The sequence below is a fragment of the Lethenteron reissneri genome, chromosome 27, assembly GCF_015708825.2.
Source record: "Lethenteron reissneri isolate LAM-NWPU_2019-01 chromosome 27, ASM1570882v1, whole genome shotgun sequence".
In the NCBI taxonomy this organism is placed as follows: domain Eukaryota; kingdom Metazoa; phylum Chordata; class Hyperoartia; order Petromyzontiformes; family Petromyzontidae; genus Lethenteron; species Lethenteron reissneri.
In genome coordinates this window covers 1541151-2117866 of record NC_083805.1, presented here as the reverse complement: position 1 = coordinate 2117866, position 576716 = coordinate 1541151, and the positions used below count along the sequence as shown (strand labels likewise).

Genomic DNA, 576716 nt, shown 5'->3' with positions numbered 1-576716 from the left:
GAACTCACGAACCTCCTGCATTCCACACGAGGGAGTTACCACGACGCACGCGCTCCAGATGACTCAATGAGGACCCGAGAGGACGTCCACTGTGGCCCATCTCGCCACGTCTCTGAAGCTAAGCAGGTTCGAGCCTGTGCATTCCTTGCATGGGTGACAGCCACGTGCGAACGAAAGTGATCACGCAAAAACAAAAAACACGCACTCACGCAGGTGCAGCACATCTAGAAACCTATCCCCGAACCGGCACTGACCGTGGCGCGATGAAGTATAGTCAAGCGACTTCTACGAATCCGCGCGGTGTGGGGGTGGCCCTCATCCAGCAGTGGATTGACTACGACGAGTTTTGTTCACCCCGGGTCTGCCTTGCGCGCGTCCGCCGTCCTTGGAATTCCACGTGGGTTAAAAAACCAGAGCGATGTTGGACAGGGCGGTGGTAATGCGGTGGAGGGGGGGGGAGATGGTGATTGTGATGAGCGACGCTCACAACAACGAGCGGAGCTCCGGGTGGATAAAATACAGCAAGTTGGCATCTACCGGTCTTCTCAGTCAGCCGAACCATGGCACCTGCTGGGTCTGTCCCGAGATCTCCTCCTGTCAGCAGCGAGCCTTCGACACTTCACGTGGCCTCAAAGTGCACCTGGCCTGGCACAGGCACCGTGGTGACACCACCGTCACTTCGTGGCGACTGGCGACTGTGTTGGTATTGGTATTGGCGATCGTCAGCGTTCGATTCCCGCCCACGGACCAACACCAGTGACGATTATCTGAACCGGTCCTGAGCCTCCCTACGAGGTCGACTTGGCCAGTACCTGGTGCGGTGTGTAAACATCGCCGCTGGGGGAGACAAAGGCGGACGGGCGTGCGTGCTGGTCACCCATCCCCCTCGGGTGCAGTTGCCGGCCTTCAGAGGTGGGACTCGCTAATAGCACTTGCCCCAACAGTCTGTTCAGGCTATTTGGGGGATCTTTGTCTTTGTTTTTTGGTGGTGGTGGTGGTGGTGGTGGTGGTGATGGTGGTCGGGGTGGGCGTGTGGGGGGCTATCGGCGAGGCCAGGGGAGGCCAGAGAGAGAGGGAGGGAGTCGGGGGCGGGGAGGAGATGGAGCAGAGATAGACCTTGGAGGTGGGGGCGGTGGGGCGCAGGGCTGGGGGAGGAGGGGGATGTGGAAGAGCGAGACACAGACATGGGGGGAGGGGGAGACGACGGGAGAGATAAGAAGAAGATAAGCAGGAGGTTGAGGAAGGGGAGATGGAGTATCAGGCAGAACACGCTCACCACATCAGTATGCACCATTCACCGTCAGTAACCTGTCGTGGTTGCCGTCCGTTCCCCGTACCCTCCGACGGCTGCGTACGGTGCGAAGGAAGTTCAACATACAGGCAGACACACATACGTGACGAGCGTGGATTCGATTCTCGGCCAGAGATAAAGTGAGCGGGGGAGTCACATCTGAATCGATCCTGTGCACACCCCCCCCCCCCAACAACCCCCCCCCTCACTCCTCCACCAGCAACCATCGTGGGGAAGTATGGTCAAATAATACCCCGTAATCGACACGCCAAGTGAGAGAGGGCTTCGTCCAGCAGTGAGTTGATAAAAGGGCTGTAAATCATGATTAGTATTTTATTTTTATCCACCACTATCGATCTCACTTTCTTGTGCGTAACAAGATACGAGTAACCGATAGCGTAATCGCATTAAGAGGTCATCGCACGAAGCTAATTCACTTGTCCCGGCCGTCTCGAGTTCCACCACGCAAAGCGATCCACGTGCGCTTTGTATCAACACACACACAGGTCCAGTTCAGTTTAATTTATTAGGTATAGCCCTGTGAGCCATTCGGCTCTTGAATCGGGTGCAACCGCAACAAACAAAAACATGAACAAGACAACATCTTAAAGCCACTACGCAGTTGCCGCTGTGTGAGGGTCTCACCACGCCGATGCAGGTCGTAGGGGAGCAGTGGGAAGTGAGGGGGTGGGGGTAATTGACCATACTTCACCACGCTGATGGAGCCCGGGTTGGTGAAGGTGTGGAGTTGTCACGCTCTGTGGAGCTCAAGGGCAGACATCACGCGTGCGGGACAAGTGAGAAAGCGATTCAATTGTCTTAGCAAGTCCAGGGTGATTTAAAGCTTTCGTGACTGCAGGAATTCATATTCTTGGATCTTTCGGTAAAGTCACGTAGAAGGGAAATAATAAAATAATAAAAATATTAAACAATAAAATTCTCACGACGTTTCGACTGCAACACAAGCTGCAACACAAGCAATCATCACCAGGTGTGAAATCCACAGCATGAAAATTTCACATCTGATGATGATTGCTTGTGTTGCAGTCGAAACGTCGTGAGAATTTTTATTCTTTTATATTTTTATTATTTTAATATTATTTCCCTTCTAATATGGGACTAACGTTTTCAATAGGAAAAGAACGAATAAATCCACTGTAACATGATAACAAATGTAATGTTAATCGCTTCAAAAAGTCAAAGGGTCTCCACTTGTTCGCCATCATTGTCAACGCGTGCCTGGAATCTTTTCCAGGTGGTCTCCAGAGCCCAGAGGCAAATTTCTTGTGGCATTGTTGCAAATTCTCGGAAGTGTTCACGTGTTTTTGAAACACTCTGTATAGCGGCCCGCAGGACCACTTGGACGTGACCGCCCTTCACTCCCTCCAGCGAGCCAGCCAGGAAGCCAGCCAGCCAGCAAAACTTGTTCTTAGTATAGTACCACTAGCCCGCACGTCCTTTGGAAGTAACCTCCCTCCCTCACCTCCCTCATCTCCCTCACCGCCCTCCCTCCCTCACCTCCCTCCCTCACCTCCCTCTCTCCCTCACCTCCCTCACCTCCCTCCCTCACCTCCCTCCCTCCCCCCTCCCTCACCTCCCTCGCCTCCCTCCCTCACTTACCTTCCTCACCTCCCTCCTTCCCTCACTTCCCTCACCTCCCTCCCTCACCTCCCTCCCTCTCTCACCTCCCTCCCTCTAACCAGCCAGACAGCCAGCGACACTTTTTGTTCTCACATGGTATGATATCAGGGAATGATTGCACTGACAAGTGCAATCTCACCACGCATGTCATTAACACTGCCTTACAACAGAATTGCACGGACACAAGGCCGACGTTTCGGGCGATGAGCCTTCTTTTGAGCATAGAGAGGGCGAGACGCAGGGAAGTGGATGACTGCCTTTTGTAGTGGATGGGGAGGAGCTTCGCCATGAACCCGGCCACCCGGGTTCGATTCGCGGCCACGTGGCAATGCGGAACGTGTTCACCATCCACCATCCGGGAACAATCAATACCCTTCGTGCGGCGGCCTGCATGGATTAGCAGAAGGGCTGAAGATCAGTTGCGAGTGACGAGTTCGAGATGACACTTTACATTTCACAGCGGTGTTCTTGTGACCTTTAGTGCGGCCCCTGACGTGGCAGCCCCCGACAATATAGAAAGAGTGAGATTCACCCCCCCATCATCATCATCGTCATCGCGCTGCTGTCAAATCCCCAATGATGTTTCAAATGTGTGGCGGCCCTCACACCGACGATGTCTTATCGGTCAAAGTGGCCCCCCTCCCCCCCCCGCACCCCTCCCTCTTTAGAATGAGTGAAAGCCGCTGATTTACGCTGCGAAGTTCCGTTCCGATTGGAGGAAGTTGACAAATCAACTCACAGACGCATCGAACTGCTGAGTGGAAAGCGGACGAAATACCGGGGGCAGAGAATTGGGAAGTCGGAACGAAACCCGCTTGGATAACGAAACTTCTTACTTCATCCTACGCATGCGTGCTTGCACTCTGCATTCACAGACGCGTGTGCGTGTGTGCGTGTGTGTGTGCGTGTGTTTATGTGTAAACATGGTGGGGAGCGGTTGTGGAGCGGTTAGCGCGCTGCGCTACGAACCTGGCGACCCGGGTTCGATTCCTGCTCACGGTCAACACTGGCGACGATTATTTGAAACGGTCCTGGGCCTCCCCTAGCTCGACTCAGTCTCAAATGAGTACCTGGTGCGGTGTGTAAACATCGCTACTGGGGAGACAAAGGCGGTCGGGCGTGGTGCTGACCACCCACCCTCTCGTGTACCTTTCCGGCCTTCATAGGTGCTCGCTAACAGCACTTGCCCCTACAGTCTGTTAAGGCTACACGGGGGATCTTTGTTTTTTTTGTGTAAACATGCACAGAGGCAAAGATCACCCGTATAGACGTACAAACTGTTGGGCCAAGTGCCGGGTGGTGTGACAGGAACCACGCCCGACCGCCTTTGTCTCCCCAGTGCTCTTGTTTACACATCGCACCAGACAAGAACTTATTCCCTCGAGGCTGCGTAGACCCAGGGGAGGGCCATGGCTCGTTCATTTTTATCGTCAAACATATTGGCCGTGAACCATCGCTCCAAGCCAACCTGGGGTCACCAAGTTCACAGCGCAGTGTGCTAACCACTGCGCCACCGCTCCAAGCCGACCCGGGGTCACCAAGTTCACAGCGCAGTGCGCTAACCACTGCGCCACCGCTCCAAACCGAATTGGGGTCGCCAAGTCCACAGCGCAGTGCGCTAACCACTGCGCCACCGCTCCAACCCAACCTCGGGTCACAAAGTTCACAGCGCAGTGCGCTAACCACTGCGCCACCGCTCCAACCCAACCTCGGGTCGCAAAGTTCACAGCGCAGTGCGCTAACCACTGCGCCACCGTTCCCCCCTGCACGCACATAGTGGCTGTCGTGTACTGCTCCCCATACAGAGTACTGTATAGATATACACATACACACAATGGCTGTTCTATGGAAGAGGAAATTCCTTCCCCCCCCCCACCATAGGAATGTGGAATTTCCACCACTGGCTCAGCGACACTGACGGACGTGACAGCCGTCCCATGCCGGTTTGAGCGGGAGGGGCGCTTCACGCCTGGTGACCCCCCACCGAGTGGGTGAGTGCGTGAGAGGGTGAATAGGGGAGTGGGTGGGTGGGTGAGTGAGTGGGCGAGTGTGTGAGTGGGTGAATAGGGGAGTGGGTGAATAGGTGGGTGAGTGAGTGAGTGGGAGAGTGTGTGAGTGGGTGAGTGAATAGGTGGGAGAGTGAGTGGGTAGGGAAGTGATTGTTTGTGGAGGTGAGTGAATAGGTGAGTGAGCGGGTGAGCGAATGAGCGGGTAAGCGGGTGAGCGAGTGGGCGGGTGAGCGAGTGGGTGGGTGAGTGAGTGAGTGAGTGTGTGAGTGGGCGAGTGAATAGGTAGGTGAGTGAGTGTGTAGGGAAGTGATTGTTTGTGGAGTTGAGTGAATAGGTGAGTGAGCGGGTGAGCGGGTGAGCGAGTGGGCGGGTGAGCGAGTGGGCGGGTGAGCGAGTGGGCGAGTGAGCGTGTGGGCGAGTGTGCGAGTGGGCGAGTGAGTGTGTGGGCGAGTGTGTGAGTGGGTGAGTGAATAGGTGGGTGAGTGAGTGAGTGGGTAGGGAAGTGATTGTTTGTGGAGGTGAGTGAATAGGTGAGTGAGCGGGTGAGCGAATGAGCGGGTGAGCGGGTGAGCGAGTGGGCGGGTGAGCGAGTGGGTGGGTGAGTGAGTGGGCGAGTGTGTGAGTGGGCGAGTGAATAGGTGGGTGAGTGAGTGGGTAGGGAAGTGATTGTTTGTGGAGGTGAGTGAATAGGTGAGTGAGCGGGTGAGCGAGTGGGCGGGTGAGCGAGTGGGCGGGTGAGCGAGTGGGCGGGTGAGCGAGTGGGCGGGTGAGCGAGTGAGCGAGTGAGCGGGCGAGCGTGTGAGTGGGCGAGTGAGTGTGTGGGCGAGTGTGTGAGTGGGTGAGTGAATAGGTGGGTGAGTGAGTGGGTAGGTAGTGCTTGTTTGTGTAGGTGAGTGAATAGGTGAGTGAGCGGGTGAGTGAGTGGGTGAGTTAGTGGGTGAGTAAATGAGTGAATAAATGAGCGGGTGAGCGAGTGGGTGAGTGAGTGAGTGGGTGAGTAAGTGTATTGTTGTGACCTGCAGTGCGGTGTTGCTGCTGGAGATCTTGGAGGTGGTTTGAACACGTCGCGATACGATCTGCTTGTGTCTGTTATGCATTTGTATTACTTTGAAGAAAACCACCACACTCAGAGATGACCCCCCTCCACCACCCCAACCGCCAAGCTACGAGGGTAGGGGGTGAGAGGGGATAGAAAGCAAGGGTCCAGGTAGGTGGGATCCCCTCCCCCTCGATCGACCCTTATCCCGAATCGACCCCCGTGCTTTGACATGCGCCGTTTGAGAGGAACACCGCGTTCCTGCCCTCATGTCTCGGCTACTTTTGTTTAACGTTTGTGATATTTTATTATTTTTATTCCACATTTTTGTAGCCCCCCCGCCGCCGCTGCCGACCGCCTACCCCCCCCCCCACGAGGCTCACCCGCGCGTACAGTGTCGTGCTAAGGCGAGACTCCTCAGGTGAGGCTCAGGTGAGGCTCAGGTGAGGCTCAGGTGAGGCTTGGTCTCAGGTGAGAAAGACTCGGGTTCAGCACGGGTGGAACTGAGAAGATTGAGATTCAGAGAAAACTCAGGTAGGACTCAGACTCAGGTAAGTTTCAGGTGAGACTGAGATTCAAATAAGAACTCATGTAAGACTCAGGTGTGGCTATGGTGTAACTAAGGCAGGGAATTGTCTATAAAGGTAATTTTGCATTCCAAAAACTTGAAACAGTATTTTAAAAAAAAGATTGACCCGGTGATTACAAACAACAACAATTCGAGAATTGGTGACTTGTCTCACTGTTGAGTGATGGCGATTTGGGGAAATATGTGGCCAAACATCTGATAAGAGGCAAAATTCGCCAAACAACACGCGACTCGAGCACACGGTGGTCACGTGCTCAGCCCACCTCTTTGACACATCGCGACGTCCCTAGGTCAAGGATGAGCCGACCTAGGGGACGGAGGCCCATTACAATTTTGATGAACAGGGTCCCGGAACACATGAACAACGGCCGTACCAGGTTAGGTGCACAAAAGACAAAGATCCCCAGTGCCGTGTCCATAGCCTTACTCGTAAATGTTTGTCAACTTTACCACAGTTGAGGTCCACGACACTCCCAGATGTTGACTACCTCGCCTGGTACACAGGAGGTCGTGGGTTCCACCCCAACCCTGACGACGCCTGCTGTATATTTGGAGTTGGCGTGTCCGCCGTGGTCGCGTCGATTTATTTCCGGGTCCTCCGGCTTTTCCCTGAATCAACATCACGCGTTCAGAGTATTTGGGGCTGCTGTACATTTCCACACGGTCATAAGCCACTTCGTTGAGGTATAATGTGTGACAGCCAGGTCGTTTCCGAAAAATAAAATTATATAGCTCTTAAATAAGAAATAGTTCAGTGTAGCTTTTTAAGAAATAGTTTAGTTTTATATTATTGGTTCTTTCGGTAAAGTTACGTAGAAGGGAAATAATAAAATAATAAAAATATTAAACAATAAAATTCTCACGACGTTTCGACTGCAACACAAGCAATCATCATCAGGTGTGAAATCCACAGCAGGAAATGTATTTTATTTTATTTTTAAAAATTTTCTTGCTGTGGATTTCACACCTGATGATGATTGCGTGTGTTGCAGTCGAAACGTCGTGGGAATTTGATTGCTTAATATTTTTATTATTTTATTATTTCCCTTCTACGTGACTTTACCGAAATAACCAAGAATATGAATCCCTGCAGTAACGAAAGCTTTAAATCAAAAGTTTAGTTTTAGTTGAGTTCATTCTCACAAAATCCCCCCCGACGCGGACCGCACGGGGTCACTTCGTGCTGACAGCCAGCGCCCGCTGTGGCCGGAAGGACGCGAGTATGGAAGCGTTCGTGGTCAGAACCAACCGCCCGCACCGCGACCGCCTTCGTCTCCCCAGTGTCGATGTTCACAGAGCGCTGCACCGTACTCATTCAAGGTTGCAGGAGTGAGGGTGGACGGGGTACGAGCGCAGGAGAGGCACAGCAAATATCACCGCCTGCAGCCTGTGGCCTGGTAACGTCATCATCAGCTCAGGGCGGGTGGCTGCGGCCGTGGGTCAGGTTGGGGCCCCCGATATTTTGATTTCGTCTCGCACGGTGGCCAAACGTTACCGCTCTCGTTACATTAAAACAACGAACGCGGAACCGTGAATTAAAGATTTTTTTTTCATGAATATAAATTGAATCGCGTTGAAAATAAATTAACTTTTTTGACACTCGTTGAAAACGTTTCTCGTGGTGGTTGTTAAGGGGGGCCAAACTCGTAGCTTTGGCCACCAGGGGTGGGCGGTGGGGGGCGGGGGCAAGGCACCCCCCCCCCTCGCTAGTTACGTGACTGACCAGGAGGTAAGGATCCCAGACGCGTCGCAGCAAAACAAGCGGCGCTAAAAGTTTCGACTCGGGGTGGTCAGCGGCGTGGACTCGTGGCTGCTGCGATGGGGCCTACCGGGGTGCTGCTCGGCTCTGTTTGGCGGGCACCGGTTAAGTCTGACGGCGCGGAGCCACTAAACAAACACGGCTGGGAAAGACGTGGTCGCCTTTGTTTAAATTCGATGTTGGTATCAGATAGGGACAGCCACCCCATGCCTCCCCCAGTTCCCAACTCACCCACCACCCGAGATTATGAGCCGAGTCAAAACATAAACTCAAACCTCCTGCTCCACGCCCTCCCTCGAAAAAAAGCATTAACATCGTGAGCAAACATAAATACGCGCTGGACACCCGTAAAGTCGAATTTAGTAGATGCCACAGCAGTCATAAAGGTGTAACGTTGAACCTCTTTCGCACCGTACGTAGCCAACCGTGCTAATATGAGGTGTGTAACGTTGGGTAAACGTTGGCAAATGATCGGGAAAATCAATATGCATGGGAAGTGTGCAATGGCATTTGGATGTAGTTACTCAATTCGATGTGCAGTGCAGATTTTCAAAGTAAAAAGGTTGCATTCTCAACCTTTGTTGTACTGTAATGGGTTAAATAGAGTTGTTTAAATACCATATATAAAAAATATATCATTGCACGCAGGGCCAATGCTTACTGGAAAGTGCCATGCCACTGACGACCGTGGCCAGAAACATAAATCTACACCTCCAAGAAAAATAATAAAAGAGAAAATTCAGATTTCTAGACAGCAGTAGTCGCAATTGTGACCCCAAGATCGGTCATGCTACCATGCCCTGCACATCACGTGACACCACCTTACCCTGTGCCAGTACTAAACTATAAACTTTATTTTTTATTAGTTTATGTAGCTCTTTTTCAGAAGTGACCTGGCCACAAACGATAGCTCAACCAAGATGGCTTATTATCATGTGCAACTTTATCGCAGCCAAATATTCTAAACGCACGTTGATTCTAAACGTGGAAGGAAACCCCGGAGGTTCCGGAGAAAAAAATCCACGCGACCACGGGGAGAGAGAAACACGCAGACGCCAAATATACAGCAGCAGGCGTCAGGGTCGGGAATGAACCCACTACCTCCTGTATACCAGGCGAGGTAGTTAACGTCTCCTAGCCACTATTTCCCACAGCAGTAGCAGCAGGAGACAATGAAACAGCCGTACCGTGTACCAGTTTCACCCATGTTAGTAATCACTAGCTACATTGTAGCCATGCTCATTGTAGACACAAGAGATGCCGCGGCGGCTAGGAGATGTTAACTACCTCGCCTGGTACACAGGAGATCGTGAGTGCGATCCCTACCCTGACGCCGGCTGCTGTATATTTGGCGTTTATGTGTCTCTCTCTCCCTGTGGTCGCGTGGATTTTTCTCCGGGTCCTCCGGTTTTCCACCTCCACATTTAGGATCGTGCGTTTCAAGTATTTGGCTGCTATAAATTTCCACGTGATAAGCCACTTCGTTGAGCTATCATTTGTGATAGCCAGGTTGCTTCTGAAACCGAGCTACGTAGCTCAGTGGGGGTCTTAGACCTGGTCAAATAAAATAAAAAATACTGCATGTCATTGCCTCCTCCTGCCGTGTGCCTTGGAGGATTCCCGTGGTTAATGCCTCTCTCCTAATTGCAGGCACATCAGCTGCAATTCAACAATAACAACAACGATAATTGGCGGACCTTAGCCACTACTTGGCGGTGATCCCACCGAGGCATTTGTGCCAGGCTAGGTGCACACATGCACAAACACAATCGCTTCCTCATACACATAACATACAAAGCCAAAGCTCCCCTGTATAGCATGTAACTGTCGGGGGCAAGGGCTGTTGGCGAGCGCCTATGAAGGCCGGCACGGCGCACAGCAACAGCAGCAGCAGGTACTGTTTCGAGGCCGAGTCGATCTAAAGGAGGCACCAGAACCGGTACAAGCGTACAGTGCGTGCCAGAGCGGTTGTGCGAGTCCAGGTGCGTGCAGGTGAAGCGAGACGGAGGCACGGGCGGACGACAGAGAGAGAGAGAGGGGGAGAGACCGAGTCGGTCTATAGATCCAATCGTAACCTGGGTTGTCGTGACATTCCTGGGCCGGTTAAATCCGGTTGGTCCCGGGCGCGAAGGGAAAAAAAGAGACGAGGTGAGAGAGGGCCGACGGGGATAGGGTGGGAGGGTGATGATGGGGGTCTTGGGTTTAAAAAGGCGATGCAGCTGGATCTTCGCCCACACACACGCACAGGTGTGCCCACAGACACAGGTGTGTGTGTGTCCACGGCCGTGGTTCCGCTCGTGATGCGAAGACTCCACGTCGTTTCGGTATTTCACAGCAATCTGCAACTCGCGCAACCACTCACCCCACTCACCACCCACACCAACCACACTCGATAGCCCTGCAAAGGCTGTTTGGAGCCCGCTTTTTAGTTAGCGAGCACCTGTTGAGGCTCAATTGTGTGGCCAACACCACCACGCCCGACCACGCCGCGTGCCACATGGACGAGTTTCAGGATGAATCCACCCAGGAGCGCGGCTCGTGTACCACTCCCGCGCCACTGATGTTGGCCGTGGCCGGGAATTGAACTTGGGCCGCAGGGTTGCAACACACAGACCACACATAACCATACAGGTACACACACACAGACTACACACGCACGCACATTTAATATGTGTGTGTGTTTGAATGATTGTTTTACGAAGGAACCAGTCCGGGTGGTCACGTGGTGGGAGCGTCCAACTTACATTCTCGATGGTGACGAGTCCACGTGTGTCGGTGTGGGTGGGGCGGCGGTGAGGGTTTGGAGGGGGGGGGGGGTAGAAACGGGTCGATAAAACGAGAGTACCACTTTGTCGGAAGTCCAGAGCGGTTGTCCGATGGTGATGTTCGCCCCCGCCATGAGAATGTGGAATTTTTAACCACTGGCTCAAGGCCGACCTTGACTCCGGGGTCAAGGTCGGCGCCAGGCCCTGCAGGCGAAGTTCACCTCTTGTGCAGGGGACGGAGGCGAATATCGCGTGGTGCGGCGTGGGGGCTCTGCGGTGGGCGCGCTGCGCCACGAAACCGGTAACCTGAGTTAGATCGCAGGTCACGGCGAACGGTCTCGCGTTCTTACCCGGTGCCCCGAGTGGACATCTGTGGGAAAGAGCTTTACAGCTCATCGGATTCCTGCTCCAGTATCAATACAGATTCCGATTCTGAATCGTTCCTGGGCACTCCCCTTCACCAGCATTGACCAGCGTGGTGAAGTATGGTCTCGAGGGATATACAGGTTTGGAGTGGGGGGGGGGCGGTCTGTTCATTTGTGTGTCAGCGCAGAATGGAATATTCTTAGGGCTCCCCTGACCGGCTTGGGTTTCGGGGGGGGGGGGATATTTTCCGGAGCTCAGCCCCCGGAAGAAGACGAGTCCGTGTGTAGAGCACCGGACTGTAGCGGAGTACAGCTCCTGTGAGCAGCACGCCACGTGCGTCCGTCACGCCGATCGATGCACGTGGGACGAGTTCGTTAGAACCGGGCTGTGTAACCGGGCATCTCGATAATCGATTATTATTATTATTGATTGTTAACGCTCACGTCAAATGCATCGTGAGCAGCTCGCGTGACAAGCAACGCTGTTTCATTGGATGAAATTATACGCAAATTTATGCAAATTAGCCGTCGACGTGTGCACGTGAGACGAGAGAACAATAGCAAGGAGGCGGTGACCTTTGCTCCCTAAGGGGCTCACGGTGGGAGGCCGTTGGTCAATCCACTGCTGGATGAGGGCCTCCATCATCCGTTGGGATGATTTTGACCATACTTCACCACGCCGGTCAGCGCGGGTTTCTGAAGGTACCGGGAGGTGATGAAGGGGGAGAGGGGGGAGGGGGCTCACGCCGCCTTTTATGCCGGTCGATCCAAGCTCGTGTCAGGGCCTCGATCACCGCCTGGCGTTCCCGTCGATTCGGTAACGGGGTGGCAACGGCGACGCGAGGCGGCGTCACGGGGCACGGCAAATGGATCGATGGATCGATTGTTCGATTTGCGGCGAACATTCGTCGAATCGCCGTGCGTTTGAACGGTCGCGCGATCGATTGGAGAGTCCGACGTTTCACGATCGGAACATTTCTCAGACTGCAGGAGGAATCTGATGAGCTATGAAGCTCTGTTTTTCACAGATGCCCAGTAAAAAAGAGGGGGGGGAGGGGTCGTGGGTTAAAAAAATAGAATAATTAGATGTTACCCTACAATAAACAATAATACGAGGAACGTGCTAAATCGGTGGCATCGGTGGTGAAATTTCGATTAAATTAACGTTCATTTTAAAGGCGCGTGCGTCTGACTTTAATCACACTTCGGCAGCACATTGTTTGACCGCGATGTTGTTTTGACCATACTTCACCGCTCTGATCAGTGCGGCTTACAGGTTTTAGGTGGCCCGGGACGGGACCAGTTAGGATATTGGGATTTCAGGCCGGAGGTCCGCCCGGTTCATAGCGCAGTGCGCTAACCGCTGCGCCACCACTCCTCCCACTCACGCACCCACCCACCCACGCTCTCACCCTCGAGGCTATATAAGAGAACTCTAAACGTGTGCCAATGTCTTGTGCGTGTGACCCACACAGGAGTGGAGTCGGGCGGAAACAGAACGACGGTCCGGTCGCGGATGATGATGATGAAGACGACTACGATACATCTGCTGATGATCATCATGCTGCTGATGATGATCGTCATCGTCACGATCGGCATCATGACCTGATGACAAATGATAATGATGAATACGATGATCAATACTGATAATGTGCTTCGAGTTGACTATAGAGTGGAGTTTGTGTCAGTGTGTCGTGCGCGTTAGCTTATCAGACTGGTGTTTGCTGTGGCACGCGCCATCCCTGAGCAACAACAGTCGATAAGCTGGCACGCGCGGGGCCCCATCGGACACGTGGCCACGCTCCGGAGCTCAGCCCCGGGCAGCTCCGGCTGAAATAGCGGTTGGCATTTATTGAATGAATTAAAAACACAAATCGAAGCCCCTCGTTGAAAAATGACGGTGTTAGTTGCAGACGTCTGAGATTGTAATTCGTAAACTATGACCCCCATCTCAAGATGATTGTACACACATTGAAACAATACGTTAAGGTAGTGTGAAGTGGGCCCTCATCCAGCAGTGCATTGACAAAAGGGCTGTACGTGTACAGCGTTGCTTTATTACTGTGGATATTACTTACACACACGCACACACGCACCCGCACGCGCGCGCATTATCTCGTCCCTCTGTCTATGCGACCCGTTCAGCAAGCCGTCCCATGCCCTCTGCCCTCCTCCGTCTTCGCATTGTTACCACCACCAACAACAACTAAGTGGCGGCGACGTCACCACGGCGCTTGTGCCAGGCTAGGTACACCTTTTGTAACTACGGTGAACGCAAGCGCATCTCGGTTACGTGTACGCAGATAATGTTGTGATTAAATACATCGCACGCGTCAAGAGTAGCCGAGTAGCGAGTTTGCCTTTCTTGGTCGTGCGTGCTGTTCCATGGAGATTTAACGTCGCTCGGCAACGATGTCCGACGTTTCGGAACCGCGCGCCGGGAGCTGCTACATGAATTGATTACGATGAATTGTCACGATTCGATTCGGAATCGATTATTATTATTGTGGGTTTGTGTTTCGTTCTCTCCGTCTCGTTTCCGCGAATACAGGTCGATGCTTTCAATGGACTCGCCATCACCCATTCTCTATCCACTGCGAGATCAAATGTCCCCGTACCTTTAGCCCCACGTCTTATCTCCGTGCCAGTCGTCCACACGGCAGCTCCATCAACCCCTTCCCGCTAGCGGTGGCTCACGTGTGCGTGTGTCTGCCGCGTGACGGCGCCTCGCGGTGAGCGCGCTGCGCTGCTGAACCCGACCACCCGGGCTCGATTCCCCGCTCGTGGTCAACATCGGCGACGAATATCTGAACCCCCTCCTTGGCCTTGTCCCTCTAGGTTGACTCGGCCTTAAATACGTATGCACGTTGAACTTCCTCCGCATCGTACGCAGCCAACCCGTGTTCATCGGCGGTGCGGGGAAGGACAACAAACTAAACACGAAACGCAGTTCTAAAGACATTAGTTTTAATCTAGATGATGATTTAAAAGTGCATAGCTCCAGTGGCTTCCTAATATCGGAAGGAAGAGCCTTCCAGACGGCCGCAGAGTACATGGAGCGGTGTGTGTACATGAACACTGGAGAGACAAAGGCTGCCGGGCGCGGCACTCGCCACCTACCCACGCCCATAGTGTGCCGTTCCGGCCTTAACAGGTGCTCGCGAACAGCTCTTGCCCCTACAGCCTGTGAAGGCTATGCCTGCGGAGCTTCGTCTAAAGTAGAAACATTAAAGTAGAAACATTACAGCCTTGATAAGGTTTGGTGGACAGGACGAGGGGGGGGGGGGGGCACTGGGCCTTCGTCAAAGGCGAGATTACATTGGGAACTAAGCAGCTCGTCGTACAGCGAACAGCGAACAGGAACGGAACAGCGCGAGTGACACACGTGGACTGCACGGACGTCGCTGACAGTTGGCGACTACAACCCCCCCACACACCCCCCCCCCTGCGAGCCCCCCCCCCCCCAGGATTTTGACACGGGAAAGCCCCCCCACCCTGCCCTCTACACCCCCCCCGCCCCCACTTCCCCCAGTGTAGAGTAGAGCCGCCCGTTCTATACGACTGCCACGTATGCATGTTGCACTTTTTTTCGCACCGTACGTAGCAAAACCGCGCTAATGCGAGGCAACGTCGGGTTTGTGGATGTGGCTGGGAATGTAATCGCGGGATGGGGGTAGACAATTTGGAGGTTTGGAGTAGAACGTGGCGGGAAGAGGAGGAGGACGCGATGGGTGGGACGCGTGGTCGTGATGGGTGGAGGGCGGGGTAATGTAACTCGTAGGCTGTGAATAGAGCGTGGCCACAGAGCGTTGTAGACATCAGGATGAGGGAGTTACCATGGGAGGAAGAGACACGTGGTGTGCAGGGTGGAGGAGGAGGAGGAGGAAGGCGGGTCACCGTGACTGGCACTCAGAGGTCGGCCATCAATGGGAAGCACTCAAGCCAGACACTGGTGATGGTGATGGCGATGATGGTGATGAAGGTGATGATGATGAGGCCATAAGAGCTGACACCGTTGGCCCGGTGTCACCTTCGCCACGAATTCGAGATCTGGTAGAAGGAGGCTGATGTGGGGTGACATTGACGGCACCGGTCGTGTTGACCTATTGACCTTTGACGGCGTTTCAATTCTCTGCTCTTTAACCGCAATCGCTCGGCGAATCGCAAAACCCGAGCGCCCAATTCGCCCGGTCCACGACTCGGCACCCTGCGGCCATCTCCTCTCGTACGGATGAAGAACCGGTCCGGTCCGGAGGCCGGCCCGGAGGCCGGTGCGGCCCTCCTCACAGCATTGAGTCGTCCGTGGAGAACCCGTTGGAGAGCGCGTCCGCTTTTCCGCCAGCGAGCTCCCGCGACGGCAGCGACGAGAGTTCGGCCCTGGGCGCCGTGCCCTCGTTCACCTGCGTGGCGCACGTGCGCCGGCACAAAGCGACGTTAGCTCGACGAGGTGGCCTTAAACCTCGCCGTATTTAATCCTGGAGGTATGCCCCCCCCCCCTTCCTCCTCCTCCCTCGAGCCCGCTGTAATTCACTTCCGCCCCTCCCCCCCTCTCGGCACGCGCGGCGAAACGTCGGACGTCGTGCCCGGCACCTTGCGGCACGACCCGGAAAAAGGCGAACCGGGGGAGAGCCGCCGTGGGGCAGCGCGACCGCCTCGAGGTTCAAGTTCATTTATTAGGTATAGCCCTGTGAGCCATTCGGCTCTTGAATCGGGTGCAACCGCAACAAACAAAAAACAAAAACATGAACAAAAAACATCTTAAAGTGAATATGTGACTGAGTGCAAACAGAAAATCCAAGAAAAGACAGTAAAATATTGCAGAAAAAGCACTGTACACAAAAATGTGCAAAAATCCCAGTGGAATGCAAGTCAAACAACGACGACCCCCCCCCGAGGGACGCATGCGGAGCGCCGCTCACCTCCTCGAACTTGCTCATGCGGTAGATGTTGCGTCTCCTCATGGTGTTCAGCAGCAGCCAATCACAAATCACCGAGGCCTGCACGCGCACGCGGATAGTCCAAACCGCCGTCGTAGTCATCATCAGCGCCACGGTGGCTAGGAGATGTTGGCTACCTCGCCCGGTATACAGGAGGTCGTGGGTCCGATCCCGACCCTGACGCCTGCTGCTGTATATTTGGAGTTTGCGTGTTCTGGATTTTTCTCCGGGTCGTCCGGTTTTTTCTCCTCCACATTTAGAATCAACATCACGTGTTTAGAGTGTTTGGCCGCGAAACATTTCCACGTGATAAGCCGCTTCGTTGAGATGTCGTTTGTGGCCAGGACACTTCTGAAAAAAGCGTTATATGGCTCAGTCGGCCTTACCTGGTAAAATCTAAAAAGTTTCGTTTATAGTTTACTATCACCACTACCACCACCACCACCATCATCTTTCATTATCGATTCTGGAACCATCATGCAATATCGATTCGTCACCATTCAATGCCGATTCGTAATTTTCCGTGATGATCATGAGGTATGGCCTTGGCACAGGAAGGCCGTCATCCAGCTGTGGATAGTCCGGGCTGGTGATATCACTGGGCACGTTTCTTAACCCCCCCCCCCCCCACCTTGCTATGTCCACAGAGCAGTCTAAATGGGTACCACCAGTCGATCGGCAGAGTCACGCGTGACGGTGGTGGGGTAAAGTGTGGCTACTCCCACCGCTTCCCAAGACGTCCTGGCCATCGTAGATATGATGATGAGGCCAAAAATACCATTCTCGGGTGGACTCCATTCCACCCTTCCACCTGCACTTGCAGGGCTGCGCCTTAACCGCAGCGCGGCGGTGCTGTCAGAACTCACCACCCCGACAGAGGTCAGAGCAGCGGCGAGGTTGATGATGGTGGGGATGATGTAGAATTTGCGCGCCTGGGGGGGGGGGCATGGAGGGGGGTACAGGGGGGCGAGAGAGGAACACATTTAGGGCGCCGTGCTGGTGAGATGTTATCTCCCTCGCCAGGTGTGCACGAGGTCGTGGGTTCCATGCCGGCTCTGACGGCCTCTCTATATGTGGAGTTCGTGTCTCTCTCTCTCTCCCCGTGGTCACGTCGATTTTTCTCCGGGTCCTCCGGTTTTTCCCCCTCCACATTTAGAATCAACATCACGCGTTTAGAATATTTGGCTGATATAAACTTCAACATGGTAAGCCACTTCGTTGAGCTATCATTTGCGATTTCCAGGTCGCTTCTGAAAAAAGAGCTGCATAGCTCAGTTTGGCCTTAACTGGTAAAATAAAATATATATATAGTTTAAAAAAAAAGTAAATTAGGGGCAGGGTTATGATGAAGATTATATTCCATGTTGCGAGGTACAGGCCGGGACACAGAGCCACGGGCGTGGAGCTACATGATGAGAGATGACGGCCTCTTACAGCCGAACGTACGACGGCATCGCCACCTGCGGCCCGAGCTGCGGAAATGGTGATTTTTTTTTTTTCAGAAAGTTTGGCACAAGACAAGGGAATATGGGGAAATTTTTTTACGAAATGTGCAGTGTGCACCTACGGGCTATCTGCCCATGGGTCGTGATGATGATGAAGATGTCGATGATTCGTGGGCGGGAGACAGAGCGTGGGCGAATGCGCGTGGGTTGGAGCCGGCAAGGGAGACGTGAGTGCGAGAGAGTAGGTAGGGTAACGCGTGATGCAAGATGGGGGAGAAATATGACGGGGTGGGAGACGTTGGTAGAGGGAGAGAGACGGGGGGGGGGAGGTATGACTGCCGCGGTGGGAGAACGCATGGATTGGAACGATGGGATCAGGGAGAGAGAGAGAGACGGGGTGTGGGAGATGGTGGGGTGGGAGCAGGGCGAGTGGGAGCCGCGCACACCTCGCCGGAGACGACGATGTCCACGCGGATGCCGTACGCCTTGACGAGCGTGCGCGCCTCAACGCCGCCGGGGAGCACGTGGTAGCGCGCGTACCTGCACCACGCGGCACCGGCGTCCCCGCACCCACAGATGTTGCACAAGATTTGCATGTAATTTGCATGTAATTTTCATGTCGTCATCATCGTCGTCTATTCAATCTGCAATTTCAAGTTAAATCTAAAAACGTACCTTTTTAAACTTGTATCGTGTTATTACGCTGTGGTTAATGTAAACATGATTCCTTGTTAAAAGGTTTCAGTTTTGTGGCCAGAAAAAAGGGGGAAAAAAACTATTATTATATTTTGGTACTGGCAAAGGAGGCCTCATGATGTTAAAGGATGTGGTTGTGTTTCGAAAGGAGGGGGGAACGGAGGAAGGGAGGGGATCGGAGAGGGGGATGGGATGGGATGAGATGGGAGGGGAGGGAGGGCACCTGAAGTTGTAGCCCGCCCCGTTGTCGAGGCGTCTGAATGAGTACATGGGGTTGCAGGAGTCCGCGCCGCGATCCAGGTCGCACGTCCAGCTGATTAGAACTCCCAGCACCCCGCCCTGCAGAAGCACCGCGCCCAGAACACACCACACACACAACACACACACACCACACACACACACACCACACACACACACCACATACACCACACACACACACACCACACACACACACCACACACACATACAACACATACACCACACACAGACCACACATACAACACACACACCACACACACACAACACACACAACACACACACAGGTTAGACGTTCGGGTCAAAAAGGTCACCGCGGTCAATGCCACACGAGTCGAGTGTGAACTGCGCACCTCCGATTAGCACGGTTGGCTAAGTACGGTGCTAAAGAAGTTCAACATACATACATACATACGCACATACGAACTCGAGTTTGCCGTGCCGGCAGCGCGTGGTCTACCCACGGTGTTTTCTCGACTCAGAATCAGAATCTTGATTCCGGCAGCAGGAGGAGAAATCCGATGAGCTATGAAGCTTTTTTTTTCAGAGATGTCCCAGGTCAGCACGTGGGCCGTGAGCCCGTGGCTATGCGGCTCGAATTCTCTGGAGCCGATTTCACTTCGTGGGGCTGGCCGGCTGGCCTGGGTTCCGCAGCTCGGAAGTCAGGCGGAGTGGAAATATCATCATCATCAGACTCTTTATTTATCCTGGAGAAATCCGATGAGCTATTAAGCTCTTTTTTCACAGGTGTCCCAGCAGGGGCGGGTAAATGAGTTACGACGGCAAACAAAACAACAACAACAACAACAACCGATATGAGTACATAATAGAGAAACGGTAGGCAAGTCACTCAAAATAAATACAAAAAACATAGGTAACGTATATATAAGTACCAAAATGCATTAGTGCGTACACTCCTGACGAGTGTTCAACGCTAAATACAAGCTTTGGCAAAGCAGCAAAAACACCAAGATCAGTGCCAAGGCCACGCGAAAACAACGACGCAGTTCCTCAATAAAATCGCGCATTACAATTGTTTACGCGGGTAATTAACAGAATTCCGTCAACAGCCACCAGATGTCGTGGGGCTATTTCAGTCTTTCTCAGGAGATCTGTCGCTGGTGTTGACACCACGCGGACGAAATCCTCACAGCCGTGGAGAGGCGCGGGCTCTGGTTTCGGGTGGACTCGAGTCAATGGCCAGGGATGGGGCACTGCGTTGAGAAACAAATGCATTGTGTGTGCGTGCGTGTGCGTGCGTGTGCGTTGAACTTCTTCCGCGCCGTACGTAGCCAACGGCGCTAACCGAAGGCGCGGGCGAGGGACAACAAGCCAACACGCGCGAAAGAAAGCAGTTCTCAAGAAATGAGTTGTCAGCCGAGATGATTTCCACGTGCGGGCTTTCCTAATATCGGAAGGAAGAATCAGAATCAGAAAATGCGTTGAGACTGGCTTTGAAGCTCTGTTCCACAGATCTCCATTCCAGACAGCCGCCGATGCGCATCTGAAAGCGCTGCGATGGCATTGCCATGAAACCACAAAAAATGTTCTACCGGTTCAAGATATTTTTTAAATGTGGTGCAAGGCAATGAATTATAACGAGGGTCACCCCCTTTGTTTGTGTACCGCTGTGTGCGTAAACAGCGATGTTGTTTCGAACGCTCTGGCAGTCGGCGATGGAATGAACGCGGCCTCTCGTGACCGATTGAGCAGCTGGACACATTTACGGCGCCGCCAAACGATTCGGGCAATTTCCCTTCCCAGCTTCTGATGTGGTTCAGTGGCCCGAAGCTTTTATTGGGAACAAAAAATCGTCACGAACGCGCTCGCATTTGGCAAGTTAACACTAACACGGCGCGCGAGATACACGCATGTGTGACTGTGTGTGTCTGTGTGTGGGGAGCGGTAGTGTAGTGGTTAGCGCGCTGCGCTACGAACCCGGCGACCCGAGTCTGATTCCAACTCACGATCAATAATAACGGTGAACATATGAATCGGACCTGAGCCTCCCTTAGGTCGACTCAGCCTTAAATTGGTGCCTGGTGCCGGTGCGTAAACATCAGCACTGGGGAAACAAAGGCGGCCGGGATTGGTGTTGGCCACCCCATCCCACCCCCGTGTGCTGAACCGGCTAACAGCACTTACCCCAACCGTCTGAAGGCTATCCTTTGTCCTTCGCATGTTCACATGTTTGTCTCTGCACGTGCGTTTGTGTGTGTGTGCGATTGTGTAAGTTGGAGCGGAGACTCAGCGGGTCGTGCACCGCACTACGAAGCCTACGGAACCTGAGTTCGATTCCAAGCCAAAGACTACCATCAGTGACAAGTCGTATCAGCACCGGGCCTAGTAAATGAGTACTCTGTACGTGTGCGTCCCCGCGTGTGCGTGTGTGTGTATGTGGGCGCGCGCTGGGGACTGTACCTTTTTAGAGAACTTCTGGTAGGTGAGGCCAGCCCTCTTCAACATGTCACCCAGGCGGAAGATGGGGCAGTAGTTGTTGTGCCGGGCGTCGTGCTTGCACGACTGGAGGTAGGTCTTGGGCATGTTATCTCGCAGGTTGCCCCTGCACCCCAGCCGACAGCGCGGGGATCAGGGAGGGTGGGAGCACCCACACTCTACAACACCACATGCAACCTGCCCCCCCCCCCCCCCGATGTAACCATTGTGCACGAGTTCTCATCTCAACGTTGTTCTGTGACCTCAGTCCGGACCAAGCGTCGTGGTGTTTTGGTCGCTGGGGTTGGTGACGTTTCTGGCGACTGGAACGCGGAAGATCCTCCACCCCCTCCTCGCTAACAGCACTTGCTCCGACCGTCTGTGAAGGCCATACATGGGGCCTGCGTCTTTGTCTTGTGTGTACGCATGGGTTTGACCACGATGGGACCTTGGCCTGGTTGTGAACTCATTGCCCCTCAAGGTCAATAGGTCAGGGGGTTTTATTGATCGAACAACAGCAGCAGCAGCAGCTGATGCCGTAAATGCATCGTGCATGCAAATGCGTCGCGTACGGTAAGGGCATTGCTCGCGCGATGAAGTTCGGAAAAGGGACGCGAGTGAGCCACATGTGGAGAGTTGGGTTGGAGTCAAGCACTCGGATTAGAGGCCGCGTCGGAGAATGCGGGGGGTGTTGTCGTTCTCGAGGCTATGGGGTGGCCATTCTACGGATAACGCGAACGCCTGCGTCAGATTTCGCTCGCCTCCTCGCATAGCCCGACGGGTACCCTCCGGGTCGCTCCGCTTCGCCTCCCACACGCAGCCCAACACTCATTTATCCATCCCAGTCAGGACTTTATTTTGGATCCCGACCGCATGTATGTAAGTTGAACTTCTTTCGCACCGTACGCAGCCAACCGTGCTAATCGGAAGTGCAGGGGAAGGACAACCAACTGAACACGAAGAGGCAGATCAGCACTGGACAGCTCCGACGGGAACTCACTTGGAGAAGTTGAACTTGGGGAAGCGAATGTTGTTCTTGATGAAGATGGTGAAGTTCTCGGCCTCAGCCAAGAGGGTGTACCTGTGTGCAGGTGGTAGTGGGGGGGAAGAAGGGAGAGGGCGAGGGGAGAGATAATTAAATCGTTGGGGGGGGGGGGTCACGTGATCTGGCTCATTGAATGAAGCCGCAAATCAAAAAGGAAAGCGCCTCAATGCTTGTAGCCACACAATGAGACCAACAATATTTACACATTCAGGGTGCTTCAAAAAGGTGTTAACACGTCTATGGGACTATCGTTGTTAATGGAAAGAGAACGGTTAATACATTGTAACGTGATAACAAATGTGATGTTAACAGCTTTAAAAAGTCAAAGAGCCTTCACTTGTTCGCCATCATTGTCAACGCGTGCCTGGAATCTTCTCCAGGTGGTCTTCAGAGCCCGGAGACGGCACATTTATTGTGGTATTGTTGCAAATTCTCAGAAGTGTTAAAAACAATTTGAAGCACCCTGTATATGAATCGTTACATTTCCATTAGATACACATCTAGAAAAAAATATATTTACTTTAATGTTGTGTGCATCGATACAGTAATCGTGTATGTGTATACATTAATACATGTCATTTTGTAACGACTTCGCGTGCGCGCAATGGGCTCCTAGGCTTCCGCGGATTTCTGGGGATTCCGCGGATTTCTGGGGATTCCGCGGATTTCTGGGGATTCCGCGGATTTCTCTGCGCGCCCATACTTGGCGTTGCGTCCCTCGGACTCCACGGGGCACCAGGCGAACACCTCACACGTGCCCTGCCCCCTGTTGCCCGAGCAGCGGCCCGTCTTCACTCCTGGGGCAGGGGGGGGGGCAGGGGGGGGGCAAGGCAGGGCAGGGGGGGGCAGGGCAGGGGGGAGCAGGGCAGGTGGTTATCCATAACAGAGTTTTTTGGGGGTTATATCGCGTAAATATATTAAAATGTGTCATTAAAGCCCGCCACATACCGACACAGCCAACTTGTAAGGGTTTTCACGTAAACAGAACATGCCAATTCGTCACTAGTATAGCACTAATCGGTGTGTTGGAGAGCCAAGCCACAACATTTACAATCTGAGTACGACGTTTCACCAGTAATTACAACTAGCTTCATCAGGCGACAGACATATTTGTGGAGTACACCTGTGTCGTTCCTTACATAGAGGCGTAGATGTGGTAACCACACTTCTGCGCTCTTGCGCAAAGTGGTTATGTGGGCAGTTGAGTGGATGGGTAGATGGCTGGGTAAGTGAGTCAACAAGGGAGTGGGTTGGTGGCTGGGTGGATCAGTGGGTCGGTGTGGGTGAGTGGGTTCGTTAGTTGAATTAATGGTTAGGTGGATGGGTGGGTGCGTGTGTGAGCAGGTGGGTGACTGGTTTAAAATTCGGTGGGTCGGCGTGAAATGTGAATGTGGGTTGTAAGTCGGTATGTGGATGGGTATGCGTGTGGATGGGACGTTCAGTGGGCATGGGTGTGGGCGGGTAGATATTAGGTGGCTGGATGTGGATGGGTGTATTGTGTTGGTGGCTGGTATGGTAGGTTGCAGGGCAGAGAGGTGGGTAAATATTAACATAGGTAGGTCGACATTGAAGTGTATGTATTGGTATACTGTACTGTATATATGTATAGATAGCTGGATGGTGTGGTGGTATCGGTGTGGACAATAGTGAGAGGTTTACGTTCATCTATACTTTTTGTAAATAAGCAGGATGAGTCGTATTTGCGACGAGGACGCTTAGTTGGCAATGCCCCGAGCCATGCCTGCCTGGCCATGCCCCTGCCATGCCCCGAGCCATGCCTGCCTGGCCATGCCCCTGCCATGCCCCGAGCCATGCCTGCCTGGCCATGCCCCTGCCATGCCCCGAGCCATGCCCCCAGCCATGCCCCGAGCCATGCCTGCCTGGCCATGCCTCTAGCCATGCCCCCAGCCATACCCCCCTTGCCATGCCCCGAGCCATGCCTGCCTGGCCATGCCCCTGCCATGCCCCGAGCCATGCCTGCCTGGCCATGCCTCTAGCCATGCCCCCAGCCATACCCCCCTTGCCATGCCCCGAGCCATGCCTGCCTGGCCATGCCCCTGCCATGCCCCGAGCCATGCCCCCAGCCATGCCCCGAGCCATGCCTGCCTGGCCATGCCTCTAGCCATGCCCCCAGCCATACCCCCCTTGCCATGCCCCGAGCCATGCCCCCAGCCATACCCCGAGCCATGCCCCGAGCCATGCCCCCAGCCATACCCCGAGCCATGCCCCCAGCCATGCCCCTAACCATGCCCCTAACCATGCCCCCAGCCATGCCCCCAGCCATACCATTGTAGAGTTGGTCTCGTTCCCCTGGTCGGCAGCTGGTGTCGTTGGAACATGGCGCCGTGGGAGTGTCGGGGTCCTGTCCACAAACAACACACAAAGACAAAGACCCCCCGTATAGCCTTAACACACGTTTTGGGGCAAGTTCGGTTAGCGTGCACCTCTGAACAGCGGGCACATCACACGTGGGGGTTGGTGGCCACCACGCATGTCCGGTCGTCTTTGTATCCCCAGTGCTAATGTGTACACGCCACACCAGGTACTCATTTAGGGTTGAGTCGACCTAGCGCGGTGGGGGGGAGGGGGTGGTGGGCAGCTACACGCCCGATCGCCTTTCTCTTCCTAAGTGCTGCTGTTTCCACGTCTCACCAGGGACTCGTTTAAGGCCGAGTCTACCTAGGGGATTGTAGATATCGCCCGGGGTGTTTTTTAATGTAGAAAGCTACTCCACGGAGTGTGGAGGTGGGTGGGGGGCGTGCGGGGGGGGGAAGGGGTGTGGTTCGTCGTACGCTGCGCTCTAAAGCCGGGACCGCCTCGGTTGGATTCGGGGCCACGGCTCACACAGTGGGTCCAGGGCGGGCACAAGACCAACGAGCCGAAACGAAGCCGTCAGCTCTGCCAGAGAGTCAAGTGTATATTACAGGGTGATTTAAAAAAAAAAAGGTTCACACTTATATGGGACTATCGTTTTTAATGGGAAAAGAACGGATAATACTACACTGTAACATGATAACACATGTAATGTTAATAAGCTTCAAAAAGTCTCCGCGTGTTCGCCATCGTTGTCAACGCGTGGCCTGGAATCTTCTCCAGGTGGTCTGCAAAGCCCGGAGGCAGCACGTTTCTCGTGGCATCGTTACAAATTCTCAGAAGTCTCAACATGTTTGTGAAGTTCCCCGCATGTATAAAAGTGTGCAACTATATTGACAGATGTCGGAACAGCACGGGAGACGTTCATACTGGTAGGAACCACCTGGTTCCACCAGCCCACAGGGGATTATTGTGTCCGTCGTGCATCCAAAAATGGGAGGGGTGGTGCTGGGTGGAGAGGGGAGGGTGGGGAGGGGCTGGGTGGGGAGGGTGGGGAGGGGTTAGGTGGGGAGGGTGGGGAGGGGCTGGGTGGGGAGGGTGTGGCTGGGTGGGGGGTGGGAGGGGTGGGGCTGGGCTGGGCTGGGTGGGGAGGGGCTGGTCACCCCGTTGTGCCCTTATAAAACTCAACGTTTAACCTACTCACGCCGGCTTGTGCCCGCCCTCACAGTCGGGCATATTTGCGGAATACACCACGCCGCCGTTGACCCTGGCCATTGACCGAGCAACCCAACGTTCCTACCAGCTCCCTCCGCAGGAATGTGTTTATTCTTTGCAGCCACTGTGATAGTAGCGCGTGCTACGTTATGCCCCGTCGATAGTGCCGCGTGTGATAAATGAAAAGAGACACTTGGGAGTCAAGCGTACGTCTGATGCGGGAGCCTCGAGCCGAGATTGTGAGGAGGGTCCTGCAACGGAGATCGCCTGGCCAACGCCATTTACCTCCGACCGAAGCAATCTCGCCAAATTCTCGGAAGCTAACCCGGATCTGAACCCGGTTATGACTCGGATGACGCACTCGTGTTTGCCCGGCGCGGGCTGCGGGGTCGACACTTCGCTGGCGATACGGCGATGGATTGTTGAATCCATCTGTGCGGAGCGTTACGTGCTGCTCCGTCGCATGCGCGGTGGAGGTTTTCTCTCGACCCGAAGCCAATTCTCCATCGATTTTGCCCGAGTAAATAAAATATTTATAAATATTCTAATGAATAATAAACAGTCACAGAGAGTTTTAAGAAAAAAAAATGTCACAGGACTCCCGTTGCATTTGGGATGTTTGGCCAATTTAGGGTGGCATGGTGGATAGGTGAGAGGAGAGGTGGGTGGATAGGTGAGAGGAGAGGTGGGTGGGTATGAATGTGGCGGACAGATTTTTAAGTCGCTTAAAGGCACTCCGACCACCGTATCAGCATCCAGCCACCCTCCTTAGCCAGCCAGCCAGCTACCCATACGCATACCAACTCAGCCACTTAAATATACGTGATTACAAAGAAAAAGACCCCCCCGTATAGGCTTGACAGACTTTTGGGGCAAGTGCTGTTAGCGAGTAGCACCTATGATGGCCGGCACAGTACAAAAACGACTCATTCTGGTCTCTAGATTTATAACCTGGTTATTTAAAAAATATATATAAACATAAACCTCTCACTATTACCCACACCCCTACCACCAAACCATCCAGCTATCTATACATATATACAGGACAGTATACCAAAACATCCACTTAAATGTCGGCATACTTACGTTAATATTCACCAACCTCTCTGCCCTGCAACCTACCTAGCCAGCCACCATGATTACCTCCGCCACGTTCACACCCACCCCACCTGGCCTCCCACCTTAACACCCAACCACCAACCCACCCACCAACGCACCCACCATACCACCCACAAACAGTGCACCAAACATCCCACCCAACCAAAGCAACAGGACGTCTGCGCAAACAAAAAAACCCCCAACAGTCTCGAGACCGAGTGAGAAGTCTTTGGGTCTTTCGGTAGCGCCACGTGGACAGAAAAAAAATAACCAAAAATATCGACGTTTCGATCGCAACACAAGCGGTCGTCTTCAGGAAAAGGGGGTATTTTTTTACGTCTACGTGGCTTTACCGAAAGATCAAAAGAATATGAATTCCTACATTCACGAAAGCTTTAAGTCAAGATTTAACCGAGTGAGTGTTTTGTATAATACTATTATTATGATCACGATGATGAATTATATTTTACTCTACTCGCGCACAACAGACGAGCATTAATGAATTCCCCCTGGTGCGATTGAGTGGCTGCAGGGAAGTCACGCGGCGTCGGATATGCGATCCGCCTCGCGTCGTAAGTTTGCACACACGGACTAACAGCAACACCAACACAGGGCGGGGGTAGGGTGGTGGTGGGGGGGGGGTCGTTCAGGTGCCCCCCCTCTACCCCAACTTCCTCGCTGGGGGGGTATCGGGTGCAGGTAAACAGACCCCGCAAATTGGCCCGTAACGAATAGCGTCCCCCCCGTATCAGCCCGGCAGACGCCACGCGCGCGCGATATCGGAGGCATTGGAATTCACGAACGCGATTGATTGCTCAGTGAGAGGTTTTAAACGGCGTTAGCATCGACAGTTCCATCATTGTAACCCCCGCCCCCCTCCACCACGCCCTGTTCCCCATCCCACTGATCCCCCTAATCCCTGGACAGCCCCCCCCCATCCCATCATCATCACATCTTTCTCCCCAGGACGACTTCCTCGCGTAATTGCCACCCTCCACCCTAATCCTCCTCCTTCGCTCTGAATCCTCTCTCCCGAACCATCTCGACCGCTCACGCACGCCACCCCCCCTCCCCCCAGGGCGCTTCCCCTCGCTAATTGCCTTCCCTAAGCCGAGCCCTGTTCCTTGCAGTCGTTACGGACGGGAGCCAGAGGCGTGCTGGGTCACAATCGGTGCTCGCGGGAGCGATGTAAACAGCGCAGTCGTCGCTTAAGTCAGCGTCGTTAACCGTGACGTCAACGACACCACCATCATCATCATCGCAACAACCACCACCATCATCATCACAACCACCACCATCATCACTATCATCACAACCACCATCATCATCATCACAACCACCATCATCATCACAAGCACCATCATCACAACCACCACCATCATCATCATCATCACCGCTACCGTCACCTCTAAAAGACAAAGATTCCCCGTCTGGACTTTAACTGACTTTTTATGGCACCTAAGTGGGTGGGGTGGCTAGCACCACGCCCGGCCGCCTTTGTCTCCCTCGCGGCGATGATTACACACAGCACCATGTACTCATTGAGGCTGAGTCGACACAGGGGAGGCCCAAGACCGGTTCAGATAATCGTGACTGGAGTTGGCCATCAGCGGTAATCGAACTCGGGTCGCTGGGTTCGTAGCGCAGCGTAGCGCTAACCGCTACACTGCTCCTCCCCACCGTCACCTCCACCATCATCATCATCACCCATACTACCACGACCATCACCTCGACCACCATCATCACCCACACCAACGCGACCCGTCACCTGCACCACCATCATCACCCATACGACCACTACTACCACCACCATCACACCATCGCCGCACCCCCATTCCCATCACCACCATCACATATACCACCACTGCCACCATCGTCACCCCCAACACACCGCGCCCACTCGCCCCACCATTCCAGAGGCCGCTGGTGTAAACACAATGCGCTGCTAGATCGAGTGTTAGATAGTGCGCAAGGAATGCGCACTCGCACGCACCGCAGCTTCGCGGAAGGGTCCTCGCTCTCGACTCCTGCGTCACCGTCGCATCTGTTATCCATCGCGCCGACCGTCAAACGATTTTGACGGCGGGCGGTGGCCGTGCTGCGCGTGGCTGACTCGAGTCCAGCGCTGCGGAGGCAGCTGCGAGGGGGTGGTGCATCACGCTGCGGCTGTTCCGTGACTCCCTTTGCTATCAGTCGGCGAGCGACCAGGAAGAGCCATAACGCTGGCTCGCCGGGCGTGACAGTGTGCATGTGCAGTTGAACTTCTTTCGCACCGTACGTGGCCAACAGGTGCTAATCGGAGGTGCAGTCCGGGACAGCAAATGCGGACTCCATCCGTTACATCTTCGCACGCGTGGGTGTTGTTCTTTTTCCCCTTCTTCTGGGTCCTCTCGTTTAATCCCGCGTGTGAACGCTCATTCATTTGGCCGTTAACACTTTAATGCGTAGAGGACCGCAGAGCTCGCAGGGGAAGTTGGCACCAGCTAAACCACGTGGCTGTTGCTGTTGCTCCCTTTCCCCCGCTCCTCTGTGGTTAGGAGATGTTAACTACCTCGCCTGGTAAACACGAGGTCGTGCGTTCGATCCCGACCATGACACCTGCTGCTGTATATTTGGAGTTTGCATGCCTCTCTCTCTCTCCGTGGTCACGTGGATTTTTCTCCGGGTCCTCTGGTTGTTCCCTCCACATTTAGAATGAACATCACGCGTTTAGAGTATTCGGCTGCTATAAAGTCCCACACGATGATAAGCCACTTCGTTGAGCTATCATTTGTGACGGCCAGGTCGCTTCGGGAAAAAAGAGCTGCAATAGCTCAGTGTGGGCCTTACCTGGTGACATCAAAACAAACTCAGGTCGCCTATAGGTCACAGCACGATGCGTGAACCACTGCACCACCGCTCCCACCTCCCATTCTATTCCCCAACGTATTTCCCGTTAAATATTGCACGTACGAATAGCTGAACGTAAATCATCCGTCTACGAGAGCGAGCGAACGCTGTGCGGCGGCGGCGGCGTGTAACAATGAGACATCGTGATTACGGGCGGATTCCGTCGATGATTTTGTTGGAACTCGACGGCGGTGGTTTTGATATTCGCGGATGTCCGTACGGTGCGGAGCTGTCGCGAAAGCGTCATGCCCCACAGGCAGGTATAGTCAATCTTCCAGTAGGGGTGGAGAGTGGCAATGATGTGGTCATTGTGTTTTATTTGATCTAATTTGCGAGTAATAACGGTCAGATTTGGCACAATGTGCAACGAGACACTGGCAAGTCTATGGATCTCTATGCGAGTCTATGGATCTCTATGCGAGTCTATGGATCTCTCTCACCTCGGAGCACACTCCTCACTCGAACGGGGGCACACTCCTCACTCACCACTCCTCACTCACCACTCCTCACTCACCACTCCTCACTCACCTCGGGACACACTCCGAGCGACTGCATGGGCGTCTCGAGCACGTTGGTGATGATCACGAAGCTGTCCGTGCCCTGCGCAGCGGGGGGGGGGGGCGGGGGGCATTGGAGAGATATTGGGGAGCATGAGGGGGGGGGCGTGGGGGGTAATGCGGGGGACATGGGGGGGGACATGGGGGGGAGAGATTGGGGAACAAAGGCGGACATGGGGGGTAGGGCATGGGGGGACATGGGTGGCCACAGGGGACATTGTGAGACACGGGGGATACGGGGGGATTCAGTAAAACTGCGCGATTGGTTGTATACTGTGAATCTTAAACATATATTTTTAAGTTTGTATTGTTGAAATTTGGATTTTGTTACATCTCATCTCATCTAATTTCATATTTATAGAACACCTTCACTGACACGTCACCTGTCCACTGACGTCAACTGTCCACACACCCCCTCCACCTGTCCACTCACCTGTAAACTCACCTCACCATCTCTGCCACCTCCTCACAACCACCTCTCACCTGCCCACACACTCCCTTCCATCTGTCCACTCACCTGTAACCCTCACCTCACCCGTTTCACTCACCCCACCTTCTCTGCCACCCTATCACAACCACCTCCCACCTGCCCACACACCCCCTCCACCTTGTCCACACACCTGTAACCCTCACCTCACCTTCTCTGCCACCCCATCACAACCACCTCTCACCTGCCCACACACACCCTCCACCTTGTCCACACACCTGTAACCCTCACCTCACCTTCTCTGCCACCCCATCACAACCACCTCCCACCTGCCCACACACCTGTAACCCTCACCTCACCTTCTCTGCCACCCCATCACAACCACCTCTCACCTGCCCACACACCCCCTCCACCTTGTCCACACACCTGTAACCCTCACCTCACCTTCTCTGCCACCCCATCACAACCACCTCCACCTTGTCCACACACCTGTAAACTCACCTCACCTTCTCTGCCACCCCATCACAACCACCTCCACCTTGTCCACACACCTGTAACCCTCACCTCACCTTCTCTGCCACCCCATCACAACCACCTCCACCTTGTCCACACACCTGTAACCCTCACCTTCTCTGCCACCCCATCACAACCACCTCCACCTTGTCCACACACCTGTAACCCTCACCTCACCTGCGTGTGCACCGCCACCGCTCACCTGTGGGGGCATCACGTACTCGGCCACGTCCCACACGCGCGCCCTCAAGTCGCTACCGTTGGTCGCAGTGACCCCCTTGACCTTTGAGATGACGGAAACCTCCTTCACCCCCTCGGCCGTCTGGTAGGCCTTCTCGGTCAGAAACACCCAGCTGGAGTGGCGGGGAGACACAACGGGGGCGTCACACATGGGGCTGCTTGAGCTACTTGGTATATCGTGTGCAGCATAACAGACCACACCGGGTCTCATAAAACAAAACTGTTTAAAATTAAAATTTTATCAGCAATATATGTTTATGGAGGTTTTAAGTGACTCTCCGTCGCCAAGTCTGACGCGATTCGAGGGTTTACGCAGTCTACTGAGACTTGCTAAAAAAGGTCAATATTGAACGTTGATTTGCGTTCCGTCGAATCGAGGAGCCGTTCGACCAAGTCTCGCGCACGAGGAGTCAAATGTTGCCTTTGTGAACACGGAGCCAGCCAGTGGTCGTCAGGCAGACTGCGAAGCTTCTTCGTGTTCAGCCGCTCGTAACAACAACGTTCCTCCAACCCGACTGCTTCGACATCACGAGAACTGATGTCGACTCGCACCAACACCACCCCGCAGGATTTTCTGACTGGGATTACGATTCGCGGGATAATAAATAAATCAACATTGCGAACATTTACGTTTTTTTTCTTTTGCCGCACACCACCGGTATACAGCCAAGACGTTCTCATGCAAAGGTGGGAGGGGAAAAGTGGTCCATGGTTTTCACGCGCTGAGCTAGGCGCAGCCCCGCAACAACTTGCTCACGTCGCTGCTGGCGGAAGGGGGCCTCGACACGAGGAGGTTCTAGAGGGGGGTTTGTGTTGTTTATCAGGTCAGGCCCGCTGAGCTACACAGATATCTTTCCGAAGCGACCTGTCAATAACAAATGATAGCTCTACGAAGTGGCTCATCATCATCATCACGTGGAAAATGCACAACAACCAAATACTAGAAACGCGCGAAGATCATTCTTAAATGTGGAGGGGGGAAAAAAACGGAGGCACCCGAAGAAGAATAAAAAAAACGCGACCACGGGTAGAGACAGAGACGCGCAGACTCCAAATGTACAACAGGCGTTAGGGTCGGGATCGAACTCACGACCTCCTGTATAACAGGCGAGGAAGTGAACATCTCCTAGCCACCGTGGCGTCCACGGTGGGGTATGGGATGGGGGGTGCAGAAAGGGGATGAGGAGATGGGGCATATGAGAACGAGTGGACGTAGTCGAGGTGCGTAGACTGGGGGGGGGGGGGGGGGGCGGGGGGCACAGACTGGTTCACGTACACGGGTTTTCGTGTGTATGGAGTTACCTGCCCTCGCTCCCTGCCCCAACCACTGCCCCCCCTCTCCCTGCCCCTCTCCCTACCCATACCGCTGCCCTCTGTCAGACCATACTCCGACCCTCTCCTTCTCTCTGTCCTCTCTCTGCGACCTCTCCCTGCCCCACTGCTGCCCTCCCTCGATCCCCACATCCCTGCCCAATACCCCAACCCCATACCCTAGCCCGACACCCTAACCCCATACCCCTGCCCCATACCCCTGCCCCATACCCCCTAACCCCATACCCTACTCCATACCCTTGCCCCATACCCCAGTCCCATACCCCTGGCCCCATACCCCTGCCCCATACCCCCTAACCCCATACCCCAGCCCCATACCCCTGCCCCATACCCCAGCCCCATACCCCTACCTCATACCCCTGCCCCATACCCCCTAATCCCATACCCCCTAACCCCATACCCCAGCCCCATACCCCAGCCCCATAGCCCCTAACCCCATACCCCTGCCCCATAGCCCAGCCCCATAGCCCCTAACCCCATAGCCCCTAACCCCATAGCCCAGTCCGTGGCCACGCTCACCCGACGAAGTAGGTGAGGATGAGAGCCTGCGCCCCGCGGTAGACGACCCCCAGCTTGCGGCTCTTCACCACCATGGTCTTGGGCGTCTCGTAGTCAAAGAACCCGGACCACATCTCGCGGCAGAAGCCCGCGGTTCCCGCGCGAGAGCCCATGGTCCCGAGGCTGCTGAGATGATTTCACTGCCGCTGCCGCTGCTGCCACCAGCGCCGCCGCCGATCTCGGGCGAGCTGAGTCCGCTGAGTCAGCTGAGTGAGAGGAGTGAGCTGAGTGAGGGGGGTGAGAGGAAGCTTTCTATGCTGGCATGGTCGGAGCGAGCGCTTTCATTCTATCAAGGTCTGACCACCCCACCCCCACACCACTAATGTCCCCCCCCACCCACGCGTCAACTCATCCCCCCACTGGACTCATCCCTCTGCTCCCAGACTCATCACTCCTCCAGCCACCCTGCCCCTCCCAACCCTAGACTCATCGATCCTCAACGAATAATTCGCCGATTAATATATTCATCACCCACCTACCTCTCCATCACCCACCGACCTCCCCATCACCCACCTACCTCTCCATCACTGACCTACCTCTCCATCATCTGACCACCTCACCACCTGTACTTGATCGGCGGGTAGGGCAGATTTACCGAAATACGCTTAACTCGACTGAACGCCACATATTAACCCGTACAAAAAAAAAACTAAGTTAAATCGTAAACCCGGTAAAATGTTTACGTTCTGTACATTTGTTTGCTTGTTGTTGTTATTGAATACATTCCACGGGCCGCAATGAGACGAGGGAGTCTCGGATTTGCGGTGCTGCCGATGCAGGGTCGGGGCCAGCCCCGCTGTGATTCACCAACGGGGTCCGAGTCGGAGCCCCCCCCAAACAGCAGCAACGCAACGCTGCAGTGAAGCTCCGTAATGTTGGATAATCTCTATGAGAGATATCACGATCATGTCACCACCCCCACCTCCGTCTCCTCCTCCCCCCGCCTCTTCGCTCGCCGCAGACAGACAGAGCTAATGCGCCAACGCTTCCGACCTCATTCAGACAGCGCTAACTCCATTACCTAAACCCTACAGCGCCGGATAGGGGAGACAGCGTGGAGCATTAGCGGCAAGAGGCCATAATGAAGCGATGAACACCTGGTGGGAAAGACTTTTGACTTTTAAACAATTTTTTTTATTGCCGCCAGCAGCAACAGCACTGGAGGCGATTTCGATATGAAACACACAAAGTCACCAGCAAACAAATGAAAATAAACGCTACAAATCCACGCGCTGTGGCGCAAAAAGTACGACGCACAACACGAAATAAAAACCACGTGGTGGTGGTGGTGGTCATCGCGCACGACACGGTGACGAACGAGCGCTTCAGAAGGTGAACACGAGGGTGCCGTCCACGCTGGTACAGAGAGGGGCTTTTCCGGCTCCCCAGCGTTCGAAGAAGACGTGCTGCACATCACCGACATGTGTGTGGTACGCGTGCTCCAGCCGGAGCCGTGCCTTGAGCAGGCCTCTGAACACTGGAAGCACAGAGCAGCCATCAATGTCACCTTCCAGCAACTTTTTCCTCGTTCTGTACACCGCCAACTTCGCCTGAGCACAGGCGAAGTTGGCGAGGTCATGGCGCTTGTTAACCGCCGTTCTTCACTTGTGGCTGACAATTCACTCACGGGGTGAGTGGTGAGCGCGACGCGGTGCGCTCTACGAAGCCACCCGTTTATCTGCACGCAGCCTAAGTTCGATTCCCGGCCACGGATGGCATCAAGCAGTGGCGAGAAATCTCTGAACTTCAGCGCCCCTTGTGCCCCGAGACCAGAACCCCTAACCCCGAACTCCGCACCCCAGCGGCCACCTGCAAGGCCCCCTTCGCCAACCCGCACTGACCGGCGCGGTGAAGTATGGTCAAACGACCAGCGATGAGCGACACAGCGATTGGTTGACCGAGAGCTCCGTGTGGTTGATTTTGCGAGCCGCGCCCGTTCACTACTCCACGCATTTTAAGATATTCATTAAAAACAACACTGCGGTCTTAATTTTTTTTTATATATAATAAGCGACGTTTCGGGCAATGTCCCTTATTCACATCACATAGAGACGCCAGAGGTAGAATCCACTCTCGAGAGTCATCTCTACCTCTCTGGCCTCTCTATGTCGTGCCAAGGAGGGCCGTTTCCCGAAACGTCGCCTATTATGTTTACTTTCTTTTGAAGACCACACGGTGTTGTTGCTGTTGACACGGAACGTGCAGAGTTGTTGTTGTTGTTGGTTGTGGTTGTGTACCACTGCCAACGCAGCAGCAGCAGCACCGCTAATATAATAATAACGACGTGCTTCACGCAGAACCTCCCCTTCTCTGTAATTCTCTCGCGACGCTGTTCTGCGCACTTTGCAACCGTGTTCGACATTCCCTCCGCGGGCGCCTGCGCCTCTGATCCGCAATTGATCCAGCAACTGGAGAGAAAAAAGAAGGACTTGCACATCGTTAATTAATTATGCATAAACACTCGGTGGATTCATCCATATCATTGGGTGATGGTGATAGTGTCACTAAGCGCGCGCCTTCGTCATCATCACAACCAGGGTGGAACAAACGACACCACCCTATCCAAGCAAAGGGAACGATTCCCACCTATAGCCTTGGCAGACTGTTGGGGCAAGTGCTGCTAGCGAGCACCTATGAAGGCCGGCACGATACACGAAGAGATGGGTGGCCAGTAACGCGACCGGCCGCCTTTGTCTCCCCAGTGGCGATGCTTACACACCGCACCAGGTACTTATTTGATTCTGAGTCGACCCAGGGAAGGCCCAAGACTTCAGATAATTGTCACTGGCGTTGGTGGCCGTGAGCGGGAATCGAACTCGGATGACCGGGTTCGTAGCGTAGCGCGTTAACTGCCGAACCACCGCTCCACCCCACACATAGGGCTTACAGTACAACGGGGCCTGTCCGTGTCAACGGAAAGACACTCGGTGAGGCTTTAAGTGCCACAGTGGCTATGAGATGTTAACTCCCTCGCCTGGTATACAGGAGGTCGGTGGGTTCGATCCCGACCATGGCGCCTGCTGTATATGTGAAGTTTGCGGTGTCTCTCTCACCATCATCATCACGGTGGCTAGATGTTAACACCCTCGCCTTGGTCCTGGGTTCGATCCCGACCCTGACGCCTGCTGTATATCTGGTGTTTGCATGTCTCTCTCTCTTTCCGTAGTCGCGTGGTTGTTTTTCTCCGAGTCCTCCGGTTTCCCCTCCACTTATAGAATCAACATCACGCGTTAAGACTATTTGGCTGCTCTCAATTTCCACATGATTAAGCCACTGCGCTGAGCTATCATTTGTGGCCAGGTCGCTTCTGAAAAAAAAACGATATAACTCAGTGGGCCTTACCTGATAAATAAAATAAAAATTGTTCATTTAAGGTGTTTTATTATTAATATACCCGGTACACCACGTCAAGTATACCATCGCTGTGGGCTGTGACGACTAGTCACGTGCCGCCTACTGCAGTCTACCAGCGACCCGTAAACGGTTCAATGTTGTGACCCCAAGCTACCGCATGTTTACTGCGTTAAACCCATGCACAGGCAGGTCAAGGCGTGAAATCAAATCAAAGGGTTTATTTAAAAACGCGAGGCAAACCAGACCCGCCGCCTCGGCTGATGTCGCATCGCGGGGCAAGTCTCTTATCGCTGTCAAACCCTACGCGATTCATTTCTCGCACACATCTGGGAGTTTATCCACAATTGCCCGTATCTCTTGTGTAAGCGAGACCCATAATACAATTCCCTCGGTAGTGGTGGGGAGGGGGGGTCGTGGGGGAGGGGGGCTGTGGTGGGATGGAGGCTGGGGTGGATAGACCGGGGGGGGGGGGGGGTACTCACTCCATTACGAGGCATTACCATCCGCTCTCTGCGGTCACCCAACACCCCGCTGGCATGCTGCTCCGCTCTTGCTGCCTCGCTCGTGATGAAGGAGAGTCAGGCGGCACTTAAAACTCACCGGGACACATTGATGAGAACGGAGTTCCCTCGAGGCGATGGGAGATGGGCGATGGGAGGGGGGGCTTTGAGTAACGCGCGCGTGCATCTCGGGTGCGCTCTTCCGCAAGCAGGCGCACGCGTGCACTGCGACCTGTACGTGACCACGCCTGCAGCCCTGCGGTGAACGCAGATGCACATTTGTTCTGCTCACCCGTCTGCCTCTCTGCCCGTCTGATTGTCTCGCCCTCTCTGTCTGAGCCAGTTGTACAATGGACTTAAAAAGGTGTTGCGCCTTTTGGCGTTCTCTGGTCTGACACTGGTGAGACGAAGCCATAAAGAGGCTGTCTCTGCTGTAGGCCAATCAGCCTCAAAGACAACGACTATATATGATTATCAGTACACGTTTGTTTGCATGTTCACCGCAAGTAATGTGTGTGGTTAATGCAGTACTTGGTTGCTTGCAAAAGGTTTCTATTTGGTGTTTGACATCTTTTATTGCCAGAAAGGGTCAAACCAAATGTAATGTTCATACTTACCACCTGTCTGCCTGAATGTCAATCTGCCTCTTATCAAATCTATTGGAATTCGTCCAATCTCATCAGATTCCGGGAAGCCAAGCAAGCGTGGAGTCTGGATGGTGATGTAATACCACCATTCACAACAGGGTGCTGTAGGCTGTGTGATTCCGTGGTGGGCAGCAGAGGGCAGCAGCAGCAGCGGCAGCAAACATCAATCGTCGAACTCCCGTGCTCCCAAGTAATTGCTCACAGAATTCAGCAACCCAGCGTGGTGATGTATGTTCCTAATCCAGCAGTGGATAGACAACAATGACTGTACTTGTCCATGTACCTGCCTGTCTGCGTGTCTAACTAGGAGGACAATTGAAAGGCAATGTTCTCGTGTGTGAGTCAATTCGCGACCGAGGCTACAAAGCACGCTCCGACACGCGTGGTGCGTAGCTGCGCATTGTTTTGGGAGGAGCAGCGGCGCATTTGTTAACGCGTCGCGCTACGAAAACGCCAACCCTGAGTTCGATTCCTGGCCACGGTCTTACCACAGTGATACCCGAACCGGTCCTGGAAACTACCTCCTCCACCGGACCCCCTTCACCAACCGGGACTAACCGGCGTGGTCCAGTATGGTCAACCCACCACGAATGTTGAGACTCCATAACCGAGCGCAACGTTGACGCGTCCACACAGATGTGGTCCATTCTTACTGCAGAGCCTTTCGATTGAATCCTCCTTTGGTGGGACATCAACGAGTGGTGTTCGCCTTGTATGCGTGGTGGGTTATCTCAGATCTTGCCGTATGAAATGATTGAATACTCTCCTCTTAAGACAAAACGGCATTATCATTATCATTGTCGTCATCATCGAACTCAGTTGTCCAAAAGTATTCCTCCAACTTGCTCTTGGTCGCTTCTTTGGTTCATTATTTTGATCCCAAAGCCGCGGTGGCTAGGAGATGTTAACTACCTCGCCTGGTATACAGGAGGTCGTGGGTTCGATCCCGATCCTGACGCCTGCTGTATATTTGGAGTTTGCGTGACTCTCTCCCCGTGATTGTGTGGATTTTTCTCCGGGTCCTCTGGTTTTTTCCCTCCACATTTAGATGCATGCATTTAGAGTATTTGGCTGCTATTATTTCCCACAAGATGATAAGCCACTTCGTTGAGCTATCATATTATGATTGCCGGGTCGCTTCTGAAAAATAACTATATAGCTCCGTGGGCCTTACCTGGTAAAATACAAAAAAGTGTATAGTTTTGCACTCAATCGTTGCTTTAGCGATACCATATATATGAGACCCCAGGCTTTATTTGCCCAGCTGCTAAGGCCCCGTTAAGCTAAGAGGCTCCGTTCCATGGACCCCCAAAGTCTGCAGTGGCAGCAGCAGCTACAGAGACATTGCCGGCAGGGAATGTGCACACCGACAAGAGCGAAGGCCAACTTTATTTACACGAAAACCCGTGCCCGAACTCACTGCAAACGGGATAAACAGTGAGTTAGTGCCTAAAAAGAGCCTATAAACCCCCTGTGAACAGACACGTGTAAACAACCGGTGTACATCGCCCCTACTCAGATGGGCCTCAATAGAACACATATGCCCGTGTTTTCCCACCGTGTCGCTCCGGCAGCTCCTATATTTTGATCGACAAACGCGATGTGTGCGACTCTAGCTTCGCTCATATATTTATCGTGAACCTCACTTTGCGTCTTATCCTGATCACATCATGACCCCCCCCCCCATCGCATCCGCCGCTGCATCACGTGACGTATGGGATGGGGCCCACACGATGAGCCATTGACCTCTGATCCACAGACACGGGGCTCAAGTCAGCCCGCTGCCCTACTAGGCGCAGCTGGGAGCCCTGGTTTGTGCTTTTTTTTGAGGAGCAGTTGGACCTTTCATGCTCCCTGAGTATTTACGTTTCCTCTCCGTCCGTAATTTTAAGTTTTCAATTATTGTGACGCAAATCTCCGCGCAGCGCCACGCTCTGACATTCTGTTTACGCGTGTGAGCGAGCGGGTGGGATGTGTGGTGGGTGGGTGGGTTGGTGGGTGGGTTACTGTCGTGTGGGTGCGTTGTATTGGAGTGCTGTCACGGGAGTTAGCGTGCTGAGTCTTTTTTTGGTTGCGTCAAAGTGTACGGGCGGCTGAGTGGGTGTGCACGCGAGTGGGTAAAACGAGCGAGTGATTTGGCCGGGAATTGGGTAGATGTGTGAAAGTGAGTGGGGGAGTATATCTGAATGAGTGTGTTGGTTGAGTTCTGTTCGTGAGTGAATGGTTGGCTGTGTGGGTGAGGTACTGAGTCGGTGGGTGGGCTGGTTCGATGCATGTTGAACTTCGTGCGCACCGTACGTAGCCAACTGTGCTAATCGGAGTGCGGTTGGTGAATGGGCCGGGGGAGTGAATGAGCTGGCAAGTTGGAAGGAAGGTGGGTTACAAGTGGTCGAGTTTGAGGTTTCGTCAAACGTTGTAAAAAATACCCTGACCCTCTGGACTTAAAATTCGCCTCCACTTCACTGGCATTGCAAACTGAAAAGAGAACAAAATTGGTCAGGAGAAGTGGTGAGGCACCAGATGTGGTTAGGGTCAGTGGGAGGCGAATTCTAGTGGATGGTGGGATAAATCTTGACTTAAAGCTTTCGTGACTGCAGGGATTCATATTCTTTGGGTCTTTCCGTAAAGCCACGTAGATATAAAAAAAAATAGATAATAATAATCTCAATATCACATGGTTGGATATTGGTAGGATAGTTGGTTTGGAAGCGAGTTTTAGTGGCTTATCGATATTTCCCATGACCAGCACCGCCCGTCGAATTCCAGACGCCATTGCAGTCAACCCGACTTCGCTGAGAGAATCAACGCGAACATTCGCCTTTGCGGCTCACACAGCTTAAATATTGATTTCCCCCACACACATATTTACACTTAATCGCCTTTCCACATTTCCACTGTGAGCGTGAACTAATTTATGCCGGCCAAAGTGTGATATACGACTTTTGAAAGTGGTGCGACTTGGACGCTTCATCGTTGATGCGTATCACCTTCCTCCCACTGTGACTGGACCATCGAGCGGAGTGGCTTTAATACTGTTTGTTCGCTACTCTCCCTGTGTCTGCAACGTTAGAATGTATCTGCTTGGAACTTGTCATTTTCTTTTGGTTTCACCAAGTTCCTCCGTGGGTCACGCTTGAAAATCCGTCCACGGCGGAATGTTTCCTAGCCGCGTAAATACATTCTAGATTTGAAGCTTTCGTGACTGCAGGAATTACTCTTTGGTTCTTTCGGGATAGTCACGTAGAAAGAAAATAAATTAAATAATAAATTATTTCTACGTGACTTTTACCGAAAGACCCAAAGAATATTTGTAATTACCAGCGAAACGTCATACTCGAAATGTAAATGTAGTGGGTTTGCTCTCCAGCACACCTGTGTGCTGAACTAGTAACGAATTGGTATGTTCTGTTTGCGTGACAAACCTTACTAATTGGCTGTGTCGGGTGGTGGTGGGTTTAACGACACATTTATATATTTACGCGATCTAACCCAAAACATCCTCTATTATGTATCATAAGCCTATGATGATGTTTTATATGAACCAGGAACCAAGGTCTGTGGCCCAACGCGACGTATCTGCTGCCATCTGCTGGAGGGCCCAACATTCTGTGTTAAATAAATTATCTCGTGATGCCGCTGCTGCTGCGTTGTCAGTTGTGTGCGCAGGCACACGTAACAATAAACTCAACACACTCATCAATAACGACACCACGTGACCTTAAAAGAAAAACATATTGTACTAGGTGACGTTTCGCGCAATGGCCCTCCTTCATGGCACACCTACATTTATCTCGGGGAGGCTTTAAGTGCCACGGTGGCTCGGAGATGTTAACTACCTCGCCTGGTATACAGAAAATCATGGGTTCGATCCCGATCCAGACGCGTATATATTTGAAGTTTGCGGTCTCTCTCTCTCCGCGTGGTTACGTAGATTTTTCTCCGCGACCTCCGGTTTTTCCCTCCACATTTCGAATCAAATTCATGCGTTCATAAAAGTATTTGCTATAAATTTCCATGCGATTACCTACTTCGTCGAACTATAATTTGTGGCCAGGTCGCTTCTGCAAAAGAGCTATACAGCTCAGTGGACCCTTACCTAGGTAAAGTAACAAGATACATAGTTTAAATAGTAGTTTACATCTTCGCCTGCCCCACCAAAGAGGCGTTTATCATTTTTCGCGTCCTCCATCGTCTTCCCACAAACGGCGTACTTCAGAGCTCGTCCTTGGCACGGACGCCATGAGCTGTCGTATTGACCACCCCACTGATTCGCTTGCACACGTTCGAAAGCATCGACTCCTCTCGTGGCCCCGCCGTCGTAACGCCGTCCGATTTGTATGATTATCAGGATCAGAAAGGGTGGTGCATCAGTGGATTGACCCATGTTGACAGAAGCCTAAAAAAGCTTCGGTTGTATCTTGTTGAGGTTTGCAGAGGATCATTCACGGCTTCCCGTCACTGTCCATTATGAATGTTTTCTTGTCTGCGGTCACAATGAATTCATGGCCCAGCCTCTGCCTAACCACATCCCGGACAGCCCAGTTGTAACGAATGGCTCATAACCCAGCTTCACACAGTCCAATCCCAACCGTAGTCTCTTCTATTTTGTGTTTAATCCCAGTTGCATTCCACTGGAATTACTTGGATCCCACTGGGATTTTTGCACAGCGTTGGTGTACGGTGCTTTTTTTCTGGAAGACTTTGCAGTTTTTTCCTGGATTTTTATGTTTGCGCATAGTCACTTAAAGATGTTTTTCTTGTTCATGTTTTTGTTTTTTGTTTGTTGCGGTTGCACCCGATTCAAGAGCCGAATGGCTCACAGGGCTATACCAAATAAATGAAACTGAAATGAAATGAAAACTGAAAATGAAAAAAATGAAAGTTTATCACAACCCCATCTCAGAATTGCATGTCATCCCTGTCACATCGCAGATTTCCATACTAGTCCCATGGGAATCATTTTCCAGATTCCCAGCTCATTCTAGTTAGGTATCAAAAAACCTGGCTCTGCTCCAAAAGTCTGATCCCAAAATACCACCTTCACCTGAATCACATTCCAATCCCATCGCTTTTCACACTCCCAATAGCAATCTCATTCGACAATCCCATCCAATATCCCAGAATCAGAATCTCTATTTATCCTGGAGAAATCCGCTAAGCTGTGAAGCTCTTTTGCAGATGTCCAGCGCAATCCCATCCCAACATTGTCAGCCCAACCTGTCACGAGCCCCATCAACAGATGACCCCTTCAGCAGCACAGCTCGTCCTTGCGATGTCCCCAGGTCCCCTCCGTACACAATCCCCCCACTCCATCCCCTGCTTGTGTGTGCGCATCGTAATGTTGAACTTCTTTCGCACCGTACGTAGCCGACCGCGCTAATCGGAGGTGTGCAACAGAGCATCGGAGTTGGACGGGAATCAGAAATCTGATGAGATTGTGCCCGGCGTCTGTGTCGTATTGGTTGATCTGTGCCGTACATTTGTGATTTAGTGGGGGCTGGATCTGCTTCTGCCGCAGTGCGTGTGTGGAGGTGGGAGAAGGGGAGCGGTGGCGCAGCGGTTAGCGCGCTGCGCTACAAACCCGGTGATCCCGAGTTCGACTCCCGCTCACGGCCAACATCGGTGACGATTATCCGAACCAATCCTGAGTCTTCCCTACGCCGACTTAGCCGCAAATGAGTTACCTGGTCAGAGCCGAATGGCTCACAGGGCTATACCTAATAAATGAACTTGAATGTGTAAACATCGCCACCGGAGAGACAAAGGCGGCCGGGCGTGGTCCTGGTCACCCACTCGTGTGCCGTGCCGGCCTTCATAGGTGCTCGCTAACAGCACTTGCCCCTACAGTCTGCGAAGGCTACACGTGTGTTTGGGGCGTCTTTGTCTTTATCTTACGTGTGCTAGAAGCAGCCTAAATAAACTTGAAGAGTGTGGAACTTGAATGACTAGACAGCCTTTGCGACTCATGGTTCTGCGCTCGGCAGATGTGACCCGCGGTCTCAGGGTGAGCGTCAGAGCGAGTTGTTGAGCCTGCAGTTAGTAAGAACTAAAACAAACAAACAAACAAACGCCGTGCTCGCGTTTCTAGCCGCAGATTGTGGGCAACTTCCACGATCGAGGGGGGGGGGGGCGACGTGAAGGACAAATGAATGACTGGGGAACGACGCGTCGTTCAACATCGAAGGAAGGAGCGAAGATCGCTCGCCGAAGCGAACGAAATGAGCCGCGAAGCCCTCGGAGCCGGGCCCCCCCTAGCAACGACGTCGCCAGTAGCAACCGAGCGGAAGTGACGTGGCGCCGGCAGATGCGGTGGGGGGGGCCGCGGGTGTGGCGAAGAGGAGAGGCGCCCCGGACGTGACGTTGGTTGGTGCAGCGGAAGCGAGCGGCGCGAACCACTCACGCGCCGTGATGTGGCAGGTCGAGGCCTCATCACCGCTTGCGGAAGAAGCGGACGGTTCCGCTGCCGCCGCCTTTACGCCGCCAAAAAAAAATAAACACGCAAATATTACAACGCCGGGAAATTCAGAGATAACTGTTGAACCTTGCCCACGACGTTGCAGATAAACGCTGAAACTACGAAGCTAAAATTCCTTAAGGGTGTCGAAACATAAAACGTGCGATCGATGCAGATCGAAAGAAGAAAATAAATAAAAAGTTTGTGATTTTTTGGGATGTAGTAGATAAATATTTAAATAACGCCGGCCGGGGCATCGAGCTGTAACGATTCGCCCTTCCGTGAATCGATGTGCTGTGACGACTCAATTCAACTCGATTCGATTCAAGAATCGATGCCCCACCACTAATTTTGCAAGCTTAAGCGAAATAAATCGGCGGGCAGGCGTCTTCCTGCACAACATCCACGTCTCCGCATGACGAATGAAACGACCCTTCTTTGCACAAGCCTACGACAAACACGACCTTGTGGGAGGGCATCGTTTAGGCAGCATGGAGTGAGCACGAAGCAACCCCTTTTGGAGCCGGTTTCGATGTTCAGTGTCATCATCAATTGGGCAAGGCTTGCTTGAACCCAGTGCCAACATTCCATACAATGTTTATTGGCAACGGACTCTTCGCGGTGTGGGACCTCGAATTCAATGCAAAAAAATTGATCATGCACAACACAAAATCATGTTGCGGATAATTGAGGATGCACTCAATACGTTTCTTAAATACATTACCGAAAATCAAACGCATAAAGATAAACTAATTGTCATGACGTATCCTTCATATGTCCAACTACTCTATTAATCGTGTTGTGTATTATATATATTTTGGTCAGTCTGTAGGTTCCTATATGTGTGGGTCTCTGGGTTTACTTTCTATGAATATCTTGGACAGTCTTATATGTTGGTATCGTAGGTGTGGGTCTCTGTGAGTCTACGGGCCTCTGTATAAATGTACGGATCTTGCTATAAATATGTGGATCTGTCAAAATCTAACATGAGAGACACGCAGTCTCAATTTGCCTGGCATACTATATAGTCCATGAGCACACTTTGGAGATTTAAATTCCTCTATGGAGCCAACAGTGAATACTGTTATAACTACTTGAAATTAGCGAGTTCTCCAACAATCCACTGTTATTAGTCATGAAACAGCGAATATAAAGCGGTGTTACTCAAGTTGTGCTTATCTTAGGTGGTACTAATTTATCTCCTGGTTCATCGTGGACTAATATCAACTTGAAACTCAACACACTCGTCTGTGACACTGTGTGGGGCCTTAAAAGGAGAAAAAAATGCATAAACAGCGACGTTTCGGGCAATGGTCCTTCTTAATAGCACATATGTGGGGCAATTTAAGGACGTTATGTGTTGGGTTTTTTGTTGTTGCTTCTGCATCACTGCCAACGCAGCTGCAGCAGCATCACTCGATCATTAGTCGAATTCCTTACTCGGATGATTACACGTCTCCCGAACAAATATTACATATCTAAATTTATGTTTGGATTTACTTGCTTAACTTTTCTCTATCTTACTCTTGTATAATGTCTCGTGTTGTTTTTGTTTGTTGATGTAACTTTCTGATCCCTAACCCCTATACTGGACATGTATGACAAATTGCTTTATAACTCATCAGATTCATTCTCCCGGAGAAGTACAAATTCTGATTTATAATTCTGAATGCAGTCCCCGACTTACAAACGCCCGACTTACGAACATCCGCATTTACGAACGACTTTCCACAAGATATTTATTTTTAACCAATCCAACTTGCAAACGTGAATTCGCAATTGCGAACCGAACAGGAAACTATTTGGTTCGGCAAATGTACAACATCCCTTCTAATTTATGAGTTTAACTATGCGTTCCTTGGTTTTTTAACCGTAACACATTATTATAACACTGACCGTATTGTGCATTTAAATACGGTACCATTATTGTGTCCAGACTTACGAACTGTTCGATTTACGAACGAGCGGCGTTCGTAAGTCCGGGGACTGCCCGTCCTGTATTATTTGTGATCCGACGACTTCTGAAAAAGAGCTACATATCTCAGTGAGCCTCACCTGGTCAAATAAAGAAAAAAATACGTTTTTATAAAGATTTAACATTGTTAAGTTTTGATTTAAAGCTTTCGTGACTGCAGGGATTCATATCATTGGTTCTTTCGGTAAAATCACGTAGAAGGGAGAAAATAAAATAATAAAAATCAAAAACAATAAAAATTCTCACGACGTTTCGACTGCACAACACAAGCAATCATCATCAGGTGTGAAATCCACAGCATAGTTTACTATGACCAAAACTTCTAGAGTCGATTCGGCGCATCGAATTGCGAATTCTTTGCCGCGGAATCGCTCCGCGTGGATCGCTCCGCGTGGAGGTGGGAGGGCTGTGGAGGAGGGGGGTGGGGTGGGGGGGTTTTGCGCAGGGACTACTTGACGCGGTCGCCATCTCCGGGACGCGGAGCCGCAGAGCCGCGACCCCGGGCCTCGTCTCATCCCGATCTTTCCTTCTCCTCCTCCTCTCGCCATGGCGCAGATCCTGCCCATACGCTTCCAGGAGCACATCCAGGTGAGCCCGTGCTTGCTGATGAGTGACGGTGGTGGTGGTGATTGTAATGAAGACGTGGTTGAGAGTGAGTGACGGCCAAGGTAATGGCGCTTGCTGCCGGGCGCGGTCAGGACTACATTAGCGAACGCCTCGACGCTGGTTTGGGGCATCGTTGTTGCGATGTTATCTGTTGGCGATGGTTATTGCGGTTGTAATAGTGGTTGGTTGGTGGTGGTGGTGATGGTGGTGTTGCTACGTTGTTTGAAGTGTTTGGCGTCCGGGTTGTTGAAAGGTTTGTCCGGGGCGGCCTTGCCAGGGCGGGCGGGGTCCGGCCCTCGATCTCTTGAAATGAAATGTTTTAATTAACGATTGTAACGATGAATAACTGATTTATGTTTGTAACGACGATGCTGTGTGTGTGTTATTTTGTTTTAATGTTGTGCTGCTCGACGCCACGTACATGCGAGCGGCTGTGTTCGCTTGAAGGCGAGAGGCTTGCGAGAGATGAGTGGAGTCCATACAAATCCCGTTTTGTTTCTCCTCAATAGAACATTAAGTCCATGATGTTTCTTCATGACAACTAAACTAATGTCGCAGTGTTGCCACGTTTAATGTTTCGTTGTGGGTGGTGGTGAGGTGAGTGCGAGGCGAGGATTGGGAGATTTGATGTGATGGCTCCGAACAGGAAATGAAGGCCCCGGGGCCCAGCTCATTCAGACTTTGACGGGGAAATTATTAATAAAAAATGTTAATCTTTGATTCTTGCCTCCTGCTGATCCTTCTAAGGTGACAACGCCTTATAGTGTCTTGACTCGTACGCCAGCCGGTGTCTTGTGAAAGACTTCGCGGGCTTGTCATTGCCCATACGAGTCTGTCATTGAATGTTTTTTCTTTCATTTCGCATTTTATTCCTTTAAGCGTCAGTACCTTATCCTGTTTAGTACTTTGACCATCCTCTTTCTCTCTTTTTCTGGAACTGAGTTACCACTTTACGGACAGGTAAGCAGAGCTCTGTAATGTGCGGGTTTGCCTCGCCCTTGCCATGACTGGAATTTCCACCAACTGGCTGGCGCTTTTGACGGTGCGTTTGCCATTTCCTTCCAACACTCCGTAGGAGAGATGGGGCCCAACATCGCAATGCAGCACTGTGGGCAACGTCCTTTACGTCGTCTTTGCACTGTGTCACGTTTGATGGATGTGTAAGGGCAGGTGCGTGTCACCTTGCCACATCTAAGGGTGTGTGTCTTGTAGATGTGTAGACTACCTACGTGACTTTACCGAAAGAATCAGAGTATGGATTCCTGCAGTCACGAAAGCTTCAAATCAAGACGAAAAAGAACACTTTTTATTTGTTAGCAGGTAAGGCCCACCGAGCTACGTATCTCTTATTCGGAAGTGACCTGGCCACGAATGAGATGGCTCAACGAAGTGGCTTATCATTTGGATATGTTTTGCGGCCAAATACGCGTATTTCTAAACGTGGAGGGGACATCCGAAAGAAACCTGGAGAAAAATCTACGCGACCACCGGGAGAGAGACATGCATACTCCACATATATAGCAGGTGTCAGGGTCTAGGTCAAACCCACGACCCCCTGTATACCAGGCGAAGTAGTTAACATCTCGCCACCATGGCACCCGTACGTCTCAGGTTCAATAATTGTTCATTTTGCTGTGGTTTTTTCCCGGAGACAATTTCTATTTCATCAGGTTAGTCTGCGATTGTGTGTATTGTGGTTATTCGTGTACCTCATGTGATTGTGTTATGGTTGTTGTGAGTGAGTGTGTGTGTTTCAGATGCTGTGTTTTGTGTACTAGTTTTCCAGATGAGTTGTGGTTGGTGAGAATTTCTGTCTTCTCACCTGCAAGACGCATTCATTCTCAGCTGGGCAAGGCTCCTCCAACTCGCCCCCGACGCACCTGCTGGGCGCGTCGGGTGTCATCATTTAATATTGCCCTTAAGCCGCGATGGCCCCCATTGAAACTGTCGGGAGACCTGACCTAAATACAACAATTTAAGACTCTAAATGAATGGAACAGGTGCCCATTCATAAACTGCCCTAATGGGCAGTGTATATTGTGTACGTTCGAGGCTGTATAATATGGTAACTTAACCCTATTTGACATGGTGAGTCAGCTTGTGTCTGTTTGATGGGAGGTCGTGATACACTCGGGCTACGGAAGCTTGTGTGCGTGTATACTGTATGTGTTATATTGTACACTTTCAATGCTATATTATCCTGTTCATACTGATATGCACACGTATTATACTCGTTTGTATTGAATGTGGTCAACATCTTATCATCCCTTGAGGACTGCTAAAGTGAGTACCTTTGGTCAGGGCCTGTATGAGTCATGTATGCAATACACGGTATTCTGTGTGTCGTTGGGGGAGATTTGGAAGAGATTAGGAAAACATTCACTCGATTGCACTCATTTTCAGGACAGTAGCATGAATTGTTATTAATATTTTATGATCACAGTAGTTGGTGCATGGAGATAAGGTTTCAAAGCGCAACAGTACTGGGGGGTACGTTTCTGCAACTTTGTGTGATGACTTTGACAGCCATTGATATATAAACTGCCGAACTGCATTACGTACAATATTTGTTTTACACCAGCGCGTGGACAAATTGTGCAGAACATTGATTGAGAGCCTATGGGCCAATAGACCCAAATACCTTTAGCTTTTGAAACTGACTCTAATCTGTAAAAAAAAATGTTATGACTATAATAACGCCTACCCAGTATTCTTTGATGGTTATGGTTGCTCCTGTGGAATTTACAGGTTTTGTGCCGCAGTCCCACACCTACCACTGCACGCTGGGTAGAAAGTCATTAGTCAGGCCGGATTTACCAGTAGAGTGGCTTGCGTGGCTTGTTCTGTCCCAGGGCACGTGTGCAGCCCTCGTAGTTTGACCGGTCAAGGTACACGCTGTTGAATAATCCACGTGCACCCAAGCTGTAGCCCTGGCTTGACAGACGTGACACAGTAATCTGCTTAACGCTGACGGCGTTAATGTTTCTTAGTTTCCTCGGTGCTGATGGTAAAGGTGGAGGGGGGGGTTAGTTCAAGTCAATAAAAAAAAACAGGTATTGCACGTTTTGTTGAAAAACTATATTCGGAATGAATTTGTGTGGAAAGAATACCGTATATTTGGTGTGGCGGCAGAGAATGTAAATCAACCCAATGAAAAAACATTTTAACGTTTCACTCGCATATGTGTACACACGAAAAAAAATCTACTCGTATTTTGTCTGGGTTAGTTTGAGCACGCACGTATGGTGATTTCAGGTCGAAGGCTCACTGTTTCCTATGAAAACCAGAGATTAAAGAACAAGGACAGCCATAATAAAATGTTATTCAATAATCCAGGTGCGTCATCTGACTTGGTGATGGTTTACCAAGTGCATCGGCAGGCCGTAGCTCCCCTCATACTCCCGTGCGAGTGTCTGTGTGTGTCTGTGCAGTGGGGAGCGGTAGTGTAGTGGTTAGCGCACTACGCCATGAACCCGGCGACCCGAGTCTGATTCCCACTCGCGGCCACCAACACAAGTGACGATTATCTGAATCCATCCTGGGCCTCTGCTAGGTCGACTCAGTCTCAAATTCTTACCTGGTGTGGTGTGTAAAAACAACGCCAGTGGGGGGGGACAATGGCAGCCGGGTGTGTGCTGCCACCCCCCCGTATGCTGTGCTGGCCTTAATAGGTGCTACTAGCTAAAGGCACTTGCCCCAACAGTCTGTTAAGCCGATACTGGGGATCTTTGTCTTTTGTACAAACTGTGTGGCAGGGGCAGTTGTGGTTACTGGTCAGTACGCCCCGCACGCTCTTTAATAACGCCTGTCATCCACGCCACGGTTGTTAACCTTTGACTTGATGCATGACACTGGGGAGGAGACCCCTGGGAACAAGTTGCTCATTGAAACATTAGTCCTGTAAATGATGGAACACGTTGGCCATTCTCTATCTGCTGCTTAGTGTAGACCTTGGTTACATAATAATCATTTATTTTATTAATGGGTACATTGGTGACCTTCATAACCAGGTAAGAGCCAGCGTTATTTTAGGGAGATCATATAATAACATAGTATGAGAGTATTGACCATTATAGCATAGAAAGGAATAGAATTACAAGTTTTAGATGTTAGAAATCAAACAAACGTTATTTTATTTGTGGATATAATGGCTTAAGAATGGTGACAATGTAACTATGTGCACACAAACATAAACAAAATCGCTGCCTTTTAACGAAACATTTCTTGATTCGCCATTTTAGAGGTTTCACTGATTTATTGATTAGGTATATCGTGACGCGCCAGTGCAATGACTATAAATAGTCGTCCACGGTTTCTGTGATCGGGGCAACCTTTTCTTCCATGGGCACTCTTAATTGCCTGTTGAGATGTTTTACGTGTGTGTGTGTGTTCTCTGAAGGTTATGTACAATTTTGGCAGTAACCAAAACAAGTGATAGATTATACATAAAAAAAATGTTTTCCTGCATGCCTCCCCTGCTTTCCAATTTGTTTGTTCTAGCAATTCGGACCCGTGCCAGTTCTCCGATTGTTCTCCGATTAAAATTGAAATGAGGCAGATGGGGCGTAGGTGGTGTTGGGAGGAAAGGCCTGGGCAGTGTGCTGGGTCCCCTGGGGGTGCTTGCTATGCAGTGCAAGCAAGGCTTCATAACCAGCAGCAGCCTCTGGCTCTGCAACCAGTAACATTTGGTGATGCGGATCGTGCTGGGATGTGCTGAGATTACCAGCGAGTGGCTGAGCCCGACCAGAGGGTGGATTTTCACGAGTGGACGGTGTCCGCCATTAATCAGTCGAGGAAAGAGTCTCCATAGAGTGCAGCCTTTACCGATGACCTTAATCAAGAACGCGTTGGGATATTATGTGCTGTCATCTTTGTGCCTGACCGTGCTTGCGTGACGCAAGAGCTGGGCGGATATGTCTTTTATTCTTTTTTTATTTCATTCCCTCTTTACGCATTTTTTTAAACGTTTGTTTATGACGTTATGTGGTTATTTTTTCTTTGAATGTTTTTTTTTGCTTAGGGATTTTGGCAGGCACAGCTGAACAACTCAATCTTTTTTGCATTAATCTTTGAATCATGATTTATTTTCTTCTCTCTGCATGCCTAGCGGACGAAATATTATAATTAGGGATATTAATTGGGTTGTTTCACTGGGTCTAGGTGGCTTGTGGGGAAACACTGATATTACACTGACACATTTTAATTGAAGCCATCGGTGTGTGTGTATTTCTGGATGTTCATAATTTAACGTGTTAAACGGCCAAGCACGCCTCATCTCGGATGGGGTAATTTTTGTGCAGCTTTAGCTGAGAGGGGTGGGTAGGGCTGCAATGACATGTCCGTTTGTGACGTGGATTTCGCAAAGGAGTGGCACTGCCCTCCAGCATTTTTAAATGTCTGCTGGTGCTGAGAGCCTTTGTATCAAGATGGCAATATAAATATCCCTAAAATAGCCACGTCATTTGTCAATTAAGATTGCTGTGTGTTATCGATTTACTCTTGGTTTAGGATATGGGTGATTGTCAACCGCTGGTTGGTATATCCTTTTAAGGCTGGATGAGTCATGGCGACACCGATCACGTGTCTGGGAAATTAACAGCCAGCACCCACGCAGGGAGGGGAATCGGGTAGCTTTGCCGTTCACCATTTATCGTCGTCTTCGGTGCGTTGCATTCCTGCCGCTCTGCGGAGCTCGCCGCTTTCCCTCCGCCCATTCTATTTGCTCCACTCTCTCTCCCCCTGTAGCCGCAAGGCTCTGGGTAAAGAGAACACGAAGTGACCTTGGTGATGCTTGATGCTGGGATGTGTGTGTGTTTGTGCACACGCCGAGCGCAAACGCAAACAAGACGTTGACGATTAATGATGGCGGAATGTTCTGGCCAGGGTAGGGAGTGGGTTTGAGTGCTTATATAATTTGCAAATACCACAATTTTATTAAGAAACATGAATGAGTGAATGCAGTGGAGGCATTTCCATTTGTTTAAGCCACCGGTGATCTGACCTGGCTTTAATATACAGTGTTGCGTCTGAGTGAAATGTGTGATGCCAAATTCAGGTACATTGGTTACCGCTTACCAGTTGGGATTTACTTGCTGCGGTTTGATGTTGGAGATCTATCAAATTATAAATGTGACCATGTATGAAGTAAATTACCTAAATTTCCTCTTAAATGTTAGACCTAACCAAGCTTAATCGCTTGGATCAAGTTGGATCGATAAATTTTTTCTGCATACATTTAATTATTTTTTTACTGGGAGAAATAAAGTAACAAAGACATTATAACATTCCTGTAGTTGTTGGGCATGGGTGACCCAGAGTTTTGGTTCCAGCTATCTTGTGTAATTGACAGGCAGTGGCCTCAATTGGATGCCAGTGTCGTGAATTGAACACAATGTGAAACGGATTGCGTTTGCGTCCGTTTTCACCGCTGCGTCCCCTTAATTGGGCCGCATCGCACTGCACGAAGGCCTCACTTTTGAGACCTGTTAATTCCAGTGAACAAAAATCCACATTGTGCTTTCTAAATAGTACACGGCGATTTTCCAGTCGGTGACTCGTGTTTCATGTAAGTGTACATAACAGATAGCTGGCTGGCAGAAATCCACAGCAGTGCATGGTTGATGTCTTTTTTTCTCGGTGGCAGTAATTTTTCGAAAGCTGGAAATGAGGCAGGAAGCTAGCGTCAGACATTTTCTCTCTTCAGCAGAATTGAAAACCTGCCCTGCGTGCCTTTTTTATTTGTTGCGCTTCCGAAATGTAAAAAAAAACCCAACATTCTCATTCTACAAGCTGGCTTTCTACTGATGTTTTCGTTGGCCGAGCGATAAAGCCCTCTCCGGTGCCATGGAGAGGAAAGTACTCGAGGTGCTGAGGTGGCACGGCGCCGGCACTGCCATGCGGCAGCCAGGGGCCGACTTAAGTGTGTCATGTGAGCGTGCTGCCCTTTCAGCACCGGGGCATTTTTTTACCCTCTGGGTTTCGGAACAAACAACATCGTGCTAAGCCTCGTCCGTCGCCCCTTTCCTACTCCTTCTCCTGCGTCCCTTCGCCTAAATGAATACTCTTGCCATCAATAATACATGGGGGCCCCAGTAAGCCACCGTCGGCGGTTTTACTTAACGTCGCTTGGTTTAGAAAGCTGAAACGTCACATCGTAACCCGTTTTTTTCTTTGCGTACCTCCATAAACTTGGAATGCAGCAGAAGGAGGTGGTGGTGGCACACTGCTGCTTACTGTCGCAATCTCATCCATCCCTGGCAAACGTGTAGTTTGTTCCTCCGTACAGTGGGCCCGACTTTGCTTTGGATAAGCAGCCGAGCTCAAACGAGAGCCTCATTACCGGCTGCCCTCCTGCGGGGGACTCAGTTGGCTGCGAGGGATTATACAGTGGGTGCAGATTGCTCGTGTGTCTGCACACCCACACCACCCCGGTAAATTATTAATGGTGCTGCACGATACCCGTTGCCAAACAATCGGTTTAATGAACCTCTCATTCAGACTGTGCCCATCATCCTTAAGAATGCAACATTTGCAGCGAATATAAATTGGAAATGAAGGCCATGTGACCTTTATCGGAGGGTGAGGTTCTGTAGATGAAAAGGAATTTCATTTAGAATGTATGGAGTAATACCCAATACAATCTCAGGTTTTATAAGTGGAAGTTGCAGGTTTATCTGTTAATTTAACCGGGACCCCCCTCCCCCACCAGCCAAAAGACACCTCAACCACATTACCATCTTGGCACAGAAAACCAATGCAATGCTACGATGTGCATTGTTGTGGAGCATATAGGTTAAAGGTGTTATGTGGGTGACATGATGATGGTTGTGTTCTAATGCAAAACCAGTGAACCATTGTTGATAAGTACCTAAGCTGTCTCCCAGGCTGTCCGATAAGAGGTTTGAAGTTTATTTCATGAAAATACAGCCTTTAAAATCATGGTCAGGTGTGCGCTAATAACTGCCTGTGCTCTTTAAGATATCTGCATTGGCAATACTAGAACTTTAAATTATTGTTGGACAGACAGCACACAGCCTGGATGCAGATGTATCCATTTGAACCTTATGGCGGGACCCCGGGGTCCCATAAGCCCACCCGGCTTTCGCATAAACTGCGTTGTGACGTAATATTATGTCTAAAGGCGAACGATACGGCAATCTATTCCACTCGACGAGCTCTACACGATGCGCTAATCAAAGTTTTGTTAATGATTACAGCAATTTTGGCAACGACGGGTGCTTGTTGAAGAACGAGAGGATTGATTTCTGGTGGGTCACGGCTTTTATGTACGCGGTGGATGGAGTCGCCAAAAGTAAAGTAATTAATTACGATTTAGACTTATGTTTATTCGGGACCCCAGGGTCCCGCCATGAGGTTAATTTCTTTTTTTTTAGATTGCGTCTTGAGCAGAAAACGGTTGTTACGTTTGTTTTAATAGAAGGTCTGTCTGTCTGCTTGTGTGCGCGTGTGCCGACAGCTCCAAAATGTGGGCATCAACCCGGCGAACATCGGGTTCAGCACCCTCACGATGGAGTCCGACAAGTTCATCTGCGTGCGCGAGAAGGTGGCGGAGCAGGCGCAGGTGGTCATCATCGACATGAACGACACCGCCAACCCCATCCGAAGGCCCATCTCCGCCGACTCGGCCATTATGAACCCCGCCAGCAAGGTCATCGCGCTCAAAGGTGGGCGCCCCGTGTCCGTTCCCGCGTGCGCTCGCCCAGCCGGTCGTTAATGCAGACCCCCCCCATCCCCCGTGTTTTATTTGAAGCCGGGAAATGTAGGAGCAGTTGACTAGTCTTGTTTTGCGAACACCCAGTTTGTTAACTAGTGGAGTAGTTTTTTTTAGTTCAGATAAACCACAGCAGTTTTTGTTTGGTTGCTGTCGCTGCTTTGCCTTGCCTCTCGCTTCAAAAACCGAGCATTCTGTTGAGTGAGTGTGCAGTCGATGGTTCTGCAAGTTTATGCTGCTGCTGCCACTGCTACTGCTCATGCGTGCTCATCCCCTCCCCACCTCCCTCCCACACCATGAGTGTGCCTGCACGCGTTCTCTCTGCTGTGTGCATGCTGTCGCTTGTGTATGCGAGCGTGGCCGCTTTGTGTGCTGCGATGCTCTCTTGTGTGCATTTGTGTCGTCTTGGGGCCCCGTGTGCGTGTCGCCATCGTCCGCTGCACTGCCGAGTACGCTCAGGTGCAGGCAAACTTAGAGAGGAGAGATGTTGCACTGCACCTTCGTACGCTACGCTCCTTTAAAAAATGAGTTGAGTCTCATTGCATAGTTGTAGTGGGAGCGCAAGCTGCTTCGGAGGGCATGACAAGCAAAGGGTGCATTGCCAAGTTGCCCGCATATGCATTGCATGGCCCTTGAAAGGTAAGCCCCACTGACAAACCTCTGTTTGCTGTACAGGTAGCACACTTTTTCCAATGAGCTGTATTTAGGGTTTTGTTAACCTTCCTGCTTCCACCAGATTGCGATCTGCATCAACGTTCCTCCCTCGGCATGTACAGCCATTGTTGTGCACTTTTTTGCTTTGGAACTTGTTTGGCGTGAAGCCAAAATGTCAGCGCTAGGTTTATCTTATAAACGATGCAGCAGTCTCCTTGATCCGCTGCTGTTATGCTGTAAACAGTTGTCAATGTGCCTGGAAAAATTGGCCTCCCAAAACTTGCTTTTTTTGTTTTGTGATGTTCATAATTGTCTCTCTCTCTCTCCTCTATATATAACATGACAGCCTGGTAGGAATAAACTGAGAAAGTTAGCAGCCTGTCTGTGCATGCTTGCTCTCCATGTGCGTTGCATCTCTTGTGCCGTATACCCAGGGCCAGTAGAACTTGGCAGGGTCTCTAACTAACTAACCCCCCGTTCAAAAAGTTCCTTTTTTGAGCAGGAACAAAGTCTCGGAGCAGGTAAATAGAGCGCTGTGGTGTTTTTTTTCCTCCCTTCCACAATTTTACCCAAATACACAGCAACGTGATTTTAATTGATGTTGGCTCTTGGCCAGTTTTTGCTGTTGGCTCTGCGTATATTCTGACCGCAGCCAAAGGTGCTGGTGTGACGTTTTAAGTTTTTTGCCGCTGCCTCCTGTGTGTCACTGACTGTACACTTTCTTTCTTGCTCTCTTTTTGTTTAATTGTATCAGAGGGTGAGTCCTTTATTAAAACATATTCTTCGGTGCTGTGTGTCCTAGCCGGCCTTGCTTTCACACGTGGGTTATAGTATTGATAAAAAAACAGAATATGATAATGAATAACGATGTAATTCGTTATTATTCGTCTTGAGAGCCCACTTTTAAAGCATGGCTAGAGGCCCGTTGTGAGCATGTGTGTTGTACGGTGTACCCCCCTTGTCAAGTTTTGTTTTTTGCGCGCAGCTTCACAGTCATTGTAGCTGTTTTTCATAGAAATAAAGATAAGGCTTTTCACTTTTGCTTATCTTTAATTCTATATTAAATGTGTTGGATGGCTTCATGAAATATAATGTGTAGCGTAACATTCTAAGCTCCGACCGAAACGTGAATTTTGTTGCATTTTGGGAAATGCGTAAAGATATTCTGACATCGGCATAATCTGATGCATTACTTAGTTCATTCACTGAAAGCCGTGTTGCTTTAGTGTGAGCGGGGTCAAAAGTAAAATCTAAAAAATATTTCACAGGGCTCCATTCACGAGGGCATCGCTTTCATTGCGCGGCGTCGCTTCATCGCAAGCGTTGCGTCGCGACCACCAGCGCTGCTGTCCCGCTCTCTTCAACCGGTTTCTCTTCCGCCCCGCTTCCCTCCCCCCGTCGACGACAGCCGGCAAGACTTTGCAGATTTTCAACATCGAGATGAAGAGCAAGATGAAGGCGCACAACATGACGGACGACGTCCTTTTCTGGAAGTGGATCTCCCTCAACACCATCGCCCTAGTCACCGAGACGGCTGTCTACCACTGGAGCATGGAGGGCGACTCGCAGCCCGCCAAGGCCTTTGACCGCCACCCCAGCCTCGCCGGCTGCCAGATCATCAACTACCGCACCGACGTCAAGCAGAAGTGGCTGCTGCTCGTTGGGATTTCTGCGCAGGTTTGTAATTTTTTTCCCCGTAGCATGTATGTATTTTGAACTTCTTTCGCACTGTACGTAGCCAACCGTGCTATAATTGGAGGTGCTGCCTCCTTGCGGCACTGCAGTCGCCAAAGTACCCGCTTGACTTGGAAACGTAAAGTTTCTATCACGGGTTTGGGGATGACCTTTCTTCACAAAGGCCAAACTAGGATGTTCAAACTCCTTTTGCTGACCACGCATTAACTCATGCCTCCTGTTGCTTATGGCACGGCTAAAGGCCACCGAAGTGACGGAGCGTTGCTAAAATGACTCGTAGTGTTGCCTGGTCACAAAAACAGTCACTTCTGCTAACCCTTTTTAGTGTGGCTAAGATGCTTGCATTTACTGATAAATATTTGTTCACAGGCTGTTTTGATGTGGAAGGCCTCATGTCGTTGTAGGCCGTACGAAATCTAATTCGCGGACCGTATTTCACTGGTCGGCCATTTAGGGTCCCCCTCCCCTGCTCAAAACGAATCATGGCAACCAAAAATACTCTTTGTGATGCTAATTGTGGCCTGAATTCATTTGTGCTCATTCGGTTAGCACTTATAATTGTGGCTACTGTGAGTCATTGCCTGCCCTACTCGGATTACAATGATTAATTTGTTAGAAATCGATTCTTAGCCTAACGACACTTGCATTTAATCACTCACGCCTTGTGCAAAAGTCGGGTTTTTCCCCTTCGTACGTTCATTGTGTTTCGTTTGTGGAAACTGCAGCGAAAGGGGGTGAGGCCAGTGTGCTTGTCAAAGCATACAGCACAGTAGTGGAAGTGATATAACAATTCGGCGGTTTAAAATATTCTTCACGCTTGCAATGTACGCATCGAATTGTCATCTAATCTGATCCGTGTACTTTTCTTACACATACCTCGGTGAATAAATAGATGAATCGTCATGATGCCGCATCGTGATGATTCATCCCAACGTTACATCCCTACACCGTGCCGCTCCACATCCTCCCTTCTAAGCGGCCTCCTGCTGCAGTCTAGCATCAGACGTTAGCTCTATAATTGATGCCTAGTGCGCCCCACTGTGCTCACAGTAGTCAAGCCCAATGTATGTTTCCTCTCATTGTTTCATGTTGCCTTTTATGTCAGCTTTTTTATTCTCCTCCTGAAGCATGGTAATATAATATGCAAATGTTAATTTCGACGTTTGTGTTGCAGCAGTGATAAGATTGTATAAAAAAAAAATAGCAGTGATTTATAAATTAACTTCTCACCTTTGGCTCCCAGTGTGTGACCAATCTAGGACTGTCGTCCTTAGATTTACGTTGTGGAGTATTGCATTTGGCGGTCACGTGACATGATGCCGATGGCACAATTTGCATTGGTACAATTGGGAAAGAGTGATCAAAGCTGGAGCTTTAAAAATGAAAGATGAGTTCTAGCCCATGAACCAAAACTGCATTGTTAATAATTAACACTTATCAAACTGATGTTCAAAGCGTTCACGCATTAACTCTCCGTCTACGACTGGTACGTCTGAAGTGGGGTGCATCTACGGTACGTATGTTTAAATTTTTCACACCCTACCTAGCCAATCGTGTTAATCGGGGGTGGAAAGCAACACAGATTCTGTGCGTATGTATGATTTTTCTTCCTCGTTTTTTTGTTTTTGCCGGGTGCAGCAAAACCGTGTCGTGGGCGCGATGCAGCTCTACTCGGTCGAGCGCAAAGTCTCGCAGCCCATCGAAGGGCACGCTGCCGCCTTCAGCGAGTTCAAGATGGAGGGCAACGCTGAGTCCTCCACCCTCTTCACCTTCGCCGTCCGCAGCCAGGCCGGGGGAAAGGTACTTGCCCTCTCACTGCCCGGCGCTCTCATCATTAGCCTTCCTCGTTTGCCTCAACTCTAGCGCTGAAAATCTTTCCTTTTCCATCTCTGCAAATGCTTCTCTTTTCTTGTTTACTCCGATGTCCGATGGCAGCTTCTTGGGTCAAAAAGCCCTCCATCCTGCCCAATCTTGAGTTTTGTTCTTAATTTCACTGTACGGCCGCCCCTTCCTTGAAGTATTCAAAGAGCAGCGTCTTTCCTTTTCGGCTGCTTCGCCGACATCCTTCTAGAACTTCCTTCGTCAAGCTTTCACCTCTGAATGAGTGCCCCCAATCCACCTCCTCTCGCCTCTTCTGAATCGTCCGGTCATTTCGTGGTTGGCTCGCGAGTCGACCGCCCGCTGTTGCGGTATTTTTGGGAACACAAAATCTGAAGTTGTTGTTTCCGTATCGGTCTCCCGCAGCTGCACATCATCGAGGTTGGGCAGCCACCTGCGGGGAACCAGGCGTTCACCAAGAAGGCGGTGGACGTGTTTTTCCCTCCCGAGGCTCAGAACGACTTCCCGGTGGCCATGCAGGTTCGTGTCTCAGCGCACACGTCATGCCCCATCGCTGCCTCCCCCCCCCCGCCCTCTCTCTCTCACCACATGCATTGAGCATTTACTAACAGCTAGATTCGATTAGAACTTCTCACCGACAAGGTCAATGCTCGATGGAAAGCAGTTTTAAATGGTTAAGTATGAGAGGTTAATTTTCAAACAGTTGCACTTTGATTTTTAGTGACTTTCCAGGGAATTAACGCGCTGTGAGGTATTAAATTACAAGGCACAATGATGTATTAATTTGAAACTCTTAAGTCGATCTATTTGCCCTTTTTCTACTCTGAAGAAGGGCTATTGTCTAAAACATTAATCTTTAAAAATGTTTTAATCCAGTGTTACAAATGAGCTTAGGTGAATTGTATTTCATACTTGCACACTGCTGCCAACACACTTTTGTTTTGAACCTCTCCTCCTGCTGCTTGTAAAAAATGATCCGTAAACTGCAAACAAAACTCCTTGTTTTAGCGACTTGACATCATAGTTGACTTGCGAGGCGTCGATCATTATTCCGAGTATGAAACTACTTTTGTTGGCGTGATGTGTATTGTGTTTTAATAATCATTGTAAATGAACCGCTGCTCCAGGTGAGCCAGAAGCACGGCGTGATCTACCTGATCACCAAGTACGGCTACATCCACCTGTACGACCTGGAGAGCGGCGTGTGCATCTACATGAACCGCATCAGTGGCGAGACCATCTTCGTCACGGCCGCTCACGAGGCCACCTGCGGCATCATCGGCGTCAACCGCAAGGGGCAGGTGCGTGGCCAAAGCTGTAGGGTTAGGGTTTGCACCGTGGGTGGCGGCGCTTGCCTTACGGTTGCTTAAAAGTGTTTTTTTTAATCTTTTGGCTTCTGTGAAGGTTTAGACTCATGTCGGATAGCCTGCGAGAAACGCAGTCCTAGGTGTGTACATGCTTACAGCCCTTTTGTCAGTCGACTACGGGATGAGGTTGCTATTTAGAGTCGTGTGGGTTATTTGGCCATGTTTTACCGTGCTGCATTGATGAAAGCGGAGCATAGATGTGGAAGTATGGAATACAATACAACAGTGGATATTGCTGCAGTCTCCTCTGCTACCAACCACAGAGCACCATGGCCTAGAACGTTCTAATGAGTGGTGGTCGCACATCCAACCACTATCCAGGCTTAACCCTTCTCAGCAGAATTGGTGGTTGACTTATGACCATGGGCCAATGTCTATGCTAGATTTGTCTTGGATTTCATCGACTATTGGGCAAGGCCTCCCACCTCTATGAACAAATGAGTTAACGAAGCTGCAACTGGTGCGCCAGCAGACGTATCAAATGTATCAACACAAGTATCATTACTTGCGTTGGCCTTTGTGTGGTGAGGCCCCAAAGCAAGAACATTAAATAACATCCGTATATATATTCGTGCGTGGGGCAGAAGCCAATTGAATGAATCTTCGGGGGTTGCTCTGCGACATCTACTTCCGCAGACCGTTCTTTTAACATGAACGACCGCGTTACTCTGCGCGTGCACCAAGTGAAGGGGAGCAGGCAAAACGGGGGGGCTATTTATTTTTATTGGGGGGACGGGGATGTCGTGAGGGAGAAGAGAGCGATGAGTGTGATAGAGGTACAACGACATGTAAATGCAGGAATTTATGTACTTATGCAATTTGTACTTGATTTATTTTTACATTTATTTCTAGTGACTTGCTTACCTTTCCGTAGTTTTTTTTTGCATTGTTGGACATCTACGGTCGGAAGAGCTTTATAGCTCATTGGATTCCTCTAAATAAAGGTTTTGATTCTGTTTCCCTGCACGCGCGTGTGTCTCCATTCGCAGGTGCTGTCGGTGTGCGTGGAGGAGGAGAATCTCATCCCGTACATCACCAACGTGCTGCAGAACCCCGACCTGGCGCTGCGCCTCGCCGTGCGCAACAACATGGCCGGCGCCGAGGAGTTGTTTGCGCGCAAGTTCAACACGCTCTTTGCGCAGGCCAACTTCTCCGAGGCCGCCAAGGTGGCTGCCAGCGCGCCCAAGGTACGTGCCCGCATACTGCCCGAGTGTATGCGCTCGCGTGGATGTGCATAAGTAACAATTAATCAAATCGCTATGTGTGAATTGTTATAGGCATACAACATGGAAGGGTTAGCTCGCAGTGAATTAATGCGTTTGTGTTAGTATTGCACGTACCGCAATTTCAACTTTTTGTACCTCCACAATACAATGCAACCACGTATCAACATGTTGTACAGATGCGGGGGGGGGCAGGGAAGCGCAAAGAGGCGACTTGGAATATAGGAGGGGTGGGAGAGGTATTTATTATTTAAAGGGAAGAGACTAATGCAGTGTACAGGACAGAAGAAGATGGTATGCTAATGTATAAATGAAGATGCTTCATGGGGAAGAGGCAACTGGTCATACAATCTAACCACATATCTTTTAAGCCAGAGCTATAAAAGTAAAAAAAAAGTCGTCTTCCACCCTTTCAACTTGTAGGCCTCGACTAATTTAACCCTGCGCAAATAAACGAAATTCCATCTCGACTCTGCTTTTTCCTGAGTAATAACAAACCGCTTCCCCCCCCCACTGCCTCAACCCCTCCCCGAACCAAAACACCACCCCCTCCCCCTGCCTGCCGCCCCCTTCGTCAACTCACCCAGGGGATCCTGCGCACGCCTGACACGATCCGCAAGTTCCAGTCGGTGCCAGCCCAGCAGGGCCAGACGTCTCCACTGCTGCAGTACTTTGGCATCCTGCTGGACCAGGGTCAGCTCAATAAGTACGAGTCCCTGGAGTTGTGCCGCCCTGTCCTGCAGCAGGGTCGCAAGCAGCTCCTCGAGAAGTGGCTCAAGGAGGACAAGGTAGGTGTGGCAGTGGGGGTGCTGTCCGCAATTGGCACTGTTGGCTACGTACGGTGGGAAAGAAGTTAAATGTACGTACAAATTAACTCTTGGTGGGGGGGAATGTTGTAGAAGGAACGGTGTACTCCGGGGGGGGGGGGGGGGGGGGAATAAGGACGTTCTATTTAATAAAGGTGAATAAAAAGTTGTTACTTGAATTGATGTGTTGAGAACATTTCGTAGTGGAAGATTGAGTCTGTCGTATTTTACAGGCGATTGGCATAGGCAGGTTTATGGGTGCAAGTGACAAATTACGAATGTTGAAAATCCAGAGAATATCGGCGCATCCATTTTAGATTCTACGAAAACCTCTTTTCACCAGACATGGCTCCCAGTTACTTCCACGTTTCTGTCGTTTCAGAGAAAACAAATTCCTGGTAATATTTGAGTTGCGTGTCCTGTGAAATCGGGGTTGAGGAACAAATTAAACAGGTCTTTTAGGCCATTTAATATTAAGGTCCTGAGGCTACCACTGGACAATTTGCATTGCATGTGTAGGATACTGTATGCAATTAGTTTCATGGTTAGTGTACGTTCTTTGTCATACCGTAGACTTTATAATGACCCCCTCGCAAGCAGAGCGTCATCCATTTCCAAAACGAGAGGTGTGTTTCGCTGTCACTGAAGCGGAGGTTTTTCCTTTTTTTGTTCGTGATCAGCTGGAGTGCTCTGAGGAGCTGGGAGACCTGGTGCGCACGGCCGACCCCACCTTGGCGCTCAGCGTGTACCTCCGCGCCAACGTGCCCAACAAGGTCATCCAGTGCTTTGCCGAGACCGGGCAGTTCCAGAAAATCGTCCTCTACGCCAAGAAGGTGAGCAAGCGATCACCCATTGTCGTAATCAATCCTCTTGAGATAATGGAACGCATTCACCCTCTGTCAAGTGAATTCTAGCTTTTCGAGAGATTTCTGACAACATCTGCCGCTGCGGTAACGCCTGCGTTTTTAAGATACATGTTCGTTTAGACCTATTCACAAATGGGTCTTCCCCAGCCAAGGCTTAGTGTCTCTAAGGTTTTTGAGGTGGCTGGTAGATTGGCGTAGGCACGTGACGTGTTGCCACAGCCCCAGCGAGAGGCATACTTGATGTGGTGTGCCAGGTGTCGATACATTTTCTGGATCGTAGACCCGGCTGAAATTAAGCCCCTATTTGGTTAGCTCGCTGAAATTTACTGAGGTTGAAATTCCTTACAGGGAGTCCACTTGTTACTCAAAGTTACTGTTTTAACTGTTCATGGGTTTTCCTGCAGCAGCGCACATACTCATTTTAATGCTGGTATTAGTATTTTCGGCGGTTTCCTAAATTTTTTGTGAGCTTGCCATGGTGCATACTGAGAATGAAATTTGAAACAAGGCCAAGAGCAACTCTGTGTCTGGAAACACGACTCATTTGCATCAGTCGCAGTCTTTATTCAGTTGGTAAAATAATCAGATCAGAATTGTTTCGATATGAATGGACCTCGCAATACTGGTTTAACGCGAGTGGCGTCACCAATCTACCCAGGAGATGACATCAGAGAAAGTGGGTTCATAAAGCTGTCTGCAGACGTGTAAATATTATTCCCTCGTGTGGTGGGGTTTCTACAGGTGCTGCAGTTTCCTCCCATGCAAGAAGTGCTCTTAATAAAAAATAATCTTTGCCTTCAAATTTAGAAACATGCGTTTATAGTTTTTGGCTGCTATACATTTCCACATGGTAAGCCACTTCGTTGAGCTATCATTTGTGGCCAGGTCGCTTCTGAAAAAGAGCTCTAAAGCTCATTGGGCCTTTCCTGGTGAAATAAAAATGGTTTGGTTAGTTTAAGACTTTACGACGGATCTTTGTCTTTGCGCGCAGGTGGGCTACACCCCGGACTGGGTGTTCCTGCTGCGTAACGTGATGCGCGTCAACCCCGAGCAGGGCACCCAGTTTGCCCAGATGCTTGTGCAGGACGAGGAGCCTCTTGCCGACATCAACCAGGTTGGACTCCCACCACTCCCTTCTACCTCCACCCCAGCTTCCTTCCTCCCATATTCCCCGCCACACCTTTGCCCAAGCATTCGTTGTTACAGCTCTCCCCCTCTTGGCAACGTGGAAACGTGTTGTGCTCTCTTGTTGTTGCAGATTGTGGACGTGTTCATGGAGGGCAACCTCATCCAACAGTGCACCTCCTTCCTGCTCGATGCCCTCAAGAACAACCGCCCGTCCGAGGGCCACCTGCAGACTCGGCTGCTGGAGATGAACCTGATGCACGCCCCACAGGTGCCTGCCACAACTGCCTGCTGGCGGTCAGACTTTTAAACCGAGCCGTACTCGTCCTAATGATTCTTCTTGAGTCCTTTGCCCAAAGGCAGGGTCGCAGACTCAAGCTCCCTCCATCCTATCAGACCCCACCCCCCCCCTTCACCATGAATGACCATACACCAAAGTTTCCTTAATCCTCCCAACAAGCTCCCGATTGAAATAATTAATTATATTCGTTTTTTTTTACATTTTCTCTTAAGCCTCTCTTGCTTCTCCCCCTCAATCAGCTGTGACCACCCTGCTGCCTCCTGACCCATGCATCCACCATGCTTCCACCTCCTTGCACCTTCTCACCGTTTCCTCCAGTCGTCTCTCCTTGGCCCGGTCTGCCCCTGGATCTCGTTGGCGCTAGGTCCTGGCGCCCCTGGGACTCGTTGGCGCCGGCCTCCATTGGCACCGATTCCTCTTGGACTCCCCAGGGACTCGTTTGCACCGTGCGTTGTGCTGCTACATTGTCTCCCCCCCCCCCCCTTCTCTCTCCCTCTGTTCCCCTGCGCCCCCACGCTCACTCCATCCCCTGGGTCACCTTAAAATTCCCCGTAATTTCCACTTTTCAGTGTTCACTCTCCACCACTCTGTACGGAATCTTGAGGCGCACTTGCGCATGGCTGGATGTCTACATCCAACATCATTGTCGTCGTTATCATTTTTATGATACTGCCTCCAGGTGGCGGACGCTATCCTAGGCAACCAGATGTTCTCGCACTACGACCGTGCCCACGTGGCGCAGCTGTGCGAGAAGGCGGGGCTCCTGCAGCGTGCCCTGGAGCACTACACGGACCTGTACGACATCAAGCGCGCCGTCGTGCACACGCACCTGCTCAACCCGGAGGTGAGCGAGTGCCCCCGCTCCGCCCACTGCTCAAACTCGGCAAACGAAATGATGATGGGTGCGTCGTTGGAATGAGACTTTTATTAAGTGAATCGGAATATGTATTTATACTGGAGGAATCCAATGAGCTATTATAAAGCTCTTCTTCACAGAAGTTCAGTAGAAGGTCAGAACATTACAACAAAAAATACAAAAACTGATAGGAGTGCAAAGTATAGGTAAGGTAAACAAATTACTTTTAAAAAAATCTATACAAAAATGTTTATTGTACCAGGTAAAGCCCACTGAGCTATTAGATTATCTTTCATAAGCGACCTGGCCACATGAGCACTAGGGTACAGGACTACAAATGTAAAGGAGGAAGAATGCACGATAACAAAAGTGGAAGACTTTTTTTTCAGCCATCCATTTTTCAGCCGTTTGCGTTGCTAAAGAAAGTCAATCACAAACGATTGTTTTTATTACGTAAATATTTGCAGAGGCTCTGTGTCCTGGGCTGACCGACACAAGTTTGAAGCTTCCTTAATGAAAATTAATGTTTTGTAATTTTAAACCCGGGCGGATGCACGTATCGTGAACGGTGTTACTTTGCCATTTAGTAACGTGCCCCCGTGTCCCCTCCACCCGTGCTCGCCGTGTGCAGTGGCTCGTGAACTACTTTGGCTCGCTGTCGGTGGAGGACTCGTTGGAGTGCCTGCGAGCCATGCTGTCGGCCAACATCCGCCAGAACCTGCAGATCTGCGTACAGGTGGCCTCCAAGTACCACGAGCAACTGGGCACCCAGGCCCTCATCGACCTCTTTGAGTCTTTCAAGAGCTTCGAAGGTGAGGTCACAGGAAGCTTGCAAGATTGAGGAGGGAGGGGGAGGAAGGGGAGGGAAGGAGGAAGGTGGCAGGGAAGCTGCTCTACCACGTCGACTTCCATTTGAAGGCTTTTGGGCCTAACCTGTGTGCCGCCCACTTTACCGGGGCGACTCTGCAGGAATATCTCAAGATGCGTGGTTGCGTGACACCGGGTATTCCGTGCTCCCCCACCCCCCACCGCAGGTCTCTTCTACTTCTTGGGCTCCATTGTGAACTTCAGCCAGGATCCTGACGTGCACTTCAAGTACATCCAGGCGGCCTGCAAGACCGGCCAGATCAAGGAGGTGGAGCGGATCTGCCGCGAGAGCAATTGCTACGACCCTGAGCGCGTCAAAAACTTCCTCAAGGTGCGTGCATCGTGTCTCTCTTGGCGGGGTGGGGAGTGGGGTTTTTTCCAGAGATGGGAGCTGTCAAGGTTCTTCTGTTAGTTTCGTGGAATGGGCATGGAATAGTGCGGTCTTTTTTTTTTACAGCCATGAGCTGGCGGTATAAATTCTTTGTTCTAATGGCAGGGGGTGGGTCGATCGCATAAGAAAACAAAAGGTAAATGTCAAAATATACAAAAAAAATTGCGCAATAAAAAAAACCTTGCCGTATTTTGTCGTTAAAACCGTCTTGAAACAGAAAATATATTCAATAGGCTGATTTCACAAATGTTGCTCTTCTCTAATGGCGGGAGGGATGGATACCACAGTCGGTGTGTATGAAGACAATGAGTTGTATCGTTACGTTTTGTCCAACCACCCTGTAATGTCTCCTAAAAATAACCAAAGCTTAACAACCGCTCTGAAGTGGAGATGAAACAAATCGCACCGCCATCACACGTCCGAGTGTGCTCCATTTTGAAAATTGTAATGCCTAAAATCTCCACTCTGAAAATTACTCTGAACCTAATTGCCTCCGTCTACGGTTATGGACATTTCATTTGCGTAATGGCTCTTAATATTTAATCCAGGCAAGGGAAGGACATTGATTTTTTTATACACATATATACAACCACACTCTGAAGCACACCGCAGCACCCACCCTGTGTGTTATGTAGCCGAGTTCTGTTTGGCCAGTCCTCACTGCTGTGCTTTGCCTCGCTTCTCCGACAATCAGGACCTACACAAGGTAAACAGAAACTCCACTGCGATAGCCTCTTAGAAACCTGCTCCCTCTGTCTTCCCTGCGTCGAGACGTAGGTGACTATATCCCCCGCGGCGTCTTGCTGGATGGGATATAATGCACGTGTCGATTTTGTCCCGTCTGCGAGAGTTTTGCTGATTTAGTAACCGCAGTTTCCTCCAATTCTGCCCGTCGTTTGAAAAAAATATCTCCCAGCGTGTCGAGTACCTTGCATAGCTCACCGGCAACGTGTGCTCACTTCTTACAGCGCACGCTTGATTTAAAAACGGGACGGGTGGCGGGGCGTCGTTCACCGTGGTTGGGGGTGCCGTGCGCGCGTGGTTGTGTTGTCCCGCCAGGAGGCGAAGCTGACGGATCAGCTGCCGCTCATCATCGTGTGCGACCGCTTCGACTTCGTCCATGACTTGGTCCTCTACCTGTACCGCAACAACCTGCAGAAGTACATTGAGATCTACGTGCAGAAGGTGCGCCCTTTGCTGCACATGTCGGCGTGTTACGCGCGCGTTCGTGTTTTTGTGTTCCTGTAACGACAGTATTAAAATAACGGCGACTTGTGTAACGCACACCAAATTTCGCGCGAGTGGGCGAACATACGGACACGACTCGGGAGGTGCGTTTTGCGTTACACCCTCAGGCTTTTGTGTGAATTAACTGTTTTCTTAAATATATCGTTGCATGCTGAACATCCAAATTTAATTAATATTAACACAGGTATATATAGATATTCATCTTGTGTTTTGGAGAAATATTCTATTAGGGTACCTATGAGATGGTTCATTATTGGGTGATTTGAGACCATTAACGGATCACTTTTGAAAACTCAGGATCTCGGTGTTCCAGCTAAATGCTAGGGCATGGTATTTCGCCACCTGAGCTCCCTTGGAAGAAGAGGTTTCTTTTTTATTGGTCATTTGACAATAACTGACTTTCTTTGCAGATCATTTCAAAATTGTGTCCCATGTGGATGAATTAGGCCACTTTTTTAATGTGACTTTCCAAGCGGTTGTGACGTTAACTTTCGGACGCTATTCCAGCACAATGCGGGTGTGCATTGTTCAGCTGTAGCAGTTTCCAAATGCAAACGTCTTCATGCATCACATGACGTTAATAAAAAAGCGTCGGAAGGAGGAAGCAAATGCGGAATAACTAAAACAACTGCACCTGACCGTGACTTTTGAGATTGCGCGAAGATGCACTTTACGGTAATCCTGTGTGTGTGTGCGTGTGTGGCCCAAGTTAGTTTTCCGCTCACGGCCAACAATCGGTGACGATTATTTGAACTGATGCTGGGCCTCGCCTAGTTCGACTCTGCCTCAAATGAGTGCCGTTACTTCATAGGTGCTCCCAAACAGCACTTGCCTGTAATAGTCTGATAAAAGCTTCTACGGTGGGGGGGGATCTTTGTCATTGGTTCAGGTGAACCCGAGCCGTCTCCCCGTGGTGATCGGAGGGCTGCTGGATGTGGACTGCTCCGAGGACATCATCAAGAACCTCATCATGGTGGTGCGGGGCCAGTTCTCCACGGACGAGCTCGTGGCCGAGGTGGAGAAGAGAAACAGGTGTGCCGTTTCGCTCGCGGACGACTCGTTTCTCACCCTCCCCAGGGTCGTTTATAGTTTATTGTTTTCCTGGCTTTGAATTAAGCTTTTGCTGTTTTCCACTCTTTATAATGTTAGAGACCTGTAAGTGCCTTGTAATATGCTTGCATGTATATGCGAACTTGTAAAGTTATATAAAGCGGTCGTTGCATTCCTCAAGAATACCGCGCTATGAAGACATCTCGTTATAATGAATAATATAGGGTAAAGCATCGTCTGCCATAACACGTGAGATGCGTATGCAGGCTGAACAAAGACTGAGGCGCGTGGGTAGCATCTAGAAGCGATGCTTTGCCGAGACAGCAACCGCTTATTCCTACTCACGTGACGTAGTTCTGCTCACTCAATCACTTTATATATATTCACTTTATGAAAACACATTATAGAGGAGAATGGACTGTAATTGAGATCTCAAATGAATGCTATAAATCGGTGAGCAGAGTTTAATTCCCAGTCGTGGTTAATGTCGGTTCGAGTGATATGCTGTTATAACTTGCTGAACCACCCATCCTGGGCATCTGTGAAAAGAGCTTCTTAGCTGATCGGATTCCTCCAGGCTAAATAAAGATTCTGATTTCTGAACCGATCCTAGGTGCCTCTTTCACCAACCAGCGTGGTGAAGTATGGTCAAACAGAATCAATGATCGATAGCGTGGGGATTTTTTTTTATATTCTTGGATTGGAAGCTGTAACAAATTCATGTTTAAGGAGAATCGCCCCCTCCACTCAATACGCACCTGCAGTGGGAGCCACCGTTTGACCTCTGTTGTGACGCCACGTTGTGTTGCAGGCTGAAGCTACTGCTGCCCTGGCTGGAGTCGCGCATCCACGAGGGCTGCGACGAGCCGGCGACGCACAACGCCCTCGCCAAGATCTACATCGACAGCAACAACAACCCCGAGCGCTTCCTGCGCGAGAACCCCTTCTACGACAGCCGCGTGGTCGGCAAGTACTGCGAGAAGCGCGACCCGCACCTCGCCTGCGTCGCCTACGAGCGCGGCACCTGCGACCGGGAGCTCATCAACGTACGTGGTTTGCGCGTGTTACGTATGTGTGTGTGTGCGCGTTGCCACCGACACCAGTGACGATCATCTGAACTGGTCTTGGGGCTTCCCCAAGGTCGACACGGCCTCGAATGAGTCCCTGGTGCGCTATGTAAACATCACCACTGGGGAGAGAAAAGCGAACGGGCGTGGTGCCAGCCCGGTTTCTCTAGGTGCCCGCTAACAGCACTATCCCCAAAAGTCTGTTAAACCTAAATGGGGGATATTTGTCTTCATTGTGAAGTAGGTTGTGGGCATAAAACGACAGATCGATTTTAAAACCGATTCTTAGGCTCACAATACATGTGCTGAATATTCCATGTGAGGATTATGATTTATGCAAATGTTATGCTGTTGCTGCCATGTTGGAATGGTTAGCACACTGGCCTTGGGAATCCCGGAGCGGCATCTGAATCGATGGGTTATTTTCTTAACTCCCCCCCCCCCCCCCCCCCCCAATCGCCTCTGTCCATCCAGCAGTATAAATGAGTACACAGTCGATCGCCAGGTCGCACGTGGTGGGATAAGTGCGAGTTCTCCTACCTTGCAAGATGTCTAGCCAGCGTGGAAGAGTAGGCCAAGTACCAGCTTAAAGGGGCTGCATCTTTACATTTAGGCTAATTGAACGTAACGGTACAAATGAGATGAATTACGACAATACCCACGAGATGCTAAAATTGAAACGATGTTGCTTACCTTGAATGGTGACCCTGAAATACTTTAATGGGGTCCTGGTGGATCTTTGTGTCCCAGTACTTTGTGTGGTGATGTATGTCATGATGATGTCGGGTGTTGACGTACAAATGTGAATGACGGATTGCCAGATTTAATCCGAGCGTGGCTCATGAGCTGGCGTGCGGGTTGCATGCACCTCGGAGACCGTTTGTGGGACTGCGTGTTTGGATGAAGGAGGTTAAGGCTATGATTACCTCTAATCCTAACGCCAGTGCTGAAAAGTCGCCTTAATCCCGTTTTACAATTTGACCTCTTATTCACCTCACAGGGTTGCCTAACCTCGTCTTTAATGTGTGGAAGCCAACTTCGGCCTTGCCTTAGGAACATCGCTACGTTGTGGATTTTATTCCCAACTTTTTGTTTTTAACGGCTCATTGGTGTAATTCAGCTCAAAATAACAAAAACTATAATGCAACCCTACTGCTAAATAAAGGCCTTTCCATACCGTATGCTAGGTCATGGGGTTTATTTGATCGTAGTTCTGGCATGCTTGCCAAAGCAGCGAGCGTGCGAAGGGAGTGCCCACGGCACGGCTGGTTGAGAATATCGCTCGCCGCTGACGCTACCCGTCGGGGCTGGGAATCGATCTCCGGCCTCCGGCTTCGTTAGCGCAAGCGTGAAAACCAACGCGCGCCGCTGCTCTTCGTACTCGACCACGAAACCGACCTGTCGATCAGACCACAAGTTTCTAGCCGTCGCCTTTTGACCATAGTCGTCCCGCCCGTACCCTGACGGTTCGGTGCCATTCGGTGCTGCCTCCTGCTGATGTTTGACAGGTGTGCAACGAGAACTCGCTGTTCAAGAGCGAGGCGCGCTACCTGGTTCGGCGTAAAGACCCGGACCTGTGGGCCGAGGTGCTCCAGGAGTCCAATCCCTTCCGGCGGCAGCTCATTGATCAGGTTTGCCCCGCGCCGCCACGCCACACACCACCACCACCCACCCCTATTGCTCCGTGCTCTCACTGGCGAATGGTAGCACACACCAACTCTGCTCTACAAACGCTGGATAGACCGCCCCCCCCCCCCCACACTGACAATGGCTCAAACCTCCCCCACCGCACACACGCACCCAATGTGCTTAGTGTGTGATGCGCTAAATGTGATCGCCGTTCATTGTCGCCCCCCATTGAGTTGCGTCTGTGTGATCACAGCAACAACAACAACCGCCGTTCGCCACTAAGTGGTGGTGACATTACCAGGGTGCTTGTGCCATGCTGGACGCACACGCATGGTGTCCCTCGCTTGGATTCATTTGTGTGTGCTCACAATGCCGATGGGGCCACCCCCATGGCTCCGCTACTGTGCTCCGATCAGGTGGTGCAGACCGCCCTGTCTGAAACGCAAGATCCGGAGGAGGTGTCCGTCACTGTCAAGTCTTTCATGACGGCCGACCTGCCCAACGAGCTGATCGAGCTCCTGGAGAAGATTGTGCTCGACAACTCCGTGTTCAGCGAGCACCGGTTCGTGCCGACCTTGTCCAAGGAAGGCGGGGTGGGGGTGGCAGGGAGGGGTTGGTGCGAAAGCTTCGAGTCGAGAGTCGTGTGCTCATGGTGACGTGTGATGCACAAGAGGAGCAGTTCGTGGTGATCGTTGCCAGCAATCGTCACGGACAAATGGTTGTTTTACTGGTTTCTGTTGGGTATCTGTTGAGTAAAAAAAGTAAGTTTCCCATGAGTGGACAAATCTGATCGCTGCTGCCCCCTAGTGGGCAACTGGTATGGCAACTTCTAATCTGGTCATTGAGAGATCACGTGACGACGCAAGGTTGCATGCCACAAGCCAGTCGGTGTTCATGAAACGCAAGTAATGTGTGTTTATAATGCATAACTTTACAGATGCGTTTCTAAAATAATTTTTCTTCAAATCTTGAGGCTGATGCTGTAAAGTCACATCGGCTAATGCTGCTCGCTAAAGGGCAGGATGAGAGTTAGTGGCACATATTCCTCTGCATTGAAAACGGACTTGAAATTCGGTGTCCTCTGGTCGTACGTAAACAAGCAACGCTTTGTTGTTATTTGCAACACTTTCAGAAACCTGCAGAACCTCCTGATCCTGACGGCCATCAAGGCTGACCGCTCGCGCGTCATGGAGTACATCAACCGCCTGGACAACTATGACGCTCCCGACATCGCCAACATCGCCATCAGCAGCGAGCTCTACGAGGAGGCCTTTGCCATCTTCCGCAAGTTCGACGTCAACACCTCCGCCGTGCAGGTGCGGCGGTGTCGACGTCTCTTGTGTGTGTGCTTGTGTACATGTGGGGAGCGGTAGTGCAGCGGTGCACTACGAACCCGGGGACCCGAGTTCAATTCCTGCTCACGGCCAACATGAGTGACGAATATCTGAACTGGTCCTGGGCCTCCCCTAGGTAAATTCAGCCTAGTACCTTGTGCGGTGTGTAAATCTAGCCACTGGGGAAACAAAGGCAGTTGGGTGTGGTGCTGGCCACCCCATCCCCTCGTGTAGAGTGCCGGCCATCATAGGTGCTCACTAACAGCACTTGCCCCAACAGTCTGTAAAGGCTAGATGGGAGATCTTTATTTTTGTACATGTGGCACAGTGGAGAGAGCACAGGTGGTGAAGTTGCAGGTCACCTCATTCGGTTTACCCTCAACACCTGAGTCTCTCCTTTGACCTCCTTCGACACGTCACGTGGCCTCAGTGCATTTAGCATGGCACGCATTAACTTGTAATAGAGCATGGTGGCAGTCGTTGCAATTGTGCATTTGCACATATATTTATATCTTTATTCATATTTCATTTATAATTTTTTGTAACTGCAAAGTGCCATTTTTAATGTAAGCAGAATTATTTATAACTGGATAAATGTGGATTTTCGTGATGTCCCTTAACGTACATTGTTACTACTGCAGCAATTGTTGCAGTAGTTTGAGTCCTTGGGCCAGAGTGGAAACTGATGGCACCAGTGGTGACAGAGCTTTAATGATACCAATCTTTTCTATATACAGGGTACTTTAAAAAAATGTTGACACTTCTGAGAATTTGCAACAATACCACAAGAAATGTGCCTCCGGCCTCTGGAGACCACCTGGAGAAGATTCCAGACACGTGTTGACAATGATGGCGAACAAGTGGAGATTCTTTGACTTTTTGAAGCTATTAACATTACATTTGTTATCATGTTACAGTCTATTATCTGTTCTTTGTACATAAAAAACGATTGTGCCATCTAAATGTTACAAAAATGTTGAAGCACCCTGTATATAGGGTGGCAACATGGCCTCGTGGTAGCGCCTTCGCCGCCCTTTGCAGGAAGTTAAATACCCCGTTTAAAGCTTTCATGACTGCAGGGATTAATCTTCTTGGTTCTTTCGGTAAAGTCACGTAGAAGGGAAATAATAATAAAAATAAAACATAATAAAATAAAATAATCTTATTTCCCTTCTACGTGACTTTACCGAAAGAACCAAGAAGATGAGCCCCGTCTAAACTTTGTGATAACCAGAGGTACTTGCCCGCTCGCTCAGGTGCTGATTGACCACATCGGTAACTTGGACCGCGCCTACGAGTTTGCGGAGCGCTGCAACGAGCCGGCGGTCTGGTCCCAGCTGGCGCGCGCACAGCTGCAGAAGGGCCTCATCAAGGAGGCCGTGGACTCGTACATCAAGGCCGATGACCCCTCGGCTTACATGGACGTCGTGCAGGCGGCCAACCAGAGCGGTCCGTCTGCCAACCCGCACATTGCCGACCCCCCCCACCCTACCCCACCCCCCGTGACTCTTAGTTATGTTGGGTGCCACAGTGGCGAGATGTTGACGACCTTGCATGGTACGCAGGAGGTCGTGGGTTCGAACCTGACCCTGACATCTGTATATTTTGAGTTTTCATGTTCTCCCCATTGTTGCATGGATGTTTTTCCCCGGGTTCTCCGATTTTTCCCCTCCACATTTAGAATCGCCGTGCATTCCGTATTTGCTGCTATATATTTCCGCATGATAAGCCGCTGTTGGGCTATCATTTGTGGTCAGGTCGCTTCTGAAAGAGAGCTATGTAGCTCAAGGGGCCTTGTCTGGTAAAAAAAAAAAGTTCGTATATAATCTCTAATTTTGAACTTCTTTCGCACCGTACGTAGCCAACCATGTTAATTGGAGGTGCAGAGGAGAGACGACTAGCTAAACATAAAGCAGTCCTAAAGAAATTCGTTTTCAATTTGCTACATTAATAACTGCATACCTCCAGTGGCTTCCTGATATTGGAATGATGAGCGTTCCAGATGGCCGCAGAAGCGCACCTGAAAGCTCGCGATGAAATGGCCGTCTTTGTTCGATGGCTTGGTCCATAAGCCCAAGGTCAGATATTTAATTGGTCGGGACCATCGGAGGTGCCATAACTTTACTGATTCCAATTTCTTTGTGGCCAATAACAGTGAATAATGTGCTCACCATTGGAAATGAGTGGGTTCTAAAATAATTTGCTCTTATTGGCCATATAGTTTGTCGTAATGTTCTGACCTGCCCCTCCTGGACATCTATGAAAACGAGCTGTTTAGCTTATCGTATGCCTCCAGCATAGATACATATTTAGATTCTTATTCATAAATCTGTATGACTGGGATTTTTGCTACCTGTAGCAGGTTCCAGTTTTTGCTTTGACTGGCCCATGTAAAAAGTGTTTTCCGCTGTCTTTAAAAACACCTTGGAACAATCTGTTATTCATACTCGTTCCTTTCCCCCTCTCATCTCCCTCTGCTCCCTACCACTTACACCGTGCGTGCTTGCACGTGCGAAGATGACTGGGAAGACCTGGTGAAGTACCTGCAGATGGCGCGCAAGAAGGCGCGCGAGTCGTACGTGGAGACGGAGCTCATTTTCGCACTCGCCAAGACCAACCGTCTGGCCGAGCTGGAGGAGTTCATCAGCGGGCCCAACAACGCACACATCCAACAGGTGCGAGCAACGCTCCCAAATACCATTCTTTAATTGCAAGACAACAACAACAACCACCATTCGCCACTAACTGGCTGTGCCGTCACCACGACGCTTGTGCCAGGCTAAGTGCACGTTGAGGCCACGAAGTGTCGAACGCCCGCTGGCATGAGTTCACGGGGCAGACCCAGATGCCACAGGTCGACTGACTGAGACGACTGGCTGATGCACCACCTGTGCCCCCTACTGTGCCAGAAGACGGAACCCACAACACAAACAACCCTCATCTTGATCCATATGGATCATTGTCTCCGCTACGAAAACATAAACTTTAAGTTGACGCTTGTCTTGTAGATAGCTCAGCTGCCTGACGCCCTGTGTTGTCCGACACGACTTTGAAGATCCCTTGGTGAGAACAAAGATCTTGCGTCTTACAGCCAAGTGCTGCATCTTGGCACTGCAGTGACGCTACTCCGATACAAATGCTTGTGTGTTGACCGCGATAAATATCTTAATTTTTGGAGCTTAATTTTTTCCTGGGTTGCTCTCGCTATGTATCTTGGTGATATCTGTCTGCTTACATGTCTGTCTATAGTTTTCTGGTTAGATTCTATGTCGCTATTTCATTATACCTGATGATGATTGCTTGTGTCGCGATAAATATGTTTTATTGTTGACGAAGCCCCAAGCTTATATTGGACAGCCCAGGACGCAGCCTATATGCATGTACACAAGGTAAGAGAATTGTTTTTGGATGTGTATATTCCTTTAAATGAAGACCACAGGACAGCCCATGGCTCAATAGAAATGGGACCACCTGAGGTGGGAAAATATACGCTGAATCGAAGCGAATTATACGGTGTAGTCCATTATTTGAAACTATCATTTCAAATTAATTTCCCTTTAATTGAAATTGTGGAACGAAATCTGTAGCGCTACATTTTTCCAACAGGTGGAACAAACAAGCAAAATGTCCTGGACTTGTATAACACTGCCAATTTGTTCATTTAAGCCTCCTTCTCCCTGTTCGGAAATGGTGAAGGATGGGGGGAATAACAACCTCAAAATAAAAAAACCTACAAGCCCAGCTGCAACAAATGTGTGCTTCCACTTGAGGAGCGACGGAGATGGAAGGGAACGTTGCAGTGCTCACGATGACCGTTAGACGAGCAGTCGTTACTCCACCGCTGCTACTACAGAGCCTCTCTGTGTTTGCGACCACAGGTGGGAGACCGATGCTACGACGAGAAAATGTACGACGCGGCCAAGCTCCTCTACAACAACGTGTCCAACTTCGGGCGGCTGGCCTCCACGCTGGTGCTGCTCGGGGAGTACCAGGCGGCCGTGGACAGTGCACGCAAGGCCAACTCCACGCGCACTTGGAAGGAGGTAGGGTGGTGGTGCTCTGGCCTGCCTCTGCATTGCGATTGTTGTCGCCTGTCGAGAAACGAGGAGGAGAAGAAAGCGGACCCTGCCCGTCGATGCCTTCTGTGATGCACCCAGCCCGTTTTGAAGCAGACTTAAAATTCAAAGCTTGGCATAGTTTCGAAATAAAAATTCCTTCAGAGTTTTCCTTAAGATGAACGTAAAAATTTCGATTTAAAGCTTTCGTGACTGCAGGGATTCATCTTCTTGGTTCTTTCGGTAAAGTCACGTAGAAGGGAAGTAATAAAATAATAAAAATAAAATTAAAACATAATACAACAATTATGTTTTATTTTTATTATTTTATTACTTCCCTTCTACGTGACTTTACCGAAAGAACCAAGGAGATGAACGTAAAAGCTGAGGTTTATTTGGTTATCCAACCTGTTTGTTATTTACATCTGGTTTAAAATAGGTTAAACATTTCTAAGGACAAAAGCAGGTAACCATTTGGCGTAGCGGTGCACGCCTGTAATCCAGAGCTTTAAAGGCAAAGGTTTGATGAAAACATAGATTGGTAAAACCAGCTGGACTACAAGATGGCCAGGAGATGGCAGTGCAGCAAGTGGGTTCTTGAACCCATCTGTTTACCTTAGTGTTGTCGCCTCATATGCCTGGTGAAAATTTCCAGGTATTCTAATTTCCTTCCATGCGTAAAACAGTAATTAAATAGGAATAGGTCACCAATCCCAATCCAGATCCCTAATGCAGGTATTGTGCCTTTGAGCATTTCCTGGATTACGTTATAATTATAATAATTTATGATAAATAAATTGTCCCAACATTACAACGGTATGAGACCGAATTCCTTTTTCCATTGATAACTTGTCCTTCCACACCTTGCTATGTCTTCCGTGCATTGCCATCGTTCTGATGCGCATATGTGTGTGCCTGTGTGTGTGCCTGTGTGTGCGTGCGCCGACACTTGTCCCCCCCAGGTGTGCTTCAGCTGCGTGGATGGGCGCGAGTTCCGCCTCGCGCAGATGTGCGGCCTGCACATTGTAGTACACGCCGACGAGCTGGAGGAGCTGATCAACTACTACCAGGCAAGGATTCCCATCCGCGCACTCGGCGGTGTCAATCTCGGCGTCGGTCACGAGAAAAATCCCCGTTCGCACAGGGGGAAGGGTCACTGGAAAGCCTTCCCCCGAAACAAACGGACGGAGGCTGGACAGCCTTGCACGTGGCAAATGTGGTGGTCACCCGTAACTTGCACACGCAAGGCTTTAATGGGAGCTATCACGCCTTGATGTGTGTTATCATTATTATATCTAGCAGATAAGGGCAGGTACCTGTTTTACTGTCCTCAGAAACTTGTGGAAATTTCACATACCAATGGCGAGCATTAGTTAAACCTCTAGAACAACTACTGCTAACATCCCACAAACTGGTAGTTATTTTTCCGTCCCCTTCCCCCCTAAAAGGCGTGGGTAATCACTGGGAATTGAAAAGTGCTCTATGTAGCGCACCACTCTGCTGAAGTGATACACATCATACAACATATTTATTATTACGTGTATATAATTGCACCTACTTCAATTTCTCTCCTCCTACACTCTCAAGTTCATCGTTTGCTTAAGGCGAGCACAAACTTCTTGCCGCTTGGACGCCGGACGCTTTGCATTGTAACGTATAAAAATGTTCTGCTCCGTGCACATTCGCACACACACATGTACACGCAGGACCGCGGCTACTTCGAGGAGTTGATCTCCTTGCTGGAGGCCGCGCTGGGCCTGGAGCGCGCTCACATGGGCATGTTCACAGAGCTCGCCATCCTCTACTCCAAGTTCAAGCCGCAGAAGATGCGCGAGCATCTCGAGCTGTTCTGGTCCCGCGTCAACATTCCCAAGGTTCGTGCGTATGAATGTATGTTTGTGTGTGCGTTGAACTTCTTTAGCACCGTTCGTAGCCAACCACGCTAATCGGAGGTGCGGGGGAAGGACAATAAACTGAATGCAACAAAAACGGTGCTTGCTCAGCCGACGGTTCGGGGGAGAACGTGCGACGTTTTCCCAATGTGACGTGAAATTGGGCCGCATTTACAATTTGTACTTTATTCTAACTTGCTTAACTTTTTTCTCTGCTTTGCACTCTCGTTTTTTTTGTGGTGTTGTTGTAACTCTCTAACCCACCCTGACTGGGACATCTGTGTAAAGGAGCGTCATAGCTCATCGGATTCCTCCTGGATAAATACATGTTCTCATTCTGATCGACATTGTGGTGCAGCGTTTGGAAGTGCACTGAGTTCATAGTTTGAGCCCCGATTTGCCATAGATTATCCCAAAACAAATCAATGTAAATTTAGTTTTTCACTGAATTCGACTCATTCCAGCACCGGGAATAACTCAAATTTTAATGACATGCGATGAACGCTGCTTACAGGGCTTAAAAAGATGTTCCTCTCTTCTGGATAGTGATACCAATTTTCGATGTAGCCACTGGAATTCATTAACTTACCAGATTGTTCACTTCGCCTTGCTACAGACATCTCCTTGAATCTTGTTTCTCTCTTTTTGGCTGTGTTGAATTATTGCGTGTGTGTGCGCCCGCCCTCGTGTGTACGTCTGCGATTGCTCCCCACCGCGTTTGCCCGCCTGCAGGTGCTGCGAGCCGCAGAACAGGCGCACCTGTGGGGCGAGCTGGTGTTCTTGTACGACAAGTACGAGGAGTTTGACAATGCCATCCTCACCATGATGAACCACCCCACCGACGCATGGAAGGAGAGCCAGTTCAAGGACATCATCACCAAGGTGGGGAAGGGCGCCAGCGGACCAGTCCGCCAAATCCACCGCGATTTGAACCGCACTGCCGAATCTCAACGAACCGGTCAAACTGCAAGCCCCGTCTAGTGTTGAACCACGTCTCGTGGGGTCGCTGAATGCTAGGATGGAAAGATCTAACGACCAGAGCGTTTGGTTTTAAGGCCCGTTTATCAGTTGATTGAATGAAATGAGCTAGACCTTTTGGGTTACTTTAAATCACCTTAAACATCTTTTGTGTCTAGATCTTTTTCCCCAATAAGATTGAACGTTTTACTTATTTGCAACTATATATTTTTTTCAACTTAATTACGTAGTGTCTTTATGCTATATCTTATTTTAGTTGTTCGTAGCAAGTTTTTAGAGTGACCAATTTGCACAAGTCCACCGCTAAAGGTACACGATATAATAACACCCGGAACATTAAGACAAACGTGCTTTAAAAGTGCTGACGTTTCTACTCTGGCCGTTTCCCACGTCGACGTTGGCCATCTTCCCCACATCACGCGGTTCTAACACCGCCGCTCGGTCAACGCGGGGGAACCGATGCTGAGTGTGGCACTTGTCACCATGGCGTCGCGTGCCGGTACCGTCGCCGCGTCCTGACTCGTTGGTTTGCACGTCCGGCGGCAGGTGGCCAACGTGGAGCTCTACTACAAAGCGACGCACTTCTACCTGGAGTATAGGCCGCTGCTGCTCAATGACCTGCTCTTGGTGCTGTCGCCACGTCTTGACCACACGCGCTCCGTCGCCTACTTCAGCAAGGTGCGTGTGCGGCTGCTTGGCCACCTGGGGGTGGTGGGTGAGTTGTGGGGGGCAGCGGCGCTAGTAAATGTCTACGGCTGTACATCCGAGTCTGTCCTGCGCGTTGATGTGGCATTCGCGTCGTTTTAAAAGTGGAAAGAAATGTGTATTTTTAGGGGTTTTAGAGCCTCCATAAGATTTAATTGTTTCAACAAAAAAATCGCCCTTTAGACTTTGCTCGTAACGTACAGTTTTTACGTGAGATTACTGTTCAAAATATTGAATTATCTACAGTGTAGCGTCACTTCAGGATCCTGCACCCAGGTTTTAGAGCGCGTTGTGTATTTCCGCAACACAAAACGGAAGTGAACGTGAGGGTTCATCCTGCTCGCTCCGGGTCACGTGTATAGACTGTCGGTTGTCTTGTCTCTCGCTCAACGATGGCTCGCTGCCATCGTCCCGCAGGTGAACCAGTTGCCGCTGGTCAAGCCATACTTGCGCTCGGTGCAAAACCACAACAACAAGGCTGTGAACGAGGCCCTCAACAACCTGCTCATAGAGGAGGAGGACTACCAGGTAAGGCAGCCACATTCACGCACTTGGGCCCGTTCACCTGTATGCCCCATGTCTCTCTCCGTACCCCGTGAAAATTAATCATTTGTAATATGTAAGTTTAACTATTTGCATTGTACAAGTCGGAGGTGCGGGAGTGAAGGACAACAGACTAAACACAAAGTAGTTCTAAAGCAATGAGTTTTCAATCTAGATTTGTGACTTGCCTCTCCCAGGGCCTGCGTGCTTCGATCGACGCGTACGACAACTTCGACAACATCAGCCTGGCTCAGCGCCTGGAGAAGCACGAACTCATCGAGTTCCGTCGCATCGCCGCCTACCTCTACAAGGGCAACAACCGCTGGAAGCAGAGCGTCGACCTGTGCAAGAAGGACCGCCTCTACAAGGTGCTGCTGCGCGTGCCTTCCGCGATTCCCGCAGGATCGTGGGGTGTTGAGGGTGTGCGCAAGGCTTTAGATGGGCGGTTGCCGCTAGTGCCTGAGAAGAGCACGTACGACGTTACTGGATCTGTGTGTGTGTGTGGGGAGCACTGGTGTAGCGGTTGGCGCGCTGCACTACGAACCCAGCAGACCCGAGTTTCGTGCGCCCGTGCCGCCGCCCATAGATTCTCGATAACAGCACTTGCCCCAATAGCCTGTGTGGTCATACGGGGGATATTTATCTTTTTAGGTGTCTGTGTGTGGAGGAGTGTTAAAGTGCGCGTGTTGATTAGAATCTGGGGAGTGGGCGTGCAGTGGTTTGCGCGCTGCGCTACGATTTCGGCGACTCGAGGGTTGAAGCCTGCTCATGGCCAACACTTGTGACGATTATCTCAACTGATCCTGGGTCTCCCCTAGGTCGACTCGGCATCAAATGAGTACCTGGTGCGATGCGTCAAAATCTCCACTCGGGAGACAAAGGTGGCCGGGCATAGTGCTGGCCACCCACCCCCTCGTGTGCCGTGCCGGCCTTCGTAGGTGCTCACGAACAGCACTTGCCTTCAACAGTCTGTTAAGGCTACACGGGGGGAGTCCTTATCATTTGTGCACCTCACCAGAGTACACGCAACATCACTAGTGGGGAGATAACGACAGGCGTGCCTCTCGTGTACAGCTGTAACGATTCAAACAAACACCTCCGCCACTACCGTTTCCCTTTCCCCGGCCCCGCGTGCGTGCAATCAGGACGCCATGCAGTACGCGGCCGAGTCGAAGGACACGGAGCTGGCGGAGGACCTGCTCGCGTGGTTCCTGGGCGAGGGCAAGCACGAGTGCTTCGCCGGGTGCCTCTTCTCCTGCTACGACCTGCTGCGGCCGGATGTCATTCTGGAGCAGGCGTGGAGGCACAACATCATGGACTTCGCCATGCCCTACTTCATCCAGGTCGTGAGGGAGTACCTGTCAAAGGTGAGCGGGCGTGCGGGCAAGCGAGCGCTCGCGCGTGCATGTATTTGTCTGCCCGCATAGTCGCCGGGCAGGCGCCTTAACCAGATAGCCGCACGTGCCGATGATGTCTCCACTGAATGGACGTTGCCTCCGAAGAAAGGGGAATCGTGTGAAGTACTGCTACCCTGAAATGAGTCAATCGATAGCCGCCATAATAACCCTCCAGTCCTGTGTTTGTCTCATCACGTATGGGCCAGCCCCCAAGGCCAGTCGACACTCCCAATTGCTCGCCCTACTGGGCGCGTTCACAAACCTTCACGATTTGTTGCCTGCAATGATTTCGATTCAGAGTGGCAGTATTTTACATCACAAAGCAGCAACAAGTTCGATTGAATTAGGCCTTTTTCACTGTTAGATTCCTCATGGTCAACCGATTGGACCAATCAGTTGTGAAGTCTTGGAGTCTGAAGCCAACATTCGGTGTTTCGGCATGCGTTACTTTTCACTTGCAATCGACACATTAATGTGTACATTACTTTAGTGTGTTGAATAAACTAGAAAAAGGGGTGATATAATCCTGTGATTGATCATTCTAGTCTCCACCACACTGACAAAAGCTTTGTTAAAATAACGATCACTTCAGCAACGGATCTAACGAGCATTAACACAGCTTGGAGAGGGCGTCGTCAAATGCTGTTTCCTGAAATAATACCGCCGTGGCAACCCCTAATTCTCACTCGCTCTTTTTCGCTCAATGATTTTGATTGTCATTCACGGGAACTTAAAAATACTTTTTCGCTTGGGTTTTGTTTCTCGGCTTAAATCAGTTTTTACTCTCGGATTGCTTATCCCCCCCCCCCCCCACCTGTACGATGAGAAATCTAGTACACACTTGCTTGTCTTCTACCTGTTTTGCTTTGCACCGTGAAGTCGGGCCCTGCGTTCGATCCTTGAGCATTTCCTCTGGCCTCTCCTTGCAGGTGGATGAGATGAAGGCAAAGGTGAACGGTTTATCTCCCTTTGCTCTGTGTTCTGCCCCCGGCACTGTCCACAACACTCTGCCAAGTTGACCCTTCGCGGCATCTGCCACAAGCGTGAATACACCGCGCCCCCCTGTTCCCTCCTCCTATTATCCAGTGCTGCAAACGAAAAAAAAAACTGAAAATTGACACGTCGAATGGCAACTTAAGTTTGCGTTTGCATTGCTGAGATCCGTGGCCTCGTGGCTGCTTCAGTGGAATGGCTTTTCCCAGCACCCACAAGGCAGGAAGCCATTTTGGCCACGCAACCAAATTTATTTTCCACATTCGCAATAGCATAAGTCACATTCTGTCCACGAGTGATTTAGCTTGAATTTGAGTGGGTTAGAGTAGGTGAACGATGCCGCTGATCATTGGTATTCTGGAAGCTTGTATTGTTGTCACCCTTTGGTGGCACTGCCCAAGCAAGGCACATCACATTGTATAGGACATAACACGGGGTAACAATTGTAGTAGTAATGCAATGGAAGGCTGCAGTGGTAGCGATGTGTATGATGGTGTCACAGTGCTGGGCAGAGTGTTTGGAAACTTGTGCCGGTGGCTACCGTAGCGCCCCTGCATTTTGCCTGGCTGCTTGCCCTTCCCTTGTAGAGGCGGACTAACCCATTAACTCCCCAGGAAGGAGTGATGATGTTGATGACGACGACGATGATGACGACAATTAACCCGGGCATTCTTGCCGCTAACTCCTCCTTTGTGTAGTCTCCTCCCAGATGTAACTTGTTCCGTCTCTACCAGACTGGATCACTGCGCCCTCCTCGCTTTAGATTTTCATACCATTTAGACGTCCAGTAGGTGGATGGCTTCCCATTCAGTCGCAGTTTTTCCAGTAAAAAATGTCCTGAATGGGTTATGCTTAGTGGTGACGGACGTTCTCCCACTGACATTATTAGCCGCACATTTCATCCCAAACAGCAACACTGAATGAGCACATGTGTTGAAAAGATAAAAAAAAAAATGCTGTTTCAATTAAGGTCCCTAAATGTTTATTTAATATATATATAAACATTGATAATGCCAGTTATTCAACTGAAACTTCTTGCGTTTACAAAGGTGGATTGTGGCCTGTCGGCAATATGCCAGATTTTATCCGTAAAATTTAGAAACAACCGTGAAGCCATCCTTGGATAGTTTGGCGACGGGGTTTTGAGCGCGGTAATCTGAGAGCGGTCTTTGAGCCGCGCCCCGCAGGCATCCTTGGCCACGGGGTGGCAGTGCTCGCATCGCGGCACCACCGATACCGGGGTCCGCCTTCCTGTCGTCGGCAATCGCAAGCCAGCCGGGAGAGGCTTTAGCAGAAATCGCGCGGTACTGTCGTGTTCTCTCTCCCACAGAAGCAGACGGCAAGGAAGCCACTAGTCTGCATCCCTCCCCCCAGATTCACTAGAATCCCTGTCCATTTTTCATATTTGTGGAGGAAAAAAAATAAAATAAAATCATACGGGGGGGAGGGCGGCGAAAAGAATTTGGCGGCCTAAGAATCGCGATCTTTAAAAGAGAAAAAAACCTTCCCAGTTAAATAACTTGTTTTTAAAACGTTCATCAAAGTGTTAATTTTAAATGGGGGGACCCTTTTTGTTGTTCTACAGCAGCTCTCCTTGTTCTGACTGGATGGTGTGCGGCCACCAATAGGGGCGTTACACATTCAGGAAGAGGAGCATGTTTGGTCTGGGAGGGCTGAGGTTCATCGCACAGAGAATGGCTGTTGGCTGCAAAAGCTGCGCTTTCCCGTTTTTCTCCACGGAGCCCCCCCACCAAGGGTTTTCGTCCACGTGACGGGATGTGTGTGTGCGTACGTGCGCGTGCGTGCCTGACCGAAAAGGTGGACAAGCTGGACGCGTCGGAGAGCGTGCGCAAGGAGGAGGAGCAGGCCGCTGAGGCTACTCCCATCGTATACGGTGAGCACTAACCGCCTGTGTCAGATGCTCATCCTTGATTTGAAGCTTTCGTGACTGCAAGTATTCATTTTCTTAGGTTTTTTCGGTAAAGTCACGTAGGTAAAAAATGTAAATTTATAAAAGTAAAATAAAAAATAAAATAAAAATCACGACGTGATTCCGTTCCTGGCCCATCCCCCCCCCCCCCAACCAGTATATATACGGGGTAGTATCTCTTGGAATCTCTCATTTACTTGATACAGCAAGCGTGCTGTGACGGTTCCACCTGAAGACGGAAGCTTGTGTTGCCTCCGAAACGTCGTGATTTTTTATTTTATTTTTTATTTTACTTTTATTAATTTTAATTTTTTACCTACGTGATTTTACCGAAAAAACCTTAAAATATGCTCATCCTCCCCTCCACGGTGTGCTTCTGCAGTCTATTCATACGCCCTATTTATCCCCTTCCATCTGCGTGGACTCGCGACCGATGGGCGTGCAACGATGACGCTGATTTATTCAGTTCCGATCGACTCGAGCTTGAAGGCACCGAGTTGCGTGTGGAAAGAAAAAAAGTCCGCGCGTCATTGCAAAAGTTAATTGCAATCGTGTAACTCCAAAAGAACAAAGGCTTGTCATGATTCGTCAATCAAAATGTATTCGTATGCTGATGATGCGTGCATTGGGGTCACGTTTCTCACAATCGGTTCTATATTAATTTTGCTAAAATTATTAAAAATTGTATCTGAACGTTAGCTGTATGCGAACAACAGTCATGATACATTAGAAACTAAAGAAATATGAACAAATGTATCCTTAAATTGAACCATTACCCTCCGTCAATTTATTCGGCGGAGATGAGAGGTTGGCGCAGAATCGTTCAATGCTTGACCCTTTCCCGTTCCAAGACATCTCCGAGTTGCAGGATGGGTCCCGTTCGCTGCTGAATCTCAGAACGTTCAAGCGCTTCAGCGTCAATTTTATTTAGAGGCATATCGCCATTGTTTTTAAAAGACATTTTTACTCGCCGCAGATTACTGTCGCGACACAACCCCGCGCTCTATGATAGCTGGCAGCAAACTGTGCCACAAGACCCGTATGGCCTTGTGGGAGCCTTCAGGTCGGAAGACATACCGATGAAGTACATGTCCGCCATCCGTATGGGAAAGGGTTAAAATGAACTTGATAATCTTCTCCTCGCCAACAACCCCAGACGGGGGGTTCCCGTTCACCACGCGTTAACCCCCCCCCCCCCCGGCGTTATAACTCCCGGCCCTCTCTTCCTTTGTCCCTTCCCCTCCCCACAGGTCAGCAGCAGCTGATGATCACCGCCGGCCCCGCCACAGTGGTGCCGCCCCCTCCGCAGGCCGGATTCGGTTATGCCGCGTACCCGCCTGGCGCCCCTGGCGCCTACGGCCAACCGCCGTACGGATACGGCATGTGAAGAGGCCCTCCGATCCAGTGCTGCCCCGTCCTATCCCGTCTTGCCCTGCCCAGCCCTGCCCAGCTCGGCCCGGCCCAGCCCTCGACCCCGGGGCCCCCCTTCCCCCCCACCGCCCGCGAGTCTCCTACGACACTACACGAGAGAATTCCCGCGAGGCGGCAGCGGTGGCGTCGTTCGTTCTTGCCCTGGCGACCTCCCCCTCCTCTCCCGCCCCCAAGTGTCTCCGTAGCTCCTCCTGTCCACTGGTGGCGACAGCACGGGGGACCACGACCAACCGCCCCAACCCCCACGACCCTCTGCTGGAGCGCGAAATAAACGTGGCCGCGTCGGAGGGGTTCCGCGTTTTTCGTTTGTTTTATTCATTAAGTGCGACGACGGCGGCTCGGGGGATATGTATGCCACACTCCGTTATAAGCTTTCTTTAGTGGGTGGTGTTTTGGGGGAGGGGCAGGTATCGGGGGAGGGGGGGGGTGGAGAAACGTGTCTCGTGTGAGGGCAAATCGGCTGGAGGTTGTGATTCGTGCTTGTTTGGGTTGGGTTGGGGGGCTGGTGGGGGGCAGGGGGGGCGAGGACTATACTGCGGCAGATCCGCCGGTGGGCGACGAGTTACTGCTACACCAGCGCCGCGTGTTTTGTGAAATTTACATTTTCACGTCGCAGACGCGTGGGATGCTTGCTCGGCCACGATCTTTCCTACCGTTTTGAGAATGTAATGTTGTAATCTCCCTTTCCTTTTTTTTCCAGTTTCTCAAACCCCTCCCGCCCTAAACCGAAGCAAAGTGTGTGATTGTGTTGATTTTATTTGTTGGCATACATGGTTTTTTTTTGTTTGCTTTATTTTTATTGATATTATTATTAGTGGCCTGCTGTGGAAAAAATCTGCATTTCAGGCATGCGGAGGGCTTTCACTAAAGTATAACGAGCTGTAATGGGACTCCTCCAGCGGCCCCGTGCTGGCTCCTTCGGCAGACATATCGCCGGCTTGACGACTCGTCGCCCCTCGCCCTCCGGGGGTGACAAACCGCGAGCAGTCCTACAGACGTGACACCGCCGTCGTCCGGGCGTTCACACGCAGGATGGAGAGTGACAACGAAATGCCAACGGGGGGGGTGGGGTAGGAGGTGGGGGTTCTGTTGTGAACGCGCGTCGTCAGCCACGCTTGGCGTTGTCGCGAACCTCGTGCGTGCTGCCGCGGTGCACCTTGGCTCATTATTCTTTGCCACCCGTTTTTGTTTTGTTTAAGTCGGCTGCTTGCGCCAGTAAAAGAAGAGGGCCCCCGGCCGTGCCACACGTCCTACTGGTTCACAAAACAACGGTACAGCGGGCAGGCGAGCGAGTGTGGGGGGGGCAGGCCCCCCATTGCGAGCACGAACTCCCAACTTGATCAATTTGACTTCCTGGCCACGGTGCGCTGCTACCGCCGTCTCGCTCGGTTCACCCTGCCCACCTCCCCCCCCCCCCCAATGCTATTTTATATTTTCTGACTCCATACTCGAATGTGTAACCCGCGTAAGCTGCAGCAGCAGAGCAACGTGTCTGATCCAGCATTATCTGCGATCGCGTCCGGTTTCTGGCGCGTCTGTTAACGGCGCGCTTATACGAGTTTCGCTCTCGATTTTGCTCACGGGAAGAATTTTGCCACCGCAAGCGTCGTTGATTTAAGCCTGGAGTGCGGCACAAGCCATGTCCCATTACCAAAAAAATGATCTAAATAATACAAATTTACAGCAGAAAAATGAATAAAATTTAGCAAATTATATATGTACTTAGTACGCTCGGTGTAAGATTTGAGGATTGTTCACAAAATACGGTATAGCTAGTGTAACTGTCTTTGCGCGTTTAATTTGTGCGGACTAGATAATTAATAATAATACTCTCTCGTCGCTGGTGATTTTTTTATTTCTCTTTTCCTCTCCGTTGCGTGTGTAGTCGATCGCTGTAATCGCCGCCCCCCCTGTTTTATTGCGTGTAGCTGCCGAGGAATTTTTGGGTGGTCGTGGGGCCTGGCGATAGATCAGTATTGCCATGTCCCGTCCCCCCCCCTTGGGCTCTGATTTGGGACCAGGTGTGTGGTGCGGTGGGTGTTGGGTGGGGGGGGGGAGGGCCCCCCCGGTCATGTGTCGGAGCGCAAAGCGGTGTAGCGCCGCGTGGTTGACGGGCAGCCATGGTAAACGTGGAGTCGGCTTTGAGTTCCTTCAGGTGCCCTCTTGTTTTGGATAACAAACACTGAAGCTAATTCATTCCCCCCCCCCTCCCAGCCCTCTTTTGCCACATTTCTTATTACGATTCCCACCTTGATCATAAACCTAACCACAAACCTAGCCAATGCTAGAATTGTTGTTTGGCCAAAGAACGCCGTATTGTAGTGAACACCGCAATACCATATTGTGGTTTATTCCACGAACTCTAACCCAGTCTCAGCCTTAACCCCCCCCCCCCCCCCAGCCCTATTCACAGTTGCAGCCCAATTCCACATGCCTCGCCTTGAGAACATATAACCACCACTCTGGCCCTGTAGCCAGAATGGTCCTAACCATATCCTAGTTTTAAAATCACTCATCGTCCCGCCCCCCAAACGCCCTACATGATTTCATGTATGTAAATTTTTACTACGAGCAGTTGGAAATTTCAGTTTTACTGGACGTTTACCATGATGGCGGATGACGAGCGATGGTACATTCACCACCACGCGTTGCTGTGGTAGAAAGCGTTCAGCTATGCGGCACACACAATTGCTGAGCCCCCCCCCTGCCCCCGCTGCTTCCTCTAGCCGTCGCCTCCATTCCCCGCGTGCTGTACATTGAGTCAGTCGTGGCACCAGTGCTGTTTGCTTCTTCACGTGAAAAGAAACGCATATTGGAAGTAAAAAAAAAATAAAGCAAAAAATTATAAAGGACAAAAAAACCCCCAAAACGGCGCCGGCCCCCCCCCCCCCACCCCTTGTCGCTTGCCCCCGCGTATCTGTGACGCTTTGGTCTCAGTTTGGCCACGGCAGTAAAAGGGATCTAAATTCCCTCCCCTCTCATCCTAAACACCGCCGACATTTTTGCAACACTTTGGAAGCGCGGCCCACGCGCTTCCACGCTCGACAAACCCCAAAATCTAGTTCGGCCCCTTGCTGTCCGCTCTGGCTACTTTACGCTCCTCTGTCCAGGTCGATTGCAGTCGACGCAGAACATATTCGGCGACAAACTTAAGCCCCGCGTATGAACTGCACGTGCAGTCCTCGGCCTCGCCATTGCCAGGGCACGGAAAGGCTGCACATTTTAGACGTTTGGCCATTTCCGGTTTAAACGGCAAGTGGGAGGAAACTGAATGGATCTGGAGGAAAAACTTGCCCTCAGGAGCGGATAACATTTACAGGTCCACACACACGTGGGTTCATTAAACCACTTGCTGCAATCTGCTGGTTGGCCCGCAGCCACCAGTTTCATATCTGGGTAATTCCTCTCGGCCCTTGTACCTCTGAATTGCCGGGTCACGAGGCGTGTGCTCACCGCACCTGAGAACGCTTAGTCGGGACCGGTCGCCATTCCACGTGTCCAGGCCCGAGTCCTTTTTGTGGCGTCCACCCGAGATGACTCCACAAAAGTCCATAAACATCGGCGATCGTCACTGGCCGTCCTGGCCCCCACTATTTTACGATCGTAAAGAGGCGGGGGGGGGAGTGTCAGTTTGGACCAATGTCAGTTTAACACGTACTAGGCTTTCGCGACCCAATATCAATAATACAGGTTGATTTGGGTTGGGTCGCGTAAATGTGTCGTTAAACCCGCCACACCACCTGACCGCCAATTAGTAAGGTTTGTCGCGTGAACATAACGTGCCAATCTGTGACGAGTGTAGTGTGTTCAACTGAGTCGCAGATGTAGACTTTGGAGGCAGCGCATTTATTTAGTTCCAACACACGGGGTAACGTTCCCTTAACAGAAAAAACAACCTCGGGTGGTTTCCACCCGGCTAGCTACACGAGTTACCGCGTGACTGTTACGGCGGACCTGGGACCAACAGCATCTGCCCGGGTCCACGTGCTGTAAGACTCATAGATCGGAGAGAAGGGTTCTGTTCCCAGGATAAACAACCCCGGTCCCTCTCGGGACTCCACCTTCCAGAACCATCGGGAAGGACCTGGGTCCCAATCACGTGACCCCAGCCCCCTCTCGGGGGCCCCTCTGTCATCTTAACCGGTCACGTGTCCTCCCGGGTCAACCAGAGTGACATGGCTCACGACCTTCCCCTTTGGTCGGCACCCACACAACGCGACCTGTAGGGCCGGCACGGCACTTACAGCCTGGTGCCATCCAGCGATGTCGAGACACGAGTACAGCACACCGGTGTGTTGGAGAGCAAAGCCACAACATTTACAAGTACTAGGATTGTAAATGTTGTGGCTTTGCTCTTCACACTGGTGTGCTATCCTAATAACGAATTGGCATGTTCTGTTTACGTGACAAGCCTTACTAATTGGCTGTGGCGGGTTTAGCGACGTTTATTTATGCGATCTAATCCCAAAAACACCGGCATTTTGGACAAATGTGATCTCTGCACCCCCCTACCCCATGAATGTGCAATTGCAACTTTACAATCCTCGCAGGCAAAGGTCGCTCGCACGCATGCAAAATCGAGATTGTGCTGTGCTTTGAGCGGCTGGACAGACCTCTGGGTCACGATGCCCAGCGTGTGCCAAACCCCTTTCTCTCCCGGGGCGTTCCCAGCACGGGTCCGTAGAGACGGACACCGCTAATGTTTTACTTTTAAGTGGAATTCAAATTGGCACGGAAATAAATAAATAAACTTGCGCGGAAGCAGGAGCGGCCCTTGCCCCCCCCCCCCCCGGCAGCAGAGCCAGACACGAGTACGGCCCCCTTCGTGCTTCTGCAGATTTCTAAATGGAAAACTCCACAGCGAACCGGCGGCCGCGTGACCGCCCCAAGTGACCCGGCTGAAGCCCGTGCGACCGACTCTGCCCTACCGAATATAATCACCCAGGAATGTCTGTGCTTAACGCGCGTGACGTCACTCCACATTGACAGCCCCCCCTCATTAATATTCATTAGCTGGTGACGTCCTCCAAATGGACACCCCCCCCCCCCGATCCCTCAATAATCATGAGCGGGTGACGTCGCTCAATATGGAGTACTCCCCCCCCCCCCCTCACTAATAATCATGCGCAAGTGTCACTCCACATCGAACAGCCCCCCTCATTGATAACCATGAGCAGGTGACGTCCTCCCCCCATTATTAGCTACTATAATGAGCTAAGGATGTCTGTGTGCAACGCTCGTGACGTCACTCCTCGTCGACCATCCTCCCCTCATTAATAATCATTAACATGTGACGTCACTCCACATGGAGCACCCTCCCCCCTCATTAATAATCATGAGGTGACGTCACTCCACATGGGGGGCGAGGCGCCCCCTCCTCAGCGTCAACTCACAACCCTCACGACAAAGGCAGAACCCTCACGTCACGCGATCTCTCTAACGCTGTTGAGACATCAAAGTAAAAAGGACGTCATGATGAACAAGGGATTATAACCTTGAAATGAAATAGGTCTGTGTCACCGCAGCCTTTACAAATTGCACACGAATGGATGCGATGAATATTACGTCACGCTCTGCTTTTCGCTTGCAAGTTTCAGATTTACTGCAATACACCCGTCCTTGGACGGGCAAAAGGCGAGTGTGTTAATATTTGGGGTCGCAGCTTTTTCGGTCAGAAAGTTTAGCCGGGGACACTGGCCGTAATTGATCTCGGTAAAAGTGTGTGTGTTTTTGCCGGTCGCAGCTGACAGCAACACTTGAATTTGTGGCATTAATGCCGGTTGCAGCTTTTGCAACGGCCCGAGACAAAGTTTTCGTAAGGGCCATGTGGGGTCGGCCCACGCAAATATAAAGTCAACATTTTTTGCTGAGAAAAAATAACTCTGAAGTCCCCGTCCAGCTTATGTCCTCTGCACTAACGAGCGTAGGGTGGCTCTCACTTACGGTTCACATCCCCGACTCAACGGCGTCAACTCCACATTCTTATGGCAGGAGGAAATTAGTCCACAGTACAGCGAATGACCCGCGAGCCACTGAACGCGTGACGCGGTCATGACGCCCGCGTGTGTGGATTCCACCTCAACCACTACCACCACCACAAAAACCACCACCGCCACCAACAACAATACGACTTAATTCGCCACCAATTGGCGGTGACGTCACCGCGGCGCTTGTGCCGGTCTCGATGCACATTGACGTCACGTGGAGCGTGGACGGCTCTCGGTCACGGAGGTCACGGGACGGTTAACCCAAAGCACATGTGTGTGCTGGGCTCGCATGACGGGCTACTGCTGGTCGAACCACTGCCACCCTCGCCCCCACCCCTTATATCCCTTTCCGACTGTTGGGGCAAGTATTGTAAGTGAGCACCTATTAAAGCCGATATGGCGTACGAAGGGGTGAATGGCCAGCACCACTCACGGCCGCCTTTGTCCCCCCATTGCTCACGTTTTAGACTCCAAGGAGGTTCGCGTCCCGGTTTCAGGGTCATCGTCACCACCCGCGTTGGTTTGACGTGAGCGCGAATCAAACTCGGGGTCGCCGGGTTCGTAGCGCGGCGCGCTAAACGCTGCACTACCGCCACCCCCCCCCCCTCAACTTCCAACAACCACTACCAACCACCCCCTTCACTACAACCCGGCCCCCATACTGCTGCTGGAATGGAGGCGGGGTCCAGGGATGGTGGTGTGGGTGGTGGGGGGAGGCTGATCCGGCCACGCACGCAAAGTCTCGACGGCTTCATCGGCGGCACCGGGCCAGAGAGGGAAGCGCGCGAGACCGGAGGAGCGCGCCGCATGTCTCGGGAGGCGAGCGGCGCTGTTGGAAGGAGTTTGGAGGCGACGGGGCCCCGGCAGGGAGCGAGGGCTGTCGCGGTCATGGGGGAGGAGGGTGCCCGGCACCGGGACCCCTTCGCGAGGCCGCGGTGTCTGGCGGCGGCGGCTCCCGCTGGGAAAGCGAAGCTCACGCACCCGGGGAAAGCGATTCTTGCAGGTGTGTGTGTGTGTCTGCAGGTGTGTGTGTGTGTCTGCAGGTGTGTGTATCTGCAGGGGCGTGTGTGTGTGTGTCTGCAGGTGTGTGTGTATCTGCAGGTGTGTGTGTGTGCAGGTGCGTGAGTGTCTACAAGTGTATGAGTTTCTGCAGATGTGTGTGTATCTGAAGGTGTGTGCAGGTGTTCGTGTATATGAAGGTGAGTGTGGGTGTCACTGCAGGTGCGCGTGTCTTTGCAGGTGTGTGTGTGTGTCTCTACAGGCGCGTATGTAGGGGAGCGGTAGTGTAGTTGTTAGCGCGCTGCGCTATGAACCTGGCGACCCGGGTTCGATTCCTGCTCACGGCCAACGCCGGTGACGATTATCTGAACCGGTCCTGGGGCTCCCCTAGGTCGACTCAGCCTCAAATGAGTATCTGGTGCGGTGTGTAAACATCGCCACTGGGGAGACAAAGGCGGTCGGGCGTGGTGCTGGCCACAGCACTTGCCCCTACAGTCTGTTAAGGCTATACGGGGGATCTTTTTTTTGTATGTGTGTCTCTACAGGTGCGTGTGTGAGTGTCTTGCAGGTGTGTGTGTATCTGAAGGTCTATACGTACTTGTCTGTGCATGTCTCTGTGTGTACCTATCTCTGTCTCCATGTGTGTCTCTGCGCCCACGTGTCTGTGTCTATCTTTGTGTGTGTCCAAGTATCTGTCCAATGTATGTTCGTGCTTGTGTACGATCAGTCTGAATGTGTCTTTGTATATGTGTGCGTGTCTATAAGTCGAGTGCATGTGCCAGCCATCTCCAGCATTTAACCCATACCACCTGGGCCTGCCCCGTGACGGCCTCAGCGTGCACCTAGCCTGGCACTAGCGCCGCGGTGACGGGACTGCCACACTTAGTGGTTACTTCTTCTTGGTTCTTTCGGTAAAGTCACGTAGAAGGGAAGTAATAAAATAATAAAAATAAAACATAATTATTGTTTTATTTTTATTATTTTATTACTTCCCTTCTACGTGACTTTACCGAAAGAACCAAGAAGATGAATCCCTGCAGTCACGAAAGCTTTAAATCGAAATTTAGTGGTTACTGTTGTGCTGTTTGTGAGGAGCGGTGGCGCAACGGTTAGCGCACTGCGCTACAAACCCGGCGACGCGAGTACCTGTTGCGATGTGTAAGCATCGCCACAAGGGAGACAAAGACGGCCGTGCGTGGTGTTGGGTACCCCCCATCGTGTGCTTTTCCGGACTTCATAGGTGCTGCTCGTTCACAGCACTTGCCTGTTAAGTCTAGACGGGGGTCTTTGTCGTCGGCACAGCAGGTAAACTGCTCGCGTTCATAGTGAAAGTGTCAGAACAGGTGACGTGACGCACAGGGCCACGTCACGTGGGGCGCTAACCTGTGCCGGTATTTGCATTGATGGGGGTGGAGGGGCGAGGGTTGGAGGGGCGGGGTGAAATCTCAGTCGGGGTCGCGTGAGCGTCGCCCGATCGCGGTCAAAGGTCATCAGCGAGAACAAAAACCGCGGACCACATGGGGTGTGCGCGCGAGACGCGACAACCACCAGACCGCCACGCACTCGCGACACCCCAACACGACAACACGCAGGGGCGGTGACGTCACCACAGCGCTTGTGCCAGGCTAGGTGTGCGCTTTTGAGTGCCAAGTGTCGAAGGTGACGGGGACAGACATAGACACACTCATGTACAAACACACCGCTACACACACAAACACACAACAAAACATAGACAAAGACCCCTCCCCCGTATAGCCTTAAGAGACTGCTGGGGCAAGTGCTGTTCGCGAGCACCGGCACGACACACGGGGTGGGGGGGGGGGTTGGTGGGCAGCACCCGCGTCCCTCCACACACACAGAACCCACACACCCCACAACGCACACCCCCTGCAGAATCAGACCCACCTCGCCACAGCATACCGAATCACGCAGCCGCTGCTGATTCGACGACGCAGAACCGTCTGCACCCCCCTGATGGCAGCCGCGAAACCACGGCCACAATCCCCCGAAGCACGGAATGTGACCCGCAGAACTTGTCCCGACGGCAGGGGCTAGGCACCGAGTCTGACGCAGCGAATTTAACCCCCAAATCCGCAACCCTTTCCCCACCGCTCCCTGTCCTGCCGCGTTTCGGGGGAACTCGCCCGGGGCTCAACGAGCTGAGCTGGCGACACGCGGAGGCGAGGGAGGCAGGGGAGGGAGGGGGGGGGGAAGGAGGGGGAGGGAACGAGTGAGTTAGGGAGATGTGGAGGCCGCGGGGAGGGAGGGAGGACAGGAAGAGGGGGGGTGGTGAAGGAGGGGAGTAGAAGATGGGGACATGTGAAGGGAGGTTGGGGAGAAAGTGGGCGAGGGAAGATGGAGAGATGGAGGGAGAGATAGGGAAGACGGGAAGGTGATAGGGATAGATGGGAGGCAAGGGAGGGAGTGAGAGAGAGAGAGCGAGAGAGAGAGCGACATGGAGTAGGAAGAGAGGGGGTAGAGAGGGGGAGGGGGTAGAGAGAGGGGGTAGAGCGAGTGGGAATGGGTAAGGAGAGCATAGCGAGAAATCTTTTGTTAAATCTTTCATTTAAAAGTGGGGGGGGGGGGGGGTTACATAAAGCAAAGCATTAAAAAAACGAAATGATGAACGAAGCAAAGTGCCGACTACACCGAGCATCTTCTTGTTTCCTCTGACCGTAAAAAAAAGAGAGAGAGAGAGGGCCGAGGGAGGGGAGGGGTCATCCCAGGGCAGCTGCCACACGTAGCCGGAGCCTCCCGGTCTCCGGAGCCGGCGGCCACGGGCGCGAACCGGGACCCCGGCTCCGGTCTCTTCCTCACTCCGGGGCCCAACCGAAGCTGAACTCCCTGCTAGCAGCCCTGAGCTGCGCCACGCCGAGTGAACGAGTTGTGTGCCCGGGCCGACCCACGCAACGGTGGATGATTGACGGGCCAGAAATTGGTTTATTAATCGCATTAGTAAACATTAAATGCACACGCGTGTAAGCCTACAGTTTTACGTTGTGCGCGCGTGTGTGAACTTCCACGGCCAACGCCGATCCTGGGCGCCCCCTAGATCGACTCAGCCTCAAATGAGTACCTGCAGCGGTGTGTAAACATCGTCCCTCGGGAGACAAAGGCGGCCGGGCGTGGTGCTTGCCGCCCACACACTCGTGTACTGTGCCGGCCTTCATAGGCGCGCACTAACAGCACTTGCCTCATCAGTCTGTTCAGGTTATACGTATGATATTTGTCTTTAACATATATCGGGAGCGGTGGCGCAGTGGTTAATGCTCTGCGTTACCAAACCTGCTACCTGAGTTGGATTCCCAGTCACGGCTAGGTTCAGTGGCGAGTGGGCCCTGGATCAGCCTAAAATGAGTACATGGTGTAATGCATAGCCACTGGGGAGACAAAGGCGGCCGGGCGTCGTTCTGGCACTTGCCCCCCCCGCCCCTCCCACTTCGTACCCCCCCCCCCCAACAGTTCGAGGCTGTGCGAGGAATATTTGAGGTGCGCTCAAAGTGCAGATGAGAATGTCTTCTTCGCTGACTTCAGTTGTAGTTCTACGGTGTCATCTTCCGGGGAGGCTGCCTGACACGACGCTGGGCGCTGCTCGCTCGCCGGGCGCGAGGGCCCCACGTGGAGAATCTCTCCGTCTCGCGAGCAACTCGACGCCGAACAGGAAACTTGGAATTCGCACGTGGGAAAGTAGAGAGAGAAAAAATAAAAAAATCCATAATTTCGTTCGTATCAGAGGGTCACCGTCACTCCCCCTTTACAGGCAATTCATTTGGTGGCGTGTTCACTCTGCCTTGCTGCATTGCCACACTCGAGGTCTACGGGACCTTTTTGCTGGTATCAAAGTATCTGGTCCCACACCGGCGAGACAAGGCCAAGAAGAAGGCTGTCTCTGGTGTATGCCAATCAGTTTCAAAGACAATGGATATACATTATTGTAATCAGAGCATGTTTGTTTGCTGACTTGATTCCTTGAAAAAGCTTCCTATTTGGTGTCTGAACATCTTCTAACGCCTCCTGTTGTATTGCCAGAAAGGATAAAACCTCTTCTTATTTTTCATAATTGAATGATTGAAGTCACGTGGCTGACAAGGGTGATGTGGGTTAATCGAGGTCACGTTGTCCCCCCTCCTCCCCTGCCCCGCCACTCCGCTGGCATCGCAGGTGGCCTCGCGGGGGGCATCGAGATCTGCATCACGTTCCCCACGGAGTACGTGAAGACGCAGCTCCAGCTGGACGAGAAGGCGAACCCCCCGCGGTACCGGGGCATCGGTGGGGCCCCACACGCCTTCGCTTAGCGCGCACACTATTAGCACCGATTGTGCACACCTTGCACTCAACATCACGCTGAACGTGCACCGAGAACCCTGGACGGAATCGCACTCGGCGAGTGTGATGCGCTGACGCTTGACGCTGAACGCACTAACACGTGCGATTAAGCACCGAGCACGCGTTTTGCACGCGGTCCATTTGCGCTTGGCGCGCGCGTGCATTTGACGCGCGCGCGCGTGCGCGAGCACTCACCGCGAGCGTTGCGCCTTGGCACTTAACGCGCGCGTGCTTTAAAAACAACAAAAACGCGCACGCACACTTCACAAGCAACACCGTGACGCACACGTGCGCTGCCCTCAACACGAGGAGTGTGCGCCGTTGAGTGCACGTGTGTGCCCTTACGCTGAACACACACGTGCACGTGTCGCACACAGGTGCGGCTACAGGTGAACTCACTTTTACAAGTGCATGAACATACTCCCCCTACCCTGACCCCCAACCCCTCCCCTCCCCTCCATCCCCCCCCCCCTCCGTCATACATGCTATGCCGCAGGCGACTGCGTGGGTCAGACGGTTCGGGGTCATGGGGTCAAAGGTCTCTACCGGGGGCTCAGCTCCCTCCTCTACGGCTCCATCCCCAAGGCGGCGGTCAGGTGAGTGTCCACGGGGGACCCCTTCCCGCACACCCCCGCGACCCCGAGACCCCCTGAGATCAGGCGCTGTGAAACATTTCCCTGAGGGCCGATCCGCACATTGACGCACACCTGCGGTCTCCGCAAGAAGCCCTGCGAGGGAGGCCTTCGTCCAGCAGTGGACAGACCACGGCTAATTGATGATGATGGTAATGATAATGAATCAATATGTTTTATGATGAGATGATGAATCAATATCAGAAGATGGTGATGGTAACGATGAGTCGATATGCATGATGAATCATCACTTGATAACGATGAATCCATATTTAGATCACGGCCGACGATTATGATGACGACGATGATTAAAAGTTTGTGATAATCGATCATCGATAGGGGAGGTTCACGATGATGACCTCCATGACTGCCACGAACCCTCTCCCTGCATCCCCCCCCCCCTCTCCGCCACCCCCCCCCCCCCCTCCCGCTCCACCACCGGCCCCCAGGTTCGGGATGTTCGAGTTCCTGAGCAACCACATGCGGGATGAGAACGGGACCCTGAACAGCACGCGGAGCCTCCTGTGTGGACTCGGGGCCGGCGTGGCCGAGGCCGTGGTGGTCGTGTGCCCCATGGAGACCGTCAAGGTGAGGGCGGGCTCGGTGGCCGCGACGTGGCCAAGGCGCTCGGTGCCAGGCTGGGTGCACCTTCCTTGAGACGCGCGTGTAAGCCGTGGCCAGGGCCCCGCCGCTCTCGCAGAGCCAGACGGTGAAGCGTGCCGGGTGGGGCGTGCCGGGTGAAGCGTGCCGGATGGGGCGTGCCGGGTGGGGCGACGCTAAAGATGACAGTTCGCAGATTGTTGGGGTGAATTTACGTAAGGAAGCAGTTCGTTTTTGGGGGGTGGGCGGAGAGGGGGGCAGTAGAGGACTGGCCAGCACCACCGGGCCGCTTTTGTCTCCCCAGCGCTGCTGACGTTTTACCACACCGTGACATGTGTTCATTAGAGGCTGAGCCGACCTAGGGGGAAGGAGGCGTGGGGCTGGTCGTGACTAGGTCAGATACCACTCGCCACTTCGCCCCAGTGCGGTAGGCCCCCTGCGCCACAGCCGCCCTCCAATTTCGCTGAGCCGCCCTTAAGAGGTGCTCGCTAACAGGGCTTGACCCAACAGTTCGTGGTGGCTACACGGGGCCGTCTTTGTCTTTGTGTCCCCCCCCCCCCCCGTGCTAGCGAAAGCATGGGGCCCGCCACAGTCCAGCGTCCACGCCTCTGGAATGTCGCCCCCGTGCCAACACTCGGATGAAATTTGACCCCGGCCCTCATCGCATCGCTGATCATTAACGAGTGGCATAAGGACGAGCTCAGTCGTATCTGTTGTGGTTAAAGAACTGATAATAGAACATAAACTTTTACCCATGGCCACGGCAGCTGAGAAGGGGAGTATTATGTCAAGGATGTAATGTTTGGGGAAAAGAGAAAGGAGCGGGAAAGGGAAGGGATGGCCTAGACGGAAGTCCCCGAGACGGACAAAGATGAGGGCACGGCTCTGGATGAGGAGAGAGGAGGGAGGGAGGGATGACCAGGCCAAGATGTCGAAGGGGATGATGAGAGGGGAGGGAAGAAACGAGGATAAACAGGAAGGAGCGAACAGCAGAGAGCAGCACGGAGGAGCAGCGGCGTCTGTTTTCAGAGTGGGCGTGGCTTGAGCTGTTTTACATATAGATCTATATAGGGGCATATCCAACCGGAGATTAGACGATGTGCTACATTTTCTTGGTTCTTTCGGTAAAGTCACGTCGAAGGGAAGTAATAAAATAATAAAAATAAAACATATTACTTCCCTTCTACGTGACTTTACCGAAAGAACCAAGAAGATGAATCCCTGCAGTCACGAAAGCTTTAAATCGAAAAAGATGTGCTACATTGCTTATGATTCGGGCTCGTGGCTGGCTAATTGTTTAGGGCTGGCGTCTGGCTGGCTGGTCGCGTGGCTGGCACCACTCACATGCCGTGGCTTTATTTCATGACCACGTTGGCGTGGCCGCTGTTGACGGTGCCCGGGTCTCACTTTCTGTCCGAGTGACCTCCACGCGCGCTGTGTGGCTCTGATTATCGGGCGGGGGAGGCGGCGGTGGCTTTGTGGGTTGCGCAAGAAGCGGCGGAGCAAAAACTCCAGAGAGTTGGAGAGAAAGGGGCCGGGGGGGGGGGCTGAGGGGGTGGGGGGATACGTACATTAGCCACCCCCCCCCCACGTGGCGTGGCCACTGTTGTGACGTAGGGAGCCGCGCACCACTCCCTGCCGACTTGGGCGATGAGGTCACCCTCGGGGTCGTCGGTTCAGTTCGTACCGCGCGCCGTGCCGGCAATGATGGAACTTCCCGGATGAGCTCCCCCGAGCACGACGAGGAGCGAAACGTCGGACATCGTGCCCAACTCCAAATACACAGCAGGCGTCAGGGTCGGGATGGAACCTACGACCTCCTGCATATCAAGCGATGTAGTTAACATCTCCTAGCCACTGTGGTGATGATGATGAGAGAGAGACACGCAAACTCCAAATATACAGCAGGCGTCAGGGTCGGTATCGAACCCACGACCTCCTGTACACCAGGCGACGTAGTTAACATCTCGACGGCGCGGTGATGACCCGACAAACAAACAACATCGGCGCGGATCCCTTGGTCGTTGTTTGTGGGGTTAAATACAATAAATAAATATGTAAAGCTGCATCCGGGCGAGGTGGACTGTGATCCAGGCAAGGAGTTGCCGGATCACGCCGAGATTCGCGAGCGTATCAAACCTCGCCGGGCGATGGTCTTCGCAGCGAGTGGGTCTGTGAACCCATCTGTGTGGAACTTGGAGCGCTGTTTCCCGGGATGTTTTTCCGGCTCCTGCCCCTTTTGATAAAAGAGAGAAATCGACCAAACATCCCGAATGTTAAGCACCGAGCCTCCTCTGAACCAGACTCGAGACTCGGGAGCGGGGCCTTCCCGCTGCTACTGCTGCTGCTGCCGCTGCGGCTGATAGATGAACGCCTCCCCGATGCCACACCGGTCACAGGAGGTTGTGTGGCTATACTTCACCACGCCCGTCGTTGCGGATTGGTGAAGCTGTTGTGGTGGGGAGTGGACGCGTTCAGGACCCGTTCAGATTTCGCTTGAGTGCCCCTGGTTTTAGCTGGGGCCGGAAATCAAACTCGGGTCGCCCGGTTCACAACGCGGCGCGCTAATCTCTGTAAACCACCAAAAGACAAAGATCCCCCGTGTAGCCTTAACCAACTGTTGGGGCAAGTGCTGTTAGCGAGCACCTATGAAGGCCGGCACTGCACACGAGGAGGTGGCTGGACACCACCACGCCCGGCCGCCTTTATCTCCCTAGTGGCGATGTTTACACACCGCACCAGGTACTCAATTGAGGCCGAGTCGACCTAGGGGAGGCCCAGGACCGGTTCAGATAATCGCCACCGGTGTTGGCCGTAAACGAGAATCAAACTCCAGTCATAGCCGGGTTCGTAGCGCTAACCGCTACGCCACCGCCCCCCACCGCATCATCAACCACTCACTCGCTCGCTCCTCGGTGGCATAACGATCAGGGCATTGAGGTGGTGCTTAGGGGTGCGACAAGAGCTGAGGTAGAGGTTGAGGGGTCACGGTGCGGTGGTGTTGATAGCTGCGGGACTTTGGATCCTGTGGCGGTGTGAAGCGGTGGAGGCTCTTTGGACCTGGCCACAGTAGGTTCGGTTCTTCATCGCGGGTGTTCTTTTATTTAAAACAATGTTTTAAAAGTCATACTGGTAGGAACCTCTGGTTATTACACCAGCCCACAGGGGATTATTGTGTCCGCCCGTCCGTCGTGCAGGGAGGAGCTGGGTCTGGAGGGAGGGGCTGGGTGGGGAGGGGAGGGAGGGGTGGGGAGGGGCTGGGTGGGGAGGGTGGGGAGGGGCTGGGTGGGGAGGGGAGGGAGGGGTGGGGAGGGGCTGGGTGGGGAGGGTGGGGAGGGGCTGGGTGGGGAGGGTGGGGCTGGGGTGGAGAAGCCCCCCCCCCCGCTCGGAGCTCGCGAGGGCCGCCACTCGTCCCGTAGAGCGAGCGCCCTCCTCCTCCTGCGCCCTCCCCCCCTCCTCCTGCGCCCTCCATCCCTCCTCCTGCGCCCTCCCTCCCCCCCTCCTCCCTCCCTCCTCCTCCTCCTGCGCCCTCCGCTGCTGATTGACCTTGCTGCTGTTTTAGCTGACACAGGCCCCCTCCTCCCCCCATCCCTCCTACTCTCCCTGCCCCCCCCCCCCATCACCTCCAAATCCTCACTCTCCACACTCCTCCTGTGTCTCCGTATCGCTCCTCATCATCATCGTCCTCCTCGTTCCTCTTCCTCACACTTGACACAAATCTTCTCCAATGCCGTTCCTCCTCCTCGCTCCACCTCCTCCGCTTGTACCGCTCGCCATCCCAGTTCCCGCCACCCACCCCGCTCGCACCCCCCCCAATCGCTTTCGCTTGACTCCATTCATTCCGTCCGTCCGTTCGTTCGTTCGTTCGTCCGTCCGTCCGTCCGTCCGTCCGTCCGTCCGTCCGTTCGTTCCCCCGCGACTTCTCGCCGCCGTCACCGCGCAGTCGACGGCCTCGCGTCGTTGGGGTCTCCCCGCACAGCTCGAGACGAGGCCGCACATTTGTGCATTCAGAGGCGCGGCAATCTACAGACGAGCGCCAACGCAGCCAGAACGCGCGCTACCAACGAGTGCCCAAGCTCTGTGCTCCTACATATACATTGTGCTGTTTGCTGCTGATGATGATGACGATGACTAAGATGCTGCAGCTGATGACGATGATGCTGCTGTTAGTGGTGATTGCTCGTAAATCTGTGTGTACACATGCGCGTGCGTCTCTGTTGTATACGTGTGTACACGTGTGTGTACACGTGTGTACACGTGCGCGGGTCCTTGTACACGTGTGTGTACACGTGTGTGTACTTTCCGCCCCGCAGGTCAAATTTATCCACGACCAGTGCTCACCCAACCCCAAGTACAGGGGCTTTTTCCACGGCGTGCGGGAGATCGTGCGCCAAGAGGGTGAGAATATGCTCACCACTGACCCCCCTCGAGCACACTTGTACACTCACCTGTACGCTTACCTGTACACTCACCTGTGCACTCACCCGTACTCTCACCCGCAGCCCCACCCGTTGGCTACTCTGAGTCTATCTTCTCACCTGTGCACTCACCTGTACACTCACCTGTGCACTCACCTGTACACTCACCTGTACAATCACCTGTACACTCACCTGTGCACTCACCCGTACTCTCACCCGCAGCCCCACCCGTTGGCTACTCTGAGTCTATCTTCTCACCTGTGCACTCACCTGTATATTCGTCTGTATACTCACCCGTGCGCTCACCTGTACCCCCCCCCCCCCGCACCTGTGTGCTCACCAGGTGTGCGGGGCACCTATCAGGGCCTCACCGCCACGGTGCTCAAGCAGGGCAGCAACCAGGCGATCCGCTTCTACGTCATGACGTCACTACGCAACTGGTACCGAGGTGGGCGGAGCGCGGTGGGGGCGGGGGGCCGGGGAGGCGGGGGGGTCACTCACGCAGAGACCCGACGACTCTTAAGCCTAACCCCAACATCAACCCCAACACTGATATTGACCCGAATACTGACCCCAAGTCTAACTATCGCCACAATTCTAATCCCTCATCCTAACCCGAACCCCAACGATACTTCCAATCCCAAGCAGAACTTTAACCTCAACTCTAGCCATAGGCCGAACTCTATCCCGAACCCCAACGCCACGTGCAGTTGTTGTTGTTTCTTTGTATCGCTTTCATCATTTTGGATGGCCCAGGTCACTCGTTCAAAACCGACGACCGCTCCCTCCTCGACGCTTGAGTCCTCACCTCGTTCAACAAAACTCGAACTCCCCCCCCCTATCTCCCTCCCTCTCCTCCCCCCACCCCACCCCGCCTCCGAACCCCGTCCAGGCGATGACCCCAATCGCCCCATGAACCCCCTGGTGACGGGGGTCTTCGGGGCTACAGCGGGAGCTGCGAGCGTGTTCGGCAACACCCCCCTCGACGTCGTCAAAACCAGGATGCAGGTGAGACCCTCCACGCACTCCACCGGGCTCCCCTAGGGGGGCTCCCCCCGTTACCCCAGACTCCCCCAACACCCCCACTTCCCCAGGGTCCATTAGAACTAGCCGTGAATAAAGACTTGCTGCTGCTGATGGTGATGGTGATGCCTATCATGATGATGGCGCTGCCTATCATGATGATGGTGCTGCTGATGGTGCTGCTGCGGATGAGGATGATGCTGATGATGTGGATGGTACCGATGGTGCTTGTAAAGACGCCCAAACTGATGATGGTCACTTCTAGATTTGAAGCTTTCGTGACTGCAAGGATTCATATTCTTGGGTTTTTTCGGTAAAGTCGCGTAGGTAAAAAAATTAAATTAATTGTATTTTATTCTACTTTGATTAATTAAATTTTTTTACCTACGTGACTTTACCGAAAAACCCCAAGATTATGATGGTCACGTTGATGATGATGATAACGATGGTTCTGATGCTGCTGATTATGATAACGGTGATTATAATGGTGCTGTCGATTGCTGCTGCTGATGACAATGATGCAAATGATGGTGCTTATAATGATAATGCTGCTGCTCCTGCTGATGATGATCGTTGACTTCGCGGTGTCGCGGTTACTCCTTTGGCCGCCAGGGGGCCCCGTTGCGCTGCGAGGTGAACCGCGTGGTTGGGGTCGGTTAAGTTTAGGGGTTCAAGATTCAAGGTCAGAGTTGGATGTCGCCTTTAGGCGTTAGGGTTAGCGAGTAGGGTTATGGTTTAGAGTTTCGAGGTTAGGGTTAAGCGTTATGTGTACCGTCAGGGCTCGTGGTTAAGGTTAGAGACAGATTAATTATTTAGGGTCAAGGTTAAGAAGTGGGGTTAGGATTTTAGGTTAGAGTTTAGGGTTTTAGACAAGGGTTAGAGGTTATGGCTTCGGGTTAGAATTAGGATTTAGGTTTGGGGTCAGAGTTCACAGTTCAGGGTTATTGGTTTAGGTTTAGAGCTAGGGTCAGAGTTTGGAGTGCAGCGGCGAGACCAAGCCCTTCGCGGCCAGGCGTACATCGCTCGACCGCTGCTGTGGGATCCGGCAGGAGGAAGGAAGCGATGGCCCCGGGGCGTGGTGGTGGAGTGCATCGGTGACATCGGGCGCCGCGGTAGCTCGGAGATGTTAACTACCTCGCCTGGTTTACAGGAGGGCGTGGGTTCTATCCCGGCCCTGACGCCTGCTGCTGTATATTTGGAATCTGCGCGTGTCTCCACGTGGTCGCGTGGATTTTTCTCGGGGTCCCCCAGTTTTTCCCTCTACATTTAAAATCAACGTCACGCGTTCATAGTATTTGCCGGCTCTACATTCCCGCACGATAAGCCACTTCGTTAATTTGCGGCCAGGTCGCTTCTGAAAAAAAGCCGTGCAGCTCAATGTGCCCTTACTTGGTAAAATTTTTAAAAACATTGTCCGCGGTGACCTGTTGGTAACCTGTTTTTGACCTGTTGGTGACCGTGACCCCTTGGCAGGGCCTGGATGCGCACAAGTACAAGAGCACGTGGGACTGCGCTTACCAGATCGCCACCAAGGAGGGAGCCAAAGCGTGGGTTTACGCATCGCACCCAGGGAGAGTCGTCGACGGGAACCGACCAATCGATTACGAATTGATCTTCTTGCGCTCACGGTTTACCCGTCGAGTGTTTGAGACTCGTCGCACGAAAATGTCACGTGTCGCGTTCCCACGGGATTCATGAATGGGACGGAGCGTGGTTGGCTGACGCTGATGGAGACAGAGCAAGCGAAACGAAAGTTAATCGACGATTCGATTAAGCTTAAACGAAAACACGGTCTCCCTAGCCTCGTCACCCCTCCCTTCCATATAGCTGCCAACCCCTTATCAGTATGTACCTTATTACAGACCAAATCAGACCTTATTGGTCACCCCGTGCCCTTACAAATCTCAACGTTCATCCTACAAAGTCCCATCACAAGGGAGAAACGCAAACAATTAGACAACAAAATGTTTGTTGCCCGTATTGAAACGGCTGTACGCCGTATGGACCTGTAAACTCAGTTTCCCTGCGTACAAGAATACGGCGCTAAACCGTACGGGTTGACACGGTGTGCACAGGTGGTGGTGCATCTGCCAATCATCTCAGTCAGTCAACCCATGGCACCTGGGTCTGTCCCGTGACCTCCTGCCATCTGGACGTGCGACACTTCACGTGGCCTTACAGTGCACATGGCCTGGCACAAGCACCGTGGTTACGTCACCGCCACTTAGTGGCGAATGGCACTTGTTGTTGTTGTGAGATGGTGATAATGATAGCTTAGGGCAGGGGTCGGAAAAACCAAGATAACAAGGACAGCCGTTTTTTCGAATTCGGGAAAAAAAAACTATATTTCAAGTGCCGCAATGCGCACTGTGTGGTGAACACGAGACGCGTCACTGAGCGGTCCTTAAAGAGGCACCGCACGCGGCCCCGCAGTTTGCCAACCCCTGGCTTAGGGATTAGCGCTACGAACGCTCCCCGGTCCGCCGGAGAGCGGACTCAGAATTAGAACGATGCACAGACTCCGATTGGCACGGTTGGCTACGTACGGTGCAGAAGAAGTTGAACAGAATACAAACTGCGTAGTTCATTTTGCGGTTGGGTTGGCCGTAGTTACTGCCTTGTGGGGGGGGGGTGGCGGGGGGGTGTGGTGGTGGTGGGGGTCATCTTTAGTGTCCCGCTTTTGGAAGAGATCTGTGCAGCGGCGAGCGGTCACCGCCCCGGAGCGGTTGACGAAGCGGCCACCGCCACGGCCTCCATGGCAGGACAGAGACACGTGACCCGCGTGCCCTCCCGGTGAAAGGCGCGGTGGAAGTGTCTAGCCAGAGGTTAGAGGTTATGACTTGAGCTCCTTCCGCCAGCAGTCACACGATCGGGCAATTGCAGGGCTGCGCCTTTAACCACCCCCCTGTCGCGTCCTGCTCTGCCCCCCACCCCAGGTTCTACAAGGGCACGGTGCCGCGCCTGGGCCGCGTGTGCTTGGATGTAGCCATTGTCTTCATCATCTACGACGAGGTGGTCAAGGTCCTCAACCGCGTCTGGAAAACCGACTGAGTCCCCGGCACTGGAACGTTCCGTTTCCTCCCTCCCTCTTCCCCACCTACCCCTCCCACCACAACCCCCCCCCCCCCCTCCACCGCTCCGGCCCCCCACATGCGAGCCCCACGTCTTCACAGGGGTCGCACTTGGATCCTCAGCCTCGCACCCTCCCCACCACCACCACCAGGGGGATGTTGGACCCAGCGCGGTGCGCCCGTCCTCGTCCACGGGGCTTCTATGACACGAGACGAAGAGGGGGGGGGGGCAACCATTTCGTATGGGGGGCAAGACCCACAGACCCACACACACACATACCTACACACATACCTACACACACCCACACACACACACCCCCACACACACATACCTATACAGACCCACACACACACACATACCTACACACACCCACACACACACACACCCCCACACACACACAGACCCACACACACACACTCCGTGAGTCGGGGACGAGATTGTAAGAGCAGATCTTGGAGGTCGCGAGGTGTCCCTTGCGCATTCACTGCTGCAGGATCTGGCAGAAGGAAGGGAGCGATAGCGGGGTGTGTGATGGTGGTGGTGGTAACAGTGGCATTAGCTGGGTTGACCTCTTGACCTTTAACGTGAGTGCCCCCCCCCCCCGAATCACCCGGCAAAGCTGCTTCCGACAGGGGGCAGAGTTCGTGTGTGGAGGCAGAGGGGGGTATTTTAAAACCACCGTTGCCGAGCAAAGGCAACAAAACGCCAAACGGACAGCAACAAACAGCGCGATTGTTAATTCGCCCCCCCCCCCCCACCACGCCAAGTCTCATATAAACTCGCCACTGCTGTGTAGCACACCTTGACAGATCCCACAGGTCCAAGCCAGGTCCCCTCGATCCCCCTTCTTGTCCCCCCCAGCCCACCCCCTGGCCCCCCTCTCGAGGGAGGATGTCCTCGTGTGATCGATTCGCGAGTCGAGCAGGAGAATGGGGGAGAGGGATTGATGCGGTTCGGCGTGGTGAATGTTTAACCGCACGTGGTGTGGTTTTGGTGCTGGGATTAAACGGACTGCGACCGTAGGTTAGGAAGAGGCGTGACAGGGTGGGTATTTTCAGGGGTGCAAAGGTAACGGGTACGGGTAACGAGGTGCAAGTAACGGGTAACGAGGTATAAGTAACGGGGTAACGGGTGGATGATTTATTTGCATGGTGGGAAATTGAACCAATGCGATTACGCGTGTGCAATGCATAAGTCGAAGACTTTTTTAAATGTTCATCGATTGACACTGAATTTTAATAATTATGCGAATAGAAAATTATGTTGGAGATGATGATGATGGTAATGCTAGTGGTTGTAATTACGTTAATTAATTTGCTTGAAACAGTGGAACATTCGCGTGTTGTACACTATTAAAAAACACACGTGGATTTAAAAATCCGCGGAAGTGACCCACCTGCGTGTGCGATGCTGCGTGCTTCCTCCACTTAGGCCACCGATGCATCCGCACATCTCTCATTTCCCAAACACCTCAAGTGATTATCACCACCCCGCCCCTCACATTGATGGGTGGCGCGCTGCTCTTACCACTTCATCGAGCCGAGTTCCATTCCCGACCACGGCTAACGTCAGCGGCGAGTGATATATCTGTACGGGCTCTGCCCAACCTCCGTCTTCCTCATGAACCCGCGAAAACCAGCGTGGTGAAGTATGGTCACACAACCCCCCCCCCCCCCGCCCCATGACCGACACCAGCGTGCGCGGGGAGGCCTTCATCCAGCAGTGGAATCGCTCGGGCCTGAACGTTACTCTAGAATCCATGACCCCCCCCCACTCCTCTCCACTCTCTCATCCACCGTCCCCATTCACAACAATGATTGACGCTGAGCTTCACCTCCAAGTGGAGCGAGCGGCCCTGCGGGGGGTTAAGTCCGGCGAGGGGCACCCGGGTCAGAGACCCCCACGCGTCCACGTGGTTGACTTTTCACTCTGCGTCCCCTCCACCCCCTGTACACGAGCTGACCCACCCCCCCCTCCTCGCCCTCCTCGCCCTCCTACCGCTGTCCGTAGCCGTCACCTCCCTGGCCACCCACCCACGCGGGATCGCAGTTTTTTGTTGTTTTGTGTTTTTTGTATTTTTGCGCAAAAAAGTCAAACCGCGCCGCCTCCCTCCACTTGCTCCCCCCCCCCCCAGCCTTCTTGCCTCCTCCCACCCACCCACCCTGCCTCCCCCTCGCACTCACTTCTTACATCAATCTCGTGAAAGTCCACACGCAGGAGCGACCCCGCTTGTCCCGGGGTCCCGCGATCCGCCGCGGGTAAATCTCAGAGCAGCGCAGTGCGCCCAGTCAACATCCACGGGACAATTCTTCAAGATCTTTCTTCCGTCTTCCATCCCTGAAGAGTGACAGCGCCCACCCCCCGCAAGGACCCCGTTTCTCTCCGGGATCTGTGATCGCCGCTCCTCCCTTCGATCTCCTCTCCTTCTCCTGTCCGACTCCGCGCCACACCTCTGCGCCACCGCTCATCTCGAATTGTCGCCTCCATCCGCTCGGCTCGCTCACCTCTCCGGCGTCGCCACGATGCCTGCCAATGTGCTTCGTCCCTTTTCATCCTCCTCTTCATCCTCCTCTACATTCCCATCCTCCTCCTCTGCATCATCATCATCATCCCGTCCGCCGACGAGGATGCTGCTGCTGCTGCTTCTGCTGCTGCTGTTGAGCGGTGCGCGTTTCGCCACCGCCGCGGGTTCATGCCGAGCCCGAGACGCCGCCGCTGCCGCAGCAGCCGCTCTAGACGCCGGGCCGGACGCCGTCGGCCCGCGCTGCTGCCCGGGCCGCGACAACTCGTGCCGCGGCCTCGACGACGACGCGGTGGGGGGTCCGGTCCCGCGAGCCCGCGAGGCGCTCTGCTACTGCGACGCGCACTGCGAGAGGACGGGCGACTGCTGCCCCGACCACGCGCGCGTCTGCCGGGAAAGCGGTGAGCCCCCACCCCACCTCTCCCTCACCTGACCCCCCCCCATCTCCCCTACCTGTGAACCCCCCCCTGACACCCCCCCCCCCCCACCTTACCATGTCCACGATGCCCCCCATCCTGTGGTGGTGCGTGGGGCTCAGGAAGGGCGCGCGCGTGGGGAGTCAACTCCGGGCCAAGTTGTTTCGGTAGAATGTGGGACCTCACCTCTCCCACGTAGGCGTGGAAAGATAGTGGGGGGGGGGGGGGGGGGGCAGGGCTGACAGTTGCCCCCACCATCAATCCGTGGACAAAGAAGAAGGGGGGCAGGCTTTATGTTTTCAGGAGCCCCCCCCCCTCAACATCGCTAGTTACCCAGCTCTCGCCACCCCCCCCCCAAAAAAAATCGAATTTCCCAGGGTTCTACTCAACAGTGTCTAAACTGTAGTCTACAAATCGAGTCTCTAACAACCGTGTTGAGGTACATAGATCGATAGATAGATGATGGCAACGTGAAAGTTATTGATAATGGCCATGTCAGAGCAGCCACCCAGCTGACACGGCCACGCTGTGTGTCCACGCGAACCGGGGGGGGAGGGCGAGGGGGGGGGCGCAATTCATCAGTGAGCAGCATCGCCTTGCTAAGGCGGGCGGATTCAGCCGACTCCCGCGCCCGGGTGTGTGTGAGATGTTGACTACCTCGCCAGGTTACAGGGGGGCGTGGATTCGATCCCGACCCTGACGCCTGCGGTATATTTGGAGTTTGCCCCTTTCATCATCATCACGGTGGCTATGAGATGTTCACTACCTCGCCAGGTATACAGGAGGTCGTGGGTTCGACCCCGACGGGAGTTTTTGTGTCTCTCTCCCCGCGGCCGCGAGGATTTTTCTCCGGGTCATCCGGTTTTTCCCCTGCACATTTAGAATCGGCGTGCGTTTAGAGCATTTGGCTGCGATACATTTCCACACGATGGTGGTAATAATAATAATCAGTTTAATAGTTGTAGTTGTTTTCGTTCCGATAGATTATAATTCCGAGATTTACAGATTCCTTGCGCTTGGAACGAACGCCTCGATATCGGAGCGAGGTGCAGGGCCACTACCTCGAGTGGTGGTGCAGAGGCCACTGAAGGGGTCGTCAGCAGTCGCGTAACTAGCTTAACTAGCGTAACTAGCTTAACTAGCTTAACTAGATTAACTAGCGTAACTAGCTTAACTAGATTAACTAGCGTATCTAGTGTCACTAGTTTAACTATATTAACTCGCTTAACTAGCGTATCTAGCTTAACTCGCTTAACTAGCTTAACTCGCGTAACTAGCGTAACTAGCGTATCTATCTTAACTAGATTAACTAGCGTATCTAGCATATCTAGCTTAACTAGCGTATCTAGATTAACTCGCTTAACTAGCTTAACTCGCTTAACTAGCGTAACTAGCTTAACTACACAAGAAGCAACACGCTCACTGTTTCCAAATTAATTGGCCAAACAACTCCAATGTAGCAGGACTCTCCTGAAAACGAGCCTTGGGACTCAGTGAGATTGGACTGTGGTTCGTCCCCCTGTGAGTCTGTCCTCCCCCTTCAGCAACCGTCGCCACCATCGCTGCATCCTCCCCGCCCCGTTCCAGCTATCCCATCCACCCATGCCATGTCACCCATCCCATCCATCCATCACGTGCACCCATCCCATGTCACCCATCTCATCCACCCATGCCATCCATCCCATCCATCCATACCATCCACCCTTTCCCATCACGTGCCCCCATCCCATCCACTCATCCCATCCCATCCACCCACGACCATCCCCCCTCCCCCTCGCCTCTCTCCCCCCAGGGTCTTGGTGTGTGTGGTCGAAATTTGGTGTTTGGGAGTTCAGTGTTTGTGGACACGGGGACCACAGAGGTCAGGTTTGGGTCTCGCTGACCTCTCCGTGGACCCGGGCTTGAGCGGCGTGTTCCATTGTTGGTGGTGGCGGTGGCTACGCTGCTGCCCGTGACTGCCCGTGACTGCACGTGACTGCCCGTAGGCCCGCGCCGTGGAGGCAGCAGCGAGGGTTGGTGGATCACCGCACGGATGTTGTGAAACTCCCAGGGCGTCGAGGAGGTTGCCACATACCCTGGGCTCGCCAGGGGAAGGCGGTGCAGCAAGTGGACTGATCGCCACCTGTTTCCATCTGTACGGGGATAGAGTGTTGTTTTCGCCTCGTGCAAGCCGTGGGTTTTCTCCGGGTGCTCCGGTTTCCTCGTTCCACGTGGTACAATAATAATAATGCGAGTGTGATAATAAACACAACTCATCATTCATTGGGGGCCGAAAACTTCTTAAAATAAACTACAATGTGGCGGCAGCAGGACCCTCCTCAACAGGAGTCATCCTCAGTGTGTACAATTGTGATTACTAGTATTACATTGTCAGCCCGTGGACCCCGCTTCTTAGCTGGAAGTCGTCGAGTCTTGAGGTTCGAGGTTGGAGTTCTCTTTGCGATGTTAAGAGCAGTGCGCGCTCTGAGCGATGTTGAGCAGGGGCGTCTCGCACTACTGAAACCCTCTCCGTGTCCCTCTCTCTGTCCGCGTGTCTCTGTGTCCGCCTGTCTCTCTGTCCTCGTCTCTCTCTCCACGTGTCTCTCTGTTCGTGTGTGTGTCTCTCTCTCTCTATCCGGGTGTCTCTCTCCACGTGTCTCTCTCCACGTGTCTCTCTGTTCGTGTGTGTCTCTCTCTCTCTCTCAACGTGTCTCTCTGTCTGCGTGTCTCTCTCTCTGTCTCCACGTGTCTCTCTGTCCGCGTCTCTCTCTCCACATGTCTCTCTGTTCGTGTGTGTCTCTCTCTCAACGTGTCTCTCTGTCTGCGTGTCTCTCTCTCTCCTCGCATGTCTCTTGTCCGCGTGTCCCGGCGTCTCCCCCCCCCCCCCCCCCACAGCGGTGGACTGCGCCGTGGGGCCGTGGGGCGCCTGGTCTCCGTGCGACTCCGCGTGCGCCCAGGGCAAGCAGAGCCGCGCCCGTGACGTCCTCGTGCCCCCGAGGAACGGGGGCCGGGGCTGCCGGGACCTGAGGCAGCGGCGCGGCTGCTACAGCCCCCAGGGCAACGCTTGCCGCGGCGCGGAGGGTAACTAAAGTGCGCCCGTAATCGAGGGTTTTTGGGTTAGATCGCGTTATTTATAAATGTGTCGCAACCCTCCACCAGCCGACACGGCCAATAAGTAAAAAATGTGTCACGTTAACAAAACGCCAATTAGTTACTTCTTCAGCCTTAAATGAGTACGTGGTGCGGTGCGTGGACAGCGTCAACACTGATGGGAGGGGGGGGGGTGCCTGGGCGTGGTGCTGACCCCCTAATTCGCCGTGCCGACCTTAATAGGTGCTCGCTAACCGTCTGATAGAGGCGCCACGTATATCCCGTAGAGTATTTGGCCACTGCTATCATTAATTGTCCACACGATGATAAGCCACTTCGTTGAGCTATCATTTGTGACCAGGTCGCTTCTGAAAAAAAAATAGCTACATAGCTCAGTGGGCCTTACCTGGTAAAATAAAATGTATTTTCTTTTAAAATCGTGGTACGCTCTGTCTGTCTGCCCTCTAGAGATGGCCAGCTTGCTGCCCGAGTTCTACCGGCAGGAGCAGAAGGACCCCTGGAGGAGACCCCACGTGGTGCTCATGGAGGAGGGACCCAGGTGAGTGTGGTCTTGGCGATGGTGGTGATGGTGGAGGCGCGGGGTGATGGTGATGATGATGGTGGTGCTCGTGGGCTATGCGTGGCGGTCGCCCCATCCAAACGCCGTCCAATCTCAACGCCGCGTTGAGCCTCCGATGTTGAGACGGGGCCCATTCCGCGTGATTCGCGCTCGGCTGTCTCCGCTTTACAGGAGACACACAACGCAGACGCAAGCTTCACCTGTTGGTGTGACAACCAAATGGGGAACACCATGCCGACAATACAACCACCCACCCATCCACCCACCACCAACCCCACCCACCCATCCACCGACCCATCCACTCACCACCAACCCCACCCACCCATCCACCCACCACCAACCCCACCCACCCATCCACCCACCACCAACCCCACCCATCCACCCACCACCAACCCCACCCACCCATCCACCAACCCCACCCACCCATCCACCTACCCCACCCACCCACCACCAACCCCACCCACCCACCACCAACCCCACCCACCCATCCACCCACCACCAACCCCACTCACCCATTCATCCACCCCACCCACCCATCCACCAACCCCACCCACCCATCCACCTACCCCACCCACCACCAACCCCACCCATCCATCCACCACCAACCCCACCCACCCACCACCAACCCCACCCACCACCAAACCCACCCACTCACCACCAACCCCACCCACCCACCACCAACCCCACCCACCCACTCACCACCAACCCCACTCACCCATTCATCCACCCCACCCACCCATCCACCAACCCCACTCACCCATCCACCCATCCCTCAACCCCACCCATCCACCAACCTCACTCACCCATCCACCCATTCCACCAACCCCACTCACACATTCATCCACCTCGCTTCTGGCTAACCATCACACAAAGGCGGTGGTCACCGCGTCGCGCGCTTTCAGACGCGCTTCTGTGGCCGTCTGGAACGCTCTTCCTTCCGATATCAGGAAGCCACTTTAGCCGTGCACTTTGAAATCATCATCTAGATTGACAAACGCATTTCTTTAGAACTGCTTCTTGTGTTTAGTTTGTTGTCCTTCCCCCGCACCTCCGATTAGCGCTGTTGGCTACGTGCGGTGCTAAAGAAGTTCGGCCTACACACAGCGGCAGCCACGGTAGAGCAAATTCCGCCCGCTACCCCGAGCCTCACGCCGCCACTCGCCAATCTCATGGCACGCGCCGCAACGGTGACATTCTCTCCTCTCGTTTTTTTACCATCAGAGGAAACAAGAAGAAGATGCTCGGTGTAGTCGACACTTTGCTTCGTTGATCATTTCGTTTTTTTAATGCTTTGCTTTATGTAAACCACCCCCACCCCCCTTTTTAAATGAAAAATTTCACAATCGATTTCACGCTCTGCTCTCCTCCCTCCTCCCTCCCTCCTCCTCCTCCCTCCTCCTCCAATGCCGCCGTCGTTCTCAGCCACTGCGTCTACTTTCGCGTGGACCACGTGAGCAGCGGCTGTCAACTCCCGGGTCCGGTGTCGAACCGGGCCCTCTCCTACCCGCCGCCGGGGCAGGCGGCTGCGCTCTGGGCCAATCGCCTGCGCCGCGGGCACCGCGTGTGCGCCGAGTGCAGGGGAGGGGCGGCGAGGGGCGGGGCTCGCGGGGGGTGTCCGGGGGAGGGGGTGCATGCGATCACGTGAGGAGCCCCCCCCCACTTCCCCCCACACTCAATGCTTACACTCATCACGTGTGTGTGATGGTTGATGTTGAGGAGTGTGTGGGTTATTGTCACCCATGATAGAGGTTTTTGTTGGGGTAGATCGCGTAGATATATAAGATGTGGTGTCGTTAAACCCGCCACCACCCGACACGGCCAATTCGTAAGGGGTTGTCACGTCAACAGAACGTGACGATTCGTTACCAGTACAGCGCGCCTGTTGTGTGTTGGTGAGTAAACCCACAACATTGACAATTCGAGTACGACGTTTCGCCAGTAAGTACAACTAGCTTCATCAGGCGACAGCCAGGTTTGTGGAGAAATCCTCCGTGTTAAACGGAGGATTGTCATGTTGAGAAGATGATTGTGGGATGTTCAGTTCATAGTCATCATTAACGTCAGGATCATCAGCAGCAGCAGCGGCGGCGGCGGCTTCATCATCAGCTGTATCGTTATCAGTGTCATCATCGTATTCATCGAGACCATGATGATGATCATGAACACCAGATCACAATCATCATGTCGTCATCATCACAGACAACCGACACATCATCATCATAACATACTCATCACAAGCGTGAGATCATCATCATCATCACGAATACCAACCACAGCACGCTACATAATGACAATTTATATCTTTATTTTTTATCCAGTAGGGGCACGGGGTAAGAACGTTACAACAACACACACAATACAACAACACACACAATACAACACACACAATACAACACACATACAATACAACACACAATACAACACACACAATACAACAACACACACAATACAACAACACACACAATACAAAAAGTACCCTAACACCGTAAACCATTGACAGGACACAGTGGGGGGGGGGGGGGGTAGTTGGCGGCCGGGTGGCTTCTCCGTCAACGGGACTCATCAGCAAGGTGCTTGCGCTGCTGCCATTGTCTCCGTGCGCCCAGGACGTTCTGGGAGGCTGCCTGGGTGCCCGGCTGCCGGGGCTCGTGGGTGCGGGAGGAGCGGCGGGAGCGGTGTCGGTGCCGCGGCGAGAGCCACGCGGCTCTGCTCGTGTGACCCCCCCCCGGCCCCCCACCACACACCGGGGGGGCTTGGGAGGGGTGAGGGGGGTCAAGCAACGCGCTCCGGCCTCACCGCGCTGGTCACTCGCCGACGTCTACGTGAGACCCACGTGGCCACGCGCGCGCGCGTGCGTGGCCACGTGAACGCTCGCTGTTGTGTCGCACCGGGAAGAGATGTACTCTTTGATTTTTATTCGGTAAAGTCACGTAGGTAAATTTTTAAAAAATAAATTAAATAACGACGTTTCGGGCGCAACACAAGCGTCCTTCTTCAGGTGGGGAAAACTTAGCGAAAGCACACCGCTTAGACACACACACTTAGACACACACACTTAGACACACACACTTAGACACACACACTTAGACACACTTAAGCGGTTGTGCTTTCACTAAGTTGTCCCCACCTGAAGGAGGACGCTTGTGTTGTGCCCGAAACGTCGTGATTAAATTTATTTTTAAAAAATGTACCTACGTGACTTTACCGTAAAAATCAAAGAGTATGAATCATTGCAGTCACGAAAACTTCAAATCTAGAAGGGAAGAGATGTAAAGGCAGCCTCGGCGGGGGGGGGGGCGTGTTGTTACGCAAGCTCTCGCTCAGCCCTGTCCACACCGCCAGCTCAGAGGAACTGGATGCGTCTGCCAGGAGGTTGTCCACCAAGACCGAGTCGAAAAGTTTATTTCGAAAAAAATGTGTCCATCGCAATATTGTCTCGCCTGTCAGGTCTGGTGCTTCTAAACGACATTCTGGCCACACGTGCAGTTCGTTTGAGCTGGTGGTCTGGATAAGGCTGCGCGCTCTTGGTGTGTTGTTAAATCTGTTTCAGGACGGCTTTAAAGTTGTTGGGGTCGTTGTTTTTTGTTGGGTTTTCAGTTACAGATTTGAATTATTGAACCAGGTGTGGGCTGAGCGAGGAAATTGAGGTCACTGTCCATTCATTCTCTCATCTTGACCCGCAATGCCCTCTGTGGGACCACGTGTCGCGTGCCTGGGCACACGACCGGCATCGCTCTTCGTGTCAATTGTGTTTGGTTTGAATCGAACCACGCGTGAGACGAGTTGGCTCAGCGAGATCGTTACTCATCTCATCATCACCACCACCACCACCCACTCACCTTTCACCACCACCCTCCTCCTCACCGCGACCCCGTGCCACATTCCTCACCACGACGCGAGCGGCGGGTGGCGACTGCGTGGGATCGAAACAGCGCGTGGTGGGGACGTGGAGTGAGTACAGTGAGGGGACAGGGAGACAGGGAGACACGGGGGGGGGCTAGGGAGACACGGGGGGGTAGGGAGACACGGGAGGGGGGGTAGGGAGACACGGGGGGGGGGGTAGGGAGACACGGGGGGGGGGGTGGTTGGGTGGGGGGTCCCTGTACGCCGCTGGGAGCCACGCGCGTCAATTAGCGCCCCCCCACCCCGTGAGCCCCCGCGGGAGCATCCCGGATTATCCCGGGGAGACGACGATGATGGAGGTGGCGGTAATGGAGACAGCTCTGCGTGTGGCGTCAGGCGACGTGGGCTGTTCAACCGCGGGGGTGATGATGATGGTGATGATGATGATAATGGTGATGATGATAATGGTGATGGTGATGATGATGGATAGGACGGTAGTAGATATGAGATGATGTTGTTGCTGTTGATGATCATGATGGATGTGATGGTAATGATTTGCGTATTTTTTGCTGCTGTTGATGTGTGTGGCGGGGTGATGCTGATGGAATGTGCCGATGATGATGATGATGCTGGTGACATGTTATGCGAATGAATGGAGATTTGCGTTCACGGATGTCGATGTTGTTTGGGGTGATGAGGATGATAAAGCTGAGGGTGATGATTAGGGTGGTGAGGGTAGTGGTGGTGGTAATGGTGGTGGTGGTGATGGTGGTGATGGTGGTGGTGATGGTGGTGATGGTGGTGATGATGATGGTGGTGATGGTGGTGATGATGATGGTGGTGGTGATGATGATGGTGGTTGTCTCCTGGGCACTCACTTCGACCTACCTCGACCAGTGGAAGTTTATAAAAAGCAGGTATATATATTTATTGTTATATCCATTACCAACATTGTACCTTTATACCGTGTACCCTTGTGGTGTGATGCTTTGTAAAATCCTTTGTGTGTTTTTATTTCGTGTTTGTAACTTTGTCAGTCCACTGCGGGATGAGGTGGGGGTGTGGGGGTGTGTTTGACCATACTTCACCGCCCTGGTCAATGCGAGTTGGTGAAGGGGTGGGAGCGAGGTGGGCAGACAGCGTTCAGATATCGCTCGCCCAAGGCTCGCCCGGGAATCGAACTCCGCTGGCGGGGGTCAGTAGGTCAGTGTGCTAATCGATGCGCCACCGCTGCCCGTGTGAAACCATGAGACTTGAATGGTAAGGGCTGAATATTTGACAGTGTAGGCAAAGACAAAGACCCCCCGTGTTGCCTTTGAACAGGATGTTGGGGAAAGTGCTCTGAGCGAGCACCTATTGTTAAGACCGGCACGGCACACGAGGGAGGATCTGTGTGGCCAAACTATGCCCGACCGCCTTTGTCCCCTGGCGATGTCTACACACCGCACCAGGTACTCATTTGAGGCCGAGTCGACCTAGGGGAGGCCCAGAATGGGTTCAGATCATTATCGTCACTGGTGTTATTGTCCGTGGCCGGGTTTGTAGTGCAGCGCGCAAAACGCTACACTACCGCTCCCCTACACAGGCGCACACAAACCTGCATGTCCACCCGAACCTCCAACCATTCTACCCACACCTGCCCCTCTACCTTCACCCGCACCTGCCCACCCCCCGCCTCCACCTGCATCTTCACCCACCTCTGCATCTCCACCCGCACCACCAACCACTCCTCCACCCACACATGCCCTTCCACCTCCACCCGCATCTTCACTCACACCTCCACCCACAACTGCCCCGCCTCCACCTGCCCCTCCACCCACCCCTCCAGCTCCACCTGCCACCCCACACCTGCCCCTCCACCCACACCTGAACAAAAGGCCCCGCCCTCTGAACCCCCCCCCCCCCCCCACGTGTCTCGTGCCACCCCGCCCGGCTCTTCACACGCTCGCGTCTGCGTCGAGAACGTCCGCAGGGAATCGACTCCACCGCCAGTGGGGAGGTACGTGGGGAGGGCCGTGGGGAGGGCCGTGGGGAGGTACGTGGGGAGGTACGTGGGGAGGTACGTGCCGGGGCCGTGTATATGAATTCACGCGCACAGGGATGGGGGTGCTGGCCTCGGCTCCTCGCTAACAGCACTTGCCCCCAAAAGTCTGCTAAGGCTCTACGGGGGACCTTGGTCTTGGTGAGCTCGTGACACACACTCATTATCACGTGGATAGACGAATATGTGAGACATTCATTCTGTGCTTCTCCAGTTTGATGATTATATTCCATTATTACGTTGTTAAATGGGTAACCGCATGAAAATCGATAAAACCGGTTCGCCACCCATAGAATAGCCTGCCATTGAAGGTACCGTGACATTGGTTGCAGCTTTTTAACTTGAGCAACGAAGGCAGCTGCCACAGCGGTGCCAACGTCTCGCGAACTGGGCTCGCAATCCGGAGGTGGCCGGGTTCAAACCCCGTTCACCGGCGGCGCGGTCACTGACTGAAAAGGGTTATCGGTTCACAACGACATTCACTCCGCATTTCTCTAGAGCAGTGTGTCGCCCGGATGTCAACGCAGCCCCACCGATACTGTGCACGACATCACGTGGTACTTCATACTCACACCGTGCACAACACACATGCACGCCACACACACATACACGCGCCTTCGTTTAAAGATACATTAATGTAATCGATTATAATTCACACCAGAAAAACTTTACACGTCACCCCAAAAGATGAATATCCACAACACGCACAATCCATACGCATCACACGCATGCCTTGTACAGCGCGTATGCCGGCCATACTTTAAACACGCATACCAGAGACAGAGATCGCCCGCATAGCCTCAACCGACTGTTGGGGCAAGTGCCGTTAGCGAGCACCTATGAAAGCCGGTACGGCGCACGAGGTGGATGGCCAACACTACGCCCGACCGCCTTTGTCTCCCTAGTGGCGATGTTAACACATCGCACCGGATACCCATTTGAGGCTGAGTCGACCTAGGTAATACTCAGAACCGATTCAGATAATCGTCACTGGTGTTGACCGTGAGCGCGAATCGAGCTCGGGTCGCCGGGTTCGGAGCGCAGCGTAGCGCTGACCGTTGCACCACCGCTCCACACCAGCCGTACATACTCCACGCTCGCGTGCGCCAGGAAGCCCTTCTCACTGGAACACCCTCGAGGCTCCTCCACTCACCCCACGCTACACACCTGCCCAGGTATCGGGACGGGGGGGGGGCTCACACGAGCACCTGGTGCGTGGAAGGCGACCCAGCGTCGCCCGCTTTTGTGCCGAGACGGAGAGAGCGGGGGAGATGCAAGGACGGACATTCTTTCTTGTACGAGCGTGGAGCTTTGCCGACGAGAGGATTTTAAGCTCCGACAGATCGCAACACATCGCGTGGGAAAGACGAGGCGACTGCATTCGTCAAGATTTTGTCTCTCGGTCTCTTTATTTACATAAATCACAGCTCGTCACTGGAAATCACAAACAAAAAAATAACGTTCACGGCGCGTGAGGTTACTCCGAGTTCGGGTGGTTCGAACGATGAGTGAAAAGCAAGGCTTAGACTGGAGGTGGTGACACGTGACTCGTTAGGCACAGCCATAGCGAGCGGTATACATGACGTGGTGTGCCGGGTACAGACATATTTCCCGGGTCGTCCAGCAGGGACAGCAACCTGTTGTAATTAAGCCTCGGTAAAATCTACCGTGGTTTAAGCAACATTGTCCATTGAGATCGACTTGAGATATTAACTCGTCCTTCTCCCGTGCGGCTTTATTTTCTCGGTGCCATCCGCTCTCCCGTCTCAGTTTTTTGGGAAGAATATGGTGGCGTGTGACGCGTCTTGGATCGATCGTTTAGGGAAGGAGACGTGGCGAGGGTGGGGGAGATTATCAATGTTGAGCTGAATTAACCAGCGTTGTTTATTAAACACGCCAATACGTTTAGTAATTCTCAAGCGTCGATTCGTGCCTTTTAGAGATTCAAGTTCATTTACCGAATTGGAAAGGCACTACTGCTACACTAACAACGTGAACAGAAATTAGCACATGGTGGGAAATTATAACCATAATAGATTTGTCTTTCTTGGAATAGCCAATTACAAGGAAAATGGAACAAAAGCTGAAGGCGCACAAAAATATAATGTAGCAGTACATGCTTCATGTAGCGGTATACCTCCGATTAGCGTGGTTGGCTACATACGGTGCGAAAGTGAAACGTGAAAACAAAACTTGGTCTGCTTGTCGAGTCCAAGGTGGGGGGGGGGGGGGGCTAGCGTTAGAGGTTGGGGGATAGCTTGAACTGAGTGGGCTAATGCCAGAGGCTGATTGACTGTCTAGTCCGTGTTAGCGGTCAACACTAAAGTGAGAATCCAAACTCCTTAACGGAGGCACTGACTGAAATGGGAGTGGGGCACACACCAGCCAAACAGTCTATCCCTACCCCTAACCACACGAAGCCAACTAGCTTCCCGTATGTGCAACATCCATCAAGTATTTCCATTGAATATCACAAACATGTCTAATAGTTACAACAACATTATTCTGGCGTTTTTATGCCATTGGCAATGGACCACAACCCTCTACCGGCACCTCCACCAACGCCGTTTCACTCCCAGAATCCCCCTTTTCACTTTTCGTCCACTTTTGGGGCGCCCACAGCACCATTCGGTGCAGCGCTGTGCGGCTCCCTCTTCAAAGGCATCGCTGAGGCCGCCGTCTCCCGGCCACTCGTCAAAGTTCCACACAAAGGGCATCCTTGTGAATGCAAATGTGAAACGACAACTGGAGAGATTTCGCCCCCACCCCTTGTGGCTCTTCGCAAGCATTCACCTGCTCCATCCAAATCTCACTCCCAACAAAGGGCCACAGTGTGTGGCCGGGTGAATGCCGTGGCCGCACGCTGCCCGCTTCCCCCCCCCCCTCGCCTCGCAAGCCGCTGCCGCGATGGTCCAGAAAACCCAGGGCCTCCTCCCTCCCTTGCTGCAAAAAGAGACCCCCTTTCTCATCAATGGATGAGGTCGCTCACCTGCATTGAAAAATGCACGTGAATAAAGTCGAAGCTGGTTATACACAGGCGCAGTTAAGATGTAAGCAACGTGTCATTAGTTTAAGCTGGCCTTGTGATACAGGTGTGCACGTTGGATAGAAGCACGGTGGGACTTGACACCAAGCGATGTGCTTGTATCCAGCCTGGCGAGCCACGGGGACAAGCCGATGCTCGCGCGCAACGGAAAGGGCGCGCAACCGCTCACATTAACACTGTCTTGTGAAATTATAAATTACGCTACGGTTTTGGAGAAGTTGCTCAACTTCAGAAGAGAAAGAGAGAATCCAGAATATTTTAATATAGTTAGGAAATGTTTGTATGGGCCGTGCTTTGAATAAAACACTGTGATATCGTTTTTTTACGTCGATACGTTTCGTAGAGTTGATCAACAGTTTTCTCCGTCGTCAGTTTTAGCGCAACATTCGTGTTTTCGAGAACGCTCGAATCGGTCCGATTTTTTGGCAAAATCTCGCCGACGACCCCATCGCCAACAGCGGGCGAAGCATTCACCCCCCACCCCCCCACCCCCAGCGAGTTTCGCCAAGCACGGTGCGTCTGGCCCAAACGTGCAGAGAGACTTCAAAACGGCAGAATGAACAATATTTGCAGGCCCTTACTTTAAACACAGCCGCCAAACAATCCCACGGAACACGCACTCGCTCCGGCCCATACCGTTCCCAAGACAGCGAGCGTGCATGCGGGCTGCCTGGCCGCTATTCCACAATGGGGCCCAGCTGTCAGGCAGGGATAACCCCCCCTCCCCCCCACCCCGAGGGGCACGCGATGACAACCGGCTGTCATCGGCCTCTCAGCTCGCCGCCGAGGGTCTGTGGTCACCGAGGGCCCATTACGGAGATAGACGGACGCCCCCCCCCCCCCATCATGGCTCCGCAAGCGAGGGTCCCGTCAGCGATCGCTTGCATGCCCCCCACCCCGGCATGGTGCAGGTATGCGTCCCTTTATTTCGACGAGGTGTAGACTCTTGATGAGAAACGGTTTGAATTCAGTTTATTTTCAGCGTGAACGAACAAAACTATCGTTGAACAGGGATGTTTTTTGCTATACGTCATTTTACGCAATATAGATTAAGCTGCTACATTTTCGTGATATTTGGTTACTCTTGCAAACTATGGCAGAGGGCCTCCTAAAATCGAATCTATAGAAGAGACTAATTCCCAATAACAATTAAATGGAATTAGCGGGAATCCAACAATAAAATCTGTGCCAAGCAGAAGTCAGTCGTAGGCGCATGACGCATTTACAATAAATCGAGTCGCACCCCGGTAACAACACCTCGACCAGCACGGCCGTTTCCACCGCGTGAGTTTCCTTCTCGCAAAGCCGAGCCGCGCGCGCCGAGCGACGGTGGAATGCTGCGGGTTCGGGTGAAAGGAGAAAGCGGCACGAGAGTGAAAGGCGGCACGGGCGGTTACAGCAGCGTGGTCTCAGGTTGGTTGTGCTGGTGGGGTGGGGGTCCCGTGGGGGGTGGGGGTCGTGGGCTCAAGCCCCCAAATTCCTCGCATTCCCACGAGCAATAGTTTGCACAGGGACCAAAGGCATGGAGAAGCGAGCGTGAGAGCCCATACATTAAGGTTTCCATAGTGACAAATGACACGGGAGTGCGCCACGGCACGGCCAGAAATAGGTGTTAACGCGCAAATGAGGCGTTTCATTAGTGGAAGGAAAGCGATGGCGGGCTGTGTGATTTAAGGCGGTGAAGGTGTCGAGGTCTTTGTGCGTGCGTGCCATCTTGGTGAGCGGTGGTGTCACGGTTAGCGTGCTGCACTAGGTCTACTCGGCCTCAAATCAGTACCCGGTGTGCTGTGTAAACAGGACACACTCAGGGATACAAAGGCGACCGGACACGGTGCTCGCCACTCGCCCCGTCATCTGCCGTGCCGACCTTCATAGGTCCTCGCTAACAGCACTTGCCCCAACAGTCTAATAACGCCTATATGCGATGGGGGGGGGGGGGTCCTTGTGTGCCGTCTTGGTGTGCACGTTTGCACATTGCGTGCTTACGCTGCCTCGCTCCCCGTTTGCCCTGCGTTCCATGTGTGGGGGAGCACGCACGCGCGCGCGATGGCAAGCGTATTCGCATGCCTGCGTGCGTCCGTGCCAAGAGCCGATTTCAGGGAAATAAGAAACGCATGGCGGGAGTAGCGGCAGCCCCAGCAGTGCGCGAGTGCGGCACGCGGGCCGCAGGCCGTCACGCGTGTGCTACGCGTGTGCTGCGCGTGCGCGAGCCCCCTTGCGTGCATGCGTGCTTACTTTATATGGCGAGCGTTATTGTTTGACCAGTCAACACACAGGTTGTGTAAACAAAACAAAAACACAAAAATACAATAATTTTGCCGGGAAGAGAAACAAGCCGACAAAAAAGTTGAAACGATCCCAGCTCTTGTGGTCGTTCGTCAATACAAGGACACCAGGCATGGAACGATCCGCCATCTCCAATCGATTAATCGTCGAGATGGATAATTTTTTTTTGTTGCCACATGGGTGAAATTAGCGTTTAAGGGGTCATGCGACCCCATGCCGTACAACACACGATTCGAAAATAACAAACCCTCTCCAGCCGTGATTCGACGCAAGTATCGGGGGCGTATCGTTACATGCCTCGCACACAGCAACCACAACAACAACAATAGCCGACATTCGCCACTAAGCTGACGGTGACCTCGCCACATTACTTGCGCCAAGCAAGGCGCATGCTTTGAGGTCACGTGACGTGTCGGAGGCTCGCTGGCAAGACGTTACGAAAGAGACCCAGGCGTTAACCTGGGTTAACTGACCGAGGTAAATCGCACATTTCGCACGACTTCATCCACACGAAGGCCCTCGCGAGTGTCGTTTGCGAGTTGCCGTCCCAGCCGCCACCACCGCCGTCGTCGTCGTCGTCTTCATCGCTAGCGAGCACGGTGCTCGGCGCTGGCTAGAGCTTGCGGACCTGCTGGTTGGTGCTCCTGACCCGGTTGTCCACCTTGTCGACCCGCGACGCCAAACGGTCGATGACCTCGTCCTGCTCGCCGATCTCCGTCTGCAGTCCCAGCGCCAGGCCCTTGAGGCGTCCGAGGCCCATCCCGATGTCCTCTGTCGGGGTACGGCACAGGCGCACGCGACGCGGCTATGAGCAGGGGTCGCCGTGACATTACGGCACTTTTAATTGATCGTTAACTGCTTTTGGTGTTCGCTGTATTCTTATAGCGCAAGGCTATTGGTAAGGAAGGGGGCTACGTTTCACGGACAATTGTAGTCGGCAGCATTTTCACAGAAAGGGCGCAATTTGCGATGTGGCTTTAACCAATTGGGTAATTTGCGAGTAAATTTATAATCAAGTTTTTATCGTGATGCTGGCACACGTGACTCGGAGACTTGTGGCAGGCTGAGGTTGAGTGATCTGGAGCTTAAAGTAATCTCCGTTCGCAATGGAAGTACAACAAAGCACAGAAACAAAACAATTCAAGTATAAAAGGTACAGGGAAACTGATATCGTGATAATCATCACATCGCGAAAATCGTATCGAAGAGCAAGTCCGCCCTCCTGCACGTCCCGTAAACACGCACTGCTGCGATCAGGAGACAAACACAGGACTCCCACGCGTGTGTGGCGTCACGGTGTGAAAGTAAATTAATTATCTCAAACATTTTTATGGATGCGAGCAAACTTTCCCAAGTCTAATACGGTGGAGTGAGGCCCTCCCCACGCCACGCGGGGTCGAGAGGGTTGCGTGATCGTACCTCACCACGCAGCTCAGCGCGGCCTGGTGAGGGCGAGGAGCGTAGATGTGGGAGCGTAGCGGAGTACAACAAAGGATTTAGCAGTAAGGCTCTTTTGCTGCCCCACAACGTAGCCCTACAGCAGCCTACAACACCTGCTGAATGCACGGTGGCAACTCATCCAAGCACTGTCTAGCTCAAACCTCCGTTTACTTTCTGAGATCGGGCACATTTGTGGGAGATTTGATCATCAAGTACAAGTTGAAAATCCCTGAATTTCCAGATTTAAATGTATCATTATTCTGCTATATGCGGTGCGTCGTACAGATGCTACGCGCGAAACGCTCCACCATTTAGCCGAGCTCGCGTTCAACGAAGCAAGAAAACATTGTGGGGATGCGGCCGGTCTGACCTGCAGGCCAGAAGATTACCGGCCAGAAACATTTGTGTCGCAAGGTGGAAAAGGGGATTTAAAAAAATATATATTAATTATAGCATTTCCTAGCCGGAGCTGTCACTGGATGGGCGGCAGACGCCTCGACGCCCATCAGCTGTGTAAACACGCTGGGCGATTCGGTGAATCGCACCACATAGTTACTCTCTCGCGACGACAACGCAGATACACTCTGCCTCGGGCCCCACCGTGGGTGTGTGCTGCGCTACACTCGAGCCAGCCTCTCGCCACACGCGTCAGGTGGGCTTTTCAAAATGCTTTTCACTTTAAAACCACGAAAAATAAAAATAAAATTGATTGTACGTTTGTAGTCCAAAAGAATTCCGATGACGCGTTCTGCGCCGAGGAATGTCCACCAAAGTAAGTCTGGGCTGCCCTCCACTGTTTAAGGCGGTGTGTGTTCAGGAACGTGCCCCCCACCCCCCCCCCCCCTGAGAAGGATTGTTTAAAGATGCTTTATAATTTAAATTGTTATTATTTTAACATCGCAGGATCGTGAGAAGTGGCGGTGGCTTGGGGGGTGGCCTTCATCCAGCAGCGGATTGTCCACGTCTGATGTTGATCAAAAGTTATGAGAATTTACTTTTCACGGTTATTTTTTATTTTTTTCTTCTTGTTTTTCTTCTTCCCCATCCCGTGAAGGTTTTTTTTATCCACGCAGCAGCGCAGGTATTTACGTTGATCAATGAGCCTTTCCCAGGGATAACTCGTAGCACGTGCGATTCTATGCACGCCATAAATTTAATCCACACGCGATGACACGTGCGGGGGGCGGGGGTAGGGGGGGGGCGGTGTGGGGGGCAGCGGCCCTTAGTGCATTCCCGGGCAGACACACCAAGTAAATCTCGATGCTCGTCGCACACCCCTAACTCCCCGCGTGCATTCCATCGCAAATCCCCTGCCATCGGATCCCCCGCGGATCCCCTGCGGATCCCCCGTGCACATACATAAGGGGGTGGGGGGGCAATTGCTACCCCATAAAGAAAAAAATGTAAATAAACGACTTGACCTGAAATCCACGCTTGTAAACTCCACTTAAAGGAAATAAAAACACGCAAGGCCGGACCCTGCAAGCGCTCGAACGAAAATATGCGTGACGACAAACGGAACGCGTCTTGTCTTGACAGCGGACGGGAAGGGGGGGGGGACCGCCAAAGGTGCACGGTTTCACAAATGCCGCGACAGGTATGGAGATACAATATGCGTCTCCTGGACCTGCTGGCTAGCGGTAAATAACAGAATCTTTTGAGCTTCGTCCATAGGGTTTCTCCCGCAGAGGGATACTTACATACTTGGTGGGATCACCTCTATTAATTATCTGTATCCCGATTTTCCCCCATCAACATTATGTACAAATGCAAGGTTTATAGCGGTCAGAATCTCGTGACCTCGAGCTGCGACGTGGAAACTCAGTCTCAAAATCCCTTATTTAGAACGGCAGAATGAGAATGCTAAAAGCAGTGCACAAGTTTCACACTACATTGAAATATATTCTGTCATTTCAACGAGTGTGTTTTGCATGTGGTAGAGATCCTAAATCCATTGGTGCACTTCGGGTACAAATGGACATCACTCATCAGTTGATAAGTTGCACGTGTGTGAATATTTGCAACGAACGCACACGCACACACCGAGAAAACTGTGGCTCTTGTGGCGAATTCCTGGTATAGCCCACGTTGTCCGTCGGCAAGCACAAGCTGGGTGTCACAAACTTCAGTCCTGACGAGCCACCAGGGTACACACGCCCTTACCCACGCCGACCAATTTGCCTCCATTCAAATCGAACCCGAGTGGCCACAAACTGCACACGCCCGATGACGTCAAAACACGTTCCGCTTGACGTAGATTGCGGTCCTGTGTGTGTGTGCGTGCCTGCGTGTACATGGCACCTGGGTCTGTCCCGTGACTTCCTATCAGCGAGCCTTCGATACTTCATGTGGCCTCAAAGTGCACCTGGCCTGGCACAGGCGCCGTGCCGATGTCACCGCCACTTAGTGGCGAATGGTAGGTGTTGTCATTGTTGTTGTACGTGCTTGCACGTGTTTTGCGCAAAGAGTTCGTTCAAATTAAATTAAGACGGGGACCTTGTGATTGATTGCGCGTTCCAGGCGATGTGTTGCATGCCGATTAAGAAACGCTCATGCAGCGCATAACCACTCATTGTATATTATAATTCACTTATATTTGAATGGCGGAGACCGATAGGACTGGAGTTTGGGAAACTACCAATGAGAGCCTTGTACAGCTGCTGCAGTGCCCCCTAGTGCCTCGGTCTTGTGATAGTCAAAGATCCCCCCGTATAGCCTTTAACAGACTGTTGAGGCAAGTGCTGTTCACGAGTAGCACCTATGAAGGCTGACACGGCACACGAGGGGGTGGGTAACCAGCACCACGACTGGCCGACTTTGTATCCCCAGTGGCGATGTTTACACACCGCACCAGCTACTCATTTGCGGCCGAGTCAACCTAGGAAAGGCCCAGGACCAGTTCAGATAATCATCACCGGTGTTGGCCTTGAGCGAGAACCAAACTCGGGTCGCCGGGCTCGTAGGGCAATGTGCTAACCACTACACTACCGCTCCCCACTGTGTTGGCGTCACACATACGCACGCACGCAACACGCGTGTCTCACCCAGGTCGTTGTCCATTTTCTGGTGGTACGCCTGCAGCACCGGGTTTTTCTTGGAACCGTCAACCTTGGCAGCACCACCCGGCACCGTCTCCGATCCGATGTCGTCATAAAAACCTGCGCATGCCATCACGGCACAGGCGTGGGTCACAACACATGCGCGAATAATGCCAACCGAGTCACTACCCTCCGTGTGTTCTTTGTCAATCGCTAACATGTTTACCGAGCGTAAACTGAATCGCTTTAAACCCCCTGTGTTTTATTACACAGTGGAGTGTATGAGGGGGGCATAAAAAATATATATGAACAAAAACAAAGAACCCTTTATAGTCATGAAGACTGTTGGGGCCAGTGTTGTTCGTGAGTGCCTATTAAGGCCGGCACGGTGCAAGAGGCGGTTCGGTAGCCAGGGCCATGCCCAACCACTTCATCTCGCCAGTGCTGATGTTTATACACCAGCTACTCATTTAATGCTGAAGAGACCTGGCGAGGCCCAGGACTGGTTCAGATACCACCTGCCGGGAATTGAACTCAGGAAACTGCGTTCAGTTGCGCAGTGTACGCTAACTACTACTAAAGGATCTTTAACAGTTTGGCCGTCCCCGGATCGGCGAATAAGAGACGCAGGTTTGCGTGGATCAGACTAATGAACAGGGCGACTGGTCCTTACCAGCCATCTCTTGTTTCCTAAGCACGGGGTGGCGGTCCTCATACTGACTCTGAGTCTCTTTACTTTTGTCTAGCGCCTCCTGCAGCCTGAACAGAGCACGCACAGCAGGGACGTCAACACTCGGCACATAGCGCAAAACAATTTATACAAACACTGCAGCAGTTTTTTGCATGTTCAGTTTGGTGTCCTTCCCCTGCACCTCCGACTAGCACGGTTGGCTACTTACGGTGCCAAATATGTTCAACATACATACATCTAGTTTCTAAACGCGAGCACAGTTAGAATGCTGCATTGACCCAATTGATTCAAATAATTTATTACGCTCGCGATAAAATCGTGCGTGAAAAATCTATTGTTGTAGGCAGTCGTTACATTTAGTTAGGGTAACGGAGTGAACCGAGCTGCTAGACAACATGAGCGTGAGAAACTATGTAAAATATAATAGAAACAAGGCAAAAAGAATAGATTCTTGAGTCAAATAATGGCCCTGAATCATGACAATTCATCACATCGATATGGAAGTGACTGTTACACGCAAACTAAAAACACACACACACATTAAACACACTGGCACACTGCAGTCAGCAGCCAGTGGCGTGTATTCATTCCAAAAGTTCTGTGCCCCCCATCTAATGTACTAAAATGTCAATACTCTCTGCAACAAGAAAATCTTTATAGAGCTACACATGTCCGTCGCGGTCATTTACATCCAATCCAAGGCACCGTGCTGCGGTCTGCATCAAATTTTTATTTACTCGGGTTTGTAGGGCACTGCCCTACACTCACCAGTGAACAAGTCACATGCCCGTGCTCATGTGACGGGAGGAAACGGATTGAGTGATTGATTGCACAATGCGCAGTGTGCAGTAGCCATCCTCCTATGAAAGCCTCTAGAGTTAGCGGCTAAATGGTGTCCTTATGTTGCAGTTGTGAGCTGCCCATAACGACTTCGTATGTATGTTTGTTGAATTTATTTCGCGCCGTACATAGCCAACCATGCTAATCAGAGGTGCGGGGGAAAGACAACAAACTCAACACAAAAAGAAGTTCTAAAGAAATGAGTATTAATACTAGATTTAAGAGTGGATAGCTCCAGTGGCTTCCTAATATCGGAAGAACGTTCCATATGGCCGCAGAAGCGCATCTGAAAGCGTGCGATGAGGTAACCGTCTTTGTTTGATGGTTAGCCAAAAGACGCTGCGAGGCTGACCGGAGTTCGCGTGATGGTTTATGCTCCTTGACAAGCTCAACAAGGTATCGTGGTTCATTTGTGGCAAGCACTTTGTGTGTAATAAGTGCGACCTTATAATATATTCGTTCGGCAACAGGAACGACTTGCATTGTCAGCCAAACTTGTAACAAGAATAAACCATATTACATCTTAGTAGGTCCACCACACCCCCACTACTAATTATATAATTGTGTTCACAGTGTTATCGTCAGGATATATACATTTCTATTTGGAACGTTTTTAGAAATTGGTATCACGTCACACCATGTGAGCGAATGGGTCTCTGGAAGAGGGCATAACAGAGCTACTTCTGAGGTCGTTCCAAATGCCTCTTATCCACACCAGGCAGTGCAGCATCTCACGTGCCCTGCCCTAGAAATATTCGTGGCATGTAAATGAAACAGAAAATGTTTCATGTTTAGCCTTCAGAGTTGGTATATGCCAAAGTGAACACCCTATTTTTGCAATTACTGGTGACCAGGCTGAGGCCAACAACTCACTACAATTGAGAACCCAGTTTCACCACAAGAAAGCCAAAACCCCCATTTCAAACCCAGGATCTGAGCAGTGCTGGCGGGAAACTACAACCCGATACTAGTGCCCTTTTTAATTTTCTTTCTTTCGTACGGCCGATTTAGATGCAGAGCAACAACTACAATTTGACATTCAGGTGCTACTCCTCGTGCTCTGTGACAATTTTATTCCACAAACAGCTTGGTCACAGTCACGGGGGGTGGTTTTCGAGACAGAAATTCCGTACAGAGCTCCGACTCGGTGGGGTTGGTATCCCCCCCCCCCCCCTCTGTTACATACCTGGCGTTCCCACGGGCGATGTCTTCTACGGGGGGCTCTGCTTTGGGGGGCTCTGGTTTGGAGCGGAAGTAATTGGCCAGGCCCCCGAACACGCTCTTGATGCTACTGATGTGCCTCTGGCTGATGGAGAGGTCGCCGTCCATTTTGTCCAGGGTCTTTTCGGTGCGCCGCAGAGCCTCGCCCTGGCGAATCAGCTCCTGCGTTTGGTCAGGGAGAAGTGGGCACCATGGTGGCGAGATGTTAACAACTTCGCCTGGTATACAGGAGGTCGTGGGTTCGATCCCGACCCCGACACCTCCTGTATATTTGGAGTTTGTATGTCTCTCTCTCATCATCATGGTGGCTAGGAGATGTTAACTACCGCGCCTGGTTTACAGGAGGTCGTGGGTTCGATCCTGACCCTGACGCCTGCTGTATATTTGGAGTTTGTATGTCTCTCTCCCCGTGGTCGTGTGGATTTTACTCCAGGTCCTCCGGTATGTCCCTCCACATTTGGAATCAACATCACGCTGCTCTAAATTTGCACAATGATTAAGCCACTCCACTGAGCCATCATTTGTGGCCAGGTCGCTTCTGAAAAAGAGCTATGAAGCTCAGTGGCCTTTATCAATCTAAGGAGCATGGTGCCTTAAGATTGGATGTAAAATTTAAAATAGTTTGTCATTTATTATAAAGAGCTTATAGAGGCAAAACACAAAGTATTTTTAACACAACAATGTCTTCATCTGCCTGCCTTTTTCCCACTTTGTCAGCCCAGCCTCCTCCAACCCTCAGGTTCTTCCTCAGCCACGCATCCAGTGTTGCCAAACTTAGCGAATTCGTCGGTAGATCTTGGAATTTTTGGGGTTTTCAAAGTGGCTAACATTTCGTCAAGCGGCATAGGATGAGTGGCTTTCTGGGACCAGGATATGAAGCGTAATCCTGGAGTGAATCGACGTCTGCGGTAAGGATCCTGTGTCCTTTTCACAATATTTAGCCACTTCATAAATTGCCAAGCCGAAAGCGGCACAATATGAGTGAGACATACGTGAGATGTTGTTACGCAGCTCCCCTCTGCTACGAAGGAGACAGAAGAAGTCTCCAGGCCCCCTACTCCCCTAGCCTTCCTGTCCATCTGTCCCACAGCTTCTCTGTGACCGTGTATCTCCCCCTCCCTGTCTCCCCATGTCCCTGTGTGTCTCCCCATGTCCCTGTGTGTCTCCCCATGTCCCCGTCTCCCCATGTCCCCGTCTCCCCATGTCCCTGTGTGTCTCCCCATGTCCGTCTCTCCATGTCCCTGTGTGTCTCCCCATGTCCCTGTGTGTCTCCCCATGTCCCTGTGTCTCCCCATGTCCCTGTGTGTCTCCCCTGTCCCTGTGTGTCTCCCCATGTCCCTGTGTGTCTCCCCTGTCCCTGTGTGTCTCCCCTGTCCCTGTGTGTCTCCCATGTCCCTATGTCTCCCCATGTCCCTGTGTGTCTCCCCTGTCCCTGTGTGTCCCTGTGTGTCTCCCCATGTCCCTGTGTGTCTCCCCATGTCCCTGTGTGTCTCCCCTTGTCCCTGTCTCCCCATGTCCCTGTGTGTCTCCCCATGTCCCTGTGTGTCTCCCCATGTCCCTGTGTCTCTCCCCCTCCCTGTATCTACCCCCCCCCCAACTCACCACGACCCCAAGGTCTCCCTCCATATATATTCCTCTTTACAGCCCATCCTTGTCTCCATGGGTTCCCCATATCCGATTGTCACACCGTGTCAACCCGTACGGTTTAGCGCCGTATTCTTGTACAAGGGAAATTTAGTTTTCAGGTCAAAAAAATGTTTGTCTAATTGTTTACGTTTCTCCCTTGCGATGGGACTTTGTAGGAGGAACGTCGAGACGTATAAGGGCCACGGGGTGACCAATAAAGGTCAGGATTGCTCTCTAATAAGCTAGGGCACTAGACAAGCGGCTTACGGCGATGACTTTGTCAGTATCCCAACAAATAAAAGTTCCCGATGCAGTCCACCCCGTGTCTCTCAGTCCACCCGTCCCCAGCCACTTCACGCCGCTCGTATCTCGCCGTCGTCCCCCCGATGCTCCCCGTAACCCGCCGGGGTCTCCACGACGGGGTTCTACCCCCCGCGTACCTGAGCCGTCTCCACTCCGACTTTCTCCGAGTCGGCGATGAGGCCCTGCGGAGCGGCCCGTGCTTTGCGCCATCGCGCGCTGCCGCCTCAGCACCTCCTGCCTCAGCTCTTCTTGCCGGGTTCGCGGCGCCCCGAACTCCTCCTCATCATCATCCTCATCATCCTTGTCTGCCCTCATCCTCCTCATCGCCGCATCGTCGTCGTCGTCGAAGGGGTTGATGCTGCCTGCTCGCGCCGTCATCGCGGAGAAATAAGACGGACGGCGAGAGACGGAGGTGGTTTTGTAATGGCGGAGCGAGGGGGGGTTGTGGATTTGATTTCGTAGTCGGGATAAGCGGCACTGGGCGGGGGCGGGGGGGGCTAGGCCGGGGCGGGGCCGCCCGAGCCACTAGGCCCGGCCTCCAACAGACGCGGCGCGGATTTTGTCTGTTCGTCAACGGCGACCGACTGCGAGGTCACGAACTCGAGATTTGAAGCTTTCGTGACTGCAAGGATTCATACTCTTAGGTTCTTTTTTCGGTAAAGTCACGTAGGTAAAAATAAATAATAGAAATAAAATAATAAATCTAATAATAATAGAAATAACATAATAAATCACGTCGTGATTTCTTGTTTTATTTCTATTTTTTTTAATTTATTTTTACCTACGTGACTTTACCGAAAAAAACCTAAGAGTAGGTCACTAACTACTGCTGTATTCGCATGCAAATTTACAAACTTGTCATCATGAAAACTTTTAGTGCGGTCTCCAGCTCGTATTGGATATCGGTAAAAACTATTTATTGGAATTCAGGACGTCTGTGGGAAAGAGCTTTATGGTTTTTCGGATTTTCTTCGTATAAATAAATATTCTGATTATTATTGCCTGGCCTCTCGTGTTGTGAATGTTGAGGGCTTTCGTTAGAAACGTGGCCTATGACGGTGCAATTTGATATTTTTTTCATTTTAAAGGCCACAGCGTTATTGACGAACACGTTGAGTTGTTTTTTTTGCACACATTGTCGGTTGCATGCAACTGAATTGCTTACGTGTGGACGTCTCTGCAACCAGTTGCACGACCAATTTGTTACACGAGAGGGATAAAACCCCGACTGATGTATGAAGGAGACGTATTATTGTCTGCGAATTTGTTTCTACTTTGAAGTGATGTATTGTATCGTCGTGCGAACTTATTAGGGCTTGGTCGTTACGATCCTGAGGAATGGCAGGATTGAAGAGTGATCTCGACCGCCCTTAAGTCTCCTCTTAACTTAATATTTTTAATTCACATGGGATGACGTTTCTCAGGAGTTATCTCGCCTCCTCGGCGCTCACGACTTTAGTTGCAAAGCGTTAAAAACTGGGAACGGAGCAAACGAGACGGTGAACAAAACGGGGCGAAGAATCGGAGTTTTTGAGTCGAAAATATCTGCCCGAATTGAGTAACGCGGCTCGTGGATACTAAATATGTGGTCAGAGTAGGTGATACAAACTCAGTCGCTCAAGCACACTCGGCAATATTTTTATTATTCAAAACACCAAACTGCAATAACTCAAATCAACAAACCACTCAAGCCTTAAAAATGCCATTGATGTTTACTGTATTTGTCCAGGAAAGGCCAGTCTCACTGATTGTTTATTAGGGCCGTCTAATGGGAGGTGTTGCCAATCCCGAAATAACGAGTGTTTTGCTTCGTGTGGAAAGAAAGCAGAGTAATTGGAAGAAAACCCACTGCACACAGGAGGGGAGAATGCTCAAAAAGGTCCACGCGAATGGCTTCACAAGCCCACTTGCTGCACTGTCCACCTCTCAGCACGTCGGAGCCCAATGAGTTTGGCAGTCTCAAAAATCTCTTTGTGATCCACTAACCCCGTCCTCCAAAGCGCTGGGGACCGCAGGTGTGTACCACCACACCTTTAGTATGCTGGCGTGTGACATTTTTGCCTTAAAATCAACACAAAACGATACACGGTGAAACCCAATATTTCCCACTTCGTGTCACGTGGCCGCTCACATTTCGAACGCGTGATCTCAACATTGCCAGCTCAGCGCTCTGACCTCTGAGCCACCCAGGCACCCCACACTCGCCAAAATTAAATCGCCACCAGCTGATTGGAATTGGGGTTTAATACGATTAATCAATTAATATATTCAAATCGGTCACTAAGTCCAGGTAGCCTGAATCAGATACCGGTGACTTAACGGGTTCTCAAGTGTGATGAGTTGATGGTCTTAACCCAGTCACCAATCACTGCACAAAAGAACCATCATATAAAATCTTGTTTCTGGAATTTATTTGGATAAATGTTATTCCTGAAAATGAAAAAAAAAATGCCAATCCGGAGTGATCTCTACCCACAACGGCCGGGCCAGACCAGCTGTTGCCTGGGTGGTGAAGGTCCCGCATTGCCACCCATCGTCACGCCGTGGTCTGCGTCATGCGACGGATGTCGGCGATGAGTTTGGAGGCGAAGGTGCGGTAGGTCGAGAGGTCGCGTGTCCATCATCACGGCCTTGAGGCGCATCTCATCCTACGAGCGTGTGCACGCGAGGGCAAAGGGGTAGGGGCAGGAGAAAATCAGAGCTACCACATGTGTCAATTCGATACAATACAGTGCAATTTGAAGATAGAAACACACATAGCGTTTAAATGCGAGCACATGTCAATACGCTGCGTAGAAAACTGGGCGTGTTAATGTCACAGAGGAAGTCGATATAGAGATACGGATGAGAGGGAGAGGCCGTCGCGATGGTGATGATCTCACGTTGTAGTGCTCAGCCTTGACTCGCAGGCGGAACATGTACGAGCGGAACGTGGCCTCGTGAAAGATGCGGTCGATGGCTTCGTCATCCTGCAAATTTGCGCAGCACACGGGGAACGCTCTCAGTGCCTGGTGTCGGGGGCGCTCCGGATCGCGCAGAGCGGCGGCAACCCCCACGCTTCTCTGCTCGCCGAGATCCCTTAAAGCGACCACTGGGTCGTAGGGCAGGGGGCAGCACTTTGCCACCTGAGCCTGCTACGCAGAGTAACGGTCGCGTGACAATGAAATACCTCCGATGACAAAATGCATGTTGGAGAACTTTACAGAATCGACGCGCATGCGTGACCTTTCCTTCCTGGTTTAAATGCAACCAGCCGCTGGTGTTGTTTTGTACAGCCCTCATCCGTTTTCGGACTGTGCCAGACATTCCACCGCACGCCGCGCGATGGCCAGTGTTGGGCCAACGCCGCGCGGCGCCCCCCCCCCCCCCGACCGTGGCCAACGTTGGCCCAACAGTGGCACGTGATGCGGCACAATGGCAGCTTGCGGGCGCTTTGCGTGCGGCTCGCACCCCTTGCGCCTTGAGAGCGCCCAGCCGCTCGGCCGTGTCTCCCAGCAGCACCTCGGACGTCTCGTGGAAGCACGTGACCCACTGGTTGTCTGAGAAGTCTGCCAGGTTGGCCTGCAGGTGGGCATAGGTGGGGACAGGTGGACACAGGTGGGCATAAGTAATGTGCGTACAGCATGTGCAATGCCCCCCTCTACCCCCCCCCACCCCACTGCAACAATTATTTCTGCATGTGCAGCCCTTTTTGTCATTCTCCTGCTGGATTGCTTCCCCATCCCATGCGGGTCATAAGCCCGCCTCCCTGGGCTGTCTGAGTGTCTCTCTGTGCGGGTTTCTATGTGTCTCTGTGGCACTTGTGTCTGTGTCCTTCGAGACAGCTCGGGGTAAGCCAGGGGTGGGGAAGCTATAGTGAGCAGGCCGTATCTGACCCACGACTTCATTTCATACGGCCCACGGCCACAGGAAGGTCTACTTTTTCGAAACGGCCCGCAATACCGAAATGTATCCCTCACTGCAGGCATCTTAGTCGCACTAATCGGCCACTGGAGGGGAATGATTTTGAAACCCCGGGTGTACTTTTTGCATGCTCCGTCAATTCCGTTACTGATATAGCCTCTTGCAGTGGTGTATTTGTTCATGTTTGGCCTGCTAGAGATATTTGAAAGTCGTCTTGGGCACTAAGTGAGGAAAGGGTCTCCCCGAGCCTGAGGCAGGTGAAGCGCGTGCTGCACCTGCAGGAAGAGGCGGAATTTGAAGTTCGTGGTTTCCCGGTCGCAGCGCTCGCACCGGAACTTTCCGCTGCTCATCGTCACCACCTTTTTGCTGCAGTCAGCGGAGGGACACGCCTGGTACAGGTAGTTCTCCTTCTTCACGAAGAGCACGGTGCCCTTCACCGTGAAGTAGTCCGGCTGCCAGATATCAAAGGACAAGGACAACCAAACACAGCGGACCCGACTCGTGGACTGTAGTCAGCTGTGGCTTCTCGTCCGATTTAATTTTTATTTGTTGTTGAAATTTCGGTTGTTGTATTCGTCGCTCACAATGAGGCAAATCGCCACGGTGAGTTGTTATTTCAGCTGTTTTGTAAATCTGGATGAGGAAGAGCTGGGTAGATATTGGATGATGCTTGCATACCACACTCGCTCAATAGCAGAAATGTACACACCAGTGCACTCTCCACCGTGCAGTCCCACGTCTTCACCCGCTCACCTTAACTCAGATCCTCACCTGCTCACCTTAACTCAGATCCTCACCTGCTCACCCTGGCCAGGCCCTCACCTGCTCGCCTTGTCCCAGGTTCTCGTCCTTGCTCTCAGCGAAGGTCTTCCAGGTTGGTGTGGCGCTGCTCCACCCGGACATGGAGCTCCTCCTGTCGGAGATGGACTCGCCCTGCGTGTGCGCGCCCACGCGATCGTACCTGCGACACACACGGGTGGCAACGATTGAAAAAATAGTGGCTTCTCGGGGGGGAGGAGTGGGGAGGGCGGGGAGTGGAGGTTGAAGTATGGGTGGTGGCGAGATGTGAACTACCTCGCCTGGTATACAGGAGGTCGTGGGGTTCGATCCCGACCCTGACACCTGCTGTATATTTGGAGTTTGCATGTCTCTCTTCCTGTGGTTGCGTAGATTTTTCTCCGGGTCCTCCGATTCTTCCCTCCACATTTAGAAACGTGATTTTAGAGTATTTGACTGCTAGAAATATCCACACGATAAGCCACTTCGTTGAGCAATCATTTGTGGCCAGACCGCTTTTGAAAAGAGCTACATAGCTCACTGGGCATTCCCAGTTCAAATAAAAACATTGTTTAGTTGACCATTTCTGTTTGACATTAACTGGAGAGAATGATCCGGAAAGTAAGCACAACGGGGAGATGGAGCGATGAAATAATCGTGTGTGCAAGTGCCGGGTGGATTGTGACATCGCAAGATTATAGAGGATGGTGGACAGGTTAGGGACGCCTTCATCCAGCAGTGGATAGATCATGGCCGATGATGAGGATTTAACTTGCGTCACATCCGACTCGGGTCGGTTATGTGAACATCTTTAAAATATCAGGTGCATCGTGCACAAACACCACACTGGACATGGGCGGTATATTGTCCAGGGCACATTACGTGACATTGTACTGTCATTCATATCTTCTCTTCACGCATTAAACAGCCAGCACGCAGCCTATCCGGAGCACTGCCCATGGCACCACGTGGGGCCGAAGGGTTGAAGGACCATCAGGTGGTGGTGCTAATGACTTAGATGACTGAGTCAGTCAACCCATGGCACTTGCGTCTGTTCCGTGACCTGCCAGAGGGCCTTCAACACTTCACGTGGCCTCAAAGTGCACCTTGCATGGCACAAGCCCTGCGGTGACGTCATCGCCACTTTGTGGTCAATGGAAGTTGTTGTTGGTGGTGGTGATGGGAGCGGTGGTGGAGCGGTAAGTGCGCTGCGCCACGAACCCCACGAGCCCGAGTTCGATTCCCACTCACGGCCAACATCGGGGGCAAATATGTGAACCGGGCCTGGGCCTCCCCTAGGTCTACTCGGCATGAAAATGAGTACCTGGTGCAGTGTGTAAACATCGCCACTAGGGATACAAAGACGGCCGGGCGTGGTGTTGGCCATCCACCCCCCTCGTGTGCCGCCGTTCCGGCCTTCACAGGTGCTCGCTAAGAAAACACTTGCCCCGACAGTCTATTAAAGGGCTCCACGGGGGATCTTTGTCTCATTTTGGTGGTGATAGTGACGGTGGGTGGAGGAGGCAGACTCCGAACCAGGAGCGCAGCTGGAAGGCGGGCGGCATGTCCGGGTTGAGCTGGACGCTGCTGGACGTGAGCACGGAGAGCGAGCAGCCCCCGAAATCCGACACGCGCGCACCCCGGATCGCCACCACGGGCTGCCTGTCTCCAACAAACTTCAGTGCCTAGGGGGGGGGGTAAGGGGCCGTCTATAAATGACGTCACGCGATTTTGGACGATTTCTGACCCCCCCCCCCTTCGTCACACGTCGTCACAAAGTCATACCCCCCCTCAAATATGACGTCACAAAGCTCTGCCCCCCCCCCAAAAAAATAAAACATGCTTCAAATCGCTTTAAACTATTGTTATTGTAGTGCGTATTTAATGTGGCGCTGCGCTCTGATGTAGGAGAAAACATTCATTAAAAAGTATATTTAATGAAGTAGAACTTGTTTTCTATATTTATTTAAAGTTGCGCATTTTGATGTGACGTCACATTTCTCAAACCCCCCCCTCGTCACACATCGTCACAAATGTCTGAACCCCCCCCCCTCCCCCCTAGGTGCGTGACGTCATTTATGGACGGCCCCTAAAGGGGACAAATGTCACGATCAATCGGAGGACGAGGGGCGCGGTGGATGGTGGGATGAGTGGACGGGAACGGCGATGGTGCGGCCAATCTATGTACGTTGGACTTCTTTCGCACCGTACGTAGCCACCCGTGCTAATCGGAGGTGCAAAATGTTACACCGGCGTGGCCGGACTGGCTAATGTGGCTGGGTTGACGGGTCTGACTGGCGTGGCCGATGCAGCTCAGTCCGCTTGTTTGATTCCTGAGTGCGTGGCAACGGTGTACCGGATGCGGTGCGCCGGGAGTTTGGCGTCTGTGCGAGGGTCCACCAACCTCCTGGCCCCACAGGGTGACCGTCACCACCTTCCCCGACGCGTCCACCAGGCGAATGTTGCGCCGAGCCAACTCGCGACTCGAGTTGCGCAGCTGCACCATGGAGACCTCGTCAAGGCTCTGACACACGCCGATCACGTCTGCGCAACACAAAGACAAAGATCCCCCCTGTAGCCTTGACAAGGCTGTTGGGGCAAGTGCTGTAAGCGAGCACCTATGAAGGCCGGCACGGCACACGAGGGGGTCGGTGGCCAGCACCACGCCCGGCCGCCTTTGTCTTCCCGGTGGCGATGTTTACACACCGCACCAGCCATTTATTTGAACCAGCGGCAGCACACGGAAACACGCACGCGCATTCCTAATACAGAACCCGAGCACGTTAACATTTTGCGTGTGTTTTTAGTATGTGTTGCTGCGGCTACGGTTGCTGCTACTGATGTAGCTACTGCTGCAGCTGTGGCTGCTGCTACTGCTGCAGATGTAGCTGCGGCTGTGGCTGCTACTCCTGCTGCAGATGTGGCTACTGTTGCTCCGCACCCACGAGCGCGTTCTTGGCGAGGCTGGGCAGCTCGGCGATGGAGGTGTAGGTGGGGATGGTGACGGGGATCTCCACAGCCTCGTCACACGCCCTGATCACCGTGTGCGTCGCGATGGACACCTCGTAGTCGTGGCGCACCGTGCTGAACTGCTTGTTGGCGGCCTTGAGCACTCCCCTGCTCAGGTAGTACACCTGGGCAAGGGCGGATACGCAACATCATCATTCTTCGTTCATCCCTTAAGGCTCATCTTCTTTCAATAGCGTATCCATCCACTACTCCCTGTCCGCATCCGTAAAACCTTGACCATTCTCCCCCTTCTCCCTCTCGCCGCCCTTCCTTGCCAACCCTTCCCCTCCCCAACAATCAAACCCCATCCCTTTTCCCCATCGGCCAATAACTAAGGTACCATTTATCATTCTGGTAAAGCGCTTCGACAAACGCGCTGTATAAAATCCTCGATAAGATAAAGATAAAATCGTCGCTTATCTGATATCGTCCGGGAGCGTAAACCGGGACACGGAGTCCGGTGATCATCGCTAACAGCAGCAGCAGCAGCTCCTGGCTGGCCATCGAACAAAGGCGGTGGTCACCGCATCATCGCGTGTTTTTCAGATGCGCTTCTGCGGCCGTCTGGAACGCTCTTCCCTCCGATATTAGGAAGCCACTGGAGCTCTGCACCCATATATCTAGATTTGAAACTCATTTATTTACAACGGTTGACTCCGTACGGTGCGAAAGATGTTCAACACCCGTACATCATCATTGTTCTGGTAATTATCGGTGGTGCGGGAAACCGCCTCCGACTGCCCAGCAGCGTCCTTCACGAGCCTCCTCCATCACACCCCCACTCGGAGACCCGCACACGCCCGCCTGTCTATGCACCCGCATATCATGACGACTGCTGCCCTCTCTGTGACCCGAACCACCGCCAAATCTGTGCCCCGCCATTGCAGCCTGGCTGGCCCTCGGCATCTCCCGAGTGCTGAGCGCAGCCTGGAACAAGGTTCAGTGGACGAGGTTCGATGCCGGGATGGGCTCCCACCTGGTTGACCTGGAGCTGCTCGTAGTATTTGTCACATTCCTCGTTGAACGCGATGGCCCGGATCTCCCCCTGTTCGCCGCGCCAGATGATAGTTACACACGACAAGCGTCACGAGAGGGGGGTGGGGGGCTATGGGTGGGGGATGAGCTGAATCCGCGTTCCACGTTTCTCATGGTCAAATTCGAAAAATGTTGCTACAATATTTAGCAGCCGTGTCCACCTTCCCTTTTTGTGTTTTGTTTGTTGTCCTTTCCCCGCACCTTCGATTAGCACCGTTGGTCACGTACGGTGCGAAATAAGTTCAACAAACACACATACGCAGGTCGTGAGAGCAGAACTAGAGCAGAATGCACGATCGACCAATGCAGATTGTATCATCATTACCATTTCTGTGTAGCGTTCAACACGTGTTTTACAGTTTGGTAGGCATCATCAGCCCTAACGATGTTTGGAAAGCCGACTGGAGTCCACAAGAAGTCACAAACACCTCCCGCGAAAGACCATGAGTTTATGCGAAGGAGGGATCATCATTACAGCGATGATGATGATGATGCACCACCACCCCACTACTCCTGACGCAATTATCTGGCTCGTGAACCACCTCGATGTCAAATTACAGCTGTTGCTCTACGGCAACATTAGCCACGCGACTAATTTGTTTAGCATTGAATGATGGGTTGTGATCCCCCTCCCCCCACCACCCTTCTGGAGAGTGAGAGAAGGGAGATAGGGGGGGACCATATACGCGAGGAGAGTGAGGCTCACACACACTTGATTATTCAGAAGTTTAGAAGTATGTCCCGAGTAAAGCCCTTCGAGCTAATAATTCCTTGTTCAAGAGGCGACTCAGCCGGCAAACATAAAATCATTCGACAATTACAGATAAAAAAAAACCCATAATAGCAATTGTGTTGTAAAGTCACATTCACACTTAAACTTTAGTGGGTTTTAATAGAGTCCGTTTAAACGAGGACAGAGATGGCAGAATGGAAGATGCCAAGAGGCGAAACTTCTTAGGTGGTTTCTTAACGTTGGGGTCGGAAAAACATCGTATGGTTCTGATCGCAAAATTACGTGCGAAATCTGGGGAAATGTTCACAAACAATCCAGATGTTTTTGATTGTCTAGTAATGTTATGATTATTTAATTGGCATATCGATTAAACTTGAGTTCTGCGTTTTGTGATTATTGTTGATGTTGTTGCTATCGATTCGTTGAGCCGTCTCTCACGCTCTCATCCTGGAGGTCGATGCTGAAGAATCGACCCTCCCCGCGGGAGTTGCTCCATCGACGAATGTCCGACTTGGAGGTGATGCGGGCACGGATCGTCCACCTTCAGTGGGGGGGGGGGGGTCAGACAGCGGGGGGGTGGGGGGGGTTAGGGGGCGGGTGGGGGGGAGGTCGCGGGGGAGGAGTTTGTCACGTGTAGGCGAGAGAAAGATCGCGGGGTCAGCTCTTGCTCGCCGAGTGAGGTTCACGTTAACATTTTAAGGAAAACGCGACCCAGCAACAAACGCAAGCGAATCATTAACATCCTTGCGGAGAACGCAAACAACACAATAGATGTGCAGTCAATGCCTCGCCCTCGTATCTGTCCCTCGTGCTAGAACGTGAAGAATGTTGTACACAGCCCTTTGACCCCACGGCCTTCTGGGGGTGCATCATTTCGGCGGCATTGATTCGGTACAAACAACAACTCTGTGCCACTTTCAGCGCGCAGCGTCTCATCAGCAGAGTCGAGCTTCGCTTGAATGAGTGCCGATGACCTGCCACATGTAACAGCCGAGGACTCTCTCGCTCTCTCTCTCTTAGAGATGTGGCTTCCAGAAATATATTTAACGTCACAAAACAATCACGAGGGTGGTTGTGGAGAACATCAATAGCAACGGATAAGCACGACAATGTGTCCCTCATATCCGCGTGCAATATATAACATTTATTTTGACACAACCCAACAGCCCCACGGCCTTCTGGGAGTGCATCTATATGTAAATATCGACCCACTCCGCATGTAGTGAACAAAACACAGGAAGACAATGATCCCCCGTCAAGCCTGTAGCAGACTTGGGACAAGCGCTGTGAGCGAGCACGCGTGAAGATCGAGGGTGTTGTGGCCAGCACCACGCCGGCCCGCCTGTGGTCTCTGTACTGGCAATGTTTACAAATCGCACCAGGTACTCGTTTGATGCTGAGTCGACCTCGGGGAAACCCAGGACCGGTACAGATAGTTGCCACCGATGTTGTACGAATGTATGTTGAACTTCTTTCGCACCCTACGTAGCCAACCGTGCCAATCGGAGGTGCTGTGAGTGAGCCGGTTCGTAGCGCAGCGCGCTCACTACTGCGCCACCGCTCCCCCCCCCCAGACACACGTCGAGACGTACCTGTTCTGGTACGGGTTGAGGTTGGATATGGGGAACGTGCGAGCCGGGGACCCCGTTAAGGGGGTCCCGGGGGTTCCCGTGGGCCCCCGGCCCGCGAACGTCGGACTCCCGATGGCCTCCCTGACCGGGGGACGCGGCTGGGGGGTCGAGGGAGGTGCCGAAGGGGCAGCCAACCCCTCTGCGCTGGGTCCGGGCTGACACTCTGCGGAGACACCGCGCGTCAATCTCCTGCGACGTGAGTGGCGACTGCTGTATCCCTGCGGATGTGTGTCCAATCCCAGACCTCCCTTGCGAGGTATTCGCCTATTCGATGAGTTGTGAAGGGGATGGTTCTTTTTTGGAGTGGTGTTTTTTGTGTGTAGGACCAGGGGTTTGGGTTCAGGATAGGGGTTAGGGTAACCGGGTTAGAACTCAGAGCAGGGGGGAATTTACTGAGGGCCGAATGGAACTTTCAGTACCTTTTGACGGGCAGGTCACACATTCACACGCATCTTAGCGATGTCAAAGAATGCAAACCCAATGTGCGTGTCAGCAAGAGTACAGATGTGACAGAGGGCGTCTAGAATGATAAACCCCGTGTGGCCAGCTGACAGGACGGATGGATAGGCAGATGGAGAGACAGGCGAACGGAAAGATAACCCCACAGTCAGGTAGCTGGATAGACATGTGAATGGGCGTACAGGTGCATGGGCAGGCTGGTGGGTGGACAGATGGACAGAGATGGACGGACAGGCAGATGGACCGAGAGGCCCCGGGCCTTCGTAGCGGCGGCCTCACCCTGGGTCCCAAAGGGCTCCCCTCCGCCCCCATCCCCCGGGCGCAGAACCTCCAGGGCCAGCAGCAGCACGAGTCGCCTGTGGAGGGACAGGGCGCGTGAGCCTCGCAAGCTCCGGCTGGGGAGCGAAGCGATGAAGTTGGGAGCGGGCGGGTGGGTGGGAAGGGTGGGGGGTGAGTACTCGGGCTGAACGAGTAATCGATTTCAAATTAAAATCGCAATTGGAAACAATGCGATTAGCACATCGCAAAGGCTGCGATTTTTCGCGATTTGAAAAGTCCTATTATTTTCCAATTTGAATTGTTTTATTTTTTATTTAGTTTTAAAAAAGTTATAATAATGCTGCTCGCTAATAGCACGGTCTGTGAAGGCCACGTGGTGGATTGTTGTCTTGTTTGCGTGGGTGAGGATAGGTGAGTGGTGTGTGAGGATGGGTGAGTGGTGGGTGAGTGGTGGGTGAGGATGGGTGGGGTGGTGGGTGAGGATAGGTGAGTGGTGGGTGGGTTGGTGGGTGAGTGGTGGGTGTGGTGGTGGGTGAGTGGTGGGTGAGGATGGGTGAGTGGTGGGTGAGTGGTGGGTGAGGATGGGTGAATGGTGGGTGAGGATGGGTGAGTGGTGGGTGAGTGGTGGGTGAGGATGGGTGAGTGGTGGGTGAGTGGTGGGTGAGTGGTGGGTGGGGTGGTGGGTGAGTGGTGGGTGAGGATGGGTGAGTGGTGGGTGAGTGGTGGGTGAGTGGTGAGTGAGGATGGATGAGTGGTGGGTGAGTGGTGGGTGAGTGGTGGGTGAGTGGTGGGTGTGGTGGTGGGTGAGTGGTGGGTGAGGATGGGTGAGTGGTGAGTGAGGATGGATGTGTGGTGGGTGAGTGGTGAGTGAGTGGTGAGTGAGGATGGATGTGTGGTGGGTGAGTGGTGAGTGAGTGGTGAGTGAGGATGGATGTGGGGTGGGTGAGTGGTGAGTGAGTGGTGAGTGAGGATGGATGTGTGGTGGGTGAGTGGTGGGTGAGTGGTGGGTGAGTGATGGGTGAGTGGTGGGTGAGTGGTGAGTGAGTGGTGGGTGAGGATGGATGAGTGGTGGGTGAGTGATGGGTGAGTGGGGTGAGTGGTGGACCTGCCGTCCCGCAGCTCCGTGCTGCTGTACGAGTCGACCCGCACCACGCAGCCGGCGCTCACGCGGCCATCGCTCACCAGGGAGTTCAGCTGCGTGGCCAGCATCACAGCTGTGACACACGACACGTGACACACGACATGTGACACACGACATGTGACACACGACATGTGACACACGACATGCGACACACGACGCCCCCGACACACGACACGTGACACACGACATGAATATGCGTGATGTCAACCTTCGCCCCCCTCGTCGTTTTAATTCGGCCCTGGACATCGGGCGCGATACTCGATGCTTCACCCCTGGAACCCCTGTAGGGACCCCTGTAGGGACCCCTGTAGGGACCCCTGTAGGGACCCTTACACGAGCTCTTGGTGACCCCGTCCGTCAGCATGAGCCGGTATCTCTCACTGCCGCTCTGCGCCTGGAGCAGCCGGTAGCCCTGCGGCACAGGGACAGGCAGAGACACAGGCAGGGAGACAGAGACACAGGCAGAGAGAGACAAAGTTAGAGATGTACACAGGCAGAGAGATAGACAGGCGGGGAAACAGGCAAACTGGCGGACAGGCAATTAGACAGACGGGCAGACGGGTAACGTCGAGGGAAAGTTGTCGAACCAGGCGAGAGCTGGACTGAGCCACGATGGAGTCTCAGCACCGAGCCAAATTGGACATCGGTGCCGAAACGACGGTGCCTCACGAGACATCGAATATCGTGCACGCGCGGACAACGACGTGAAACAACATATCTGTTGTCGCGTTAGTCGGCTCGGACAGAGACATGTTTAGACTGATCATAGCGCAACTACAAACTCAATTTACAGAAACAATACACGGATATCGGGTGACTTGTGCTGATATGTGAACTGAGAAGTACATGTGAGTCAAATGCAAGTGAAGTTATCACAGACAGATGGGCAGCCTCACACCACGTGTTTCCTACTCCCATCGCCACGCAAGCTGGAGTGGAGAGTGTGTGTAGGGGTCATGGGGAGCGAGTGTAGGGGTCACGGGGAGTGTGTGTAGGGGTCACGGGGAGTGAGTGTAGGGGTCACGGGGAGCGAGTGTAGGGGTGGTAATGGAGTGGAGAGAGTTGTGGGTGAGAGGCGAGCAGGGCGTCTCACCTGCACTTGCAGCACGGGTGCAGAGGGCTTCTCTCCCCGCGCGCAGATCGCCTGCAGGGACATTTCACATCGCACAGACGTAAGACGCACAACACACAGGGACGCAGAGCGGTGGGGCAATGGTTAGCGCACTCCACTATCAATTCGGCGATCTGTAATTTCGATTTCCGGCCGTGACCGTAGCGTGAGCTGGCGAGTGACATCTGAACTGGTCCGGGTAATTGGGGGAGGAATGAGCCAGACGATGCTCCCGCTTCTGCAATGCTCGGTTAGGGATTTGCTGATGCTGACGATGATGATGGATGATGATGTTGTAGGACACTTGAGTGGCACGCGTGGGTGACCTCCCATCGCGGTGTAAAGTTGTGCCGTGACCCCACGTGGTCGGGCGCGTGGGTCCTGTTTGTGTCGTGGTTTGGGGAGCATGGGGGAGCACCCACTCCCCTCTGCCCCCCCTTCCCCCTCTCAACCCCCCTCCCTCCACCCGCACGCCTCGCTTATCTCTCGTTATCTAGGGTATCAGGAGAGGGCGCAGAGGGCGCGAGTCGCGGTTTGCGGCGGCTGCGATCTCCCGCCATCTCCCACCACCAACCCCCCCCCCCCCCATGGGGAAGGGACAAGGCCAGGCAGCTGGAGGGTTAATGGAACCGGGAAGGGGTTAGGGTTGGGGTTGGAGTTCGGGGGGGGGGGGGTAGGAATAGAGTGCGGACAAGGTGGGGGGTGTGGTGTGATGATGGAAAGAGGGCGGTTAGTGGCTACGGTGTCTTTACTGGAATTATAACCGAGAGGTGTTTGACACACACACACAGGTGTTTGACACACACACACACAGTAATTATTTGAGTCTTTCGGTAAAGTCACGTAGATAGGTTCAAAGAAAATAACAAAAAACTACGACGTTTCGATCGCAACACAAGTGGTCGTCATCAGGAAAAGGGGGTTAGCTTCTAAAGGCAAACTGTTTATAAAGGTTTAAAATGGGCGTAGCAGCATGGGTGGGGCAGCCAATGTTAGTGTAAGTGGTGGGCAGCGACCGCGATTGGCGGTGGGTTTCCACCAAAAAAAGGGCTGCCAGGTAAATATTAGCATGTCAATGTTAGATCGGTGAGCGGCCTCCACGGCGAGCGCGCTGAGGTGGCTATGTTAATGTGAGAGATTAGCATGTTAATGTGAGAGATTAGCGTGTTAATGTGAGAGATAGCATGTTAATGTGAGAGATTGGCGTGTTAATGTGAGAGATTAGCATGTTAATTTGAGAGATTATCATGCTAATGGGAGATCGCAGAGCCAACGCTACGTCGAGATACGGCGCGCAAAGGTGGCTGTGTTGGTGTGAGAAATTTAACCTGCATTACTAGGTTTGTTTTCTCATTCATTCTTACCTGATGATGATTGCTTGTGTTGCAATCGAAACGTCGTATTCTATTATTTAATTAATTTTTCTTTCTACGTGACTTTACCGAAAGAACCAACGAGTAATTCCTGCAGTCACGAAAGCTCCAAATCAAATTTAACCTGCTAATGTAAAATCGGAGAGCCGAAAATAACAACTAACATTGTCAGGTGTCATGATGGGAACATCACAGCCAGTTATGACTTAAACTGGTTGATAACGTCCTTCCAATGATTGCTAAATTTGTACCCATCTTCTCGGTGAAAATTGTGTCTGTATATATGGATGGCTTCATGAACAAATCTTTGTTGATAGTCCCTTCGTCTTCGAGAAATCAATATCGTGTGAGCCCACCGCATTAAAACAATGATCAGCCACGGCCGAGGTATTGGTCCTACCGTGTTTCAGATCTGCCTTGTGTTCACAAACACGGTCTGAGACATGTCACTTAGTTTCCCCAATCTAACTACTGCCGCAGACACAGCTTAGTTTGTAGACGCCGGGGTATTGCATGTCAGGGATCACATCGTCTTCTTCCCCGAGTTGACGTTTTTTTATATATATCGGCTTGGAGGGGTGGCGCAGCGGTTAGCACGCTTCGACCGCCCGGTTCCGTTCCCCGGCAAACGCTGACAACGGCGGCGAGTGATATCCGAACGCGGTCCCTGTCTAATTCGCTTCACCAATCCTCACTTACCAGCGCGGTGAAGTATGGTCAAAATTAACCCCCATAACCGACATGGCATGCGGAGGCCTTCATCCAGCAGTGGATTTATCAAGGGGCTGTGCATACAATTATGATTACTGTATATACGGGGGTGGGGTCGACTTAGTTTTTCATCCCTACCGGGGGTCGATAAAAACGAGTACCACTTTGTGGAAAATTCGGCACTGAGTGTCCCACGGAAAGACTCGCCCTCGTCGTGAGAACGTGGAATTTCCACCACTGGTTTAAGGCTGCCAACAGTGAAAGTTACGGCCACGCGCTCCATTAGCCTGCGCCGGTGATATGCGGTGCCGCTCATTTTCTCGATTGAAAATGCATTTCTTTAAGAGCTGCTGTTTATATGTTTGTTTTCTGTCCTTGCGCCGCACCTCCGTTGGCTATGTACGGTGCGCAAGAAGTTCAACATTCATACATTACTCGTGCCGAGTGACTCAAACGGAGCGAGCGCGATGATGGGGGCGCACATGGCCCTAACTTGATGGACCGTAACTTTAAAGTCTTTATAGACTCTAGATATAGAATCCTTATTTAAGCAGCAGTTACGTGTTGACAACGTTGGTCACTCTCGTTAACCCCCCTCCCCCCCCCACAGCGCCGATAATCCACTCACACCACCACCACGACGCTCACGCAGTAGCAATAGAGGCCAGATTTTATTTTGTGCATTTTAAATTAGGCGCATCGCAAACGCTTTGAAATTTCATCGCGAGACGCTACGGGGTCATCGTTTAAACTTTCCGAGCACTTGACCTCGTTTGGGTTCAGCTTTTCTTCTGTTATCACTAACGCTTTTGTTGTTTTAATTACACACTATACTTAACGTTCAAAGGCTGGCCCTTTACCAGGACATTGGCCCTGTAGAAGGGGCATTGTTCGACACGTCAGCCTGCCCTATATAAGTGTCGTGGATTTTTCCTCCGGGTCCTCCGGTTTATTTCCCCTCCACACTTAGAGACACGCGTTTAGAGCATTTTAGCTGCGATAAATGTCCACGCGATAAGCCTCTTCATTGAGCGATCGTTTGTGGCCAGGTCGCGTCTGTGAAATATATATCTGCAGAGCTCACTTGGGCTTCTTTAGCTGCTAAAATAAAACAATAACATAGTTCAGTTTATCGTCCCGTTGTAAGGCAGTGCTAATGACGATGGTGATGGTGGCCGCGTGACGTCTGCAGTCGGGCAACACTCACAACGCGATCCCCCCGTAAGTTTGTTTGTGTTTAAACAGTGGAACTCGGCACCTGCTTGGGGTTGAGCGGGCGATGTTCACCTACCCGCGTTAATCTGCACTGTGTGTGCACGGCGCGGACATTAGCGATACATTAATCTGCACTGTGTGTGCACGGCGCGGACTGTCGCGATACGCGCGCGGCTGCGAGAATAGCGACAGAGAATAAGAGAGAGAGAGCGAGCGAGCGAGCGAGACGTCGTTCTCACCTCCAGGGTGCCCTCGGATAGACCCAGGTCCATGTCAGTCTCTGTTCGCTGCTGAGTGCGACTGAGTTATTGGACTGAGCTATGGGACTGAGTTATGGGACTGAGCCACATCAGCGCTCTACCCAGACCTCAAGAGCCCAAAACCGCATCGGCTTCCTTGCAGCTGCGCTCCCCTCCCCGTACACGTGCCCATGTCTGCGTCAACAATTGCAATGGTGATTATTTTCATAATTGCAATGTCCTTACTTATTCAGGAGGGCAACGCTGAGTCGCTGTGCTCTCTGTGAGGAAGGTCCAGCCACCTTGACTGTTTATGCTAAGATGTTTCCAGCCCCGAATTAATGATGAGTTGTGTTTATTGAACAAGCGAGATAAAAAAAGAAAAACGGAGCGCCCGGAGAAAACCACCCGCGCGCGAGGGGGCAACACTCGATCCCCCGTACAGATGTCAACAGATGGAGATTAGTCCACACTTTGCTGTGCTCCCTTCTCCTGGCGAGCCTGGGTATGGCACCTCCTCAGGTTTCAAAACATCCGTGCGTGATCCACCAACCCTCTTTGCTGCCTGCACGGTGCTGGGTTACAGGCGGCCACGCGGAGCAGCAGAGCCACCACGACCCGGCTAACACTCATGACTGGCTACACATACGGACATAGTAGACTCCCTTTTCACCTATGACTGTGCAAAGACAAAGATCGTCCATGTAGTCTTTGACAGACTGCTGGGGCAAGTGCTGTTAGCGGCACCTAATGAAGGCCGGCACGGCGCACGAGGGGGTGGGTGACCAGCACCAAGCATCCAGCAGTGGAATGATCACGGCTGCTGATGATGATGATGATTGCCAGATAATTTTGGGCCAATATAATGTTTTTCTCAGTGGCCACCGTGGTGCTGGCCCAGCGATGGCATTGATTCAGAAACGATGACCGACTTTCACAACTGACGAGATAAATTTAGAGAAGAAGTGATCCGCCCCCCTCCCCCCAATCCCCATATCTCTCGCACAAAGATAAAGATCCCTCGTTTATAAAGCCTTGGAGACTGCTGGGGCAAGTGCCGGCAGCGTGCACCTATTATTAGGACAAGGGCACGTCACGCAAAGGGCGTTGGGTGGTGTGTGGCCGCCGACACGCGCACAGCCGCCTTCATCTCCCCACTGCTGACGTTCACAACAACAACAATAACAACAACGCACCAAGTATTCTACTCATTTAAAACCGAGAGTCATCAGCCTCGGGGAGGAGCCGGGGGCAGGCTGAGACCGCCGCACCGCTCGCCACTTGCGACGCTCCCCGCCCCTGGGAATTGAGCCCCGGGTCGGGGAACATTGTCCGTGAACACGCTCATGTGATCGCCATGTGGGCAAGAAGCATTTGAGGGCGGAGGGGGAGAGAAGGACTGCTGCTCACAGGGAAGGGCATTGTCTTGGGGAACGGGAATGCAATGTTTAGCGCTCCGCTGCGCTACGAACACGGCGGAGAGATCCGAGTTCGATTCCCGCTCAAGGCCAACACCGGTGACGACGATCTTAAACCGGGTCCAGGGCATCCTTCCCTCGGTCGACCTAGTCTCCAATTAGTACCGTGTGAGATGCGTACACATCGCTAGTGGGGAGACAAAGGGGGCCGGGAGTGGCGTGTGCCACCAACCCCCTCGTGTGGTGCTCCGACCTTCATAGGTGCTACTCGCTAACAGCACTTGCCCCAACAGTCCGGTACAGGCTACACGGGGGATCTGTGTCTTTATTGTCTTGCGCTCCCCCCCCACATCGCCAGTTACAAGAGGCCACGTGACGTCCCCCACTAACGGCAGCTGCTGCCCACCCCCCTTCTCGACGCCTAACCGACGTTTAAGACGAGCGACCAACATCAGTGATACATGCGCTTCGCGGACAAAAGTGTTGACGGCTCACGTGGCAGCGTGTGCGAGTGGGGGAGGGGCCGCCAGTAGCCCGCGGGCCGAGCAACGGTGTTGAGAATTGTGAACCCCCCCCCCTAGCCCCCAGCCCTCAGTAAAACCTCGCTGCTGCGTTGCGAGGTGGCCAGGAGATGGGAGCACAGCCAGTGGTTCGTCAATTCCTCGGACCCTCGGAGTGTTATTCGGCGTGGGGGGGCGGGGGAGTCGTGAAGTCGGCACGCACGAGTCGGCCCAACGCTGTGACGTCACCGTCGTCCCACGTGCCAGAGCCAGCCAGGCAGCCATGGGACGCGAGCCAGGCAGCCAGCAAAACTTTACATTGTTTTACACGGTGTAAGTGATATAGCACTGTGTGATGTGGGTGGTTGGGTTGCTATCTGGACACCACCGAGCGACAAAACGTGGAAACCCAAATCCAGAATCTGTGTTTATATCGGAGGAATCCGACGAGCTATGAAGCTATTCTTGCACAGATGTACAGTCGGAACGGGACACATAATCAGAGATCGAAGGTTGTTGAGTGGGCGTGGCGACTCAATGTTCGAGATTTATTGACAGCACCGTAGGTCAGCATTTGTAAATGGTGACATATTACAGTGAATGGCATCGTGAGGAAAGCAGAATCAGCATAGGAGGTGTGAGTGGACATGTAATCATCACCAGCACCACCATCATTATCACGAGCGTCATCATCACGATCACAATCATCACCATCGTTATCATCACCAGCACCAACAATTTAACCGCCATCACTACAATCATCACGACCATTATCATCATCACCAACACCACCATCATTATCACTAGCGTCATCATCACGACCACAATCATCACCATCGTTATCATCACCCTCACCAACAATATAACCACCATCATTACCATCAGCAACAGCATTATTATCACCACCATCATGATCACCACCATCATCACCACAATTATCTCTATCACCAACATCACCACCACCATTATTATCATCATCATCACCAGAATCGTCACCACCACGACAAAAATCATTAACAGCTATTATCGCTTCGTTTAAGATTGAGAATTTTCTTTTCTTACTTATCAACCCAATGCACATACACGATTATAAGAGTCAATCAGTGTTGGCAGGGAACCGTGAGCGGCATTCCTTAATGACAAACGCGCACACACATTGTGTCACAAAGACAGACTGTTAGGGCAAGTGCTGTTGGCGAGTAGCACCCTATGAAGGCCCGCACGGCACACGAAGGGGGGTTTGGGTGGCCAGCACCACGCACGGCCGCCTTTGTCTCCCCACTAACCATGTTTGCACATCGCACCCAGGTACTCATTTAAGGCTGAGTCGTCACTGCTTATCGCGCGTGAGCGGGAAAATCGAACTCGAGTCGCCGCGCGGATTCGGAGCGCGACGCGCCCTAACCGCTGCGCCACCGCTCCCCCCGTCAATAAGGCACAGTCCTGATGTTGCGACATCGCTCAGGTACAAACATCCACGCCGGGTGGGCCGTTGCTGGCTCTTTACGGGCAGACGTCACTTCACTGCAGAGCACTCACGGTTGGCAGGGTGAACGCTATCGGGGCTCAGCTAATCTCGAGGCTGAAGATGAGTCGCCCCTAGGGGTACGGCGAATCGGGGCGACCGCCCCGGGCCCCGCCCTTTGGGGAGGGGGGGGGGTGTGAGGGGGGCGCGCTTTCGTCGTCGCGCTGTCAGATGTAACACTTTCCGTTTTAGTTTGAAGTCGTCGGAGACCCCACACAGGAGGAGGGGGGGGGGGTTGCCCCGGGCCCCGCACCCCCCACCCTGTTGACGAACCTGCTCATGCGCTCATGATCTGTCTATCCACGGGTGTCACGGGGCTTCCTTGGGCGCAGATCCATCTCGCTCCGAGCACAATTTGGCATTCCAATGCTGGATGAGGCGCCACGGTGGCTATGAGATGTTAACTACCTCGCCTGGTATACAGGAGGTCGTGGGCTCGATCCCGACCCTGACGCCTGCTGTATATTGGGAGTTTGCGTGTCTCTCTCCCCGTGGTCGCGTGGATTTTTCTCCGGGTCCTCCGGGGTTTCTTACTCCATATTTAGCAACAACATCGCCACACGTTCAGAGTATTCGGCTGCTGTACATGTCCACGTGATGATGATGATGATGACGACGACGAGCGACTTCGTCGAGCGATCACTTGTGATGGCGAGGTCGCTTCTGAAAAAACAGCTACTTAGCTCAGCGGGGCCTTGCACCTGGTAGCACAATAAGTAGCTTAATGGTTTTAAAGTGAGATGATGACCTCACAGCTCCATCACTGTCCGCCCGTGGTCACCTTCACGGGGCGGTTCCTTCCATCATTTGGCTGCCATTCCGTCACCAATCGTCCATGGGCCCGTGCACCGAAGGGGATGTGTATCATTAACCGATGCTTATCAATGCACGCACGGACAAATATTCGCGTGTAAATTAATTACATCCCATCTTAATTTTATATTTATGTAGAGCGCCGTAGCTCAAGGCGCCCTATAACAACAGAGTTTAAAAGCGTTGACAAAAAAAACAGACAGATTTAGATGGTCAAGGGTTGGTGCAAGGGCCGAGAAATGAGTGACCGTAACAAGGGGGGGGGGGCACGTGGGGTCACGTTGAGAGCAGGGGGGGGGGGGCACGTGGGGTCACGTGGATAGCACGGAGTAGAAGGGGGCACGGAGTAGAAGGGCGAGGGGAGGGAAGAGAGTGGAGAGAGATGACGGCGACAAGAGGAACACGTGCGTGGGAGAACAATACTCATCAAGGTTAAAATGCGATTGGGATCTGTTGAGAAAGGTAAGAGATGGGGGGTGGGGGGGTGGCCTTTGGCCGAGACGTCGGCCCCCGCAATGGCCAAGGGTCGTGGCGGAGCGGAACCCACCCGACGAGACGACGGGCCGAGGAATAACATCCCCTCGATTGCAGGCGACACGTGGGTTGTTGCATCACAGAGCCGTGTTGGCGGGCGGGGAGGGGGGGGCGTTCATCCAGCAGTGGATTGACGAGGGCCGATGATGAGGAGGAAGGGGATGATGTAATGTGCGTCCAACAGCCGCTGCTGTAAAAAAAAACCATAAACCTGAGTCACCTCGAACAGGTTGGGCTCCCAGCCCGGGCGCTCTGCCTGGTCGGCGGTGGTCATTTAAACGGCACCCCCACAACCCCCGCTTTACATGACCCCCACCGCCGGGGGAACTTACACAATCGCCCCAAAGCTCCATCCCTCTACACCGCCCCCCAGCCTGGTTGGAGGCCACGCAGATAAAAGCGTGGGGGGGTGGTGGTGCTGCTGGTGGTGGTTGGGGTTGTGTTCGAGAGGAGCAGAGAGAGAGAGAGTTGGCGCTGCGGCGCTCTGGTCCAGCTGCCGGTAACGGCACCGAGGGTGCGTGGAGGTGAGAGCGCGCGCGCGTGTGTGTTCGTGCGTGAGACAGTGTGTTCTGGGCCTCCCCTAGGTCGACTCAGCCTCAAATCAGTACCCGGCGCGGCGTGTAAACATCGCCACTGGGGAGACAAAGGCGGCCGGGCGTGTTACTAGTCACCCCCTCTCGTGTGCCGTGCCGGCCTTCATCGATGTTCGCTAGCAGCACTTGCCCCAACAGTGTGTTAAGGTTATACGGGGGATCCTTGTCTCTAACTGTGTCTATATCTGTGTCTTTGAGTGAGGAGCGGTAGGTCAGTGTTTCGAGCGCTGCGCTACGAAGCCGGCGACCCGAGTTCGATTCCCGGCCACAGAAAACATTCGGAGCGAGTGGCATCTCTCTACCTGCCTCGGACCTCTCTCTTAGCACTGGGGAGACAAAGGCGGCCGGGCGTGTTGCTGGTCACACCACCCTAAGTCGCGCCTCAATGAGTGTTCGCGAACAGCACGTGATCCCATCGTGTCTGCGTGCCACACAGAGGAACTTTGTTTCTCCCTGTGGTTTCCCCAAACTGTATTTGGCCTCTTCTAGGTCTACTCGGCCTAAAATGAGTACAGTACCTAGTACTGTGTGTAAACATCAGCACTGCCGCACTTGCCCCAACAGTCGATACAATGAAAATGGGGGCGGTATCTTTGTCTTTGTGTAGGGCATCCGCTGTGAAGATAAACGGAGACACGCATAGAGAGAGACACACACACACAAGGAGACAAGAGACACGGAGATACAGGGAGATAGTGACACGCAGAGACACAAAGACACACATTGAGACACACATGGTCTGACACAGAGACACACATTGAGACACACATGGTCTGACACAGAGACACACATTGAGACACGCGGGGTCTGACACAGAGACACACATTGAGACACGCGTGGTCTGACACAGAGAAACACATTGAGACACGGGAGGGTTTGCTGCTGCTGCTGCCCATGGCTCGCCCCTGCGGGAATCTGTGCGGCGGGGAGAGATGCAGGGCGCTCTCCCGGTTCATTCCCGTCAACTGGAAGAGCGAACTCCGGGAGGTGGTCATGCTCGCCGTGCCAGTGGTAAGAGCAATCATCATCAGCACCATCATCACTACCACCACCACTGAAATCACAATCATCATCATCACCAACACCAACACTCCCACTGTAATCACCATCAGCGTTATCATCTTGCGCATTGCTTACAGAGATCTAAGCTCTGTCGGGAGTTCCATCGAGATTTAGATTTCTTTGTTTTAAAATAATTCTCGCGGAATCACGCGGAGAGTCCTTTGGAAGGGATGGACGGGCAGAGAATTCCTCCCCCCCCCCCCCCCCGGAATGAGGAACGAGAGCCGCTCGCGACGCATCGCCCCTGCACGGCCCACGAGATGTCTCGCAGGGGCTGCTGTTGATGAGTGCAAAGTCGGGGCCCGATTTCGTGAGTTTCGTTGCCACCTTGTTCCTCCTCTCTTCCCCCACGTCCGTACGTGAAATGCCACCGCAGGAAAGGCTTCAATAGAAGTCTAGGGAGGGGGCCCTCCTGGTAACCCAACCCCCCCACCGCCACCCCAAGACAACCCCCTTCGTATCCCCGTGTCCCGACAGCACCACTCAATGTGATGCAGCCACGAGGTTATCAGGCTCACAGGGGTTGGAAGGGGTCAACCGAGCGGGAGGCGAGCACGGTGCCACTGTGCCCAAAAGTGCCTTTCAACAAAGATACCACGATGGACCCCTAGGCCAGCGGGGAGACAAAGGCGGCCGGGCGTGGCGCTGCCGGCATGCATCGGTGCTGCTCGATAACAGCTGTTTCCCCAACAGCCTGTTAAAGGGGACACGGGGAGGGGATCTTTGTTGCACGCACTTTGGGCATAGTGGCTGCGCGCTCGCTCTCCCCTCGGTTGACCCCTTCCAGCCCCTGTGAGCCCGATAACCTCGTGGCTGGAGGAGGCCGCGGGAGCAGCGAAAGCCTCGTGGCTGCATCACATTGCGTGGTGCTGTTGAGACGTGGGGATACGAAGGGGGTTCTCTTGGCGGGGGAGGGGGGTGGGGCCGGGAGGGAGCCCTAGGAAGGCGGCTCGCTGGGGGGGGGGGGGGGGGTCGGCGTAGTTGCTGGGCGCCCCCACGCCGCGTGCCCCCTGACACTTGACCCCGTCGCCAGGACTGGGGCTCGATCCTCAGCGGCGTTGCGGTCAGTTCGGGTCGCCCCGAAGCAACAAAGAGTTCGAATTTGGTTCAAAAGTACCATGGACTTCTTTCGCACTCACCGCGCGTGGCCGACCTCGCTCATCGGAGGCGCGGGCGACGGACAAACAAACTGAACATACTCTTTGTTTCTTTCGGTGAAGTCACGTAGGTAGAAAAAAAAAATTTCACGTAGGTAGAAAAATAAAATAACAAATATTATTTTATTTTTCTACCTACGTGACTTTACCGAAAGAACCAAAGAGTATGGATTCCTGCAGTCACAAAAGCTTCAAATCAAAACTAAACACAAAAAAGCAGTTCTCAAGAAAGCATTCGGCGTTGCGGGGTCCTCAACTGCCCAACTTCTGAGCCAGTGGTGGGATGTGTCCACATTGCTATGGGGGTAGAGGGGGGGGGCCTTGTACGTTCCACAATACGTCCGCGTGAGCGAGCCGTGGCGCGGATGGCCGGGTTGATGCCACGTGTTGCCCCCCCCCCCCCCCGTGTGTTCTCCTCGCCCCTCGGAGACCGTGTCCAGCTTCCTCATCTTCTGCATCAGCATGGTGAGCACAATCTTCTGCGGCCACCTGGGGAAGATCGAGTTGGACTCCGTGATGCTGGCGTCGGCGGTGAGACAATTCACATTTTGTATTATTGTTGTTGTTGTTGTTATTATTGTTGTTGTTATTGTTGTTGTTGTTGTTATTATTGTTGTTGTTGTTATTGTTGTTGTTGTTATTGTTGTTGTTGTTACCGTCGTCGTCATCGGCAGCCTTAGTCTACCCAATGCTGGATAAAGACCGCAATCGGAATATTTTGCCCACCCCGTATAAGCGCCTGTGAATTTCTATATAGATTTACGCGTGTGTGTGTGTATACCACCGTGTGTGTGGCCTGAAAATGAAAAAGAGATGACGCTTCGGGCAATGACCCATCTCCATGGCAGACATGATCTGTGTGTGCAATGAAAAAGGGTTCATATTACGAAGCGTGATTTGCACACCAGCGCCAACGCAACAGCGTTTACCAATGGGGACCTCATTTGCCAGTAAAAATATGATAATTGGTTCTTTACCCTTCTATCTGGCAACAAAACTGACACCTTTTTGCAAGGAGTCATGTTTGCATAGACCGCAATACCTGCAGTCATAAATACAAACAAAAGACATAACTCTGATAATGTGCACTGTCCTTGAAGTTGATTGGTCCACACCCGAGACAGCTTTCCTTCGAGCCTAGTCTCATATGGGTTGGACCAGATGACGCCAAAAGGCGCACAACTCAAGGACAATGCACCATCAGAGTATGAGAGCTCGGGGCAAGCATCTACACTATGGGGACCTCATTTGCCAGTAAAAATATGATAATTGGTTCTTTACCCTTCTATCTGGCAACAAAACTGACACCTTTTTGCAAGGAGTCATGTTTGCATAGACCGCAATACCTGCAGTCATAAATACAAACAAAAGACATAACTCTGATGGTGCATTGTCCTTGAGTTGTGCGCCTTTTGGCGTCATCTGGTCCAACCCATATGAAACTAGGCTCGAAGGAAAGCTGTCTCGGGTGTGGACCAATCAACTTCAAGGACAGTGCACATTATCAGAGTTATGTCTTTTGTTTGTATTTATGACTGCAGGTATTGCGGTCTATGCAAACATGACTCCTTGCAAAAAGGTGTCAGTTTTGTTGCCAGATAGAAGGGTAAAGAACCAATTATCATATTTTTACTGGCAAATGAGGTCCCCATAGTGTAGATGCTTGCCCCGAGCTCTCATACTCTGATGGTGCATTGTCCTTGAGTTGTGCGCCTTTTGGCGTCATCTGGTCCAACCCATATGAGACTAGGCTCGAAGGAAAGCTGTCTCGGGTGTGGACCAATCAACTTCAAGGACAGTGCACATTATCAGAGTTATGTCTTTTGTTTGTATTTATGACTGCAGGTATTGCGGTCTATGCAAACATGACTCCTTGCAAAAAGGTGTCAGTTTTGTTGCCAAATAGAAGGGTAAAGAACCAATTATCAGCGTTTACCAAATCATGTGATGAGTGATACAGACGTAGAGTACATGGCTTCTGAAACGCCCTCGCCAATTGCAGCTTCAAGCAAGGCGATTAAACGAGACAAAAATAATTACAATCTATTTTTGAGATTAAAATGAGGCCCTCAATTGTAAAAGTTCAACAAATCGCCAGGATGGGAGGTTGCACACGTTGTGCAGCACAGAGCATTCCCTTGTTGTGCCGTGTTGATGTGCTCTCCGCCTTCAGCTCCCGCTGACCAGCTCGGTGCAGTACGGTCAGTTGGCCTCTATGACCCGCACGGCGTGGGCAGGCCCTCATCCAGCAGTGGATCGACAGAGCGGCTGCTTCTATAGATTCACCAATGAGCAACAGGTTTCCACATTCAGAGCCGGCTGCCTCTGCTGCGCCAGGCGCTCAAGGTCAAGTTCAAGAGGTCGTCACGGACTGCGCCGCCAATGCCACACGCGCACACACGCACGTCGCCATCGCTTCCTTCCCCCTGCCCGTCGCGTTGACCCTCGCTGCGTCCGTTCCGCTCGCAGGTTCTCAACATAACGGCGATCGCCGTGGGCGTTGGGATGTCCCTGGCGTGCGACACGCTCATGTCACAGGTAGGAGGGGGTCACGGGGGTCGCGTCAGCGCTCTGGAGGACGGAAAGCGTGATTTTAGTGTTTTTGAACACACGGCCCTTTGTCTGTCCACTCTGGATGTTAACTACCTCGCCTGGTATACAGGAGGTCGTGGGTTCGAACCCGACTCTGACGCCTGTTGTATATTTGGAGTTTGCGTGTCTCTCTCCCCGTGGTCACGTGGATTAATTTGCACTGACCCAGATCATCCCTGTGACTGACACTTAATCCATAACGGCTCCTCACCTCGGGCGAGATAGAACGAACGAATCAAATGGAGACCACGGGCGTCAGCGATCCACTTCTCATTACCCAGCGGCGAGCTCGCGAGGTTAACCAGTAACCCTCGCCTCGAGGCCGCAACGCGAGCATGGCGCTTTGAACCCCCGTCCGTGGACGATGGTCGAGGGGGGGCGGTGACTCCGCTCGTGAATTGTCCGCGTGTGGTTAACGGGAGCGAGGGGGGTGGCGGGAGTGGTGTGGGCACGGAGGCGGTGGTCACCGCATCGCGCGGCGCTTTCGGACGCGCTTTTGTGCCGTCTGGAACGCTCTTCCTTCCGATATTAGGTAGCCATTGGGAGCACTACACTTTTAAATCATCATCGTCTAGATTGACAAACTCATTTCTTTAAAACTCCTTTTCGTGTTTAGTTTGTCATCCTTCCCTCGCACCTCCGATTAGCAGGCTTGGCTACTGGCGATGCGAAAGAAGTTCAAAACATACGGTACATACATACCGCGGGTTCACTCCCGGTCAACTCGACGTTGTGGGGAACCCGCTGTGGAGGAGCCCGTTACATCACCACACCGTGTCGACCCGTACGGTTCACGCCGGATTCTTGTAGAGGGAAACTGTATTTTCAGGTCCTTACAGCATACAGCCGTTTCAATACGGGCAACAAACATTTATTTTATCTATTTGTTTTTGTTTCTTCCTTGTGATGGGACTTTGTAGGATGAACGTTGAGATTGATGAGGGGCACGGGGTGACCAATAAGGTCTGAGTTGGTCTGTAATAAGGTAGGGGCACTGACAAGGGGTTGACGGGTATGCATTACCATGGGACACGTTAGCGCTGGGTGCCCCCTGCACTTGTGGCAGTCGTTGCCAGGAGCGGCGCCGCACGTGCGTGGCGTGGGTCAGAGCGCGCGTGTCGCATGACCAGCAGCTGAAGTTGGAGCGCGAGCGGCCTGACACAGTCGACTCGCACGCCACACACACAAAGAACCCCCTTGTCGCCTACACGGACTGTCGGGGCAAGTGCTGATGGCGAGTAGCACCTACGAAGGCTGTAAAGGCGCACAAGGGTGTAAGCCAGCACCACGCCCGGCCACCTTTGCAGCAGGTACTCATTTGAGGCTGAGTCGACCTAGGGGAGGCCCAGGACCGGTTCAGATAATCGTCACTGGTGTTGCCCGTGAACGGGTATCGAACCCGGGTCGCCAGGTTCATAGCGCAGCGCGCTAACCGCTACACCACCGCTCCCCACACTCCAACAGACACACACACAGACACACACTCAGCGGCGGTCACACGTCTCCTCGTCGCTCTTCTATTGCTGCTTCCACGGTCACTGTTCCCGTGAACTTCGTCGATTCCTCAACCAGAGGGGGACACACAAACCACCACCACCACCACCACCACGCCGCCACCCGCTGCGCGTTCTCCAGAGGTGTGGACTCGAGTCATGTGACTTGGACTCGAGTCAGACTCGAGTCATGAATTTGATGACTTCAGACTCGACTTGGACTTGCATAACAATGACTTTGTCCCACCTCTGAGGTGTGGACTCGAGTCATGTGACTTGGACTCGAGTCAGACTCGAGTCATGAATTTGATGACTTCAGACTCGACTTGGACTTGCATAACAATGACTTTGTCCCACCTCTGAGGTGTGGACTCGAGTCATGTGACTTGGACTCGAGTCAGACTCGAGTCATGAATTTGATGACTTCAGACTCGACTTGGACTTGCATAACAATGACTTTGTCCCACCTCTGGCGTTCTCTCTCCAGGCGTACGGAGCCAAGAACCTGCACGAGGTGGGCGTGATCCTGCAGAGAGGCATCATCATCCTCATGCTCTCCTGCTGCCCCTGCTGGGCCCTCTTCCTCAACATCCGCCCCTTCCTGCTCATCATCGGCCAAGACCCCGAGGTGGCAAGGTGCGTGCCTGCTCCTCGCGCCACGCAGGTGCCGCTTGGCACCGTGGGGGGCACGGCCGTCTCGGGCACAGCTGCAACCCGACGGGCGGCGTCGGCGCGTTTCCACTCCCGGCTCAACCAGTTTCCGTCTTGAGTTGGAGGTCGTTCGAAAAAAATTCGTGGACGCGGCCCGCGAGGCGACCTCCGTTTAACCCGCCGCTCGTTTGCTTGACTCGTTGTGTCGCGCTCCCCACCCGCAGGCTCGCGAGCCTCTACGTGCTGATCTGCATCCCGGCTCTGCCCGTGAGTGCAGCACCCCCTCCCTCCCCATCACGCTCCCACGTGCATCGATTTCGCTTGAACGTCGACGATGTCAAAAGCGTTTGGCAACACCGCCGTTGGCAGCGGCGCACAATCAACAGAAACGCAAATTCATCAATGATACTAAATTCATCAATTACGCTGAATTCATCAATTACACTAAATGCATCAATTACACTAAATTAATCAATCACACTGAATTCATCAATGACATTGCCCTACAAGGAAAACATTCACACTCAATCACGCGCGCATATATAATGGTAAATATTTTGGCCAATGGGACAGGCCTTCTTTGTAGCCGAGAACCGGAGCGGCCAGAGAGACAGAGCAAACAGTGACAGCTTGAGGATGCAGCCTGGGGCCCTGATAGAAATCATATCCTACAAGTTTCTCGGGTCCTGTGGTGCATGGCGCAGTCTCCGACTGTTACGAAGAGGGCCCATTGCCCTGAGACGTCACCCACCTGTCAGACGTTTTGTTTTCTCTTTCCCTCATAGGGCCACAGTGGTTCCTGACCAATGTGTATCGGTCGCTGCTGTTCAGTGTTAACGGTGTTGCATGTCATGTGGTAGTTTCTATTGTACACAGCTTTTGTTTGCTGCTGATTCGAGAGGTTGTTGTGTTGTGTAACAATGTGTGTTTTTGTGTGTGTGTGTGTGTGGTGCTGTTTTGATTTCACACAGGCCATATTTTTGCACCAACTGGAGAGCAAGTATCTTCAGAACCAGGTCAGCGCGTTGGTGGCGATTAGGTACACGCACACAAGTGTAACAAAGATGCCCCGTCTTGACTTGGAAGCCTGTGGTGGAAAGTGATGTTGGCAGGTATCTATTAAGGGTCACGCATACATACATCTGTGCTTGATCATAACGATCACAATGCACCATCTACCAATCTCGTTTTTACTCTTAAAATCAAGGTATTGTACGTGTGTAAGCCAACCGTGCTAACCAGAGGTGCGGGGGAAGGACAGAAAACTAAACACAAAAAGGAGTTCTAAAGAAATTAGATTGTCAATTTAGATGCTTTAAAAGTGCAGAGCTCCCCGTGGCTTTCCAATTTCGGAAGGAAGAGCGTTCCAGACGGCCGCAGAAGCGCAGATAAAGGCGCGCGATGTGGTGACCAGAGTTTGCGAGATGGTTTATGCTCCTTGACGAGATGAGCAAGGTACTGTTGTTGTTCAATTTGTGGCAAGTGCTGTGTGCGTCATGAGTGCGACCATGTGACATATATTCGTTCCGTTTAACTCCTCGAATCGGACAACGTGGTCTCCATTGCTGTTCAAATCATCCTGAGTAAATTTTACTCGATTCTGCGAGGTTGAGTTCCGCTTGAGAACTCCGATCCCATGCCGAGGCTCGTGGGGCCATCAACTGCGGCACGGCACGTGTGTGCTGCCTGTGTGTGGAGTGCAGAGCATCACGATGCCACAGGTGTACACGGGCCTGCTGATGAATGGCTTCAACGCACTCTTCAACTACATCTTCATCTACGTTATGGAAATGGGTGTACCGTGAGTCACGCGCTCAATTAAAACTATAGCAGCCAAATACTCTTGACTGCAAATTGATTCTAAATACGGAGTGAGGACCCGGATAAAAATCGAGTATGCATTACCAGGATCGAGCCCACAGCCTCCTGCATACCAGGCGAGGTAGTGAACATCTCCTAGCCACCGTGGCACACGCGGAAACAGCGAGCCGCCCCCATATAGCCCGCGCAGGCTGTTGAGGCAAGCGCTGTCGGCGAGGACCTGTACGAAGGCCGCCACGTCACACGAGGGTGGTGTGGCCGAAAATGCACCCGGCCGTCTTTGTCTCCCCAATGCCGACGTTTGCACACTGCACTAGGTCCTAATTTAAGGCTGAGTCGACCTAGCTGAGGCCCAGGACCGGTACGGATATACGCCACCGATGTTGGCAGTAGGCAAGAATCGAACTCAGGCCGCCGGGTTCATAGTGCAGTGTGCTAACCACGATGCTCCCGCACACACACACAGGTACGCATGCACACAAGCACACTTGCCGTCTAGCACGCCTTGCCAATCCACAGGCACTCAACCCATTCATCATGCCAGACTTGGATAGGTCAGAGGTCGGGGTGGTCAGAGTGGTCACTCAGGATGTAGAGCTGCAATGGGGGTACCTACAGTTCACAGCACGGCATGTTTTTACGTCTCTCTTTCTGTATGTACGTACGTTGAACTTCCTTCGCACCATACACAGCCAACCGCTCTAATGGAATGTGTGTGCGATCGGGTACGTTCTCGTGCGTGCGTGCGTGCGACAGGGGCTCGGCGGTGGCGTACGTGATCTCCACCTACAGCCAAACCATCTTGCTCTTCATCTACATCCGAGTGAAAGGCCTGCACCGCAACACCTGGGCAGGTGATGGACACACACGTGCACACGCACACACGCGTGCACGAGAAGAATAGCAGTGGGGGCCCATCAATCTAAAGAGATACTTTTCAAGGATGTTTGTATGCATGTTGAATTTCTTTTGCACCGTACATAGCTAGCCGTGCTAATCGGAGGTGCGGGGAAAACTCTGGAGGTGAGGGGAGGTAATGAGGGGAGGGGAGGGGAGGGAGGGGTAAAAGGATGCTACTGAAAATTTAAAATATTGATCATCGAAAATATAACAGCCAAACGATTTGAAGAGGAAACTCTACCACGGCAGCAGTGTAAATCGTAGAGCTGTTTAGACGAGTGCTCTATTGGGCAGTGAATTAAAAACCACAACTTGGAGGACCTTATAACTTTACACAGTCGACTGTGTAAGCTACATGGGGGATCTTTGCCTTATGTGTGTGTGTGTAGGTTGGTCCTGGGACTGCCTGCAGAACTGGGGGGTGTTCATGCGTCTGGCTCTGCCCAGCCTCGTCATGGTGTGCATGGAGTGGTGGGCCTACGAGGTCGGCATCTTCCTGACCGGTCAGCCTCCCACCCACCCCTCCCCCTCCCGGCTCCAACCGCCCACCATAAAACGAATATGTCACGGCGACCAAAGCCGTTGGTGCCAGTGCAACCTCATTACCACCTCCGAGATGTCCCCTCACAGTCTCCAAGCCATTGGCTCCGAGGTCTTCCCCCGTGATCACCGCGCTCGTGGAGACCCACCCCAATGCCGTGGGAGCGAGATGTTAATTCCCTCACCTGCTGTGCAGGAGTCTGCGTGTCTCTCTCTCTCTCCCCGTGGTTTTGTGGATTTTTCTCCGGGTCCTCCGGTTTTTCCCTGCACATTTAGAACCAGTCACGTGTTTAGAGTCTTTGGCTGCTGGAAATCCCCACATGACCTAGCCACAAATGACAACTCAACGAAGATGGCTTATCATGTGGAAATGTACAGCAGCCCAATACTCTAAACGCGTGATGTTGATTCTTAATGCGGAGGGAAAAACCGGAGGACCCAGAGAAAAATCCGTGCCACCATGGAGAGAGAGAGACATGCAATCTCCAAATATACAGGCGTCAGGGTCAGGATCGAACCCATGACCTCCTGCATACCAAGCAAGGAAGTTAACATCTCGCCACTGCGAGATGTTTCTGAAATGTCTCCCGACCAACATACAACACAAACAGATGAACTGCTTCACGGTAGATTAACGATCAGCTCCGCTCGTTACACATCGCAAGCATCCTGCCGATTGGTTAACAATTGAAATCTAAGCGAGGGTCAAAACATGTCTTACGTGACGCGTTTGTTGTGTTGTAACAACCTCACCGGGCTGTCAATCAGCACGGGCGTGCACATTCGATATCGCAAACTCTTGAGTGGGAACGATGCGTCGATCCGTCGATCATCGTAGATTATTGTGGGCACGATGCAAGTGTAAAGGAGAGCCGACACAAGGTTGCAGGGGTTCGTCTTTTAATCCTTTTCTCCCATCCACACCTGTCCCCAGCCGTCCCAATCTCGTTCCCGCCAAAAGGCCCCTTCTTCCCGCCCGTTCTCCCCTTATATCTCCTCGATTACCCCTCCCACTAACCCTCCTATTGGTGGGAATCCTTCCCTTGACACCCCTACACAAGCACATGGAACCGCGTGCGAAAAAATCGCTGTTTTTTTTGGCTTTGCACGTGCGTCAGTGTGCAATGGGTTTGCGTCACCCCGGCAGCCACTAGAGGCGCTACTATTAACGCCACTGTGAATCCGGTCCAAACCAAACGTAAACATATGTCTCCATGTGACCGGGTTATCTTGGTTGGAATCCAAGTCCAGACACAGGACTGCCCATCGGTATCAGAACTTGCCCTGGGTCTCGCCTAGCTTGGCCTTAAATGAGTAGTGCCGGGTGCGGTGTGTCAGCATCAGCACTGGAGATACAAAGGGGGCCGGGCGTGACTATATTGTCCACTTCACCTGTCATGAGCCATTCCAGCTTTAATAGGTGCTCGCTAACAGCACCTGGCAGCACGTTGTATAAGGCTGAGAGGTTGCTTGTGTACATGTTATACATGGGGAGCAGTGGTGTTGCACTATGAATGTGGTGACCCGAGGTCGATTCCTGCTCACGGCCAACACCAGTGACAATTATCTGAAATGATGCTGGGCCTTCCCTAGGTCGTCTCAGCCTCAAATGAGTACCTGGTGCGTTGTGTGAACATCGCTACTGGGGAGACAAAGGCGGTCGGGCGTGGTGCTGACCACCCACCGCCTTGTGTCCCGTGGCGTCCTTCATAGGTGCTCGCTCAGCAGCACTTGCCCCAACAGTTGGTGAAAGGCTATACGGGGGATCTTTGTCTTTTTGTGTGCTACGCACGTGCGTGCAGGTGTCCTCGGAGTGCTTGAGCAGGCGTCCCAGGCTGTCACCTATCAGCTGATCACCATCACGTACATGGTAAAGCCACGCCCACATGTGCCCACGTTGTCGTTCAACTTTGCCACGTGTGTCGTTTATTCCCGGCAAATTAGTCAACTTGGAGACACGGCGAATTGCCCCCTCCTGAAAAAGAGTATTGAGGCTCAGTCAGGCTGTCCTGGGTAAACGAATACAAATAAAAACCTCAGCGATGTCCCAGCGATCCGATCACCCTGCAAAAGAAGCTCAACGTGCATACGTACTTACAATGGGACAGCTCTCTTCTGCAATGACAGCGCAGAGCCAGACCCAAGGCTACTTCAGGATTGCCCAAGGCTAACAGAGGCAGGCGAAGGCACTTTAAGGACTATTTAGGGTAAAATGTAATATCCTGAAACTCGGAAAGCCAAAACCAAGTTTGACACAGCTGTCGGACACCACCAAGAATCTGTCCACATCAAAGACACAATAACGGTTTAGTCGATGAGCCTTTTGGCCTCCTGGAGCAGTGTTGGCCAGCAGTGTCTCCTTCGATCAGGAACGTTCAATTGAGCCGATAATTGTGTTGCCAGTGTACGAACGATTAATGCCAAAACTGTACCGCAGATCTGATGGTACCATCCCTCTTTGTGTGTTTTTTGGGAGTAATTTATTTTTTAGGCCCGCGAATCAAATCATCGTGGCTATTCCAGTTTCCTGCCACATGAAGCCAGACGTGACATTGCCAAACGTTTGAATGCGGGACCCTCCAGACCAAGAGGTTCGAGACTCGCTGATGCTTGCAGTGAAAATAGAGGCCTTATTATTGCTCTTGTTGGTATTTTCTCGTATCTTCTCTGCGCCGCCGTAGATTCCCCTGGGGCTCTCTGTGGCGGTGAACGTTCGCGTTGGAAATGCTCTTGGCGCTGGGCGGCCGGAACAAGCCAAAAACTCTGCCAAAGTGGTCATGATCTGCATCGGTCAGTGCTTCTGGGATCGCTTCATAACATCTGCGATATAAACACACACGCACTAGCAAACCCTCGGCCCTGTACAATGTGCTGCCAGGTGCTGCCAGCATTGTGAAGCCACTACACCTCCCGATTTCCTTCCCCCGCACCTCCGATTAGCACGGTTGGCTACGTACGGTGCGAAATAAGTTCATCGTACGTACATACGTACTGGAGATTCTCTGCGGGCCCCTAGCGCGGCTGGGCAAGACCTGCTGGGGTGCAGGGGGTGTGAAATATGTCATGCTTACTAAGGATCAACAGTGCCACCCCCCTCGCTCCCAGTGAGGGGCAGCTCCTCGGCATGACTGGGGAGGTCAGGAGGTCATCACCCACAATTCAGTTAGCTGCCACCCACCGTGGTCTATTGACTAAGTGGATTACTACGGCATGTTAGTCTTTGTGTAATATTTATCATTTGTGCATCTATTGTAAAAGCCCGTCAGTCCCGTTTGTCCGTCAACTAAATTATGAGAGCCCTTTCCGAAGACCTGAATCTAAAAGTTACAGAAAGTGACTCCCCCCCCCCTCCCAGATGTAGGGGGTAAAGAGTTGATCCAACAGGTTTCCAAAAATTGTAGACCAAATAATTTCACTCCCCACCCCCGGCCCCACAAACGAATCCCTACAAAGCCTACATACAACAGGCAGTGGCATCTGCACACCATAACACTGTGTGGCCTAAAAAGACTAATCATATACGACAAGCGTCTACGATCGCGGAGGCTGAGTTGAATCGATTCCACGGCAAGATCGTCGGGGGAGGAGAGTGCCACTTAGTGAGCACCGCAGTGTACACGCTCGTGCACGCGCGCTGTTCTCTCCGCAGGCTTCATGGAGTTGCTGAACGCCGTCATCCTGGTGGCGGGCCGTCACGTCGTGTCCTACGTGTTCACCACTGCGCAGTAAGCACGTCGCCACCATGACAACCCCAGTAAGCACGTCGCCCCGTGACGTCACCAGTAAACACCTCGCCCCGTGACGTCACCAGTAAGCACCTCGCCCCGTGACATCACCAGTAAGCACGTCACCCCGTGACGTCACCATCAGTAAGTACGCCGCCCTGTGACGTCACCATCAGTAAGCACGCCGCCCCGTAACGTCACCAGTAAGCACGTCACCCCGTGACGTCACCATCAGTAAGCACGCCGCCCCGTAACACCACCACCAGTAAGCACGTCGCCCCGTGACGTCACCAGTAAGCACGTCACCCCGTGACGTCACCATCAGTAAGCACGCCGCCCCGTAACACCACCACCAGTAAGCACGTCGCCCCGTGACGTCACCAGTAAGCACCTCGCCACCATGACACCACCACCAGTAAGCACGCCACCCCGTGACACCGCCAGTGAGCAGGTCGCCCCGTGACGTCACCAGTAAGCACGTCACCCCGTGACACCACCACCAGTAAGCACGCCGCCCCGTGACGTCACCAGTAAGCACGTCACCCCGTGACGTCACCATCAGTAAGCACGCCGCCCCGTAACACCACCACCAGTAAGCACGTCGCCCCGTGACGTCACCAGTAAGCACGTCGCCCCGTGACGTCACCAGTAAGCACGCCGCCCCGTAACACCACCACCAGTAAGCACGTCGCCCCGTGACGTCACCAGTAAGCACGTCACCCCGTGACACCACCACCAGTAAGCACGCCGCCCCGTGACGTCACCAGTAAGCACGTCACCCCGTGACGTCACCATCAGTAAGCACGCCGCCCCGTAACACCACCACCAGTAAGCACGTCGCCCCGTGACGTCACCAGTAAGCACGTCGCCCCGTGACGTCACCAGTAAGCACGCCGCCCCGTAACACCACCACCAGTAAGCACGTCGCCCCGTGACGTCACCAGTAAGCACGTCGCCCCGTGACGTCACCACCAGTAAGCACGTCGTCCCGTGACGTCACCAGTAAGCACGTCGCCCCGTGACGTCACCAGTAAGCACGTCGCCCCGTGACGTCACCAGTAAGCACGTCGCCCCGTGAGGCCACCGTCGCTGCCTCCGCCAGGCGGATTAAACCACAGCACTTGAAACTTGCCGACCAGGGGTGGAGAACCGTGTTCTCACAGAAGGGCCTTCAAACAACTTTGGGGGGCCACTCGTTATGCAATAATCACGGGAAAATAATAACTCGGCTCGCTTACCTTGCCGCACTCAAGCGGCTGCTTTCCTCTCCTCGGGGCACGATGGGCACTCGTGCGAGCCAGGTGCATACACGCTAAGCAGTCTTGCCAGGCCGGAACTATTCCCCTCCAATACCCGATTAGTGCAGCTAAGACGCTTTCAGTGACGGATAATCATTGTTTGCCAGCCGTTTTTAAGTGGTAGGCCTCATGGTGCCATGCCTGGCGTGCAGCCCATAGGCTCATCCACCCAGTCGTGCCGTACACTGCTGCAGGCAAGCAATGAGCGGCAACGTACCTCTGCCCAGAGTGTGATCTGCGCCGGGTGCTAACGATGCCTCCCCCCTTCCGTGCCCCACTGCCCGCTCCCACTCCCGTCCCTTTCCCGGTCGCCGTTGACGTTTGACCGCGTGCAGCGACGTCATCGACATGGTGGCGGCCATCATTCCGGTGTGCGCCGCCTATCAGCTCTTCGAGGGGATTGTGGTGAGTGCCGCGTGGAGCCGACGGGAGAGGGGGGAATGGATTCATGAGAGTACCCCCCCCCCCCCCCGTCGCCAGCGAGGGTTTTCTCCGTATGCTTTAGTGTTTTTTTGGGGTCAATGGACATGTACTCAAAGAGGAATTGATGAAAGCGTCTGAGACTCAATATTTAGCAGACAAAATTTTAAGAATTAAAATGGCTACAGGAATAATAATCGTTTCCCATCGTGTCTGCCTCCCAACAGGTGAATCGTGATTCCAAAGGAAAGAAAATGATCTTTAACAATATCATAGTCATAACTTACAGCATTTTATCAATCCACTGCTGGATGAGGGCCACCCTAAGCCATGTTGGTCAACGGGGTTGTTTTGATGATACTTGACCACGTTGTTGGTTGTGGCTTGGTTAAGGGTTGGAGGGGGGCCAGAGTCAATTCAGATATCAATAATAATGTTATTTTATTCTTGTATTCTTGTGCTGTGTTGCCCATACTCAACAAGGGATGTTAGCCACTTAATGTGTGCGTCGTGGATACTCTCCTCGCCCACAGGCTGAGACCAGGCAAGGGCCCCATCCTGTTTACTGCACCTCCATCACACAAAGCTCCCTCCTTCATACACCGCTCTCTCCTCTCGCCACACCTCCAACGCCCCCTGTTATCCTCACGGTCCCCTCTCCCGTCACGTCTCGCCTCATCTCATCGCTGTCACCTCATCCCCAACGACCAATCCGGAATCGTCACCTCGTCTACCGCCACCAGTCACAGATCGTCACAATGCGGAGGTTACGCCAGGCCAACTCACTGCAAGGATTGACGTCATGTTGTAAGGGGGTAGGCAATGCTGATGTTGTGGGGACCGTTACATGTGGTGGCATTGAAATGTGAAATGAATCAAAATTATATGTCCATCTGTCATTCCATATCCCTCCATTTCTCCCCCTCCCTTTAGGTTGTGAGTGGTGGGATCCTGCGTGGTGGAGGGAAGCAGAAGGTCGGTGCCGTCGCCAACTTCATGGGTTACAACGTATTCTCTCTTCCCATCGGCATCAGCCTCATGTTCTGCACCTCGCTACGCGTCATCGGTGAGGCAGGCCTAATTTGTGCCGAAGTTTGTTTTTATGAGTTTTTTTGGGCACATCTCGGCAGCGCAACTCCTGATTTACCACAAACCTCGCCAATCGCAACATGGTGGTAACTGACTCCGAGCGGTGAAGTACCAGGGCTCAAACCTTCCACGGAAGACTTGGACATACCCTCGACCGCTTGAAGACAGGGGCAGGGAAGATGCGGGCCACTTGCTCCACGAGTGGAGCGTGAGGAGCAGAACAAATGATGATTGGAGCCACCATCCAAGTCAGACGATCGCCCACGCACTGAAGCCGTTGAATGGAGCACTAACCTCGACATGAAACTACAACGGCTTCCCCAGCCATACGGAGATGTACAGTTGTTTAACACGGTAGTAGTAATAGATGCATTCCTGAAAAGTGCTGCGTTAAGCAAAAACACGTTAAGCGAGGAATTACTAAACATACATACATACAGGGCATGAATAAATAAGTAAACAATGCTATTTTTAATCACATTTTGCACCTCCGATTAGCACGGTTGGCTACATATGGTGCGAAAGAAGTTCAACATACATACGTGCATACAAACCTATCCCAAACCACCCTGCAAGGCAAGAAGGCCTGGGGGGTCCAGCACATCGCAGACTGGATGGGCTTAATCCACGAGCTGCGGATCCGTGAGGGGTGAGCACCGATAAAGGTGGAGGGAGTGCCAGGACGGTGGCCCAAGAGCCTCAGTGACTAGGCCGGTCATGGGGAGATGGAATATATTTCGTGACAGAATCGTTGGTGGATTTTAACGTCCAATGCTGCGGCCTACGGTAAAGGAGACTGCCCAATGGCGTATTCACGAGCCGGAGATGTGGTGGTGTGTGCTAGGTCTCTGGATCGGCATGCTGGTCGGCCTCATGATGCTGTGCATCTTCATGATTTTCTACGTGTGCCGGTTGGACTGGAAGGCCATGGCCAATGAGGTAAGGCTCAAATAATCCATTCTCAGTTCCCTGAACACTTCATTGCTGCACCGATGCATTGATCGTTGCTCTTGCTCATGACTAATGCGTACTTGGTTATATTAGCTCGTGGCCCAGGCCTAAGTCTGCCTGCTCCTTAATTACCTTCTCGCCCTTACTGCGTCACCTCAGTGACTTCACCATCGAGCGTGTAAGGAGCACAGCTGCACAGGGGCCCACGGGCCGTAAGGGGGTCCCAAGTGCGGGGCTACGATGGGCATTGGGACGTTGGGGTAGGTGGAGGCCCCATTTCATTCCTAGGACCATGGCCCATGCCAACCGCGCTACCTCCACCGCCTCACCTCCCACCAATCCCTTTTCGACATCGCTCTGGTTGAATTCTGCTGGCACACCTGAATAATTATGCCTGCTGCAGGCCCAAGAGAGATCCGGCATTGGGGTGAAACCACCGAATGTGGAGGAGCAACAGGATGCCGACAAGGATATCATCGGACTCTCCGGGCTACCTGCAGAACACGGTAAGGGTGACTTGACATTGGTGAAAATTGTTAAGTCTCATCCTGCCATCTGCATCGTTTCAGTGATAAATGCCGCTATGGGTAGCCAATATCTCTTCTGTGGTACTGACGAGGGCTCTTGCATATTCCGTAGACAACAATAAAAAACAATAAAAGCATGTTGTCTCACAAGAGACCGAAGAGAGACAGTATACAAAAATATAAATAAGAGAACACGAATCTTTATTTTCCACACATAGCTAGTGGTGTGACGGGGAAAAACAAGATCAACTATTGCTCTTCGGTGAAATGGAAGGAAGAATGAACAGAACTAGACAGAGGCTAATATGGATAGTTTTGTAAATATAACCAGGATAATAGTTTATTAACGTGTTAGCAAAAGGTCAACATAATAGAGAGTGGAATAGCTTCATCACTGAGTAGAAATACAAAGATAGAAGGAAGATAATTTATCATCCTTCCCTGGATGTCTTAGAATGCACTGGCCCTGATTCTACTTCATCTCATTGTCTTCTGTTCTATCTGCCCCCCCTCCTCCTCCACACCCGCCGATCGCTCCTGACCGTGCTGCTACTCAGACTCCAGCGAAATGTCACCCGAAGTCATTGTGCTGCCTTTAAACGGCACCGACTCGAACGCGGATATGGAGGGACTCGAGGAGCTGAACGCACCCGGACATCCGTTGTCGACCCTCACCCTGTGCCAGCTGCTGCTGCGCCGTTCCCTGGCCGCGCTGCTGTCGCTGGCGGTCCTGGCGGCCGGCATCACTGTGAGGATGATGACGCAGGTGGAGGACTCGCCGGCGCGGCCGACGCCGACGCTGTTCAACAGCACCGTCACGGAGGGCTCGCGGTTATTACCGGTGTAGCGAACGGGCCAATCGGTCGACCGTTTTGGCCTGGCACGCAACAGTGTGGTCTCATTGGCAGTGCTTGGAGCTGCTGGTGGTGATGACGATGATGCATATGTACCCATGATGAAGTGGGGCTCCCTAAGAGTGGAGTGGCTCAGACAGCACGACGATGCAGTGCAGTGGGAGGGCTCGCCAGTGCAGGTGACCGACAGTCCCATACAGAGGATGTTCCTGGCCATTTTTGGCCCAAAAATAAGAACTCTTGGATTTCAAGCCAGGTTGAACCTTGCTTTCGTTTGTTTTTTATTCTCTCACTTCAATGACCATTTAGTACCCTGTGAGAGACCCATGCCCGTCCGTGAGTCAGAGTACTAACGGGACTCGAGAAATCTGAGCCCATGACCGAAGTTCAATGGGACCCAGAGGCAGTAAGGTGTAATTTATTTTTCATGAAGGGCACGTTAATGTACGTTTTTTTTATTGATTTTTTTGGACCAAATATATTATCTTGACTTGTTATTCCACTTGAATCTCGAGCCGTGTTCCGGTGTTGAATTATTAAAACGTGCAAAGACGCCTCGTAATGAATAGACGTACGGCGTGCATGAGCATGGGCATGGGCACCACTGGGTGATGGAGCGTGCATGAACAAAGCTGTGGTAAGAGAGAGTTCAGTGAGACGCATAGTACAGGACATGGGGAGTTGCTGGTTGTCAGCAAAATCACAATGATTTCCATCGGTGCTATGCACAGCGTGCATCTTCTGCCGAGTTATCTTGACATTGCACTATGGTGATGTTTTAGACGTATATACTGTAAAGTCACGTGTGGGAGTGGTGGTGCAGTGGTTAGCATACTTTGTTATAAACCCGGTGACCAAAGTTCGATTCCCGTCCGTGGCATATGTGGCGAACGATGTATGTACCGGTCCTAGGCTGGCCCCCTTCACAACCCAGCACTGACTACTACGGTGAAGTATGGTCAAACAACCCCCACAAACTGACGGTGTGGGGAAGCCTTCATTCAGCAGTGGATTGACAAAGGGCGATTAATATACTAATCTGATACATACTGTACTGTATATGAATGTGCACCACTGTCGAGGTTTAATTTTACTGTGCTTTAACGTAATTATATACTGTATATGCTGTCTGCAAGACGAGGCATACAACCTCTGAAGGCTTACAAATAATACAGGTAGGAACAACAGGTTCCACACTGCCCACCAGGGATTATTTGTCTGTCGTGCATATTTGTCTGTCGTGCACGAATGCGCTGTCCAACCAAGTTCCTACCTGCCCACTCCGAAGGAACGTGTTATATTGCACCTGTGGTGAGCCCACGCATTATGGTCGAGGCAGGCCTCACGTGAGAGTGGCAACATCTTGTCTTCATAGGGCAAAGAGAAAGCTGCAGCCCTGCAATGTCTTGCTGATGCCCGCTACTGCTGGCTGTAAACGCTGCCCACGTCCTGCAATGAATTGGGGGCAGCTGAATGAACGGGGGCAGCGGTCACCATACCTGCCCACCGTTGTATATGTCGGGTCTTGAAAAATTAATAAAATTAATAAAAATGTAATGAAAATGGGAAAATCTGTAATTATCCGAAAGCATGCTAATTTATGTAAGTATGAACATAATGTATGCTAATTAGGGAGGTGTACTTGTGCTAAGTTATGCAAGTGTATGTAATTATGCTAATATATAATTATGATAATTTGTCTCTTCGTCGTTGTCTCGGGTCGTATTATCAATCGGGATAATACAATGAATGGTATGAAGCTATGCAAGTTATGCAGTGTGATGTAAGTATACAACACCACCAATCGGCAGTATTTTTAATCTCACCAGTTTTTATATGACAATTTTAAACGGGTAGTTTCATTATATATCAAATATATTACTCTACACTGAGAGGAGAATTCGCAGCAGTGCAAGCCTCTGTCAACGGTCCTGTTCAACTCCAGGGAGCAAGACACGTTGTTATTCATCTGCCTTTGGCTGCCTCTCTCTATTAAATAAATACACCCAACACGTAGGCTTTCGCGACCAATATTCATAATAAAGGTTTTTGGGTTAGATCGCGTTATTTATAAATGTGTCGTAACCCTCCACCACCCGACACGGCCAAACAATAAAAAATGTGTCACGTTTACAAAAGACCAATAGTTCACTACTTTAGACCACCGGTGTGTTGAAGAGTGAATCAACATGATTTTAAATTTGAGTACGACGTTTCGCTGGAAATTACATCCAGCTTCATCGGGCAATTTGTCAGAATGGTGAGGCTCTCCACATTTATAAATAACTCGAACTAACCCAAAAACCTTTATTATAAATACACCCAGTCACTGCTTTTGCACAGCATCTTAAGGCGCCCTATAAATCCACGTCGCGCCGTAATTTGTGCATGTGTCGCGGCGAATTCCGCTTGACGTGAATCTCCGCATTCGTGTTGGGCCATCGGTGGCCACCTTCGTGAAAGTACCTTCGTTGAAAATTGTTTTTCGTTGATATTTATTTAGATAGAAAACGCAGGGAAATTGTCCACACGGGTTTAACGTGAACGTCGCCGGTCGCCACGTGTGTCACGTGTGCGTACGAGTGCACGTACCCAGTAAGTACGGAACGTTGTTCCAACGTGGAGCCAAGTTCGCTGATCAGTTTCAACCACATGCCGACGTTCGCCCAACGTTACATGTTTCCAGGGGGGTCTGTGCATCTGTGCACGTATGTGCTGCACCGAACAACACGGCTACATGCACTGCTCCGTAATTGTGTTGATAAAATTCTATTCAGCCTGGAATAAAGCACCGTAATGCTGAACAATGATATCGTAATGTGTGCAATATCTGGATATATATCGTGGCCAGTAGATGGCAGTCCAGCAAGCCGGTTGTTGAAGCAGGAGCTCTTTGGAAGGGAGTTTAGACCTCGCCAATTTCTTTTTAAATGTTATCTCCTCCAATTAGTGGGGTTTCTCCCGATAATCTGGTTTTATTCAAGTATGCAACATCAAGAAATTGGCTAAATATCACAGGTCCTGGCTGTGTGACCAATTAGTTCGGTATATGAGCCCCAAAACTCGATGTTTCACTTGTTTGAACCACCAGAGGGGGCATATACTTTGAGGGATTCTAGTTTGTGAATGGCAGGGAGTAACAACTCCAGCCACTAGAGGCCGCTAAATTCGGATTTTTATAAATCGATTTTTTTGTAATGAAATCGCGACGCCGAGACGTCAAAAGGCACTGCATATCGAGACGGGGGTATAATCGTCACACGTATAAAATGTAAACCATAATTGTTTCAGCATAAGCCTAAGATACATGGAATGGGATTTTTGTTTAGGGGCCGTCCATAAATGACGTCACGCGGTTTTGACGATTTTTGACCCCCCCCCCCTTCGTCACACGGCGTCACAAAAAGTCAGACCCCCCCTCAAATATGACGTCACAAAGCTCTGCCCCCCCCCCCCCCCCAAAAAAAAACATGCTTCAAATCGCTTTAAACTATTAAATAAATACCAGTCGGTGAGACTTCACCGGACAAATAAAGTACTTTTGAGTTATTGGCGTTGTTGTATTGATCGTTATATAATCCTGTATTTTTTTACATATATAACTTATCATTAATTGTATAACGCCCCTTAGTTGTCAATCTCGGTTCAGGGTGCGTTTCCAAAAACCAAAAAAACCCCAAAACGCTTCGCGGGCAGCCAATGAAGCTCGATCATCATCACGATCCATCTAGCAGGTGTCCACTGCACATCTCGTAAATTGTTTTCCACTTTCTCTGTATTTCGGTGCCACATCTTTCTGCCAGGTCCATGCGGAGTACAGCCGTTTCAATACGGGCGGCACAAACAAAGTCTGTGTCTCACCATGCGATGGGACTTTGTGGGATGAACGTTGAGATTTGTAAGGTGCACGGGGTGATGATCAATAAGGTCTGAATTGGTCTGTAATCAGATAGGCAGCACTGATAAGGAGTTGACAGATATGTAGAAGACAATCCTGACGATGGCACGCAGTGATGAGAAGGACACGTGGCACTATTTGGACACATCTTTTAGGTTGTACAATAGGAGCATTTAAAGTGCTGTTCTGGATAATGGAAGGAACTGGAAAGAGAGGAAGACTCTGATCATAAGAAGACTTAGGTGGCAGAAAGATGTGGCCACTCGAGCGCATATTGGCACCACAATACAGAGAGAGGAAAGTGGAAAACAATTTACGAGATGCGCAGTGGACATCTGCAAGATGGATCGTGGTGGTGATGATGATGAGTGGGCTCCATTGGCTGGCCGTCCGCTCCCCTTACAAAGATGCCCGCGGAGCTTTTTGGGGGTTTTTGTAAACGCACCCCGAGCCGAGATTGTTAACTGAGGAGCCTTATACAATTAATGATAAGTTGTATATATATTTTAAAAATACGGCATTATATAACGATGTACGAACCGGCCCTAGACTGCTCCCCTTCACAAAACAGCACGCCTTTCATTCAGCAGTGTATTGACAAAGGGCTATTCATATACCCCATCTCACATAAACATATAGTACTGTAAATATTAATGTACACCGCTGTAGAGGTAACATTTAATCACGGGACCTCCCGTGTCAGTATAAAAAAACACAAGAATAGGGTTGACCCTTTTTGGCAATAAAACTGTTGTGTTAAGATGTTAACACACCAAACTGAATTTTTTTAAAGGAATCATGTCTGCGTTAACCACAAAACTTGTGGTCAGAATGCAAACAAAAAAAACATGCTCTGGGAGTATATGATGCATTCTCTTTGAAACTGATTGGTCCACACCAGAGACAACTTTTCTTTAGAGCCGAGTCTCTGCTCACCACGAACTCTCAATGTCCTGCTAGTGGAATTGTTTTTGGGCTGTTCGCACTTTGGCGTTGCCCTCTGGTCCAACGCCGTTTGAGACGAGGCTCTAAAGAAAGCTGTCTGATCAGTTTCAAAGACAATGCAGCAGCATCATCATATACTACCAGAGCATGTTTTTTTTGTTAGCATGTTCACCACAAGTATATGTGGTTAATGCAGACATGACTCCTCGCAAACATATTTCAGTTTGGTGTTTTAACATCTTAACGTGACCGTTTTATCGCCAGAAAGGGTCAAACCCTATTCTTATGGGTTTAATGTCACTCTACTTTTCGATTTAAAGCTTTCGTGACTGCAGGGATTCATATTCTTGGTTCTTTTGGTAAATTCACGTAGAAGAGAAATAATAAAATAATACAAGTAAAACAATAAAATTATCACGACGTTTCGATTGCAACACAAGCAATCATCATCAGGTGTGAAAACCACAGCAAGACAATTTCTCTCTTATTACCGAAAGAATCAAGAATATTCATATATTTTATTTCTATTATTACTTCTAATAATGTTTTTATTTTTTACCTACGTGACTTTACCGAAAAAACCTAAGAGTATGAATGCTTGCAGTCACGAATGCTTCAAATCTAGAAAGAATGTCACTCTACTTATTAAATACGCCCAGGTAAGATGGCCGCTGTCAGGCCGTAGGTCGTCGATGGGGGGGGAGGGGCGAGGGGGAGGGGCGAGGGGGAGGGGCGGGGGGGAGGGGCGAGGGGGAGGGGCGAGGGGGAGGGGCGGGGGCGAGGGGGAGGGGCGAGGGGGAGGGGCGAGGGGAGGGCGAGGGGGAGGGGCGGGGGCGAGGGGGAGGGGCGCTCCTCCCCCCCGCCCCCTCCCCCCGCTCGCCATCTTGTATCGCGGTGCCCCACGATGTTGGGCTACTCTACTCGAGTTTGAGCCTCCGTGGCGTCGGAGAGAAGGGAAAGTCCGCCTCTCAACCCCCGGTGAGCGTCTCTGCGAAGCGGCGGCTCCTGCAGGGCTCCCGGTGCGTCCACTCGCCACCAGCAGCGGCTCGGACGCACCCGTCCCGGGGTTGCAAGTGGCCAGGCCTCGGGCCCTCATGGCCCTGGCCCGGGCACGTCGCCCGAGACGTCGGGCCTCGCCCGCTCCGTCTTCATCGGAGCTGCGTGGCAAAGCCGCGGCTTCAAAAGAGACTTAGCGAATGCGTCTGCGGGAGTCGTCCACATTCTTCGTTTGGTTTGGGCATCGTTTAATACGCGCCGATTACGCAGGCGAAGCGGAGTTTTATTTTTATTTTTTGTTCAATTGGCGTTTGTGAAGTTGCGCCTGGCCTCCTCCCGCGCGATTCCTCTCGACACGCAGAGCTGATCAATGTGCATGGCTCGAAACGTCGCCTATTACAGTATATAACGTGTTTTATACATTGGAAGCAGCGTTATTGACCATTGTTTTTTGTCATTTGCGCTCGTGCACGACTGCTAAAGTCGTGTTAATCGCACGGTATTTAATTTAGCGAGGAGAACGCCAGTTTCTCTATGTGATGTTCTGTTGTTCAGTTTACAAATGTATTGTTGACGTGTTGTTTTATGTTTCTGTGCTAGAGCGGAGGTGACCATGGCGGGTTTCGGTTTCGCCGGAGTGCGAGGCCAAATCCCTGGGCCAGGCAACGCCACAGAGTTCATGAGCGAAGAGCAGCTGCAGGAGAAGGGTGAGCCACTGGTTCTCCATTTACAGCCCCGAACCACTGGTGGAAATTCCACGTTCCTATGGCGGGGAGCGGGTGGGAGGGCGAGTCTCTAATATGGGACAATCACTGTTGACTAAGCAAACTAGTTATTAATGTATAGACCCCCATGGGGGGAGGGGGATTATGTGCTGAGTAACCCCCCCCCCAAACAGGATTTGAATTTGCAACCTTGCGATCGAGAGCCGGCTCAGTCTGCCGCTGATTTGATGTAGTTGTAGTTTCAGTCTGAGTTAAAGCAGCAGCAGCAGCAGCAGCCTCCGCCACAGTAATCGTAGTAGCGGCAACAGCAGTAGAAGCTGTAAGCACGGCAGGCTGCAGCAGTAGCAGCAGAAAGTAGTAGGAGTAGAAGTTTCCGCAGCAGCAGCGCTTGCAACAACAGTTTTGGATGCAACATTTTATAACTGCCCCAATGCAACAAAAAAACGGGTTTCGGGGTTAGGGTTAGCTCCAACGCTGAACTATCTGGTATGATGATCCTGAACACTTTATTAAAACTGAGCTAGGTTAGGGTTCTCCTTAACTTGGACATCGGTGCAGTTGGGTTGTGTCATCCAAAAACACGTTTGTCTCGTTTGGTTAAAAAATGTAAGGAGGCCTCTGCTTTAGACATGTATAATAAACCATACTCAGCCCCTTGAGCATGTTTGTTTCCCTTGAGCAGTGGGTGCAACGACATTGCAGTGTTTTAAACACCCTGCACGTGTCTTTTTCTCCCCCTCGCTTTGTATCAGCCCGAAAATGGCAGCAGCTGCAGACGAAGCGCTACTCGGAGAAGCGAAAGTTCGGCTTCGTTGACATGCAGAAGGAGGACATGCCTCCGGAGCACGTGCGGAAGATCATCCGTGATCACGGCGACATGACCAACCGCAAGTTCCGCCACGACAAGCGCGTGTACCTTGGGTGAGTCCCGAGTGATGACTGGCAAGGCATTGTTGGCCTGCGACGTACACTCAAGGTTGGCCTTATCATGGGACCTTTATAATTTTATAAGTCAAAAGCGCAGTCATCCAATGAATGGAGTCCTGTATAAGCAGATGAATGCCCATTGAGATAAAAACGTATCTCTACCAAGATGTTATTAAATAACAAACTACTAAAGAGTAAGGGAAAAATATGAACTGAATTTACAAGTTAATTTAAGCACGAATTGAGAAACACAAAATTCTAGCAGACACATAACAATCCACTTCTGCATGAAGACCTCCTGATATTTTCAGTCAAGGAGGTTTGAACACTTGATTTTGATCGCTGAGGGTTGATAAAAGGTGGGGATCCCAGACCGGTTGAAATATCACTTGGCACCGATGTTGGCCGTGGCAGGGAATTGTCAAAGGTTTGTCAATTTGTGGAGGGAAATTTTTTTTTATGGAGATTGGTTAACGTGGTTGGATGTAAGGGTTGGGATTTTGGAAACCCTACAGTGGTGTGGTGGCGTGTCCTGTTGCAGCGCCCTCAAGTACATGCCGCACGCGGTGCTGAAGCTGCTGGAGAACATGCCCATGCCGTGGGAGCAGCTACGTGACGTGTCGGTGCTCTACCACATCACGGGCGCCATCTCCTTCATCAACGAAATCCCCTGGATCATCGAGCCCGTCTACATCTCACAGTGGGGGTAAGTGAACACACGCCTGCTGATGACCACTGCTCTGAGCACGGCTGAATGAGTCGGCCTCGTGTCGTTAGCAGGACTGCCAAAAATCGTGTTAATTGGGCACATGACGAGTCATTGAAATTGATGTGCTCATGATGTATGCATTGAATCGTGCATCAAACAGAATCGATCTCGTTATGATAATTATAGGCAAGTTTTAACTTTAGCGTAAAGCGTTCACGTACCATGCATTACCTTTACCTGATAAATATGAACGCCAAAAATCTGAATCATCCGCACTTCAAGTTCCTTTTCCAGAATGGCCAGCAGCGGGCCCCATAATCTCTAGCGACAGCATATCCACACCGTTCAGACATTCTAATTTGCTCGCAGTCGGTTCGGATCGTGGTCTTTTGAACTGCACGTGCGCTGACGTGTTTGCGTGCTCACCGTGCAGCACGATGTGGATCATGATGCGGCGTGAGAAGCGCGATCGACGGCACTTCAAGCGCATGCGCTTCCCGCCGTTCGACGACGAGGAGCCGCCGCTGGACTACGCTGACAACGTGATGGACGTGGAGCCGCTGGAGGCCGTGCAGATGGAGCTGGACATGGAGGAGGACTCTGCCGTGAGGGAATGGTTCTACGACCATCAGCCACTAAGGGACAGCCGCAAGTATGTCCCGCCGTGCGAGAATGGCACATTAACAGATGACAAAACACTCAGCCATTATTTTGTAGGTGCGTAGCTAGGCTGTGTCCCATACTATATCGCACAAGTTGTAAGCCCCGTTTGGAAAAATGGAGACTTTAAAACTAATGGTAAGCATGTGTTAACGTCGCACTAGTAGAGACACTGATTTCACTTGCATATCGTCATGCAGGGATGTCACAAGAAGCCTCTTACACAGTGCATGAGCACGATTTTAAAGGATAAGGAGGCTTCAAACTGCTAAGGAAAGCACAAACACTGCGCTTGATTACAAGATCAGGGCTGTTTTTTTCGTTCCATAGTTTCCTTTGACTGCTCATAGTTGTAGCTGATGTGGAGAAACGTTTGTGTTGTGAATACTTACGTGGCTAAACACTTTCTGTGGTGCTGTGTGTCGTCGTCGTCCCCATCAGGTTTGTGAATGGCACCACGTACCGGCGGTGGCAGTTCACACTCCCCATCATGTCGACGCTGTACCGGCTCGCCAACCAGCTTCTCACCGATCTGGTGGACGGAAACTATTTCTACCTGTTCGACTTGAAGGCATTCTTCACCTCCAAGGCCCTGAACCTGGCCATCCCTGGAGGGCCCAAGTTTGAGCCACTTGTGCGTGACGTCAACCTGCAGTGAGTTGCGGGCTCCTTATTAAACTAGTGTTATGGCAATTAATATGACTTCAAGTTGATTTAAAAATAAAGTTGGATTTTTTTGTAAACATCCATGTTAACGTGGAGTGAATGAGGAAAGGTCTGGGTGAAGGGTTAACACATAGCAGAAAAAGATGTCTCAACAAATTAAGAGTCGTTTCCTGATAAAATGAGCATGGAGCAGTTTTTATCTCGTGTTTATAGCTCTGAGCCAGTGGTGTAAATGCCACGTACCTATGATGGGAGCCAATCTGACCACTGGACCGCCACTGTTGGCCTCACACAAAGTTGTACTCTTCATCCCAAATAGAATTTGAATTCTTAACCACCTGCTCGCAGGCCACATGGTGTGGTGAAACCGTGGCGAAGGTTGCGTCCGTGTCGTTTGATCTGTACGGTTGATGTAAGCTCCGACAATTTTTTCTGATCCCCATTTTTTGTAACAGGGACGAGGATTGGAACGAGTTTAATGACATCAACAAGATCATAATCCGGCAACAGGTCCGCACCGAGTACAAGATCGCGTTCCCCTACCTCTACAACAACCTGCCGCACCACGTGCACCTCACCTGGTACGCTCGGAGATGGAGGCTGCAAACAACTATCTTGTGCCAGTGTCTCATAATTATATGCACGTTCAATTATGTATGAGGTGTGCAATGATGTACGAGTTGTAAATTATTCATCTCTCTCGCGATATATGCATGGGAGAGTAGTTTTTTTTTGTATGTATGTGGGGTTTTCTAAACCCCGTAGGATCTAGAATATATTATTTTACCATAAGAATTTTTTTTTTTTTCGAACAGTAACCCTGAGTTATCACAATTGAATCACGGTTGGCTGTGTACTGTACGAAAGACGTTGAACATACATATTTGGACAAATTGCCACATGCCTTTGTGTGCATAATACTTTTGATACATTATAGTGAATCAACACAAAATAAATATGGACGAACACTCTGAGCGTCTGTGCTTTGAAAATGGTGGACAGCATATGGAAACGGTGATATATGTTATAAGTTATATTAAAGAGGGGTGTTTCACATTTGCCTTCTAAAGGTATTGTAGAAATCGCAAAGCTAAAACTTTAGTAATACTTGGAAGGTGGCCAGGTGTGTGTTTCTGGCTGATGGAAAATTTTTGATAACAGATTGCAGCCCTGCAATGCTTTTAGATTGTGCCTGCAGCTCTGTATTCCATTTCCGTTCAGGTACCACACACCTAATGTGGTGTTCATCAAGACGGAAGACCCGGACTTGCCCGCCTTCTACTTTGATCCTCTGATCAACCCGATCTCGCACAGGCATGCTACCAAGGTACCCTGACCGTTCTTCACTCTGTCTCGCGTTCCGCCAGCAGCCCTATTGGTTGACCATCACCAACGTTTACCCCCGGTGGCAATCACACAACCGTTGTCTTGTCCCGGCCGCAGAACCTAGACCCCGTGCTGGACGACGAAGAGGACTTTGAGTTGCCGGATTATGTGGAGCCGCTGCTGAAGGAGACGCCGCTGTACTCTGACAACACGGCCAACGGCATTGCGCTGCTGTGGGCCCCGCGCCCCTTCAACCTGCGCTCGGGGCGTATGCGCCGCGCCGTGGATGTCCCTCTCGTCAAAACTTGGCACGTTCCCAACCCCCACGTATTGCTTCGTGTCGTTCCTGCTCGTTATAGCGCGTCGTCCTACGGTACTGTTTGCGTGCAGAGTAATCGTTAAGAATAGTCTACACGGCGATTTGAAATAGATTTTTACAGCCGCATTACAAATATGGAATTGTGTGCGCGTGTGTGTAAAAATATTTTTTTATTTGTACGTGTTTGTAATTGGTTAACAAACACTATAGTCTAAGAATAGTTTTTTACGCATTTTTCTGGCAACAAAACTGAAACCTTTTTGCAAGGAATCATGTTTGCATTAACCACAATACTTGTGGTCAGAATGCAAACTAAAAACATGCTCTGATAATATATGCGTTGTCCTATGCATTGTTTCAAGGACAATGCATATATTATCAGAGTATGTGGATTGGGTAAATAAGTATGTGCCTAAAGGTTGTGCCGACGTGACTTCTGCTTGGCAAGATTGCATTTTGATTTTCCTTTGGTGGATGGAAAACCAAAGTATGCTAATAATACGCGTTTTGCACGTACCTTTTTATCTCTGCGTGGGTTTTGCCGTGGCCGTTCATGATGACCAATGTCTAAGTGCTATTCGAATGCACACCATGTGACAAATATGAAATGCCTGAACGATGGCCACGTCGTATTGTGTAGAAGGCCAGTTCGCTGATACGTCGCCGTTAACCATTTCACGTCTGGTGGCCCGCAGGTACCGAGAGCACTGCCCCGCTGGGCAGCCCGTGAAGGTGAGGGTTTCCTACCAGAAGCTTCTCAAGTACTACGTGCTCAACGCACTCAAGCACAAGCCACCCAAAGCTCAGAAGAAGAGGTAAGCAAGTGCGCAATCTGCAAAGTCTAGGGAGTTATTAATTAGTTTTTTGCCGCCACATTCAGAGTAGCAGGTTGTTGTGCTTTTTTTTTCTCAACATGGGACTTCATAGTGAAAAAGCAACATGCCAAGGTGCCGAGATAAGAGATTGTTTACTCGCTGTTTACGTGATCTGCTTTGAGATGGGGATTATTGACAAAGAAAACAAGTGGTCTGTAAAGAAACGTGGAGAAGTGCGTGCTTAGAATTACTGATAGAGATAAAGGGGAACACGTGGATCGTAGAACATGCACAAGATAGAGACATTGTTGAGATATGTGGACTTGGGCAGGATACGTCGCTCGAAGAGAGATTATGGCTTTTGGCCGAGACTAATAACAGTGGCAGCCAAAGGTTGGAACATGTCTGAAAGTATGTCCACCACGGTGATGGGCGGCGATGAAGCCTGCTTGTTTGCAGGTGCTGGATCAGGGGTCGGCAACTAAAATAACAAGAGCCATTTTTTTCGAATTCGGTACAAAACTCAATATTTCAAGAGCCGCAATGCACTGGGAATACATGCATAACGTCACGAAGCAGTCCGTACAGAGCCGCAGGTTGCCAACCCCTGGGCTAGATGGATTGTTACATTGCCAGACCGTGACAAGAAGGCGACGGCTTGAAAGGGAGGCCGTCACCTAGTGATGGATTGATCTTGACCGACGTCGATTCAGGGTATCAGCGGGTTTTTTTAAATCCTTTATATTAAGTTCGCTTGCGTGTTTGCTTGCTTACGACCGTGCAAACCTTTCGGTCGTTTTTTAACCCACTTCCCGTGATCCAATCGAGCTGACATTTTGGACACAGACTCGTTGTGCGAGACAATTAATGTTCGTGAAAATTTTTTTCCAAAATGTTACACTGTTTAGGGAAAACAAATTAAATATTTAATTACCAATTGTTTAATACTGCAGACAATCATCTGACCCATAGGTGGCAGCCATCTCAAGCCAGAGGACGAGAGGACTCTAGCCGCCACGCATATAAAGGATTTAGAGTGAAAAACTTTGTTTTTACGGGTTATACTTATTTTTACTCGCCTTGCTGTTTCAGGTACCTCTTCCGCTCGTTCAAGGCGACCAAGTTTTTCCAGTCGACCAAGCTGGACTGGGTGGAGGTGGGTCTGCAGGTGTGCAGGCAGGGCTACAACATGCTCAACCTGCTCATCCACCGCAAGAATCTCAATTACCTGCATCTGGACTACAACTTCAACCTCAAGCCCGTCAAGACGCTCACCACCAAGGTGCGCACCGGGTTCCCTAATCGTCCCACTTCATTATTGCATTCTTCGTTCAGAAAAAAATTACATCCCAAGTAGCTGTTTGTTTAAACGATTGCACTCGTGTGTTAAGCTTTCACAATCTGCTCGCGGTCAAGTTTTGGCGTTGGTGATTTTGCCTCATGCTCCTGTTGTGTGTTTTACAGGAGAGAAAGAAGTCTCGTTTTGGCAATGCGTTCCATCTGTGCCGTGAGGTCCTGCGTCTCACCAAGCTGATCGTGGACAGCCACGTGCAGTACCGCCTCGGCAACGTGGACGCCTTCCAGGTTCGTTCCTCCTCGCCTAGAGACGCCGCTCCTTACCATTTTGAGTGCGCGTGCAAGTAAGCCGTGTGCATGCCCGTGTGCAGCCTGGTTTGTCAATCTACTGCAACAACGTGTGGGCCGTGAGAGTTATTTGACATTACTTCACGCTGATGGGTGCGGATTGGTGACTGGGGGCAGTACAGAACAACAGTGGATGCTGTTGCACTGCCATTTACTCTCCACAATGCCTCCTGCACCCTATTTATGTCTACGGTTGTCACCTGTTCAAACACTATCCAGGCTCCAGCCTGCTCATCTTCCGAGGACTCGCAGAATCTGGCATGCTTCAGGTGATAAGGGCATAGGCCCACGTATGCCAAAACGTGCCAAATGAACTTTTTCCAACGTGTACTATAAAGAGACGATTGCGTTCCTGTTTAACCCAGAGCCACCACTCCCTTCTCACTCAGCTGGCGGACGGCCTGCAGTACATCTTCGCCCACGTGGGCCAGCTGACCGGCATGTACCGCTACAAGTACAAGCTGATGCGGCAGATCCGCATGTGCAAGGACCTCAAGCACCTCATCTACTACCGCTTCAACACGGTGAGCGCGGGGATGCCTTGTGTGTCCACATGGGCAGGGGATGAGCCGCCCTCTGTGAATGGTGTCAATCTACTGCTGGATGAGTGATGTCCTTCCCCCCCGCACCTCCGTTTAGCACGGTTGGCTTCGTACGGAGTGAAAGAAGTTCTACATACAATGGTGGCAATTCATTGTATGTATGGATGTGGCCTTCTGCAAGGCACCAGTGGTGCATTGGTTTTTGTTTCCCTTGGAATTATTTATAAATATGACATTAAAATATCAATAACTATATAGTCTGGACAAAACAATAACCAGTCCTGAGCCGTCACTGAATATTTTCTAGGTAGCTGTTAGACTGGAGTAGATGGCATGTGACTAGTAACTACAGCCATAGCCGGACGGACCCGGCTGAAATTAATTGTGCCTTGCACGTAATCGTACATTTTCTTTGATATATCAATGGAAACCAATATCCGTTGTGAACTTTGCCTTGCATATTTGTGATAGGTGGTATCCGTAATGGTGTGTGTGTGTATATCCCTGCATGTGTCTCTGTGTATGTGTGTTCAGGGTCCAGTGGGAAAGGGCCCTGGGTGCGGCTTCTGGGCACCAGGGTGGCGCGTGTGGTTGTTCTTCATGCGCGGCATCACCCCGCTGCTGGAGAGGTGGCTGGGAAACCTGCTCGCCCGACAGTTTGAGGGTAAATATCCTAAAAGTGTCGTCTGTTCGTTCTGCAAAACCAATTATCGCATATATTCCACCATCGGCGCAAAATGTTCAACGCCATCTCGTATGGAATAGTCGTGATTACTACTTTTGTACTTGCACTAGCCGGGCGTTAAATTTGCTCGCCGCTTGTTCTCTGCCGGTTGCTCGCAGGGCGACACTCCAAGGGCGTTGCCAAGACGGTGACGAAACAGCGCGTGGAGTCGCACTTCGACCTGGAGCTGCGTGCCGCGGTCATGCACGACATCCTGGACATGATGCCTGAGGGCATCAAACAGAACAAGGCGCGCACCATCCTGCAGCACCTGGGCGAGGCCTGGCGCTGCTGGAAGGCCAACATCCCGTGGAAGGTAACACTTGCCGTGCGGTATGTGCCGCGCTGTGAGAACGGGCACCGTCTGCTTCTTGTCTTTCTTCGACCGCTCGATCGCCACGTGATTACGTTCAATCGGCCTCTTCATTCCACCTTGCCGCTTGCTATAAGATGCTCCCGAGACCGATGACCGTTTGTTGGGCGACTGCACATATGTCAGGGTTTGGCACACATGAAAATGCAATGCGAGCATACCAAATTGACTATCGTCACACAGCAGTCTTTAGTCTGATCCAAGACAACTTTCCTGGCTGCGGTCTATGTACCGTGAAGGGTACTGTAATGATGTATTGATTCTTCTATGAAAATCGATTGTTAGACTCAGGATATACAGGATATATATATATACATTGAATCGTGTGTGAGAATCAATTTGAAATGTATGCAAATTAACTCCCAAGCAGTAGGCTGATGGAATAAACAAAGCTACAAATGAGGGATAGAAAAAAAAACATAATTTGAAGGAGATAATCAAAACAATCTATTCTTTTAATCGGGACTCCAAATTGTAACGATTCCTGCAATCACTGTAGCGGGAGGCATGGAATTATTGCATGCCATCCCGTCTCTCGTTCCTCTAGTAGCCAAATAACTTTATCACCCTGTCCCTAATATCTGACCCATCTTTCCTGCCGCCTCCAGGTGCCTGGCCTGCCAGCGCCCATCGAGAGCATGATCCTGCGCTACGTGAAGGCCAAGGCGGACTGGTGGACCAACGCGGCGCACTACAACCGCGAGCGCATCCGTCGCGGCGCCACCGTCGACAAGACCGTCTGCAAGAAGAACCTGGGCCGTCTCACTCGCCTCTACCTCAAGGCCGAGCAGGAGCGTCAGCACAACTACCTCAAGGTGCCTAAAGGGGGATTGGCTTTGGCTACTGTGCCTACATGTGTATGTATGTACAGCCCTTTGGCAATCCTTTTTTGCAGTCTCCTTCAATGCAAGGCCCGTGGGCCAATGGCGTTCCCTAGATGGCCTTTAAGGCAGCCCCTGATTTCAGTTCAGTTTCATTTATTTGGTATAGCCTTGTGAGCCATTCGGCTCTTTAATAGGGTGCAACCGCAACAAACAAAAAGCATTAACAAGAAAACATCTTAAAGTGACTATGCGCGAAGTCTTCCAGAAAAAGCGCCGTACACCAACACTGATGTGCGGCCCCCGACAATAGACAAATCTGAAAACGACACAGTATGACTTTGTCAGAGGCATTAGCTACAGTAGTTGTATACAGAAACAGTTAAATATAGAATATTGGTTGTTAGAGCGTGATGTTGTCAACATGAACGAAACGCTGCCCCTGGAGATCGCTAACTTGCACCGCTAACTCTGCTCGCACTTCGTGTGCGTGGTTAGGATGGACCGTACATCACGGCGGAGGAGGCAGTGGCCATCTATACCACGACGGTGCACTGGCTGGAGAGCCGGCGCTTTTCGCCCATCCCCTTCCCTCCGCTGTCGTACAAGCACGACACCAAGTTGCTCATCCTGGCGCTGGAGCGGCTCAAGGAGGCCTACAGGTAATGTCAGCTGTCCAGCGGTGCGCACGGTGGAGACGTAAATTCCGCCCGGGGCGCTTAGGAACTTCGGAAGACTTAAAACTGGGGGGCTCCACGTTGGCAATACGTTGACCACCTCGCCTGGTATACAGGAGGTTGCGGGCTCGATCCCAACACTGTCGCCTGCGTGTTCTCCCCGTGGTCTCATGGAATTTTCTCTGGATCCTCCGGCTTTTCCCTCCACATTTAGAAACAAGGGTATAGAGTATTTGGCTGATAATTTCCACGTGATAAGACAACTTCGTTGAACGTTCATTTGTGGCCAGGTCACTTCCGAACAATCTGTATAGTTCAGTGGGCCTTACCTGGTAAGAAAAATAGTTTTAGTTTAATGTTTTTATATTGAAAGTGGGCATAGAGTAATTTCTGGATGTTTTTGTTGTCGTTGCATTCCTCCCACTACCCCTGCTCAGCGTGAAGTCGCGTCTGAACCAGTCTCAGCGCGAGGAGTTGGGTCTGATCGAGCAGGCTTACGACAACCCTCACGAGGCTCTGTCTCGCATCAAGCGTCACCTGCTCACACAGCGAGCCTTCAAGGAGGTGAGAATGTGAATTGTTTACGTCGTCTTGGCCGCTCGCCCGTCCTCCCTCGTAACTTTGTACTCGCACCTCCTGCAGGTACCTGCGCTTGTCTCCTCTCTACCAGTTCTCTTTGGAGACGTCGAGCAGTTTGTGCAGCCTGCGCGTTTAATCTGTTGCGGCGCAGGTGGGCATCGAGTTCATGGACCTCTACTCCCACCTGGTACCCGTGTACGACGTGGAGCCGCTGGAGAAGATCACTGACGCCTACCTGGACCAGTACCTTTGGTACGAGGCCGACAAGCGCCGCCTCTTCCCACCCTGGATCAAGCCGTCCGACTCGGAGCCACCCCCTCTGCTCGTCTACAAGTGGTGCCAGGGTGAGTAGGGGGGGGGGGGGTCCTTGCCTCTGTACCTGGGTGACTTTTTTATAATTGTATTTGTGTAATTGTTTATGAATTGTCTTCACAACGTAATTGTAATTTTCATAATCCAAGGTGTGATAAATTGAGTTGGCTGGGTGGTACGTGTACATGTGCACCCCTACTTTTGTCAGTCCACTGCTGGATGAGGGCCGCCCCATGCGGCTTGGGTAATTAGCATTATTTCACCATACTTCACCGCGCTGGTCAACAGTTTAGGTTGGTGAAGGAATGGGCGTGGAGGAGGGTGTGCCCAGAACCGGTTCAGATATAATTCGCCACTGAAGGTAGCCCTGGCTGGGAACATAACTTGGGCTATCGGATTAAAAGTACATGATGCTAACCGCTGCGAAACCGTTCAGCCCACGATTATACTACAATCAGGGTTAAGGACAAAGCAATCGGCCTGGTAGTTAACTTGCATAGCATTATAAAAAAAATTCCTTGCGAGCGTAAAAACTTTCACTCGTTGCTGTCGCCCTTCGCAGGCATCAACAACCTGCAGGATGTGTGGGACACGGCAGAAGGAGAGTGCAACGTGATGCTGGAGTCTCGCTTCGAGAAGATGTACGAGAAGATCGACCTGACGCTGCTCAACAGGCTGCTGCGCCTTATCGTGGACCACAACATCGCCGATTACATGACGGCCAAGAACAACGTCGTCATCAACTACAAGGTGCCCTCGCTTTGGTCATCATGAGTGACCCAGGTCGCACTTGAAATACGAGACTCTCCTAATCTCTAGAATTCTCTCCTGGCTAATCGAAATAAACGTGAAACCTGAACCAGCCATGACGGGCCAACCTTCTTCATTCACCCACTAAGAGCTGACTGTCGGTACTTTCGGGGATTGTAGCGGTGTGCGCATGAATGTCTATTGACGTCCCTTTGTGACTTGACTTCCTGCTGTTAACGCAGCTTTCTGGCTGCACAAATAAATTTGTCAACTCTACATTTGTCATTGGGTTTCCAATTAATAAATAGGAGAAATGCACTGGTGCCTTTGTGAATCCATGCCAGGTTCTGGAAGGGAGTGGAGGCAGGATCGCTATGATGTCGCTCACCATTGTTAGCTGTGGCCAGGAATCTTTAAACTCGGGTCGTCATCCCGCACATCCGATTAGCACGGTTGGCTACATACGGTGCGAAATATGTTCTATATACATAGTGCAGTGGGCTATTATAATTACTGTGCAACTGCTCCAGTCTCGGAGAAATGACACTATTTGAATTTATTCAAAAAATATTCTAGTTGGGCTATTATAAATATACAAACAAGAAACAAGACAGGGAAATAGGAGATCAGACACCTTTGCAAAAATAATAAAAAAAATTTAGTTAAATCCTGACTCCAAATTGTGTGCTGAAATCGCTGGCAGAGGTTAAACTGTTACATGCCGGGTTGTGTTAATCCGTGGTTCTTTCTTTTCCGACTTTTATTCCCACCAGGACATGAACCACACGAACTCGTACGGCATCATCCGCGGGCTCCAGTTCGCCTCCTTCGTGGTGCAGTACTACGGGCTGGTGCTGGACCTGCTGGTGCTGGGCCTGCACCGCGCCAGCGAGATGACGGGGCCGCCACAGATGCCCAACGACTTCCTGTCGTTCCAGGACGTGGTCACCGAGTGCGCCCACCCCATCCGCCTCTTCTGCCGATACATCGAGAAGATCCACATATTCTTCCGGTCAGTGCGAGACGTGCGAGCCACGCGCATCTCGCTCGCCTCTTACCCGTGCTGCGTTATAGGATTCAGCGCGAGAGGGTTCTGAAATTAGAGATATATTTTTTATCTATGTGCCATTCATTATCCATTCCACACCTCCGATGAGCAGGGTTGGCTACGTACTGTGCGAAAGAAGTTCGGCATGAATCAGAATATTTATACTGGAGGCATCCGATGGGCTATGAAGCCCTTTTTCACAGATGTCCAGTAGGGGGGTGCCTAAGAACGTTACAACAACAAACAATATAAAAACACGATATCAATACAAATGGAGTGCAACTGTGGTATGGCTAAAGTAGCAAGGAAGCACTGCAAAATCTAGTCTACAGGATGACTTTGTTTTGTGCTTTGCGAGTTTCTTTGGAGCGTGCGGTGACGATGCGTGCGCGTGTGCTTTTGCCATCGACTCGCTGCAGGTTCACAGCGGAAGAGGCGCGCGACCTGATCCAGCGCTACCTCACGGAGCACCCCGACCCCAACAACGAGAACATCGTCGGCTACAACAACAAGAAGTGCTGGCCACGCGACGCCAGGATGCGTCTCATGAAGCACGACGTCAACCTGTGAGTGTCTGGCCATCTCGGCGCGTGCGATTTTGAGCGCGGTGCATTGGACCAGGGGACCAGGTTTTTGGTGGCAGGGCTGTTCAGAATGGGTCAAGCCCATGTCCCCCCAACCCTTGGGTTTGTCTTCTTCCAGTTCTTTGGTGACAAAAGTTTTGCTTCACTCATTAAAGTGGTATAAAATAAAATGTACGTACAGCAGGAATGGAGAAATGTGTAAGGCTTAATTCAAATATAAAACATAACCGTTGGCAGTGATTCACCTGCACCGATATAAAATACTTGCCACTCTTCGATTACCACTACCTTGGAACAGAATAATCTGTAATATACAATATTAAATTCAGACCTTTTCGTTCCTAATTGTAAGAAATTCTTCATGACAATTGCCGTAAGTTTATTTTAGTGATGACATTTGTCTCCAATGGTTTTTGTGCCCCAGTTCACTCCGTCGCGCTTTGCTGTATTTCTCTACGCCGCTGAGTTTCCCTCCCTCCCTCTGCACCGCGTCAGGGGCCGGGCTGTGTTCTGGGACATCAAGAACCGTCTGCCACGCTCCGTCACCACGGTGCTGTGGGAGAACAGCTTCGTGTCGGTGTACAGCAAGGACAACCCCAACCTGCTGTTCAACATGTGCGGCTTCGAGTGCCGCATCCTGCCCAAGTGCCGCACCTCCTACGAGGAGTTTACGCACCGCGACGGCGTCTGGAACCTGCAGAATGAGGTTCCCCGCCTCCCCCCCCCCCCCCATGTGATCCACACGTCCCACTGGGTTATGACGTCGCATATACAACACGACAAATTAACCGCCCTCCGCCCAGTGCGGTGTTTGTGCTCTGTATGCGAGTGGCGTTTTCTACAGATGTTAATATATTTGACCAATCCACAGATCCGTCTAAACCTCAGTCCCCGGCGATCTGAATAACCTCTCCTTCTGTGACGTATCGTGTTGTTACCCATTCCTTTTTTTGGATTGTCGCAAGTGGTGTGATGAGTCATTGCCTTCCGCGACGAGTCACTCGCACCCTTCGGTAAACTAACCACATGTCTGCTGCGCGCGTTGCGTGTGTGCTGTGCACAGATCACAAAGGAACGCACGGCACAATGCTTCCTGCGCGTCGACGACGAGTCGATGCAACGGTTCCACAACCGCGTACGCCAGATCCTCATGGCTTCGGGCTCCACCACCTTCACCAAGGTGCCTGACAGCAACCATTGAGTTTCGCGTGCCGCTCTTCTGCCGAGCCCCACTTTTCTCACTTCCTCTTGTTAGCGGAACTTGCGTCAACCTGAGCGCATGTTTCAATCGGACGTTTTTCTCTCTCTCAGATCGTGAACAAGTGGAACACAGCCCTGATCGGGCTGATGACATACTTCCGCGAGGCGGTGGTCAACACGCAGGAGCTGCTCGACCTGCTAGTCAAGTGCGAGAACAAGATCCAGACGCGCATCAAGATCGGCCTCAACTCCAAGATGCCTAGTCGCTTCCCGCCTGTCGTCTTCTACACGCCCAAGGAGCTGGGAGGCCTGGGCATGCTCTCCATGGGTCACGTGCTCATCCCGCAGTCTGATTTGAGGTGCGTAACGTTGGAACGCCCTGGGTTTTGCCGTGGTTCGCGTGGGGCGTGGGACGTGGGTCGGTGTAGCGCTTGGACGTGGCAGAATTGGTTGCTCTGCGTGGGGGGATGTGGGGTAGTGTTTTATGTTTCTTTTTGTTAGTGGATTGGATGATGTTAGGGGCTGTTTGGTACAGCCTGAAAACGTACAAATTAGACGGTAGGGATGAACACAGACAATACAGATGGTACAAACAAAACTAAACATGCATTCATAAATTGAACCATGAACCCCTTAATTGTGACACTTCATTAAATTGCACAGTGGCAAGGGTGAATTGTTACTTGCCTAGCACCGAATGGTTACAAGCCCTGCTTCAGCTTCGGCTCAAACGAAGAGCTTTTGTTGGCCAGCACTCAAAAACAGGTGTGGAGCAGATCTCTTGGTTCGTGTGTGTGTGTATCGGGAGATAGAACGACCGTGGATCGTGTGACTCTGTAGAATTGTGCGGCGATCACGTAACGACGTGCTGGCGGCGTTCTTTGTCCGTGGCAGGTGGTCGAAGCAGACGGACGTGGGCATCACCCATTTCCGCTCGGGCATGAGTCACGAGGAGGACCAACTGATCCCCAACTTGTACCGCTACATCCAGCCGTGGGAAAGCGAGTTCATCGACTCGCAGCGCGTGTGGGCCGAGTACGCCCTCAAGCGACAGGAGGCCATGGCGCAGAACAGGTGCGTTGTTTGTGTCAGTGGAGCGGTAGTGGAGCAGTTAGCGCATTGCGCTACAAACACGGCGACCCGAGATCGATTCCCGCTCACGGCCACTACCAGTGACCATTATTTTAACTGGTCCTGGGCCTATGCTAGGTCGACTCGGCCTCAAATAAGTACCTGGTGCAGTGTGTAAACATCATCACTAGGGAGACAAAGGCGACCGGGCTTTATACAGGCCACCCACCCCCTTGTGTGCCATTCAGGTCTTCATAGGTGCTCACTAACAGCACTTGCCCCTACAGTCTGTTCAGGCTATACGGGGGATCATTGTCTTTATTTTTGTCGGTGGGTAGAGTTGCGTGTATTTTGACCGCATCGTAGATTTAGCTGTATACTTGCGAGTTTGCGCGAGTGCGTTTTAATATACCCAGAAATGTTCATGCGAGGGATGTCGTGGTGGCGATGGTGGTGTTCCCATGCACAGGCGTCTGACGCTGGAAGATCTGGAGGACTCGTGGGACCGCGGCATCCCGCGCATCAACACACTCTTCCAGAAGGACCGGCACACGCTCGCCTATGACAAGGGCTGGAGGGTGCGCACAGACTTCAAGCAGTACCAGGTAATGATCGTGTGCAGCGCCTGCGGATGCCCGTTGATTGCTAGTTATGGAACTCGATGGTTCTGTCGACGAGTGTAAGAATGTATTTTGAGTCTGAACCGGTGAACACCTTCTGTATGGGATGCAAAGTGTTGGTTCGTATGCAAAGTTATTTTGCTCTGTTTTTTATTATTCGTGTTGAGTGATCTAACCGTACGCTGTTCCACCACTCTGCTCCGCCCGGTGATGGCTAATTCAGGTGCTGAAGCAGAACCCCTTCTGGTGGACGCACCAGCGGCACGACGGCAAGCTGTGGAACCTCAACAACTACCGCACGGACATGATCCAAGCCTTGGGCGGTGTGGAGGGCATCCTGGAGCACACGCTCTTCAAGGGGACATACTTCCCCACCTGGGAGGGTCTCTTCTGGTAAACGCTCGCATTGCCTCTGCGCATCCCGCCGCAGCTACACCACACACCTGTGCTGCTGTGCTTTTATTCTTTGTGTGTGCGCGTGTGCACCGTTGCGCTCGCCAAGTCGGTGTTAACTTGAGTCGTTTTCGCTGCCGTCCAGGGAGAAGGCGAGCGGCTTTGAGGAGTCGATGAAGTACAAGAAGCTGACCAACGCCCAGCGCTCTGGTCTCAACCAGATCCCCAACCGACGCTTCACTCTCTGGTGGTCACCCACCATCAACCGAGCCAACGTACGTCCATCGGCAGCCAGTGCACGTTTCGCGTGAGGTTGGATCGTCGCCGTTTGGTGGGATTTGGTTTTGGCGGTAACTTGATCGCACTGCTGGTGTGTGCCCTCCATCCCGTCCCGCGCCCCCCAGGTGTACGTGGGCTTCCAGGTGCAGCTTGACCTGACCGGCATCTTCATGCACGGCAAGATTCCCACCCTCAAGATCTCGCTCATCCAGATTTTCCGTGCCCATTTGTGGCAGAAGATCCACGAGAGCGTGGTGATGGACCTCTGTCAGGTAACGTGACAACGCGCGTGTTGCAGATGCGTCGTGTTTGCAACGTTTGTCCGCGTGTCTTGTGACCCTTTTTGAGAACTGTCGTGGCTTTTGTGCTTGGATTTTTACGTGAGCGGCGCCTACACAAATTATACATTCGCATACATGAAATCTGACCAGTTGAAACCCCAATGAGTAACCCTTTTGCTAAATATAGCTCTACATTACGTGTTGTAGCACATGCCCCCCAGGCCACATTCCACGTGCACGCAGTATTGTGTTAAAGAGTTAGATATCCGCTTTTAGTTATTTTCTTTCCGACAACACGGCACCGTCGGCCTCGCGGCTAGTTCATCGCCGTGCCATGCGTGCGTGCTCCGGTGGAAACAGGTGTTCGACCAGGAGCTGGATGCGCTGGAGATAGAGACGGTGCAGAAGGAGACGATCCACCCGCGCAAGTCCTACAAGATGAACTCGTCGTGCGCCGACATCCTGCTGTTCGCCGCCTACAAGTGGAACGTGTCCCGGCCCTCGCTGCTCGCCGACTCCAAGTGAGGACTGCCGCGCTTCTCAACGATAACGAGAAACACGCTCATCATAGCCGTCGAATTATAGAACAGACATGACTTGTTCTGGCATAAATACGGCAGGTGTTAAGATGCTCAAACACCAGTTAGTAGACACCTATTACAAGTCGTGAAGTCTGTATCAACCACTTTTGGTTAAACATGCAAACAAATATGCTTTGATGTATGCACTGTCCTGGAGACTGATTAGCCTACACCAGAGATGGCTTTCTTTTTGGCAGCCTTGAGTCTGGCACTGGTGAGACAAAGCCATCGATACCATTGCTGCTGGGCCTTGCTGAATAATGGGTAAAAATGTTACAATCTATGCGTGAGACTCATTTGAAGAGTTATCAGAAGCCACTGAGATGATGCTGTTGTGACTTTGTCCGTGCCCACCTTGAATAAAAACCCTCTTTGTGTGTACCTCGCAGGGACGTGATGGACAGCTCGACCACGCAGAAGTACTGGCTGGACATCCAGCTGCGCTGGGGCGACTACGACTCTCACGACATTGAGCGCTACGCACGCGCCAAGTTCCTGGACTACACCACGGACAACATGAGTATCTACCCGTCCCCCACCGGCCTGCTCATTGCCATCGACCTGGCCTACAACCTGCACAGGTGTGTGGCCGACGCGGCTCGCGCTGGATGCTCCAAACGTCCCCAGTTGAAAAAACCTGCACCCGTCTCCCAACTTCCCACCGATATGTGAGCAGCTCGTGTGCCGGTATGTGTGTCAAGTTGTTCTGCTCTTTGGGAATTGCCCAAGAGAAAACTAGCCGAATTGATCAGGAGGTTACCAAAACCTGGCAATAAAGAAACCGGCCAAGGCGACGATGTAATTACACGGCCCTCTGCGACGTAATGTACACGCGACTTCACCTTGCGACGTCACGTGCCGTGCACGCACCTCTCGTCCCTGACTGCATGGTGAGTGCCGACGATGTCTCGCGAGTAACTCGCACGTTCGGGGGCAGCGTTACGGGCGTGACTTGTTCCTGCTCGTGTTTTTACGTTTACGTTGTGTGCTGTCGTTACAAAGATCCGCTGCTGCCTGTTCCCCCCCCCCCCCACTCAATTCCGCAGTGGCTACGGCAACTGGTTCCCGGGCAGCAAGCCGCTCATCCAGCAGGCGATGGCCAAGATCATGAAGGCGAACCCGGCCCTGTACGTGCTGCGCGAGCGCATCCGCAAGGGCCTGCAGCTGTACTCGTCCGAGCCCACTGAGCCGTACCTCTCCTCGCAGAACTACGGGGAGCTCTTCTCCAACCAGATCATCTGGTTCGTGGATGACACCAACGTCTACAGAGTCACCATCCACAAGGTAATCGATCGCTCATAACAAATTTTTTTGTAAAAGGGGGGAAAGTTTTGTGTCTAGGTGTAGGTGCCGTGCGGGATAGATGGGTGACAGTAGTGAAACCAGATATCACTTTCAAGAAAAACCTGGATGAGAGGCCTAGAGTTCATATTCGCATCTCCATTTAGCATGGTTGGCTACATATGGTGCGAAAAAAGTTCAACATACTGATGTTCATTTTATCTTTTGAGATGCTAGCTTCGATGCTCCATCGCAATCGGTTAATGCTGGCAGGGCAGCGTTATGATCCATTCGCACTAAATGACGCTGCTTCACTTTGTATTCTGCGTGTATTGCTGTTGTATTGACGGCTCACACTTGAACCCCCACAGACATTCGAGGGTAATTTGACCACGAAGCCCATCAACGGAGCCATCTTCATCTTCAATCCGAGAACCGGACAGCTCTTCCTCAAGATCATCCACACGTCTGTGTGGGCCGGACAGAAGCGTCTCGGTCAGGTGAGTGAATCGCATCTAAACATCTCGCAATGTCCATCATGCCCACACTACCTTTTTATAGCCAAAAATTCCAGCGTTCAGATTGCTACCATGCTCATCCAAACCTTTGTAAACACCCGACCTCACCATGGGAAAGTGCTTCCCGCCACCCCACCCACCCCCCCTCCCCCTAATGTGTGGACCATAGGTCACGTTGAAAGTGATCTCGGAGGTAGCTCCCTGATATCCACTTCTGTAGGCTGTCCTCTACCATGAAGGGTTGCTCTGCTCCTCCTGGAGAGATCCGAAAAAATTTGTGGCAGAAATTTTTTCTCAAATAAAACCTAACCATCATTCCCGGTCACTCGTCACTCCCCATGCAGCTGGCCAAGTGGAAGACGGCCGAGGAGGTGGCTGCGTTGATTCGTTCACTGCCCGTGGAGGAGCAGCCGAAGCAGATCATCGTGACGCGCAAGGGCATGCTGGACCCGCTCGAGGTGCATCTCCTCGACTTCCCCAACATCGTCATCAAGGGCTCCGAGCTGCAGCTGCCCTTCCAGGCCTGCCTCAAGGTAGGGCCTCCTGCGCTGGAGTTGCGCTTCGCCATCACGAGCAGTACATTGGCACCCCCGATCGGCGCGGTTGGCTTCCGTACGATGCCAAAGACGTTCAACGTACATGCGTACTTTAGCGTTGCTATTGCAACGCTCACATATTGCGATAAGTTTGATCTCATTATGTTTAGCAAATAAAAAAGCCTATCCCGCTTGCGACCAGAATAAAAATGCATTGAAATAAATGTGTGTAGGATGCAACAGATAAGACGTATTGATGCTATACACGTGAACAATTAGATCCAATTGCAGGCGGCTATAATGAAGTGAGTATTTAATTTCTTAAGTGAAAACGTAATTTCTTCTTTGAAAACTTGCTCCGTGTGTGCAAATGAAAAGAGAGCAAACGGTATTTTTATTCTCGTTCTCCCGCTTTTGAATTTAAGTGCAGTGGTTTAGAACGTGGGGAGACCTCAAGGGCCTGTCCTTGTGTTTACCATGAGGTGGCGCCTTCTGTGGCAGTGAGCAAATGTTTGTTCGCCTTAAGTGGCGATATCGCCAAGCTGTCTGAAAAGCACTATATTTACTCTAACACGGGCATGAAACATTTAAGATATTACTGCAGCAGGTACTTTTAAGAGGCTAATGAATGTGTGTGTGTGCGTATAGCACATAGAACAATCAGTGCATGAATTATTAATGTGTGTGTGTCAGTGGCAGCATCGGTAAAACGCCACTGTATGCGTGCCACGCCATTCTGAGCTGCGCTGTCAAACTCCTTGCTCTGTAGGTGGAGAAGTTTGGTGACCTCATCCTGAAGGCCACCGAGCCTCAGATGGTTCTGTTCAACCTCTACGACGACTGGCTGAAGACCATCTCGTCGTACACGGTGCGTGTCCTTCGCTACAGCGGCCACGTTCGCACGTCAGCGAATTGACAGAAACGCACAAATACGGAAATTTGCCGTTTTGTTGGTGGTGGAGACACGGAAACGTTTTTTTGGCGAGGAAAGTCTACATTGGTCAAGATGCCTGTCTTGTCCTTAAGGTGGCCGGCTGCCTTTCAGAGCCCTCTGCTGACACCATTGAGACTCTGGGTTCGAATCCCTGCAGCTTTTTGTGATTTAAACCAGGTCCTCAAGTGAGGGAGTTGATGGTCTTGGCCCTTTCACTAATAACTACATAAATAACCATCTCGCTATATTTGTTTCGGTACTTAATTTTACCAAATTGCAGCTCTGAGAATTAAAAATACGTGACTCCTCATCCAACAAACATAGGTCACTTTAAGGTATCTCAGAGTTAGCTCCGTGGTATCCGCTTCATCGGGCTGTTCTCTATCACGTATTGTTGGACTCTTGAGAGATCCGAATGGAATACCGTGTCTCGTGACATGGCACTGATAGTAGAGTCCAGATCGAATTGGGGGCAGTTATTTTTTCATAAGATGTGAATCTGTCCCCAGGAGCACGCGGGTATCTGACCGTGCCATCGACGTTCTGTGGTTGCCGGCTAACTAAGGGTGCGCGTGGTCCCCTTGTCGTGCGCAGGCGTTCTCCCGTCTCATCCTGATCCTGCGCGCGCTGCACGTCAACAACGACCGCACCAAGGTGATCCTGAAGCCGGACAAGACTACGGTCACCGAGCCGCACCACATCTGGCCCACGCTCACCGACGAGGAGTGGATCAAGGTGGAGGTGGCCCTCAAGGACCTCATCCTCGCCGACTACGGAAAAAAAAACAAGTGAGTCGGACGTGGGAGTTGTGGGAGGGTAGGGACTAGTAACTAACTATTTAACTTTTTTATTCTACCAGGTGAGGCGCATTGAATTATGTAGCTCCTCGTTTAGAAGCGACCTGGCTATCACAAATGATTGCTCAACGAAGCGGCTTAACATGTGGACATTTATAGCAGCCAAATACTCTAAACGCACGTTTCTAAATGTAGATGGGATAAACCGCAAGATCAGGGAGCGGCTGTCAAAACTGCACTGGGTTCTGCTGGTGTCTCGATTGTCTTGGCTTGGCCACATGTTCTTAGCTCTTTTATTTGGTGGGTTAAATTGAAAGATGACCACACATTTGGTTCTTTTGAGCTGGTGGTCTGGATAAAATATTTTGTGTGTTAAATCTATCTTGTGGTGTGCTGTAGAAATGGGTGGTTTTAGCATGATCCGGTGTGGATAGTAATTTTATTCTTCACTTCCAGTGCCAAACGTACCAATTGTTTTCTCATCTCTGCGACTTTTACCTACTTCTGCAAAAGTCACCATCACGGTGTTATAATGCATTTCATCCACATTTACTAGATGGGTAATATTCCTCGTACGTTTGGCCCAATCCAAACACTCTTGTCGCTAGTTAAAACATTTGGGCTTCAGAAGCGAGCCTAATCTCCCCCCCTCCTCTTAACACAGCATTTGGGGCTTATGTCTATGGAATGTCTGTACCCCCCCCACACCACGTTGCGGTTTGTGCTCTGTACTGGGCTCCTGACATATAAAATCATAAAAAATAATTGAGCTGCTGATCACACTCACGTTTTTACCCTCTCCGTTGTCGCCGCTGCGCAGCGTGAACGTGGCGTCGCTCACACAGTCTGAGATCCGTGACATCATCTTGGGCATGGAGATCTCGGCGCCTTCTCAGCAGCGGCAGCAGATCGCCGAGATCGAGAAGCAGACGAAGGAGCAGTCGCAGCTCACGGCCACGCAGACGCGCACCGTCAACAAGCACGGCGACGAGATCATCACGTCCACCACGAGCAACTACGAGACGCAGACCTTCGCCTCCAAGACCGAGTGGCGTGTCCGGTCAGTGGCTACGCGACGGAGCATGACGACCCAGACACGTCGGCTTCGTTTACTCGGACGCAAGTGCTGCCCTGCCCCCCCATCTTGCCTTAATCGGCATAACCGACTCGTGTTCGTTCTCCTGTCCTCGTTTGTTTCGGCAGCGCCATCTCCGCCACGAACTTGCACCTCCGCACGAACCACATCTACGTGTCGTCGGATGACATCAAGGAGACCGGCTTCACCTACATCCTGCCCAAGAACGTCCTCAAGAAGTTCATCTGCATCTCGGACCTGCGCGCCCAGGTGCAGCGAGTGGCACAGTCCCCTTTGTCTATCCATAACTTAACTTTACGAGTCTTTATATTGGCGTAGCTGGTAACGACTAGGCCTGTAACAATTCATCCATTCAGGTAAATTCTTCATCTTAGAAGAATATATTTACCGTGTATGCATTTTATGAGCTAATGATGCATCTTTAGGGAAATAAAAGCATCGAGGAGGAACTAACAGACGATGCGAGACAAACAAAAATTTGTTATTGAATTCAACTGACAGCCCACATTTGACAGTTCATCGCATTGCTCGCGTGATAAACCCATTACAAGCTCATTGCTTCGGTTGTCTAAAACTGGTCTTGAATCACGAGCAGGAATTTGTTGTCGCCCGTGGCGAGAGACTGACGTGGTCGTGTGTCCGTATGTACGTGTGTGCAGATCGCTGGATACCTGTACGGGACGAGCCCTCCCGACAATCCGCAGGTCAAGGAGATCCGCTGCATCGTCATGGTGCCGCAGTGGGGCACTCATCAGACCGTGCACCTGCCCAACCAGCTCCCACAGCACGAGTACCTCAAGGTGGGCATGTGGCGCCACGTGGTGGCACGTGGTGGTACGCAGTGTGACATACGGTTGCGCGGTGGTACCCAGCAATAGTTTGGGGCTCTGTAGTGGCGAGATGTTAACTGCCTCGCCTGGTATACAGGAGGTCGTAGGGTTCGATCCCGACCCTGACGCCTGCTATGTCTTTGGGGTTTACCTGTCTCTTTCCCGTGGTCGCGTGGATTTTTCTCCGGGTCCTCCGGTTTTTGTCTCCACATTTAGAAATGTGCGTTTAGAGTATTTGGCTGCTAAAGATTTCCACATGATAGGCCACTTCGTTGAGCTATCATTGGTGGCCAGGTCACTTCTGCAAAAGAGATATATAGCTCAGTGGGGGGACTTATAAAATAAAAAATAGTTTTAGTTTGTGTGAACAAGTTAGAATTCGGTGAAGTTTGCTGTATTGACCGCTCCCACCTTTGCCTTTTCTCCTCCATCTTGGTACACCACCCCGCAGGAGATGGAGCCTCTGGGCTGGATCCACACTCAGCCCAACGAGTCGCCACAGCTCTCACCGCAGGACATCACCACGCACGCCAAGATCATGGCCGACAATCCGTCGTGGGACGGCGAGAAGACCATCGTCATCACGTGCAGGTGCCGCCCCTTGTCTCATCTTGAATACCATCAACAATGTTGTGCCTATTGCAAAGGTTATTTTTTCTTGTAGATATCTAACAAGGCTTTGTCCCCAGACTGGTCAACTTGAGTTTAAAGTGTAGTTTGTGAGAAAAAAAATAGCCCTTTTCGGCACTGTGGCATTGTTTATGTATTGAAATGTACCAAAGTAATGTGGTGTTGACGATGCTACATTGCTGCAACACGTGTGCATGCAACAGTTCTCTGGTCAATCTATTGCTGGATAAAGCCCCTTCCTCACGACATGCGGGTCTTGGAGGCGATTTTACCATCCTTTCACCCTGCCGGTCAGTGCAGTTGGTGAAGGTGGAGGCACTTTCCCCTGCTGCCGACAATGTGCATCTATTGTTAAATGTAGATTGAAAACTCAATTTCTTTAGATTGGAAAGTAATAATTTTTTCGTCTTTTAGTTTGTTGGCCTTCTCCCGCATCTCCAATTAGCATGGTCAGCTACGTACGGTGCAAAATAAGTTAAACGTACGTACAAAGCAAAATAAGCACGGGTTTTTTGTTGTTGTACCGACGCTGATCCTTCTGCTCGCTCCGGTTTGCGACGTTGTGCGATGGCAGCTTCACGCCGGGCTCCTGCAGCCTCACTGCGTACAAGCTGACGCCCAGCGGCTACGAGTGGGGCCGCTCCAACACGGACAAGGGGAACAACCCAAAGGGATACCTCCCCTCGCACTACGAACGCGTGCAGATGCTGCTGTCCGACCGCTTTCTCGCATTCTTCATGGTACCGTCGCAGGGCTCCTGGAACTACAACTTCATGGGTGAGTGGCGTCGCGTCGATGCCGGCGGCGTGCCATCGTTGCCCGGGGGGGGGGGGGGGGAGCCCAACCGCATGAATAACACGACGCTCGGCTGTCTGCGCCGCGAGTTGGCTCGCCGTGTCAGAGGAGCCAGGCCTCTGGCAACTTGACTGCCCTTGCCCTTGGTGCCAGTGTTCTCATTGCATGATTCGATTGCCCTTATTTGAGTTCACGGTTTTATTTACCAGTTGATTATTGGTTTTTGCTGTGTTGATTCATGTCGAATTCATACCGGCTGCTTGCTTTGCATGACCCAGTCACAACACGTGTGAAATGGAACCGATGGATTCTTACACACACGCACACGTCGGTTTAATCTTGAGTTGCTACATCGTGGGTTGTGGGGTGGGGGTTGGAGTCTTGCTTTCGTCTATTTAATATCTCGTTTGGTTTTGACGGCGACTGCGTTTCCATTCCAGGCGTGCGTCACGATGCGAACATGAAGTACGACCTGCAGCTGGCGAACCCGCGCGAGTTCTACCACGAAGTGCACCGTCCCTCCCACTTCCTCAACTTCGCCTCCATCCAGGACGGAGAGACATTCAACGCCGACCGCGAGGACGCCTACGCCTAGTTGGGGGTTGTTGGTGGGCCCCTTCTTACCCCAGTTCGCCCAGCCACCTGAAGAGGCGACCGCTCCATGAATTGCTCGGCCAGGTTTTGGCGGTCCGTTTTACCGCATGGGTTGGCCCCGATGCCTGACGGGACGCCACGCGTGATCGTTAAAAATCAGGATGTACATAACCATCAAGTCCACACAGCAATGTGGTGTGGTGCTTTGCTTAGATTAGAGCGTTTTGTTATTTCGTTCCATGGTTTTTGTTCTCTTATCAGCCGTGGCTTTTCCAAGATAGTAGAGCGGAAGTGAATTAAACTCTGCTTTGGCTCGAGTGTAGTAGTGGTTTCATTTTTACCTAAGGTTGGCGTATCGACGTACGTTTTAAGATGTGAGTACTTGCTTATTAAAGCGCAACGTGTATTTTCTTCACACAATGACCAATAAAATTATGATAATGAATGTTTCAAGTCTGTTTAATAAAACGTTTAGCTCGTGCACTGAAGATCTGGAAAAATAGTTGGTGTTGATTGTCATCAAATTAAAATGAAATTTCACGTGATGCTTTTACACAAAAGTGAGTTCCCTCATTGCATTAGGGCTGAGCATGCTGTAAATGAAAGCAAAAGTGGGACACTTTGCTTGACATTACATGTAATATGTTCAGCAAAGATGGCCAGAAAAAATGCACTTTATTTTTCTATTAAAATTGAGTTCCCTCCTCGCATTAGGGCTTACTCTGCTGTAAATGAAAGAAAAAGTGGGAAATTTTACCGAGAATTTTTACACGAAAAATCGACATAACCTATGTCAATTTTGAGAAAAAATGGCCAGAAATTTTTTTTTTTTTAAATAAAAAGTGCGTTCCCTCATCACATTAGGGCTTTGGAAGCTATAAATGAAAGAAAGTGGGAAATTTAACCTATAATTTTTACACGAAAAATCGACATACTAGCCTATGTCGTTTTTGAGAAAGAAGGGTCAAACAAGTATAACCAGTAAAAACAAAGTTTTTCACTATAAATCCTTTATATGCGTGGTGGCTAGAGTCCTCTCGTCCTCTGGCTTGAGATGGCTGCCACCTATGGGTCAGATGTATGCATGCCACCATTAAGCAATTGGTAATTAAATATAATATTTTTGTCCTAATAAGTGTAAAATTTAGGAAAAAAAATTTCACGAACATTAATTGTCACAACGAGTCTGTGTGCAAAATGTCAGCTCGATTGGATCACGGGAAGTGGGGTAAAAAACGACCGAAAGATTTTCACGGTCGACCACGTGCAAGCAAGTGAACTTAATATAAAGGATTTAAAAATATATTCGCCTGTGGAGGACGCGGGGATCGATCCCGCAACCTTTGGCATGGTAAGCAAGGGCGCTACCAACTGCGCTACTCTGCCACGGCCTGTGGAGGTGTCACGCTCTGGGCTCCTACACTGTGACGTTCAGCCAAAGCCATGAGTGAGCTATATTTGAAAAAATGTAAAATAAAAAAATGTTGCCTACAAAGTGTAAAATTTTGGAAAAAAATTTTCACGAACATTAATTGTCACGCACAACGAGTCTGTGGAAAATGTCAGCCCGATTGGATCACGGGAAGTGGGTTAAAAAACGACCGCAAGATTTACACGGTCGTAAGCCAAGCAAGCAAGCGAACTTAATATAAAGGATTTTAAAATGGACTTTATTTTTTTCTAAAAAGTGAGTTCCCTCATCACATTAGGGCTTAGGAAGCTGTAAATGAAAGAAAAAGTGGGAAATTTTTATACGAAAAACCGACATACTAACCTATGTCGATTTTGAGAAAAAATGGCCAGAAAAATATGTATTTTTTAAAATAAGAAGTGAGTTCCCTCATCACATTAGGGCTTAGGAAGCGGTAAATGAAAGACAAAGTGGGAAATTTAACCTATAATTCTTACACGAAAAATCGACATACTAGCCTATGTCGATTTTGAGAAAGAAGGGTCAGAAAAATTTGTCTTAATTTTTTTTATAAAAAGTGAGTTCCCTCATCGAATTAGGGCTTACTCTGCTGTAAATGAAAGAAAAAGTGGGAAATTTTACCGAAAATTTTTACACCAAAAACCAATTTTGAGAAAAAATGGCCAGAAAAAAAATCTATTTTTTAAAAATAAAAAGTGAGTTCCCTCATCACATTATGGCTTAGGAAGCTGTAAATGAAAGAAAAAGTGGGAAATTTCACCTATAATTGTTACGCGAAGAATCGACAGATTTTGAGTAAAAATGGCCAGAAATAACACACTTTGTTTTGCTATAAAAAGGCGAGTTCCCTCATCGCATTAGGGCTTACTCTGCTGTAAATGAAAGAAAAATTGGGAAATTTCACCGAAAAAATTTACACGAAAAACCGACATACTGTATTTTTTTAATTAAAAAGTGAGTTCCCTCATCAGATTAGGGCTTAGGAAGCAGAAAATGAAAGAAAAAGTTGGAAATGTAACCTATAATTTTTACACGAAAAATCGACATACTAGCTTATGTCGATTTTGAGAAAGAAGGGTCAGAAAAAAAGGACTTTTATTTTTTTTGAAAAAAAGTGAGTTCCCTCATCGCATTAGGGCTTACTCTGCTGTAAATGAAAGAAAAAGTGGGAAATTTTACCGAAAATTTTTACACGAAAAACCGACAGATTTTGAGCAAAAATGGCCAGAAATAACACACTTTGTTTTGCTATAAAAAGTGAGTTCCCTCGTCGCATTAGGGCTTAGGAAGCTGTAAATGAAAGAAAAAGTGGGAAATTTTACCGAAAAAATTTACACGAAAAACCGACATACTAACCTATGTCAATTTTGAGAAAAAATGGCCAGAAAAAAATATATTTTTTAAAAATAAAAAGTGAGTTCCCTCATCACATTAGGGCTTAGGAAGCTGTAAATGAAAGAAAAAGTGGGAAATTTAACCTATAATGTTTACGCGAAGAATCGACAGATTTTGAGTAACAAGTAAACCCGTAAAAACAAAGTTTTTCACTATAAATCCTTTATATGCGTGGCGGCTATAGTCCTCTCGTCATCTGGCTTGAGATGGCTGCCACCTATGGGTCAGATGATTGTCTGCCACCATTAAGCAATTGCTAATTAAATATTTAATTTGTTTTCCCTAAACAGTGTCAAATTTTGGAATTTTTTTTCACGAAAATTAATTGTCACACATAACGAGTCTGTGTGGAAAATGTCAGCTCGATTGGATCACGGGAAGTGGGTTAAAAAACGAGCGAAAGATTTGCACGGTCCTAAGCAAGCAAGCGAACTTAATATAAAGGATTTTAAAATATATTCGCCTGTGGAGGACGCGGGGATCGATCCCGCGACCTTTGGCATGGGAAGCGAGGGCGCTACCAACTGCGCTACTCCGCCACGGCCTGTGGAGGGGTTACGCTCTGGGCTCTTACACTGTGACGTTCAGCCAAAGCCATGAATGAGTTCTATTTGAATATATGAAAAATAAAAAAATTTTGCCTATAAAGTGTCAAATTTTGGGAATTTTTTTTCACGAACATTAATTGTCTGGCACAACGAGTCTGTGTGGAAAATGTCAGCTCGATTGGATCACGGGAAGTGGGTTAAAAAACGACCGAAAGATTTGCACGGTCGTAAGCAAGCAAGCACGCAAGCAAGCACGCACGCAAGCAGGCAAGCAAGCGAACTTAATATAAAGGATTTAAAAATGGCCAGAAATAACACACTTTGTTTTGCTATAAAAAGTGAGTTCCCTTGTCGCATTAGGGCTTACTCTGCTGTAAATGAAAAAAAAGTGGGAAATGTCACGTTGCATATGGCATAAAAAATCGACTTCTTAACCTTTGTCGATTGACCAAAAATGTCTGGAAAAATAATCACTATTTTTCTATAGAAAGTAAGTTCCCTCATCGCATTAAGGCATAGTATGCTATAGATGAGAGACAACGTGGGAAATTCGCATTACATTTTTTTGGCCAAATAGAAATCACTTGCTTTTCTCTAACATTATTTCCTTCATAACGCCAGCACACTCACTCCGATGTAGAACCAGGCTACAGTCTACATTGAGTGTTTTTTTCATTTTTACTTTATTTTTATTATTTTTATTCACTTTCTTGTTATATTTTTTCTTCTCTCTACGTGACCTTACCGAAAGAACCAAAGAATAACACTTCAAAGAAGACAAGTGCACGGTGGAGGGGAGTGTACATACAGTCATCTGTATTATAATTAACAAAACAAGAGACACTGCTTCAGGTTTGTTTGAGTACAGCATTGACAAAACGACACGAAGAGGGGAGGGAGAGAGGAGGAGAGAGAGATCGCTGGGAGGAGGAGGAGGAGGAAGAGCGGAACGAGGAGGGGACGTCACGGGAAGAATCCCACAGCTCTCACGCTGGCGAGGGCCGCAATCTCGGCTCGCGTTACACAAACACGACACTGAACGCGCGGAGAATGAGATCGGGGAGAGAGAGAGATAGATATCGCCACGTTCGTCTGCGGCGGCGACGAATTCAACGCGTGACCGAAGCTGATGGAATGAATTACAAATAAAAAAACCAGCACACACTCAACACACACACACTGCTCAAGGTATCCACAAGTACCCACGCTCACACACACACACACGAGCCACGGTATCCACAAGTTACACACGCTCACGGCCACTGCCTGTAACGATGATACCAGTGTATTAAATCACCGCACAAACACCATGGCACCAGGGAGCGTCAATAAGCAGAAGCAGCAGCAGCCGCTGATGGCAGCAGTGGACAGCAGCAGCAGCAGCCCCCACACCTTCAGGGGCTCTGCCACCACCCTGCGCATTGTAACTTCAACGTGAACCCCACGGTATCAGGTAAGCTGGGGCTCGCTAAGGTGTCGGACAGAATCACGGGGGCTGGGAGGGGAGGGTAACACGGCGGCCTCGTGAAGAAGCGAGGATCCAAGCAAGCCCAGGGAGGATTCTCATCGCCGCTCAACACCGGGTGGACGTGTGCCCGCTACCGTCACGGCTAGCAGTGGAGAAGCCTTACACCTGTGCTGCAGCTGGCCTACTGAACGGGGGGGGGGGGTGTAGGGGCAGCGCACGACCCTCTGCCACCTCGGGAAGCGAATCGCGGCTGTCGGGACCCAAGTGACCCCTTTGCGGCGAAGCCGGGCGGCGCGTCATCGCCCCAGTCTCGTCCCCACGGAGCTTTCGTGCAACGGGGGCGGCAGTGGTTTATGTTTTCAACAACGTTCCACTTAAAAAAACATCATCTGCTTTGGATCAAAGTATTCAGTCGAAGGACGACAACGGGTGACTTAATAATAATGACGCGACGATAGGACAGCTTTAAAGGTCGACACAATTTTGATTATAAAGCGGTTGTAATGCCTCGTCAAGGTTTAGAGAATCACAGCAGGACTCACCGCAACCCTCCACATCCACCACGTCGCACGTGGGCCCTTGCGGGGCCACGCCACGGGTCAGGGGTCATGGCAGGGTCAGGGGTCATGCCAGGGTCAGGTCACCCATGGCAGGGCTCGACGCACATCTCCCAGCTCGGCCACAGATCCCGCTCAGAGTCGCTGCTGGTGGCGGCAGCTGGAAGTAGCACGGGACTGCGGATAATTCACAATTAGGCTCGTCATTACTGCAGCTCGGAGAGTCAATATAACCGTAATTAATTAAATTTGCGGCAAAGGTAAACAATTGTTTTTTTTACCAGAAGCAATTTGTCAGAGCAGTTGCAATTTGACCAAAATACAAATAACTATAATTACCAACTTTTATCATTATTCCGAAACATCGGCATTCCTAATTGAGGTCTCTAATTTAATTACGGGACTGCAAATGAGGTTTGCACCAAAACATGTGGGCCGGGTATCGGGACTGGTGAAGGGCGACGCGGTTTTGTTGTTTAAATCCACGCAGCGCTGCGTCTTCACCGCTGCTTTGCAAACGTTTTTTTTTTTCAGCCACCAAACTCCGATCTGAAGCCAACAGCTGACACCAACCGAGCCTCCGGTTTCCATCACGCATCGTTGAATTTTGCACCCACTAATATACCCGACGCACGCAGCGCCACAGCGGCTGTTCCATGGCACGGCGGTCGCCCAATCCAAACACTATCCCGGCTCGATTCCAAGACCATTCCGTGTGAGTTGGGTCACAGACTACGTCGGCGACGGGCAGCGGAGGGCAGCACGGCAACTATCCATTGCTGTACCGTCCGACGACGCGCCAATGTCCGTGCTCCACGCCTTCACCGGACCCACGCGAACCGGCGCGGTGAAGTACGGTCGAATAACCAGCCACGACCCGTGCGGCACGGGGGAGGCCCTCGTTCGGCAATGGACAGATACAAAGATAGGCTTTGCGCGTATTCTCGCAAATACCAAGATTTACCAGCTCCAAAACGGACTCACCGCAGCTCCGCTCCGATCGGCTCCACGCGAATCGGTTACCGGGGTCAGGTGAGGCCGTTCCCCATCTGCCGGCGCCTCGTTTGTGAATATTCGTTTCCTCCGGCGAGCAGAGCCTCCCGACTGCCACCCGACGTCGAGTGCTTGGGGTGCCGACGTGATGGGCCTGTCGGTGGCTGCTGTGATTCGTTATTGGCCGTGGCGTTTTGGCTCGTACGAGCTGTTGTCGCTGGGCGTCACCGCGCGATCACAAACGTAATCACCGGGACTCGAACACCGAGAGCCATCGTAAGCCGAACGAGCCGCAGGTTACAATATGCGTATTGGCTCGGGACATTCAACGACCTTGTCATCAAAGCATCATTTAAAAATCTAAAACTCAAACTCCACTCTTCTAACAATGTACAATAACCTAATAAAGCACTTTGAATTATTTTGAAAAATAAATATGCCATATATATTGTATTATATATAGTATTTATCAACATTTATATAAGTAATTGACAACTGGTTATAATTTACATAAAATACATTCAATCACGGCAAACTCACAGCTTGTTTTTGTGTTTTTTTTGTTCCCCACCGCCCCCCCTCTCTCCACTTTCTTTCATGGGGGTTTGAAAAAAGTGGAATTACAACGAAAATTAATAAATACGTCGGGAAATCTGACCCGAACACTGCAGGGCACAACACACGCACGCACACGCACTCCTCAGCCACACGTACACACACGCACGCACTGCTGAGCCGCACTGCTGAGCCACACGCACGCACACACTACTCAGCCACACGTACACACGCACGTGCACGCACGTGCACGCACGCACACGCAGTCCCATCTCCTGTACCGCCGGGGTGCACAAACTTAGAGCTTTAGGGGGGGGGATGGGGACTGGACGCTCCCCCCCCCGCCCCCCACACCCCACCACTCCCCACAGCTCAGCTCCGCGGGTGCCGCCAGGTCGGGAGGTCACCGGGTCACTTGTTGACGACCAGCGTCTGCACCTGGTTGACGAGTTCGCGCGCGGTCCTGAGCACCACCTGCGCGTCGTGGTGCTCGGCCATTTCTGTTTGTGAAACGAGAGCCAAAAGGGGGGGGGAGCGGGGGGGGAGCACAGACGGCACGCGGAACAGTGGGGGCGGTTACACAGCGGGGGCGGTTGCACAGCGGGGGCGGTTGCACAGCGGGGGCGGTTGCACACCGCCGAGGTGACACACCACGGAGGTGACACACCACTGCGACACGCCGAAGGGTCTGCTACTGCGTGGCTCAACACCGGGTAAGCGTCCGGAAGGGGTCAACCACTGCAGGTTGTATTATTGTTGTTATTGTTGTTATTGTTATTATTGTTAGTGTTGTTATTGTTATGCACGCGGCTGCAGGTGTTGGTAAACAGGCCGTGCGTCTCCAAGACCGAGAATTCACTCTCCTGACAACGTACAGCAACCCAGTAATGCACAGTGGTCGGCAAGCGGACGATCCAAGTGGCCTTGCAACAACTTCGCGTGTCCGGCATGAGCGAGGGGAGCGAGGGCAAGGTGCAGTACCAATCGATGAGTAACCATCATGACCTCTTGACCTTTGAAGAAGGGCCACGATCCAAAACATGAACATTTAGCGTCACAGGGCATCGTTAACAATGCAGACGGTTACCCGCGTACAAATTCGTGCGTGCAGACCACTTCCCTGCGCGACGATCTGCTCAATTATTAATTAGGAGTTTTATTTTTAAGCACGGAGGCCGGGCGAGATGGGTGGTGTGAAGGTGGGGAGGGAGCGATTGGCGGGCGGGGAGCGCACGCGCACCGTTGAAGAACTTGATGATGTCGGTGAAGTCCATGCTGTTGTGCAGGATGATGTCGCGGTACAGCTCCACCATGGCCAGCGCGATGAAGAGCACGAAGTGAGCGGAGGAGACGCGGCGTGCCGCCCAGATCACCTCCCACACGGCGAACACGTCGTCGTACAACAGCTCTGCGCACCGCCACCACCACGGAGAGAGGGAGGGAGGCAGGGTGAGAGGCAGGGAGGAAGCATTAGGTTGCGGGTTACAGAGAAGTGCACGGTTAGCGTTAGCGTGAGCGTTATGCCGAGTGCTTGGGCTATAGGTTAGGGCCTCAGGCTGTAAGTTAGGGTCTAGGTCAGGGGTCAACAGCCTGCGGCTCCGGAGCCGCGTGCGTCTCTTCAAGGACTGATTTCCTGATGTTATTTATTAAGGAACCACCGTCTTGTATTCACCACACAGTGCATTGCGGCTTTTGAAATATTGAGGGTTTCTTTTTTTACCGAATTCGAAAAAAAATGGCTCTTCTTGTTGTTTTGGTTGCCGACCCCTGGGTTAGCGTGAGCATTAGGCCTTGTTCTAGGCCTGTAGGATAGGTCCTCGGACTGTAAATTAGGGTCTAGGGCTAAAGGTTAGAGGTTATAGGTTATGGGTTAGGACTATTGGTTAGGATTTAGGACTAGAGGTTAGGGGTTATGGATATAGGTTATGGGTTACAGCTAAAAATGAGGAGCCTATATGTCAAACTCCTAACCTATCGCCTACAGGTCAGAGGTGAGGGTTAGGCGCTGTGGGTTTGGACGAAGGTTAGGGATTTAAGTCCTGGTTAGGCCTAAATCGGCTCAGGTGCAGAAACGAGGTGGATGGTCAATGAATTGGTGAGAGACAGCGACAGCTTTGGTAGGCCTGGTGATGGCGACAGGGTGAGTGCTCTGAGCGGGGTGAAGCGTGAGGGTGTGAGTGGACCCGCCAGTTGCTCACCGCGTTTGAAGTCGAGCAGGAACCAGCGGTAGCAGAAGTAGAAGTGTGTGTAGTCACCATTCTGCACCATCAGCTCGAACATCTCGGGGTCCAGGATCTGGGAACGATGTCACCACCATCGACCATCACCGCCATCAACATCAACACCACCACAATCAACACATTAACACCACCATCACCACCACTCTCATCATCAACGCCACCTTCACCAAACACTCCCGCCATGAACATCACCGCCACCACGAACATCACCATCACGCCCGCTGCTCCGCACCTGGATGAGGGACCTCATGTTGGCGAAGTGCGTGTCCATGACGCCGCCGTGCGGGAAGTTGAGCGTCATCCTCTTCATCATCTCTGTGAAGCAGCTGTAAGCCAGCGCCTCTGTGTGTGTGCGTGTGTGTACATGGTGTGTGCGTGTGTGTGCATGGTGTGTGCGTGTGTGTGTACATGGTGTGTGCGTGTGTGTGTACATGGTGTGTGCGTGTGTGTGTACATGGTGTGTGCGTGTGTGTACATGGTGTGTGTGTGTGCATGGTGAGTGCATGTGTGTGTACATGGTGTGTGTGTACATGGTGTGTGCGTGTGTGCGCACGCGTCCGTGTGCGCAGAGGGTAGCGGTCGTGCAGTGGTTAGCGTTGCACTGCGCCGAGTTCTATTCCCGCTCACGACCAATAACAGTGGCGAATATATGAACCTGTCCTGAGTCTCCCCTAGGTCGACTCAGCAGTAAATGAACAACTGGTGCGGTGTGTAAAGATCGCCACTGGGGAGACAAAGGTGTCCGGGCGTGGAGCTGGCCAGCAAGCCCTTTGTGTTGCCAAGCCAGCCTTCATAGGCGCTCGCTAATTGCCACTCGGCCCAAACAGTCCGTTACAAGTCAGGGCCGTGGTGCAAACAAGGCGCAATTAAGGCGAAAGGAGATGAGAGAATTGGGCTCAGACCGGTCGTCTTGTTCTTAAGCAACGACAGCAAAGCAGCAAAACTCCAGTATGAGAAATAAGAAGATGTTTTACACCCTTTCTGGCAATAAAACAGGCGTTGTGTTAAGATGTTCAAACACCAAATAGAAACCTTTTGCAAGGAATCAAATACTGCATTAACCGCACAGACAGTACTTGTGGTGACTGCAAACAAACATGCCTCTGGTGGTTCAATCTTAATTTGGAGCTTTCGTGACCGCAGGAATCCATGCTCTTTGGTTCTTTCGGTAAAGTCACATGGGTATAAAATAAAATAAATCACGACGTTTTCTGGGCGCAACACAAGCGTCCGTCATCAGGTGATTGCGCCCAAAACGTCGTAATATATTTTATTTTATACCTACCTGACCAAAGAAGGGGGGCTGGGGGGGGCTCTTCCGATAACCCGGGAGGGGGGGGGGGCGCACAACACAGTCCGTGTCAAAGACACTTGGATCTCAGGATGAGTCACGACACGATCCCCTTCTGCCCTTTGTGCATTCTGCCTCCCGCCCTCGCCCCCACCCTCTGACCCCCCGCCCGTCCCCCAAGGCCCCGGCAGCGGCACAGGGCCGGCGAGCCGCACGTACCGTCGTCCAGGATGACGAGCAGCGGCGCGAGGATGTCGCACATGCCCTGCACGTAGCCCACCTCCAGGTGCTCCCACACGTAGCTGCAGGCGGCACAGCACACGGCAGGGGGGGGGGGAGTGGGGAGCAGTGGGGAGTGGGGGGGGCAGCGGGTCGGTGGGGGGAGCAGGGAGCGGGGTTGGGTTGGGGTCAGCGGCGAGCGGCGTTTCTAACGGCAACAACAAAACACTCGCGGGTGATTTTACTTTTCCCGCCAAGCTGATCCCCCCCAAGCTGATTCCCCCCAGTGACCAAGTCGCCTGACCTCGCCTGACCTCGCCTGACCTCGCCTGACCCTCGGAAGCGAAGCAGGGTCGAGCGTGGACGGCCGAGCGCGTATCTGCGCTACGCGTTGTTGAGCAGAGGGCAGCGCAGCAAAAGCCGCTGTTGTACTGCACTCGTATGCTCCCGGTCCCAGCCCTCACCGCCCCGCAACGAGCAGTGCAGAGGGGTTTGGTGAAAAGACCCCCGTGAGGCCCGCACGGTGTGCAGAGGCCCTCACCCAGCAACGGATCGAGACAAGGGGATGTCCGCGTGCAATCTGTACATTACAATTTGGCCCCGCGGAAGTTGCTATCACTGAACTTCTTCCGAGGTCCATTTAAGTGGCCTCTTGTTATCCGCACGCATACACACGCACGTAACAAAGATCCCCCGTGTAGCCTTAACAGACTGTTGGGACAAGTGCTGTTAGCGAGCACCCATGAAAGCCGGCACGGCGCACGAGGGGGTGTGTGGCCAGCACCCAGTGGCGATGTTTGTACACCGCACCAGGCACTCATTTGACCTATGGGACGCCCAGGACCGGTTCAGACAATGGTCACCGGCGTTGGTGGCCGTGAGCGGGAATCGAACTCGCGTCGCCGGGTTCGCAGCGCAGCGCACCGACCGCTGCGCCGCCGCTCCCCGCCACCGCGAGTGGAAACGTGGGGGGCGCCTGCGGGCCGAGGCGCCCCCCCTCCCCCTGGGGTTGCTGAGCCGGAGGTGGAGGTGCCCCCCCCCTCACCTGCACATGATGTTGCGGAGCTTGTCGAGGTTGGCGGCCGTGAAGTACCAGAAGTTGCGGTCACAGCGCTGCACGTCCTTCTCAATGCGGTGCAGGTTCAGCGCGTACGTGTCCAGCAGCTCCGTCTGCCAGAGGGGTCACGGGGGGTCACGGGGGGTCGACAGATGGATGGACTTTTATAACGAACTCATTCCTTTCGAACTGCTTTTTGTGTTCAGTTTGTTGTCCTTCCTCCGCACCTCCGACTAGCGCGGTTGGCTACGTACAGTGCGAAAGAAGTTCAACATTCCCCGCACATATTGGACGTCTTTGAAAAAGAGCTTCACAGCTCATCGGATTCCTCCAGTCTCGAGAAAGATTCTGATGATGATTCTGACGCACAACTAGCTTAGAGCCCGTTAATAACCAACGCGTTCCGTCGTGTGAACATATCGCAATGCGGACGCGACAACCAAATGGATCGCCGAGCAGTGGGGACGAACGCCACCTTCCATCGCTCGCTCGAGCACAGAGACGCTTAAACGTTTGACTTTTAGTTTTGTTTCTGGTGCCATCCCCCCCGTGACCCAACACCGGGACGAGTCGCCACCGCCACCCGGCGACGCTGCCGTCGATTGGCGCCTCCAGACGCACCGTGCGGGGAGCCTCGGTACGAGCGACGACTGACAAACGACGATGGCGGTGGTGACGATGACGAGCTTGGTCGCGCGGTTCGGCATGGCGACACCGAGGTGGAACCAACCGTGTACGTGGCGCCCGTGGACGACGCCGGTGACACGGCGTCGCACGGCAGCACGCCCGGCGCGTCCAGGTTGTTGGACGTCGAGGCGCCTGTGGCCGGCGCCGGCGCCGCCACGGCCTCTCCTGTCGCCGGCGGCGTCGACGAACCCCCGGCCTCCCCCGCGACCAACTCCACCACGACGACGTCACGGGTGAACGCGTCATCCTGCGGCTCCTCCCGCCCCTCCTCCTCCTCCTCCTCGCCCTGGGACACCTGCCTCTGCAGACGCGGGACCTCGCCGAGGCACCTCGCTCTCTGCTCCTCGCTGCCCGATCCCTCCCGGCCTGCGGCCCGGTTCACGGCGTCGCCGGCCGGGGCCGCGCCCGTCGACGCAAGCTCCTCGGTGTCCTCCGCCGTGGTTTTGTCCGCCGCTGCCGCCAACTCGGAGCCTCCCGCGACGGCCTTTGCCGCCGCGTCGCGCTCCGCCAACGCTTCACCGCTGCCGCCGCCGCTCCCTGCTTCCACCGCACCGACGCCGTCTGCTGCTTCTTCTTCTACCTCTTCGGTCATCGCCTCCATGATGATGTCCTCGATGTCCCTCGACTCGTCCCATCCCTCTACGTTATCGTCGAGGAGCGCGCCGCCGCCGCCGCCGGCGGATTCGCCGCTCGCTCCCCCCGGCGTCTTCGGCGCCGCTTCCTCTCGGTCCGCGCCGGCGCCGTCCCCCGCTCGGAGCGAAGCGTCGCCCCCGTCGGCCGCCTCGGCCTCGCCCGCCGCTTCCACCGCGCTCTCGGCGTCATCGCGAGCAGCCGCCTCCTCCTCCTCCGTCTTCGCTCCTTCGCGCCGCCGTCCGTCCCCGCCGCTCCCCGCGCCGTCGGCACAGTCGGGCGCAGGCTCCTTGTCTTTGTCGGCGGCCGGGTCCCGGCTTCCTCCTCCCCCTCCGCCGCCGCCGCCCTCGGTGCCGTTGTCGTCCAGGCTGAAGCTGCCGGCCGTGGTGCCGCGGGAGGACGACGCGAGCGAGAAGTTGCGCGAGGACGGGAGGCCCGAGTCCGGCGAGTCCGGCACCCGCTTCACGCCCAGCTTCACCGCGCCGCCCGCCTTCGTGCCGGCGGCGGCGGCCGCGGCGGCGGCGGCGTCGCGGCCCGCCGAGCCCTCCACCTCGTCCACCGACTCAAACACCTGCGCGTGCACGTGTGTGTGCGTGCACGTGTGTGTGTGTACGTGTGTGTACGTGTGTGTACGTGTGTGTGTGTGCACGTGTGTGTGTGTGAACATGTGCGTGGGGAGCGGTGGCATAGCAGTTAGCACGCCGCCCTACGAACCCAGCGACCCGAGTTCAATTCCCGTTCTCGGCCAACACTGGGTGACGATTATCTGAACCGGCTCTGAGGCTCCCCTAGGTCGACTCAGCCTCGAACGAGTACCCGGTGCGGCGTGCAAACATCGCCACCGGGGGAGACATAGTGACGGTGGCGCCGGCGGCGTGCACCTCGTTGCTGATGCTCGAGTCGCGGTGGATGAGCTGGCGCACGTGGCTGTCGATGCTGCTGCCGGAGCTGAGCTTGGCCAGGGCGGCGGCGTGCGACTCGCGCTCGCGCTGCCGCACGATCGCCTCGCACGCCAGCCACTCCGCCATCGTGTGCTCGTAGAGCGCGCGCGTCACCTCGTCCGTCTGGGGGGCGGCGGGGGCCGGGGGCGGGGGGTGGGGTCGGGGATTCGAGTTAGAGGGGGAGCAGCGGTGAGAGTAGAAGGGTGAGCAGAGGTGAGAGGGTGGTGGTGAGTGGAGTGATGGATAGTGAGGATACTGGTGAGGATAAGTAGTAAGGGTAACAGTGAGTGTAGTGGTGAGGATGGTGGTGAGGGTAGTGGCGGGGATAGTGGTGATCGTAGCAATGAGTGTAGTGATGAGGGTAGTGGTAAGGATACTGGTGAGGTAGTGATGAGGATAAGTAGTAAGGGTAACAATGCGGGTAGTGGTGGGGGTAGTGGTGGGGGTAGTGGCGGGGATAGTGGTGAGGGTAGCGGTGAGTGTACTGATAAGGGTAATGGTGAGTGTCGTGGTGAGTGTAGTGGTGAGTGTAGTGTTGAGTGTGCTGGTGAGAGTAGCGGTGAGGGCAGCGCCGAACCAAAACCCCTGCGAGCGCCGCCCATCACAGTGGGCACCGCACCTCTCTCCGCTCGCGCTCCGTCATCCCGAACTTGTAGTGGCCGAGCAGGTAGGGCCACACCTGGTGACGCAGGCTGTGGTCCACTCCGCCGTAGTAAACCAGGCGCAGGAGCTCCTCCTCGCTGATGCTCTGTCGAGGGGGTGGTGGTGGTAGCGGGGAAAGAGAGAGGGGGAGGAGAGACGCTGTAGCTGAGTGTGAATGTTTGTTTTCCCATTATTATCCGAACCGGCTTCGTTTTGCCGCGTTCAACCCGGGCAGCCTTGTGCCCCTGACCCCCTCGGCTACAGCTCCCCCACACGGTCAGACCAAAGCCACGGTCGAGCCGGGCTGCCCAGCGCCGCCAACGGCGACGTTCGTGCGCCCCTTGAACCTGCGTGGCGCTCGCGACGCCCGGCACGCCGCTGGCCCGTGCCGGCCGCGACCCTTGGCAGGATCGACGTTAGCGGTACCTTGCTGTCGGACATGTACTGCTGCCATACGAGAGGCGTGAGTCCCTCCCGGGCGCCCGCCGCCGGGATCATGTCGTGGTTGATGAGCGCCGACAGGTGCGTGCGCACCGTGGAAAGGTGGCGGCAGTAGGCCAGCCCTGCGGCACAGGACACGGCAGTCCGGGTCAGCCCGGAGCCGGCGCCGGGGGACGGTGCTCGGTTGCCCGCCGCGCTGATGCAACCGTATTTCACGGCTAGCACGGGTGAGCGCGCGTGAATGACTCTAACGATTGTAATATAATTATAGGAATGATCGCGCAGCATTCGCTCGCAGTGAGCGGGAGGACGACTCAGAGGGGCGCGACGAGGAATCGCAGGGAGGCAGCAGCAGCCGGGCGGTGAGTTGTGGCCCAATTGTTCCCCTCTATGTATTGGCCAACTAATGAGTGTTTACATGTGGGAGGAAACAGGAGCGGCCAGAGAAAACCCACGCGTGTGAGGGGGAAACACTCTATCCCATACAGACGGAACAGGTGGGATCTCATCGAGGGGAGGCAGTTTCAAAACATCTAACAAAGGCGGTGGTCACCGCATCGCGGCGCTTTCAGATGCGCTTTTGCAGCCGTCTGGAATGCTCTTCCTTCCGATATCGGGAAGCCACTGGAGCGATGGAAAACTCATTTCTTTAGAACTGCTTTTTCGTGTTTATTTTGTTGTCCTTCCCCGCACCTCCGAATAGTGCGGTTGGCTACGTACGGTGCGAAAGAAGTTCAACATCCCCGTACATTAATCTGTGCGATGATTCACCAACCCTCGCCTCGACACAGTGCGTGTGTAGCCACTATGTGGCACAGTGTGTAGCCACTATGTGGCACAGTGTGTAGCCACCACGTGGCACAGTGTGTAGCCACCACGTGGCACAGTGTGTAGCCACCACGTGGCACAGTGTGTAGCCACCACGTGGCACAGTGTGTAGCCACCACGTGGCACAGTGTGTAGCCACCACGTGGCACAGTGTGTAGCCACCACGTGGCACAGTGTGTAGCCACCACGTGGCACAGTGTGTAGCCACCACGTGGCACAGTGTGTAGCCACCACGTGGCACAGTGTGTAGCCACCACGTGGCACAGTGTGTAGCCACCACGTGGCACAGTGTGTAGCCACCACGTGGCACAGTGTGTAGCCACCACGTGGCACAGTGTGTAGCCACCACGTGGCACAGTGTGTAGCCACCACGTGGCACAGTGTGTAGCCACCACGTGGCACAGTGTGTAGCCACCACGTGGCACAGTGTGTAGCCACAACGTGGCACAGCGTGTAGCCACTAGTGCCCAGAGATATCTAAGAACTTCCTTGAGGAAGCCAGTTGTGGGGGGGACCGTACGTGCGTGCGTGTGTGAATGCGTGTGTGAATGCGTGTATGTGTGTGCGTGTGCGTGCATGCGTGTGCGTGTGTGCGCGTGCATGCGTGTGTGTGTGCGTGTGTGTGTGTGCGTGCGCGTGCGTGAATGCGTGTCTGTGTGTGTGTGCGTGTGTGTGTGCGTGCTTTCCGGGTGACGACTTGGTCACTTGGTGCCGCCACACTCACATCCGTAGAACGCCCGCGAGAGGATCTGCCTCTTCATGGTCTCGCACAGCAGCTTCAGCGGGGCCCTGCGGGGCGGCACGGGCAGGACGCGCACGTCACGCAGTGGCCGCGACAACAATTTTACTCTACGGGAAATTTGCCTCGATAATCCCACGATCAGCGTCATCCTCCAGAGAATGCTAAACCGAGTTTAGCGCAGAACCAAGTTTAAATGTAATAAATAAATAAATACACACTCCTTGCCCCATCCCCCGCACCTCCGATGAGCAACGGTTGGCCATCGCACGGTGCAAAAGACGTTCAACGTGCATACAGACAGACATGGTGCGTGCGTCAACAATAACCACACGGTCGGTGATGTTTCGCGCAATGGCCCTTCTTTACAGCACATAATATATTAATTATTTTGAGATTCGCATGCTCTGAAAAAGGGCGACCACCCGAAACGTCGCCCATTACACATTCTTCCTTTAAAGGCCACCGCGCCGCGTTATTGACGAGCGTGCCGAGTTTTTGCGTTTGTTAATTTCGTCCGATCGCAGTTGGGCGGCTGAAACCCGGCCTCGGCGGTGCCAGCTCAGCACTCTGACCTTTGACTCCCTCGCGCGGCAGCCCCTCTGCCCACGAGATATGATTGAACGGCAGTAAGCGTTCGTTGGACGGCAGATACATTGGTTCATCCCGGAGTGACCCGCCCCGAGGCACCTGTCGTGAGCGCAGGTGATGAGCGAGGAGGAGCGAGCGTCGGGGGGAGTGGCGGCCGGAGAACACGAACACGACCCCCGCCGAGTCGACCCCTCCAGTTGCCACGACAACACGGCCTGCATGCCGCCCCCCTGCAGCTCCAGGAGGTCAGGGGGCACTGTTGGTGGAGTGGTGGGGGGGGGGGGCGTGATGGGGGTGGATGCGAGAGTAGGGAGTTGGCGGTGGGTGGAAAAGCGTCGTGAAGGCTGGAATTCAATCGGCTGTTGTGTCAGCCACGCGACCGTGGTGTGTGTACGCTTGTGCACATGATTGTGTCTAGCGCAGTGTGTAAACATCAGCGCTGGGGAGACAAAGGCGGCCGGGCGTGGTGCTGGCCACACTACGGCTCCATGCACCATGCCAGCCTTCGTAGGTGCTCGTGAACTGCACTTTCCCAACTGCCTGTGGAAGGCTATTTGGGGGACCTTTCTCTGTGTATGTGTGTGTGCGTGCGTGAGTGCGCGCGTGCCGTTCTCGCTGCGCATGCTCGGGTAGGTGATGCGGAAGACGTAGTCCGTGGCCTCGTCCTCGCCTTCCCCGTCGGGCGGGCGGCCGCGGCACGATCGCCGCTTCAGCTTGGGGAACACCTTGCCCTGCGGGGGGGGGGGGCGGGGGGGGGGGGGGGGCGACGCTCGTTAGCCGCACGAGCAATCGCATCCAAGCAACGACATCCGAGCAGTTCACCTACGGAGCTCCCGACCCGCCGGGCGGCTGCGAGGTGGCCAGCGAACGGCCATACCGCCCATGAGTCTGTGGGCGCAGATCCTAAGGGTGCTGTCATCCCCTCGTACGCCTGCTGGATATTCTCCCGGGTACTTCTGATTTTCCCCCACCCCCCCCCCCCCCCCCCACGTGGAGCAGAATTTCCAACGTTGCCACGATTCGTGCAACCGTTCCCACGTAGCAAACGCCATTCCTAGATTCGTTATCCACTTTATTCACACCCCAGAAAAATACGAGCACATCGCTCTCCCAATGTGCCGGGCCGGTCCCTAACACCGCCACCACCACCACCTTTGACCTTGGCGCGATTCATTCTACCACCTAAGCGGCAACATACCGCGGCCACGCACGAGTACCGGGCTCCTCTAACCCCCTGAGCTCGTTCACCGCACGGGGCGGGGGTGGCGGGGTCACCAGGCAATCGCAGGACATCTCAGCAGAAACGCCCTGGGGAAGGAACGTGGGAGCGCAGCGTGCGGGCACCTTGCCACGCTGCGACCAGAGCGGCGGGTCGAGTTGACCGCGGGGCAGAAGGCCGTTCTCCATGCACGAGAGGAAGGCCAGGAGGTGGCCGCCCTGCGGGAAGTGCAGCGGGGGTCTCTGCACGCCGTCCTGGCTCACCAGCACCACCGTGCCGCCGTTGTCGGCTGCGGTCCGGGCCCCGGCGCACAGGAGATGGGGGGGATGCGGGGGGGGGGGACAGGGGTGTCAGAGAATGTCAACGTGGGGGGGCAGGGGGGGTGAGCGGGTGTCCTGGAAGGCCACTGCTGGGGCTACCCGTGCCCAGGTGATTCAATGAATTGTCAAGATTTGGGGTTTGCGATTAGATTTCAGGAATTGGTCCTCGTCGCAAACGTCTCGTTGGCATGTTCCGTTACCTTCTGTTTCTGTCTTGTTAGGTCCGTTAGCCAGTAGGCAACCTCTGCCAGCGGGTGTTCGACACTTCACGTGGCCTTAAAGTGTACATAGCCTGGCACAAGCGCCATGGTTACGTCACCGCCACTTAGTGGCGAATGGCGGTTGTTGTTGTTGTTGTGGGTGCGTGTGTGCATCCACCTCCAGGTAGTGTCGCGGTTAGCGCTACGCTGCGCTACGAACCTGGCGACCCGGATTTGATTCCCGCTAACGGCCAACACCGGTGATGATTATCTAAACCGGACGTGGGCCTTCTCTAGGTATACTCAGCCTAAAATTAGTACCTCGTGTGATGTGTAAGCATCGCCACTGGGGAGACAAAGGCGCCCGGGCATGGTGCTAGCCACCCACCCCCTCGTGTGCCGTTCCAGCCTTCATAGGTTTTCGCAAACAGCACTTGCCCCTACAGTCTGCTAAAGACTATGCGGGAGATCTTTATCTTGGTGTTTTCTGCACCTTGGTGCTCACGCTCACCAGCTGAGATGAACATTCACAACAGACATCAGCTGCGCTCTCTGGGAGCAAGTCTCAGCGAACGGGGTCAAGAGGAAGCAGAGCGCGAACACGTAGTGACACCTCGTCACACGGCTGCCTCCACAAGCGACGGCCCACACTATTTGCCGTGGGACGGGAGAAGGGTGCCGCTCGTGTGGGTACGTCACCGTGTGTGTAGGTCCCTGTACACTCGCGCGAGTACTCACGCTGCTGGTGGCAGTGCAGATACACGATATCCTCCATGTGAACGGTGATGGCATAGTCCCAGTACACACTGCGCACGCACACAGAGACAAAGATCCCACGTAGAGTCTCAACAGCGAGCAGCTATGAAGGCCGGCACGGCACGCGAGGGGGTCGCCGGCCAGCACCACGCCCGTTCTGCCTTTGTATCCCCAGTGGCGATGTTACACACCGTACCAGGTTCCCACTTGAGGCTGAGTCGACCTCGGGCAGCCCCAGGACCGGTTCAGATAATGGCCACCGGTGTTGGACGGGAGCGGGAATCAAACTCGGGTGGCCGGGTTCGTAGCGCGGCTCGCTAACCGCTGGGCCACCGCTCTCCACACGCAAACGGCCGCAGAGGTCACAGAGTGACCTCCTGCTGCTCAAACGAGCGCTGACGCATCGGTGCTCATCCCCTGCTTAAAGCCCTGCAAAGTCAGTGGTGGAAATTCCACATTACCATGACGGGGTTTAGTCTACCCATACGACAACCACCGTTGACGACGCCACAAAGGGGTGGTTATTTTATCGACCCTGGAGAGAAGAATGATCGGTTGAATCAACCCCTCCAGTCGGGATGTGCGACCGTCCGATTGCGAGCCGCTCACTTCATTCCTCGTGGGGTGGGGGCTGAAACGAATTTTTTTCTATATAATTAAAACAAAAACTTGTAGCGACCAAAGTATTGATTTGCATGTTACAATTTCAATTAACGTCCGAAGACGAGAGAGCTCAAGGTTGTGGCGAGCCGGGAGGTGGCCGGACGCGTCCAAGCGCACGGGCTGCCCGGGTCGCGGCCAGCCACGTCGGCCTTCAGGGGGCTCCGCTGGGTAGGCCGCGCCCGGACGCCACGAGCCCGTCAGTCGCTCTGGCGGGGCCTGTGCCCTCTTAGCCCGAGCCACCTACGACGACGTCGTCGACAACAACAACAACATCGGCGTCGTCGTCGTTAACAACACGGGCACAAGCAAGCGCAAGCAGGAAGCACAATCACACACAACACGTGGGAGACGGCACAACCGGGCAGCTGACATCCGTAATCCAGGCAGACACGAAGTTCATTGTCAGCCAGGAGACAGTTCACCTTGTGACCCGAACGAGACGGAGCAGTCCCACAAACAACACAGTGCGTGGTGGGACTCGGTGAGGCTTTCCTGGATCAATAATTTACGTTGGGATGTTGGGTGCAATTGTCTTTTCAAGGAAATCAGAGTTCCCCAGAGGAACCCGACACACACGCGCACACACACGGGGGTACAACCCTTGGTGGCTAACGGTGGTATGTTAGTAAACCGGCACTCTGTAAAGCCACCTCCTGGCCATCTCGCAGCTCAGCGGAGTCTAGGAGTCTCACAAATCTCTACGTGATCCACCTACCCTCGTCTCGCCACCACCCCCCCCCCCCCTCCTCAAGTACGGTCCTGGAATCAGGCCGCCGCGCGTTCGGCCCGACTCGAAAATCAAAGCCGAGCGAGCGCCGGTGGCCCCGACTCCAGCGCCGACCCCGGCCAGGTCAGCGGCGCGCGGCGGTGAAATCCGAGCCGGCACAGGGCCCGAGCTCCCGTGGGCAGCGGCCACCCCCCCCCTCCCCCTTCGGCCCCAGCGCCGCCGTGTAAAGTAGAAAATTCATCACCGCCGAGCATCGACCCGCACGCGCCAACGCCGACCCTTGAAGGTCACCGCTGACGCAGGCGTCCCCACCGCCACGGGATTGGGGTGCGGGTGAAGAAGGGGGAAATGGCATCAAACGGAATCCCGGCCCCGTGCAAGAGCCGGTCAAATTAACACGAAATTTACTCCGCAGGGGATCGAGCGAACGTCCCGCGAACCAGGGCCGTCCCAGGAAACCCACAGAGACGAGGGGAAGCCCTGGGAGGGGGTGGAGGGGGACGAGAGCGGCCACGGGAACGCGCGATGAGGAGGGGGTCTCACAGGCAGCGTGAGCCCTGGGGGGTCCGTGGAAGCGAAGTCGCCCCCGAGTCCCCGCAAACTCCCCCCCCCGCCTCCCTAACGAGGCCAGTGAACTCGTTAACTCAGGCTGAGGTCATCCCGGCACCCATTAAGGCATCGCTATTCAATTTGTTGACCTTTGTGCTACCGGGTGGAAGTGCGCTGGGAACCAATAATCAGGGCCTCATTGCTCACTGATTTTTTTTTTCGGGCCGTTGGTAGACAGCAGTGGGTATGTGACGAGTAGACACAGCCACAGCGATGGGATATACTCATGGAATTAAGTCCTGCTTACAAACGATGATGATTATGATGGTATCCCTTATTACTCCAAGAAAGCCTCACAAACTCATTCCTTGTTAAGGGAGTCATCATTGTCATGTTTGGCCCAATTACTTTTTCCAAAACGCATTCATGTGACTGTGGGAGAAAAGCGGAGGGACTGGTGGCAAGAACTCGAGGGAGATCCGGTGAATGCGCTCACAAGACGGTCCCACGGCAACAGGGGCACGTATCGCGAGGGCACACTACCTCCTCGCTCGCTCGACCATTTTTGTCGTTAATACGGCCATTTACGGCAGGGGGCTTAATTAAATTCCCACGAGCAGGAATGCGAATGGCCATCAAGGACGCTGACGCCGACGCTCGTCACCACCATCGAGGCAACGTCCTGCCGCCCCCCCCCATCCCGGGTGACAGCATGGGTTGGGGGGGGGGGCACGGGTGCATCGTCATCACCGACAACGCTACGGCCTGGGGTGGCGACGTTAAATTTCGTCGCCACGCAGCCGCAAGTTGCCGCGTGCCGATCAAGAGTTGGGAGGCCCTCGGTAGTGACGGAAGTGGCTGAGCGCCCCTCCAGCATCCGATTAGTATGGCCAAGATGCTTGCGGTCATGGATAAATATGATTTGTAGGCCATTTCGAGGCGGTAGGCTGCACGTGGTACACATCTGCCAATATTACTAATTTAAGTGTTCTTTCATTGCAAGGCCCGTGGGCCACTGCCGGTCCCAGGTGCCCTTTCATGCGGCCCCCGACAATAAACAAAGAGTGAAAACCCAATGGTGTTTCAAATGTGTGGCGGCCCTCACACTGATGATGTCTTATTGGCGAAAGTGGCCGCCCTCTGAAAGATTAGTGAAGAACACTGACTTAAGCGGTCGGCTGACGATGTTGAAATTGTTCGACTGCAAACCCAATTTCAAAGTGAATCGCACCACTTGACGGAATTTGTTGAGAGTACATTATTTTTCTCCCACTCAACAGTTGCGGTGAAGGGTTTGCAAATCGCTGAAATTGGTCAGGTTCGAGATAAGTAACCGAAACACAAAGTTCCGCCGGGTCAAACGCATTCCCCTCTGGAACCCGGTCGGTGCGTCCCACACGCTTGGGCCGCGACGGGCCGCAGTCAGCCGCGGGATCGCACCCAGCCCTGCGGGCCGGGCCGCGGCCTCCCGGGCCCCGTTCCGAGTGAAGAAATCGAACCCTCTGTCCCCCCACCCCCCCCTCCCCGACAACGAAGGAGCGTCAGGGCCAGACTGGCGTACTCACAGTTTCTGGCAAGGGCTCTTGTCCAGCGACACGCTCCCGGGGGGACCCACGGCGGGGCTGCGAGCGAACGAGCGGTGCCGCCGCCGCCGCCGCAGGATGGAAAACACGGCGCGGAACGGAGCGTGCGGCACGCGGCATGCACGCCACGACGCAGCATGCACGACATGAGGGGGCGGGGGGGCGAGAAGAGCGAGAAGGTGAGAGAGGCGACGGGGCAAGGGGACCCCCCGCTCGCGGGGCGCACGCGGACTCGTAGACACGCGCCCGCTTCCACACAAAGGCAAAGATCCCCCGGTCCCCGTGGAGCCTGCAACGGGCTGTGTGGGCAAGTGCTGTTAGCGAGCGCATATTAAAGCTGGCACGGCGCACGACGAGGTGGTGTCGATCGCACCACGCACGGCCGCTTTCGTCTCGACCAGTGCTGATGTTTACATGGTCACAGCAGGTGCTCATTTTAGGCCGAGTCAACCCAGGTGAGGCCCAGGACAGATTTAGATGTTTGTCACTGATGTTAGCCGTAGCCGGTAGCTCCTTGCAGGTCGGCAGGTTCATTGCGCAGTGCGCTCACCGCTACGTCGCCGCCGCCGCTGCTGCGCACGCACACACACACACACCTCTCCTCCACTCTCACGCCCCAGGGACTCCCCCACCCCCCCACCACTTCGTCTCCGTCCCCCACGCCCCTCCCAGCTCTCTCACCCCCCTCCAGCAGCGAGCGGTCGTGCATCACAATGGCAGCCAGCAGACACGGCCACGGAACGACCGCCCGAGGGGCCGGCCGGCCGTCAGCTTCGGAGCGGACCACGGGACGAGCGCACGGGCGAGGCGCTCCTGGAGCCGGGCCACTTCCACGCTCGGCTCAACTTGAAAAAAATCCCCGCTTCGATCGGCCGGCAAGGCCATTCAGGCAGAGTGCGGTGCGCGACACGGCGGCTGATTTCCGGGAACGGTACCGGAGTGTTCTAGATTTGAAGTTTTCGTGACTGCAAGGATTCATACTCTTTGGTTTTTCGGTAAAGTCACGTAGGTTAAATTTATTTAACATTTTTTACCTACGTGACTTTACCGAAAAAACCAAAAAGTAGGTACCGGAGAGACTGCATGAGCCGGGATGAAAGGGACGGAGGGAGGGAGGTAGGGAGGGATGAAAGGGAAGGAGGGAGGGTGGGAGGGATGAAAGGGAGGGAGGGGCGGCCCTCCCCCTCCGTGCCAGCACTTCGCCACGCCAATTCGCGCCACCAGGCGATGGGTAGCCTCGGGCTCCGTTACTCGGCTACAAGAGAGATGGGTGGCGAGAAGTCTCTTGCCGCCAGTCGCCCGCTCGCCCTGTCGACCTCGGGGCGGGGGGAGGGGGCTGTGAATGACTCAGGCAGAGGGAATGACTCAGGCAGAGGGAATTACTCAGGCAGAAGGAATGACTCAGGCAGAGGGAATTACTCAGGCAGAAGGAATGACTCAGGCAGAGGGAATGACTCAGGCAGAGGGAATGACTCAGGCAGACGGAATGACTCAGGCAGAGGGAATGACTCAGGCAGAAGGAATGACTCAGGCAGAAGGAATGTCTCAGGCAGAGGGAATGACTCAGGCAGACGGAATGACTCAGGCAGAAGGAATGACTCAGGCAGAGGGAATGACTCAGGCAGAGGGAATGACTCAGGCAGACGGAATGACTCAGGCAGACGGAATGACTCAGGCAGAAGGAATGACTCAGGCAAAAGGAATGACTCAGGCAGACGGAATGACTCAGGCAGAGGGAATGACTCAGGCAGAAGGAATGACTCAGGCAGACGGAATGACTCAGGCAGACGGAATGACTCAGGCAGAAGGAATGACTCAGGCAGAAGGAATGACTCAGGCAGAAGGAATGACTCAGGCAGACAGAATGACTCAGGCAGAAGGAATGACTCAGGCAGAAGGAATGACTCAGGCAGAAGGAATGACTCAGGCAGAGGGAATGACTCAGGCAGACGGTCTTGCCGTGTTGCCGCCCCCGCCGGCAATGACTGCACATCTTCGATTCCCGCATCGCAGGTCAAAGGGCACGTCCCCCTCGTTGGAGCGAGACCGCAGTTTTTTATTTTATTTTGACCTATTTTTTTTTTTCGGAGCCGAAACCAACGGAGGCTTCATCTGCGAGGACAGCGGCGCGGACGCGCGTGGGAGAACCACACGGGGAGCGGATGACTCGGAGTAAGGCGACGACCGCCCAGAGCCGGGCATTGTGCGTGCAACGGGACGGTGATGGGGCAGTGGGCTGTGGGGGGATAGGAGATTCAGTTCACCACGTCGGCTTTCACGACCAATCCCTTACTCGCTGGCCGTGTCGGGTGGTGGAAGGTTACGACGCATTCATACTTACGCGATCTCACCCAGAAACCTTTATCGTAGGGACAGCACATGTTTGCGAGACGGGAAGGGAAGGGCAGAACTCAGCTCCTCACCTCTTTTCGAGCTCCCCGTCTCCCAGCGAGCCGTTCATCAGCTGGTTGGGCGTCCACTTGAGGGTGAGGTTCTCCGCCGTTTGGTGAAGGGACAGGTAGCCCGGGATCACCTCGGTGTCCTCCTTCTGCACACCGCCACGGCACAGCACCGGCAACATCCACCGCTACCGACGTCTCCACCGTTCGTCACCGGAGCGCTACCGGAGCGCTCGCTCGTCTACACCGACGCCGCCGAAACGTCACCTCTGCTGGCGACGTCGCCGCCATCACGCGTGTCGGCATCGCGAAGACTTCATCGCCGTCACCGCACTCCGGATACGCGGAAGCACGTGCGTGCGTGTGTGGGTGTGTGTGTTTGGGTGCGTGTGTGTATGAGTGCGTGTGTGTGGGTGCGTGTGTGTGGGTGCGTGTGTATGGGAGCGTGTGTGTGTGGGTGCGTGTGTGTGGGTGCGTGTGTGTGTGTATTGGCACACCCAGGCAAGCGTTCCGGCTTCTCGCTAACAGCACTTGCCCCAACAGTCTATTGCAGGCTATATGGGGGAACTTTGCCTTTGCTTTTTGTCCCCCCCCCGCACGTACGGGCTGCACGAGGACGTTGTTCTTGCCGTAGAGGAGGGTCGCGCGCGAGTTCTGGTGGAGCGACTCGACGTAGTCCCGTGCCGACAGCAGCGTGGCGCGCTCGTCCGACACGCTGCCGCTCGAGTGCCGCTTGCGGATTTGCTGCGGGCGGGGGGGGGGGGGCGTGAAACGCGGGGTGGTGGTGGGGGGGGTGCGGTGAATACACACGCAGCGCGCACACACAGCGCCCACTCGCAGCGCCCACACGCAGCGCCCACTCGCAGCGCACACACGCAGCGCACACACGCAGCGCACACACGCAGCACCCACTCGCACCGCACGCACGCAGCGCACGCACGCAGCGCACACGCAGCGCCCACTCGCAGCGTACGCACGCAGCGCACACACACAGCGCACACGCAGCGCCCACACGCAGCGTGCGCGTGTGGATAGCCACCGCGGCGCTGCAGCTGATCTCTTACAGCGCGTCGTGACCTGAGCTCAATCGCCAGAGCCAGGATATTTTACTCATCCTAGAGGAATCCGATGAGCTACGAAGCTCTTTCACGGATGTCCACTCGCGATGCACAACCGCTAAGATTAAACAAAGGCCTCCCTCTTCCCCTCTGCATGCCCCCCCCCCTCCCCCAATAGGGGCAGCACACTGGGGTGGCTAGTAAAGCATGAAAGAGGTCATCATGGCCGCACCAATAGATTCAAGGATCCATTGCTGCACTTCCAATCTCCGTGGTTACCCCTCCCCTCCGCGTCTCCCTCTTCACCGCGACGCCCGGTGCCGGGCCGGCGCGGGCAGGTCGGTGCGGGGGGGGCGGGGGGGGGCGGGGGTGGGCGGTGGGGGGCGGTGGGGGGGCGGTGGCGGCGCCCCTCACCTCGGTGAGGCTGATGTTGAGCGCCGGGCGCTTGGAGGGCGACTCGGCGCGGCTGTGCCCGCTGTGGATGCGGTGCCTCTGCACGAGCTCGTCAGCCGACGGGTCCGTCCAGAAGTGGTCGGCGGTCTTCATCTTGGTGTACTCGAGCGCGCACGGCCCCACTGCGCAGGTGGGGGGGGGGGGGGGGGGAGGGGACGACACGGCGGGTCCAGGCGGTGCCGTCACGTCGCGGAACGACGATCGATCGAGGCTCGAATTTACGCGGCGCCCAAAAAACGCGAGCAGGAGGAGGAGGGTGGGATTTCGTTGGCGGCCGTGCGTGCACGAGCGACGAACTTCTTTCGCACCGTACGTAGCCGGCCGTGCTAATCGGAGGTGCGGGGGGGGGAAGGACAACAAACTGACACGCACAACATATGTGCATTTGTGCACGGGCTTGCACACGCGATAAGCGTACAAACGTGAGGGCCCGTTGCGCGCGTGTGTGCTCTCGTACTTGTGCGTGTGTGCGTGCGTGCGTGCGTGTGTGCATGTGCATGTGTGCGTATGCGTGCGTGCGTGCGTGTCACCGAGCAGCGAGGCGAGGATGGCTCCGTCAACAGGGTCCATGAGCAGCGCCTCCTTCTCGTAGTACTTGCTGTGGGTTCACGCACAGCGGTCACGGCGCAGTCGGGGAGAACGGGGAGAGAGCGCAGGGAGGGGGGGGGGAAAGAGAGGGAGGGTGAGAAAGAGGGGCCAGAGAGAAAGAGAGAGCGAGAGAGAGCGAGCGAAAGTGAGATTGAGAGAGTGAGAGAGCATGGGAGAGCAAGAGAGCGAGGAAAGTGAGATTGAGAGGGTGAGAGATTTAACGCGGTTAGGAAGCGGTTCGGGTGATGGGTCCCGTGAGGACTGGCGATGGGTCACTAGCAGCAGCCGGAGGCTAAAGAGTGAAAATCGATTTCATAATTGCCTTATTATTTCTCCCTCTCCCCCCCCCCCTTAACCAATGAAGTGACACGGCACGGCCGGATAATTAACCGAGCGGCTGACAAATGAGCGGGGTGGGATTTTTGTAATAAAAGGAGCGGAGTCCACGAGCGCGGCGGTCGTTCGCTCCCCCAGAGCCTCGTGACGCAGACGGCGCCACGGGCGGGGGATGCGCAAAGAGATCTCCGTAGAATTGAATCGCGGTCAATTTCAACTAAAACTATAAAATAAAATAAAGTGTTTTATTTTGCCAGGCAGGGCCCACTGAGCTATGATAATAGGGGACTGTGCTATGGTGAGTTGCTGGTACGTGCAGAGCCGGAAGTCCTGTTCAGACATCGCTTTCCACCGAGATTAGCGGTGGCCGAGATTCCAACTCACGTGGGCAGGTTAATAGCGCAGTGGGATCACCACAGCAATTAAACGAAAAGATTGGACGATTTTTTTTCGTGGCCTTTTTTAAGAAGCGACCAGGCTATCACAAGTGATGGCCCAACGAAGTGGATTATCATCATCATCATCACCACGTGGAAATCCTATAGCAGCCAAACACTCAAAACACGTGGATGTTGATTCTAAATGTGGACATCGGTCACACAAAAAACAACCGATCCTCTCATTCAATCTTGATTTGAAGCTTTCGTGACTGCAGGAATCCATACTCTTAGAAAAAAAAAAAGTCTAACTATGCGACTTTACCGAAAGAACCAAAGAGTATGGATCCTCTCATTTGTCAACGACGATGATCTCTCCTCCCCTCCACCCCTCCACCCGAGCGGGTCTCACCACGCGTTGTCCACCAGGTACTGCGCGATCTTGTCCAGCACGCACTCGAACAGCGCCGTGCGCACCCACACGTGCTTCAGCGTCGTCGGGGAGAGGCCCCCCCCGCCGCCCTTGCCGAGCCCCCCTCCCTTCTTCGAGCTGTCCTGGCTCAGGGACTGGTGGCCTCTCCTGCGCACGTTCACGTGGGCACGCAAGCACGCGGGCGGCGCGCGCTTAGACGAGCGGAAGACGAAACGATTGGGGGGGGGGGGGTGCGGGGGGGGGGGGGTCGACGGGCACCCTCCTGGCGTCCCTGACGAGGCTTTGGAGAAGGGGTGGGGAAGCTTTTTTCTGCCAAGGGCCATTTGGATATTTATAACATGATTCGCGGGCCATACAACATTATCAACTTCAAAATTAGCCTGTTATATTTGGTCAAACGTTTAATTAACTCGCCCCTAATTTGATGGCTGGAACCGCTTCTCTTTGGCGAGGCGTGTGATGATGTTAGCTGGTGTTGATGATGTTGCTACTCGCAACTGCTTTTCCAGGCTTGCTCCTAGATGTATTGAATTTCGAGTCCCGCCTGCGGTTGCCTTGGCAGGGCCACACCAAATGATTTTGCGGGCCTCGTGCGGCCCGCAGGCCGGACGTTCCCCACCCCTGCTTTGGAGGAAAGGGTTAGCGGGTCACGCAGAGAAAGGGGTTGGGGGGGGCGACTATTTCCTCATCGTGTGGTGGGGGGCAGCGTCACATTTCAAAGAAGCTCGCTTCATTTCCACAACCGCAAGAAATCCCCCCTCTAGTACCGGCCTAGTGTGGCCCAGAGATGCTTTGCGGTGGTGGGATGCACGTTGCACTTCTTTCGCACCGTACGTAGCCAACCGTGCTCAGCGGAGGTGCGGGGGAAAGGCCCCGAGAGGCCGCAGCTTCCCGGCTCACAAACTCACGGCCCCGCCGGGCTGCGAGGTGGCCAAGCAGCACAGCAAGCGTCACGTGAACCCTCACAGCGAGTGTCACGTGAACCCCCACAGCGTCACGTGAACCCTCACAGCGTCACGTGAACCCCCACAGCAAGCAGCGTCACGTGAACCCTCACAGCGAGTGTCACGTGAACCCCCACAGCAAGCAGCGTCACGTGAACCCTCACAGCAAGCAGCACGTGAACCCTCAAAGCAAGTGTCACGTGAACCCCCCCGCAGCAAGCAGCGTCACGTGAACCCTCACAGCGAGTGTCTTGTGAACCCCCACAGCAAGCAGCGTCACGTGAACCCTCACAGCAAGCAGCACGTGAACCCTCACAGCAAGTGTCACGTGAACCCTCACAGCAAGCAGCGTCACGTGAACCCTCACAGCGAGTGTCACGTGAACCCCCACAGCAAGCAGCGTCACGTGAACCCTCACAGCAAGTGTCATGTGAACCCTCACAGTAAGCAGCGGCACGTGAACCCTCACAGCGAGTGTCACATGAACCCTCACAGCGAGTGTCACGTGAACCCCCACAGCAAGCAGCGTCACGTGAACCCTCACAGCGAGTGTCACGTGAACCCCCACAGCAAGCAGCGTCACGTGAACCCTCACAGCAAGCAGCACGTGAACCCTCACAGCAAGTGTCACGTGAACCCCCACAGCAAGCAGCGTCACGTGAACCCTCACAGCGAGTGTCACGTGAACCCCCACAGCAAGCAGCGTCACGTGAACCCTCACAGCAAGCAGCACGTGAACCCTCACAGCAAGTGTCATGTGAACCCTCACAGCAAGCAGCGGCACGTGAACCCTCACAGCGAGTGTCACATGAACCCTCACAGCAAGTGTCATGTGAACCCCCACAGCAAGCAGCGTCACGTGAACCCTCACAGCGAGTGTCACATGAACCCTCACAGCGAGTGTCACGTGAACCCCCACAGCAAGCAGCGTCACGTGAACCCTCACAGCGAGTGTCACGTGAACCCCCACAGCAAGCAGCGTCACGTGAACCCTCACAGCAAGCAGCACGTGAACCCTCACAGCAAGTGTCACGTGAACCCCCACAGCAAGCAGCGTCACGTGAACCCTCACAGCGAGTGTCACGTGAACCCCCACAGCAAGCAGCGTCACGTGAACCCTCACAGCAAGCAGCACGTGAACCCTCACAGCAAGTGTCACGTGAACCCTCACAGCAAGCAGCGTCACGTGAACCCTCACAGCGAGTGTCACGTGAACCCCCACAGCAAGCAGCGTCACGTGAACCCTCACAGCAAGCAGCACGTGAACCCTCACAGCAAGTGTCATGTGAACCCTCACAGCAAGCAGCGACACGTGAACCCTCACAGCGAGTGTCACATGAACCCTCACAGCAAGTGTCATGTGAACCCCCACAGCAAGCAGTGTCACGTGAACCCTCACAGCGAGTGTCACATGAACCCTCACAGCAAGTGTCATGTGAACCCTCACAGCAAGTGTTACGTGAACCCTCACAGCGAGTGTCACGTGAACCCTCACAACGAGTGTCACGTGAACCCCCACAGCAAGCAGCGTCACGTGAACCCCCAGGGCCTCCTCCTGAAAGAAGGGTGTTGAGACTCAGTGAGGCTTTCCACGGCAAACAAAGTACTTGTACACGATCATTTTCGTTATGGTTGAATCTGGATATGAGCACACCGCTCGAGAGCAGGGCCAGGTGTGATTATATCCCGAGTGTGCTTGTATCAGAAGTTGTCCGTTGCCTTCCCGCCACCACTGTACACTAAGCACGTGTTGCTTAAATCAGAACGGTGCTTCAACAAGATGTGCTTATATCCATTATTCTCGAAGGAGGCCCATCGAGAACGCCGGCTGGCAGAGCCGGAGCGAAGGCAGACGGCAACTCACGCGCCCATCACGACGGCTGGGAGAGGGCGCCCACCTGGTTACCGGTACCCACGGTGACGGCCGCTAGGCCCACGGGGACAGCCGGCATAACCGCGGGACACCTTGCTCGCATAGCCCACCGTGATGGCTGGGAAGGGGTGCCCACCTGGTTACCAGTACCCACAGGACAGCCGGTACCCACGTCGCACCCGTGGCTGCGATGCCGCACCCGCACCTGTCGTTTCGCGACTCCACCTCGTGCACCTTGCGGCACAGTTCGGCCGCCGGCGGAAAGACCTTGCCCAGCTTGGTGAAGAGCGCCGCCGTCTTGTCGCTGCGCAGGAAGCCGGCGGCGCGGCGGCGCAAGCCGTGCAGGAGGCAGCCCTCCACCGCGCCTGGGCGTCGCGAGGAGGGGGGGCACACGGGTTAAGGGGTCAAGGGGCCGGGGGCGGGGCATACGGGGCGTAAACCAAAGGGGGGCGGCCGGTTCGTCGATTTAAAATCGATTGCGGTGATCGCGAGATGCGCACGGATTTGTGCGCGTGAGAATCGCTGACGTTGGATCTGTGCGACGCCGTGCTCGCACCGCGGTCGACGTTCCCACGTCGCGTGCCCGGGACGGGGCCGCCCGCCAAAGTAAAACAACAAACCCGCTGGTGGCGACGCGACCTCGGCCATCCAAAATGTAAGGCCGGGTCCCGCTTCTACGGTGACCGTGCCTCCAAGGGTCACGAGAGATTTAGATCGGTAAAGCGACGTGACACCAGCAGCATCTCCAGATGCTGCACAGGAACGACCGCTCACATCAAATAATCATCATCATAATGCGGAGGAGACGTCAAATAACAGAGAATATCAACAGTGACCGACCACACACAAAGCTTTAAAGCAGCTTTCAAAATGGATGTAATATTCAAACCCAACATCACCATTTGGTGGGATATTTCCTAAAAGGAGGAACCTATTTTCCGCGTTATATTTGTTGTGTCGTGATGGCAACAGCAGCAGCAGTGTGCTCAGGAGCTCGATGCCAACGTCAACATCTGCTGCTGCTGCTCGGCACGACGAGAGAGGGCTCCAGCAGACACAGAGTTGGTGTCGTTCCTGCTCCTCCTCCGCTGAAAGAGCGCAGACTTCCACAGTGGTTCACGATATGGTCCGTGGTTTTTTTTTCACATAAGACATTTTCACATCGACTGTATATGCAGCAAACTCGGCCATGCTTACAGACACGAAGTCACAAAACCACGCGGAGTGGCCTCAAATCAAACGGAGACTCCAGCGGACCAGAGGCAAGGGGGGGGGCGCAGGAGGGGCTCTGGAGTGTGGATTTACACTGGGCGCGCTTGCAGCCACGCGAGCGACACAGGGAAATAGCTGAGCGAGAAAAACGGAGCCCCCAAACTCCGCCTATCTCTATAAGAAGTATATATATACAGTAGAGAGCACGCGCGAGAGTGCACGCGCTCGCTCGCGATGACTCCGCGCGACCGGGGGAGTGGCAGGGTTCGTCCCGCCGCCACCGCCGCCGCCGCCGCCGCGTCGTGAGAAGGGTTTGGAGGCGCAGCACGGTGAATGTGAAATCGGCACGGGGAAGTGAGTGGGTCAGAGTGCGGTGCTGGGGGGGGGGGGGCAGGCAGTGCCGGATCAAGGCGTGGGGGCTTTAGGGGCTGCAGCCCAGGGGCATCCAGAGATGAAGTGAAAAGTTATTTCACTTGTGAATGCTGAATTTTATTAGTTGTTAGCCTTGTAAAAATAAATATATATTTTTTTTTCTTTAACTTTGTTTTCCTTTTGGAAATATTACTGGGGGCCTCACAGTACCTGTAGTACCAGGGGCCTACACAATCTTAATCCGGCCCTGGGGGCAGGACACCGCGGGATCGTGTGTCGCGAGAGACGGACGCGGCGTTTGGTTGGCGGGGATTTGTTTGTTTTTTGGTAGTTTAATTTTAATTTAAAAGCGAACCTCTCCGCAAATTCCGGGGAACGCTCCACGACAAGCCGGCTCGCGTTATTGGATTTAAAGGCCAAAGGGCATCGCGCGCGCGCGTGCCGCTGCACCACAAAGTCGGCGGCGACTCTCAGCTCGGTGTCGACAGCTCAGCTGACGACGCGCGTGGAGGGGCGCGCGTTGTCAAAAAAATGTAAATACATTTCACGGGGAATTCGCTTTGTCGCGTCGCCGAGCGCAACAAATTAAAAACGCGTTCTGCTCAGGATTAGTTTTTATTTCAAGAATTTTTTTTTTAAGAATTGACTCCGTCTAATTTGGACGCTATATATACACGTACATTCGGAGACACCGGTTGTATCGTACTGACAGTGATTAATACAACGACGAGGGACAAAGCGAACGGGAGCACAGTAACCTCTCTACGCCAATGACGCAGGACCAGGGTTGGTGCACGTGGCTGTGAACGCGGCCTCCCCGTGTTGTGCACACACACAGAGACAGACCGCTGACTCCGTGAGCCAGACGAGTATACGTTGGTGCCGCTTGGTGCCACGTGGTTATCGGCCCCGTGGAACCTCGGCTGGGACCGACACGTGTGAGATATTTGGTGTGGGCTGCTCAGGGCAGACAGACAAAGCGAGTTCTATCTGCAGACAAGTCTGTCTAGAATCTAGACGGACAGATACCAATACACATTGCTCTCCCGACGGTAGATCGGGGCTGGGAGTGTTGGTGCAGTGGTCAGCGCACCGCGCTACGAACCCAGCGACCAGAGTTGGATTCCCGGCGACGACTAACGGCAGTGGCGAAAGTGATATCAGAACCGGCCCTGGGCCTCCTCCTCCTCCCCCAATCCGCACTGACCGGGTGAAGTACAACCGACATCGCTTGGGATGACAAAGGGCTGACGGTTATCATCATTATAATTTTAAATTCACTCTGGACCGACAGGTCACGAGACATGACAGGTCAGTCTATCATCCAGGCAGGTCCCCAGGGAGACGAGCCACTCCGGGCAGCGTGTCCGAGCCGCCGGCAGCAGAGAGGATCGCCGTTCCGCGATGGGAAATGCCCTCATTACTGCCGACGTCGGGATGGAGTGGTGTATGTAGGGGGGGGGGTGGCCACGGTTATAAATACCGCGGTGAATCACGGCGTCGCGAATAGATGTCGGTGACGCATCAACCACTGGCTCGCACGCCTCGCCGCCGATTGAGGGGGGGAGTGCCTTGGGGGTCACCGCAGCCACATGGGGGGTATGGGGGGGGGGAAGTTGTTTTGGCATTCACACCACGGACTCATGAGAAATACAGAGACACGAGGGCCACGGGGAGACGTGGGCCACAAGAACACGAACGAAGTCGCTACCTTCATGAGTAAGGAAGTGATTAAGCGCTGTGAGCCCGAGCCAACCAGCACGCACGATGGACGCTGCGAGGTGAAGACGTGGCGATGGGATGGGATGGAGGGAGTTTGAGCCATGGGCCTGCGCAGCAACTTGCGCAGACAACGTTTGTCTCCCTCTTGGGCTGTCCCGGGGCCCTTACCGCACAGCGAGATGATGTGGCTGCTGTCTTCATGCACAAACTTCCGAGTCACCGCCTCCTCCATGATTTGCTTCACCTGACGGGACACGCGGACGCGCGCGATCACACACACACATACACACACATACATACACACACATACACACAAAGACACATACAGACACACACGCACACATACACAACGCACGCATTTGCTAAGAACCCACTCGTGAACTCACAGGAACCCACTCGTGAACTCACAGGAACCCACGCGTGAACTCACAGACTACTGCTGACTGTTAGCGAGCACCTATTAAGGTAGCAAAGAGCGCACGAAGCGGCGCCGACGCCAACGTGACAACGCACCACCGAGCACCACGTACTCGTTTTAGGCCGAGTCGACTTAGGGGAGTCCCAAATCATTTCTAAATATCACCTGCCACTGATGTTAGCCGTGACCGGGAATCGGACTCAGGCCACAAGTTACTGGACAGCTATGAGAAAAGAGCTTAAAAGCTCATCGGATTTCTCCAGGACAAATGTTGGTATGCTACCCAAAGACAAAGATCCCCCGTGTAGCCTTAACAGACTGTAGGGGCAAGTGCTGTTAGCGAGCACCTATGAAAGCCGGCACGGCATACGAGGGAGCAACCGATCCATTAGCACCTCGAATTTGGAAAAGCGGCCATTCAATGATGATCGATCAATCACACGCAACGGGCAGCCTTCTACCCCTGTCAACCGCTACATTGCCATATAATGTTCAAAGAAGTCATTCCTATTCAGGGATATGTTAACACCTATATATATAAATACACCATCAGCTGCCCCTATTCAAATGTTAATTACTAAATGCGTGGACCGTAACAGCAACCGTTAAAACACAAATCACAACGTACCAGGGGGAATAATTTTCTACCGATACATTGCCAAATTTGTAAAACAATGTAACTCCGCTTTAACCTGGAATCCTCCAAACAAAAAAAGCCCGCGCAACCATTCCCCTTCCGCCGATATGATTTGCCGAGCGTTCGATCACAGCCATCCGCATTCACCAACAAACACCACCACCAGCAGAAAACCCAACGCAGAAGATGCCTGGGGTTTGATCTCCACCCTAAACCGCATCCACTGCACAAAGCACGGCGGCAGTGACTGCGGATACCTGACGATGCCACGAATTGAAAATGAAAAACTCTCCCAGTGGTGTCGTGGTGCGACTGTGCTCATCCAGAACAGAGGCCGTACGACGTGGAACGACGCAATGCCCCGATCCACAAATACGAAGGAGACATCGCAGCGATGACGATGATCCACTACGACCACTCCGCTTGCTCCTGACGCGGTGATAGCTGAGCTTGACCACCTCAATGTGACATCGAGTTGTTGATGCTCTGCATCTACATCAGCCGCCCTACTAAAGAAGAAGATGAATGCTGTCGCTTGGCTCTCCAACACACTACCGCTGTGCTGGACTAGTGACGAATTGGCACGTTCTGTTTACGTGACAACCCTTACTAGTTGGCCGTGTCGGGTGGTGGCGGGTTTGACGACACATTTATATATTCACGCGATCTAACCCAACAAAAACCTCGATTATGGAAGATGAAGACCACCACCACCACCAGAGTGGCCATCGGTTTGTGGGGAGGCTGCAGAGCCCCGCGTTTGTGAAGCTGGAGCGGCTTTGGTGGCGACGGTGGCGGCCGCCGACAACGCGGAGACTGCGTTCCGCCCTCTGACCCCGTTCGTTCACGGCCGTGTTCACCATTCGGGGTGTGGAGGGAGGGGCTAGGGGTCTGTGGAGGGAGGGGCTAGGGGTGTGTGGAGGAAGGGGCTAGGGGGGTGTAGAGGGAGGGGCTAGGGGGGTGTGGAGGGAGGGGTTTGGGATGTGGAGGGAGGGGCTAGGGGTGTGTGGAGGGAGGGGCTATGGGGGTGTGGAGGGAGGGGCTAGGGGTGTGTGGAGGGAGGGGTTTGGGATGTGGAGGGAGGGGCTAGGGGTGTGTGGAGGGAGGGGCTAGGGGTGTGTGGAGGGAGGGGCTAGGGGTGTGTGGAGGGAGGGGCTCGGGGTGTAAAGGGAGGGGCTAGGGGTGTGTGGAGGGAGGGGCTAGGGGTGTGTGGAGGGAGGGGCTAGGGGTGTGTAGAGGGAGGGGCTCGGGGTGTGGAGGGAGGGGCTAGGGGTACCCCTGTGGAGGGAGGGGCTAGGGGTGTGTGGAGGAAGGGGCTAGGGGGGTGTAGAGGGAGGGGCTAGGGGGGTGTAGAGGGAGGGGCTAGGGGGGTGTGGAGGGAGGGGTTTGGGATGTGGAGGGAGGGGCTCGGGGTGTGGAGGGAGGGGCTAGGGGTGTGTAGAGGGAGGGGCTAGGGGTGTGTGGAGGGAGGGGCTAGGGGTGTGTGGAGGGAGGGGCTAGGGGTGTGTGGAGGGAGGGGCTAGGGTGTGTGGAGGGAGGGGCTAGGGGTGTGTGGAGGGAGGGGCTAGGGGTGTGTGGACGGAGGGGCTAGGGGTGTGTGGAGGGAGGGGCTAGGGGTGTGGAGGGAGGGGCTAGGGGCGTGTGGAGGGAGGGGCTAGGGGTGTGTGGAGGGAGGGGCTAGGGGTGTGGAGGGAGGGGCTAGGGGTGTGTGGAGGGAGGGGCTAGGGGTGTGTGGAGGGAGGGGCTAGGAGTGTGTGGAGGGAGGGGCTAGGGGTGTGGAGGGAGGGGCTAGGGGTGTGTGGAGGGAGGGGCTAGGGGTGTGTGGAGGGAGGGGCTAGGGGTGTGTGGAGGGAGGGGCTAGGAGTGTGTGGAGGGAGGGGCTAGGGGTGTGTGGAGGGAGGGGCTAGGGGTGTGTGGAGGGAGGGGCTAGGGGTGTGTGGAGGGAGGGGCTAGGGGTGTGTGGAGGGAGGGGCTAGGGGTGTGTGGAGGGAGGGGCTAGGAGTGTGTGGAGGGAGGGGCTAGGGGTGTGTGGAGGGAGGGGCTAGGAGTGTGTGGAGGGAGGGGCTAGGGGTGTGTGGAGGGAGGGGCTAGGGGTGTGTGGAGGGAGGGGCTAGGGGTGTGTGGAGGGAGGGGCTAGGGGTGTGTGGAGGGAGGGGCTAGGGGTGTGAGGACGGAGGGGCTAGGGGTGTGGAGGGAGGGGCTAGGGGTGTGAGGACGGAGGGGCTAGGGGTGTGGAGGGAGGGGCTAGGGGTGTGTGGAGGGAGGGGCTAGGGGTGTGTGGAGGGAGGGGCTAGGGGTGTGTGGAGGGAGGGGCTAGGGGTGTGTGGAGGGAGGGGCTAGGGGTGTGTGGAGGGAGGGGCTAGGGGTGTGGAGGGAGGGGCTAGGGGTGTGTGGACGGAGGGGCTAGGGGTGTGTGGAGGGAGGGGCTAGGGGTGTGTGGAGGGAGGGGCTAGGGGTGTGGAGGGAGGGGCTAGGGGTGTGTGGAGGGAGGGGCTAGGGGTGTGTGGAGGGAGGGGCTAGGGGTGTGTGGAGGGAGGGGCTAGGGGTGTGTGGAGGGAGGGGCTAGGGGTGTGTGGAGGGAGGGGCTAGGGGTGTGGAGGGAGGGGCTAGGGGTGTGTGGAGGGAGGGGCTAGGGGTGTGTGGAGGGAGGGGCTAGAGGTGTGTGGAGGGAGGGGCTAGGGGTGTGTGGAGGGAGGGGCTAGGGGTGTGTGGAGGGAGGGGCTAGGGGTGTGTGGAGGGAGGGGCTAGGGGTGTGTGGAGGGAGGGGCTAGGGGTGTGTGGAGGGAGGGGCTAGGGGTGTGGAGGGAGGGGCTAGGGGTGTGTGGAGGGAGGGGCTAGGGGTGTGTGGACGGAGGGGCTAGGGGTGTGGAGGAAGGGGCTAGGGGTGTGTGGAGGGAGGGGCTAGGGGTGTGTGGAGGGAGGGGCTAGGGGTGTGTGGAGGGAGGGGCTAGGGGTGTGTGGAGGGAGGGGCTAGGGGTGTGTGGAGGGAGGGGCTAGGGGTGTGGAGGGAGGGGCTAGGGGTGTGTGGAGGGAGGGGCTAGGGGTGTGTGGAGGGAGGGGCTAGGGGTGTGTGGAGGGAGGGGCTAGGGGTGTGTGGAGGGAGGGGCTAGGGGTGTGGAGGGAGGGGCTAGGGGTGTGTGGAGGGAGGGGCTAGGGGTGTGGAGGGAGGGGCTAGGGGTGTGTGGAGGGGGGTTCCGGCGTTTTGATTTTTCCATCGGCGAGAAAAAATGGGGGGAGACCGCCCCCCCGTAGGTTCTACGCAGACGCGGGCGTCAAAGCAAAGTCCCTCTTGCGTATCGCGCCATGGACATCGGTCAAATGTCTTAATGGTGGGGGGGGGGAGGGCGGTGATATTTGAACCGGGTATCGTGCTAAATCTCGTTAATTAAATTACGATTTCACGGCGCCGGATTGTGTGGCGTGCAGACACCAGCGGGGTGAGAGAAGAGATGGGCGGCTGGGTTAGTCTCGAGGCTGTGTGTCCATCACACCTCATCACTCCAAACCAACCCATCACGCAACATCTCACATGCGTACCAATTTACCCCCCCCACCACATTTCCGTCCCATTCCCAATCGCTCACACCATACTTTATTTCCATCCCATCTTCGTGCGCATCACATCACGTCCAATCGCATTGTCTCAGCGTCCCATCCACGTGGTGCATCACCATCATCATCATGAGCCACGATCGATCTGGCCGTGAAACGCAACGATCCATTCCGCTCCTGCACGCGAGCCGATTTCATCGCTCCATCTCCACACGACGTGGCCTGACATTTCAACCCCACCACCCGAAATAGCATCCCACCTCCATCGCCATCGCAACCCGCCACCACGGCCACTGCAACCCACCTCACGTGAACTCCCACCGTCTAATTCCATCAAATCCTGATTTCCATCTCCTCCCATCACACCCCCACCCCACACCGCGCCCACCCGCCCACCCGCCCGCACTCCCCCTCTCATCACGTCTTCATCCCCCCCTCTCATCACGTCTCATTGCGCCCCATCTCACCCGAAGGAGCCTCCCCGTAATCCACCGTGAGACTCTCCCTTCACAATAAGGCTCGCGTGGGCGGCCACGTGCAAATTGTGTGTGAGAGAGGGGAGAGAGGGGGGGGGGGGAAGAGAGGAGAGATGGGGTGGAGAGAGATGGGGTGGAGAGAGATGGGGTGGAGAGAGATGGGGTGGAGAGAGAGGGGGTGGAGAGAGATGGGGTGGAGAGAGATGGGGTGGAGAGAGATGGGGTGGAGAGAGATGGGGTGGAGAGAGATGGGGTGGAGAGAGATGGGGTGGAGAGAGATGGGGTGGAGAGAGATGGGGTGGAGAGAGATGGGGTGGAGAGAAAGAGAGAGGGAGCGGGAGGTGAGAGACAGCTGGAGAGAGAGAGACGGAGACGGGAGCGGGTACAGATGTCCCAGGGAGTGCTTGGGGGTTATCGTGACTGCTCACAACAACGCCCGTTTCTCCTCATTGCCTCTGAAACCATCGCTCCCTCATCTCCCATCACTTCATCGTCTCCCATAACTCCCTCACCTCCCATCCCACCCTCATCTCCCATCCCACCCTCATCTCCCATCCCACCCTCATCTCCCATCACTCCATCGTTTCCCATCACTCCCTCACCTCCCATCCCATCCTCATCTCCCATCTCACCCACCCTCACTCCCCCGCCTCGCAAAAAACAACAAAAGACAAAGATCCCCCGTAGAGAGCTTCGGCTGTTGGGGCAAGTGCTGCGATAGCGAACCCCTGACTGAGGCGCACGAGAGCGTGGTTGTGGCCTGAAAACAACCGAGCACGGCTACCTTTGACTCCCCAATGATGAATGTTTACTCACCGCAGCAGCAGCAGCTACCCATTTGAGGCTGAGTCACACAACACACACGACGCGCGTGAAAGAAGATCGCCTTTAGCCAACAGAAGACCTCTGTTGGAGCTAAACGCCACCTGCAGAGCCTCTTATTCAATTACCCCATCGCCGCTACGCACAGAGTCGATTAACTCGTCCTCGTGTCGCCGGCAGAAGCAGAAAACGGGACGACGACGATGCTAATGAAACTCGCATCATCGCTGCGCTTACACAACACTCCATGCGTCGTGACTGAGACGAACACGTTGAACACCCCCCGCGACTCGGTGAGCCGCTCCACCTGCCGCTGGAGACGCGAGTGAGTCGCATCGAACTCGGGCCGGTCCATTGTGGGGGGGGGAAGTGAAGGTCGATTAAATAATTATGGATTTGGTTTTTAAAAGAAAAACACCTTCGGTTGCTGCCCTACCGGTGCGGATTGACCCATTTATATTCATCTCCTGAATGCGCCCACCTTTCAAGTTGAAATAATTCCGAAGAAAGGACGTTATTATATCAGGAAATGTAAAAGCGGGCCAGGGTTAACAGGCAGCTCATACATTAAGTGATTCACTGGGGCGCGAATTAACAGCCGCACATGCCGCTCCAACAAGCGGCGCGGCTGGGGAATGAGTGGGGAAGTGCGGAGCGTCTTCAGCGTCTTCACCGTCGTCTTCAGCGTCTTCACCGTCTTCACCGTCTTCACCGTCTCCAGCGTCTTCACCGTCTTCACCGTCTCCAGCGTCTTCACCGTCTTCAGCGTCTTCAGCGTCTTAACCGTCTTCACCGTCTTCAGCGTCTTCACCGTCTTCACCGTCTCCAGCGTCTTCAGCGTCTTCAGCATCTTCACCGTCTTCAGCGTCTTCAGCGTCTTCACCGTCTTCACCGTCTCCAGCGTCTTCACCGTCTTCAGCGTCTTCACCGTCTTCAGCGTCTTCACCGTCTTCAGCGTCTTCAGCGTCTTCACCGTCGTCTTCACCGTCTTCACCGTCTTCACCGTCTTCAGCGTCTCCAGCGTCTTCACCGTCTTCACCGTCTCCAGCGTCTTCAGCGTCTTCAGCGTCTTCAGCGTCTTCACCGTCGTCTTCACCGTCTTCACCGTCTTCACCGTCTTCACCGTCTCCAGCGTCTTCACCGTCTTCACCGTCTCCAGCGTCTTCAGCGTCTTCAGCGTCTTCACCGTCTTCACCGTCTCCAGCGTCTTCAGCGTCTTCAGCGTCTTCACCGTCTACACCGTCTTCAGCGTCTTCAGCGTCTTCACCGTCTTCACCGTCTCCAGCGTCTTCAGCGTCTTCAGCGTCTTCACCGTCTTCAGCGTCTTCAGCGTCTTCAGCGTCTCCAGCGTCTTCACCGTCTTCAGCGTCTCCAGCGTCTTCAGCGTCTTCAGCGTCTTCACCGTCGTCTTCACCGTCTTCACCGTCTTCACCGTCTCCAGCGTCTTCACCGTCTTCACCATCTCCAGCGTCTTCACCGTCTTCAGCGTCTTCAGCGTCTTCAGCGTCTTCACCGTCGTCTTCACCGTCTTCACCGTCTTCAGCGTCTCCAGCGTCTTCACCGTCTTCAGCGTCTTCAGCGTCTTCACCGTCTTCAGCGTCTTCACCGTCTTCACCGTCTCCAGCGTCTTCACCGTCTTCAGCGTCTTCAGCGTCTTCACCGTCTTCACCGTCTTCAGCGTCTTCAGCGTCTTCACCGTCTTCACCGTCTCCAGCGTCTTCAGCGTCTTCAGCGTCTTCAGCGTCTTCACCGACTCCAGTGTCTTCAGCGTCTTCAGCGTCTTCACCGTCGTCTTCACCGTCTTCACCGTCTTCACCGTCTTCAGCGTCTCCAGCGTCTTCACCGTCTTCACCGTCTCCAGCGTCTTCACCGTCTTCAGCGTCTTCAACGTCTTCAGCGTCTTCACCGTCGTCTTCACCGTCTTCACCGTCTTCATTGTCTTCAGCGTCTCCAGCGTCTTCACCGTCTCCAGCGTCTTCACCGTCTTCAGCGTCTTCACCGTCTTCACCGTCTTCAGCGTCTTCACCGTCTTCACCGTCTCCAGCGTCTTCACCGTCTTCAGCGTCTTCAGCGTCTTCACCGTCTTCACCGTCTTCAGCGTCTTCACCGTCTTCACCGTCTCCAGCGTCTTCACCGTCTTCAGCGTCTTCACCGTCTTCACCGTCTTCAGCGTCTTCAGCGTCTTCACCGTCTTCACCGTCTCCAGCGTCTTCACCGTCTTCAGCGTCTCCAGCGTCTTCAGCGTCTTCACCGTCTTCAGCGTCTTCACCGTCGTCTTCAGCGTCTTCAGCGTCTTCAGCGTCTTCACCGTCGTCTTCACCGTCTTCACCGTCTTCACCGTCTTCAGCGTCTCCAGCGTCGTCACCGTCTTCACCGTCTCCAGCGTCTTCACCGTCTTCAGCGTCTTCAGCGTCTTCACCGTCGTCTTCACCGTCTTCACCGTCTTCAGCGTCTCCAGCGTCTTCACCGTCTTCACCGTCTCCAGCGTCTTCACCGTCTTCAGCGTCTTCAGCGTCTTCACCGTCTTCACCGTCTTCAGCGTCTTCACCGTCTTCACCGTCTCCAGCGTCTTCACCGTCTTCACCGTCTTCAGCGTCTTCACCGTCTTCACCGTCTCCAGCGTCTTCACCGTCTTCACCGTCTTCAGCGTCTTCAGCGTCTTCACCGTCTTCACCGTCTCCAGCGTCTTCACCGTCTCCAGCGTCTTCAGCGTCTTCACCGTCTTCAGCGTCTTCACCGTCTTCACCATCTTCAGCGTCTTCAGCGTCTTCACCGTCTTCAGCGTCTTCACCGTCTTCAGCGTCTTCAGCGTCTTCACCGTCTTCACCGTCTTCAGCGTCTTCAGCGTCTTCACCGTCTCCAGCGTCTTCACCGTCTCCAGCGTCTTCAGCGTCTTCACCGTCTTCACCGTCTTCAGCGTCTTCACCGTCTTCACCGTCTCCAGCGTCTTCACCGTCTTCAGCGTCTCCAGCGTCTTCAGCGTCTTCACCGTCTTCAGCGTCTTCACCGTCTTCACCATCTTCAGCGTCTTCAGCGTCTTCAGCGTCTTCAGCGTCTTCACCGTCTTCAGCGTCTTCAGCGTCTTCACCGTCTTCAGCGTCTCCAGCGTCTTCAGCGTCAAACAACCTCCAGGGTAGCCCAGCGGCAGATGATTGCCGAGGGAGGGAGATCGAGGAGAAGGGGAGGGGATGGAGGGAGGGAAGAGGGAGGTGGTGGTGGAGGTGGTGGAGGTAGTGGTGGTGGAGGTGGTGGTGGTGGTGGTGGAGGTGGTGAAGGTGGAGGTGGTGGAGGTGGAGGAGGTGGTGGTGGAGGTGGTGGTGGAGGTGGTGGGGGTGGTGGTGAAGGTGGTGGAGGAGGTGGTGGTGGTGGTGGAGGTGGTGGTGAAGGTGGTGGTGGTGGTGAAGGTGGTGGTGGTGATGGTGATGGTGAAGGTGGTGGAGGAGGTGGTGGAGGTGGTGGTGGTAAAGGTGGTGGTGAAGGTGGTGGTGGTGGTAGAGGTGGTAGATGGGGTGAAAGGATGAAGGGAAGAGGGAGGTGGAGGTGGTGGAGGTGGTGGGGGTGGAGGTGGTGGAGGTGGTGGTGGAGGTGGTGGTGGTAGACGGGGTGGGGGATGGAGGAGGAGGGAGGGATGGGAATGTGTGCGGGAGAATTGAGGAGTGAGTGATGGGGATGGGGTGTGGAATTTTAGATGTGCAATGTAAGGGGAGGGAGGGATGACACGGAAGACGGATGGAGGGATTCCATGGGAAAATGGACGGAGGGATGATGATGATGATGATGGATGGAATTGGGAGAGAGCGGAAGGGGGCGAGTGATAACAAAATCAAGTGAGGAATAGACGAAGAGGAGGAACGGTTGAGGTGCGAGGGAGAGAGGGACGAGGTGTAGGGCAGATGAAGATGATGGATGGAAGAGGTGAGGCACATCGGGTGGGATGGGAGGGATGAGAGCGCAGAGGGAGAGGATGTCGGGAAGAGGAGAAACGGAGAGGGGGGGGCGGTGCTGCTGTCACCACGGCAACCAGCTGGGCACGCGGTGTGCTCAGTGCAAGTGGAGGACGGTGGTGGTGGGGGGTCGGAGCAGAAATCTGCGGAAGCCCCAAATGTTGAGACGTGAGCGAGCGGTCGCAGGTGGCGTGGGGAGGACGCGACCGCGGTGCTGAATTAATAAATAAAAATAAAACATCGATTCATCATCGACCTCGTCACGTGCTCATCAACAATTCGGCACTCGATCCGTGATGATCCAAGCGTGAAGATGGGGATTTAAATAAATAAATATTCCAACAAAACCTCCCCCACGCTGGGGCGACCGCTGCACATTCAGAATTGTGAGTGCGTGGTTCAGAGCATCGTAACTAAAAAATAGAAACCTCACTTAAATACGCATTTAATCGTCTATGAATGATCGTGGGCCTGAACTAGTTTTACGTTTTCTTACCAAGACGATTGTTACTCTTTGGTTCTTTCGGTAAAGTCACGTAGGAGGAAAAGTAAATAAATAAATTGAATCACGACGTTTCGATTGCGACACAAGCAATCATCATCATCGTCATCACCATCAGGTGTGACAACCACAGCAAGAACATCTAGAACAGACGATTGTTGTTGTTGTTGTCGTCACGGGTCCCCCCCGCCCCCCCCATTGTATTTTACTTGACGTCACGACCTAACGTCGCCCTAACGTTGGCCCAACCTGCTGAGATGCTAGGTGCTCGCTAACCGCATGTGCAAAACCCTAAACTATTAAACTATAAATACTGTATATATTTTGTTTGTACCAGGTAAGGGCCGCTGAGCGATTGCAGCTCTTTTTCAGAAGCGACCTGGCCGATCACAAACGATATCTCAACGAAGTGACCCATCATCATCATCACGTGGGAATTGTATAGCAGCCGAATTCTCTAAATCCATGTAGATTCTAAATGTGGAGGGGAAGACCCAGAGAAACCGGAGACAAAATCCGCTCGGCCACAATGAGAGAATGAGAGAGAGAGACACGCAAACTCCAAATATACAGCAAGTGTCAGGGTCGGCATCTAACCCACGACCTCCTGTACACCAGGCGAGGGAGTCAACATCTCCTAGCCACCGCGGCTATATGGGGGAAGATGGAGAGAATTTGGGAATTAAAAAAAAAAAATTTGTTGTTGCGACGAAGCTGACCACTTGCGATACATATCACCGCAACACGCGCCGCTTAAATTCCTCTTTTTACGCAGCTTGGAGAATTCGCGTCCATTATGAATGCTTCCCTCGGCCAGTAATCATCCTCCGTGGCTGTCAACGTCTGCGGGAGGAAATGGCCACTTTCTGCCTCGGCTAAATCGAGCTTTAATTGCCAGACGGGGTCGTGACGCCCGCGTGCCGCCTAAAAGCAGGGTCCGGTCTCGCCTCCGGGTCTATAGAGCAGCAGCAGCAGCGGCATGGCAAAATGATGTCAGCGAGCACCTATTAAGGAACGGCGAAGTGCATTGCACGATGAGTGGGGTGGCTGGCAACACGCCCCATCGACCGTCTTTGTCTCCCCCCAGTGCTGTTGCTTACACAACCGCACGGACGGAAAGACCCGGCGCATACATCGAGATACAAATGCAAACACCGCACAAAGATTTACAACAAAAAAACCTCTTATCGCCTTTTAGACTGTGGGGGCGCGAGCACTGTAAGGGCGCGAGCACTGTAAGCGTCGTCTATCAAGGCCTGCGCAAGCCGTATGAACCATCACCACGCCCGGCCGCCTTTGTCTTCCCCAGTGCATACGCACACATGCACACAAAGACCCCCCCCCCCCACCACCCATTATAGCGTGAACAGACTTCTGGGCCAAGTGCTGTTAGCGAGCACTCATGAAGGTCGGCGCGGCAGCACCACGCCCGGCCGCCTTTGTCTCCCCAGTGGCGACGTTCACACGCAGCACCAGGCTGAGTCGATCTAGGGGAGGCCCAGAGTTCAGATAATCGCCACTGATGTTGTCAGTGAGCGGGCAATCGAACTCTGGTCGCCGGGTTCGAAGCGGCAGTGCGCGAAAGACAAAGATCCCCCGTATAGCCTTAACAGACTGTAGGGGCAAGTGCTGTTAGCGAGCACCTAAGAAGGCCAGCACGGCACACGAGGGGGTGGGTGGCCAGCACCACGCCCGGCCGCCTTTGTCGCCCTAGTAGCGATGTTTTTACGCACCGCACCAGGTACTCATTTTAGGCTGAGTCGACCCAGGGGAAGCCCGGGACCGGTTCAGATAATTGTCACTGGTGTTGGCCGTGAGCGGGAATCGAACCCGGGTCGCCAGGTTTCGTAGCGCAGCGCGCTAACCGCTACACCACCGCTCCCCCACTAATAACGAAACACACACAATCACACACACACATGTAATAGACAATAACACACACACACAGTCGCACGCCATTCATTACCCGTCTATTTGTTCTGCCCTGCCTCGTTTGCTTTGGGGCACAGCAGCAACCCGTAGCGCTCATTCAACCCGACAGAGGCGTTCCTCTGGCCACGCGCTCCAAGTGGCGTGCGAATGTATTGGGCATCGCCACGCATCAGCGGCTTTTGTAATGGGCCAGGGGGGTCCCACTGGAGGTCTCTTTCTTTGCAAGAGAGAGACCTGGGACCGAGATAGGAGGGGGGGGGGGGGGGGACACGATACAACATAGGACAACAAATACGCGATTTTTACCGCGGAAAACCAAACAAAAACAACCACCTTCCTCCTGTCCTGTTGTCTTCACGCACGAATCAAGACGTCGACAAGATATTGGCAAAACGCCCCTGATAATCGAGCAGGACGCTCCTGAAAATGAGTCTTGAGACTCAAATGAGGCGTTCCTGGGCAAACAAAGGGCACGTCTTGCTCTGTCAAAGGCGGCATCGGTGTGTCAAGGAACGCGAGCAATCTAATTTGCCCAAGTTAAAACCCGGTCACGGACGGGAAGTCACAGAAACCCCTCGGATGACAGCGAAGGTCAGAGGCAGTGACGGATTAAGCTAGTGCGGGGCCTGTAGCAAATGTTATAAAGGGGCCCTAAATTAAAATAAAACACTTAAATATTAAAAACACGCATTTTTTTTAATTGCATAGTAAAGTAATTGTATGTTTTCATTGCCTATACAGCCAGATAATACGACAAATCACTAACCTTAAACACCCAGTCGTTCATAAAAGTTGAAGGCGGTATAGTACTATAGTAATAGAGCAAGTGCAGAATCACAGAACCGGAATTGATAGCTTGAAAGCATTTAGTGCGGGGCCCTTGAAAGTGCGGGGCCCGTAGCTACACATGCAACTACTTTTGCTACGAGGATAATAAGGCACTGGTCAGAGTTAAAAAAACAATATCACGAAGAGTCAAAGAAGCCTGCCAATCCACTACACGGGAGTACAGCCCCGTTTGTCAATCCACTGCTGGATGAGGCTCCCCCATTGCCATGCGGGTTCTGGGGGTTATTGGACCATGGGGAAAGGAGGGAGAGGTCCAGGACCGGTTCAGACATCACTAGCCACTGATGTTAGCCGTGGGTGGGAATGACATTCACGGTGGCCGGGTTCACAGCGCAGGGCACTCATCAAATGTGCCACCACTTGTGACATATTGGTATTAACTTTGATTTTACGATATGTTGAGTGCATCCTGGGCATGAGGTTGACCTGCATCTGGTGGTGGTGGTGGTGGGGGTCACCCAAGACAACACTGGGAGGGAAAGCCACGGGAAGCCACCTCAGCAACCCGACCCAGTCGTAGACTCGCCGGAACCCCACTATATGGAGCGCGGTGATGCAAGGTGACCAGGGGGGGAGTGGGATCAGCTTTATTCCTGCCCTTGATCTAACCATGACATGCCCCATTCGTATAGTTCGGTGTTCTTCATTGCAAGGCCACTTGGGGCCACGAGCGGCCCCTGGTGGCCTGTCGTACGGTCTCTGACGTGACGGCCCCCGACAACAGACAAACCAGTTTAACACGTAGGCTTTCGCGACCAATGTTATTCATAATCAACGTTTTTGGGTTTAGATCGCGTTATTTATAAATGTGTCGTAACCCTCCACCACCCGACACGGCCAATCAGTAAAAATGTGTCACGTTGACAAAGACAAATAGTTCACTGCTTTAGCCCACCGGTGTGTTGAAGCCACAACATTTACAATTTGAGTACGACGTTTCGCTGGTAATTGCAACCAGCATCATTCGCCAATTGCCCGATGATGCTGGTTGCAATTACCAGCGAAACGTCGTACTCAAATTGTAAATGTTGTGGCTTCAACACACCGGTGGGCTAAAGCAGTGAACTATTTGTCTTTGTCAACGTGACACATTTTTACTGATTGGTCGTGTCGGGTGGTGGAGGGTTACGACACATTTATAAATAACGCGATCTAAACCCAAAAACGTTGATTATGAACAGACAAACCGTGAAAACACCGCCCCCCATCATCACCATCATCATCATCGTCCTGCTGCTGTCAACCCCCCAATGGTTTCAAATGTGTGGCGACCCTCACACTGATGATGTCTTATCGGCGAAAGTGTCCCCCCCACCCACCCCACTCTGAAAATGTGTGAAAACACTGGTACATATTTATTATTTATTTAACCAATGTGACCATGTCTTCATGTCCACTACCCCAGGTCACTCGACCAAATGCGACTCTACGCTGGCTTCTTGGGGAGTTCTCACCACGTTGAAACAAAATGAACGTCAACACTTGAACCGACTCACCGCATCATCTCACCCAATCGTTTGCCCACTCACCCACCATCTCAACCGACCCGCTCACTCATTCACTCGCCCGTTCACTCTCACGAATGACTCTACCCGGGTCTCTTGAGCAGTCCTCGCTTTGGTTCAACAAAATCAGAGTGGCTTTCACCCACCCGATAAAACATTATTGAGATGTGTTGTGGTCGCAACATCCTGAATTGTATCGTTGATAGATCGCTGTGATGCATGCACCCTGCGTGTGCGTGTGCTCTCGCCCAGAGAGATGCATCACGGAATATTTGTCAATTACCTTTACTTAAGCATACAAGGGACATCGGATTTCACGACGAAATTAATGTCCTTTATTTAAGTGGTGAATGCAGAGGTGACCGGTTCAATTATATTTCCCGCACGGCAGTCAGTTACAATCTACTCGGATGACAACACAGATGCCACTTTTGCATTCGAAAGATGTACGTGCACTATACAGTCGGAGTATTATTATCATTCCACGAGTAAAGCTGTGGGCTGCACGTTTGTACACAGGCTGCGTGCATACATCACTCATGTTACGTGCTGTGAGGAAGGGACATTGCCCAAAACGTCGCCTATTATATATAGTGTTACGTTAATGGCACGGAACGTGCTGAGTTTGCATTAATTGTGCTTGTGGACAATTGCCACTGTAGCAGCAGCATCATCATCATCACCCAATAAAGTATTTACCGGCTGTTTTTGTACACAGATGATTTGTCTTGGTGTGTACAAGGCTGTTCCTGATTACGGGCTGTTTGTGTATACGAGCTAACGTTGTGTACTGTGCGTGTTTGTGTGTACACACGCTGTGATTGTGTACATGTTTGTGTGTACACAGGCTGTGATTGTGTACATGTTTGTGTGTACACAGGCTGTGATTGTGTACATGTGTGTGTGTGTACAGGCTGTGATTGTGTACATGTTTGTGTGTACAGGCTGTGATTGTGTACATGTTTGTGTGTACACAGGCTGTGATTGTGTACATGTGTGTGTGTGTACAGGCTGTGATGCTGTACATGTGTGTGTGTGTACACACGCTGTGATGCTGTACATGTTTGTGTGTACACAGGCTGTGATTGTGTACATGTTTGTGTGTGTACACAGGCTGTGATTGTGTACATGTTTGTGTGTACACAGGCTGTGATGCTGTACATGTTTGTGTGTGTACACAGGCTGTGATTGTGTACATGTTTGTGTGTGTACACAGGCTGTGATTGTGTACATGTTTGTGTGTGTACACAGGCTGTGATTGTGTACATGTGTGTGTGTGTACACAGGCTGTGATTGTGTACATGTTTGTGTGTACACAGGCTGTGATGCTGTACATGTTTGTGTGTGTACACAGGCTGTGATTGTGTACATGTTTGTGTGTGTACACAGGCTGTGATTGTGTACATGTTTGTGTGTGTACACAGGCTGTGATTGTGTACATGTTTGTGTGTGTACACAGGCTGTGATGCTGTACATGTTTGTGTGTACACACGCTGTGATGCTGTACATGTGTGTGTGTACACAGGCTGTGATTGTGTACATGTGTGTGTGTACACAGGCTGTGATTGTGTACATGTTTGTGTGTACACAGGCTGTGATGCTGTACATGTGTGTGTGTGTACACAGGCTGTGATGATGTACATGTTTGTGTGTACACAGGCTGTGATTGTGTACATGTGTGTGTGTGTACACAGGCTGTGATTGTGTACATGTGTGTGTGTGTACACAGGCTGTGATTGTGTACATGTGTGTGTGTGTACACAGGCTGTGATGCTGTACATGTTTGTGTGTGTACACACGCTGTGATGCTGTACATGTTTGTGTGTACACAGGCTGTGATTGTGTACATGTTTGTGTGTACACAGGCTGTGATTGTGTACATGTTTGTGTGTGTACACAGGCTGTGATGCTGTACATGTTTGTGTGTGTACACAGGCTGTGATGCTGTACATGTGTGTGTGTGTACACAGGCTGCGATTGTGTTAACAGGACGTTTGTTGACCTCTCTCCAGCACTTGGTTCGTGCCGAGTCGATCTCTGGCCACCCCTCTCCCCGTGTGGTCCCCAGGACGTGAGATTCACGTCCACTGGACGTGAGATTCACGTCCGCTCGGCGTTCGCTCCCCACACCACCACTCACGTCATTCAAATCGTACCTCGAGACGCAACGTATTTTTTTTTAACGGGATTTTTTGTTGTTGTTCTATGCCTTGAATCCGTGATTTGATTTAGGCGTGGGTGTGATTTGATTTGGGTTTGGATGTGATCGCTATCGGCCAGTCCCTTGTGATTTCCGGGGTTAGAGGCGCTTTGGAAGTGTACATTGTGATTATTATTATCATTATACCTTATAATTGTAATTATACAACACTGCATACTGTATCCACGTGTTCTGAGCCATGCCGCCCTCACTGGCTTAAGAGGCGCTCGCAAACAGCAACCAGGAAGACAAAGGCGGTCGGGCATGGTGTTGGCCACCCACCCCCTCGTGTGGCATTCCGGCCTGAATAGGTGCTACTCGCTCGCAGCACTTGTCCCGACAGTCTGTTCAGGCTATACGGGGGATCTTTGTCTTTGTAAACAGCAACCACCACCGCTCACCTCTTTCTTGACGCTTCTCAGCAGCCGCTGACGAGTTTCCTCTTCTAGAGCACACCACACACACACCACACCACACACACCACACACACCATGAACACCACACACACCACACACACCACACCACACACACACACCACGCACACCACACACACACACCATGAACACCACACACACCACACCACACACACCACGCACACCACGCACACCACGCACACCACGCACACCACACACAACACACACACACCACACACACCACACAACATACACCACGCACACCACACACACACCACACACACACCACACACACACACCACGCACACCACACACACACCACACACACACATCACACACACCACACACACCAAACCACACACACCACGCACACCACACAACACGCACACCACATACACCACACACACCACACACCACGCACACCACACACACACACCACACACACACCACGCACACCACACCACACACACCACATACCACACCACACACCCACACCACATACACCACACACACCACACACACACCACACACCCCACATACACCACACAACACACACCACGCACACCACATACACCAAACACACCACATACACCACACACACCACGCACACACCACACCACACACACCACGCACACCACATACACACCACACACACCACACACACACCACACACCCCACATACACCACACACCACACACACACCATACACACCACACACACACCACACAACACACAACACACACCACATACACCACACACAACATACACACCACACACACCACACACACACAACGCACACCACACGCACCCCACATAAACCACACACACACACCACACACACGCACCACACACACCACCACACACACCACACACATACACCACATACACACCACACACACCACACACACACCACACAACACACACCACACACACACAACGCACACCACATACACCACACACAACATACACACCACACACACACAACGCACACCACACGCACCCCACATACACCACACACAAACCACACACACCATACACACCACACACATACACCATACAACACACACCACATACACCACACACCACACACATACACCACACAACACACACCACATACACCACACACAACATACACACCACACACACCACACACACACAACGCACACCACACGCACCCCACATACACCACACCACACACACACCACACACACCACACCCCACACACACACGCACCACACACACCACCACACACACACCACACACAACACACACACACCACATACACCACACACACACCACAGACACACCACATACACACCACGCACATCACATACACCACACACACCACGCACCACACACACACCACACACACCACATACACCACACACACCGCACACCACATACACCACACACACACCACATACACACCACGCACACCACAGACACACCACATACACAACACGCACATGACATACACCACACACACACCACCACACACACCACGCACATACACCACGCACACCACACACACCACACACACCACATACACACACACACACCACATACACCACATACACCACACACACCGCACACCACATACACACCACACACACAACATACACACCACGCAAACCACACACACCACATACACCACACACCACGCACACACACCACGCACACCACACACACCACATACACACACATCACATACACCACACACACACCACACCCCACACACACACGCACACCACACACCCCACGGGACGTGTTAGCAGCTTTAACACGACATTCAGCACTCAGGCAGCACGACACGACGGTACACACACACCGCATCACACGTGTACACACAAACACATCACCTGTGTATGTACACACAAACACACCACCTGTGTGTGTACACACAATACACACCACCTGTGTGTACACACACTACGGCACGTGTACACACACTACGGCTCGTGTACACACAATACATAACCTGTGTGTGTGTACACACACATCACACGCGTACACACAATACACATCACGTGTGTGTGTACACACAATACACCCCACCTGTGTGTGTACACACACATCACACGTGTACACACACATCACACGTGTACACACAATGTACGACACCTCTGTGTGTACACACAGTTCTTCTGCACGTGTGCACGTATCAGTGCGTGAACACGCGGGAACACCGCCGTGCAATCAGTGCATCTGTCGTCGCGGGAACAGAAATCAATCAACAGCCCGTGCCGTAGCGACGGGGGGAGGATGGAGGATGGCCGTGACGATGATGGTGGTGGACGCGGCGATGAACGTGAAGGTGGACGTGACGAAGTCGCGTGATGTCGGGCGTGATGATGGACGTGAGGTCAGCCACTGGCGAAGCGCAATGTTCGACCTTAGCGGGGCGATGTTCCACCTTAGCGGGGCGATGTTCCACCTTAGCGGGGCGATGTTCCACCTTAGCGGGGCGATGTTCCACCTTAGCGGGGTGATTGTCCACCTTAGTGGGGTGATTGTCCACCTTAGCGTGTCTGCGCGTGACGGTGATTCTGGTGCCGATTCTGATGCCCTTGGTGGTGATCGCGTTGAAGCCCATTGATCTCAATCACCCGTGATGCAGAGGGGAGGGCGGGCGAGGGGGGGGCTAAGCCTCGATCGTGCCCGGGCGGCAGAACGCCACGCTCGAGGGGGTTGTCAGAGCCCGGCTCTTCCCGAGCTGCGCGTTGGGCAGCAGAGGGGCAGCGCAGCAGCAACCCCCATCATTGTTGTACCGTACCTCTACGACACTGGCACCGTCGATGGCAGCGTGGCGTGCCTGTGACCAAACCCGTCTTCACGGAGCCATCCAGCAGTGGAGTGGCAACAATAATCGGGCTCTCTAACGTGTACACCATTGTGGTGGTGATGATGATGGATGATTAGACGGCACACGGGACGAGAGTGAACAGATGGACAGAGAGCGTGGGAGGCGTCGTCTCACCTGAAGCGGACCCCATGGCTCCGGGTCTGATGATCGCCACCACCGCCACCACCACCGACTCGCTGCTGCTCCTCCTGCTGCTGCTCCTCCTGCTGCTGCTCCTCCTGCTGCTGCTCCTCCTGCTGCTGCTCCTCCTGCTGCTGCTCCTCCTGCTGCTGCTCCTCCTGCTGCTGCTCCTCCTGCTGCTGCTCCTCCTAGCAGCAGCAGCTACTCTCTGACGTCACCTCCCATCCTCGCCCGTCTCCTAGCAACGCGCTCATCACGCCGTGACGTCAGCAGCCTGGGATGAGGGGTCAATGGATGGAGATGATGGTGGTGGTGGTGCTGATGGTGGTGGTGCTGATGGTGGTGGTGGTGGCGAGGTGACACTGCCCTCTCGCGGTAGCCCGACCAACCGTTCCATGTCACGTCTTGCTCAAACGAGCGGACCTCTGAAAGCCAGCGGAGGGAAATTCCACGTTCGTATGGCGGGGGGCGAGTATATCCACAGGACGTTAAGCAGAACAACCGCCGGTGACTTTCCCATAACGTGGTAAATACTTTATCGACCCCGGAGGGATGATGAGCTGAGTCCAACACCCCCCCAACCGCGATTTCAACCCCTCAGGCACAGATGCTGGGTCTCGAGTTGGTATTTTTTGTCCAATAATTGAGGTTAATTCGAGTAGCGAGGGCATTCGGAAAAACAAACACCATTAAGAGGACACAAATCAAATATGTTCTGAACAAGTACTTTTAATTTAAACTTAAGTCCAGGGCGATTATTTACTGTCGCGAAATCTTATGGAATTATCGGATTCACTCTTCAGGTGTTTTTTTAATCAATGATTTCCCCCCCTTCAAATTAGCCTATGTCCAAATTAGCCTAAAGCGCCGATGCTAATCAGATCTCGAAAGCTGGGAAGGGTTGAGCCTGGACAGTGCCTGGATGGGCGACCACCAAACACAACGAACATTGGCAATTATAATCTGACAGAACACATTCCTGCGGAGGGAGCTGGTAGGAACGTCGGGTTGCTCGGTCAATGGCCTGCAGGGTCAACGGCGGCGTGGTGTATTCCGCAAATATGCCCGACTGTGAGGGCGGGCACAAGCCGGCGTGAGTAGGTTAAACGTTGAGTTTTATAAGGGCACCACGGGGTGACCAGCCCCTCCCCACCCAGCCCCACCCCTCCCACCGCCCATCCAGCCCCTGCCCACCCTCCCCTCCCCACCCAGCCCCTCCCTCCCCACCCAGCCCCTCCCTGCACGACGGACACAATAATCCCATGTGGGCTGGTGTAACCAGGAGGTTCCTACCAGTAAAAATCCTTCGCATGTCCGGCTGTCCGCATAGGACATCTATAAAACCATGATTTTTCCACGCCCCATTGGTTCCACGGCCTTCTGGGAGTGAATAATGTCCCAGTGTGCCTTGCGATTCAGCACAGGCAACGCTGTGCACCACTTATCGATGCACAGCGCCTCATCAGCAGGCAGGGATGATGCCCGTGAACTGTCAGACGTTCTAGGCAAGGACCCTCCCTTTGAGATACGGCTCCTCGTTTGACGCAGAGTTATAGACGGCACTATATGCACCCAGCCAATTTGTGAGGCTTGTCACGTAAACAAAACGGCACACCGCTGCGTTGGAGAGTAAACCCCACAACGTTTACAATTTCAGTACCGATTGTGGGTTTACTCTCCAACACAACCGGTGTGCTGAGGTAGTAAACAATTAGCACGTGTTGCGTCCGTGACAAACATTACTAATGTGTCTGTATCGGGTGGCGGTGGGTTCACGACGCATGCATATTTACGCGATCAAACCCAACAGACCTTCATTATGAATATATAATAACAACATTGGTCACGACAACCTCCGTGTGAAAACGCACGTGGCAGGCTGCCGCGTGGCTGGGCAGCAGAGGGCGACGTGAAGCGAACAGCCGGGCCGACTTGGACTGGACGTCTCTGCTGCTCGAGTCGACGCTCCGGTCACTGACCAGCGTGGTGAAGTATGGCCGAATGACCCCGACGGACCCACGGACACGTGAGAAGCCCCCTCCTCCAGCAGCGGAGGTCGCGGCCTCTCTCGCACGGAGTGGGCTCCCTACTGTGGGATTAATTAGGGGATTCCTGCACGCAGCTTCCCCAATAAATGAACGGATTCATCAGGCAGAGCGGCGGCGCATGTGGCTCGGGCGTTTGCTTAATGAAGCCGCCCACCTGAGTTCAATTCCCGGCCACGGCTGACCAGGGCAGCCGACAGAGACAAGCGGGGATGGCGCCATGTCCCCACGAAGCGTCGTCGCTGACGACGCTTCCATGACTCGTGACATCGCGAGGCGCTGTGCCGCGCCGGATGAAGGTTCTTGTCGGCCCTTAGGCACTTTGTGTGTTCTCGTTACGCCTGGGACACGACATTCTGCACTTAGGCAGCACGGCACGACGGCACACACACACCGCTTCACACTGCATAACACGTGTACACACACACACAGCGCATCACACGTGTACACACACACACACAGCGCATCACGCCTATAGGTAATGAGTTAACTGTACACACACAATACACACCACCTGTGTGAGTACACACACTACGGCACGTGTACACACACAATACACACCACCTGTGTGTCACTACGATAATCATCATCATATCGGATGACGCGGCTTCAAAGGATGCCGTTGATTTTCATCGAAAACAAACGTCTCGAACAGTTAATCTCCGGTGTTCATTTCACTCGCGACTTATGAAAACAAAAAACAACCGACGCGACTCTTCCCTTTTGTCTCTACACTGTTGCCTTTCCTTGCTATGTAAATAAATTTAGTTATTCAAGAAGATATGTTGGTGACATTTTTTATTTTTATCGCCCAAGGGGCCGTCCATAAATGACGTCACGCACCTAGGGGGGAGGGGGGGGTCACACATTTGTGACGATGTGTAACGAGGGGGGGGGCGGGGGTTTGAGAAATGTGACGTCATATCAAAATGCGCAACTTTAAATAAATACAGACAACACGTTCTACTTAATTAAATGGACTTTTTAAATAAATGTTTTCTCCTACAACATCAGAGTGCAGAGCCACATTAAATACGCACTATACAAGGCAATAGTTTAAAGCGATTTGAAGCATGTTTTATTGTGGGGGGGGGCAGAGCTTTGTGACGTCATATTTGAGGGGGGGGGTTGACTTTTGTGACGCCGTGTGACTAGAGGGGGGGGCGTCAATAATCGTCCAAAATCGCGTGACGTCATTTATGGATGGCCCCAAAACAACAAAAGCGCACGGCCAACAGCGGGCGCTGTGCCTCGGGCCTGTGGGAAAGCGACGAAGCATTCGTCCAGCAGTGGATAGACCATGGCCTGCTGCTGCTGCTGCTGCTCATGATGATGATGTGGGGCGGTTGCGTCCGTGGTGCCCAGGGGACGTGGAGCGTGGGGTCAACGTTGGTCCGACGTTCCACGGTACTGGCCAGTCGACTCTGGATTCGGGCTGGGTGGGGAGGGGCTGGGTGGGGAGGGGAGGGTGGGGAGGGGCTGGGTGGGGAGGCGAGGGGATGGGTGGGGAGGGGCTGGGTGGAGAGGGGAGGGTGGGGAGGGGCTGGGTGGGGAGGGGAAGGTGGGGAGGGGCTGTGTGGGGAGGCGAGGGGCTAGGTGGGGAGGGGCTGGGTGGGGAGGGTGGGGCTGGGTGGGAGGGGTGGGGCTGGGTGGGGAGGGGCTGGTCACCCCGTGGTGCCCTTATAAAACTCAACGTTTAACCTACTCACGCCGGCTTGTGCCCGCCCTCACAGTCGGGCATATTTGCGGAATACACCACGCCGCCGTTGACCCTGGCCATTGACCGAGCAACCCAACGTTCCTACCAGCTCCCTCCGCAGGACAATGTGTTTTTGAAAGAAATATCGACGGGTTTGTAGCGCGCGTGCCACGTTCGGGACGATGCCCTATCCCGTGCGTATGAAGGGGAATGATGAACACCCAAAAGCTCCGCACAGGTGGATTCAAGAATCAGTGAGGCGGTCTCTCTCAGCCACGTCGCAGCCGCCAAGGATGCACGTGCTCCCGAATGTATCCTGGTAACGAAACGTCGGATGCCCCCCCCCTCCCCCATTGTTTCGGTTTCAGATTAGATCCGAAAACCCGAGGATGACGTCATCCGCATGACGTCACAGATGCGATTTTTCCATGACGTCACAGAGGCGATTACTTTAACGAGGCAAATCGTTCCGATGGAATCCAATTTCATTTTGTTTTATCCCGATCCCTAAACAAATCTCTCTAAGACCCCCCCCCCCACCCCCTAAACAAAATGAACAGGGCACTAATTGGGGTCAACGACTTAATAATCAGGCGTCGAATGAAGGGGGGGGGGGGAGGTCACGAGCAAGACCGTCACCGCTGCGACGTGAGGTCACCGCGACTACGACAGCGCACGAGGTGAAAGCCGCACGCCGTGTCGGCCCGTACGGTTCAGCGCCCGTGTTCTTGTACGCAGGGAAGTTGAGTTTCCAGGTCTACGCGGCGTACAGCCGTTTCAATAAGGGCAACAAACATTGTTGTTGTCTATTAGTTTGCGTTTCTCACCTTGCGATGGGGACTTTGTAGGATGAACGCTGGGATTTGTAAGTGTCACGGGGTGACCGATACGGTCTGAGTTGCTCTGTGATAAGGTAGGGCACTGATGAAGGGTTGCCCGCTTTGAACCCGGTCGGCTACCTTCGTGATCAATCGCGCGATTAATCGCAACACTTTGTCCACTCAGTGGCGAATTGTTCTGCGTGGTTGACTCTCTGTGCGATTGGCCTTGACGGACAGCTGTATCAACGCTGGCGAGATACCTCGCTAGGTATACAGGAGGTCGTGGGTTCGATACCGACCCTGATGCCTGCTGTATATTTAGTGTGTGTAATGTACACTGTGTGTGTAGTGTACACTGTGTGTGTGTAGTGTACACTGTGTGTAGTGTACACTGTGTGTGGTGTACACTGTGTGTGTGTGGTGTACAGTGTGTGTGTGTACACTGTGTGTAGTGTACACTGTGTGTAGTGTACACTGTGTGTGTGTGTACACTGTGTGTGTAGTGTACACTGTGTGTGTACACTATGTGTAGTGTACACGGTGTGTGTGTACACTGTGTGTGTGTGAGAGTCCCACCGCCAAACATCCACGCCGCCTTGAGCGTGGAGCCAGCCCTGGGAGAGCGAGGAGGCACCGCGGTCTGCTTCGCAGTGGGAGCCAAGATGCCCCTGGCGTCATTCGCAAGAGTTAAGCCACGGGTGTTGTGCCAAGCGTCAGGACTCAGATTTTGCCAATTGCAAAATGACCCGCAAAGGCACCCAAATTGGGAATCCACTCCCACAGCAGCAGCAGATGTCATGGTCGCCCCTACCGGCAGCAGACCGATGTCTCAGGTCCCTCCTGCAAATGTAATGACAGGGGAGTCAACCCGCGGTGTGAGTGGACTAGTGGCCACGGGAGAAAATGACAGGGGAGTCAGCCCGCGGTGTGAGTGGACTAGTGGCCACGGGAGGTAATGACAGGGAAGTCAGCCTGCAGTGTGCAAATGGACTACAGTAGTGGCCACGGGAGGTAATGACAGGGGAGTCAGCTTGCAGTACGAATGGACTAGTGGCCACAGGAGGTAATGACAGGGGAGTCAGCTTGCAGTACAAATGGACTAGTGGCCACGGGAGATAATGACAGGGGAGTCAGCCTGCAGTACGAATGGACTAGTGGCCAATGGATGTAATGACAGGAGAGTCAGCCTGCGGTGTGAGTGGACTAGTGGCCACGGAAGGTAATGCCAGGGGAGTCAGCCTACAGTGTGCAAAAGGACTAGTGGCCACGGGAGGTAATGACAGGGGTGTCAGCTGTGAGTGCACATGGACTGGTGGCTACGGGAATGATCGAGAATAGGAGTGTGGCCAGGTGACGGTAGAGTCTGCTGGTAGAGCGAGCGGTCTAGAGCCAGCGAGAAGGGTCGGGAATGGGTGCGTGGCCTCGGACCGTATACAAGGGAGATGCGCGGGAGACTCAGGGCTGTTGCAGTGGGGTATTTGCAGGTTCGAGTGAACGTGTTTCTTCAATAAAAGAAACCATCTCAAGACAAATATGTCAAGTCGTCATTACACAAATAACAACTCATCCAGGCGCCTTCCCTTCTCACCTTTGTTCAACAAAACCAGCTTTTAGACTTCATATTCACTCGCAATCCAGAGGTCCCCGGTTCGATGTCACCGCCCGGCCAGTTGTATTCAATGGACAGATGTTCTAACCACTCCCGCCGCATCTCTGTCCACCCAGTGGCAGGTGGCCCGTGTTTGGTGGGGTAAACAGTGGCCACTCCCACCTCTTTAAAGACGTCTGATCAGCGTGGAGGAATAGGAAAAATACCCTCCGAGAGATGGCCCTCCAGGAGGCCCATCGAGTGCAGGCTCCCCCTTCCGCCAGCGGTGGCGGGAGCGAGCACTTCCGGGGCTGCGCCTTTACTGTGAGACCAGATGTCCGTACGGCAGTTTTAGTCACGTGAGCTCGGTTTCCTGAGCAAGCGTTCCCTGCTCAGAGCACCAACCGGTATGCAAAAGGTTTTGAGTTTTTCGAGTCTCCACGACCCGATTTAGCGAGACTTGTTATGCTTTGCCGGAAAACATTTGTGCCAAAAGGCCCGAACAGGCGGATGGAATAACGTCGTGCTTTTACCCGACTTGCGTGTGGTTAAACTCTCAAACGGTTTGATATTTGCCAACTAAACAATTTTCTATTTTACCAGGTAAGTCCCACCGAGCTTAATGCCTCTTTTTCAGAAGCGACCTCGCCACACATGACATCTCGACGAAGTGGCTTATCACGTGGAAATATAGAGCAGCCAAATACTATTGAAGCATATTGGTTCAAAATGTGGAGGGGAAAACCGGAGGACCTGGAGAAAAATCCACGAGACTGCTTGGAGAGACACGCAGACTCCAAATATACAGCAAGTGACGGGGTTTGTGATCGAACCCACGACCTCCTGTATACCAGGCGAGGGAGTTAACATCTCGCCACCGTGGCGCCCAATATGTATTGAGTTGTCCATAATGCACGGTGATTTATTTTGTTTGTTATGCAATTAAAAACATTCGAAACATATTTAAATTTAAATAAATACACAATACCGTTTTTAAGATAAACTTTATAGGACCGTCCTGAAAATAATATAGTCACGAGACTCTGTGGGGCTTTCCCAGGTAAACGAATGGAAAACATAACACCGACAACCTGCTGATTCGATACCATCATCACAGTGACTTCAATTCTATTTGATCGCTCAGGTAAAGCCACCACGATCGCCAATCCCGAGGGTGGCGAGGATGTCGAGATGCGATGCTCCACGTGCCTCCTGAGTTGTGGTGCCTTACCTGCGGTTACCTGAACACCTGCTCGCATGGACACGCGATGGCACCGATACTTGCAATAACATGGACGCATGTTATTGCATGTGGCCATGTTGTTGCATTGGATACATGGGTATTAGCTGATCCAATTCACAAAAGAACACCGTATTCGTTAATGTCGCCATAAAATGAAAAATATATTAGAGGCGACGTTTCAGGCAACTTAACTTTCTAATCTTTTTACAGCACATGAAACACACTTTTTTTTCTTTAAGGCCACGGCGTTGTAATTGACGAATGTGTTGAGTTGGTTGTTAGTTGTGCATGTCGCACCACTGCTGCCAAAGGCATCACCCAACATCGTTCGTAAACACCCGTGAACATCGCTTCGCTTCTCGCAGTCACGACGTGGTTCAGACCAACCCACCGCTCAGCACCTCCGGTCTTTGCCGTTCAACTTCACTTTGTCGCGATGGACGAGGTCGTGATTTACACTTTCAGGTATCGATCGCTATTTGCGTTTATTCGTAACTCGTTGCTCCCGCCCGCGCCCACACGCGGCCACCACTCCAGCACACCTGGCTGTGAGCGCGCGCTTAGCGATGGACTCTCAGCTGGGTGACGTCACAGCTGGTGACGTCACAGCTGGTGACGTCACAGCTGGTGACGTCACAGCTGGTGACGTCACAGCTGGTGACGTCACAGCTGGTGACGTCACAGCTGGTGACGTCACAGCTGGTGACGTCACAGCTGGTGACGACACCAAGCCTGGTGATGCCAGTCACAACTTGATACCTGGTGATGTCACGTATGGTCACGACATCACACCTGATGACTCACCGGATTATGACGTCACACCTGGTCATGCCCCCATCCCTCCCCCGTTACAAAGTTGGTGACGGTGCTGCGTGAGTAGCGATGCACAAAGTCAAAACATTTGTCAACAACAAGTGTGTGGCCTTCAAGGGAAAACAATTATAGGTGACGTTTCGGGCACTGGGCCTTTTACACATCTGTGCCCTTGCCCGAAACACTACCAATTGTGTACTTTTCCTTTAAAGGCCACGTGAAAATTGACGAATGTGTCAAGTTTGTGGTTCTAAAGTCTGGTGGGTGGTGGTGGGGGGGATAGGAAATCAGCTGTCCCCACCCTGCGTGCTTCCAGGCCCATAGCTGCAACTCTTCATCAGCACGCGAGCTGGGGGTGGGGGGGGGGGTTAACCTGTCACTCACCTGTCACTCACCTGTCACTTGACAGTGGGCCTCGGGGTAGCGCGCTGACCGGTGGGACGCTCACAACCAGTGGATGCACCGCACACACACGCACCGTCACCACCGCACACGCACGCACCGTCACCACCGCACACACACGCACCGTCACAACCGCACACACACGCACCGTCACCACCGCACACTCACGCACCGTAACCACCGCACACGCACGCACCGTCACCACCGCACACACACGCACCGTCACAACCGCACACACACGCACCATCACCACTGCACACACACACACCGTCACCACCGTACACACGCACACCGTCACCACCGCACACTCACGCACCGTAATCACCGCACACGCACGCACCGTCACAACCGCACACACACGCACCGTCACAACCGCACACGCACGCACCGTCACCACCGCACACGCACGCACCGTCACCACCGCACACACACGCACCGTCACAACCGCACACACACGCACCGTCACCACCGCACACTCACGCACCGTAACCACCGCACACGCACGCACCGTCACCACCGCACACACACGCACCGTCACAACCGCACACACACGCACCATCACCACTGCACACACACACACCATCACCACCGCACACACGCACACCGTCACCACCGCACACACACGCACCGTCTCGCCGCACACTCACGCACCGTCACCACCGCACACGCACGCACCGTCACAACCGCACACACACGCACCGTCACAACCGCACACACACGCACCGTCACCACCGCACACACGCACCGCCACAGCTACGCACATGCGCCTACCAAACCAGAGCAATCGTGCACACACACACCCACACGTGCTTTGCGTTGAACCACCCTGAAATGCATGATTGTGAAATTCGAATGTTTTGATTAACACACTGGTATCGCATTTCAGTTGTCTTGCGATGGGCAGAATGGTGATGCCACCTTGGCTCCCAGGATCCCTACTCACGTGGACACGCGATTACTTGGCGGTGAAGCCTGCCTGGATGCAATATTGCCTGGTTACATGATCATCCAGCCACCTAATCACGTGGCCGCACGTTTACACGGATATACAGCCGCCCCATGTACCTGCCTGCTTATCTCTCTCCGTGTGAACACCTGGCCCCACGTGGAACTAAATAACCCGGGGGGTTGCCTGGCTACCCTGGCTGGGTGTTCGGTCGTCAAAGGGCGCAGCAACAAACACGTGAGTAGGGTGGGACCGGGGGGGGGCGCACCAAACAAAGCATGCACGAGCCAAGCGTCAGTTTCAAAACGTACTTGTATTTATCCTCAGTATTTCTATAAGACAGTGATTCTTTACAGAAACGGTGGGGGGCGGAGGGGGGGCAGAGAGAGAGAGAAGGGACAGACTCTTAGAGGGTGTGGGTGTTAAGGTGGGAGGCGGGTGAGTGGGATTATGGGTAAAGTATATTTACACAGCACATTGGGAGATTTGACGAAGGTCAGATTGCATATAAAATATCAGAGTGTACAGAGTGGGGATGTGGGCATCGGGCACGCAGGCGACACAGAATTCGCCCGCCCACCTCCTGGTATAAATGTTCAACTTTACAGACATCCTTGAAAGACTTTGAGAAATACACATGATGATAAATAATAGCGATTTTAAATACAGGAAATACATTTTTTTTTCGTATTTTTTTGTGTCTCCTCGTTTTTTGTTTATTTAACCCCCCCCCCCGCCACTCGCTCCTCCCTCTCCCCAATTTTTACGCTTCACACTTGGGTAACACTTCTTCTCACCTTAGCGTACAAACGAGAAAAGAAAAGCGCTGCAACAGTTACAGTGAAATTCACAATTAACCCGAGAGCCGGCGTGCGTATAATGAAGCCACGCACTCCGCTTCAAAAAATACTCCCGTGTCGGAGATTGAAGCGGGCGAGGAGAGCCAGGGCTTGCCCGTGTGGGCCACGATCCGCGCACCGTCAATCCACCCGTCCGTCGTGTGCGTTGCTATCCGGTGACTTCCCGCCGTGGCCTCGCTCAAGGAATCTCACACAGATGCAGTAGATTCAAACAATCTGCCCCATGATGCTCCCAGCAGTCACAAAAGCCAGATCCAGACTAGATTCAATCCACCCCCCCACCCCTTTTCCCATCAGACACTGGCCAAACAAGACCCAGGCCAAACCCAGGCCAGATATAAGACCTCCACCACCAGACCAGACCGGACCCAGGCCAGACTCGGATAGACCCATAGCCCGACCCAAGCCCAGACTAGACCCGACAATGCCCCCCCCCCCCCCGACCCCAACTGGAGTAGACAAGGCCGCAACCGACCGACCCTCGGGGCCCCGTGTAGAGTGTGACGCCGCGCCTCGTGTCTCCCTTCCCGCCAAAGCGCGTGATGTTTTGCCATGGGTAATTAATTGATAATTATAGTATCGATAACAATAGCGACAACAAAAAGAAAAAAAAGAAACTAAAGCCACGTGTGTCGACTGCGGCAGACTCCGGCGGGACCACCGCCGCGTTGCAGGGACGAAGCCAGTTCCTGCCGTCGTGACGAAGCGAGAATGGCGCCGCACGGCATCGGAGAAGACAAAACATCCGCTCGTTTCTGAAATCGCTGGTGGGGGGAGGCAGCCGCCGCCACGGTCACGGCCGTCGCGCGCTCCGCTCGTTCCTCCGCGCCCTGGCGACCAGACCCACCCCCGCGGCCCGTGTTCCCGACAGACGGCCGATTATTCACGCCCTCCGCCGCTCGGGTTCACCGCGCGCGTCGCCACGGGGCTCGAGAAGCTTCAGCCCGTCGCCGTTGGGGAGGCCCCGGAGACGCCCCTCGCAGCGACTCGATAATCGCCGCGCAAAACGCATTCAATCTCTCTCCTCGCGCGACGAATTCCCACGCGGGCCGTCGTGGTTTTTGTTTTTTCTTTCTTTCTTCAAAATAAATATACGCTTCCATTTGTTGTAGATTTTTTTTTCGTTTGTTTGTTTTGTTTCTCATGGGGCCGAGAGGGTCTCTCTCTCTCTCCGGAGGCGATCGTCACCACAGCTTTGCGACCGTTCCTCCCCGGACTCCGTCGGACTTGCTCTCGAGTTCACCATCTCGGAATCTTGCCCCGCGGTTGCGTGCCCGTGGGGGTGGGGGGGGGGGATGAGAGGCGTGCGCGGGATGTGTCGTCTCCAATTGGCCATGCGATGTCCGGAAAAAATTCCGCGCGACGGGGGGAGACCGCACCTCTCGGCAGTCCCGAGGGCTCCCCACCCCGCTCCATCGTCGCGTCTCCACATCCGCCGAGACGTGCATGTTATTATTATCCTTATTAAAATGATATTATTCCTAACGGTATTAATTTTATATCATCATCATCACCACCATAATTTTTGCCTGCCGCCAAAGTGCACAAATAATTCCTGTCGGATGTGTAACTTATCAAGAGCTGAGCGTTCCTTAAATTAAAAGTCACGGATCTAGTTCCAACTTTGATGAACCTCACCGGCCTGCATCCGTTGCCGAACGGGGCCCGGCCCGCCCGCCGGCCGGCCGCTCGCACGGCAAAGCCGGCCGGCCGTGCCGGCCCAAGGCGAAGTTGGTGCGACGATCGTTATCCATTACACACGAAACTAAAACCTAACCGGCTCCGCTGGTGGCGGCGGCCGAGCGGCGCTCACCGCGCCTCCACCTCCTTGCGCGAAGGCGAGCGGTCGCTGGGCTCCCCCAGGGGCGTGAGCGCCGCGGGCTGCCGCGGGGACATCGGGTGCGACACCCCCGTGGGGATGAGCGGCGGGGGCCCCCCCATGGCGGCCGCCGACGCCGACGGCGGCTGCGGCTGCGGCGGCATCGGCGGCGCGAGCGAGGCGGGCTTGCCCCCTCCCGGCACGCCGCCGGGTCCGCTCAGGAAGCCGTTGTGCATGGCGTGCGGCAGGCCGGGCCTGGAGCCGGGGTAGTGCAGCGGGCCGAGCGGCGACAGGAAGCCCTGGTGGTGGTGCGGGTGGTAATGCGCGCCGGCGAGAGGGTCCATGCCGGCCGCGGCCACCGCCGCCGCGGCCGCCGCGGACGGGTTGCGCAGCGCGTGCTGGGTGGCGCGCGCCCGCTCCAGGTCGTCGCGGAACGACTGCAGCCTCTCCCGCTCGTCGCGCTCCGCCTCGCCCCGCCGCACCTCCAGCAGGTTGTTGTAGTCGTGCGGCTCGCGGTCCCGGTAGCTCTCGGCGCCGTAGAAGCCGCCGGCGGCCGCCGCCGCGGCCGCCACCGCCGCCGCGTGCGACGGCCCGGGGAAACGGTGCGCGCCCGGCAGGCCCGAGAGGTCGAGGCCCAGCCTGTAGGGGTCGCGGAACGCGCTGGCGTCCACCCAGGGCGGCGGCGGGTTCATCATGGGGTGGTGCTGCTGCTGGTGCTGGGGGGGCTGCTGCGGGTGGTGGTTGTGGTGCTGCGCATGCTGCGGCGGGAACCGCGGGTCGCGGCTCTGGAGGCCCAGGTGGGGCATGCCCAGGTAGTGGCCCTGGCCCACGCCCGTGGCCGCCGACAGCAGGCGCGTGCGGTCGAGCAGCGCCAGGTTGGAGGAGTGCGAGCCGCTCAGCATGCCGGAGCTGGGCGGCAGCGGGTGAGACTGCGGGGGCAGCCCGGCCGCCAGGTGGTGGTAGGGGTCGCCGGGACGGGCGCCCACGAAGGAGGCGACGCCGGGCCCCGCGCCGCCGCTGCTGGTGATGATGGCCGCGGCGCCCAGCGAGTGCTGCGTCTCGCTCTCCTCCTTGCGCTCCTCCTTGACGCGCTGCAGCTCGCCCAGTCCCGACACGAACGGCTGCGCCCGCCTCTCGGCGCCGCCGCTCTGTCGCCCGGACGCCGCCGCGGCCGCCGCGTCTGGCCCGCTCGGCCCGGGCAGCGCGGCCCCGTGGGGACGGCAGAACGGCGAGATGCAGCGGGCGCGGCCGCCGACCGCGGCGCCGCCGCCGTCGTCCCCGTTGCGCTTGTCGCCGTGGCTCTCGCGCGAGGACGGCGCCGCCATCGTCGCCTCCTTGGCCCGCGACTCGGCCGGGCCGACTCTCCCCTCCGTGGGCGATGTCGCCTCCTCCTTGGGCCGCGTCTCAAGGGACGGAGCGGCGGACGCCACGCAGGCGGCGAGGCCGTCTTTCCGGATGTCGGGGGGCGCCTCCCGGTCGCCGCCACCGCGGCCCGAGGGCCTGTCGGGCGGCTCGGGAACGCTGCCCTGGCGCTCGGGCAGGTCGGCGCGCGGTCGCTCGGCCTCCCGCAGTCCGTCGTAGCCGGGGAAGGGAGGCGTCCGCGACGTCGCCATGGGCGACGGCCGGCTCGGGATGCGGCCGCGCTCGCAAGCGTCCCTGCCGGGGTGGGGCGGGGGAAGTGAGAGGGGGGGCAAAGCGGGGGAGAGGAGGGGGGGCAAACGACGCCATGCCATCACTCGCCGTGCATCACATACTCATCACTGCAGTTATATTTATATCAGCGATTTAATTTAGATTCAAATCAATTGAACCACATCACCATTTCTGAAGTAACGGCCATTATTTTTACCTTTCTCTCTCCTTGTCATCCTTGCTGAAGCCAAGGTCACGTTTTTCGACGTCTCCTCTCTCCTGATTGGCCAGCGTGGGCAGGCCGATTCTCTCCCTCTCCGGGAGGGCCATGGGCGGCGGCGCCGACCCACGTTCCCTCTCGTGATTGGCCAGCGAAGGGCGCTCCCTGTCGTGATTGGGCACGGCGGACGACCTTTCCCTGTCGTGATTGGCCGGCTGCGAGCAGCGCTCCTTCTCGTGACCGCGTTCCCTCTCCTGGCCGTGCTCCCTCTCTCCGTGGCCGGGGAACGGCCGCTCCCTCGCCTGCGCGGGGATCATCTGGCCTCTCTCGCGCTCGGCGTTGGCCGAAGAGCTGCGCTCCCTGTCCGGCGCGCCGGCCGGCTGCGCCCTCTCCCTGTCCGCGCCGACGAGGTGGCCTCCCCGATCTCTGTCCGCGCTCGCCGAGTGGCTGCGCTCCCTCTCGTGGCCCGACAGGCCGCCGTTGCGCTCCCTCTCGTGAGCCGTGCTGCTCGCCGCCGCGGCCGCCGCCGCCGCCGCAGCCGCCGCGGCCGCCGCCACGGCCGCCGCGTTGCTGCGCTCGCGGTCCTGGCTCCGCTCCCGCTCCCTCTCGCGCTCCCTCTCGCGCTCCCGCTCCCTCTCGCGCTCCCTGTCCCGCTCGCGCTCGCGCTCCTGGCTCGCCGAAGAGCTGCGCTCGGGCGCGTCGCCCGGCTTGGGCCAGGGCGGCGGCGTGGGGAAGGAGGGCGGCGTGCGGTGCAGCCGGTTCCACGGCTCGTGGGGGTTCGAGAAGCCCGGGAAGGGCGGGCCCTCCTTGGCGCCGAACAGCGCGCTGCTGGAGGCTGCGGGAGGCCACAGAGGAAGGGACGGAGAGACACGCACGTGATGGGGATTTCTCTTAGCGATGAGCAAGTGGTGATGCGTGCTTCATCTATACTCGGATTGAAAGTCGGTGCGCTGGTGCAGGAGTTTGGCGACAGCGTCGAGCATATCGTGTGGTGTGCTGCGGTAGGGTGTGGTGCGGTGTGTGCCGAGGTGTGGTGTGATGCCGTGCGGTGTATTATCACGTGTTGTGCTGTGTCAATGTGTAGTGCGACATTGTGCGGTGTGATCCTCTGCCATGTGTTGCTGTGTACATCGTAATGCTGTGCGATATGTTGCTGTGTACGGTGTGATGCTGAGCGATTGTTGTGTTGTACGTACATTGTGTGTGGTGTGTGACGTGTTAATGTGTGTACGGTGTATTGTGTGTGGTGTGTGACGTGTTAATGTGTGTATGGTGTATTGTGTGTGGTGTGTGTCGTGTTAATGTGTGTACGGTGTATTGTGTGTGGTGCGTGACGTGTTAATGTGTGTACGGTGTATTGTGTGTGGTGTGTGACGTGTTAATGTGTGTATGGTGTATTGTGTGTGGTGTGTGTCGTGTTAATGTGTGTACGGTGTATTGTGTGTGGTGCGTGACGTGTTAATGTGTGTACGGTGTGTTGTATTGTGTGTGGCGTGTGACGTGTTAATGTGTGTACGGTGTATTGTGTGTGGTGTGTGACGTGTTAATGTGTGTACGGTGTATTGTGTGTGGTGTGTGATGTGTTAATGTGTGTACGGTGTATTGTGTGTGGTGTGTGACGTGTTAATGTGTGTACGGTGTATTGTGTGTGGTGTGTGACGTGTTAATGTGTGTACGGTGTGGTGTGTGTGGTGTGTGACGTGTTAATGTGTGTACGGTGTGTTGTGTGTGGTGTGTGACGTGTTAATGTGTGTACGGTGTATTGTGTGTGGTGTGTGACGTGTTAATGTGTGTACGGTGTATTGTGTGTGGTGTGTGACGTGTTAATGTGTGTACGGTGTGGTGTGTGTGGTGTGTGACGTGTTAATGTGTGTACGGTGTGTTGTGTGTGGTGTGTGACGTGTTAATGTGTGTACGGTGTATTGTGTGTGGTGTGTGACGTTTTAATGTGTGTACGGTGTATTGTGTGTGGTGTGTGACGTGTTAATGTGTGTACGGTGTGGTGTGTGTGGTGTGTGACGTGTTAATGTGTGTACGGTGTATTGTGTGTGGTGTGTGACGTGTTAATGTGTGTACGGTGTGGTGTGTGTGGTGTGTGACGTGTTAATGTGTGTACGGTGTATTGTGTGTGGTGTGTGACGTGTTAATGTGTGTATGGTGTATTGTGTGTGGTGTGTGATGTGTTAATGTGTGTACGGTGTGTTGTGTGTGGTGTGTGACGTGTTAATGTGTGTACGGTGTGGTGTGTGTGGTGTGTGATGTGTTAATGTGTGTATGGTGTGGTGTGTGTGGTGTGTGATGTGTTAATGTGTGTATGGTGTGGTGTGTGTGGTGTGTGATGTGTTAATGTGTGTACGGTGTGGTGTGTGTGGTGTGTGACGTGTTAATGTGTGTACGGTGTATTGTGTGTGGTGTGTGACGTGTTAATGTGTGTACGGTGTGTTGTGTGTGGTGTGTGACGTGTTAATGTGTGTATGGTGTATTGTGTGTGGTGTGTGACGTGTTAATGTGTGTACGGTGTATTGTGTGTGGTGTGTGATGTGTGTACGGTGTATTGTGTGTGGTGTGTGATGTGTTAATGTGTGTACGGTGTGGTGTGTGTGGTGTGTGATGTGTTAATGTGTGTACGGTGTATTGTGTGTGGTGTGTGTCATGTTAATGTGTGTACGGTGTATTGTGTGTGGTGTGTGTCGTGTTAATGTGTGTACGGTGTGTTGTGTGTGGTGTGTGACGTGTTAATGTGTGTACGGTGTATTGTGTGTGGTGTGTGACGTGTTAATGTGTGTACGGTGTGTTGTGTGTGGTGTGTGACGTGTTAATGTGTGTACGGTGTATTGTGTGTGGTGTGTGACGTGTTAATGTGTGTACGGTGTATTGTGTGTGGTGTGTGACGTGTTAATGTGTGTACGGTGTGGTGTGTGTGGTGTGTGACGTGTTAATGTGTGTACGGTGTGTTGTGTGTGGTGTGTGACGTGTTAATGTGTGTACGGTGTATTGTGTGTGGTGTGTGACGTTTTAATGTGTGTACGGTGTATTGTGTGTGGTGTGTGACGTGTTAATGTGTGTACGGTGTGGTGTGTGTGGTGTGTGACGTGTTAATGTGTGTACGGTGTATTGTGTGTGGTGTGTGACGTGTTAATGTGTGTACGGTGTGGTGTGTGTGGTGTGTGACGTGTTAATGTGTGTACGGTGTATTGTGTGTGGTGTGTGACGTGTTAATGTGTGTATGGTGTATTGTGTGTGGTGTGTGATGTGTTAATGTGTGTACGGTGTGTTGTGTGTGGTGTGTGGCGTGTTAATGTGTGTACGGTGTGGTGTGTGTGGTGTGTGATGTGTTAATGTGTGTATGGTGTGGTGTGTGTGGTGTGTGATGTGTTAATGTGTGTATGGTGTGGTGTGTGTGGTGTGTGATGTGTTAATGTGTGTACGGTGTGGTGTGTGTGGTGTGTGACGTGTTAATGTGTGTACGGTGTATTGTGTGTGGTGTGTGACGTGTTAATGTGTGTACGGTGTGTTGTGTGTGGTGTGTGACGTGTTAATGTGTGTACGGTGTGGTGTGTGTGGTGTGTGATGTGTTAATGTGTGTACGGTGTGGTGTGTGTGGTGTGTGATGTGTGTACGGTGTATTGTGTGTGGTGTGTGGTGTGTGATGTGTGTACGGTGTATTGTGTGTGGTGTGTGATGTGTTAATGTGTGTACGGTGTATTGTGTGTGGTGTGTGTCATGTTAATGTGTGTACGGTGTATTGTGTGTGGTGTGTGTCGTGTTAATGTGTGTACGGTGTGTTGTGTGTGGTGTGTGACGTGTTAATGTGTGTACGGTGTATTGTGTGTGGTGTGTGACGTGTTAATGTGTGTACGGTGTATTGTGTGTGGTGTGTGACGTGTTAATGTGTGTATGGTGTGTTGTGTGTGGTGTGTGACGTGTTAATGTGTGTACGCAGTGGCGGCTCGTCAATAGAGGGCGCAGGGGCGCCGCCCCCATCAATATTCAAGAAATATACATAAACAAAATTTATATAAAAATACATAAATAAAATTTTTTTTTCATACGATGTGCCGGCTGGTAGTAAGAAAAGCATCAGCATTTAATAAAAACTGGCTTTAATCGGTCAACTATTTTCTATGTTTTTCAATGTGTTTCATGCGGGGCGCCGGACAAATGGATGTCTATGTGAGACTTTAAATTTTCGGACAGCATGTGACCTGAAGCTGGTCTCTAATTGGTTTCTTAAAGATTCTCTTCGGGGCGCAAGTCGTTGCGTCCCTGGCCAATCAGAATTGGATACATGTTATTTTATCCAATCTGATTGGTTCTCGTCACCTGTCATTCAAATTTACGCTCTGGGCCACTACTGCGAGTGCGCAGGCGACACCACTTTGACACTTGCTAGGCTGATCAAATTTTTTGTGTAAACAATGGCAGCAGTTCATCCAAATTCTGTAATTTATTTACAAAAAAACCCTTTCACAAGGCTTTCGCTGGAAGAAATAAAAAAGATAAAGGATCTCGGACCGGACCAACCCGATTTACAAATCCAGCAGCAGGCCAGTGACAAAGGACGAAGCTACACACGAAGCTTCACCCGCGCTTGTTATGAGAAACAGAGGTGGCTGGCTGGATGTGATGTTAGCAATTCTCTTTTTTGTTTTCCCTGTCTTTTATTTCAAAGTGTCGGCACTGAAGTTTTGTGGACAACGACGGGGGTAAGAGACCTCAAACATCTCTCTGACAAATGCAAACGTCATGAAAGTAGCCGCAGCCATATTGATAATAGCATGAAACTAACGTTTTTATGTTCAAGTAGGAAACATGCTTTTTGGTACTTTGGTCTGAAATGTATATAAAAGAGAAACATTTATGTTCAAGTAGGAAACATGCTTTTTGGTACTTTGGTCTGAAATGTATATAAAAGAGAAACATTTATGTTCAAGTAGGAAACATACTTTTTGGTACTTCTTTTGGTCTGAAATGTAAATAAAGATCATCAAAATTTATATTAAAGTAGTCAAAATGGTTTTTGGTACTGCTTTATATTTATTTGCCCCCCTCAATAAAATAAAAAAAATGCGCCCCCCCAAAAATAAATATCACCAGCCGCCACTGTGTGTACGGTGTATTGTGTGTGGTGTGTGACGTGTTAATGTGTGTATGGTGTGGTGTGTGTGGTGCGTGACGTGTTAATGTGTGTACAGTGTATTGTGTGTGGTGTGTGACGTGTTAATGTGTGTACGGTGTATTGTGTGTGGTGTGTGACATGTTAATGTGTGTATGGTGTGGTGTGTGTGGTGCGTGACGTGTTAATGTGTGTACGGTGTATTGTGTGTGGTGTGTGACGTGTTAATGTGTGTACGGTGTATTGTGTGTGGTGTGTGACGTGTTAATGTGTGTATGTTGTGGTGTGTGTGGTGTGTGACGTGTTAATGTGTGTACGGTGTATTGTGTGTGGTGTGTGATGTGTTAATGTGTGTACGGTGTATTGTGTGTGGTGCGTGACGTGTTAATGTGTGTACGGTGTGGTGTATTGTGTTTGGTGTGTTGCTGAGTATAGCATGATGCTGTGTAGTGTATGGTGTGTTTGGTGTGTGGCGTGGTGTGTGCAGTGTGGTGTGTTGGGTGTTGCTGTCTGTATAATGTGCTGCTGCTGAGTGCGGCGTGATGGTGCACCCGTGTGACGCATTGCTGTGTGCGTGGCGTATTGTGTACGGCGTGCTGTGCGCGCGCGCTGTGACGCTGATGCTGCTGTGTTGTCATACGCATGGCATGACGCAGCGTGACGTACTGCCGTGTGCGCGCGTGCGTGGGGTGTGCGTGCGCGCGGTGTGTGGTGCGTTTGCCGCGCGGTGCGTCATTACCGAACGTGTTTTGGAACGGTGTTGCCCTATGTAGTGCAGCTCTGTGCAGCGCGGCACTTTGCAACCACAACGACGGAAAGAAGGCGTTCTCACCCAGCGTGGGGTTCCCCAGGCCCCCGAACGCGCTCGTGCTCAGGTTGCCGAGTCCAGTGAATCCGCTCGGCCGGCCGAAGGGGTCCACCGCTGGTGGTGGGGGTGGGGGGGTGAGGGGGGGGTGGGGGTGGTGAGGGCAGGGACAGGCGCGGGGGCGGCGAATCACACGGACGCGAGCGCGGCTACCGCGGCGACGCGCGAGAGAGTGGGCCACGTGTGCCGGCGTCGCGCTCCAAATTTGCCATCGTTTGAAAAATGACCCCGAGATTCCGCAATTGGGTAAAACCAAAGAGCGACATCGGCTCCTACTGGCCGACTACACCCGCCCGTGAAACACAGCGCCGACGTGGCCTCCCTTCGCGAGAGAATTGCTGCTGTGAGAACGGCACGAACACCAAACGTTTCCGACGGTCGCTGTCCTTGTCGTTGCTGCTACTGCAGTTGTTGTTATTACCAGTGGGCGACACAGGGAGGTGGCGGGCAGCACTCACCGAGGTGACCGGGTGGGCTGAGGAAGCTGTTGTGTTGCGGGGGCGGCACACCAAAGGGGTTCGCCGGAGGCCCGCCGGGCGTGGAGAAGAGAGCGCCGGGCCGTGCCAGGTCGGCAGGGTGCGGGTACCCGGGGAAGAGCCCCGGGATGCCGGGCCGGCCGGCGGGGCCCAGCAGCTCAGGCTTGAGGCCCAGGTCCAGCTTGTGAGGGTCGCTGTGCAGCGCCTGCACGGCGGGTCAAGAGGTCGAAGGTCAGGCAGGACTCGTTTGCTGCAATAGCCCCTTAATACTAAGTGTGAACGTAACGTACGAGCGTAACATAACGTCCGCGTGCGAATAGGTTTTACGGCAAGTGGTGTAACGAGAAGCGTACGTCTCGGAATGGCGCTGGCTCTGCGTGCGTCGCGGCTCCCTCGTTAATAATTCAACTCGCGCGCTTTATTTGGAAGTAAAAGATAGCCCGCGGACGCACAACGTCACCCAGGCAGGGCTTGGCCGTGCGGGGGAAGGGACCGCCGCTATCATTCATCGTCCAGCCGTAACGCCGGCCGGAGGCGCGTCGGTAATTTTCCCCACAGGGATCGCGCGGCACGGCGAGTGTCAAGCGATCTGTTACCTCGTGCCGGTCGGTGCGGCGAGTACACGGAACGCTCCCGGCTACCCACAACCCTGCGTCGTGCGAACACAGCACAACAACGCAGCGCCGCGGATTTCTATGCGGCGTCTAAACATAGCCTGGACTTGAACATGGGCAGGGAGTGCTCGTGGGGAGCGGGGGGGGGTAAGAGCGAGGAGAGGGCATGGGCAGGGGTGTAGAGACTCTGGGGACAGCGGCGTCAAATCTAGACGTCTATTTAAACGGCTGCGCTGACCTTGGCTTTCTGCTGCTGGTGGTAAATGAGCCAGGCGATATGCACGTGGGCAGCGCACCACTTGCCAGGCTTCTGCAGGCGACACGCACGCACGCACACACACACAGCAAGGCGAGCAACGTTAAACCTCAACTCGACAATGGTGGGCGCGTGCACTCCCCCCTCCCCCCACCGCGTGGCGCGACAGTCGCGCGAGCGAGCGGTGCGGTGCACAGCGACGCGAGAGCGGCTCACCTTGAGCGTTTGTCTAAACGGATCCGTCAGCTGTCGGGGGGTGGAGGGGGGTGGGGGAACGTAGGGGAGGGAGGAGAGAAAAGGCGACGGTTAAAGCGCATCAGCCGCTCCGCTTGGCCCGGTGCGGGCGTTGTAATTCGTGAGGCTCGTGCGTGCAAATACGTGGGGGAGAGGTGTTGCAGCGGTTAGCGCGCCGCTCTACGAACCCGGTGACCCGAATCCGATTCCCGCTCACGACCAACAACAGCGACGATCTGAACCGGTCCTGGGCCTCCCCAAGGTCGACTCATCCTTTAAAGGTTATACACTTGGTGCGGTGTGTATGTTGAACTTCTTTCACACCGTACATAGCCAACCGTGCTTATCGTCTCTTGTTGAGACAAAGGCAGCCGGGCACGGTGTTGGCAACCCAACACCCTTGCCCCCTCCTGTGCTGTGCCGGCCTTCACAGGTGCTCGCAAACAGCACTTGCCCCGAGAGTCTGTTAAGGCTTCAGGGGGGATCTTTGTCTGTATTCTGTGCGTGCTGTCACCCCGTGCGGGCTGCGAACTCTTACCCGCGGGTCCTTGGTCAGCAGGCTGTGTGATGGCAGCGACCCCGCCCGGCCCGGGCCTACGTCCATCGGACTTGCCGTCTGCGGAGGGGTCACACACGGGGTCACGCGGTTGGTTCTGGGCTGCGCATCGTCCGTCTCCTCCTGGGTCAGGGCGTGCGTGCGGGAGCCACGAGGCCACAAACGAGAACCCCGCTAACGGCAGCCGCGCACAACCGGGGGCAGCAAACTCGCACCGCCCGACAAATAGCGAGAGGTGGGCAAACAACATTCACATTACTAATTACCGGAGGAAATGTAATTTAGATACGAATGACCAATTACTTTGCGCTGTGTAATTCGGATACCAATTACAAATTACAAACGTAATGAAATTACGTGTAATTGAGATACCGTCCGTCTACGCAACCAATCAGGAAACGGGTAACCCGACCCAAGCAGACAATCGGAGTGCGTTTTGCTCGGCTGCTGCCGACGCAAGGCGCTCCCCGAGTGGCCGACCGAATGATGCGGTCGCAGCAGCGGGGGCGGCCCTACTTCCGTTTGTTTTTTGTATTCATTTAAAACCAAAAAAACGGGTTTCCGTGTTTTTCCGCCGCAGACCCTGGGTCTTGAACGCATTTATTCGAGATGTCGCGCGGCGGCAGCCGGCGGCCGAGGGGGCGGGAGGGGCGGGGGGGTTGGTGATTACGGAAGGGAAGGAAGGAAGGAGATTTCACTCGGTATTGATTTTTCTTAAATTGCGTTGAGCCCGGGGCGCGGCAAATGCAGTGAAGCGCGCAGCTCGCGGCGAGCGGGGCGGTCGTCGTGCGGGATCACGGTTGTCGGGACGGCGATTCGGAAAGCCAAGACGGAACCAAACAAAGGGAAGGGGCGGTAGAGCGGAGGGAGAAGGGGGGGGGGGCGTGACAGGGGGAGGGTGAGAGACCCCGCACCTTGGGCTGGAAGGCACCCTGCAGCGAGCCGAAGTGAGCAGGCGGGAAGAGCGGTGGCATTGCAGGGATGCTTGAGTGGTAGGGCGGGAAAAACTGCGAAACACAGGGAGACGGCGGCAGCAGCGGCGGTTAACCAACCCGGCCGCGCCGGCGCCATGCGCAAAACCACGGACAGACGCGCGGCGGCCACCGCCGCCCACGGCGCCACTGCCGCTTCCACGTGCCGTGCGCCGGCACGCGCGGGGGAAGAGGAAACGTTTTTTGGTCCGAGCGATCGAGTTCAGAGTTCAAACGTTGGCGTCGGCAGGGACGGGAACAAGGCGAACTTACGCTCGACGGTCGGTAAAAGGGGCTGTCCAACTTGGCGGGGTACTTGTCGAACTGCAACGAGACGGAGAGAGGGACAACACACGGGTCAGCGTCCGCCGGCGCGTTGCGTTTAAAGGGAATACGTTCATTACAGATTAACTATATATATAAAAAAACTACAAATAGATGCTTTATTGGAATTGAAACGGCAGTTAATCCTCAAGTATATTTTTCCATGAGCAAAACAAGAGAGCGCACTTGCAGCTAATGAGCAAATTTCAAAAACAGCGGCGGTGACGAGTGCCATGCCGGTCGAACCGTCAGGACGCAACAAGTGACTCGGCGACTCGGACACACACAGACACACGCACTAACACGGACACACGCAGACACACGCACTAACACGGACACACGCACTAACATGGACACACCACACTCACTCACTCGTATAACCACTGACTCACACCCTGCCTTAAACCCAGATGGCAGAGACACACACACTCACTCACTCGTATAACCACTGACTCACACCCTGCCTTAAACCCAGACGGCAGAGACACACACACTCACTCACTCGTATAACCACTGACTCACACCCTGCCTTAAACCCAGACGGCAGAGACACACACACACAAAGATACACAGACACTGACACAAACCCAGACACACACTGACATAAACCCAAAACACACAGACACACACACAAAGGTAGATGCAGACAATGACACAAACCCACACGCGCCCACACACAAACACCAACACCACTAAGCAGTCTCTCTCACAGCATCAGCAGCAGTCACGTGGGCCACACGCGGCCACGCTCACAGTTTCACTCAGGGGCTGCCCCTCGCGCGCCAGCGAGAGGAGGGAACCAGAAGATGGGGGAAATGGGGCGGTTGGGGGGGGGGGGGCAGGTAGGGAATGGGGTTAGGGGGGGCGGAGGGAGCGGAGGGAGCGGAGGGAGCGGAGGGAGGGGTGTTTTACTTATCCAGCCCAGACAGGGGGCACACACCAGCGTCGGGATGGGCGGGGGAGGGGGCATGGGGCCCCCCGGCAGCAAAGCGGCGGCCGTGGCGCCTGGCGCGAGGGCGGGCGGGATGGCGCCCGGGAATGGGGTGAACGTGTGCTGGTGGGTGTGCTGGTGCGTGTGCTGGTGCTGGTGAAACTCGGCGCGGTAGTACGGCGGCGGCGGCGGCGCCGGCAACGCGGAGGCCGGGTGCTGCGACGGCGGAGGGGGGGGCGCTGGCCCCCCCCGGTTGCCCGCCGAGCCGGCGCCGCCGCCGCCGTGCGCCGCCAGAAAGCGGCTGTTGAGCTCCTGGCGGAGGAGCTCTGGGTCTGCAACAACAAGAGGCACACACGGGGCGCCCCGCGCGGGCACACGGGCACCGGCAGCCGTGAGCAGCGGCGACCGCGACGGTAGAGAGTAAAACTAAGAAGGGCATTCACCTTGCACTCCCGATCCGGGCAGCTAAGGCCCAGCTGAGGAGGAGGCAGGTGTGATGCGATTGGTGGAGGTGGAGGAGGAGGAGGAGGAGTCGGGAAATAGCCAATCAGAGTCTCCAACTGGCGCTGGTAGTACACGATTGGCTGGAGGTAGGCTAGTGGCAGGCTGGCGTGATCTGAAGACACAACAAGACGCGCAGCAGCAGCAGCAGGCAGCAGCGGTTACTCCTCCACGCGCGCTCGCTGGCCCACGCCGCCAGCACTCAGCATGCCCGGCGAGCCTGCAATTTCAGCGCCCGCCCGCTCGCTCGTTCCGTCGGTTCCAAATTCTTGGTTTGTCTTAAAACATTTAAGCGTTGTTATTATCAGAGGGCTTCGCGTGGCCACGTTGGCATTGGAAATTTGCCCAAAGGGACGGACCGGCGGGACGGTGGGTGGGGGGCCTTGGTTCGAATAGAGAGATAACAGTCGCACCGCGATATGGTGGCGGCGGCGGCGTCGTGCGCCGTGGTTGCAGGCTCTCCGGCGGTGGTGTGTGTGGTCACTCCGGCACGCGGTATATATATATATGTTGATATGTTCTCATGGTGTCATTACCATCGCTTCTTGATACTTCTTATCAACATTTCAAATGCACGATAAAAACACTGCCCAATCAAAAATCCAAACTCATTCAACGACTTAGGCCGAGATTATTCGGTTGTTCTCTTCCGTAAACGGTGAAGGTTATTATTATTTTTTAAATGTCTCTGTTACATATTTTACGTTTTATGCATGCGGCCTCCTCCTCTCCTCCACCGACACGATTCGAGCCAAAAACGTGAAATACCGAGGTTCAATTAGAGCGGCGCGTGGCTCGTGGCTCGTGTACCGAGTTCACGGCAGTGTCTTTAAACGCTAGGCGACCGCACGGTCCCGCAAGGGAGACACGCTACTCACACACAAGGCATCGTAAAATCACAACCGTGGCATCGCATCCAACAACAGCCCGCTACATCGGTACATTTAATCACATATTGGATAATCGGGCATGCGCTAAAATTGCGCTCTTAAAATGACGGCAATCTCACAAACGACTTCTGCAATAAACTAAACGTAAAGAAATTTTCCTCGCCAAATATCAAGCACCCACCCCTCGGCCTCCCTCCTTCGCCCCCCCCCCCACCCGGAGCCGTCGCTCACACAGCGCGAGCAAAACGCGAGCGTCTCGGCTCGCGGTGCCACTCGACACGAGCACCCGCAGCAGCTTGCGCGCGAGCGCAGCGTCGGCTCGGACAGCTGTGGCACGAAAATACAAATTATCTCGGGGGAACCCCGCGCTCTCTCGCCCAGCATCCCGGCCACGCAGCCGCCCCCTAAACGCGCGTCCGCAACCTCCGACCCGGGCCCCGCTCGGCCCGCTCGGGGAGACTCACCTGGCGAGTAGGTGGCCGGGTTGGAGGGGTGACCGGGCACGGGCAGGGCGGGCGACGGGAGCGGGGCCGTGGGGGGCGGCGCGAACATTGCCGCCGCGGGGTGAGGCGCGTGAGGGTGCCTGAGCGGGGGCGTCGGGCAGCTGTGAGGCGAGAAGTCGGCCAGGTGCGGGTGGCCGTGGGGGTGGCCGTGCGGGTGCTGGTGGGCGTGCTGGCGCGTGGGCGGAGCGGCGTAGCCCTGCGCCAGCCCCGGGGGGTAGCCCGGGTAAGGCAGCGAGAGGGAGGGCGTGGGCGTGTGGCTCGGCGTGGGCGTGCGGTGGTGCGCGTGGGCGTGCGCCGGCGGGGTCAGGTACTTGAGCGGGGTGCTGCTCCGGCTGCTGCGCAGACGCACGGGTGGGGGGAGGGGTGGGGGGGGGGTCAGGCGGCACAAGCGCGGCTCTCACGGACTCGTACGCACCCGCACGCACCCACACGCGCTCATCCACCCACACGCGCTCGGGATACGAGCGAGTGTGCGTGCAGGTACACGCGCACATCGCGCGAGACGTTATTCAAAGCAAAACACCCTCACCACTTTCATCGTCAGCTTCACGGTCATCGTCGTCGTCGCCATCCGCGCAGCCTGGTAACATCACACTGCGTGCTCACGTTTCGACAACCGCCCAGAGCAAAGACGGCGCTGCACGTTCAGTCACGGCGGCGGAGCCCCGAACACAACTGGGATATCTCACCGAGATGTCTCGCGCAAGCCGGTGGCGGCCAATCACGGCGCACTGACGCATCTTCCCAGCAACCTAAGCCGCCCCCCACCACTTAAACATCGTTTTAGTAAAACCGACACCGTGAGAGGACGTCGTTTCGTGGCGCACGGCGGGGGGGGGGGGGGGGGGCTGGGGGCAGGGGTGTTGGGGGGGGGCGGCTGTCGTGCGGCATGATGTTTCCGCTTCTCGGACGGTGAGCCTCTAACGCGGGGTGGGCGGCGAAGCGGGGGGCCGCTGGGGTCTTAGCGGAGACGGCTCGGGAGGGCCCGCCCCCCGCGGGATGAATCCGATTGTCGTCGCTCATTAAAGCTGCACGAGCGCCAACGAGGACACACGTCAGACCACGTCGCACGCAAGCACGCAAGCACGCACGCGCGTGGCGGCGGCACTGACGCTGAGAGGGAAGTGGGAGAACTCTCGCGAGGGCATCTGCCAGGGCTGTTTGAGCAAAAGCGGCTCTCGATTGCGAGAGCGAGCGCGTATCAATCCTGCTCTCCCAAGTCGCCCGCACACCCGCCCGCACGCGCGCTGGCACGCGAGAGAGAGAGAGGCGGCCGCCGTTTTCCCCTCCGCGGTTTGCAGATTTAGTTAGAGGCCGCCTTTTCAAGTGAAGAGCCGACTGCACCGAGAACTGAGAACTCAACGAGGGAGACGTGAAGCAGATTACGACGACGATGCATAAAACGTCTGCGCTGGGCTGGGAGCCGCTAGGCAGGGTGGGGAAGGAGGGCCGATTACCGGTGAGGGGACATCTCGGAGGTGGCCGTGTGTGCAGCAGCAGCAGCCGTAGGATCTGGCGGAGGGTGGAGGGAGTTGGCAGCAAGGGGATGGCGCTAGCAGCGAGAGAGGCGCTGCGCACTGTATGCGTTCTCTTTACTTCTTCCTCTCGCGGAGGGCTATGCCGCCAGCAGCAGTTGCGCAAGCAAGCAACTGCAGGGCTGCCCCTTTACCCTTTTTCTCAATTTTAAACGGCCACGCAAGAAGAGCCTGTAACGTGTACACCTGTGTTCTTCGTTGCAAGGCCCGCGGGGCCACTGGTGGCCCCTGGTGGCCTTCAGCGCGGGCCTTGACGTGGCAGCCCCCAAAACACCCCCCATCGTCGTGCTGCTGTCAAACCCCCAATGGTTTCAAATGTGCGGCAGCCCTCCCACTGATGATGTCTTATTGGCGAAAGTGTCCCCCCACTCCCCACCGCCCCTCCCCCATCTCCGCCCCCCACCGCCCCCACCACCCCCCCACCGAAAATTAGTGAAGAATAATACTGGACTGGTGTACACCCAAAACCATCACCCTCGCCCGCTCGGCTTAAGGGCCGACTGAGCGACGGGCCGCTGACGTCACCGAAGTCAGCGTCGGCGGGGCACAGCCCCGGGGCGCACCTCTTGGAGTTGACGCTGCTGATGCCGCTGCTGTACGCCGGCTGCGGCCTGGACTGCGCCTGCGGCTGGGGGTTGCTGGACGGCCTCGACTGAGGCCGCGGCTGCGGAGGAGTGGCGAGGCGGGCGGGGGTGCTGGCCGCCGACTGGGGCACCGCGCTGGCCGTCTGCGTCTGCGAGAAAGGAGGCGGACGACGGGGGTTGGGGGGGTTGAGGGTGACCGTCAGGAGAGAAGGAAGGAAGGCTCACCGGCTCACCGACTCGCCGGTGAGTGTGTGCAGAAATAAGCGCAGGGCCAAACATAACACGACAGTTTTTTTTTTCTTCGTGCAGTCATTGGCGACCGGGTCGAGACCATCAACTCACCACTCTATTTAATCACAACTCAACAACTCCGCCTACGTGTGACTCTATCGGCGACTATGCGGGCAAACGGGTGCTTACGAACCTACGGGTTTCTGCGCAAGCCCATGGAGAGATTTCTAATATGGGAGCCTGCGGTTGTCAGCGTAAGGTCTGCGAGTCCGTGTGAGACTACGGAATCTCCACTGCTTGGGGTTTACGGGTCTCTGTTGGCCAAAACCATCGACTCAATGGGGGGGGGAGGGGGCGGCTGCTCGATGCCGGGATCTTAACCCGAGCCCTCGGCGGCGGCGACAGTGCCGCCCCCCCCAGGCCGCACGAGGGCCAGGACCAGGGCGACGAGTCGGCGGAGGGCCTCACCGGCGTGAGCGAGGGCTGCCGGAGCTGCGGCGGAGGCAGCTGGGGCTTGGGCTGCGGCGTGCGCCGTTCGGCGCCGGCGTGGCGCGGCGTCGCCGGGGCCCCGGAAGGGGGGACAGCGGCGGCGGCGACGACGGCGGCGGCGCTGGCGGGGGGGGCCGGGGGGCTCGGCAGGCTCTCCTTGCTCTGCTCCTGGCTGCGCGCGAGGCCGGACACGTGGGGCCTCGCGAGCCTCAGCGGCTCCCCGGCTCCACCGGCGGCCCCCGACAGGCCGTTGACGCACCCATCTGCAGACAAAGGTCCCGTACCCCGCCCTGCGGCCTTGAGAGACTGCTCGTGGCGAGTGCCGTCATGGCGCGCGTAGGGGTAGGGTGGCCAGCACCACGCGCGGCCACGTCTCCCTAGCGGCGATGTTTACGCAGCGCGCCGGGTACTCGTCTAAGGTCGAGCCGACCTAGAGGAGGCCCTGGACCGATTGAGATATTTGCCACTATTATTATTGGTCGTGAGCGGGAACCGAATTGGATGGTCAACGCGTGTCAGCAGAGTATTTTGACCTCCGTAGAATGCTATCAATTGTGTTGACCCACCTCCCATTGTTTAACCCACCAGCCCAACTGGAGTGAAAACCGAGACCTTGGCTGTGTGAGCATGGAGGGGGGGGGGGGGGGGTAGGGAGGAGTCGTTATTCCTTGCACGGTAATTGTACCCTGGGGTTCAGAATCAGAATCATTATTTCGACTGGAGGAATCCAATGAGCTTTTTCACAGATGTGCAGTAGGGTCGGGTAAGAACGTTGCAAAAACAAACAGTACAAAAACACGATAGGAGTCCAAGAAAGGTAAACAAATCACCCAAACACACACAAAGATGACACTAAACCATCCCCATCATTCCAGGCAAAGCCCACTGTGGTATTAACTTATTTTTCAGATGCAACCTGGCCACAAATTGATAGCTCAACAACAAAGTGACTTATCAATCGAAATAATCTCAATGCACGTTCCGAAATAATAACAACAATATTAACATCAAAACACCCTCGCCGTACTCCCAAAGCCATCATCCTAACCGCGACTGGTCGTCATGTCCGGTAGTCTAGCTGGCTTCTCCTCATCTCGCAGACACCGGACGGCACACGGGGAGGGAGATCACGAGGTGACGACCTCCTCTACGAGCGGGCGATGACGGAGCCGTCGCCCCTCACGTACGCCGATGCTGCTGCAGCGGGAAGGCACGGACGGTAACGGCTCTCGGAACTCAGCTCACGCCGATGAACTCACGCTCCGCACTAAAGAATAATGCCCCGCGGAGATTATGACGACGAGGTTCGATTTCGCAGAACCTGGCTGGCCCTGCCAGAGACGAGATCGTCGGTGGAGCCTGTGATCGCCACTGAGAATCGGGGGGCCACTAAATCCAAGCAAACCGGCCTGGCGGGGCGCGCTGTGCCCACCGGGCTCCCCGGCGGTGGATCTTTCGTGTTTCGCCCGTCAACCTCCGCCCAATGTCTGCGTCCAAGACACTTACGCTAAAGAGATCCGCCAACAAACAACGCCGCCACCGGCCGGCGGGGGAGAAGTGTAAACACGCGGCAGCCCCACGGCGGCGGCAGCCCCACGCGAGCGTCCATCGCTACCGCAGCGCCTCTCAACTAGGGGCCAAACACGGAGCGAGCAGCTGCCCCCCGGCGAGCGGGCGCACCGGTAGGATGCGCCCGCGTGTGACCGCGCCGCGTCGACATTCCGGCCGGGCACGCTTTCCTTCTTCGCTCGTTTAGCGAACACAGAAACCAAATAATTCTACTGCTCGCCCGCCGCGGCGTGTCGTCTACATTTTTAATACCGAACTAGCCGCCTGGGAAACACGACCCCCCTCGCCGGCGCGAGCACGTCCCGCCGGCGATTCGGGGACGGGGCGAGCCATGGAGACGAGCTCGTGAGCCGCGCCGTTTGCAGACTGACTACCCATAAAAATATTCGCCCGAGCAAAATATCAGGCGGGCGGTAGCGTCCCCCGAAACCCGATTTGCCGCGGCTCTGTCCCCCGACCCCCGCCTCTGGCGAGCGGCCCGAAGCGGGCGCGGAATGCGAACCGGTATTGTCGCCACGAACAAAGGCGACGGGATCCTGGGGCGCAGACAAACGCGGGCACGCGGGGCGACTCGGGGAAGCTTTGATGTCCCCGTAACGAGCGCCGGACTGCGCGCAAACGCGACCGGCGAGGGCCTCTGTGCTGGCGTCTAAGCCCATGCTCCACCCCTCCCCCCCCACCGTGCACGCTCTGTCCTCCCCCTGCTCTTGATTTGCGCTCCTTTTGCCTCGGTGCTGCGAGCAGTCAGGTGGAGAGACGGAGGGAGGCGGCGGGGGCGGACGGCGGGTGCAATCGCGACTTCTGAACTCGGATGAAAGGTGGCAGTTTTTCTTCGATTTTCTCCGCTGTTCCGCATTCGTCAAGGGCGGCCGTCCGTGTTGTCTCAGCGGACAGCACGGCTCATGGAAATCGATCTCGCCAATCCCCGACCCGATCTTTATGTCCGCGAGATTTTTTTTGTTTGTTAATTATACTTTTTGACTTTAACTCTGGAGTGTAACATAAAAAAAAACATTTTCTTTCCGAATTCCGCTCGTCGATCCCTTAATGGCCGTGGACCGTGGGATGTTCACGCTCCTGGGGGCAAGTGAACGAGCAGAAACGACCGTACAAAAACACAGAACCATACCTCAATAAATAAATAACGCCGCCTGCTATTAAAAGCGGCGCTGGGTCTCTTAGGTCCTTGTTTGTTTGCGGGAGAACAGCTAAGCAGCCATGTTTGCTACATCAATTTGTTTGAACAACTGACTCGAGCAGACCTCAATTAGCTTTTAGCAAATATTGATTTTCCCATCAGAAGTGGTGCTCGCCGCACGCACCACACGGACGGGCGAGAAAACGAACGGCCCCAGCGAGCGGTCGCCCTGCCACTCGGCGCTTGCTCGCCCGCCCACTCGCCCGCCCAATGGCCCCACTCGCCCGCCCCGGCTAAGACCCAGGGGAGTCGGGGGAGATTTGAGAGAGACAGGAAGGAGACGGGGTAACTGGAAAGAGACTGGAGAGAAAGATGAGAGGGAGAGCCTCAACCAAGACTGGAGACTGTGGGGGGGACTTGAAGGAGACAGAGCGAAAGAGAGTGGAGCAAGAGAAAACAACAAGAGGGGAGGACCAGAGAGAGATGGGAGGGAGAGACAACGCAGAATGGAGACTTCAAGAAGACTGACGACGTTTTAGGGGAGGAGGCTCAGGGGAAAAGAAACTGGAAAGAGACTGTGGTGAGATTCCAGCGAGACCGGACGGGAATTTCTACAGGAGGCTGGGAGCTGGCCAGAATCCGGGGGGAGCCACGCAACGACGCCCCCCACCCCCCCCCCCAGCTTGTCTCCTGAACAATGCCCAGACTGGGGGGGGGGGGTGGATGTCTGTGAGAAGCCAATTACACGACGTCTGAACGTCGAGCGGGCAGCAGACCCCCGCTCGGTGGCGGTCGGTCGAGAGGATTACACGCGGCTAATCCCGGCGATGAAGCGACCACCGCTGCAAACGCTGAAAAGGCCCTTTCAGAAGAGAACGAGATAAACGGCCTTGGCTAAACACAAGTAATGTCATTACAATGAAGCCTGCAGTTCTTGGAGAGAGAAGAGAGAGAAAGAGAGAGAGCGGGGGGAGGGGGGGGGGGAAGTGGGAGTGGGATCGGCGGACAACGAGGAGGGACACGGAGACAGACAAAACGAGACGGAGGGGGAGTTGCGGAGGAGAGCGAGGGGCTTTAGAGAGCTAGCGGCAGCCACAGTGAATGGCTCCATTGTTGTCCCGGTGAAAGAGAATTCCCCCCTCGCCCGCCTCCCTGAGAAAAAGAAAAGAAAATTAAAAGCAACCAGCCAGCCTTGGCGGCAATCAGGGGGCAGCGCGATCGTTGCGAGCTGCGGTTTTTGCTCGCTTCATCGTGTGCCACTTCCCAAGAGTAAAAATAAAACAAGGGCCAGTGCTAGGCACGGCCGTGACTCCCTGGAGACGGTGGCCTCAGAACAAGGCTGGGTGGCGTCATCGGTGAGGGCCCGATCCTCCGCTCACGCAATCTCCACCTTTCGCCGTCACATCGCTCGTACGAGCCCCTGCCCGCGGCGACCCGTTTAATCGCCGAGCGATGCAGGAGCTCAGCCGAGCCATCTCCATGAGCTCCGAGCCAGCCGGCCACCTCCGCTTATAAGAACTGCAATGGTAACGGCCCTGGCGGTTAATTGCCCATCGCCACCAACCGTGCGATCGTAGCCGACGGACGGGAGTCCCCAGTCCCTGTAGCGTCACGGCGCACGGTCCAGCGCGGTGCGAGCGGTGCACGCGCAACAAGCAAGCGACGTGCGGCGTGGGGTCGGTGGAGTCGGTGGGGTCGAGGGGACCGCGTTTTCACCGGAGGTGGTGTAAACAAAAAAAAACCACGGCACGAGCTGTGGCGTGCGGTCGGTACGTGCGCGGCGAGATGCCACAACGGCGGCTGCTGCCTTCGTCACCGGGCTGGGTCCCCCCCATCTGTTACTAATTGCTTTGTTTCCGTAAATGTGCTCGTTGGCCTAACCCAGAAATGGCATGATAATTAGCCCCGGCCGTGCCTAGAATCCATCCCGTGTCTCCCGCTGATGGTGCCTGCACCGCGCGCCTTTGATCAACACAGGCCGCGCTAATTATTTACAACGCAACCGCCAATTAATTGTTCAAGGCTCATTACGATTAAATTAGAGGAGTAATTAGGCATGCAAGCCTTGTTTTGGGCCGCAGTGCGGTGCTTACCAAAGCCATTACCATCGCCTTTGATGTGGAAATAACGCATGCCACAGGAATTTCAATCAGACCCGCGCCGTGGTGACATCATTACCCAGGGGGAGGAGAGCGAGGCCGGCGGTGGCACCGGCTAGAGTCCCTCCACCCCCAAAACCCGCCGTACGGCACGGCAGCCGCCACCGCGTGGCACCACGGGGCAAGCTGCACAATGACCCCACTGCAAATTCGCTGTGGTACAAACACGCAGCTGGATAAGCAGCGAGTGGCACAGGAAGCGAGTTGCAGCATCACACAACTTACGGTGTCCGCCCCCAAGCGCACGGCCATCCCAACGCACAGTGCCGGAAGAACCCAACTCCGAGCTATGAAACCAACACAGTACCGGATCTAACACACAGCTCTGGACCTAACACACAGCACAGACCCAACACACAGCACCGGACCCAACACGCGGCACCACTTCCCGTAGACCCGGCCCCCACTCCGGCCTCATCGCACGAGGGCGGGCCGCCGTTGGGTACATGCACAGGCATGCTGTCCTGGGGGGGGGGGGTGTTTTCCCTGCCGCAGAGCAGTGCGGCCGCGCGCCCACCGCTCTTCCCTCTAAGAGGTGCGAGCACGAGTAGCAATAACAACAACGGGGCAGTCGATGCGTCACGCCGTTCGTGTTCACGCCGCCATTAATCGTGGCGCGGGGGGCGGGGGGGGGCTTCACACCGCCCCACGATGTGCTGAAAAAGAGTGTTCCGCTAAAGTGACCGTGCCGGAAAATGCAAAATGCAATAAATAAATAAATCCAATGCTCCAATCGACCGGCGGGTATCGACCGGCGCCACATTAAGCTGCTCGGACGTGGAGTGCGCGAGAATCTCGCCATGATGAAGGTGGTAGCGGTCCAGAACGCATCGCGATGTCTGATGATGAATAATAATAATGACGATGATGACGCTGCTGCTGCTGCCCTTTGTTTCCTCACCGCCCCCCCCCACATCCGGCAAAGCCTCTCTTGGAGGGCCTGCCTCGGGATGTTTCGCCAATTCCACGACCGAGTGCCTTGGCTTCGTGAGCAAGGAAACGCGAGAACCCGGAGAAACCCCACACAACGCACGAGGCTGTCACAACGCCGGGAGCTCTGCACGGTCACTTTCAGGATTGCTGTAACCGCTATCTCCTGGGCACCTGGCAACACGCGGCTATCATACAACACGCGGCAAGCCCTGGAGGTCACCCATCCAAGTCCTAATTCCTAACCAGGCTTAAAACCTGCATGCTTTTTGATATCTATGCAACATCGGGCTCATTAGGGGCACCTTGGCCACGTTATCGTTAGAAACCGTTGCAGAAAATGCGCTGCAATGCCCCTTCACCAGCATCCACACGGCATGCACGCATCAGAATATTTATTTACACTGGAAGAATCCGATGAGCAATAAAGCTCTTTTTCGCAGATGTCCAGATCTTCTCATGGACGCAAACTCCATGCCGCCACTGCCGGCAGCAACAGCGGCACCAGGAGGGCACATTCAGGATGAGAACGCCGGCAGACCGAGGACGGCACTACGTTCACGGATCCGTAAACGTGACTCACCCCGCAGGCTACGCGTTTTGGGCCACATTGCCCGGTGGGTGACAAAACAAAAACCAAACCCCACCGCAGGCACGGAACGGAGGGCACGGAACGGAGGGCACGGAACCGAGGGCACGGAATGGAGGGCACGGAACGGAGGACACGGAACGGAGGGCACGGAATGGAGGGCACGGAATGGAGGGCGTGGAACCGAGGGCACGGAACGGAGGGCACGGAACGGAGGGCACGGAACGGAGGGCACGGAATGGAGGGCACGGAATGGAGGGCACGGAATGGAGGGCACGGAACCGAGGGCACGGAACGGAGGGCACGGAACGGAGGGCACGGAATGGAGGGCACGGAACGGAGGGCACGGAACGGAGGGCACGGAACGGAGGGCACGGAACGGAGGGCACGGAACCGAGGGCACGGAATGGAGGGCACGGAACCGAGGGCACGGAACGGAGGGCACGGAACGGAGGGCACGGAATGGAGGGCACGGAACGGAGGGCACGGAATGGAGGGCACGGAACCGAGGGCACGGAACGGAGGGCACGGAACGGAGGGCACGGAACCGAGGGCACGGAATGGAGGGCACGGAATGGAGGGCACGGAACGGAGGGCACGGAACGGAGGGCACGGAACCGAGGGCACGGAACGGAGGGCACGGAACGGAGGGCACGGAACGGAGGGCACGGAATGGAGGGCACGGAACGGAGGGCACGGAATGGAGGGCACGGAACCGAGGGCACGGAACGGAGGGCACGGAACGGAGGGCACGGAACGGAGGGCACGGAACGGAGGGCACGGAACGGAGGGCACGGAACGGAGGGCACGGAACGGAGGGCACGGAACGGAGGGCACGGAACCGAGGGCACGGAACCGAGGGCACGGAACCAAGGGCATGACTCCCACGGGGGGGGACGAGGCGGGCAGATGACGCCCGGTCGCTGGTCGACTTTCGTGATCGCCAAATCTCGCCGCGCCACCCGGGATAAGATAATAATAAAGATACAAACACGTGTGCCCGGTCCGCCTGGCACCGGCTCAGGAATTATGGATTGTCATTAGCGGCAGGGTGGCGGTGGCGGAGAAGGGAGCGTGGTTTATTTGGCACGGTCAAAGACGATGGATGTGCGGCGGCAGCGGCGTTATTACTGTCATTACCCTTGTTCTTGTTGTGCCGATGGTGGCGAGGATTATACATTTTTTTATTCATAGCCCGTAACGAGAGCTGGCCATGGCGTGCGTGCCTCGGTTCTCGCCAAGGCTTGGCCAGGCACGAGCCCCCGTTGCCCAACTCGGGACCTAACCCCTGGCAAAATTTTACTTTTGAAAATACGCCCCCCCCCCCGCCACCCCGTCAGCACCACCCCTCCCCCACCCGAAGATCCCCGAGCCAAATCCCCGTCCCAGGAATGAGTGCAACGCGAGTCGTGCGGGGCGCCACGGGGGCCGGCAGCGGCGTCACGGTGCCGTGCGCTCGCGACGGCGGGGGAGGGGAGTCCTCGGCTTCACACGCACGGCGTCCCCTGCCGCAAACGACGAGCCGTTCAATTACAAATCACGCTTCACAATTAAAGAGCACCATATTTCTGTTCTGCGATAGATAAATGGCGTCGCATTTGAAGCCGTCTTTGTTTCCGTTCGTGTATTACATTGTGTGCGTGTGTTGGCTGTGTGCGTGTGTTGACTGTGTGCGTGTGTTGACTGTGTGCGTGTGTTGACTGTGTGCGTGTGTTGGCTGTGTGCGTATGTTGACTGTGTGCATGTATTAACTGTGTGTTGCCCGTGCGTGATAACTGAAAGGGAAAAAAATCAACTGCCCTAGAAATCTGAAAGTTCGGGGAAAACTTAAAGAGAAATTTGAACAAGGCCCTGACGGCAAGCGCACGGCTCACCAGCACGCGCCCCGGGTGAGGTCCACGAGAGCGCTCACGGCGACTAATCTCTCTCGTGCTCGGAGCGACATTCTAGCGACGCTGAAGCCACGCGAGCTGCGAGCGAGCGTTACGAGGAGTGAGGCAGAGAGTTCCTCCGGGGCGTGCATCGAGAGGGCCCGAGGAGAAAGGCGGCAGCGTCGTGATGCTCCCTCGTTGTGCCTTACTCCGCGAGGACGCAGACTTCTCAATCAGGGACGCGCTCAGTTGTCACCGCGCGAGCTCGCCCAGGGACAGCCTCACCGAGTCTCAAGTGCGCGCCACTGTGGCGAGATGTTAACTACCTCGCCTGGTATACACCAGAGCGTGGGTTCGAACCCCACCCTGGTGTATTTGTAGTTTGCGTGTGTCTCTCGCTCTCTCCCCGTGGTCGGTGTGGATCTTTCTCCAGGTCCTCCGTTTTTTCCCTCCACATTTACAATCAACATCAAGCGTTTAGGGTATTTCACGTTATAATAAGTCACTTCGTTGAGAGATAATTAGTTGTGGTAGCCAAGTCACTACTGAAAAAAGAGCCATATAGCTTAGTGGGCCCTTACTAGCACTATAACAGGAGGGTCCTGCTTCCAATCGTGTGTTTTCAGCGGTTGACGGCGACGCTTGCTGCGTTTTTTTCTCAATTGATCATTTTCCAGGACACCCTTGGGGGGAACGTGACGTTCCATCTCCAGGGATGGTGCAGGGTGGAATATTTCAACGGAGCGACAACAACGACGAAAATAACAACCACGTCTTCGTTGAATTGGCAGCGGGCGGCGAGACAACTCACCTTTCGTGAGCGACGCGGTGTGGAAGAGCTTCTCCGAGCCGGCGTCCGAGGCCTGGCGTAACATCACACGGGAGACACGCACGCACACAGACACGATGGACGGTTAGTCGACGGCAACGCCGAGGCGCACGCAAGCACGCACGCACGCACGCGCAATCGTCACACGCAATCTACGACGGCGGAATTTTCTGCCACGTGCGAAAAAACCGAGACGGCCGAGCGGCGGTCAGCGGGGGGAGGGAATCGTGCGGCACTGCAGCCGCCGTGGGAGGAGGCACGGAGGAGATCAACAGCTGCGGAGGCAAAAAAACCACGCAAACCAAACCAAAGGTCAGCAGGGCAATGGTAGTTCTATAAATAACAGCGCTGGTGGGGATAAAAAAAAATCAAAGAGGCGAGGAGCCGCGTGTTGGGCTGCTGGACCGCGCGTGGCGTTTCTCCGCAAGGGGGCGCTACGACACAGCAGCAGCAGCGGCAGCGGCGACAGCAGCAGCGGCAGACGTCGTCGGCTGTACTCCGGCAACTCCCACCACGCCAACAACACCACGCGGCAGGCACTCTGCGAGCAGCCCCCCCACCCTCCCCCCACCCCCCCTTCTTTGACACGCGAGTTACACCAAATCATCCAACACCCTGACCGCTTTACTGAATTAACACAGACGCGCGTTCGTGTGTTGCCACCCACGCCGCGTGCTACCGCGCCAGCCAGACCGCCGATCGGACAAACGCCCCCCCCCTCCTCGCTACGGCGCGACTCGCCAAAGGCTCTTGAGGGCGATCACTCGCGGCCCTAATTTAGACACACGCACACACAAACACACCGACACACGCACACACAAACACACCGACACACGCACGCACGCAAACAACAATCGTTCCCCACTAAGTGGCGGTGACGCCACCCCGGCGCTTGTGCCGTGCCAGGTGCACTTTGAGGCCGAAGGCTCGCTGCTGACAGGAGGTCAAGGGGCAGACCCAGGTGCCATGGGTTGACCGACTGAGACGACTGGCTGATGCACCACCTGTGCCCCCTACTGCGCCAACTTGCTGTGCTTTAGCTGCACGGCGCTCCGCTCCAAAACACACACGCGCGCACACACACACACAAAACACACGCGCGCACACAAACACACACACGCACGTGCACACAAAACACACGCGCACACGCGTGTCAGGTTTCACACGCGCAGAGCGCGCCGTTGCCGGCGGCGTGGAACATATTTGAGTGAGATGTACTTGGCGTTACAAAGTGTACTTTTTAAGGCATGTGCGACCCGCGCGTGTGCGTATTTTTTTTATTTCTGCGTAGTTGTGTCTTCGCCTCTCAGTGATGAGAGACAGCGGGAGGGGAGTGGAGGGATGGGGGTGGAGGGGGGGCGGCACAGAGCTCATAACCTCCCAATTTCTCCGCTCTCGCCTTGGGATTATCCCTCAATCAGACCGCTGGCACGGCGCTTTGATCCCGGCCAGTTCTTGGCACCGGGGGCTACGTCTTTCTCAGAGGTAAACGCTCTGCACAAAACTCGCTGTAATTCCGTGGGGCTTTGATCGCAGGCGCGTTCGCTCTCTCCCTCCCTCGCGCCTGCGCGCGAGCGCCCGACGACCGCTAAAAACAAAAAATAACCGCGGCACAAGCCTCCGATTCCTCCTCCGACTCCCAACTCCCTCTCCGGGAGGAGGGCCACTGCCTTCGGACTCAGGTTGGCGACACCGGTCGGACCGCGGCGCTCGCACGCAACGGCGGCGACCGTCGATCGTCCGGTGGCAACGGTCGCAGAGGAAAACCCGTCACGTGGTAATGCAGTACAACATTAATCCGAGCGCCATGTCTTCTGACACAGTGACCCGAAGAGAGACGTCTAAGCACGTGCACGCACGTGACTGGAGAGAAAATCATTGCCGAGTAAAAAAAAAACGCGTGAATGAAAATCGCGCGCGAATTCTACCGTTCTGCCATCTGCATCGGGAAATAACAAACTGTGGTCTCAACAAGTTCCCGTCGGATTCAATACAGGGCGTCCACAGCGCTGAGACGGAGCGATGACATCTGGCTCGTGTGCAGCGGCGCGCCTACAGATCGTTGCGTCTCGAGTTTGCCGCGAGAGGCAGACTGGCGGGGGGAGGGGACTTCATGGCTGCTGATGATGATGATGAGATCTGCTGTCAGCCACGGGACTGCTCCGTGTCGCTTGCTGGCGAGTTTTGCCGGGCTTAGGTCTTCGGTGTGCCGTGGACTGGGATTCTGTACGCAAAGTTCATCTTACACAGCGAGCTCATATCCCGGTCGGAGGTCAACTCAGCCCTTCATCCATCCGCGGCCGATGTGGCGAGTTCCACTTTGCGGGAAGGGCACAAGCGAGCGGGCCATCCCCTGGACGATCCGGTGCTCCGTCATGGGAGCGTGGAATTACCACCACCGGCGGAGCAGAGTCAGCGATGGCGATTGAGTATCGTCCCCCATTGCGTCAGAGAAGCTGGGCTCACGCTTCGACTGTGTCAAGCACTTGTCAAGCTGTTGTTTGACACCCTCTCCATCCCGCCTGGCCACCATCTCCGCCTCGGCAAACAATCCGGGCTGTGTCAACAACAGCCTGGGCCAAACTTGATGATCACGTTGCGCGAAACGAAAAGGCACCACGAGCGGCGGTCGTTTTCATCACGCAAGCACCGCAGCCAGACGTCGTCTCGTTGACTATAAACGCACGCGTCTAAGAATAACCACCCGCTATCGTTCGCAATTACAGACTTGAAGTCAAAACAAAAACTGGGTTTGGGGCAGAAGAAGAGGCCATCAATCCGCCGCTGGACGAGAAATGGTGATGGAATGGCAGCCGCGCGGGCGGGGGGGGGGGAGAAACACGCGTTTGGGAGCAGGGACGACTCCAGCGTGGAGATGGAGCGGCGAAATCGGTTCTGGTGCGGCAAACGAGGATGGATTTGCGGGGGTGCCTTTCATCCAGCAGTGGACGATGACACATCACCTATCACAACGGAGATGTTAGCAAACACTGCACAGTGCAATGCGAAACGTGGTGACCAGCACGCAGCCTCAGTGCAAGTTGACACGTGCGCCCTGGTTACGCAACACCCGGGAGGTGGGGGGGAGTGGTGGGGGGCGGGCAGAGGAGGGGGGGCGGGTGCAAGGAGTGGGCATTCTCAGAACGGAGCCAGTCGATTCAGCTGCGCGTCTGGCGCAAGCTCAACAGGGGAGGAGGCATTGGGGGGAGGAGGCATGGAGGGGGGGGTTCATTACCTCCAGCTGTTAATTATCCTCGCAAATTAACACCAAACGCCCGTGGGCTGCCACAAGGCATCCAAGAGAGCGAGCGAGCGTGCAGACAGATGCGCGGATAAACACAGATCGAGCACAGACTCATCACACACACACACGTACACATGTGTGTGTGAATATACACACGTACACATGTGTGTGTGTGAATATACACACACACACCCGAGTCACACTTGTTCACGCATGAACGAGTGTGAAATGAACAAAACCCGATGAACACCCCGGTGAACATCACACGCGCAGGTGAACACGTGGCCGAATCGTGCCTACGAACGCAGCCAAAACAACAACAACACGGCCATCGCACGCTTGCAAACAAAGACAAAGGTTCCCCGTATAGCTTTAACAGACTGTTGGGGCAAGTGCTGTTAGCGAGAAGCACCTATGCAGGCCGGCACAGCGCACGAGGGGGTGGGTGGCCAGCACCACGCCCTGCCGCCTTTGTCTCCCCAGTGGCGATGTTTAAACACCGCACCAGGTACTCATTTGAGGCTGAGTCGACCTAGGGGAGGCCCATTCCCGGTTCAAATAATTTTAACCGGTATTAGCCGTGAGCGGGAATCGAACTTGGATCGCCGGGTTCGGGTCGCAGCGCGCTAACCGCTACGCCGCCGCTCCGCATTGCGTACACACACACACACGTGAACACACACGTGAACACACACGTGAACACACACGTGAACACACACGTGAACACGTGTGTGCATTACAACCGATCAACACTCGTTAATGTGCTTCCGCCACACGTGAGCATGTACGCCACGGATCTTCGTGCGTGTGTGATCGTATGTGTCTTGTAGGTGTTGACTATGGAGGAGGCTCGTGAAGGACGCCGCTGCTACTGGGCAGTTGGAGGCAGTCGCCCTCCAGCACAATGGAGGGCAGAGGAGCGACGCTTACAACAACGAGCGGAGCGGCTAAAACGCAGAAAGTTGGCACAGTAGGGGGTACAGCTGGTGCGCATCTACCGGTCATCTCAACCAACCCATGACACCTGCTGGGTCTGTCACGAGACCTCTCTTGTCAGCAGCGAGCCCTCGACACTTCACGTGGCCTCAGAGTGCACCTGGCCTGGCACAGGCGCTGTGGTGACGTCACCGTCACGTAGTGGCGAATGGTGGATATTGGCATTGGTTGGTGTGCCTGAGCATGCGTATATATATGCCCGTTTGGTTATTTAACTACGATTATATTACTAGCAACTAATTTTAATTCACCAGGTAAAGCCCACTGAGCTATGAGTTATTTTACAGAGGCGACGACCTGGCCCACACGTGATGACAGCTCATCATCGAAGTGGCCGATTTCATCATCATCATCACCACCACCACACACGTGGGAATTCATAGCAGCAGCCAAATCATCTATAACGGCGCGCGTTGATTCTAAATGTGGAGGGGGAAGGCGGAAAAAGCCGGGGAAGGAAGCCGGAGAAAAATAATCCACGCGACCACCACGGGGAGAGAGAGACCCATGCATCATTGCCAGGGGGCCGGGATCGAACCCCTGTGTATGTCTGTAGCTAACAGCACTTGCCCCAACAGTACGGGAAGGCTATACGGGGGATCTTTGGCATTAATGTGATTGTGTGTGTTACGACTTATCCATGCAGGGTGTGCGTCTGTAAACGCGTGTCCTAACAGCCTGTATAGGCTGATTGGGATTTGTGTAGGTGATCGAGAACAGCACTTGCCCCAGCAGTCTGTTAAGGCTATACGGGGGATCTTTGTTGTGTGTGATGAGTAGCTGGTGTAGCGGTGTGTGGTAAACATCGCCACAGGGGAGACAAAGGCGGCGGGACGTGGTGCTGGCCACCCACCCCCTCGTGTGCCGTGGCAGCCTTCATAGGTGCTTCTCGCTAACAGGACTTGCCCCAGCAGTCTGCTAAGGCCATACGGGGGGGGGGGGTCCTTTATCTTTGTTTCGTGTGCGTGTGTCCTGACGGGGGGAGGAGTCCTGCTCACAACCTCCAATCCTCACCCCTCACCCCGACGCGGCGGGCCCCCCAGATTACAGACAACGCGGCCGCTTCAATTGCGACCTGCGTGCACGCACGGGGGGGGGGGGGGGAGCTTCATCCAATGAGACACGCGCCGACAGCTCCTGCCACAAACCCACACGACTGGAACGGATTTTTATCAGCGCTGGGGAGATGGTGGAGGGGAGCGAGGGGCGGGGAGGGGCAGAGCTGGGCTGGGTGATGGCTCGTGATGCGGGGCTGGGTAAGCGGGTGCCGTGCTCAGGGGAGTGCTCTGGGGAGTGCTCTGGGGAGCGCTCTGGGGGAGCGCTCTGGGGAGTGCTCCTAGCTGGGCGCTGGGTGGTGGCCCACGTGTGTGCTGGCCACCTCGCTGGCCCCTGGCAGGAGGAGTAATTTAAACTCGCTCGCGGTCGTTGGGGCCTATAAATACTGGGACAATAACGTGGCCCCCACACAACACACCGAAGAGGCAAATAGATTGCGATGAGAGGGGACAGCGAGCAGTGTGGCGGTGGAGAACGCCAGCCAGGCAATTGCCAATCCTCTACCCCTGGCCAGCAGAACAACTGTTAGCTCTCTCCATCAGTCTCTCGACAACTAGCCACTCGTACCCTAACCATCACCAACTATCCACTAGTAGCAGCCCTTTCCACAGACGCTAACCGTACCACCACCTTCACGACGCCACCCGTGCCCCCCCCTCTTTTCCTTCCATTCACTTGTAAGTTTTTGGGTTGCTCCCAGCCGTCACACACTTCACCTTGCAACGCTGCACCTCCCCAAAAACAAACAGCTCTTTATCTCCGCCGCACGCACACACGCACTGCACGCCCAAATACTACACACACACACACGACTACAGAGGACAGAGGTCACCAGCCACATGCACCATATCCCAGTGCCCCAGATGATGCGACGAAACGTCATTTGCACCTCCGGTCAAGCATGGCCGTCCACGCACAGTGCCAAAGAAGTCGAACACGCGTCAACATCGAGGCAGACGAGGGCACGTGGGCAGCATTACCGGGGTTCAGGGTGAGCGGCCAAGGCTCGCACACGGCCAGGCAGAGGTACATTGAGGGTTCTCATGGCGCAGCGTTCCCAACACTCACCGAGTCCCAACACTCACCGAGTACAAACTAAGGCGTGTTAGGGTGGAGCGCAGAGGTCGCAAACGGGTTTTGATTCCTTACCCGTACCCGGCCGCACCAGGGTCGCAAACGGGTACCCGTACCAGGCCGGGTACAGGTAGCCGGGTATCGGGTAGGGTACGGGTATCGGGTACCCGATTGCGACCTCTGGCGGAGCGGGATATCAGTGCTGAAGGCTCACAGCTCTGGACGAGGAGACGCCTCGGGGCGCAGACTACGGTGGCATGGCCACAGTCGCAACGACTGCGGCTTTGTCCTTCGTTTTCCATTGACGAAGAAGCTGTGCGTGCTGGCCTGCTGCTGATGTTCTGATGCGGTCGATGGTTCCACCGCCGGTGTCTTCGAGGAGGAGGCGAGTTTGTTGTCCTTCCCCCACACCTCCAATTAGCAGGGTTGGCTACGTACGGTGCGAAAGAAGTTCAATGCACGTGCATGCATGATGTTTGGGTTTCGAATGAGTTGTCTTTTATTCTGGACATGCGACTTGTTTCCACTCTGTACTGCACAGCAGCAGCAGCTGCAGCGTTCTTCCGGATCTGGGTGTTGAGATTCCAGGATGGACAAAGCAGCAGCATTGTTCCAGATCTGGGTGTTGAGATTCCAGAATGGACAAAGCAGCAGCAGCATTGTTCCAGATCTGGGTGTTGAAATTCCAGGATGGAGACAGTATCAGCAGCATTGTTCCAGATCTGGGTGTTGAGATTCCAGAATGGACAAAGCAGCAGCAGCATTGTTCCAGATCTGGGTGTTGAGATTCCAGGATGGATAAAGCATCAGCAGCATTGTTCCAGATCTGGGTGTCGAGATTCCAGGATGGACACAGGATCAGCAGCATTGTTCCGGATCTGGGTGTTGAAATTCCAGGATAAAGCAGCAGCAGCATTGTTCTAGATCTGGGTGTTGAGATTCCAGAATGGATAAAGCATCAGCAGCATTGTTCCGAATCTGAGTGTTGAGATTCCAGAATGGATAAAGCAGCAGCAGCAGCAGCGCGATCCCAGAAGGACTCGTCAGTCGGCGGCGGCGAAGTGACATTATTTGAGGTCTCGGGGTTCATGGTTGGCGTTGGCAATAAAACGCGTGGCAATCGGCTCCTGAACTTATTGCCACGCGCAATAAAATATAATCTTTCGTTGACCGTCAACGCCCGAGGAACCGTCAGCTCTTGATTCGACGAACCCCCCTCCCTCACCGCACCCCTGAAAGCCCCCCAGTAGTAAAACCGAAAGGAATTAAGATGTGATTTATGACCACCGGACCTTGGCACCCTGACAGGGCTGTGCCGTACGCCGACGTCCGAGGTGCGTGACTTGACAATCAGCGGCAGCGCGTGGCCGCGTCACGCCAACGATCGGCACGCAACTCGACATGGATACGCGGGCCACGCAGACACCCACGCACGCACGGACACAAAGATCCCCCGTGTAGCCTCAACAAGAAGGTTCGGGGAGGGGTGGGGAAAGTGCTGTTAGCGAGCACCTATTTAGACCGGCGGGTGGCCAGGTATCACACCAGGCCGCCTTTGTCTCCCCAGTGCTGATTTTATACACACCAAAGCAGGTGATCATTGTAATGCCGAGTCGACCTAGTGGAAGCCCAAGGCCGATTCAGATCATCGTCACTGGTGTTGACGGCGAGCGGGAATCGAACTCGGGTCGCCGCGACACCACCACCATTCCCCACGTACACACACACACACACCAGCAGTCACAAGCACGCAGCCTACCGCACACCACCACGTGCAGCGTAGACACACCGCGTGGACACACAAAGACACCACGTAAACATCGCCACTGCACACCGCGTAAACGTCGCAACACACACATAGCCGCACACACACACAGAGCGACACCACACACACACAGCCGCACACACACACAGCCGCACACACACACAGCCGCACACACACACAGCCGCACACACACACACACACAGCCGCACACACGCATACAGAGATGCGCACACCCCAGGCTGGGTTCCTATCGGCCCCATGAAGCGCGCCGCTCGCCCGCCATTTCACGGCTGTAACGACTTCTTGCCTGGAGACGAGAGCCGCGTTTAACGAGACAGCCCCCCCAACGCCCCCACTCCCCCACCAACCCCCACTGACTTCCACCACCCATTCCCCCCCCCCCACCAACCACCCCGCACTCTTCCTCCCCCTGTCCCCCGGTACCAAATTTATCCGCGGCTGCCTCCAATTATCTCCCTCCCACCCCGGATTCTCTTCTCCCTCCCTCCCCCACCTCCTCCTCCTCCAGACATCCCTCCCTCCCCACCTCCTCCAAACCTCCATCCCTACCGACCACCACCTCCTCCCTCCCTCCCCACCTCCTCCAGACCTCCCCCTCTCTCCTCTTCCCGCGACTCCCGTCGACCGCATCTTCCGCGCAACCTCCCGAGATTCAATTCGTGGCCCACGGTAGCGTTTAATTATTATTACTACCACCACCACCATCATCACCATCGTCGTCGTTGTTATAACAACAGTCCTGTTCTTTGTGTTTGACGGCAGCTGCGGGTTGTGCAAATGCCTCGTCAGGGAGGAGACGGACAAGACACCAACGGGAAGCTCGCTCACATCGACTCCTCTACCCGCCTTAACCGACCCGCATACAGAAATAAATACCCAGCCGACTCAACGGTGTCGGCTAGAACCGGCCAATCTACCGATCTGCCAAGGTAGGTGCGGGGGTGGATAGAACGGTAGTGTAGCGGTCAGCGCGCTGCGCTGCGAACCTGGCGACCCGAGTTCGATTCCCGCTCACGGCACAACGCCAGTGACAATTATCTGAACCCGGTCCTGGGCCACCCCTAGGTCAACTCAGCCTCAAATGAGTACCCGGTACGGTGTGGGGAGACAAAGGCGGCCGGGGGTGGTGCTGGCCCACCCACCCCCTCGTGTACCGTTCCGGCCTTCATAGGCGCTACTCGCTAACAGCGCTTGTCCCAACAGTCGGTGAAGGCTACACGGGAGATCTTTGTCTTTGGATGGGTGGGTGGGTAGGTGAGCAGGTGATTATTCTCAAATGGAATGCGATGGCCAGCCACGATGAACGAGGACGCGTCCCTCCAGTAGAGGAGACCCGGGTCGCGGTACCCGTGCGGGAGCCGCCCCCCTACAACCTCCCGTCCCCCCACCCCCCACCCCTCACTCGGCCACTCCACACGCTGGAGGCTCCACCGAGAACCGAGCTTCGTCCCCACGTGTCAACGCCGAGCCCGACACGCGCGCAACACACACGCGCACACAACACGCGCGCACACGCACACACACACACCGCCTCAAAAGGCCACAACACCGCGTGTGCGCTCCCTCTGGCTTTTGTTATTATCTGAATCGAAATGACGCCGCGACATCAGAGACCTTCAAAGAGGAGGCAGCATCTCGTTGTGGACGCGAGCAGAGGCCATCGTGTCAATCAACCCCAAACTGAACGGCAGCATTTTTATTTCACCAGGTAAGGCCCCGCTGTGCTGCGTAGCTCTTTCTCAGAAGTGACCTGGCCACGCAAATGACCGCTCAACGAAGTGGCTCATCACGTGGACATTGACAGCGGCCAAACACTCTAAACGCACGGCGATGTTGATTCTAAATGTGGAGGGGAAAAACCTGAGGGCCTGGAGAAAAATCCATGCGACCACGGGGAGAGAGACACCGCAAACTCCAAATCTACAGCAGGCGTCAAGGTCGGGATCCAACTCACGACCTCCTGTAGACCAGGCGAGGTAGTTAACATACCCGCGCAAGTCACAGGCATTCTTTGACCGTGCTCCACCATGCTGGTTCAGTGGAGGTTGGTGAATGCAGGTAGCATGTACGGGGGAGCACGGAAGTAAGGATAAGCGCAGTCCAACAATGGGGGTTGTTGCACTGCCCCCATCTGCTACCCACAATTTAGCCCGTGGGTCTCATTAGTGAAGGGGAATCCTCGCGTGGGTCAGCCAAATTCCCTCCCCCAAGCTCTGCGGTCCTCTATATATGAAGGTGTTGCCGGGAGAATTAACGGGTGCTGACATACGTGGGAGGAGACCGGAGTGCCCGGCGAAAATCCACGCGTGCGAGGGGGAGACTCTCTATCGTGCAGAGACAGGTGGAGCCCACGTTCGTGTGCCGCCTTCCCCTGGCGAGCCGGAGGCCATGGCTCCTCCGAGTCTCACAACACCATCTGTGTGGTGAGCCACCAACCCTGGGCGCTGTCTCCACGGCACTGGACCGCCGCGGTCGCCCGGCCGAGACTCGCGTGGTAGTAGCGCTCTGGATGACTGCGTTAAGACCTCGGCGCGCGGACCGGCTGGACGGGGGGGGGGGGGGGGGGGGGGGGCGTCGTGGGGGGTGGTTGGGGTAGAAAGGCAGAGAGGTGAACGCTGCCCTGTGCCGGGCCGCCTGGGAGCCGGGGATTGGCAGAGGCGCCCGCACTGACACGACGGGGAGACGCGCCACGGTGATGGTGGTGGTGGGGATGGTGATGATGAGGGCATCCCCCGAGGCGGCGGGCGGCGAGCCATGAACGCACGTGCGCTCCTGCTGAGCCACGAGCAATGACACGGCCCTTGTTTACTGATGATCCGGCTGCTGCTGCTTTCTCAAGTAACACGGCCGCAATGTCGACGCGGTTCAGTTGGTTGGCCTGCAATGAGGCTGTGCGGTGCCGCGTGCCGTGCCGTCCATGACGGGAATGTTGATCCCGTGGCCACAATTGCACCTTTTTCTGTCAAGAATTCACCTTTGGCACGTGCTGTTGCGTGTTATTGCCGTAATGCGTGCGTGTAGGTGTGTGTGTTCGAGTGGTGAATGGCGGCTGTTGTTTGTTGTTGTGTTCAAGTTGTCTGTGAATGTGCTTTTGTGCATATGGGGAGTGGTGGCGGAGTGGTGTGAACCGGGTGACCCGAGTTCGATTCTCGCTCATGACCAATAACAGTGGCGAATATCTGAACCAGTCCTGGGCCTCCCGTAGGTCGATTCAGCCCTTGGTGCGGTGTGTAAACATCAACACTGGGAAGACAAAGGCGGCTGGGCGCGGTGCTGGGCATCCACCCCCTTGTGTGCCTTGCCGACCTTCATAGGTGCTACTCGCAAAGGCTATACGGGGATCTTTGTCTTTGTGTATTTGTGGATGTGTATGTATTAAAATACGTATTTGTATGCAACGTGTGTGTATTTGTGTGTGTGGCAATACAGGGTAAATCCTTTCTCTTTGAATGGGGCTTGTAGGCATGCCCCTCCGTGCGTGTAGTTTTCGTTTAGTTCATAGTTTCAGTTAGCGTGTGTCGCTGTTTGTGAATGTCTCTATAGCCACCGAGGAGCAATTGTGCTAACAAAACTACGTCCCATATAGTAAATCCATAGAGACACATCGACCAACAGAAGCCCATAGATATACTTTAAAGACAAGCCACAGAGGAGTGCGATTGTGGCCATGCAAGCCACACTACGGAGCACACACACTAAACCCACTGTGGTAGTGTGCACTCCTTCAACGGACGAGGAGGAAGAGCAAAACCACACGAACGAACTCTCCCTGCTGAAGCCCTCTCTGACCTTAACATTGATGTTTAGCCCCGGAACATATTACAGCTGCTGCTGCTGCTGCCATCGTACGCAAAGATAGAACGTGTCCTTTAAATCTTTATGTATTTACGTGAGAGTGTGTGTGCCTCTCGACACACACACACTCACAACGCCGCAGCACTCCGAGACCCCCATCTACCAGCACGATACCGGGACCTAACTCTCCCTCTTGGCCGACTTCATCATCCGGCACGGCAGAGGAGGTGTGGGGGAGGGGGTGTTGGAATGTCGAACCAATTTACAGAAAGAAAAAAAACGCCACACAGATGGAAACGGTTACAATCTCAGCAATACACAACAACACATTTTCAGCCAATAGCGCTCCGGCAAAATCGGGCCGCGCGGAAAGATGTGTCCGTGCAACGGAACAGCATCTCATTAACATATAGCAGCTTCTGCCATTTCAATAGCGGAGCGAACCTCAGGGGGCTCCGTTAATTTAAACTCCAATTTCTCTTGATGGTCTCCCGGGGACACAATTAGTTTGCCGGCGGGCGGGAACGGAGGGCGGGCGGGCGGACGAGGAGGACGGGGAGGGTGGGAGCGATGGGGAGGGAGGCGGTGTAGCGGAGAGAGGGGCAGGGAGAGGGAGACAGCGGGAGGGAGGAGGGGAGAGGCGAGGGGGAATGGAAGCGGAGGAGTTGTGGTGAGCGACGGACGTTGGGAGGCAGAGCTGGACGGGCTGGAGAGTTTGGCGGAGGCGAAGGGTGGAAGGGCGCGCCGAGGGTGAACGCGAGAAAGGCGGCGGCGGTGGTGGTGGTGGTGGTAGCACCGCCCGGCGCGCTCGCGCCTAATCACACGCGGTGGGGCGAAGGCACGCAGCGGAGAGCGCAGCACTCGTACTACCACAACCATCACCACCACCACTACCCACCACAACCATCGACACCACCACCACCCATCACCACCACACTGGTTACGACCACACCAATGAAACCCTAAAAGCAAATCGACGCAGGTCGCAGGGGCTCGCACGCCGGCCAACACAGCCCAGGCTAGCCGCCTCTCCCAAGACGACGGGCCCAGCTCCTGGCTCTCAGTCGCTGCGAGCTGCGCACGCAAAGTCCACAAGGAACGAGGAGGAGGAGTCCACAAGGAACTCCCCCTCCGAGCGTGCCGCGTTCTACCCGAGGGCTCCAAAAACATCCGCTGCCCCCCCCCTCCGCCCTGTGCTCCTCGCGCGCGTGCTCCGCTTAAATCCGAAATCTCACGATTGTAAATCGCTTGGTACAAGACAAACACCAATAATCGTAATATCTTCGGCATCTGCGGCTTAACCGGCAACAGCTGCGGCTCTCCGCCCTCCAAAAACACTGGCCCCCAAAACAAAAAAAATGGCCAGCTGCTGCTCGCTGCTGCTGCTGCTCGCTCCATTTTCTTTTTGTAATAAACGACCTCAACTCTGGGAACTCCTGCACCGGGCCCCCCCCCCTTCTCCACCGACCGCGAGCTCCGGGACACTCGGGGTAGAACGATCCTCGCTCAGCCCCTACACCACCATTGACGGCATCGTCGCAGTCCGACGTGTTGATTCGATTAAAAAAAAGACATACACAGCATCTACTATTGGTCTACATTGTGCACGTAGGCAGCCTCGAGTGGCTGCAGCAGGGGGGGGGGGGAAGGGCTCCACCGCGTGGACCGGCACACTGTGCGGTCACCCTTGCAGTGTGCCGGTCGACGCTTCCAACCACATGCCAACGTTGTTCCCCACGTTGGCATTGTTTACTGGGGGGGTGACGGGGAGGGAGTGGGGCCCGGTGATGGCGTTGGGGAATATTTATCGCTTCTCTGCCTGTCCAATGCATCCGTGGCGGCCGACAGGAATCAATCCGCTGTGAAAAGAGCGGCGTCCGTCACGTTTGTGTGCGCGACGGCCACGGTGGTGGTGGTGGTGGCGGCGGCGCAAGTTGTGGGTCGCGCGGAGAGAGAGAGGAGGACTGGGGGGGGGGGGCAGTGAGAGGTGGGTTTGGGGAGGGATGCCGTGTGTGTGGTGTGTCAGTGCGAGCGTGTCGGTGCATGCGTGGGAGAGGGTTGATGCATCGGGGATCTGCTCTCTGCGCTCCGAGCTGCTGCTGCTGCTCATGCCCCCACCACCACACCACCTCCCCCACCACTTCCCCAACCGCCTCCCCAACCGCCTCCTTCAACGGCACAATTCCCCGGGAGTGGTAAGTAGTGCCTCTTGATGGACTGACATTTCGGATAACAAGCACCTCTGGGGCCAGCTCAAACCCAGGGAAAGCTCGCAGCAAGCAATCACTGTCAAGATGAGCACGGATGGCAGCAGCCAGAAACAAAAAAAAGAAGAATAAGAGAGAGGGAGAGAGCCCCCACACACGTGGCAGACAGACGAGGCAGCTGTAGTCACAGTGGAATAGCGGGGATTGTAAGGCGACTTGGAAGCCGCGTTGATAATGATACCTGCGGTGCCTGCCAGCGCACGCTCACGCCGGGTTCAAAAGGTGTTCTCCGGGTCTCCCGAGGGGGGGCACACGGGGGCGGGTGGAGGGGAGAAGGGGGGGGGGGGGCGGCGTCGGCGACGTGGGGAGAGAGAGAGAAGCAAGGATCCGCGCTCGGAGGAATGGTCGTGTGCACGCGTGTCCGTGCGTGTCGGTGCGCGTCCGTGCGGCGCTTGAAACATCGCGTGTAAAAGAGGGCTTCAATGTGTTCTTTTTCTGAATTGAAAACTCATTTCTTTCGAACTGTTCTTTGTGTTTAGTTTGTTGTCCTTCCCCCCCACACCTCCGAGGGAAGGTGCGAAAGAAGTTCAACACACAACGTACGTACGTAGTGTTTCGCGTGAACACAACGTGGGGCCACAATGCCGCAAGTCCACCTGCCAGCAAGTCGTCTGACCACTGCACGTGCAAGTTGCGTATAAGACGATAAGCCAGTGGCATTGGACGCCCATGAAACAGAGCCTCACAGCTTTGGGCGAAAATCCCCAGGCCGGCCCAGGACACGGTGCTGATGGGACTATGCCACTCGGCCGGCCTGGGAACGCCTGGGAATTCTCCAGGAAGGGGCTAGAGTCCGTCGTCAGGGAAAGGGACGTCTGGGCCGCCCAACTCAACACGCTGCTACCGCCGCAATCCTCAGCAGGACAAGCGGAGCGAGAAACGAACGAGCAAGTGAGCGAGCTTTTTGGGCCCTTCCTGCTGAAACGAATCAAATCGAATTCATCTGTTGAGATGCAACCTGAATCGTAATAGAATTTCACCCGGGCTCTTGGGCTACATGGCATTCCAAGTCAAGGTGTGCTCTCATCCGAGCATTGGGCAGTGCCGTGTTTTGACCGTGGTCTATAAATTCCACATTCCTATGGCTGGACCGTACGGTTATAAAAGGATGACTCCAGGCCGTATAGTGGTATCTGGGGACTGAGAGGACTACATTTTTTTTTCCAAACTCAGCATGTTCGTCAATAGCATCGGGTGGGCAATAGCCCTTCTTCACAGCAGATGACGAGGGAGGCAAATTCGTAAATATGCAGGTCAAATTTTCAAGTGTACAATTTGGCAGTATTTATTAACTATGTATACTGTTTACACAATCACACACAAACACGCGCGTTTACACGCACACACGTACGCAAGCATACACGCGCACACACACGCACACACATACAAACGTACACACGCATTAATGTAAATACGCACACAACAATATCACACCGAGGGCGCGCTGCTCGCGTGAACAACAACGAGCCGAATGCGCCAACGAAGTCAGGGCCGGTATGGGGGCTCTGCCCTGACATGGCAACAAAGCCGGCGTTGTCGGGGTCTGCCCGTGGTCAGGGCTGTTATTGTAAAAAACGCGAACCCGTTCCGATCACAAAAACCCATTATCGCGAGCAGGTGCCCCTTTCAAGGCCCCGGTAACGAGAGGTCGCGCCCACGCCGGCGTCGCCAGGCCGTGGGTAATAAAGCATTAGCCGGGGTTTGGGACCTTTGTGCGTTTATTTTTAAAGGGACATTCCGCCCGCCCGCCAACTCGCCCGCTCGCGACGTACGCGCGTACACCGGTGACGCGCGAGCCGGTTGGCGGGCCGCTGGAGGAGACGCGCGTGCACGCTGGGTGCTCGCTGCGCGTGCACGCTGGGTGCTCGTGCACGCTCGCTGCGCGTGCACGCTCGCTGCTCGCTGCAAGCGTGCAGGTGTTCACACCTGCTGTCGCGCCGATTTATGAATTATGCGTGCCACGAACAGACGCGCGCCACTGAATTGTTTGTGGCCGCGTGTTCGTATGCACAAGCGTACAGACGCACGCGCACAGACACACGTGCACAGGCACGCACGGACACACGCACAGAGACACAGACACAGACACAAAGATCCACCCCCCCCCTGTATAGCCTTTAACAGACTGCTGAGGCAAGTGCTGGTAGCGAGCCACACACAAGAATACATACATACACATATCCCAATTTACCTATACAGGTTGTTAGGACAATTGTTTACAGACACACCCACACACTGGTCTCAATAAAACCATACTGGCTGCATGGACAAGTGTTAACACGTACACAATCACATTTATGGCAAAGATCCCACGTACAACCTTTAACAGACTGTTGGGGCAAGTGATGTTCGCGAGCACCGATGCACATCACCATTGCATGGCGTACACACGCACGCCTACACACACACACACACGTAGACGCATGCATGTACACACAGAGACCCTCCGTGCAGCCTTATGCTGCGTTGGGGTAGATGCAGTTAGCCAGCGCTTAGCGGGCAGCGGGGTTGCGTGAGGATTCGTTTGCCCCGTACGGCGCCTGGCAGCCTTCGTCTCCCCGCCGCTTATATTTACGCGCCCCACCGGGTGCTCGTTTAAGGCCATGTCAATCTAGGGGAATCCCGGTGCAGCTTCAAGTATCACTGGCCGTCGTACGTCACCGTAACGCCGTTTGGCACGTCGCAAAAAAAAAAAACCCCTTCGAAGAAATCTTTAAAATAGGTGGAATCCAAAATCCCGCTTCATGTTTTGTGTCGCGCGTAGAGCAGAGGGAGCCAGAGTCGGCGGTGGTCAGGTTGCCTACTCCACTAACCCAACACGGGAGCAGCCTGCTCCACGAACCGCCTGCTCCACGAACCGCCTGCTCCATTAACCCAACACTGGAGCAGCCTGCTCCACGAACCACCTACTCCACGAACCCAACATTGGAGCAACCTGCTCCACGAACCTCCTGCTCCACGAACCCAACACTGGAGCAGCCTGCTCCACGAACCTCCTGCTCCACGAACCCAACACTGGAGCAGCCTGCTCCACGAACCTCCTGCTCCACGAACCCAACACTGGAGCAGCCTGCTCCACGAACCTCCTGCTCCACGAACCCAACACTGGAGCAGCCTGCTCCACGAACCACCTACACCACGAACCCAACACTGGAGCAGCCTGCTCCACGAACCACCTACACCACGAACCCAACACTGGAGCAGCCTGCTCCACGAACCACCTACTCCACGAACCCAACACTGGAGCAGCCTGCTCCGCGAACCACCTACACCACGAACCCAACACTGGAGCAGCCTGCTCCACGAACCACCTACTCCACGAACCCAACACTGGAGCAGCCTGCTCCACGAACCACCTACACCACGAACCCAACGCGGGAGCAGCCTGCTCCACGAACCACCTGCTCCACGAACCCAACACTGGAGCAACCTGCTTCACGAACCACCTACTCCACGAACCCAACGCGGGAGCAGCCTGCTCCACGAACCGCCTGCTCCACGAACCCAACGCGGGAGCAGCCGAGCTCTACGACGGTCGCTCCGACGATTCGATCGACGCAACCACACAGAGCGGTTTCCGGAAGCTCGGTGGCGTATCTCGCTGCCTCCTAAATAAGGGCCACTGCCCAAAACGTTAGCTTGTGATGGATGTTACAGCCGATCGCGGAGTTTCAACGAGGAAGGTGAACGAGTTTTTATTTCATATTTTTTGTGCCCACGATGGGACCAACAAGCGAGTTGAAATTCACAAACCTCGACCCGTCGACGTCGCGCACACACACACACATAGTGTGACGGAAGATGCCAGGCACACACACACACATTACGGCAGACGCCACGCACATACACACACGTGTAACAGAAGACGCAATGCAAGAAAAAACACCCGCAAATAATTATCTTTCACCGCGGAGAGTTTGCATGTCTCTCTCCCCGTGGTCACGTGGATTTTTCTCGGAATCCTCCCGTTTTTCCCTGCTGTTATCAATGTCCACGTGATGATGATGATGATAAGCCACTTTGATGAGCTATCATTTTGTGGCCAGGTCGCTTCTGAAAAATTATTTATAATAAAAATAGTTCATAGCAAAGTCCTCGGAGACTGCTCGGGTCTGCCCGCTCGCGAATCCCGAGCCGTCGCCCACTCAAAAGGTCGCGGCGACACAGACGGCTTCAAGCCTGGGAAACTTTCCGGAGGGGCAGGGGGCGATATTTTTCGTGTCGACTTTTAATTCCTCGTCGACAAAGGCTCGCTCGCGCCCTGGCGCGTTGGACGGGACGGCTCGCTCCGGGACGGCCCGCGCGAGGGCCGCCCCGGGTGCGTCGCCGCCCACGACAGACAAGAGCCGTGCAAGCGTTGACATAGTTTGTTTCATTTGGGTCGCGCGTTATCATTTCCGCGGGAGGGGGACGCGCTCAGTAAAAGGTGGCGGAGGTGGCGGCGGATGGTCGGCGCGTGTGGCGCGGGTCACCTTGGTCCGAGCGCGTTGGAGAGTGCGGCCCGGTCAAAATAAATAATGAGTTTTGGCAGGCGGCGGTGGCGGCGGTGGCGGCGGGGAGGTTTAAATGGAAGTGACACCTCCTTTAGCGAGCCGGCTAAAAATACCGTCCCCCCGGTTAGCGGGGCCATGACAGTAATGTAATGCCGCCACGCGCCTCCGACCGTGTTCATTCCGTCAGCGGTGACACGGCTTAATGATTATTTCAGGAGTTCCCCCACCCACCCACCCTACCCACCAACTCCCCTCACGCACACACATGCACAAAGACACCCCGTATAGCCTTAACAGACTGTTGGGGCAAGTGCTGTTAGCCGAACACCTGTGAAGGTCGGCACGGCACATGGGGGCGGTGGTGTGGCCAGAAGCCCACAGTGCTAACCTTTACACACCGCACCAAGGTAGCTAATTTAAGGCTGAGTCAACCTAGGGTAGGCCCCGTACCGGTTCAAATATTCTGTCCGTTAATGGTCGCGAGCGATTAATCGAATTCGGGTTGCCAGGCTCATACGGGAATGCGTCAACCCCTACGCCACTACTCCCCACACATTCATATATGCACACGCACGCGCGCTCGCTCGCTCACACCCTGGGGCAATGCTGTTATCCAAGCGTGCAGAATAGCCGCAGTAAAAATGGTTCAACCCGCGGCTCGCGTACACACGAACACGGCAGCCGCAGCACGGCACGCCAGCCCCTCCACCGCCTCCCCACCACACACAGCAGCCGGCCGGCTCATTGCGGGCGACCACGGCAAGGACAGGCGGCCCCCCCGCCCTCCCCCAACAGCTCAGAGTGCGGTTGTTAAAACCATGACCGGTTAACCTGGTCGATCCTTTGCTGATTCGGTCGTCGATATACCCACGCTTTACCCCACCGCACGCGGCCTGCCCATCGGCTGACCGCGGCGCACCCATTTATTGCGCCTCTGGGGTGGGCGCACGCGGAGAAACTTTGCCGAGACCGTTTGAACCGCCGCGCCGGGCGGTGCGACGGGTCGAGAAGGGCCGGGAGCGGGGGCGTTCGTTACCAGGACGGTTTTCGACAGCGCCCGGGTCAGGAATCGAACTCGGCGCGAACACCGGGGCAGGTAACGATGGCAACGTTCGTCATTTGCCCAAGAAAAATCCTCGCCGCGTCTCAAGGCCCTCCTGCCCGCTCCGGAGGGCCCTACAGTCGACGGGTCATGGCGGAGGAGAAAAGCCTCCGCGCGCAAAAGAGCGGGCAACGCTCTACTACAACCTCCGCACAGATAGATTCCGCAATCCATTGTTCAGCTGTCATCTCCCGGTCACCTCACAGCTTGGGGGTGGGGTGCTGCATCGTGGTTGCGAGCGCACATATTCGCTGCGTGCCCGTTGTGCGTGCGCGTGCGGTGTTCGTTTTCTAAGAATCGCGAGTTCTTTGTCTCGGCCCGCGCGACGTGCCGACGCTATAGGAACAGCGGCGGCGGGAGGTTGAAGGTGCGAAGCGTAATCTGACTTGTAAACACTCCCCGCGACAGCCATTCATTCATTCGCTCACACGGGGCAGGGTGGGGGTACGGGTGGCGCTACAGCTTGGGTTGGCTGGGGGGGGGGGTGGAGTCGGGGGGGGCGGGGGAGATGGAGGGCGGAGGGGGGGCAATGACACAAGAGCTCCTCATGTCAAGAATGGACCTCCCCTCGCGCCTGCAGCTGCGTATTGTGCGCGCCGAGTGGCGACCGCGCACAATACAAAAACACCCGCACGCACCGTGGGTCTTGTGAGCACGCGTCGCGTTTCAAGCGCCACGGACTCTGGCTGCTCTCCTCCTCCTGCTCCGTGAGATCTGTCTGCCCAACGGCACGACCCTGACTCAACATCCCTCGTCAATCCCCGTCCGATTCACGCACACTCCCCCCCCCACCCGCTACCTCTTCACCACGTATCACCACGTATCGTCACCACCACCACAGCGCTCGCCAACGATCACCGGGGTTTCCCGAGCGAGGAGGATCGCTTCCTTCCTCCTGGCCGTCCTCAACGAGCGACGTGGGGTGCAGGTGCCGCCGCCGCCACCACATCGATCGCTCGCACTCCCCGTTCACACCACGGGCCGGTGGTGGAAATTCCACATTTCCAGAGCAGAGCAGGTGCGAGTTCATGTATAGGGAAATATTTATATACACACATACAGACAAAGATCCCCCGTGGAACCTTCAACAGACCGCAGGGGCAAGTGCTGTGTGCGAGTAGCTACGAAGGACGGCACGGCACACGTTTGGTGCGGGTTGCCGACACCACCACGCCCGGCTGCCTTTGTCTCCCCAGTGCCGATGTTTTACGCACCGCGCCAGGTCGACCGATGCCTACACGCACACAACAAAACCCTCCCGTCCCCAATAACCCACGCTGACCAGCGTGGTAATATACAGCACTGTGACAAAAACACAATTCACTGGTTTGACAAAGAATTGTCACTGCTGTTATTAATAATAATTTAACTGCGTGTGTGTGTGTGTACTGTGGGGAGCAGTAATGTAGTGGTAAGCGCTACGCTGTGCTACGAACCCGGCGACCCGAGTTCGAATCCCGCTCACGGCCAACACCGGTGACGATTATCTGAGCCGGTCCCGGGCCTCCCCTAGGTCGACTCAGCCTCCAATGAGTACCTTGTGAGGTGTGTAAAGATCGCTACTAGGAAGATAACGGCGGCCGGGCGTGGTGCTCACAAACGTCACGTACCCCAACAGTCTAGTACAGGCTACACGGGGGATCTTAGTCTTGTGTCTACTGTTGAACTGCCGATGAATCTTAGACAAGCCGGCCCAGGATTGTCTGTCGAAACGAACGCTACCAAGAAAAACGCCGTGGGGGCCGAGGGAGCTAAACGCGAATTAATTTGGGACGCCTCCCTACATCCCGTTTTAAATAAACATCGGATCGGGTCTCTCCACGGCCGCTGATTTTATTTTCTTATTTATATATCGACTCTACGTCGTCGTCATCGACGTTGCTGCTGCCGCTGTTGTTGTTGTCGTCGTGCAGCTGGATGCACCTGCCCTATGAGTCCGGCACGCGCCGGCATTCCTGCGTCAGGCGACGACGGCGCTCCGTGCATCCGAGGAGCCATTGGTACCCCCCCCGCACCCCCTCCACCACATCACCCACCTCCCCGCACCAGCTCCTCGTACCAGCACCGCACCCCCGACAAGCGGCACGGAACGCCGCAATCACCACGGCCACCACCGGCAGTGGCCGCGGCCTATCCACTGCTGGCCGACGGCCTGCGTAACATCGTCGCTGACCCTTCACGGTGCTGGCGACGCGACGATCCATAGCCGCTCCGGTGCGCGAGCGGGTTTTGCGCGCTCCGTCTCCGCCATGGTTCGCGTCCTGTCGGGCACGTTGTCCCGACCTCTTGGCCGAGACTCCGTCGCCAGTCCCGCGTCTCGCCCCTCGGCTAGCCGTCGTCACTTCTGAGCCAAGACGTGTCCTGCTAAGACGTGTCCTGCCCAAAGCACTTTGTCCGGCAGTCGACGTTCTTTGTTGGGGATTCTTGGTGGAAACGGGCCCGCACTTAGTCGCGACGTACAAAGGTCATCATCCGTCTGTCCGAGTAGCTATCCTGTCGAGTATCCCATTTCTGATTTCCGTTCGTTCACTGACCCCACGGGCTCCTCCTCGCCCCGTCTCCCCGGGCGTCAATCCCAACAAAACAAACGAGCGAGAGGAACGGCGAGCGCATGATCAACAAACACCATCGAAACGGACTCACCAGAAACGATGAGGGACGAGGAGGAGGATGAGCGGGAGGAGCAAGCGGAGGAGACGTAAGTCAGCGACGACGGAGGTTACTCTCGCATCGCCCCGACGGCGGCGGCACAGAGACGGTATCCGTTACTGGCAGCACGTCGTACACACAAAGCTCGCCTTTGTGGTGAAACCACCGCGGCACCGCCACCACCACCACCTCCTCCTCCACCACCGCCGCTACGACGGCAAAGGCAGCAGCGCCGACGATGACAACAAAAACGACGACGGAGGCGTACGCGACCCGTGCCCCGGCAACGACCACGCTCCTTCCCCGTGGGCTGGGCCGTCCCCCTTCAACCTCCGCCGACCGCCATGGGTCCAGTGGATGAGCTCCGGCTCGTTTCGGGAGGCGCGGAAGAAACGGCGCCAACGGGCGCAGGAGGAGAGGCGGCAGGAGGAGGTGCGGGAGCCCCGCGGAACGGGCGGGCGAGCGTGGGCTCCGGCCGGACTCGCACATATGGAGGGGAGCGGCTCGGGAGAGCGGCCGACGCGGAGAGGCGAGCGCGGAGAAGGACGGCGAGCGATGGAGAGGGAGGGGGGAGCGCGGAGGGAGGGCGGCAGGCAGGGAGGGAGGGAGGGCGAGGAGTGGAGAGGAGGGAGGGAGAGAGAGAGAGGGGGGGAGCGGTCGCGACGACGCGTGCGAGTGGGAGGGAGGAGAGCGCACGCCTCTGTGACCACGAAGCTGCGTCTGCGGAACACATCCCCCACCCCACCTCCCCTCTGCTTCGGCTACAGCAGAGCCTCTCCGTGTGACTGACACGCACCCCGCCTCCACGCGCACACAAACACGCACGCTCGCACAAGCCGTGTGCACTTGCCTCGACGCGGTTGCTTCCACACGCAAACCCCTCCAAATAAACACACGCACACATCTCCACGCACACAAGACAAAGATCCCCCGGATAGCCTTAACAGACTGTTGGGGCAAGTGCTGTTAGCGAGCACCTATAAAGACCGGCACGGCACACGAGGGGGTGGGTGGCCAGCACCACGCCCGGCCGCCTTTGTCTCCCCAGTGGCAATGTTTTTACGCACCGCACCGGGTACGCATTTGAGGCCGAGTCGACCTAGGGGACGCCCAGGACCGGTTCAAATAATTTTCACCGGTGTTGGCCGTGAGCGGGAAACGAACCCGGGTCGCTGGGTTCGTAGAGCAGCACGCTGTCCGCTACAGCAACGCTTCCCACACACGTACACACACACACACCTATACACACGTACACACACACACCTATACACACGTACCGCACGAACACACCTATACACACGCACCGCACGAACACACCCCGCTTCCAAACACCGCCTCCAAACACGTGCGCACACACACATACACGTAACACGCGCGTGCACCATTCACATTCTCCAAACACAAGCGCAAAGCGCGCACACGCACACACACGCACGTGCAGCTCAACCGGACCTCCCAGCTACGAGACGCAGCGGCTCAGGCGAACGGCGTGACTCGGCGGGCCGACCCACATCTCCCAGGCACCCGGGAGCTCATCTCCATTTCATCGGAGTGTGTGTGGGGGGGGGGGGGTGTAGGGGAGTGTTCGGTGGTGGTGTCGGGGGGGGTGGCCGTGGTGGGGACACGTACACACGCGTACACACACACGCGTACACACACACGCGCGTGCGCGTGCGTAGAATAACAGCCAAACCTTACAACTCACGTCTTGTTCAAAAAACACAAAACCCCGCAGCACTGTTCAAGTCAACGGCCTTGTCGGATTCCGTCCCTTTCTGACCGCAGACGCAAAAACACAAGAGAAGTCCCCCCCCGTGCCCCCTCTCCCTTCTCACGCCCCCCACCCACGCCACGCATCGCCTCGTGCTCTCGGGGAGTGGGATGGAGGAGAGCGAGAGAGAGAGGGGCGGCCACGAGACTCTGGGTTTGGCAGTGCCAGGAGAGAGAGCGGGACATCACAAGGCGCTTACATCACCGCTTGCTGCCCGTGTCCCCGCACCCCAGTAATTATGAAATCTGGGGAAAGGGGTGGGATTGGAGCGCGGGGGGGGGGGGGGATTGGGTGGTGAACCACCACTTCACAGGCTGCCGCTGCCGCAAGCTTGCACGGCAAACGCAGCAGCTGCGGAGCCGTCGACGCGGCCACTACCCAACCCAGATGCCCTCCCGCGGTGGGCGAACGAAGGCACTCGAGCAGCCAGGGCTTAGCACCCCCTGATGAACAAAGCTGATGAGTGGTGCAGGGAAGATGAGGAGGAGCGGTGGGTGGGGGGTTGTTGGACGAGGAGCGCGGGGAGGAGGAGATGGAGCAGGAGGAGGGGGGTTGGGGGGCGACTGTGGCACTTCAGAGAAGGGGTCAGCACTTAGGGAAGAGGATAAGCGCCACTCGGCCTCGCGGTATGTAAATCAGCGCCGCCGTGCGGGGCTGCGGACGTCAGTCAAGGCTACCGCCTGCTGGGGCGAGAGGAGGAGGAGAGATGGGGGCGGTAGGGGAAGGGGGGGAGTCGTATTAACCGTCTCGGCCCCCCTGGCGATCGAGGGTGGTGGGGGAGGGGAGTGGGGGAGAATGGGGGGGGGGGGTGATGAGAGGCAATACGAAGCGAAACGAACCCGGGGCCAAGAGCTGTCGCATTTCAGCCGCCGCCAGAGACCCGTGCGCGGATTTAACCCGGCCCGGGCGATGAGATCATCATCACCGCCATTCCCTCCAGGGTCAATAAAATTGGCACTACTTAGAGGCGCGTTTGGTCTCGCCCCACTATACGGGGAACAGGCCCAACCCGCACGCGCTCATTAGCACCTCCAATTGGCGTGGTTGGCTACGTGCGGTGCGCGAAAGAAGTTCAACACGCAGAGCACAGAAACAGGCCCAAGGTGGCGGAGCGCGGGTCGAACGAGGCTCCGCGACCGACAACGACGGAGAGTGGGGAGGAGCCCTTCGTCCAGCGGGTGGAACGGCGAACGGTTTGGGGGTCACGGCTACAGATCGGCCTCGCTCGTGGTTGCGACACTTGGCGCAAGCTCACGGTCCACCAAAAACCGCATCCGCTGCACAAACTACGGCAGCAGATGCGGATACCTGATGCACAAATGGAAAACATTTAAACACTCCAGTCGTGTGGTAACTATAGTCATCCAGAGCATACCGCAATAAAAAATACAATGATGTAATGCCAGATCTACAAATAGGAAGGAGACGTGGCTATCTAGCTTGACCACTTGAATGCAAAATTGTAGTTCTTGCTCTGGAACCTACATCAGCAGCCATACAAAAGAAAAAGAAGACGACTTGGCAGAAAGGCCGCCGGTTCCATTGACACACTCCCTCACCGCTGCCCGCCCCCCCCGCCACCCCTCCACTAATTAGCGGCGAGAGGCCACCAGGGCAGGCCAGCCGGGCCTGCGTCGGGCCAGGCAGGGAGCTCACAAGACGGATCGCCGCTCGCAAAAATCCCAATATTGTTTTTTTTTTGCTGCCGCTTAAAAAAAATGAATTGGGTCCGCAGAGAGAGCGAAAGGCAGCCGGGGTTATGTTTCACCGGTGGCCACTCGCGGGCCCGGGCGATGATGGGAGGCTGATTAAATTTCGCCGTTTCATTGGAACTCGGCGGACTAAACTGCAAGTTTCCACTGAAGACGGCGGGATATTCGAGCGAATTTATTCGAATCGAAAGAAGCCCCCCCCCCCCCCTTCTGCTGCTGGTGCAAGTTGAGTAACATCGTGTTTTCCAAAGCGGAATTGTTTTGCCATGGCGGTGGCGATGTTGGGGAGGCGTTCGTCCACCGTGGTTGATGATGGTCGGCCCAGTGGCATCTGTGTGCTATGATTTATGAGTTGTTTTTGCTGTACTGGCCAGATTTTAAGGGTCTGTGATTGCATGGAATTTGTCACACGGTTGCTTATTTATTATTGGTCTCATTCCTCGCGTCCTAAATGCATTTGTGAAACGACAATATATATATTTTATTCTGTTTGTGAGCAGCAAAGGGTTTTTATGTAGTACGGACACATCTTTTTCCGTCCTATCAACGACTTGGCTGAGGGGGTGTTGGCTGCTAGCGGTTAGTTACATTGCACCATGAAACGTGGCAAACCAGAGCTCGATTCCCGCGCACGGTCAACATCGGTGGCGAATATCCGGTGCCGGGAGATCTTCAGCGGTCCTGGGCTCCCCCCCCCCCGTCACCAACCAGCAAAAAATTTGTTTTTGTTGTTTAAACTATATATGTAGGTCGCGAAAAAATGTTTATTGTTTTTAATCATAGGGTCGTGTCAGCCTCAAGTTCTGCATTGCTTCAAGAACCGGCCTCAATAATAAATGTACGGGTCTCCATAATTAGAGAACCAAGTCATTCGCCTCCCGTGGAACGTAATGCCAAAGCCAACACACAATGGGGCGGCGAAGGGGAGGGGGGGGTGTAAGAGCCGGCTATCAGTCACGACCGCAACATACAAACCGGGCTCGGGAAACACGCGTCGTCACACCGCGCGCGCAACACAGATCTCCTGATATTGCTCCCTGCTGCAAGGAGCCGCCGCCGTCGCCGCCGCGTGAAAAAAAGATGTTCAGACGTTTGGGGTTTTTGTTGTTGTTGCTGCTCTCGCGCCAACGAGCAACACGAAGGCACCAATAACAAACAAACGGCGGCGCCTTCCTGCGAGCGATGCAAATTGGAGTGCGTGAGTTAAATCGCCTGGCACGGCCGCAGTCGCGCCGGGAACGAGCTGCCGGAGCTGCGAGCAGGTGCCGCTAGGCGGTGCCGTGAACATCGCGTGCGTCCCGCTCGATCGCCGCGGAAACACGAAAGGATCGACCGGACCCTATCTTGATTCGTCATCGATTTTTGGGTTAGTCAACGTAATGGCCCGGGCCAAATTTATAATTAGCGAAATTTGCCTGTGACAATTTGACGTTCGACTCGCGCACGGCGAGCGAGCTGAAGCAATAATAATTTGCGCGTTGTTGAACGCGTGACAATTTAATTTGTTTGGCTACGTCGGTTGGTAGAGGGTTTCACGACATAAATGTGTGTGTTTGATGGATCGTTAATGGGCCTAACCCAAAAATCTATTATTAATCATATTGGCTGCCAAAATCTACTCCGGGTTAAGATCCTATCTTGAAGATTAGCACTGTGTGGATTCATTAGTGGGTTTGTCAATCGATTTTGCGATCGATTACAGGCTCGGGTTAGAGATTCCAAAAATCGTCGTGTTTTTTTTGTTAATGAAGTTACAATAATAACGAGCGAAGCGATTGGCACACACGCGATGGTTCCAATGTGACTGGCCGCTCCATAGCCAATCACACACGAGATCTTTCCAATAGTAGCCAATCACATGCAAAGCATCTATACATTAAAAATCCTTACAGCCCTTTGCCAACCCCAACTGCTAGATGAAGGCCTCGGCACACTGTCGCGCGACTCGCTTGAACATACCTCACCACCCTTGTCAGTGTGGGTTGACGGTTTGCAAATCGAGAATAAGGTTTTGTTTTATATGCGATTATCGATAACCCTAGCAAACCTAAATTAATTACGCTCTTCACTACTCGGACAATACGAACGTTTATGTACAGTACTTAAGGTTTTCCTTATCTTTACAAGGAGCCAATTTATTTATTCTGAAAATTAAACTGCTATCACACTTCCGGAGTGTATATGTATTCCAGTGTCATTATCTTCTACAAGAAATTTCATCAAGCTTCCAGACCAGCAAGCAGATGGCATATCAGTGGAGACATTGGCAATCAATCAATACCAGCTGTTGGATCAAGATCAGCGTTGTACCAAACGTAGAGGAAATTAAATCCCCCGATTGCCCAACAATGCCCCCCCCCCCCCCCCGTTCAATCCTTCCGTTTTTTCAAAATTGGGAGGCAAAACTGATTTCTGATTTGAAGAACGACGGAGCCGTTCGGCCCCGTATCGAACGCACTGTAAATAAATTGCTCGCCGAGATCACAGATAACCAAATAGCGGGTAATGTAGAGGTGCGTCAACCACGCGGGAAAGATTGCATTCCAAATCGCTCGTCTGCCGTGGAACGCAAACAAACGAACCAACAAGTATCGTTATACCCGGATTTTAAAAAGGGGAATTTTAACTTTCAAATACATATTTCTGAGAAAAGATTATCGTCTTTTTACGCAGATGGAGCGGCCACACTTGACACTGCATGCAGACCTTAAAGAAATACGATTCGGAACAGGAGCCGAACTCGAAGACACGCTCTCGTGAAGACACGCTCTGGTAAAGGCTACCGATGGCTTAACTAGAAAACACGTTTCTGAATAATTTTTGAAGTTACGAACCATCTCAGAATTGCTCGACAACCAGGGTTGAAGTTCAACCGGGTCCATCCGGGTCAGCAACCCGGAGATCATCCCAGCACCCGGCACACGCCATCCAGGACCGCCCTCCCGATGCGACTGCGGCCGCTGCTCGTCACGCGCCACCTTACTCCGGAGAATCTACCCGCGGCCCGGAAAAACACTCAAGAGGGTGAAGACTGAGCCCTGGCGAACGCCGAAGGACACGTGAAGAACTCGAGTGGAGAAATTAGACTTCAAAGGGAAGAGTGAGCAATGGCTCTGCTGTTGACACCTTTGCCGTGTTTGTTTTAGGGTGGCGCGATCCCCCGACGGAGCGTGCGGGGTAAACGTGGGAGTCGGCGAGCGGCGAGAGAAGCCGATAACAAGACGCGCGCGTCGGCCTTGGGGAGCGCGTTTGATTGATTCATTATCACCTCCGACTGCCCCCTTTGATCTTCACACTTCACGGCCATAAACCCCTGGCAAAAGGCGCAGGCGAACGGCATACATCGCAAGCAAGCGCACGCGCGCACGCACTGTACGTACACACAAACCCCCCCCCCCACAGCCTTAACACTCTTGGGAAAAGTGCTGATAGCGAGCAGGACCAATGAAGGCCGGCACACGAGTGGGTGAGTGGCCAGCACCACGCACGGCCGCCTTTGTCTCCCCGTGGCGATGTTTACACAGCGCATCAAGGGGATCCCCAGGACCGGATCCGATAATCGTCACTGGTGGCCGTAAGCAGGATTCGAACTCGGGTTGCCGGGTTCGTAGCGTAGCGCGCTAACCGCCACACACACACAAATCGACACAAACCCAACTACAAATAAAGACGTGAGGATAAACACGCGCACATACATACCATGCACAAACACCCACATACGCACATGTACAAATACCGCACACACCGACAAAAAATATACTCAAACTAAATTTTTTATTTTACCAGGTAAGGCCCACTGAGCTATATCGCTCTTGTTCAGAAGTGACCTGCCCACAAATGATAGCCCAATTAAGTGGCTTATCATGTGGAAATGTATACCAGCCAAGTACTCTAAGCACATGTTTCTAAATGTGGAGGGGAAAAAACGTAGGAGCCGGAGAAAAATCCACACGACCACAGGGAGATGCAAACTGCAAAATGTACAGACGTCAAGGTCGGGAATGAACCCACGACCTGCTGCACACCAGGCGAGGTAGTTAACATCTCGCCACCGTGATGCCCTATGGGCTGTTGGGGCAAGTGCTCTACGTAACCACACGAGCCCACGCTACGATACAGCAACCGCAGCTTGGCTGCTCGCTTTTTTTGTTGTTGTCATTGTTGCGGCAGTAATTTGCGTTTGGAGATAAACGGCGAAAAAAAGGTGTTTATTGCTAATTATAGCGGCCGCCGGAAAACCCAGGAAAGGTGCGAGACAGCCATTATCTCCATTTGTGGAAAGATCCAGGTTACCACCATCATCACTGCCACCACCATCATCATCACCGCCACCTTCATCGCCATCGTCGCAGATGTGAGTATACAGCCCAGCAACGAGGAGGCCTCTGTGAGAATTAAGTGCCTACGAATCTGGCCAATCCTGAGCTCCCTTCACTGGGCCTTCACTGGGCCTCAACCGGCCCTCCACCGGGCCACCACCTGGCCTCCACTGTACGTATGAATGTTGAACTTCTTTCGCACCTGGACCGGGCGGCACTGGAAGGGTTTGACCGCAAAAACAAACGCAGCATCTGTTCGCTCTCACCGCCTCCTCTCCGCCCCCATCACCCCCTCCCCGACTAACCCCCATCACCCCCCACAACCCCCTTTCAAAACTCACACCACAAATGACAACCGGTCCCGCCCCCCCTCTCCTCCTCCTCCCCCCACCTCGACTTCACCGCGCCCCACTCACTCCATCCATCCATCCCACCCCCTAGGGCGCCCTAATCGCGATGACAGACAACTACAATCAAGCACGCGTAGTCAGCTCCCAGAGGGTTGGCGACGGAGGGAGGGAGGTGGGGGGGGCCGTGGTGGTAGTGACGAGTGGGGTAGGGGGAGGGGCGGGGGGGGCGTGAACGCCAGGGCACTAAGTGCCGTCGACTTGGTGCGCAGGCAATGCAGAGGGGGCCTTTTTATCACCGCTCGCACCGCGTCGGCCCAGAGGCAGGGCCGGTGGGACCGGGTGGGAGGGCGGGCGGGCTAGGCCGCAGAGCCTCTCCCCCCCTTCCTTCCACGAGTAATCTAAACACCTTTAGCAGCAGCAGCAACAACAACACGTGACAGACGATGGCCCGTCTCCACTCGGCGTGAGCCATTGTGAAAACGAGTCTCACGGCCACGCGACATGGCTGCAGCCTCTTACTTGCAAGTCCCCACTTTCGTTCAAGTGTTGATTTTGTTTCTAAACCAGGGGTGAAAACTCGAGCGACCCAGGATATAGAGGAGCCTCATGCGCACGAGTGACACCTGGGTCACCGGCAATGACTTTCATTCGATTGCTCGTGGCGAGCCGTCGTGGCGTCGCGGAGCGGCAAAGTAACGCCGGGCTTGGCTCCTAACGTGGCGTCTCGGCGCCGACCGCAACGACGGCCGTGAATCCTCCTCATCTTCTCTCTTCGTCTCCCTCCCCGTCCTCCCCTTGTCAGATTCCCAAGCAGGGCCCGAGTCCGAGAGACGGTTGCGGTACATCGGCGACCTCGCCGTGATTATTAATGACACGCGGCGACTCAATTCTGCGTGCGTGATGTGTTTGATTTATTTTTGCTTTCAGTTGTTATATGCGGAATATATATTTATTTTTATCCCTCCCCCACCCTGCCGCCACCACTTTCTCCTCCCCCCCTTCCCCAGGACCCCCCCCCCAATGCTGGCTTGATCGCCAGCTCACGCTGTAACGATTCCCAAATGGCAAACATTCGAAAAACCACATGCCGTGCGCAACCAAAATGAAAAAAAAACCTCCACCAAAAAATGTGACCCAAGCCAGGGCAGGTCACACAACACTGTTACTCGCGACACGCACGAAAGCGTGCGAGCCCAAAAGTAAAATACTCCACGTTGCTACGGCAACGGGCCGGTCCCGTATACAAAACGTGCAAAATCGTCGCCTCCACGTGCGTACGTGCGTAAGCGCGACCGCATGCGGGACGGAGGAGGGGAAGATGAGTACAAGGCAAAGTGGGAACGTGCTCACTACAGCACACGCGCACACACATGGGCCAACACACTCACACGTACACAGCACGCTGAGTACACCAACTGCACAAGACCCCCATATATCATTAACAGACTTTGACGGCGACTGCTGTTAGCGAGCAGCACTTATGGAAGCCGATACAGCACACGAGGGGGTGGGTGGCCAGCAACCACGCCCGGCCGTCTTTGTCTCCCTGGTGTGATGGTTAGACACCGCACCGGAGTGGCGGCCCAATCGTGTTTCAGACACACGTGACAGGTGTTGGCCGAGAGCGGGAATCGAACTCGGGTCGCTGGGTTCGTAGCGTGGCCTGCTAACCCCCCCTCCACGACCAGTACAAAGACAAAGACGCACACCGCTCGCACCGACACACATCCACGCGCGCGAGCGCACACACACAATGTCACCACGGTACCGTCACCACGGTAGCGGTGGTGGTGGGGGGAGGGGGGTCAGAGCGTGGAGAGCGGCACATCCACAGGGAACGATCCAGATGACAGAGCGAGAAGAGGAGGAGGGGGGTGCGAGCGACGCCCATCATTATCGCATTTCCCAACCCGGCGCAGCGATCGCTGGCGCGCCCGCCTCTGCCTACCGGCTCCCCTCTCCACGTCGCACACTCGGGCGGCCACTAAAAGCCGACAAACCCCGAGATGACCTCGCCGCGCGCTCGCCTGACTTCATCCCAAATTGGCAATTAAAGCGAGACGAGACGCGGCCGGGAGCGGGCGTGGGAGGAGAGGGGGGGGGGGGAGCTCGCGCGTCCGTCCGGGTTACTAGCGGGAGAGGGTTCGTCGTGCCGCGAAGAACGAGGAGGAGGGAGGGGGAAGAAACGCGGCGGCTCCGTAAAGTGCAACGGGAGGCGGTGCGATCCGGGAGACGGAACGAGGCGACGCGGTGACACGTGGAGAGGGCACGGCGAGACGCGTGGAGGGCCTCAGATGAAGGCGTGTGTGCGTGCACGTGCGCGCGTGCGTTCGCCTGCGAACGCAGCTCGTGCATGTGCCGGCCTTCAAAGGTGCTCGCCAACAGCACTTGCTCCAACAGTCTGTTAAAGGCTATACGGGGGACCTTTGCCTTTTGCAAGTGAATGCACTGCGGAGAGCAGCGGCGCAGCAGTTAGCGCACTGTTCTACGAACATGGTAAATTTCTGAATCAGGTTCCGGGCTTGTACTAGGTCGACTCAGCCTAAAATAAGTACCCAGTACTATCAGCATTGGCGGAGACAAAGGCGGCCGGGAGTGGAGTTGGCTAACCCACCCCATCGTGTGCCACGGTGCCGGCCTAAGAAGGTGCTCACAAACAGCACTTTCCCCGGCTGTCTGTTCAAGGCTACACGGAGGACCTTTGTCTTTGTGCGTGTGTATGTGTGTGTCCGTGCCGGCGTGTGCGTGCGTGGGGGCGCGTGGGACCACAAGGGGGGGAGAAGGGGGGGGGGGACACGTGGCGCGGGGGGCCTCGGCTGCAATTTGGATCGATTTCCCGTCACCGTGATGAGAAAATTATCGACCAGATTTTCCTTGGCTCCCGACCCTCTTTAACCTCTTAACCCTCTTTCCATCCCGGGGGAAGAGAGCTCTTTGCGAGAACAGAAAATAGAAAAAAAATATTGAGGGTTGGTGGTGGTGGTGGTGGTGGAGGGGGTGGGGTAGGAAGAGGGAGAAAGACGAAGGGGGAGGGGGAAAAAATAAGATGGGGAAAAATCCAGCCCCTGCCCAGCAACCCACACGGCCGCAGCCTCCAACAACAGCGACTGCCTGGGGAGCTGCAGAGGAAATAGCGTGACCAGTTAAGAGGTCTGTTTGAGATTTGAACAGCTTTCACGGCAATCAAGACGTCGCAAGGGGCAGCGCCGCATCGCATGTTAAAACACCCTGGAGGAACGCGCCGCCGCCGGCCCGCCGTTAGATCAGCGGAGTGCCACGGGGTCACATTACCGACGGGGGGGGGAGGTGGGGGGGTGAGGTAGGGGGGGGGGGTCAGGTGGGGGGGGGGAACGGAACGGGCTGCTGCCGATCGCTCCTCCGCAGCGGACCCCCGCTCCTCGCACCCCACGTCTGTGGGGGGACCCCGTGGGGCTGTGGTGGTGGGTTGGGGGGGGAGTGTGGTGGGGAGGGGGGTCCTGGTGGTGGTAGGGTGGGAGGAGGAGCGCTGGAGATCTCGACGGATCCCGACAGACGCACGGGCGCAACCAAGAGTTTGAGAGGGGGTGAGGCGAGCGTGGGAGAGACGCGTCGCCGGCTGGCGCGGCGAAGGGCGCGCGGCCGGGGCGGGTCGAGCGAAACGCGCCGGTCGGGGGAAGGGAACGCGCCCGAGAGGGGACGTCTGCCCCGTGGAGATGGAGCGCGCGGTGAAGTCGGCCCCTGCTGTGCCGGCGCTGGGTAATGGAACAAAATGAGACGGTGCAGAAGAGGGAGGAGGAGGGGAAAAAAAAAACACTCGTTCTCGAATTGGATTCGCGGTCCTCAATCGTCGTTCGTGGCAACCGCTGGAATCGCGGGAGATGGGAGGTGGGAAAGAAGAGAAGGAGTTGGGGGGGGGGATAAGGGGGGGGGGGCAGTGAAGTCACAATGCCTAAGGCCGAGGTGGTGGAACGGGTGGGGGTGGGGGGCCAGGAAGGAGAAAAGGTTTTTTTTTTTTTTACCAAAACAAGGGATTATTAAATCCATCTCATTAAAAAAAACGGAAAATCCAGCGAGCGATTAGCCTGGCAACATTTGTAGCCAATTCTCAGGAAATTGGATCGGATTTCAGGATCTTAAAAAACATCGCGTAATTAATGCGACGCAGAGCTCACATCTGGGTCCAATCCCAGCTCCCATAATCAACTTCCTCTCCCGCGCCGCCGCCGCCGCTGCTAAAGCCACAGGAAAAAAAATGAAAATAGTAAGCGGATCCGTGCCAAACATGCCCGTACGCTGCGACGTGACGCGCGGCGCACGAAGGCCACGCAAATGATACTTCTAAGCGCGACGCCGACTACCAGTCACAAAGACAGAGATCACCCCCACCTCGTATAGCCCTAACAGACCGTTGGGGCAAGTGCTGTGAGCGTGTCTTGGTTGCCTTTGTCTCTCCCGGGGAGCCGATATATTACATAGGTACTCGTTTAAGGCTGAGTCGACCTAGGGGAGGCCCAGGACCGGTTCAGATAATCGTCACCGGTGTTGGCCGTGAGCGGGAATCGGACCCGGGTCGCCAGGTTCGTGGTGCAGCGTAGCGCTAACCGCTACACCACCGCTCTCCACATACAGGCGCACGCAGACACGCAGACACACATACCACTACTCACATGACTAACGCCACAGGGCTTCTCTCTTAAAACCCTCGCACATCCCATCCCCGGTGTGCCTCTCCAGTTCCACTCACCCCCCCCCCCCTCGAGTTTGACCCCCCAATTACCAGCGACCCTAGTTAGCAGTCACTGACCCCCTAAGTGCTCCTAATGCGGGGGTCTGCCACGGTCAGGCCCGCTGTTGTTGATAGGCAGAGGCATTCGCGGCATAGTTGTCTTCAGACACGCACGTGCACAGACGCACTCAGAGGAGACACGTGGATGCACTAAAACACAGATCCCCCGTGTGGCCTTAACAGACTTTTGAGGCAAGTGCTATGAGTGAACGTCACCTACGAACGCCGGCACGGCACACGAGGGGGGGTCGGGGTGGCGAGCGCCACGCACAGGCCGCCTTTGTCTCCTGAACGGTGATGTTAACCACATCGCACCGGGTTATCGCCAGTGAGCAGGAATTGAACTACTCGGGTCGCCGGATTCGTAGCGCGGTACACTAACCACTGCGCCACCGCTCCCCACACACACACATCGACATTCATGCCACGGGCACCATTACCGCGTGCGTACACGAACGGTAATGGAGGCAGACGCGCGAGTAAAGACACACCACGCGGCACCGACAAAAATAAAACGAAACAATCTCTCCGGAGAGGTCGGCTAATTTTACACGGAGGCTCTCACGACCGATATCACGATTCGTGATCGTTGACTTTTGGCGACAGGCCGTCGCGCGTCCAAAATGCGCGCGTCGTGAAAAGAAAAAAAACGCTCCCCGTGTCGGGCGGAGGAGGGTCCACGACACACATTTGGAGACGACAGAGAACCGACTACGAGCGAAACGTCTCCCTCCCTTTTGGAACGACACGGACGATTTGGTGACGCTGCACTGGCAAGTGGTGCGGCGCAAGCATGATCAAGGGCCATTTCCCGAAACGTCGGCTCTTATTTTTATTCTCCTCCCTAGGCAGATGACGCAATCGTTATTGACGAATGTGTTGAGTTTGTCGTTCAGAATTATAGGCTTTCTGGTGGAGCTCTGTTAAGGGCATAACCTGCTAGATTACATATATTTTTCGACCAAAGTTCTCATCTGAACTTTGCTTACCCTATACTTTCGTGAAATTCCCAGCGTCCTCCGCATTGCATCGCGTTCCTATGCAGGGCCATGCAAGTGTCGCCCCCCCCTCTGGTCGGTTTGTTTAAAGTCTGCCTCTGACACGGGACTCAATCCTCCCTGCCCAGATTCATTTTGATTACAGTTTGCATTTTATTTTTCCCGCTTCTGAAAAATAAGTTAATAGCTCAGTGAGCTTTACCTGGTGAGATAATTGTTTTTTTATATTTTTAAGTGGTTTCTTTACCTTTCCTATACACTTTGCATTCCATTCGTGTTTTGTACTGTTTGTTGTTGCGACTTTCTGACCCCGTGCCCCAACTGGATGTCTGTGGGCAAAAAGCTTCATAGCTCATCGGATTCCTCCAAAATAAATATAAATTCTGATACTGAAACCAGCTGGCTACTCGTCGTGCAACGGTGAAGCAGACATCTCTGCTTGGCTACACGCGAGATGACGACGACGACAACGATGACGACAACAACGACAATGACTACGACGAATACGACTACAACAATGATTACAACAACAATGACGACAACAATGACTACAACAATGACTGCGACGACTTCAACAAAGATTACGACATAAACACGAGGTTCGCCACCTTGTTCTCAAGACTTCTCGACCGCTGCCCCCCCCTGCTCCCCACGCCCCCCCCACTCCCCTCCCCCCCGAGTGTGTAGACTGTACACAGACTGCAGTGCTTGGCCGGGCCCTCAAAACGTTCAAAGGGTAATTTAATTATATGCAGCTTAACCCCCATTTATAATTAAGCCTCATTTATAATTGAGCAAAACGCGAGTAGCTGCACTGGGTACTGATGAAGATAATCTCGTTAAAATAGCAGTCATCTTCCCTCTGCCGTGCGCTTTTAACGAGACGCGACTTGGAGGGGGGCGGTAGAGCTTCTTGCATCGTGTCTTCGTACCGAGGGGTGCGCTACGCACGCGGTGGAGTGCGCTTGCGAAACGGTGAGCACACTGCGCTACGAGCCCAGGGAGCCGGGCGGCCAAAACGCAGCGAGAGTTGGCACAGCGTGGGTGGCACGGGCGGTGTATCGGCCGGTCATCTCAGTCGGGTCAACCTGTGGCATCTGCTGGGTCTGTCCCGTGAACGCCTGCCTGCCTGCCAGCAGCGAGCCTTTGACACGTCTCGTGGCCTCAAGGCGCACCTAGCCTGGCACGCGAGGCGTGGTGACGTCGCTGACGCTCGGTGAATGGCGGTTGTTGTTGTGTTCGAGTGCTTGTGACGATGTCTGCGTGTACCGTGCACGGGACTAGGCAGCGTCGTCGCTGGCGCTCGACACTGTGAACCCGGCGACTCGAGTTCACGCCCAAGAACAGCGACGGATATTTATGAACCCGATCCCGGGACTCGCCTAGGTCGACTCGGCCTAAAATGAGTACCTGGCGTGGTGTGTAAACATCAGCACGGGGGAGACAAAGGCGGCAGGGCGCAGGGTGTTGGCCACCCGCCCCCCCTCCGCCACTTTCCCCAGCAAGCCCACTGCCTCTTCCCCACGGCCGGCGGGGGCAGTGGCGTGGGCAGCGCTGCCACAGCTGCCACAGCGCTGCCCACCCCACGGGTCCCAGAAACTCGCGAAATCGATGCCCACGATCAAGAATTGAGAATCCATTCCTTATTTGCATATCGGCAATTTTTTTTATTTATGCCCCACTGCTCAACTCTCTCACCACCACCCCCACCCCATGCTCCCCACAGTTTATGTCCTTCCTCTGGGCTCCACTGACCGTCCCCCCTCCACCTCCTCCACCCTTCAACCCCAGAGCCCAATCAGCAACTTCCCCTCCGCACTATCTCAGTGAACGCTCCTGGGCGCGGAATGTGCAACAGTGGGATCCCTTTCAGCTAATTATCCAGGCACGCACCTCACCCCCCCTCTTCCTCCTCCTGCCCCCCGCCGTCACACAGCGTTGTAATACGGTGTTTTTTTTCTGGAAGATTTGCTGGTTTATCCAAGATGTTTCTGTTGCGCGTCGTCGCTTTAAGATGTTCTCTGTTCATATTTTGTTTGTTGCGGTTGCACCCGACTCAAGAGCCGCGTGGCTCACAGGGCTAAACCTAATAAATGAAACTTGAAACCCAGCCATGGACACAACACCCACAGACGGCCGTCTCTCCCCTTCCTCTTGCTCCTCCTGCGCACACTCGCCCACCCCTGACCCCAGGGGGGCGGGCGTGCCCACCCGATCCCACAGGCGCGACACCGCCAATCGCCTTGCCCCCCCCCCTAACAACCGCAATAAGCCAGACGATGAGGTGACCCCCCCCCCCCCCCCCAAGCTGACACGACGGTTGTGCGGCCTGTGACCGCGGACTCGAACCAAGATTCTCTGCGGCCAAAGCAGCCGCGGCGGTCACCTGTCACGAGCCGGCGTTAAGGTCACGGCGACAGGGACCAGACGGACAGCGCGGGCGTGAGGATCGGTGCCCCCCCCCCAACCCCGAATCGATGTATCCTCCAGCGCGTGGAGCTGGGGGCTAATGCGGCTTAGCGGGGGGGGGGGGGGTTCGCAGGCGAGCGTCCTCGACGAGAGAGAGCTAAGCTGGAGACAAATCGGATCGCAGCCCTTGAGCCGCCGACCGTCGTCGCATCTGCCACCTGTAACTCACTCCCGGCGCCAGCGGCACCCCGGGTGCAGCGCGAACGACAACGCCGCCGCCGCCTCCGCCACCAACTTTGATTTCCGTTTGATTTCGTACGTGAAGACGCTCGCCTCCTCGCGAGAAGTGAAACGATGGCGGGGGGGGGGGGGGCGTTTGTTTGGTCTCCGCGAGGTCTCGCACGCGGAGTTTCGGGCGTTACGGAATTGTGGATCAACTGCCCCCCCACCGCCCCCCATCCACGATGATCACGTATGGCTCTCGTCTGAAACGTCAGACCAGCCCACGTGGCATCGCTTGGCAGGCTCGACTGTGCCGCCGATGGGACTCTCTGCGGCTGTGGGCGCACGTGGACTGTGCACACGTCACGGCGCATGCGCGCGCGTCACCCAGTGATGTGGGTGCAGAGTGGTCAATGGACTAAAGCGTTCTTTTGTTATGACGTCACGAGATGGGAACCTTGTTTAATTATTCATGAGAAGGAGTGAGAATCTACTTGGTGCTGGTTATCAGAGTGCGTGTGCACACGCACGCAAACAAACGTTTGGTTTGACACACGGGGCATAGGGAATGCACTCCTTGTGTGTGCCTACAGGTGAATATCTGAACCGGTCCCAGGCCTCCCTAAGGGTCAACTCAGTCTTAAAAGAGCACACGGGTGCAGCTTCTAACATCAGCGCAGGCGAGGCAAGCGCAGCCCGACGTGGTGCTGCTCGCCACTCCATCCCCTCGTGTGCCGTGTCCGGTGCTCTTCATATTGAGCTCGCTGACAGCACTCGCACCGACAGCCTCCGTGCGTGTGTGTAAGGAGTGGTGGTGTAGCGGTTAGTGCGCTGCGCTACGAACCCGGCAGACCCGGGTTAGATTTCCGTTCACGGCCAACACCGGCGACGATGAACTGAACCGGTCCTGGGCTTCCCCTTGGTCGACTCAGCCTCAAATGAGTACCCGGTGCAGTGTGTAAACGTCGCCACTGGGGAGACAAAGGCGGTCGGGCATGGTGCTGGCCACCCACCCTCGCGTACCGTTCCGGCCTTCGTAGGTGCTCGCTAACAGCACTTGTCCCTAGAGTATGTTAAGGCTACTCGGGAGATCTTTGTCTTTGTGTGTGGGACAGGGGGGTGGGAGGCATGGTGGAAGGTCCCTCTCTGTGGGCGAGGCGGGGATGGCAGGGGGGGGGAGGCACGGCGAGGTCGCTGCCACGGGCTGTAAGGTGATACGCGCGCTCCCAGGAACGCTCTCGGCGGCTGCAAATTGCCTCCCTTTATTCCCCAAACATCGTGGAGGCAGCGCCACGGTGACCCCCCCCACTCTCGGCCTAATTGCGCTGCCGGCCACTCGCCGCCCACCCGCCCGCCCTCCCCGCTCCCATCCATTACGCCCGGTGGCCGCTAATTTGGAGATTAGCCTTATCACATTACTGGCCGACACAAGGCGGGCAGGCGGGCGGGGGGGTATTATTGGCTCGGGCCGCTAAAGGGAGCGAACAAAAAAAACCCGGGTGGGACACGGGGGTCTCCGGAACAGGAGAGGAACAAAGCTGCCTTCACGTGACGTTATTAATGAAGCCGGTGGATGAATGTCGCTATTTACGGGTGGATAATAACCGGCTGCAGCACTGACAGCGGCTCTAATGAGCGCGGGGGCCCGGCAGCCTGTTGTAATAGGCCCCAGAGGGAGGCGGGCAATTTGTACGCGCCGCCGTTTCAGACATAACACGCGAAAAAACACTGGGAGCGAGCAAGGCGAGAGACGAGAGAGAGACGGGAGAGAGACGGGATAGGGGAGAGAAGCTTGGAACGGAACCACCACCACCCCGCCGCTGTGGGGGAGGAGCGGGGGGGGGGCAGGAGGAGCGGGGGGGGGGCAGGAGGAGCGGGGGGGGGGCAGGAGGAGCGGGGGGGGGGGCAGGAGGAGCGGGGGGGGGGGGCAGGAGGAGCGGGGGGGGGGGCAGGAGGAGCGGGGGGGGGGCAGGAGGAGCGGGGGGGGCAGGAGGAGCGGGGGGGGGGCAGGAGGAGCGGGGGGGGGCAGGAGGAGCGGGGGGGGGGCAGGAGGAGCGGGGGGGGCAGGAGGAGCGGGGGGGGGCAGGAGGAGCGGGGGGGGGCAGGAGGAGCGGGGGGGGGCAGGAGGAGCGGGGGGGGGGGGGCAGGAGGAGCGGGGGGGGGGCAGGAGGAGCGGGGGGGGCAGGAGCGGGGGGGGGGGGCAGGAGGAGCGGGGGGGGGCAGGAGGAGCGGGGGGGTGGAGGCGAGCGGCGTGGGCAGGGGCACAACCCACGAGCCCCCGTCAGGTGCTCGCTGTGTCTCGAACACGAGCCACACAGACGCTGGGCCCGTTCCTAAGCACGCAGATACTGGCCCGACCGAACGAGAGCCAACCAAACCCTAACCCCATCATTAGCGCGAGCCAACGAAAACACGAGTCCCCGCACAGCCTGGCACGAGTCGCTGTCCCACACTCGCACACTCGCCACTGGCCCCCATAGCTCACGCGAGCCACACTTACACTGTCACACAACAGCGGCACGAGCACTCAACCCCAGATAAATGTTGGTGATGTAAATTTCCACGTGATACGCCACTTTGTTGAGCTATCATTTGTGTCCACGTCGCTTCTGAAGACCATAAGTTAATCGCTCAGTGGGATTTAGCTGATAAGATAAAAAAAAAAACTGAGTGATGTGTTTTGTTTTCCTAGACTCGGCTCCCCGAACTTGTTTTTTGTATCGTTTGTCGTTGTAACGTTCTGACCCCATGCCCCCTACTGGACATCTGTGATAAAGAGCTTTATGGCTCATCGGATTCCTCCTCCAGTAATAAATACATCTTCTGATTTCTAACCGCAGGAAACCTATCCCCACCTCGAACTCGGAGAGAGCCAGCAGCAGCATCTCCCACCGCAAGACCCCCACCACGAACCCCCCCAAAACACTGCGCCCCACATCCACTCTCAGCGTTCACGAGGAGCTCCCCCAGTCCTCTTCTCTCGTTGACCCGGGGTTGTTTTTAGCCGGAGTTCTTATCGTGATTGGGCTGGGTGGGGTGGAAGCTGCCGTGATGCTTATAGGGGAAGCGTGGGAGGGATGTCTGGGTACGTGACACGGGGGGTGGCGGGGGGCACGTGGAGGCTTTGACGGTGAAGGAGATCGGCAAACAAGAGGAAGGAGATGGAGCAGAGAGATGGAGCAGCAAGCGATCGCGAGGGATCGTCCGTCGCAAACGACGCCGTTACTAGTTGTCCATGGCGAGGGTGATGCAGCGAATGTTTACTAATACTGCTGCTGTTGAAGTAGCTACTGTACTGATAATGCTGCTGCAGATTGTAAGACTCCTAACGATGATGATGCAGTTTCCTGCTGCTGCTGCAGACGATTACGACCATGACAAAGATGACGGCACAGCGGTTTCCGCTGTGGCTAATTACGCTGCCGCTGATTATTTGAACTCGCTTTCTAGCCCAAGGTGTATATATTGCAGTAAATCCGAAATATTCAATAGAAAAAATGTTCAGCTCATGATTATTAATGAGGGGGGTTGCCCCATGTGACGTGACGTGACCCGCAAATGGTTATTGGGGAGGGGTGCGGCATGTGGAGTGACATCACCCGGTCAGGATTATTGTGCGCGAGTGTAAATTCCACGCTGGTATAAATATTAATGAAGAGGGGTGGGGGCTCTTTTTAGTGACGTCACGCAAGGATGTACCGTCACTTTCTGTAAAGAAACGTCGTCATATTTGAAGCGACTTTGCGCACTAAATTATTTAGTTCAGCTCGACCTTCCTCTGCGTTAATGTAAAAGTCCACCAACTCATGAATATTAATGAGGGTGGTCATCATGTGGGGTGACGTCACGCGGGTGGGCCTCATGTAGTGACGTCACGCGGGGGGGCTCATGTGAGGTGACGTCACGCGGGGGGGGTGGGCCTCATCTAGTGACGTCACGCAGGGGCCTCATGTAGTGACGTCCCGCGGGGGGGGCTCATGTGGAGTGATGTCACGCGGGGGTCATCATGAGTGACTTCACGTGGGGTGCCTCATGTGGATACACGTCACGCGGGGGGGGGGGGGGCTCATGAGTGACGTCACGCAGGAGGGCTCATGTGGAGTGACGTCACGCGGGAGGGTCATGTGGAGTGTCGTCACGCAGGGGGGCTCATGTGGAGTGACGTCACGCGTAGGGGGCTCATGTGGAGTGACGTCACGCGGCGGGGTGGGCCTCACGTGGAGTGACGTCACGCGCGTGCCACATTCTTGGCTTCTTATCGTAATGACGACTAACGCCGCCGCCAACGCCCACGTCGCCCGAAGTCATCAAACCCCTAAAGCGCTGCCCAACTTCGACCCTCGGCGGTGGAATTGGCGCGACGGCTGGGTGGCGGCACCGCGGGGGGGGGGGGACGAGGAGGAGGTGGTGGCCGAGGAGGTGGGAGCAGGCCTCGTTCCGTTCACGGTGGTGGCGGGGGAGCGGACGAGGATGCATCGACCGATCGACCCGGTTCGGGCGGGCGGTGTGGAGCGTGCAGGGCCAAACAAACACGGGTTGGGCCGCCGCGACTCCCCGGAGCACGGGGCCCGGCGAAGAGGGGGGGGTGGTGTCAGATGAGGGAAGCGTCGAGAGAGATGAGGGGGGGGGGGGCAGGGCGGGGGATATGGAGTGGGCGGCTGCAGAGACCTCAAGCTGTGCAGGCACCGGCACATTAGGAAGAGCTCCCGGAGGCGGCCTAGCGGTGTGTGCGTGACAGTGTGTGCGAGTCAGTGTCTATGTGAGTGAGTCAGTGTGTGCGTGTGTGGGAGTCAGTGTGTGTGTGCTTGACATTGTGTGCGAGTCAGTGTGTGTGTGCGTTACAGTGTGTGCAAGTCAGTGTGTGTGTGCGTGACTGTGTGCGTCGGTGTGTGCGTGTGAGCGAGTCGGTGTGTGTGTGTGAGTCGGTGTGTGTGAGAGCGAGTCGGCGTGTGCGTGAAATTGAGTAAGCTAACAGTGGGTGCACAAGCGAGTGGGTAAGTGTGCGTGTGTAAGTGAGCGGCGTGCGTGTGTGTGGGGGTAAGCGAGTGTGCGGGCGAGTCTATGAGTGTGTGCGAGAGTGAGTGTGTGTGAGTGGGAGTTTGTGAGTATAAGTGCGTGAGCCCACTCCGCTGCACGGCTGCGCGCGACTGTCAGTCAGGGTAATGAGATCTGAGACCCAGGCCGCACCAGAGCGCAGGCGGCTCCCTCCCCCACCACCTTCCCTCGACCTCTCCTCCATCCCCCCCCCACCAATCCCCACATCACCATCCTCCAGCGCACGATGCTGCCGAGTGATGACTCTGGTGGTGAAGCAGTTGCTTTCGCTGATGAAGATGATGTGTGAAGATGACGATGACACGGGGACAGGCGAGGAGCGTTCCTCGTCAGCTCGGTTGAGGAAGCGACGAACTCCGGCCACGGGTTTATATCCAGCCTCAGGCGCCGTGTGCGGGTGGACTAATTGTAGCGCGCGGGAAGCGAGTGATGGTCGTGACGATGATGATGATGGTGATGATGATGGTCGTGATGCTGATGCTGCACCAGATCGGAACCCAGGGAAGCTGCGTGGGCCGGAATCGCCGTTCTCCAGGAGACAGCGCTGATAATGAAGACAGCTGCCAAGCTCGTTCCAGTTTCTCAGTGGGGCCTCCATATGATGTTGTGGGTCTCTATGCAAGTCTACGGGCCTCTGTGCGCTTATGTAGGTCTCCACATGACTTTGCGGATCTCTGTGCGATTCTATGGGTCTCTACTTAAAGTCTATGGGGAGTGTGAGAGTCTCTTATCCGATGGCGTGACCGTGGCTGTGTGTACGTTAGAGTCCACGCAGACCACGGCTCCGCAGAGTGGTGTAAACGATGCGTCCGTGTTGCGTGTCTCCAACAGATGCTTCCAATTTGCCATCAAACGCACGTGGGCGCCTGTGCGATTCCGAAACCAGTGCGTGTGTGTGTGCGTGCGGAACCGGGCCCATGCGCACACACACGCACGCACGTGTGCACTCACTCATATGTACACACACACGTGCACTCGCATTCACACAAAGACAAAGATTCCCCACGCCACACCCCCATAGCTTTAACGGACTTCCGGGGCAAGTGCTGTTAGCGAGCAGCACCTATGAAGGCCGACACGGCACACGAGAGAGGGGGCAGGGTTGGCCAGCACCACGCACGCTCGTAAGCACTCACCAGGAACACGCGCAGCCCCCCCCCCGTCTTACACACAGGTGCCCACTTACCCACAGGTGCCCAGCACCCACTCCCCGCGGCCCCCAGTTCTCCATCTGCTCTTGCTGCCGCCACTGACGGCTCTGCCAAGCCAGCCGCGGCCAGCGGGGGCAATTACCGCCGGTGCGTACGAATCAAAGGGGCCTTCTCGATGGGGCCAAGCCACGGCGATAGCCGCGGCGCGTTTACCTCCGCTTATGAATCCATAAATGTAGCATGAGAAATGGCTGGGAAGACGAGCGAGCGAGCGAGAGACGGCGCGCGTGGGCGCCTGGCGGGGGGAAATTTGAAATCCGCTCCTCCTGCAGACCGATGAAAGAGCATGTGGTAGGGAGTTCGCTGCTGGTTTATTTAAACGCCGTGCAGGTGGTGTGGGCACGGGCCGCCCCCCTCGCCCCCTCCTCCTATCCGGACCCCCACGCCACCCTCCCTCTGAATTGCCGTGGCCCCGCGCAGCCCCAGCGCGGCCCGGGGAGCGACCCCTCGCTGAGCACATCCCGGCAGCAAATCCGCATAATCTGCCTTTAGAAGCGCGGCGGACACACGCGATAACAATCAGAAATCTTACGCAGATTTCGCCGCCCGACAAACGCTTCCAGACCTCGCCGGGCCCTCTGATCTCCCGCCCGGCGGCTCCACTTCAAAGGTTCGGAAATTCTTGAGCAGTGCCCCCCCTCTCCTCCCCTACCGCAAAATCCCTGCTTACCCCTCCCCGTCCACCCACCCCAACTCTTCCCCTCCCCACCACCCCACCAGACTCCCACCCTCTCGGGATGACGTGTGTCAACAGCTGTAGTAATTGGGGTTCGCGGGCAACGCAGGGATATGGAGGAGGCTGGAGGGGGGCATGGCAGGTTAGCTCGGAGCCAAGGGGTCACAGCTGGGAGCGGAGGGTGGCAGACGGGGAGCGAGGTGGGTGGAGTGTGGGTCGGGGTGAGTGCGGTGGTGGTGGGACTGTGATCAGTGCAGGAGGAGGTTGAGAGTTTATGGGGGGTGTGGGTGGAGGGCCCGGGGGGTGGGGGGGTGTCCGTGCCAATGGACCCCCCCCCCATCACCCGCGAGACGCTGAGTGGAGGCGACACGCAGTCGCGCGGCCCCGGCCAAGGGCAAGTGAGAGAGCGTTCCAACGAGCGGCATTAACATGGCAACATCATCATCGGCAGCAGCAGCATCGTCATTGTTGTTGTCAGTGGCCACAGCAGCATCATCGTCAGTGGTAGCAGCAGAAACGACAGCATCATCAGTAGCTCCAAGATACAATAAATGCTCAGTACTGTCAACAGCAGCAATGATAGCATCAGCAGCTCCATCATCAACCATCACTATTATCATCAGCGGCAGCAGCAGCTGTAGCAGCAATATCATTGCGCCGCCCTCACATCTCCCACCCCGTCACCATCACGCCCCAAGCCAAGTCTATCCGCTGCTGGATGGAGGCCTCCTCCCCCACGCCGTCGCCATCCCTCCCTCCTGCTCCCGCCTCCCATCCAGTGCGAGGATTATCGCCGGCTCTCGCCGTGGTCCACGAGGTTTATGGAATCGCTGAATAAATGCATCAATGCGCCCGTCTTGCCCACCTTTCTCACCGGCCATTTCGCCATCTATATTTACCTGTTTATCCTTAAATGTTTAATTTACCTCCTTAAATATGCATGCGTTCATTTATGTATAATACATGTGTACGCATTCATGTATATTTATCCATTCATTCATCCCGTTATCTTTTATTTAAGCCGCCTGATTTGCTTTGTCCGCACATCTCCGGATTCATTTTGGGATCCTGCAATACTCGCGATGTTGGCCTTTACATGTACCCTGTAAAAACATTCACAATCTGTCCCATTATAAATTACACGCTAAACAAAGACAAAAGATCCCTCTGCCCCCGTATAGCCACGCAGACTGATAGGGCAAGGCCGGCAAGTGGCGGGGGTTGTTGTGAAGACCACGCTCGGCCACCTTTCTATCCCCAGCGCTCAACAAAGTGCTCGCTGAAAGCTAAGAAAGCCGAGGAAATTGATCCAAGATTGGTTCGGACTCCACCTGCCACTCGGGAATCTAACTCAGGTTTGCCATGCTTGCAGCACAGTGTGCTAACCACTGCGTGACCTCTCCCCCCCACACACAGACACACACACGCATTTTATAATTATTTCCTCTGGGATAACTGAAGGTGAAAGGGCAACTGCACTATTAGGGGTGCATTATGGGGGTCACGTCTTCATTATTAAAATCTGAAGGCCTGCAGCCTGCGTGGCCTCGGGTCGGCCTGCGCTTTGTTGCGTCTCTAATTTCCTGGCCTCGGATAACGGCGCCCAGTTTATTGAAGAGTTTGATTACCGGGATCTCCCTCGGGGGTTTAGGGACGGGGCGGGTGGAGGGTTCAATTGTCCCCCCCTAAAGCATCCAGGATCCGTCCGGCCCGGCGATGACAAACTACTCCGTGGCGCCACGGTGGCTAGGAGATGTTAACTACCTCGCCTGGTGTACAGGAGGTCGTGGGTTCGATCCCGACCCCTGACGCCTGCTGCTGCTGTATATTTGGAGTTTGCGTGTCTCTCTCTCTTTCTCTCTCATCATCATCACAGTGGCTAGGAGATGTTAACTACCTCGCCTGGTGTACAGGAGGTCGTGGGTTCGATCCCGACCCCTGACGCCTGCTGCTGCTGTATATTTGGAGTTTGCGTGTCTCTCTCTCTTTCTCTCTCATCATCATCACAGTGGCTAGGAGATGTTAACTACCTCGCCTGGTGTACAGGAGGTCGTGGGTTCGATCCCGACCCCTGACGCCTGCTGCTGTATATTTGGAATTTGCGTGTCTCGCTCTCCCCGTGGTCGCGTGGATTTTTCTCCAGGTCATGCGGTTTTTCCCTCCCTATTTAGAATCGACATCACCACGCGTTTATAGAGTGTTTGGCTGCTGTAAATTTCCACGCGAAAAGCCACTACTACGTTGAGCTATCGCTTGCGATAGGCCAGGCCGCTTCTGAAATAAGAGCTATACACAGCTATACACAGCTCAGTGGGCATTACTTACCTGGTAAAATAATAAATCGTTTTAATAGTTAAACCCTGAGCGCTGGCAGGGAACCAACTCGCTCGCCACCAGACTGCCCCCCCCCGCCTCCACCCCGCTCCGCCACAACCCCCCCCACGCACGCTCGCGGACGACCGCCGCGATCAACGACGACCTCGGCAAATCGATGAATGATCTCCCGCAACCCATCGACGGACACGACCCCCACCCCCCCTAGGCGCGCGGTCGACGACTGCAGCAATGATCATGGGCAGCGTCCCCCAACCGGCGACGGAAGCCCCGCTCGGCAACCCGCTCATCATCGTCAGCCGGCCCCAGACTCGCACCACAGCGATAATATCCCTCTCATTACCGCCGGCGGTCTAATTAATTACGTAACGTAAACCAAAGCAATAAAGAACGCTCGCACGCTGTTCCAGTTGCTTTTCTCTCACCGCCGCGGTGGCTTCTTGTTATCCGTGTGGCGCCCGACACGCGGACGCGCGTATTAATTAGACCTTCAATTAGGGAAAGTCAAATGCGATAACGCCTCGATACCTAAAGGTCTCGCCCAATGGAAAAAGGCGCTTATCAGTCTCCGAGGGCGGCCTCTCAGTCAAAATATTGAAAATCGTTGGCGCGCGAGGTGGGGGGGGAGTCTGCAGCATTTTGTCCTGCGGTGCAGAAAGACACGGACAAAGATCCCCCGTATAGCCTGAACAGACCGTTGGGGCAAGTGCTGTTAAGTGAACAGCAACTATGAAGGCCAGCACGGCACACGAGGTGGGTGGCCAGCACCACGCCCGGCCGCCTTTGTCTCCCCAGTGGCGATGTTTACACACCGTGCCGGGTACTCATTTGAAGACGAGTTGCACAAAGACAAAGATCCCCTGTATCGCCTAAACAAACTGGAAAGTACCGTCAGCGCATGCACACACGAACGCACGCACACACAAACGCTCACGTAGGACAAACACCACACTCACCACTTAATTTGCCAATGGTGAAAATTAACTTTGCGTTCGCGAACAGAGACGGCGGCGATGACGGAGAGCGGCGATGACGGAGAGCGGCCGCTCTCTTCTATCGACCCCGGGGCCGATCTGCCGTTGTCGTTCGCTCCCCCTTCTTTAAACGCAATTCCCGCCTCACCCACGCCGCCAGCACCGCCTTAAGACTCCACAGGGTGGATGGCAACCAACGCTCCCAGTTCCCTATCGCAACGAACGCGTTTTTACGTTTCTGCGCCCTCCGACTCGACGGCCGGGCTCTTTTTTGTTTGTTTTCTTAGTATGAAAAAAAACGGAGGCGCACGACAGGCCCCATTCATCGTTGAGTGTTGGGTCAGATCGCCGCGGAAGTAAAATGTCGTGTCGTGGTTTTTGTCGATAACTCTCGGCCGGAACACGGAACAGGCAGCGGTAAAAACCTTCGCCCGTGTTCTTGTTTCGGCCGCGCGGTCCCTGAAATTTTCACATGGAGGTGAGAAGTCGCAAGGCCGCCGCAGTCTACGTGGCCGCCGGATCTCGGGCTGGGAATTTCGAGCCGCCAGCTCTGGCGACGCCGGCTGTCGGCACCCACTCGCCTGCGCCGGTCGTTAGTTTGAAAATGACGCGGGGTTCAAGGTCAACGCGTCTCCGTGCTCCAACCGAAGCCACCGGTGGAAATTCTACATTGGCATGGCGGAGAAAAGAGCTCTCCACTGCCGATTTCCGCCAAACGGAGACGCAGGATGGGGTTCTGTTTACACATGGCTTCTACCCGCGGTGCATCCACGACAACGCAGGATGGGTCGGTGGCTACGTGCAGCCACACCGCCGAGGTAACGCACGATTAATGGTCAACTCACGCGCGTGCTTAACGGCGCGTTGCGTTTCACGATGACGACGACAACTGCGCACGCCTCCACCGCGCGACAATGATTTATCATCGCCCGTTGTTGTTGCTTGTCGACACAGGCCAGCGCTGCGCAAGACGCCCGAGTCTCAACGGCTTCACACCTGCTAAGCCGGAGACGAACGAACGGGGCCCGATTAAGTGGCAGAAACCACCACGGAACTAAACGTCGCTCGTAGCGCTATCCCTCGACGTCTCTCAACGTTGACGTTCTGCCGGTTATTCACCCCCCCCCAACCCCACACCCCCATCGCACTCCAGGTGTACGACAATCTCGCACGCTGCTGGCGTCGGAAAATCACAAAGCGCACGAGGAGGCAGCGGGCTTGTTTCGAGATGGAACGCTTCTGCGAACGCCGCGGTGAGCAACTTTGGAGCGATGGCTCGACATCACAGCTCAAACGCGTCTGCAAATTCTTTGACGCGGTTCGTACGGCGATGACAGAAAAGTTTCAGAAGCGCGCGAAACGCTCTGAAATAAAACCGCCGAGACAGAGCCGTTTGTTGGCAGGGATGTCAGCCCCGGGGCGGTAGATTACCACCCTCGCTAAACCCAAGCGACTTGATAACGTTTCAAAAACGTGAGGGGCAAAATATGTTCATGGGGGAGTTCGGAGCGGCGTGCCGCGGCACGTCGTGCTCGCGACGTCGGTGCGAAACCGGGAGTTTGAACGCGCGTCGCTCGTCTCTGCGTGCGTGCGTGATATCAACGACGCTGAGAGGGGGTGGGGGGGCAACGGAGCGCCGATGAAAACAAGAGAGCGCGCTGTTCCCGTGCCGCCAGCCGGGTTTGCCTCGTGCCGCGACGTTCCCACGCCAGGACCTCCGGGGTGCCGCTCGTACCCTCGACGCGTGCGGCCCGCTAAAGGGTCGCCCACCTACCGCCCGTACTACGACCTCGGCGAACTGCGCCCTGCGACCCTTGAAAGAGATAAAGTTTTGACCGAGCGATCGATCTGATAGTATGTCACAGATCCGTCGCGGCTCGATTCAACGATCGATCACTTTGCTCCGCCTCCCCCGCGCGTCAATTCGCGATTGTTCCGTCTCGTTCGCGCAGGCCCGTTTGCCCGAGGCTAAATTTAACGTTTTCATATCGTTTGCATGAAATGTGTGCAAATCCGTAAAATAATCCGCTCTCGCGCGCGCAATTTGACGAGCGTGAGAATCAATTTCAATCAATGCATCCATGCATCATTACGTGCCCGGTAGGCAGACTTCCTGCCTAACTGGGGCATGGATTTCACAGCTGGAGCCGAACATTAACCCATTAATGGACGGGTGGCTGCGCGTGACGCGGGGGAGCGGTGGTTGTGGCGGTTGCACCTCGCCGTGCACTGCATAGCAGCAATCGCGGGGAGGAGGGGCGGGGTAGTGGGGGCATGCGGCCGTTCAAAATCGATTTTTGTGCCGTAATCCACCAGCTGCGGCGGGTTCCTTCGCAGGTGGGGCAAGGAACGTACCCCCCCCCCTTTGCCCCCACCCGCCCCCCACCACCGCACCCCCCCCCCCCCACCTGCCCCCCCAATCTGCAAACGAAGAGAGCCCTACCCACGGCGGCGAAACGTGCCGCACGTTACCCAGTTGGGAGAATTTTATTGAAAAAAGAACAAGACCATCGCGGCAGCCGGGCCCATCCGTCCGCAGGAGTCATTTACAGGAGGAGAGTCGAGGCGGAGAAGAATGGCGGCAGTGTGCGGCACAAAAACAACACGGGCCTCTGCAGGAGCGAAAGTCGCGGCTGTGTCTCTGACACGCAGATGCAGGGCCGGCAGCGCGCGCCCTTCTCCGCTGGTGATGCTTCTCGTGTAAACTACTCCGCTCCACCGTACAACTGCACGCGCTCTCTTCCTGCTCTGAAAAAAAGCGCGTGTATTTATCAGTCATCTATCTCGGCGCGTTTGTGCCGACACGCCAGAAGACGCGCACGCGCGGTGGTGGCGGTTCAAATCGTCCCCATTACCCTGAACACGGCGGTGACAGCCGCTGCGTGGTCAAAGCCGTCAGGCGGGCGGACGGACGCAACGAAAATGCGCGCGCTTTGCTCCGTTCGCGCGCGTGTGGGCGTGCGTCACGTAGCCGGGGCCTGTCAATTTATCCGATAATGGCTCTCGCGCGTGGCGCGTGCGGAGAAGGGCGAGAGAGTAAAGTGGGCGAGCGCGGAGCGGCGAGACGAGACGACGCGATGACGCCCGCGCGACACAAAATTAATCCGACGAACGTAATGCGAGCGGGTCCCCCCTCCCCCTCGCCGACACCAACAGCGCACCCCCCCCACCAACCCACACTCCATCGCCTCCACCCCTCCGTCGATCCCCTTCTCCCTCCAGCCGCGTGCTTCCCCCAGCAATCCGAGAGCTCACTCCGCGTGGGTCTGGCCAAAACAGGCGCAGCAGGCAAATTTCTCGCCCGCAGCTGTCCGGCGGGACGAATGTGCCAGCGCCGCGGGCTGGCGGAGGCCGCACGGGGCGCGCGTGCGGGGGAGCAGCTGGTGCCTACCCCCTACGCGTCGCAAAAAAATATCGAGGGCCGTGAAAAATCCGCGCCGAACTGCGCGGTTTTAGCGTCGCGGAGAGAAACCGTGGGGGGCCGGGGGGGGGGGGGGCCGCGGGGTCACGGCGGGGGGCGGCCTTGTCGGGCCCGAGGTCGCCACGTCCCTCTCCGTGACGCTCGAGTGAAGTGCGCGGCGCGCTTCCAATAGCTGCTGCCGAGCAAAAAATTGGACGCCGCGAACCCCGAGACGTCGCTTACGAGCGCAGGGCCAAGAAGTGTGGGCAGCCGTCAAAGCCCACAAGCCAGACACGATCGTTTCCAGCTGCTGTTATGGGTGAAAAATAATGATTTGGTCATAACGACGACAAAAAAAAAAAGTTCCCACCCGCCACCTCGGATTACCGCCGCAAAAACGATGAATTCCAACACGGTCTCTCACACGGTTGCGGCGAGGCGCCGGATTGAATATTTTGAGCCGGAGAGCTATTTAGGGTCATCGCCGCCCACAAACGCGCACACACACGAACGTGCACACGAACGGACGCGCACACAAACGGACGCGTAAATGCGTGCGCTAGCCCGCGCAATAAACAGGACCCCAGGCAGCGTGCTGAGCGCATTGCGAATGTGGACGAACCGCCCGCCCGCCCGCCCACCCGCTCGTGATTGAGTGGCGTGCGCTTCAGAGCGCCCGGTCGTTATCGTGTGCCTACGAATGATCCACGACTCCCATTACTGCCGGAGCCTCTCAGTGATAGCGATACGACCGGCGTGCCCAATAACCCCCTCGCGCTCCGCCCGCCCTCCCCCAACGTGCCGCCGCCTCTCATCCCCCCCCCCTCCTCCCTGCCCACCCCCAGCAACCTCCTCCACCCCGCCACCGCCCCCCCCCCCCGGCACCACCACCACGCAGCCTCCTCCCTCCGCTCTCTCTCGCACGGCGGTCAATGGCCCAGATAATCTTTCCGCTGGACATTAGCCAATAGGGCCTCACGATTTTGTGACCAGCGCGGGCGGGCCGGCCTTTGCATAAATGATTCCCGCGAGGATTGATGGCGGCGGCGGCCGATGCCGAGAGAGAGATATCGCGTGTAATTACCGCCGCGGCCGCGGTGGCGGCGAGCTCGCGCCGCCATCCGCAGCCGCCGTTAAAGGCTGTGAGCGCGTCAATTACGAGTCGTGTTTGAACGCGCCTTTTGTGAAGCAGAACCAGCAAATCCTATTTCGGGAGAAACCCTGGAAACGAGGACGGGAGGGAAAAACAACACACGCACGCGCGCACGCACGCACACCTGCGCTTCTGCTGCCGAAACGTGGGCCCACGCGTCCAAATAACCACCACCTGTCCGTATGTAGCCTTAACAGACTGTTGGGGCAAGTGCTGTGAGCGAGCAGCACCTTTGAAGGGCGGTACTGTGGAGTGCGAGGGAGTGGGGTGGCCAGCACCACGCCCGGCCGCCTTTGTCTCCCCACACGTGTGCTCACACGTGCACTGCTTGCACAGCGGAGCTTTATCCCGACCGACGTCCACGTACATGAACGACGGTGCACGCGCCCACACAGCTCGCGGCACAACGCTGGTGCCGCCACAACGCTAGTGCCGCCACAACGCTCGCTGGCTGTGCGCGACCGCGGGGTGGGCAGGGGAGACACGGATTCTCCCGTGGTTTTCCACGGCCCTGACCTCCGCAAGCCCGTGCTCTACATTAAGGATCTTCGAGTTCAACGGCTGTCTTTAAAAAAATGAAAAAAACGACACACACAAACTTAGAATATTCGTCGTTTCAATGCTGCGCTCTGTAAGAATTGCTCTCAGCTGTTTTGTGGTTTTGAGAATTTTTGCGTGCTCAGGGTGGAGGAGGTCAGGTAACCGAGGATCAATGGCGCAGGTGAAGACCTCGAACCAGACAAAGGAGATGATTGGACTGCGAGAGCGGGGACCTTGGAAGGACGTGCCAACCGTGTAGGCCTAAGCCGGATCGAGTGAACAGTGATAATTGGTTCTTTACCCTTCTATCTGGCAACAAAACTGACACCTTTTTGCAAGGAGTCATGTTTGCATAGACCGCAATACCTGCAGTCATAAATACAAACAAAAGACATAACTCTGATAATGTGCACCGTCCTTGAAGTTGATTGGTCCACACCCGAGACAGCCCATATGAGACTAGGCTCGAAGGAAAGCTGTCTCGGGTGTGGACCAATCAACTTCAAGGACGGTGCACATTATCAGAGTTATGTCTTTTGTTTGTATTTATGACTGCAGGTATTGCGGTCTATGCAAACATGACTCCTTGCAAAAAGGTGTCAGTTTTGTTGCCAGATAGAAGGGTAAAGAACCAATTATCATATTTTTACTGGCAAATGAGGTCCCCATAGCGAGTGAACAGTGTTAAGACTGCGGCCCCCGTGGAGTGAGGCGTTGAACCTGCGGTGACTACGGGAAGTGGTGGCGAGGTTTGGAGGGATCAACGGCACGGGCCGCGGTGACCTCCTGACCTCACTTGACCTCAAGAGACCGTGACGACGGCTTGTCAACAACAAGCCTCGTGCTGCCGATGTCGTCGTCGTCGTCGTGGTCATGGCCGCAAGCGCTGCGAGGAATATCGGCAACCTCAACGCGGCCTCCGTGGTTACGGCAGGACCCCCCCCGACCCCCCCAAACCCCACCCCCACCATTTGTGGTTTAACTTTCCGGCAATCGCACTCTCTCCGATGACACAATATTGTGACGTGCGGGAGACGCTAATAATAATAATGTTGTGGAATATGCAGCGTGGGCACGAGTTTTGTGTGAACATCTTCCCTACAAAGTGCCGCCGTCGCCGCCGCCGCCGCTGCTGCTGCCGCGAGCTCATTATTGTTTTGTTGGCATGTTGAAAATTAAATTGTCACACCACAGAGAGGCTGATTAATTGGAATCTCGGGAGAGAGGGCCGCGGGTTAAAAATAAAGACGAGCGAACTTCCTACCTTATCCTCCACGTCACTGTCGCTGTCACACTGCAACACAAAAACCAAGGGTGGTGGGAGGAGGGGAGAGGGAGAGAGAAAGAAAAACCACACGCACGTGTTAATCAACAGGCACACCGGCGGCGGCAGCAGCAGCAACAGTAGTAACGAGCGTAATAGACAAATTGCTTTTTGCATAAAATAATGATGATAAATCCCCGGGCGCGCTCCCCCCCCCCCCCCCCCCCCCCCGCTGGCTCGGTGCCACATGAGCCTCCCGCGCCGCGCCGAGCACGCGCCAGGCGGCATGTAAACGCCCGCCGAAACCCGGTGCCTCCTCGCCAAAAGTGCCGCCCGGCGGCTAAACTCCCGGCACCGGCCGTCGGCACCCAGCCTGCCTCCCGGCCTCTACGCCGTCACCCCCCACCACCCCCTCCTACTGCTTGCACGTGCGTCACATCACTCAGAGCCAAGCCACAACATTTACAATCTGAGTACGACCTTTCGCCAGTAACTAGCTTCATCAGGTGACAGCCAGTTGAAATTACTAGCGAAACCTCGGTGGTGGTGGCGGGTTTAACGACACATTTATATATTTACACGCTCTAACCCAAAAAAAAGAAAAAAGACATTGAAAGGCGGCTCTTTCTCTCTCTCCCGCTTTCGTGGGCAGCAGTGGCTCGAGCGATCCGAGTCTCGCGTGCCGGGAGGCCGGGTATCACGGCCACATCGAGGGGGGCGCAGCGGTGAGGCCCGGCTGGCCAACCCCTCTGCTGGCACGACGGCGCGGAGCGCGGTGGCGTTAATCTCCCATCGCTCGGAGTGAAGGGTCCACAATCGAAGCACGCGCTCATTTGCACGTTCGTTTAAAATGTTCCTCGACGGCTTAGTCGCGAAAAGAAACACCGCGGGCAAACTACAACGGTGAATTAGGTGCCAGGTTAAGCCGCCACGTGCGACCGCTCAACCCGAGGGAAGCTGCTGCTGCAGCCCGATCACGACGACCCTGGACCATCGGCCCCGCGGATCGCCCCGGCCACACGCGCACGGAGCTGGGTCTCCTCCGTGACGCGCGAGACATTTCATTTCTCTTAGCTCGCGACACGACGCCAGGAGCGAGGTCGCTACGGCGGCATCCCCTTCGCGCCAGGCGCGGTTCACACCGCCCCTTCTCTTCATATTTCTTGATCTGGTTCGAAGGTCCCAGCGGACTGAGAAGGCTACTCGCTCCCTCTCCTCCCTCCCTCTCCTCCCTCCCTCTCCTCTCTCCTCTCCCTCCCACTCACCCCGATCGCTCTCCCCTCCCTACAGAGACTCACGACAGCACGCCGGGCTCGTGCTTTATAGCAGCAAGCTGCGCGCTTTCCTAGGGCAACATCCATCATCAAACCCTGGCCGAATCTTCCACGGGAGAGGGCCCCCACGTTCATTAAACACGAGACCGACTGTGCCGGATATCGCCGCGGACGGGCGGACGGGCGGGCCGGCGGGCGGGCAGACGAACCGAATCGGCACGGTGGGGGGGGGGGGGGGAGACAAAAAAAAACACGGCAAGCGCAAAATAATCAAAAACAAACTTCGGGAAAGGACGGGGGAGGGAGGAAGGGATGTTTTTCAAACGTGCGGAGTTGCCGGCGGGACGCGTGGCGAGTCTCTCGTTCCTGTCGCTCGCTCGCAACCAGCTCCGACCACTCATGACCCCCCGTTACTCCGGTCACCTCCCCCCCACCTCCCACCCCCCACCCGTGCCTCCCTTCCACACGTCCCAGCGCACGGCCTCACGATGTACGGCTGAGACTCCCCCCTCCCCAGATTAACCGCGCGCGGAAGTCACAAGTGCACCCGTTTCAGGGCCATGTACGTTCAACTTCTTTCACGCCGCACGTCGCCAGCCGCGCTATCCGGTCCCAGACAATCCCAGCTAAATACAACAACCCACCGTTATCAACAACCACCACCGACGCGAAGCGCCACCACCACTTAGCCAATCGCAAAAACCTGCAACCAAATAATTAGCGGCCAACGCCAATTAGCAAAGATGTAGCAGTGAAACTCCTCGGTCTGTGTGGGGTTTGCGTTCACGACAACCGCCGCTGCTTCTGCCGCTGCAGCTGTTGCCCCTGCTGCTGCTGCTGCCACTGCCGCCGCTTACTAATAATAACGACGACGATGTCAGCCTGTGGGGGGCAAGTGAGCAACACCGGAGCCGTGCACGGAATACCAACCGGCGGCGGTGGGCGAGAGAGAGAGAGACAGATATGAGTAAGTGGGATGAAATGAGCGTGCCCCGCCGGGCTGTGCGCGTCTAAAGTCTCGTCATTAGGCGCGGCGCCACGCCGCGGACGGGCCCGCGGGAGGCCATCACGCCGCCACTCTCGTCTCCGCGGCCTTCAAACCCAAAAGTAAAAAAAAAACCCTCCCGGCCAGCCCGAGAGACACGGAGAGAGCCGGTGAGAGAGAGGAGAGAGCACGTGCCGGGATACATAAAGAAATAACCGCAATGAACCTCAAAGACGGGAAAGGCCCTGAGTGATGGTAACGACGGAGCAACGGCCGCGTGGGCGAGCGCGGCGCAGCGAGGTGCCGGCTGCTGCGCTGGCGGCAAGAGGACAAGAGCAGTGACGCCCGCGCTAATGAGCACGCGCTGGGTGCGCGCCAGCGCCTTGTACCCAAATTTACAAAGGGCAGGGGTGGTGTTGGTGTGCTCGTGCTGGTGGGTGAGATGGGGGGGGAGAGATGTGAAATCTAATGCGCAGCTTCCTCGTTATATTATTATATTATCACCATCGCTCCGTGGTTCACACGTGCGCGCGTGCATGGTACAATTAATTTTTTGTGGTTGTTTTAGCTCGGTGTTATCGGGGTGTTCTATAAAAATTACCCATCATGCCCAGCACAGCAAGCGCAATTTTGCACTTTTAAATTGAACTCTAACAGCGATTATTGTTTGGGGGATGGAGCGGAGGCGCATTGGTTAGCCGACTAACGCTATAAATCCGGTGACCTGACTTTGATTCCCGGCCCTCAAAACCCGCGGTAACCGGCGTGGTGAAGTACGGTCAAACATCCGACACGGCATTCAGGGAGACCGCACGATGAAAGCGCACGCAGCCAGCGAGTCGCTCTGCCGCAAGGTTATGAGGGACGGACGAGCGGCCACTTCTCTCCATCACGCGGCACGCCACGGGGTCGGGGTCGGCCGCCGGAGCGGTCACGGTGCGATGGGGTCACCGTGCGGCCCCCAGCCCCCCCCATCCCCAGCCCCCCTCTCTCTCTCTCCGTGCGCACGCGGCACCGGCGCCCTAATTCTTTCCGTCAAGTGGGTTTGAGTTTTTTTTATTGTATAAAGGAGCGCGATCGCTTAAATAAATAAGGGCGCCAAAATTGACAGAGCGCACGGGCCGACGACGCGCCGCTCGTTTGCACGGCACGACGCTCGGCACGGCGTTCAATATTAAACGCTCGTGCGCGCCCAGGCTCACGGCTATTGGGGGCTCTGATCCACACTCGAATCCTTAGATGAAGCTTTGCACGGCGTGGCTGGGTGGGGAGCGGGGGACTGGCAGGGGGGGGGGGGGGTGAGGGGGGCGACACGACGCACCGTGTGACCCGACACTTTGGGAACGAGCGTAGATTTGCGCAAAAATTGCCGAACCCGCTGGGCTGCAAGGTGAGCGGTGAAGGCGGTACAGCAAGCGGGTTCGTTGACCCGTCTGTGGGCACCGTTAAGCGTCAGCCCCCCTCGTGCGTGCGTGCGTGTGTGCGTGAGTGTACATGAGCGAATGTACGTCAGCGAGTGCACGTGTGATGGAGCTTACTGCAAGCGAAAGCGAGCACCGGGGGAAGAATCCTTTGTGCAACGGGTTTACCGTTTCCGACGTCCGGCACAGGAAGTACACGTGTGTGTGTATATGTGTGTGTATATATATATATACACACACATACACACACGCGTGCACACACGCACACGCTCATTAGACGAGGGCCGGGCCGTGGCCCTCCGTGCCGAACGCCGTCGGACGGACCGCCGCCTGGGACGCGGCAGCGCGGACGGCGCATCTGTTTGGCGGCACTCCGCACGGCCGGGCGGCGCGGGGAAGACGGCGGCCCGCGTGGAAGTGGGACAAACGGAGCGTTACACAACCGGCTCCCTTCGCTCCGTGCCTCGCTCTTGCTCTCTCTCGCTCTCCTGCGCCTGCCTCTCTCTCTCTCTCTCTCCCGCTTCGCTCGCACGCGCGCTCCCCTCCCACCCTCTCACTCTCTCGCTCTCTCTGGCTCGCTCTCCCAGCCCAGCGGTGCAGTCTCTCTCTGATTAATAGTGTTATCTTGGCTACCTGAATTACTTCCCGGCGCTATCCCCCACAGCCCCACGCGTCAGCTTCCCCCATGCACCCCCGTCCTCCCAAACACTCTCCCGCTCCTTCCCATTGCCCCGAGCAAAGCAAACAGACGACGACGCTCGCAGAGCCAGCTGAGCAGAGGCCTCCCTGCCATCAGCCAAACGCCGCCGCCGCCACTGCCGCCCCACCCCGTAAAATACCCATAATCCTTCACTTGCCCCAAACGGCATTAACCTCGGCACCCGCTTAACTGCAAACTTCGCCGGCTTCGCTTCTTCCCCGGCGCGCGTCGATCATAAACGACGAGGCTACGGTCGGCGTGCTCGCAGGCGACTGCGCAATCCGAGCGGCGTCATTAATCGCCGTGGCAGCAGCGATGGCAGAGTCGGCAGGGCGGCGCGGGAGCCACGCAAATCCGTCCATCGACTCGCCACGTCACGTGGCTATCCGTGGGGATGTGGCGATCCGCGAGTCGTCACGACGCCTCGCTTGACGACTCGGCGGTCGCGGCCGTCGGGGGTCAAAGGGCGATTAATTAATGACCGTACGAGGACTAAAAAAGAACGCGACGCGTCGTTCTGTAGCGGGGCGCCCTCAGCAACGTGTGCGACGTTCACGCAACAACCACTCGGTGATCACGTGACGATCACGTGACGATCACGTGACGATCACGCAGGCTTGCAACCAGGCTCTCGGATTTCGGTCGGGTACGTGATCCGGAAAACATTTACGGACGCACCCGGCACACCACATCCAGGGTCCATCTCGTGTTGGGTAGTGGCTGCCACTTAAGTCACATTCCTATTGCAGAAGTCGACCAGCGAACCCAAAAATATTCGCTGAGAAATAAATCCCTCCATCCGGCTAACGGCCGATTGATTACGATCGGGGATCAGAATTTGATTTAAGTTTACAGGTCTCTATGTGAATCTACGGGTCTCCATGTGACGACTCTGGGTCGCGTCTTCTTTCTCTTTGGAATACGAGCCCCGAGTTTCACCCCCCTCATCTTATTGCAAACGCCGGTAACCCCATCTACGACTCTGCACTTCTCCACTCCTCTCAAACGAAAGGCACCTCCGAGATCCGTCTCGGGCCCAGCGCCGGGCAGAGCAACGCGTGCGTCATTAATAAACAACACCGGCGGCACCGCCGGTGCAACCGCGGCAACTTACGCGCCGGTCGGCATCGACCCTGGGGGAGTGCTCGGCTATGCGGGGCCGGAAAATCCGCGGGGGCACGGTAGAGAAATTTGACGGCGTCGAGCGGCGGCACGCGCGCGCCAGTTCTACGTGACGCCATGAAGCGGGCGGCAAAGCACGGCGACGGTAAGAACCCCGGCAAGGGCGAGGGAGGTCACAAGCCGTGTCGGTGCGCCGCTCGGTGGGCTGGCGAGCCTCAAATCACACGGACAGCCGGCGCACGCGGTGGTGCGCGCGGTGGTGCGTGCCACGCAGCGCGAGGCTCAGGCGGGGCCTCGGTGTGCGTGGGCCGAGCGAGGTACGTGACTGCGTGCGTGTGCATGTGTTGGCGTGCGCGCGTGTGTGCGCGCGTGTGCGTGTCCCCGTGGGCTGTTCTGGAGGCCACTGCCAGCTTGATGGGCCGCGTCTGTTTGCAAGCTGCCTGCACGTTCAACCCCATTAGTCACGGCCAGGGGGGGCGAGGTGGGAGGGGGGCGATGGAACTCTTCTCACCCAGCTCCCTCCACCGCCTTCCTCCGCCCCACTCCCAACTTACCCCCTCTCCTCTTCCTTCCATCAGCACCTCTCAAAAAACTGCAGCCCCAGCTCACCCCCTCTCTCTACCCCACCACCACCACCTCCCACGCCCCCCTCACTTCCACCCCCCTCCCCCGCGGCGCAGTCACTATGCAGAGTCAATTTCCGAGGGCAATGAGCCATCGCCGCCGCCGCACGCCGCAGCCTGCCCCGTGGAGCGCGTGGGGAAAACGGCGACGATGACGCGGCCCCCCCCCTCCCCCCCCCCCATGATCGTGACGGGCAGCCCCGCACGGCACACACAGGGGGGGGAGGGGGGGGTCCACGGGGGCACCGCGACGGAGGCAGCGCTCTCGCCGCTGACGAGCGGTGGGGGGGGGGGGGCAGCAGAAAAATATTCGAGCCCTCGGTTCGAGAAACAATGGAGAGGTCTCCGTGTTGGTCCGAGCTCTCGACGCGAGCGTCGATCTGTTCGCCGGGGCGGCGCCAATCGGTGAGAAACGGCGCCGATTCCACGCCAATTCTTTCGTAGCCGGCTCTCCCCTCCTCCCCCGCGCCGCCGTTCTCTTATTACCGGGATCTCGCGTCGCCCCCCTCCCGTAACGAATGTAAATTTAATTTCACACATCCGATTAAATTTGAACCAATCCAAGCACAAGTGCATTAATCACGGCTGCGGACTACGCACGAAGCATTCCGGTCCAAAGTAACAGATTAAAAGTTAAAATAACGGAGACGTGGGAAACGCGGTTGAATTACGCCGCCCCCCCCCCACCCGACCGATGAATTTACGGACGGACGGAGTCGCGGAAAGGTCGCGGGGAACGACACCGGCGCAGGCGGCGGAGGTTGTGAATCACGGCGTGGGGGAAGCAATTTAAAATAAAACAATTCTTCCCCCCCCCGGATCAGAAATGAGCATTTAATATTTATTGAGCCGAGGGCGGCGGGAACGTGTCACCGTCTCACCGTCTCACCGTGTCACTCCGCCGACGCGGCAGACCCGGTGGGGGGGGGGGCAACGATGCGCCGCGCAAAAGGGGGATGATAAAAAAAGATACCCGTCGCACTTTAATATAACGAATAAAATAATTAACCCGGTGCAGGGTTGCCGGGCGGGTGGTGGTGGTGGTGAGGAGGGTGGGGGGCCTCGAGATTGAAGAGAGGGGGGGGCAGCCGGCTCAGGGTAAGAATCGTTTGATTTCGCAGATGAGTAAAGACGCTGCTACCTGACCGCTTGCCCGGAGCAAAATGCTGCATAAATTATTCACGACCAGCCCCCTTCAGCGGAGGGAGGTGGGGGGGGTTCGGCAGGGCGAGCGGCGCCGCGTGAAGCAGCAGAGGGGACGTGCGATTGTTAGCGAAGCGTGTGATGGTGACAGAGAGCCCGGCTTGCTGGCGCTCGCGTGGGGATTGCGTGGAGATCACGCGACCGCCACAGAGACACGGACCCCGCCGTGACGACGGGGACACGGACCCCGCTGTGACGGAGACACGGACCCCGCCGTGACGACGGGGACACGGACCCCGCTGTGACGGGGACACGGACCCCGCCGTGACGACGAGGCCTCCGAGCCGCCCCCCCCGGCGTGTCCCTGGCGCTTCGCCCGCCAGCCCACCGGACATCGACCAACGCGTGCAAATTAACCACAAAAAAACCCGATCCTGCGGTTTGGTTTTGTTTTCAAATCACCCTTTAAACAAAAGAACATTTACTTCTATCGAAGGGGGTTTGATTAGCTGGGGATGCGTGAAAAGCGCGCACACGGCCGGAGCGCCGACGTTCGGGGCATCGCTGCGCCAACAGGTGACCAGGAAGCACCTGGGTCGAAGAGTCGGTGAGTGACGTCGCCATTTGGAAGTCTCGTCGGGTGCCAGAAAGCTTCCCGCGATTCGCAAACGGCGACCGTCAACAGAACCTCGCGGCAGCCAGTACAGTTAGCGGGGAAGTTGAGCTACCTGCATGGAAATCCCATCCAAGCACTGCGATGCCTCTGGGCTGGTAATAGCAGCGTTGTTACGACCACGCATCTGTGTTGAACAAAGCTAAACTGTGCGTGTGCACGCGAGAGCGAGCGAGCGTGCGTGCGAGCGTGCGTGCACATCCACAGGCGTGGATAACCGCAGCCACACATTGGCGGTTAGCAGCTCTGCTCGACGGCGTTTCCCGGATATCACGGCATAACAAAAGTGAGGCCCTGTGATCACGCTGCCAAGGGTAATGAGCAGGTCTGGCGTGCAATGAAAGGGCGAGCCTGCCCGGGCCGGCAGCACGAGTCCCACTCGGCACCGGCTCTCCCGACGGGCTCGACGGGGCCCGATGGCGGCCAAGCGAGCAGCGCACATGCCGCACATATCGGGTGCTCCGGCACCACCGCAACCGCCGCACAACCACTACCAGCGCAACCGCAACCGCCAGCGGCAATGCCAACGCACCGCTACCACGACCGCCATCGCTAGCAGCAGCAGCACCACCGCCACCAACAAGACAAAGATCCCCCATATAGCCTGCAACAGACTGCTGTTAGCGAGCATCAATGCTGATGTTTACACATTAACAGCGCCACTAACACTACCACCACCACCACACCATGAAAGCCAATGCGGAGCTACATTACCCACCTAATTAGATAACAGCTACAGCAACAACAGCAGCAATAACAGCAGCAACAACAGCTATAGCAGCTACAGCAGCAGCAACAACAGCTACATCAATAACAGCTACAGCAACACCCCCCCCCCCGCCCTGCCCCATCGCTGACACAGATTAACACGACGGGGCCTGTGAACACTGCGGTCAAGCTAATGACAAAGAATTATCACTGTTATGACATCCGTGCAATCAATGAATCAATAGACTCGAGTGGGGATCCGGCCAGAGGCCACGGAGATGCCGAGTCTCCTCTGTGACGGAGACCCGAGATAAATGCCCCGATTGATTTATACGTTTTATTATTACTATCGCATTATTTTTTTAATGTCAGATAGAATTTTTGTCTTCTTTTTTAGACGCGCCGATCGGGCCGTGCGTGTGACGCCGTGGCCCCCGCGAAGCTTCGCTCACCATCGGAAGGTTCAAAACTCAACTCGGCCCATCGTCCCTCCCGGGGAAGGGGGGGGGTGTCGATGAAATGAATGCGCTAGTGCGACAACCCTCACAGCGGTCGTGGGCCACACTCGCCCCCACCGCGAGGACGTGGAAATTGCCGTCTCAGGGACGATCGGTGGACGCGAGGCACCGTCCAAATCGCCTCTTGAGCAGAGAGGCACCTGGGACTTGTATTCTGTCCGCCGCGTGTAATTATTTCGGCAATCACGACGAGCGGCAGAGCTGCCGTTATCAGGTGTGTTGCAGGTGTGTACGGCGAGCGGTGGCGCAGCGGTTAGCGTGCTGCGCTACGAACCCGGCGACCCGAGTTCGATTCCGCGCTCACAGAGAACTCCAGTGACAATTGTCTGAACCGGTCCTGGGCCTCCCCCTAGGTCGACTCGGCCTCAAATGAGTACCTGGTGCGATGTAGAAACATCGCCACTGGGGAGACAAAGACGGCCCCGCGTGGTGCTGGCCACACACCTCATCGCGTACCGTGCCGGCCTTCCATAGGTACGACTTCCTCACTAACAGCACTTGCCCCAACAGTCTGTTAAGGCTATTCGGGGGACCTTTGTCTTTGCAGGCGACAAGCTGCGAGCGGTGGCCACGGAGCTGGCGCTGTTGCGCTGCGACGGCACTCACGATGAATCTCAACCGGAGCGAACCCCGCAGGCCGCCGCGCTTCTGCGAGCTTCGACGCCGCGTGGAATCCTCGTAAAAAAAAATTACAAAAAAAAAGACGACTTTAAAGAACGGGTTCAGAGCTTTCACATTTTTACGGCCGAACGATTAAAACTAATTTAACGGCGCAACGCTCGGCGCGCCCACATTTATTATAAAAAAAAACAGAACAGAGGCCCGCGCCGCTACGCTGGCTTCGACAACTACGAGCGCCATCTAAATAATCTCTCGTTAGTGGCACCGCGCGATAGGGCGGCGGCCGTTTGGAGGTCACGCCGCGGAGCGTTCTCCTGTCCTCCCCCAAGTCGGCGAGGATCATCGATCTTCCGGAAAGCGGAGTGCGGCGCTCGGCCCGGCCGGGCAACTGGCGGAGGAGTAAACATCAATTACGCCTAACGGCTCCCCACGCCTCCATTTACTTTTTTTTTTATTTCCCGTGCCGCCAACGTGGGGCATTTGTCTTGTAAGAGTCACCTTAATGAGAAGATCAATAACCGCATGCAGTCAAAACTGCGCCGGGCAGTAAATACCGCACACACGGCCACCGCCTGAGCCAGCGCAAGCACATGGGGCCACACGGGTGGCGGAGATACCGCCGGTTCCTCCCGTACACAGCGGCAGGGCGCACGGCGACACCGCGCCAGCCCAACGTCAGGCCACCGCCAGGCCGCAACCCACCATGTCAGGTCGCGCCGCACCATCTCAGGCAGTGCCACGCCATGCCAGGCCCTCCCAGGCCACACCACGCCCTGTCAGGCAGTGCCAGGTAACGTTCCCCCGGAGTCCCAGTCCACTGTTGGTGGCACAGAGGCAGTCGATGCATCCTTGGCCACAAAATTAATCCCCAGCGATTCATGCAGTAAAAAGAACAATTTTCGGAAGGTTCCTGTATCGGGATGTTGAACAAATTCCTCACTAAGTACACTATAAGCCTGGGAGGAAAACTCAGAATGCATTGCATGGGGGTAATTATTACGTTTTAATCCGCATGAACAAGTCGGGAGCGGATTATCTGTACCGCTAGCGAGTGGCCACGTCACGGCCCTGTGGGGGTGGCAGACTCGCGTGATGGGAATGAGCTGGGCTCGTGGTTTAGAACAGTGGGATTTTGGGGACACGTCAATGAAAACGGAGTTGGGTAATTTTCAATATATTTAAAAAAAAATATTTTCCCCTCCAAATAAAAAAAAATCATCCCCAGCTAATACACGGTTACTTACTACTTGGTCAAATATTTGCTGCAGATGTTGCCGCTCATAATTCAAATGTTACGTTCGCATTTGCGTCTAACATAACATAATGATGTGTCCAGGACCGCCGCGTGATTGAGGGTTTCTTTTTTTTCCCCCTACCCCGCCCCGCAGCTGGCCCCCAGGATCAAGGGACGCCAACTCTCACCGGGCCCTCTCCCAGCGCAAAGACCGCGGCGATTAAAGCGACCGATCGTCGCGAGTAGAGTTCAACAAGCGCGCGATCCGTCCCAATATCCTGGGCAGCTCGATCAGGTGCCACGCGTCGTTACGTTCATCCTCTTTGGTGCATTTCACGAGAGATGATTTGCGAGAAGAGAAAAAAACATTTCTTCAAAACGGATTATAAAATAAACCCTAAACCTCCCGTAACGGCTCTGGGGCTCAGGCCCTAATGAACACAACCCCTAATTCCTAAAGACAACCAGAAGATGCACTCTGTCTACGGTGCATTGCTCACTGGCAGCCCTAATTAAACGGCCAGATAATTGGCTCGCAGAGGTTGAGATGTTAAACGGGCAATGACAGGCTACAACTTCGTTAGCGGACCGCGCGTGGTGGGGGGGGCGGCGGCCGTGGAGGGGCGTGGGGCGGTGGTGGGGGGCGGGGGGGGGGTGGTGGTGGTGGTGGTGGGGGGCGGGGGGGGGGTGGTGGTGGTGGTGGTGGGGGGGCAGTGGAAAGTGAACCCCAACACTTCCGTGACTCGCGCATGCATAATTTAGGCTCTCGGAAGCTACGACGCGCGGATTTACAGCCCCTTCACGCCTGCTCGGCAAAAATCGTTTACCCGACAATTTGCTTCCCTGCTCCTTAACGAGGTCGGTCTCCCGGCAACAGTCTCCGCGAGGTCGATAAATAATTCAGAGCGTGTTAATAAGAAGCGAACAGCCAATTTCCTGGATGGGGGAGGAAAAACGCTCCCCCGATAGCGGGCCCGCGGGCGACATCAGACGTCCAATTAGGTGCGAGCGCGAGCGCTGCTCTAGCCGCCCAATGCATTATTTATCAAACTCGACGCACGCCGCCCCGGGGCTAAACACGGCGGTGCCCGCCACGGCCTCCCGCGGCCGCAGCCGCCACGGCCCGGCGCGCGACGCGCGGCGGGGACGCTCGCCGCTGGGCGTGAGCCCGCCTGAAGCCCGCCGTTACAGAGGGGGGGGGGGGGGAAGGCGGGGGAGGCAGGGGGGGAGGCAGGGCGCTGCGGTCGTAGCCACGACGCTCGGCTCCCGTTCGGCCGTAATCGGTCAACGATCGTGGGGTCACGCCGGCCCGTTTGGAATATTGTCGTCTCCTCGTCATCCCGTCTCGCCCGCCGCTCTCCGCCGCTTCCGTTACTCACCGAAATGTTCCGTGTAGGCAGCGGCGCACGAGCCGGAATAATAAAATCCCAACGCGTTCGTCAATAAAGCCGTGGCCCTAAAAGAGGAAAAGCGATACGACAGCCCTCGTCTCCGGCTATGGCCCTACCTAGCGGCCCAGAGGAAGGGCCATCGCCCGAATGACGAATATCACCGCGCTGAACGCGATGAGGATCTATTATTGACAACGTTTGGGATTTGTCGGCAAACGGATTTGTTGGTGGCGAGAAGTCCTCAGACATTTGGCAGCGGCGGTGGGGAGGTCAATATTTTTTAACTTTCCGCAATTTGCGAGAATGATTTGCCACGAGCGTGAAACACTTTGCCACGTTCGCTTTTAACCGGCTGACAGAGACCTCCGTCGAGCAGGAGAGAGCTCGGCGGGGATTTTTTGTTATTTTTTAACGAGCGGCGGTTGGTAATTGCGACCCGTTACGAGGCCCACAATTCCACGTCGCTATCGTCTCTGATGTCGTCGTTCCGCTCGGAATTCACGCTCGTGGGCACGTTCTTGCCTCGTTACAGTCGGCTCAAGAAAATTTGCGGCTTGCGATTTGCCCGTTTTTTTCTCTTGCTTTGTTCTCGAAAAAAAAAAATCCTGAAAGCAATTAAAGCAATTTCGCTTGGAATTATTAAAAAGCGCACGCATGATTTAATTTTGTCATTAAATGCAAAATGGCTATTATTGAAAGGTTGAGGTTAAATCTTTAATTGGACCCTGAGAGTCCCCTTAGCTTAACAAACAGAAAGACAGCGACGATCACACAAACACACGCTCCTGCGCCTACGAGAGAGACACAAAGAGACAGCAACCGTCACAAACACACGCTCCTGCACCTACGAGAGAGACACAGACAGAGACGATCACACAAACACACGCTTCCTGAGCCTATAAGAGACTGACACAGACAGAGGTCACACAAACACACGTTCCTGAGTCTACGAGAGAGAAACAGAGAGACAGCAAACGTCACACAAACACACGCTCCTGAGCCTTCGAGACAGACACAGACGGAGACGATCACACAAACACACGCTTCCTGAGTCTACGAGAGAGAAACAGACAGACAGAGGTCACACAAACACACGCTCCTGCGCCTACGAGAGAGACACAGACAGACAGAGGTCACACAAACGCACGCTTCCTGAGCCTATAAGAGACAGACACAGACAGAGGTCACACAAACACACGTTCCTGAGTCTACGAGAGAGACACAGAGAGATAGCAACCGTCACACAAACACACGCTCCTGAGTCTACGAGAGAGACACAGACAGCGACCATCACACAAACACACGCTCCTGCGCCTACGAGAGAGACACAGAGAGACAGAGGTCACACAAACACACGTTCCTGAGTCTACGAGACAGACACAGACAGAGACGATCACACAAACATACGCTTCCTGAGCCTACGAGACAGACACAGACAGAGACGATCACACCAACACACGCTTCCTGAGCCTATAAGAGAGTGACACAGACAGAGGTCACACAAACACACGTTCCTGAGTCTACGAGAGAGACACAGACAGCGACCATCACACAAACACACGCTTCCTGAGCCGAAAAGAGACTGACACAGACAGACAGAGGTCACACAAACACACGCTCCTGAGTCTACGGCAGACACAGACAGACAGAGACGATCACACAAACACACGCTCCGGAGTCTACGGCAGACACAGACAGACAGAGACGATCACACAAACACACGCTCCGGAGTCTACGGCAGACACAGACAGACAGAGACGATCACACAAACACACGCTCCCGAGTCTACGACAGAGACAGACAGACAGAGACGATCACACAACACACACACTCCTGAGTCTACGACAGACACAGAGACAGACAGAGACGGTCACACAAAGAAAACAAAATGGTGATGCCAAGGGCTGCCGGGAGGAATCGACGTGGGGGGTGTGGGGTGGTGGGGGAGCGTTCACACCGTCGGCGCTCCTCCCCGGAGCGCCGAGGCTCGCGGCGCGACGTGTGGGACGTGTCAGACGGCGCAAGCCGTGCAATTTCCCGGGGCCCCGACGCCAGCAATTACCGCGCTGAAACGAGCCGCGTTGTGCCGAGCGCGTTCGGCGCTGCAAAGGATTTCCGTCGGGCACAGTGAGATGTTAATTTCTGTGCCGAGGGGAGGTTGGGGGGGAGGGAGGGAGGGGGGATCGGGTGGTTGGGGGGAGGGCGGTGGTGGGGGGGGGGCTGGCCCGTCACACCGCGCGCGGCGTAACCGCACAGGACAGGCACAAAATGCGCGCAAAGCGAGATTTATTCCGCTGCTGAATGTAAATGACAGATGTCGCCTTGAGGCCTGGCCACGGGGTCGCCATTATGGTCCAGTGGAGCCGCTCCGCTTGGGAGAGGAGTACGTGTGTGTGCGAGTGTGCGCGCGAGTGTGCGCGTGTGCGTGCGCCGTGAATGTGCGTGTCTGGATCCGTGTGTGTGTGTGTGTGTATATGTGTGTGTGTGGTCAGTGTGTGTGTGGTCAGTGTGTGTGTGTGGTCAGTGTGTGTGTGTGGTCAGTGTGTGTGTGTGTTTTCAGTGTGTTCAATTCCCTGCTCACGACCAACACCAGTGAAGATTATCTGAACCGGTCCTGGGCCTCCCCTCAGCCTACAATGAGGACCTGGTCCAGTGTGTAAAAACATCGCCACTGGGGAGACAAAGGCGGCCGAGCGTGGTGCTGGCCACCCACCCCCTCGTGTGCCGTGCCGGCCTTTGTAGGTGCTCGCTAACAGCACTTGCTCCAAGTCTCTGAAGGCTACACGGGAAATCTTCTCTGTGACAATCCAGCGAGCACCCTACGTTTGTGTGTTTGTCTCGTGAGTGTAGACGTGTGTGCGCGTCGTCAATTTGTGAGCGTGTCCGTTCGGCGCGTGAGCGAGTTCCATTCCCGCTCGTGGTCCAACATCAGTGGCAAATATCTGAACCAGTTCTTGGGCCTAAACGAAAATCGACTCGGCCAGAAATGGGTACTGAGAGCAATGTGTAAACTTCGCTACTCGGAAGAAAACGGCGCGGTGCTGGTCACCCACCGCCCTCAAGCACCGTGCCCCCCTTCATAGGGGCAACTCCCTCACAGCACTTGCCCCAGCAAGCCGAGCGGGGGGAGGGGGAAGGCTGTTCCTGGCAAAGACAACGACGACGACGTGAGAATTCTCTGCCGAGGAAAAGATTCATTTCATGCTTGGGGGCCAATTCCGTGGAAAATTAATGACCACGCGCGCGCGGTCGCCACGACGCGCTCTCCATCGCGATTACCATCAGCTGAGAAAACAAGACGGCGGCGGCCGGCCGATCCGCCGCCGTGTTCACTCGGGCGAGCGCGCGGCCCCAGACGCCCGCCGCCTCTCTCGGAGCGCCCTTGAGCGGGACCGGACGTTCGCACCGCCAAGTTTTCTGTCCCCCCCATTCCAAAGCCCCCCACTAACCCTTTCCGCCCACCGTCCGTCCCTACCCCCACCATTCGCGGAATTTTCACCACCACTCTAGCATAGCAGGATTCATCGCCACCATCAGCAGCAACAACAACAACGACGACATGACCAATCCATTGCTGGATGAAGGCCACCGACGATCCTGCGATGCAACGAACCAGCCAGCACCTGCAGCCCGAGTGCGGAGCCACTATTGTTCAAGTACCGTAGTAGTAGCATTCAACAGTGGGGTTCTCTTATGGAAAGATTGGTACCCCTGGCTGGGCCACCACAGTGGCGAGATGTTATATCCCTCGCCTGGTATGCAGGAGGTCGTAGGTTCCATTCCGACCCTGACGCCTGTATATTTGGAGTTCTCTCTAAGTTTGGAAGTGGAGGTCCAATCCAGCAGTGGATCGGCAATGGGGCTCCACTTGCACGCGCACACAAGCAACCGGATCGAAGGGAATGAAACGAACGGCAGAGGGGTGGAGATTACGATAAACGTAGGCCAACGGTTGCATGCACAATTTGGCCACCGTAATTGTGAGCCAGAATCGCAAACGCCACGGAGCCCCGAGAGCGAAGGCTTTCTCCCAAGGCTAATCCCCTTGGCGCAAACGCGAGCGTCCGCTCCTGCCACCAGCCCTTCCATCTCCTGCCTGCTCGCTCCTCAATTAGCGCACTCGTACACTCGTTGCACTCACACACTCACGCACACGCGCACTCACGCTCGCACGCACACACGCATTCACGCTCGCACACAACACTGCAGCCCCGGCGACCTTCACAGAGGTCGAGCGCCGCGCCCTCCGTGACGCAGCCTCTCAATCAATCGGCGCGTCGAGATAAACTGAGGGGGAGCAGCCGACGAGCGCGGGTTAGCCGGGGTCAACGTGTCCGGATCGACCTGCGCGCCGCCTAAGCCTCCTCGCGGCGAGAAGGGGCACGCAGCGCCCGGTCGTCCGGATCGCTGCCGGCTCACCGGCGACTGCCGGCGGTCGCGGTAAAACAAAGAGGCGGGGGGGGGGGGGGGGCGCCGAACGCGACACCGCATCGTAATCCCGGCCTCCGCGAAAACACGCGAGCGGAAAATAAAATTGCGAGCTGCTGTTGCCGTCACGACGACTACGATCCTACGTGGCCCGTCAAGGGAAACACCGTTTGACTTGGCGTTTAATACCGTTTGAATTATTGGCCTCCACAATTGTACTGTCAGACGCGCACACAAAGTGCAGGTTTTTTCTCATCAAGTAAATGCTCCCGGAAGAAAAAGGAACGCCCCTGTCACAGACATCAAAGGTTAAAATGTCCCACGGGACGGCTGCGCTCCGCCGCATCGAGTCACAGAACTGACATTCTACGACGACCGCGGCGCTCGCCTTGCCAGCTATTATTATTATCATCATCATCATCATAAGTCCGCGAGCGCCGTGCTCTTACACAACGGTAGAATTCCTCACGCGCCCCATTTCATAGAAACCTACAATTTCTAGATTGTTTCAGGCGTTCAGTCTGGTCACGGACAAGCCTGCAATGCTGCCCTGGAAAAAATATATATATATATTGCCCCGCAGCCAGCTCAGACAAGCTAAGAGGCGAGCGTTAACGGGGCTTTAAGCAACATCCACTCCGGGTGCTGCGGGCACATTGCCCGGCCGCTCACGTGGCTGGCCAATCGTGCCGATTTGAAGGTAAACAGTGATTGCACGCAGGGCTGTAATTAGGGGACAAAGCCCAGACCCCTCCTACGTTGGGCGAGCTGCGGATTAACGCGTCTTTGCAGCCCCGGGCGCATTATGCATGCAATTCAAAAGCGTCCGCGCGAGAATGAAGCGGAATACGACCATTTCACAAGGAGCCGCGCACAAAAGCGCATCATCCATTTGCGCACAACGCGAGAGTGCACAAAGACACGGCTGCGCATGCACGGGAAAGAGAGAGCGAGAGAGAGAGAGAGAGAGCCGCTCTCCATTTTCCACCGCGCTCACGCGTCCCCTTTTCTCCACACGCAAGGATAGAGCGCGCAAATTCAAAATGGGTTCCTTCTGCCCGCTAGCGCGGCCAGGGCCCCGGCAGGCTGAGTGGCTGGCCGGCGCACGAGGGTGCACGGTGCAGGCTCCGGCGGAGATCGCGCAGCCGCCGTCATCGTTGTCGTAGCCGCCGTGGGGCATCGCCGCCGCCGTGGGGCATCGCCGCCGGCCGTGGGGCATCGCCGCCGCCGTGGGGCATCGCCGCCGCCGTGGGGCATCGCCGCCGCCGTGGGGCATCGCCGCCGGCCGTGGGGCATCGCCGCCGCCGTGGGGCATCGCCGCCGCCGCGGCCCTCTGGGAACCGCCGGGGGAGGTGCCGAGTGCCGCTACCCTCAAGGCTCCTTGATCCCCGGGGTCAGCTTTCACAAAAGCGGAGTCACTGCGAGAGCTCGGCGCTTACTTCTCCGAGTGGTTGTCTCTCCGCGCTCCCCCTCCTTGTTACAAAGGTGCTCTCCAGCCCTAATTAAAGGTTATAATAACAAAGGAGCAAGCGCCGCCGCATGCAGTATTCATCACGCACTCTCCACTCGGGCCCCCTGCCTGGACTTGGAGAGAAGCAAAGAGGAGGGGGGGCAGGGTGGTGGAGGGGGGGCGGGGGGTGGACGATGGGAGTTGGTGGCGGTCGGGATGGAGAAAGAAAATATAAGCGAGTGGATTATTCTCCACTGCAGCAGCTTAAACGTTTAGTGCTTCTCATTAAACGGCACAACAGCCACAAAAACGGAGGAGCGGATCGCCGAGAATGAGGGCACGGCGGAGGAGCGGCATTTGTTGGCTCTCGCTAAGATGAAAGGGGGCTTTGATCCGACGTATTTTGGCTGCCTCTTGGCTCCATAATTGCGGCGCAACAAAAAACTGTGGCCGCGCGGAAAAACGCGGAGACGCGGCCCCCTCGGCGGGAGAAATTTGCGCGATTATCCGAGCGGGAGCGAGCGGCGTTTCCGCAAAGCAGGTGCGCGCGTCAATTAAGGGCCACACGGCCCACGTGGCCCACGTGGCTCACACGGCCCACACACGGCCCACACACGGCCCACACACGGCCCACACACGGCCCACACACGGCCCACACACGGCCCACACACGGCCCACACTGATCATGTCGCCCACACGGCCCACACACGGCCCACACACGGCTCACGCACGGCCCACGTGGCCCACATGGCATACGTGGCCAACGCTCCGGGAAACGTGTGCGGGCGGCGCTTTGCCATGTTTGCGCGACCGGCCCTCCGTGCCAGATTCACATTTTCACCAATTTTTGAATTTTTTTAGCAATAACTGTGCTTGTTGGCTTGAATGCACGTGTGTGTGCTCCCCTAGGTTGACTCAGCCTTAAGTGAGCACCTGGTGTGGTGTGTGAATATCAGCAACGGGGAGACAAAGGTGACAAAGGTGACCAGACACAATGTTGGCAACGACACCCCCCCCCTCGTGTGCCACAGTGCTGGCCTTCATCAGTGCTGCTCGCTAACAGCACTTCCCCAACAATCGGTTAAGGCTATACGGGGGATCTTTGTGATTGTATCAGCAAGTTAACCATCATCGTATGCACAAACACCACAGCCCTACTGCTCTTATGTAACATTGGTGCATATATCACCAAGGCAACTACATGACACTCTCCGCACACAACGCCTAAGCACCCACCATGTCACTAATTTGTCCTGATTACCTAGGAAGCTACACTCTCACAACACCTACCTTGCCATACTCCTTCACCGCACACCTACCTTCCTACCAAGACACCCATCTTATCAGTCTCATGGCTTAACCACACACCGACCGATCAAGCCACCTGCCTTGCCACGCACACACACCTGTCTTGCCACGCACACACACCTGGCTTGCCACGCACACACACACCTGCCTTGCCACACGCACACACCTTGCCACGCACACACACACCCCTTGCCATGCACACACACACGCCTTGCCACGCATACAGACCTGCCTTGCCACACGCACACACACCTGCCTTGCCACGCGCACACACCTGCCTTGCCACGCGCACACACACCTGCCTTGCCACGCGCACACACACCTGCCTTGCCACGCACACACACCTGCCTTGCCACGCACACACACACCTGCCTTGCCACGCACACACACACCTGCCTTGCCACGCACACACACACCTGCCTTGCCACGCACACACACCTGCCTTGCCACGCACACACACCTGCCTTGCCACGCACACACACCTGCCTTGCCACGCACACACACCTGCCTTGCCACGCACACACACCTGCCTTGCCACGCACACACACCTGCCTTGCCACGCACACACACACCTGCCTTGCCACACGTGTTTTTGCTTCCCCCTCTGGTGGCAGCCAGCACCACCACGTGGGCGCGCATTCCACAGAGGCCGGAGGACAGCCAAAGAGGCCGAAGGGCAGCTTTAGACGTCGTCGCGACAGCAGCGGAGGACAAGGGCCCCCCCCCCCCCCCCAAGGGCCCCCCCACCCACCCCCTCTACTTCAGCTGAGAACAGAACCCTCCTACCGACCCGGCCCTGAGCTGTCTGAGAACAAGAGTGCAACTGGGTAAAGCTCATTAAAATGGAAACCGCTCGTTACTTCTCGGCACTGGCGGCAGCGCGAGGTGTCTTTGCGCCACCACAAAGGGGGTCGCTGACCCCAAATTAAAGTGCTCCGCGCAGCGAAAGGCTACGGTGGCGGTAATGGTGGCGGTGGTAACGACAGCAGCTGTTTGGCAAGGTGCGGACAGGCACTGGAGGAGTTCTGCCTTCCTCCCCCTCTCACCCCACCTCCTCCGCTCCCCTCCCGCCCCCATCGCGCCAATGCTCACGGCACGAAGCTCAGGGCCAAATTTCGAAGACCATGCAAGCGCTGGGCAATTGGCCCCCAAATGACTCCGCTTGACAATCGTAAGATCTCGTGTTCGGATCGACTCAGAAAATCACCATCTTCACCATCGTGATGGAATAAAAATAAGTGCCACTTTGCGCAAAAATCAATGATGGTTGTCTCGTAGCAAGGCTGGCCCCTGCCACAGTAACGTGGAATTTCCACCACCGGCTCAGGATGTTTTGACAAGAGGGCGATTGCTGCCCAACCTTCGCCCTGAGCGTGCCGATACTTTGACCTTTGACTTTCGGTTCCCAGGAGCCGCGCTGTGTCGGCAGCTGCTCGCAATCTGGATGACCTTTAGCAGTCACGTCGTGGGCGTGCGTGTGCGTGCGAGCGAGATAGAGACCTAAGACCCAAGTCCTAACACCATCTGCCCCCCCCCCCTCTCTGGGTGAATACACATGCAGCGCTCTCTCGGGAGCACGGCGGGAGGGCGGGTGGCGAGGTTTCGGTACCCACAGGTGGTATCCATCTCAGGGGCGCCGCTACATAACCGCGGCAGCGCCGCACACACCGGGTTGTAAAAATACCCTCCCTCCGAACCCCCCGCACCCACTTCACCACGCCCGCCCGCCAGCTTCCACCCCAATTCATTTTAACTGAACATAAAAGCAAAAATCCAACTCAAACGGGCTCGCACGCCAATACCTGCGCACGCCGCGAATGACGCTTACAGAGGAATTGAAGGCAATCGCTTGTCCAACACTCGCACTGCCGCTGCCGCTGGGGGCGAGGCAACAGACAACATCACAGCAGGAACCTCGGAGGTGCGGCGGTACCCCCCGTGGGAGGCAACAATCCTTTCAGCTACCTCTCCTCTGATGAGCGAGCGCTCCTTTTTATTGCCGCATTGCCTAAAGAGTTCCCAGCCCCCACCTCCCGCCGCCTCCCCCCCCCCGCCCCCCGCCGCTATTCCACCTCCGGTGGCGCTTGCACGTGCGGCGTTTTGGCGAGGCGCCGGCTCTCGCTCTTCTGCTCATTGAATACAAAAAAAAAACTAAAGTTTTTGTTTGTCTTCTTCTTATTCGGTTCTCGTAATTAAACGGCCGCTCGCTGGCGACGCGTCGCGAGCGGGGGCCACGTGAACCCGCGTGCGGGAGGAGAAGGAGGTCCGCGGAGTCACGGAGAGGCCCCCCCCCGATCACAAAGAAAAGCTCCAGGTGTCGGCGGTATTGAACGCGCGCTCTTTGTGACATTACATAAACGGATCAGCACAAAACAGTTGACTTAGCTTTGGGGTTCCCAAAGCCCCTCGATTGTTTTTGGTGGCTCAGAAGGCAGCGCGTGTCCAATCGCATTTTTTCGGGGGGGGGGGGGGGTTTCTCCTCCTCCTCCTCCGCTCGTGGCGGCAGCGGCGGTCCTTGGGTTTGTTATTTTTTTTGGGGTTTTCCAAGCATGGGTGGCGAGGTCTGCCAGGGTGGCCCGCTCCGCAGCCCGGAGTGGCTTCAAAGCGGCTCCACCGAGGGAGTCCGTGGCGACCGCGACCAATGGGATTGGCGCTCCGTACACCGCCGCCCTGCATCTAATCCGGCTATAGAGCTTAACGACAGCCGCGGCCAATTGGTTAGCACGCCCGGCTCGCTGCGAACGGCTCCCCCCCCCGCTCCCCCGCTTAGCCCCAGCCTCCCCCAACCGCCGCTTCCCCACGCAGCCCCCACCACCACCCCCCCTATCGTGCTGTGCAAAGCAGGGCAGGGTTTTACGGGATTCGGCTAAATCTCCCACCTAATCTCATGCTTAATCTGGGCCCGCCGTCTGATCTGCCTGGTTAGAAACTGTAAATGGTGAGGTGAGCCGCGGGAGTTGAGGCGAGGCTGCGCTCGCTCTCTCTCGCTCTCTCTCACGGGCTGTCTCTTTCTCTCACTCCGGCAAAAAGAAAAAACATCGCTGCCCACGACCGTCGCGGCGGCTCCCGCGGGCTGGGGCGCCCGCGGCCACCGGCGCTATCTGCCAACGCAGAGGCGGCCCCCGTTGGCCGCCCCCAGTAAGCGGCTACGCTTTGCCCTTTGAAGCCAAACCCCGTCGTTCCTGCCCTGCTCGCTCGATTGCTCGCTTGCTTGCTTATTTTGGGAGGGGCGCTGGGGTGGGGTGGAGGAGGTGCATTTATTTTCAGCCAATTTTCAGCTTTTCCCGCGGCAGCCCGGTTCACTCTCCGTCGACGAGCTTCCCTGCAACCGCTCCGGGGTCGCCCGGGCGAGAGGCACCGCGCGTCCGTAAACCAATCGTTGTCGTTATTGCCGCAGCGACGTCATCATCTAATCGCCGCTAATCACCGCTCGGAAATAACAGATATGCACGCGCGAGCGAAAGGCGCCGATCCGTCTGGCGAGAAGGCGAGTGAAACGCGAGCGGCCAAAATATAGAGACACGCGCACTCTCTTGCTCTCACGCTGCTCTCTCTTGCACCTGGGCCCTGTCTTGGACGTGGCTTCCGTGAGCAAGCTAGCCAACAACCTCCCCCCACGCCCGCCGCACAAGGGGTCAAGGGTTGCGGTGCTTTGAAGTGCATCGCAGTTTCAAGATGTCAGCTCTGGGGATGGTGCGGCACGTTTCCGATCCCACTTCCTGTGGGAGAGCATCGCGAGCGGAGCGGAGCGGCGAGGACCGCGAGGGGAGTATTTGGATTGCCTCGCCTAATTTCCTCTGTTGATGAACAACCTTAAGAGGCCTCCGGATGAGAAGTTTGTAACAACCGCTAAGAATAGCGGCGCACAGCCTCCTCCAGAGACGGGGAGAGGGATTCGGCTGGCGCAGCGGCCGGCACACACACACGCGCACACACGCACACGCGCGCACACACACATACACACGCACACACGCACGCACACACGCACACGCACACGCGCGCACACACACGCGCGCACACACACCGTGCGCACCCTGAAGACAAAGATCCCCCCATATAGCCTTAACAGACTGTTGGGGCAAGTGCTGTTAGCGAGTAGCGCCTATGAAGGCCGGCACGGCACACGAGGGGGTGGGTGGCCAGCACCACGTCCGACCACCTTTGTCTCCCCGGTGACGATGCTTATACACCGCACCAGGCACTCATTTGAGGCTGAATCGCCCAAGGGGAGGCCCAGGACCGATTCAGATAATCGCCACCGGTGTTGGTGGCCGTGAGCCGGGAATGGAACTCGCGTCGCCGGCTTCGTAGCGCAGCGCGCCGACCGCTGCACCGCCGCTCCTCGCACGCGCACGCCCGGCGCGATGATCACGCACGAGGCCACGCTTTCCCTCGCTCGCTCGCGCCTCACGATCAGGCCGCTCCTCGGAAAAAACATTCCCCCTCTCGATTCAAAGCGGCGGCCACCCCGACTCCCAGCCGCCATGTTTGCGATACGTTTTAATCTGAACCCTTCCCGCTCAATTTCAACGCGCCCAGCCACTCACTCATCGTAACATTATCTCAAATCGTCTCTAAATCTAAATTTAATTTTTTTTCGCCTTCCAAAGCGAGGGCGTTTACGTGAGCCCGTGGACGGTGATGTAGTGGCGGTGTAATTCCCCGTGACCATTTATTCAGATAAAGCAATGCATCACCATCTTTCATTATCCCACCTTCTCAGCAAATCCATTCTTCATCAACCCTTTTTCATTTTCGGCCCAGCCCGTGTCTGATTACACGCCAGCCCATTCATCATTTCCTCTCCCCGCTACAAATTTATCTGCCGCGCGCGCCACGACACCGGGGCCCTGCGAGGCCCCGGTCCCCGTGGCTCGTTGCGGCTTTTGCCGCCCCGAGCCGATGATGGCCCGCTGCCTAATCGCTACTGATGAGCCAATTACCGCTATTATCAACGCGACTATTAATGCGGCTCCGCGTTCTTCATGCGGCCGGGCGAGCAGCGAGCAATGAAATTTCGAGTCTCTCGCGAGAGAGACGGAGACCCGAATGACCGTTGTGGCAGGGAATGTGATCATCATCATTATTATGATTTGACAATTGACATGCGGGCAATTCGATTTTTTGTTTGTTGAATCCGGGCTGCGCCAGTCGCACGGGGCGACAATGTCACGCGCCGGCGGGACATCCTCATCCACCCTCCTCCACCCGACGGGCGTGCTGGCTCCCACGGCCGAGACCGCCGGGGCCCCACACCGCGTCCACCGTGTGAGACTACGGGCCCGCGGCCGGGCGACGGCACGGGCGGTGGCCGCGCGACGCCAAGGGAGTCGTTGCCGCCGCAGCGAGGGTTGATGCAGCGGCGAGAGGACGAGGGTAGCGGGCACACGCGGGCCCCCCCCCCCTCCCCCGCAGGGGCTGCCAGAGGACGGTGCGACGGGGATTTGGGCCGGGACAGCGGAGCGGCGGCGGGAACAGCGGCACGGTTTTGCTCGTTGCGGCGTCCCACGGCTTTGCTTCAAGGTGACACGGCACGCGGCACGTCCGCGCCATCGCCATTCTGCGCGCGCTCCCACTCTCGTCGCGCGTTATTAAACCCCGCCGGCACCCACGCCCCCCACCGAGCGCTGCTGCCCCCCCCCATCCCTCCCACCCTCCTCCCACTAGCAAGTGTGTCTCCACTCGTCTTTTTTTATTAATTTTTTTAAAGCTCATTATAAAATATAACAGACGAAATTTAGGCGAGAAATGGCGAGGCACTTTACACTTCTTCCATCTCCGACTTTTTCAAGGCGAAATTAATGGTGCAGAATGGGTTCTGATTTGCGGCACTTAAACGTCACCTTCAAAGTTCGCCGAAGCTCTCTCTCTCTCTCTCTCCGTTTCAAACGCACGGCACGAGCGAGCGAGCGCCGCTGAGTGTGCGCGGCCACTGAGATAATGCACTGCGCAACCGCCGCTTCGAGTGCGGAGCGCACGGTCTCGGAGCGAGCGTTAAATTACGACGAGCACGCCCTTGCGCCGCTGTTGCTGCAACGGCAGCCTCTGCTACAGCAGTGGGGGACAGCCTCTGCTACAGCAGCGATTGCAGCAGCGGCAGGCGCTGCCAGAAACCGCCCCCCCACCCCCCGGTCCCCTCCTCGCCCCCACACGCACAATACCAAACCCCTGAGCATCTTAATCTATATTCCGTCGGTGTGGCCACGGGCCACATTATCTCTGTCTGACACATTCGCATATGCACGACGTCACATGCGTGCGTGCGCACATGCAATGAATGCAGCGGGGGAGCGGGGGGGTAGGCCTGGGAGGGGGTAGGGGATCGTCGTCAATGCATGATCGTGTGCTCACGTGCAGTTTGTTGTCCTTCCCCCGCACCTCCGATTAGCAGGTTTGGCTACGTACGGTGCGAAAGAAGTTCGGCATACATACATACACGCACACGTGCACGCGTGCCTGGCCACCGCGGCGGGGCCGCTCGGTATGCAGGCGGCGTGGCGCGCCCCGCGATATTAGCGGCACGCAGCCGGAGTCCGACTCCATTAATATCCCAACGGCGAGTTAATGGAACAATATGCATTACGGATCAGCGACGACTATATCGTGTCACGCGCACACCCGCCATAAATTACGCGCGCCCAATCACCGCCTGACATCGCACGGACGCCTTTAATAAATCACGGGGTTGGCGAGATTTAAATCGCGGCGTTATGAGATATAAATTCGGGACGCCACGCGGGCGGGCGGCAAGGGAGAGGGAGACGGCGAATGGATTTGGACAGCCGCGATCGCGGTCCCTCGCTCCTGCCAGAGACCCGCGGGGCGCACCACCAACACCCTCCCCCGCTCTCGAGACGCAAGCGGGCCAGGGTCTCGCTGTAACCGAGCCTGCCGCTAAGTGAGTAACTGTAAGAACCTCCTCCGCTGCCGCCACCACTGCCACCATCGCCGTAGCAGCAGCAGCAGCAGCCACACACCTACACGCGGACGTGTTTAAAAAAACATACAATCCTATACAGCGCCGTCCGGCCCGGTAATAAATCTAAAAGCCGTTGCGAGATTTGTTCCCAAAACAGACATTTTTCACGGCCCGTGACGCGAGGTGGAAGGTGGCTGCTGTTATTAATTTCTAATGTTTGCTCGCGGCTATGGGACACGGGCGGACTCGCTCACTCAACTAACTGCCATGGCAGGAGCCGTGACCTCAATAACCAATAAACCTGAGCTGTGAGATTTGTTATATCACCGGGGCCGCCGCTATCGCCGCTACCACCGCAGCCGCGCCATCGCGCTCGCGAGCCGCCAGGCCCGGGTGCCTGCCACCAGGAAGCGGTGGTGGGGGGGGGGGCAGTCATTCAGCACGTGCGCTAAAGGCTCCACATTCCTCCTCGCATGGTTGGTGGTGGTGGGGGGGCCCGAGGAAAAACATACAAGCTCCATCAGACCATCACTAATAGTGTTTTAGGGTATTTTTGCTAAGGACCACACACGCGGTGGTGGCGGGGCGCTCGCCGCCCCAGCCGGTCGGTGGCGGAGAGGGCGAGCGGTGGCACGGGAGGTGGGGGGGGGCCTCCTCCTGGAGGGCTCTCCAAAGGCACGGGGATATTTTAAACAGGGAGATTAAAGTGGTCGGTGACGGGAATTTATGGCGTGGCCGCTCGGCAAGTAGCCTGCTATATCTCTAAGTCAGAAGCAATTACAGCCGTGATAACTTAGAGCCTGCCCAGAATGTCCCCAACTGCTTCGTTTGCCCCCACCGGCGTCGGCAGTGTCAGGCCGGTTGCGGACGTGGGTCTAACCTCAAACGCTCGCACTCTCCCTCCCTCTCTCTCTCTGCTCTCTCCTCTCTCCCTCCTCTCTCCCTGCTCTCCTTTCACGGCCGCTCTCCACCACACCTCTTTCCTCTCTCTCCCTCTCTCTCTTTCAGAAATCGATTCAAAGGCTGCAGTGATCACGGCCGAGGGGAAACCGTCGATGATAATATTTGTTGAGGCCGAGAGTTTGGATATCGCGGAACGGCGCCCCTCCTTGTGCTCGGCGGCCACTCCGGGCCGAGCGGCTCGCCGTCCACGCTCGCTCGCTCCACACGGCGCTCGCCAGAGTCGTCCGGTGCCCGCCACGCGCCCCCCCAACCCCCACCCTCCGCCGCCACCCCCCACCTCCACAACGGACGGCAAGGGCTGACATTTGTCGACATTCTCACATTCGTCTCTCGCAATCTCTCAGTCGCGCGCGAGCGACGCGTGGCAAGGCGCGAGCTCCCGAGCGACGATCCCGCCGGGACGCGGCCGCAGGGACGGCGCGATGGGGGGAGGGTGTAGGAAGGGGGGTGGGGGGGCTACCGGCGTAACGAGACAGCGGCTCGCCCCCCACATCCTGTTACTATTTTTTAGTCCACCAGTTAAGGCCCGCTGAGCTTTTTATCTCATTTTGAGAAGCGACCTGGCCACAAATGATAGCTCAACAAAGTTGCTCTTCACTTGGATATTTACACAGCCAAGTAGTCGAAACGCGTGATGTTGAGGACCCGGAGAAAAATCCACGCGACCACGGGGAGAGACGCAAACTGCAAATATACAGCAGCAGGCGTCAGGGTCGGGATCGAACCCACGACCTCCTGCATACCAGGCGAGGTAGTCAACATCTCCGAGGCACCACGGTGCCCCTGCTGGGGGAGTGGTGCGCGAGCGCAACTAGGGGCGGCTCGCTCTCCCGCTGCCGGTCGGCCGCGGTGGCAACGCCCAACCTGGCCGAGTCCCGGGTCACGGCTCGCGCCCCCCCACCCCCTGCTCGCCCCCCCTCGCTCGGTCCCCCCCCCCCGCTCGCTCCCCCGCCCCCCGCCGAGGCCAGGTGCGGCGTCTTAATTACCGCACGTGGCCCCTTCGCACTCAAGAGACGCGATTAGTGCTAAGCACACCTCATTACCGCGCCGATAAAGCCCGCGCTACCTTCCGCCACGATAAACAACAATTACGACGGCGGCGGTGGCAACAACAACAAAAACGGGCGCGAAAAAAAATTCCACCGGCGCTTAGCAAACATCAATTACATTTAAATATTCCCTTTGTAGTGTCGATTGAGGGCAGTTAGCGCGAGACCTCCCGCAGGTGCGGCGGGGCACCGAGGACTTTTTCACTTCGGAAACCAAAATCATTGCACCCCCCCTCCCGCTCCCCCCAGTGTCACACCCCCCTGCGCACCCCCCAGGCCCCACCCCTTCACCCCCAAGGCTGCGATTGGTATTGATACGTAACACAATATTTGACTGTTTTTCATTTCGCGTTAGTTCCCCCTGTGCGGCCGCGCATCACAAGGAGCGCGAAATGAAGTAATGAAGGCAAAACGCCTCTCGCAGGGCCCCCCGTGCGGCGTGAGTCTTCCGTCGGGGGGGGGAGCTGCGATCACGCGCAACAGTAGTAAGCGTGTCAGCGAGCTACGAGCTAACATTGTTGATCCGGAGGTCGCCGCTTCGGTTCCCCCTCCTCCTGTGGCGGTATAAATAATAATAGTTCAAGGGTTTTTTTTTCTTCTTACACAGTCCCCCCCCCCCGCCCCAACTCCTCCGACCCGTCGCTCCATCCAGACAGCAGGGTGTTAAACTAAAAATTAAACTATTAAACTATTTTACATTTAACTGGTAAGGCTCACTGAGATATGTAGCGCCTTTTTTTCAAAGCGACTTGTCCACAAATGATATGTTTCTAATTGTAGAGGGAAAAACGGGAAGACCCGGAAAAAAAGTTGCATGCGACCACGGGGAGAACACGCACGCTGCAGGCGTCAGGGTCAGGAGTGAACATACGACCTCCTGTATACCAGGCGAGGTAGTAAACATCTCGCGCCCGCAGTACCCAAGTTGTTCGATCTCTAGCGAAACGATCGACCGGCGGGACGGTGGCTCCTCATCCTGTGGCCCACGGGCCTCCGGCGAGCCGCCGCTCTTGTGGAGCTCTCAAGAGGACGGCCCGGCCGCCGGCAATGGCGTGAGCAGGCAAAGTGAGGCCACCGCCCCGTGGCTTAGACTTCTGTGGCTATCTCCACGCTGTTATTTTTTAATTTACCGCGCACGGCCCAAACCTAAGCGGGGCGCGCGCCAATTGCGGGAGGGCGCAGGCACGCACGGCGAGCGTCCAACAGGCGCCGTCGCGCTCATCCCCGCTCAAAATTAATCATTAAAGCCAGCGTGTGAAATTGCGCAACACCGCAAGCCGGCGCACTCGGCAGCTTGGGGAACAGACGCCGGGATGTAATGAAGGTGGATTAAAATCCCTTCCCCGGGCTCCTCGGCCGATCCTCTGAAGGCCGCTGACGATTGACGCGACGGGGGGGGGGGGGGGGTAAGGCGCTCGGAGGAGGAGGATGGGAGGTGAGGAAAACGCGCCACGATACATTTTAATCTGAGGTAAAGATCCTCGCGCGCCTTAATTTGAAGCGGATTACGAAATGTTTACTTCCAAATGAGAGACATTAAAATGTAATAATCGTCAAATTGTTTAGAGGCAAAAATCTGGTAAACATTTCCCCAAGGCAACCCCCCCCCCCCCCCCCAGCCGGATAATATTTGTTTTCCATCTGGGCCGGGGAGATAAGCGGGCGGCCTGCGGGAGGAATAGCAGGGCCCGCCGAACACCTTGCACACTTCGCACGCCTCGCGTGCGCACGCGCGAGGCGGCCGATAAGGGAGCTTAAAACACAAACGCAGTTATGGAATTTCTCTCCCGAACGCCGAACCGAGCCGCGGGAAGCCAAATAAATAATTATTAAATGTGCGTCGCGGGTGACGGCGGCCGTGTGAAGTGGCCGTGACGGCGACGCGCAAGGAAGATCGCCGCGCGCGCGATTCGGGATGACGGACGGCCAAAGGCGCCCCGCGACGCCGCCTCGCCCGCCAATCCAGTCGCCACCTCGCCCGGCCGCAAGGCGCAGAGGCCACCAGATTGCCACCGCCATCACGCCGGGGTCGCGGGGAGCTCCGGCGGCAACATTTTATTCCGACTGTGCAATCGGCGTCAAGTGCAGGGGCTTACCAACAGGGACAATTCGCGGCAACGAGCGGCGCGTCACCCAGTGGGGGCCAGACACCAGGGCGGCACCGCGGGAGAAGCCCCGCTCCCCGACGCCGAGTGACCGCCCCTCCGCCCCCCCCGGGGGCGACGAACGTCGACGCCCGCGCGGCTCTCGCGAGCGGCGCAGCGGCCGCCGCGGGTCCGCGGGCCCGCGGCACCGCGCTGGGAGGACGGACGGGGGTGGGGGGCGGCGGCGCGGAGACGTGGGGGTCACTGCCCGTGTCGGCGCACGAGCAACGCGCGACCCTGAGCGACCTCACTCCATCAACGTTGACGGAGGGGGGGGGGGAAATAGAAAAATATAAATCTGATATCGCGCGAGCTGTCCGAGAGGTGGAATTCTCAAATTTGTTGGCAGTGAAGGCTGAAACAACTTTAGGCAACGCGCATATTAAACAAAACCCACAGAGCGGGAGGAGGGCCCCAGGGCCCGATTTGGTCATTCGGCAACGGCGAGAAAAACTCGTTACCCCCCCCGCCTCCTGCCCCCCGCCTATTTTTTTTGCCAACTAAACCACCATTCGAGAGATTTATTTGCTTGTAAGATGACTTTACAGGTTATAAAATGTGCTCGAAGGTTTAATACGCACCCAGCCAAGCACAATGTTGTAAAAAATATAAATATATAAACACACGGACACACGGACACCGCAATCGAGGTCGCTTCCTCCGCTGTGCCGCCCGCGCTAGGAGCCGAGTCGGTCGAACAGCGCTGACCCGGGCGTCCAGCTGGCGGACGGCTTTGGAGGGGGACAATAACGGAGCGCGGCTTCTCCGCGCTCCAAGACATTTTGACGGCGCAACGCCACCGAGCGGCGCACCCACGGCCACCGACGGCCGACGCAGACGGGGCCAGGCAGCCGTGTGTGCGAAGGTTGAGGAAGGAAGCGAGCAGAGAGAGCCGGCGTGCGGCTACGGGGCCGGCTAGCAGGCAAGGAAGCAGGCAGGCAGAGACAGGAATGCATTGAAGTTTGGCAGAAAAGCAAACGGCGAGACGGTCAAATATTCAGACTGATGGACAGGCAGACAAGCAAGCAGACAGACAGGCAGGCAGACAAGCCAACAAAAAGAGACCCCCCCCCTATCAGGGCCGTCTGAATATCTGGGAACACATCATAGCCGAGAGGAAGGCAGGTGCAGTTCCCGCTGCTCGCAGCTCCCTTAAAACGAACGTGCTTGCTGGTGGGAAGGAAGGGGTAATGAAAGAAGGAAGAAATGAGGAGGGCATCTGGAGCATTTTTGGTAACAACATCCCAACGCCAAGATGCTGGCATGACAACGCACCGCGGTGCGCTCGCAGCCCGGTGACATCATCATCTCATCTGGTGGCCCTGCGCCGTCTGTATCGAGGCCTCAGGCCCAGTCGGGGCAGCTCAGCTTGTGGTCTCACGGCAAACAAGACGGCGAGGACGGCTCCGGCCATGACCCGGTGCGACGGGGGTCTCGCGTGCCGTAGAGTCGACAATGCCTGCGCCCCCACCACCCCGCCCCTACGATCCCCTACAATTGTGCGCGTGCGTGCGCACGCACGTGTGAGTACGCACGGCACGCGGCCGTGAGAGAGCGTGTCACGGCGCGATGCCAGGGTTTTCTGTCATCGCGCGCCGCGGCTGCGGGATGTTTTCGGGGGGTTTCGGCACGGACGCCGCCGAATGCTCTGCAGGTGTTTAAGACAGCTTGTAAACGCTCGCGGAACCCACCAGTGAGCAGCGGGGGAAAGGAGAAAAAAAAAACCCCTCGCTCCGACTGAGACGAATGGCTCAGCCATCCAGAGAAAGCAGAAGTGTAAACATCGCGCTACCGCTGTGTTTGTCATACATTGAGCGCCTAAACTTGTTAAAATGTTCGCGCCTGCTCGGATTCACCCCCGAGCCGATGGGCGCCGCGTCCCTGCTGCGAGGAGAGGCTGACGGGGGGGGACAGGGCAGAAGAGAGACGGACAGAGAGTAACAGAAACACACGGGGGGCTCCTCATCTCTCTCTCTCCTGTTCATCTCACTTTCATTTCCACAGCATCTCTTCACGTCTCTCGACGGGCCCCACATCTCTCCGTCGGGTCGGGGCAGCAGGCCGCCTGGTGTAAGATCCCCGGCGGAAGCTCTCCCGTGCGGGGCGACCGCAGCCTCCGTTCGTAGGCATGTATGGAGGGCCTCTTTCACACCGTACGTAAACCAAACGTGCGCCTCCCCAACCGCGGCCTCCGCACAAGCAGCAGACCCCGCCGGAACAACACGAGGAGGGGGCGGCGGCGGTGGCGACGGCCCGGGGCGGAACGGTACGGAGCCAACGGCGCGGGGCGCGTGGGCGCGGCTCATTCTCCCGGCTAACGGGGGCGGCCATTAGGCCCGATCGATGGCGCGAAGCCTCTACGGGACCTTGCAGCCTCAGCAGAGACGGAGCGCGGCCGCCGGGGGCGTGGGGGGGGGACGGGGGGGGGGGGGGTGAGACTCCGTCGGCTACAGAAAATTAAGTAAATAAAAAACGATTCCCAACCAGACTGGACGTAGTAGAGCAAAAAAAAACCACACAACGAAATAAAATAAATAAAGTCTAACGGGGGCTTTAAGAAATAAATAAATAAATATTTATTTTGCGCCTAAATATTCTGGCAGCTAAAATTGCACGCAGCAAATGGGAAGGGAAAGGGGAAGCACGCCTGCGCGGGCGGGTAATGTTACAGCCGCTGATTGCTACAGAAGAGCGTAACGATGCCTTTCCCGTTCAATCAGCGTCCAGGGGCCGGGCGCGCGCGGGTCCCCACCACCGCTCCTTCGTTCCCCCCCCCCACATCTCCTCCTGCCGCCCCTCCTCTGCCTCAGTCCCAGTCCCCCCTACCCCCCCGCTCCATCTCCCGCAACCATCTCTTCTCCTCTCTCTCCACGAAGACCGCCGCCACCACCGCACCGTCGCCCACCTTGCCCCCCCCCCCCGCGTCACCGCTGCCTCCTCCGCCCCCCCGCCACCGCTGAAAGGTAGCAGACAAGCCGCAATAAATATTTCATTATAGAATGCGGCGCGCATGTAACCCGCCAGGCGTGTTTTCGCCCGTTTAAATTACACATCCTCCTCCTGAAACGAATTAGGGAACAGGCGCTCCGCTGCACATCTCATTTATCACAGCAACCCATTAAACACGTTAACATCATTACGCTGTAATTACCAAGAAACTCAGGTATCAATTACACGTGTATTAGTGGCTGCCGATTTATTTAGAGTGGGGTTTTTTTCGCTCCCTCTTCATCTCTGTTGTTGATTTTTACTATGTTTAATTTTTATCGCGGAGAGCGCAAACACGCGCGGTCGCGAGCGAGCGAACGAGCGGGCGAGCTCTCTGCTCCACGCGAGCCGTGGCTGACAGCGGGCGTGAGAGCGGGCACGAGAGAGCGCGAGAGAGCAGCCCGGAGAGCGGGCAAGGGAGCGGGCTGCAGAGCGGGCAAGAGAACTCGCGCCGCTCTCATCGAGCGGGAATTTTCGGTTTTTCAGCGTTTTTTTCACTCCCGCTCCTCCCAAACGCAGCTGTGGCAGATCGGTTGAATAAAACACGGACAACATTCATCACGGCCCTGACGCGATCCACCACCTGGTAAAATAACAGTTCGGCGGGCGGGCGGGCGGGCGGGAGAGCGGGCGGGCGTAGGAGTCCATAGAGTCCCGTTACAAAACGCTGCACATTTCTCAGCGAGCGCCGTTTCCTGCCATCAGATTTCGCGACTCAACTTTTAAATTAAATTTACAGAGTGGGCCGACCCGACAAGAGGCCCATCCCCTGCGCGCGCTCCTCGGCTCCAAACCGCTCGCTCGCACGGCAACTATGCGGCCGCCGCCAGAAAACCCCTCGCCAAGTCTGTGCCGCACGGCCGGGCCCGGGACATTCGCTAAACGGGGGGGGCAGCCCGTTCCGGTCGTCCGATCTGACGCACGGCCACACGCGCGGACCGCGTACGCCAAGCGCTGGGGTGGGCGGGAAAGGTCATCGTCACTTGATGTTACGCCGAGCCTCCCGTGTCGCAGGATACCCCCCCCACCGTGGCAGCTGTCCCTGTGCGGCACACGGTAAACGTAGCGCCGGCGGCCGGCGAGTCGGCGTTACGGCGGTGGCGGGGCACAGTCTCGACTTCCGCCGCCGCACGTAGAACTGAGAGCCCCTTTTTATTTTGACTTCTTATATTTCCACCTCGCCGCAGCCCCCCCCACCCGCACCCGCCTCCAGCCCCTCTGATCAATTCCCCTCCTCACAGATGGAACCAATAAGACTGTCAAGGCTTTCCGCCCCCCCTACCTCACCCCCCCCCTCGCATTCACTCCCCACCCCTTCCCTCCGCAAACCCCCTACCCCCCAAAACCGAGCAGCGAGAAGACCCCCAAGGGACGCAGACTTCCGTAACGCAAACCCGGACGGGAAGCTCTGGCCGACCGGGAGTGCGAGTCAGAAATAACTATTTCCTCAATAAGCTACAGGACATTCGTCTTTATTATTTACGCCGTTTTCGCTGCCGCTGCTAGTAAGCCCGGGCGACCGGGCCAAAGCAAACACAGCTGGCAGGCTGGGCCGCCGCCGCCGCCGCGGGCCGAGCGGAGGAGAGGAGGGGCAGGGGGTGGCCAGGGAGCGCGGCGTACGTACGTACGCGGCCGCTGGGGGCCGTGCTAGCGTGTTGGCGAGCGCCTGCAGCGTGGCGCGACGTCGCAGAGGCCCGGCACGCACCACCCGCAGTCGACGCGGCCGCCGCACGTTGGCGGTTTTACAAGACGCCGCTGCCGAGGAACTGCGCTTCGTACAACGTTAAACCCTCAGTTGAACACGTAGCACTCGCACTGTAAATGTTGCGGATTTGCTCTCCAACACACAACCGGTGTGCTGTACCAGTAACGATTTGGCACATTCTGTTTAGGTGACAAACCTTACTAAGTGGCCGCGTTGGGTGGTGGCGGGTTTAACGACGCCACATTCATATTTACGCAATCTAACCCAAAGAAACTACACCGTGGTGAAACCCTCTCTGCCGAGGGGAGGCAAGTCACTTGTGCCCACGTAACCGCGGGGCGTCCGCGGGTCCCAGTCTGGCGCGATGTCCGGGTGTCGCTCCCAGGCGGCAAGTTTTGACGGCCGCGGCTCCAATCGCGGCAGAGCTCGGCGCGGCCCCTAATCGCGACTCGCGTGGAGAAACGTTCGCTAAATAATAAAACAAAAGGCCCAAAGACTCCGCGCCGGGGTTGACTCTCGGAGGAACGCGTGCGAAATTAAAACACAAACCGAGGAAACTGAAGACTGTGAAAGTGAAAGAAAGCAGCCTTGGTGGGTTTTTTTTGCCTGCCTGCAACTCGCGGGTGACAGACTGAACGCTCCTAAATGTAAGAAAGTAAAATGATTTTTTTTGCACTTTCAGGGGTCTCGTTGCTCGTCGGAGCGAATTAACGCTCCGCCGTGGAGAGAAAGGCGCAAGTCTGCTTCCAAGAAACGCGGCGGACTCCTGGAAAAGCCACTCCAGCGGGGGGGGGTGGGGGGGGGTTTCTCCGACGCAGAGCTCCAGACGGCCTCCTCGCGCGATCATGAAAGCCAAAGAGGGTGGCTTTTCATGGGCGGCTCTGAAAGGGGAGCGCTGTATTACATCCCTGCATTAAATCTCGAGGAGCAAAACCGGCGACAAGTTTTATATATTTTTTTAAGTGCGCTTCAATTACCCCCGCGGATTTGCATAAAAAAAACGAGCGGCAAAGGACGGCTCCATTTAGCGAGCGTTTGAAATCCATCTCCGCTCGACGCTCCGCGATTGTCTGGCAAATGACAGCCTGGCCAATTCATTATGTGGCTCTCTCGAGCAGACAAATGTGCGGCTGATGAAAGACTTTGGCGGAATAAATCAACGAGCCTGGCAAAGAGGCGGGGGGGCTGGGCTGTAGGCCTTCGCTAAAACTTTTTTTTTCACCCTGCTACTCCAGCGACTTCAACACAAAGGCGAACCTTGCAAAGGCGAGAGAAAAAGCGAGCCGGGTTTGAATTAACGAGCGATAATGGCCTCCGCCGTGATGAGGAGGAGGGCGAGGACGAGGACGAGGAGGTCGTGCTGCGAACGCCGTGGCCTCGTCTTCATCATGAAAGTCATGGCGCGGCCAGAGAAAATAAGTAAATAACCCTCGCTGGGGACCCGGCAAATCAACTCGCCGACACCGCCCTCGGCTACGGCGCCGGGTGGGCCTCGCGGCTCGAAAACGCCGCCAGCAGCCCCTTCAGGAACAGTTCCCGCAGAAGCTGCCACCACGTGGAGCGCAGCGCATCAAAACACGGATGCAAAGATCGCTTCTCCTGCCCCCCCCCGCCCCCGTATCGTCTTTAACAGGCTGTTGGGTGGCCAACACCACGCCCGGCCGTCTTTGTCTCCCCAGGGTTGATTTTTACCAACCGTACCCAGGTACTCATTGAAGGCCAAGTCACCCCTGGGGAGACCCAGGCCCGGTTCAGATATTCGCCACCGTTATTGATCGTGAATCGAACTCGGGTCGCCGTCTTCGTAACGAGGCGTGATAAACACTACACGACCGCTCCCCAATGGTATTAAAACACACACGAGCGAGCGTACGCATGCACGCATGCACACACACGCACACACGCACACACGGATGGCACGCATGCACACAGGTGTCATGTCTTAAACGGCAGCATGCACCGAAACATGGCGTGGAAGCTGCGAGAGCAGACATACCTAAGCCGGAGCGAGGCGAGCGTGGCTAGCACGTGATTTATTCCTCGACTCTGATTTTCAAATCCAGTGCTAATCCTTACAACAAAGCCCTGTTTATGAGCTTTAATTGGTCTCAGTAAATCAAACACTTTTCCCATCCGCTTTCGCCCAAGACTGCCAAGCCCGGTCTGGGCTTACAACCCCCAAAGACCTCGTCCGACCGTGTTCCTAATTTCCCACCTACTCCCGCGGCTTTCCACCGCCGCTCTCTCCCCAGCGCTCGGTCTCCTCCTCCCCCCTGCCCCTCCCTCTCCCCTGCCCCCTCCCCCCGTGGCCCCCCAAACCGGGGCAAGCTCCCATTCCCTATCGACCCCCAGGCCTGCTGCTGCTGGGTCGCAGCAGACAGGAACAGAGGAGGCTTTATTTTTCTTATTTCTCCGCAGGCCCTGAGCCGACAAATCTCCACGCGGGAGCCACGGGGGAGTCTCTGCATTCTCTTGCTTTTGGCTGCACCGCCGCGTGGGGGTTGGGAGGCTTCAGTTGGGGGGGGGGTGGAAGTAAGGAGAGGGCGGCACGCAGCCGTGGGCCCAGCTGTAGACTGGCTCAAGTGTGTGTGTGTGTGTGCGTGCGCTCCGTGTGTGTCTGTCTGTCTGTGTGGGGAGCGGTGGTGTAGCGGTTAGAGCGCTGCGCTATGAACCCGGCGACCCGAGTTCACGGCCACCAATGCAAGTGACGATTATATGAAACGGTCCTGGGCCTCTCCTAGGTCGACTCAGCCTCAAATGACCACTAGGGAGACAAATGCGGTCGGGCGTGATGCTGGCCACCCACCCCCCTCGTGTACCGTTCCGGCCTTCATAGGTGCTACTCGCTATCAGCACTTGCCCTAACAGTCTGGTAAGGCGAAATGGGGGACGTTTATCTTTGTTTGTCTGTATGTATGGGAACATAAAATTGGCCAAGCATCCGATAGCAATGCCGCCGCGACCGTTACAGTCAGACGGCGACACCGACGTTAGAGGGAGGCAATTTTAGTGAAAAATGCAACCACACAAACGGCAGAAGAATCGAAGTTCACGGGGAAAAACTTTTAAATGAAAAACGGCGGCGCACCGGTCCCGGATTCATTATTCCCCCGACGGCGGACGGTAGTTAGGGGAGAACGGTGATGAATGCTCCTCGTGGCGGCAGCTGTTAGCGGCGCGTTTGCCGCACGGCCGATATATTTCATCACCGCGAGCTGCAGCGCCGCCGCCGCCGCGGCCCCCCTTTCCCGCGAGCGTGCCCCGACGTTTTCAGCGGCCCGTTTAAATCTCCCTTTTAAGCCGGAGCTTATTTTAACACGGCTTCAATCACGCAGCACGTTGCAGGGGATGGGGGGGGGGGGGGTTGGCGGCCGAGCGGGGATAACGGGAGTGGGAGGGGGGGAGAGGGGTGAGCTCGTTCTTGCGGCAAAGCCCCCCCCCCCTCCCCCCGCCGCCGGCGCGGCAGCGCCGCGATGCGTCGTAAAGCAGTCGGCCACCGTGACACGTGCGCGCAAGCAAAAAAAAACAAGCAGCGCGGCAGTTTTGGTAAATTATTCTTTACGACCGCGCTTCGTGCGCCGGCTTTTGCCACGATTTATGAACTCGCACGCAGACGCGTAAATTCACCTCACTGGCGCGATGACCGGCCCTGCCGGTTGGCGGCGATACGAGGAGGTGGGGGGGGGGGGGGCGGGGAAGACTTAAGCAAAAATAATAATTACGCGTTACAATTCAATTAAGGCTCCATTTTATTCATGCCGCCGGTGTTAGCCGCTTAGTTTGTGGGTGACCCGGCGGTGACCCCCGAGGAGAGCCGCGTCTCCCCGCTCGGCTATTCCGGCCCGCACCGAACGCTCCATCCTGGTAATTGGGCGCTTCACGCCGGCTCACGGCTCCCGCCGGCCTCGGGGAAAGATCCCCCCTCTCCCTACCCCCCCACCACGTCCCCTCCCCCACCCCCACCCCGGCACAGCCCCCCGCGTGCGTCCAACGTTCGACTGCCCCTCGTCCCCGCCCGGGGGGGGAGGGTGTGGAGGGAGGTGCGTTTAGCCCCCGCGCGGTCGAGCCACTCGCCGTGCTGCCATCTGCTGGGGTCCACCTCCCACCAGGAGCTGTCGGCGCTCGCAAAAGTGCCGTCGTCGCGTTTCGATTCTCGCGGCACGACGACCCGCGCGGCGCCACACGACAAAGTTGGGGGGGGGGGGGGGGGGCCGGGTCGGGGGTGCTAAATTGATACTCACGATGTAGCCTCTGTCGGACGTGGAATGCTGCGAGCTCTGCGGAGAAAGCAGACGGGAAGTCGGAGTTAGTCGCCACGGTCTCCACCACCCCCCGGCCCACCCCACCGCTCCCCGGCCAGTAACCCCGCTGCCATCATCATCGCATCCTTAATAATAATAATAATAACTCTACAAAGCACCGGCTCTCATTCCGACGTTCCGCGATTCATCTCCGCCACCGCCGCTCGGCCAAACGCGCGGCCGCACGGCCCTCCCATTTGCATTGCAGACGCCGGCTCACAAAACGGAAGAAATTGCCTGTCCCAGTCAATTTCCTTTACCTAATGAACGTGAAATGGCAGTGTGTGTTCTTGCAAAGAGTGCTCGCATCCAAATCGCAATCTGTTACTTATACATTCTGATGGGATCTTGGCTCCGGGAAGTTGGGCCCGCCCGCACGCACGCACGCCCGCACGCTCGTGAGAGCGAGCTCCGCCGCCGCCGCCGGATCGGCGCGGCCGCGGGGAGACGAATGACGGCGAGCGCCGGGGCCTTTCGGAAGAGCCGACAAAAGCGTGCGTTTACGTTCGCACGCGCGGGAGGAAGAGGAAAGCGCTCCCGCGCTGTAGGGGAATTATAAATCAGTGCGCGGTGCGGGCCACATTTAATTACCTGCACTCGGAGAGCCGTCGGGCCCATTTAAATGGTAATAAACCCGATCCGTGCAATTTATTACGCCGAGAACATTACGGGAGACGTGAAACCACACGAGGGGGTCGCCGGGTCACAGAATGTCAGATCGCTCGAGTTTCTCGTTAGATTTGAGCGCAACGGCGGCCCGGCCGCGGTGGGCTAGAGTGGGGGGGGGGGGGGGGGAGGGAGGCCGCCCCTGCCCACGTGGCCGCGGGGGGCGCCGGGGGTAATGGGGACATAATCCAAACGAGCCACCTTTCGCGAAAACGGCCGCGGCAATCCGGCGGCAGCGCGAGCCGGAAAGACGAACACGAGCCAATCCTCGAACGCTCGTGGCGGGAGAGGGGGGTGGTGATGGGGGGAGGGGGGCCACGGAGCGGGGGGGGGGGGCGCAACTCGGAAACCCAAAGCGGCCGAACGGCGCCCGCGAGGGCTTTGTGTTCGTTTTTCAAAGGGGGCGGACGATTGTAAGCAATACGCAGATAGAGGTCCAAGCGCGGCGCGAGCCAGCGAGCGGTGTGCGCCCATTCCAATTACGTTTCCCATCAGTTAGCCCGGCGGAGAACGGCGCTTAAATTCAATTACGGGCGGTTGCAAACCTACGGGGTGGGCTCCGTCGCCGTGCGAGGCAGGAGCCTGCAGAAGGCCCCCGGAGCCTCACAAGAGGCCGGCCGATGTTCGCTGGGTGGCATTAACCGAGCCGACGCGTTCGCCAATGTTTATAAAACAGGAAACAGGAGAAGCCGTGTTTTTCTTGACCGGCCCCTGCTGAATGGCCGGCCCCATTCAGCCCCCCCCACCCCCTTTACCAGTCCATTAGCGGAGAGGCTTAAAAAAACCCACATTGCTTTACTTGTTTAAAGAACGGCCTCAAGCCACACTGGAGCCGAGATAATGTAAGTATCAGGCTTCGGTGAATGGGAGACGACAGCGGAGCATTGTCGAAACCAAATCCATCTCTCATTTCCCAACAATAGTCGGCACTTGCACCCAACAAATCAGGCCGCTCGGCAGCTGAAAGGAGTAAGCGAAGGTCACGCTTTTGTGTTGTACAAGGGAACAGTTTTCTTCATTATTCCGGACAGGGCCCCCCCCCGTCCCCCACCCCCCCCAGCCCCCACCCCCCCCAGCCCCCACCCTCGCGGTCCCACTCACCGTTACTCAACGTCAAGGATAATTCCTTCGAGTGGGGGGTGCCTTTGTTCGGCGCTGCGATCATGTTCCACGCTAATTATTTTAATGCTCGCTCGTTTTTTTTTTAACGAGTTCTCTTCTGGAACGCGGGGCCTGTCCTCTGTGCCCAGCGGCGCTCGACCTTTGTCGACGAACAGGTGAGGTGCCCCGGAGAGACGCGGGTGGGGGGGGCAATGTGCTAGACCTGGGGCGAGGAGGCGGGTGGCTGGGAGAGTGTGGGGAAACGGAACTCCCAAGTCGCGCGACGAAACCCGGGGAAGCTACTCAGCGACGCGTCAACGACGGCGGCCGTGCGTCCAGCGGCCGACCGGACCGCCGGACTTGACGGGTGCGGGGCGGCCGTAATATTTGGTCGGTTCTTGAACGCCGTACGAACAAACCAAAGAACATATGGCTGAACAGCCGCGGTGGTGGGGGGGGGGGGAACGGCGACTGGGGCCGCACGCCTGCCCGCTCGCGAGAAACTCGCCGGGGTTAGCGCGGCAGCGCCGTGAAAAACGAACCCCGATCGCCTTCAAAGAGCGGGGGCCGGGAAAACATCAATCACGCGTTCTGACAGCTTCTGGCGGCACGGGCCGGCGAGCGCCGGCGGTGCGACGGGAAATAAAGGCCAACGAGCGTGTTGGCCTTCACACCCGGCGTCTCTCACGCACGCACGCACGTGCGGATGCTCGTTTTTGTTTTTTTTGCCGGGGCGTCAACCGACCGGCAGAGATGCAGCCCCGTGGCAGCGGGAACTCGACTCGACCGCGGCGTCCGTGTGATTTATCCCACGAGCAAACAGACGAATATCCCCGTCCATTAACCCCCCCCTCCTCCTGCCCCCAGCTCCTCCTCCCTCCATCTCCCCCGCGGATCTCCGCGGCTTATTAAAGTCGAATAACAGCCACGAGGCACATAGGCCTCGCTTGCGCCCTTATTGCCGGAGCCATCTCCGGTGAGGATTCGATGATAACTTGCCGATAAGATTAACCTTTTTCAATGAAAAGTCACAGGAGTCCGCTGCGTCTTAATCTGGAGCCGAACGGCAGTTAAATCGTATTTTAGCGGTGTGCGTTTAACCTTTGCGCACAAAAATACACGGAGGCTGCGGCGCGATTTAGATGTGTTAAGGCGATTAAAAAGAAAACATCCCTCTGTTACCGCCCGCGCTGCAATCCGTGAAGCGACTTCAGTTTTCTTTTTCCTTTCCTGGGAAACTGATTTTGGTTTGAGGCGCGTTTGACGGCAAATTATATCCATTACCACCTTCGCCTCGCCCCCAGCTCTCCTCGCCCGCATCTGAACATGCCTCGCGGAAAAGGTCGCCGTCATTTCATTAAATATTTAAACCTCCTCCTCCACTTCAAGCTCCCCGCGATGTCGACGGAGCGAGACTCTTACAAAGGTCTGAACATGAAAAATTAAACACACCTCTCTGTACGGCGTTCCCACACTTCCTATCTCACTTCTCAAGACACGCATTCAATTTCATGGATAACAAATTTCACTCGCAACTTTTTTCTCCCTTGAACTTTCAAGTTAACCCTTTTTATTCGTTGTTTTTAATGTCTCCTTTGCCGGCACGACCTCGCGCCTGCAAACCCGGCACGACCTCGCGCACAAACGCTTCCGATCAGGTGCACGGCCGCTCAACATTCACCGGTGTGGGCTGACCGGTGTGGGCTGACCGGTGTGTGAGCTGACCTGTGTGTGCGTTACCCCTGCACGTCCTACAGCTGCCTACTCCTCATCCTCCTCGTCTTCTGCTGCCCACTGCTCATTGACTGCGCGAGGTTCCCTGGCTGGTCCCTCACGTTCCTCCCCCCTCACGAGCGGCGGCGGCATCATGAGCCTCAAGCCGGCCACCGATGGACCGCACAGGATACGGAGACGTTGCATTTGCTGTTGCACTAAATTTGCCTAAGTTCTGACAACGAGGGTGAAACGTCGATTTCACTGCCGTCCAAATTAACATTTCTCTGCTGGAGGTTGCGCGAGAAAGCACAGGCCCCGACCAAGCGTGGATCGGCACGCTTGGTCACGGGCGTCTCGGTGTGGGGCGAGACTCACGTCGCGAGATCGTTCCTGGGAGCTGCTCCGCCCCGTACCGTTCACCTCGCCGCCACCGTTGCCGCCTCCGCCGCCGCCGCTGTCTTCCGCCCTGGGGCGCACGCACCGCGTCGGCACGTTCGTCTGCGAGCGGCACGAACACGGGGCGCACGGGAGTCAAGGGGGAGCACCGAATACCGCCGCCGGAATCGAGATGGAAACACAACGCTCGCGCCGATCATTATCATCATTATTATTCGTTCTTATTTAACTTTTTTGCTTCGTAAATGCGGAGAGCACGACACTGATTGGGGTGGGGTGGGAGTCATAACCATTCACCTCCCTCCCCTACCCAATGAATTGTTGCGATCCGGGTGGGTGGGGGGGGTCACAATTTAGGGGCACGATCTGATTCACGAATCGATTGCATTCCGCCCGCGTGATGAATGGAGGAATCTGCGTGCAGTGGCCCGCAAGGCTTGGCGAGGTCACAAATCACAGACATCACAAAACATCAACAACAACAGCAGCAGCAGCAGCAACGGGGCACCTTATGACATGGAAGCAGTGATGAATTCTCACCCACGCTCGATCCGGCGTGTGGATCGTGAGAAATGGAGCAGCTTCTAATCGATACATCGGTGTTGATCATTACGGGATGAACATTAAGCGGCGCTCGGCTAACGGATCCCGGTTGGTGCAGACGCCCGCCACCGATCATTTCTCACGCCGCAAGGGAATAACGCCTCGTTCACACAAAGACAAAGATCCCCCCCCCATCCCCCCCCCCCCCCCGTGTAGCCTTCACAGACTGTTGGGGAAAGTGTCCTGTTACAGCGAGTGGCACCTACGAAGGTCGACACGGCACACAAACTCGAGTCGCCGAGCTCGGTGCGCATTCCGCTAACCGCTGTGCCACCGCTCCCTACTCGCACACTCACACCACACTCACACTGACAACGACCCCCCCGTATAGGATTAACAGGCCGTTGGGGGAAGTGCTGTTAGTGAGCGCCTATGAAGGCCAACACGACACACGAAGAGGTGGGTGGCCAACACCACGCCCGGCCGCCTTTGCCGCCCCAGTGGCGATGTTCACACACCGCACCAGACACTCATTTCAGACCGAGTCGACCTAGGGAAGTCCCAGGACAGGTTCAGATAATCCGAACTGGCGTTGGCCGTGAGCGGGAATCGAACCCGGGTCGCCTGGTTCGTAGCGTGGCGCGCTAACCGCTACACTGCCGCTCCTCACCACTGACACAATCGCGCACTCGCACACACAATCGCACACTCACACACACAATCGCACACTCACACACACACACAATCGCACACCCGCACTCCCTGCCCGAGTGCCGAGCAGGGTGACATCACCGGCCGAGGCCGCGCGCAGCACTTGCCTTTCACACAGTTCGTGACACAGTTTGTGCAGCTCTCCGTCGCGCCGCCCACGACACGCTATCGCACGGACCGTGAAGAAGCAGCCGAGCGAGGGATTACGGGGAAACTGACAGGGCGCAAAAAAAAAAAAACACGTTTGCGGCGGCGGAGGCGACGAGCGCGGAGGTATGCGCGCGGTTCCGCCGCTCGCTCCAGGCCGGCGGGGCTCGGCGTGTCGCACGTGATGGCCCATCAGTCAGCGGGCGGGGGGGGGGGGAGAGGGGCGATATTGGCCTAATCCGTCAGCGCTCTCCACCGCTCATCATTCAGCCCCGAGTCCCCCCCATCGCCCCCCCTCCCGCGCTGCCACTTCGACCCCTCGCCCTCCCTCTATCTTCACGAGGCGCCCGGCAGTCAAACCGCCCACCCCCCCCCCCCCTCTGCCCGGCCCCCTACCCCGACCTGCAGCTCAGCCCAGCCCAGGCGCGACGGGTAACGAGGTGCGGACCGCGAGGGCGCTCTCGTGTCAAACGCGGCGCCCTCCGTCGTTAGCGCAGATAGAGAGAGAGGCGCGCGTGGCCCACGGCATCCTGGGACGCGTGCCACCCACGGAGCATCGGCTCGATGACCGACGAAAAATCGATTCTCGCGTTTACGCACGACGGCATCCGAGTGTTGCGCGCGAGTCTGAACGGTGCGGCGAGCACGGGGACCGAGGCCAGCGGCGCGACCGCGAGGTTCTCGGCACGCCCGGTGGCCTCGGGCAGGGCGCTTGGCGACGTCTCCCCGCGGACCGCGCTAACCTTTCGCGCGCAGCCTCGCAAACAAATCAGCGGCCTCCGCCCTGGGGCGACCACGCGAGTGGCCGTCCAGACCCTCATTATCACCGCAAAGGACCCCACCCCCCCCCCCCAGCCGTCCCACGCCACCCCGGCAGGGTCCCCGGGGAAGCGTCGGCACAGCCACCTCGGCCCTCTCGTTAGCGGCTCAAAATAACGCAGACTAAAGGGCAATTAACAGGTGTGGGCCGTCTTGTTATCCTAATTGGTCGGCTCGCAGATTGCGGGAGGTCGTGTCCGGGGGGGGGGGGGCGGGTGGCGAGAGGGGGGGGGGTCCGTGACTGTCCCCACGTCGCGTCCTCCCTCGCCGTGCCGCAGTGCGGAGCGAGAGAGACGCGCGCGCTCTGCAATGGCGCGCGCCGAGCGGCGCTCCTGAGTTTGGACGCGCGACCCCCGCAACGCGGCGGGCTTCCGCGCCGGTGGCACCGTGGGGAAGATTTTTCTTATATTTGAGGTTTGTAAGAAGGGGGGGGGGGTGCAGCTGCGGGTAAAAAATGTGACGAGACGAGATAAAGAAACTCTGCGGAACGCCGACGGCCCCCGGCAACGCCGAGTAACGCCCGTGCCCAACTCGAACGCGGGTCGCTCGTCGCCGAGCCGAGCAGCAGCCACGCCCCCCTCTGTGCGGTTGGATTCTGCAGGGCCCTCGCTACATTTCACGGAATCCAAAGCACTGGCGAGCGGTCCGAGGTGTCCCATCGACGGGGCCCACTCCCCGGCACCGCCCTTCGCTCGCTACCGGGGGATCTGCCACCGCGGCCCGGGGGGAGGTGCGCGCCGCCGCGTAGTTTCACTTTTCGTGACAATGTGGGTGCAGAAGCGGTGGGCGCCCGCCCTCCGCGAGCGGTAAAAAACACGTCGTACGTCGGCTCGGCGACAAGCAGCGCCCGGCGCGACAAGCGAGGGCGCCGGGCGGCCTACGCTCCCTCACGACGCGGAGCCCGGCCCGGGGTTGTGGGTAGCGGTCACGTGACCCCCAGGCCTCTGCAGGAAGACCGTACCGGAAGCACGAGAGCACACGCGGCCAGAATCGTTCCCCTCTTATACTTTCAGGACCCTCCCCCACCCGCCAAAAAATAAAAAAGCACACCCAGGTTACGTAAACAAAGATGCCTAATAAAGCAGATTGTAATTGATTGTTAATTACCCCCATTTATTATAATTAGTTTCGTTTGATGAGCAATTAACTACACGCTCATTAGTAAATGTAGCAATTTGTTGAATTAGGCCGTCCGGCTGTAATGCACAGCAGCAGCGGCAGTGGCGGCGGGATCCGATGGCGCACGCGGCGGATTGGTTTCCTCCGCGGCACGGCCGTCCCTGCCTCCCCGCAGCTCGAGCCGTCGCACACCCCCCCCCCCCCGCTTCCTCTCCCCGTACGACTCGCGTTAATTAGGAGCAATGTTGAAGCGCGGCCGAAGTGCTCATTACTGCTGCAGCAAGTGTAATCATTTAATTGGCTCGCCTCGTTAAATAGGCCGATGCGCCACACTGCTGCTGCTGTCGCCGCCGCCGCTACGGCGGTGACGGTGGTGGCAGGTTTTACGACTGTCCTCGTTGTGGAGGTCACGCTCTGCATGCAGCGCACATCTCCGCGCTAAAAGCTTTTAAGGCCGAGCTAGCGAGCGAGCGAGCGAGCGAGAGAGCGAGCGAGAGAGCGAGCGAGAGAGCGAGCGAGAGAGCGAGCGAGAGAGCGAGCGAGAGAGCGAGCGCCGCCAATATGCAAATTCAGCCCTGCGCGGATGACTCACGCCGCCGCCGCCGCTAAGCGAATGCACGCCGCGTCTCGGCAATCCTGCCTAGCCAACGAGATCCCGGAAAAAGGTGAACACAGCAGGAGGGGGACGATGGGGAGTGGCGGGGGAGGGAGAGAGAGAGAGAGGAGGGAAAAAAAATGACGTGAAATTACACTCTCCGGGGCGCGCGCGCGCGGTCTGCCCGCAGGCTTTTCTCTATTCTCTAATCCCCCGTATTATCCATCGGCTGCAAAGCAACGAAGGTGGCTTACGCCGATAAGCGGCGGCGGCGGCGGACACTTCCCCTCCGCCCTACGGACGGCGGCTTTACAAAAGCTGCGCGCTCCGAGGCTCACCACGGGGATCGGCTCGCTCGCGACCCAAGGAAGGAAGCGACGGCGACGCCGCACCGCGCCAACCGCGGTGCCGCGAGCGGCGGCCTGGCCGACGCAGGCGGCGCAACTGCGCCGAGTCCCCCGCGAGCCAGAGGGGGGCCCGGGGTACCGGGGCTTACGAAGAGGGGCACAGGGAGTAGAAGTTGGACAGAGTTCCCGCCTCAATCCCGCAAGATGCCTTAAAAACGAACACACCGGGCAACACAAGCGAGGTAACGGAAAAAATCGAGATATAGAGTCAACTATCGAATTGGATGGCGACTCAACACAAGAGGGCCGGAACACACAGGGCACGTGTAATCACAGAGGAGCAGAGATTAGAGAAACACTAGTGACACGTGTAATCACAGAGGAACACACGGAGGGGGGGAGGGGGGGGGGGACACACTGGGGGGGGGGGGCGGTGCCGGGGGGGGGGTCCAACCACCCGCTATCGCATCACTCCCATCACCGCTGTCCGGCCCGCGGCTCCGCGCTGACGGATTCCTCGGCGAGAATAATAAATAACTCGGCCTGTCAAAGCCTTGCCCCGAGAAGGGATTAGAAGCATCAATCCGTTTGATGTAACACAAGATGATGAATTGAGACATTAAAAACACAAAACGCATAATTTTTTTTGTTGAACCTGCGCGCGCTCGCGCCCCGGTAACCAGGACTTATTGCCGGGATTTCGCGGTTTGACGCGGGGAATGTGACGGAGCTCTCGAGAAGAGTTCGAACGTCCACCGTTGCATAAATCCGTCAAGCGGTGCCACGGGGAACGCACGATTCCGGAGAAGGCCAAAAAAAAAAGTCTTCGCCCCGACACGGGAAAGCGTAAAGGAGATGCCGGTGGCGGCGGCAAAGTCAGCCAGCGCTGTGAGCCACGCGGCGAGCTTGACAGCTAAATAACACCCCGTCGGCAGAAAAGATGATTTGTAAAATCTTAACCCGTATTTTAGACGGAAGGACGGAACAAGAGTGCTCACACACTCGCGACAGCGAGCACACACACACACAGACAAAGATCCCCCGTGTAGCCTTCGATTCTATTGAGCATTTGTATAGCGCCCTTTCCAGGCTGTTTGGGGCAAGTGCTTCTGGCGAGTAGCAGCCCCTGCGAAGGCCGGCGCGGCGGCGCACAACGGGAGGCCAGCACCATGCCCGGCCACCTTTGTCTCCCCAGTGCCGATGTTTGAAGCACCGCACCAGGTGCTCGTTTTAAGGCTGAAACGACCTAGGGGAAGGTTCCGGACCAGTACAAATATTCGCCAGCGCTGTCGTTGGTCGCGAGCGGGAACCGGAATAGAGCTCGGGTGGCCGGGTTCGTAGCGCAGCGCAAACCGCTGCGCCACCGCTCCCCACATACGGACGCGCGCGCACGGCCGAGAGCAAGCGAGTGAGCGAGCGCCCTCGTGCCCTCGGGGAGTACGGGGGGGGGGGGGGGGTAACGAGCCACTTATCGCCGTCGTTATCAAAAACAGCTCCGGCGCAGCACCAGGCGGCGGCGTCAAAACCATTTCTCTCTTTTTTTCTTCTCTCTCTAGGTCGTCGGTGGCGGCGATCGCGCGGGAGATACGGTGGCACGCTTCCCCGCCGTTGTTACCCTCCCTCCCTGCCTCCCACCCTCACTGCCTCCCACCACCACCGCCACCTTCTCAGCCTTAATGCGCAAGCAGGTGAAAACTTAACCCCGCAGTGACAGCCTGGGATGTGACTTTATCGCCAATGTAAAACAAAATATACACACACAGAGTCGACTGGAAGCACTTCACGTGAGAGACTGTACGTTGTCTCGGGCTCCACACCGAGACTCTCACACCTCGCCCAGCTCAACTCCTCCTCCTGCACCCCTCACTCACTCTCACCGGACCCACACCCCCACCACCCCACTGCCCCCCATCTCCTCCCAAGCGACGTGGTCTCGCCCGGCCTGGGTCAAGGATCAAACGGCCAGAGTGGCCGGCCGTCCGTCGTCGGCGTGTGACGAGACGAGATCTGAGTAATTTTATTTGGGGATTTTTACAGCCGATTTTCCCCCCACAAGAAAGCCAGGGCCTTATCTCTCCTCCCCGCCGCTCACCTCTCAGCACCACCCCCCCCCACCACCACCATCCCCGCCGTGCCGTCTCACTCACTCACTCGCCGCCGCTGTTATTCTTTCGGAGACACGAGCGGTCACGTTCTTCTCCGCGCGGCTCTCGCCGTGTCAGGCGGTAACAAGACGAGCCTCGTAATACCGCCCGGCCCGGCAGAGCACACCCGCGAGTTCGAGGCACGAACGCTTACATTCTCAAATAGATAGCCCACGCCGCCTCCCCCGCCGCCGACAAACGAGGAGGAAGGGCGCCGCGAGACCGGCGCGGAGGGGGGGCCACCGTCGCCGCCGACGTGATGCGGATTGGCGTGCGCATTAGGCGCCAACGAGTGTACGGGGCGCGCAAACACGCCCGCCCGATTGAACGCGGCGGCTTCGCTCGCGAGACGAGCGCGGGCCCCGGCTGTTATCACCGCCGCCGCTTGTCAAACAGACGATGTAAAATTAGCGACGCCGCACGCCGCGAGAAAACCAAAAAACGCCAAATGCGGTAGCGGCGGTTGTTTTTTTAATTCTTCTTCTTCTACGACAGGACACGCTGCGGCTCCCGTTTCCATGGATTTCCCCAGACACCTCGAGTTGTATCTCGAGCGTTCCCCCTCCCCGCCCCCTCGCTGGGGTGGCCCCTTCCCCGCCCAGCCAGCTGGCGGTTCGGTGACGACCGCTCCCCAGAGAGAGCGCGAGCCGGGCAGGCGGGGCCCTCGTCTGTGCCTGCGCAGTTCCACACCGACGACCCCGTCACAAAGGCGGCGAGCCGAACAGCCGCTCACCTTGACCGCACACGGCACCGCCGCCCCTCCACCCCACCGCCCCTCCACCCCGCAACCCCTCCACTCCCCGACCGGAGACCGGCTCATCTCCGCACGGATCGACCGACACGCACGATATCACATTCTTATCAAATCAAGTTTTAAACAGAATCCAGAAGGCACGATCACTACACAGACGCACAATCACCACGGTGACCCACGATCACCACGGTGACCCACGATCACCACCACGCAGACGCACAACAAACACTGCACAGACCGCACGATCACCACGGTGACCCACGATCACCACCACGCAGACGCACAATCACTACACAGACGCACGATCGCCACGGTGACCCACGACCGCCACCACCACGCAGACGCACGGCGCCCCGTCCGTGCGCTACCTCCCAGCACAGCAAGGTTCACCTGCAGGGATCAGGGAGGCCGGCAAGCGCCTGGCAAGGGGGTGGGGAGTAGGGGGGAGGTTGGGAGGGAGGTGGGGAGGGAGGTGGGGGGCAGCTTTGCGAGACGAGAGGGGGGGGAGGAAGGGGTTTGCAGCAGCGCCACCGCCGCCATCAACACCGCGGCGGCCAGCGGAGCGGGTAATGTGAAGTTTACGCGGGCCGCCTTGCGGCGTGCCGGCGAGAGAGGGGGGAGAGAGAGGGGAGAGAGAGGGGAGAGAGAGGGGAGAGAGAGAGCGGGGAGAGAAAGGGGGAAGACAGAGAGGGGGGAGAGAGAGGGGGGAGTGAGAGAGGGGGGGGAGAGAGAGAGGGGGGAGACAGAGAGGGGGGAGACAGAGAGGGGGGAGACAGAGAGGGGGGAGAGAGGGGGGAGAGGGGAAAGAAGGGGGAGAGAGGGGGGGGGGGAGAGAGGGGGGGGAGAGAGGGTGGAGAGAGCGGGTGGAGAGAGCGGGGGGAGATAGAGGGGCGAGAGAGAGGGGGGAGAGAGAGGGGGGAGAGAGGGGAGAGAGAGGGGGGAGAGAGAGGGGGGGGGGAGAGAGGGGGGAGGGGAGACAGGGGGGCCCCGTCACAGCTCGATGCCTCGCGGTCGGGATTTGCGCACCGAGGCGCTCCCCGCCTCGTCCGCCTTTTTAAAATTCTCTTGTTCACTCGGCTCCATCCCGGGGATTTGGGCAAAAACGCCCGAGGCTCAGACAGGCGGCTCTAGGCATCATCACGTGATGTGACGAGGAGGGAGGGAACGAGGAGGAGGAGGAGGGGATGGTGGCGGACCGCAAAGGTGGTGGCGAATTGATGGATTGGGACGAAAACATGTTTTTGTCTCCTGTGTGGGTGCTGGTGGTTTCGCTCGGATCACGCATTTAGGCTTCATTGATGAACACAGCAGAGCGAGCACGGGGATGAACGCTGAACCGCGCGTGCTACGAGTCGCGTCCCGACCCCGACAATCAAAGGCGCGTCACGGCCGCGAGGTCACGCCGGCGCTCACAACCCGGGGTGACGGTGCTGACCGGCCGCGTGCGCGCGTGCGGACGACGACGCCGCGGCGGCGCCGGCGAGCGGGCGGCCTCGCCGGCCGATGGAGTCGTCAGCTGTCAGGCGGCCAATTGCAATCGATCGCGGAGGCGCGGGCGCGTTTTGTGCTTCGTCGCTCACCGTCACGCACCTCGACAGCTGCCATTAACGGGCAATTGAGCACGTGGCTCACACTCACCCTCGCACTCGCACACACGCTCGCACACACTCGCACACACGCTCAAACACGCTCGCACACGCACAGCGCCTGGAGCGAGCCGGCCGACCCATGAGCACGAGGATAACCTTTGGCCCATCCGCAGGCAAGGGCGACGACGCGACGTGGCGACCTGTGCCCCCCCCCCCAACCCAACATCATCGCAGATCCGGGGGGTGGGGGGGGGGGTGCAACGACGGCCTGGCGACACGACACGGGAGCGGATCATCATCATCGTCGTCGTCACCACCGCCGTCAACACCGTCGCCCCGGAGTCTAACGCAGAGAGACTCCACACCGCCTGCCCGCCCGAGGTGGCGGCCGCGGCCTTGTTGGGGCGAGCGCCGTCGCGCGGCGCAATCGTCGACGTCGGCTGCCGACGCCGAGACGGATTGCGCCGTATCATCAAATCAGATTATTCAACTCCACCGCCATTTCATCTTCCCAAACGGAATGTTAATGAGCCGCTCGCTCAACGTAATTACACTAACGGCGCACGACGCGGCGAGGCTGCCATTAAGTGCATTCATAAACACAAAGCAATTATGCAAATTCGCATTGTGCAAAGAAATATATTTTAAAACGTTCTAATAGCATTTACCGAAACATGACATTTAATTTGTGGAGTAACGTTCCCTTATGTGTAATTGCTCGCTCGAAGGAAAACACTTTTCGCGCAGACGCGCGGGAGCACGCGACCGCAAAGCCCCGCGGTTTTACAACTTGTCAAGCCGCCGGGTCCCCGGAGAGAGCTTAATTTACACGACGACCGTCGTTCCGTGACAATTATCCGGATTAAAAAGCGCCACCGCCGCCGCTCATGTGCAGGTGCAGGGCGCACGCCGCTAATCCACTCGGCGTCCGCTCCGCGAGCCCGGTAACTCCGAGGACGCGCGTGCCCTCACGCACGCCGCACGCGCTGCAAACACGCGCGCTCACTTGAAACAACGATGCCAACAACATCCGCCATTCGCAATTAAGTGACGGCGACCAACGCGGCGTTTGTGCCAGGCGAGGTGCACGTTGAGGCCGTCACGTGAAGTGTCGACGGCTCGCCGGAAGGAGGAGGCGGCGGGACGGACCCAGGTGTTTGTGCGCGACACGGTACCTGGGTGTGCACAGGAGGGCACGCGCGCGAATACGCTCGCACTCAACGGCTCTCTCGCCCCCAAGCTACCTGCAAACACAAGAGCACGCGTCTCAGATTTCATCGAGGGCGGAAAGCGAGAGTTCACTTTGACAGAACCAACCCGGCACAACAAAGCGGAGACGCCAAGAGAGGCGCCGCTCGCCCTCCGGCATCGCCGCGGACGGCGGCCGTCAGCCTCTCCTCGGGGTTTAGCGAGACGAGCACGTGGGCGGACGGGCACACCGGCACGCACGCCCGCCCGCCAGCCAGCCAGCTCCGTGAAAACAAAAGGAACCACGGGCCTCTCGGGCCGGATTTTCATGTTCGACCGCAACTCCCAGGGAGGCCTTCGTGCCCCGTCAATCAGACGCAACGAGTCGCGCGCGGGCCGAGAACCCGACCTAACGGCGCGCCAGGACAGATGGTGGCGACGGCCGGGGGGGGTCCCGTCGTCGGCCAGCGGCGCTTTGATCGCGCGGCCGCCCCTTGGGCAAGAAGCGGGCGGCCGAGGACGGTGCGGTCCGCAACCGCAGGGGAAGCCTCCGTCTCTCGGAAGGGAGGCCGGCACGCTCGGCCACCGCCAGAGTGGGGAGCGTGGGCGTGGGGCGGGGGTAACCGGTACGGCCGGTGTCAAGAGATTAGCAGCTATAATTGAAACGCCATCGACGAGTGATTTATCATCATTTGGGAGTGCTTATCGAGAGCAAACAATGGTTGGCGGGGAGCCGCCTAATCCTGCAGGTGTGCTTTTGGCTCTGAGCTGCGGTTATTGAGCGCGAGCGAGACACGTCGCTCCGGCGCGGGGAGGGGGGGCGGGGCAAGGGGGGCGGGAGGCCGAGACGTTGCGTCCGCCGTTTAATCTGGATCGGTTTGTCATCGCTCATCACGAGCAATTAAAACTCCGGCAGGGTCTCCCCTGCAGCTGTCACATTCGGTTAGCGCGCCGGAGCGGCGGGGTCAAGTGCGTGCACCGCCGACGGCTGCAGCGATCATCTGCCAGCGGGGCAGGAGCAATCGGCGGAGCAATCGCGAGGGAGGCCGAGCGAGCGGCTTGATCTCCCACCTTCTCCACGGGGCAAGGAACCACCGCTATCATCGTCGTGGCGGAGGTTCGATATTCTTCATCGTCGTTGGCGTCGTCACCGGCAGCCACGAACAATCCACGGCTGGATGAAGGCCTCGTGACGTAACGATTAAACGGAGCGCCGGCACGCGAGACCGCTCGACTTTCGCCACGCGGCCGAACGCTTTGGGAGCGCTTCCCTCCCTTGGCGGCTGCCGTGTCGCCGAATGTTCTTTCTTAACGGAAAGGAAAAAAAGCGACTCTTGGAGGTTGAATTTCTCAAAGCGTGATCGCATGGAACACCGCAGCACCGTCGTCATGAGCGCCACCTTACAGATGGAACCGCGTCTACTCGGCCATCCGGCCCGGTGGGACGGCGCTGTCACGGCCGCGGGAAACTCACTCTCTCCACGCGGTTATCGAGCGGAAGTCCAGCGCGCACGTCGACTTTGCCCGTCATTCGCGGGGGTGGTTGGTGGTGGTGGTGCGGGACGGGGCGGGGGGCGCTCACACCCCGATTAATCTGCACCGCTTAAAATGTAACGAGGAGAACACCTGAAGAGTAATTATCTCCTCCGCACGGAAGACGAACGTAGCGGCGTCGGCGGCAGCAGCGATTGACTTTTACAATTCCCATCGATCGCTTAATTTGCTTTACTTGCCGGCTTTCTGAAGAAGAAGAAGGGAATTAGGTTAGCAAATCGAACTTTGCAAAAAAAAACGCAAGTTACTTCATTTGGAATGCGACCAAATTCAGCGGCTCCGTTTTGACTGGCCGCGGCCAATTTAATATTTCCCGTTTCACTGCCGTTCCATAAAGGTCACACACATCAAAGGCAAACAAACGTTGCCGTTTTTATTGCTTGCCGAGCGACTCCCTGTGCTTATGGGCCCACGACGCCGTCCTCGCGCGTTGAGGAGCTCGACGGCAACGTCTGCTGCCAGCCACGACGAAGGGTGCTTCGGGAGTGTTTCGTTTGTAGAGTTTTGCGTTTCCTGCTCCTCCGTTGAAGGAGCGCAGACCGCAGTGGGTTCACTCGGCTGCATGGACACGGTCGCAAGACTGCGGCCTGTTATTCGCACATCTCTACGGTATCGCTTCGAGTCTCTGTGTAGCTCCGCGTGTCCGGGCTGACGACGCGGTCCACAGTCCGTAGGCCCACGGGGCCACTCGGAAACACAAGACGGTGGCCTGACGGCGGACGCTGGGCCAACATCATTACCGTTCAGGTCTCTCCCAAAACAATGGCCCGAGACAAAAAGTTAACCCCGCCGCCCGATCGTGGCAATTACAAAAACAAAAACACGTGGGGCGGGGGGGGGAAAGCCAGCGGCGGCGGCCGAGGAGCAGCAGGAGAGGCAGGCCAAATCACCACGTCGGCGTTGCCTAGCGGCGACCAATTCACGGCCCCGCAAACTAATCCGGCCAAATTGAGCGGCGGGATTTCTGTCGTTCTCCGAGCTAAGCCGTTGTGGAAACAGGATAAAGTGCCGTTTACGTTGGGACGGGCGCGAGGGAGACGGGGCGCGGCAGCGCGGCGGGCCTGGGGCGCTGCCGCCCCCCCCACACACCCCCCTTTTCTCGCCCGCGCTCGGGCACGGCCGCTGCCGGCGTTGTCCGGCCGAACACAGTCATCGACGCAGCGGCCGAACCTCGGTCGACGACCTTCCCGGTCTCCACACAGGGACGACAACTCAGGCCAGGCACCGGGCATCCACGCCGCAGACCAAAGGGTCCCTCGATCAAGGGCTTCGTTGTCCCCCAAGCGAATATTTAATTCCGGGTCGCTGACTGGGTTGTTATTTTATACAGCGGCACTCAATAAAAACACCACAGACACAACACAATACAGGGTAGGGGAGGTGAAATCATACAGGGTATAAGGGTTGTGAACTTCAGCCCCTGACATCAGCGGAAGTCCAGAAAATAATAATAATAATAATGATACGTTGTATGTCATACAGCGTTAAGCATGCAAATAGCATCCCACAACGCCCTCGCACACATCACCTGCAGGCAGCCGATGGCAATGCCGATGGCGATACCGATAGAAATAAAGACCCGACACAGAAATGAAAGGAAAGCAGGATATCTGGGATTGGTGGGGTCGGGGCGGTTGGGTGAGTGGGTCGGTGCCCACGCCGATAGGGACAAGGCGAGTGGGTGACGTTTACACTTTTGTGAATAAACCCTAAAGTCGGGCGTTTCGTTCTGGACCAATTTCAGGCGAGCACAGGGTGCACAACCCCCTGTGGGGAGCGGGACTTCATCATCGTCTCCCGTGGCGGGGCCTGGCCAGGACTCGGCGCGGGGAGAAGGGTGGCGGGACGCCGGCGGTCGGCACCGGCAAACGGGGGAAGGTGGAAAGGGGAGGACGCCCGCCGCGGAGATGGAGCCGTGAGATCGGCTCGTGCACAGCCGTCATTGGGAAGGCCGCGCAGCGGCGGGAACAGCCTTCACCCAGCGGTGGATAATGGCTGAGGAGGCTGAACAAGGGTGACTGTGGAGGCCGCCCCCCCACCCCGTCTCGTGATTGCGATTGCTGGGGAGCGAGAGGAGGCCATAGACCATTGGAGGTGGGGGGCAGATGAACGGTGGGTGGTGGGCGAGCGGGTGAGCGGACAGGCGAGTGGGCGGGTGGGCTAGTGGGTGGTGGGCGAGTGAGTAGGTGGACGGGCAAGTGGGCGAGAGGATGGGTGGTGAGAGTGGGCAGGTGAGCAGGTGGGCTGGTGGGCGGGCAGGTGAGTGGGTGGGTGGACGGGCGAGTGGGCTGGTGGGCGGGTGGGTACGTGGGCCGGGAAGCGGCAGATAAGAGTGCGTCTCCTCCGTGTGCCGTGGCGATGGTGGCTGCGTGCAGCGCGACGTGGAGCGGCACGACGCGGCTATCTGCGCGCGTGCACACACGAGCCTGCTCCGCGTGCGTGCCGGCAGCAGGGAGATAACCTTTCAGCATCCGATGGTTATCGCCGATGCGTGCCAATAAAATCACATAAAAAATTAAGACGCCTTCAGATGAAGACGTTTATGTGTGCGAGGGGGGGGGGGGCGGTAAAAAAAATTTAAATTTATAAACAATATTACAACAAGTGCTGACAGCTCCATAAAACCGCTTGATCCGTAAATCCCCTTCACAGTTTGACTGGTTTACGGAATATGATTGAACATTTTTTTTTATTTTCCGTTTAATGAAAACTAAGCTCCGCCGCCACCCCTAATCTTGCACTTCTCAGCACAAGCTGATTATCGGCTCCATCCCGGCGCATCCCTTCCCCACCGTAGACCAAACACAAGCAGTCATCTTGCTCGAGAAGATTTTCCCCGCGGCATTCCGCTGTGCACCGTGCGCCGCCGTGTGATCCGGCGGATATATTTCAAAGAACGTCTTCTGCTCTCAAGTTTTACTTGGTTTTCTCCCTCTCTCTCCTTTCCCCGAGTCAGGGAAACTATTTTTCAAAAAGCTTTCCCCTCCGCCCGGCCCTCGACACTCAAGTCGGCCTCTCCTCTCCGCCACTCAAGCACAGAGGGCCCCCCCGCCTTCCCACCCCCCTCCCTCCAGCCCCCCAACCCCCGCCACACCCCCACAACTTCTTCGAGCCCTCCCTCCGCTCCCTCCCTCTCCTCTTTCTCCTCCCTCCGTCCCTCCGCTCCCTCCCTCACTCATCCCTCCCTCTCCTCCCTCTCCTCCTCCCTCCCTCCCTCCCTCTCCTCTCTCCCTCCACTCCCTCTCTCCACTCCCTCCCTCACTCATCCCTTCCTCTCCTCCCTCTCCTCCTCCCTCCCTCTCCCTCTCCTCTCTCCCTCCACTCCCTCCCTCCACTCCCTCCCTCTCTCTCCTCCGTCCCCTGCCGCTCAAAGTCGTCAAGGCTGTCCATCTGCTGCTATGACTGGGCCAGTGATCATTGGTTGAATTACATTTGTCATAATTTATTACATTTACCAATTAGGCAATAACTAATCAACTTTATGACACACTATCTCGCTAATCACATTCAATAATAATAATAACAACGTCTGTCACGTAAACTATATTTTATGTAAGGTGTGCTATTGCGGTGCGGGGAGGAGGGTGTTCGAGTGGTGGCGCATTGGTTAGCATCACCGTGCTATGGAACCGGCGCCCGAGATTGGTTCGTGGCCGCGGCTAACATCAGTGGCGAGCGATATCTCTCAACCGGTTCGGGGGCACCCCGCCCCCACACTTCTCCAGCAACCCACACTGACCAGCGTGGTGAAGTATGGTCAAACGAGCCCCCATCATCAATACGATGGAAATGTGCCACGAGTAATAATAATCATCGTATATCGCTGCAGATCTACAGGGACGCAGATTCACTCCTTCCTCCACCCCAGAAATTCGACGAAGAATTGTAATCCAGTTCATTCCACGGACTTAAGGAATACGCGGTGATGATTTATCGTTATAAATGAACCCGATGAATTAACGCGGATGAATGAATCGCATATTTATATTGTATTACAAGTACGGTGTAACCAAAGTAACCAAGATTGACGGTGCAGTTTTGGTGATGGGCGACGAGTCACGCCCGGCGCTGCCGCCCCCGTGGACCGGGAGAGAAAAACGCTCCGGCCGGCGGGGCCCGGGTGCGCGGCGAGCGACGAGCCGTTGCACAATTTATTAGCGGCCGTAAAAAACCACGCGATTGTGTTTGACGACTCCATCAACCGTGTAGCCCCAGCCGCCGCCACGGCACCGGGACAGTCGCCAAGGAGCCAGGAATCTGGGAGCGGGCGTTCCGATCGTGGCCTTGTAAACCCAGAGTCCTGGCTCAGCTCCACCGTAAAGCACTAGGCCGCATAAAAACAACATTGTAATAATGCGCGTATATATATGCACACGTGGCGCCGGCATTCACGCGCATTGACGTACTCATAAAATACGCTTTGTCCGACGCGGACCTTCGTAAGCAGCTGGGAGACGCGCGCATCCACAAGCCCCGAGGCAGATCGGGGAGATAAATCACGGCGGACAACGCGCGGAAAAGCGTGGCGATTCAGCCGGGCACCGGCGAGGGTAGTTTCGCGCTCCCCACACCAACCCCCGTGCCACGGAGCGAGGAGTTATGGACGCGGCGCGTCGCTAACTCAAGCTCTCTCGCCCCAGTTCCCAGCGAGCGGGCGAGCGCGGCGGTCGGCGCTAATTCAGCACGGACACATAAAGTTTCCGTATATTACTCGCCGGCGCGGCGAGCAGGCACGGAAACGGGAGGCGGACGGGCGGCGATGGTTTACGCGAGCCACGTGGGCGAGCGCAGGGAGAGGTGTGAGCGTGCACGCGGCGAGCGGAATTCACGAGCGACGGTCGCAAAGCGGCACGCCAAACGTAACGGTGAGCCATTTAAGGACGCTGCAAATATCTCGCGATCCTCAGGGGGGAGATAAGAATACCCTAGGGCCCAGGGGGAGAGGGGGGGGAGAAACGTGCGGGGGGGGAGAGGGGTGCTCCCAAAGAGAACCCTCACCACCATCACCCCCCCAAAAAAGTCGCCGACGTGCCCAAAACGCCCTTCGGTTGTTTTGTTCCCCTCCAAACGAGAGACTCAAAGCGGTCCAGGCTGACACGAAGCAAATAGAATTTCCGCAGAGCGCGGAGAAATTCCATCTCGGACACGTTCTTTTTATTATTATTATTAAGCACGAACGAGAAATTGGCAGTAACACTCGGCACGCGGTGAATTATTCTTCCTCTCCACGCGCGGGTGCCTTTATTTCTGTCGGAAAAGATAAAGGAACAATTAAGCATTATGGAAATATCACGTTTTGCCTTGCACTGCCGGGTTTTACGAGCGGCTCTGCCCCACGGCCGTCCAGACGCGAGCCGAGGCATCGCTGCCGAGCCGGAGAGGAAACCACTCTGAACATCTCTCTTCCGATCACACGCTTCAATTTGTATTTCTTTTTTCATTACCACCACGACAAGCGCCAAGACCCAACCCGACCCTGCCCACCGCACCCCCACCGCACCGCCACCGCCGCACTGCCACCACCCCCACCACCGCCACCACCGCCATCACCGCCATCACCGCCATCACCGCCATCACCGCCATCACCGCCACCACCGCCATCACCGCCACCACCGCCGAACGAACCTCTGCCACCGGCTGCCGCACCACCCACGCGCGGCTGCCGGCGGGTGCCAGGCCTTGTTAATCTGCCGAATCGATCTCTCCCCGCGATATTACGGTAGAGGTTGCGCTCGTAAAAACTTTACAACCGCCATTCGTCACCGCCGTTTGAGCCGCCTCGCCCGGCACGCGGGTGCACTTTAGCGGCGAGCGGAAAGACGCGGGATTAACTGTATTACGAGAATTTATGCCTTCCCACTGGCACATTATTCTCGTAATGCGCATCCCAGCGGTGCCGGATGAACCGTTTTCACTCACTCGCCTTTTCCATCCCGTCTTCCCGGCTAATAAATAGCCCTCACCGGAACACTGGGCCGGATATAAAGCGCGCATGTGATCAAACGTTTTATTCATTAAACTGGACGGAAAGCTCAGCAGCTTCCCTTCGATTAATATCCCATTCATCACGCGGGACCCGACGCTTTAACGTGCGCTTCCAGCGGCCAAAACCGCCGGGCTACACAGCGGCCCCCACGCCCCCCCCTCCCCACCACCAGCACTCGCCCCACCCATTCGGAGGCAGATGCAGTCGACGGTGTGGCCTCACGTAAAGCAACGTCACGACGGCCAACCCCCCACCAAGCCACCCCCACTCTCATCTTTATAGGTCAGCGGGGGTCAAAGCGGTGGACGCACACCACCTTCGTGTCGTGTTCACGACGGAGTGACGCTGGGCGAGCGCGAGCCGGAGAGGCCACAACAGCGCCACCTCACCACCCCGCCCCACACCACCCCGCCCCACCACACTGCACTGCACCACCCCACTCCGCACCACACCGCACCACCCCGCCCCACACCGCCTCACCACACCGCACCACACCACACCGCCCCACACCGCCTCACCACACCGCACCACCCCGCCCTGTCCCACACCGCCTCACCACACCGCACCACACTGCTTCACCACACCACCCCACCCCGCACCACACCGCCCCACCACACCGCACCACCCCGCCCTGTCCCACCGCCTCACCACACCGCACCACACCACACCGCCCCACCCTGTCCCACATCGCCTCACCACACCACCTCACACCGCTTCACCACACCACCCCACCCCGCACCACACCGCCCCACCACACCGCACCACCCCGCCCTGTCCCACACCGCCTCACCACACCGCACCACACCACACCGCCCCACCCTGTCCCACATCGCCTCACCACACCACCTCACACCGCTTCACCACACCACCCCACCCCGCACCACACCGCCCCACCACACCGCACCACCCCGCCCCACACCGCCTCACCACACCGCACCACCCCGCCCCACACCGCCTCACCACACCGCACCACCCCACCCCACACCGCCTCACCACACCGCACCACCCCACCCTGCACCACACTGCACCACCCCACCCCACACCACACCACCACACCGCACCTCCCCACACCGCCCCACCGCACCACCCCACCACACCGCACCACACCGCTCCACCACACCGCACCACCCACCCCACCCCACACCACCCCACACCGCCCCACCACACCGCACCACCCCACCCCACACCACCCCACACCGCACCACCCCACCCCGCACCACACCGCACCACCACACCACCTCAAACCGTTTCACCACACAACCCCACCCCACCCCGCCTAACCACACCACACCACCCCACCCCGCACCACACCGCCTTACCACACCGCCCCACCCCGCACCACACCGCCTCACCACACCGCACCACCCCACCCCGCACCACACCGCCTCACCACACCGCCCCACCACACCCGCACCACACCGCCCCACCACCCCACCCCGCACCACACCGCCTCACCACACCGCCCCACCACACCCCGCACCACACCGCCCCACCACACCGCACCACCACACCGCACCACCCCACCCCGCACCACGCCGCACCACCCCACCCCGCACCACACCGCACCACCCCACCCCGCACCACACCCCGCACCACACCGCCCCACCTCCCCACCACACCGCCGCACCACACCGCCCGCACCACACCGCCCTCACCACACGCCGCACCACGCCGCACCCCGCACCACCCCGCACCACACCGCCCCACCACACCGCACCACCCCACCCCGCACCACACCGCCTCACCACACCGCACCACACCGCCTCACCCCGCACCACACCGCCTCACCACACCACCCCACCCCGCATCACACCGCCCCACCACACCGCACCACCCCACCTCGCACCACACCGCACCACCCCACCCCGCACCACACCGCCTCACCACACCGCACCACACCGCCTCACCCCGCACCACACCGCCTCACCACACCACCCCACCCCGCATCACACCGCCCCACCACACCGCACCACCCCACCCCGCACCACACCGCACAACCCCACCCCGCACCACCACACCGCACCGCACCTCCCCACACCGCCCCACCACACCGCACCACCCCACCCCACACCGCCCCACCACACCACACCGCACCTCCCAACCCTCGCCCAGAATCTGAGTGGAGGAGGGGACTCTGCCATGCCTAATTTACCACCCAACGTAATTGTGTTATATTTTATATACAGGCCGTGGGATGTTATTTTTTTTATTAGCGAGGTAATAAAGGTTTATCTTTTACCATGCAAACAACGGAATGGGAGGAGAGGGAGCACAGGTGTAAGAAGCCAATGCAATCGCACGGCTGCTGTTTACCCTCAAGGATTAAATCTATCCAGCTCATTTCCTGGCCTAATGGGAGATGATTGCTTCTATAAACAGGGTCCTGACAGCTCCCGGCGAGCGCTCCCAGCCATTAGCATTGCCGGGGGGGGGGGGGGGGGGGCCTTCGCAGGGGCCCCGCGCAATCCTTCACCTCAATTTCCCGGGGCCAAGTCCTGCCGGCTTCGCGGGAAATGTCACGGCCACGCTGGCCGGCGTCTCTTCCGCCCGCCCGCCCGCTCGCCCGGCGGCAAGTGAGCCGGCAGGCTAGCTGGGGAATGGATTAGACGGCGCGCGGGAGATTAAACCAACTCCGTCAGCCCCTCTCTGGGGCACGGGGGGGGCGGGGCGCCGTAAAAATGGGGAATGTCATGGCTTTCTGTGGCTTCTCCGATCTGCGCCGCCGTGTTCCCGGGGATAATAAAAAAACTCTCGGCTTTCCCCCTCCCGCCTCTCCCCTTCTTCTTTCCGCTAACTGCCTCTGCAGTATCCATCTGCCTCCTCGCCGAGATCTGCTAACGTCATTTATCGCTTTTTTTTTGCCAGTTCGCTTTCCGCGGGTCGGTTTAAAAAAAAAAATACCCTTTCAATTCTTCCAGGGACGCGAACGCCCGCTTGCATGGCGTTCATCGGCGTGCGTTTATTGCCGCGCGCTTGTTAAATCTGCGGCGGAGCGTAACTTTAGTGTATTAACGTAATACCTATTAAATATTCAGCAGCCCCTTTTAGACATCTCACAACAAAGCGCACGGCAGCGTGCGGGGGGGGGGGGGGCCCTGCGGTGCCGCCCGCTGCCGCTGCGCGATGTCTGTTTGTCTAGATCGTCCCAGTCGCCCCGACCCATTTCGCGGACGAGTCATCAATTTTTTATCTCTACTCCGCAGACAAACAGCCGCCACTTCCCACAGCCTCTCAACCAGAATGGGAGGCATTAGTTCTAATTAATTTAACATCAGCAGATAAACCCGCCAAATCCCCACTCTGCCGTCGCTGCCGAACGACCACCACGCCCCCCCACCCCCCGACTCTAAGCCCCGTCCTTTAAAAAAAAAATAATAAAGCCTCATCCTCCTCTTCCTCCTCTGCACGATGCGTTCTCACCGCGCGGCCCGGCAGCGGCAACAACAGGAGCACGGTCCGGCCGGCCGGCCTCCCACCTGCTGCCCTGGCACGGCCCCCCCCCCCCCCCCCCCAGCACTCTCAAACAAGTACTCTCATCTCACCCCGCTGGCCAGGAGGCCACTCGTCATTTTCACGACCGCTTGGGGCGGTGGTGGTGTAAGAGGGAGGGAGGGGAAGGAGATTCTATCACTGGCCCGGCCCGACCTTTAGCCGGAGACGCTTGATATTTCACAGGATTATTGTCGGCGAGAGGATGGAGGTGCGCGAGCACGAGCCATTAACGATGTCCCCCCGCTCGCTCGCTCGGCTCGCGCACTGCAAATCGCCGGAGTTGTTCACCTCTTGGAGAAGCTGCGTGGCCACGAATGGTGGGCGCGGAGGGGGGGGGGGCAGCTGGGGATGGGGGTTTAACGGGTTACGAGTGCCGCTCTTAACGAGCACACCTTTTAACGCGCAACATTAGCTTGGCTTTTATAATTATGGCCCGTTTCAAATAAATGCGTTTGGCACAAAACCCTGAACAGCTGCTCGGTGGCTTATATTTACATACAGAGGGCCTGTTCATCCCCCCCCCCCCCGCTGCCCCCCCACTAATATGTAAATAGCTGTCAGAGTAACTGAAATGTATATTGTGTGCTTAATTGCACGGGGCAACAAATCAATTCACGTGGTGATATCTCACAGCACAACGGCGAAATTCAAAGCGGCGCCGCCGCCACCACTGCCGCCATCGCCGCCACTGCCGCCTCTCGTCTCAGTTCGCGAGCTAGCGGGCCGGCAGGACGGGGCAGCACGGACGACGCACGCGTCCCACTCGGACACGCCAATGTCCACAGGCAGTGGGAGTTGCAGCGCCACGCGCAAACTCTGGTGCCAGCGGGTGAATCAGTCAGGGCGGGGTCAGGGAGGGCGCATGACGAGGTCGGATACGCGAGGTCGGTGCACCGCGGGTTCCAGCGGTCACGACTCCGTGACCATCGTAACGGTGGTACCACCACCACCACCACCACCACCGGAATACCTGCCGCTACGTCGATCCACTGCTGGATGAAAGCCTCCTTCCCCACGCCGCCGACGTCGCAGGCGTCGTTTGAGCCGACTTCACCACGCTTGGTCCGCGAGGGTCGGTGAAGGAGAGGAATGTTTGGGGGGCACCAGGACCGGATCACCGATGTTAGCCGTGGCCGGGGATCTCTGGGTTCGTGCGTCACCCGGCTAACCCGCTGCGCCACCGCTCCGCCTCTTTTAAAACGAGCAACACAAAAAGAGGCAGATCGGTTGCTACGGCACGAAAGGTGAAGAAGAGGTGACGACGGAGATGATTGCACTGCGCGAGAATAAAATAAAATAACGAAAATACAAAATCCACCGCCGTTTTCCTCTTCGTCCTCATCGCGGTGGCGGCCTCATCCTCTCGCCTCTCATCGTTAGGATCCGCACGTCGAGGCGACGCCGCTTGATAACGGGGAGCCGCGGCGCACAACCCGCACGCCACCGCCGCCGCGGCGGTGAATTTACGCGACGCTCGATACCGGCAAACCAACTCGGCTGCACGCTGCCAAGCGAAGGCCGATTCCCCTGAGTTATCGGGTGGCCCGGCGATCCATCTGTCCGCTCGGCTGTTTGTTTCCCCCTCCTGGCATCGAGTAGTCGTGCGCACGGGGGAGGTGGGAGGGCGGGGAGAGGGGGGGGGTGCGCGCTGAACGTTCGATCGCGGTCTCACCACGGTGCCAAGACAGGACAATACGCCCACGCATTAGGCTCCAGCCTGTGGTCCAACCTCGGTGCTCCAGGATTTGCACTCCGAGCTCCAGCGTCCTCCGCAACCTCTCTGTACCCCAAGCTCCACGCTCCCTCATCCAAGCTGGGTGCTGCTGCTCTGTGCTCCAGGCTCGAACCTCCAAGGCTCTGAGCTCCTTTGCTTTGAGCTCCAGGCTCTAAACACCAAGCACCGCGCTCCACTCTGTTGTCTATTCCCTGTGCTCCACGTTCTGAGCCCCAGGCTTTGTCCTCCGCGCTCCCGGATTTGCACTTCTGGCAAAGCTCTGCGGTCCTCGCTACGCGTTCTGAGCTCTGTGCTCCAGGCTCCAGCCACTACGCTCTGGACTCCGCGCTCCGGACTCCGTGCTCCGGACTCCAGGTTTCGGGGCCCGCTCCCGTCTGCGGCGAGCACCCTGTCCAGACCCCCGTGTTTTCGGGCGCCACCGGGATTTTGGCCGCATTTGAAGTGACCGAGAGGGGGGGGGAGGGGGGTGCCTGCCTTCAAGAGCGGGCGATTTTGAGAGGTAAAGACCCTAATCAAGGCATTACGGTTGCGATAAGTGTAGCCCGCGGCTCGTGGCGCGCACCGTAATTACCGGCGCGGCTCGGAACACCTGCGCGGCTCGCCAGCGACAGCACCGGCCACGAAGACGCGGAGAAATAAATAGTGGAGCGGGCGCCTGTCCGCCCGTCTGCCCCGCCCGACCCGGAACGAAGGCCCGTAATTACAACCCCCGTCACAACGCACGTCGAGCAGGCGTCGGATGACAGATCACGACTTAGGCAGAAGTCGTCTCGCGAAATTGCCCCCCTCTCTCTCTCCTGACGACGGCGGCGACGCCGCTCACGCGGACGGTGACGATGATGAACATTTGGGAGCGGGCCTAAGCAGACAGGCCGACCTGCCCTCCCCTCTCTCCTCCCACTCCCTGTGCAGGTGGCAGATCCATCAGCGCTCTGACAAGGACATTGTACGCACAGCAGGAATGCGTCCGCAGGAATTAAACACATTCCCCTAACTTATACACACGCACACAAAGACAAAGATGCCCCAGATAGCCTTGAAGGGACTGTTGGGGCAGGTGCGGATCACGAGCGACTATGAAGTCTGGCGTGGCAACGCGTGGGAGTGGGGCGCTAGTGCCACACACTGCACCAAGTGCTCATTAAAGGCCGTGTCGACCAAGGGGAAGCCCAAGACCGGTTGAGACGTTGATCGTGAGCGGGACCAGAACTCAGGTCGCCGTGTTCGCAGCGCAGTTGCGCTAACCACTATGCTACCACTCCACCCACACGCATACGCACGCGCATACACAATGATCCCCGTATAGCCTGAACAGACTGCAAGTGCTGTTAGCGAGCACCTATAAAGGCCGGCACAGCACACGAGGGGGTGGGTGGCTAAAACCACGTCCAGCTGCCCGTCTCCCCAGTGGCGATATTTACACACTGCGCCAGGTACTCATTTGAGGCTGAGTCGACCTAGGGAAGGCCCATGACTGGTTCAGATATTTGTCACTGGTGTTGGCCGTGAGCGGGAATCGAACTCGGGTCGTGAGGTTCGTAGCGCAGCATGCTAACCGCTACCCACACGCACATATACATGCACACACATACACACACTAGCAAAACACACCGCGAGCACTTGCACATCAGCACGGAGCCACCCATCCATTTTATTGCGCTATATCCAATTTTACTTTTTATTAAGACAATTTATTAGAGAGCAATTTCCCAGCGCCCGGTAAGTATCCGACACGTTTTTAAAGAACGTCGGCTCACTTAGCGGAGATGGCGGAGCATGTGATGTGTGGCTGTTCTCTTAGGCGTAGACACGCTCTGACGAATCTCCAATTTAAAAATTTGGCTCCGAGGCTTTTCCTTTCCTTTATTTCGCTTTGCCGCTGCTGTGAGGACAGGCTCCCGATGAAACCGCCCTCTTTCGCTTTGCCAAATTCTAACCGTGGAATCCTCGAGCGAATCTTACGTCGCCCTTCCCCGCCGCGCGGGCGTGCGGGCGGGCAGGCGATTGGGGTCACTCCGCCAGCAGCCCCGTCGACCCGAGCTGACGATAGCAGGCGCCGCGCCGGTGCCGACCGGCGTGGTTTCCAAAAACCCCGTTCGGTAACGTCACGGCAGCGGCGGTGGCGGCGCGCCATTTGCGAGAGGCGAGGGAGGGGAGGGCGCGCGTAACGACGCCGGCGCTCGCGACGGTCGCGTTTACGCTCCAAGGAAATGTTTCGGGGTTGTTTTTTTTTTCGTTTACTGCAAAGAACCCTCCCCGCCGTCTTTGCGGCCCAGTGAGCCTTGACCACGCCAAAGTGTCGTTACATCGCCAACGAGCGGCTCCGTAACCCAAACGAGCCCACACACGCTGCTGCCGCCGCCGCCGCCGCCCCGGCACGGCGACATGTAAACAAAGCCTGCCGCCTGTTTGCGCTTCAAGTTAAGTGCCCTCCGCGGTTCCCCGCGCCGACGCACGCGCTCCTCCTCGACATTATTTATATATTTATCTACTTGGCCCCACGTGGTCAGCGAAGCCACCCCCACGGTTGACACGGCGGCCGCCACCGCCAGACAAGACGATGGGAATCAAAGTGGGGCTGTGGACGGGGGTTGCCCGCTGGCCGAGCGGTGCCAACATCGCCACTCTGTTGTCTCTGGCCAGGATCTGTCCATCACAGCAGGGCCAACCCAGCCACCCCCCCACCCCCCGTCCTGTGTCACCCTCGCCCCCACTTCCCACACGCACACAGGCAGGCAACTGCGATCCTCACACATCGGGCTCTTTATTTTAACGCGGGGGGGTTTCTTTTTGTCTCCGTCAATGCTTCTCGTGCCATTTTTCTTGAATCCAACTCTTTTCTCCTCCACCGCCTCCTCCTCCATCTGCATCTCTCCTCTGAGTAAGCGATAAATAAATCCCACTTACAAAAGCGGGAGGGCCAGATGAATGACCTCAATAAATGTTCTTAAATTGTCGCTCACAGCCCCTGAAGCCCTGTAAAAGTTGGCTGGCGCAGAGCTTGCATCGATTTTTTTCTCTCTCTCTCTGGAAAGTAAATAAATAAATCACTCGCCGTGAACCCCTCGCCTGGCAAAGCAGAGGAGGCGTAGGCCATTATGTTGCAGGGCAGAGTCCCCAACTCCACCCCACCCCCACCTCTTCAAAGTCGAAACGATGGTTGCTATTGCTGGCAGTAAAACCACCCCGAGCTACCACTGAGTAAATAAACATCGCCTTGGCGAGAATCACAGAGAGAAAGTGTGACAGAGCGAGGGTCAGAGAGAGACACAGAGTGAGAGTGAGAGTCAGTGAGAGTGAGAGACTGAGAGAGAGTGAGAGAGTGAGAGAGTGACCGAGTGAGAGTCACAGAAAGAGACTAAGAGTGGCAGTCACAGAGAGTGAGTCACAGACAGAGTGAGAGTCAGAGAGAGAGTCAGAATGAGGGACAGAATCACAGAGAGCTAAGCAGAGTCGGAGAGAGCAAAAGAGACACGGAGGAGTGAGAGAGTCACAGAGAGCTAGGGGAGAGAGCGATATAGCCGGGGGGGAGGGAGAGATAAGGAGGGAGCGAGTGGGAGAGAGGGAGAGCCTGCCTCCTCACGCAGCGGCACAGTGGCCTCTGCTGACTCAAGCGGGGAGTCGCACGCGTTGCGGAGGAGGGGAGCTCACGCCGGATGGGTTGGACACCAGGAGGTGGTGTGAGAGATCCGGCTCAGACGGCTCGACTTGGGCGAGACGGATCATCTTATGTGGGTTTAGGCAAGGGGGATGAGGGTCTGGTTGGCCATTGTCACCGTCAAGTTTGGGAATGGGAAATCTTCAGACTGCAGGAGGAATCCGATAAGCTATGAGGCTTTTTTTTTCAAACACACACCGCGTGCACACACACACCGCAAGTTCACTCACGCACACACACACCGCGTGCACACACACCGCGTGTTCACGCGCCGAGCACGTGACCACACACACCGCGTGTTCACGCACGCACACACACACACACCGCGTGTTCACTCACGCACACACACACACACACCGCGTGCACACACACACACACCGCGTGTTCACGCACGCACACACACACACACCGCGTGCACACACACACTGCGTGTTCACGCACGCACACACACACACACACCGCGTGTTCACGCACGCACGCACACCGCGTCCCAGTCTAGAGCTCCTCCAGCAGACGAGGCTCGCACACTGCACTCACCGCGTCACCAGCTGTGCCATCACAACTCCATGTGCACAGGGACCCCCCCCCCCCACACTATTTGAGATGGGGGGGGTTGTCAGGGCCCCCCACCCCCCATCTACACAAACCCCCCCCCCTCAATACTCAGATGTTGGTCGACAAGACTGTAGAGTGGGAGAGCTCGTTGCTAAGCCACACACACACAAACCCATCCGTGACTCATTGTGTGAGAGTCTGTCACGGCACAGCATGAATTCAAGAACCGGCCTTGTGCGCCTGATGGCCTTGCCTTGTTTTGAATGGCCAGTTGATTAAAACCAAACAAAGATCCCCCGTCAAGCCTCTGTAGACTTTTGGGGCAAGTGCTGTTAGCGAGTAGCACCTAAGAAGGCCAGCACAGCACACGAGGGGGTGGGTGACCAGCACCACACCCGGCCGCCTTTGTCTCCCCAGCAACAATGTTTACACACCGCACCAGGGACTCATTGGAGGCTGAGTCGACCTAGGGGAGGCCCAGGACCGGTTCAGATAATCGTCACCGGTGTTGGTGGTCGCCATGAGTGGGAATCGAACTCGAGTCGCCAGGTTCGTCGCGCAGCGCGCTAACAACTGCGCCACCGCTCCCCATGAACGTGCACACGCGCACACTCACACGCGCACACTCACACGCGCGCACTCGCACTCGTTTGCTTCCTGATGATCTCTGTGGTTGTGGGAAAAAATATATCTGTAGAGAGAGCATACGGCTGCAAATCTCCACTATTTCATTGCAGCAATGATGTCTCCACAATGCTGGCTGTGCTACAGAATAGACTGCCCCCAAACCCCCGCCATAGCAATGTGGAATGCCTAAAAAAGCTCGTTCGAAAGTTCATGGTCAGTGGGCCAGTTCGTAAAAAAAGAACCCCGGGGCACGTAGCGATTCAGGTCCTCGTCAACGATTCGATTCATTACATTTTCCCGCCAACGATTCGAGGTCACAATTGTTATTCGTGAATATAATCGATCGTCCCTGCCATCGCCGTCTCTTTATCGACGTCCCGCGCACCCCACACCACCAGCACACCCCCCCCCCCTCTCGTCCGCACACTGCCGTTCACTATCGTTAGTCAAGGCAACGTTTGCATATCGTTGAGCGCAAAGTGCGTGACGCCGTGAAAAAATTACGGTCCGTTTGACGCGTGGCCGTGAGGGCGAAACGACCGCTGGTGGCCGGACAGTGGCTCGGGCACCCAACCCGAGGGGTGCCCCACCATGCGGCCGTCTGGAACGCTCTTCCTTCCGATATTCGGAAGCCACTGGAGCTATACACTTTCACTGAGAATATGTATTTATACTGGAGGAGGAATCCGATGAGCTATGAAGCACTTTTCCACGGATGTCCAGTGGGGCGGCTGGGAAGAACGTTACAACAAACACGACAGTCGTGCAACGTACAAGAAGGGTAAACACATCTAGATTGATAACTCATTTCTCGACAACCGCTTTTTGTCTTTAGTTTGTTGTCCTTCCCCCGCACCTGCGATGAGCACGGTTGGCCTAATAAGGTGCGCGAAGAGAGAAGCTCCACCGTAGTGCACGGCCAAAAACCTCGCGCCCCCCTCCCACCATCGCGGCACCGCGTGGCGTCTCCGGTGAGAGCAGCTGCAGCAGCAGCAGCAAGTGGGCAAGCGGCTCGCATCAGCAGCTCACGAGCGCCAAGCCGCTTCTCTCCCCTTCCTACCCTGGTTTCGTCTCAGCCTGCAGTGACAGCCGCCGGGCGCCAGGTGGCAGCGCAACACCTGCATTGTTGTCACACCTCCCGACAAGCCGACGGTGGGCTGCCAACCTTCACAAAATGTCTGGCTGGCTGGCTGGCCGCCTGCCTGCCTCGGTGAACTCCATAACGACGCTCCTGCCCCCACGACGGGGAACCACCGCCAACACAAGCGCCGCGCTGGAGTCACCGCGGCGCTTGTGCCAGGCTCGGTGGCGGTTGCCTGGCAGCAGCCGCTGCTGCTGACGGGGTGAGGAAGGAGGTTGTCGACCGGCCACCGAGGTGACTAGCCAGATGCCCCCCGCCGCCCCACACGACTCTGAGACGACCGACTCGCCTGTGGCTTTGGCTGCCCGGGCCAACATCAGTGCCCGATGTTATCACCAAAATCAGTTTAACACGTAGGCTTTCGCGACCAGTATTATTCATAATAAAGGTTTTTGGGTTGAATCGCGTTATTTATAAATGTGTCGCAACCCTCCACCACCCAACACGGCCAATCAGTAAAAAATGAGTCACGTGACAAAAGACAAAATAGTTCACTACTTTGTATGGGCTATCAAAAATCATAAAATCGCATTACGATCCACAGTAAGTACAATAGGCTCTACCACATAAATTAGCAAAATATGTAACTAAACAAATACAGTCATACATCGGAAGGACATCTTCATTTATAAGAAATTCAAAACCGCTTGTGACTGTGATTAAAAGATATTAAACTTAACCCTAATGATATTCTGCTAAGATTTGATGTAATGTCTCTGTTCACTAAGGTTTCAGTTAACGAGTCACTTAATTTACTTGATACACTGGTAAAGAAGACAGGTTTACCAGAAGATATTCCAAAACTAGCTGACCACTGTCTAAATGACACTGATTTCTTGTGGAGAGGTGACTTATTTAAACAAAAGGAAGGAGCAGCAATGGGCTCTCCCTTTTGTCTCCTGCTATAGCAAATCTGTACATGGAAAACTTTGAAACAAGAGCACTTGCCTCAAGTACATTAAAACCATATTTTTGGTTTTGATATGTCGATGACACGTTGGTTGTCTGGCCACATGGTAAAGATACACTTATTGCATTTTTTAAATCATCTCAATGCGCAAAACCCAGCCCTTCAGTTCACCATGGAAATGGAGGTGAACCACACACTCCCATTCCTGGATATTTTGCTTGGACGCGGTCAAAATGGCAAAATATCACACAGAGGCATCTACCGAAAGGGAACGCACACAGATGCCTATCTCAATGCAGATTCGCATCATCACCCAGCACAGAAATCCTCTCTCATCAAGACACTCACACATCGGGCAAAGACAGTGTCGGATGGTGAAAGTTTAGGGAAAGAGATTAAACATGTTCAAGAAGCACTAAGACTGAATGGCTACAATAATGCTCAAATTAACAGAGCATTGAATGCCAAATAAAGATTGAACAACAATACTACTGAAAGTGATCAGATTATCAAACAATTAAAATACCCTATATCTCAGGAATAACTGACAAATCAGCCCGTGTTTTGCAAAAGCAAAACATTAAAGTGAGATTTGGTACGGTAGACAAAATTCTAAAACTAGTGTCTTGTATTAAAAATGACTTACCGAAGTTATCAACAGAAGGTGTTATATCGGATTTATTGCTTATGCAGTGTTATATTGGACAGCCGGGACGTAACATCAGCGTAAGACTAAAAGCACACCAAAGGAACATTAAATTCTCCCAAACACAGCTGTCGGCAGTGGCAGAGCATGCTTGCCCAACAAGGACATTCAATTGATTTTGATCACGTTGAAGTGTTATGCGGAACGAATCATTACTGGCCAAGATTAGTTAGAGAATCGATTGAAATTGAGAAGAATTCAAATAATTGTAATCGCTGTGATAGCTATAGACTCGGTGCAGCCTGGAAGCGTATTATTAAGTAACGAGCTTGTTTGCCCGTCCAAGGACGGGTGTAGGTTGCAGTAAATCTGAAATATTCAATAGAAAAATTGTTCAGCTCATGATTATTAATGAGGGGGGTTGCCCCATGTGCAGTGACGTCACCCGCTCATGATTATTAATGAGGTGTAAATTCCCACACGGGCATGAATAACTTTTCAAATAAAGAAACGTCAAATTTAAAGCGAATTTGCGCAATAAATGTTTTAATTCAGCTCGACCTTCCTCTGCGTGAGTGTAAAAATCCATCCACTCATGAATATTAATGAAGGGGGGTGGGGCCTCGTGTGGTGTGACGTCACGCGGGGGGTGGGCCTCATGTGGAGTGACGTCACGCGCGGGACATACACATTCTTGGCTTATTACAGTACTAATACACAGCACATTGCAATTCCTTACAGGTGCGTCACATGCTCAGTGGCTGATTACTGATCTATTACATAATTGCATACACCCCCTACCCCCGCCTCTGATCTCGAATCCTGATTGGGTTCAACAACGATGACGTCATCCTACACTATTTAAGACCGGAAGCACGTGGATGGCTTCACGATTCCGGCAAATCGATGCTGGATGTAATTGTCAGCGAAACGTCGTGCTAACTCAAATTGTCAATGTTGTGGATCCACTCTTCAACACACCGGTGGGCTAAAGTAGTGAACGAATTGTCTTTTGTCAACGTGACACATTTTTGTTACTGATTGGCCGTGTCAGGTGGTGGAGGGTTGCGACACATAAATAACGCCATCTAACCCAAAAATCTTGATTACGAATAACCAATATCGACACACAAAGACAAAGGTTGCCCCTAAAGCCTCAACAGACTGTTGGGCCAAGTGCTGTTTAGCGAGTGGCACCTACGAAGGGCGGCACGGCACGCGGGGGGGGGGGGGGGGTCGGTGGGTGGCCAGCAACACGCCCCGGCCGCCTTTGTCTCCCCAGTGCTGATATTTACACACTACACCAGATGCACATTTAAGGCCGAGTAGACCTAGGGGAGGCCCAGGACCGGGTTCAAAGAATTCGCCACTATCAAAGGTCGTGTGATCGAGAATCGAATTGGGTTCGCGGGGACCGCAGGGCATTGCGCTAACCACTGCACCACCGCTCCCCACACCGACTCACGGGCTTGCTGCTCGTTTACCGGTCTAACTCTCTCCCTCTCTCTCCCCTCTACACTCTCTCTGTGTGTGCGCGTGCGTCCAGCTAAGGGCGGCAGGCGGGCGAGGCGGAATCTAATCCCCAATCCTCTTTCGTTTCAAAATTTGCAATCCTCGCGAAGCGGCGCGGGATTTGTGTTTCAATGGCAACTGTCAGAAAATCCCCCCCCACCCCCCCGAAAATAAGGGGCAGCCCCCCACCCCACCCCACCGCCGAAACAACACGGATGACAATGGGCAGGCAGAACACGCGTGGCAATCACCGATTGCCCACCACCCAGACCGACCGACGTGGCACAAAGCCGGCACCGGCCGCGTCCGGCGTCTCCTCCGCCTCCGCCTAATCCTCAGGCGTGCCCCAATACAGCGCGGCTAATCAGCGTGGGATTAAACGCTTACAACAAACTTTTGCTAATTGCTAAAATGGAAGAGGCGCGCGATCTCCACAAGTGCCCGGCCGCCGCTACCCCCCCCCACCCCACCCCCCGCAACCTGCTCGGAGCCCCCCCCCCCCTCCTGCTCGGAGCCCCACCCCCTCCTGCTCGGAGCCCCCCCCCCCCTCCTGGGAGGTGGGAGGGGTGGGAGGTGGGAGGGGTGGGGGGTGGGAGGGTGGGGGTGAGAGGGTGGGGGTAGAGGGGTCAGAGAGCAGAGAGTGGGGGGTGGGGGGGGTAGTAGGTGGGGGGTGGGGGGGGTAGTAGGTGGGTGGGGGGGGGTAGTAGGTGGGTGGGGGGGGGTAGTGGGTGGGTGGGGGGGTAGTAGGTGGGTGGGGGGGTAGTAGGTGGGTGGGGGGGGTAGTAGGTGGGTGGGGGGGGTAGTAGGTGGGTGGGTGGGGGAGGTAGTGGGTGGGTGGGTGGGGGGTGGGTGATGCACGGGAGTCGGGCGAGGAGCTGCCGTGCGGGTGATGGAAAGAGGAATTCCCGCCCCCCCCCCCCCAACAGCTGCAGAATGTAATGACACCACGTGGGGAATGTTGACGACGCGCAGTCGGCTGCCGAGTCAGGTGACGGGGGGCACTTCTTTGCCAAACAAAAAAAACAACCGCGGCGTGGTGCCCCCCCCTCCCCCGGTCCCAGCTGCGTTGGTGCGCCCCCCCCCCCCGGCTGGCCCCGTGCGTGAGTGGAGCCACCCCCCCACGCCCATACCGCGGTGCAAGCCAAAGACGCGGTGTGGTTGTGCGGTGGAGTTGTCTCGCGTTCAAACTCCTGGCATGGGCGGCAGCATCTTAAGCGACCGGTATCGATGACAATAAACGTCAGACCAAGTGGCGTAATCGCGGGCGACGTGGCGCTGTGAGGCGCTGCACCCCCCCCCACCCACCCCACACTGCGTAGCTGCGCCAGCGGATCGGCCCGACACTCGGACGGCTGAGTGAGCGGCGAGGAGACGTCGTCCCATCTCCGTGCGGCGGGCGTGCGGGCGGGCGGGGGTGACTCGTTACACGGCTAATAATTTGGTGTCGATGTAGCGACACGCTCCGGGTGAAGGGGGCCACAACGGCGCGCGGGGAGGAGGAGGAAGAGGCAGTTACCGCCGAGGGTCTCCTCCTCTCTGCCGATTGGAACCGCTCGCCGCCTCCCGCAGCAAACGTGGGGGCAGCCAATCCAGCACGGGGGGGCTGGCGGTGCCCGGGCTGCAGGGGAGAGGGTGCCACCGGCGGGGGCAGCACGGGCGAACCGATGCGCCCCCCACCTCCCCCACCCCCCCCCCCCCCACGGCAAGGAAACGTAAACGGCGCCGGCGCCCTTTCAAACGGTGACCCGCCGCAGCTCAATTAAGTAGCGAGCGGCGCGCTCCGAGTCGCCCATCCGTGGCGTCGGCAGAAGGACGCGGCGCGTTATCGGAGCGCCGATCGTGGCCGTCTCTCTCTCCGTGTCCGAGCGGAGCTCAGCGGCGGTGGCGGCGGCGGGCACCCCCCCCCCCTCCCCCCCCCCCCTCACCTCCCTCCGGGCCTTCGGGCGGCCGTCTCAATCCCGCGGGCACGAAAGGCCGTCTCGGATCGCCCCCTCTCGGGCCCTCTCGCCATCACGGTGCCACGTGGGTAGGAGAGGGGCGGCCGACAGCGGCCGCGGCGATTCACCACCCGCGGCTCCACATGTGCCGGGGTCGTCGCTGGCAGCGGCGGCGATGTAAATTGTACTCCGTGTGCAGCGGCGGAGTTTATAGGAAGTAAATAAATAAAGAACTGCGCGATGAAATATTCACGTACTGTTTCTAAATTATTTACTGTGAACGCATTTCAGGTGTGATGCTGAGATACGGGCGGGCCGCAGCGCTCGGGGCGAGTCGCGCGGCTCAACGGAGAAGAAGCGAGGGGACGCACGCACACACAGCACACAAAAAACAAAGATCTTCTGTATAGCCTGAACAGACTGTAGGGGAAAGTGCTGTTAGCGAGCACCTATGAAGGCCGGCATGGCACACGAGGGGGTGGATGGCCAGCACCACGCCCGGCTGCCTTTGTCTCCCCAATGGCGATGTGTTTACACACCATACCAGGTACTCATTTGAGGCCGAGTAGACCTAGGGGAGGCCTATAACCGGTTCAGATAATCGTCACTGGTGTTGGCCGTGAGCAGGAATCGAATTTGGGTCGCCGAGTTTGAAGCGCAGCGCGCTAACCACTACACCACCGCTCACACACACTCACTCACGCTCACGCACGCACACAAATTCACACACTCACGCACGCGCACACACAGCACCGACGCACTTGCGATTAGCACGGTTGGCTACGTACGCTGTGAAAGACGTTAAACATACACGCACGCACACGCAGCAGCCACACCATAAGTCTACCCACAACAGCCGCACCGCCTCCACATCCACGGCAGCTAGGCAGGCTACACACCGGGGTCGCATTCAGCCAGCCTCGTGAGCCGACCCCCCCACTACGGAACGACGCAGCTCGTGGCGCTTAAAGGGGGGGGGGGTGGTGGCGCCCCCCCCCACCCCGCAAGGGATGCGCCAACCCGCCTGCTACTCCACCGCTCGCGGAGCGAGAGCCACCCAAATAAACCCCACGTGGCGCCCAGTGAGTTCTGCTAACGGTGACAAGAAATCTGCACGTTAAAGCGAACTGTGAGAGAGAGAGGTGTGCGCTAGCAGAGGGGGAATGAGAGCGGGAGGGGGTGGGAGAGAGCGCGTGCGAGGGCGAGGGCGCGAGTGTGCACGTGTGTGTGAGACAAAGAGGACGTGAGCTACAGAGAGAGTGGGAGAGAGACGGTGACAGACCGAGCGAGCGGCAGTGAGCAAGTGATCGAGCGACACGAGAGCGAGCAAGCGTGAGAGCGAGCAAGAGAGAGTCAGAGAGAGAGGGGGGGGGGGGTGTGTGAGCCATCAAGGGAGAGCGAGTGAGAGCGTGCGTGCCGTCCCAATATAGCGCGCGTGTGCAAGCATCGTGGGGATTATCAATTAATCCTCCCACATCCCATTTCAGATGGAGCTGGACTCGGGACGGAATCCACACATCTCAACCGCGCGGCACGCCAAACAGGAAGAGACATTTTAATGCTCTGCCTAACAAACCCTCGCCTGCACACGGGAGGGGCCACCGCCGCCGGAGGAACGCCGACACGCGGACGACCGGCCCGGGCGCGCGGACCGGGGCCCCCCGCGAGAGAGCCGCGGCACGCGGGGCAGGCACGAGGAGAGGGCCTCTAGGGCGCCCCGAGCGATCCGTTATCGGGCCGAGTAAATCTTCTTCTTCTTGGTTCTTTCGGTAAAGTCACGTAGAAGGGAAGTAATAAAATAATAAAAATAAAACATAATAAAATAAAATAATTCTCACGACGTTTCGGCTACAACGCAAGCAGCCGTCTTCAGGTGAAGAATGAGACAATGCCAAGCTCGGAGCTTATATATAAGCTGCGTTGGAGGTGGAAGAAGAGCGCCGCGGCCCACCCCCGCGCTGCCATCGTGCGCAGGAATAGAGAACGGTGGCACGTCGCGGCAGTGCTCGCGGCAATTTTGATGGACGAGATATCGCCGATGCAGGTGGCAGTGGTGGCAGAGTAGGGGGAGGAGGCGGAGGAGTCGGGCGGATTGCCCGCTGCGGTGCCACCAGGATGGCAGTGGCGGTGTCGTGGAACCGTCGCGACTCCGTTTGTCGACGCCGTAGCTGGCGAGTTTTCGGAGGGGCGAGTCGTCGTATCTCACCTCATCGTCTCTCGGCGCGCAAGCCAGAGGGGGACATTGTGAGCGCGGGGCAACGTAGAAGGGAGGGGGGACGCTTAGGGGGGATGGGGTGGAAGGTGCGAGCAGGGGGGGATACATCACCACAACCCCCTCCACCCCCCCTTCCCTCCCCGTCACCACTCCCACCGTGTCACCCGGCCACACCGTGGCAAATTGTCTTTATTGGATTTGTGGTGATGTTTTTCTCTGCGTGTGTGTCGGGGTTGTAATCGATGTAAACCGTTAGTTTAAACAAATGTTTTTTTTCTTCTTCTTTGTACGAAGATGGAGCCTGAAAACAAATGGCCTCCCATCGGCGGCTAGATTTGTACTGCGAACGTGCGTCTCGGGCTGCCCGATGTCAATTTAAACATTTTGGTTACTGGGGCAAAGAAAATTGCATTTAAAGTTCCTGGTCGGATTATCAAGCTGCGATACCATGGAGGGGGGGGGTGGCGGTGGACTGGGGGAGTCAGGGGCTTCATCCAGCAGTAGCTTGATTATGGCTGCTGCCGCTCATGGAAGTTATAGTGAGGTGGCCGGGCGGCTCAGAGGTCAGAGGTCAGAGCCCTCCACTAACGCCCTTGAGATCCTGGGTTTTAAATCGTGGTGTCAGTCGCCTGGGAATACACCGGGTGCTTGCGTCTCGCAAGCCGATGGGTCTCGGGGCCCGGCAAATCAATGAGTGCATGGGTAAACGTCTGGTTGTCACTTGGTTTGGCGAAACGCTCTGCGGCAGGCTCACCCTCGCATCTCCTGCACGGCAAGGGCCGCTCGCGTATGGCGTTTCTGTGGGTTTGTCTCATCCCGACAAAAAGGAATATTCACAGACCGCGACGTCGAAGCAAAGGGCTCGGGGGGTGCGATCGGCACCGCCGCTCTCGCCGCCCACCGTGCGGGCGAGGGTGACAAGCGGGTGCACTACGGGCGCCGGCGGAGACGGAGGGCGCCCAACGCCGCTCGCCGGCTCACGTCGCCGGCATTTCCCCGTTTTCCAACCGCGAAAAGCCACGAGGAAGGGCTTTTCGTGAGATGTCGGGGGCTTTATAAACACAAAATATATACAGATAAAACACACCGACCGCAGCGCAATTTTGTCAGGATATTCAATTGCAAAGCTCATTAGGGAAATCAAATTGACAAAATGAAGAGAAGTTCAAAGATGATTGTTTTAGCGGCGAGAGGCTGCTCACTTCATTACAATGTTTACCGTGCGAGAGCGGCAGGAGTGCCGATCGGCGGCGTGCCTAATAAACACAATGGAAGCGCATCATTAATTACGGCCGAATTACAGTAATTGCGTTTTGATAATAAAGTCCATTAATTACTGAAATCAGCTGGGATCCAGAACTCATTTTCCTAATCAACACCTGAAACTAAATTAGGAGTCGGCCCTCACCGTGCCATCTCGCCGCGCGGCCCTGGCAGCGAGCCGCCCCGAGACAGGTGGCGGCGGCGGTGACGGCGGTAGCCACCCCAATCGGCGCGTCCACGAGGGGGGGGGCAGGGGGCATGGGGTCAACGGTCAAAGGGCAAGCGGATGGACGAAGCGAAGGTGGAAGGACAAGAGACTCGGCTGGGCGACGGAAGGAGATTTGCCAATTGTGGAGCACGATGATTATGCCGGCAAAAAGCTCCCCCCCCCCCCCCCCCAGGGCATCGCGTTCCGTGGGCTGAAGAGGAATTTTGAGGTCGCGTGAAGATGAACCTGGTGGACGGCGTGGACGCCGAGGGACGCTGAGCGGCGCGGCGACTTCGCCGGGGTCGGGCGCCGCATCGACGTCTCGCGAGCGGTGGTTACACGGCCACCTCCACCCCCCCCCCCAACCCCCGATTTCTCATTTCGCGACAAACGAAGGCCTCGGATAAAATGCAAGCAAAGGTGCGTTTGCGGTGAGAAGTTACCATATTTATACCACGTGTCGTGTGTGCAGCGCGCTATCCACTTACACGGTGGTTGTTTTGGTCATACGATAGGGATGGCGATGCCAAGGAGCCTTTAGTCCACCAATGCTTTGATCATCGATGATGATGATGATTATAATCCCCATTTAGACTGTTGAGACGCAGCAGCGGCAGCATCTCAAGACGCCGTAACAAAAGGGGGCCCCCCACCCCCCCCCCCCCACGTGCACTCTGGCTGCACCCTCGGCCTCACGCCAAGACACTTTGCGTGATACAGTCCGAGGCAGACGAGCAGGGAGAGATCTTAAGCCCGGGTCAGGGTGTCGGCTGTGGAAATGGAGGAGGGAGGAGCTCTAGACTAAGGGGGCAGCAGCAGAGAAGGAGCAACGTCCCGTCGAGCGGAGGTTGGCAAAGGGCGTGTAGAGAAGGGCTCTCACTGCGTTCGCATCGCCATCGCGCGACGGTCACGGCAGGGCACGTGGCCGGGACCGGGGCACGCAAGCGTGACGGGCGTCGTCACGCGTCGTCACGCGTCGTCACGTGACGTCACGCGTCGTCACGCCGTGACGGCGGGGGGGTCTGCCGGAGCTGACGAGCGGACAAAGTTCCCCCGTGTAGCGTCAACAGAGCTGGAGGAGCAAGCGCCGCGAGTAGCAAGTAGGGGCCAGTGCCGCTAGTAGCGAGTAGCAGCACCGAATATGAAGGCTGGCACCGTGGCACACGAGGGGGTGGGTGGGCAGCCCCACGCCCGGCCACCTTTGTCTCCCCAGTGGCGACGTTTACGACACACACCGCGCGCCAGCTTCTCCTTTGAGGCCGAGTCGACGGCCTAGCATCTCTCAGGTGCCTCACACCGGCGCCGAGCATCGCAGCCGCCGGAGCTGCGCACCGCTCGGCCACGTGTCACCCCGCCCCACCAGCTGGATGTCAAACCACTGGTCTGTGTCGGGCAGCCACACAATGACACCGCTGCCGCACACCGAGCACCTGGCCGTCGCACACATCAGACGACCCGCGAGCGTCACATCGCCTACGCGCTCGCCCAGCGCGGCTGAAACGTTACACCGCGACCGCAAGCCGCGCCACGGGTTGCAAATTACGACCGCGGCCGTCTGTCACGGTACACCCGGCTGCGGCAGCAGCAGTAACAACGGCGATGATCGCGCTACGTCTCGGCGCCGGCGAGCGTTTGTCAAGACACAGTCGATCGGCGGGAGCAGCGCCGATCGATCGGATATTTAAATACAGAGCGGCGGTGGAGACAACGGAATCGCGTCCGGACACGACAGCTATCGCCCGCGCGTCCAACCCGCAGAGCGATCGCTGGGCAGCGGGTGGGCGGACGGGCGGGGGGGGCTGGCAGACTGCGTGGCACGAGGCCACGGGCAGAGAGCAATCCCATTTCATCTTCGCTTTCTCTCTCCTGGCAGATGCCCGCATTAATGACAGCGGCGGTGGCAGCGATAAAATGCTGGCTCCGGCGGGAAAAAACATCCCGATAAAAGAAGCACGTCGCCGTAATTCTGCGGCGGGCGCGACACGTCGCATCCCGTCACGCCACGGCCACACATCTCACCACGTGCGCGGCGATGACGTATGACAGCTGCCCCCCCACCCCTGCCCCCCATCCCAATCCTACTCAACCACCCCCCTTCTCCCCCAAAACGTTTGCACCGCTGTTACAAACCGCATGCTTTGCTGCTTTTTTTCGCACGTTCCTGACGGAGCCTTTCAATCGCTTTGTCTGAGAGCGGGTGAATTGCAGATACACTAAAACCCCTCCGTTATTATTAGTCTCCGTGTGCCCCCTCGGCTCAACGCGATGGGGGCCTCCCCCACGATTGCTACCTTGCACCGCCTCCAAACTCGAGCAACTACGAGCACACGAGCACACGAGCACACGCGCACACGCGCACACGCGCTCACGCGCTCACGCGCTCACGCGCTCACGAGCACACGAGCTCACGAGCTCACGAGCTCACGAGCTCACGAGCTCACGAGCTCACGAGCTCACGAGCACACGAGCTCACGAGCACACGAGCTCACGAGCACACGAGCACACCAGCTCACGAGCACACGAGCTCACGAGCTCACGAGCTCACGCGCTCACGAACTCACGAGCACACCAGCTCACGAGCTCACGAGCACACCAGCTCACGAGCTCACGAGCACACGAGCTCACGAGCTCACACGTCGGCAAAGAGCAGATGACAGAACGAGGCAGCGGCGTGCGACGGTGGCGGGATTCCCTCTCCGCGTAACTTAGCAGGTGATTAGCGGCCGCGATTACCTCGACCTCGGTGGCAGCGGAATCACGAATCGGCTCCCCGCCACGGCACGGCGCTCCGCTCGCTGGAGCCCACCAAGCTCCGGTGTTTCGCGCGACATAAACGCTCGCTCGCTCGCAGTGTTTATGGCTCCTCATTAGGCCTACTTTGCATACGGGCTAAACATGATGCTCAGGCCAGGTTATTAAACAAATCAAACGCTATCGCGGAATTTATTACCTAAATCGCCTTTAATTTATTCCGGGGGCCACGTGCTGCAACAAATCCTTGCGCCTAGTTTCGTATTTTAATTGCATCGGCCAATTAATTCGCCAAAGTACCAGAGAAATGGCCGCTTTCCATCCAAACTAATTAACGGCGGCGGTGGCAGCGGTGGCGGCAGGCTTCGGCGCGCGAAGCTCCCCGGGACTGGCCTCTGGCCGGCGTCGTCGGCACGTCGCGCTCGCCCATCGCGGACGGCCGGGGCGATCGCCCGAGCCAGTCGATTAATCGACCACTCCACCTCGAGCCGCCCCTTTAACAATAACGGCCGCCCCCCACTACCCCGGCGACACCACCACATCCAGCCTCGCGAAGGCAGGAAACCCCCTCTCCAAAACCCACGCCCGGCACGATGCGACCGGCTGCGCCGACAAAAACGTCGCCGAGCCACGCCCAACAACCTCCCGTCCAGCGGCACACGCGTGATAATTTCCCCCCCCCGACCGTGTCCGTGTTCTCCGAATATTCTCTCGAGTAATTATGGAAGCGGTAGAGTTGGGGGGAATCCGCTCAGTGGGGGGGGGGGGGGGGGGTCCCAGCTCGCTCCGTCTGTCCCTCCTGGGTCTCTGCGGCGCCCACGAGAAACGAGAGGCCTTGCCAAACGAGCGCCACTCCTCGTGCTCGCCGTGGATCGCGCTGACGAATGCGTCGAAAGCTCCCTGCCACCACTCACAGTCCCCCCCCCCACCAACCGCCCCCACCCCCCTTCCACCCCCTCCGTAATCCCCTAAACCCCCCTCCACCCCCCCAGCAGCCCCGAGCCTCACCCCCCCCCCCCACCCCCTCCGCTTTGAGTTGTGATCGACAGTCCCGGTTTGATGAGGAGCCGGGGGAATGCGAACCCCCGGGGTGGGTGGCACGGACGATGACGAGGGGGGGGGGGGGGGAGAAGGAGGAGAAACATCGCCCAGAGCAGCCGACGCGGCTTTGGAGATTGGCGTCTGGTGGAGCTCGCCCCTCCCCCCCATGCGCCGAGGAGGGTGCTGGCTGTCCATTGAGAGGCTGCACGCAGGGCAGGGCCAATCGAATTCACGGCGCGGCTTAAATTGTTGTCGTTGATTAAATTAGAAAAAAAAATGCAACCAACGAACGACGCCTAACGGTCCAAGCGGAATAAAATTTGACGCTCGGGCCACATGTCAGATGTCTGTCCTCGGGACTAACGGAGCAAAGCCGGAGAGAGAGAGAGAGTCTACGAGATGTTCTGGGTCGCGAGGTCGGGTGACCGTGCTCGCGGCGACGAGCCGATTGGGGTCGGGGGTGCGGGGGTGAGGGGGGTGGGAGAGGGTGGACTGGGGGAGGGTGCTGCGAGCCTCCCGAATTAAAGGCAGGAACAGGGAGCCATTTGTACGTGAAGGGGGCGCTTAGGAAGCGGTCGTTTTCACCGCAGGGGCCACGCAGAGCAGAGAGAAACGGCACCGCCTCTGGGTACAGAAATGGAGAATCAATACAAGATGGCTGCTGCATCTCACTCCTCTGGCATGGCACTCTGTAACTGGTAGCACTTACCACCACCACCACCACCGCCACCACCACGATGACCACCACCTCTCCGACCTCTCTTAATTGACAAAGGGCCATCGCCTTAAAAATATGGCCCCCATCGTACACGTTTTTCCTTCGAGGCCACGCGCAGCCCTGTTGCCGGGACGAGCGTGACGGGAGACTTTGAGAGTCGCTGCGACAAACGGCATCGGAGACACGGCCATCCAGAGTGACAGCGGCATCTCTGGCGGTGCGAGTCTCCTGCACCGCCACCCACGCCACACACCGCTTGTGCACACAACACGCAGCGTCCCGATCAGACGCAGTCTCTTCTCGTGCGGGGGGGCGCCATCGCTGTAACGGCTTCTCGGTGGGATTGTAATTGACGAGCGGATGAATTGCTGATCCCTGCCAATTAAAGACATCTGTGAGCGCCTCGCCGGATGAGGAGCGTTCGCCGATCTAATCGGAGCCACATCTTGGGAGAGACTTTCCCAGGGATATCAAACAGCGCCAGCGATTAATATTTCCAAATGAAAGCCCCTCTAAACTATTAATTAGTTCACGTAATTAGGCAGCGCTAACTGTTTGCGCGACGACGCTGCGGAGTCGTGGGCGGCGCGCCGGACCTGCAACCCAGAGGTCGCCGGTTCGACCTCCCGGCGCGGCGGTTTAAATAAGGTACCATTGCCCAAGCTCTGCAGTCCTCTACGCGTAAATATTTTTTTCCGCCAATTAAAGAGTGCTTTAGAGAGGGAACCGGAGCGTCCGGATATAACCCGCGCGTGCGATGGGGCAACATCCTGTCCCACAGACAGAACAGGTGGAGATTAGTCCCCACACGTTGTTGTACCGCCTTGCTGTGGCGAGCCCGGGGCTCCTCCTCGGCGCCTGTAAACAAATCGCAATCCATGTCTCCCCGGCTCCGTAGCGCGCGCAGGCACGCACACACACACACACACGCACGCACACCAGTACCGCGGCAGCAAGCGTGCACATTTAACGTTGCGCTCCAGACACGAGCGCACACGCGCACAATCACGAGGCCGCTCCGAGGGATCCGTCGAGCCTGGGTGGCCTGCACACAGGCCCCACGGCCCGCGCACGCCGCAGTGCGCACACTGTACTCCCCCCCCCCCCCCCGCAACACCCTCCACCCCCTCCCCCACCCAAAAAAGAGAGATCGAGATTGCAGGTCAAACGGTCATCACCACGGAGATGCACGGCTGCACATAAAACATTAAAAAACCCCGGCAGGCGTGTGCACACCCATGCGTGCGTGCGTGCGCGTGTCAGCGCCACCACAAGAGCGCACCTCTCTCTTCCTCTTGAGCGGCTGCTTGTGGCGGCCGCGTCCTCGCTCGCGGTCCGAGCCACCGCTGTTGCCGTGGCGACAGTTGCCGCCCTCGCCCTTGTGCTGCCTCCGGACCAGTCGCTCCTTGAGTCGCTCGGCTCGCTCCAGCGGCTTCAGCTGCATGTCGTTCTGTTGGAGAGGGACGGGCGGTGGGGGGGGAGCGCAGCAGAACGCCGGGGTCAGACGGGAGGCCTCACGTTTAGTTTTTTTTTTCTCTTTGCCGAGGGCTCGCGTGCGACGCGTGTGCGTGCGTGCGTTGGCGAGCCGGTCTCCGCCGATCTGGCCGCACGAAAGATACGAAGCGACGCGTGGAGCACGCGGCCCCCCGCGGGGCTCAGTGTCTACAAGAGGCCGGAACCCTTCGTCTGCCCTTCCTCATTCTCGCCGCCAACGCCGCCACGCGGGCGGAAATACAAACCGCGTGTTGGGAAAACACGGCGAGGGCGCAATTCGGCACCGCATCACCCACGGACCCCCCAATCCGCCTCGCACCCCTCCTCCGCCCCGCAAATGCGAAGAAGGTTTTGGGCAAAATCGTTACTTTTTGCGACGCGGTTAACGACAGCGAAGTTTGTCGAGCGGAACGAAAGCGGCAGAGTTTGTGGATCAACCCGAACACCAGCTGCTACAACGCCGCTGCCAGGTGCCTCGCACGGTGGCGAACCTCTCCACGAAAACACCGGGGCCACGCGGTCAAACTGCACACCGCACACGCGCTCTCCCCGGGCCTAACTTCAGCCGGGTCTGTCCAGGTGAGAAAGCAGGAAAACATGACCACACCCGGCACACCACATCCGGCAAACCTCCCCTCGCTCCGGCCGAGGCTAGGAGTTAACCAGCGGCCTGGAAAACATCCAGAGAGAAATCAAACCCTGCACAAACACACACGATAAAAAGATGTCCCTTGCATAGCTTTAACAGACCGTCGGGGAGAGTGCTGTTTGCGAGCGCCTATTAAGGCCGGCAGGGCACACGTGAAGGTAGTGTGGACAGCGCCACGCCCCTCCGCTTTTGTCTCCCCAATCAATTCCGATGTTTACGCACTGCAGCAGGTATTCGTTTGAGGCCGAGACGACACAAAGACGCGCACACACGCACATACACAAGCAAAAGACAAAAGACACACACGCACACACGCGCGACAAGAGCCCTGCACTCGGTGAATCAACAAGGACTCCGGCACGAAGCACGGTGTCATCCTCGTCCCGACAGCCATATTTTACGCCTCTCCCTTCGCCGCCGCCACCACCGCCACCGCCGCCACAACCGCCGCCGCCACGCGTCCCCGGAACGCGCTGCGCTTGCGCGCACGCCCGTCGCGCCCGAGAGGACACGAGAGCAGGTCGGATTATACAGCGGAGATCCATTCAATCCGCCTTGCTTCAGCCCACATTAGCGCCGACCCCCCCCCCCCTCCGCTGCTGCCGTATTTAATCAGATCAGCCTGCGCGGCGGATTCTGGTGGGGGGAGGGTGACGCACGGCCCCCAGCAAGCAGAGCGCCGGGGCCGACGCAGGCCACGGTGACGGTCCCGTCGGGGAGGTGTCGCGCCAAACCCCACTGCGCGGATCGCGAGCCCGGCGTGTGCAAGCGGGGATGGGGGGGGGGGGAGCGGTGGCGCAGTGGTTAACGCTCTGCCCTACAAACCCGGTGACCTGTCAAACATGTGGCCCCGGTCCTGGACCTCCCCCGATGTCGACGCAAGCTCAACATGACAAATCTGGTACGGTGCGTCACGATCAGCACCGGCGGCCGGTCGTTTTTCTTCTGGCCGCACCAGCCCCTCAATTGCCACGTCGGCCTTCATAGGTACTCACGAAGACGCTAACGGCACTTGCCCTAACAGCCTGCATAGGCTGCTCGGGGGATCTTTGTCCGTTGCCGCCGATCAACCTGGCCGCGGCGCGGCCCCCCACTCGCACACGGCAGGGGGAGGGGGCCCCCGCTGCGGAAATCTAAACAGCGGCGGCCCGTGGGCCGGACCGGCTCACTCTCCGCACGGACGAGCGCTCGCGATGACTCCGACGCACAAGCCAACGACGCTCCGTCAAGTGTCGGCATCACTTCCTCTCTGCCCCCCCACCCCACCCCCCCCTCAACGCGCTTGACACCGACGCAAGAAAACGGCGGAATGGACGGTGCAGGTGCTGATGCTGGTGTCGCGCGGTGTAACAAGCGTGGGCGAGGGGCGCCACGGTAGCGAGGAGTTAACTACCTCGCCTGGTACGCAGGAGGTCGTGGGTTCAATCCTGACCTCTGACACCTGCTGTATATTTGGAGTTTGTGTCTCTCTCTCTCTCTCCCCGTGGTCGCGTGGATTTTTCTCCGGGTCCTCTGGTTTTCCCCTCCGCATGTAGAATCAACGTCACCGCGAGTTTAGAGTGTTACTATACATTGGCATTTGTGATCAGGTCGCTTCTAAACAGGAGCTGTAACGGCTCGGTGGGCATTGCGCCTCGTAAGATAAAACAAAAAATGTATAGTTTCCTCGTTTCAGTTTTAACGAGTGCCAACCGGCGATTTCTCATCGCTTTGGTTTCCCGCCGCTCGCAACGCCGGCACGGCATCTCTCGTCACCGCGCCGTCATCCAGCTGCTAAGTCACGGCCACATCGCACGACGGGGGAGGGGGGGGGCCCTTCCCCTTTCAAACGTCACCTCCGTTTATCTCTCAATGGAAAGGGATGTGGTGGGGGGCGGGGGATGACAGCTTCGGTGGTTCTTAAAGAAAGCTGACGATAAAAAAAAGGAAACCACCAGAGACTTAAAAAGGCAGCGACATAAAACGTGCGGGAATGAGATGAGGCTGAGAGCGCGCGCACTCACACCCACGCACACACACGTACGTACGTGTGCGTGCGTGCTCGAGGCTCTCTCCACAGAAGCCCTATGATAAATCACACGGTAATAACTGCCCAAGAGAAAACAGCAGAATCACAGATGGGAACATGATCTCTTTAGTCCGCCTCTTCCCCGCAATAAATCAGAGGTGACAGGGAGGCGGCGAGCGAGAGGCCCCCTCCAAACGGCGCCACTTCCTCCGTGGTTCCCGAGCGGCGTGCGGGGGGGGGGGGGGGGCACCCCCACCCTCGACCTCCGCCGGTCGGAGGAGCGGCGAGAATGGGGGGGGGGGGCAGGGGATAGCCCCCCCCCCACCAGCGGTCCCCCCCGCGGGGCGGTGTCTCAAACCTACGGACAGCCCCATTAACGCAAAATTTCCCGCCTATTAATTTTGGTTGTGCGGGGCAGGCCGTAGCGGCAACATCGGCGGCGGGAAGTCGTGCGGCAGCGTAATGCAGCGCGCAGCGCAGACGGCCGGTGACTCGGCTCCAATCGAGAGGGATTTTCCCGTGGGGGGATGGAATGGACGTCGGCCGGACATTCAGTAGTGGGGGGGGGAGGGAACGCAAGAAACTGAAAGCGGTAATTTTGCCGAGTCCTCCCTATGACCCTCACCACAGCAGCCAACCAGCCACTGCCACTGTGCACGAGTTCTGCCAACGACCCCGACCCTAACCCCGACCCGGGGTGCTCAGGCAGCGCCGCCGTCTCCCTCGCCGTTGCCACTGTGGGTTTGGTTGTCCCCGCCGCGGGAGGCCCCCGGGGCAGCCGTCGCGACGTGCGGCCGCCACCAGGCCCCGCCGCGGTGGAGAACCCCCCCCCCCCCCCCGCTCCCACCCCCAAAGCGTGCGGCCAGAATAACCCTCCCGTGACACTCACCCACACGTTCCGCGGTGCGACGCTCATCCCATCAAGCTTTTCGTGCCTTCGCTCTGTTATTTTTTGGTAACAATATTCTTCATAGTCAGCATCATCATTGGCCGCGCTCAATCCACTGCTGGATGAAGGCACCCCTCAAGCCGTCGCTCCATTTTCTCCGTGCGCCTTGGCTGCCACGCCATCGCGATTTTCGACCACCGTCCCCCGCTTCTAGCCAGGGCGTGTCCTCGCCAAGCCCGCTAACTTCAACATTATTTCATGTGCGGTGGAATAACGCGTCTGGCCCCGCGTGGAAGAGCAGGCCAACTCTACCCAGTTGTTCGAGGGGCTTTCCGTCACCCCCCTCAAATGACGGCCTTCCCCGTCGACAGCGGCACGCGCCGGCAATTGCGGCGCCGTATCTTTACCACCGCGCCTCCTTTTGCAACAATGATTGTCAACACGTGGTGTTTCTGCTGTGCGGGCAGGCGCGTGGAGGGAGAGGGAGGGGGTAGGAGGAGGCAGGAGGGAGGCTGCCATTTGCGTTGACGGCTTTCCACGTCCCTCGCCGCCACCGCGCGAAACACGAATCGGTCTTATTAAGCGACAACGGCGGCGGCGTCGCGAGGACAGCCACGCACCGTGCGCCGCGCTCCCCGGCAGCTGTTTAAGACCTCCTGCCGGGCCCCCCCCCCCCCCTCGTCTGTTTGAAGAGACTCGTGCGGCCGCTCGTGGCGCGAGAGGGCCCCCCCGCTCACCCAAAAGGCCTCAAGATTAATTGCGCATCCGCTCCGCTAATGACGTTACGGCGTTTCCAATTACTCCACACGACGGCGGGCGGAGGGGGAGGCGCTCGCGCCGCGGATGGTGAAGGGCCACAGCCGCGTGGGCGACGCAGGTGCAAGTCGTCGTAACTTCTCACGTGGATTTGTTTGTTTTGATTTTTTTCCCGTACATTTTTGTAAACGAATTTGTGATATTTCACTCGTGGCGCAAACGCTTCGCGCTACTTGGTGCGGGGCGACAAGGGAAGCGGATGTTGACAAAGCCGCAGCTCGCGAGCTTCCCTTCGTCTTCCAAGTGACCTCCGGCACCACGCGCGCAGCAGAGGGCGGCGCTTGACCCACCTCGCTGTGACTGGGAGAGCGACGTTCGCCACATCGCAGTCTCACCGATATTGAATTCTCAGAGTTAGACTTTAGTCAGATTCAGCGCGACATCAAATTTTATGCGATGGGTCTCTATCTAAGTTGCTGGTGACCACACTGAGACCACCAACTCGATGCTTTAGTCGCGGGCCTGGATTCAAACTCCCGGATATCGGCAGTGGCAGTTCAGCGCTCTGTCGGGTGGTGGCGGATTCAACGACACATTTATATTTACGCGATCTAACCCAAAAAAAACTATAGTATGGATATTGGTCGCGAAAGCGTACGTGTTAAAGTGGTGTGTGTGTGTGTCTGTACCTGGCCCGGCACATCCCGGCCACCTCAACAGCCGTCTCGCTTTTTGTCTGTGGCCGTGAACCCTCGACCCGGACACCGTGGCACAGTCGACCGGACCACGAGTCCAGGCACCAGGGCCCTCGCACGCAGGCCCCCCTGCCCCCCCTCCCCCCCCAAACGTGGTCTCAGCCGTGCGTGCCACCGCCTTCGCCCTGCCATTCCTCGAGCATTTTCTCACCGCGATTGGCTCTTTTGTTCATTCTCCTCCTCCCCGACCTATGATTTTATTTTTTTTGGTTCGTCCGGGGAGGCAATGGGCGACCCCCCCCCACCCCCCGTGACCGTCTCCGTGCCGTCCACGCGACCGCTCGCGACGGCCGCCCACCGACGGGGGCCGGTGTTCGTTCACCGGCGGACTGGACGGACCCCGACGGGCCGCGCGTCCCGTATTTTTAACACGGGAACCGTAGGCCGCGGTTAAGCCGTGGGCTTAGTTGAGGCTTTGCGGTTTGGGCCGGGGTCACGGGGCAGCCGACCGTCATACGGCTAAACTCAATCTCAAACAAAAAAAAAAACACACATCACTCCCGCAAATAACCCCACGGCCATATTTACGTCGCCAAAAAAACGGAGTGCGACCTTGCCGCTCGCGCGACGGGAGCCTCGCACATCAGCGGCACGACCGTTTTAGCCGAGCCCCCGTCAACGCGCCGACTCCATTACAGATGTAACGGGGGTGCCGCCACTGCCGTGCCCCTCCCCCCCCCCCCCCCCCCACAGTGGAGAAAAAAAAAACATGCGCACGAGAACAACCGTCAGCTGATCCGCAGTCCACACGGACTGCCAGCACATAGCCGCGGCCCTCGCTGTCTCTGCAAACACAACTCCCGCCGCTGCCGCCGCACGAGCGCTCCGCCATTCATCTCAATGAATAAACAAACGGCCGTGTTTACGCGGCCGTACCGCACAGAGTCGTTGGCACAAACACGGGGCTGTACGAGCCGGCAGTGGGGTTGCACGCGCGTGCAGCCACGCACAAAGACAAAGATCCCCCCCCCCCCCCCCCCCGTGTAGCCTCAACGTACTGTTGGGGCAAGTGCCGTTCGCGAGAATCGCCTACGAAGGCCGGAATGGCACACGTAGGGGTTGGGTGGCCAACACCACGCCCGGCCGCCTTTGTCTCCCCAGCGGCGATGTTTACACACCGCACCAGGTACTCGTTTGAGGCCAAGTCGAACTCGGGGAGGTCCGTGACCCATTCAGAGAATCGTCACTGGTGTTGGTGGCCGTGAGCGGAAATTGAACTCGAGTCGCCGGGTTCGTAGCTCAGCGCGCTAGCCACGACACTACCGTTCCACCCCACACACACACGCACTCATACACACACACTCATACACAGACAAAAATCCCCCACGCTCCGTGTAGCCTCCGCGTGACATCACGGGGGTCAGACTCCGCGTGCCATGGCGCCGTGACGGCACACTGGTGGACGTTCCGATTATCATCGACGCGCGTCTGTTTGTTCCTGAGTAGTAATTGTTATTTCTTAATTGCTTATGCCTCATAAGTACATTAAATGGCTATTATTCCCCACAAACTTTGCTTTTGTGACCAGGACAGTGATCTTTTGAAATGTACCTATTTACTAATAGGGTTTTTCCCCTTTTTTCTGGCAACAAAACTGACACCTTTTGCAAGGAATCATGTTTACATTAACCACAATACTTACAGTCAAATGCAAACAATACTCTGATCATTTATGCATTGTCCTTGAAACTGATTGGTCCACACCAGAGACAGCTTTCTTTAGAGCCTAGTCTCATATGGTGTTCAACCAAATGACGCCAAAAGGCGCACAGTTCAAAGACAACGCATTATCAGAGTAATCAGAGCTCGGGGTGAGCAGCTACATCATGGGACCTCCTTTGCCAGTACCAAAATATACTAATAGGGTTTTTCCCCTTTTTTCTGGCAACAAAACTGACACCTTTTGCAAGGAATCATGTTTACATTAACCACAATACTTGCAGTCAAATGCAAAAAAAATTGTGGTTAATGTAAACATGATTCCTTGCAAAAGGTGTCAGTTTTGTTGCCAGAAAAAAGGGGAAAAACCCTATTAGTATATTTTGGTACTGGCAAAGGAGGTCCCATGATGTACCTATTTGTGAAGAATAAGCCATTTTCTATAGTTTGGAGGCATAAGCAATTAGGAGATAACACTTACTACCCAGGAACAAAAATTGTGTTATCACTCAAAATAAGCAGGTCGATCCGGGGCTGCTGGGGAATCTTCCACTGCAGGTGGCTGCCCCCTACTCCTGACGCTGCTGCGGCTGCGGCTGCTACCACCGGCCTAACCTAACACGACTGCATTAAACTTTGTCCAAAAACAAAGTGGGATTTTTTTTTCTACGGTTGAATTACCACCCTCGAGGGAGGGAGGACGCAGATGGAGTGGGAGGAGGAGTTCAGGGGAGGGACGGAGAGAGGGGGGGGGGAGATTTTAGGGAGAGGGGAGAGTTTATGGTGGGAGGGAGATTATGGTGGGTGGGGGAAAGGGGAGAGAAAGACAGAGAGAGAGTTTAGGGGGAGGGGGGAGTAGAGCTTGAGTGGAGGCCCGAGGTTCTGTGGGCTCCGTGGGGACTCTGCCTGGTGCGGTTCTGACCGCCGGCACGACTGTGCACCACGGAGCCGGGACGGCGCCGGTGCCGACTGCGCAGGATCACCGCGACACGAGGGACGACGCGTTGCGATGTCGCAACAGCCGGAGAATGTTTGCGCGTGGATTTAAGCGTTCATTTGTATCAATGTTTCAGATGTACAGACAAGAGCAGTCACAGGGCGCGCACACACACAGACAAAGATCCTTCCCCCTCACATAGCCTCAACAGACTGTTGGGGCAAGTGCTGCTAGAGAGCACCTATTAAGGCCAGCACGGCGCACGAAGGGGTGGGTAGTCAGCACCACGCCCGGCCGCCTTTGTCTCCCCAGTGGCGATGTTTACTACAGATACTCATTTGTGGCCGAGTCGACCTCGGAGAGGCCCAGGACCGGTTCAGATCACCATCACTGGCGTCGGCCACGAGCGGGAATTGAACTCTGGTCGCTGGGTTCGTGGAGTTGACCGCGCTAACTGCAAAACGACCGCGATACGCAACAACCACAACACCCGTCGTTCACAGGCGATGTGGCGGTCACATCACCGCAGCGCCTGTGCCGGGCCAGGTACACACACAATGTGACAAACCTTACTAATTGGCTGTCGGGTGTGGCAGGTTTGACGACAACCCAAAAAACCTCTATTACACACACACCAGTTGATGATATAATACATCAATAGCCAGACCAAGGCACCTTTTTAAGGTTCAATGTTAATGCCTGAATTACCTGAGGCTTGTAGAGGCAGCTTAAGGCACCCTTTAGGATTCGTAAGGTTCAATACGAATGCCCAAACTCATAGAGCCAGAATGAAGTTGGTCGACTGAAGATCTGTGAAAACGAGCTTTATCGGTCACCGTATTCCTCCAGTATGAATGACTATTTGTGATTCCAAGCCGATGTCATGTGACCAGGCTGAGAACTCAAGGGACCAGCGGAGGAGTCTGGCGAGGCGTGACCCTGGGGTCACCTGAACGCCGTCGAGAGCGATGGGGACCTCGCGAGCTCCCGGCCACGCTGGCCCCCCCTCTCACGCCCGCAGCGCCCACGGTGACCCGTGGGGGAGGTCACCCACCCCGGGGTCACAACACGTCCATCACCTGCACCCGCTCACTCCTCCACCCCTCCACTACCACCACCACTCTTACACACACCTCCACAATCAACACCCTTACACCTCCTCCCCTCTTCCACCACCACCACCATACTCCAAATGTAACCTCAGAAAGGAGTCGCAGTCCGACACAGTCTGCGTCACCGCTACCACCACCACGACCAACACTCCCGCGACATTTATCACCACCAACTACCACCCACGCTAGCAGAGTTACCACCGCTATGACTATCAGCACCACCACTACCATTCCCCACTACCATCACTACCAATATCACAAACACCACAACCACCACTACCAACTGCCACGACTACAACAACTGCCGTTACCACCGCTACCACCGCCACCACCATCACCACCATCTCCCAGTGACCTCCTCATTCCGCAATAGCCAGGTGGCACAACCACACGGCGCTGTCTAACCACACGGCGCTGTCTAACCACACGGCGCTGTCTAACCACACGCACACGCGCGCGTCTAACCACGCGCGTGTGCGACCGCGTAGTGCGCCTGGGTGTGCCTGCAGACAACCGGGCCCATCACTGACACACTCCGATGAACACAGTACACACACACGGATATAAATTACACACACGATGCGGGAGGGGTGGGGGGGCGGGAAGGTGGAGGTCAGGGCAAAGTTGTGTACAGCAGAGACCAACACAGCAACGAGTCATTGTTGTAGTCTACAACGCTGCCACATTTATGCTCCTCGCCGTCACCAACCCGCGACCCGCATGGCGTGGAGAGAGGGCGGCCCTCATCGAGCGGCGTACCGCCAGAGGGCCGCACGTGTGTCACACCGGCAGGCAGGCCGGCCCGCACGCTGTTGGGGCCGCCCTCTGGCACGCCACACGGCCGGAGAGAGCGTTAGAGAGCGAGAGCGTGAGAGAGAGGGAGAGCGTGAGAGAGAGCATGAGAGAGAGAGCGTGAGAGAGAGAGGGAGCGTGAGAGAGAGCATGAGAGAGAGAGCGTGAGAGAGAGAGGGAGAGCGTGAGAGAGAGAGAGAGCGTGAGAGAGAAAGAAAGGCGTCCATTGTGAGGCTCGTGAAATACGGCTCAACGGGCGCAGCAGATTGTCGGCTTGGCAGGCAGCGGCAGCGGCCCACGGAGCGGGCACTTTGCGCCCGCCCGGCCGCCCCGTCCCCGCGACCGCTCGCCGTAACCGCTTCTGGCAACACCGCGGATCCCAATCAATCACGGAGGCGTCGGGGCGGCCACTTCTTTACGGTGACGGTGGCGGCCGCAGCGGGGCAGCGCGCATGGGCGGCGGCGGAGGCCTACACCGAAACACGCGAACCGGATTGCCCGGTCCGCGTCTCGCCGGCTCTCGTCACCACGACCGCCATCCCCTGCGCGCGGGTAACGAGGTCGCGAGAGGTCGCTGCTCGGCGATGGCCTCTCTCGTCAGACACGCGCCGTGGAGGCAGCAGCGAGGGTTGGTGGATCACGCAACCGTCGTCGCAATCCCTTCCCGTGGGTGGGCGTCGAGGAGCCCGCCGTACCCCTGCCGCTGCCAGGAGAAGGCGGTACCGCGAAGGACTAATCTACCATCTGTTTCCATCTGTACGGGGATAGAGCATTGCCCCCTCGTCGCTCACAAGCGTGGGTTTTCTCCGGGTGCTCAGGCATCCTCCCACGGTGACGTCATCACCCTGCCCGCGCGCCAGCCGGGCAGCCAGCAAAACTTTTTGTTTCCCATAACAGCACGATATGAAGCGCGACGATTCGCTTTGGTTTAAAATCGGTCCCCTTCGTCTTAAACCAGGTCTGGGTGGGTGCACAACCTACAACAACAACAAAAATCTCAACACGCTCATCAATAGCTCTGCGGGGCCTTAAAACGAAGAAGTACACAACTGGGCGTGGACAGTGCGAGGCCAGACGGGTGGAGAGTGGGTGTACGGGAAGCCGAGGAGCGGAGCGAGATCGTAGAGCACGACGACGAGGAGAAAGAGGAGCCGACTGAAGGGGAAGCCGCACCTCCGATTAGCACGGTCGGCTAGGCACTGTGCGAAATAAGTTCCATGTACGCACGCAAACACACGCACAAAAGAAAGGAAGCGGAGCTCTGGAGGAGAGAGCGCTGGAGGTGAAAGAGAGGACCCCCCCTCAATCACGGCAGGGGTAGGACAAGGGGCCGCCTGTGTGAGCTGGATCGGTCCCCTAGGTAAACGCTTCCACCCAGATGGACTCTCCCCTCCTCGGCCAAACAAAGGAGGCGGCCACGGGGGGGGGGCAGGGGGTAGGGAGGAAGAGAGGTTGGCGCTGGGCCCGAGCGCCCGCGGAGACGGCATGACGAGGGCAGGCGGATACGAACCGACACGGTCACTAAACCGTGTGTGGTGGGGGGGCGGGCAGGGGGAGGGGGGTATGGTCACTTACACGCACCGTCGCTGACACACCAACACACACGTGTGTGTGTGTGTGTATGCGGGACATGCTCACTCAACCCGGTTCATTGGCATGCAACGTCACGGACACACACTAACCCGAATGAACGCACACCAAGTGCCTATAGCGAGCAGCCTTTGTCCCCCTAAGTGGCGATGTTTACGCATCACATCAGGTAATCATTTGAGGCCGAGTCGACCTAGGGGAGGAGCAGGACCGGTTCAGTGGCGTTGGTTGTCAGCGGGAATCGAACTCGGGTCACCGGGTTCGTCGCGCAGCGTGCAAACCGCTGCGCCACCGCGCGCACACACACAGTGACACACACACAGTGACACACAGTGACGCACACACACACACAGTGACACACACACACAGTGACACACACACAGTGACTGACACACACACACAGTGACACACACACTGCGTGTGTGGATGGGGAACGGTCGCTAATCCGAACCAACGCACACCGTCGCACATCTCCGTACGTTGGAGCGCCGTCACCAAATCCCCAGCGCAAGCACCAACACACGATCCATTACGCAACGCCACGGCCGCCATCCCTGCAGCTCGGAGGGGCGTTCGTTACGCGTGACAATAAACACGCGATTAGCGGTGGCCGATTAATCATGGAGCACACACGCACTTTTAAGTGCTTCACGCACCGAGGACCACCGCTGACGGAACAGTGAATTCCCAGCAGGATGCAATTGCTTTTGTTTTGCAGGCCGCAGCGAGACTCCCGCATGTAACGGCTGTGTTAAGGGTTCGGGGGTTGCGCGTTTCCAAAGCGGAGAGGGGAAAAGAAAGAGAGAGCGAGTGAGCGAGCACTTGAAGCACGGCGCTGCAATTGAACGGAACACAATGGCGTCCGCAGACACAAAAGTTTCCCCCATGCTGCCGTGCGTGTTTTTGTCGGGCGGCAGTGACAGCGCTCGCGTCGATCGCCGCATCAATTAGTTTTTTTGCCGCGCACGAGCAAAACAAACCGCCCGCTGGCGCGGCCGGTTCGCTCGGAACCGGTCTCGTGGAGCCGAACCCAAAAGCAAGGCCCTCGTCGGGAACCACCGCGGAGGAACGGCCACCAAAAGAGCCAGGACGGACACGGCTCTCTCACGGAGCCGGGGGCTCTCTCGCGGAGCCGGGGGCTCTCTCGCGGAGCCGGGGGCTCTCTCGCGGAGCCGGGGGCTCTCTCTCCCATGACTTCCACGATTCCCCTACTCGGCCGTTTCCCTCTTCGAATACTCGGCGAATATTCGGAGAGAACACTGGATGGGAGATTGTGCCTTCTGGGGGGGGGGGGGGTTCCTGCCTTGGGGGCCCTGATAATTCAATGTAATTTTCGTCATTTAATCGACTGAATTGGATAATCGTCCTCTTCAATATGGAGTACACTCTTCATATTACTGCTGCTGCCACGCAGCGTTTGGCGACGGCACGTGCCCATAAGCTTCTCCCAAGCGGTTCCCGCACCACCGCCGCGACGTCCGACGTTTCGCCCCGCATGCCGGCGCAGCACAAATTCCAGATCGCTCTTGCCCCGGGGGTGGGAGGGGGGGGGGGGAGCATCCCGGGCCTTCGTCTCAGCCGCGGTGAAAATTTATTCGGCGTCATTTAGGCTCGCGGGCTGCGCCGGGGCTGCGCAGACGCGACCGCAGCCGCTGGGTCCGCCTGGGTGGTCCGTCGAGACCAATTACCTGGGGGTCCTTCAGCCAAATTGGGCCTAATTGGCAGCATGCCGGCACATCGCGGCACATCTCAGCCGACCGGCCTTCAAGTGCCTACAGTGGTTCACTCGAGTGTCCTCTTAGAGAAGCTCTTTTTTTCATTATTTAGATTAGAGATGTATCTCTCTCTCTCTTGCTCCTAAGCAGGCATTAAACACTTTTGCTCCTGTGACATCTCTGGATTAATCAGCGTCGCTCGCAGAGCACCGCGGCGTTGCCCCTCTGCTCATCGCCCTCCGTCGTCTTGGGGTTAGTTTGCTTAACCAGCCGAGAGAACGCGAGAGACCGCCAGGACGCGGTCTCGTTTGTAAATTTGACCTGGGGGCATTGGTCTGCCCGGACGAGGAGGCCGCGATCGCTGCCGTGGATAATCCCCACCCCCCATCCCCCACCCCGGGGAAGTCTGGAGCAAGAGCTTTTGTGAGTTCTGCCACCGCGAGGCACGGGGCCTGGGACCGGCGGTCCGAGAGCCGCGCGGCGAGTTCCACATCTCCGTCACGAGTGAATCCGCCTACGCAAAATGCCGTCTTTCCGACGATCGGTAATTGCGAGGCCATTATGTTATTTTCTGCATTTGGCTATTTTATACAGAAACACTTCCTCTTCACCATCATCATCGTAAGGCAAAATCCGTCCACTTGACCGGCATAACTCCCAAGTCAGCTGGCACCGTTCTCAAATAACCAACCACGCAATCTGAGCGGCGCTGGTGGAGCGGGGAAGGTCGCACCGCGGCGTAATACCACGAGCGGCACATTTGCCGAAACTTTGCACTCGGTCCGATAGTGATAGTGACGAGGTGGGGGTGGGGCGGGGTTGGGAAACCCACGTGGGCAGAATAGACCCAGGAACTTCAGGCGCGCCGCTCGCGCGACCGGCTGGGGTGCTGGAGGGCGAGGAGCCTTCGGCGCTGTCGTGGCACAGGAGACCGCGGCGCACAAAACCACGAGAGCGCCTTCACCGGGCGGGCGGGGGGACAATCCCTGCCATGGGCCGCCCGAGCGTGTGCTGCGGTGCTGCGGTGCAGCGGTGCCCTGGTACACGCATTTGAGATGCAAACTAAAAGCAAGGAAGCAAAAAATCATGTATATGCATGGATTCTGCGACGCCTTCCAACCTGAGTTTGCCCACGGAGGTATTCATTAATCGGCGACGGTGACGACGATGATGATGACGCCCCTGGCACGTGGTTTTTGTAATTTCCAGGTTTTCATCAATTCATTAGACTATATACCGGATCACCTTTTACGACGAGAATTTTCATCGTCCCCTCCCCCGCAACAGATAGACGAACAGAGCTGACGCGCGAGCGCTTTCAGTCTTAGCTGTAAAACGATTATATATTTTTTAAAACCAAGAGTATCCTGCAAATCGCGGCCGTCATTTAGACCGCCAAGTGGCGGCGGCGCCGCACCTGTCGGCGGAGCACGCCGACACTAATTGGTTTGACCTCGGCCGAGGAAGCACCTCCTGGAGCCGCCACGCTGCGCCGAGAGGAGGACGCAGCACAGCCAGCGCTACGCATTACTGGCTCCTCGGCCGCTCGGACAACAAACCGTGTGTGCGTGCGTGTGTGTGCGTGTGCGTGCGCGTGTGTGCGCGTATGTGTGCGCGTGCGCCGGCCAGCGAACGGCAGTGCCAGCTGGAGACGCCCGAGGCCACAGCGCGAGTCGTTGAGTCGCGTGACGCACGCACGCACACGGTCACACACACGACCTCGCTAATCCACGTTGTCATTAAATAAGACCCCGGCGACTGACACACACCTAAGCAGATTTTTCTCCCGGCCGTGACCGAAGCGGACGCTTTGGCTCCCGATGAGGAGCCGGGCAGTGAAAGTGGACTACGAGGGGCAGCATTAGCTGAATCAAGGGAACGCAGCCTCACCGTTCCGCCCGTGCCAAACACCGCGAAAGTTGGGACCGGCGGTGGTGGCAGCAGTGGGCACCCCTCAACCCACGGAGACCGTGGAAGTTCGTAGAGCCCATGGGGACCACGAAGATGAGAGAGACAGAGATTTCCGGGACTGCGACGATCACAGAGAGGCATTCCGACACTGCTCCAGTCACAATGGGCCACACATTTGACAAGAACGGCGACAACTCCAGCAGCGAAGCACACGGACAAAGTGGGGGAGGGAAGCCGGGAATGCCGGAGCCGCTCAAAGCTCGACGCGATGGTGACGAGGCACCACGCGTGACGCGGTAACGCAAGAGGATGGTCGCACCAACAGAGCTGCGTTCACAAGTCCCGCGCTTGTCGGGCCAGCACAGGCCAAGGCACTCCAGGACAAGCCGGGCCACAACGCTCTGGCGGGACCATGACGTCGCTCGCCCACAACCAGCCACACCGCGACGATGAAGACAAGGCCCGCGCTGCAGCGTTGCCATCGGCAGGAGCTGAAGGCCGGCTCCTCAGGCGCTGCCAATCGACCGCTCGCTTGCTCACCACCCCGCCCGCCCGGTCCCCGCGGCAGAGTCTCCGACCGCACACGCGGCTCAAGCGCCCGAGCCCCTCGGTGCGAGTGGCGGTGGGGGGAGGGGTGCGGAGGCCAGCGGCACCGCCCCGGCTAATTAACAGGGAATTACGTGGCGGTTAAAAACCCGGCCGTCTACATCGAGGAAAAAGATATATAAGTATTGATATATATATAGAAATTGTTAAACGACTGAAGAATCCACCGTTCACCCTTTAAACGCCAGTATAAATATTTGCTTGCACCAGAGAGACATTTACAGAGTCTATTGTGCTCTGGAAAAGGAATGAATGATGATGATGATTGACAGCACTTTTAACATTGTGCAACACGCCGACACGCGCACATTACACACACCGACCCCAATTGAAATCGGGGGACCGCCGATCGTGACATCGCGGGACCATGAAAGGTGGCCCGCGGCTCGCGGGAGTAGACCTTCATCCAGCAGCGGATTGACCATGACCGATGACGACAGCTCTTAGCGGAGGCAGCGTCGGGGGTTCGAGACCGCGGCAACGGCTCGGTTCCCCCTCCCCCCCTCCCGAAGGACAGAACGCCCCCCCCCCCATTAGAGCGGCCGTCACGGAAAACATTCCCATGGAGGCGCCGGGCGGACATCCGTCCCGTCTCGGTGCGGAGAGACTTTCTGCTCCTTATGGGGACCTCATTTGCCAGTAAAAATATGATAATTGGTTCTTTACCCTTCTATCTGGCAACAAAACTGACACCTTTTTGCAAGGAGTCATGTTTGCATAGACCGCAATACCTGCAGTCATAATACAAACAAAAGAACATAACTCTGATAATGTGCACTGTCCTTGAAGTTGATTGGTCCACACCCGAGACAGCTTTCCTTCGAGCCTAGTCTCATATGGGTTGGACCAGATGACGCCAAAAGGCGCACAACTCAAGGACAATGCACCATCAGAGTATGAGAGCTCGGGGCAAGCATCTACACTATGGGGACCTCATTTGCCAGTAAAAATATGATAATTGGTTCTTTACCCTTCTATCTGGCAACAAAACTGACACCTTTTTGCAAGGAGTCATGTTTGCATAGACCGCAATACCTGCAGTCATAATACAAACAAAAGAACATAACTCTGATAATGTGCACTGTCCTTGAAGTTGATTGGTCCACACCCGAGACAGCTTTCCTTCGAGCCTAGTCTCATATGGGTTGGACCAGATGACGCCAAAAGGCGCACAACTCAAGGATAATGCACCATCAGAGTATGAGAGCTCGGGGCAAGCATCTACACTATGGGGACCTCATTTGCCAGTAAAAATATGATAATTGGTTCTTTACCCTTCTATCTGGCAACAAAACTGACACCTTTTTGCAAGGAGTCATGTTGGCATAGACCGCAATACCTGCAGTCATAATACAAACAAAAGAACATAACTCTGATAATGTGCACTGTCCTTGAAGTTGATTGGTCCACACCCGAGACAGCTTTCCTTCGAGCCTAGTCTCATATGGGTTGGACCAGATGACGCCAAAAGGCGCACAACTCAAGGACAATGCACCATCAGAGTATGAGAGCTCGGGGCAAGCATCTACACTATGGGGACCTCATTTGCCAGTAAAAATATGATAATTGGTTCTTTACCCTGGACCAATCAACTTCAAGGACAGTGCACATTATCAGAGTTATGTTCTTTTGTTTGTATTATGACTGCAGGTATTGCGGTCTATGCAAACATGACTCCTTGCAAAAAGGTGTCAGTTTTGTTGCCAGATAGAAGGGTAAAGAACCAATTATCATATTTTTACTGGCAAATGAGGTCCCCATAGTGTAGATGCTTGCCCCGAGCTCTCATACTCTGATGGTGCATTGTCCTTGAGTTGTGCGCCTTTTGGCGTCATCTGGTCCAACCCATATGAGACTAGGCTCGAAGGAAAGCTGTCTCGGGTGTGGACCAATCAACTTCAAGGACAGTGCACATTATCAGAGTTATGTTCTTTTGTTTGTATTATGACTGCAGGTATTGCGGTCTATGCAAACATGACTCCTTGCAAAAAGGTGTCAGTTTTGTTGCCAGATAGAAGGGTAAAGAACCAATTATCATATTTTTACTGGCAAATGAGGTCCCCATAGTGTAGATGCTTGCCCCGAGCTCTCATACTCTGATGGTGCATTGTCCTTGAGTTGTGCGCCTTTTGGCGTCATCTGGTCCAACCCATATGAGACTAGGCTCGAAGGAAAGCTGTCTCGGGTGTGGACCAATCAACTTCAAGGACAGTGCACATTATCAGAGTTATGTTCTTTTGTTTGTATTATGACTGCAGGTATTGCGGTCTATGCAAACATGACTCCTTGCAAAAAGGTGTCAGTTTTGTTGCCAGATAGAAGGGTAAAGAACCAATTATCATTTCTGCTCCTTGTTTACATTCGCCCACGGTCTCCAGAGTGGCACAGCGCTTGCCCGCCCGCCCGCCCGCCCGCCCGCCCTCGGCAGCCTTAAGTGTCTCCAATTCATCACCGGCATCGCCTCGCTCTCGGGGCGAGATTTATTACCGAAACTCGGCGAGAAAATTCATTTTCCGTATAAATCCATAGATTTTTATTTATCTAGCATTATAAAATATTAGCTAACAGCGTCTTGATATTTTTACGGAGACGTATCGGCGCGACGTGGCCGTAATTGAATTTTGTTCGAGGCGGCGATTAAAACGGATAGCGGGGACGACGCGTCGCTCGTGCGCACCGCGCAATTAACGTGGGGCGCGCGGGCGCGTGCATGCGTGCGTGTACATGACCGTATGCGTGTGTGTACATGACCGCATGCGTGCGTGTACATGACCGCATGCGTGCGTGCGTGCGTGTCCGTGACCGCGTGCGTGTTAACATGGGTACGTGGGGTCCACGTGGGTCACCACCGGTAGGGTCTCCGAAACGCTCTCACGTAACACCGCTCAAGAACACTCGCGCATGCGTGCACAAACACACATACACACTGGAATATACACAGTGAAACACACACTCACTCACCCCAATACTCAAATACACTAACAGTGCCAATCACATACACTCAAACAAGCTAACAACCACACACACAAATACACGAACACTGACACTCAAACACACGAACTCATTTATAATCACATACATGCTCCAATACACACACGTGTATATTTGGGCTGTAATTAATCGTGATGCCTCATTAGCATATCAGGGGGACTTCGCCGGTCCCCGTGCCCAGCACGGGCCTCGCACGTTCAGTCGGCCTGCGGTGCCAGAGGCCGGCACGCACCGAGCAACGCTTGCTCGCACGCAGCCTCGCTGGAATGTGCCAAATTCCACGGAGCGACGCGGCACAAGTGTAAAAGTACAAGCCAAACTCTTATTTGTTTACCAGGTAAGACCACACTTTTTCAGAAGCGACCTGGCTATCACAAATGATAGCTCAACGAAGTGGCTTATCATCGTGTGGAAATGTATAGCAGCCAAATACTCTAATCGCGTGGTGACGTCGATTCTAAATGTGGAGGGAAAAACCGGAGAGAAAATCCACACGACCACGGGGAGAGAGACACGCAAACTCCAAATATATGGGCGCATCAGCGTCGGGATCTAACCCACGACCTCCTGTATCCCGTGGCGAGTGTGTGCTGGGTCAGTGTCCGTCACAAAATTTCAGAGGGGGGCCACTTTCGCCGATAAGACATCATCAGTGTGAGGGCTGCCACACATTTGAAACCATTGGGGGTTTTTGACAGCAGCACGATGATGACATGATTGGGAGTGTTTTCACTCTGTGTATTGTCAGAGGCCGCACGTCAGGGGCCGCACTAAAGGCCATCAGGGGCCGCCAGTGCCCCGGCGGGCCTTGCAATGAACAACACTGTACTAGGTCCACTCAGCCTCAAATGAGTCCCTGGTGTGGTGTGTAAACGTCGCCACTATGGAGAGACAAAGGCGGCCGGGCATGGTGCTGGCCGCCCACCCTCCCGTGTGCTGTGCCGGCCTTCATAGGTGCTCGCTAATAGCACTTGCCCCAACGATCTTTGAAGGCTATACAGGGGATCTTTGTCTTTGTGCTCGGTACACACGCACGCACACACAGCCACTCTCCAACAACAGTGGAGGTCAGAGGAGCGACGCTCGCAACGAGCAGGGCCGGGCGGATAAAATTCAGCGAGTTGCCAGAGGGGAGGGAACGGCCATCTCAGTCAGTCAAAACCAAAAGGCTTCAGTCTGTGCCGTGACCTCCTCCTGCCAGCAAGCATCCTACATTTCACGTGGCCTCAAGGCGCACCTAGCCTGGCACAAGCCAGGACGGCGGTTGTTGTTGCGCGATGGGTTTGTGCGCGTGTCCTGACATATAGGTGCTCGCTAACAGTGCTGGTCCCGACAATCCATTCTGCTACACGGGGATCTTTATCTTCATCTCGTGCCTGCCTGCCTGCCTGCTTGTATTTCACGCGCGCGCGCGTGCGTGCGTGCGTATGTGTGTGTGTTCATTGCGCCTGAGTTGAGTCCCTGTCTAAACACATCACCGGAGGTTAGGGATCCATCTGAATGTGTGCAGAACGGTGACATTCCTGTCACTCCGGAAAAATACAAACAAACGAATGGCCTGTCAAGAGAGACGTCAGTCAGCCTCCGTCGTCAGGCTGCGCTGGTCCGCGCGGCTCGCTCACGCACACACACACACTCTCGCACGCACGGTGCCACCGAGGAACGCACGCGCCTCTCAGGTTTGGGGCGAGAGAAGAGAGAAATGAACTGCACCCCCAGCCCCCCAAGACCTTCCACCGTTGTTTTGCTACAATTCTGCAAATCGTCCGTTGCACCCTACCGGGAGGGGGGGGGGGGGAAAGATTTCCCTTGGCTGTTTGAAAAAACTGATTTTTTTCTCTCTCCCTAGCACGTACAGGGGGCCAGGAGCTGGAGTCGATGTTTTTCACGCGCGGGCTAATTAGTCCGTTACCGTCGGCGCGCTCACTGCGTGCGTGCGTGTGCGTGCGTGTGCGCGCGTGCGAGCATGTTCACGTGTGAATGTTTCGCGGAACAAAGCGCGGATGTCACGATCACGCCGCCCGCTTCGGCGCCGACATCCGACGCGGTCGCTCTCCGCTCGCCAAGCCGCTCCCAGACCGGCGCGGCTCGCGGAGCCGGTGACTTACGCATCTGCAGCCACCAGCACCGCCGTCGCCACCGCGTCAATCATCCCCGACCGGAGCCGGCTCACCTCTCGTCCGATTCTCATCTCGACCCCCCACCACTCCCTCCTCATGTTCCCCCACAATTTGTTCGGCGTCGCGGCTGTCGGATTTCATCAGCGGTGACGCCGGCCGCTCTGCTGCTGTTACATCACAGGGCATCACAGGGCCCCCCCCCATCCAATCACCCCCCCCAACCCCCGCCACCCCACCGGGCCTCTCGTTATTTCCCATAGTGCCGGGGTCGCGGCGACAAATCGCCAGCCATCGCTGGCGGCGGAATAAAGAGGAGGAGTGTGGCTTCCCGGGCCGAATGCCGACAAAGCCATTCAATGCGAATGCCCCACACATCGGTGTCACCCACTGACATCCCAATATGAAATTGTCTTGGAGAAAAAAAAATTATATACACAAGCACGCCGCGCGTATTATGACACCAATTCATACGTCTCTCTTTCTCGCTTTGCAAAGAAGTAAAAATCGAGTGAAAAACATCTGGAAGATACTCTCCGCGCAGTCTAAGTGGTTTTGTGCGCAGAAGCGATTTGTGTTGAATTGGCGCGAGCGGCAAATGTCAAGTTGGCGGAGCCCGCCCGCCCGCCAGCCAGCCCGCCCGCCCGCCAGCCCGCCGGTCGTTTTCACGGCTGGCGCCGATATGACAACTCGCACTACGTGGAAAAATAACAGGAACGCGAGATAAAAAAAAAAGAGAGAAATTAAACCCGCAAAAATCCCAAAGCTGCCGCAAATGGCTAAGATTACAGGATGCGGAAATGAGATAATTCCCCGTCATTATTGCTCGCTAAATCTACACTTTACTTAACGGACCTCCACAGACGGCGGGGACGTGCGGTCGGTTGTGCCAACAGAGCGCCGTCTATTAGTGCCGCGCGGCCGGTGGCCGATGAGGCTCCGGCCAAAACGGGCCCTGCCTCTGCGTGGCCGTTACAAAGCCACTGACCGTCGCCACCACCCCCCGCCGTGACCCCGGGGTGTTCACGGCTGTGCTGCCGTACGGCTCTACCGTTGGATTCGCCGTCGTAGCGCGTGTCGTTCGACACGACGTCCGACGTTTCGCTCCACAGCGTATCCTGAACAGAGCCTCTCGGACTATAGAGTATGGCCAGGGCAGGCTGCTGGTGATGGCCGTAGGCCGGCCAATGTTTTGTTTGTTGTTGTTGTTTTGTCTGGGAGGAAACGAAGAAGCCCCCTGGGAGGAAGCTCTCCACTCAGTGCACACAAGCGTGATGGACAGCACTACCCTCCCCCCACTCCCCCTTGTAAGCGAGCCGCTCACTTCATTGGTCATCGTGCTGAACGACGCGCGGCGCAACCCGGACCGCCGCACCGCAGCACAACCGTGGAGAGAGCTGCTGGGAGCCAATCCCGATAAAGCCCCCTGCGGCGCTAAGTGTGTGCGTGTGTGGGTACGTTGAACTCCTTTCGCGCCGTCCGTAGCCAACCGTGCTAGTCGGAGGTGCGGTGGGAAGGACAACGAACTAGAACACAAAACGCAGTTCTAAAGAGTTTCCCTGGGACCCGGAAACCACCTATCCGAACGTCCGATTCAAAAGCAGAAGTCTCCCCCCCCCCCCCGTACCCTCCCTCTCGCGTGCCACTTCTCCCTTCGCACGGAACGCGGCTCAACCTGGCCCCTCGCCGCGTGCGGCGTCCCGAGGTGCGGCCACTCCGTAAATCCAGCGTTCGCACGCGGGGGGGGGGGGGGGGGTGCATGGTACCGTCCCCCCCCCCTCGTGAATATCCAGCAGCAGAAATCGAATTTGGCACTAAGCACCCCCCCCCATCCCACCCCCGAGCGCATGCAAATGCAGGTCGTCGCCGCCGCCGCCGCCATCCCCCCCCAACCTCTCGCGATAACTCCCCGTCGGGGCCCTAATAGCGCGATGTCAGGAGCCCGTGCTGCCGCATTTCGGAGGAGCTAATTGAATCTGCCACCGCCGCCGCCGGTCGCCTGACAGGTTATTCCAATAATCTACAACCCGTGCATGAAGAACAGAGCTTGCCTTCTGCTCCCGCGGCCTATCCAATTTCCCGGGCCGCGTCCCACCGCCGCCACCGCGTTCCAATTTAGGCGATTTTCCCTTTTGCTCAAGCTTCTAATCGGCGCGACCTTGGTTTCCCCGTGGCCAGCGCCAGCGCCAGCACGCGCGCCAAGGCCGTTCGTCAAGCGGCGCTCGTCCGCGCCGAATATTTCGCAGTCGTTAAAACGCGGCCGCAAAAAACACGACGCGGCCAGCGCGAGGTTACGCGCTGCGCGGAAGGGCCAGGGCCCGAAACGTTTGACTCTCGCACAAGTTTCCTTTTTTAACGGCCGCAGCGTTTGTTGTTGTTGTCATTGGCGGTGACGAACGCGGTGAGCTTTCAGCGGGTCGGTGACGGTGGCCAATTTGTTTTTAAACCCCACCTCTGACCGCTTCGCCCCCCGGATCGCGATTTAAAAGCCCCGCGCCTCCCGACCATCACGGTCGGCCGCGTGCAGCGGGTGCCGGAAAAGAAGTTCAACGTGCACCGATACCAGGTCGCGACTCAGGGGGGGGAGGGGGGGGAAGGTCCACAATCTGACGCGAGAATGGACCCCTCGTTTAGCCCCGAGCTCACGCTGCGCACACTTCGCTTACACCAGGGTGACCGCTTGCACGCAATCTGCGTAATTTGGAAATAATGAATTCTCGCGCATCGCGCCAGCTTAAGAATCGATCGTAATCGACGGAATCGATGCTCGCCTCCCGAGGCCTCGCCCATGAATATTCTAACGCTCCCGCGGCAGACGGCTACAATTTTTTAAACCGGATTTCCATCTGATGTTTACCGTCTCGCTTGCGTTGCTCCAGCATCTCGTCCGCTTTTCACCGTTTTTTTCCCCCCAAAATTTGCACTTAAAATGTAAATATTGAAATTAATCAATCTCTCACGATGCACGAACCAGGAGCGGCAAGTCAAGGCGCGGCTAAAAGAGCGGGTGGAGGGGGTTGGCGGTGGACGGTGGGGGCACAGATCCTGCCAGAAATGCAGGATCTCAGCGGACAGACCCGGGAGGGGCTACGCTGCACGGGGAAATACAGGGGAGCGAACATTCAGCGCGTTATCGTGATTAGGAGGCCGCGGGGGGGGGGGGGGGGGGGGGGGAGACCCCGTTGCTCCGCAATCCCGTCGTCTCAAATCGGCCCGGCCTGGCGGCGATCGATGCTCGGGCGGCTCCGAGCACCGGCGAGAGAGACTCCCACGAGCGCCTGGCTGGGGCAGGGGTGGGGGGGGGCTCCACCGGCGCCCGCGGGCACGGTGGAGCGGTGGGGGCGTGGGGGAGGGATGGGGCGGTGGGGGGGGCTGGGTCTCACGCCAGCCTCTTTACCACCCCGCGTTTCGCAGGGCGGTGGGGCGTCCTTGCGGGCGGGGGAAGGGGCTGCTCATTATCGGGAGAGCCCAATTAGCCGAGCCCTCGTCAACCCCCATTGATTTGAGCCCAGCGAGCAGCAAAACAGCGTGAGTAATGCTCGTCGCGCTCCTCCTGCTCCTCCTCCTCCGAAGAGGAGCAGCAGGGAGGCGACTGCTGTTACTGCAGCAGCCGCGAGATTGCGGAGGAAATTCTAAACCCGACGGCCGTTACAAACGACGATACCGACGACGGCGACGAATTACGATGGCGGACGCGGGGCGGAGTCGCCACGGCCGCTAAGGCGGTCGCGGCGGAACGGAGTTTTCACCTCGTGGCACAATGAAGCTAAATTCCGTAATTCCCCGAGCCGCACGCCCGCCGTTGATTTGCTCCGCGCGCGTGCGCCGGGAAGGTAAACACGCACGTGCACAACAGTGTTAGTCTCAGCTCGGAGTCGGCCTTGACGCCGCCGATAACAAAAGGCTCTTTTCAGAAATGTTCCATTCAGCCGGAGCGATTGGCGGTGGCGGCCGCGAGAGAACGCGGCGCTCTCAGTGCCGCTGTGTTAACGCGACTCGCCCCGGCCCAGAACCTGCACCCCCACCACCACAGCTCTCCACGGTGCCCCCCCCCCCCAAAACCCCCCCCCCCCCCCACCCCGCCCATTCCAAACGTGGCGGTTCGCGTGGCCGATCAACACCACGGGAGCAGGCCAGCGCTCCTCCCTACCTTTGCTGCTGCACCGCTTGGGCAAGCGCTGTTAGCGAGCGGCGCCTATTAGGAAGGCCGGCACGGCACTCGAAGGTGGCCAGCAGCAGGTTCGGCCGCCCCGGTCGCACCAGCGCGATTGTAAACACACCGCACCAAGTACTCGGTTCAGGCCGAGTCCGACTGGCGGGTTTGAGCGACTTGTTTTACGACCGACCACGTGGCCACGCTATCTCCGTGGACACGCCGCTCTCACCGTCACCTCCCGGACAGACTTCGGCAAAACTCCGAGAGATGGCGACCGCCGGATGAAGGCTTGGGGAGGCTGTCATCCAGCGGTGGGGGTTGATCGCGGTGGATGACCGCGTGAGCGTTCAAGAGGCAGGGATCGCCTCGCGCGAGAACCTCGAATACAGCCTGGGGGCTTCCATTGTTCCGCGCGAACCGCGTACGTTTTCCTAACACGTGCGTGCGTGGCGCACGCGTGGTGTGTGCGTGCGAGCGTGTCGAACGTGCGTCGTGTGACAGGGCCCCGGACCTGCGACCCCGCGGGCCGCGGGCCGTCCGCCCTTTTCCCACCACGATGGCGCAAATTCTCCGGTTGATCAATCAGCCGGCGCTGCGTGGGGAGCCGTACGCGGAACCCGCCAAGCCGTGCGGGCAGAATAAGGAGCGGCAGACGGAGCGTCCTCCAGCAGCTGGGGGTCGTACGAACCGTTAACCATCAAGGTATTAAAACTTCTTAAGCCCTCCGTATCAATGACTCCACTGCTGGATAAAAGCGAATTCAGCGTTCCAGCGAGCACGTGGAGAGAAGCACTGAACAATGAGATTTCCCGATGGGTTCTCCGTCACGCGACACGGCGCCGACGGCGCAAGCGGGATTTTACCGAGCGGGGAAATGGACCGCAGCTTGTGCTCAACTGTCATGACCCCCTGATTCACTCTCCTCCCCTGGCTTTGAGAGGGCAGCCTGCAGCGCTCGTAGACACACAGCCCCAAGTGAGTGATAGAAACTCAACGCAGTCGTCGATAACACTACAACGTACGTGGGCTTAAAAGGAAAAATATTTTTTCTGAAATGGGCAACGTTTTCGGTAATGGTCCTTCTTGAGAGCAGGTAAATAGAGGCCGAAGAGGTAGCAGTCAGTCGGCACAACACCCACTCCCCTCCACTGCCTCCACTCCCTCCACTCTCTCCCCTCCCTCCCCCGACATCACCAACACAAGGGCAAACTCCAAAGGTTCCAACGTCTGAGCTGCATCTCCCCCCCTCCCCACTCCCAACCCCTTATCAGTGCAGTCAGAAGCAAACACAAACCTACCGTCACACACATACACACAACAGAGGCAAAGATGCAGCGTGTAGGCCTCAGCAGACTGTTGCGACAAGCACTGTTAGCGAGCACCCACGAAGGCCGGCACGACGGCGCACGAGAGCGGGTGGGTGGCCGGCACCACGTCCCACCGCCTTTGTCTCCCCAGTGGCGATGTTTACACACTGCGCCAGGTACTCATTTGAGGCTGGGTCTACCTAGGCAAGGCCCAGGACCGGTTCAGATAATCATCACCGGTGTTGGCCGTGAGCGGGTATCGAACTCGGGTCGCCGGTTTTTTACAGCGCAGCGGCGCTAACCGTCGCACTACCGCTCCCCGCACGTGCACACACAAACACGCACACACAAACATGCACGCACACACAAACAAGCACGCACACACAAACAAGCACGCGCGCCACGTTCACACGATGGGAGTGTGAGATTAGCAGCCGGTGGTTGCTTTAGGCTTTTGCAGAAAACTGCGAAAAATTCCATTACACCTGCCTCTTCCCCCCCCCTCCTTCCCCTCCTCTTGCACGCCGAGACGCAGATCTCCTGCTCCGGCTGCTGGCCCACGCGCCGCTCGCTCCGGGGCTCACGGTCCACGCTCACTCTCGCCGGCCGCCGCCGGCATCGCGGTCCACGCCGGCATCGCGGTCCACGCTCGCTCTCGCCGGCTACCACCGGCATCACCGATAGATTTGTTTTTTGGTTGGTTTCGGCGTTGAGCGATGCGAGCAATTCAACAGGGAACCGCGCCTGGCGTCGGCACGCTTCTGGAAGCCGAGCCCGGTTTTGAGCCTGGGTAAAAGTGCTCCGGACGGGTGACCGATGCGCACGACTCGGGTGCTATAGGCTCGCCGCGGCGCTACGTTGCCAACAGGGAACGGCGCAGTAACTGTCCGCGCGTTGTACTGCACTCCCGCTCATCGACGCCTACCTACGCTCCCCCCCGGCCTTCAACAACCCAGCGCGGTGATGCAGCAGGCTCAGATATCACCATGAGGGGGCCCTCATCCAGCAGCGGAGCAACAAGTGCCGCAACAGCACAAACCAAGTAAAACAAAACACCAACCCTTGCCCTAAGGGTCAGGCTTTTACTTGGGTGGCGAGCGATGAACTGACACCAAACACGCGTGTCTGTGTGTGTCTGTGCAGGTCTGCGTGTGTCTGTAGGTGTGCGTGTCCGTTTCTGTTCGTGCGTGCGCACGGTGAAATCCGCCGGAGTTACACAGCTGTGGCGGTCGGCGCAGCATGCAGCTCGCACGATAAAGCAGCCGCTGTTTAAATTGCCGCGGCGGGAGACCGAACAGCCAAACCTGGCGCCCGCAGGCACCGCGGCACGCGCAATCATCGGTCCGCACGCCGGGCGGCGAGGGGTGCACGGGGGAGGTGGGGGGCAGCGGGAAAGAGGGAGGGGAAGGGGGGAGGGAGAGGGGTCTCCTACCCCCCCCCACCCCCCAAAACCCCCGCAACGTCTGTCGATCGGCGAGCCCCGGGAACTGAACCGGGTCACGGTGCGGTGGGGTGGGGGGGGCGAAACGTCCGGAGGTCGTGCCGAACAACGTGCACCATCAGGGAGAGCTGCACAGCAGCGCGAGCACGACAACCCACGCGGTTGGTTTTATGTTTTTCCCGGTGCGAGAGGAGAAATGGGGGGGGGGGGTCCCCTATCTCCTCCTACCACCGCCGCCACCGCCACGCGGGGAGATTATAGACGCGCGGCGCCACTTCCTGCACCGATAGCGACACGGCGACTCTCTGGATAATAAAAGTCTCTCGGAGAGAAAGCCGCGCGGTCGCAGAGCGGCCCTCCCCCTTCCCGTAGTCTCGAGCGCGTGACCCCGCTCGGCGGCCCCGACCCCGCCGGCTGGGGAAATTCCGCGTTCTCATGGTGGGAGTCGGTCTCTCCTCAACCAAGCAGCGCATCCATGGCATCCTCCTCCATCATTCGAAGGCGGGCGAGAGCTCGTTGAGGAACGCGTGGACCAGAGAACGAACGTGGGTCGGACTCGTCGCGCCGAGAGAAGCAGCGCTCGCAAGAGACGGAGCGGCGAAACCGGCTCATGCGCAGGAGCGAGACGGATCATCGCGAGGCCGTGCGAGACGACGACCGCTTCGTGGGAGGTGTTCATCCAGCAGCGAATAGGTCCCGGCCGATGACGATGATGGCAACGATGACGATGATGGCAACGATGACGATAATGGCGACGGCGGAAGCCGGTTCACAAACAGCGGGACAATTTTGTTTTTATCAACAGCTGCTGAATATCCGGGCTGGCAAGGCAGAGCAGCCGGTACAAATCTGAAAGGGCATAAAAATAATAAAGTTGACGTTTCGCGTGAGCCAGGTGGGAACGCCAGAGGCCAGGATAGAGCCTCGGTTGCAAGAGTGACCCAGGTCACCACAATGATTCATGGCAAGAGCACGGAAAGTACGGAGGCAAACTATGAAGCCATTCTTAAAATAAATAAAAACCCACATTAATATAAAATAACAACGTAATAACACATCACGTTTTTACAAAGGAATTTAAACTCGGGCGGAAAATGTTGTAAACGAGCTGTGAGATTCAAAAAGCACTCCAAAATTTTCCAAATGCCCATAAAACTCTGGCTCGGGCTTTAAACCCCACGGGCAAAAACGCGACAGTGCTCGGCGTACCACGGCCGTCGCGCCCACGAGCCGCTGTACGATGACGGTGGCAAAGACGAAATCGTCATCGCCGTGGCGACGGAGCAGTGAAATTCCGCTCGTGGCGCGGGTGCCGCACGGACCGCGACATCGCGGGGCGGTGAGAGAGGCAGCAAAGCGTGCTCCGGGTTGTCCTTCGTCCGGCAGTGGATCGGTCACGGCCGGCGATGGCTGAAAATGATGAGGAATGAATGAAGCTTCTGAATTGTATAGCCCAAAGAACACACGTGGCTTCCGGGTGTAGCCACAAGATAACGGCCGTTTGTTTGATTATGATAATGACAATGACGAAGGCAATAACGTCATTAATAAGTCTGAGTAAGTCCGAACGCTTGTTATCGGGCGCTCGGATGAGTCAAGCCCATCGCGAATGCGCACGAGGGTCAGGGCTGGGAGCGCGGCACACTGCTGACCGACCGACGGCGAATGGGCGAGGAAAATCACACCGGGCCCCGGGGGAAAATGCCCGCCCGAGTGCGACCAACACTCGGGAGAGCGGGCAAGGGTGCGGCGGTGGCGGGCGTGGATCCACTACCACGGGCGGCGGGACCGCTCTGTAAATCACGAGGGGTGGGGGGGGGTGGCTCCATTCCCCACCTGACAGGTACGAGCGATCGAGAGGAGCGAGCGACTTATCTTCGCAGCGAGTCAGTCAACCGTGCGGCCCTCTCCGGCGTTCGTTGTGGTCGCGGCAGAACAACGCGCCGCGGTTTTTTTTCTGCCGCTCATTTTCTTGTTAGTCGTCGTCATTGTTGCTATTCCCACCGCCTGTTAAGCGAGCGTCATCCTCGCTGCCCTTTTGACTTCTCCGCTGCGAGAGGGCGAGGATTATAAAATAGTATAAAAAGATCCCGTAATAAATTCCCACGCGGACGACCCAGCCCCCACCACTCACCCCCCCCCCGCCCCCGAACGAGCCCAGGGAGTGGGGGGGGAGGGATCAGAGCGCGTTGGGGGGGGCGGGGGAAATGAATTCGGGAGCAATTACAGTGCTCGTTATTGAATGCGCCGCTCGACAACAAGCTGCTTTTAAACCACGCTCCCGAGGACCGGCAAGGACCCTAAACAGCAATAAATTCCGCGGCATTAGCGTGACGAATAAAATTAAATACGGAGGAGCCGCCGCATAAACAGCGACGGGGCGCGTCTCCCGCGGGCGCGGCGGCTCCCCTCGCTGCCTGCACGCTCGCGCGACAAAGACAAAGGTCCCCCTGCGTAGCCCACACGGGCACCCGGTTTGGAGCAAGTGCTGCGCGCCGGCGAGCGGCAGCGCCCGCAGAGCGGCCTTCGTCTCCCACAGCGCCGGCTATTCGTTTCGGGCCAAGTCGACCTAGGAGGAGGGTGGGGCGGAGGGGGGAAGCCCAGGATGGATTCAGACGTCCGTCACGGATGCGGGGCCGTGAGCGCGAATCGCGGTTGGGGGGGGGGCTCTCTGGTAGCGGTCGCCGCCGCCGGGTGTTGGTGGCGCGGCGGTTAGCGCCGCGTCGCCACCACCGTTCGCCCGCGCGCGTTCGCTCTCGGAGTAATTAAGCTCGGCGAACCCAATTGACCCTCGCGTCAAGACGAGACGGCCGGGAGCTTCTGGCCGGCAGCCAGGGGAGGAGGAGCGGAAGTGCGGCACCACGGACCCTGGCCGCCGTACCCCCCCACCCCACCCACCGCTCGGACAAACGCGGAGAGGTCTGGTCGGGAACGGACGCGGTGGGACACATCCCGGCACGCTTACGGCGCGACGATGAACGCGGCGCTACCGGCTTCACCTGCCGCATCATCGCCCAGACGGCTCGCCGGGGCTGGTGGTACCTACTCCCACCCACCAACGCACCCACGCACGCACCACCCACCCACCCACCATGCCAAGCCGTGCCAAGCCAGCCACCTCCTCCCCACTTGCTAAAGCCGCTCAGGTAGCGGCGGTGGTTGTGAGGGTGCTGGCGGTTCTGGGCGGTTGTGGTGGTGGCGAGGATAGCAACGACGGAGTCCATGATGGTGGTGGTAGTGGTGGCGGTGTTGGTGGAATTGGTGGTGTTTGTGGTGGTGTTGGCGGTGGGGATGGCAGCGGCGGAGTTAATGGTTTAATGGTGGTAGTGGTGGTCGAGGTGGTGGAAGCAGTGGGAACGGCACTGCTGGGTGGTGGTGACGGGGGTGGGGTCGGTTGTGTTCGTTGCGGCTTGTGGTGGCAGTGGTTGTATGGGTGAGTGAGCCAAGTGAGCAAACACGGCGGCGGCCTAGGGGCAGCCCCTGCCACTCAGGACGCCGGCACGAACCTGCGGCTCTGGGCGGCGTGCCGAGATGGCCGGGCACAATCAGCCCCCCTCCGCCCCCCCCCGGGAGGCCGCGCTGCAATTACAGCGGCGCAGGACGGCACCTGAGCCTGCGCCAGGGCCGCCTGCCTGGCGGCTATTTGCATACTGTTCAAAAATAAGTTTATGCTACGCAATACGCACGATGTGTGTGTGTATATATACAGTGTATAAACAGTGCATAAACACACACACACATAAAGACTAAGATCCCCCGTATAACATTAACTGACTTTGGGGGAAAGTGCTGTTAGCGAGCAGCAGCACCTATGAAGGCCGGCACGGCGCACGATTGGGGTGGGCGGCCAGCACCACGCCCGGCCGCCTTTGTCTCCCAAGTGGCGATGTGGCGTAGTTTGCGAGAGGAGGCCGAGCTGCGTGGAACTGCGACTCAAAATGTACAAAATTGTTTTTAACCATCTCTAATGTGACGACTATTTTGCAAGACGTGCAATGCATCTCATCGCCATCAGCAGCAGCAGCACGAGCCACAATCAATCCACTGCTGGATGAGGGCCTCCCCAAGCCATCACCATCGCTCATGGGTCTGCGATGTAACGGCCAACTTGTTAACCTGTTCACCGATCGATCTCAGCGAGCTCCAATCAGCTGCTGCTGATGTAGATGCAGAGCAACGACTGCAATGTCACTATCAGGTGGTCAAGCCCAGACAACGGCGTCAGGAGCAAGCAGAGTGGTAGCGTATCATCATCATCATCGCTGCAATGTATTTGTGGATCGGGGCATTGCGTCGTTATACGTTGTACTACGGTCTGTTCTGGACCACCACAGTCGCACACCGGAGAGTTTCCATTTTCCATTCGTGCATCATCAGGTATCCGCATCTGCCACGTTTTGTGCAGCGGATGGGGTTTAGGGTGGACCACGAGCCGCTTCGTTCGTGGAAGATACAACCCAGGGGTCAGGTGGTGCGGGCAGTGCGACGCGCGCGACTGCCGATCGCGCTAGAGCTCGTCCTTCTGCGTTGTTACACATTCCGGGACGGAGGAGAAAGCTCATCGCGGGGAGGGGGTGGGGGGCGGGGCGGTGGTCGCCAAGCGTCGGCATCACGAGACCAAACTGTATAAGGAAATAATCGCCCACAATTACCGAATTACCAGGGCCCGCGGCTTGCCGGGAGTCCTTGCCAGCACCGACGGCGGGCGGCTGGCAGGAAGGGGGGGGGCAGAACGAGGAGGTCCCTCCCGGACGGCACTTCCACTGGGGGCGATACTTGGCACGGGCCGCGACGCTTAACATGATGACATATTTAAGGGCCAGCTTGTAATGAGCCTAATGACTGCCAAACACCCTCACCGTGCTGGAGACGATCCATCGGCAAAGTGAGAACAACTTGACTCGTGCTGCGCCAACACTTTGGCCGCGCGCCACGCCACCACTTTACGGGGCACGTGCCACCGACGAGCAACGGCTAAATAAGGAACGCGGCGGCGGTGGCGGCGCCGGCCAGCCAAGAAAGCTCTCGCGGTCCGGTGCACGGGATTACGTGCCGGGATTCTCAACGCTCCGTCCGCATCGCTAAGGCTCGCCGGCGTGCTCGGTAGCAGTGGGGGGGGGGAGAGGGTGTGTGTTTGAGCGAGGCTACGATTACAGCGGCCACGTGTCAAAGAACGCAATTGCCCCGTCAATGTCCTCCGTTGCAGCCCGATGAGATTCGTCGATCCATCCGACTGGGTGTAAGATAGGGACCAGCCGTGGTTTATCACACCGCGCCACATCACGGGAGATAGTGGTGGTGGTGGTGTTGGTGGCGAAGACAGCGGCGTCTTGAGGAGGGCCCTTCTTCATCCAGCGGTGGCTGGATTGACGGCGGCTCACGACGACTACGACGGCGACCACGCAGGAACCGTCACGCTGCGGGACACGCAGACGAGGAAACATCCACGGGGTGCGGCGCTCCGATTCCAACCGCAATCCGCGCACGTTAACCGGCGCAGCACGACGACTCAACCGGATCGGCGGGATGTCACGTGGGACACCGTTGTCTCTCACAGGTGTCGGCGATCGAGGAATCGGACGAGAGAGAGCTTCACGCACCAACGGTGCCGTCTTGGGCGGTGCGGTTTTTCTTCTGTTTGCCGGTGCCACCCCCGACCTCCTCCCGACCTCCACTCGACGTGCTTCAAAGCTCTCGGGAGGCTCCTCCGCGGCTCAAGGCTTTGACGGAGCACCATACGCGCTGCGGTTCACAGCGAGTCGAACCTCACGCCGGTTCCAGATGGACAGACTCGCGTCGCCAGCTCGTTGGAACACACACTGTCTGGAAGTTGTGGAGGACGGTGCGGATGTGACGATGCGGCCCACTCTCGTCATCGGATGTGCCGCCGCTGCTGCTGCTGCTGGCCATCGTGAGATGAGCCGAGTTTAATTTGCGTGCGTTTGCGTGATCCGTTTACCTTTCTTGTACTTTTCACGTCCATCGTGTTTTTTGTTTGCCGTTGTAACGTTCTTAGCAGACCCGACTCGACGTCTGGGAAAAAACATCTTCACAGCTCATCGGATTCCTCTTGCAGTATCAATACAATATTCTGATTCCGATGTCCGTCTCCACCTCTTGTTGTGACCGAGAAATATTTGTGTTTTGAAAAAAATCGGCCCCGTGGGCCACAAGGGCCGCAAGGAGTCGCCGGGCCGCTCTCTCGCCGTGCACCGCCAACGGGCACATTCCGGTCGACACCGGAGGGCCTCGCACCGTGTCAATGTCCCGCCTACAAAAGTCGCCGGGGGACGTTTTGCGTTCGGCACCGATTGACTCTCTCACTTGAGATTCACGAGGCTGCTACCGCTGCTACAACCAAATTAAATCACCGGGATGTTTGTGATCCGCTTCATGGCAAAAACAACACTCATTTAGGCTCCAGGAACCAACCCAACCAACGGAACAACAGAAACCAGCGAGAGAGAGAGAGAGGCGGCAGGAAAATGTGGAGTCATCATCTTCGGTGGCTTGGCTCTCGGGACACCGTGGCGTCCGCGTGAAGAGAGATTTTACACGGAGCGCACGCCAAGCGACGAGCACGTCAACGCTTCGAGCCGCCGATTACAACCTCGTAACAAGCGAAGGTGGCACCTGTCAATTACCGCCTGGCGCGCACGCGCAAACACCGATGTACCTGACAATTACCGCCCGGCACGTCAGTCCACGGGCAAAGCTACGATAATTGCTCGCCGTCTACAAACGCGCCGCTCGCCGACACACGGAGGTTTTGCCTCTGCCACATCGCACGTTGTTGTTGTTTACTAGCCCCGTCCGTCCCTCCGCTCCCCAGTGGCCGAAATCAACAGGCGAGTATCGTTGGAAACTGGTTAAACGTGTGCCCGGTGACAGCGGCAGGGCGGGACGAGGCGCGGTGTTGCCGGCGTGTTTGCTGGGATGCGTTGCGGCGCGTGACAGGCTACAGACGGCCTAAACGCTGTCCTGACCCCCCCCCCTGGGGAGAAGCCGGAGTGTGCAGGGGCAGCAGGGAGGCAAGGAGGAAGGGCGACAAGGAGGCAGGGCGGCAGGGAGGAAGGGCGACAAGGAGGCAGGGCGGCAGGGAGGAAGGGCGGCCTGCCCAGCCAACATGTCTCACATTAACCCTGCGAGCGTCAGAACTGCAGGTCGCACCGCACATTCAGTGGAGAGGAGGAATTCTCTCGGGGGAGTGAACTGGCTTCAACGCGAGCCGCTGGGCCCAACGTGCCGCAGGTAAACGCGACTCCACGCACGGCGTCTCAGAGCGCCGAGATTCACCCTCCACCCCACCCACGGAAGGACCCCGCTCACTTCCTTCAAACGCATCAATCCAAGGCCGGCATTAACCAGAATCAAATTAGCTCAACTGCAAACCGCGCCGATGATTCGCGCCGTCGGGATGATGTCGTTAGGGGGGGGGGGGGAGGGGGGGGAGGGGGGGGTGGAGTACGAACGACTCCAACCGTGGACCACATTTTCGCGACGCGAGAGCTTCGTTCTTTCCGGCAACGAAATCGTAACGAGCGCGGCGGCTGCTACGGGTTTCTTCCGCGGGAAAGCGGCTGCGTCGCAGGGCGTCGCGGCGGTGGCAGCCACAGCAACGGCATTAAAAATGTAGCGGCTAATTCTCCCCCCCCCCCCACACACACGCCGGCGCTCTGCTCTTCATCACGTCCATGGTTCATATTTAACGTGACCTTAAAGCGAGACTACGTGAGCGCAGAGGATCTCTCCCCCCCCCCCTCCCCGTGGCGCTCGCCGCTTGCCTGCCCAGGAGGGGTGGAGGGGTTTATGGGGGGGGGGGGGGGGCACTGTGGGGGGGACTGGGGGGGGGGGTGCTGGAGCGAGCACAGCCATCCACGAGCAGCAGAGAGCGGTATGACCGGAGTGACGTAGGAGGAGGAATGTGAGCACGAGGGGCAGGAGGAATTGTGCGACGAGTCCAAGGAGTGAGATGGGCATGATGACCGATGGCGGAGATGGATCGCTGGGAAGGATCGCAGCGGTCGCAGAGTGGCACCTGCCTACGCAATGGCAAACCCGAGCGCGGAGGCCTTCATCCAGCAGCGGATAGAAAACGACGCGGTCGATCGTGACGGACGGTAAACGTACGAAGGAGGAGATGGAAAGCATTTTTCACTTTCGTCGCCTTGCGCAACTGGCAACAGAACGCCGGGAGGGGGGGTGATGGGTGGGAGGTGCTCGCTGCTAGTTACGTAACGGCCTGGAATATTCCTGCCAGGGTTGCACAATGCTGCTGCCAGACTTGCCAACTGCAATCTGCGTTCGAGTGCCGGGTAAGCCGCCACGGTGCGTGCCATTGTTTGATAAATACCGTCGGCGGAGAGAGCGAGAGAAAGAGAGAGAGGCGATTGCAGGGCTTTGCCTCGGCACGCACACGCGCACACACAAGCACACACACACGCACACACACGCACACACACGCACACACACGCACACGCACACACACACGCCGGCCCCACGGAGGTCGCACGAGTCGGACGACGGACCCAGCGACCCCCCCCCCTCCTCCCCCGTCACCCCCCCAATCCCCGCGCTCCGCCACGCGAGCGCGACCGGTGGTCAAGACGCTCCGAGTTGTTGCCGCTACTGCTGCTGCCCCTGCTGCTGCTGCTCCTGCTGCTGCTGCTCCTCGTACTACTGCTGCTGCTGCAGCTCCTGTTGCTCCTGCTACTGCTGCTGCACGTTTTTATCTTCTCTTCCCGCGAGCCTTTTGCCACGCACTCCTGCGGGCCGCCCTCGGCGCTTGAGTTGGGGATTCCCAACCAGAGGCGTTGCGTGGCCTTTTTGGGCCTTTTGGGCCGGCGATGCGCAACCGTGTTGAACAATAATAATAAAAACGTGAAAATTAAGCACGATTACTCTTATTGTTGATATTATTATTTACACAGCTGCTGGGCAGAGGGCCCACAATGGAAAGCGCCCCACCTTGAATTGAGCGAAGTCGTTATTGTTGTTATCATCATCAGAGCTTGCGGACGAGAGATGATGGGAGGAGGGAATTCCCAAGTGCAGCAGTGCGAGGGAAGAAGCAGAAAGTGGAGTGACCTTCGGCGTGGCAAGTGAATGGGTGAGCGAATGAACGCACGAGTGGGTGAGCGGGTGAACGGATGCGTGGGTGAGCGGATGATTGAGTGGGTTGAGGGACCGAGTGAATTAGTGTTGTTGTTGTGACCGGCAGTGTGGTGGCGGTGGTTGAACAGAGTGTGGTGCATGAGACGGAACGACCATCCTCGGAGGTAGCAGGCCGCGTCCTCAACGCGGGTGGCCGAGTTGTCGAGGAGACGTCACGGGAACGGCAGCAGCGCTCATTACAGCGCCGGCCACGCTACCACCTCGCTCATCTCGTCAGGGAGCATAAACCACCGTCACGCAAACAACTCCGGTCATCCTCGCTGCTGCGGCCACACAAGCAGCAGCGGGGGGGGGGGGGGGGGCTCTTGAATCGGCCGTCGAACAAAGACGGCGGTCGCCGCATCGCACGGCGCTTTCAGTTGCGCTGCTTCTGCGGCCGTCTGGAACGCTCTTCCTTCCGATGTTAGGAAGCCACGGGGAGCACTTTTAAATTAATTACATAGACTGAAAACTCGTTTCTTTATAACTGCTTTGCGCGAGTTTGCCGTCTTTCACCCGCGCCTCCGATCGGCACGGTTGGCTACATACGGCCTGAAAGTTCAACGTACGGCACGTACACGATAAAGGAGGCGCACCGACCGCCGGCGAGCGAGTGATCGGCACGCATTCGCGCGCCGTCCCGAGCGTTACGATCGTGCGACGGGAGCGCGGACACGAGACCCGGCGTGAGCCAAGAGCCGAGCCGTCAAGACAGCGAAGCGCCCGCGAGAGAGAGATACACTCGCAGGGGGGGATCCACGCCACATCTCCTCCGGAGATCCCTACCACATCCTATTACACGTTTTATATTAAAATGACCCTAATCCTTCTCTCTAATGCCGGGCTAAGGAGCTGGGGCTAAGGCTGGCGCGGGCGGGGGGGGGGGGGGAAATACAATAGAGCGCGAGAAGCGGTCACGATAATGGAGCTCTCCCCGAGTGAGTGGCGGTCGCTGTAATAGATCTCTTTGCGAGCGATCGGAGATGGTTTAAGAAGCAATTAATTAGTCGGCGGCGTGGATTCACACGTCCACCCTGCGCCTTGGCACAGCTCCCTCTGCCTGTGTCACCACCGGGTGTAGCAGCCCTCTCTCTCTCTCTGTGTGTGTGTCACCACCGTGTGTAGCAGCCCCCTCTCTCTGTGTGTGTGTGTCACCACCGTGTGTAGCAGCCCCCTCTCTCTCTGTGTGTGTGTGTCACCACCGTGTGTAGCAGCCCTCTCTCTCTCTCTGTGTGTCACTTTGTGTAGCAGCCCTCTCTCTCTCTCTCTGTGTGTGTCACTGTGTGTAGCAGCCCCCTCTCTCTGTGTGTGTGTGTCACCACCGTGTGTAGCAGCGCTCTCTCTCTCTGTGTGTCACCACCGTGTGTAACAACGCTCTCTCTCTGTGTGTGTGTCACCACCGTGTGTAGCAGCGCTCTCTCTGTGTGTGTGTCACCACCGTGTGTAACAGCGCTCTGTGTGTGTCACCGCCGTGTGTAGAAGCGCTCTCTTCCCGCGTCGCTGCCAGCAGCCGCCGTCTCTCCCAGACGGCCCCAGCTGAGTGCCGCTGCAGACAAATGGATTCCTCGGGCCTCGAGATTGCATTTTTTTTTTCAAAGTGAATTCACATCATCTCCTCCCGGCGATGCCGGGGAGATAAATAAATAAACATATCACGGCGAGACGGGGAAACTCAACAGGTTTGCAACTGAGCACGTGCAGTATCTCTCCCCCTCCAGCTCCCGCCACCCTCCCGCCCCCGTCAGCGACTTAAGATAGAAATCTCAGAGCGCCTTTTTCTGCTCTCCCCTTCAAATTAGAGTTGGGGAGAGGCGTCGCCCGCCGCCCCCTGTTTAACAGCCAGCACCTGGGGGCGATATGGTGGAGATTCCACCGGCCTATGACGGGGACGGGTATGTCCACAGAACAACAACCGTTTATAAATGGCGTACACACCCACAATGCATTGCATCCGTGTCTGCGAGTCTATGGGTCTTCGTGCGATTCTACGGGTTGCTGCGCGGGCCTGCGGGTCTTCTTCCACGCAAGTCCATGGGTCTTCACGCAAGTCTGTAATAACCGATCGTTTCTCTGCTAAAACTACACCCCTGCCGTGGGGCCACGTTTCACCGCTCGCTACCTCCAAATCGTATCGGGCAGAATCCCAACAGAAGCCACCCCCCTCCGGGGAGATGCGCGGCCAAAAATACCAGAACCCTCCGGCGCCCAGCGGGGAAAGAGGCCCGGTCGGCGGGGCCCGACGAGTGGAGCGCATTCAAGCGCCCGCGGCGCGATGCAAAGATATTTTGGCGCCGCGTGCTCGTGGGGGTGGTCAGAGCGCGGGCGCAACGCGTCGCATGGCTCGCTCGCTCACCTCGCAAGTTCAAATCCAAAAGTGGGGGGGGGGGGGTCGAGTCGGCCTCTCCGTCCATCACGGGGCTCGATAAAGCGAGAAACGCTTTGCAGTTCTTTTTTTATTTAAAATTATTTTTTCACCTACGTAAACTGCTTTTGCGTGGGGCAGCCTTCGACCGCCATAGGAATGTGGAATTTCCACCACTGGCTCAGTCCAGCGACGGGGAGATCAGCACGCGCGTCTGCATATTCGCCCGTCCGAGTGAGAAACTCATTTCCGCCACTTAACGCGTTTTACTTACGCATGAACGTGCACCGCCACCTACATTCTCTCGCTCTCCCCCCTCCTCGTACCACCGACACAACCTGAAATTATACAGCGGCTAAATGCGACCGCGCTGCGCACGAGAAGCAGCGTGCACGCTAATTAAATTGAGGGAGAGAGAGAGAGGGCAAGAAAGGAAGGGGGTGGTCTTGAACCTGGACTGCGGAAGAGGGAGGAAACACCAGTCGGCACATGCCGATCTCGCTTCGTCAAAGTGTACAAACTCAACTCTTGCTTTATTGTACCAGGCCAGGGCCCACTGAGCTACGACGCAGCTATCACAAACGACCTGGCGACCACAAATTATAGCTCAATAAAGCGGCTTATCTCCGAGCCTCCCGATCAACACGGTTGCCTACGTATGGTGCAAAAACATTGTTCGACGTGCATGCGTACATCCATGTGGAAACTTATAGCGCGTTGATTCTAAATGTGGGGGGGGGGGGGGGGGCAACCGGAGGACCTCGGAGAAAAATCCACGCAGACAGCGGGTGCCAGGGTCAGGATCGAACCCAACACCTCCCGTATACCAGCCGAGGTCGTTAAAATCTCTCCACCGCCTACCTGCCTCGCTGGTGCACCGTGCGTGCACGCTTGTACAAAGCAGCATTGCATTCCTGCTGCTCAAATAACCAGATCGACGGCAAGGGGCAGGAGCTGCAGGGAGTTGTTTGTTTTGTTTGTGGAGCCCTTTGTCAATCCACTGTCCGGACGAAGGCCGCCCACCACGCAAGCCGTTTGACCATACTTCACTTTGCTGGTCAGTGCGAGTTGCCGAAGGAGGGAGGGTGCCCAGAATCGGTGAACATATCAATATCACCCCCCCACCGCCATCCCACCCACAGGCCGCCCCTTTGTCTGCCCTGTTGTTGACGTTTGCACACCGCACCGGGTAGCTTTGTAAAGCAGAGTTGACCTCGGGCAGCCACAGAACCGGTTCGGACATTCACCACCGACGATTGCCGCGGCCAGGACTCGAACTCAGGCGTCCGGATTCACGGGGCGGCGCGCCACGCCGCTGCCCTGCCGCCACACCGCCACCGCCCCGCCAAGACAGTAGTGACAATGATGACGACGACGTCGTCAACTCGTAACGCGACGTTCGCTCGTCGCTCTCGGAGACAGGGGCCGGCGCTTCCCGACGATTGCCCGAGCTATGCGGTCCTCCGCATGCGAAGACGTTTTCAGCTGAATAACGAGCGTTTAGACGTGCGGGAGATAAGTAGAGCGATCGGGCGGGAGAAACCCCCACGAGGTGCGAGAGGGGGCAACGCTCTATCCCAGACAGATGCAAACCCATGGGAGTCCACGTTTTGCAGAACCGCATTCTCCTGGCGAGCGAGGGTACGGCTCCACCTCGACACCCACCGGGAGGGAGTTTCACAACATCTGTGTGCGGTGATCCACCAACCCTCGCTGCCGCTGCCTCCGCAGCGCTGGACTACTGAAGGCAGCCACGTGCAGCAGCAGCAGCGTAGCCACAACCGCCCGGCAACACAAAGCTACCCAAGTGTCTAACTACAGAGAGGACCTGCGCATCAACAACAACAAACTAAACAACAAAAATTAAATAAGCAACACACAGCAGCGGCTCGAACACGGCGATGGCACGGCGCATGCGCGCCGCCAAATGTTCCTTTTCGGTCGGAGTTTTTGGCAAAAACACACGACGCCTCCATCGTCGCCAGCCAGATGATTCGCGGCTTGACGCCCCATCGAGACACGAATCTGGCTCCCCACCGCCGCTTCTCTACGCAGCCGATCGGCAGGCCCCGTTTACGGCGGCGAACCGGGAAGGCGGCGTCCGCCAAACTCTCTACGCTCCCCGACGCCGAGGGGGGGGGGGGGGGGGGGAGTCTCAGAGAGGCTGGAATTGGCAGCGGCAGAGGCGTTTGATGGCGCAGCGGGCGGGGGGGGGGGCGGCATAGAGAACGGGGCCCTGAGGCCAGGCAGCTGTTTCTCGCGGAACGAACGAACGCGAGCGCGCAGGCCCTATCATGTGGTCACGGAAGGTTGGGGGGGGGGGGTGTGGGGGTAAGGGCGGTGGGGGGGTTGAGGTTCTGTTTGCGACAAGTACACAACGTAAAGTGCTATAATCCCACGACTGCTCTACTCGAGCCCTGCAGTCAAACGGTGCCTCATTACTCGGGAGACAAAAGCGTCGCCGTCTTACGGCGAGAGACGGCCGCCACCCCCCCTCTCATCGGCGTCACGGGGGGCAAGGGGGGGGCGCGAGAGGGGGGCAAAACGCGACGGCTTCCTGGACGCGTGCCGAGATCGCTGAAGGCGAAAAACGTCCGGGAAACAGGCCCCCCGACCCTGCCGCGGATGCCGACACCGCCGAATGACAACCGCCCCGTCCACCGTGACGCCCCCCTCCACCACGATTGGCGTTTTCGCTTTGCTCTCGGTCATCCTGCAGGACAGCCTCGCCACCGACCGAGCCATTGTCACTCTTTCCCAGCAGGGTCCCTGCCAAGTGTTGGTTGTTCGCGAGGGGGTGATGGTTCGCGATGCATCACCCCCAACGGATTGATTTGCGGTGTCAATTTTTCAAACTCGGACCACGACACCGGCACACAGCTGTGCCCGAATCTTGCGAATGATGTCACGGGGATCTTGGACATCACAACTGTGTCGCGGACGACGACGCGTAGCATTTTTCCGGCAAAGATGCCTTGCTGCCAAATGTTTCCATTTTGTCCGATGACTACATCAGGGAAGAGCGGTGCCACAGAGGTTATCGCACTGCAATACGAGCCCAGCGAGTTCGAAGTATGCCCAAACAACCCCCATGACCAACATGGCACAGCAGTGGACATCAGCCGGCCGGGAGACCCGGTGATCATCGCTGCCTTGGCATAAAGGGTAAAGGCGAAGCCCTACAAGTGTCTGCTCACACCACCGCTGGCGGTAGGAGCCTCCACTAGAGGGAGCACGAGACAGCCCCTCCCGACTGCCGAGTATAGAGTCAGGAAATTAACAAAAGCAGGGAAGATGTTAGACTCGGCAATGTATTTCGCAAGCGTAAAATCCATAGCATGCCAATATCATCACCACCACCATTATCATCACGACGAATACATTTAACGGCAGAACCGTTACTACTTTTGTTTACTATACTACACTATTTTTATCTTACCACATACGGTTCAGAGCTATATAACTCTTTTTAGATTTGGCCACAAATGATAGTTCAATGATAGCTCAATGGAGTAGCCTATCATGTGGAAATGTAAAACAGCCAAATACTCGGAAAGCATGTCGATTCTAAATGCGGACGGAAAAACCGGAGGACCCAGAGCAAAATTCACGCGACCACAGGGAGAACACGCAACCTCCAAATAGAGCAGGCGTCAAGGTCGGCATCGAACCCGCGACCTCCTGTATACAAGGCGGGTTCGTTAACATCTCACCACCGTGGCGCCCCTGTTGATGCGACGGCGATGGGAATTGTTCCCCGCGTGTCGCAGTTTCCTCGCTTCCCTCGCAGAAGTTTTGCATCGCATCGGGGGGGAGGGGGTAGGGGGGGCTCTCGCGTGGCCGATTGTAAAAAAAAAAAGAAATCTAATTAGGTAACATCGGCTCATCCCTGGGGGGGGAGAGGGCAGACCGACATCTCCGTGAATGAACGGCGCCACCTCCCAGGCTCCATCTGCAGCGTGCCCGACGCCACATTCTATAAACGAGGCACGCGACCGCATCTCGCACTCACGCGCACGATGGGACGAGCCGCCGCCCGGCGCTGGAGGTGCAGGGAAATCGATACGCAAAATCACTTTGTCACATTTTATTGCGTTCCGCAGTGCCTATGCTGGGTAAGAGGTCGCTGAGAATTCCACCGCCGTGACCTGGGACGGAAGACGAAGTCTCGCTGCGGGACGACGCCGGATGGAACAGAGCGGGAGTCGGGGGGGGGCGGGGGCGGAGACGCTAATCCGTAATTTAAAATCCGAATGCCCAATCCCAGATTCCGGAGCGGAGGGACGCGGATAAACATCGTCAGCCACGGTCAACGCCGCTGTTAGATAGATGGAGGCCCTCCCCAAGCCGCTACCACCACCACGTCTCACAATCGAGCAAATAAAAAAACCACCCCCCCAGGTGTCGCACGCAAACCGATTTCACCGCTCCACCTCCTCCGCTCGCGTCATCTCGGGGCGGGTCGGTCCCTGTCATAGGAACGTGGAATTGTCATCACTGGAGATGAGCAAAGGTCGCGGTGAGCACGGGGGATCAGTGCGGGGGGCGGGGGGGGGGGGTGCGCTGCGGCCGTCACCGTTGTGCCTCCCGATTGCGTATCGATCGCGCCGGGGGAGAAGTATAAAGAGCGTTCACTGCAGTTGATCGATCGGTAGGTCCCGTGCGGTGGGGTGAACTGTGGGTACTCGCACCTCTTCCGGCGTGCAAGAGTGCTCAACAAATACCCTCGAGCAGGGGCTGTCTGGAGCTCCCTCCAAGAGCGGGACCCCTTCCATCACCAGTGGCCCGAAACAATAGAAATTGCAGCCCTGCGCCTTTGCCTTTTGCAATTTTGCACGTCTGCCACCGCTGGGATTGTTTTGTTTTATCAGCAGCTGCCGTTTGTTTTGGGGCCGGTCCAGATCGACGCTAGCGAGGACTCACGGTGGGGGGGGGGGGGGCGGCAGCAGCAGCGCTGTCGGGCCTGGTGAGGCCGTCCTAATGAGACGCGTCGTCGCTCTATCGATTTTTTTTTTCCCGCTCTCTCTCCAAAAATAAAACTCTGGGCGGCTGGAATAACGGGGGCCCCCCCAGCAACAGGGAAAACTTCACCTCCCATTAGACTCCGTGGCTCCTTCGGGGAGAGGGGGGGGCTTACGGGAGGCTCATTCCGAATCACGAGACGCGCTCGTCCGACGAGCCGCCCCCCCCCCCCCCCCCATCGCGTTGACATCTCCTCGGCTCTCTTTCACGCGGACGCTTCGCCAAGAGTTCCCTGCCCCCCACACCGCCGCCCGTGCTGCACCGCACAACAGCGTCTTCCCCTCTCTCCCCAACGCTCGTAGCACCGACTCGGTCCCTCGACTCGGACGGTTCATTAAAATTAATTAGCGAGCAAGTAAGCCAACGGACGAGCGAGTGAACGAGCGAGCACGTGAGCGAGCAAGCAGGCGAATGATTGAGCGAGCAAGTGAGCAAACGAGCTAGCAGGGAGCGAGCAGGGAGCGAGCGGCGAGTGAGCGAGCGTCTCGCGTGCTTGAGACCCCGAGGCCCCCCCAGTGGACGGCTGCTGCCCGAGTGCTCTCACCTTGAGTGCTCTCGCTCGTTAGGCGCTCGTAATCACGTTTAATCCCCCCGCACGGAGGCGGTGGGCGCGCGGCTCTAAGCACGCACTCCTCCGAGAAGTGGTGGGGAACGACACGCGTGCGTGCGTGCGTGCGTGCACATATACACGCGCGCACGTACACGTGTATACACGCACACACATGTATAGACACGCACACGCACACACACACGTGTATGCACACACAAAAGGCACACGCATGCGCTCATGTGCACAGTCACCCCAACGCCACGCCGTCGACCGTGCATCACGTCGCCCAGCACCACGAGACGGCACCTTCCCCTCCGACGGAATGCGTGGCGGCGGCAGCAGTGGCGGCGTGGCAGGCCCAAGCGTTCGTCACCGCCGGCGACGCTCCTCGCGGGAAATAATCGTGGCCGTGTTCACGTCACTTTAACGAGCGTCCGAGCGCCGCTCTCTCTGCCTCTTACAACGCAGATGAGGACGGCAGCTCGGCCCACCATTCTTCCCCTAATGGCCTAATGATATTAAGCGGTTACATATTCATTACGCTGACAGAGTAGCGTTGTCCTCGCGTTTTAATAGCGGGCGGGGGAGGCAGTGGGGGGTGTAAGTGGCGGGGGGAGACGCAGGGGGAAAGGGGTCATCTAATTGTGCACAAATTCCAACCTCGTCATCCTGGTAGCAGGGGACAAGGCGATGGAACTCCCTCCGCCCTCCCCCGCGTGAGCGAGAGCAGAGGAGCGCAATGGAGCGCTGCGGGGTTTCGTTCGGTGCCTCCCGGCCACCTTTTGTCTCCACGGTGATGTTTTTTCTTTTCTTTTCACGTGCCGCGCGCGTTGCACTGCTCGTTTGAGCCCGGGGTTCAAACGAGCTCGCCGCCGAGATGGAGCTCGGCGGCTCGTCGCGTGAAGCGCCGAAGGCTCGCTGTGCCGGACGTCGCGGGACAGACACCCGGGGCGATCCGCCAAGCTCAGCGAGCGCACGCATTCGTTTGCCACCGTACTCGATCCTTGCGCACGAGGACAGCGGCGATGTGTTCACGAGCCAACTGACACCGTCGGGGTCTGCCAGCCGCGGATGAGCCGGGCTTCCTTCGCCACTTTTGAGACGCACACATCTCAGCCGCGCCTACACCCTCCCCCGACAACGCTCAGGCGCATGTAGGCTGCGGTCCCCCCACCCCCTCCTCTGCCCCCCACAACCCCCCCCCCTTCCCCGACCCCCACCTCCAAGCAGCTGCAAATCGTGGCTGCACGCAGGTGCCCCGCTCATTCCCCCGGCCGCCAGACCCCACCTGGCTCCGGCAGCGGCAACGGTAGCGGCAGCAACAGCAGCAGCGGCGGGAGAAATAATCCATAATGAGCGAGCACTACTTCATCCTCACTTTGAGGCCGCCCTCCCCCGTCTCCCCCCCCCCCCCCCCCCCCCCACGGAGCCATCAAGCAGGGAGGAGAGGGCAATTAACCTTTCAGCAGCCCGCGATGATCTGTGTCGGAGGCGAGCGAGGCGTGGGCTGAGTGGTTGTTGGGGAAGGAGGGAGGGAGGGAGGGAGAGAGGAGGGTGGTAACGCGTCCGCGGTAGGCCGCCGGTTCCAGCCTCCCGGTTTTTTTTTTCTTTGCCGCCGTGCCGGCGTCGTCGCGCCAGACCCCGCGGCCGGCACGCGGCGGCGGAGGGCGCCCAGCCCGCGGCGCGGTCGCACGGCACGGCCGGGGACGTGCGCGCGTTAAACTTCTTTCGCGCCGTACGTTGCCAGCCGTGGCTAATCGGAGGGGGGGGGGGGGGCGACGGGAGATTTCCTCGTAAAAAGACATTTTGATGCAGCCACTCACTCGGGCTCAACCAGGAGTTCAGAGTATAAGATTTCCTGAGCGTTGACCTCAGAGCGAATCGGTTGATTGTTCACATGCCAATAAACAGTGGCATGTGACATCTGAATTGAGAATCATTTATAAAATTAGCAGACTTAATTTGCTTGGCTTAGTGATATATAAATTGCATCTGCCGCTCTGCCAAGATTCTGTATTCATCACTAGATTTAAAAAAAACATGAAACACTAATAGGTTTACGATTTGTAAGCAATACTCTCTACAAAAGTAAACAGCAGTTCTAAAAAAAGAGTTTTCTATTTGGTATAGTACTGTAATGTATTTTAGTGTAATGTGTAGTGTACAGTGCAGTGTACAGTGTAGTATGTATGTAGAACTTCTTCGGCACCGTACGTGAGTTTTCAATGTAGATTTGCTAAGACGACGCTGCTACTACGACTACTCCTACCACGAGATATCGCACGACGGTAAAATCCGCGCCGATAGCATCGTCCGTGGGGTACAATGTTGCAATTGTTGTTGTCCGTTTCACAGTTTTTTTGACGTCGTATCGTGTAAAGTTATACACCGAGGGTGACCCCCCCGCCCTTCTCCTCCTCCTCCTCCTACGCTGCCGTGCGGAACTCGCCACCCTGCATGGATGACTGCTCACCTACCGGGGGTGCTGGAACCCGTTCACCAGCTGCCACACCCCCACCCTTCCTAATTGTTTTCATTCCACTGCTGGATGAAGGCCTCCTCGCTAGGCTGTATCAGTCACGGGGACCTGTTTGACCGCACATAACCTAGGAACCGGTTCACTCGCCACCGATGCTCGTAGTCACGGCCCGAGAATCAAACTCGGGTCGGCGGCCGGGTTCGTAAGGGACAGCGACGCTAACCTCCCGCTCCGGTAAAAAAAAATGTACGCGCAAAGCAAAATAATCTGCTTAACCGCAACAGGATTTGACGAAACCGGTTTCTCGCGCGAATAATTAAATTACGATGATTTATTTTTCAAAACGCTGCAAATAAAATAAAAACCCCACCTCGAGGAAGGAAGGAAGGAAGCAGTTAAATTTGGTTAAGCGTTTCAGTCGGGACAGCTGTTGCGCCATGGCGGCTCTCGCTCGCGCATTCGTGCAGCAAGGGCTGATGTTTGCGGTGCGTTGCGGCCGCTTCGGTGGGGGTCCGTAATTTTTTCTCAAGTTGTTGTTGTGCGTCTATTTTTTTTGCGGGAGGTTTTTTATGAAAACGACCACTTCTCAAAAGTGCCAGCGGATTCACGGCTCGGGCGGCGATCCAGAGTTTCTGCCGTGAATGCAATAGCTGGGACCAGGGACAGGACCGCTGCAGCTGCTAACAACAACAACAAGAATAATAATATAAATACACACACGAGCGCCGGTCCCCAGGGAAGCCTCGACTTGCAGGGCCCCCGAGAGCCACGATGCAGTGCCGTCACCGGGGCGCTGCGCGGTGGTGACGCTGAACCAACGTTCCACTCGCTCGCCAACGGCATTTACTCACTCACGCAGACCCACACCACTCACTCACACGTACCCAACACGCGAGCTCACACCACTCCGAACACACACCCAACACATTGACTCACTCACACCACTCACTCTCACCGACCACAACGCTCGCTCGCATCGCAAGCAGTGCAGTACCCAGAACATCTCACGCACACGGAGGGAGACAACGCTCGCACAGCAGGAGCACACTTCAGCACAATCGACCACCCCTGCCCCGAAGACGGCAGATTATCGGCGCGCGCCACCCACCCAGCGCCACTCGCTAGCCCACCCAGCGCCACCCACTAGCCCACCCAGCGCCACCCACCCACTAGCCCACCCAGCGCGAGCGTGAATACAACACGGCCGCCTCATTTCTCTCCGCCGCCGTCACGCGAGACGAGCTCCGCTTTCTTTCCTTTTCAGCGGCAACGGGTCGGCGAGACGGGCGAGCGGACGGCAAGACAACAGCGGCGTCCTTGCGTGCGTGTGTGCGTGCGTGCAGCCGCGCGTGCCGAACGAGGCACGCGGACGAGAGAGCAGTTGCGCCACGTCCAAATTGACGGGAGGCGAGAGAGGGGAGCCGGGGGCCAAGATGGCCGCCGCCGGGCGAGCCACGCCGCGGCCGGGGCTTTGTTCGGCCCCCCGTCCGCCGACGTCGGCCAGGGCCGCCACGGCCGCCGCGGCCACGCCTGTCGGACTTCCACCGGGCACCCGGCACCGGAGGGCTGGCGTTCACGAGCTCGGTTCATCCGCCGGCTTGCTCCGGGACTGCCCCCCTCTCGGCGGAGTCAATGAAATACACGAGTAGGCAAGCTCAAGGAGCTAATTTGCACGCATTCCCCCCCTTTCATGCAAATGACGAGTGCGGCTTGGGAGGCCAAACCAAGCGGAGGAGGATGAGCAGCAGGAGGTGGAGGGGGAGGAAGCTGCAGCTCGGCAACCCCACGGCATCTTCACTCTCTAGAACTTAACCCCCCCCCCCCTATCACCACCCATCCACAACGCCCCCCCTCGCCCCCCCCCCCCACCTCCACCCCCGGATAACTGAATTCATTTAATCATCTTCCCATTTACTTTCCTTCCCTCTGCCAACCTCCCCACCCCCATCAATCCTCCACCCAGGCCGCCCCCCTCCGGAGTGTGACAACGGCAACGTCCTTTTACACGCGCCACTCGTTTTAACCCCAATCCCAGCGAAGAGCATCAGCGCCATCATCATCGTCATCATCGTCGTCGTCCTCATCGTCGACAGGCACAAGCAAACAAATATGTGCGTGTTCTCTCTCGCGCCCTCTCTCTCAAGAGCACAGCGAAAGGCCGTTCCGACAGCAGCTGCAGGTTAAGAAAATTAATTAAGAATAAAAACCCGCGCCTAAAGCCCCAGTAGCGGGGTTTTCACCGCCACCACTTTTAAAAGGGCGCTAAAACCCAAACCCCCCACGACTCTCCCCACGCGTGAGCCCAGAGATAGGCCACGTGCCCCCCCCCACCCCCCTGGCAATCATTTATTATTATCATTTACTGGGGAGAAACCAGTCCCGTCCTTGAAACGTCCTCTGGCTTCTTCATCTGGAGGAGGAGGAGGAGGAGGGCGGCAGCGGCGGGAAGAAGGGAAGGGGGCGGCTTTCCTTGTCGGGAGCTGGCGAGCGCTAAAGTATTAATTCATAAACCGCCACTGCTCTGCATTACAAAGCCGCACGGCGTGCTTATCGTGAGGGGGCAGCCCGTTGCATCCTCCTTCAAGATGAGTCTCGGGCGACGACGACGAGAGAGAGAGAGAGAGTTGCAAATGTGTTTCTCTACCGCCACTGCTTGAGAGAGAGAAATAATCCGGTGAGTCTCTCACCCCCCCCGCCCCGCCAACCTCTCTCTCTCATTACCTCTCTCGCTCGCTCGCTCGCTCTCTTTCTCCCCCCTCCACGCAGGACTTCAATCTTAGGCTGAAAATTGCCGAGAGGAGGCGCCGAGACTCGCCTTTCGGACCGGCGAGACTTTGGAACGGCGAAGTGCCAGCCACCGTCAACGACTTCCCTTCCTCCTCCTCCTCCCACGACGTGAGTCCCCGTGAGTGGCGGCCGCGGGCCAGCGCGGCGGCGCGCACTTAACCCGCGTAAACACGCGTAATGAGTTTAAACAAGGTCAATAGGTGACCATAATTAAAACCAACGAGGAGCCGTCACGTGGGCCGCAGTCGCTTAAAATGCGATGCAATTAACCGCGAGCGAGCGGGTGAGCGCGTGTGAAAGAGAGCGAGCGAGAGGAGCCACGGTGTCCGGACCCTACCCCCGAGCACGGAGCCTGATGGGCACCTAACAAGCGGGGCAGCACGGAGTGGCACGGGGAGTTGAGAGGCAAGGCCGGTGTGGTATGGAGAGTTGGGAGGCAAGGGTGGTGTGGGACGGGGAGTTGAGAGGCAAGGGTGGTGTGGTATGGAGAGTTGAGAGGCAAGGGTGGTGTGGGACGGGGAGTTGAGAGGCAAGGGTGGTGTGGGACGGGGAGTTGAGAAGCAAGGCCGATGTGGTATGGAGGCAATGGCAGGGCCACTAAACCTTTTGTTCCGCGACAGGTGGAGTCAATATTTGCGCGGTCATTTTTGGCAATTCTCTCTAAAAACAAAACTTACCGATGCCACGCCTACGAGCGGTGCACGTCACCCGTGTGCCTCCCCCGCCACCCCGCCACCCGACAAACAAAAACTGACGGGACTCCCTCGCCGAGCCCGGCACCCACCTACTCCCAAACGCCGACCCCACCCACTCGCCAACCCACCCACCCGCTCGCCCACCCACCCACCCGCTCGCCCACCCGCTCGCCCTCCCGCTCGCCCTCCCGCTCGCCGACTGACAACCCACCCATGGACTCACTCCCCGACACCCACCAAGCCACCCACATTACACCCAATCCCTGACACCCACCCCTACGCCAAATCCCTGACACCCGCTCGTGAATCCCACCCACGGGCCACGGACAACCCCCCCCCAACCCCCCCACCCTCCCAACAAGAAAACCCACAAACGCCATTCCCTGACGACCGGCCCTGCCTGACACCGGCCCATTCCCAAAAACTCACCCCCCCACCCAACCCACGACTCTCACCCAACGCACAACCGCAGACCCGCAGCGAACACCGCCGCCCCACACGGCCACCGAGGGCAACATCGCAGGCACCCAGCAATGTGCTGCCAAGCTGCTGCTGCTGCTGCTGCTGCTTTTTTTTCTTCCCCTCCCTCCAACTCACGAGCGACTTAAAACATTCGGAGCATTCGCAGGCCGCCGTTAAAAGCCAACCGCCCGCTGCTCGGTGTGAGCAATACCAGGCTCTGGCGTGCCACGGTTGATACCGAGCCCTCTCCTCCCTCTCCTCTGGGTGCGATATCGCCGGAGCGACGGGCCCCGCTCCTCCCTCGCCGCGTAATATAGCAAGGTCTGTGACGGGCAAGAATGTGCAAAACCCCCACGGCGTATCATTGGCTTGTCACGGCCCATTACGGGCGAGGTGCAAAAGCCAGCGGAGGGGACGGTGGCGGAGGAGGAGGAAAGGGCGGCAGACGTGGGGGTCGCCGAGGAGAGCCGAGGAGCGGCGCGCGCCTGCCACCGCGGCCGCGCCAGCGCATTCGGCTCATGGCCGACGCGCGCAGAGCCACACTAGTTCCTTTAACCACGCCAGAAATATAATATTACTTCCACCACTATGTCTATGTATGTTGAACGTCTTCAAACGTGCTAATCAACCTCACGAATCACTCAGTCCGACCACTTGCGCATTCCAACTGCGCTGGCGCGCCAAACCACTCACCAGAAAGCACTCACCAGAAAGCACTCGCTCACTCACACCACTCGCTCAACCAAGAGCACACGTGCCATCCTCTCCCTCCAGAGCACAAAAACGAACCTCCGTCTCCCTCTCCATTCAACCAACTTCACCTCACTCGAGTCACTCACAACGGCTCCGACTCACTCCAACCAATCGCGACGCCCACTCCAATACAATTTCACACAAACAGCATCGAGAATGGAAGAAACAAAGACAAAGATCCCCCATGTAGCCTTTACCACTGTTGGGGCAAGTGCTGTTGGCGAGCACCGATGAGGGCTGGCAGGGCACACGACGACGGGGTGAGCGAGTGGGTGGCCAGCACCACCGTCCTGCCGCGTTTGTCTCCCCAGCGACGATGTTTACACACAGCGCTCCGGGGACCCATTTAAGACCGAGCCAACCTAGGGGAGGCACAGGCGCACGTTCTTCTGGAAGACTTTGCCGTTTTTTCCAGGATTTTCCTGTTGCGTGTAGTCACTTTCAGATGTTTCTTGTTCATGTTTTTGTTTTGTTGCGGTTGCATCCGAGTCAAGAGCCGCATGGCTCACCGGGCTATGCCTAATAAATGAAACTGAAACGTTCAAATATTCGCCACTGTTATTTCGTCACGAACGGGATTCGAACTCGGGTCGCCGGGTTCGTATCGCGGCACGCTGCCAGCCGCTTGCGCCACCACGCAGAAACGTACGCACGCACGCACGCAGGGGGCACGCTCACATCCACGCACCGCTGTAATAATTTCCGGCTGGAGGTTGTATCCGGAGGAGAGGCACGCATTTCACCGGCCGTCTCCCCGCTGGCTTCGGCTGTTTTTTTTACTCCTCCTCCTCCTCTCCAGCCCACGTAAATCACACACGTGCAAAAACACCATGTTTAACACATTATGCTAATCAAACCAAGAAGGATACGATTAAGACCATCAAGATCAATTGTGATTACCGCACTGTGTACAGTAAAAAAAACACCCCGTCTGACAGTAATAATAAAATATGGGCCGTGGCCACGGTGAACATCAGTCACGCGAGCGCCAAGCCCCCTTATAAAGCATGGCCTGAATTAGTCTCCGTGCTGGTGGGGGGGCGGGGGAGCCGAGCTGGAGGAGGAGCGGGGTGGGGGTGGCGGCAGGGGGTAGGCAACATCGCGCGTCGCTGCGCTCCCTACGTTCCATGCTGCTCAGGTGAGAGAGAGTGCGACGACGACAAGGACGACGTGGGGGGAATCTGGCGGAGGGCGATTGCCCCGACGCGGCCGCGGTGAAGGCCGCGCCGATGGCTCCCACCGAGCCGGGCGGTCGGTATTTCGCTTGCGGTGACGCCGGCGCCGGCGGTTTATGCGAGCGGCCACGGAGGTCCGCGTGGGCGAGCGGGCGTCACTCCGACGGGCGTTTAATCGCCGCGCCGGGAGAGAATTATGGAGGCACGTGCGCGGGGATGCGCACAGACAAAGATCCACCTCCGCCCCCACCTCCTCCCCCCACTGTGTAGTCTTTAACAGGCTGTTGGGGCAAGTGCTGTTAGCGAGGAGCACCTATGAAGGCTGGAATGGTACGCGAGGGGGTGAGTGGCGAGCACCACCGCCTTTGTCTCCCTAGTGGCGATGTTTACACAACATACCAGGTACTCATTTGAGGCTGAGTCGACCTAGGGGAGGCCCAGGACCGGTTGAAATAATCGTCACTGGTGTTGAATGTGAGCGGGAATCGAACTCGGGTGGCCGGGTTAAGAGTGCAGCGCGCTGACCACTACACTACAGCTCCCCACACACACGCACAAATGCAGGCACACGTGTGCACACACAAAACACAATGACAAAAAGCCACCGTCCACCACTGGGTGACGTTGACGTCACCGCAGCGCTCGTGCCAGGCTATGTAAGTGAGCTGCACACTCAAACGTGCTGCCCACACAATACCCAGCGCAAACGCACACACGACACAATACACACAACACGAAACACAAATTAATGACACCCACGATCGGGAGAGAAACGCGCGTGGGGGTCACGCGCAGTGGCATCAATTACCGGCGCGTGCCTCGAGCCACGAGCAGCATCAGCAGCAGCCGCGCGTTCTACCGCAGTTGTTGTGTCGAGGGTTTTTTTTCTCCTCTCACCCCCCCCCCCACCCACACAACCCCCCTCCCCACCAACGCATTTGAAAAGCAAATTTCAGGCGGCTCAATCGATGGAAGCACTTGGACGTGGGCGCTCGCCAACGCCAGAGAGAGCGAGCGAGAGAGCGAGCGAAAGAGCGCGAGGGGGAGCGCCGCTTTTACTTCATCCATCAACACCCGATACGGCGGTCGCTCGCGGCCCTCGCACGTCCCTGCGCCAGTCGCAACTGGGAGGTTTTCTTTAGCCTCTTCGGTTGACGCTGTCCGACGGTTGCCTTCTCCGCCATCGATCGCTGCCACCCCTGCCAAGTGGTGGCGTGGAGCGCAGTCCCGCAACAACACGGAGAGATTTGACGTTTTATAATAACGATGATGTTTCTGGGTCACCGGTGAAACCGCGGTACGGCGGCCCTGCCGTCATCGCCGTGCCGTGCTGGATGTGCCGTGCTGGATGTGCCGTGCTGCGATGGCGTCGCCAACTCGGGTCGGGACAGACCCCGGTTGAACTTAGGACCAGAGTACACCTTTCCGGCGGAGGTGGGCGCGGGGGGCGCACCGAGTCACTTTATCCTCCCTCCTCTGCCAACCCCGAAAGGGGGGGGGGGAGCAAACGCCAAAGAACTGCGGCGGTGAGGAGCGAAGCGGAGGAGTTGGAGGAGAGGTTGGCGGTGGCAGGGAGGCAATGACGGGGGGGGGGGGGGGGGGGGCAAGGGACCATGACCCGGAGAGAGAGAGGGAGAGAGAGGGGGAGAGGGGGATCCGTGTCGGTGAAAATTGTTGCAGGTGGGATGTGGGTGGGGGGCGGGGTGGCGTTTGACCCGAGGAACGCTCCGGCGTTCTGTTGTAAACGCCTTTCTGTTTTACGGCGTTCTACGAGGCCCTCGGAGCCGCGATTGCGGAGCGCTCTTCCGCCTTTCATCTTTTACGGTCCTCAACCTGCGGCGCCGTTTACCGGCCCCCGCGGTCCGCACCCCGGCCGCGCTTACCAATTCACAGCCCCCGTCAGGGCGGTGGTGGCGGCGGCAGTGGCGGCACCGCCGTTAATTTACCACCCGGCAGAGGGAACCACCGGACGGTCGGGAGCACCCGGCTCGGAGCGGGACCCTCTTCGGTCGAATCATTCATCCGGTTCTTCAATTGATCCTCAATTTCCGTTGTCCTTCGTTTGGTGTTTTTTATTATTGCTCCTTCATCTTTGGTCCATTATCTGGTCCTTCAATTAGTCCTTCATCTCGTCCTTCTTTTGATCAACTGGCCCTTTGTCTGGACTTTTGGTCCTCGTTTAGCGGGGTGGCCGATTTGCCTCTGCCCGTGCCTTGTGCAGGCCACAGCGGCCGTGGTCGCAAAACAAACACGGGCGCGGGAGGCCAGCAGCCAACCCCCACCACCATCACCACCACCACCACAGGCAGCACCACAGCCAGAGGCACCACCACCACGGATCGGAAATCCGACCGTCATATCCACCCCCCTCGCCAACCCCTCTCCTTCCCTTCCCCCAAGCCACCACAATAACGCAAGGCAGCGCCCATCAAGCAAATTACAAAGCCAATGATGACGAGTGGTGGGGGCTCGTGCGGGTAGGGGGGGCTGGCTGCCAGCTTAACGCTCGCGCCCTGCGGGGGGGGAGGGGGGGGGGAGCAGCCCGTGTCCGCGGAGGGCGCGGGAGGAGGAAATAATAATAAGTGCTCCGCTGGGGCGCTCCGCACGCAGCGTTTATTTACACGCTTTGTGTTTATGTGCACTCCTTCGCTCCGGCGTGCGTGGGGAGAGAGCACGGCGGGGGAAGGGGCTCCGCTTCCACCACGATTATTATTACTGCTATTGCTGCTGCCGCCGCTGTGGTGAGACGCTGAACCAACAGCGTCGTAAGGGTCAGGGTCAGGGGGCCCCCGTTGTACTTTGGCGCAAACCCCGGCTCAGCCTCTAAGTCCGCGAGCAAAGGAGGCGCGCGGCCGCCCTTTGCAAAAACGGAGGAGCTGGCGCAAGCCAAGCCAGCGGGGGACCGTCCTCCTCCTCCTCTGTGAAAATAATAAATAATGTGGCCACCATGGCCACAGATGTCTCTGCGAAAATAATAGGCGGTGGAATCGCTTCAGCACGCGTTGAAGAAAGGCTCCCAGTGCGAGGACAGAGGGCAGCTCCTGAGAGACTCGAAGGCAGTGATCAGGGAATCAGTTTCAGGCCGGCCTGTGGAAAATTGCTTCCAAATGAGACTGCCGGAGGAGCGCCCGTCATTACGAGCGCTGTCCTGCAAGGAGGCAGGAGGAGGAGGAGGAGGCGGCGCATTAAACGGGAGGCCGCGCGGCGCGCGGTCGTAAAGAGGTGCGCTCGTCTTAGGATGCAACGGCTCGCGCGTTACGCCGGGCAGCCCCCGCCAGTAATGAACTAACGAACTTTGCCTCCCCCGGCGCCGGCTTCAAAGCGCCGAGACCAAAGCGGGACGTGATTTACCACGAGCGAGCGGGCCACTGACGGGCTGACATGGCTGCGCGGCGGATGACCCGACTTGCCACGGGCTAAATTAAGCGGCCTGCCTACCGACGCGCCGGTCGACTGCAAGGGGGCAACGTGCGCACAGCCGCACGGCTTCCCTTCTTCCGCGGGGGTATTTTTTCATAATTTTTTTGACCACCACGGGATTTACTCTGCGCGGTTTATTTTTTTAAGAATCTTCATGCTGCACCACCGCCACCGCCTTCGCAGCCATGCTCATGGCGCCGGTCCCCAGGCGGAGGTGTGATATGCGCAAGGTGCCCTGACCGGTGGCCTGCGATGGGCCCACGTGCGGCCCCGCGACGGCTAGCGCACGCGGGCCTGCGGCAGCGCCCCAGCTACGGCCGGCCCCACCGAGGATAAGGCCGTAGCTTATTTTTCTTCTTTAGTACGGCAGCTGATGTAGATGCAGAGCAACGACCTAATTGTCCCTTTCAGGTGGTCAAGCCCAGACAACAGCGTCAGGAGCAAGCGGAGTGGTAGTAGTGTATCATCATCATCATCATCGCTGTGATGTCTCCTTCGTATCTGTGGATCAGGACATTGCGTCGTTATACGTTGTACAGTCTCCGTTTTGGATGACCACAGTCGCACCACTACTGGAGAGTTTTAATTTTCAATGTGTGCATCAGGTATCCACATCTGTGCCATGGTTTGTGCCGTGGATGCGTTTAAAAGGTGGACCATGAGCAGCTTCGTGGATGATCAAACCCAGGCATCTTCTGCATTGGGTCTTTCACAACAAGCTGGTGTTTGTTCAGCTCTCAAAGCTTCATCAGGGTATTGGTGACAGAACAACACTTGGAGTCGTGCCAGGGCGTGTACACGCCACCAGGTACACGCCAGCACATACGAGCCACCGCGCGTAAACGCCACCGTGCGCGCCTTTCTGTCGACGATCAGTCGCGGTGAAACGATTGCCAGCGCACTTATTCATAAGGTCGCACTCATTACACACAAAGTGCTTGCCACAAATGAACCACAACACTTTGGCTCATCTCGTCAAGGAACATAAACCAGCATAACGCGAACTCCGGTCATCCTTGCGCAGCAGCGGCTTTTGGCCTGCCGTCGCTTCAGCGGCTGTCTGGAACGCTCTTTCCTTCCGATATCAGGAAGCCACTGGAGCTATGCACTTGTAAATCATCATCATCATCATCGAGATTGAAACCTCATTTCTTTAATACAGCTTTTTGTGTTCAGTTTATTATCCTTCCCCTCACCTCCAATTAGCACGGTTGGGTACGTACGGTGCAAAATAAGTTCTACGTACATACGTACCAACGCGGCCCAAAGTCTCCCGGCGCGGCCCACCTTTACCACACCCGAGGAGGAGTATTTTTGGCGACGGGTCACGTGGGCTCGAACAGCGCGTGCATTGACTGCTTGGCAATTCATTTCGTCCCAAGTCGGAACAGCTGTGGTTCTGCGTGTTTCGCAGAACCTCAAACGTTGCGGGGGCTGTTTGCGTACGGGCGCGCATGCGTGCGCGTGTTGTGTGTGCGGGCGCAGGCTTCGGGCCTAATTAACAGCAGTCGGCGGCAAATCTTATATTAGTATAAGAGTCACATTTCGCACGCGTGCGCCATTTTTATTTCGAAGCCGCGGCAAACGCGCCGTGTGCGGCAAACCCGCCGAGCGACCACGGCGAGACGACGCCAGCGGCGGGATGGAGCGCCGGGGTTCCGAACGACGCGGATCGCTACGGTGTACGGAACGCCAAGGGCGCCTGGCGAAGGGAACGGTGCGAGGGCCGATGAGCGCGCAATGACGCGCGGGAGAGGTGTGCGCTTTTACACCGAAGCAGAGGGGCACAGAAGTAGGGAAAGGGAGCAATGAATTCAGCTCGTATGCCGCAGCTCGATAGATTTTTTTTTTTATCACGAGACTGAGAGATGGCGACAGCTTGGGGTAGCCTTCATCCAGCAGTGGAGAGATCACGGCTATGACGATGAGAACTTGGGCACGGTATGTCAGAAAACCGGCGGGACACCGTCGTGCTTGTAACCAAAATGCATTGTGCCAACAGCATTTTATAATTTAACTTTTAACCGAGTTTATTTAGCGGCACTTTGACGCACGAACTTATCCCCTTTTTCTGACGTCGCGGTTTCCGATCGACGAACCGACTGATCGTTTCGCGAGACCCCATCCCCCCCCCCCCCCCCCGCTACGAGGAGCATGGCAGGATGCTAACCCGTCTCGTATGTCCGCGATCGTTGTTGGTGTTGGGGGGAGCGGCGGGGTAGGTAGGGGGTGCGGGGAGTCTCGGGGGAGCGTCCTAATTCCAAGCACGGCCGTCTCCCTCTCTCTCTCTCCGGGGGGGGTGGAAACGCGAGCGGTGGAAACGTGACGAAATACGAGCGGCGACCAGATCCGCGGCTGCAATCGCTCGCTCGCAGAGCCGCGGGGACGGGTATGAAAATAACATCGATTTTCTTTTCCTTTCTTTATATTTCCTGGAACTCACCACCGGGAGGACGTGTCTCGCTCCGACTCGGAACTCGGGCGGCAGCAACCGCCCGTCCCTCGTGGAGACTCTGGAGTGGGGGGTGGGTTGGGGGTGGGGGGCCCGTTGTGCGTACCCTCCCGACGAGCTGCGTTTTAATTACACTCCTCCGGTAATTACCGCCCGCACGTGCCGCTGCCGCGGCGAAAGTGAAAATGGTTCGGCGGGGGAGTCCGGGGGCGGGGGGAGTTGGATCGGTGATGCGTCATCACCATCGCCACCATCGTCATCACCGACCATGAGCCACGGTCAATCCACTGCTGGACGAAGGCCTCCCCCCTCCCCCGACGCCGCCGTGCCCGTCGCAGGTCTCCCACGTTTGCGGCGACGGAACAGCAGCGGCCCACGTCGCCGGCGGACGTCCTCCTCTCGGACGGTGGCTGCCCCCTCCCCCCCCACCCCTCCGAAGGTCTGCATGAGATCCTTTAGCCACGGACTTCCCCCCCCCAAGCGCGTGCCCCTCGATCCGCCTCTCGTTGTAATTCCGAGCACGGCGTCTTCTTCCGGGATTATTTTTTTTGACTCGCGCCGTTCGCAGACTTGGTTTTGTCGTATTCATCAACAACCGCGCTTGACGAGCCGTACGCAGCCGTGGGGCCACATGTTGGCCGACTCAAAATCCCCGTGTGACGTCCCCACGAACGAAATCCAAATGAAATACTGAATGAACGCCGGCCTGACCCTCAAAGCAAGACGTCACGTTGACAAACGCGACGCGCAAGCATCGAGGTCGCCCCTCTATCGCGTTGACAGAATGTCCCGCCCGGCCCTCTTCACCGGGTGACTGAACGGTCTGTCGTCGGTCGCTCTCACAGGAGGAACGCCACCAGTCACCGAATCGCAACTTGGTGCCAAATACCTCGACGCGTCCGACCACCGCCAGTCGAGACGGACGCGCGGCCCGGCAACCGCTCGCTCACGCCACTGCTGGCGGAAGGGACGCCACTGGAGGGAGCTCGAGAGAACCACCTCGAGGTGGTGTCTCGCGATAATTCACCATCTGTTCATTTTTTTTCTGACCGCGCACGATTGACGTGTGTTCAATCTGTAATCGATGTGCGTGCGTAAGGCATTGCATTCCCTCTGTAGTAAGGCCCACTGAGCTATACAGCTCTTTTTCAGAAGCGACCTGGCTACAAAATGATGGCTCAATGAGGAGAGACACACGCAAACTCCAAATATACAGCAGGCGTCAGGGTCGGGATCGAACCCACGACCCCGTGCGTACCAGGCAAGGTAGTCAACATCTCCGAGCCACCGTGGCGCCCTGTGACCCACCTGAGAGAGAGACGCGGGATCTCACCGAGTGCGCCCCTGGCATGTAACAAAGGACGGCAGGGCCGGCAGAAAGCGCGGCGCCATCAAACGTCGCGGGCGCCCGCGACCGCCGCCACTTGGGAGAGAGGAGAGGACAACCGACCAACGAAGGTGGCCTGAACCCCTCCGCGGAAACCCACTGATTATAATTGAGCGGCAATTACATCGGCGCCGTTTACCCTCTCAATTAGAACGTGGCTTAATAAGTACAAATATGCGCTTGCCAACATAAGCAGGGGATCTCATCTCCACAGACCAGCCCACGCTGCTGCTATTGCTGCTGTCTCAGCGCCCATCGCCCGCTCCAAGCGGAGCCCCTTCACCAGCCACACTGACAAAGATCCCTACCCCTCGTATAGCCTCAACGGACTTACGAAGGCTGGCACAGCACACACCCCAGTGGCGATGTTTACACACCACACCAGGTACTTATTTTGAAGCCGAGTCGTCGAAGGGGAGGCCCAGGACCGGTTCAGATAATCGTCGTATCTGGTGGTGGCCGTGAGCGGGAATCGAACTCGGGTAGTCGTGTTCGATTCCCGCAACCTCCGCCACCCCCCGCCCCTCCCAACCTTACTCGAAAGAACCTCCCAGAGGAAGGAATGCTACCGCCACATGCATGAGTGCAAACCCGCGGGGGCACGGAGTCTGGGCGCCACAGATAATGCGCAGCGGCCCTACCATTCAAATTTTTTTTTAATCACCGGTGCCTTCGGAGCGAGGGGGGGAGATCCGCGGTTCCATCGGTGAGGGCATCGTCTTTCTCGCGGCCCATCTGTCTAGTGGGCCCGCGCCGCACGGAAAGAATATTACTTTGGCACGAACGCCGGGCGGAAATGTACGGCTGGTTTAAACGTCGGCGGTTATTCTGGGGCGCAAGGACGTCTGACCGATCGACCGGTGGTCAGAGAGGGGGCCTGCCGACGGACACACAGGGAGACTAACAGACTGCCAGAAAAACCTTGCAGGCAGACACACAGGCAGAAAGACTCGCAGTCAGACACACAGGGAGGAGACAGACAAGACAGCAGGCACAACCTTGAAATGAAACGAAACCCAAACACGAACGGCGCGTCACCTACGACCGCGGTCGACGCTCCACCACGAGGCACGGCACGCGACGCGGCGCGAAGGGCTCCGCTCACCAGACCCGGCTCCACAACAACGGGCCGGCACGGGCATTCGCCACGACCCCGGGGACGTGGGGGTGGTGGGGGGAGGGATTCCTCTCCCATGTCCACGAGCCCCACCCCCAACCTATCCCCCCAGGGGGGCCCTTCCCAAACGACTGGGGGGGGAGGGGGGCGAGCACGTGTTTGCAATGAGTGGCTTTTCATTTCAAATTTTTTTAGTTGTTTGAGAGCTCGCGTGCACAAAGCAGAGTGGGAGCGGGGTGTGCAGGGAAGCAAGTAATACACGCGTGAGCAGTCGCCCAGCGGTCAATTTTTTTTTTTACACACGCATGCACACACGCACACATGCACGCACGCACGCACGCACACACCTAATATGCCAGATTCCGGTCCGGCTTACGCGGGTATTGGACAGCTTACAGGACGGCCGTGGCATTATTATATTAATTAAAACCAAACCTGACAGCGGGGATTTTTTTTCATGAAAATAAAAAGTCGCTCGGTTGACGTGACAACGCGAGCCTAGAGACGCCCGGCACTCGCACGAGGATGCTGCTGCTGCAGCTTCTGCTGCTGCTCCTTATTTTACTGCTGCTGCTGCTACTTCTGCTGCTGCTTCTGCCACTGCTGCTGCTACCGCCAGTGAAGGCGGCATCCCGTCAGCGATGATAGAGCGCGTGTTTGAAGGAAGAGGCAATCCAAAGAAGTAACCACTCTTATCTTGCCGTCGTACTTTGGGTTGGGGTTGGGGTTAGAGTTAGATGAGTGTTAGGTTAGGTTGAGGGTTAGGGTGAGGGATAGGGTTAAGGGTTAGGTTACGGTGAAGATAGGGTTCATCAAGGGTGACTAGAGGGTTATGTTAGGGTAGGGTTGAAGGCTACACGAGGGTTAGGTTCTGGTGAGGCTGTACATCACTTAGCTCTCTCGTGACGTCACTGCAGTCACGCCACAGTGCTACTGCTCACATCAGCCACGATCCATGCAATGCTGGTTGGGCGATGGACGAAGGGCCCCCCCCCCCACTCCCCCACCCCCCCCCAAAACCATCGCCGATTCTCACGGTGCAGCAGTGCGACAAAGCACCCGGGTGACTGCACACGAGCCGATTTCGTCGTTCCATCTCCACGGCGGCCGCGGCCCTCCGTTGCGAGGCCGCCACTCCCCGCCGTTGACCTTGTCCACACCGGCACCACGACGCCGCCCCGGCCCCCGGCCCTCCCCACCCCGTCCCTCTTTCCAGCGGCGTGTCCCGCCGTCGGCACGGTGCAGCTTCTCTCCGGCACGATGGACCGGAACGAAGACGACGCCGCTGCCGCCGCCGCCGTCGACTCAATCAAGACTCACTTCCGTCGCCGCTCTTTACGATTCGATTCCAGGGTTGGGTTCAACGTAACGATCACTCTGCTAAAAATATCGTGACGACGGCCCCTTGCCGTTGAGGAGAATCCTTCGATGGCAGTGAAACGGAACGAGGTGGCGGGGGGGGCAGGGGGGGGGGAGGCCGTGGCCGCACGCGCGGGAAGTCGCCGGGGCCACGGCGGCAAGACGGCGAGGGCTTCGCAGGCCGGGCCCATCTGCAGCGCTTTCCGCTAAATAAGTACCGGAATGATAATGGACATCTGGGGAGGGACCCCTTAATGTTCGCAACAAATAAATACATTATTAATGACGAGTTTGGCGGCGGCGGCGCGGTTCCGTCGATCCGCTCACGTCCAGAGTGCCGGACGCAAGCAGCGACATGTACACCTCCACCACCGATACTACCACCATCACCACCACCAATACCACCACCACCCGTCACCACAACCACTGCCGCCACCTCCACCACCACCGCCCGGCTCATGGTGGATTCACGTCAATCACCGCACAACCCGCGCGGCGCTCTCCTCCCGAACGGACGGACGGACGCGCGGCCCAGAATAAAAGAACCGGGCCGGATGGCGTCCCGCCCAAGCCGAATAAATACATACAAATTTAGAGCACGCGCTGGTCACTTGGAAACTAATTTTTTTTTGTGCTCTGCAGAGTGCCTTTCAGTCGAGCACAATAATGAACACGGCAGCTGACGAAGAGTGGATCAATGCGGGGGGTGGGGGAGGAGACGGGGTGGTGGAGGGGGTGTGCTCGGGATTAGGTTGTGGCAGGGGGCGCGACTGTGGGGCTCAAAGGACCATCGTCAACGTCGCCACCACCACCGCCGCCAGTGCTAAACCCCCCTGTTGGCCTCGTGCTTATCATGCCAACGACGACGCTCGCCGTCTTAATTGGAGTTGGCGAGCACCGACTGTAACGCTGGCACAGCAACGCAGTGGGAAGATGCCGCTACAAAAGGCAAAGACGAAGGTCCCCCGTGTAGCCTTTACAGACTGTTGGGGCAAGTGCTGATAGTCAGCTGCACCTATGAAGGCCGGCACGGCACACGAGGGGGTGGGTGGCCAGCACCACGCACGGCCGCCTTTGTCTCCCCAGCGGCGATGTGTTTACACACCGGACCAAGTACTCATTTGAGGCCGAGTCGACCTAGGGGAGGCCCAGGACAGGTTCAGATAATCGTCACCGGTGTTGGCCTTGAGCGGGAATCGAACGCGGGTCGCCGGGTTCGTACGCTAACCGCTGCACACACAGATACGCATGCAGGCATGGTTAGCGAGCGCCTATGACGGGTATATCGTGCAGCACGTGATGACGTGTGGATGGACAAATGTAGTACGCTGCATAAGATCCGCATTATGAAGAGGGGCGTGCTGTTAGTGAGCACCTATTAATGTCGGCACAGCGCCCTAGGGGGTGGTGAGGCCATATACACGCGTACACACACACACACTTGAATGCACGCACTCACTCACGCAGCCTTGACGATGCAACCCGTTTTTAGCCGAGGTGCACTTGTCAGCCAGGCCACGTGCTGTTAGCGAGCGCCTATTAAAGACCAGTAGGGCACACAAGGGACTGGTGTGCACTCGTGAGAACCTCGGCTATAAGAGTTGCACGTTTATAAATGTACTGACACACACACAACAATGACGACGATGTCACCCCTTGGCCCAGGTGGATTATTAGCAGAGTGAAGATGTTTGTTAGCGAGCTCCTATTGAGGCAAGCACAAGACACACTGGGGAGGGTAGTATTGCCACACAAAAGCAAAGATCCTCCAGGTAGAGCCTACATATCCCATGGGGGGGGTGGGGAAGAGCTGGTGACCGAGCACCGTCTAAAGATAGGACGACGGACGGCGTGGTCACGATTCGAACGCCCTCCTCGCAGCAGCGCCTCCTGTCCGAGCTCCGCCAGCACCGGGGGACGCGTACAGCCGGTACCATGGCCCCACGCGTCACCCCGGTGCCACGGCCCCACGCCCGTGTGTCACCGCGGCGCCACCGCCGCCAATGAAACACGGCAAGCTGCGGCGGCGACGGCGGCGTGGAGGAGCCATGCCGGCGCCCGCTAAGCGCTGCCATTACTCACGCGGTGATTTATTCGCTCGCATTTGTCGTTTGTCCTGCGGTGAATATCGTCGCGCTGCCCGGGCGTCCAGAGACACCTCCTGCGTGCACGGGGCGACGACGCAAAGCATTCGATGATTTGGTCCCCTGCCGTTTTCTGTTTGCTGTTGTTTGTCATTCCGTGGCGTGCTCGTTACCGGTTGCCTACGCGACAGCTGTGCGTTATCCCCCTACGGAGAGGTGCACGGATGCTTGGCCCCCCACCGTGGGAATGTGGAATGTCCACCACCGTCTCTCGGATGCCCCATTGCTCGTTTCAACAGAGACCCCAGGACTTGTTGGTACTGAAATGTGTGTGGTGTGTACATAGGGAGCTGTGGCGTGGCGGTTAGCGCACTGTGCTACGTATCCGGCGTCCCGAGTTACAATTCCGCTCACGGCCAACACCCAGTGACGATTATCCGAACTGGTCCTGGGCCTGCCCTAGGTCGACTCAGCCTCAAATGAGTAGCTGGTGCAATGTGTAATAAACATCGCCACTGGGGAGACGAAGGCGGCCAGGCGTGGTGCTGGCCACCCATCGCCTCGTGTACCGTTGCCGGCCTTCATAGGTGCTCGCTAACAGCACTTGCCCCAATAGTCTGTTAAAGCGATATGGGGGATCTTTGTCTTTGTATACACACATACCATACATACGTGTGTACATGATATATGTGTATACCTGAATGGCGTGTGTATGAACGTAATGTGTGAATATGTACACACTTGTATTCATCGGGATATATTACTGTAAGGCTGCAAAGCCGTGTGATATCAGAAAACCTGTTCTGAGCCTCCCTTAGTAGGATGACTCAACCCTATACAAGTACCTGATGTGGGTGTGTTAACGGCGGCACTTTGGAGATACAAAGGCGGATGGACGGTGGCACTTGCCACATCACCCTCCCCTCTCCCCCCACCCCGTCAAATGCCTTAATAGGTGCTCGCTGACAGAACTTACCCCAACAATGCACGTTGGCTGTAGAGGGAGTTCCTATGTGGGTAAAATTCAAAACGCCCTGACAAAAATCGCCGGTAGCCGAGCGGCAGAACGAGCGGCTCTTAGGCGGTAGGGGACGAGTTCAAACCCTGGTTGGGGTGGAGTGGGATGGGTGGGATTGGGAGGGCGGGGGGGTTTGGCGGTTGACTCAACCCATCATCCATTCCAGGGGTCGATAAAATGTCGCAACGGCTGTGCTGGGAAGTCAAAAGCTCTCATTCCTGTAAAAAGAGCCACCGTCACGGGAATATGGAATTTCCACCACTGGGACTCGGGGCCGTATAACGAGGGCGTGTGCATTGTCTCAACTCGTTCATTTGCGCAGAAAATCCACGACAAAAAAAAATCACAGGGCTCTTCCTGAAAGTGATTCCTCAATAAAGCACGACGATCGCAATATAAATTCCATGTTGTGGATATTTTTATAAACAGAAACGCGCAAAAAAAACACGTGAAGACACGTTTATGTGACGCTACGAGTCTGGCATGCGCAATGTTTACATAACAACGCCGGATGAAATCTGCCAATCCTGCCAATTTGCCACGTTCCAGCGTGACCCGACCTGCCGCTGACCGCGTGAATCAAAGTGCCTTGCAGAGTGCGCGAGGAAAACACGGAGAGACTCGCTCGGGTCCCGCGGGGAGACAGCCCAAGGCTCGCGCACAAAGACGAAGATTCCCCTGTGTGGCCTCAACAGACTTGGTGCAATTAGCGAGTAGCAGCACCTCTGAAGGCCGGCACTGAGGCACACGAGACGGTGGGTGGCCAACACCACGCCCGGCCGCCTTTGTCTCGATACTGGCGATGTTAACACAACGCACCGGGAGCTCATTTGAGGCCGAGTCGACCTAGGGGAGGAGGCCCAGGACCGGTTCAGATAATGGTCATTGGTGTTGACCGTGAGCGGGAATCAAACTCGGGGCGCTGGGTTCGTAGTGCAGCACTCTAACCACTACACCAACGCTGCTCAACACTCACTCACATATTCACACGCACACACACAGACAAAGATCCCCCATATAGCTTTAACAGACTGCTGGGACAAGTACTGTTCGCCGGGACAAGCTCGACACCACGCCCGGCCACCTTTGTCTTCCCAATGCTGATGTTCTCACACACATTGCCCCAGATAACCATTAAAGGCTGAGTCAACCTAGGAGAGGCCACGGGACCGGTTTCCGACCATCAATCGCCGCTGATGATAGCCGTGGCTGGGAATCGAACTCAAGAGGTCACCGGGTTCAAAGCGCATTGCGTAAAATATCGCAGCCCCCTACACACACACAACGCACATACCATACACCCGCACACAGACACCCCATATGCAAGCAACCATGTACACACATGTACACACGCAATAGATACGCACCCATACGTAGAAATAATTCCCCGGCTTGCACGCACACACCGACTCGACTCGCAGACACACGCAATAGAAATTCATGTTTTGTTTGCTCACGCTAGCAGCAGTAAGCAGTAAAATTAAGCAAAACATCGCTTGACACGAGACGTGCCCCCCCCACTCTCCCCCAGGTCCCCACAGCCCACCACCCCCACCCCCCTCCACCCCTCCGTCGTTAATCTCTGCCAGGGACATCAAAGCGAGGCCCCTGAGACTCGGCACACGCATCTCGGCCACGGCACCATTCTTCTTCAAACGACCTTTTATCCGCCAGCCTCACCACAACCACAGCCTTTTTATTGTGGGGGGCGGGGGAGGATGGAGGTGGGGAGGGGGAGCAGCGGGGCGAGGGGGGAGTGGAGACCCAGGAGGTGATGGAAGGAGAGAGGGGGGGGGCACGGGAGATCGGAGGAGCGAGTGTGGGAGAGGAGAGGTGTAGGAGGGAGCGGGGAAGATGGAAGAGAGAGAGGGGGGGGGGCGGCTGATGTGGATGGGACATGAGGAAGAGAGAGGAGGGGGGAGGTGGGAGAGGAGAGAGAGTGGGAGTGATGGATATCGAGGAAAGGATTGAGGGAGGAGGGGGATGTGGAGGGGAGAGGGTGGGGGGGAGGTGGAGAGGAAGGAGAGAATGGGTGCGATGGAGGGGAGAGAAGGGAGAAGGGTGGGGGAGGGGGGAGGAGGAAGAGAGTGGGGTGATGGAGGGGAGAGAAGAGTGGGAGAGAGTGGGGTGATGGAGGGGAGAGAGAGAGTGGGGGAGATTGAGGGAGGGGGATGGGAGCGAGAGGGGGGGAGAGGGAGGGGAGACAGAGTCGGGGGGAGAGGGTGAGGGCGGGAAGGAGGCAGCGGGGAGACGGAGGGAGATGGAGACACGAGAGATGCGTGGCAGAGGGAAGAGGCGACGTGCGTTGATCTGCCTCTTGGAATGAGACGCGTCCGACACGTCTGCAATGTTACAGCTGACAGACGTCACGTGCGGCGATGCGAATGCGACGGGGGGAGGGGGGGGGGGTTGGTTAATTTGACCATGCATCACCCCCATCCGCCGTGAAGCGTTTACAATTCGCGCGAATGGCACGCACGCACGTGGAGCCGACGAGACTGAACAATCAATTCTTGAATCGAATCGTAGACCTGGATCGTGACGATTGATTGAACACTCTCTCTGCTGGAGATGGAAAGGAGATGGAAAGAGGAATGGGGGGGGGATATGGTTCGTCACATGGGCATTCTATTCTTGCGCATGACTACGGGGGCAGTGGCAGCAGCGATACGTTCAGGAGTTAAATGCCAATGTCGAGGTCTGCTAGCCACGACGGGAGGGGAAGTTCGTGGCTTTGTGTACACAGAGGGCGACGTTTAAAACCAGCGGCAGCAGACAGAGCGAGAGAGAGAGAGCGAGACTCGAGCTATATTTTAGGAATATTTACAAATGTTTACAGTATACGCGTCGCCGCGCTCAGAGGAGGATTGGGCTTAACTCATTCGGCGTTTGAACGTTGAAATTCCCCATTGACGGGTGCTGAAACAACACACCGTGCAAAGCTAGCGTGCCAGATGCTCCGTGAGCCTGTCCTCGAACTGCCTCCCACCCTCGGTAGGCTCAGCCTGTGGTGTGTGTACGCATGAGCTCTGGGGGAGACAAAGGCGGCCAGGGTGCAGCAGTGTCAGCGAGCAACCTCCGTCATTGAAGGCAGAACTCCACTCCGTCTCTTCATATTTAAATAACCTTTGAGTCCATCTGCCCAGAGGCCTTCTGGACGAATGTCATCAAGCAACACGTGTTGACACAAGGACCAGTTGCAACCTTCTGGGCCTCATGAGCAGTCCCACTTGTGAAACAAACGTTGCTCGATTACCACATGTTCTTGGCAACAGCACTCCTTATAAAACACACCATGTTCTCTCAGGCGATCACTAACGGCACTTGGCCCCAGTACAGATTTCTCTCGCTCTACGTGGTAGTAAGAGAAGTAGTGGATGTCGTAGTAGATGTAGTAGTAGTGGTAGTAGGAGCAGTAGTAGTGGTAGTTGTAAAAGTGGTAGTCGATGCATTCTCAAAAAAAACGCAGCACAAAGCGAAACCGCATAGCACGCAGTCAGCCAACCCACAATGCACCGCACGAGGAGACGGCTACCTGACGAGTAGCGCATGCAGTACACAGTATACACACACACACACAGTACACACAGTACATAAACACAGCACACACACAGTACACACAACGCATGTAGAGTGAATTCCCAGCGCATCATCTCAGCTAATGTTTGGTAGAAACCGGTTAGTCGCATTTAGAGCGCGCGAAATTGCACAAACCGAACCCACGGAGGTCGAGGTGAAACATGGAGTCCAAACTCTCCGGGGGGAGATCGGTCATCCGTGTGCGCCGAGCCCTCGCGCGGTGGCTAAGAGGGGCAGAGAATCACAGAGAGGTTGGGCGACGTTGGAACGTTCTGACCCCGTGGCCCCATACCGGACCATCTTTGTAAAAGAGCTTTTTAGCTCATCGGATTCCTCCAAGTATAAAAACAGAGTCTGATGTTCCACGCTGCCGCGATCGCGATGTAACCCGAGCCAGGGGACGCGTGACCGCCTACGCGGCGTGGGGCAGGGAGACGGGGGGGGGGGGCCTTCTTTGGGACCTGGGAGGGAGACACGGAGAGGAAGGGAGACGTGGGCAGGGAGGCACGGGGTGGGAGACATGGAGAGGGAGACACGGAGAGGAAGGGAGGCACGGGGAGGGAGACACGAGGCGCAGCCCGTGGCGAGAGACACGGGGACACCTGCCCCGCGACACAACTGCCGCTGCCGCCTCTTCAATGGGCCTGGGTTCCCAATCAAAGGAGGCCGCATTGAAAAGAGCTGCCTAATCTGTGCTGCCAATTATACATAATCACACACTTCGGTTTGATCCGTCTCCCCCTCGCTCTCTCTGCCTCTCCCTCACATCTCTCCTCACCCTCGCTCCGCTCCCCACCATCTTACCTTGCGCTCGCTCATCTTGTTCCAATCTCTCTCTCGCTTTCCTTCCAGACCCTGCTCGCTTCTCTCTCATATCTCCCCACCATCTCACACCTCGCTCCCACCTCACCACACCTGGATCCCTCCCCCCTTCGCTCTCCTCTCATTCCAATCTCGCAGAACATTTCTCAATCTCTCTCATCTCCCTTCCATCTCCTCTCGGTCACTCTTCCCCAGGTAAGGCCACCAAGATACCCCCGCTGTGCTTTCCACCACATCTCAAAACGTCGCGTGTTTTTACTTTATTTACACTCGATTCCGAGACCTGGCAGGGTTTATTCCTCGACACGGTTTCACTCAAGATGCTTGCACTGGTACTACGGCGACTACAAGTCCGCGCACGGCACAGAGCCCCCTTTGGTCTATCCACTGCTGGACAAAAAGCTCTCCCCATGTCGCCACCGTCTCCCACGGGTGTAACAATCCCACCAGCCACCAATAAAAAGCTCCTGGGGTAAGTTCTGTAAGCGAGCACCCATCAAGGCCGGCACGGCACACAAAGGTGGTGGGGGGGGTGGCCAGCACACACGCCCGGCCGCCTTTGTCTCCCCAGCAGCGATGTTTGCACACCGCGATGTTTGCACACCGCACCAGGCCGAGTCGACCTAGGGGAGGCCCAGGACCGGTTCAGTTCATCGTCACCGGCGTTGAATCGAACTCGGGTCATAGCCGGGGGGGGGGGGGGGGGGGGAAGGGGGGGGGTCATGCAAACTCTGCCCCCCTTCACGAGGAGAGACAACGAGCCCCAACGGGGCTCCACTCCTCACCTGGGATAAATGCTGCACACGAGGGAGTGGGTGGCCAACACCACGCCCGGCCGCCTTTGTCTCCCCAGTGGCGATGTTTACACATCACACCGGTACTCATTTGAGGCCGAGTCGACCGAGGGGGGGAGGCCCAGTTCAGACAATCGTCACCGGCGATGGCCGTGAGCGGGCAACTACAAGTCCGTAGCACTAACCACCACACGGCCGCCCCCCCCCCCCCCCCCCCCCACGTTCACACCACTACCCCATCAAGCAGACCTCCGTTCAATTCATTCACGTCACCACCCTTTCGGCAGACAGAATCAATGCGAGGGTCGATCCTGCTGCGTCCCGTCCGCAAGCTCCTCGTGTCGTGTGTCCGGCCGCCGTGCCCTCGCCCCTCACCACCGAACCACCTGGGCCCACGTTGCAGTGTTGGTGGTGTCGTGGTGGTCGACCGTGGCCGTGAGCGTCCCTGCGGATTGTTCACCCAAGCGGCCGCCCCCCCCCCCTCCCCAGTGCTCCGGGGTCAAAGCGAACCGCCAACCGGAGGTCACCGCCCAGAGGGGTCTTTTTTTACACCGTGTACCTTTTTTTTTAACCGGAACCAAAAACCGAAAAGCCGAGCCAAAATGCTTCTTTAATGCTTCTTTTAAGGCAGCCAGCAGTGGATGCGGTTACCGGTTAAACCCCATCCAAATAAGGCAATATGTCCTTATTTCCCAGATGCTATAAGGCGGCCGGGCGTGCCGTTGGCTGCCCCGGCCCGTCGTGTGCCAGTGCCACCCTTCATAGGTGCTGCTCGCTAACAGCACTTGCCCCAACAGTCTGTTGAGGCTACACGGGGGAGCTTTCCTGTTTAGGAGTCCAACTGCGTCAGTCCACGTGTCTGACTGTCTTGGTACAGTGGTTGTTTATTTCGCACTGTACTAAGCCAGGCACGTGGACCGACGCAGTTAAACTCAATCACAAAAGCAAAAATCCCTCCCCCCCCGCACAGCCTTAACAGACTGTTGGGGCAAGTGCTGTTAAGCGAGTAGGCACGGCACACGAGGGGGGTCCGGTGTTGCCAGCACCACGCCCCGGCCGCCTTTGTCTCCCCGGTGTGGGTGTTTAACCGCACACCGAAGGGGAGGAGGCCCAGGATCGGTTCAGATACCCACCACTCGTGTCGTCCGGCCCTGTCCGAGACTCCAACTCGGGAGTGGGTTTGGTGCCACGCAGTGCACCAACAACTGTGTTCTATCCACTGTTGCATGAAGGGCGCCCCCCCCCCCCCTCCAAGACATGCAGGGACTTCGTCTCACGAGAATTCCACGTCATACGTTACAAGTCTACGTTAGCCCCGAATTTCGCTCGCTCGTTGCACGTAAAGATTTCCATGGCTACAAATCACGTTAACTCTCTCGGATCCTGGCGGGTATCGCTTGGTACGCATCTCCCCGGAGCTGTAAGAATTAAAAACTCGGCGTGCCGCGCCGCCCTTCCAACATCGCGGATTTATTTTGGCAAATTGCTGCACCCCGTCCGTTGGCAGCGTGGAACACAACAATAAAAAATGTTTTGCGACCGATGAGAAGGCCCACACCGCAACATGATAACAAGCGAACAGCTGGAAACCTTGCACTCCAAACAACGTGGACGGACACAAAACGGTTCCCGGAGGAAGACGACTTTGAAGCCGCAAGCGACGAGTCCCAATGAGGACGAAAAGCACTCCACCGCCGTTGTCCATCACTGCACCGCTGCTGGCAGATTCGCTCAAATTTATTTTGATGGTGACCTCAGACAAAGAGGGGGCAGCAGTTCTCCAGGAACCGCCGATGGTTTTCGCTTCAACGCACAAAGGGCTGCGTTACTTTTTCACACGATTCCGCGTGTCGTTTCAAACGTAGCGGTGCACGAGCATTACGACCATCTGGCGTAAAAAAAAAAAATCTAAAGTATTTCATGTTATAATATATTATAATATATCGCTGTTCCATGCGAGTTTGTTGCAGCAATTGCCCGCAAAGAGTCGACTCTGCCAGATGCACATCACACGGCGTGCGTTCGCCAATCGATGGAGGCGCGCGCGTGTCATCGCCACACCGTGTCGCATTAACAACTTAATTAAAGCAAAACACATTGCTTAATTACGTGACATGAGGAGGGAGGAGCGGTGGTGCAGTGGTTGGCACATTCCGCCATGAAACCCCCGGTCGTCCCAAGTTCGATTCCTGCCCACAGCCAACATCAGTGGCAAATTATCCGAAACCACTCTTTGGACCGCCTCCTCCTCCTACTTACCCCTCCGGCCGATTCGGTGGGGGGCACGGGGCGATGCCATCTGCCACGGTCATCTTGCCGCCGGCCAGTTAACCCGTAACACCTGGGTCTGTCCCGTGACCTCTTCCAGCCAGGAAGAGGATCTTTCCACACACTTCACGTGCACCTAGCCTGGCACAAGACACTTAGCGACAAAAGGAAGCCCTCTTCGTCGCGGCTAGCAGACAGACCCGGACATTGGCAGTTAGCTCGTGAACAAAAATCGCCGCTGCCATCGCACGCGAGAGACCTGAACCGATGGATGGTGGTGTCGTTGGGATGCGAGTGAGCGTGCCGTTGTCGTGCTGCGAGCGCGCGTGCGTACGTAGCCACATATGGGTGTTTGCGTACGTTGTGCGTACGTGGAGAGAGGTGTGTGTGCATGCGTGCGACTTGCGTACAGCAAATCTGCTCGACGGGGAAAGAGTGGCGCGGTTTGCGGTGACGGCTCAAATTGGCTCCTCGCTCGAGAGCGGCCGAGATTAAGTGGCCGAGGGAGCTGCAGGCCCCCGGCGTGGCCCCAAGTCACCCCCGCGTCCTCGTGTTAATGCGGCTTAGCCCCTTCCCACCGCTCGCCTCTCTTTATACCCCGACGCCTCGCGCTGCCATTGTGTAGGAGGCCGGCTCCGTGAGACCAAGCGGCACGACGACGATGATAACAACGACGATGACGGCGATGGTGGTCGCTATCGCCATGATGACGGTGACGATGATTATGACGCTTTAAACAAGGAAAGTGATATTTAAAATTAAGAAAATGTCATTGTTTGTTGCTACATGCATGGAGCATCTGAATTCCTTTGGCCTGTAGGAGTCCACGCGCGTGTTAGTGTGTGGCATGTGTGGCGTATGTGTGTGTGTGGAGAGCGGTGGTGTAGTGGGGAGCGGTGGTGTAGTGATTAGCGCTGCACTTCAAACCCGGCGACCCGAGTTCGATTCCCGCTAATGGCCAACACCAGTGACGATTATCTGAATGGGTCCTGGGCCTCTCCTAGATCGACTCAGCCTCAAATGAGTACCTGGTGTGGTGTGTAAACTGGGGAGAGAAAGGCGTGGTGCTGGCCACCTTTCCCATCGAGTGCCGTGTCGGCCTTCATAGGTGCTCGCTAACAGCACTTGCCCCAACAGTCTCATAGGGCTTTACAGGGGGGGTCTGGTCTGTGCATGTAAATGTGTCGCTATGTTAACATGTAAATCTTTGCGTGTTTTGATTGTACATGTGTGCGTGCCTGTGTATTTGTCTTTGTATCTGTTGTTGTTATGCTTCGTCTGTGCACGTTTCAGTATTTGTCTGAGTGTGTGCGTGTTGTGCTTATGCAAGTGCACACGTATATTCGTGTGTGAGCTTGCCCCAACGGCCTGCTAAAGGCTATCCGGAAGACCTTTGTCTTCACGTAATTGAGCTCATTTGATTAATTAAGGCGGAGAGAAATCCGCGATTCGGAACTAAAACATTAAATAATTTTATATTTTTTAAATATGTACAATACTTATGGATTTCGAAATGAACTATGGCACAGCACTGCAGTGTGTCACCGACCACTGCATATCATACGCCGCAGTAAACTACAGTCATAAATAATGTTAATGCTGCTTCAGTGAGGCTTATAAATAATAAAGGAGCGTATAGTGGCGTGGTTCACACGTGTGGAGCGTGCGTGCGTGAATGAGTATGCGTGCGTGAATGAGTACACGTGCGTTCTCTCTATATGCGTGCGTGTCCTGGGCCTCCCCCGAGGTCGACTGGGCTATACACGAGTCTACCCGGCGTGTCAGTGGAAGCACTTCGGCGACAAAGGGGAGACAAAGGCGGCCGGGCGTGGTGCTAGCCACCCACCTCCCTTCGTGTGCTGTTCCAGCCATTAACGGGTGCTACACGCTAACGCCACCTTCACCAAAAGTCTGTTGCAGGCTATACGGGGAATCTTTGTCTTGTGTGTGACGGTTATCGGAGCGCGCTAAATCCTGCACTTGCCGATTAAGCACCTGCGGTTAACATCTCGGTGGCGAGGTGTTAACTACCTCGTCAGGTATACAGGAGGTCGTGGGTTTGATTCAGAACCTGACGCCTGCTGTATGTTTGGAGTTTGCGTGTCTCTCTCCCCGTGGTCGCGTGCATTTTTCTCCAAGTCCTCCGGTTTTTCCTCCCCACGTTTAGAGTCAACAACACGCGTTTTTAGAGTGTTCGGCCGCTATAAATTTCCACGCGATAAGCCGCTTCGTTGAGCCACCATTTGCGATAGCCAGATCGCTCCTGAAAAAGTGCCGTATAGCTCAGTGGGCCTCACACCTGCTAAAATAAAGTGGTAATCGTAGTACTTTGGCGGTGCACATCGGACCGCGCGCGCACATTTCACGCCAAATGGAACGAACGGGACGTGGGACAATGACAACGCAACGACAAAGCAGACAAAGACGACGGGGGCTAAACAAGACGGCAAGAGACTTGGACACTACAGCCCCGCCCCAGAGAAAACATCCAACCTGTATTGTCAAGACACACACACACACGCAAGACGTACAACGGGCTGTGCAGAGACAACAGACTGAACGAGACGAAACGATGGACAGACGAACGGATGGATGCACGCGTGCTACCTGTGCAGCGCACGAGAGAAGATAAGCGAGTGGGTAAATAACAACCGGGGCGCGGAGCAGATGGCCACCCCGGGGGTAGGGTTTCAAACACGTGACGACACGAAGGTTGACGGTCCACGGAGAGATTTACGCGGCTCCCCCATTGGGCGTTCAAGGAAGCGGCTACGTGGGAAGGAGGACCGCTGCCATGAAGCGTTTCGCTATGAACTTTTTTCGCTGTAAGGCGGCGTCTGACTGACCGATGGTCGAGCGTTTTCATTTGTGCGTTACGTACAAGCGCGCAGAACGCAATGTCAGTCACCCCTTTTTAACAAAACAAAGATTACAAAAAAAATAAACAGCTGTCATTGCACCACTTACACACCTTGGCCAAGTGTCCCACGCCATCCCAGACACTGAATAAAACTTTGTTAATGATAAAAAAGACAATTTCATGATCACAATCGTAGGTCTTCTCGACTGACATGGCTGCGACGTCGTCTGTTCTGTGAATCTGAATTCGCTCCGCCAGCGACGTCACCGCAGCGGTAGAGCGGCGCGCGCCCGCGATTTGTGCCAAATAATGCCGTGAATCGTCTCGTTAAGAAAGCGTCAAACTTTTGCCGGCCATCCCGGGGCCACGCGGCGCGGGCCCTTGTGGGCGCGTGTGCGGTTACATGAGAGCTAATTGTTTTTGTGTGAGTTTTTGGGCTGCCAGTTCTTCCGTCAAAATTATCTGCATCCACTGCTTCTCGTTGGGATAAACAGCGAGGAGGCCCTGCCAATGAATTCCACCACCGCCGCCGCCGCGGCCGCAGAGAAAAACCCCGGTGGAATTCTATTGTGTGTTTGTTTGACACTGGCTCTGACCCCCGACCCCTCAGGGGTCACTCGGCAGTTATTGTACGCGCGGTCCAAACACAATGGAGCTGGCGCTCACGAAGACCGATCCCGTTCACGGAGCTCCCTGGCGATGGTTGAACACGATTAATACTTGATGTTTTTTTTGGCCCACGTAATAAATCGGACTAAAATTTTGATTTCGTTTAAAACATTTTTTGGTTTGTAGGAAACCCCTACGCCTCCTAAGGGCGCGATCGAGCGTGTAAGGGCACGCAAGCGTGTAACAGCGCGCCCGACCGTTCCGGGCTCACCGTGGCTAGACGAACAATTCTTGCAAGCAAACATTTAGCACGTCAGATACACGACGCGTCGCTTGAAATCGCGTCGAGCATCGCCAAGACGAGGATGCAGCAAGTTGGAATGTATAAAACAAAAATAAACGTTGACAGCACTATGGTCAGTGCCTCTCATTGGAGCTGCGATCCCACGTTGGTTGCCTCGGAGACAGAACCCACCCAGGTGCGCACCCAGGTCACATCGAGGGGGAGAGAAACAGAGAGGTTTGGATATTTCTTCGGGTCGCAATTTGACTTCGCGTTGAGAGGCGCCTCTCCACGGCCAGGTTCCTAACGGCTTGGTAAAATATAATTACGGCACGATTGCTGCTGCTGCTGCTGCTTTTGTTACGGAAACGACACCGCCTCTGCTGCTGTTGTTGTTGCCATCCCTTTTTTGTTTAAACCAAATTGGCAACTTCGGCTAAATGTTTTGATAAATTAACACGTCCATAATCGAAAATACTTTCCCAGTCCACTGTGTAATTGACTCTAATTCTCTCAATTACATCGAGCATTGTAACCACTGCGTGCGCACGCATAGAACACATTCGTCGCTAATTACTCATTTCAAGTGTTGAGACTTTGTGCGCGAGCGTGCGCGTGCGTGCATAGGCCAGCACGTAGAGCGCTAAAAGCGCAATTTTTGTCGGGCAGCCATGACAACGAGCCGGCAATTAGAGAGAGGGGAGCCACTCCGCCACCAACCCTCGACGACGTCGTGCCGAGTGCTGTCACACGGAGGGGGGGTGGCGAGCGGCTCGAGAGCGCCCAGCGAGCCAGCCGCTCATGTCCCCCCCCCCCCCCACGGACCATCACCGCTGAAGCGACCGGCGGCACTGAGCGCTAGCCCTTCCAATGACCCAAGACAACGAGGCTCTGGTAAGCAGCCAAACACGCCAGCCGGCCGCTAGCACCGGCCGTGCCGCCGATCCTAACCTACTATCAACCAGCCGTCCACTGGTACCCGTCCTCTCGCGGGACCGAACCAACTCGCCACGAGCACAGAGCCCTCCGCTCACCCTGAACCTCGACCACAATTAGCCAATCGGCCACTCGTCGGGGCCGTGGTTAGATGTGGTTTCAGGCGGTGCCCGCGGTTGTGCAAGCGTGTTTGTGCCCGTGCGTCTCGCCGTTTTGCCTCGTCGTCAACCTGTCTGCACCTCACCCCCCCCCCCGACTCACCACAGCCCCCCCCCCTCCACCACCCCACAAGTAAAATTGGATCCAGCCGAGTTTTCAAGCCTGCGCGTTTGGACCGGCGCCAGGACCGGCGCGCGCTGCTCCTCGAGTGCGCCGCGTAATTTGCATGCGTTACGGACGCGCGGCCAGACAAGGTGTGTGCACGTGTGTGTGTATGCGTGTGTGCGCGCGTGCGTGCGTGTGAGGAGCAGTGGTGTAGCGGTTAGCGCGCTGCGCTACCGAGTTCATTTCCCGCTCGTGTCCAACGCAGGTGGAGATTAACTGAACCGGTCCTGGGCCTCCCCGAGGTCGACTCGGTGCGGTGTGTTAACATCGCCACTGGGGAGATAAAAGCAGTCGGGCGTGGTGGTGGTGGCCACCTATCCCCTCGTATACGATGCCGGCCTTCATTAGGTGCTCGCTAACAGCACCTGCCCCAACAGTCTATTCAGGCCACACGGGGATCTTTGGTCTTTGCGTGCATGCGTGGGTGCGCGTGTGCGTACGCTTGTGCATTCGCGTGTGTGTATGCGTGTGTGCGGAGCTGTGAATAAATATGAAAAGGGTTGAATGGGGGGGGGGGGGGGGAAATGCAATCTTGCAAATTGTGCTGCGTCTCAACTTAACAAACTCGTCCCGACTTCCCGGATCGCCGCTCAAGTGAGCAACCGAGGCACCGGCGGACCGCCCCTTCTCCTCCTTACAGCCCTCGCGGCCGCTTCGATCGCGAGCCACTCGCCCCATCGCCACGCCGCAGCCGGGCCCGGCGATGTCGTGGTGGCGGCGGCGACGTCGAAAAGTACGGGCCGACGTAGCCCAGCTGACCGTGACTGCAAAGTCCTTCATTCTCATTATTAACACTTTGGGGGGGGGGGGGGGGGTCGAGGGGGGATACTGGGCGGATTATTACATCGCAGGCTTGGGGAGGGAGCCCTTCATCGTCCAGCAGTAGATTGACCATGGCTCGTGATGAGTAAAGATTTCGGCCCGTGTCTGTATAAATCGCGGAACACACACGAAACATTGCCCTTGCCGCTTCATACGTCGCCCTGCTGCTCACCTTCGGAATTCCCACCCATCATCTATTTCTCACCCTCCCCCACACCACAACCCATCATAGGATAATGTTGCTCAATTAAAAAAAATGCATTATCGATCTGCGAATGGTGTCGTTATCCGTTGCCACAGCTGCTTCGATAGTGCTGCGTGTTGCTGGCCGCTGGACGATTTGGACCTTCGGACCCGTTGTGTGTGCTCAGTAGCAGTCATTAAAAAACAACTACAACAAAGAAAAGGGGGTTGTCGTGTGCAGCTACAAGATAAGAGCTGCATGTACGCGTCTGTGTGCGTTTGCGCGTGTGTCTGTGTGTCTGTGTGCGTACGTGCTGTTTTCTGGAACCGTCTCTCTCGGTTTGAGTTCCACGCTCGGCACGCACCGCGTGCGTGTGCGTACAAGTGAGTGTGCGTGCGCGCATGTGTGTGTTCGTGCGGCTCGAGGTGAGCCGCAAATGAGAGGCGGGGAGCCGGTCGGATTGATTTAAATGTCAAACAGATGCAACCTTTCCCCACATAGACAGCTGCGAATGCATAATACACAGACACACACATACACACAAACATTTTGGATGACGAAAAGAAAAACAACATCCCACGATATTAGAAAGAAGAAAAAGGCGAAACCGCTCTCCCGCACGCACCGCATCGCCGCGTCGTCACGAGCCCGCGTCGTCTACGCAGCCCCGGCATCCATTGTGACCGCGCGAGTCAAACGACACGGAACAGATGAATTCTGCCAGCGGCGACGCATCCGATGGGCACGCAGATAACGTCTCTCCCTCCCTCTCTCGCGCGCGGCGGCAGCAACGGCGGCGGTGACGGACGGACAGGAAACGGAACGTCGCTGTGTGCGCGTGAAACCGCCGTCGGCGGTGCAGTTGCACCGGGGACCATGGCGTGGGCTAACATTCATTCACCGCACCAGGGCCCATGCCTAGACTACAGTGACCCACAGCCCGGCACGGGAACCGCAGAACGTCGACAGAACCTGCGGGTGGGCGGCCAACGGCCGACTCTTGCGAATGACGTCACAACAATAACAGCACGCGCCGACGAGGCCGCGTGCTGTTATTCTGGCTAAGACACAACCGCGGTTACCATCAGGGCGGCCCGCCGGAGCGGCTGCGAAGTGCGAGGTTGTGGGCCATGGCCCTCTCGTTTCCGACGCGCGAGCGTCGAGAACGTCGCCCGTTGAACCCCCCCCCCCCCCCCACGTCGGCGCAGCCCCTTGGCGTTCTTCAAACTCCACTTCGCGTTTGACTGCATCTCCAAACGTATCGCAGCCGCCGCAGTTAACATCGCCGCGCTCCTTTCTTCTCAATCCCTTTCATCGCAAGCTAAACACCGCGGCGTAAAGGAACTTTGAATCCCAGTTTTTTTTTTCCCAATCTTCAACGCCAAGTCTTTATTGAAGGTGAGCCACTCTGTAAAACGCCGTGTCAGACAACGGATCAAAATCAATTTTACGCGCCCTTCGCCTCCCTCTCTCGTCTGCTCGGGACGCGACGCGTCGGCCTCGCTAGGAACGCACGTGCGCTCTGTAGTCGCAGGGCGAGGTTTGGTCATGGCACGCGATGATAAGAAAAATAAAATTATCAAAGCGATGCCGCGCACGACTCAAACGAACATCGCGGGGCAAGCGATGGTGGGCCAAGTCCAACCCGCGACCAGGATTTGAACCCGTGACCTTCCGCTTGAGAGGCGCCGAGCCACCAGGCCAGATAATGACAGAAGCGGCTACGTGCGTGTGTGCGTGTACACACGAAACCACACACGCACACGCTAAAAATACACACGAAACAAAGATCGCCCCCCCCCAATAGCCCTGTCAGGCTGTTGGGACAAAGCGCTGCTGGAGAGCACACCTGTGAAAGCCGGCACGCGACCAACTCCACACCCTGGCCGCCTTCGTCTCCCCAGTGCCGATGTTTCCACACCACACCGGGTACTCATTTATGGCCGTGTCGACTTCGGGTGATGGTGGTGGGGGGGGGTCCATAATCGGTCGAGACATTCACCACGTACGTTGAGTTGGCCGCGAGCCGGAATCAAGACTCGGGTCGCCGGCTCTGTAGTTCAGTGCGTGAACGTTACGCTACGTCTCTCAACAAAACACACACCGCCAAAACAAATACAAAGATCCCGCGTGCAGCCTTAACAGACTTTTTGGGGCAAGTGCTGTTAGCGAGTAGCACCTATGAAGGCCGGCACGGCACACGAGGGGGTGGGTGGCCATCACCACGCCCGGCCGCCTTTGTCTTCCCAGTGGCGATGTTTACACATCACACCGGGTACTCATTTCGTCACTGGTGTTGGCCGTGAGCGGGAATCCAACTCGGGCCGACGGGTTCATAGCGCAGCGTAGCGCTAACCGCTACATCACCGCTCCCCACCACACACTACACACACTGAAAGCGTGCCCATGCAAATCGAACCCCTTCCTTTCGCATGGGAACTCATATCTGCATCGTCGGCCGACACGGAACGTCCGAATAAAAAAAAATACATAAAATAAAAGGGGCCCCTCGGTTATCGGGGACCCCCAAAAAAGGAAAAATAAATAACGAGCGAGATTTATTTAGACGGAGCGCGCGGTCTCGTCTGGGGCAGCGAGTCAATCGCCACTAAAGCGAACAATAAACAAAGCGCAGCCGAGATCTCAGCATTGAAAGTCACAGCGCCCGGGCCATTCTCAATTTATATAACAGGACACTGTGTGTCTTACACGATGCGTGGGGGTGGGCCGCGTGTGTGTGTGAGCGTGTGTGCGGAGTGCGTAGGTGTTTGCGTGGAGAGGTAGTGTAGCGGTTAGCGTGCTGCGCTACGAACCTGGCAAACCGAGTTCGATTCCTGGCCATGGCCAACACCAGTGACAATTATCCGAATCAGTCCTGGGCCTCCCCTAGGTCGATTCAGCCTCAAATGAGTACCCAGTGTGATGTGTAAACATCGCCACCCACCCTCTCGTGTGCCGTTCTGGCCTTCATCGGTGCTCGCTAATAGCACTTGCCCCAACAGCCTATTAAAGTTATACGGGGCATCTTTGTCTTTGTTTGCCTATGAAGCGTTACTTGTTTGTGTATTTTTATGGATGTGTGCGTGCCTGTGTTTTGTGCGTGCAGCGCTTTGCTTGTGTGCATGCCACTGTGTATCCTATGTCTGTGTTTGGTGTGTGTATCTATTCCTGTATTTGTGTATGTACTGTGGCTGTGTTTGCGTGCTTGTAAATTTGCACGAGTGTGCGTATCTGTGCCGCTGTGCGTATTTGTGTCTATATTGTATGGGTGTGCCTGTATCTTTGCCCGTGTGTGTGCGCGCGTTCACGCCCGTACTTTGTCGACACGTTGCGTGTCTGTACCGTGCGCGTGTCTGTGCCTGTGCCGTGCGTGTGTGTGTGTCATGCGTGTGTCTGTGCGTGTCTGTGCCTGTCGTGCGTGTGTCTGTGTCGTGCGTCCGTGCCTGTACCGTGTGTGTCCCCATGCATGTGGCGTGCGTGTGCGTGGCTGCAGTATTCTGCGCGTGTGCGCGAGAGGGTGTGCGCGCGCGTATTAAATCCACAACGCCCGCGTTTAAAATTTAATTTCGTGACCATTTAAGAGCCGAGCCCCGTCAGCCGAGCCCTGCACACGGAGCGTGAACGGGGCTCCGTAAATCACGCGGCGCGAGTAATTGTTAACGAGGTGTACAATTCTCAGTGGGTTTTTTTCGTTTCCTCTCCCCCGCGTTTTCTGTTATGTCAAACCCTCGCGCACCACCACCGCCGTCGCCGCCAATGACGGCGACGGAGGATTCCTCGCGCCCTCCCGGACGGAAAGCGTTCGGTCTCTACGCCGGGGGAACAGCCGGTGCCGTGCAGCAGGAGCAAGCTACCTGCAGCAGGAGCAAGCTACCTGCAGCAGGAGCAAGCTACCTGCAGCAGGAGCAAGCTACCTGCAGCAGGAGCAAGCTACCTGCAGCAGGAGCAAGCTACCTGCAGCAGGAGCAAGCTACCTGCAGCAGGAGCAAGCTACCTGCAGCAGGAGCAAGCTACCTGCAGCAGGAGCAAGCTACCTGCAGCAGGAGCAAGCTACCTGCAGCAGGAGCAAGCTACCTGCAGCATAGGGGACCGGCAGCGGAGGGGGACCAGCAGCAGATGGAATCTACAGAGGGAACCAGCAAGAGAGGGAACCAGCGGTCGAGGCAGCAGCAGCACGGCCGAGTGGCAGTGCATTTTCGTCTCAGCGGGTTTGCCGGTTCGAGCCCGGCGGCCGCCCTGGTTATCGGCGCCGCGTGGCGTCTGCTTCACGGTGGACGTCACAACATCCCTCCCGTGACCTTATCCAAAGAAGAAAGGGCAGGGAGACGCTTTCCGCCGCACAAAATTTCCCAAACAACTCGCAAATTACATAAAACCAGGTAAAAAAAAAAACACGCGACAATATTTGCCTGCCACCGGCACGCGAATCGGCAGGCTCCTTCGTGGACAGCCTCGCACCATTGTGAGATTGACGCGAATATTCATCGCGCTCGACTACGGTTAATTGTTAGAAGGCCGACTTGCGGCACTGAGGGTTGAAGAGAGATCCTTGCAACGTAGGTGGGGTGGTGTGTGGTGAGGGGGGGGTGGTGGGTGGGGAGGCAACCACAGTAGACAAGCCCACTTCAGCCGCAGGGGATTATCAGAGCCAATCACAATCCCCATGGGCACCGAAATTGTTCTCAGAATGTTGTTCTTAGGCGTCGGGTTATTTTTTTTTCTCTCTGGGAGCGGTGGTGGTGAGGGGGGGGGGGGCTTGGCAATGTGCTCGCAGATAGCAGGCACCAAACCAAACACAGATACTTGGAACGCGGCGATGTAAAAAAAAAATACGAGACCGACTCGGCTTGCCCTCCACTCGAGTTCTCCCCGCCGCCAACGCCGCCGCATGGCACACGCACGAACACGCACACACACGCACACGCACGAACACACACGCACACGCACGCACGCACACGCACGCACACGCACGCACACGCACACGCACGCACACGCACGCACACGCACGCACGCACACGCACGCACGCACACGCACGAACACACACACACGCACACGCGCGTGCGTGCCGCCCACGTAATGGCGTGCAACCTAAAGGCCTGTGGTGGCTTCATGGGATTTCTGCTCACCCTGGCAATCAGCAGATCGTTGCAACAGCGCCAGAGGGGGCTCGGTGTGGGGGGGGTGGGGGTTAGTGTGGGTTCTGCTGATGGGCTGGGAGCCTGGGGCTGGAGGGGGAGGGAGAGAGGCTTGCTGGCTGTGTGGGTCGTTGAAAATGGTTGGTGGCCAGGTTGGCTGAGTGGTTGGCTGAGTGGTTGGATAACTGGTGGACGAGGTGGTTTTAGTAGTTGGGTGGATGTCTGTTTCGGTGGGTGGGTGACTGAGGATGGTTGTCTGGGTATGTGGCTGGATGAATTGGATGGGTTTCTGTTTCTTTTTACTGCCTGTCTGGGTGGTTGTCTGTTTGGGTGGGCGACTGTGTGGCTTTGCGACTGGCTGTATCGGTGTGTAGGTTTATTGCCTGTCTGGCTGGGTGTCTGGCTGGGTAGGGGTGCCCGAGTGCCTGCGTGGACACTCAGGTCGGGTAGGGGCCGCTTGGTGAGGACGCAGCAGACCACTGAATTATTTGATGCCCGCTCTCCCTCCCCCACCGCCCGTTCACACGCGGCGCCACGACACGTAGCCACTTGGCGCAGCGGCCACCAACTTGTTCAGAACGCTGGCCAAGTGGAACTAATTCAAACAGGCACGCCGCACTCAGACCAGGGCTCCGGCTTCGCGCACGAGTTGAGACAAAGGGGACTGGAGCCTCCTCAACCGGCATGGCCAGCGGTGACCTCCAGGAGGTGGGGGGGGGCGGGCGGATGGGTGGGGGGGAAATCATCCAGGTTGTTCAAAAACGTGGGAAATCGAGTTGGCGGTGGTGCGCAAACGACAACACCCTCCAAGGCCCGTCACCAGCGACGCATGTTCACTCCGTGACTTTTCAGGCAACGGCCATTCATCGCGGGAGAGAGATGGAGGAGGAGGCCAGAGGGGTTAAGTGAACAATAGTTGCAAACTGCACTCTTTGCAGCACGTACACACCACGGGCCCCTGATAGGTAGCGTCCAGATCAGCTCCCTTCACATGGGCAGGAAACGCCGCTCTCGCACAACCGCCTCCAGCCACGGGGAGAGAGAGTGACGGACGCTCGAGGCCACGCGCGCGCGGAAGGTCGAAGGGCACGGCAGCGAGCCAAATTTCGGAACCGAGCTTGGCCCAAGGTGCACGGCTCCGGCGATTGCTGCGCTCTCCTCGACGACATCAGCACGATTCCGCCCAAAAAAAAAAATCGGATAAAAGGGGAACGTTCGCCCGACACGCGCGCGACGTCCGAATGGCGGTTCGTCGTCGCGTTGCGACGCTGGCGCGGCCCCTCATCGCGACCCCTCGTTGCGGCCCGCAAACCCCGGCGTCGCAGCCTCCGCTCACAGGAGACGTCTAAAATTCGTGCACCTCGACGAGCGAGGGACCCGCGGCGCACTTCCGATACGGCCGCCGCGAACGTCAACATTTAACGAAATGGCGCGTTGACTTGACGAGGCGGGCCGAGGTACGCGCCGGTGTCCGACGATGTGCAAATGAGGCAAGGGAGCCGCCACCGCGAGTCGTCGTCGCTTCCGCGGCCCCCCCTCCCGCGCGCCGCGCTGCCAAGACAACACGGTACAGTGCCGTAAGGCAACACTTGCGGCGCGCCTCGCCATCGGCAGCCGCATCAAGCGAAATGGACAATTACGGGGGCTCCAGTGACCCCCCCCACTCCCCCGGCTGCAGACGCCCAGCTTTGGGATCCCCGTAACAAGATCACCGGTTTCTGACTGCCACCATTCCGCACGTCCAACGCACGGCGCGCCGACGAGCGTGACATGGCTGGCTCCCCCCCCCCATTCCACACGAGCCGCCCTTCGCTCAATCATCGTCGAACTCGCAACTTATTTATTTTTCACGGTGACGACGAAAGAGGGTGCCGCGCAGGCAGAGCGGGGAAAGCGGCGGCGATCTTTCGCGGAGACGCGACCGCGACGAACGCGGCACGGTCAGGGGGGGGGGGGCACGAGGCCGCCTGCGTTTGAAGCGTCGATTTTCGGCAAAGAAGATCCGTGGCATCGCCGCGTACGCGCGCTCACACTCGCACAAGAGACCCTTGTGTGCCGGGACAATAAATAACGAATCACGTGGAATATTGTAGAGCGAGTGATGGGTCGACACTTCCAACCCTCCCCCGTTCCAACCCGGCTGCTCCGTTCCAGAACTCGAGACTTTCCCTCTCGCCCCGCGCCTAACACCCCGGGTGTGTCTCGCTCTCACCCTCAAGTGTCTTCATTCTCACCTTTACCCCAGTGCCCAGGCACCTTCCCCCTCTCACTCCGTCAATCCTCCTACCGCCGGCCAACTCCGCGCCTCTCTCCGAAAACAACAACAAAAATCCTTCCTCTCTCACAACACGACACGCGTGGCGGCGACCCCCACGGCACCCCCCCCCCGCCGCCGCCCCCATTAGCGCAACCGGTAAATCCACGTTGTGCTACATCGGTGCCCGCTCGTGCAAGCGGGGACCCCGTGGGCTGGGGCGGGTGACGACGCATTGATTTGCCCCATTCAAATAAAAAAATTCTCACGCTCGCGATACGTTTCGTCCGCTCGAGCGTGTAACAATCAAATTATTCACGCGTTATGCAAATGCAATGCAAAAGATATGCTAATGCGGGCGCGCTAACGATGCCGTAGAAGCGTTTCAGAAACGATAAGCAAATATGAAGGAGATGGTAAAAATGAGGCAAACGCGTTTATTGATTGTCGAATACATTTCTGATCCAAAAGGGTGAACTGGGCTGTGTGGCTTGAACGGACACCACCACCACCTTCACTCCATCCACCATTACTCTCATAATCATCACCCCCCACCACTATTACTACTATTCCACTATCACCACCACCACCACCACTGCAACCACCACCACCACCACACACTCCCATGATCATCACCACGGCCACCACCGTCACAACCACCAGCATCACACCCAGCACCTTCACTACCAACCACCTTCACGACCACCATCTCCTCACCCCAAGGGCTGTATAGGGGCCAAAGGGGCATGACGGGGGGGGGGGGGCGTTGGCCCACATCGCCCGCTGCACCCTGAAAGTGCCGCATTTCAACAAAAGGCGGCAGACATCGGGTGAGCAGCACACTGCCCGCACGAACACAAATAACGATTTTCCAAATGCTCATCGTTGTCTCTTACGCAGCCACGTAAACAACAACAGCAGCAGCAACAACAACAGCGTGCTCCAGTCATCCAGGACAGCCTCACCGCATCGCCAGACTTGTATTCAGGAGGCTCCTGCCACATCGGGATGGTTTTGGCGAGTTTTTATGTCAATCAGATGAGGAGCGTTTCGCTTCGCGTGGGAGGGAATGGGAGAATGTGTCGCGCATGACGAGAGACAACACTCGCACAAGCTGCACGCGGAGCGGTTCACAAACCCACTTGCTGTACCCCCCCCCCCGCCATCGTCGGCGTCACCCCGCAGCCACCCAGAGGTCACACGAATCTCGACGCGATCCGCCGAACCAAAGTGGCAATACAATAAACGTCGCGGTGGAAATTCAAGAGGGTGCCGAGTGTTCCACCGTGCACCAACACTCCGCCACATTACACACACACCAAGCCAGCCCCGTTTAAATCCCAGACGCGAGTCCAAAAGGCAAGACGGCTCTTATCTTGTAGCTTGCACGCGCGGGATGATGCGTGTCCCGGGCCGTCGCACGGCGGATTTAAGATTCGTTAACGAGGAGGAGGAGGAGAAAACTAAACGACTTCAAAGTTACCGTCGCGTACGTCATCGTGGTACCGTGGTTGACGTCACACGTGAAGCGTGCCACACGCGTGTACATCAAGACGTCAACAGCAGAGACATTGTGAGACAATTGTGCGACCCATCAGCATCCCAGTGACTCATTGTCCGAGTAAGTAAATGTCTCATTAAGCTCGTTTCTGAGCAAGCCAAAGCTGGATCAAGCCAATGTCCAGTAGCTCATCCGAGTAAGCTAGCGTCTAATTGTCTTAGTAAGCTAGTGTCGAAGTCAGTTTCGAAGCTCGTGTCTGAGTAGGCCATTGTCTGAGTAAGCCATTGTTTGAGTCACTGCCTAAGTAATTGTCTCCGTAAGCCGTTGTCTAGGCAAGCCAGTGTCTGGGTATGTGCTCGTTTGATTAAGCCAGTGTCCGAGGAATCAAGTGCCTGAGTCACTGTCTAAGTAATTGTCCAAGTAAGCCGGTGTCTGAATAGGTCATTGTTTGATTCAGCCAGTGCCCGAGTCACTAAGTAATTGAAATCCGTTGTTTGTCCGTCTTCTGTGTGCACGTTGGGTGGATGAGGATCTACAGAAGAGGGAGCGGCAGTAACAACAACAGCGGCAGCAGCAGCCAGCAGTAGCCAGCAGCTGCCGGTCGCGTTCCATTTTCGCCCTCGGGTTTGAGTTTTCCACCGTTCAATGAACACCGAGCCGCCAAAAGCGGGCGGCGCGGAACTCACGCGCGGACCCCGCTCACCCCCCCCGCCGCTCAGGCCCCCCCCCCCCGCTCAGCCCCCCCCCCGCTCACCCCCCGCCGCTCAGGCCCCCCCCCGCTCAGCCCACCCCCTCCCGCTCAGCCCCCCGCTCAGCCCACCCCCCCGCTCAGCCCCCCGCTCACCCCCCCGCTCGCTCAGCCCCCCCCGCTCGCTCAGCCCCCCCGCTCGCTCACCCCCCCCGCTCCCCCCCCCCCCCCGCTCAGCCCCCCCTCCCGCTCACCCCCCCTCCCGCTCAGCCCCCCCTCCCGCTCAGCCCCCCCTCCCGCTCAGCCCCCCCTCCCGCTCACCCCCCTCCCGCTCACCCCCCTCCCGCTCACCCCCCCTCCCGCTCAGCCCCCCCTCCCGCTCACCCCCCCTCCCGCTCACCCCCCCTCCCGCTCAGCCCCCCCTCCCGCTCACCCCCTCTCTCACCCCCCCCTCCCGCTCAGCCCCCCCCCCGCTCACCCCCCCCCCCCGCCGCTCATCCCCCCCCGCCGCTCACCCCCCCCCCCCTCGCTCCCCGCCGCGCACCGCGCCACCTGTAGCCGACGGGCCGAGTCGGCCTCGACCCCCCCGCCCCTTCCCAACCACCCGCTGCGTGACCCAAGGTCAGGGTCAGGGTCAGGTCAGGTCGCCCCCCAACCCCCCCCCCAGCGACGACGCCTCCCCAGGCCGCAGCCGCCGCCGCCGCCAGCGCCACAATCGGCGCCTCGCAACAGCGGCGGCCAGGAGGCGGCCAGGAGGAGCGCGGCATCCATTTTGTACCCGGGCACTCCGAGAGAGACGAGGGCGCGGGGGGAGACGCGGGGAGACAGGGGGGAGACAGGGGGAGACAGGGGGGCAGGGAGACAGAAAGACAGGGGGGAGACGCGGGGAGACAGGGGGAGATAGGGGGGAGACGCGGGGAGACAGGGGGGCAGGGAGACAGAAAGACAGGGGGGAGACAGGGGGGCAGGGAGACAGAAAGACAGGGGGGAGACAGAAAGACAGGGGGGAGAGAGGGAGACACATGGAGACACAGGGAGAGACAGGGAGACGCGGAGACAGAGAGACGCGGGGAGACAGGGGTCAGGGAGACACAGGAAGAGACAGAGAGACACAGGGAGACGGGGAGAGACAGGGAGACGCGGATTCCGCGACGAATCTCGTGAAGACCACCACAGGATCCCAGACTTCGTGTCTGCTGGGCTCGCCGCAGGCAGCGAGTGGCTAAACTCCTCCGGCCAGTGGGGCTCGCTTCAGACCCCCAGCGAACTCGCAGTCACCCTCTTAGTTCAAATGTACGCACTCGTTCAGACACTCACAACAGCGCTCACTCAACTCGCACACTCAGACTCCGCTTCGACACACCCCCCCCCCCCCCAAGACACGCGGTCACTTGGACAATAGGATAGCAACTCAAAACCCCTCCGCCGTCACATCACACACACACGCACACAAACCCCACTCATTACACACACGCATTGAACACACACACACACGCGCATTGAACTCACACACACCCCACTCACTCACACCCCCACTCGGCACACACGGACCAACAATCGAAACACACACACACCACTCATTACACACACACCACTCATTACACACATTACACTCACACTCATTACACACACACACCCCCACTCATTACACTCTCACACACACACCCCACTCAGCACACACACGCCCCCACTCACACACTCATTACACACACCCCACTCATTACACTCACACGCACACACACACACATTACACTCACACACACCCCACTCATTACACTCACACGCACACACACATTACATTCACACACACCCCACTCATTACACTCACACGCACACACACATTACACTCACACACACCCCACTCATTACACTCACACGCACACACACACATTACACTCACACACACCCCACTCATTACACTCACACGCACACATTACACTCACACACACCCCACTCATTACACTCACACGCACACACACACACATTACACTCACACACACCCCACTCATTACACTCACACACACCCCACTCATTACACTCACACGCACACACACATTACATTCACACACACCCCACTCATTACACTCACACGCACACACACATTACATTCACACACACCCCACTCATTACACTCACACGCACACACACACATTACACTCACACACCCCACTCATTACACTCACACACCCCACTCATTACACACACGCATTGAACACACACACACGCGCATTGAACTCACACACTCCCCACTCACTCACACCCCCACTCGGCACACACGGACCAACAATCGAAACACACACACACCACTCATTACACACATTACACTCACACTCATTACACACACACACCCCCACTCATTACACTCTCACACACGCACACACACACATTACACTCACCCCACTCATTACACTCTCACACACGCACACACACACACATTACACTCACACACACCCCACTCATTACACTCTCACACACGCACACACACACACATTACACTCACACACACCCCACTCATTACACTCTCACACACGCACACACACACACATTACACTCACACACACCCCACTCATTACACTCACACGCACACACACACATTACACTCACACACACCCCACTCATTACACTCACACGCACACACACATTACATTCACACACACCCCACTCATTACACTCACACGCACACACACATTACATTCACACACACCCCACTCATTACACTCACACGCACACACACATTACATTCACACACACCCCACTCATTACACTCACACGCACACACACATTACATTCACACACACCCCACTCATTACACTCACACGCACACACACACATTACACTCACACACACCCCACTCATTACACTCACACACACACATTACACTCACACACACCCCACTCATTACACTCACACGCACACATTACACTCACACACCCCACTCATTACACTCACACGCACACATTACATTCACACACACCCCACTCATTACACTCACACGCACCCCACTCATTACACTCACACGCACACACACATTACATTCACACACACCCCACTCATTACACGCACACACACATTACATTCACACACACCCCACTCATTACACTCACACGCACACACACACATTACACTCACACACCCCACTCATTACACTCACCCCACTCATTACACTCACACACACATTACACTCACCCCACTCATTACACTCACACACACATTACACTCACCCCACTCATTACACTCACACATTACACACACACACACATTACACTCACACACACCCCACTCATTACACTCACACGCACATTACACTCACACACCCCCACTCGGCACACACGCACCAACATTCCAAACACAAGTACACACTCTCAGTACACACTCGCACGCACGGACACACACGCAGACAAAGATCCCCCGTATAGCCTTTAAGACTGTTGGGGCAAGTGCTGTTAGTTAAGCAGCACCTATGAAGGCCGGCACGGCACACGAGGGGGTGGGTGGCCAGAACCACGCCCGGCCGCCTTTGTCTCCCCAGTGGCGATGTTTACACACCGAACCGGGTGCTGATTTGAGGCCGAGGCGACCAACCGGTTCAGATAGTCGCCACCGGTGTTGGCCGTGAGCGGGAATTGAACCCGGGTCGCAGCGCGCTAACCGCTACACTACCGCTCCCCAACACACACACAACACACACACAACACACACCACACACAGATACACACGCACAGATACACAGATACACGTACACCACACAAACACACGTACACCCCACACACACACGCACAGATACACGTACACCACACACACGTACAGACACATGCACACACACACACAGATACACACGGACACACCCACAGATACACGTACACCACACACACACACAACACACGCACCCCAAACACACAGATCCCTTGTGTTGCAGCCTGCAATAGGCTTGGGGCAAACGCTGTTAGCGAGCGCCTATTAAAGCCGACAAAGCACACACACAACCGGACTATCTTCTCTCCCATGGAGACAGCTTTTCCCGTCGGAACTTAGGAGTCGAACGTGACACATATACGGCATGAACCGATTGGGTTCGCGACGGACTATTATTATATCATGCGGGTACATAATGGCCCCAAGGCGCACGGTAACACGTTGTCCAAGATCGCAGATAGACACAGCAGGAACAGACCGCCACGTGGAGACAAGACGGGGGCAAGAGAGATGAGAGAGAGACACACAAGGAGAGAGAGAGAGACACGCAAGGCGAGAGAGAAACACGCAAGGCGTGGCGAAGGAGAGAAACGAGAGACACAGACAGACCAGGGACAGAGCGGGAGACGCACGGAGACACGGACATTTCAGAGGGACCAGGAAAACACACAGGCACCAGAAGAACGGGAGCGACATACACAGGGACACATGGCATGGGGGACAGAGTCCACAGGCAGAGACATACAAGGACAGACATCAGGAGAGACACTGAGAGACGGGAAACAGACACGGCCACAGCGAGAGAGAGGGTCTATACACACACAGACACCGATACGTCCACTTCCACGGCAGGCATCTCTGGGTTTAACTCGAGCACATAGCGGGACAGACAGAGCAGACAAATAGTCAGACGTAGAGAGAGATAGGGGGACAAGTGAACAGATGGACAGACACGCAGAGTCTGAGATTGGCACAGACGAACAGATACGGCAACAGATAGGAGGCCTGACAGACAAGTGGCAGAGGGATTGACGGGCAGAGAGGCCAGTTAGATGGCCCACAGAGGAAGAGACAGAGGAGCAGACACCCAGACAGACAGACACCCAGACAGACAGACACACACACAGACAGACACCCAGACAGGTAGACACCCAGACAGGTAGACACCCAGACAGGCAGACGCAGAAGGGGACAGCATGACGACACGTGAATACAAACTCTCACACAGAGACAGTCAGTCAGATACAACAGCAGTCAGATAGACATGGACAGAGGGTCCTGACGTCGTCAGAGGCCACGAGAGACACAAACGAACAGAGCCACAGAGCGACAGTGAGGACTAATGACAGACAAGACACACAGCCGGTCAGAGGGGCAGAGACACGGCCAGTCCGAGGGACAAGTAGGGAGGGTGAGACGCATGAAAAAATAGCGGGGGGGCACATAGACAGACGTGGAGGTGGTGATAGCACGAGAGCGAGCAATGTGGCACAGACGCATGGCACACACAGGGGCAGAGTGGACGTGAAACAGAGGACAGGGGGACACATGCACGGACAGAGACAGTTGCTGACAGACACACGAACAAAGATGCACAGACACAGAGGGACGAAGAGGAGAGAGACAGACACGGGGCGAGAGGGGCAGTCTCACATAGACAGGGGGGCAGCCAGGACATACAGCATACTAACAATGGGTAGACACACAGATAGACTGACAAGACAGCCAGAGAAGACGACAAAGATGGCCAGGGTGCAAGACCGAATCATAGAGGGACAACGGGACAGACAGAATGAAAGGCAAATAGGCATAGGTACAACCACCCAGATATAGGTGACAGATTAATAGATCAACATTTAGACAGGAGGGGCAGACGTACAGATAGACATCCGACAAAACAGTCAGAGGGTCTGACAGATGAACAGACGAGAGAGACAGGAGGACTGACGGAAGGAAATCGTGGAGACCGGCAGACACATTGAGATGCACAGAGCCTGCAAATCAACCATCCAGAGGGACAGCTGGCAAGTGAGACGAATAGACTGCCAGGATGGAGAGGGCCTGGCAGACACATTGGAGGAATGGCGCAGATAGACGGCTGTCAAGTAAACCAGACCATGGGAATAGAGGAACAGAGGGACATGAAGCTCGTCAGACACATCGAAGATGTACAGACAGATAAGACAACCAACCAGACAGACAAGACAGCCAGGAGTGACAGAGAGACAGAGCCAGCCACACAAGCGACAATTGATAAGGAGGTAACGTACCGATAGACAGCTAGAAAGTCAGCCAGACAAAATAGAAAGTGGATCGAAGGACACAGGCTAGCGAGATGGAGGGGTGAAGGTAAAACTACAGACAGCCAACAACAAGTCACGCAATAGCACTGAGGGACACGACGAAGGTCCAGCCAGCCAGAGTGAGGAGGCACATTGAACCACACAGACAGATGGTGACGTGGACAGACCCCGTCCCATCCAGAGAGACGGACTATGGGTCACGTGGGCAATAACCCCTTGTCCCATCCATCCAGATAGACAGAGACGGTGCCTGGGTCACCAGGACAGACCCCGTCCCATCCAGAGAGGCAGACTCTGGGTCACGTGGGCAATAAACCCTGTGCCATCCATCCAGATAGACAGAGAGACAAACTCTGGGTCACCAGGACAGACATTTTCCCATCCAGAGCGACGGACTCTGGGTCACGTGGGCAATAAACCTTGTCCCATCCAACCAGATAGACAGAGACAAACTTTGGGTCACGTGGGCAATAAACCCTGTCCCATCCATCCAGATAGACAGAGACAGACTCTGGGTCACCAGGACAGACCCCGTCCCATCCAGAGCGACAGATTCTGGGTCACGTGGGCAATAAACCTTGTCCCATCCATCCAGATATACAGAGAGACAGACTCTGGGTCACCAGGACAGACCCCGTCCCATCCAGAGCGACAGATTCTGGGTCACGTGGGCAATAAACCCCTATGCCATCCATCCAGATAGACAGAGAGACGGACCGTCCCATCGGTCACGTGAACGACAAAGTCCCATCCGTCGAGACGGACAGACAGACAAGACGAAGAGACAAGACGAAGCTCTCCTTGGGGTCACCCCGACGGACGGACAGACAAGACGAAGCCCTCCTTGGGGTCACCCCGACGGACAGACAGACAAGACGAAGCCCTCCTTGGGGTCACCCCGACGGACAGACAGACAAGACGAAGCCCTCCTTGGGGTCACCCGGACGGACAGACAGACAAGACGAAGCCCTCCTCGGGGTCACCCGGACGGACAAGACGCGTGGCGCGGCGGCCCTCACCTCGAGCGCCTGCAGGGTGGTGAAGCTGGCGATGGCGAAGCCGTCGATTATATCCTCGTCCTGGGAGCTCACCGAGTCCCGGCGGCGGCGCCGCGGCGGCCGCGGCCTCGACGAGCCCGGCCGGTTCTCCGCGTTCTCCCTCTCAGAGCCCGAGCTGGGAGCGCGGTGGTGGCGGCCCACGCCTCCGGCCACGAGGCCCGCCACCAGGCCGCCGGGCCGGCCCAGGGCCTGCAGGCCGCCGCCGCCGATGGTCAGCCCCGGCCGGCCGGCGCGTCCGGCCGCCTCCCTCTGCTTGTCCCTCTGTGAGCGAGTCCGACGGCTGCGACGGGGCCCGTTGGCCCTGTGGCCGTCCATGGTCGGTTTGGTGGTCGCTGGGCCCTTGAGTCGCAATCCGTGTGGCCTCGGCCAGATGTGACGATTGGCCGCGGTTGTTGAAAAATGAAGGAGTTGGTGGTTCGTGCCGGTGGCTACGACGCGCGTAGGTTGAAGGTAAAGGTCCTCGTGTGAGCTTGGTGGGGGGGGGGCAGAGTGATAGAAAGTGCCCCCCAAACGGAGGGTGCGCGGGTTCCTACTGCTGACGCCAATGCTCAGCTGTGGGACCGACCGCGGCTCCTCCACGCCATCATCTTCATCATGAGCACCATCACCACCATCATCGTCGTCGACGACGACGTCCTCACCATGCCACGGCGTGCCCCCCTATCTATCTACCTCTTTGTTAGCACGAGTGATGATGCTAATGATGATGAGAGTAGTTGCAGCGAACATTAAACTAAAATCCAGCTCGGATCCAGGAGGCAAGAATGGCAATCCTCAAAACAAACCCGACAAACAACAACAACCACAAGAATAACGCGAAGATAGCAACAAACACCGTCACCAGCAGCTCCGTGCTGCCGCCGCTGATGATTCTGGTGAAGACGAAGCTGAAGCCGCCGATCCTGCTCAGTCTGCTGCTGACGAGGATAATGACGGCGATGGCGACGACGAGGGGAGTGAGTGTGTGGAGGGGGCCCCGTGCCCTTGCTGCTAAGGCCGCTTTGTGGACGCGGGCTCCATTCAGCGGCGCGGGGAGCGAGCGGCCCGCACGGCGGCGGCGGCGGGTCCAGCTGCTGCTGCTGCCGATGCCGCTCCTCGTCCTCCTCCTCCTGCTGCCTCGGCCGCCTCCATTTTCTCGTCAAACTCCGGCCGGGATGACGCTCCTCCTCCTCCTCTTCGTCCTCGTCGCCTTCCTCTCCCCAGCACCTCGTCGTCTCGACTCCTCCTCCCCTCCTCGCTCCCCTTTCTCCTCCGTCACCGTCACCAACCTCCTCGCCGTCGTCTCGCGATATCCTCGTCAAACACCGCCGCCGCCACCGCCTCTTTGATCTCCTTCACCTCCGCCTCGTCCTCTCTCCCCCCACGTCCACCACCTCTCTCCTCGTGTCCGTACGGCGGCCACACAACGGCCGAGCCGCTCGCTCGCACACACAGAGCGCGCCGGGCTACGAGGGAGGAGGAGGGGTGGCGAGAGAGAGAGAGGGGACCCGCTAGGGGAACCTCGCTGAGAGGAACCCCCCCCCACCCCTCTCCTCCTCTTCCCTTCTCTTCGGGGAGCCGACAGGACCCTGCGGGGGGGTCCGAGGGGACCCGGCGGGTGCGGCCTGACGGTCGGGGGCCTGTGGAGGAGAGACGCGGCCTCGGGAGCGGCGGCGGGAGGATCGAGGTCCGCGGGGTCAGCGGAGGGAGACGCGCGCGGACGGAGGCGGTGAAGGGGCCCGCGCCGCGCGGAGGAACACCGGCCCCGCCCCCTTTAACCCGATCGCCCCGCCCCCCGTTACTCCCTCCCCTCTACCCCCGTTACTCCCTCCCCTCTACCCCCGTTACTCCCTCCCCTCGTTCGCGTACAGGCCCCCACCCCCCCTGCCCACTTCCCCCCCCCCAACCCCCCCCACCGACTGTGTGTTCCTCCGCCGCCGACGAGGCAGGCGGCGCACCGCCGCGGGTTCGATGTGCGCGTCCGCTTTAGCGAAGTAGTGCCGTAGAAGGGGGAGGGGGTTTTGTGGGGGGGGGCTGTGGTCACGTGCACCGCGTTCGTTACCTCCGTTGCCATGGACACGTCAACGTCAATATCACTAACAGAGTTCATTAATTACAGCTACAGCCGTAATAATGTTATTGTCAAAACTGGTAATTACTCTTATAGCAATCAATTAATAACCTACACTTGTAATAATCACATCCGCGTTATGAGGAAGTCTGGTTTTTTATATTTTAAAACGAACCCCCTGTTCTCACCTAAACTTTAATGAATATTATTGCAGAACGTTGCGATTATTGTTGCAGATTTAAGTGCTATTCCAATCGCCGTAACGCCATGAAACATTTACACCGCGTGATCAATACGCTACTAAAATTAACTACATATATCGCATTTATTCCGTATTAATCAAACCGGTTATAATCATTATCTTATCGCTAATTATATTTGATGACAGTGATCGTTTAAAGGCGGGCGGGGGAGGGGGGAGCGGTGGCGCTGTAGTTAGCGCACCTCGCCCCGTGGTGAAGTATGGACATTGACACGTCTCACGGGGTCGTCACGGTCTTGACACGACACTTCACTTCAGGGCACTCACGAAGTCGCCTCGGCGAACGGAGACGTCGTAGCGTGAGCGCGACATTGGCACGGTCGGCTACGTACGGTGCGAAAGAAGGTCGACGTACAGCCCCGGGCCGTGTCAACCCACAGGGCCTCCTCACCCCCCCCCCCCGTACTCCTTGTTCAGGGCAATGCACTTATCGAGGCCCATGAGGCGTACAGCCATTTCAATACGGACACACACACACGTGGTGACACACACACACACGCGGTGAGGACACACGTGGTGACACACACGTGGTGACGAGACACACGTGACGACGACACACACACGTGGTGACACACACGTGACGACACACACGTGGTGACGACACACACACGTGGTGACACACACGTGGTGACGAGACACACGTGGTGACGACACACACACACGTGTGTTTCTCACCTTGCGATAGCGACTTTATAGGATGAACGTTGAGATTTATAAAGGGGCACGGGATGACCAATAGGGTCTGAATTGGTCTGTAATAAGATAGGCAGCACTGATAAGGGGTTGACAGGTTTGTGAGTGTGAGCATCCACATATCAAGCAAGCAGCAGCATGCAAGACCACAGACAGTAGCATGATAAGTAGAACCATTGACACCAATTATCAAAAATAATACATCAAAGAGTTTGTGTTGAGTAACATCATTTTTGTCTGTTTGTGTTTCTCACCTTGCGATGGGACTTGTAGGATGAACGTTGAGATTTATAAAGGGGCACGGGGTGACCAATAAGGTCTGAATTGGTCTGTTATAAGATGGGCAGCACTGATAAGGGGTTGACAGCTCAGCATGGAGTGAGGTCCTTCTCCAATCGACAGATTCTGAACTAATTAATTAATCTACTCCCACACACCCGCACCCGTACAACCCCCTTCAGCCCCCTAGCCCACTCTGCCCCCTTGTCCCGTGAGCCCCAAGAAGACCCCAACACCTCCACCCCCACACGCAGCCTGCCCTCTGCCCCTTGCCCTCTGACCCCGTGGCCTGGCTCACAATCCCAACGACCTCTAATTGTGGCTTCATCTGCTGCGGTGTGTGCACGTGTGTGTGTGTGTGCACCGTCACCACGTGTGTGTGTGTGCACCGTCACCACGTGTGTGTGTGTAGAGTGTGAGTGTAGAGTATGTGGATGTAGTGTGTATATAGTGTGTGGATGTAGTGTGTGTAGAGTGTGTGTGAGTGTAGACTGCGTGTAGAGTGTGTGTGAGTGTAGACTGCGTGTAGAGTGTGTGTGAGTGTAGACTGCGTGTAGAGTGTGTATAAAGTGTGTGTAATGTGTGTGTAGAGTGTGTATATAGTGTGTGTAGAGTGTGTGGGTGTAGTGTGTGTGTAGTGGGCGTAGAGGGCGTGTGTGCAGTGTGTGTATAGAGTGTGTGTGTGTGTGTAGAGTGTGTGGGTGTAGTGTGTGTTGAGTGTGTGTAGAGTGTGTGTGTAGTGTGTGTGTGTAGTGGGTGTAGAGGGTGTGTGTGTAGTGTGTGTGTAGTGTGTGTGTAGAGTGTGTGTGTGTAGAGTGTGTGGGTGTAGTGTGTGTTGAGTGTGTATAGAGTGTGTGTGTGTAGTGGGTGTAGAGGGTGTGTGTGTAGTGTGTGTGTGTATAGAGTGTGTGTAGAGTGTGTGGGTGTAGTGTGTGTTGAGTGTGTGTGTAGAGTGTGTGTGTAGTGGGTGTAGAGGGTGTGTGTGTAGTGTGTGTGTGTAGTGTGTGTATAGAGTGTGTGTGTGTGTAGTGTGTGTAGATGGTGTGTGTGTAGTGTGTGTGTGTGGAGTATGTGTGTGTAGAGTGTGTGTTTGTGTAGTGTGTGTAGTGTGTGTGTGGTGTGTGTTTGTGTGTGTAGAGTGTGTGTGTGTAGTGTGTGTGTGGAGTGTGTAGGTGTAGTGTGTGTAGAGTGTGTGTGTATGTAGTGTGTGTGTGGTGTGTGTGTGGTGTGTAGAATGTGTGTGTGGAGTGTGTAGGTGTAGTGTGTGTAGAGTGTGTGTGTAAGGTGTGTGTAGAGGGTGTGTGTAGAGGGTGTGTGTGGATTATGTGGGTGTAGAGTGTGTGTGTGTAGAGTTTGTGTGTGACGCTCACAACAACGAGCGGAGCGCCGGGTGGCTAAAGCACAGCAAGTTGGCACAGTAGGGGGCACAGGTGGTGCATCAGCCAGTCATCTCGGTCATCTCAGTCAGTCGACCCGTGGCACCTGGGTCTGCCCCGTGACCTCCTGCCAGCGGGCGTTCGACACTTCACGTGGCCTCAAGGTGCACATGGCCTGGCACAAGCGTCGTGGTGACGTCACCGCCACTTAGTGGCGAATGGCGGTTGTTGTCGTGTGTGTGTGTAGTGTGTGTGTGTAGAGTGTGTGTGGGTGTCGACTGTGTGGGTGTAGTGTGTGGATCATAGTGTGTTTGTTACACGCATAGGTATGTATTTTGAACTTCTTTCGTACCGTACGTAGCCAACCATGCTCATCGGAGGTGCATATCGAGTCATCTCCGCCATGCCAACTCATAACACCTGGGTCTGTCCCTTGACCTCCTGATAACGACCCTTTGAGTGACAGTGAGTGGGTGAGAGAGTGAGTCGGTGAGTGAGTGAGTGGGTGAGAGAGTGAGTGGGTGAGTGAATGAGTGAGTTGGTGAGAGAGTGAGTGGGTGGGTGAGTGGGTGGGTGAGTGGGTGGGTGAGAGAGTGAGTGGGTGAGTGAGTGGGTGGGTGAGTGAGTGGGTGAGAGAGTGAGTGGGGGAGTGAGTGAGTGGGTGAGAGCGTGAATGTGTGGGTGAGAGAGTGAGTGGGTGGGTGGGTGAGTGAGTAGATGAGAGAGTGAGTGGGTGGGTGAGAGTGTGAGTGGGTGCGTGAGAGAGTGAGTAGGTGAGAGAGTGAGTGGGTGGGTGAGAGAGTGAGTGGGTGAGTGAGTGGGTGGGTGAGAGGGTGAGTAGGTGAGAGAGTGCGTGGGTGGGTGAGAGAGTGAGTAGGTGAGTGAGTGGGTGGGTGAGAGAGTGAGTAGGTGAGAGAGTGCGTGGGTGGGTGAGAGAGTGAGTAGGTGAGTGAGTGGGTGGGTGAGAGAGTGAATGAGTGAGTGGGTGGGTGAGAGAGTGAGTAGGTGAGAAAGTGAATGAGTGGGTGGGTGAGAGAGTGAGTAGGTGAGAAAGTGAGTGGGTGGGTGAGAGAGTGAGTAGGTGAGAGGGTGAGTGGGTGGGTGAGAGAGTGAGTAGGTGAGAGAGTGAGTGAGTGGGTGAGTGAGTGGGTGGGTGAGAGAGTGAGTAGGTGAGAGCGTGGGTGGGTGAGAGTGTGAGTGGGTGAGTGATTGAGTGTGCGAGCGAGTGAGTGGGTGGGGGAGAGAGTGAGTGGGTGAGTGAGTGGGTGGGTGGGTGAGTGATTGAGTGTGCGAGCGAGTGAGTGTAACCGCGTGTGAGTGAGTTGGCACAATGGGGGGGGAGGGCACAGGTGGCACATCTGCCAATCATCTCAGCCAGTCAACCGATAACACCTGGGTCTGTCCCGTGACCTCCTCCCGGCAGCGTTGCCTTTGGGGTGAGAGTGGGTGAGTGGGTGAGAGTGGGTGAGTGGGTGGGTGGGTGGGTGAGTGGGTGGGTGGGTGGGTGACGGAGGGAGTGATTGAGTGTGCGAGTGAGCGAGCGTGACAGAATGTGAGCTCATTGGCAGTGGGGGGGGGGGGCACAGGTGGCGCATCTGCCAACCATCTCGAGCCACCTCCTCTTAGCACGGTTGCCTACGTACGGTGCCAAAGAAGTCCAACACACACACACCTGGGTCTGTCCCGTGACCTCCTCAGCAGTGAGAGAGCCTTACAACATCCACGCGATTGCCTCGGAGTACACCTAGCCTGGTACAATCGCCGTGGTGACCGATACCCAGTGGCGAATGGTGGCTGCTGCTGCTGTTGTTGTTGTTGGTCGGCAGCGGTGGCTACGAACCCGGCCACCCGAGTTCGATTCCAGCTCACGGCCAACAGCAGTGACGAGTATTTGATCCGGTACTGTGCCTCCTCTAGGTCGACTCAGCCTCAAACGAGTACTCGGTGACGCGTGTAAACCTCGCCACTGGGGGAGACGAAGGCGGTCGGGGGTGGTGCTGGCCACCCACCCACCCACTCTGTGCGCCGTCGCGACCTTCACGTGCGCACGTTGAACTTCTTTCGCACGGCACGTGACCAACCGCGCCAATCGGAGTGTGCTGCTCGCTAACAGCACTTGCCCCGAGCTGTCTGTCGAGGCTGTAAGGTGGGGGGAGGGGAGGGGATGGAGGAGAGGCAGAGGGGGGGACAATCTTTGCCTTTGGGGAGCGCGCGGTCGATGTGCGCGCGAGAGAGATGGAGCGCCGATGCCGTGCCGATGTGAGCGGTGCGTGATGATGATGATGATGACGACGATGATGATGATGATGGAGGTAACGGATGACGACGTTCGCGACGGCTGCTCGAGGTGGTGGTGGTGGAGAGCGTTCGCACGTGGAGCGGAGCCGCCGACGACGACGATGATGATGATAGGGGTTTGTGGTGAACCAGAGCCCACCGCTCACGAACAACGCCGACGACGATTGTTTTAACCGGTCCCTGGGCCTCTCCTAGGTCGACTCAGCCTCCAAATGAGCGCCTGGTGCGGTGCGTTAACATCGCCACGAGGGAGACAAAGGCGGCCGGGCGTGGTGCTGGCCACACACCCCCCTCGTGTGACGTCCCGGCCTTCATAGGTCCTGCTCGCTAGCAACACTTGCCCCTAGGGTCCATTAAGGGTACACGGGGGATCTTTGTCTTTGTTTTTTTGTTGACATCGTTTGATGTTGTTGATAGTGTGTGATGTTGTTGTTGACAGCGTGTGATGTTGTTGTTGACAACGTGTGATGTTGTTGACAGTGTGTGATGTTGTTGACAACGTGTGATGTTGTTGACAGTGTGTGATGTTGTTGTTGACAGCGTGTGATGTTGTTGACAGTGTGTGATGTTGTTGTTGACAGCGTGTGATGTGGTTGTTGTTGACAACGTGTGATGTTGTTGTTGACAGTGTGTGATGTGGTTGTTGTTGACAACGTGTGATGTTGTTGTTGACAGTGTGATGTTGTTGTTGACAGCGTGTGATGTTGTTGTTGTTGACAACGTGTGATGTTGTTGTTGTTGACAGCGTGTGATGTTGTTGTTGACAACGTGTGATGTTGTTGTTGACAGCGTGTGATGTTGTTGTTGTTGACAGCGTGTGATGTTGTTGACAGCGTGTGATGTTGTTGTTGACAACGTGTGATGTTGTTGTTGACAGCGTGTGATGTTGTTGTTGACAGCGTGTGATGTTGTTGTTGACAACGTGTGATGTTGTTGTTGACAGTGTGTGATGTTGTTGTTGTTGACAGCGTGTGATGTTGTTGTTGTTGACAGCGTGTGATGTTGTTGTTGTTGACAGCGTGTGATGTCGCTGTGTTATTATTTCGATGCGGGACAGAGGTGATGCACGGCGTGATTAGCCGCCACCGCACGGATATTGACGAATGTGTTGTTGTTGTTATTTGTGATCGAGCACCACTGCCAACACAGCCAGCCGCAGCAGCAGCATCACCACCGAATCCTTTCTGTCGAGATATCCGAGCGGTGGAGGCCACGCTGCCGTTGCTGCTGCTTCTGCTGCTGCTTCTGCTGCTGCTGCTTCTGCTGCTGCTTCTGCTGCTGCTGCTTCTGCTGCTGCTGCTTCTGCTGCTGCTGCTGCTGCTTCTGCTGCTGCTGCTTCTGCTGCTGCTTCTGCTGCTGCTTCTGCTGCTGCTGCTTCTGCTGCTGCTGCTGCTTCTGCTGCTGCTGCTGCTGCTGCTGCTGCTGCTGCTGCTGCTGCTGCTGCTTCTGCTGCTGCTGCTTCTGCTGCTGCTGCTGCCCGCACGTGGAGTCGCACCGCATGCCAGCACCGTGCAGCCGGCAGCGAGGGTTGGCACGTGCTTGTTGTTGTGCACCTCGGGGAGGAGGCTGCAGAGGAGGAGTCCGTGACCCTGGCTCGCCGCGAGATGGCGGTACGGCAAGTGGACTAATCACCGTCCGTTTCCATCTGTACGGGGGGAGGGGATAGAGCGTCGCCCGCTCGCGCAAGGCGTGGAGTTTCTCCGGGTGCTGCGGTTTCATCCCGCCACGTGGCATCATAAACTCGACTCACCCATTCATTTGGGGGGGTGGCTGGAATCTTCGTGAAATAGAAACCCAGTGTAGTGGCGGCGGCGCGACCCTCGCGAACAAGAGTCGCATGACTCGGCGTGGGTCTCCTGGAACAAATGAGATGTAAACAACAACAACAAGAACAACAACAAGAACTAAAGGATGGAATTCGTCCGACGTCGTTTCACGGCGGCGCGTGACGGCGTTCGGGCGTCGTGCACGTCGGGCCCAAGTTGGGATGTTTACACGGATCCGGGCCGCGGGCGTCACCGACGTTTCGAACAAATCGTTCGGGGGAGGGGGGGGGGGGAGCACGTGGCCTCGGGGTTCAGCGGGACAAGTTGGACATGGGGGTCCCAGGGGAGGGTTGTGCGTGGCTCTTGGCGAGCATCGCCGAAGCCGGCGCTGTGGGTGGCCGGCACCAGGCGCCCCCGGCCGCCTTTGTCTCCTGGGCGGGGAGGGATGATTGCGCACAAGTGCTCGGTGTTCATTCGAGGCTGCAGTCGACCCGCAAAGACGCACGCAGACAGCGGAACGAGTTGAACGCCACGGCACTAGGACACTGATGACATTCCACAGCAGCAGCAGCAACAGTAGCGCCAGCATCATCAGCAGCAATATCATTAGCTACGACAGTAATGGATGTGCTATCATCAGCAGAATCAGTAGCACCAGCATCATCATCGGCAGCAGAATCAACAGCAGCATCATCATCAGTAGCAGCAACATCATTAGCAACTACGGTAATATAAGTGCTATCAGCAGCGGCATCAGCAACATCGCCATCAGCAGCAGTAGCATCAACAGCAGCAGAATCTTCTGCAGTAGCATTACCATCACCATCATCACCAGAATAATTAGCACGTGTCCAGCAACAGAAGCATTATCATCATCAGCAGCAGCAGCAAAATGGTACTTGCATCGACCCCATCAGCAGTAGCAGCATCACCATCAAGCAGATGTATCATCAGCAGCAGCAACATCATCATCAGCATCACCATCAGGCAGATGTATCATCATCAGCAGCAACATCATCATCAGGCAGATGTATCATCAGCAGCAGCAGCAACATCACCATCAGGCAGATGTATCATCATCATCAGCAGCAATATCACCATCAGGCAGATGTATCATCATCAGCAGCAACATCATCATCAGGCAGATGTATCAGCAGCAGCAGCAACATCACCATCAGGCAGATGTATCATCATCAGCAGCAGCAACATCACCATCAGGCAGATGTATCATCATCAGCAACAGCAACATCACCATCAGGCAGATGTATCATCATCATCAGCAGCAACATCACCATCAGGCAGATGTATCATCATCAGCAGCAGCAACATCACCATCAGGCAGATGTATCATCATCAGCAGCAGCAACAGCAACATCACCATCAGGCAGATGTATCAACAGCAGCAGCAACATTACCATCAGGCAAATGTATCATCATCAGCAGCAGCAACATCACCATCAGGCAGATGTATCATCAGCAGCAGCAGCAGCAACATCTCCATCAAGCAGATGTATCATCATCAGTAACAGCAACATCACCATCAGGCAGATGTATCATCAGCAGCAGCAGCAGCAACATCACCATCAGGCAGATGTATCATCAGCATCACCATCAGGCAGATGTATAATCAGCAGCAGCAACATCATCATCAGGCAGATGTGTCATCATCAGCAGCAGCAACATCACCATCAGGCAGATGTATCATCATCAGCAGCAGCAACATCACCATCAGGCAGATGTATCATCAGCATCACCATCAGGCAGATGTATCAGCAGCAGCAGCAGCAACATCACCATCAGGCAGATGTATCATCAGCATCACCATCAGGCAGATGTATCATCAGCAGCAGCAGCAGCAACATCACCATCAGGCAGATGTATCATCATCATCAGCAGCAGCAACATCATCATCAGGCAGATGTATCATCAGCATCACCATCAGGCAGATGTATCACCATCATCATTATCATCAGCTCCACGTGAATCCTCGCGGCGTGCCTCAGCGAGTCGTGAACATCAACACGGAGACGGCAGCGAGCGAGGAGGGAGAGAGAGAGAGGGACTCCATCACTCGCGTCTCACGACGCCAATTACCCACCTCTGATTTACTGATCTGTGATTTCCGGTCTATGATTACCGAACCACGATGAGCACGCGTGCGTGCAGCCTCCAACGATCCACTCGGATCTCTCCCGCCTCTCTGTTGATGTGCTATGAAACAGGGTCATTGGCCGAAACGTCGCCATTTATATAGATATTTTTTCCCACTTCAAGGAAACACGAGGCTATTGACGAATGTGTTAAGTTTCGTTATTGTTCATTGTGCTTGGAGAACCTCTGCCAACGCAGCAGCAGCAGCAACTCATCTGTATGATTTACACTCTCTCATTACCGTACTCATCTCTGATTAACTCTCTAACGACAAAGATCCCCCGCGTATCCTTCCACAGACTGTTGGGGGAAGCGCTGTTGGCAAACAGCACCGATGAAGGCAGGTACGGCACACGAGGGGGTGGGTGGGTGGCCAACAGCACGCCCGACTGCCTTTGTCTCCCCAGTGCTGATGGTTACACACCCACCGCACCAGGCGCAGTACTCGACTCAGAGGGGATTAAGATAATCGTCACCGGCGGTGGCCGTGACCGGGAATCGAACTCGGGTTGCCGGGTTCGTGAGCGCACCGCGCTAACCACTGCGCCACCGCTCCCCTTGCACTAAAACACCCGTTCACCCACGCACCAGTCTCCAAGACAAAGATCCCCCGTATAGCTTCCATAGACGTTTGGAGCAAGTGCTGTTGTTAGCGAGCAGCTGGTGGCCAGCACCCGCCCGGCCGCCTTTGTCTCCCCAGTGGCGATGTTTACACACCGCACTCGGTACTCATTTGAGGCTGAGTCGACCGAGGGGAGGCCCAGGACCGGTACAGATAATCGTCACCGGTGTTGGCCGTGAGCAGGAATCAAACTCGGTTCGCCGGGTTTGTAGCGCGGCACGCTAACCGCTACACTACCGCTCCCCGCACACATACACTCACACATACATACACACACATACACACATACACACACGTACTCGCACCAATGCGGTACACTCACCCTTACACTAACACGCACAAAGAACAACCACTGCTTACCACACACAGACACATTCTACACACGTAACCACATAAATACACACACAGACACAGACACATTCTACACACGTAACCACATAAACACACACATTCTACACACGTACCCACATAAAGACACGCACACACAGCCACGCTCTACCCACACACGTGAGAACACCCCTACCGACATACGCACATTCAAACATAAACATTCCAACCCACACGCACACATTAACACTCCTCCACACACAAAGATAAAGATCCCCCGTAGAGGCTAAACATACTTTTGGGGCAAGTGCTGTTAGCGAGCACTTATGAAGGTCGGAACGGCACACGAGGGGGTGGGTGGCCAACACAATGCCCGGCCACCTTTTGTCTCCCCAGTGGCGATGTTTGCACACCGTACCCGGCACTCGTTTCAGACCGAGTCGACCTAGGCGAGACCCAGGACCGGTTCAGATAATCGTCACCGGTGTTGACCGTGAACAGGGATTCAAACTCGGGTCGTCGAGTTCGTAGCGCGGTGCGCTAACCACTGCGCCACCGCTCCCCTAATTTCCAACTCACACACACACAGACACCTACATACACAAAGACAAAGATGCCCCCAATAGCCTGCACAGACTGTTGGGGCAAGTGCTGTTAGCGAGTAGCAGCTATGAAGGCCGGCACGGCACACGAGGGGGTGGGTGGCCAGCACCACGCCCGTCCGCCTTTGTCGCCCGAGTGGCGATGTTTTGAGGCTGAGTCTACCTAGAGGAGTCCCAGGACCGGTGCAGAAATCTGTCGCTGATGTTGGCCGTGAGCGGGAATCGAACTCGGGTTGCCGAGTTCGTGACGCAGCGTGCGAACAACTTTCCCTACATAACAGAGGTGTTTTTGGGTTAGATCGCGTAACTACACAGCCAACTAGTAATGGCTGTCACGTAAACAGAACGTGGACAATTCGTCACTAGTACAGCACACCGGTGTGTTGGGGAGCCAAGCCACAACGTTTACAAACTGAGTACGACGTTTCGCCAGTAATCACAACTAGCGTCATCAAATTAATAAAAAAATCCTCTATTATGGATGATACTGGTCGCGAAAGCCTGCTACTAAGTGTTAAACTTACCCTACGATTGCTTAGTTGGAATAACCAACAGCAAACATGACCCCTAACTGACGAGATCAATGTCCACTTGTGCCGCACAGAGACAGCTGCCACCAGGGCTGTCGGGAGGAGGGGTCCCCTAGGCGAAAACAAAACTCACGACAACTGGAACTTTGGATTGATTAGAATGATGATGGCATTAAACCACCACCCCCCCCCCCCCAATATATATACTGATCCTTACAACACTACTCGTCGATTAATCGAACTAATAATCGGTAGAGTAATTCCTTTGATCCAGTAATCGGATATTCGCGTTATTTGTCGAGTCGTTGAACCGATAATCGACAATCAGCTGCTTGAATAATCGAATGGTCCGTGTGATTCGTCGAGCACATCGAACCGATCATCGGTAGCGCGTGATCGGTTATTGGAATAATCGGTTGTCCGTGCTTTCGGTCGATTAATCGAACCGACGCGAATCGGTATCGCGTGATCGGTTACTCGAATACCGGGATAATAGGCCAAGGGTGGAAGCCTCTCGTGGCCCCGCTCGTGAGAGTGCGCGGGGCCCCTTTGAGGAGCGTAAATCAATGCGAACGAGATGCGGTATCGATTTAGCGAAATAACTCAGCGCAGAGATCGGCCCAGACAATCACATTACAGCGAGAGCCGACACGCCGAGGGGGGCGGGGCTGGGCGAGGGGGGCGGGGCTGGAGGGGGGCTCGCCCAGGAGCCCAGACCCCCAGCGTGCCCCGCCCCTCGCGATCACCCCGCCCCCCACACCCCTCTCCTCGGCCCCCCACTCCTCCACCGCCACCACGCAGGGAGGGATTGGAGGGATGGGAAGGGATGAGAGGATGGGAGGGTGGTGGGGAGGGATTAGAGGGATTGGCGATTGGGAGGGAGGGATGGGAGGGAGGGGAGAATGGGAGGGAGGGATGGGAGGGAGGGGAGAATGGAAAGGAGGGGAGGGAGGGAAGGATGGGAGGGAGGGGTGTAATGGGAGGGAGGGGAGAATGGGAGGGAGGGGAGAATGGGAGGGAGGGAGGGGAGAATGGGAGGGAGGGGAGAATGGGAGGGAGGGAGGGGAGAATGGGAGAATGGGAGGGGAGGGGGGGATGGGATGGGAGGTTGCTGTGTTTTATGAACCGTGCGACCCACGCGTCCAGCTGACGCGAGGGCACTGGCGAGTTCGCGTCCCACGAACCCCCAGAGGGTGGCGAGCGGAAACCTCACCACAGCCACTGCCCCCCCCCACCACCACCAAAGGCAAAGATCCCCCGTATAGCCTTTACCAGACTGTTGGGGCAAGTGCTGTCAGCGAGTAGCACCTATGAAAGCCGGAACGGCACACTACGGGGGGGGGGGGGGATGAGCAGCACCACGCCAGGCCGCATTTGTCTCCCCAGCGGCGATGCTTACACACCGCACCAGTTACTCATTCGAGGCTTAGTCGACCTAGGCGAGGCCCAGGACCGGTTCAGATAATCGTCACCGGTGTTGGTGGTCGCCTTGAGCGTGAATCGAACTCGGGTCGCCGGGTTCGAAGCGCAGCGCGCTGACCGCTACACTACCGCTCCCCACTCACCACCATCCCCCCCCCACCCCTCCCCAAAAACGCAGAGGTCATGACCCCCGCCACGTGCGCTCACAAAGAGATCCACAGTTGGAGGCACTGCCCAGTGCGGTTACGCGTTTAGCAGAGAACAGGCAGCAGCAGCATCAGTAACTTCATCAGCAGCAGCAGCAGGAGCTTTGTCACCGTCAGGAGCAACAGCTTCATCATCATTGTCATCATCAGTAGCAGTAGCAGCCGTACGTTCATTAGCGTCAGCAGAACCACCATCAGCAGGAGCTCCATCAGAAGTGGAAATCGCCGCAGTGGTCGTTGCAGCAGCAGCAGCAGCACCCGCACCTCCGATTCGCACGGTGGGCTACGTAGGGTGCGAAAGAAGTTCCACGTGCATCCGTAACAGGAGTAGAAGCATCAGCATCGTGATCGCCAGCAGCAGAAGCAGGAGCACGAAGAGAAGCCGATGTCGTGTCCACGTGGGCGAGCCATCCAGTGCATCACGGCAAGGCCGTAGCCATGGAGTCAACATTGGGGGGGACCAAATCTTCCAGGGGGTCTGGGGGTCCCCCCCCCCAGAAAAAAAATCTAAATTTTAAAACGAATTTCCTGCCTAAAATATAAAACAATTCACTCACACCTAGGATGGACTTTTATTTATTTTTTACAATAATGTTTAATAGTGTATTGTATTACATTGCTCTGTTTTTTTTCTTTTTTTACCTTTTCTTGTTTCATTGTAATGGCAGAGATTAGGGATTAATAAAGTACAACCATAACCACAATCATATAAACAGAAATCTATTTTATAGCAATATATTGGGGGGGCATTTTGAGCACTCGCCCGTTCACTCGCCCACTCACCCGCTTGCCCGCTCACTCACCCGCTCGCCCGCTCACTCGCCTGCTCGCCCACTCACTCGCCTGCTCGCCCACTCACTCGCTCACTCACTCGCCCACTCACTCGCCTGCTCGCCCACTCACTCGCTCACTCACTCGCCCACTCACTCGCCTGCTCGCCCACTCACTCGCTCGCTCACTCGCCCGCTCACTCGCCTGCTCGACGTGATGTGCGCTCTTGCGTGGTGGAGGCCGCGCGAGTCCACGCGGGTACCTCGTGTGAGCGACGACGATGGCGACGACGAGGATGACGAGGACGATGATGACGAGGACGATGACGACGACGAGGATGATGACGAGGATGATGGCGACGATGATGACGAGGATGATGATGACGAGGAGGATGATGATGACGACGAGGATGATGCGTACTGACAATTACCAGTCAATGACCACGCTAATGATAAATCGATATCGGACTACGCTAACGCCGGGCGTAGATACTGATGCTCTACAATTACACAACACGGCGATGATGATGATGATGTTGTTGTTGTTGATAACGCTGCCACTGTTGATGCTGCTGCTGCTGCAGATGCTGATTGTAATGATGATGCGAGATTGATTTAGAGTTCGTCCCTTACAACCATTAACCCGCCGTCTGCCTGCGCCATTCACTCTTCTCGCTCGCTCGCTCAATTAGCAGAGGGGGTGGGGGGGGGACAGCCCCCGGGGAGGGGGGACAGCCCCCCCAGCCCCCCACAACCCCCACCCCCCGGATGTCTCCCAGCACAGATGGCGGACAATAACAGCCGCCACGTGTCACATTGACTCTGCCCGAGCGCCACTCGGAGACACGGGAGAGCGCCCGGGCTGCGCGTCCACGGCCACGGAGACGGAGCGATGGAAGCGGATCGCTCCGTGTGGATTATTACGGCGCTGGTTCGTCGGCTGCTGCGGCGGATAGGGGAGGAGGCCTTCGTCCAGCAGTGGGTCGACCCTGGCTGAGGGAGGATGACGATGACGCCCCAACACACGTGCGGGGCTGAATTTAATCGCGACTGCATTTGACCGAGTTGAGTAAACACTACAGAGATTTTAATCTTACAATGTCAAATGTATATAAAATTAACCCACTTCTTCTTCGCCATCGTCATCACCACCACAACACACACACGCAAACACACACACACGCAAACACACACGCACACACGCAACACACACGCAAACGCACACACAAACGCAAACACACACACACGCAAACACACACACGCACGCAAGCCCCCCTCATTCCACGCACGAGTGTTCTTTTTTCCCGTGCCGGATAACCTCACCCGTTTGGAAACTTGGAAGTCAAACAATGCCTGTGCCTCTTCGCTTAAAAAAACAGTTGCGACGGACAGACGGCACACAAAATCCTTTTGTCCTCCAAAATAAGAGGGGGAGGAGGAGGTGGTTGGGGAGGAGGTGGTGGGGGAGCAGGAGGTGGTGGGGGAGGAGGTAGTGGAGGAGGTGGTGGTGGAGGAGGTAGAGGAGGAGGTGGTGGTGGAGGAGGTAGTGGAGGAGGTGGTGGTGGAGGTAGTGGAGGAGGTAGTGGAGGAGGTGGTGGAGCAGAAGATGGTGGTGGAGGAGGTGGTGGGGGAGGTGGTGGTGGTGGTGGAGGTAGTGGACGAGGTAGTGGAGGAGGAGGTGGTGGTGGAGGAGGTAGTGGAGGAGGTGGTTGGGGAGGAGGTGGTGGGGGAGGAGGTAGTGGAGGAGGTGGTGGTGGAGGAGGTAGTGGAGGAGGTGGTGGTGGAGGTAGTGGAGGAGGTAGTGGAGGAGGTGGTGGGGGAGCAGGAGGTGGTGGTGGAAGAGGTAGTGGAAGAGGAGGTGGTGGTGGAGAAGGTAGTGGAGGAGGTAGTGGAGGTGGTGGTGGAGCAGAAGGAGTGTTGATGTTCTTGTTAATAAAGTTGTACATTTCCATTAAAAATAAAGAGAGGGGGGGACGTCTCCGAACGTCTTCAAATCCGCGGTTGCGCCCTGCGCCGCCCGTCCCCCCCCCACATCTTCAAAGCCACGCTGGCGGGGGCACCTCGAGAACGACAAATCACGCGATGATTTTCCCCTTCGTTGGAATTCCGCGACCTTCCCCTGCGTCAGTGACGCTCGCGCGCGGCGCCACGGATTCGTCGTCGTGCCTCTCCCGCTCCCTCCTCCTCCTCTGTTCGCTCACTCGCCTTCAGTGGCCCTCGTCGTCGCGATCTATCCGCTGCTGGATGGCGGCCTCCTCCTCCTCCCCGCGTCGAGGAGTCATCAATCCCCTGCGCTCCGTCTCCCTCGTCGGAGACCCTCTTGGAAGGGTGCAAACCTCCTCTGGGCTTGGTGTATTAAAGCAGTAGGTACCAAAAAATGTAGTGATCAATAAAGTAGGCGACGTTTCGGGCAATGGCCCTTCTTCATAGCGCATGCAGTAGATCATTTTAGGTGGTCCAAGCAAGACTCAAGAGTAGCATCGTCACGTGCCAGATGTGTACGACTCAAACAGATGTTGTATTCGTATTTATTTACCACTTTGCCGTCCGTGTACTGTAGTGTATTAGCTTTGACAATGAGATTAAAAAACAGAAACATTACTAAAGTACAGTACAAATAGTTAAGAATGTTACTGAGTGTGTGAAATACAAAAGCACAGTCAATTCTGGCGATCGTCAGCAGAATGACGCCAAATGTAAACTGAAATTATCTCACAATCGAGGTTTTTGTTGGGTTAGATCCCGTAAATGTATAAATGTGTCGTTAAAACCCACCACCACCCGACACGGCCAACTAGTAAGGGTTGTCACGTAAACAGAACGTGGCCAATTCGTCACTCGTACAGCACTAACCTGTGTGTTGGAGAGCCAAGCCACAACATTTACAATCCGAGTACGACGTTTCGCCAGTAATTACAACCAGCTTCATCAGGTGACAGCCAAATGATTTCACCCGTTGCGAGTGGCGGGCGATAGGTTCATGAGCTAAGTGCCAATGTCGAGGTCTGGCTGCTGCTGCTGCTATCAGGATGACGAGAGGGCTTCAGCAGGGAGAGAGTTCGCGTGGTGCCGCTGTTCCTCCTGCGTTGAGGGTGCGTAGACCACAGTGGTGTTGACTGCGTGGGCCAAAGTGTGGGTGGCTTGGCCACAATCTCACTCCTGTGCCTCGTCTTTAATGCATCTCGACGGGTCTCCATGTATCTCTCGCAATCTATGTATCTCTATGAGCCTGAATTTATCTAAATGGCTTTCTATGCACCTCTATGGGTCTATATGATATCTAAGTGCAGCTCTAGGCAATTACAAATCTCATCTTCCTTTCACAAGCTAATTCGCTTACTTGCCGCACGCACCGGATGATTGGTAATCACAGCACGGGGGAGGGGTAAGGGGTCAACACAACCACCAAGCTACCTGGGAGCTCGAGGGGGCTCAACTCGCTCACACGGAACAAGACGCCGCCGCGTCCACGCAGGGGGTCTACACCAGGGACAGCTTTCTTTTGAGCCGAGTCTCGGTGTTCGACCAGAGGACGCCCAAAGGCCTCTGGTCAAACACCACCTTTTGGCGTCTCTGGTGTGGACCAATCAGTTTCAAGGACAATGCCCATATATTATCAGAGTATGTTTTTGTTTGCATTCTGACCACAAGTATTGTGGTTAATGCAGACATGATTTCGTTTAAAAGGTTTCAGTTTGGTGTTCTAACATTTTAAACACTTATTTTTTTGCCAGCAAAAAGGGGAAAACCTATTCTTATATTTTGGTACAGCAAAGGAGCTCCCATGATGACAGAGGAGTCCCTGTAATTAGATTCGTCGCTTATATTAGCTTAAGTCCTGCTGTGAGAATTAAAACAAATTCAATCTATTTTGGCATTCGATCCTCTGCATGGGGCATGAAAAAGGTTTGCTGCCGAGCGTGGCTTCGAGAGGCCGACTGCAGTCAGCTCAGAAGTAGTTCTATCACGTCGTCTTCCGCGGGGGGGGGGGGGGGGGCGTTCTCTGACACAGGGTGATGCACCGCTGGCTGCCCCCTTCTGAATGTCAAATAAAATATCTTCGGCTATCGACGCGAGGTCTGACCAGCACATTGATGGTGGGGAGGGGGAGGAGGTTAACAGCAAAAACGATCCATGGCGCCTGTGTTCAGGTCACACCGCGTGTCGCTCGGCACGATGTCCGCCGTTTCGCTCCAAGGGCCGGGAGCTTTTATAAATAAACTGTAACGCTGAACTACTTTTTATTCTACCAGCTAAGGCCCCCAGAGCTGTGTAGCTCTTTTTCAGAAGCGACGTGGCTATCACAAATCATAGCTTCACGAATTAGCTTATCAGGTGGAAATGTATTGCAGCCGAATACTCGAAACGCGTGATGTTGATTCTAAATGTGGAGAGAAAATCCAAAAGACCCGGAGAAAAATCTACGAGACCACGGGGAGAGAGAGACACGTAAACTTCCAAATGTACAGCAGGCGTCAGGGACAGGATCGAACCCACGACCTCCTGTGTACCAGGCGAGGTAGTTAACATCTCGCCACCCCCTCAGGAATGGAAGGGAACGTCGTGCCGAACAACGCGCGGCACGACCAGAAGACCCATCGCGAGAGCTGCGCGGCGCGACCGCAGAAACACCGTCACGCAGCGCGAGTGGCGGCAGCGGCCGCAGCCGCCGCGTTTAAACGTCAACGACGAACGGAGCGCAGGGCAGCTTCTCGCGAGCGGAGAAGCAGGCCCGGAGCCACGCGGCCGTCACCACGGTGAGGTCGGGCCGCCGGCGCACCGCCTCCCGCAGCGTCTCGGCGTCGCCGGAGCCGGGCTCCCGCCCCGCCGTCACCAGGTGCGTGGTGTCGGCGTCCACGCCGGCGCTCACGTCGCCGTCGAACGTGACGAGGTAGCGGGCGAGGCGCGCCACCTCTGCCTCGGGGAGCCCGAGGAAGCGCGCGCGCACCCCCGACATGAAGTCCGGGAACCCCAGCGACCAGGAGTCCGACTGCCCCGTCGGTGAACCGGCCGCGTTCGGGTCGCCGGGACCGGCCGCGAGAGACGGTGACGACGACGACGACAGAGGAGGAGGACGGGTCAACGAGGAGGAGGATGAGGAAGAGGATGGAGAGAGGGCGGCAGCTGAAGCCGGTTTGATGCAGGCGGACACGCTGGGGCCCGGCTTGTGGGTCGCCGCGGATTGCGCCGCCGTTTGGGCGGAGGCCACAGAGGTCGTGGAGGCCGCGGATGAGGCGAAGGCTGCGGGTTTGGGCGTGGAGGAAGGCCGGGCGGCGGACGCAGCAGCCCCTTGGCGAGTCCTCCTCGGGTGGTAGTAGATGTACGTGGGAACGCCGCGCGACACCAGGTGCTTGCGGACGAGCCTCTCCGTGGCATACCAGTTGAAGCCCGGCGTCGCGTGCCCGATCCTCGGCAGGTGGACGCCGGCGCGGAGCCTGCGTGCCGCTCGCCGCACGCGCCTGAGGCCCGTCTCCAGGGCCGCCAGCGAGATCCCCGACAGGACGTTGTTCGGGTCGCGGCTCTGGGCCACGACGAGGGCCAGCGTGTCGACGCCGCCGGCGCGGCTCACGCGGTCGTCCACGGGAATGAGGTGCGCGTCCCCGAGCGCCAGGTCTCCCATCTTGCCGGCGCGCGCGTAGTGGCGCTTGGGCTGCGTCGACCTCTTGTCGAGCGCGGAAAAGAGGCCCCCGTGGCCCCAGCGGCCCGAGTTGTCCACGCAGTGCACCACGATGGCATTGCGCCCCGCGGGGGCGTCGGGCAGCGTCACGTCGCCCAGGACGTAGCGGATCTGCCCCCCCTCCCCCTCTTCGTCCTCCTCCTCGTCCGAAGCGCCACCCTCGACGTCTTCGTCGCTTCCGCTTGCGTCGTCCGACGCGGCGCCCTCCCCGCGCAGCGCCACGTTGAGCGACTCGTAGCCGGCCTCCTTCCAGAGCGCCAGCTTCTTGCGCTGACGCTCCACGTCCATGCGGGCCCTCTTCGCGGCCAGGGCGCGGTCGCGCTCCCTGTCCAGCTGCCGGCGCCGCTCCTTCCTCTTGGCTCGCTCTTCCTCCGTGAGCGGCAACCGCTCGCGCCGGACAGGCAGGGCCAGCGCCGCCGAACTCTGCGACGAACCCCCGGCGCCGCCCGCCCGGCTGTTCATATCCTGACGCAGCAGCGACAGGGCGGTGAGGTCGGACGAGCTGGCGGGCGCCCTCAAGTAATCCGCGCTCTCCAGAATGCGCCGGTCATCTTCCGTCTGCCGACGGAGCGCGCCCCTCCGCGGAGGAGCGTCCACGCCTTCCGCGGGCGGCTCCTTGATCACCCAGCACCCGTCGCGGCTCTCTCCCAGAATGGCCTGTAGGTCCATCTCCACGGAGGAGCCCTCGTCCGACTCCATCAGCGTCCCGAGGCCGGCCAGCAGGATTTCCGACAACTGCTTCGGAGACTCGTCCTTCATGTCGTTGGAATCGCTGTCCTCCCTCATCTGCGCCGTCACGGCGTGCGTGAGCCGCAGCTTGGCCTCCTGCCCGCCGGTATATCACCTCCTCCACGGTGCTGCGCCCGATGAGCCGGATCACCTTCACCGGCCGCGTCTGCCCGATGCGGTGGGCCCGTGCGGCCGCCTGCGCGTCGTTCTGCGGGTTGAAGTCGCTGTCCACGAAGACGACCGTGTCGGCGGCCGTGAGGTTCAGGCCGACGCCGCCGGCGCGCGTGCTCAGCAGGAAGACGAAGATGTCCTTCTGGCCGAACGACTTGATGGCCAGGTGTCGCTCCTCGCCGCGCACGGAGCCGTCCAGGCGCTCGTAGCTGTAGCCGCGAAACTCGAGGAAGTCCTGCAGGATGTCGAGCATGCGCGTCATCTGCGAGAAGATGAGCGCGCGGTGGCCCTCGCGGCGCAGCAGCGCCAGGATGCGGTCGAGCGCCAGCAGCTTGCCGCTGGCGCTCACCAGGTGCTCGCCCTCCACGAAGGGCTCGGGTTCGGCGCCGTTGAACAGGTAGGGGTGGTCGACGCACTTGCGCAGCTGCATGAGGATGTTCATGAGCCTGACGCGCGCGCCCGTCGTGGGGTCCTCCAGGGCGTCGAGGTCGCGCGACAGGATGGCGCGGTAGTACTGCTTCTGCAGCGCCGACACGCCGTGGTAGAGCACCAGCTCCGTCTTCGCGGGCAGCTCGGCCGCCACCTCCGTCTTGAGGCGGCGCAGCACGAAGGGGCCCAGGAGGTCGCCCAGCTCCGAGGCGCGCTCGGGGTCGCTGCCGACGCCCGCGAAGCGCTGCACGAAGGCCCGCAGGCCCTCGGGCGCGAAGGTGCCCGCCGACACGAAGCTGAGCAGGGAGTAGAGCTCCGCCAGGTTGTTCTGGACGGGCGTGCCCGTGAGCAGGACGCGCTGCCCGATGTCGAACTCGAGCAGCGCCTGATGCAGCAGCGAGCTCTGCGACTTGAGGCGGTGGCCCTCGTCCACCACCAGGACGGACCACGGCAGGCTGCCGAGGAAGGCCGCGTCCTTGAGGCACAGCTCGTAGGTGGTGAGCAGGATGTGGAATCCTCCCGATTTGATCTTCTCCTGCAGCTTGCCCCGTTTCTCGATGTCCCCCAAGTACACGATTATGGAGATCTCCTCATCCTCCTCCTCCTGCTGCTTCCCCTCGTTGTCGTCGTCATCGTCGCCACCTCCCCCCTCCTCCTCCTCCTCGTCGTGGCGGCCTGCCCGCTGGCACATCCTCTTCATCTCGTCCTGCCAGTTGTGCGTCACGGAGAGCGGCGCGAGGATGAGGAACGGGCGGTCGACGCGGTCGCGACGCACGAGTGACAGCAGGAAGGCGATGGTCTGGCACGTCTTGCCCAGCCCCATCTCGTCCGCCAGGATGGCCCCGTGCTGCCCCTCGCGGCAGCGCCTCAGCCACTCGACCCCCTCCAGCTGGTACCCTCGCAGCACGAGGCCCCCCCGCGTGCAGGAGCCGCGATGCTGCTGCTGCTCGCCCAGTGATGGGGCCGACATCTCTCTCGTGTCTCTCCTCGTGTCTCTCCTCGTGCCTCTCTCTCGTGTCCCTCTCTCCGGGGCCCACTCGCTTCTCGTGTCGTGATGCTGCTGCTCCGTCTCTCTCTCGATCGCTCACATTGCCGTGTCTGCCTCGCTCGACCCCGCGTCTCGCTCCACGTCTCTCTCAGCGTCTGTTTCCCCGTGTGTCTCTCACAGTGTCTCTCTCACCCCGTGTGTCTCTCCCCGTGTCTCTCTCTCACAGTGTCTCTCTCACAGTGTCTCTCTCCCCGTCTCTCTCTCACCCCGTGTGTCTCTCCCCGTGTCTCTCCCGTGTCTCTCTCCCCGTGTCTCTCTCACAGTGTCTCTCTCCCCGTGTCTCTCTCACAGTGTCTCTCTCCCCGTGTCTCTCTCACCGTGTCTCTCCCCGTGTGTCTCTCTCACCGTGTCTCTCTCACCGTGTCTCTCTCCCCGTGTCTCTCTCTCACCGTGTCTCTCTCACCGTGTCTCTCCCCGTGTCTCTCCCCGTGTCTCTCTCTCGCCGTGTCTCTCTCTCACCGTGTCTCTCTCTCTCACCGTGTCTCTCTCCCCGTGTCTCTCTCCCCGCGTGTGTCTCTCCCCGTGTCTCTCTCTCTCTCCCCGTGTGTCTCTCACCGTGTCTCTCTCTCCCCGTGTCTCTCCCCGAGTCTCTCTCCCAGTGTGTCTCTCCCCGTGTCTCTCTCCCACCGTGTGTCTCTCTCCCCGTGTCTCTCTCCCACCGTGTGTCTCTCTCCCCGTGTCTCTCCCCGTACACAAAACACGGAAATGGCAGCACGCGCGTCACGTGACCGCTGGGCCGCGAGTGCGCGGTGACGTCACGACGCCGGCCGCGTTGGCGACGTCACCGCGCGACCGGTCGCGCGCAACGAGTCGCCGCTCGACTGATGGTCGCTCTGCGCGGCAGGGGTCGCGAAACGTCGACCAGGCTCGTGCCTCGCAGCAACGGGGGCCGGGGGGGGGGGGGCCTGGGTTCTGTTCCCGGCTGGGCTCCCCCCCCCCTGGTTCTGCATGGGGGTTCCCCCGGGTTAACGCGAAGTGATTCAACTCCAGCAGAGAGTGGCTCTTCATCCTGGGGGTGCGAGATGCCCTCTCTGAGAACCAAAGGGCTGCAAGCTGCAGCGAAGGTCAAGAACCACTGAACTGCAGCATTTAGATGTGTGTTTACGAGGTGCAAGCCCCCCCCCCCCCCCCCCCACTGAGCTGTACAGCTCGCACAGATGACAGCTCAACGAAGTTGGCTCATCACGTGGGAATTTAGAGCGGCAGACACATGCTCTAAACGCGTGGTGATGTTGATGTTTAACGTGGAGGGTAAAACATCGGAGAGAAGTTCACGCGACCACGGAGAGAAAGAGAGATAGAGACGCAATCTCCAAATGTGCAGCAGTAGGCGTCAGGGTCAGGATCGAACCCACGTTCCTCCCATAGCGAGAAAAACAGAGCAACACACGAAGCTTTGTTTTGCATACAAAAAAACAATGGCCAAATGTACAGCCATTTATCATCAACACACTGCCTCCCCATGGCTTTCGGACACGGGGAGGTTGGGGAAGTCGCTTTCATCCAGCAGTGGATTGACCATGGCTGATGATTACTCCGACGACGATGATGATGATCATCATCATCATGCGTTATGGCGCTCTGCCGCAGATGTGGCAGCTTCAGTCAATATTATCCCATCAAATAATGTGGACGTCAAGTTTTGAGTGATGTCACTTGGCTGTAAATGTGCCTCTCCTTATCTCGATTGTTGACCCGCCTATCGCTCTGTTTGCTCCGGGCAGCCGAGCCAAAGAGTCAAACACTCCAACTGCGTTCCGACCGGGAGTAAGGAGAACTCAACACTATTGAGGGTCATTTGAGGTCGGGTTCGAGGTGAACTGAGCCGCGTAGAGGTGGGGGGGACACACACGTGGTGGGTGGGGTGGGGGGGGACACACACGTGGTGGGTGGGGTGGTGAGACACGTGGTGGGTGGGGGGGGCGATCCGGTCCGGGCCTCACACAGAAGAAGGCCGGCTCCACAGCAGCTCCGTGGTTGTTGTTGTTGATGATCGTGATTGTTGTTGTTGTCGTTAACGACTGAGAGGGCCCCAGGTGGCATCCAGTCCCGAACCTCCCGGTTACGATTTGTTGATCTGAGAGGTGGGGGGGGGGGGGGGTAAATGAGCGGTGGCGCAGTGGTTAGCGCACCGCGCTATGAAATGAACCCGCACACCTGAGCTCGAATACCGCCCACGGCTCTCCATCGCTCACCGCACCTGCCCGGCGTGTTGAATCGTTGGTCCGTCGGCCCACACCGGCGTGTGGAGGGAGGCCTTCGTCCGGCCTTGTCGAGCAGTGGATTCACAAAGCACTGCAATTGAGCAATCATCATCAGTCATCATCTATCCACTGCTGGATAGAGAACTTCCCAAGCCGCCGGCGCGTCTCGCGCGCGTCTCCGTGGATGTGAAATTGCGAGCACTCGCCGCTGAGTGGCGGTGATGTCACCGCCCCGCAGTGCTTGTGCCAGGCTAGGTGCACGGCAGGGCACGTAACGTGGCCTCGCGGTGCACCGAGTCTGGGACAACCCAGCAACAGGGCGGGGAGGAGCCGAGCGCGCGGTCCCACTGCTGCCTCGAGGAAGTGGCAATTACGGCGACTCCAACTCGAGGCCCTGATTGTAAATTGGATGCAGTGGCGACTTCGTTTCCAATTAGAGTGCAGATGTGCGGCCAGGTGTAGATCAATCGATCGTCCGTCCGTCTGTCTCTCGGCGCCCCTGCAGGGCCGTGCAGTCTCGACTCCTCGCCTCTGTGCGCACTCTGCAGATTGTGTTGCGTTGTCTTCGTCAGTGACCGCGTGCGTCCGATTCGTACGTCGCAACGGGTGAATTACTACGTCACGCACTGACAGACAGACTGCCGCACTGTGGAACGCGCAATAACCCCATGTACGCCGCGTCGAGATGACACACTAACTGGTAGAGACAGTGCGTTGTCATTTTCCGCTTGTGACATGGTTTGTGCAGTGGATGCGGTTGAGGGTGGACCATGAGCAGCTTGTTGGGAGATCAAACGCCAGGCGTCAATCTCCTGCGTTGGGTCGATCACAACAGTCGGGGGGTGTGTGGTGCTTGTGAGTTCTATTCAGCTCTCCTAGCCTCATCGGGGGTTGAACTGGCATCGTTGAAGGTTAACCGCATGGAGTGCAAAGGGGCCGTCCATAAATGACGTCACTCACCTGGGGGGGGTCAGATTTTGTGACGAGGGGGGGGGGGGTTGAGAAATGTGACGTCACATCAAATGCGCAATTTTAAATAAATATAGAATTGTTATAACAACACTCCTGCAACATCAAAATGCAGCGCCACATTAAATATGCACTACAATCACAATAGTTTAAAGCGATTTGAAGCATGTTTTATTTTCAAAATGGAAATATGGTTTGGGGGGGGGGCAGAGCTTTGTGACGTCATATTTGAGGGGGGGTCTGACTTTTTGTGACGCCGTGTGACGAGGGGGGGGGGGGGTGTAAAAAATCGTTCATAATCGCGTGACGTCATTTATGGACGACCCCAAAAGGGGCTTGCGGCGTTACTCGAATCGATGAACGAGGTGACGTCGTTGAGATCAAGATGAATGGGAAGGCGCCCGTGTCCCTGCAGCCAGAGGCATACGGGCTGTGGACAAACGCCACGGGTTGGATATAAATTTTCTTCTTAACAAGGCCACAGTGTTTATCGCCGAATGAATTCGCTGTTTTTTGCCCGTTCATTACAACATTTGTGTTTTCTTGAACATCAAATGTTCATCTTGTTCCCCTCTTTACGTCGTCATCTTGAATCCGACCGCGCCTTCACCATACGTTGCCCGTGTAGAAAAATAAAAGTCTATCCGAGGCAAATTCGTCTTTGTTTTCATGAGTGGGTGGTGGGGGAATCTTCGTCTGCGTGTGGAACGCGAGCGAGCGAGAGTGGGGGGGGGGGGGGGTGATTCTGTGGAAATCCCCCGGCTCTGACCTCTGTTTTTACAGGAAATGGCACCGGGAGCCCGGCAAGTCGAGGTCACTGCCGACTGCCGCCGCCGCGCCCTGCGCATTTCCTCCTCGTGTCGCCACCAATATCACGACGCGATAGGTGAAGGAGCGGCCGTCCAATTCCTCTTCGCCCACGCCGCACGCACTTGGGTGAACGGCCACGGTGACTTTATCTGATTCGCATTTTAGTTTCCTGATCATGATGCCGACTTGCAACGCTGCTCAGCGCAGCCGCCGCGCGAGATCCGCTCGCTCTCGTAGAGAGAGAGAGCGGGAACGACTCAGAGAGAGAGGTCGACTCAGAGAGAAATGACGACTCAGAGAGGACGACTCAGAGAGAGATAGGATTACTCAGAGAGAGAGGACGACTTAAGAGAGAGGATGACTCCTCAGAGAGAGAGAGGACGACTCAGAGAGAGAAAGAGAGAGGATGACTCAGAGAGAGGGAGAGTACAGGGGGTATATGGCTCCTCCTCGACACCCACTCATGGGAAGGGAGTTGGAGCAGATGGAGAATGGTCCACAAGTTGTTGTCGTGCCGCCTTCTCTCGGGGTACGCCTCGACGCCTCCGCCTCGACGCCTGCCATCCCTACAGCACTGCACGCACCACGCAAAGATATGTGCGGCAAAACCGGGAACCTTACCAACCGGTGTTTTTTTCTTACTACCAGCTTTTCTCATGCGATTACCGGTAATGCAAAAAAAACCCTCCACGAATTTAGCAAACCTCATTGTGATGATATCGCCACTGATGTTAGCCGTGGCCTGGAAGTGAACCCGGCAGCGGCGGGGTTGATGAGAGGTGACGGCAAACCCCTCCATCCACCCGGTCCAGTAGTGACCACACGAGGCTTGCCGCTCCGCGTGGGTGCACGGGTCGGAGTGGGGGGGGTTTCCACCACGTGGTCATCATCATCACCACCAACACCACGTGGTCATCACCACCACCACGTGGTCATCATCATCACCACCACGACGTCGTTATCACCAACACCACGTGGTCGCCTCTTCCTCGAACACAAATTTCACACTCGGTGGGACAAAGCGAGAAACACGTTCACTCAACAAAAGAAACATTTTCTAATCAATGTTATTCATTTATCAGCCAAACAATATCACCGCAACGCTCACTCTGTGACGGAGTGGGGGGGGGTGCTATTGCGATGACGGTCCATGGTGTCGAGAGAGAGGGGGGGGGCGCTTGCCGACATCGGCTGCTGCCAGTCCGGCAGTTCTTTGTTCGAGCGAGCCGGACTCTGCTGATGAGCTCCAGATGAGGTGAAACCGATAGTGTGCGCGTGCGAGTGTGTTTAACCGAGGAGATGGAGAGGGAATCTTTGACCACCTTTCCACAGCGAGCCTTCGACGCTGCACGTGGCCTTCTTGCACCTCGCATGGCACAAGCGCCGTGGTGACGTTACCGCTGCCGAGTGGCTGAACGATTGCGGTTGTTGTTGTTGTTGAACACACGCTGTTGGTCATAGCATGAGTGCGGCAGCTCAAGAGGGAGAGACGGATGGATTTACAAAACATTTAAATCGCACGCGGAGAGAGAGAGAGAGAGTGGAGCGAGAGCTGTCGCCATCTATCTTATTGGTACTGCCTGTCCCAATACGTTCCGTCTTCTCGTTTATAAAGTATCGTCTTGTGTTGCCACTGTGTGTGTCTCTCTCGTTTGTACAGCGCGTCCCACTGCTGTTGGCTCGAACGAATCACGACTGCCCGGGATAAATGCCAGAAAATGTACCCCGTGGAAAAAAACAAAACCTCTCTCCGGGGAATATATTTCGCCCCTGTGACGGCTGTCAACACTCGCTACCTGCCGATGTGTCCACCTCGTCTTGTTGGTTCAACAAAGCGCGCGTCTTGAAACTCGACCCGGAGGCATACAGGCGCAGCGTGTCTCGGCTAAAACGATACACGGGGAGACGACGCCCCCCCCCCCCCTCCGTTGCCTGCTCGCCCTGGCGGCCTGTGGCCAGTGGTGGAAATTCCACATTCCTATGGAACCCGCGCTATGAAAACACTTGAAGCTCTGTTTGTATGCATGGTTGTCTCTATCGCGATGAAAACTACCAACCAGCTCGTGCATTAAAACTATTTTATAATAATAACGATGTTGGTGATGATGATGATAAGGATGGTTGGTGATAACGCGGTTAAGTGCCCACAGAAATCCCCGACCCGCAGAGAAGCCGCAGACGAGGCGCCGGCCTCGAGTCGTCAGCAGTGGCCACCCCTCCGTGGCGCCTGCATCGACACGCGGGGGGGTCGGGGTGAGTCTCGGGGTGTCTGGCGCGGCTGCGCGGGTGGAGCGGTGGCGCAGCGGTTAGCGCACCGAGCCGCCGCGCACCACCCGAGTTCGATCACCCGGCCACGGCTAACGTCAGTGGCGCTTTAATGCCACCACCCCCGCCCGCCCCGGCTCACCTCAACCCGCCGGGGGCTTGCCAGTTGCCGTCACGTCTCACATGGAGCATGCCGATGATGTCTGGACCGGTCCTGTCACTCTCCCTCCCTTCAATAACCAGCGTGGTGAAGTAAGGTGGTGGTGGTGGTTGTTAAAACAACAACAACAACAACCCGCGTGACCGACAAGGGAGAGGCGACGTCTAGCGAAGAGATGGAGCCACGAGGTCGCTTCGGGTGCAGGTGACGCAGTGGATCGGTGCAGCAGCGGCAGTAGCGGCGTGATCCTGGCTGGCGGCGATCACGATGGACTCCGCACGAGATGCAGGAAGAGCACGGCTTTGCTGTGACGTCGACGGCTTTGCTGTGACGTCGACGGCTTTGTTGTGACGTCTACGGCTTTAGTGGGCCCTGGGCAGATGTCCAGTTTGACCCCCCCCCCGCCACCCCCCACACCACTCACCCCCACTCCATCCCTCGCACCGCGGTGCCCCCCCTACCCCGTGCCCCCCCCTACCCCGTGCCCCCCGTGCCCTTCCCATACCCCGTGCCCCCCCTACCCTATGCTCCTCCCCTACCCCGGCCTCATGGGTTTTGGGAATGTTTTATTTTCTTCCCGATGTTCTTGCTGGTGGCATCAGCGAAGCTCTCGGGGTGGTGCGGTGTGCTTAACCACTGTACCACCGCTCCCCCGCGACCACAACAACAACATCCGCCGTTCGCAACAATAGTGGTGGTGAAATCACCACGGCGCTCGTGCCAGGCAAGGTGCACCTCGAGTACGCGCGCACGCCACACCAGGGTTACTCATTGAAGTCTGAATGGAGCGAGGATGGGGGGGGGCTCCCGTGTGAGGAGGCGCGGGTCTCTGGTGGGCCCTGCACCACCTTGCGCTACCATGAAAGGGATCGAATCATCATTCATTCATTCATCAGTCATTCATTCTTCATTCATTCATCAGTCATTCATTCACTGGCATCTCACTCACTGGAATCGCACTCAGATCCGGGAGCACGCGAATGCTGCTGCTGCTGTTGTCGCTTTGAGCAGCTTTAAACAACGCGGCCGTCCAAGATGAACTCCTCATCCTAGCCCCGAACATCATCGCACACTTTGGCATTGACGTTCCTCCTCCTCGAAGACACTGGTGGTGTAACCACAAACTCACTCACTCGTTCACTTACTCACGTACCCACCCTTCTCCCTACTCACTCACCACTGGTGTAACCACCAACTCACTCACCCCTCACCACTTGTGTTACCATCAACTCACCCACCCAGCCATCTACCAACTCACTCACCCTTCACCACTTGTGTAACCACCAACTCACCCACCCAGCCATCTACCAACTCACTCACCCCTCACCACTTGTGTAACCATCAACCGCATCGTCGGGACATCATCGCCAGGTCGAAGTGTAACATCTCCGTCATGCACGGGTCATTGAAGTCGCAAGCCACTGCTACGATCGTGACCATGTAACCCAAGCTATGGACCCGTACAGGAAACCCATGGAGACACGTCAAGAGATATATAGATACCGATAGAAATACAAAGAGAACCCATAGAGACACACAGAGACCCACAGATATTCCAAAAGATAAATTAAAGACAGAAGGCACGGGAGAGCGTTCGCGGTTATGCAACCCACACTATGGAACCATCAAGCGAACCCACAGAGACCCATAGAGATGCACAGAGACTCATAGAGATACAGATACCCACAGAGATACATAAAGACTCATAGAGATACACAGATACCAACAGAGATACACGCAGATACATTTAAGACGAGCCGCACAGCGAACTACGTCGCCAGTGGGGAGACAAAGGCGGCCACACGGGACGTGGTTCCGGCCACCCCATCGCGTGCTGTGACGTCCATCATCGGTGCGAGTCGCTAACAGCACTTGCCTCAGCAGACTCTTAAAGCTACACGGGGGACCTTTGGCTGTTGTGTGCGCGCGCGCAATTTCTTCCGCAGCGTGTCGGGATGAGCGATGCCCCCCCTCCATTCCCCTCCCCCCCCCCTAGCCCCCCCTACACCCCCCCCCCCGCCCCCCTCTCTCCGGGGACTCTCATTTTTGCCCGGAATTAAATCCGACGTCGCCGGGGCGAGACCGACACCCCCACCCCCCGCCCCACGACAAGGCGCTCCGCTAATTTACGTCACTTGACCGCTCCATCGATTGCCAGGACTCCACCACCACCACCCACGGTGGCCAGGAGATGTTAACTACCTCGCCTGATATGCGGGAGGTCGTGGGTTCCATCCCAAACCTGACGCCTGCTGCTGTGTATTTGGGGTTCACGGTGTGTGTCTCTGCGGTTGCCTGTAAATGATGACACAGATAGCCCCCACGTGTTGCAGGGGAGCGCAGTTCAACGCAAACAGCTCCGTGGAGCTGCCTCGGCAGTGGCGCAGCGGCCACACGGCTCGGCTTCACAGCAGACGGATGACTGAGGGCCACTACAACTCTCTGCTATACCCACAGACCCGCACAGAGACTCACAGACTCACACAGAGACCCACAGACTCGCACAGAGACCCACAGACTCACACAGAGACCCACAAACTCACACAGAGAGCCACAGACTCACACAGAGACCCGTAGACTCACACAGACCCACAGAGACCCACAGACTCACACAGAGACCCACAGACTCACACAGAGACCCACAGACTAACACAGAGACCCGCAGACTTACACAGAGACCCACAGACTGACACAGAGACTCACAGACTCACACAGAGACCCACAGACTTACACATAGACCCACAGACTCACACAGAGACCCACAGACTCACACATAAACCCACAGACTGACACAAAGACCCACTGACTTGCACAGAAGCCTCGTAGACTCGCACAGAGACCCGTAGACTCACACAGAGACCACCCACAGATTTAGACCAACAGACTCACACGGAAACCCACACTCAGCTAACCACAGACTCACACAGACACTCACAGACTCGCACAGACATCCACAGACTCACACAGACACCCACATACTCACACAGAGACCCACAGACTCGCACAGAGACCCACAGATCCGCACAGAGACCCACAGACCCGCACAGAGACCCACAGACTCGCACAGAATCCCACAGACCCACACAGAGACCCACAGACTCGCACAGATTGCAAACGTTCCGCTTCTAGATTCTTATCCTACCAGGCAAGGCCCACCGAGCCATGAGAGCTATTTTACAGAAGCGACCCAACTGGATACCTCCACGGAATTATCCTGTGGGGAATGGAGTCGGGTTGGTAAACGGTAAACCGGTAACCCTTATCGCAAACCGGTAAGTCACGCGGCCCCATTGTTTCGACTGCCGCGCCTGGAGATGGGATCCAACCGGAGGCCCCTGCAGCGCAGGTCGCAGTGTGATGCTCACCATGACGCCGCAGTGGTAGCCGCCTTCATTTCTGAACTCAAAAATAAACATGTGCGCGACAAATCGGTAACCGGGTTTAACCGGGTTCCCTCCCCCATACGGTTACCGGTTACGAAAAAAAACTACCGTAAAAACCGGACTACGCTGATTGTGACGAGTGCACAAAAGAGCCGGGCCGCTCTGCCGTGGGCGTGTAGCGCCCTCTCGCGGAATATCTGTGGAGTTGACTTTCACACAGAGACCCACACGGTCACAGATACCCATAGACTCGACACGCAGATCCACAGACTCACTCGGAGACAGAAATCCCACAGACTCGCACAGAAACCCATAGACTCACAGAGACCACCCACAGACTTACACAGAGCAACAGACTCATACGAAGACTCACAAACTCACACAGGGACCCACAGACTCGCACAGAGACCTACAAACTCGCACAGAGACCCGCAGACTCGCACAGAGGCCCGCAGGTAGGAGAGTGCGTTGAGAGGAGTCGAGTGAGATGAGAGGGGAGAGGCAGGCAGGGCGAGGTCCATGGGGATATTCTCGAAGATGAAGAAGACGTTGACGAGGTGTCATCAGGGCGCGGGACAGCAGTCTGGCAGACGAATTGTGGATCATCTGGAGGGTTGAGAGTTGGGTACTGGGGGGGGGAGGGGGGCATAGAGGGGAGAGACGCAGGAGTCGAGTCCCACGCCTTGACTAGGTCACCAAACCTCCTCGCGTGGCCCCGTCACGTTCCGCTTCGGTGGGACTGACACATCTCGCACGAAGGGTGGAGGCCGCGGTCACGGCGGCCCCCGCGGCCCCCCGCACAGCGGCGGTGCGGAGGCCCTCATCCAGCGGTGGATCGATCATCACCGTCGGCGCTGCTCTACCGCCAGCCGCGTGTCACGGGGGGTCGTGGGGGGCCCTCTCGACCCCCCAGGGCGATGGGGACGCCACTCACCGCGGCTTGGCAGCTGCTGCTGCTGCCGCCGCTGGGTGGCACCGCAGAGACGCCGCGGCTGCCGGAGTCGCTGCCTCGGCGGCGGCAGCGGGGGACGTCGGCGCCCAAACCCACCCGTCAATCAACACCCCCCCCACCCCACCACCCCACCTACCCCCCCACCACCACCCCCCCCACCCCCCCCACCATCCACCCACCATCCACCCACCACGCGCTTCAAGGAGTCGTC

At 55.8% G+C, this 576716-nt stretch overlaps 11 protein-coding genes and 2 long non-coding RNA genes across 26 annotated transcripts; 7 read left to right on the top strand and 6 right to left on the bottom strand.

Moving 5' to 3' along the window:
• Positions 1-10574: 10574 nt before the first annotated feature.
• On the top strand, positions 10575-13797 carry LOC133348329 (uncharacterized). The gene is made up of 2 exons (XR_009755795.1): positions 10575-10649; positions 12931-13797. It is a non-coding gene; the product is annotated as an uncharacterized LOC133348329 (long non-coding RNA).
• A 1189-nt stretch (positions 13798-14986) lies between these two features.
• On the bottom strand, positions 14987-35270 carry LOC133348320 (P2X purinoceptor 4-like). The gene is made up of 13 exons (XM_061561063.1): positions 35253-35270; positions 33373-33617; positions 31484-31634; positions 30313-30384; positions 24556-24631; positions 22973-23066; positions 22225-22305; positions 21210-21351; positions 18757-18872; positions 18284-18377; positions 17259-17324; positions 16375-16452; positions 14987-15855 (listed from the first exon to the last, which is right to left on the bottom strand). The coding sequence occupies exons 2-13, from the start codon at positions 33522-33524 to the stop codon at positions 15739-15741; spliced, it is 1239 nt and encodes a 412-aa protein (XP_061417047.1). The 5' UTR covers positions 33525-33617; positions 35253-35270; the 3' UTR covers positions 14987-15738.
• An 11501-nt stretch (positions 35271-46771) lies between these two features.
• Positions 46772-89767, top strand: LOC133348310 (clathrin heavy chain 1). Of its 2 annotated transcripts, XM_061561046.1 has the most exons (33): positions 46772-46929; positions 55424-55631; positions 57741-58009; positions 59666-59827; positions 60272-60385; positions 60994-61167; positions 62223-62420; positions 63044-63244; positions 63943-64095; positions 65120-65242; positions 65387-65524; positions 66234-66398; positions 67042-67222; positions 67445-67608; positions 68728-68853; positions 69806-69948; positions 70778-71012; positions 72542-72664; positions 73079-73224; positions 73795-73978; positions 75253-75445; positions 76514-76671; positions 77875-78039; positions 79014-79121; positions 79758-79925; positions 80676-80825; positions 81468-81599; positions 82044-82154; positions 82367-82537; positions 83315-83536; positions 84496-84516; positions 86378-86453; positions 87740-89767. In XM_061561046.1, exons 1-33 carry the CDS (start codon positions 46888-46890, stop codon positions 87874-87876), a joined length of 5061 nt encoding a protein of 1686 aa, XP_061417030.1. In that variant the 5' UTR covers positions 46772-46887; the 3' UTR covers positions 87877-89767. The 2 variants fall into 2 exon arrangements, with proteins under 2 accessions (XP_061417030.1, XP_061417031.1); XM_061561047.1 differs by lacking the exon at positions 84496-84516.
• Positions 89768-94564: 4797 nt separating this feature from the next.
• On the top strand, positions 94565-110368 carry LOC133348322 (tricarboxylate transport protein, mitochondrial). Its single transcript, XM_061561065.1, has 9 exons — positions 94565-94910; positions 99068-99175; positions 99729-99828; positions 100314-100452; positions 104778-104862; positions 105226-105330; positions 105775-105890; positions 107379-107452; positions 108842-110368. Exons 1-9 carry the CDS (start codon positions 94580-94582, stop codon positions 108954-108956), a joined length of 1173 nt encoding a protein of 390 aa, XP_061417049.1. The 5' UTR covers positions 94565-94579; the 3' UTR covers positions 108957-110368.
• Positions 110369-111172: 804 nt separating this feature from the next.
• Positions 111173-119550, top strand: LOC133348325 (somatomedin-B and thrombospondin type-1 domain-containing protein-like). The gene is made up of 5 exons (XM_061561067.1): positions 111173-111899; positions 114789-114974; positions 115452-115542; positions 116986-117204; positions 118170-119550. Exons 1-5 carry the CDS (start codon positions 111500-111502, stop codon positions 118279-118281), a joined length of 1008 nt encoding a protein of 335 aa, XP_061417051.1. The 5' UTR covers positions 111173-111499; the 3' UTR covers positions 118282-119550.
• A 5893-nt stretch (positions 119551-125443) lies between these two features.
• On the bottom strand, positions 125444-136408 carry SNAP29 (synaptosome associated protein 29). The gene is given in 6 exon segments (XM_061561069.1): positions 125444-127550; positions 131264-131377; positions 131931-132016; positions 133975-134171; positions 136076-136120; positions 136122-136408. Coding segments are annotated over 6 exon segments (795 nt in total). The 5' UTR covers positions 136317-136408; the 3' UTR covers positions 125444-127392.
• Positions 136409-137560: 1152 nt separating this feature from the next.
• LOC133348315 (replication protein A 70 kDa DNA-binding subunit-like) lies at positions 137561-153634 on the bottom strand. The gene is given in 17 exon segments (XM_061561056.1): positions 137561-138537; positions 138539-138586; positions 138821-138907; positions 139389-139505; positions 140123-140293; positions 140664-140802; positions 142155-142303; positions 143023-143162; positions 143560-143752; positions 144604-144672; positions 145834-145936; positions 146988-147189; positions 147765-147841; positions 148870-148978; positions 149239-149317; positions 149999-150049; positions 153555-153634. Coding segments are annotated over 17 exon segments (1830 nt in total). The 5' UTR covers positions 153588-153634; the 3' UTR covers positions 137561-138474.
• A 5015-nt stretch (positions 153635-158649) lies between these two features.
• On the top strand, positions 158650-180824 carry SLC47A1 (solute carrier family 47 member 1). Of its 4 annotated transcripts, none has more exons than XM_061561060.1 (18): positions 158650-158858; positions 159788-159948; positions 161586-161687; positions 163626-163694; positions 165729-165877; positions 166117-166159; positions 166864-166908; positions 167596-167693; positions 168470-168567; positions 169003-169116; positions 170956-171023; positions 171835-171943; positions 172803-172878; positions 174512-174581; positions 175530-175662; positions 176530-176624; positions 177040-177142; positions 177721-180824. In XM_061561060.1, exons 2-18 carry the CDS (start codon positions 159832-159834, stop codon positions 178008-178010), a joined length of 1779 nt encoding a protein of 592 aa, XP_061417044.1. In that variant the 5' UTR covers positions 158650-158858; positions 159788-159831; the 3' UTR covers positions 178011-180824. The 4 variants fall into 4 exon arrangements, with proteins under 4 accessions (XP_061417044.1, XP_061417043.1, XP_061417042.1 ...); XM_061561059.1 differs by having other exon boundaries at positions 158650-158868; XM_061561058.1 differs by having other exon boundaries at positions 158651-158858; positions 159545-159948.
• A 2899-nt stretch (positions 180825-183723) lies between these two features.
• Positions 183724-210942, top strand: PRPF8 (pre-mRNA processing factor 8). Of its 2 annotated transcripts, none has more exons than XM_061561045.1 (43): positions 183724-183838; positions 184457-184563; positions 185334-185502; positions 186050-186214; positions 186651-186869; positions 187319-187531; positions 187999-188124; positions 188765-188870; positions 188987-189177; positions 189884-190003; positions 191096-191285; positions 191468-191587; positions 192037-192171; positions 192724-192853; positions 193033-193229; positions 193895-194101; positions 194606-194769; positions 195222-195348; positions 195515-195707; positions 196238-196425; positions 197199-197437; positions 197893-198039; positions 198553-198763; positions 199121-199237; positions 199369-199616; positions 200152-200331; positions 200798-200933; positions 201172-201341; positions 201487-201616; positions 201746-201892; positions 202262-202422; positions 202872-203063; positions 203529-203766; positions 204135-204263; positions 204626-204814; positions 205587-205685; positions 206346-206539; positions 207369-207608; positions 207752-207893; positions 208304-208444; positions 208926-209065; positions 209679-209881; positions 210340-210942. In XM_061561045.1, exons 2-43 carry the CDS (start codon positions 184470-184472, stop codon positions 210492-210494), a joined length of 7002 nt encoding a protein of 2333 aa, XP_061417029.1. In that variant the 5' UTR covers positions 183724-183838; positions 184457-184469; the 3' UTR covers positions 210495-210942. The 2 variants fall into 2 exon arrangements, with proteins under 2 accessions (XP_061417029.1, XP_061417028.1); XM_061561044.1 differs by having other exon boundaries at positions 183730-183879.
• A 3720-nt stretch (positions 210943-214662) lies between these two features.
• On the bottom strand, positions 214663-265938 carry LOC133348311 (small G protein signaling modulator 2-like). 4 transcript variants are annotated; one of them, XM_061561048.1, is made up of 25 exons: positions 265759-265937; positions 262770-262813; positions 245700-245775; positions 242362-242590; positions 239388-239555; positions 238205-238272; positions 237636-237796; positions 236767-236907; positions 236188-236312; positions 233747-233803; positions 230225-230292; positions 229092-229255; positions 228355-228478; positions 227847-228003; positions 227142-227206; positions 225575-225711; positions 225126-225254; positions 224447-224629; positions 222979-224136; positions 222237-222361; positions 221192-221274; positions 219914-220023; positions 219640-219736; positions 218682-218849; positions 214663-217941 (listed from the first exon to the last, which is right to left on the bottom strand). In XM_061561048.1, the coding sequence occupies exons 1-25, from the start codon at positions 265772-265774 to the stop codon at positions 217853-217855; spliced, it is 3942 nt and encodes a 1313-aa protein (XP_061417032.1). In that variant the 5' UTR covers positions 265775-265937; the 3' UTR covers positions 214663-217852. The 4 variants fall into 4 exon arrangements, with proteins under 4 accessions (XP_061417032.1, XP_061417034.1, XP_061417033.1 ...); XM_061561050.1 differs by having other exon boundaries at positions 242431-242590; XM_061561049.1 differs by lacking the exon at positions 233747-233803 and having other exon boundaries at positions 265759-265938.
• A 9675-nt stretch (positions 265939-275613) lies between these two features.
• LOC133348278 (autism susceptibility gene 2 protein homolog) lies at positions 275614-544209 on the bottom strand. 6 transcript variants are annotated; one of them, XM_061561003.1, is made up of 19 exons: positions 542316-544209; positions 446363-446530; positions 403155-403277; positions 399237-399272; positions 359629-359658; positions 303996-304047; positions 294908-295191; positions 294188-294357; positions 292051-292421; positions 290205-290527; positions 289214-289264; positions 288884-288976; positions 287952-288029; positions 287396-287425; positions 287162-287233; positions 286292-286514; positions 285708-285890; positions 279850-280687; positions 275614-279656 (listed from the first exon to the last, which is right to left on the bottom strand). In XM_061561003.1, exons 1-19 carry the CDS (start codon positions 542667-542669, stop codon positions 277991-277993), a joined length of 5145 nt encoding a protein of 1714 aa, XP_061416987.1. In that variant the 5' UTR covers positions 542670-544209; the 3' UTR covers positions 275614-277990. The 6 variants fall into 6 exon arrangements, with proteins under 6 accessions (XP_061416987.1, XP_061416986.1, XP_061416988.1 ...); XM_061561002.1 differs by having other exon boundaries at positions 292051-292424; positions 542316-544207; XM_061561004.1 differs by having other exon boundaries at positions 285801-285890; positions 292051-292424; positions 542316-544206.
• Positions 476715-485041, top strand: LOC133348308 (uncharacterized). The gene is made up of 3 exons (XR_009755794.1): positions 476715-477003; positions 482974-483074; positions 484598-485041. It is a non-coding gene; the product is annotated as an uncharacterized LOC133348308 (long non-coding RNA).
• A 16013-nt stretch (positions 544210-560222) lies between the features above and the next one.
• Positions 560223-568034, bottom strand: LOC133348282 (chromodomain-helicase-DNA-binding protein 1-like). The gene is given in 4 exon segments (XM_061561012.1): positions 560223-564207; positions 564209-565420; positions 567706-567839; positions 567963-568034. Coding segments are annotated over 2 exon segments (3030 nt in total). The 5' UTR covers positions 565415-565420; positions 567706-567839; positions 567963-568034; the 3' UTR covers positions 560223-562383.
• Between the last annotated feature and the right edge of the window lie 8682 nt (positions 568035-576716).

What these genes read in the sequence shown, in the direction of transcription:
- LOC133348325 (XM_061561067.1), top strand. Translation starts at nt 111,500, where the DNA reads ATGCCTGCCAATGTGCTTCGTCCCTTTTCATCCTCCTCTTCATCCTCC. An exon ending in CGCTTGCCGCGGCGCGGAGG is followed by an intron (nt 114,975 to 115,451) that starts GTAACTAAAGTG and finishes TCTGCCCTCTAG; the next exon opens with AGATGGCCAGCTTGCTGCCC. An exon ending in GAGGGGGTGCATGCGATCAC is followed by an intron (nt 117,205 to 118,169) that starts GTGAGGAGCCCC and finishes CCGTGCGCCCAG; the next exon opens with GACGTTCTGGGAGGCTGCCT.
- LOC133348322 (XM_061561065.1), top strand. Translation starts at nt 94,580, where the DNA reads ATGGAGGCGGGGTCCAGGGATGGTGGTGTGGGTGGTGGGGGGAGGCTG. An exon ending in GGAGATCGTGCGCCAAGAGG is followed by an intron (nt 104,863 to 105,225) that starts GTGAGAATATGC and finishes TGTGCTCACCAG; the next exon opens with GTGTGCGGGGCACCTATCAG. An exon ending in ACTACGCAACTGGTACCGAG is followed by an intron (nt 105,331 to 105,774) that starts GTGGGCGGAGCG and finishes AACCCCGTCCAG; the next exon opens with GCGATGACCCCAATCGCCCC.
- LOC133348278 (XM_061561002.1), bottom strand. Translation starts at nt 542,669, where the DNA reads ATGGACGGCCACAGGGCCAACGGGCCCCGTCGCAGCCGTCGGACTCGC. An exon ending in CGTCCGACAGAGGCTACATC is followed by an intron (nt 359,659 to 399,236) that starts GTGAGTATCAAT and finishes TTTGTGTTGCAG; the next exon opens with TGTGACAGCGACAGTGACGT. An exon ending in GGCAGCCCTCGCTCACGCCG is followed by an intron (nt 294,358 to 294,907) that starts GTGAGGCCCTCC and finishes CCTTTCTCGCAG; the next exon opens with ACGCAGACGGCCAGCGCGGT.
- LOC133348320 (XM_061561063.1), bottom strand. Translation starts at nt 33,524, where the DNA reads ATGGGCTCTCGCGCGGGAACCGCGGGCTTCTGCCGCGAGATGTGGTCC. An exon ending in CGCTCGGAGTGTGTCCCGAG is followed by an intron (nt 24,632 to 30,312) that starts GTGAGTGAGGAG and finishes GTTTGTGGACAG; the next exon opens with GACCCCGACACTCCCACGGC. An exon ending in ACATCGTCGTCTCCGGCGAG is followed by an intron (nt 17,325 to 18,283) that starts GTGTGCGCGGCT and finishes CCCCCCCCCCAG; the next exon opens with GCGCGCAAATTCTACATCAT.
- SLC47A1 (XM_061561060.1), top strand. Translation starts at nt 159,832, where the DNA reads ATGGCTCGCCCCTGCGGGAATCTGTGCGGCGGGGAGAGATGCAGGGCG. An exon ending in GCGACACGCTCATGTCACAG is followed by an intron (nt 163,695 to 165,728) that starts GTAGGAGGGGGT and finishes TTCTCTCTCCAG; the next exon opens with GCGTACGGAGCCAAGAACCT. An exon ending in GTTATGGAAATGGGTGTACC is followed by an intron (nt 167,694 to 168,469) that starts GTGAGTCACGCG and finishes TGCGTGCGACAG; the next exon opens with GGGCTCGGCGGTGGCGTACG.
- PRPF8 (XM_061561045.1), top strand. Translation starts at nt 184,470, where the DNA reads ATGGCGGGTTTCGGTTTCGCCGGAGTGCGAGGCCAAATCCCTGGGCCA. An exon ending in GTCAGCACAACTACCTCAAG is followed by an intron (nt 194,102 to 194,605) that starts GTGCCTAAAGGG and finishes GTGCGTGGTTAG; the next exon opens with GATGGACCGTACATCACGGC. An exon ending in GACAGAAGCGTCTCGGTCAG is followed by an intron (nt 204,264 to 204,625) that starts GTGAGTGAATCG and finishes CTCCCCATGCAG; the next exon opens with CTGGCCAAGTGGAAGACGGC.
- LOC133348310 (XM_061561046.1), top strand. Translation starts at nt 46,888, where the DNA reads ATGGCGCAGATCCTGCCCATACGCTTCCAGGAGCACATCCAG. An exon ending in TCGTTGGGATTTCTGCGCAG is followed by an intron (nt 58,010 to 59,665) that starts GTTTGTAATTTT and finishes TGCCGGGTGCAG; the next exon opens with CAAAACCGTGTCGTGGGCGC. An exon ending in TTGAGATCTACGTGCAGAAG is followed by an intron (nt 68,854 to 69,805) that starts GTGCGCCCTTTG and finishes TCATTGGTTCAG; the next exon opens with GTGAACCCGAGCCGTCTCCC.
- LOC133348311 (XM_061561048.1), bottom strand. An exon ending in TACCTGGTGGACAACGCGTG is followed by an intron (nt 238,273 to 239,387) that starts GTGAGACCCGCT and finishes GTGAACCCACAG; the next exon opens with CAAGTACTACGAGAAGGAGG. An exon ending in GACGGGGAGCTCGAAAAGAG is followed by an intron (nt 233,804 to 236,187) that starts GTGAGGAGCTGA and finishes GTTCGCTCGCAG; the next exon opens with CCCCGCCGTGGGTCCCCCCG.